At 43.3% G+C, this 513833-nt stretch overlaps 1 protein-coding gene and 5 long non-coding RNA genes across 17 annotated transcripts; 4 read left to right on the top strand and 2 right to left on the bottom strand.

Moving 5' to 3' along the window:
* Positions 1-36916: 36916 nt before the first annotated feature.
* On the bottom strand, positions 36917-38338 carry LOC307216189. Its single transcript, XR_013838988.1, has 2 exons — positions 38166-38338; positions 36917-37109 (listed from the first exon to the last, which is right to left on the bottom strand). It is a non-coding gene; the product is annotated as an uncharacterized lncRNA (long non-coding RNA).
* Positions 38339-49678: 11340 nt separating this feature from the next.
* EPHB1 (EPH receptor B1) lies at positions 49679-415941 on the top strand. Of its 12 annotated transcripts, none has more exons than XR_013839289.1 (18): positions 58225-58695; positions 165045-165109; positions 194790-195471; positions 317882-318037; positions 329772-330107; positions 346370-346551; positions 359056-359218; positions 362290-362398; positions 363171-363235; positions 372638-372760; positions 375743-375990; positions 376879-377094; positions 383733-383882; positions 389217-389410; positions 390996-391151; positions 392224-393202; positions 401174-401236; positions 415519-415686. XR_013839289.1 is itself a non-coding variant. In XM_079977255.1 (17 exons), the coding sequence occupies exons 3-17, from the start codon at positions 165053-165055 to the stop codon at positions 415781-415783; spliced, it is 3102 nt and encodes a 1033-aa protein (XP_079833381.1). In that variant the 5' UTR covers positions 49679-49802; positions 127583-127675; positions 165045-165052; the 3' UTR covers positions 415784-415941. The 12 variants fall into 12 exon arrangements, 5 of the variants coding, with proteins under 5 accessions (XP_079833381.1, XP_079833379.1, XP_079833380.1 ...); XR_013839291.1 differs by having other exon boundaries at positions 392224-393487; XR_013839293.1 differs by lacking the exon at positions 415519-415686 and adding an exon at positions 401690-401977 and having other exon boundaries at positions 392224-393487.
* LOC307216779 lies at positions 91739-93624 on the top strand. Its single transcript, XR_013839306.1, has 2 exons — positions 91739-92056; positions 93467-93624. It is a non-coding gene; the product is annotated as an uncharacterized lncRNA (long non-coding RNA).
* LOC307216772 lies at positions 190319-195208 on the bottom strand. The gene is made up of 4 exons (XR_013839299.1): positions 195069-195208; positions 194841-194980; positions 192239-192410; positions 190319-190422 (listed from the first exon to the last, which is right to left on the bottom strand). It is a non-coding gene; the product is annotated as an uncharacterized lncRNA (long non-coding RNA).
* Positions 324015-326488, top strand: LOC307216774. The gene is made up of 3 exons (XR_013839302.1): positions 324015-324207; positions 324836-324993; positions 326351-326488. It is a non-coding gene; the product is annotated as an uncharacterized lncRNA (long non-coding RNA).
* Positions 415942-439607: 23666 nt separating the features above from the next.
* On the top strand, positions 439608-440798 carry LOC307216775. The gene is made up of 2 exons (XR_013839303.1): positions 439608-439701; positions 440439-440798. It is a non-coding gene; the product is annotated as an uncharacterized lncRNA (long non-coding RNA).
* The last annotated feature ends 73035 nt before the right edge of the window (positions 440799-513833 follow it).

Genomic DNA, 513833 nt, shown 5'->3' with positions numbered 1-513833 from the left:
ATAATTTGATGGTATGGAATCAAAGAAAGCTGGACAAACTAAAGAGTTTCTATAAGGACAGCAAACCATTGTAAGAGCCGAAACTCACATGACACCCCAATACATTGGCTGTTATGGAGACAGTTGCCTTCTTTTCTAAGGAAGAGAGACATTCAAAAATTGGTCCTTCAATAATTGACAACTTGGGTAAATAGCTTTATGTTGAAGAGGCTGGATAACAAGGCACAAGTCTTATATGAAATTTTGCTGGACATAGATACAGGTACTGCTGATCTCTTAAGATCTTTGTGGGGAAAGAATTGTGGAAACGTGATAGAGGAATCTCTGCGTACAGCTGTGTGGGAGCAACCACTGTTTAAAACAATTTCCACACACATTAGGTATCAAAACCTTAAACTGGTCCACTGCTAGTACATAGAGTCATAGAGTCATAGAACTGTAGAGTTGGAAGGGACCCTGACTCCACAGAATCTCACATTAACATCACATTGTGTGGCCTTTGCTGGAGGTGCTTTGGTGAAGTAGGAATATACATATGTGGTGGCTGCGCCAAAAAGTACAGGCGTTTTAGATGTTTTCTTCCTGGGAAATACAAACTATAGTGAATAAAAAAATGTAAATGGCACCACATTGGCTCTTCTTAATCCATTTACGGATGCAAATATACCATTGCAAAACAAGGATCCCATCTGTCACTTTTTAACTGCTGTGAAGGCAAGGATAGTAAGACCCTAGAAAATCCTTGAGGGACTGAACTTAGACATGTGGTATAATTAGACATGTGGCCTTATTAGAAAAACTAATAGAGAGATGAAGATTGGCAACTACACAAAAGAAATCAGACACATTTTATCCAGTTTGGTATTATTTTATTGTTTCTACAAATCAAGAACAAGCCTTGGATTATGCACATTTGTTACTGGTATATGAGAGTTATGACTGAAGCTCTGTTATCTAGAAAACAACACCAGTAAAGGAAGCAGAGAAATTATAAAGTTAGTAATATGTTGTGAGAATCTGGATAACTTACTAATATGATATACCTCAAAGGGATTCGGAAACTAACAAGTGTTAAGCATCCTCCAAATGAAACAAGAATAACTTGAAAACTTTAATTTAATCTGATTTATTTGCCCCCACCTATACAGTGGTACCTCGGGTTACATACGTGTAATGGTTCTAGGGGTTGCTCGTGCGTAAGTCGTCACCACACCTGGCTGAGTTACCTGGGTGAACCCTATTGTGTCCGGACAGCCACTCACCCGTGGCTGTCTCAGTCGCTGGCAGAATCCGTCAGTGGCCGTTTCTTGAACTTCTTCCAGCAAAGAAGCTCCTTGACGCCTAGTCTCCGCCTACTCTCCCTGCGCGGAAGCCTTCTGCGCAGGGAGGGTGTGGGCAGCGGAGGACCCGTGCTCTCCCTGCTGGTCTCTGGCGAGGAGTCATGGAGCCACCTCGCTGATTCCCCCATCTTGCCCCCCTTCTCCACTGGTGCTACGCTGATTTCCCTCCCCAAAAGATGGGCTGCTTCTTTCACTCCTGGGATGCTCTCCATAATCTCTCTGGAGCCCTCCCTCTCCCTCTGGCTCCGATGGCAGTTCCCTGACAATACGCTTCAGGTTACAGACTCCGCTAACCCAGAAATAGTACCTTGGGTTGAGAACTTTGCTTCAGGATGAGAACAGAAATTATGCTCCGGTGGCACGGCAGCAGCAGGAGGCCCCATTAGCTAAAGTGTTGCTTCAGGTTAAGAACAGTTTCAGGTTAAGAACGGACGTGCAGAACGAATTAAATACTTAACCCGAGGTACCACTGTATCTTAGACAACACACCAGAGGTTATTTTTTACAATTTACAATATAATACCTTGAGCTGAAAGGGAATACTGATAGGATATATTTTATCATAGTTCTGGACTTTGGAATTATTAATCTCAGTTGTAAAATTTTGTTGGATTATTTTTTCTCAGTTTTTGTTGTAATCAGTTTTTATTGTAATTGTCACTATTTCTGTATGCAAAATCTGTAATTTTTGTGTTTAGGTTTGAAGAAATAAAGAACTTTAAAGTCAAACATACAAAAGAAACAGAATAGACAAAGTCTAACTTCTTTGTAAACAAATGAATGTGAATGCTCAATAAATAGGTATATCTGGATGAGCTCCTAATTCAGGAATAGGTGAAAAAAGGTAAAGGTAAAGGACCCCTGGATGGTTAAGTCCATCAAAGGTGACTATGAGGTTGCGGTGCTCATCTCGCTTTCAGGCTGAGGGAGCTGGCATTTGTCCACAGACAGTTTTCCAGGTCATGTGGCCAGCATGACTAAACCGCTTCTGGTGCAATGGAACACTGTGGCGGAAACCAGAGCACACGGAAACACTGTTTACCTTCCCGCCACAGTGGTACCTATTTATCTACTCACACTGGTGTGCTTTCAAAAGTGCTAGGTTGGCAGGAGCTGGGACAGAGCAATGGGAGCTCACCCCATCACGGGGATTCAAACCACCAACCTTCTGATTGGCAAGCCCAAGTGGCCCAGTGGTTTTGACCACAGCGCCAGTACACGTCCCTAATTCAGGGATAGTGAAAATGGGGGAAAAATCTGGAATGATCATTAAATGCATGCAGAATTCAGCCCAAACCTTTGCCATATGAACCCCCACCAAGCATGTGTGCATATCCCTCTCCTACAGAAATGCATAAAACTCACGTGGGCTTGGGGAGACCCAGTACCAACTTTCTGATGTGGAAAATCTCTTCCATCCATCACACAACCTAGATCAGAATGCTGCATAACCTTTAGGAACTGTACCTGGCACACACTGTGTGGTGCCATGGTCACAGAGCTCAGCATGGGCAGTAATTTAGTATGCACGCAGCAAGACACTTTGCACTCCCCAGGTGGCATTTTTGAAATCATGTGAGACTGGAGGATCAGTGCTGACAGCTTCTCTCAGCCAAGTCATTATGACCATCTGCTCTCAGCTGCACCGAGCCAACGGCTTCTATAAAGAGAAGGCATGCCACAGGATGTCAGGGCTCTGGCAGTAACAGGATCCCTGGAACTTTACAGAGGAGCTGACTCTGTCTTTTCTAGCTATGAGTTTTGGATGTCTTATCTAAATTTCTAGATTGAAGCTTTCTATAGAGAAGAATTGCCCTACAAGGTAAGGAGCGAGCTTAAACCGAGGACTGGTTCAGAAGCTTCAGTTTCCATATTGGGGCAACCAAAGAGGGTCTCTCAAGGCAGAAGCTCATCTTGATTCACACATAACATTTTAAAGCTGGCATCATGCATTAGGCTAATCCATGCTAGTGCCTCACACTTGGAGCTCTGCTATACCAGGGAGGCAAACTGGGACACTTTTTGTGTTGTGTATACATATTTGAAAACAATTCTATAGAAAAGGGGGTCTGCTGCACCAGGCTCTTTAATTCCCCATAGCTAATGGTATTGACAGCTCATGTTCCATCATCACATGTCCCAGTAGTGAAATTCTGGAACACTCATAATTCACTTATGCATAAAGATCAGAAAGTCATGGTATTTCTGCCATGGCAGATCTCGAAAGTAAAGAAAGAGAAAGAGTGTCTAGTTTGCCATATTGTTTGCAAGACTGCCTCTGTGTGGACATGCAGAGGAAAATAAAGTGGTATGCAGTTTGACAGCACCCTGGGGTTCCAAATCCCCCTCGCTGAGCTTTAGGGATCTGCTTGTTGATTTTTTTTCAGAAGCAGCTTGCATTCCCTTCTCTCCATCTCCCTTATCAGAGCAGAGAAGCCTGCTCATCTACCACCTGCCATGCCTCACCAGTTCTCTTCCTCCTCCGTTAAGAGGCTGTTTCAGACTTCCGTAGGCTTCTCTTATGACTTCTTCCTCTTCTCCTTGACACCCTCTGAGGCTTAAAAGCTATTAAGAGACTTCCAGGTTCCCTCTATCAACCCCACCCAGAGAAGAAACACCATGGTGCATCTGTAGCAGAACAACTGAATGCCTGCCTCTGCTCCAGCTGCGACAAAACATATGTCTCTTGTATCAGTCTTTACAGCCACAGCAGGCACTGTAACTCTCCAACAGTTTGACTTCACCTCCAAAGACACACTCTTCCATTGTCTCCTGAGATCGGTGGATGCCAACCATATGCTAAATGGCTGTCTTTATAAAGAAGAGAAGAAGAGTTTGGATTTGATATCCCGCTTTATCACTACCCTAAGGAGTCTCAAAGCGGCTAACATTCTCCTTTCCCTTCCTCCCCACAACAAGCACTCTGTGAGGTGAGTGGGGCTGAGAGACTTCAAGAAGTGTGACTGACCCAGCAGCTGCATGTGGAGGAGTGGGGAAGCAAACCCGGTTCCCCAGATTACAAGACTACCACTCTTAACCACTACACAACACTGTATATTGTAGAGACTCTTGGTTGGAATAATAGAATCACCACCAATGCTATGAATCATGGAATCATTTGGAAGGGACCCTGAAGATCATCCAATGTTGGAAGAGGCAGCCATTTCCTATGGAGAAGCACAATTTCCTCAGGTTTCAAAGGATCACATGCAGAGGATCACCTTAGATGATGTGCTGGGATATACAGTGGTACCTCAGGTTATAGATGCTTCAGGTTACAGATGCTTCAGGTTACAGACTCCACTAACCCAGAAATATTACCTCGGGTTAAGAACTTTGCTTCAGGATGAGAACAGAAATTGTGCTCCGGTGGTGTGGCGGCAGCAGGAGGCCCCCATTAGCTAAAATGGTACCTCAGGTTAAGAACAGTTTCAGGTTAAGAACAGACCTCCAGAATGAATTAAGTTCTTAACCCGAGGTACCACTGTACCTCTGTACCATTGCTGAGAAAATAGAGCCCGCCCCAACTGAGAAAGGAACATTTTAAAAATAAGATTAAAAGGTTAGGAACTTAGTGAGGCTGCCTTATATTGCATCAGACCAGGCATTGGCCCATTTGTTTCAGAACTGTCTACACGGACAGGCAGTAACTGTCCAGGGTTTCAGACAGGGAATATTTACCAGACCTAGCTGAAGGTGCTGGGGATTGCACCTGGAAAAAAATAAGAGAAAAACATATGATGAAGAGAGAAAACTTAATTAGAACATAAACAAACAAACAAACAAACAAACAAAAAACAGAAAAGATGGGCCATGGGAAGAAAGTAACGAAAAGAGCAAAAAAGATGAAAGAGGTACAATCAAAACAAGATCCCCCTCAGCATCCACCAAGGACCAAATCTTACCATCTCTTACAAGTGTGCAAAGAGAGTATTATGGGTAAGAGTATAAATACTATTTTAAAATGATATAAATCAGATAGTCATATTGTATATCAGATACTCTAAACAGTATCTTCAAAAGAGAAAATGGAAACTGCATTCTTGAAAGGAATGGATGCAGAAATAGAGATTAAAAACAGGTTTATTAAAGACAGGGGGGAGAATCCAGATGTATGATGAGTACTACAGAACACAGTTTGAGCGCAATATGCAGCTTTGTCTCCATAAATAAACAGATGTAGTGCACAAACTGATAAACACTCAGTATCCAATGAAGTCATACCTCTTGAGTACATTTCTTGAAATCAATGGACTAGACTTTTTATGTCAGGTTAGATGGATACAACCCTGTGAGGAATTATACTGCACTTTTTCAAGGATCAGAATAAAGTTTGAATGCATGGAGCACAATAATGTAAAAAAGCAAATAATATTTACAATTTTTAATACTTGCAAAGTTTATAAGAATCAGTAGAGGTTTAGAAGAAACTGTGTTTTTTTAAAAATGTATTTTTGTTAAAGATTTTCTTGATTTGCAAAAGTATGTGCAACGTCTCTCTCGTCCCCCCCCCCCATGTAACATTTTTACAAATCAGTTTCATTTGTTGAAACATTAAGAAGAAACTGTTTTTAGAAGAAACTGTTTTTAAAAGGCTATGGAAAAAATCCAGATGTATACAAATAATAAAAAGGTAGCTAAAAATGGCAGTGTATAAAGAACCTTTAGAGTGCTCAGTCGTCTTAAAGCCTATTTTGTGTCAATATGACCTTGATATGCAAGAATATAGGCTGTACAATGAAAACTCTTTAGCAGTGGGAGAACAGGGCTACTCTCCTGCCAGGAATCCTACAGCAGTGCTCCCAAATAAATGTAGTGGGCTACTGTAGTGGCTGTAAGTGGATAGTTTTAGAGTCTTTTAATGGAAGAAATACGTTTCAGAAACTAAATAGCACAAAGCCATTGCCATAGGAATGACAGTAACAGATACAAAAATTAGGCTAGCCAAAGCCATAAAAACATATTTTGTAGTTGAAAACAAAACCTTGAGGCACAAATAGTTTAGTTGTGGAAAACAGCTTATGGCTACACACACACACACACACACACACAGAGAGAGAGAGAGAGAGAGAGAGAGAGAGAGAGAGAGAGAGAGATCTTGTTGCAGTTTTTATCAAGCCACCCTGGTCAAAATAGATGGGAGGAAAAAGGGGAGGATGGTGCCAGCAAGAGGAATTAGAACAGACAAAAATTCTGAAGAGGATTCCTTACAGCCCCCTAGTGGCCAAGTCTAATAATTAATATGATTTTTGTTGTTTCACTGTGAATAATTTTAACATATCCTTCCAGGAAAAACAAATAAGTTAGAGAATAGTGTAACTAACTGGCCAATGCAGACAAACTTAATTTAAAGATAGAGTCTTACAACAAAAAAATTATGTTCATTAATCTGAAAGAGAGCATCTGAAAAACACACAACATAAACCCATTAAATACTGTTAATGAATATGTCATCAACCAAATCTCAGAGCAACAGCATCTGAACAATTTAGAGCACATTGGACCACAGGTCAATACCGAATTATCTGGATACAGCACAAGCATGGGGTTGAACCTGGCCATAGCTGACTAACAATCCAGAAGGGATTATTGGCCTACATTTGATGAGGGTCCATCTTCAGCCCTCCAGCTTTCCAAGTTGTCTCTTTCCCCAACTTGATAGCAGCCTTGAGCTTTTAAAAGCTTCCCTAAACACTGGCTGAAACTATGGCTTTGCAACAAATGGGAACCTAAGGGTTGCCATAGATGTAAATACCCCCCCTCTCTGTGGGGGGGGGGAGAGGGAAGGGAATAAGAAGGGATCCATAATCTCCCATGGTATGCGGGTGGCGCTGTGGGTTAAACCACAGAGTCTAGGACTTGCCGATCAGAAGGTTGGCAGTTTGAATCCCCGCGACGGGGTGAGCTCCCATTGCTCGGTCCCTGCTCCTGCCAACCTAGCAGTTCGAAAGCACGTCAAAGTGCAAGTAGATAAATAGGTACCGCTCTGGCGGGAAGGTAAACAGCATTTCCATGTGCTGCTCTGGTTCGCCAGAAGCGGCTTAGTCATGCTGGCCACATGACCCAGAAGCTGTACGCCGGCTCCCTCGGCCAATAAAGAGAGATGAGCGCCGCAACCCCAGAGTCTGTCATGACTGGACCTAATGGTCAGGGGTACTTTTCCAATCTCCCATAACAGTTAAACACATTAGCCAGTGAGTAGAGATGTAAACCTTGGTTGCAAAAATTGCAAAGTAAATAAATTCTCCAGTAAAAGCATCACTGATCAATTTAGTATCTCACCTGAAAGGATGACAATTTATATTAATTGATCATAGGTGAGTCACCAAGACCGCTGACCTCTGGACTGTAAGGAATACATTTCAAGAGCAGCATGGCAGAGAAGTGCTGGGAGAGGTTCTGCAGCATTTGCTTGTGCTGTGCCTACTGAAAGCTACAGCAATTAATCCTTTATCTTGGTAAACCCCTAATTAACTCCCATGCTTTTAGTTAAATGAAACAACACAGCAATCTGCCACCGGTGAACAATGAGATAATGCTGATGTCACCAGCCAATGTTTCAAGTAGTAATATCATACTTAGGATGCCCATTGTTTCTCCAAGCAATGAATTTCTTACTTGAGCAGTCAGTGACAATGTCACGCTCCCAAACACTGCTACCGATGTTCAAAGAAGGAATCCAGTAGTACAAAGGAAAGGGGCAAGAGGATTCTTAATTGGGAGCCTGAGTCACAGGAAGTGACTTACATGGGTTTTTGCAGCCCAGAAGGACTGTGCAAGAATCCTGAAAGAAACATCCTATGGCAAAACTGTGGCCCTCCAGATGTTGTGGGACAGCAAAACCCAACATCCCTGACCATTGGCTGCTTGGGGCTGGAGTAGAAGAACAGCAAAAGGGCCATGGGTTCCATATCCCTGGTCAAGAAGGAGTTTTACTGTAGGATCAAGGGGTAGAGGTGGGTAATAGGCCAGGGCCCTACGATTATGCCCGTTAAGGGAGCTTCTGGCAATTCCTTTGCTCATGCCACCACTACCTCTATATATGGTATTCTTCCTGCCTTTTAACTTGTTAGAATTCCCAAGGGAGCTTCCTGTTCAAAAGCAAAATATTTTTTTTTAAAAAAAATAAAAACAGTGGTACCTCAGGTTAAGAACTTAATTTGTTCTGGAGGTCCGTTCTTAACCTGAAACTGTTCTTAACCTGAGGTACCACTTTGGCTAATGGGGCCTCCTGCTGCTGTCACGCCACCAGTGCGTGATTTCTGTTCTCATCCTGAAGCAAAGTTCTTAACCCGAGGTACTATTTCTGGCTTAGCGGAGTCTGTAACCTGAAGTGTCTGTAACCCGAGGTACCACTGTAGAAGAAAAATAAGCAATGCCTTACTCATCTTTGTAGGTGTTGAATTCTATGGTGTGTGAGATTATCTATAGTAAGAGGGCCTTGGTCTATATCTGGTTCTACCATTAACATAGGAACATAGGAATATCTTGCTGGATCAAGTGAGTTGCCCTGCAGTGCTGCAGGTGCCCCTGAGTCAAACTCTTTCAAGATTGCCCGTTTTCTACAGGACACTGCATAGAAATTTAAGAAATGATGATGACACCACTGTTGGTGTGACTCGCCTCAGGTTGAGGCACAAACTAATAGATTCATAAGCTGCCAGCTGGGAATGAATGACAAAATGTGTAAGTCATGGAATTGTAAAGTTGGAAGCAATGGCGTAGCGTGGGTTGTCAGCACCCGGGGCAAGGCAAGTAATTTGTGCCCCCTAACCCTGGATTTGCGCCCCCTAACCCTATCCCTAACCCTAACCCCCAGATGTTGCGCCCGGTGCGGCCGGCACCCCCTGCACCCCCCATGCTACGCCACTGGTTGGAAGGGACCCCGAGGGTCATCTAGTCCAACCCCTGCAATGCAGGAATCTCAGCTAAAGCATCCGTGACAGATGGCCATCCAGCCTCTGCTGACAAACCTCCAAGGAAGGAGAGACCACAACCTCCCAAGGGAGACCGTTCCACTGTTGAACAGCTCCGCCTGCCAGAAAGTTATTCCTGATGTTTAGTTGGAGTCTCCTTTCTTGTAACCTGACTCCCAGGAAAGTAAGTGCTGCCCCCCGCAGTGTGGTGCCCAGTGCCCCTCGCCCCGTAGCTACACCTCTGATGCACAAGATAGAATTCTCAGTTTCCTGTTTCTGTCAATTACTTCTTCTTTTTTAAATAATCCAGTAGCACCTTAGAGACCAACTAAGTTTGTTCTGGGTATAAGCTTTCGTGTGCATGCGCACTTCTTCAGATACCTTGTCAATTGTCATAAGCCTTTTGGGGCTGAGACTGAGTCCAAAGTAACATGGTTTTTGTCTTGATAGGATTCCATGGGCTCGGCACAAGTAGGTAGATTGTAAAATCTGTTGGAATTAGTCTAAAGCTCCAGCTTGCTTTGAGACATGTAATGTTTCAGACTAGCCAGCAACAGCGATTTCTTTCTATCCGTTTCAATGTGAGCTGCTGCTGCTGACATTCCCTTTGAAATGGACACAGTATAGCCTGGAGATGCTTTGCAGAAGTAGTAGGATTTTCGAAGTGATTTTCCTCCAGTTGTGAGTCAGATTAGAAATTCGAAGTGATCTCATCTCACCCACTATACAGTAAGTGATGCCACTTCCAGCATGTCTGCTAGAGTTCCTCAGTCTTTTGTTCTGAAGAATGCAGCTCATTCCTTAGTAACTGTTGCTAGTATGAAATGGAGAGTAATGCAGTGTTTTCCAAGGCCCAGAGCATGTGGAGACTGCTTGAATATGGAAGCTTTTAAAAAACGTCTTGTAGCTTTTTTTGAAAAGATGCTGGACTTTCTGCTGGTTTCCCCCATTTGGCTAAAGATAGGAGGATGTAATATTGGTCTGCCAGCCACTTTTGGAATGTATCTGATCTTTGCTCTTAGGTTGCTGGAAGCACTGGCATATAAAAAGGGAAAGTGCTAATGGAAGATGGCTTAAAAACAAGCCAATCTTTACGCTACAGCAAATTTGCATTCACTCCAGCACTGTAGAGGGAGGGAAAGTGAGCAAATCTGTTTTACTTGGTCAGGTTTCTTGAAAAGGCCTTGCTGATTTTTTATTTTTTTACTCTCACTCACAACTTGCTCTTGTGTTCAAGTGGAAGAGGCAGACGTGTAGCTGATACATACAGAATCAACGCAGCACCAAGTATTCAAGATGTTGGCTAAGATAATAAAGTCATTAGAGTACATAAGTATAAGAACATAAGAATTGCCCTGTTGGATCAAAGAAAAGTCCATGTAGTCCCGTATTTTGCTTCCAGCAGGTTATGTGTGTGAATGTGCAAAAAACTGGCTACAATTCTCTCAATTTGGAAACTGAGGGGTAGAGAGAGATGTTTGAAGATGAATCACCTGAAGTCTCTCAGACTCTGATGCAGGTTTAGCAGATCTGCCTGTCTTTAAGACTCTGCTTGAGTCCAGTTGGGTGTGCTTGAATATTAAGAAGCACCATACTTCTACAGCAGTCTCTCATTCAAAGGAAACTAAACTGTGTAGTGCTTCTCACTGTTCAGGAGGGAGTGTGTAATTGTATACAGTGGTACCTCAGATTACAGACGCTTCAGGTTACAGACTCCACTAACCCAGAAATAGTACCTCGGGTTAAGAACTTTGCTTCAGGATGAGAACAGAAATTGTGCTCCGGCGGCACAGCAGCAGCGGGAGGCCCCATTAGCTAAAGTGGTACCTCAGGTTAAGAACAGTTTCAGGTTAAGAACGGACCTCCAGAACAAATTAAGTTCTTAACCCGAGGTACCACTGTATTTACAGCTCCCCATGCCAGGAGTTATTTTGCATCTAGTGTACTGAGCTGCAAAGCAGGCCAGATTGCAGCACTTAACAGGTAGACATAGTGTGTTGACTTACACATCATCCTCATAAAAAAGGACACAGATATGCATTAACATTTGCCAGATTCAGGTTGTTGCTGTTACTGTTGTTGGACCCACACCACTGATTCTTTCAGGGTGTAGGGCACCTTGCCAATATCCTCAGGCCACAACAATTTTAACTGATGCCATAGTTTGTGATTGGATGGTACTGTGGGCACCTCCTCTAGAACTGTACCAAGATCCTTGTACTTATTGTTGGTGGGCAACGTCAAGGCCTCTGCTCTCCCTTAAATTCATCTTTAAGATGAATAGAACTTCAGACAGAGGACTTATTAAACTAAAGGACTGTCCTCTGATAACCCTAGAAGACTGTTTTCTGTAACAAAGGACACTTGACCACAGATAGGCAGCAGTGTAAACTGGACCTTGTGCCCAAGTCAGGCCTGAAACCTCTCATGTACCTATCTAAGTGTGTTGCAAACTCCAGTTGTCCATTCCACTTATGGCACCTGTGCCTCAGGTTAGCCGTTCTTGTTTTATAGCTATCAAGTATGGAATATGCTGTATTTTTATTTTTTTTTACATAGAGCAACAGCTTCACAGAAGATTTAATCTCTCTCTCTCTCTCTCTCTCTCTCTCTCTCTCTCTCTGTGTGTGTGTGTGTGTGTGTGTAATACTGCAATATTCAAATGTTGATGTGCCAGGGATACAATATGTGTCTACGGGGAATCCTGACTCCTTCCCAAAATACTACACTACTCCATCATATCATCAGTCAGGGCCAAATGGGGGCATTGTTGCTCTTGCTGCATCTGTTCAAGGACTCTGAAACCTGTTCAAAATGGAAAAATAACTTTTCTTAGAATTATAAACAATATAGAAATAGCTTACTGCTCTCTATCACTAAACATTGATACTTAATACCTGTGGAAAACAATGAACAAAAATACTTACCAGCTTCTCTGTATGTCTTATAACTATGGGTGAGTTCAGGTTAAAACAGGTACAATTTAGCCTATGAGTAGTTCAACAAACTCTGGCATTGTACTTCTGTGCGGCAGCCATATTGTCTCCAGTTCATTAGGTTTGAGAATACATTTCATCGTTCAAGGGCAGTGGAAACCTATTACTGATTGTCATGTCAAGCAGGTAGGATTAACAGAACTACTGTGGATAAAACAACACTACATCACCTCCCAGGATGCTGGGAATATGCTTTCATCCCTCAGTTAATAAAGATGTGGGGCTGTCAAAGGCTAAGGTATCATACTGAGCGATGTCAGAGCAACCTGATGAATTAAAGCAACAGCAAATTATCAGGCTCAGATCTTTCACACCTATACATTTTCAAGGTGCAGCAGAAAGAGATCTCATTAAAACCGGCAGTAAGGTTGATAAATGTTGCATCTCATCTTTGTTTCAAGAGGAGCTTGAAGCCAGGCCAGAATGGCTGCAAAAGCCTATGGTTGGTTAGTTGGGATGCTGTTGGCTTCCATTAGTAGTTAGCAGTATTTGCTCTTCCTGGAAGTCTGAGTACACCTCTACTACAGCAGTACCAAGACAAGTTAGGCTTTTAAAAAAAGAAACAAATATTTAAGCACATGGTAGTATACATAGGAGGGATGCGGGTGGCACTGTGGTCTAAACCACTGAGCCTCTTGGGCTTGCCGATCGGAAGGTTGGAGGTTCGAATCCCCGCTACGGGGTGAGCTCCTGTTGCTCGGTCCCAGCTCCTGCCAACCTAGCAGTTTGAAAGCTCCTCAAAGTGCAAGTAGATAAATAGGTACCGCTCCGGCAGGAAGGTAAACGGCATTTCTGTGCGCTGCTCTGGTTTCGCCAGAAGCAGCTTAGTCATGCTGACCACATGACCTGGAAAAACTGTCTGCAGACAAATGCCGGCTCCCTCGGCCTGTAAAGTGAGATGAGCGCCGCAACCCCAGAGTCGTCTGCAACTAGACTTAACTGTCAGGGGTCTTTTACCTGTTACAGTATATACAGAACAATGCAACACACACTGGAATCCTCTGCTGGTTTAAGGATTATGGTGTCTAAAAGGAAAATTGGCTGAAGCAGTCAGAACACAAGAGATCTGTCTGCAAGTAAAAATTCAATTTTTTCCAAGAAGTAACAGCTCACCTTCATAACATAGTCAAGCTAGAAATTATTGATAAGTTACAAACAAACCCCCCAAAACCCCACACCAGTATGGATTTGTTATATAGCTGTAGTTGAAAAAAACAAATTAGATGGAAAGGGACTGTTTTGTGTGGTTTAGATATAACTACGGACTTGAACAAGCTTACTCACAGAATGTTACTGAAGTGGTAACTATCCTCAAGAGCAAAGGGATTCTGAATATTAAATCTTTTATGTGTTTTAGAAAGCAATGTTAGCAGAGACACAATCTTATTTAACATTCTTCTGGATATCGCCACGCTGCACTGGCAACAGCTCACCCTACTATACATGGAGCAGCTGAAGATATTTGCACACTTATTCTGAGTGTGTGTGTGCCTGCCTGCGCAGAGACATGTTAGCATAGTAGACATTATTTTATTATGAATAAGCAAATAATTTCAGGCATCAGCAAAATGCCTCAGAACAGATTGAAAGGCATTGCCTGATAAGGAGAACTGCCTACCCTCTAAGCTATATCAGGAATTCTCAATGTGTAACATTATGAGCCTCCAAAAGCAAGAATAAAACTGTTCTGGGGGAGGGGAATAATAATAATAATAATAATAATAATAATAATAATAATAATAATAATTTATACCGCACCCATCTGGCTGGGTTTCCTCAGCCACTCGGGGCATCTTCCAACAAAATATTAAAAATACAATAAAGTATCAGACATTAAAAACTTCCCTAAACAGGGCTACCTTCAGATGTCTTCTAAAAGTCAGATAGTTGTTTATTTCCTTCACATCTGACGGGAGGACGTTCCACAGAGCGGGTGCCACTATCAAGAAGGCCCTCTGTCTGGTTCCCTGTAACTTCACTTCTTGCAGTGAGGGTACCACCAGAAGTCCCTCAGAGCTGGACCTCAGTGTCCGGGCAGAACGATGGGGGTGGAGATGCTCCTTCAGGTATACTGGGCAGAGGAAGCATCCATTGTCTGGCATTTCATAATTTCTTAATTTTTTTATGGTAAATAGATAACAAGAAATGAAAGGAGAGAACATTGCTTGGCCCTAGATTTTGGACAAACGTTTCTGAGGACTGCAGATTTGGTGTAGAAGACTGGGTACACTATGAACTTTAGTTTCACTGGAGGGTATGTGTGGCCTCCCATAAGCTTGGCAGCATTCCTGGCACCATCTTACAACTTTGACCCGTAGGCATACCTCACGGAGGTGGCCATGCCAGTTTGTCTCTGGGAAACTAACCCAGTTTGCTTCATCCCTTGCTACTCATTTAGGTCTCGGCACAGACAGATTTCTAGCGAGTCAAAAGGGTGGTTTAAAGCGACTTCTGAATTCTTCTCAGGCTTTGAGAAGGTCTTTAAACTTAAAAGGTAGAGTCTTTCCCTTTGAAGTGGAGATGCCAGGGATTGAATCTGGACCCTTCTGTGTGCACAAAGCAAAGGACACAGAAAGGTGGTATTAGTATCATTTTAGATGTGCAAATTACAAGAGAGAGAGAGGATAAACACACAAAGGTACACATGGACATGAAATATAAAAGAGCACAGTAATTGTGTTTGCTGTGCAATTATCTTTCACCAACTGCTCCCTTAAGGTAAGTTCATGAGAGTTTAATGTCAAGCTTACTAATTATCACACCCATACCAGTGCTACATTTGTTGCATATTAAATTGAGGTAGACCGGAGCGTTAACATTTAAAAGGGTAGTACTAAGAAGGAGTTCCTTACGTCAGTGTGGCAGTAACATTTTAACATTTGTCTGCAACAATTTGGACAGTGTTACTTACCTCTTTCTGAGGTAACTGGAGATAAGTAGAGCAGCTCATTGCATGTCACGAAACATTGAATATGTGCAGTCGGCATGTACTGCTGCCTCAGAAATATACACTTATGCTATCAGTGGCATATTTGGAGGAGTGTGTGAGCATTACCTCTAGAGAAGTTGAGCAGTGCCCACAAACAGCTTGATCTACACTGTGGTTCTACAAAATATTGGGCTCTCCCATCATTTTACAAAACAATTCTTCACTTTTATATTTTTAAAATGGACTTCACAAAGAATGCAGGCAACACAAAATGGGAAAAGACACGAGGCTTTTAAAGCTGCAGTCCTGAATACTGAGGGTTGTTTGAATGACAACACCAGAGACTTATTCTCATGGGCTCCAGGGGTTATATGCAGCAAACAATACATTTCTTCTTTTCAAAGTCATAGTTCTGCTTCATTGGTAAAAGAACATGCTTTTGCTTTCTGAAGTTCCAGGTTAAATCCCTTGCATTTATAGTTTACCAACCCTGAAATTTAAGATGGTTTAAATAAGACCATAGAGACCAGCTGCTTACCAGGACCATGTGGGTTCATATAAGTCAGCTCTGTAAATATGTGTTATGCTTATATAGATTGGCATCTGCTCAGAGTCTCTGGGATTAAGTTAAAATTCCAGATAAGCAACTAAATAAATATATTTGCATGTGGGCACAATCCTATGGGTGGAGACCATGGGAAGGAAGTATTCATATGGACTGCAGAGGGTGTTTTATAAAGTTCTCTGGTCTCTTGATGACCTTCTGCAGTCTCACCTGCTGAGCTCATACCAATTCGTATTTGTATCTAAGTATGGGCAGCAGCACTGCATTTAATGGTCTGCGATGAATATTCATAGCAAATCTTCTGCATGCATTGTTTGTGCAGCCTTATTTAAGCTACTTCATGCTTCTTAAAGGAAGTGGAGCAAAACAGCCTCTGGCAGACTTTGCCCTCATGGCACACATTATTAAATTCTGAGTGAGAGTTGACAGCATTGAGCATAAATTTAGCACCCGTAAATAAAAACAAGAAAGTAAAGAGAAGCTTTCACGGACTTTCCTCAAGATGGGACAGGTGTTTGTTTTCAAAGTATCTGAGCTAACAGTTTACATAAGCGATGTGAAGGTTAACTTTTGACTACGTGAAGGTTAACTTTTGACTGTTATTTTAATAATACATTTAAATTAGAAAAGCAAAGACGCATAAAAACGAGGAGTAGAACTGAACGTCACATGTTTTCCATCGTTCCATCTGTGCAAACATTTCGGCTTGTCAGACAAAATGGACCCCCCCTTTCCTCTCTCTGCACACTTTTCTGGGGTTCTGCTAACACACAACACCCTAGCCAGTTTCAGGGAGCGAGGGGCACACAATGTTGGAGGAGGGGGGAAGCAATGTTGTGCAAGCGGAAGTCCTCATGTACGGTAGTGATTGTTCATCTAGAGTTTCTTTCACTCCCAATCAGCCCTTTTGCTTTGCTTGTATTTCAGTCTTAATGTTGGTAAAATGGACCATTTTACAACTTCATACCTCCATTTAAATGCATTGAGATGCATAGGAAGGAAATAAGCTTTTCCTCACCTCTGGAAGCGCAGTGAGACCACATTGTGGAAACACTAATATTGTCAGATTTGTGCTAATAAATAAGTAAACAGAATTCTTTTTTCCGCTTTCTTCATGTTGACAGGAAAAAGGCCAGAGCAGCCTCAGAAAAACAAATACTATTTATTGGCCAGTAAAGATATTTACGCTCCCTGCTGCCCCTTTCTGCCAAGTGCTGAAGTCAGACAAATGGCTCAGATTCATTCCAGATCCAGTTGCTGTATAGATAGATGAAATAATGAAATGATTATTTCATTTTATGGGTGAAATTTTCATTTTATGAAATAATACAGTGGTACCTCAGGTTAAGAACTTAATTTATTCTGGAGGTCTGTTCTTAACCTGAAACTGTTCTTAACCTGAGGTACCACTTTAGCTAATGGGGCCTCCTGTTGCCACCGCGCCGCTGCCACGCAATTTCTGTTCTCACCCTGAAGCAAAGTTCTTAACCCAAGGTACTATTTCTGGGTTAGCGGAGTCTGTAACCTGAAGCGTATGTAACCTTAAGCTTCTGTAACCCAAGGTACCACTGTATATAAATGATATATATATAAACATATAAATAAATGAATATTATTCATTTCATGAATGATAGATAAAAGATTGAAATATAACAACAACAACAAGTTTTTTCAAAGTACATGGGCTTTCTTGGAAAAAATAGAAATATTCTCCAAAGGTTACTCTGGTCAAAGTAAAGTGTGAACATAGTGTCGAGTTTGAATAATATGCCTGCTCACTTTATTACATTATTATTATTGTTATTATTATTAATTAATTACCCTTCACCTTAAGACCCCAGTGAGGGTTACAACAATTTATAATATGTTGAAAACTTACAATTAAGAATAAATGCAATCACATTAAAAGAAAAAGGAAAAGGACTTCCTTGGGATGGTAGATAACTGTAGTGTTTCACCAACAGGTGGGACCTGCAACTTTACATGCGTTCCAGCTGGAGAAGAGCCGAGCATGTGGTCATAGGAGAGTCCCACTTCTGTGTCACCAAATGCCCTGACTGCCCTGGCAGAGCTGCCTGACTTGACTCTGGCACTGCCTCCTGTCAGTGAAGCCCTCCCCACCCCCAGAGAAGCACCTGAGACAGTGTGCCAGCCATGTCAACTCCACCTCCATTACCAAGAAAAGTGGTAACAGCTATGCTCATGTGAGCATATTCATAGGAGCGCCCATTTGTTTGCCCAGTCCTGTGGATCGGGACGACAACCGCGCAAATGACTGTGGATTTTGGAACAAAGCCTTTAACAACAACCTAGCCAAGGGTCCAAGTACTGCATCCACGTGTGGAAGCCAGGCAGCCAAGGGGAGTGACTGATGTGCATTAGCTGGCACTGAGGGGGCTGGGTTAGACTGTGTATTCTTGGAAGCCAGCTTAAAAAGAAGAGGGCTCAAATGTCTGCTGGAGTCAAAAGACCCTCTGTAATTTAATTTCTGAGTGCAGCATATTTTCATGTTCTGATCAGATGTGACAGTTGTGGTCTGTCTAGGATGTGAATACAGGGCTTGAAAACCATTAAGCTAAATACTTACGAGAGCTTAAGATCCCCTTTATTCTTTAAGGATCTATAGTCTTTTGTTCCAGGCCCATGTTTAACAGTAGCAAGAGAAAAACAAAATGGATTTTGAATCCTGTTATGATAAAACTGTCTTTGGAAAACTACCCTGGGTATATATGAGTGAAGGGTGGTGTACTAATGTATTCAATAAGTAAACAAGCAAACCACTGTCTGCATATATATTCATTTGATATATATATATAGAGAGAGAGAGATAGAGAGAAATAAATAAATAGGGGGCTGATAGCACAATTTGGGGCTACATAGTTTACTTGTGCACCTTCCCTACAAAAATTGTGGGGGGCTTGCATTTCAATGTACATTTTCCATATGGAGTGAGAGAAAAATCAGATCCTAAGAGCAGTGACCAGAGCAATGCGTAGATGAGGCAAACACGGTTTTAATGGAAGCCCCCATGGCTCCCTTGTGTCCTGTCACTGAATATGCCAATCATGTTTAATTGTCTCCAACTATGCTGTGGTTTTCTGTTAGACACAAGTATCCATTAGGGGATAGAATGAGACCACTCCATTAATTTCAATTGTGTCTGAGGCAACATTGAATGTGGGTCTCTAAAACCCAAGGCTAATGCATTGGCCTGTTACACCACTCTTCACTTCCTTGTTCCCAAGGTAGCCATTTATGTTTTATTTATGAAATTGTCTTAACTGACTTGATTTATGAAGGCAAATTTACCGATACAGTATCTGAAAAAGGAATGATACAGGACAGAAAAGCCAATAGCATATACTCAGGGTCTGTCCTGAGATACCTTATAATTGGCATCACGAAATTGATTTCCAAAGAGCAAAGCCAAGTTGTATTAGACCTGGCCCTAAGAATTATTTACAATCAATCTGAAATTCTGGAAATTTTCCCAGAACTTTTATACATCATATAACCTAGTATTCATTCTATTTATAGAAACAACTTGATTGGCTTTCATATATTATTGCATTTATTAAAAGGTTGTTTGGTATTAACCCTGACTACAAAACCAATGTAGCTGCCTCCTACAATGTAAAAGGTGTGTTCTTGTGGAACATGTGGTTTGAGACAATTGTTACATTGGGATTTTGATTAGGATCAGTGGTAGTGCAGAGTTTAAGGTAGGCTGGAAAGCAGTGATGAAAAATGCATGTGGGGAGCCTTTAAGCTAAATGACTTCTTTTTTCTACATGATTTGTTGTGGGCTAGTTGTTTAATATAGTTTAACTGTTGTTTAACAGGTATAAGGTAGATAGCTCAAGCTACATCTATTTAATAACTCCTATTTTATATACATGTGTCTGTATTTTAAGTCAGAAGCATAGTTTGAGTGTTAATATGAATATGAAATATGACATTCAGAAGCATAGTTTGCATGTTAATATGAATATGAAATATGACATTCACCTTGCATGCAGAAGGCTTGTTGGCAACTAGGTATTCTTGCAATCCTCTGCTTCTCTCAGCTATTCCTAGTGAGAAGAATTGTGGAATAGAAGTTGTAGTTTCTCACAGCTCTAGGCAGTGTAATTTTCTATTGATTCTGAATGGAGCCTGCAAGAAAGTACACATAGCTGTTGCTAGCACATTGGTCCACCTGGTGGATCAGGACACACATGTGGGAAATGCCTTAGTCCTAGTTACAGGCGCTAACTCCTAGGGGCACAGCTCTTGGGGGGAGGGGAATTGGGGGGCATGTGCAATGATTTTTAATTGGTTAGGTCCCTGGCTTGTTCATGGGCCCAATAAGAGAGAAGACTACTAGCCAGACACAGTCTTGCCTATCTAGAATATTTCCTTGACCACTGCTTCTATGACTGGCCATACCATTAGACAAAGTGATACAGCTGCCTCAGGCAGCAGATGCTGCACAGTGAGGAACATGTACCTTGTGTGCATGCAGCCTGCCCTCTGGTGCATTGGAGGACACTGCCCCGTTGCCAATGCTGAATTAATAAATTCAGCTGCCTCTTCTGTACATGGTATGCAGGGTGTGGAGTGTATTGAACTGCAAAATGTATTGAACTGAACTTGACCCTATGCCATGACTTTTCAAAGCCATATTTTTATTCTCTTGCTCCTACATATATGAGCATAAGAAAGAAAAGGATAGAGGCAGGCTCACTTCTTATTTCTGTAAAGAGGAAGAGGGAAGGGAACTTGAATTGAGAACTATCCAATAAAGCCTCAAAGGAGGATGAATTTGTCCCAGATCATGTGGCACCTGCTTTAGACTCAGGAGCAGGCTGGCTGTACCATGAGGTGGCAAATATGGTGAGGTGGGGAGCACCCTCTTTTTGTTATTCCTCCTCCTCTTTTCCTCTTTTCCTCTCTTAGGTTTTAGAAAAGCCAGTATACAGGTAAAACGAACAGAGAGTCTTGTGCAAAAGCCAACACAGAGAGACTGAGCTGAGCTCCTCAGCATACAGGCCCAGCATTGCTCAGAATTGTAAAGGTAAAGGAGCCTAATTAAACTCAAGGGAAGAGTCACCATTAACTTCACTGGAATATGGATTTCACCCTCACCTTAGCAACACACAAATAAGATTAAATAGTCCTCAGCTATTGTCTGTCACTTTAATAGTCCTCAGTTATTGCCTTTAAAGGGACGCGGGTGGCGCTGTGGGTTAAACCACTGAACCTAGGACTTGCCGATCAGAAGGTCAGCGGTTCGAATCCTCGCGATGGGGTGAGCTCCCTTTGCTCGGTCCCTGCTCCTGCTAACCTAGCAGTTCGAAAGCACATCAAAGTGCAAGTAGATAAATAGGTACCACTCTGGCGGGAAGGTAAACGGCATTTCCGTGCGCTGCTCTGGTTCGCCAGAAGCTGCTTAGTCATGCTGGCCACATGACCTGGAAGCTGTACGCCGGCTCCCTCGGCCAATAAAGCAAGATGAGTGCCGCAACCCCAGAGTCGGTCACGACTGGACCTAATGGTCAGGGGTCCCTTTACCTTTACTTATTGCCTTTAAACGCCTCCAAGATCAAGCATTTTCTGGCGACCAATGCCATCTACTTTTATCATGTCAATATTAATACAGTGAAAGTGTTGGGAACATACCATGCCAATGGTCAACTCCCTTATTGTGGCTCTGTTTTTCCACTGCTTTTTTGAAGTCTTGGAACATTTTCCAAAATAAAACCAAAATAAAACTGACTACCATCCAGATGTCCTTGGAACAAAGCCATATGACTTCACTAAGCATGCCAACAACATATTTATGTTCCATAATGGCAAAACTTACACATTTTAGAACTAAAGATTAAACCTTTTAAAAAAGCCAGTTTTAATGACCCAATTAAATTCAAATACACCACCTTCTATCTCCCATATTAAACATTCTAATCTATTTTCTTCCCTTTAATCAACTTACACACTCAGCTCTGCTTTCAACATTCAAAATATATCAAACTCATCCATATTCTTTACTGGCTACAGTTGTAATGTAGCTACATGACATTTTCCATCAATTCTTATCAGTGTCGGTCACACATGTTTGCTACCTGAACCAGAGGTCCAGTTCTTTTCATGAACATCTTTTGTTTCTAAGGCATAAACTTGAACACCCTGCTAGATCCAGGTGAAAGAGGGCTCCTCCAGTTGACCTATTTATTGTGTGTTCATTCTGATTTGCTTGCACAAGGCTTATGCAAAGGTTGGACTATGTCCAGTCCAGTCTTGAGCAGCTGTTCTGATTTTTTTTGTCCAGAGGTTACATGACAAAAAGCATTCATCCTGAATTGCTTGTGGAGTGTTTTTGCATCCTGATTCCCTTTTTAGGGACATGCTCCAGAATTTCAGAGCACTTGTATGTGGTGGCTGATCCAAAACTTTCCCCTCCATACAATTTCCTGAAATACCTGTTTTTGGGAAGATACCCAATGCAAAAGCAACAATGGAGAGAGATGTGTGTATGTGAGAGACGGTGGGTGGGGAGAAGGAGGGAGAGAGTGGAAGTAGAGCCAAATTTCTCTTGGGTGAAATTTGCTGTCTATTAAAGAGATGTTGATTGATTGGAGCAGTGACAGCACCACTGTTGGTTAATCAGAGCACCCTGCAGTCAGCACTGGGCAATATTGAAGGCTTGTAGCAGTTAGGGCTGGAATTATAAACAGGTGCATTTCACACCCTATCAACCTTTTTTAATTTCAGAAGCTTTGCAGAGAGTCTTCATATATTGTGCAAAGCTGGAACAACAGCCAGCTTTTGTAGCATGCACAAAACTAATGGAAACTCGAGCATGCAGCCAGGCATCAGGAAGATAAAACCAGTACCATTTTATTGTTTTCTTGTACTAGTTGATGTGAGCATCGTTTATGCCTTTCAGAGTTCACCAAAAATCTCCAAAGCAGAGCTGGCCCACCCATGCTACAGGGTGAAGTGCTTGCCTCAGGTGGTGGAAGTGCAAAAGGCGGCGTTCCACCTACCCCACACCTTCCCCCACCACATTGCCACTCGTCTTCCTCACCAAGTTTGGCAAGACCCCGGGGCATTCCTGTGCACTGGTTGCCACTTGGCTCAGCCCCCCAGGAAAGCTGATTGGTGACACTCTGAGTTCAGTGAGAGCCCAGACATTCCTGTGTACCATATGCCACTTGGCAACACTCTGAGGAGTGCCCTGGCTCCTTGGCAAGAACTGGGGCACAGCAGCAGTGACAGACATGGGCCAGGAGATAGCAATTTCCATTTCACTTTAGGTGGCAAGTTGGGACGGGCAACCCTGGTTCAAAGATATGCGTTTACTCAGATTTGCCTCATCATGGCCAAAGATTTGTCTTTACTAGGGGTGCTTGCAGACTGTCACTATTTTTCAGTGGGATTCAATCACATACCAGCAATAAGGAGAGTGATAGGAAAATTCAGTGGAATGTATGAGATAAACACTTGCATTGAGTACGCATGCGCATTCAACTGCCTAATGGCAGCTGCGTCACCCAGGAGATTGAAGACGCAGAGATAAGAAAGGAGAGTCGTTCTGTTGTCTGGAGAGGCCACTTCCTGGCTTGCATGGAGAAGCTGTTCTCAATGGAGCCATGTAATGGAAGTGTGTAGCTGTATTGAGGCAGCACCAGATATTGAAATTTTGCACCCTAACTATTTTGCATCCAGGGCAACTGCTCATGTGCCCCCCCATGCTACGACACCGGTGTAGTTATATAGCTGCCTTTCTCATTCCTTTAAGACTATCAACTAATGTACTGTAATGTTATAGCAGGCCTATTTCAGGTCAGGAAACTCTCGACTGAAGCAACTACACAGCTCTCACAAGAAAGTTCAGGTGGGCCTTGCCACTATAAACTCCAGCAGGTCAACTTTTGTTTTGACCCTTTGTTGAGATCTGTGGTGAGTGTGTATTTAATGATCCTGAATGCCCAGCCTTTTTGACCCGCTTGAAACAGATCCATGTGTTTGGTCCTAAACTCTTTCACCTTTGCAATCTGGTTTGCTGGCTTCCTTAACTGAAGTGCTTGAGTACGTTTGTCTGTGTTCAGGAGGTACAGTAGTGCCTTGATTCTCGAACGGCTTGGCTCCCAAACAAATTTGCTCCCGGACGTTGCAAACCCGGAAGGAAGTGTTCCGGTTTGCGGACGTTTTTTGGCAGCCAAACATCTGACGCGGCTTCCAGAGCTCTCGATTTAGCGCAGGAAGCTCCTGCAGCCAATTGGAAACCATGCCTTGGTTTTTGAATGGTTCCAGGAGTCAAATGGACTCCCAAAATGGATTGACAACCAAGGTACCACTGTATTCTGACCTTGGTTTATGCAGAGCCCAAGCCACATGTGGATCCTGATCCTGCATCCAGTTCAGCCACAGGTTCTGAGCTTGAAATTCCCCAACTCCCCCACATTCTGGGCATCTTTATTCTGAATTAAGTCCCACTGAGTTCAGTGGGATTGCTTTCTTAGTAGATGTGCAGAGGGTTGCAGTTTTTGATTTAGAAACCACACCTGAAGAGGGAACCCAGCGTACTGACTGTTTCAGTGCTTTTCTCATGCAAACAGATCTCCACTCTGGATTCTGCTAAGGTTCCCCACTGGTGCTCTCGGGTGACTTAATTAGGATGGGCGCCTACTCTGAACAGTCTGTGCTGCTCAATATTCATTCTAATCATGCAAGAAGATTAAAGTGGAAAAATAGTCAGCCTGCCTCTCTCTCCCCACCCTCAATTTCACCCTGCAGTGAGAAAATACTTACAGAGAGTGGGGATGATACATCACAGAGGATGGGAACCAGGCAAGAAAAGCACCTTCCACTGAGGGTCTCATTAGTGCTATTAAAATGTAAGCCGCTGGAATACAGATGGGTTTAAACAAGTGCCACTGGCCTGTGCTTGTGGTTCTGTCTTTCTGAAATGGCTTTCTTGAAGCTTGGATGATGGTGTAATTCTAGCAACTAGATTTTAGGAACAAGTGGTATCTATATATAACAGGCCCCTATAGATGAAACCAAAATACACAACATGAATTGACCTTACCAAGATCCAACTTGTGCAGGTCTGAGTACTAGATTTTAAAAATCGTCCTGCATCATCACATCTTTCCTGATGCTATTAAATGCTGCTGTAATCTGTGATCTTATCCCGTTAGAAATTTGTCTCGGATGAAGTGCCCCTAACAGGAAATACAAGCAAAGCACCATAATTTGTAGTAAACTCTGCTCACTCCACCAGAACTGCCCCATACCCTCCATCTTCCATCTCAAGCATTTTTGCCCAAGAGAAACAGTGGAAAGCCAAATTAGAAGGTGTTCCAGTTCTGAATGTCAGAATACTCACTGCTCTTGCAACCCCTAACAAAACAAATTGGCAAGTTATTTTTGTGTAGTCATTGTGCAAAAAACACAGCACCCCCAAACAAAACCTGTAGATATCTAGCATGGGTTTGAACACCCCAATACAACACCCTGAACCCGAACATCCTCAACTGCCTCTCCTGATTCAGATGGAACCAAGGGCAAAAAGCTGGGTATTATTGCCTTGAAGCTGCTTATACTGTTCTGATGGGTGGCTTAGAGAAAGATAACAATCTTAGCACACACTGTGAATTAATAGCTCTTTTGTGAAAAGTAGGTAAATTTCAACTGGCTTCTTGATAGAAATGCCCCCAGGTGCAAACTATTAAGGGCTGGTTTGACAAAGGAAGAAGAATGCTTCTAATGGACATATATATATTTATGGAAATTAGGGCTGCTTTGCACCTTTCAAGGATGATTTCTTGGAACAATGGTTCCTGTTCCTGAGACATGTTGACTTGAAAAGCTGTGTGCAAAATGACTGTTAACTCGCATAGACATATATTGTGTGTTATACTTTAAATGAATTTGATCTTTGTTGACTCTGAAAAGAGAAGATGTAAGTGAAAATTGGTAGATATATTTGAAACGTGTGTAATGGTACTTAGTTTATTGCTCTTTTGTAATAGAAAAATCTTCAAGTAAAAAAATGCATTAAAAGAAACACTGTTAACATTGTGTGCAGTAGAATATATGAACAGTTTTCTCAAAGGGCCTGTATGCAGATGATTCCTGAGCAGGCACCACTGGTCAAGAATTTCTCTTCCATCTTATGCAGACGCCTTTGTTCCTGGACAATTGTAATTATTTTTATTGCTAAAGAAATTTCTTAAGTCTTTTGTGCAGCAACACATTTTGAACATGACTGGTATTGCCAGTAGCTTACGTCTGGGGCTCATGAATATTTATCTGGGTGTGAATGCATAAGCTCAGGTTCAGCGAACACAGTATGATATGGTCTGTTTTGACTTTTCCAGAAAGAAAATCTGTCATTATGCTATTGTGATGCCTGCAGGATTGGGCCCTGTGTTTGTGTGCAAGTGTGCAGGAGACACATTTTTGCCCTTGGATGCAATCATCCATGTAATTATCGTAAGACTGAAAGGAAAAGGGCAAAATCACATTATCGTTATGATAGCATGGGCAAGGCCATTGATCAAGGTGACAATCGGAAATTAATCACAGAATGGAAGAAATGAAAGTAGCCCTCCTTTGAATGGAAGGGGAAGATTTAATTGAGTCAAAAGGTAGCCAATAGCTAGCATTCTTGTTATGGCATGAGTCACTTATAAAACCGTCTGAAAGAAAGAAAAGGCACATTGGCCTCTTTAGATTTTATTCTTAAAAATGCATCCTTTTTATAACAAGTAACTGAATGATAGGAAACAATGGCAGACTGAATAAAGTCAAATACTTTACATCAGTCTAATAGGTAGTATCAACCAGTCTAAAAGATAGCATCATCATTGCCTGGCTGGAACATATGCCTCTTGCAGTGGCGTAGCGTGGGTTGTCAGCACCCGGGGCAAGGCAAGTAATTTGCGCCCCCTAACGCATGGATTTGCGCCCCCTAACCCATGGATTTGCGCCCCCTAACCCTAACCCCCAGATGTTGCGCCCGGTGTGGCCGGCCCCCCCTGCACCCCCCACGCTATGCCACTGCCCTCTTGCATGTCTGAATGGAGGATGAGAGTGTTCAGAGAACAATAACAACAACAACTTATTACTTATATCCTACGCATCTGTCTGGGTAGCCCCAGCCACTCTGAGTTGCTTCCAACATACAGTCGTACCTCGTTTTGAGTCCGCCCCTTTTAGAATCCATTTTGTCGATCGTCCACAGCAAACTTGGAAGTACCAGAACAGGTTACTTCTGGGTTTGCCGCATGCGCAGAAGCGGCGTTTTGTCGAGCATCCCTTTCATCGAGTGTCTGGGGCTCCAGAACGGATTCCGGATGCAAAAGCAGGTACGACTGTAATATAAAAACACAGTGAGACATCAAACATTAAAAACTTCCTTATACAGGGCTGCCTTTAAATGTCTTCGGAAAGTCGTGTAATTGTTAATTCTTTGACATCTGATGGGAGGGCATTTCACGGCCTATTGTACCCAAATATAAATCATATCAATTTCTTTTTTTATTTATAAAAAAGATTTCTTATGTGACCTACACCATAACATCCTAGGGAGGGTTGTGACAATATAATATGCTATAAAACGAGACAAAACAGTCACGATTCTAAAAACAAGCAAAACTCTTCCAACCGGAATGGGATAGTATAGACTGTGGGTCCTACAAAACAAAGTGAAGGGTAGAGATATGTCTTGTGCATCCTCTGAAAACTGTACAATGAAGATGCTAGATGCACCTGTATGGGTATGAGTTCCACACAGGGATTTGTGGGGATAGAGGCAGACTGTTAGATATTTGGGGTTAAGCCATTTAGGGTTTTAAGCTCTCATGTGAACACCTTGAATTGGGCCCATAAGCAAACTGACAACCATTGCAGCTGTTTTAAACCATGAGTTATATGAGTTATAAATGGAACCCAAAGAAGTCAACCTTTCTGAATCTCCTTCAAGGGCAGCTCCGCCCACTTTTGCTTCTGGCTGCGCTGTCACTGGCATGTGGCCCTCAAAGTGCTGCCTGGAATTGAATGCGGCCCTCACGTTTGAGAAAAGCTTCCCCACACCCCTGTGTTACATGATGAGAATCTCCCAGGGCGGATTCCAAAACTTCAAAAAGATACATTGGATTTTTCTTCTTAGTAGGGAAATTTCCAGGCAGAAAACCATATTTTTAAAGGGCTTTTGTTTCTGGAAATGAGGAGGACTGCTAGCTTTTTATTAAATCTCCATCTGTAGTACGCTTCTGTTGAGCTGTAGATTTCTTTCCTTCAGAAATCCTAGCTATGCACAACCAACACATTATTTAACTGCAAGTGTTTCTTTCACAACTTATTTCTAGCCCTTTTGAAACTTTTAATCTTCAGGTTTGGTTTTTTTTAATGTGAAGGAAAATAAAGTTGAAGCCAGATTAGGAGAGAAAGCCATCTGTCTTCAGAGGAAGTAGGCTTTATATTTACATCTGCATTTGGTAATCCTTTATCTTCAAAGAGAACAAAAGATTCTTACCTTTATCAACAGGAAAGAAAAGCAAAACCCAAGCACTCAGCGACATTGTCAGCTGCAAAGTGGTATGATAATCATGTGACCAATGCAGCCAATGGAAACTTTATTCATTACAGGGAAAATGTCACTGGTCGCTAATTATAGAGTGAGGCGGCAACATATACTTTGGTTCATATAGGACGTTATTGCTGTTTTGGTTCAGGGGATAAAACTTTTCTGAAGTAATAGTGGCCTGCAAACCAGACAGAATTATACCTTTTATATAAGTTTGTCCACTGATTAATATTTTTCTTAGGAAACTAACCATTCAAATAAACAAACAAACCAACCCCAACCCTGTATGTGCAGTGTACCTCAAACTATTATTACTTGTTATTACTGCTGTGGAGAAAAATACCTCACAGCCTAAATGTTGCCACTGTTTGAGACTTGGAAGATGTTCTCTGATTAAGGATGTGTCCAGATTGTTGAGTTCCAGAAACAGCAAAATTCTCTGAATGCGCTTATCATCAGGTTAAATCAGTAATAAATATGCCCAAGGTGCTGGAAATGAGGGTTGCCGACTTTTCCTTCTTGTAGGGCTGCTATGCCTTTAGCAGTGACCCGATAAGGAGAAATTAGCAGGTGGAGCTTTTCCTGATATGGAAATGGAAGTGATACGAAAAGGTTCGCCCACCTTTCTTCATGTCGTGTCACTGCTAAGGGCACAGGAGTCCTGCCAAAAATAAAACCAAATTGGTAAGCCTTTTGGAAGGTCTTCCATATTTTCCAGTGATACCAACTATTATAGCCTGAGTAGCTTTCTTGAAGATCTGGACCGCATAGTGATGGAGTGCTGGTGGAAAGAGATGGGCCACCAAAAGACAAAAAAGAAAGATAGCGATGAAACTTTTAGGATGGTGAGTCTCAACTTCTCTAACTTCAGGCTGCATGTCTTTGCTATCCAAACGTGTTTGACACATTAGCTTGTCAGCTTCACCTCTTTGCCTGCTTTCTGCCATCCAAAGCCAGACAGCTACCGCAGGGGATTTGCGAAATTAATGCATATGTAGTACAGCAACAGAATTTTGCTGTATTGATTGGGAGAAGAGAATTACACAAAGGTGCTTGCAGAACATGCAAATACCATGCTTCTAGGAAGTGCCAGCTGTTTATCTATTTGTAATATTCCTTATATAAATCATGTCCTATCTTTCTTCCCCTCAGTGAGATCTACCACATGGAAGACAATGAATGCCCATCATTTCAGTTCTACCCAGCCACCATGCAATAGGGCATTTATGGACCCTTGTGCCCTTACTTTATCAGCACTTTTTAAGACAGAAAAGTGTGTGCGCACGCATTTTTATTGGTAATAAATTTGTTTAGTCATTTAGTCATGTCCGACTCTTCGTGACCCCATGGACCAGAGCACGCCAGGCACTCCTGTCTTCCACTGCCTCCCACAGTTTAGTCAAACTCATGCTGGTAGCTTCAAGAACACCGTCCAACCATCTTGTCCTCTGTCGCCCCCTTCTCCTTGTGCCCTCCATCTTTCCCAACATCAGGGTCTTTTCCAGGGAGTCTTCTCTTCTCATGAGGTGGCCAAAGTATTGGAGCCTCAGCTTCATGATCTGTCCTTCCAGTAAGCACTCAGGGCTGATTTCCTTCAGAATGGATAGGTTTGATCTTCATGGGACTCTCACGAGTCTCCTCCAGCACCACAATTCAAAAGCATCAATTCTTTGGTGATCAGCCTTCTCTATGGTCCAGCTCTCACTTCCATACATCACTACTGGGAAAACCATAGCTTTAACTATATGGATCTTTGTTGACAAGGTGATGTCTCTGTTTTTTAGGATGCTGTCTAGCATCCTAACTGGTAAGAAATAAAACCTGCCATTCACAAAAATGGAGAGCAACATACCCTACAAGCACTGGAGGAAGAAGGGGGTGCAGTGGGTGCAGTGGGTGCAGTCTGCCCCAGGTGTCATCCCGGGGGGGGGACACCACCCCCTCACACCCTGGGATGCTCACCCCACCCCCACGGGCAGATATCCCTGCCCCCGGGTGCTGGAGCAGCTAGCTCCGCCTCTGCCTACAAGGGATTCCTGTCACATCACAGCTTCTACATTGGGGTTTCTCAAACTTGTCCCAGAGAACTTTTCCCAAGAGGGAAAAAGATAGCAAATTTTGACAGGCTGTGTAACCAGCAATACCTTTTTATTGTCAGGCTAGGGAAAGGACATTAAAGAAAAATGCAGGAAGCAGGGCCACATGAAAATCACAGAATACTTTATAGCAGCTATAAAATTTTATTTCTATCATTTAAAAAACATGGGAGGGGTCTTGTAATGCACCAGTAAGTCATTTTTATGTCATGTAAAGTGCAGTCCTGCTCTGGTACTCTGATAAATGTGGTGTGTGAACCCTTTATGTACCGTATGTATTTGTTTATTTATCACTTAATGCCAAAACGGGCTTCTAAGCAGTTTACAAGTATAAAAATGAATTACGCAAGCACCCATAATTAAAATGTGCAATAAAGCATCTGTAGAAATATTCATAATTAAAATAATCAGTAACACAACCCCATTAGAAAAACACAGCAGTTACGACAGGAGACTCAGATCAAGATGTGGGACTCAGACCATGGGGTGGCTGTGGACACTTTTGGCTATGCACACCCCTTACATACAGCCCCCAACTATCTCTCCAGATCATATTTCTGCAAATCCTTGATGTGCTGGTTTTCCATTGATGGCCCAATGGTCACTGTATGACCATTGTCCTAACTGAACATTATATCATATTTGTTCCTCTTTGTCCTGTCCCCCTCAAACCAAAAGAAAACCCACCCAGATGCTATTCTGGGCTACATTTCCCGCTGCTGGGGCTGTCCCTTTCACCTGGTTATGCTGAGGTGACACAGTGGCAGCATCCAATGGCTGACTCCAGTTGATCAGAAGTTATTTATTAGCACCTTCATTAGCAGCTAAGACTTTAGCTAATCACCTGAATCAGTAAAATTCCAAAATCCATCACAGGACAACCACTTTATTGGGCCACCCAATATATTATTTTTTAAAAAACAAACAAACTCATACATTAAATAAATGCCACAAAATAGTGAGCAAGCTTTCGGGTTCTCCAGAACTCTTCATCAGGCTATATATTTTTTTGAAGCAGATGGTGGGAAGATGGGGATGGGGAGGGAAAAATAGGCTGATGTTGAAGTCACACAGTCTGCATTTCGTGATGGTCTTACAATGGAGTGTAGTGGGAGGCAGCAGACAATTAGATTAGGCTCTATGAGGTGCTATGTAAGTTTCAGATTGCAGTTGAATCAATTAGGTAAAAAGTAAACTTCAGCTGTTAAAATTTCGCAAGCTCTGAATTTTCAGGCCTTGGCTATTGTGAAGCTGAGGTTGTTTCGCTTTATGTACTGGCTACCTGAGCCTTCTCATTAGCCTGAAAGACCAGTCTGTTGACACTAGTCAGGGTTAGAGCAATGAACTGGGTCTTTGTACCTGGCAGAAATGGGCAGATATATGAAATATGAAAATTTTAATCCCATTGCCTAGTATGACAGCTTTGGCTCAGCTGCAGTACTTTATAGAGTTGTTCTTATCAATCAAATGGAGTGTTGATATGTGCTGAAAACGTCCAAAAAGAAATTCAGAATGCTAATCTTCAGATCTCCTCTGCATTTGTGCTCAGATGCTCAACCGCACTGTTACAGAGGTAGAAAAAGAGAGAAGGGGAGGGGGAAAGGACTCACACTTCATCTTTATTTTCATTGTGAAAAGGGCAAAGGTATTCCATTATTGTTCTAAGTGAATTTCCCTTTACCAAGGGAATCGTTAGATTTTCCTCCACTCTAGATCCCACTCTTTCTCTTGGTTTAGTTGCCAAATTAACCTTTGTATCACCTGGTTTCCTTTCACACCGCTTTTCAATTTAGGCCCCAAATTGTTCAGGCACACAAGTAATTGTCCTCCTCTTCTTGCCCTCTTTTGCCAAGGTAAGTCATTTGATCTCCTCCAATAGCAATGTGTGAGGTTAGTCCTTGCTATTCCAAGTCCATATGTCACCCTGAGGCTTTTTCTGTCTGGAGTATCTTCAGCAATTAACAGCTTGTGGAACCACAATGCCTTCTTGGAAATTCATTTAAATTACTAGCACTAATTAGTATTAATATCGCAATTTATCATCTGATATATTTTAAATATTGGCTTGTGGGAAATGACAGGCTAATTTAATACAAAGCCAACTGTGTAAAGAAAGAATGCTGATATCGGGTGGCTATTCCCTTCTCAGCCCAGCAAAAATTGTATTTTTATCAAATTTGAATGTACTATTGCAAAATTCCTTACTTGCCTAGGTCTTCACAGTCCTTCTCATATTGCTGATGTTGTCTTTATCCTAAAACAATAGAAGCTTAGCCTTTATTATTGCATTTTTTAAAAAGCCTTCCCTTCCTCCAAGGAGTTTAGGGTGGTACATATTTTTATTATCAAAAGAATCCTGTGAGGTAGGTTAGGCTGAAGGATAGACAACTGACTCATGGCCAGCCAGTGAGCTCCATGTTGGAGAGGGAGAAGTGAACTTGTGTCTCTTCTCCTAGTTTAGCAGTCGATCACCACACCCTACTGGCTTTCGACTATGAAAGGAAGAAAGCCTAAATTATCTTAAACTGTTGAAGAATGTGTAAATTGTCCGGGGTGAAAACCAGCAAGCAGCTGAAAAATAACACCCAGTAAATAACAGCTTCCACTGATGCTGTTATTATTGATGAATGGCATGCATGCCCCCCCATCTCTCTCAGCAAACATAGTTACAACCAGCAGGGCAAAACTTCATGAATTAGAAGTATCTGAGCCAGAATTGTTTTCCTTAGAAGTGAGACAAAAGCACCTCCCCAAACATTGGATTGATACCCCTGGATCCACAAAATCATGGAGTTGGAATGGACCCAAAGAGTCATCTAGTATAACCTCCTGCGGTGCAGGAATCACAGCTAAAGATTGGCAGATGGCCATCCTGTTAGAATTCCTGCTCCATGATTGCAGTCATGGGATTGTTGTTTTTCACATGATGGTATATGTTTTGACTCCACAGAGTGGGAAGTGACAGAGACAGGATGTTTGTGTTACTGTGTTCCCTGAAGTGGGACTATTGTCCTTTGTTCTTTCTCTTTACTGTCTGATGCTAGAGAAAGAGGGAGCCATGTTGCAGTGCTCCGTGTGTGTTTATATGTAAATAAAGTAGATTAGCCAAAATGCTGAGTTGCTGGAGTCTGTTATGCAAGTTGTGCAAACTCTGCAGATCCCTAAATGTGCCGATGTCTGTTGGCATCGGTCGCTGTGATGTTCGGGCTGAAGAAAGTTTTTGAAGCTCCCAAACGATCGACCAGGAGGGAGGGAACATGCCAGTCCAGCATGTGTCTCTGCCAGGGTCCTACTCGAGTGTAGGCCGAGCTCCTGACACATCCAACCTCTGTTTAAAAACCTCCAATGAAGGAAAGTCCACCACCTTCCGAGGGGGTCTGTTCCACTGTCACACAGCTCTTATCGTCAGAAAGTTCCCCCCAATGTTTAGTTGGAATCTCCTTTCTTGTAGGCTGCATGAACACCACACATTTAAAGCACATTTCCCCACCTCAAAGAATCATCAGAATTTTAGCTCTGTGAAGTGTAAACTAGAGAACCCAACTTGAGCACCAACAATTGCCTTCATAGTCAGACTGAGACTTGCATCGTTTTGGTGATTTAACCTCTCAGCCCAGACCAAATCAACGCCTGAACACATGTAACCACACTCACTCACTCACTCACTCACTCACCCTCTCACTCTCTTTTGTATCCTTGCTTCTGCTATTCCTTCCCTCCTTCTCACTGTTTGAATTTAGTCTGGAGCAAATACTTTCTTTTGCCTTTGTCATCTTGTAAAACTCAATGTATTATTATTATTTATTGAATTTATATACCACCCTATACCCGGAGGTCTCAGGGCAGTTCACATAAAAAGATCACAGTATAGAAAATCAAAATAAAAACAATAACCCAATAATACCCCCCCCCAAAGAGCCACATTTTAAAAGGGTATGGGATGTTGATCAGGTCAACCAAAGGCCTGGTTAAAATGGAACCTTTCTGCCTGGTGCCTAAAGGTGTATAATGAAGGCGCTGTTACGATATGGATGCAATGCAGCTGCAAACTGCTAGCTTGAAAGCAAAATATGATGGGAATGTTGGGACTGTCCGTGGGAAACAGTTGGACAGTCAATTCACAGTGCGATGCACCGGAATTAGCTCAGAGTGTAATATGAGCTTTTCCTCTTGCTCTTGTACAGGAAGTACAGGAAGCTTTTGTCTCTCGACTTCCTGTACAAGAGCAAGAGGAATTAGCTCAGAGTGTAATATGAGCTTTTCCTCTTGCTCTTGTACAGGAAGTACAGGAAGCTTTTGTCTCTCGACTGCTGGAGCTTGAAGAGAGCAGTCATGTTTTCTGTAATGCTGCAAAGACAGAAATAAAAGCATGTAGATACGTTTCTGTCTATCTCCTTTTCCCTGCCGGGAGAGCAGGAGGGGAGGGGGTGTGTTCTTCTCACGTTGGGAAGAATCGCCTATCGAGACCTAGCCTGGATCTTGCAGGGGAATGCAGCCAGGGAGGTCAACAGGAGACCAAGCCGGGTGCCTGGGAGTGTTGCCAGTTACTCCCGATATAGGCTTGATTTCCAACAGGCGCCAGGTGAACTTCCCTGGGGAGAGCATTCCATAGATGGGGAGCCATTGCAGAGAAGGCCCGTTCTCATGTTGCTACCCTCTGGACCTCTCAAGGAGGCGGCACACAAAGGAGGGCCTCAGATGATGATCTCAGGGTCCAGGTAGGTTCATATGGAAAGATGCTATCCTTGAGGTATTGTGGTCCTGAGCTGTTTAAGGCTTTATAGGTCAAAACCAGCACTTTGCATTGTACACTGACAGCATTACATCTGTTGTAAGCATTGTGCTGTTGAGGATACTTCCTCAACTAGTTTCACAAAGTGACATTTTCCAGCCAAGAAAGGTACCATATCCCACTCCCATTTGGCTGTGAAGAAGGAAAGAATGACTGTATTTATCTGAGATACGTGTTTATCAGATTGGAAAGGGAGTGAACATGGGATTGTTCAGTTCTGGACCTGAAGAATTCTGGATCAGGTCCAGTGGTTCTTCTGCTCCTATTTAAGAGGTGCTTGTGGCTGTTTGGAACAGAATGCCTGACGTTGAATACCCTCAAATGGTCTTCTTGTTGTTTAGTCGTCTTAGTCGTGTTCAACTCTCCATGACCCCATGAACCAGAGCATGCCTTGGAGACTCTCACTTTCTTCTCAAAGCTTCTCCTTTTTTATGTCCATGGAGTTTGCTTGGCAAAATACTGGAGTGATTTGCCAGTTCCTTCTCCAGGTGGATCACATTTAGTCTAAACTCTCGGCTATGACCTGTCCATCTTGGGTGGCCCTGCATGGCAGAACTCATAGCTTCCTGGAGTTCTTCAAGCCCCTTCACCACAACAAGGCAGTGATCCATGAAGGGGTCAAATGGTGTAGAGAAGTGTGATTGTAGCCATAGGACTATTTCTCAACCCTCCTTAAGTCTTGTTTGATATCCCCCCCCTTTTAATTTTTTTTGAGGGACAGCTGGTGCAGAACTAGGTTAGGTCTCTTACGCAGAAAGTATCTTGCTAGCTGCAGTACAGAGGGCAGGCAAAGGCTAAGGAACTCACACTAATGTCACGAACTGTGTCATTATTGCCTGCAGATAATTAAAATGGATTTTCAGGAGCAAATGCTCCCTGCACTGTATGTTAACACTTCACATTTCCTTTCATCAAGCCTCCATATCTTAATCCTCTGGAAATGGCTTGGCATCACTTAAAACACCATCAGAGAGCAAAAGCAAAGCTATTAAGACAGAGCTGGTTTTGACATTAAACCACTGCTGGCTTAATATACTGACCTTTGTTTAGAGTTGCAAATGTATGAGTCATGTCTGCAGTCTTGCCCATGATACTAAAAATGAATGGAATTGCGGGGCCATTCATGGAAGAAATTTCTTATGTTTAAACATGCAGTATATTGCTGAAGGACTTAAAGACCCGGGATGTTACAATAACATCCCCTATCACCAAGTGATAATGGCATTCAATAAAAATTATTTACAACCTGACAGAGGCAAATGACTGGTAGGAGCAGTTACCAAAGGCTTTTAGAGGCAGCCTGCACCTCTCCATGATAGTTCTGGACAAGCCTCCCTTTCACACACAGTTTATGAAACATAATGTAAAGGCCACTTTTCTGTACCCTCAGCAGAGAATGGGGAGAAAAGCCTGGGCTATGAACATTCACTCACTCACTCATTCATTCATTCATTCATCCATTCTTTGAAAGAGTTGGCATGATCAAGAGTCAAATTTAAATGTTAAAAGTTAGGTGGCAGATACTTTAAATATCACAGCTAGCTTAAAACTGTGATCCACAAAAGTATGAGGATTCGTTTAATTTCCTTTCTCAGTTTTAGAACCTATAATCATATCATTCTGAAGGTTTGCTACATTTAACCAGTCGAATAGATAGCATTTTTGCTATATGTTATCTGTCAAGATGTGACCAGCCCTGGTGTAATTCTTGATTTCATATAATCTTAGATATGGCACATGCTAATTTGATACATTTCAGAACATTCTCAAACTAGAGCACCAAGCAGCCTGATAAGCCTATCTAATATTAGACCAGTTACCGAGGAACAGCTTTTGAGACATCAGTGAATCTGCAGTTGAAGGAAGAGCTCCAGGAAGGGCAAACCACATCTCTTCTGCAATAAGAAGACAGATGTGTACAAGTGCTTGCTGTGGGATCATTTACTATCTAGCCTGCTCTTATTTGACAGGCAAAGCATCTTAATGTCTAGGTAAATCCATCTAGTTAAGCTACTGCAAATCTGCTTTGCATATTCACCTGCACCGGTCTAACCCTTACTTGTGTAGTAGCAAATGATTTGCTGATGAAAGATGGTGCGACTTAAACATTAATGCCTCAGAATTGCATTGCATTTTCCGAGGCTAAGAAAACCTTTTCTGCAACTTTGGTTAGTTTTGAAGTGTGTGTGTGCACTTTGAAGTTATGTGTTGGGAGCATCACAGAGGTTGTTGGACAGATACCATTAGTTAACTTATTTTTATTTAGTTTGTATTACACTGGTACCTCGGGTTACAGACGCCTCAGGTTACAGACACTTCAGGTTACAGACTCCACTAACCCAGAAATAATACCTTGGGTTAAGAACTTTGCTTCAGGATAAGAACAGAAATCACACGCTGGCTGCGCGGCAGTAGTGGGAGGCCCCATTAGCTAAAGTGATACTTCAGGTTAAGAACAGTTTCAGGTTAAGAACGGACCTCTGGAACAAATTAAGTTATTAACCCAAGGTACCACTGTATTGTATGTAAATTTGCTTTCTAGAATATCTTTTTTTACACATGTACAACACATCATGATTTCTAACTGGTGTTAATGGAAGTCAGTTGGCTCCACCTCTTCATTCTCCACCCCCATTAAGAATAGTAGAGGATTTAACATTTAAAGTGCTAAACCCAATCCTCCTGCTATCAATTTCCTATGTACAGCCTCTACTTACCCTGGGCTGTGTTTTTTTTACAAAGTGCATTTTCCCCTAGGAAGACAAAAGTATTTCCACAGTGTTCCCACTAAACTCTGTCCATTTTGCCCTAGGGGGCAAACAGAAACTCCAGGATGTATTTGATTCAGATAGGAAATAGGGTCTTCAGAGAAAGTGTTAACCCCTTCCTTCAATGGTACAGGCCCCCTGAAGCTGCATTTTATCTTTTTAAAAAAATAACCAGTTGGATACCTGATCATGGATCACCCACTCTCTAGTTTGGCCCTGTCTGGATCTTAATCTAGATCTGCTTATTATCATAAATAGCACTACATCGTCAGACAATTCCCTGGATATCACAGGAGCAACACTCAGTTCTCTTTCGGACCTTTTGAAGACTTTCCATTGTCTCCTGCTGCCTTGGTCCATGCTTGGCAAAAGCACAGTATACAAAAGCCAGGTCACAGTGGCTGAATGTTCACTGTGATGTCACAAAGTCCTGCCACTTGGAACAAGACCTAAAGCCAGAGTTTCAGAACAGCCAGATAGCCAGAAAGACTATCCATTGCCTAACCCAGATATCTTAACTGACTGAGCTCCATTGCTAATACTCTAAAAGGCTCATTTTTAAAGGGATGAATAATTACAGCTTCTTCAAATAAATTCCTACTGTATTTGAATTAAAAGAAGCTATTTATTTGATTTACAAGGAAACAGAGGAGACATATGTAGCCATGAAGACGCAAGGACAGCCCAGACTTCAGAAGCTCACATACTCAGGCACTTTTTCTACTAGCACCGTCTGTGAACAGTTTCTCTAGCAGATGAATTAAAAGCAGCCGACTTTTAAAATTAAAAGCAGCCGAATAAGAAGTCTGAAAGGTGAATCTTCCAAGTATGGCTTACATATCGGGATGCTACCAAGTATGTGTGGTCTTTTGTTTTAATGAATAGCTTTATTCAGTTCTCGGTTCACTGTTTGTGTCTGAGAGACTGATGGGCATGTGTGGTCAGGAAATAGATTTCTCGGTAACATAGCTGACTCTGGATGTGCTACCGCAAGATATTTGGTGGGACTGCCTCTCCATATGGCTTATTTTTGTATTTATATAGTATCATCAGTGTGGGTGGTGTTTCACAATGTACAAGAGGACAGGGCCCTGACCCAAGGAACTTGCAGTCTCTAACATTTGACACAGGAGAGATAACAGAGGACAGGAAGGAAAATAGAGGCAGGAAGAGACAGAGGAAGAACATTCATTTATTTCAGTTACATGTGCCTGGGCTTAGTTACAGTAGGGGATGCCAACATAAAAAGCAGTGTGTAATGTATTGATCTTAGCTATCACATTCACCATAGCAAAGCAAGTTCAAGAGAAATCTAAATACCTGCTTGTTATGACTAGGAGTTGCACCCTTGCTCACAACCCCCCTATCATTCCCCTCACATTTTAAAATTATTATTTTTATTATTTTTTCCAAATTATTACAAATTGAACTGAATTACTTTAATTTAATACAATTTCTTAAAATCAGGTTTCCCATTCCCATTGCTATCATATGTCCAAGATATTCTCCCATAGCTGCTTCCTTTCTTATTTAGTCTCCAGTTGACTTCCTTCACTTGCCATTAAGCCATTCTTCCAGCTGTCCGCCTTTTCACCTTACAAACAACTACCTTGGTTTCATCTTATATGTATATAATCTATTTCATCTACATTTTTATTCCAGACCTGGTGTGTTGAAATAATTCAGTTATTTCTCTCGTTCAGTTCTTTGCAGTGTTTATCTGGGTGGCACAAGATCACATTCCATTCCATCCAGCTGTTATCAAACTAATATGTGAACCTCGGCCATAAATAACTTGCAGAGTGAACTTTCCAGACTTCTGCCATTAAATTCCCCTTTGCAATTCTTTCTTGGCACACAACACACAACAATTCCCCCCCTCCCCCAGATTCAGCCTCTCTTCAACAACTGTCCAGCTGTGGGTCATTTCTTTCCCCCCACTACAATCCTCCAACAACACATCCCATCCAGAGGTGGTTGTAAAAAAAAAAAAATCAATTCACCCTCGGTCTATTTGCCTATTTGCAAATGATGCTTCAGGAGCACCTCTTTATTCATGCCAATTATCCAGATTGAGGAGGAACCTGCTACAAATCAGGCTGGTAACAGAGGCTCGTCCATGTCAGTGGCACACTCCCAGATCACTCCCGTTCTGCCTTCCAAGTTAGCAGACACGGGATTGCATGACACTGCGGGATGCAGTCAACTTCCCAAACCCCACTGGAAAGCATCAGAAAGATTTATGCCTCATTCCCTTCCTTCCCCCTGCCCAAACCTCTTTACAATCCCTGGATGGCTATGAAGAGCCACCACCATTGACTCATGGTTTTGGCTGGAAACTGTCATTCCCTCCCCATTAACCCCTAGAGCTTCTGCTTCACACGCCATGCAACTACTAAGTTCACTTTTCTTGACCTCTTGGTTCCACACCCCCCCCCCATGGAAATCCAAGATTGTGGTGAGGCACTACAGATCCTCCGATGGGGGTTGTGATCTGAAGCAGATCCCGACTTCTGATGCAGCACTACAGAGCCAATGGGGGCTGCATGACGACAGCCTTACATTTGTATGTACATAGGAAGAAATGTCTTGACAAAATTGCATATGACAGCAAAGCAGACAAGTCAGGCATGTGCAAAGGGGCTCCACGTTTGCTGCTGCCATTTAGGAAAAGCAATACTTCTCATAGGTGTGTTGCTGTATAAGAAGAAAGGAACACAAAGTGATTATGAGAAGTTTTGCTTTTTCCAGATGGTAATGGCAAATCACTGCACTGTTTGAGGCTGCAATCTTTTACACCTTTGAGCTCCTTGGGACTGACTTCTGAGTAGATATGCCTAAGATTATGCTCTAAACTCTAATCGTATGCATATATCTTTGAAAGCTTACCTTACTGAACTCTGTGGGACTTACTCAAGTAAACAGGGATTGGATCAGGTTTTTAATTCAGTATACAATACAGTTGTACTTAACTGCAATATGAGGATAATACTAACCAACCTGTCTAATGATCATTGAGATAAAGCATATGAAATACGTTGAACATTCAAAAACCACTATTTACACATTAGGGATTATTATTGCTGCTATTATTATTATTAGGATTCAACCCGATCAGTTCACATTGGCTTTACCACATCGCAGAATTGAGCTGTACATGAAGAACGCAACACAAAATAGTAGCTCAGTAGCTCTTCTAAGTTTTATTACCAAATTACACTGCTAATTCTTCCATAGTGCCTTAACAGCTGTTTAATTTCCTAGGGAAAGTGTGAAATCCTTCTCTGGTGACTGATTTAAAAATCTCACTCATGTCATAGATGTTTGAAAAGCAGATTTGTTTGCTTATTTAACTGTAAACATTGGCATATGTCAGGGTTTATGTACAGTAAAAATGAAAATGTTTTCAGGATGCAATCCTCAGCTCCCGGTGATTTCCCTAGTCTTTAAGGCTACCATTCTCTGCTCACTTACCTGGAAGTAAGTCCCTTTGAACTCAGTTGAGCTCACCTCTGAGTAGACACATAACGGATTGCACAGTTTGGCATTCTCACTTCTGCACTGGATCACACACAAGGTTTTCCTGAGGGCTTGTTCTCTTTTTCCAGGAACTGAACATTCTAGATGAAAACAACCACTCTGTGTTGCAAAATCACGCTCCCTTTTATGAAGGGACGGATTACAAAAAGATGAGAAGCGATCCACCGAGTTGGACAAAGGCCACTTAGGGGGCAGAACCAACCACCACTGCCCTGCATAGACCACCTCATGCAATCTGATTAGTGTGCCGTGATCTATCGCAGAAGGTGCATTCTAACTAAACAGCCGCAGATGATGGAAGCAAGTGATGCAAGCCTTGTGTGGCAAGGAAAGAGCTCCACACTAACGAGTGAAATGCTTACATTGGGGTTGGGGAACCTTTTTGGCTCCATGGGTCAGATCCTTACCAGGATCTGCTCTGTAGACCCAATTTGACAAGTGCGTGGGGGGGCCACCTACCTTTCAATCACATAGCATCATCATGATGGCGCATGAGTGATATGATTGGCCATCCCTCCCATCAAAATTCATTGCAGGGGTTCCCAAGTGCCTGCTGCTGAGGGAGGCCAGAAAGTTGTCTCCATTGTAACAGGCTTCTTTCTCTCACTTCCTGCAGCAATGGCAGCAGTGGTGAGAGGAAAACAAAGGGGAAACTGAGAATTGAGCCCCCCCACTTGTCAGAGGTGTAAAGTCCACTCCCCATGCTTATCCTTTCAACCAGTGACATCAGAGGTTGAAAGGAGGAATTCGGGAAAGGGCTTTGCAACCCTCCCCCTCCTTGATTGTCTCTGCATAAGGCAAATGCTGATTCCTGATAAAATCAGTATTTTGGAATTTTTAAAGAGTATTAAAACGCCTTCATTATTTAGGTGCCAGGCAAAAACGTTCCTTTTTAACCAGGCCTTTGGTTTATCTGTTTGACATCATATACCCGTTTAAATCATGGCTCTTTTTGGGGGGGGGGTGTTATTGGGTTATTGCTCTTATTTTGATTTTATATATTGTGATCTTTTCTGTGAACTGCCCTGAGACCTCTGGGTATAGGGAAGTATGTAAATTCAATCAGTCAATCAATCAATCAATCAATCAATCAATATTAATTTAAAATATAAAATTTCATGTTCTAAAAGATCATTATGTTTAGCACCAAAAATCCTCAGGACAAACATAGATGGAGGGCTTTAGACAGAACACGACCAAGAGAATGCTTCTTTAGTATATCTGGTTAAATATTTGTGAACATACAGTATATATTCCCCTGCAAACTTCTATGAAAATTTTATGACTGGGAACAGTATATTATTATTTCTTGCCGTTGCACTTGGTGGCCCTTAGATGACAAGGACTGTATAGTGCAAATGATTGTTTTTATTATCTCGGTTGCTTTACTGCGGCCAGGAAGGGGCTATCATTATCGTGATTTGTAAGAACAAACAATATTTCTCACAAAATAGGTGAGTCACTCATGGGCCATACCTGCAGTCCTGTAATCACAAAAGAGCCATTTTCCTCTACTGCAGAAAGGAAAACCTGTGAAAATCATTGCTGTCGACTTTTGCTATAAAGTTTGGCTTCTCTCAAAATGATTTATTTTAAGTGAAAATTTGTGATAACCCAGCGACTCTTGAATCAGTACAAGGCTTTGATTCTGGCAGGCAGCTCAGCCCTTCGAAAAGGATGGGGGCATCACATATATGCACCCTCCAAGATGATAATACCCTGGCAGGACAAACCTGACATTCCACCATCCTCTCTTCATCTTCTTGATGAGGAAAACGTGAATGGAGCTCAAAATTCTTTTTCCCCTTGTCCATTTTTATGAACATTGCCAAGACTGAATCTTGGGGATTTAGCCTTGAATCAGGACGACTTGGCTACAGCACTCCAGAATCAGTTGTAGCAGCAAAGAGACCAAAGCCCAAAGGACTACCATTAGTATTTTTTTAAAAAAAATAATTTTTATTAACTGGCCAATCACATCAAATTAAATCACGTCATATAAATTCCGAATTACAAAGCCAAATTTTTAAATTTTGTTGGGGGAACCCATACTTCAAGATCCAAAGGGGAATTCAGATCATCTTCTTATTACTGCGTTAATGTCCAAATCAGTCCCAATCAGTCCAAACAAAGTTCATAATTCTATCCAGTCTTATCTTGGTGTTGCCACATCATATCTTGTTCGTATAATTTCTCTTTCTCCTTTACGATCTCTTCTGTTAGTCTCCTTAAGCCGATAGCAAGTGTAATAATCCTGTGTGGATTTCCCGTTCCTCCACTAAGTCCAGATGGTTTCGATATATCTCCTTCGTAGATAACATCACTTTTTCCATCGTAAATTTTGGCATTTGTCGCTCTTAAGTCCCACTGAGGAGTTGATTCACGATATGTAAACAACTCTATTTCTCTCTTTCTCCTCCCAGACCCAAGAGCTCCCACAATGCCTCACAAAATGGCGAACGGCATTTTTTCCTGACTGCGTCACTCCAAAACTCTTAGCTTTCCAGCTTCATCTTGAAACATTGCTTTGGATCGAAAGTTTATCTCCACACAGCCTTAAATCCACAGCTTAAGTCCTTAATTTCTGACTCATTAGGGGAGGGGGATTCTTGTTAAGTCACATAAAAAGGTAGAGGCAGGTTTCCTCCCCCCCCCAGTCATTACCGTATCTTGACGTTCTTCTCGTATTTTATTGTTGTCTTGTTATCAGAGATCTCTTCTGTCAGCAGTATTTACTCCCCTTTTTCCTTGATGTATGTGCAATTAATCACGTCCAAATTTGTTCCTTTTAAAGATCATTGCAACCAGCGGTGCGAATCGGGGACGGCGTCGAGGAGTGCCGAAAATCCCACAGGAGGGCTTTGTGCCTAGTGCCCCCACCCCCACAAATTCGGGGGTGGTATAGGGCACAGCAGGCAAGGGCCGTCCCCCCCATAATCCTGGGGGGGTTAAGGAGGCTAATTACCCCCATCATAGCCTCCAAATTACCTCGTGTGGGTCGGAGAGATGTTATTGTCAGCCATCTTCCGATGCGCCACCTAGTGGCCCCCAAAGGACTACCATTAGTAGCCACTGGAACCCAAGCCAGAAACACTCCACTCTGTGCATGTGATGAGCCACCAGAACTGCATTTTAGAGCATCTCTCTGTGTTCTTAGGCTTTGGATTGGCCTTGTTTACCCAGGCTGACTTTTGGACCCCTTGAGGCACAGAGAGTGAGAAAGGGCTTCTTCTTTGGGCTGTGCTTGGACAATAATAACCTTCCTAGCTCCAGTGTGTTTCAATTTGTCCCTCAGCTGCAGCACTGGTTCTTGGTCTCAACTTCCTAGCTTGTCTCCTGCCCCAGCTCTGACCTCCTGGTGCAATTCCTGTTTTCCAGCTTCTGGATGGCTCCACTTTGACACCAGCGGGTTAAGCCCTGTGGCACATGGAGTTTCATGGACAAAAGGAGATTTACTTGTCTTTTTCTTCCAACTGTGCATGCTCTTGGTACTTGCCAAGTTTCCCCAGAAACTCAAGGCAGCATCAAAAACACCCTCCAATGCAGGGCTTTCTCCCCTCAGCTGGAACTCACTGGAACTGAGTTCTGGAACCTCTTAGGTGGGAACAAGAGGTTCCGGTGAGTTCTGGCACCTCTTTTTCTAGAAGAATAGCACTGCTCCAATGGAACGCTGGGAGCAATTGTCAGAACAAAATGGAGAAATGGTGCATGCGCACAAACACTTGCACGTACCTAAAGAGACTCTTTCGATTGTACACAATATAGGTCCACGTTAGGAAATCTATGTGTCTTGCAGTCTGTTGCAAAATGACACACAGCTTGTGGATCAGGCATGTCAGATTTATTATAAAATGCCCACTGTGACTAAATGGATCTTATGCTTATGCAGTTATTCATCCCTGTGCTGCTGTTTAGCTGCGGTGAAGCCATCTTTGACTGTACCTAAAAGCCTTTCCTTTGAAGCATATGTCAGCCAGGAGATAAGCTGTCAGACTGAAATAAGTTGTGGCATTAAGCAAGGAAATATGCTATATTAAGAAATAGGATAATCTGTGTTTTAATCTTGAATCTCTCTTGACCAAAGGGGAGCCATGATTTCTGTTCTGTATCGCTTGAAAGTATCTCTTTGTTCTCCCTGACCTGTTCCTGGCAGGCCAAATTGTGCCAGCTACAACTGCCGTTTGTTTGTGAAGGTCTTTTCCCTGATCAAAGCCCTCTGTTCTTACAGATAAAATGTCTGCTGAATTCCTTTCTTCTTCACCAGATGATGGTCCATCAAGCCTTAAGACTTGAGGGTTCATTTGCTGGTTGCGGGCAGATAACCTCCTATAGGGAGGGATGTCTCTTTCTTGCTACCTTATCTGAACTCCATTGTGGTGAATAGCTATGAATAGCTAATGCCATTTGGTACCCACATGGTCTCCAGGCAGGGAAATTGCTATGTTATGTCCAAATTGCATGGGTAGGTTAAGGACATCTCTCTCAGACTGTGATTACACATGCATCTTTGACTATCCCTGAATCTCCTCACTGCCTCCTTCATTTCTTTCTAAACGTCAACAACTTAAGTTCTCTTCAATGTAAGCCTTGGCTTTGTTAAATATATTGAACCCTACTTTAGATCATCCTAAATCTTGCCTAAAATCCTCAGCAAATCCTGTTGTTACATCTTAAATGACTACCTGAGTATCATTTTCAGGAGTGGAAGAGACCCATACCAAGAGAGACATGTATAAAATTACACATTCTGGAGAAAGTGATGACTGCACTCCCTGCTTCCATAATATCTGAATCAGGAGTCCTCCAATAAAACTGAAAGTGGAAAGATTATTTGACAGATGAAGGGAAATACTTCATCACACAGCATATAGTTGAACTATGGGATTTGTTCCCAGAAGATGTCGGAATCTCCGTTCAACTGAGCCACTCCTCCGGTTGAGTCCTCCGGAATCTCCTCTGATGATGATTAATGACCTAAGCCTTTGATGAGGCTCCAGGCATGTTCTCATTACGCAGAGTATACGCAGCAGCAGAAGGAAGAGAAATATGAGCTACATTGCTAAGAGTTTTATTTCTAACTACGCAGACAGAAAAGAATATACATCCTCTCTCTGTGAAAGCAGAGAGGCAACTGGAACAAAGGAACAGGAAACCAGTAATATCAACATCTGGAACAACTGGAACAAAGGAACAGGAAACCAGTAATATCAACATCCGTCTCCCGTCTCCCGTGAGACTTCCAACAGTCTGGAATCTCTGGAATGTAAACAGAGTCTTTTACTCCAAGTACTGCACAGTGGCACAAACGGAAACCTAACAGAGATGACCACCAACTCTGGTGACTTTGAAAGAGAATTGGACCAATTCACAGAGGATAAAGCCACAAGTGCTGCTAGTCATGACAGCTATGCTCTTTCTCCACTGTCAGAGGCTGTGGACTCAGTGTAGCTTATGGTTGCTATAAAGTCCCACAAGGACTTCACTTTAGAGCAGGGTTTCCCAAACTTGGGTCTCCAGCTGTTTTTGGACTACAGCTCCCATCATCCCTAACTAGCAGGACCAGTGGTTGGGGATGATGGGAAGTCCAAAAACAGCTGGAGACCCAAGTTTGGGCAACACTGCTTTTGAGGATTAAAGCAGAGATCCTTGTGGGACAGTAATGTGATCTTAGACCACCCATATTCAGTATATGGTCTTACTGATTTTAAGTAACATCAGTATGCAGCAACAAACTTATCCAAGGACAGCTGCAGTATTGCACTGGGTAGGTTCACAGCAAATAGCTCATTTTGCAAATGCAAGTCTGAGAGAAATAGTGGGCCTGTTAACATCCTTTCCCCCCACCCCTCCTCTCTGTGTGCTAATCTTCAGGGCTGGCTCACTCGCACTTTCCAAAATCACATAAAGACAGAGATGTTCAAACATGTAATTTAACGATTTTTCAAAATTATTATTATTTCTCCTGATGGCACAGAGGAAGGATTTCTCTCTTTCTCCAGCCGCCATAGCACAAGTGCAATCAAAGAATGAAATAACCAGGTGTCCTTCCTGCCTGTCAGTATTCATAAGCAAATACCCCAGCTCTTCCTGGGCCAATGTTCAGAAATGGATTCAGCAGAGCTTTCTGAGAACAAGCCTTCTGATGGTACTCAGACGGGATCCATGGGTGGCAAGATGGCTCCAGATTTTGAGCCATTTGTATGACAAAGGAAAGAAGTGTGGGCTTCAGATGGGACTCTGGGTTCCGCATTGGCCAGCCACTTTGATCCTGTGCCAGCCTCTTTGTTTGGGCACAAAACTGTTGATGCCCTTCTGCAAGACAAATGAAATCTTTTGATGCCAAACAGATGGTCCTTGCTCTGTGGCCACATGGTTTGGCCTGGAATGTGTTGCTTGGATTAGCTTCCCCTTCTGGGCACACGAGGGCAAAATAAACTGATGTCAAATGTTCTGGCAGTTGTAGACAACAGTAATGGCTTGCTAGGAAGCCCTCTGTATGGGGCCAGGGAGACCTAACATGTATGTCAGTTGCTTCAGGTAAAGAAATCTGCTGAGGGTTCTGCTTTTGTTTCATGTTTAAATCTCTTTAAAATATATAGGAGCTACAAGTGAATACAGTGGTACCTCAGGTTACAAACACCTTGGGTTACAGACTCCGCTAACCCAGAAGTAGTACCTCGGGTTAAGAACTTTACCTCAGGATGAGAACAGAATTCGCACGCTGGCGGCACAGCGGCAGTGGGAGGCCCCATTAGCTAAAGTGGTACCTCAGGTTAAGAACGGACCTCTGGAACAAATTAAGTTCTTAACCAGAAGTACCACTGTATAAAACAGTGGACTACTTTTGCAAAGAGACCAGGTTCCACTGAACTGGCTCAATCAGACCTGTGTGTCTAAAAGGACATGACTTGAACTGGGCAATCAGACAAACGTTTTTCAGGACTTTAACTCAATCACTACAGTTACTATGATACTCCCTGGGCGGAAGCACTGAGGGTCAGCTAGATTAGACAATGGCTAGTCTCCCCGAGCTGTCCTGTTCCTCTCTAAGTCTTGCTGCCAAGCGGCAGGACTTTGTGACATCACCGTGAATATTCAGCCACTGTGACACGGCTTTTATATCTTGTGTTGATGTCATGCATGGCACAAGGATCTTCTTTGGGAAAACCTATATGCATAGGTCAGGAAGATTAGGTAGGAGCCAAGCTCAGCTCAAGCTGAAAGTTTAGAGGGAGCAGGGGCAGTGGGGCAGTTGCAAGTGGAACTGAGACTTCCCTTCTTTTGTAATGTTCAAGTTCTGAACAATCTCAGTAACCTTGGTCTGACTGGTGGTATATGCATGCAGGGGTGTAGGGTGGGGGTGGGGTGCCGGGACAATCGCTCCAGGAGCATGTGTGTGTGTGTGTGTGTGTGTGTGTGTGCGCGCGCTGCTCACACTGGGACTGGTGTCGCTCCAGCAGTATCTGCATCGGCAAGAGCTGGGCTGGCACATGGCGGGCTCCATTCGCCCACTGTGCCCCATGCGCCAGTGTGTGTACCCCAGGTACCTGAGTGCCATAAAAACATGCTCCACTGCTGCATGCATGCATGTACTTGTCTTGCTTGAAAAATAAAAAGAACAAAGCTGTCAAGGAGATAAGCAACTATGCAACCTTTAGAAGACATCTGAAGGGAACTCTGTATAGGGATGTTTTTAATGTTTAATGTTTCATTGCATTTTTATATGTGCTGGAAGCCACCCAGAGTGGCTGGGGCAACCTAGTCAGATGGGCAGGGTACAAATAATAAAATTATTATTATTATTGAGAAATAGCAACCTTGGGGGTAGGGACCCTTTGGCCCTCCAGATATTGTTGAACTACAGCTCCCATTACCCTTGATATGTTGGTTGTGGCTGATGGGAGTCTGAGTCCAACAACATTTGGAGGGCCACAAAGGAAGGGTCCAGGAGGAACCTCAGATTACAAATGAACCCCCCAGAATGACAGGATGCAAGAGGCTGATAGAGACACGTTTCCTTCAGCAAAGTGCCTCATGCCAGTAAGTTGTCTCCCAACCAGTGTGCTTTCAGAGGCCTTCATTTTCATGCACCCTTTTGTACATATTTGGAATCAGACTGTCACCTGTTTTCCTGACCCAAATTCTCTGCCTTCAACAGCAGCAGGTGCAGCTTGATTCAGCACAGTGGCAATGTGATGGGAAAAAACCTTCTGAGTTTCTGCATATCATGCAGCTTGTAAATGCAAAGCCTATGGTGGAACGATAGCAACCAGCTGCCTGGTGAGTGCTTAACCTTTAGTAATACATCTGCCAATGGGATTGTCTATGTGTTTTTCAGGGATATGCCTGTTCATTAGCATCTAGTTGGTCAACAGCCTTAGCGAAACTTCTTCCAGACAAGGTTCTGTATCACTAGGGATCATGGATGCCTGTGGCAGGTGAACTAACTCCAAAACATAATAAAAAACAAACTGCTTTCTTTACACCATTTTCATGCAGAGGCCACTTTTAGAAACTGTTAGTGCATCACTTTATAAAATACTTCAAATGTCCCTATTTATGGTCAGCTTAGGCCCAGCATCAACACCTGGCACCCCAGGGCAGCTACCAAGTTCACAGTGCTGTAACAAGGCCCACATTGGGTAGTTGGGTCTGTGAGTCTCCATTTTAATTTCCTATAGTGCCTTGTAGTAACAATATGCTGGGCCTGGTCTGGAAGCTCCAGCTGATGGTGAATGCAGTGGCTACACCACTAACGGGGGCAGATGACTGGCAGCCAGTGACACCTGCACTGGCTCTCCATATGCTACGAGGCCAGGATCAAGGTTCTCATATTCATAATGGGGAACCTCCACTTATGTGGGATGCGCACCTTCTGGCACACAATGCCTTTCTTATCAGAGGCTCCCATAGGACAGGGCTTAGGAGCATCACTTTATCAGTATAAATAACATTGTGTTCTGTCAGCATGTGAGGATTTAATTGCAGTTCTAACCTGCCCAGCAGGCATGTAACTCATAGATAGGATCACACTGTTTTCCATTTGCACGAACAGATTGTATTTCTAAAGTTACTGTAAAAACAACAACTTTATGAGTCATATTACTTTCTTGAGAACTAACCTGTAGCTTTGCTTTGTTTGGAAACATGAATCTCAGCTGGATTGCAGCTGACCTCTTGCAATACTCACGTTGTCCTCTTCGTTGTTGTTTAATGTCCTAGCCTTGGCAAATGCGCCATAATTATCTTAATTGCAAGTTTGCACTTCAGAGTTCTCTGTTATAAAAAGATACACCTGGGACCAGAAATGACAGGTTTTATGCCAACTGTGGCATGGACAATAGCTGACTAGTCTCTCTTTTTGTTTAGGACTTTTTCTTCTATCCTCAGGGCTTATGCATGTGATACAGGATTTAGAGCAGGGAGGGAGCTGTGGTTCAGCAACGTTTGTAGGGCCAAAGGTTCTCCATCCAATCCACAGGACAAGATGTTTGGTGGGAACCTCATTAAGTGGCCCCCAGTCCTGATCATCTCCAGCTGGTGAGTTGTTTGATGCTCTCCACATCGCTGCAGCATCCACCAACTATCCCTGTTGTCGCTTTCTGGAGAAAATCATTCCACTTTGCAATGAGAATTGGTACGGTAGCTCACCACTCTAGAAAGCATTTCAAAGCATCACCCACCAGCTCTGCCCACAATGACCCAAGTCAATCTTAGTTGCACATGCATTCTCAGCAGGAGTTTGTAGCTGCCTTCCAGCCACTGACCTGCTGCACTTTGCTGTGCTTGCTAATACCAGTACACAGTACTTTTTTTTGTAAAAAAAAAAATGTTTAGGGGTACTCTCATTTTGACTCAAGAAAAGCACCATTTTGTAGTTCCAATCAGGAAAAATAAATACAGTAAATGGACAAAAGTACAAAGAACATGCATTACACTGGGAAAGGAAATAAAGCCACTATTGGAGGTGGTAACAAGGAAACTGACCAATCACCGTGCTAGATTCCAACTCCTACTTGACACATTAAATGCTCGCTTCTGTCTGAGACTCAGGAAACACCGTGACAGGAAATGAGGCCGCCATCAGAGGTAGCAATGGAACTGACGATTCACCATGCTAGAGAAGAAACTAAAAAAAAATAACATTTTAAGTTTCTTCTCCCGTTAGATTCACAAAATGTTTAGGGATATTTGTACCCCTGTGTCCCCCCCCCCCAGAAAAAAGCACTGGCAGCAGGGCCGGTTTGATAAGTCCCTCAGCTCCTGAAGGTAATGGGGCCCTTTATATGTCCAGCTGTCCTTTGTCAACAACAAATTGTCGCTGGTTTTTGTGTTGAATATATGCTATATGGTACGGTAATTTATGGACCTAATAGGTATCTAAAGCCATTTGCACATAACAAAATATGTATTTTATCAAAGTAATTGTTGAACTGAAATACAATTAAGAAGAAGTATATTAATAGTGAAATACAATTAAGAAGTATATTAATAGTGAAATACAATTAAGAAGTATATTAATAGTGAAATAATTATTAAGCTCTAACTGTTGCTGTATGCAGGTTTTATTTTAGTTGTTTTTTATCTTATATTTTGGAAATGTACGTTCAGGTTTTTTTCCTTTAATTTTTTGGGGGCCCCCCAAGAGAGTGGGCCCCTAAGCTATAGCTTGTTTAGCTTATATGTACATCCAGCATTAACTGGCAGTACAACCCAAGGCACCTGACAATAGCACCAGGCAGTTAGGAACATCTAGGTCTGCAGGACAAGTCCCCCCCCCCCCCGCCCAAGAGTCAATATTTTGCAGTAGGAATTCAAACGCATGCTAGAAATCTAGGTGTGCAGAAATTACCAGTAAGTGTTCTGTCATCCTGGTGCAACAAATGCATTCTAAGATATTGTACTTTGTGCAGTGTGACTGAGAAATGCATGGAAAAGTGTAGAATGTACAAATGATTAAGGGGAAAACATATAAATACCCCATGAGCAAATCAGGATGAATTCACATTTCTATAAACTTCCAGCAAACAAATCAGAAAGAATGCTCATCATTAAACCTAGTTTAATGTGTAAGCTATGTGCAAGCAAATTGGGATAGAAGGTTATCTGGAGGGGCCTAAGGTCAAAATGAGACATCCTGGGAGGAGGCTAAGGTGAGGTGGAAAATGGAGGGCAAGTGAGGAGAGCTGCAGGGGCTGAAGTGTAGAAACGGAAAGCAAGCAGGAGGAAGCAGAGGGAGTGCAGTAGATGAAGGCTACTTTCCAGCAGGAGGAAAGCCACAGGTAGAGGCATCTCCTACCTGCTGCCCAGAGCCTGACCCCAAGCAGCTCCCTCGATAGCATAGCTCACCCAAATGAGTTCTTTCCCTTGAGAGGTGAGACAAGAAGCCAAGGAAGGTGAGGTTAGAGGGCTGTTGGAATGGGAATGGTGTTGAGGGATGAGTGTTTGGACCCCTGGGTGCTCACTTGTGGGGTGCCACAGGGCTGTGTCCTCTCCCCCATGCTTTTTAACACCTACAGTGGTACCTCAGGTTACATACGCTTCAGGTTACAGACTCCGCTAACCCAGAAATAGTACCTCGGGTTGAGAACTTTACCTCAGGATGAGAACGGAAATCGTGTGCCAGTGGCACGGCTGCAGCGGCAGCGGGAGGCCCCATTAACTAAAGTGGTAACTCGGGTTAAGAAGAGTTTCAGGTTGAAAACGGACCTCTAGAACAAATTAAGCTCTTAACCCGAGGTACCACTGCATGCAGATGAGACCCAGCTCTACCTCTCATTTAATTGGTGTATAGGGTTCGATGGTGGTCAACAGATTGAGGTTGAATCCTGACAAGACATATGTACTATTTCTAGGGGACAAGGGGTGGTGTGGTGTGGGGGAGTCCCTGGTCCAAAATGTGGCAACTGTGCTAAAAGACCAGGCATGCAGCCTTGGGTCAGTCTGGAAGTGCATGGAAGTGCAGGTTAATTCTGTGTCCAGGGCAACTGTATGCCAGCACCACCTGGTGCAATGGCTGAGACCCTACCTGCCTGTGCACTGTCTCACCAGAGCGGTGCAAGTTCTGGTTATCTCCCACTTGGACTATTGCAATGCGCTCTGTGTGGGGCTACCTTTGAAGGTGACTCAGAAACTATAACTAATCCAGAATGCGGCAGCTAGACTGATATTTGGGAGTGGCCACTGGAACCATATAACACTGGTCCTAAAGGATTTTGTTGGGAGCTGCCCAGAGTGGCAGGGGCAACCCAGTCAGATGGACGGCATATAAATAATATAACAACAGCAACAACAAGAGCATCATCTATCTATTCAGCCCATTCCAGTGATGCAACTAGGGATACACAGAATCTGGAAGACATTTAAAGTTGTAGGCCTGCTTACTTATTCTGCAAACATGGAGATGCATGCATGCAAATACACACACATACACACTCTTCCTGAGATAGAGTGGAGTCGGGGGGGGGGGAGAGATTCCATTTGCATGAAGCTAAAATCCAATGAGGTGACTCTACATTGTGAGGGCACATCATTTAGAAGCCTTGGAGAGGTGAACTGAGCTTGGAGAGGGTGGGAGTCAGGCTCTTGCTGTTTGCTCCATTTTATTTATGCATTTTGATTGAACAGAAAGCATCTAATGTCTCTCTATCACCATAAAACACATGTAAAGACATAAAATATCACCACCCTGTACAGCAGTAGCTGATTTAGTGGCATCCTTTCCCTTCTTCTCTTAGAAGGGGCATGGGAATCAAGGTACACAACACACATATTAATAAGGAGGCTTGGCTCAGCCTGTGATCTGTCACTCCTAATCTCCCATCTCCAGTCAGGCTGCCCTCTGAAAAGTGAGAGGGGGGGGGACCCACTCAGATAGCTCCTCCACGTTTCCTCACTCCTAGAGCCAGGCTGTTTGTGTCTGGGATTGAATTGCCTTTTTTGTATTAATTGCGATGGTGGCGTCGATGAGAGTAAGCATAGCTGTCAAGTGTCCCTTATTTGAAGGGACAGTCCCTTATTCCAGCGCCATGTCCCGCTGCTGTCCCTTATTAATGGACATCCCTTAAATGATGTCCCTTAAATTTCAAAGGAAGCAGCTCCTCTCCCTCCCTCCCTGCCGGCCAGGGAGGAGGGAGGCTCCAACTGTGTTGCTTGGCTGTGTTGCTCACCCAATAAGAAGTCTAACAACGACTGGGGGGTGGAGCTTGCATGCCTTGTGTGTGGCTAGTTAATGCAAGCTGAGGAGGTTTTTGAATGCTGGACGCCATTTTGTTGCACATGCTGCAGCAAACTTTGCAGTGCAAAGCCAGGCCGGGGAGCCATCTTAAGTTGAAGCTGCATAGGCCTTGTGGTGCATGTGATTCAGATTCTATTCAGTTGAACCTCTGGTTACAAAGTTGGTTGGACAGTGTTCTCGAAGCTACCAGCATGAGTTTGACCAGACTGCAGGAGGACAGGAAGACTGGAGTGCCTGGAACAGGTGAGGCTGCAGGTCCCTTATTTTGGCTGCTGGTCCCTTATTTTCAAGGCTGCTGGTCCCTTATTTTCAAATCTGTAAGTTGACAGCTATGGAGTAAGTAATTTCTGAACATTTCACTTCTGCCATTGGAATGCAGGGCAGCTCTGACTTGAAGTGGTCAAAATGTAACAAAACACTTCAAGCACAACCTGTGCCACAACCCACCCGAAAAGTGCGCCAGCAATTAGAATCTTGTGCGGTGGGAGAAACAAACCAAGATCCTTGACGGAGGCGGGAAGGATGACACTTCCAGATGACCTGTTTATTGAGCATTAAACATGATTTGTTTCTAGGGAGATTAGATGGACATTGACTATTTAACAAGCATTCATTTTGATTTGCTTGCAGGGGGGTTAATGGTGCTGCAAGTGTTATACCACACTTTCCCATGCATTTTCCTTACTGCAAAAGTCTGATCTTTCGGGAAAGCAGGTTCATTGCGCAAGACCTCCCAATCAACATTAAACGTTCAATCCTAATTTGTTGGTATGTTATTGAATCCCTCCTGAAAAGAGTGGCAGTATTTTCATTAAATATTCCAAAACATAACAAGAAAAACAATTCATTAACATTCAACAAATAAAAGCAGTGTGAATTCTCAATGGCATTAGTACTAGTGATCTGCAGAGGCCCGAGTGAACAAATACATTTTCAGGAGGTGGTGAAAACTCAGGTGGGAGAATATTCCACAAGCTAGGTGCCACAACAACAAGACAAAAACTCTGTGCTGTAGCTACTCAGTCTGCTTTGGAATCTGAGTAGAGCAGGTTTCCCTTCCATCCCTAGCCTGGCAGGAGTTTTGCTGACCCGGGCAAGCAAAAAGTGAGTTAAGCAAGCTTGCAAACTCTGGTTAGGGGCATATGCACTGTGTTGTGCTTTTAGCCCTTTGCACTAAGCAGGAGTGCCAGCTTGGCCCTGTGAACATCTATGCCCAGGGTAGTGGGTGCCATGCAGTGTGCATGGCCCTGGCATCAAAATTTGTGGGTGCCCACCCCCTTCTTGGGGAATTTTGTGGGTGCTCGGGCACCCAGGGCCCCAGCACCTATGACATTAAGTCTGCTGAGTGTTTCTAAGTGTGCTTGGTTAAACACACTTAGAAATCTGCTGAAGTTTCTAGCTGCATCCAACCAGACATGCTTAGGAACCCTCTGCATACTTGCACATTCCTAGTGCACAGCTCCAGAGAGCAGCCTGTGTGTCTGTTGTGATGCTGATGCATGGTTGGCAGGTGTGCTTCTGCCCCTGCCTGTGTCCAAACACCTGAGCATGCCTTTTTGCTCAGCAACGAGTCGTCCCCAGAGCTTCAGCCACTTTAGTCTGGAAATCAATTGTTGGGAGAAAAATGGGTAACAACATTTTGAATATCAAACAATCAAACTGGTTTTGTGGCTGTATTGGGGGCACCCAGCCAGATGGGTGGGGTATAAATGATACTGAAATATACTCAGAGTCGAGAGTGGATTTCATGCTCTTTATTCAGCTCATAGTGGTGAGGAGGAATGGAAGTTCCCCCAGAATGCCTGCTTTATATACATTATTTACACAATGGGCCCCACATGATTGGCTAATTCTGGGATTCTCCTGTAGGCCAATCAGGTTGCGGATTCCCTTCCACCTGGAGCTGGATTGGGTGGCTCCTGTGGACCAATCAGACTGCTGCATTCTGAATCCTATTTTTCTAGGACCAATCAGACTGCTGCCTTTTGGATCCTATTCAACTCAGTACATAACAGATATAACAACAACAACAACAACAACAACAACAACAACAACGCACTGAGCCTTCTCGGTGGTTGCATCCTGTTTGTGATGTTTTCTCCCAAAAAGCACAGTTACCCTTTCCTGCAAGAAGCAAAGACATTTTTATTTTCCCAGGCTTTAAAATGTATTTTTAAAGAAACACAATCAGATAGTATCCTTCTGGATATCATTTGATGGAAACCATGGGAGGGGCACTGGCATACAGTTCCTGCTTGTGAAGACAGGATGGTGGACTAGTTCATCCAGCAGGCCTCTTCTCCAGTCCTCATGATTTGTGTCCTTCATGTCCTTTCCCCACTGAATGAATACACATATTTTTAAAACTATTGTTTAGCGTAAAGTGGGTCTATTTCTATTTCTACTGTAAATTGTCCTGTGATCCTTGGATGAAGGGTGGTATATAAATTCCACAAATCAATCAATCAACAATAATTTCTATAGAACTTAAAAAAAGAGAAATCAACAAATGACAGCTATCCCTATAAACTGTATAGCTTGTTAAAAACCAGAGATGTCATCTTGTGATCCTCATAGGCAAAGTGCCTTGTGTCCAGTCCAGATGTAATTAAAATCATTAAAAAGCGAGAGAGAGAAAGAAAAGAGACTTTGGATCCCAAGGGTTATTAGTGGGATTAAGATGGTCCAGGGCCAAGCTTCGTCAGCGACAGCAGCAGCAGGTTCAGGAAATCTCTGGCTCTGGAGACTAGGATTAGGCAAACCCTTCCGATTGTCTGGATATTAGTTAGCAGGCAAGTTCTGCCTTCATCATGTTGCTCATGTGTTCTGTTAGGTGGAATACATTCCTGCGATTTCCCGTTGATCGTAGCAGTGGCGTAGCGTGGGGGGTGCAGGGGGGGCCGGCCGCACCGGGCGCAACATCTGGGGGTTAGGGTTAGGGATAGGGTTAGGGGGCGCAAATCCAGGGTTAGGGGGCGCAAATTACTTGCCTTGCCCCGGGTGCTGACAACCCACGCTACGCCACTGGATCGTAGGGACAAGAGGAATCTTTCAGAAAGGCACAGGAGGCCGCGAGGAAGCGCGCTGTAAACAAAAGCCGAACGCCGCTGAAGATATTTAAATAGGTGGCTTCTCGTTAGCTTAAAGGCAGGGGCTGCTTCTGCGTTCAGCGCCCCGAATTAATGCTGCATCAGTGGAAGCAGGAGCGCAGCGCTCCCGATCAGTCACTAGGGGCCGCTCTTCCCCTTCCTTCGGCGCTCTCTCTCTCTCCCTCGTCCCTCGCTCTCTTCCCTTAGCAAAAGTTTTTCTAAAACTAACAATACCAGCGGAAGGCAGCGCTCGCCGCTGATTGGCCGGGGGATTTTTGCAGGTTGGGTTCCTTGATTGGACAGGAGCTGCCGGGGGTGGGAAGAGTGTGGATGGTACGCGCGGGTGCGGGGGGAGGGGGAGGCGGGGAAGCCTCTCTCTCTCCCCCCCTCCCTCCTTGCAGCCTCAGTGGCTGATCCAGTTCTCACTGTACACTTTACTACGGCTTGCAATGTGACACTAAAATATACACTCCTTCGCTCTCTCACGCACACCTCACACACACACACACACGCACGCACCCACCCAGACACTCGCACATACCTTCACACACACACACATACACAGACACGCATGCACGCACGCACACACGGACCCACGCGGGCGACGGGGCTATAATCCGGAGTGGAGATCGTTCTCTCTCTCTGTGTGTGAACGGATCTAGATCGGTCGCTGCATCTCCGCGTCTGGTTGAAGCGGAGCCCGCGGAGCAGCGGGAAGGGAACTAAGCGCAGTCGCCCGACGAGGAGCTACTTCTCCGCGGGTGCGCCCGCATCATGGTTGGCGCGCCCATGCCATTGGATTTTGTCGTGCTGTTCTGCTTGGCATCTGCGATCGCAGCCGTGGAAGGTAAAGTCGACGGCGGCGGGCGAGAAAACTTTTGGGCTCCGTTGGGGGCGGCGGCGGCGGCGGCGGCTTCTCAGGACGCGCCCGCGGGGCTCTGCCTCGCCCAGGCACCTTCTCCAGGAGGAAGGCAGGGCGGCGGGCGAGGGGGACTCCGGGGGGACGAGCGGGCAGTGGAGGCTGGGAAGCGCCTGGCAGCCCTTCCTGACTCGCCAGCCAGAGGTTGCAATGCAGTTTGTGGGGCTGGCTGGCTGGCTGGCCGGGCTCCGGGGGGCTTCGCAGCCCCCGGCCTTCCCTCCTGCCTCCGTGGCGCGCAGAGCGAAACCCTTGGCCGTCGAGCAGCCTGGTGTGGCCCCCGAGGGCAGGTCGGGCTGCCGGAGACGAGGAAGGGTCCTCGCTCCGCCCGCGAACGGGAGGTGCGCAAGCGTCTCGCTCTGGGGAGATGGTGCGCATCTTGCGCCTGTGCCTCGCCTCCTCGACGGGCGCTTCCCCACCCGATATTCGCGGAGCTGGCCGTTTGTGTGCGCGTTTGTGGCGGGGGGAATTGCAGAGGAGAACCCGGGCGGGCATGCCTTGCCAATGGCTTTTGACGCGGAAGTAGCGCGGATGCTCCGCGCGCGTGCCTCTTTCGAGGTGTCGCTTAACGCGGGAGTCCGCCCCGGCAGATCGCAGTATATAATCGAGCTAGACAATCGCAGGAGCAAAGAGGTCATTTGAGAACCGAAGACCCCGCGCTTCTCAACCGTGGCTGGGGCGTGTGTGTGTGGTGTACAACCTGTCACAGCCCTCCTTCCCCCACCCCTTGAATGAATCAAGCCATAAAGCAAATCTTGGCTCCTAGAATCCGTTTTCTGCTGTCTATAGATCGTGGCTGGGAGTTTGTATCACACACTCATTCACACAAGGAACGAGCAAACCCTCGGTTTTGTATAGCGAAGGGACACCCGCGAAAGAAACTTTCCCACTCCCACAAAGGAGGTGTGTGTGTGGGGGGGGGGGGGAGTGGCTCAGGGATTTCACCAACCTGGGGAGGAGTGGAGAGGACATCCTTTGGTCTCCATCCTTTGGTGATGAGCAACTTGTGACCTTTTGCATCAAGCTGCCCCAATCTAGTTGGGGGCATCTTTATGAAGAGTCACTTCGGGGTCCACAGGACAGTACTAGGAGGAGGAGGAGGAGGAGGGTGTAGTGCTGTCAGTCATCCCCGCTAGGATGATGAATGACAAACGTGACCATTCAGAAGATGTTCAGCTGGTGCAATTAAATGGAACCATGAAACCGCTTTAGCTGCTGCCTGGATGCAACAGGGCAGTGCAACTTTGGAAACCTTGCGGTCTAAAATCCTTGCTTTCTTAAACCCCGGGAAGCCTGTTAGTCTTACGACGGGGACCATCTTCTATAAATAACACCGTGACTGTTTTCTTTTCTTAAAAAAACCTCCAAGTCTCCTCTTTTTTTGTTGAGGGCTGCAGGGATCCACCTTTTAATCCCCGCCTTATCCATGATGTAATTGAGGGATGAGATTAGCCGGGAGAAAAGCACTGACGATCTTTTCCTTTCCTTTTCAAAAGACAAATTCCTTCTTGCACTGATCTTCTCCCAGCTGGTTGTCTTTGCAGGGGCTTTTTCTTTCTTTTAAAAAAATGCTAGGTTCAAGGGAGGAGGCTGCTGCCTGCTGGAAGCATCGTGTGTGTTGGGAGGGACGGGGGCTCTGGACCTTGCTCCCTTCTTTGCTGCTGACAATTAGAAGCTGGCAGGAATGGGGGCGATTTTAAGGAGACACAGCCCTTAAGGTTTAGTTTAGCAGCCCAGGCTTAGCTATTTGTATTGATTTTGCTTGCCAAGAACGCAAAGTAGGAACGCTAATGATGCTTTATTGCAACATGCGTATTCAACATTTGGGGAGAGAATAAAAACTGTCTACTGAAGGCGATGAGATAATAGCTGCTTAATTTGTGCTACTTCTCTCACTTTTTTATTACTGTTTTGAATTTAGTGGACTAGAGAGGGAGAGGGCGGGGGTGTGTGAGAGAAGGCATGGCTAGGATGTGGCGTAGCTCCTTAAAGACAGAGCCTGCTTTACATGGCTGAAATTTCATTGGTATTATTTCATCTTAGACTTCTACAAGATGTGGGAGAATGTTTTTGTGAGTAGGTAGGGTTTGATTTTTTTTAAAAAAACAACAACAGTGGCAGCAGCAGCAGCAACACCCACAAAGGAGTTGCACAAAGGATCTGTTACATTTCATAAAAGAAACCATCCTTTGCATTTTGCCCTATGATCCTTTGAAACACTGTTTCTGTATCACTTTCCTCCCCATTGTTTACCTACCAAGTATCTCCTTGCTGTGTTATTTTTGTTTTCGTTTTTCCAAAGTCACACTTCTGGCTGCATTTTCAAAAGGCATAGAGTGAATTCACGAATGGCAGGTATTTCTAAGAGAGTTCAAGACAGCCTCTTTAAAGTTGCAGATAAACAAATACGTATGCATCCTGTAAATCAACCTCTAGTACCCTTGTTCCATTGTGCTATTTTGCCACACGTAATGCTGGCCACAGTCTGGTCGTTGCGCTGCCTTGCATGCATGAACAACCTCTGCTTCAGTACGAAATTATGAAGGGATGGTGGCTCATTTTCTTTTAACCCCCCTCCCCTCTTTACTTTTTTTTTTTTTTGGTTTTGTTCTGGAAATCTCAGGAGTGCACAGCTCAGCTAATCCCAGGGCAAACAGCTTTGCTTACCTAGCTAATTCCTAGTAACCACAGTGAGGAATGGCTTAAATCCCAGCAAAGCAAAAAATGACAATGGCTGGGAGTGGCAGGGGCTGTGCTGCATGGTTTCACAATACCTGCACCGATACTTGGGATTTAGGTTGGTTTATGGATTATGGTATTGGCTGGAATGCTATTGTCAGGAGTGGGGGGGAGGGAGAGATCCAAGACAATGGGTGAGTGCTAATATGCACTATGGCAAGACAGCTTGTGGCAGAAGAGTGTCTGTTAAAGTTTGCAGAAAACACAGGAGCGGGGGGGGGGGGGGAGAGAAGTGTGACACTAAATATTAAGTTTTCAAGCCAGGCTGTGATTTCAGGACTTGATACATTCTGACTATTGAAATTAGTGGGGAATTCTCCAGAGGCATTGTGAACATTTTCCTATTTCCTTTTGCATATGGGATGGGGGCGTAGTCAGGGACGAGCAAATCCCCTCTAGCTGCTTTTTGTTCTTGCTCTCATTGTTAAAGATTTTGGTGTTGCCAGTGCAGCGTTGAAGTGAAATGGACCAGTTTTCCTTCAGCATGCAGTCTTTGGGGATAATGTACGAGTAGCTTAAAAGTCAAATTTTGTCAAAATGCAAGGATGATAGAACCACCAGCCTGTTTCACACATGCATATAAATCGCCTTGATTTCTCAACACTCATCTTCTGCACACTTGATGACTGGCAGCTGAATGTGTGAATGGACTCAAGTTGGAGCAGGATTATAAACACTATTGGCCTAGTCCTAGGATGTTCACTGCGAATGGACACCGCACTGATAGTTCTGAGCCCTAAGGCTAAGAGGGCTTTTATTTCTAATGGTTGCTAACTTTATGTGGTGGCTAGAGGATGGTATTCCAAACAGGGTGCCTCCTTGTTAAAGTTTCAAAGGATAATCTGGGACTTCATAATAGCAGACTGGGTGCCACAACCCAGAAGGCCCTGCCCCGTGCACCCATCAGCTGTACCTCCCATACAAAGTATTTGCTTTCATGGACAAAGAGTGGGTGGGCAGATTCATGTGGGAAGATACTTTTTCCAGATATCCTGGCCTCCAACTGTTTAGGGCAGAGTTGGGGAACTTGTAACTTTCAAGATGTTGAGAGAGGACTGCAATGCCCATGATCTTTGATAATTGACCATGCTTGTTGGGGTTGATGGGAGCTGGAGTCCAGCAGCATTTGGGAGTAGTCCACTGAGCCCCCATCCGTAGTTTAAAGCACTTTTAATTGCACTAAAAAATAAAATAAAAAACCAGACCAGAAGCCAGTAAAGATGGTACAACTTAAAAGTCCCATACTCTTGTGAAAACTTGAATTGTAGCAGAGTAATTGGGGCTCTTTTGATAAAATCTACCAAAGGATACACAGGAACAGTTTCTGAACTCACAGACCTGTTTTTTTTTGTATACTGGGAACTTAACTGGAAATTCCTGTTTGACATTTTTATTTCCATTTCCCTCCAGTTGCCTATATAGCTTCTTTTTTTCTATAACAATACACTAACAGTATTTGATATGATTGTGTAATATTTTCATTCTTGTAAACATTATAATTTAAAAAAGAAAATCTGAAAAAAACACACAAATAAAAACTTTATAAAAAGGAAAACATTGCATTTAAAGTGACCAATAAGTTCTCTCTGTGGTGTTGAATCAGTGATGGTCCATTCTCACATGCATTCTACCCTTCTTTAAGTCACCAAATGATGAACATTCATGAATGAAGCCCATTGAAAGAACACTTATGGGAATGTTTTTATTAGGTACTTTAGTCCAGGCTTTGGGAACCTGTAGCCATCCAGATGTTGTTGGACTCACATCAGATGCAGCCAGAAATGAATTGCATCCAATGTGTTTAAAACATAAGCGTAAAATAAGATACATTATAATAGCAACACCTGCAGTTTATAAAAAATACACAAAGCTCTCCCCAGCAACAACCCAAATCGTGCCCAATGGCATCCTTCCAATTACTAAGAGGTTGGCAGGCACACCAGTTCTGCGTGAGATCACAGTGTGAGGTGGCCTGATGGGGCCCTTTGCGCCCTCTGAAAGGCCCAGCGGGGCTTGTTGTAGCCTTGGGAGGGCCCGCTGCACCCCACTGCAGTTGCAGGAGGGCTGACAGGGCCTGTCTGGCTGCAGAATATTGAGGAGGCCTGGCCCCCGCCTCCCCAATCGATGGTGCATCTGAAGGTTGGCAAAAGCCTCTACTGTCTAGTGAGCCGGCCCCTTTGTTGGTTACCTCCTCCTCAGAGATAAAAGGTATTTTTGTTGTTGGGAAGGGGAGGGCTAGTTAGTGGCAAAGGAGACTGGATTGTGGCAGGGGCAAAGATGAATCCTATTTTGTGTCAGCTCTAAATCTGAAGAAATCTAGGCCCAACTCAAAATTGGGTGAGGCTTTTCAAATGGAGCGTATGTGCCTGTATGTATGTACACACATACATAATTTTATTTGTGTTCCGTCTTTCCACAGTTCAAACCATGCTCAAGGCAGCTTCCAACATGAAAAAATACATAACTACAACATAACAAAAAGAATAAATAAAACATTAAGAAATACAAAACCAAACTGAACAATTTCTACATAAATCACAACAAAATCTAAAGATACAAAATACCAACAGCAAACAACCTGGCCACCAACACAAAACCCCAAACAACATCCCAGTACACAGTTTGTACTCTCACAATTGCAATTATTCCCTCTTCACTTGCCTGCATTCATATAACTTTTTATACCCCAGTCGCTTTAACTGATTTGATAGGGCCAACAATAAGTATATTTAAGTACATGTTAATTGGATGTATCATTTAGTAAAGGAAAAACAATGGCGTCAGGTCTTGAAACGGTATCCATTCCACTTCAAAAGCATGTCTAAAAACAAACAAAAGGCAAGATGGAAAGTTGGTTGATGGATGACTGAGTTTATTTGTGGAAAATTGAGGCCCTTTGTAGCGGATGGTCTTATATCCTTGCACTCTCCTTCACAGGTTCCCCTGCCATAAGCTAAAGCCAGAGAACACCAGCAAGCAATGTTTTCCCTCCTTTGGGGAATAATGGGTTGGATTCAGAGAAATGCCTATGGAAGGGGGTTGGTAGAAGCTGATTTCCCCATCCTCTCCTTGTCCAAGGAACCCTCTCCAAAAGCCTCTCCCATGGGTCGGACCATCTGCATGAGCTGAGGAATGAGGGCAGAGGAGGGCAGAGGGGATCCCCCCAGATCAGATGAAGGCACTTTCTGTGAGCTTCTGGAAATGGGATGGGAAAGCCAGCTTTGTCCAGCTCCTTTCTCTGTGCTCTTTTTCCTGGATCCAATCCCATGGCAGATGAAGTGCCACCCTTTCTGGTGACCAGCTAGTCACCCCAGCTCACTTGTAGCTCTTTCCTGAACAGGAAGAGAAAGGAATTGTTTACATGCATGGTCTCAAGTGTCTTACGTTCTCCATTTTCCTTGTGCAAGAGCAAGGCAAGATATGCCCCCCCCCACTCCACATCCATGCATCTTGCTTCCCCTTCTGTGCTTCTTTGGGCTTGCAGTGAATGGGGCAAGCAGCAACATTGAAAGGGCCAAGTTTTGTTGGCCAGGAGCCACTAGTTGCTGACCACTGTCATCAAGCTATAACATTGGAAGAGGCTTAGTGGTTCATCTCCAACCCACTGCCCTAAGGTTTCTCAGACATAAGGCAGAGCCTGTGAGACATTTCCAGTTTCCTCTTGAAATCTTTCAACAAAGGAGATACCACAGCTGCCCTCGGTGTCTCGTTCTCTTATAAAGTAGTTGGAATCAGGCTACACAAGCGGAGCAAGGGCTTTGCACTTCACCGCCCAGATTTGCAGGGGCCTTTGGTTTTCAGATATTGTATGATGTTTGCAGAGAAGCCTCTTCACTCTTCTGTCAAGTGGTTTTGGAACTCATTGAGGCGGAGGGGGCAGATGGATGAATCTTCAGTGACATCTGGGCTGTTCCTTTATAGCCAGGAGAAATAGTGGAGCAGCTGAGCATGAGTGAAGTCGTCAGACTCGCTTGGCTGCCATTGATTTCGGATAGAATTAGGCTCACAAATGGTGCTTTTGTCGAGTTAAAGGCACTTAAGATTATAGGAGGGTTCTGTGTTCCTGTGAACATGATTGCAGTTATATTTCTTAAACTTTTGCACAGTCCCCGCCCCCCCGGATTGAAATAGGAAGCACGTTTCATTTTTATGACCCCCGCCTTCAAGGTACACATATATTTTCTTGATCAGCCTTTAGAACAATTAACAAGCGTATTCCTTGCAAGCATGTGATGAAAGCCCATTGAATGTTGTTCCTGGGGTATCCCACCTTGCCCTTGGTTTGGGTTCAGGAAGAGGGCAAGAAAGCACATCAAACAGGTGACAGTTGGAGAATTTATTAAGTAGAGGGATAAATGCCCAATGCGGTTCAAAGGTATATCTTCTTCAGAGGTGCACTAGTTTTCTGTGCCAGCAAAGGACTTGCCTAAATTTCAGACGGATGAAACTGATATTCTTAGACAGAAATGACCCCTGTAGGCAATCCCATGCCCTCTTGTTCTCCAGGGCCTTTCTAAATACTTACAAATACAGGGCCAGTAGCTGCCTCCAGAAACTTAATCAGAGCCATTTGGTGCTGTCATTTGACTCACCTCTTGGCAATTGACTTGAGATGTGATGCAGCATTACTCCCAGAGCATTGCAGGACAAATTAGAATGGCTCAGCCACTGACAGCAGGTAAACATGATGGGTGAACATGTGGTCTGGTAAGCACCTGAGGTGGCAAGCAAGTGGGGTAATGGGTGGGGAGGAAAGCCTACAAGGCGTGGGCAAGATTCAGCTCAGGACACCTGGCCAGAGGTTCTCTCTGAGCTTGTATAAAAATGCAGAGGCTCTAGAAAAAAGCTACTGCAGTTGAACAGTGGCCTGTAAACCAGTTAAGCAACTTTTGATCAAGCTCATGAGTTGACCTGAAATGAGTTTAGGCCAAATCCCCTGGTTTAGGGTTACAGTTTGTAATTAGCTTTCTTGCTCTGTATCTTTTTATCAAGGGATTGTTTTTAACACAGTACTCAAGTCACAGTTCTTCTGATCGCAACTCAATGTTTTATGGCTTTTTCTTTACGGCACGTGCCACAGTTCATTTGCTTATGATCCAGAGTTATGTGGGAAAGGGAGGGGCTTCAAATAATTTCCAGAACCTTCTTTGTGCCTCCCTACACTGTCGAGTCCCTGTTAGGCCCTTGACAACTTTAATCATAACCTTCCGAAACTTGACAAAGAGGAACCTTATTATTTTTAGTCTATCGAGGAAATTACTTTGATAATAAAGCAATATCCTGGGAGAGATTTCCAATTGAAAGGGAGATTTTGGATGAAGTATGTCTGAGGTATGGTATAGCAATTTATTCCATCTGATTTGATTTGAAGCCAAATTGAGTGCCTCCCTCCAAGGTCCTATAAAGAAAACACCTTTTTATGACACTTATTTCATTCTTTTAAATCTTCCTAGACTCAGTTAGGATATTTTACTCAGTGAAGGATTTAGGGCTCTGTTTTAGAAAATCCTCTGCTTTACACATTTTTGTGTGTGTGCACACTAAATTCGATTTTGTGTGGGTCTCCACACAGGCAAGAGTGAATAACCAAAGTGTGAGCTGTCTTTTTCTCTTCAGCTTTACAGTGCCACTATAGTGGTGGGTCTGCCTTTATTTAAATTCCAGCATCGGCTGAGGGATTGTATGTTTGAATGCTACCTTCCACCCTGGAAAACCTAGCAGGTACACAGAAAAACTAGCATATCAGAGAAAGGGATTTTTCAGTTGTCTTTTCTGTCCTTGGCTAGTTTACTATGTTCAGGAAGAGGGGTTTGGGTTGTCCCCTCCTCCATGGGGGAGCATTCAGTCACCCATTTCCCCACCTGTAATCTAATATGGTTCTGTCCAATAAAAGCCATATAATGATTCTGTATCACATGTCGATCGGCTCCTCCTTCTTTAAGAGTGCTTTATATTAAATTATTGATTCTTGTTGTGCTCTCTGTGACACCATGGAGAAAGTATTGATAGCGAGGCTCATTTATTTAGTACAGTCAAGATGAAATCATTTTCTATAGCAAAACAGTAGATGAATCTTCCACTAGAAGGCATGTCATCTAGCACTCCAAACTGTTCTTGTATCCTTTCCCCCCAGGATTCTACTTCTTTTTACAGGAGTGCCTGTTTGTGTAGCACTTGAGAATGGCAACAAAAGGCCAAACTGCATTTCCATTTTTATACCAAGAAGCGATTATCAGCATGTTGACTGATCTGGTGAGTGCTGGTCCCACTTGCTTCCAACACATGCTAATACTGGCGTGCCATATCTTGGGTGTCTGCAGGAATTTTTCCAAGAGGGGGAAAGAGTAAATACTCCAAATAAAGATACACCATGCATACATTCATAGCAGTAGAGAACAGAGCTACCATTTCTGGTAGATCTGGTGACAGTCTGGAGGTGGGCCTGAGTAGATGTAGCATTTGAGAAATTAATATTCCAGGTCTACAGTATCCCTCCATTGTTTCTCAGTATGTAGACTTCATCTGTGGATGGACCTGGCAACACAGAAAGTTTTTCTGCCTACAGGTGAGTCCCCAGTTTATCCTCAGGCTTCCTTCATCTCCTCTAGCTTTTAATTAATTGCACTCCAGTGAAGTTATACAGTGGTACTTTGGGTTACATACGCTTCAGGTTACATACGCTTCAGGTTACAGACTCCGCTAACCCAGAAATATTACCTCAGGTTAAGAACTTTGCTTCAGGATGAGAACAGAAATTGTGCTCCAGCGGCGCGGCGGCAGCTGGAGGCCCCATTAGCTAAAGTGGTGCTTCAGGTTAAGAACAGTTTCAGGTGAAGAACGGACCTCCGGAACGAATTAAGTACTTAACTCAAGGTACCACTGTATTCAACTTGACTGCCCCTGTGTTTTCCTAAATAACTCGACACCAAGATAAAGAATATTGGACTACACTTCAGGGTTCAAACTACGCAGCTCTATACCCCACTAAAAATGGGTATAATAACACCTGGGGTTCTGTGCAGGACTAGTGTAACCCACATTTTCTTGGCCACAGCATTGCCCCCCGCAGAATGGATATAATAATTATTGGCTTTATGGATATTTGCAATAGTAGAGTAGGCTTTTCTTTTAATGCTTACAAACTCAGGAGGGATGAAATGATATTTTAAAAATACAAAACAAATTCCTGTCATGAACTCTGTTGCTACCTTTTGTTTATGGGCACTTTTTGCCAATCATAGCTGAACTAAAATCATGTCTACTTGAATTGTTTACTATTAGGCAGCAATCATTATCCCACTAGGGGGAAATAAAAGGCTTTAAAACTGAACCAAGAAGTTTGTTCTGTGGACAATGGATGCATCTCCATAGCTTTTGCCAAATTTCTAATCTGCTTTCTTAAATGTCAGCCACTAGCCTGATTCTATTCATTTACTAAAAAAGCACACTGAAAGAGAGGAACAAGCTAGTTTCTAACATAATGAATGAGCAGAATGGTACCTGTGTGTTTTGCCTTATATATCCAGTTCTGCATAATATTAGCATCTCTTAACTTACATGTGTAGATGCCAATTCTAAAATCATGGGTTTATGTAACTTACTCAAAGTAGACCCATTGAAATTAATAGACCTAAGGAAGTCATTCCTTCATTTCAGTGGGTGTGCTCTGAGTAGAATACAACACAATTTGCGCAGAAGTGCAATACTTTTCAACACTGTAGGGAAGACTGTGGGCAGGTGACCTATGCGTCTGCTCAACCTCTTGCCTAGATGCCAATGTTGATGGGCTACTTCAAGACCCCTGCTCTCCCTTCAGACAGAGGAATTCATTTAAAGAAGGGTCCTCTGTAAAGTACAACACAAGGCCACCAAATTGATCATGGTTGAAACTACTGAAATTTACAAGAATATAAAAGGAGATGACTAACTCCTGAGATTCGCAACAATGCAAGTACAGTGGTACCTTGGTTTAAGAACAACTTAGTTTATGAACAACTTGGAAATAGAACGCTGCAAACCCAGAAGTAGGTGTTCCAGTTTGTGAACTTTGCCTTGGAAGCAGAACATGTTCCGTTTCCTGTTGAGTGTGTTCCATTTATAAATTGAGTCCAACGCTGCTAATCAGAGGCTTTCTGTTGAGTCTGTCGGCTGTTGAGTCCCAAGCACCCACTCAACACAGAGGTGATATTTGGAGCTTTGGTTTTTGCTATTTTTTGGTGTTTTTGTTTGTGTGGCTTTTTCGTTTTTTTGACTGTGACTTGTTCTTCATTTTATCGGACTTTGTGACTGTGGCTTGTGATTTCGTTTTTGTGACTGTGTGGAACCCAGTTCAGCTACTCACAGATTGATTGTGTGACTGCAGAAATGGATAAAAGCCCCCCATCCAAACAATGACTATCATCAGTGCATGTAAGAATTTTTTTTAAATTTTTTTTATCATCTACAATACTGTCCTATTTATTTTATAGTACAGTACATTGATTATTCCTTTCATTTTATGGATCAGTGGTCTCGTTAGATAGTAAAATTCATGTTAAATTGCTATTTTAGGGGTTGTTTTTAAAAGCCTGGAATGGATTAATTCATTTTGCATTACTTTCTATGGGAAAGCATGCCTTGGTTTTAGAACACTTTGGTTTTGGAACAGACTTCTGGGACTGATTAAGTTTGGGAACCAAGGTACCACTGTATGTGCATGCAATACTATACCCACTTACCAGGGAATCAATCCCATTTACATTACAGTGGGACTTCTGAGTAGAGGTGCACAGAACTGTGCTGTAAAAAATAGACCTTTTTTTTAAATTGTGCATGTCCACCCCATTGTTCACTTACTTGCCTCTCTCCTTATCAATATCTGATTGTATCCTCTGCCTTTTCTCTGTGTTAATATAGTGAGAATCAGCTGGAGTAGCTAAGTGTTCCTCAGTTTTGTTTACTTTTTTGTTCAAAAAAACAGCCAAGAGTCTGCACATTGCCAGGCCTCAGTGAATCAAAGCAGGTTGATGTAAGGCAATTGAGATGGCTTCCACCACAGTTTAATTATAGTCTCCCTTCCCTCTGCCTGAAACAAAAGGGAAAGAGCTATTTTAAAAAAAGCCCACTCTGCCAGATGCTGAGTACCTCCTGAAATGATAACACCCCCACTTCTTGCAAACTTCAGGAGGACTTGAATGTTTTCCTTTCGCACATGTTTCTCAGCATGTAATCCCCAAGCCATCTAAGCACCAGCCAGAGGGTCTCCTTTCATTGTCGCATACAACTCTCAGCATGAGCCCCTCTGTGTTTGACTTGCTAATATATATATATTATTGCACTTTGGAGCCAGCGGTGGGCAGCTCATTTATGGCCAGCCCCCAAGTTAGCAAGACACAAAGGGAGCTATGGGTTTGAAGTAAATCCAAGGGGATACCATATTGCAAATTCTAGGTGATACATCCAGCACTTGAGCAAATAGCACAGCTGGCATCTCGAACAATTCCCTATCTAAGAAAGCATCTGAATTGCTATTGTACATCAAGCCTGGGCTATTTATATTGTTTCCATTTCCAGCCTAACATCCTTGAGTATTTGAAGGGGGAGGGAGAATGCCAATTATTATGCATCCCTGGAATTTAGCTTGTGATCACATTTTATTTGGAGGGGTGAGGAGGAAAGGAAGACAGAAGAGGCAAGGTTATTTCACCTGGTACTTGTGTGTGTATGGCACAAAGATTCACTCAAACGTAATGGTGCTAGTCTGTGCTCTGGTATTGAAGAGCCAAGGTGCTTCTCTAGGCTACAGATGACCCTGATGACTCATACTGTACAGTGTTATGAAATGCTGTAAAGACTGAAAAAGGGTTTTTGTTCCGACATTCAGATAACAAGGCTCAGTTTGATGCAAGAACGACCTTGATGCAGCCATCCTTGAAACAGTGCAGTTAGTATTGCTATACATGACTGACATGGCAGGCTAATGCCAGCTTTGGTGCAGATATGCTCCATTCAGGCTCCTTTACTTGGCATTGCCTGAGTGAGGGCATCACCATTCTGCCATACTTAACACCACTGATGATGTGGGCAGCCTTTGGATCCTCATGTTCTCTCCCCTTCCCCAAAAGATGAACGCTTTAGCTGAAATGCCGAGTTATTTTTAAGCCTCAAATGGTAGCTGATAGTTGGGGTGTTAAGTGCTCTTTAGTACATACAATAAAATTTTGCACTTGGATACAGTGCTCTAAGTTCACATGACATGTAAGTGTATTTTGACAGAAGATGGACATAGTGCAGTTGGGTGAAAACGGCCGAAATGTAGTAAGAAGTCAATAGCTGCAGCAGCATCCCAGAAAGTGGGATAAAGCTGTTTGTAACAAATGCATATGCATTATAATAAGATCCAGTTTGTGTGGACCTTGTAGCCTTTTTATCTGCTCTGTCCATCTGTTCCACCTCTACTTAGCTCTGCATAGGTAGGGTAGTCGGGTAGCTTGGTTGTGAATGCCCCAATATGGGAAGGATAGCTGGCTGTTTGAGTGAAGTGTGCAAAAGGCCTGGATTGGTGGATGAATACGTGTCAGGGACTGGGCAGAGGAGGAATGGTGGAGAACGCCTTCCCATCCTGACCCTTCCAGGGAGGAAAAATACAGTATAGATTTACAAGAGGGGTTTGAGGGAGGCAGATGAGGGGGAAAGTTGTGAAATCATGGGAGAGCCAGAGCAGCAGCTGGCTGACACATTGTCATTAGAAAGCATTTCCCAGAACTCAGCAAGCCTTAGAAGTAGGAGAGCAAAGAGCTCAAACACAGAGGGCACATAGCAGCACCTGTAGAAGAGATGATGAGAATGACGAATGAAGAAGTGGGAGAGACGGGGGGTGGGGGTGGAGATTCACTCAGGACAATGCCATTATCCAAGAGGCTGGGTTCTATAGCATCTCTCTGTAAAGATAGAATTAAAAAAAGACTGTAAGGAACTTTTCATTGTCTTTATACTTTCCTGGGCAACCACCTGGGAGTCGCTGGCAGCATCCTAACAATACTGGTATTGTGGCAGATGAATCTACAGGCTGAGTGTAACAGAAGGTTATAGTGTTAAGAGCATAGGAACATAAGAAGAGCCTGCTGGAACATGCCAGTAGCCCATCTCCCCCAGCATCCTGTTCTCGCAGTGGCCAACCTGTGGGAAGTCCAAAAGCAGAACCTGAGCACAACAACACTCTTACCTGTAGCAGCTGGTACTCAGAAGCATATTGCCTCCAACAGTGGAGGTAGAACATAGCCATGGTGGTTGGTAACCATACGTAGCTCTATCTTTCATGAAGTTGCCCAGTCCTCTTTTAAAGCCACCCAGGTTGGTGGCCATCACTACTTGAGATGGTTGGACAACCTGAATAATTACAAGCTTACAGTGTTCATCTTTCAGTGAAATAAACCTGAGCAGGCTTGAAACAAATCCTGCCCATGGGCAAGCAGTCCTATATCCTTTCAAATAAGTTTCATTTCCCTATAGAATGCGGCGTCTGTTTCTGATTGAGGCAAGACCCATCAGTCCACCAAAGGGGAATAAACTTAGGCGCCCTACCCTGCTTGCCAAGTAAACTTTGGTAGCTCCCAGCCATGACTGATTGCAACTTTCAGCACAAGCCAATTTTGCAAGAATACACATAATGAGAAATAGTAAGAAAAATTGGACAAGCATGAAAGGACCTAGCCTTTTTATTTTATATTTATGAATTATTAAGGAGCACTGGATCAAGATTAACTTCCTTTGTTCAATATTTATTACTGTTTCATTCTCCTGGAAGTGGGAGCACTGTGGGTTCTGATAGATAGGTCCTGCATTTGCATGATAGTTAATTCAAATATCATCCTATCCTTGGGTGAGAAGCTAATTTGTAATTTCCTATAAAGTATTGCCACTTTATGAAGGCAATGTATAATGATACACTTGAGTCTTCCATGCTCCCCTCTGTTCCCCATGTTAAAAAAAAAAATACTTGAGAAAAATTCACGTTCTTTTTTCTTTTTCTTTTTCTACATTGGATCAATCTGGAAAGTGTCCACTGGCTCTACCTTTACATTTTAGTAAGAAAACTATGGGAAGCACATAGACCAATCCCCCCCACCTCCTGTGTTGGAATGTTTCCACATCCCTGGAATATGTTTATTCAAGATGGGTGGATAACGGCAGCCTTATTTTTCTGGTTGTAAAAGCCATAATCTAGTAGGTGGTGGGATGTCTCTCTATTGTTCTGCAAACAATATTGTCTATGTTCAGCCAATGGCTGGAATTTAAGCTTGATAGCGGTTTTGATCTTATTCTTTTTGCTTATTGGATGCTTTCCCCCAGCTGGTTAGCATCCTTCTGACAAAAGCAGAAAACTAAACATGTACAATGGCTTGAGTGTATGATAAATATTCTGCTCCTAGGACACCTGGGGTTCTGCTTACAATTTTCACTAAACACTACCACAAAACTACTAGCTATGATTTTGTGCCTGGATCTAATGCTGACATAGTAGTTAGCACATTAATGCAGACTGTACCACACAGAAAGTGCTGCAGTGGCAGCTGGCTCCATTCTGGCCTCCTGAGCTGGCTGAAGACATTTTGCCAACTGAGACATGCCGTGCCACCAAACGGTGCCCTTTTGCTGCCTTCTCCTCACCCAATCCTGTGGTTCTTCCCCAATGGTGCAAAGCCATCTCACCCTATGATTCATTGTTCTGAGGAAGGAAGGTATGTTATACCATAGCATCTTTTTTCAGAGAAAGGCAATGTCAGGGTGAGATGGCCCCAAACTCAGCTGTGGGTGCATGGTCACATTAGTGTGGTAGCAAATATTGTTTAAAGTTTATTGGCAAACTGTTAAACAGTTTTGGCTGCTGCAGCGAAATGATGGCAGTATTCCTATAGCTCTCTAGAGTGGGGCCATCTTACCCCACAATGCTTCACTCTGTGGATGGAAGTGTGGACACATAGAACTTCTCTGAGAGCCTTTTGAAGTAGGACAAGACCTTAAGTCATTTTTTAAAAATTGAATTATTATGCAAATACAAACGAAACAAACAATACAAACATTTCAACTGAATACACAAAGAAAGAAAAAAAGAAAATAGAAAAGAAAAACAAAACAAACCAGAACAAATGCAAACAGTAAAAAAACATAATACAAGGTAACTATAATAGTCATACCAGCATGTCACTTCTCTATCTGAATACTGACCCTTATGGGGTGAATGTCTTTGTATTATACTTTTGGTTTTTGATTTTGACTTTCATCGACCTCACAGTGGTTCATTTCCTATAACTAGTACCATTTCTCTGTGTTTCAGTATATTCCTTATCCTGGTATAAGGAGACATTTCCCCACTTACAGGTTTATTCTAAACACAACCAAACATTGGTTGTTAAACCTTGACTCGATAGGTAGGTATCCCATTACTTCTGAACTATTTTATTTGACTTGTTCCTTAAGGCTTCAGTCAACCTAGTGAGTTCCAAGTACTTGCTCAATTTTTGTAGCCATTCTTCTTTATTTGGCTTAAGTCATCTTTAGATGAGGGACGTGGGTGGCGCTGTGGGTTAAACCACAGAGCCTAGGACTTGCCGATCAGAAGATCGGCGGTTTGAATCCCCATGACGGGGTGAGCTCCCATTGCTCGGTCTCTGCTCCTGCCAACCTAGCAGTTCGAAACACCTCAAAATGCAAGTAGATAAATAGGTACTGCTCCAGCGGAAAGGTAAACGGTGTTTCCGTGCCCTGCTCTGGTTCGCCAGAAGCGGCTTAGTCATGCTGGCCACATGACCCGGAAGCTGTACACTGGCTTCCTCAGCCAATAAAGCGAGATGAGAGCTGCAACGCCAGAGTCGGCCACGACAGGACCTAACGGTCAGGGGTACCTTTACCTTTACATCATCCCCAAAGACTTCATGATGAAGGAAAACTGGTCCATTTCACTTCAACACGCCGGCCCCTTGGCCAATTAAGCAAGATGGGCACCACAACCCCAGAGTCGGTCACGACAGGACCTAATGGTCAGGAGTCCCTTTACCTTTTATCTTTAGAACCTGAAAGTTACCACATCACTCATCATTCCCTAAACATGGCACCCACAGCAGAATGTTAGCAAGATGGTTCAGTGTACATACTGTTTTACCATTTGGCTGATGCATGAGGGGGCAGTACCAGCATTTACCTCAGGGTGGGTGCAGACCTACATCTTGGCAGTAGTTAGAATTCAAGGTAAATGAGAATAAATCAAAGTGTATCTCATGGGAGTGGAGAATATAATGTTTGTGCACAAGCCCCCTGGAAAGACCAACCATCTTTTGAAAGAAAGAAAAAAATAAAAGGAGAAAAAGACTCACTCCTCTGAATTCACCATATTTTGGCATGCTGCTATCAGATGCTTGTGAAACGAGGTGTGGCGTCTGGCTGCTGCTGTGGTAGGTTACTGCTGAAGGTTTTCTGAAGTGCTTCTGAGACCTGTATCTTTCGGCTTCTTATGGCTCGGAAGGCCTGTTTTGCTGAAAGTAATATAATATTCATGGGAGTCTTGAGGCGAAATCTCTGTGCATCATAATGAAAACATGCCAGTTAGTGTCAATTTGCGCCTGCCAATAAAACACAAAGAGAAAAGCATCTGTTCAGCTGAAGAAAGGATTAATGATAAACAAAATTGTTATCCTTGCCTTGAATAATTGAACAAGAGGACCACTGAATATTTCATTTTGATAATATTTAGTTAGCAGGATCCTCAACCTTCTTTTCAAATGCAGGATCATCTGTACAGGAAATGGGGTATGGAGGTGGGGGAGAAAAACTCATGAAAGAAGATAATTTGTTATAGCCTACCACGGCTTTTTATTAATCAGTTGTTAGCTAAAATTGGTTAATGAGCTGAGCTCAATTAAGAAGCACAGACAGTGAAACTCGATGTGGCTAAATAATTATAGCTTTTGTCTACTAAGCTGGTAAACCCCAGGTGACCCAATTATTATGAGAATTCATGTGCTCTTGTCCTATTTTTAATAATTTGGATGAGAAAAAACTCTTTAGTTAAAAAGTCTTGCAGTGGGTGGGCTTTTTTTTAGTAATAGAATATAGAGACCTGGATTTCCTCTTTGTGAGATCCTTATTTGGAGATTACCCTTCTCCTCCTCCTCCTCCTCCTCCTCCTCCTCCTCCTCCTCTCACTCAAGCACTCAAGAGTCCTGGCACTAACTACTGGAAAAAATAAAGTGACAGGAACCACATACTATTTGGGTGAATTATGCTGGGGGAATCAATTGTGGGTTTTGGCAGAAATACCAGATAAATATTTTATTTGGCTGCTTGTACAGGTTTCAGTCAACTCACCAAAGACACAGGGTAGCAGAAAGTGTGTCTGCTAGTGAGAATGGCAGAGTACATAGTTGGTTTATGTAAGGTCTTCGATTCAGTCCCTACAACTGTCTGAAAAACCTTGAGGACCATGACTGGGAAAGAAGGTGCTGGTCCTACCATTAGACAGAGTGAGTAAGCCTCCACCTCAGGCAACTGATTTTGGATGTTGTGAAAGGGCAGCAAATGTTTATTGATTTAATTCATTGTTTTGATACTTTTTACTCTTCAGGGGAGACTTTTGTGGAATTTTCTGCCTCAAACACCAAATTAACATGGTCAGCCTTGGGTACTTTGCTTCTTCGCTAGATGAAGGTGGGGAATCACCATTTGCTGTTCCAGCTCAGGCAGCAAAATGTCTTGTGTAGGCCCTGACTGTGGCCTTCAGGAGTGTCCCTCAATTTTTGCATGCTCCCTCCTTCCTTTTGCACTTCCCTTGAATACTTTAATTCCCTCCCTGGGTCAGGCAATATATAATTTATTATGCTCAATTGAAATAAACCATGGTCTGTACAGATTGTAGTTTGTTTCCAAAACAAATCCGTAAACTTAATTGTTTGGGTGGCAAACCATGAGTTGCCTGATTTCCGTCTAATGATAATTATGGTTTGTTCAAACCAGGGAAGGGAATGGGTTAAATCAGAGAAAAGGAGAAAATATTTGAGCTGGAGGCACATTCATGAAAAGAAAACCATGGGTTGGTTGTTAGGTGTAAACCGAGCTCTTCAGAGCAGATAAGTTTGTGTTAAATGTGGGTTTCTGTATTTAAAACTCTGAATACATGTGCTTAAAATAACAAAAGTTCTAAGGCTAACATGGGTTCCTTCCAGATGTTGTTGAATTCCACTCCCATCAACCCCAGCCAGCACTTCTGCTTTTGATTAATTGCCATTTGCTGTGCCATCCAGACTTGGAACTGTATTTAATATTAACTATGGCTAATTCAAACAAACCAGCTTCAGAAATCAGAGATTGAAATAGGATAGTTTTAAACTAACCATAGTTAATGTTTCAGACTGGATGACATGGGAAGCCATGGTTAACCAAAATCAGAAGTGAGAGGTTCTGGACTCTTCTTTGCTACCATGACCACAGGAGGATAAGGTCACAAGGAGTGCACAAGTCTGAAGCGTTCTGCAATCCATCCCTGTTGGTGCAGCTCACACTAAACCATGGTTTAGCATCCCTACAAACAGGGAGGAGCATGTGAGCTTTCAAGCATTTTACATCTGAAGAAGAGTTCTGCGAAACTTGAAAGCCTGCATATTTGCCCTACCTGCCCTTAGTTAATACATAGCATGTCCATCCTTACTTTGAATCCTCTTGGAAGAGGAAGTACAATGGGGGAACCTTGGTACACTGCCAGCAAAAATCCGTATGAAGTTCTGCAGCCAACTCCATTCCCGAGAACCAAAATAATTTTTCTTCAGTGAGCAGAAGTGTCATTCTTAATATGTGTGGTACTTTGAAGACAGGTGGAGAGCTAAAAAAAGTGTGAAGGGAGGGGATGAGGAACAGTTTCAGATAATGACAGTAATTTGTTTATCTTCTTTGACAATCATACCCCTAATAAGCAGGTGGCTTCCTTTCAAGGATTTTGCAGTGATAGAGAAAAGAGAGAGTATTAAATTTATTTTGCTCCCCCACCTCCTCATTGCAAAACTGAATGCCGAATGGATAGGGAGTAACTCTTGCTTCAGTTGTCTGTTAACTAGCATCACACATACAGTGTTTAATATCTGAATTACATCCAGGTGTTATTTCTGACATTATGAAGTCAGGTAGACTGCAACATATAGCTAAAATGAGGGTGTTGGGAGTTTGGAAGTGAGGTCAGGGTTACTAGGCCACAACTGAGAAAAACTATTCTGACTTTCTTTCTTTCTTTTTTTATAGTCCAGCAGCTGCAAAAGAGCATGCACTATTCCCCAAATAAGTGCTTTTCAGATGCGTCCTTGCATACCTAGCGACAGGAAAAACAATTTACTTTCCAGCTTTCAGTATGTGACATTTAGGGGTCCATGGATACTTCTGGCTTCCTACCATGGGACATCCTTTCTGCTTTGCATCATGCGGTTCCTCATTTCCATTCATTCCTGTTCTCTCTAAACTTTTCACTGTGTTTTTACAGAAGATTTTTCTTCACTGTTATGCCTCTCTCTGGGCTTGTTTTTGTGCTGCTGCATATTCCATCTTTTAGACAGTGGCTGGAGTGGAAGACAATATCCCAGGTCAGGATGTACCAGCCAGCTTGTAAAATGACACGAGGCTTTTCCAGTTACAATCAAGTAGGGGCCTCAGCCCAATTTTCATAAATCTTTGGTACTACATTTCAAGGAACATTTACTTCTTGTTCTAGTTTTAGAGCCACATTGTGTTGCGAATGTTCATGGGTAATTCAAGACCCAGTAGCATATACTTGCTGTTACTTGCAATCAAATTATTCATACATATTTTTCAGACAGAATCAAATTTATCATCTGGTTCCCCACTAAACCAAGCTTTTCATGAGCTCCTACAGAGATTTTTCTGTTACTTGAGATCATCCAACATGACTTGAGTCAAATCTTCTGACTCATACTGTACATGTTCCGCAATTCTTTGCCTCTTATTTTGGTTCACATGGTAAGCAGACGATAGGTGAAGAATGAGTCAAGGTGTCAACTTAAAAGAACAGTACATATTGCTGCATATCCTTGCACATTTATGAGCACAGGTGTGTCTTTGTGCCCCAACTACAGGAGTGAAAAACTCTGAATAATTCCCATTTCATTTCCAAAGTCGCTTCTGCCTTTATCTAGGTGAATGTAGGGTGAGGACCATCTAGTTATGCCATCATTTCTTTCTTTCTCCTGGCTTTAAAAAGAAAAGCAGTCTTTCAGGCTGCCATCTGTAGTAGAAGAGAAGTGGCAGCTCACATGGGGAGTCAGAGCCCAACCATGTCCCTTTCTGCTTTCTGTTTTCTGAAAAAAAAATCCTTTGTCTGTGTGAGAGAAAAGAGAATCAATGAGTGGGAAAGCAGCTGGAGGGGGCAAATGGCAAGAAAGGAAAGGGTTAAGGCACTCCTCCTCCTCCTCCTCCTCCTTCTCCTCCTGATGGCAGCATCTAAAGATGTTTTCAGGTTCAGAAAGAAACACAGTTACATGTAACTGTTCTTTGGCCCTGACCTAACATATTCACAACATTATTCGTGACACCAAGAGAATCCCAGTACAAAAGTCTACCTTGTCTTGTCCTGATCATGTGCCTACAGAACAAGAGGAATTCTGGGTGGGCAGGGGGCACGAGCCAGCTGTAGTCAGTCATTCCATCAAGGTAACAAATATGGCTGGAGTTTCAGCACCTTGGACAGCTCCAAGCAGACTATTTGCTCCAACCAGGGGCTTATCCACACTTTCCTCCTCTTTCCAGGCCAGGCTTCCTCAACTTCGGCCCTCCAGATGTTTTGAGACTACAATCCCAATCATCCCTGACCACTGGTCCTGCTAGCTAGGGATTATAGTAGTTGTAGGCAAAAAACATCTGGAGGGCCAAGATTGAGGAAGCCTGTTGCAGGCATTGTCCCTGATTTAAAGCTCTATGTCTGAGCACCAGCATTAGAAACTGAGATATGAAGCCTAGGAGCTAAATGGCACCTTAAACCTAGGTTATGGGCACAACAACGGAATGTCTAGGCACACTCTTTTTTAAGACTACAAAGCTGAAAATGAAAGAACTGCAGCTAAAATCTTACGTTCATTTTTCACATGTCCTTCCCCTGCCCACCCCCCTAATACTCTTAAGACGGTCTCTTCTCCAGTCTTCAGAGAGTAGTTAGAAGTGGGGAGGCAGAAAAAGGTCCTCCTTTCCTTCCACTCTGCAGTTTTATTCTGAAATCTTAGGCGCAGTACTGCACCCAGAGCTCAGAAACTGCTTGCGCTAATGAAATGCCCTGTTGCAAAATGCGCCTAGAACCTGGGATCTTTTGCATGCAAAGTGGATGCTCTACCACTGGGCTGTGCTCTACCTCTGAGTCCTTCTCAGGACAAATCAGATTTAGTAGAGCCTAATGTTTCTACTATGTGTTTCTGGTATATATGAAGGCCTGGAAGATATATTCATGAGCAGCTTAGTTAAGTCCTCTGTTCTGGCCCTGCCTCCTAGTGTAATTTTGCATATACCATCGTCTTCCTTGGGTTCAGTTAGCCATGGGTTCATCTTGCATCCCACCTGTGTGGGACAACAGGTGAGTACATGCTTATCACTCCATGGCTACAACAAAAACACTTTACATGTACAGATCAGCCATCTCAGACCGAGCTTGCATATCACTTTATAGAACTGCCAATGCATGATGCCTGTCAGCAGAAGCAGTTAAGAACATGAGAAGAGCCCCGCTGGATCAGGCCAAAGTTCAACTTCATCTTTCCCACAGAGTCCAGCTGGATGCTTCTGGGAAGCCTACAAGCAGGACCTGGAGGGCAATAGCTTTCCCATGCTGTCGTCTCCCAGCATATAGCCATAATGACTAGTAGCCAATGGTAGCCTTATCCTCCATGAATTCACCTAATCCCAGCCCTGTTCCATTGTTGAGCAAATGACTAATGCACAGCTATATATGAAACCCACCAAAAAAGCTGCAAACCTAATAACAGCGTCTTTAATTCTAAGTCGCTGAGTGGCACACGTCTCAGTTCTTCCAGTATTACAGTCTAGCTTAGATTCAGCTGGAATCCTGGAAGAGAAATGAAAGGAATTGCTGTGACTAAAATCTCCAGCCTTTCATAGGATCAGAAGCCAGGGACAGACTTCTTTGATTATTAGAGTCCTGCGCTTGGCCAAGCCCCTCTCTTGAAATGCTTAGCTGCAGGGACTAAAATGTCTCATTATCATTCTCACTAGGGTCCTGTTGATGCAAGGATAATTGCTTTTGTTCAGTAGACTAAAATCACCACAGAGGATTTGGACTGGTGAAAATTGCTCACCTCTTCATCCCTTAGCAAACAGAGAACTCAGTGGAAAAAATATATATAAATAGAATATTGCACCTGAGTGTTGAGGTTAGATATTTCTGAGGTGCTTGTTGGGCTTGGCATTCTTCCCTGCCCTTGTTCTTTCCTGCCACAACTACTTGTAGATTTACAGCCCTGATTTTGGCCCTTGCAGCTAAGCTCACTATCTCTAAATGACTTTTAGGTACAGCTCTTGAAAAGTCTGTGACCCAGTTTACTTACCATATATGCATGGACACCCATCAGCATATGTTGCCTGGCTAGCTTACAGAACAATAAATCCAATATTGAGATGCAACATGATTAAATGCATCACTAAAAATAGTAAAATGCAGGCTTAAAAAACATTTCTCTTTAGCAGTAGGAAAATGAAGCCAGTTTGGAGCTCAAATTTAAAGATGCTTAAAAGGCTTGGGTGAAAAGATTTTCAGCTGGTAAAAAAAGAACAGAAAAGGGAACATAGAGATGCCACCAGCTGAGGATGCTATTCCATTACTAGGGTGTCACTATGAAGAAGGCCTGACTCCACTTGGTGGGGGCATGTGGAGCAGGGTTTCTGAAGTAGATCTGAAGGTCTGCGTATATGGAATAAGGCAATCTTTAGGGTAACCTGATCCCAAGGTGTTATGGGCTTTAAAGGTTAAACTTGGAATTTTAAATTTGGCTTGGAAATGCACTGGGAGCCAGTGCAGCAACTATGATTGAAATGCTCAAGTCTCAGTAATCTTTCAACCCTGTTTTGGGTGAACTGTAGTTCCCAGATTGTTTTTACATACAATGTATTGACAGAGTATAAACAGGAGCTGGCCCTAGCAGAATCTGCTTGGCATGTGCGATTAGATGAAGAAGAACTGTTGGATCAGAATTGGTGAGGAAGGAAGGAGGATTTGTCTCTTGTAGGGCAGTGGGCCCTACCTGATCTCATAGGACAGATCATCATCACTCCCCTTGTCATGACAGCTATTGCTCATACAGATTTTCTGCTGCTGGAGCCACACATGGAAGTACTTGCATGAAAGCTAATGGTGTGCAAGGAACTTGGTGTATATTGATTTCTTCGCACACCTCTGAAACACCTCGGCAAACGTTGCATAGAACCAACATCTTTCCATGCAGAGATAAATCATATGTCTGTATGATTATCATGTTTCAAAATAGCTTTTCCTGCTCACAGGGTTCAGAGCTACTTGTTACTGGCACATTCCAGTGGCTTTTCAGAAAACTACAGCTGCCCTTAGCATTACTGTGTGGAGGCCACCACGCTGTGGCAGGAGCAAAGGTGCAAATGAACCTCATGGGTGACACATGTCACAACCATTTCCTCCAATTCTGAAAATGGAATACAAATTCTCATACATTATCACTGTACGTTGTGATAATTTGTATCTTTACAAGGTTTACTGCTAAGACTAGAATAACTTTATTATAGCAGAACAGTTCGTGATGTACCAGCATCTTTTCACGTTGATGTAGCTAGCGTGTTTATGCTAGTGTGTTTATATTCTAAACTGAACTGAGTGGGAGAGGAGTTTTCTGAGCAGAGAACTCTGCAGAAGGATGACTACTGGAAAGCAGGAAAACTGATGTTGTGTTGGAAGACTCTGCCGGAGCTGTGCATAATGTGCTGGTCGAAGTGTAGTGTAGTATCAACATACAACAGATGGTTGGGCCCAAGTCTAGGTGGTTATGGGCCAACTGACTTCTACAAGTCCAACAGCCTTTAGCTAATTTCCACCTCTCCCTCCACCCCTAGCCTTGCAAGATGGAAAGGTCTTGTGACTATGCTGGAACATTACCCTGCACCCATCCCAGTGTCAGACTCCTTGATTGCCCTTGATTGTGACAGTCAGCTGCACATCTCACAGTGAGCCTCACATTTTGGGGTGCCTTGGGGCGCAATGAGATAATCTTTAAATGCACATTCGGAAGCTCAGGAGCGCGGTTTGCTAAAGTGAAAAGCACAGGGATGCATTTCTGCAAAGAGCTTTCAAATGATAACTTGTTGGTGAAAATTGTTTGAATGGTTCCAAAGCCTTTTAAGGAAGTGGGATATATACTTTTGCTAATGCAATCCAATCATTTTTGAGTTCATTCATGGTGTGTCAGCAACGCAGCGTATGTTTACCCTTCTTGGAAAGTCTGCCTGCCAAAGCGGTAGAGAGCCTTAGCGTTATAACAGTATGATAGTCTGGCAGTAGTGTGCTAGAAGGTCTTCTTAGGGCCAAATTACACATGAGCGTTGTATTTTGCCTTTCAATTGTTGGTTGATTTATGTTTTATTTTTTAGTTTGTGCTGGGAAGAAGGGCTTGATCGGGATTGTCTCAAAGCCTGCAAATAGCAATGGGAGGAAAGTGGGTGCCAGATTTTGTCCCAAGGCACCTGAGCCACAAAATCTCAGGAGAACAGTAAAGCACACTGACACGGAGTATTTTGGTTTATGGGTTCAAATAGGCCACAACTTTAATTCAAAGTGTTGGTGTTGACCTTTAAAGCCCTAAACGGCCTCAGCCCAGTATACCTGAAGGAGTGTCTCCACCCCCATCGTTCTGCCCGGACGCTGAGGTCCAGCGCTGAGGGCCTTCTGGCGTCTCCCTCACTGTGAGAAGCAAAGCTACAGGGAACCAGGCAGAGAGCCTTCTCGGTAGTGGCGCCTGGCCTGTGGAATGCCCTCCCATCAGATGTCAAAGAGATAAACAACTACCTGACATTTAGAAAACATCTGAAGGCAGCCCTGTTCAGGGAAGTTTTTAATGTGTGACATTTTGTTGTATTTTTAATTTTTGTTGGAAGCTGCCCAGAGTGGCTGGGGTACAAATAATAAATTATTATTATTATTATTACTATTATTATTATTATTATTGGTTACAGATGTGAACAGTTTGTCTTAGGCATTGGGGTGAAGCCAGGCTATATCTTGACTCCTGCCCATCTGCAGGGAGTTCTCAGAAGGACAAACCACTGATATGGTGCCCTATGACTTACATCTAATAGGAGCACCCCAAGGGGTCCCTGTAGGTGCTGTGACATGGCCCTAGCCCACGTCCAGGATTTAATAGGATACCCTTACTGAGGGGCAGGCGAGACAACAACCTCCCCTCCTACCAAACAAAGGCTTATCCAATGCCTAACCTCACAAAAGTTGCTACTAGTTAGGCAAAAACCAAATGGCCAATGCCAATTTGCCAAGTGGAAAAAATTCCTACCTGGCCCCAACAAGATGGCAACCAACAATTGCCATAGCAAGGTCATTTCAGAGCAAAGCATGAAAACTGGGTGGGAAGGGTGATTTGTCGAAGAGGCAAGAAGAGGGTACCGGCCGGCCGCACCACAGTTAAATTACCCGCAGCCACACACACCCTGTCAGCTGATTGGCTGGGGCTGTCCCCCAGCACAGATGACGTGACTGGCCATGACATAGGGGGAGGCATCATACCTCCACCCTTAAGCCGGAAAACTATTGAGGCCCGGCTGCCTGGCCACAATGCCGCCCTCTGGGTAACAGGTGAGCAGACTTATCACAAGTAGCATGGGGAAGAGGATTCAGATCAAGGTTGTGCTGAAGGCAAAGGGTTTAATGTCCCTTCTTTCTACACCACAGTCCTGATCCAGCCAGGCCCACTCTATACCAGCTGTTTATTTAATTTAAAACCAGCAGTGCAGGAGCAAGCAACATGACAAATGTCTTGCCTGGTTTGGTCCTTTGTTTGCTTTTGAATCACGAATCTCCCATGCTATTATTTTAGTGAATGACACTTAAGAGGGTATCAAGGAGAAGCAGTGGAATGATATAGCCTTCCAGGCCCAGTTTCAAAGCTACTGCAATTCCCATTTCAAGGCAGGCAAAATGAAAATAAGCACACTGCAAAGAAAGTAAACAGGCACTGATTTCTTCCAGGTGCTGCTGCTTCATTATTTATTACTTCTGGAAAAAGTGAGGGTAAATACAAGGCAATTTCAGTACAAAAGCCAAAAATTGCAACACGGTGGGGGGAATTAAAACACATTAGCATTCTGTTAAGAGTCCTAAAATGCAATAAATGGCTTCCATCTTTCTTGGAAATGGTCCAAGTTTGCCTGCATTCGTAAAAACCTTTATACAATAAGTTAGCTTCATCGTTTTGGCAACATCCCATATCTTGTAAAGCCATTTATTAATTCCTTGTGTCTTATTGTTCTTCCAATATTGTGCAGTTAAAATGTTTGCTGCTATCAGTAAATTTACTGTCAGTTCCTGTTGTTCCTTAGAAACAGCATTCTTAAGATAACCAAACAGTAGTATAATTGGATCCCTTGGCAAATTAATTCTCATTGTCCTGTTTAGAAAAACAAGAACCTTTTTCCAAAAGTCAGCAAGAGCACTACGTCTGCCAAAAGTCCCATTCCCAGTCAATAATGTTGACATTCTCATTCATTTCATGGAACTTCCAAGAGCAAAGGATTCAGGGAAACATATTTGAAAAAGAATTGCTTTCTTTTCTTTTTTTTCCATTAATTTTTATTGATTTTCAATACAAGTTAAAAACAAAACAACGCACACATATAAACCAACAGAAACGAAAGAGAAAGAAAAAAACAACAACACACAAATAAACACATACATATATCCAATTACAACATTACATTAAAGACTTCCCTCCATCACGGTTTGAGCTCTATTTTAACCTTATCTCCCTGCAGTTTGTTTTTACCATCTGTATCGGTACCTCTCAGGCTTTATATTATACCTACTGTAATTTTAATATTTCCTATATTTTTTTCTATATATGTAAGGAATTTATTCCAATCAGTAATAAATTTAACATTTTTCTGATGCCTGATCTTCTGTGTCATCCTTGCTAGCTCTATATACTCAAATAATTTGGATTGCCATTCTCTAATAGTTGGGATATTGGGGGTCTTCCAGTTTTGCGCTAAAAGTAACCTGGCCGCTGCCGTTGCATATTGGAACATGGTTTGGTCTTCTCGTCTTATCTCCTCCCCTACCATTCCTAAGAGGAAAGCTTCAGGTTTTTTAGGGAAAGTGTATTTCAATATTTTTTTTAGTTCATCATAAATAAGTCCCCAAAACCTTTTCACTTCTCTACAGGCCCACCACATGTGAAAGAAGTCGCCCTCTTTTGATTTGCATTTCCAGCAAGTTTTGTCCCCGGTCTTGTACATTTTTTCCAATTTCACAGGGGTTATATACCACCTGTACATCATTTTTTGTAAATTTTCTCGGAGTCCAACACATGCTGTAAATTTCATATCCTTGTTCCAGAGTTTCACCCACCTATCAAATTCTAAATTATATCCAAGGTCTATGGCCCATTTGATCATAACTTCCTTCACTTCTTCATCCTTGGTGTCCCAATCTAGTAGTTGATTATACATTTTAGAAAGGAGTTTAGAATTTCCTTCTATTATTTCCACCTGATATCTGGACTTTTTCTCACTCATCCCTATTTTTTTATGCTCGTTCCATAACGCATTAATTTGATAGTATTGCAACCAAGTTGTTAATTTGTCTTTTATTTCCTCATAAGGTCTGAGTCTCCATCCTTTATCTGATCTTGTCAATAGTTCCTCATAAGTCCATCTTTGTCCTTCCATGTTAGTTTTTTTAATTATGATGATATCAATTGGTGACAGCCACCATGGGGTGTCCTTTTCTATAAGTCTCTTATTTCTGTTCCATACTTCAAGTAGCGCTCCTCTAAAGACATGGTTGGCAAATCCTTTATGTGCTCTCTCCTTATCCTGCCATAAATACGCATGCCAACCAAATCTAGCATCGAATCCCTCCAAATCCAACAAATCCGTGTTTTTCAATGCAATCCAATCCTTGATCCAACACAAACATGCAGCCTCATAGTATAATTTCAGGTTCGGGACCGCAAACCCTCCCCTGTCTTTGCGGTCTGTGAGTAGTTTGAATTTAATTCTTGCTCTTTTGCCCTGCCAGATAAATCTGGACAGGGTTTTCTGCCAATCTTTGAACAACTTCGTGCCCCTAATCACCGGGATGTTCTGAAATAAAAACAGCAGCCTTGGAAGAATGCTCATCTTAATTACTGCCATCCTCCCCGACCAGGAGAGTTTTAGCCGGCTCCAGGCCTCTAAATCTTTTTTAACTTCTTTCCAGGTCTTTATGTAATTATCTTCCACTAAGTTTATATTTTTCGTAGTAATCCAAATACCTAGGTATTTCACCTTTTTCACGACCTTAATTCCCGTTTTTTGCTCAAGCTGGTTTCTTTGATCTTCAGATATATTCTTTGTTAACATCTTGGTTTTAACCTTATTCAGTTTAAAGCCAGCCAGTTTCCCAAATTCTTCCAACAACTCCATGACTTTATCGATATGCTCTACTGGATCTCTTAATGATATTACCAAGTCATCTGCGTAGGCTTTTAGTTTGTATTCTTTCCCTCCAATACTAATTCCTTTTATTACCGGGGTTTCCCTTATTTTGTTTGTAATTATTTCTAACACCATAATAAACAAGAGAGGAGACAGGGGGCATCCCTGTCTTGTACCTTTCGAGATCTCAAACGAATTTGTTAAGTTATTATTGATAATCAACTTGGTTTTCTGACCCGAATAAATTGCTCTTATACCCTCCATAAATGGCCCCTCCATTCCAACTCTCTGCATACATTTTAGTAGGAACTGCCAGGATACATTATCAAATGCCTTTTCAGCATCGATAAAGATTAAGGCTGCCGGGATGTCGATCTTAAGTTCCAGGTATTCAATGACATTTACTATATGTCTTACATTATCTTTTAGGTATCTATTTGGTAGAAAACCAGCTTGATCTTTGTGGATAGATTTTGATAGGTATTTTTTAAGCCTATTAGCCATTATTTCCGCAAAGATCTTATAGTCGTTATTAAGTAATGATATCGGTCTATAGTTTCTGATATCCAACTTATCCGACTCTGGTTTCGGAATTAAAGTTATGTAGGCCTCCTTCCAGGTGTTAGGCATCCTTCCTCCTTGTAGGGTGTTATTCATTACATCGCGAAGGACCGGAGTCAGATGTTCTTCTAAGACTTTATAATATTTTTGTGACAGACCATCCGGTCCTGGTGCTTTCCCTGGCTTCATTTTTTTAATTGCATCTTTAACCTTGTCTGTTGTTATTAATTTATTTAAATATATTTTTTCTTCATCCGTCAGCTGCTCTCCTTTATTCCTCTTCAGGTAATTTTCTATTTCTACTGGCTCTTCATCTTCCTTTTTGTAGAGATTTTCGTAAAATTGTAGGAATTTTTCCTCTATTTTACCGGGGTCTTCTAATATTTGCTCTCCTATTTTAATTTTGTTAATTACATTCTGGTTTTTCCTTTTTCTTAGTTGCCACGCCAGTAGACGCCCCGTTTTGTTTGCAGATTCAAAATATTTTTGCTTCATTGATTTAATTCTCCATTCTACTTCTTGGCTTATTAGTGTCGAATATTCTGTCTGTAATACTTTAGCAATTTGTTTAGTCCTCTCATCCCTCGGATCTACTATTAGTTTTTCCTCACAGTCTCTTAATTGTTTAAGTATTTCATCTTTCTTTGCTTCCCTCAGTTTTCTTCTATAGCTGTTCTGTAGAATTGCTTTCAGTTGTTTATTAAATTAATTGAGCTCCATATTTAATACCAGAGATTCTTAGCTAACTAATCACCTGGATTCCTCTCCTTTTTAATCTTACGTGTAAGTGTACAGAGTAGAGTGTACACATATAAGATTCACCAGAAAATACATGTGACAGGGTGGGTCTCCCAGCAAACATTGAGAAACATCTCTCTGTCTGTATATCTCCATATCTTATATTATCCTTATTATCTTACATTATCCTTATTAAACCATGCAAAATACTTTCTATCTATTATCTAAGTTAAAGTTTTATTCAAACAAACAGGCATCAAGGGTGATTTCATTGAACTTAAGGCACCATTAATCACGAGGAAATTGAAATAATTATTGGAAAATGTACGTTGCCCGTTCTTCATGTTGATCTATAATAGACAGTCCAGAGGTTTCTTAACATCCCACTTTTATTTTCTTTCATTTTATCCCACTTAGGTTCTTCAAATGGCCTTAAAGTGGGAGTCAATTATGTTCTGAAGACTTTTAATGATGCACACATTGCCTTACTGTAAATGTGTGTCTCACATGCATATATGAAAATGCTTGTCTTTTAAAATAAGTGATGGTGTCAAGGAAGAAAAGAGGCATCGCCATCCTTTCTCACGTAGTAGTCTTTTGTGCCCTGATAGCAGCAGAGCATGGTTCTGCATTTGAATTAATGTCTAGATTTGTGTCCTTGTGTGCATCTTTCACAATTTTGTAAACCAGCAGTCTCATATTAGCCATAGTTTGGGAATTCTAAGAAACCAAAAAAATCAGTGCCGTTTTGAAATGTTCATTCCGCCATCTTGATTCATACAATTGTATCCAAACATACATACAAAAAAGTTTGCTCTCTCATCTCAGGAACCATCATGCAAAATTAGGTTACAGTATCTTAAGAGGTGTCCAAATGCATAGCCATGAAACAAACAGCTTACCAAAATACATAACAGATATTGCAGACTTCCATTCAAAGTCCCAACTACAGAAATAAGTGAAATGCAGGCATTCATTTTTCAAGAATTGTCTAGTTCTCATTGCTAAAGTGAACATGTAAACATAAGAGGGCTTCTGCTGAATTGGACCACTGGCATATCCAGTCCAGCAATCCTCTTTTCCATAGTGGTCAACCAGATGCTGTAGAAAGTTCACAGTCAGACCATGTGAGGAGTTTCTTAGGATGCTTTATAGTTTCAGGAGTAATTGGAAAGGGTTTATTGCCCCCTTTCTTGCATAGGGGGCAGTCTGATGATATTGGATGGCAATGTCAAAATTATACCTTTAAAAAGTCTTGCTGCACCAGATTCAGACACTAATTCCCACAAGCATCTAGTCTCACCCTGCCAGTGTTGCTTCCTGAAGCAGGTTGCTTCACCTGCTGCATGGCAGTACCAGAGTCCTGTTGCACGGTCCATTCTGGACTTCTCTGACCTGGTGATATTGTTCAGTTTCTCAAGCATATCAGTTCATGCTTTACTGCTAATTGTCTTGCCCTCAGCACCAGTTCAACAGTTGGGAACCTTCTACAGTTAATTTATAAGCTGAAAGTTTTGTAAACAGTGCTTTGCCTTTTCTGGGAATCTTGAGATGTTTGGATTTCTGCCCTTGGCTGCACTTAGTTCTCCAGATGTTGTTGGACTACAACTCATCTCACCCCTGACTCTCGGCCATGCTGGGTGGGCTGATGGCAATTGTAGTACATCTGGAGGGCCACAGGTTAGCCACCCTCGATCTAAGGAGTTTCTCCTTTGCATCCATGTGGACTTTAGGGAAGCAAGCCCTTTTGTATCTGTCCTTTTCATTCTCAAACTTGATTAAAACCATAACTGCCTTTGCAATGTACAAGTTCTTCTGTGCCTTGTAATTTATAAACTTCATTCAGAATGCCCACTCAGCTCCTATGTTTTCAGCCTCTTCCCCATCCATCTCAGATGTACAACATCTCTCTGTTTGCCCATTTCCTAAAGCCAGCACCTGTATTGTTTATCCTCTGGCTCCTGGTCCCTGTAACACTGATATACAAGGCCTTTGTTTAAAGGTTATTTCTTACTGATCTCAGTAGAGAACGATTGGCAGAAGACTAGGTGGAATTCTAGTTTGAAAAGATTGCTGGGCTCTCAAGACTTCTGTTTGCAAGGCTGTCAAGTACTGTTATGGACACAGTGTCCTAAGAACGGTGACACCTCTGCTCACCCCTGTCAAGTTTTACTCCCTTTGGTGTTCACAGTCATGCTTTGCTGTTTTGTTTCTTTAAAACCAAACCTGTGTGCAGATACCATTCTGTGTCCCACTGGAAAGCTACTGCAACAAGTCCAAAACCTGTCAGTAAACAAAGATCTGACTACCATAGAATTAAAACCAATAGCTGTATTTTCAACAGGTTTTTGCTTTCCTTAAAGGGCCACCGGATTTGCTGCATATCTGTTCAGAGGATCGCATCTCAAAGTCTCGGAAAAGATGCAGCACAGAATAATACACTCTGTGCTTAGGAACCATCGAGTACCTTTTCTTAAAGAGTTTATTCAGCCATTTATCAATGAGTGTAATTCCATTGCATTGGAAAGTAACAAAATATGCTAAAGAGCTTGAGGTAGAATCACTTTTTCATTTTTTTATTGCTATATGAACTTAAAACTAATACAGGCATTTCCCCCCCGCCGCCCAGTATGGAAAACATTCTGGAATAGCAGTCTTGAGTAGTGAGATTAGCTAGCGAATGATGTTTTTTGCTCAAGGCTTCCATTCCCTATTATTTGCTCATTGCCTCAGTTGTATGGGCATACACATTTCACATTAGATTCCCACCAAAGGCTTTAACCATCTGTCATCTCATCTTGCCCCAGTTGGGAACCACTTGCCATATGGAAACTGTTCTGCATTTGTTTTAACCATCTCATAGGCTGAAGATTCTAGAAGGGGCAAATTAACACAGTATTATGGCTGCAGGGTCCACTAGCCAGCGGGGGCGCCATCCAGCTTATATAATGTAATAAGTTACAGAGAAAGCTACCAGACTTCTTTAGTGAACTAATGCAGTGGTACCTTGGGTTACGAACTTAATTCGTTCCGGAGGTCTGTTCTTAACCTGAAACTGTTCTTAACATGAGGTACCACTTTAGCTAATGGGGCCTCCTGCTGCCGCCACGCGATTTCAGTCCTCATCCTGGGGCAAAGTTCTTAACCCGAGGTACTACTTCCGGGCTAGCAGAGTTTGTAACCTGAAGTGTTTGTATCCCGAGGTACCACTGTAGTCCTTTTGTACTCTTTGCAGTAACAGTAAATGCTTCCCAGGTAACATCAGGGCACTTGAAATGGAAACAACGTGCACATTTCTCCACAGCTGGTCCTCCTCCTCCTGTACTACCCAGTGCTAAGCCAGGGTTTGACTTAGTGATACCTCAGAACCTGGGCTCATAGTTTGCTTCACTCCAGGTAAACCTCAAGTTGGGGCTGAGGTTTGCTCATGGCTTAGCACTTGTGGTTTGTTTGGAGTGGTCAATCCATGAAACCAGATTTGAGTGTGAAACTTAGCCAGACCATGACTTAGCTCCAGATAGCACAGCAGAAGAAGAACCAGAGAGAAGTGGTTGTTGTTGTTGTTGTTGTTGTTGTTGTTGTTGTTGTTGTTACTGTATCTGCACACTTGCACATTCATGCTTAACTATAGTTTGGCTCATATTTTTAGTTTGGATGTGTATTTTATATTTTTTTATTGGAATCTGTTTTTGAAAGCTATCTGTGGAGGTCTTCATCCTGAGAGGTGGCACATAAACTCTTAAATAAATATAAAATGATTAATGATAAGACAGTGGGTCATAATGTGGGAGAAGAAAGCCGTATTCATAATCGATCACTATGGAATAATGTGTGTGTGTGTGTGTGTATCCATCCATCCATCCATCCATCCATCCATTCTAAGGAGCAGTTGAAGATAAAATGAAGACAATTTTAGAAAGGCCCACCAAAATTTCTGATTTTTGCCCTCTTGTGTATGTTTCAGAACTCAGGATCCTGAGCAGCATGCAATATCTTTTAAAGAGCTCACCTTGAAATGTATCTTCAGTCTTGAAGGACCAGAAGAAGGGTTTTTTATTAAGTTAAGAGAGTCAGAAAATAATAATAAAACATGGTTTATGAAGTTGGCGAGAAATTTAGAAATGAGATGAAGTTTTATAGCTGATGAAATTGATACAAGTTGTAAATTTGAATTCCCGGATGAGTCTTTTTGATGTGGTCTTTATTACATGAAGTAACATTTTCCACAGTTAATAGCTCACCTCTGCACGCTGAACAGGGAATTCTGCCTTTCAAAAAGGGCTGCTTTAAGAGTTCTATTAACCAAGCTTTTACCTTACTTTTAAAGGTTCTGTTGATTACTTTCATTGGGAAAACAGCCTCTTTTTGATTATTGACAAACATCTATTGCCTGTCTTATTTTGAGTGGAGGTTTTAGAAGTGCCATGTGATGTGAGCCAACACATTCCTAGTAGGTTTCAGATAATCCCTTTATTGGTGTTGTTCAATTTCTGCTGTTCACATTTAGGTCAAAATGGAGGATTAATATTTCCAAGGACCAAATATATTTTGCACATTGCCCTTCATAAAAAATATTCCCCATAGAACCTATTAAATGTTTCAGCTGGAATATGCCTGCCTGAAAGAGCCACCTCCATAATAAAACACCAGGACTGGTGCTGTGAAACAACACCAAATTGTCAGTTTGAAGCAACAGAGTTTCCTTCCAGCAGCAGTTATATTGCAGGATAGTTTTTTGGGGGGAAAGAGTCAGCAGACCGGCAGCATTTTGGAATGTGTGGTTGTGGCAATAATGTCTGGTGGTGATTTCTCCCCTTTTCTCCATTGAACACATGGAGGAATTGCAAACTCAAATAACAACACCAGCTTATTTATTTATTTTTTAAAAATAAATTCCTTGCTCAATTTAAAGGAGAAGCAGTTCATAACACACTCAGATTAGAATGAATGGGGGGGGGGGAGAGACTCATTGCTTCCAGTTTTAAAATAAAAAGTAAAAAGCAGTGCCATTCATTCTATATTTTTTATTCCATGTACTATGAAGAAAATAAATGTAAAGTCAGTTTCCGTTGGTCTGCTTTACCTTATTCTAGTTACATTATTTTTTGCTCCATAAGATGCACCTAGTTTTTAGAGGGGGAATGCAAGAAAAAAAATATTTTTAAAGGGAGCGCTGAGCAGAGCCTGTATGTATCCGAGGCTCTGCTCAGCACTCCCTTTCAGGAGCTGCATGGAGCCTATGTCCGGCGTTTGCAGGCTTTTCCCCAGGAGGGAGAAGGCCCCCCAAGAGCCGCACACACGCTCCACGCAGCTCCTGAAAGGGAGTGCGGCTCTTGGGTTTTTTTTTCCAGGAGGTGGGGGAAGGGACTGAGGGGCTGCCCTCTGTCCCTTCCCCCACCTCCCACAAAAGCCAGCAAGAGCTGTGTGCTCTTTAAAGGGTGTGCGGCTCTTGCAGACTTTTCTACCAGGTGGGGGAATTCCCCCACCTCCCGCAAAAGCCAGCAAGATCCCTCTCACTGTTCTAGCTTCTGGGATAGCCATGCAGCCTGCATTCCCCTTACTTTTTAGGAGGGAAAAAGTATGTCTTATGGAGGGGGAAATACGGTAAGTGTCGGGGAGACATCAGGTTTCAAAGTGCCCACAAGGATTGGGGGATGTCTAGATGTGTCCCACCAGCTTTATAAAAGCTCCGTAGCACCACAAGTGTATGCAGCCACCCTGCCTCCTGTCTGCTCCGCCTTCACTTTGTCTGCCGACTTTGCTGTCCTACTCACTGTGCAGCTAAGCTGGAACCTTCAAGGTGAAGTGACCTTGGGAGGTACAGCAGTTGCATATTTCATGGAAGCCATGGAGTTTTCAAAGAAGTAGGTAGCATCTCCAGGTTGAAATATAGCAACCCTGCTTAAAAGCAGCTATGTTCAAACACAGAAGAGAGATGTGTAAGGTGGCTCCAACCTCTTTATTTTATATCCATTTCATCAGTAACACCAAAGACTTAGGACTCTCTCTCTCTCTCTTTCTGAGCCTGTTTCTCCTTTCACTAACAAAATAAAAGAAATTTATTCAGGGCACGATGCAACCAAAAGGAAGCATTCCCTAGCATTGTTGATTTCAATAGGAAAGAGTTAAAAATTCCCCATTGAGATCTGAGATTTAAAAGTGCTTGATATTAGTTCCATAAGGCTGGAACCAGAGAAAGGACCTGCATGAAATAAAACATTGTGTGCCGTTGAAGCTCTGCTTTGCTTTTCACTGGAGCTTTCCCTACTACTGAAGAAACAATCTGCTCTTCTGTTAAAAGGGGCTTGCCTCTTTGGCAATGCAAACTCCTGCTGCGAAAAGTGAAAACAAGGTACTGGCTGTGCATGATGGCTCTCTCCTCCCCATGCATACCCTTTCTTTTGACCACAGCCTTATTTATAAAGAACATTGTATGCAAAAGATAGGAGAAGCACAGAGAAGAACTGTGAGTGAAATTATTTCATGATGCTTCCATTTGTCTTGTCTGCATGACTACTTGTCATGATTGTTGAGAATAAAAAGTTGGCATGTTTTCAATCAATAAAATGTTTAAAAGCTAAAAAGTAAAAGCCTTTGGTTAAAAATCACTCACACAATGTCCAACAATAATAAGCCTTTATTTAGCTGTCCAAATGATTAACAGATTCATCATAAATTCCATCTGAAGATGATATACTGATTGTACCTATTCCCACAAACGCACTATTCCTTTGGTTCTTCTGGGGCATGTCTGCGTGCTGTGAGTATATGTGTAAATATTTGGTTTCTAATGAATCTTTCAGAGAGTAGTATTGTTAGAAAATTGAAACCAGACAGCGGCTGTGTTTTTAGATGTTTCTTACAAGGCTGTATCTCTTTGTGCCGCCTTAAAGGTGACCTCAAAGGGAAATAAAATTGGATTTGTCCTTTTTTGTTTCTTTGTTTCTTTATGATGTGTATAAAAAAGGCCTGCTTGTTCTTTTTTATAATAGAAATGTACTGAAAGCCTGTACAGTGATTGGAAAGTTATTGCAAAATGCAGGCTCTACAGGTGCTGAGAAACTTGAGTACGAACAGAATACAGAGTGGATGGGAGCAGTAGACGTCTTTAGTCCGCACAGATTTTACCCAGAAATGGAATTGGATGTTTTGTTTGACATGGGGCTGCCATGGCAAAGACAGGCTCTGTGTGAAGTTCTCCATCTTCTCCACATGAGCCTTAGGTATACTTTTGTGATGTAATGATTCTGTGCATTTTCCAAGCTCTGCTGGTGGCAAACAGTGACCGCTCCCCACATCAGATGGGGGCGCCTTTTGCATGGTCGTGCACAGCCCCCTGGATCCCAGTGTGACTCCTGGTAGTTTGGGCTGGCTTCATCCTCCCCAGGCTGGATACCTGGAGGTCTCCGCCTACCTCAGCCAATCGCCCAATCCTGCCTGGGAGGTGTTGCCAGGGGATTGGCCAGGTAAGGGGAGGGACCGTCCTGCCCACACAACAGAAGGTGAATCTTACCTGCAAAGCCGTAAACAATGACACAGATTATGTACGTGAAGACAAACGGACAAAGCTATGACATTGCCTTTATATCCCTCCGAGGAGCTCAAGGAGGCATATATGGTTGTCTGCCTCCCTGTGTTATCCTCACAACAACCCTGTGAGGTAGGTCAGCCTGAGCAAATGTGATTGGCCCATTGTCACCTCTTGAACTTCATGGCAGTGGGGTTTTCAACTGTGGATTCCCAGGGTCCCAGGTGTGTCCATCCATGTATACTTAAAAGAATCATAGAGCTGGAAGGGACCCTGAGAGTCATCTAGTCCACCCCCTTGCCCGTCCTACTGAGCTCAATGCTAAGCTAGTGTATATAGGATGGTAGCCTACCAAAATGTTTTGGGCAGAGGGGGGAGAACTTGATACAGCATTCCTTTGTTTTTTTAAAAAATAGCAGCCCAGGGTTGAAAAATAATAGAGTATTCTGTTATTCTGTTCAGTCATTCAGTAAATGCATATGAGAGTGGGGTAGCAAGCTCTGAGCCCTATCTATGCATGCTCACTGAACACTTGAGCACAGCATTGGGCATACATCTGTATGCATAGGAACTCGGGAGCTAAATAATGGTGCTTGGGACGTGGGTGGGGTAGAAATTGCCAGTGCAGTATGATACCCCACCATGCATTCATTGAACAGACTTTGAATAATTGAATAGGCCTCTTATCTAGATCTGCTGTAAGTTGATCAAACTGTTAAACACCGAATTCTTAAAATGGTTGCAAACTTTCACAAACTGCTTAAAAATCTTTATGTGAATTTATTTATGCTACCAGTTGTTTACTCTCACTAACTATTGAAAAGGGTTTTAAGAAATCACGTAGAAAACCAATGCTGAATCCGGTAGAAAACTGAAAACTTCATTCAGGTCCAGTGCCTAAAACTCTGTCGCGTGTGCAATGGCCAGGTAATTCCAGCTGGATCTCAATTCAGCATCTCAGAAAACATCCTGATTTGGAGGCTGTTTAGTTCGTCATGAGATCCAATCCAAGTTGGAAACTGAAGCCTTATGCATCCCATTCACTATTATGGATACATTAAAAATGTCTATAACCTTTTCTCTTTTTGACAAAATTGGATAAAATTTGCAGTGGCAGTAGATCTTCTTGAGTGAATAAGCCTGCCAAATTCTAGGCAAACGGGTTCAACATTTTTTTGAGATTTTTTAAAACAGGAAAATCTATGGATTTTGTTTATTTTTTTGTAGCCTCTTCTCAGGGAATGAAAACTGACAATTTTCAGAAGTATAGCTGCAGTAGTTTTCCTGCAGGGATGACCTTTACTGTTCTGGAGAGGTTAAAAAAGGGATTCACTGTTGTTTTGTGTTCCATTTGTATGAAAATACCATACATCACAGAACTGCTCTTTGATTAGAAACCTGCCAAATTTCAGAGTGATAAATGCAGCAGTTTTGTGCTAGGTGCTTTTGAAAAGTTGGTTTTGTGGGAGGGAGAGGGTGACTGGATTCCATCTTTATGGCTTTGGGTGCAATGATTTTAATATGTAGATGGCATACACTGCAGAAGTGACCCTAGAGAAGTAACCTGCAGCGTTTCAGAAAGACAGATGAAGAGGCCAGAGAGTTAAGCTGAATGAAAACAACAACGTAGAATCCTAGAATCTTAAAGTCCAGTGTTTCCCAACCTTGGGCCTCCAGCTGTTTTTGAACTACAACTCCCATCATCCCTGACTAGCAAGACCAGTGGCAAGGGATGATGGGAATTGTAGTCCAAAAACAGCTGGAGGCCCAAGGTTGGGAAACACTGACTAGTCCAAACCCCTGCAATGCAGGAATCTCAGTGGAAGCATCCAGGACAGATGGCCACCCAACCTCCAAGGAAGGAGAGTCCATCACCTCTTGTGGGAGTCTGTTCCACTGCCGAACAGCTCTTACTGTCAGAAAGTTTTTTTTCTGAACAGTTTCCTGCTGATTAAGTGCAAAGCTGGTTTAACAAGAAAGGATGTGTGAGGATGTGGAACAGCCAAAAGAACTTGGCTGTCCGGCATTTTCCAAGCAAGTACCACTAGCACTGTGGGACGCAGGTGGCGCTGTGGGTTAAAGCCTCAGCGCCTAGGGCTTGCCGATCGAAAGGTTGGCGGTTCGAATCCCTGCGGCGGGGTGCGCTCCCGCTGCTCGGTCCTAGCGCCTGCCAACCTAGCAGTTCGAAAGCACCTCCGGGTGCAAGTAGATAAAAAGGGACCGCTTACCAGCGGGAAGGTAAACGGCGTTTCCGTGTGCGGCTCTGGCTCGCCAGAGCAGCAATGTCACGCTGGCCACGTGACCCGGAAGTGTCTCCGGACAGCGCTGGCCCCTGGCCTCTTAAGTGAGATGGGCGCACAACCCCAGAGTCTGTCAAGACTGGCCCGTACGGGCAGGGGTACCTTTACCTTTACCTTTACCACTAGCAAAGAGCACAGAGCAGTCATGAGCAAGGTGATACATTGCTTCATCATTCCTCCCACAAAGTATTGTGACTGGAAAGCCCTGGGAAATCAATTCCCACTGATTAGAATTTAGTTTGCCAGAGGAGAGCTCTCGCTCTCCCCGCCATCACCAGTGTTTCTCTTATATGGCAAGGCTGGAGAGAAATGTTTCATTTTTTGCTGCAGTGTTTCCCCTAAAACCGAATCTCCAAAGTGCTTTGAATTGCTTTGGCAATCCCTATTTCAGTTTGGGGCATTTTATGGCGATTCCACTCAGTTTGGGCAAAGCCAGAATCATTCTAAAACAGCCTGCTATGGATCATAATTTGTGACTCATCTGAACCCCTACTAAATAATCTGTTACCATGCTCTCTGTTGTACAATGATTCAAGACATAAATATATTGGAAACATTTTAATAATACTGAAAATCTTTATAAAATTTGCTGTGGAAGAACAGAGAGTTGCAGGCATCTAAGTTCTAGATTTTACTTTTTTGGGCTCCATGATCACTGCAGATGGTGACAGCAGTCACAAAATTAAAAGATGCCTGCTCCTTGGGAGAAAGGCGATGGCAAACCTAGACAGCATCTTAAAAAGCAGAGACATCACCTTGCCAACAAAGGTCCGTATAGTTAAAGCCATGGTTTTCCCAGTAGTGATGTATGGAAGTGAGAGCTGGACCATAAAGAAGGCTGATCGCCAAAGAATTGATGCTTTTGAATTATGGTGCTGGAGGAGACTCTTGAGAGTCCCATGGACTGCAAGAAGATCAAACCTATCCATTCTTAAGGAAATCAGCCCTGGGTGCTCACTGGAAGGACAGGTCCTGAAGCTGAGGCTCCAATACTTTGGCCACCTCATGAGAAGAGAAGACTCCCTGGAAAAGACCCTGATGTTGGAAAAGATGGAGGGCACAAGGAGAAGGGGACAACAGAGGACGAGATGGTTGGACAATGTTCTCGAAGCCACAAACATGAGTCTGACCAAACTGCGGGAGGCAGTGGGAGACAGGAGTGCCTGGCGTGCTCTGGTCCATGGGGTCATGAAGAGTCGGACATGACTAAACGACTAAACAACAACAACAAGTTCTAGTCAGGGTAGACCCATAGAAAACAATGTACCTAAATTGGCCATGCCCATTAATTTAAATATGTCTGCTCTGAGTATATCTAATATTGAATATAACCCAGAAAATAAGGTTGTATATTGTAGCAACTTGCACAGTCAGTTGTAGCCACCTATGTATACTTTGTCAGATCCAGAAAATGTTACTTTTACATACATTATTCAGCTGCAATATGGTTCTATTTTTGTTCTAATGTTTGAACAGAGTTTTTCTGACCTAAGTTGAACAATAAAATTTGACTGACTGAGTCTCTGGCCTAAAACTCTAAAGCTGGCTTCTGGGAATTTGAAATCTTTTTTCCATCTCTGCAATTGAATATTTTGGTGTTAGGAATTGGCAGTGAGCTCAGGATGGAGCTGGGGAAAGAGTTGACCCCAAAATATATGGGCTTCCTTGAATGAATCTAAGTTCTGACAAATTACAATCTTGGCTGTTGAAGGCAATACTTGGAACAAATCTCAAGGCTGCTAGCAATCATCTGTGAGAAGTCTTGGAAGATAAATGGAGTCCTAGTGGATTTGTGAAGGGCAAATGATCCTTGTTCTCAAAACTGGGGAAGAGAAGGTCCCAGAAATTTATAAGCCCACTAGCTATCATTTCTGTCCCAGGGAATTATTTAAAATAATGATAAATATATTTCTAAACATTTTATGTTTCAGCTTTAGCTCTCTTCCTCTGCCCCACGCTGTGGCTCATGGCACAGGGCCAAAATAGCAAAGAGTAGACCACATGGATCTGACCTGAGTAGAAAGATGTTTCATATTTGTTATTAGTGACATGCAGGCTGGTTCTGTGCATGTTTGCTCAAAAGTAAAGCCCCTCCCCCTCAAGTAAGAGTTGTGTGACTGTGTAAAGTGTACAGCAGGGCTGGGCGATGTTTGGTTTTCAACATCTTGATATATCATCAGCTTAACATCACGATATGCCGATATATCACAAGATTTGAAGTAAGGATGTAACTATGTAGAGGCAAATGGGGTAGCGTCCTGGCAACTGCTACTACTTAGGGGTCTAAAACTGATACATTTTTATTTACTTTTAACATATTGTTATAACTGTTTAATAGTACAGAGCAACAGGGGCAGCACGGATCACGAGAAAAGTGATGACCAGCTTCACAGTCGGTTCCCCCCGTATCATGGTATTTTTTTTACATAACACACACATTGTGATTCGTAATATATTACGATATCAAATATTATGAAACTGTTATCACGACGTGGACTTCAAAGTGATTTGGGGTGATGTATCGATATAGTGCCCAGCCCCAGTGTGCAGGAAGGGGCTGTGGGGCCATGCTTGCGGCCCTGCCCTGATGGCATGCAGCTCCTCTCAGCCCCACCTTTGACATATTCACATGGATGTCTGAGGCAGGGAAGCATTTGCAGAGAGCAGTAGCAGTCCGCATTGCTCACCTGGCTTCCCAGCACCTGGTGTTGCTGCTGGCTACTGAGAGGGGTGAGGTGGTGGGAAGCTGAGCATGTTTTAGCTGTGGTGATAGGAGTGTCAGATTGGCTGTGCAATGGCACCTGCACTATGCTGAGCTCCTGACCTGTCTCCCTCCTGATAGGTGGCAGTGATGTTTTTGGTGCAGGGAAGCCAGGTGAGTGATGCTGCCCTGCCCTGCCCAACGACTACTGGCATGGAGGCTTCCCTGGGTACCAGAATGCAGGGAAGCCTCCACGCACAGAGGTCTGTGCATGGATGATTCCCTGCCTCATGCGTCCATATAAATGTGTTGAGAGTGGGGTTAGGAGAAGCCACAAGGATGGTGAGGCTGAGCTTATAGGTGTAGCCTTGTAGTCTCTTTCCACACAATTTGCCCCTTCTCGTGAGTAACACAGGAAGGGGATTATGTTTCATTGTGTTCAATGACATTATCTCTAAAGTACGTGTGCATGGTTCAATGGTGTATTATCGCTAGTAAGTTTGCATAAGTTTGCTCCTTTAGGGTGTTTTCACATCAATTTTTGGCTGCATACAGATAAATGTAGCTTCAGCAATGAACCCACTGCAAAAGTGTGCTTGCCACTAGACAAATGTTCAGTCTTACCTAGATTGAGCTCAGGGGAAAACCTGCCCTAGTTTTGGATTTGTACAATATTGATCGGCTGCCCTTTGTATTAATTATAAAGTTATCTCCCCACTTTTCATATTGGGGCTAAGTACAGAGTTATGTGGCTGACTTTTGTGGAAGTCGCAAAGGCAAATTACTTCCCCCTGTAGTTTCAGGTGCTCAACATTTAGTTGTTTCGTTTCATTTATGAATCGCTTCCCATGAAGCATCCCTGAAGGATTAGCGATAAAAATAGCAGTAAAAATGGCAATAATAGGAACACATACAAAAACCAGTTCAGACCTAATACAGGTACAGACTGGGGCAAGAATCCCTGTTTAAAAGTTTTGTTGAAATAGTAAGGGCTTCAATAGGCTTCAGAAAGAGATGGATCCTGCCTGATGTGCAATGGGAGGGAGATCCAAATGGATCTTCTCCTGCAGAGAATAGTGATCAGTTGAGTATATTATGGTTGAGTCTATATTTTTGGCACCCTGATACCAAGCTGTGTAAGGGCTCTGGGCACAGTACTAGAACCCTGAACTTGGCTCAGTAGCTCATTGGCTGTCAGTGCAATTCCCTCAGCAGTCTTGTAACATGGTGGTAATATTCTGCCCCAATGAGCAGTCAAGCTGTTGCAGTTTGCAGTAGCTGCAGCTTCTAGGCCAACCTCAGAGACACTCCCCACACCCCAGAAATCATAAAATAGCACCAAGCCCCCTTTAATTTTTTTTTTAAAGCATCAGATAAACATTTGATTGGATTGAACATGCCAGAAACTTGGAATTTTGTTAAAAAGCCATAACAAAAGTACCAATTTTGAACAACCTATCTGTAAGCATGGCAATGCGGATGAAGCAATTAGGATTCAATCTGGTGAATTTACAGGTGTAGATTTACAAGAGTGTATGTACGGGAAGGAGTTCTTATTCCAAATTCACTCCTGTTCATAGCTATGCACTGTTAAAGCAGCTTAAGACATCTTACTAAAATGCAAGTGTAAAATGATTTTGACTGGACGGCTCTTTCAAATTACAGGTGCCTCTCTCCTGCTTTCTTTTCCACTTTAACAAGGATCAGACAACAACATCAATAGCACACAAGAGGCTAAAAGGTGATTTAAGCCTCCTTCGTGACAATGCTGCTACTTGAGAGTGGTGGCTGTGCTCAAATTTGCAAATACATGAACCTAGAAGGAACTGATTGATGTATTAATAAAAATAAAGAAGATTGGCTAAACAAAGTACCACCAAGGGGACTATATTGGATTGCTATTTGACAGCAGTATGAGGCTATTGTGAGAAGGCATGTGGCATTCTGGCTTCTGTTAATAGATGCAATGTACTTAGTGCTAGTTAGGGCACGACTGGAATATTGTGACCAGAAATAAACACACACTGGAGTGGATTCCGGGAAGAACAACAGTGATTAAGAATTTGGGATGCATAATGTGCATGGAAGGGCTGAACGCTGGCGATGTGACACAAGTTCTTAGGTAGTCGCAAGGCTGAAAGAAAAGCAGCTGTTTTCTAGGACTAGAGATGTGAAAGGCCATGGATAGATGGATGAGACGAGAGTTTTTGTTTCTGTAGAGCAGATTTAGGCTAATAAGGGAAATATTTTTATATGCAAGAATAGCTGGAGAATGGAACATGGTACTCTGGGGAGCTGTGGAATCTCCTTTCTTTGATGGCTTCTCAGAGGAGATAGGATGAGCCCAGGGATATGTGTGCGTGTATCTGCCTAGGAAACCTCACATCTCAGAACAGCTAGTCTGGGTAATTGGATTTTGAAGTGTTACAGTTTTGTTTTGTTTTGTTTTACCAAGACTAGAGTAGAATGGTTCCCTTTGTAGAACAGAAGAAGACATCTGGCAGATGGATGGCTGATGTATTTGCAGCGCTGTGAAATCCAATGTTGATTTTTTGCACTTGGGCAAAAAAAATGAGAGGCACAAATACAAGATGGGTGACACCTGGCTTGAGAGCAGTACATGTGAAAAGGATCTAGGAGTCTTGGTTGACCACAAACTTGACATGAGCCAACAGTGTGACGCGGCAGCTAAAAAAGCCAATGCAATTCTGGGCTGCATCAATAGGAGTATAGCATCTAGATCAAGGGAAGTAATAGTGCCACTGTATTCTGCTCTGGTCAGACCTCACCTGGAGTACTGTGTCCAGTTCTGGGCACCACAGTTCAAGAAGGACACTGACAAACTGGAACGTGTCCAGAGGAGGGCAACCAAAATGGTCAAAGGCCTGGAAACGATGCCTTATGAGGAACGGCTAAGGGAGCTGGGCATGTTTAGCCTGGAGAAGAGGAGGTTAAGGGGTGATATGATAGCCATGTTCAAATATATAAAAGGATGTCACATAGAGGAGGGAGAAAGGTTGTTTTCTGCTGCTCCAGAGAAGCAGACACGGAGCAATGGCTCCAAACTACAAGAAAGAAGATTCCACCTAAACATTAGGAAGAACTTCCTGACAGTAAGAGCTGTTCGACAGTGGAATTTGCTGCCAAGGAGTGTGGTGGAGTCTCCTTCTTTGGAGGTCTTTAAGCAGAGGCTTGACAACCATATGTCAGGAGTGCTCTGATGGTGTTTCCTGCTTGGCAGGGGGTTGGACTCGATGGCCCTTGTGGTCTCTTCCAACTCTATGATTCTATGATTCTATGATTCTATGAGGGCACCATGTTTCCCCTCCATTCGTTCTACCTTCTAGTTGCCTGCACTTGGTTTCCTGCACTTCAGGGCAGCCACATCACCCGGGCTCTTTCTCTGACTCTGAGTGATGATTCCATGAAAGCAATCTGTTTGCTCAGTGCTGATGAATGATTCACAGGGGCCATCCTGGGCTATGCTTCTTCCCTTCCCACAGCTATAGCTAAAGAGCCACCACCTTCATTTAATGTGAGTAAGAGCAATATACACCATCTGCTAGCACAGCCCAAGGAGGGGCAGAGCTGAATTTTGCCTCACTCTTAAATTAAAAACAAGACTACAATAATATATTTTAATAAATGAAAATAAGTTCACCTGTTTGCATACCATAAAGAGATGATAGGAAGTAATGAACTAACTAGCTTTCTGTTGTCTCTGCCTACAGCAGGCAATGCATGCAAATATGAAAGCTGTTCAGTTCCATTGCCTTGATTTCCTTGTTATTTTCCTGCATATTTGCCTAATGGCTTAGTGATCAGGAGTGTGTTGGCTTCAATGTGTAGGGCAGGTCAATAACTTGGATTAGCACAGTGACATTCGGGGATGTGGTAAACACTTTCCTTCCTGTGCTATTTGTCTGATTTAAATTGTTTCTTCAGCTAATACTAGCTGTGGAGGGGGCAAACTTGGGGGCAGCAGAGGTACCCATCTGTGTGCCCCCTCTAACCATGACTAATAGAATCTTTGGAAGGGGAGTGAATTAAATTAGGAGACCTGTGGAGTGAGGATTAGCTTCCTTTCCCCAGTAACATACCACTTATCCAGATTTGAGCCCATCCATTACTGCTTTTAATCAAAGAAGAAGACAGTAGATTCATGATGTGATCTTAAACAGCGCACCTTGTTTGATCCTTATATTAAAATACATTTGGGGACATGGTGTGCTAAGCGTGATGAAGCTCTTAAGTTATACATCCCAAAGCTCAAGCCAGCATCTATATCTCTAATAAATAATTTCTGAAAAGCATGCAAGTGTGAGGTGTCTTTGTGCCTCCTTTCTGTTAATCTACTGTTGGCCTACAACTGCCTCCTCCAACCTGGTGCCCTGCAGATGTTTTGGACTACAACTCCCATCATCCCCAGCTTACAGGGCCATGCTGTCTGTGGCTGATGGGATTTGTAGTTCGAAAATCTGAAGGGCACCAGGTTGGGTAAGGCCGGCCTAATAATAATAATAATAATAATAATAATAATAATAATAATAATATATTTATACCCCGCTTCCCCAGCCACTCTGGGCGGCTTCCAAACAAATATTAAAATACATTAATACCTCAAACATTAAAAGCTTCCCTAAACAGGGCTGCCTTCAGATGTCTTCTAAAAGTTTGGTAGTTGTTGTTCTCTTTGACATCTGGTGGGAGGGCGTTCCACAGGGTGGGCGCCACTACTGAGAAGGCCCTCTGCCTGGTTCCCTGTAACATGGCTTCTCACAGTGAGGGAACCGCCAGAACGCCCTCGGCGCTGGACCTCAGTGTCCGGCCTAGAATTACTTTTCTGTCCTTTGATAATTGAAGGCAAATGCAAGCATTTTTTCTTTCTCTGGGTGACATGCAATATATGGTTTGATTTACTGCAGTGACTAATGGGGGGCATGTGCATTTATGTGTGTGACACCAGATACCAAATTATACGTGGTTTCTATGGGATTGTGTTTGGTTTTTCTCTCCAGTTTATACCAGAATCTAGAAGATTTCCTGTTAGCTATTCTGTGAAAGTATTGCCTGAAACCAGATCAGATTTGGTTCTGAGAAAGCAATGTAGTTCAGGGAAAGTGTGTTGTTTCCTGTTGCTACATCTATGGAACCCTATGTAAATTCATACAATGATCTCACTATGTTGGAAAATTACTTTAAAATGTGCAATCTGAAAAAATAATAATAATTGTACTATTCATAAAATTCTAAAATGAACACAGATATTCACCCATGTAATTTTAATCTGGACATCATAAGAAATGTTTCAGACGTTGAAATGTTGATATAATGCTGAAAAATTCATTATCTCTTATATTTCATATTGAAAAGTAATAACTATTGTAACTGAATGTCAACTCTGAGAATATAGTGATTGAACATTTTTAATCACTCCTTTAAAAATATATATGCAGTAACCTTGCACTTGAAACTGGGTTTTTTTGCTGAAATATTTGTCTCAAAAGCAATCTTGCTCCTCTGTGTTCTCCAGTCTCGTCTGATGCCATGGGCTACTCAGATCAAACCGGTCACTTTTGAAAACAAAGTTGCTCTCGTGTTTTATTTTCTCACCTTGGAAATAGTCCGAATTTATTTAAGAGGCACAAAAGGGGGAATGGAGATTGTCTGCAAGATTGAGTGTGTTTTTAGCAGTTGAAATTCAAAGCCATCTGGGTATTTATACAGCAAAATCTTCCGGATGAAGAATAGGCCAAGGTAGTCACATGGCGGGGGCCAACATGAAACAAAAGAATCCATTTATTATCCCGGCAGGAAATTTGTTCTTCTAGATGTTGTAGCTGCAGACATAATGATTTCATTTCCTTCAGTTTGCTCAGATTAATTGCCGGTGCTTGTGTGTGTGTGTGCGTACATGAGAACTCATGTTATTTCGAAGTATTTTCCACCTAGGTATACTTGCAAACCCTTAAAATGCCAATCTTATAATGTCTTTGTACATAATCTGTGGGGCGGCCACACTTGTGTTAGTCTTTTGCAGCAAAATCAATGGTGTCTTGTGGCACCCAAAAGAGGAACAAATCAGGTAATGCCGTGAAGCTTTTGTCGATTGATGGGACTGTCGTCCACAAAAACTTATGCCATAATAAATTTGTTAAGTCTCTCAGGTGCCGCAAGACTTTTTGTCAACTGGAACACTGTGTCTGTTTCTGGTTGTTGCATCTGGAAAACGGCGCAGTACAGATGGAAAAGATGCAGAAAAGGAGAACCCTAAATGATTGAGGGACTGGAACAATTCTCCTGTGGGGAAAGGTTTCAAAACTTGGTGCTGTTTAGTTCAGCAGAAGTCAAGAGGTGTATAAAATTATGCACAAGGTGAAGGAAGTGGATGGAGAGCAAAAGAACAACAGCTCAGTGGAAGAACATTAGCTGTGCAGTAAACAAAAAAACATAGGTTCAATCACTGGTATTTCCAGATAGGGCAGATGCAGGGAATCTAACACACAGGGTCCAAGTGTGATTTTCCAGGTCTCACAGTCTGGCATTTGAAACTCCTCCTGGGCTGTGCTCTTTCTCACCTTCACTCGCCCTGCTTCATATCCCAAGTGCTTTTATCTGACTAGAATTTGTCCTTGAGCTATGATAATACCTCTTGCTTGTCTGGCTGGAGAGCAGAGGGGTGTGTGGGTATAGAAAGAAGCCTACTTTGCAAAGATCAATTTCACCCACTTCTGCCTGTGGTCCCGTCAGCCACTGGCATGTGATAGAGACCATATCAGACCAGATGGACCAATGTTCTGACATGTTGAAAGGCTTCCTTTGTTCCTGGAAAAGTTTTTCATTTCCCCTCAAAACATTCAAACTTAGGGTTTTTCAAGGAAGCTGAAAGACTGGCGATTCAGGACAAACAAAAAGAAGCACTTTCCCATAAACAATACAATTAAATAAGGGAATCTGCTTCCTCAAGATGTTCCTCCGGACTTAGATGGCTTTAGAAAGGGATTAGGAAAATTCATGCAGTCTCTCATTAGGGCAACTCTGTGTGGCCTTAGTCTGGAGCCCTGCATCCTGGCGGCCCCACCAAATGATACCAGAAAGGCAGCTGTAGCTCTGCACATTAGGAAGGGATGTGATCTGCTGGCAGCCCATACTGCAGCCACTCATCCTTTTGAATTTAATCATTTCCCCAAAGTGAGAGTGGCAGTGAGCTCATCCAGTCAAGGAGCCAACAAGGGCGACAGATCAGCGAGGGAAGCAACAATATGGAGGCACCTTGCCTCTGCCCCTCTCAAGCCTGCCAGTGTCTCTGCAAGGAAGATAATGTTTTTGTTAGTGTAAGAGGCATCATGCCTCTGGGTACCAGCCAGGGAGGGAGAGGCTGTTGTCCTCAAATCCTTCTTGTGGGCCACTGTGGGAAATAAGACATTGGACTAGACAGATCCTTGGTCTGATCCAGCAGTGCTCTTCTTATCTTCTGATGGCATATATGAAAGGGACAACATACCTAGGAAATTTTTGTGTGACTCACTTTTTGATTTTGGCTGCGATCTGATTTGGACTCATCTGATGCCTTTGAAAAAGGAAACTTGACTAAACATACATGCCTCCTGGAGAGTATCAAAACAGAGACAAAACAACACAAGAGAAACCACAGCTAGGTTTTTTCAAACAGCATCAGAGAACACTGCTGAAAATCTGGATCAGGAGAAATATAGTATAAGAGAATTCTGGGTGCTCTCTGCGGTGCATGGATTCCTATCAATGGTGGGAGCTGATTGGAAGATGCAAAGGATTGTTTGAACTGATCAGTTCCATGGGAATAACTGCTCTATAGCCTGTAATTGGCCACTGTCTTTAACCCATGCATAGCGGTTGCGGTGGTGTTTCACATACATCTGTCATGGTTTTGTCTAGCCTTAATAAGTTTTCAGAATGCTTTTCTCATAATACAGGCTCTCAATAATGAAGCCTCTTGTGGTTTCTTTGAAATCTGTGGCTCTCCTGCTCTGTTCCGTAATAGCAAATCTCTCCGGTATAAGGTTGTTTCTCTATGTATGAATCACTGTGATCTGGTTGTGGTGGCTTGCAGCATCCCGGGCAATTAAGGAGGCAGAAGGAGTTAAAGTCTCACTAGACACACATCATTTGCTCTTTCTCTGCTGAACCCAAAGCTTTCCTGAAGCTACACTAACTTTTATAAATTATCCTTTGATATAAATACATTTCCTCACTCACTCTTGAGGGGGAAAGAAGTGCAGTTATTTGGGACCACATAGTGTTCTTGCAGCCCTATATCCACTGGTCGGATGGGACAGAGAAAAGGGTTTATCCATGTTGTGGCTGCCACTCTCCACTTCCCCCCACCAGGGACAAACCCACCTGGGTTTGGTTTATCCTGAAGGAGACAGCACTAGCATTCCTGCAAACTTGATTTAGTTACAAAAATAAGTGACGAACAGAAGTGGAGTTGAGCAATAGTCACATCTGTCGTCAATAGATCTGCTACCTTCCACATCGGATTTTCCAAAAGAGGCCATGCCGTAAAATCATCCTACCCTTCAGCTACGTCTCTCAAACTTCAAAACTACTGTTTCAAAACTCTCCCTGCCCCCCACAAACCTTTCCTCTTTTCTTAGCTGGGTGGTGGTGGGGGGGGAGTTAAATCACCTTCCCCAAGCCCTGGTGGCTCTTCCATTCAAAACACTCAAGAGAAATCCCTCAGCTTCTTCCTATTGCTGTTGGCATCTGTCTGTCTCGGAGGACAATGAAAGAGTGTGCCTTCTGGGGATAAAGTTAAACAGTTGGGTATTACAGCACCTGCTGTGGCTGTAGCAAATGATACAGGAGGGGCAGGATTGATTGCAGGTGGGGCAGATTAAGGTGCCCGGTTTTGCTGCTACAGGTGCTCCATGGTTTTTCTTCTCTCTGTGCTCCCATTGAAAATACATCAACTAACCAACCTGAGCCATTAACAAGCTGAGCCTGACAAAGGATTGACTGCCTTGCTGCTGTAGCAATACGGTGCTGTAGATGCTCTAGTGTGGCATCTTCCTGAATTATGCTGGGATAGTAAACTGTGCTAATGTGTTAGCCAGATGTAATGATGCTGAAGACAGGCTACAATTGGAATGTAATGGATTGTTCTTGTGTATAATATTTATTTGTAGCTTTTGCTAGTGCTTTCAGTAATGGAGATTTTTCTTTTCAAGCACATTAAATACGATTAATTGAAAGAAATCCTGCTGGCAAGACTGGAGCATTTTTGCTTTTTAATTGAAATGATGATGTCTTTTCCACTCTTTTGTGGGTTTTTGTTGTTGTTGCAGCAGTAAGTATATTATTTTCTGCCTTGCACTTCTATAGCCTTTTGATTTCTACCACATTCAAATCTAATAGCCTCCCCCCCAAGAGTATCTCTTGTGATAGAAGGAGCAGTATTACAAGCATGCAGTGATGCTTTGTGCACAAAAAATAATTTCCAAGTTCAGAGGTACACTTTTTAAAAGCAAAATATAGGAGCTGGTGATAGAAGCTGGTGATAGAAGCATTATCCAGTGCCATTTTTCTAGAAAAAGAGGTGCTGTAACTCACCATGAATACCTCCCTCATTCTCTTAGAATGGCAATGGCACCCACCTGAGAGGTGCTGGAACTGAGTTCCAGTGAGTTCCAGCTGAAAAAAGCCCTGTATTATACATTGTCTTGACCTCTGTCCCAATCCAAGAACTGGTTGCTAGTGAGGTGCCAATGGCTCATGGTTCTATCCAGCCTTTCCTCACTAGGTGGAGCTGCCACATTTCCAGATTAGGCTTCCAAGACTTTAGTGGAAAACCAGTGGCTCCTCATAACCAGCCCCCGTGCAAACACATGGATACTTTGGCAAATATCCAGTTGCTACGGCCTTGGCAGGACCCATAGCAGCAGTTGCTGGGTCCATCCTGGACCCCCCCTTTTTTTATTTGCCCAGCAGAGACAAGAGTGTCAGGTCAATGCAGCTGAACTTACTCCTGTGACCTAAGGATGCAAGCCTGTGCACACTTTTGTTTGTTGTTTAGTCGTGTAGTTGTGTCCGACTCTTTGTGACCCCATGGACCAGAGCACGCCAGGCACTCCTGTCTTCCGCTGCCTCCCGCAGTTTGGTCAAACTCATGTTTGTAGCTTCGAGAACACTGTCCAACCATCTCGTCCTCTGTCGTCCCCTTCTCCTTGTGCCCTCCATCTTTCCCAACATCAGGGTCTTTTCTAGGGAGTCTTCTCTTCTCATGAGATGGAAAAGTATTGGAGCCTCAGCTTCAGGATCTGTCCTTCCAGTGAGCACCCAGGGCTGATTTCCTTCAGAATGGATAGGTTTGATCTTCTTGCAGTCCACGGGACCATCAAAGGTCCCCTGCAGCACCATAATTCAAAAGCATCAATTATTTGGTGACCAGTCTTCTTTATGGTCCAGCTCTCACTTAGCTAATGGCAAACACCCTGGTGGGGTGGGTCTTATTTTAAGGAAACTTGCAACAGACTGAGCTGTTTGTGTTCTGGCTGGGTAGTCTTTTGATCCTGCTAAGCCAGTGTCCCTCTTTACTTGGGAGTAACCTACTATGCAATCCTGACCATGTCTATTCACAAATTCTATTAAATGCAGTGGGCCTTATTCCCAGGTAAGTGGGGCGAGGTCTGTTGCTTGTATTGGGCATCTTATGCACTTCTGCCATAGAAGTAGAGGAGGAAAAGACATAGAACAACCTTGCCAGCCTCAGCCCCCAGTGTCCATGGAGCACACGCCAATGATGCCCGCAGGCTAGCCTGGGAGGAAGAAAGCTAACCCATGTACAGCATCAGGGAAGGGGCCCCATGACATCACACAATCCTAACACATGCACAAAGCACCATCTGCCTGACACAAGGCATTTCTATGCTCGTCACTGAAGGAGCTACTGTGACCCAGGAATGCAGGAACTATGAACCTCCTGGAATCCCTGCACCCCAATGTTTGAAGCCACCCTCCCTCTCACACATGCTCACATGCATGTGCACATGCACACACGCACACGGACACAATTCATAATTGTCCTTTTAACTGGAGAACACAAAGGGAAGGAAGAAGATGCCCTCGAGCACAGAACTCAAATAGCTCCCTTGCCAAGAGGCTTTTGTAGAGGCAAGGTTCAAGATCCACTGAAGGCCAAAGGAGCCCTTTGCCAGGCAAGAAAAAGGAAAGATCTAGGCCAAGCCACAACTCCACCTTCACAGGAGCAACCCTGTGATTAGGGCCAGCATGGTGTAGTGGTCAGAGTGCCAGACTAGGACCTGGGAGGCCAGGGTTCAAACCTCACAATGCAGAGTGTAAAAAAAATATTTAACAACTGCACCTTTCAGTAAACCTTGGAGTGAAAGTTTGCAAATATTAATGAAAATTTAGTGTCGTCCTTCTCATGCACCTACCCCAAAAAAGCATGTGCGAGCCATTGAAAGTCTCTGCTGACAGGTGATCCACGTTAGAACAGAAAATGTTGCTTCATAGGTGACTGTAACGTGGGTGACGGTCCTTTCAGTGGCCACAGGTTTATCTGTATCTTTACAGACCATCCTTGCTTGATAAATTTCTTGCAATGCATTTGCTCCGGTTTTTATAGAATAGCCTTCTTTCATCAGCCACAATTTCCCGGGGAAAGAGGAAAGCTTGCTTGCTCAAAATTCAAGTCATCCACAGAAGCTACTGCAGCAATCATTTCTCCTCTACCATCATCACACACACCCCTGCACTATCATATGAATCTTTTCTCTCTCACACACTTTCACCAGGTATAGTCATTCTTTTCATCTTTATCAAGTCTAGCACATGTCATAATATCCATTTCCATTTGAAGGTAATGGGCAGATTGATATAGTTCTATGAAGTTGTGATGGCTACTTGTTGAAATGTAAAATATAGAGCAATCATGTGCTACTTCCTTTAGCTTCTCTCCTGCCCCCCGGCCTGATGTGGCATCTTACCACTTTTTCTTTTTTAATATGTGAGAGATGATTGATTCTTGTCTTTAGAATAAAAACAAAACAGTGCAAAGGCAGGAAGAACAGTAACTATGTTTACATCCCCTAAGGGTTTAGAGCCTCCCATTTAGTTGAACTGAATGTCTGTAACAAATATCAGCCTCATGAAATTTCCATATAGTGCTCCATACTTAATCTGTATATAGGATTGATTTGGACAATCCCCTGGTCTGAAATATTCTAACTATGGCCTGTTCATGGATGAATATGTCAGCTTTGATTTATTTCTCTTTTCTTTCTTTCTTTTCCAATCTTTACTTCAGTTTGCCACATTTCTGCATCAGCCTGCACAAAATTAAAACAGCCGTACCTTAGAAGTCAAACGGAATCAGTTCCGGAAGTCCATTCGACTTCCAAAACGTTCAGAAACCAAAGTGCAGCTTCTGATTGGCTGCAGGAAGCTCCTGCAGCCAATTGGAAGCTGCAGAAGCCCCATTGGACGTCTGGGTTCCAAAGAATGTTTGCAAACCAGAACACTCACTTCTGGGTTTGTGGCGTTCAGGAGCCAAAACATCCTAATACCAAGGCATTCAGGATCCAAGATACGACTGTATGCATTTCCATGTGCTTTTTTCCTAATACACAGTTTTGCACACAATATATGCACATCTTCAATAATGCATTTATATGTTTTTGATAAATAAATAAAGCAGTGTGGCCGTAAGTCAAGTCATTGGTGGTAGAATAGAAATCTGCTGCATCTGGAGGGCACCAGGTTGATGAAAGCTAAAATAAGATATGCCCCATAAATTCTCATACTTTAGCAGAAATCAACAATAGATTCCCTTTTTTTCTCTGTGGTTCATGAAGCCTAGAGTCCTATTCATTAGATTAAGCTAGTAAAGAGCATGTCACCCAGACAGGCCATTTTGGATAAGTAGGTTTGAGAAGAGACCCTTCCCCAGCTTAACCACTGCTCCTACCTTGGAGCATGGAAGGACAAGGGTAACTTGGAAGTGCAATGGCAATGCTAACAACCAACAAGGGAAGACTTAGCTTTTGTCATGGGCTGAGCAAATTCCCACTGCTCAGCCCAGTGGCGTAGCGTGGGGGGTGCAGGGGGGGCCGGCCGCACTGGGCGCAACATCTGGGGGTTAGGGTTAGGGGTAGGGTTAGGGGGCGCAAATCCAGGGTTAGGGGGCGCAAATTACTTGCCTTGCCCCGGGTGCTGACAACCCACGCTACGCCACTGGCTCAGCCCCACTCCTTTGCTCCAGAAGACAACACCAAGGAAAACCAAGGAATGTCACTTGAATAATCCTGTTTTCATAGGAACTTTTCTGTTCCTGATACCAGACTTAGATATCATTTTCATTGCAAGAAAATTCTGCAAGTTGCTTTGAGAGCCTTTCAGGGTTATAAAGAGGCATATAAGTATTCCAAGTAAGTAAATATATTTGGGTTCCTGTACCTGGATTTTAGGAACAATAACCCTCTATTTTTGGCCCATATGTTATCTCTCTGTGCCAACTTTGAGAAGAGAATTAAATTTTTGGCCATGCAGAGTATTGACTGATACCTATAGCAGCCAAACGTTGAATTGGCCTAGGACAATTACCCATTTTGCCAATTCCTGAAGACAAGAGAGTTTGTGTTAGCAGAGAAGACTTTTGGCAAAGCTGGGGATTGTTCTTCTTTGTCCTCTCCTAGCCACCGGTTAGAGCTTTATATTACGGACAAGAGCGTTGATCATATCAGAGAACTCAAATAAATTTCAAGGTAGTTAAACTCTAGAAAATGGATAGAATCATGGTTTATATGGCATGGTAACAATGAGTTACTTTCTATATTTATGGTGTAATGTTCACAATATCTTTATTTCCTTCAAGTGCTGTCATAGGCAAATATATTGTTGTCATGTAGCAATAAAATGTTCTGCTTTTTGCAAAAAAAGGGGGGAAAGAAAAATGGAATAGTATTTTAAAGCTAGCCTGTTCCTGTGTTTATTGGAGTAACTCAGATGACAGTGGATTTATCACAGTAGAAATTGGCCAGTGAGATTGTTGACTGCTTTCACAAATTACATTGAAACCAGTGTTTAATTTCCTGTGTTTGTTAATTTGAATAATGCAAGTATTTCATTGGGGGATCACAGAGATCTGTTCTGTGCTGATTCTGACTGGCTGCAGTTATCCAGAGGTTTCAGGCCAAGGTCTTTCTCAGCCCTCCCAGGTGAAGCCAAAGACTGAATCTGGGACCTCCTGCATGAGAAACTTATCTACCACTGAGCTATAGCCCTTCTTAGGGTAGCTCAGACCAGGAGCCATCTACTCTACCACTCTGGGTATAATTGCTTAACATGGAAACGTATATGGCAGGGAGTTGTTGGCATCTGTCTCTCTCGGGAGACAGTGGAGGAGGGTACCTTTGTGGGGTGAAGTCAGACTGTTGCAAGTTTCAGCGCCTGCTGCGGCTGTAGAGACCGATATGGGAGAGACATGTTTTGTTGCAGGTGATGCAGATGAAGGCATCTGGTTGTGCTGCTGCAGATGCACCATGGTGTTTCTTTTCTCTGTGCTCCTCCTGAGTGATGAACCTTTTCCAGTCTGAGGACCACAGTCCCTTGTGGGCAACTTTCCAGGTAGCCCATGCTAGTGGTGGGCATGGCCAGAGGCAAAAGTGTGTATGCCCCAATTAAAAACTGGCTGGAGAAACAGATGTGGCTCTTACCTTTGTAGATGACGTCCCATCCATACAAACGTCGTGAAGTTTCCAGGCACATCCCCCAACTCTCCTTCCAAACGAGAGGCACTGTCATAGTTCAATGGCACATGCTAGCCAGATGAAATCATTAACAGAGGGTGCAGACAAAGATCAGTGAAGGGTGTGGCCTCTAGGAGCTACTTACTCAAGGGCTAAGTAGAAAAGCCTGGAAAGTAGCATTTAGCCCCCATATCGGAGGTTCTCCATCCCTGGCATAAGGCTACCACTGGAAATGGTGCTCCATCTGTAACTTGGGTTGTGACATTGAACGTTGAGTATGGAGCAGTGTATGGGGAAATTTATGGTGTCATGATGTCACAACATGGTATTTTACAACACAGTAGGGGGGGGGGTTACAGGATTGCTATTTATGGAACCCTTTACTTTATATCAGGCATGGCCAAACTTGGCCCTCCAGATGTTTGGAACTACAGTTCCCATCATCCCTGACCACTGGTCCTGTTAGCTAGAGATGATGGGAGTTGTAGTCCCAAAACATCTGGAGGGCTACATTTGGCCATGCCTGCCTTATATAGTTCCACTCTTTGTCTCCAGGGGTGGACAGCTCTCAAGAATGAAGGTCATGGCTGTCCCTTATGGTTAGTTTAGTCCCCAGGCTTCATTCCCTGAATTTGGGAAGCTACACTGATTCCATCTTCCAGTTTCTGTGTCTCATTAGCAACAAACAGTAGTAACTTAGAGAGTAATAAATAGTGCTGAAATTCTGTTAAGTAAATTTGGGTGATATTTGCATACTTCACAGATGACCGGTGATGACCATTTTTGGGGGTGGGAATCTTGCCTGTGAATTGTAATCAGATTACAGTTTTTAATCCATAGTACTGCATGTGGTATACTTGTATCTCTGTGAAAAACTCTTTCAAATGATTCCGTATTTTCTCCTTTCCCTGCTTATTACACTGTACATGGAATTACCACCTGGAAAAACACCACCATTCTAGCTTCTCCCTTGTGTCAGGGCCTTCCTTGAAACCCCCCTTAATCCTCCTCCCCTCCCCACCTTGCTACCTTCCTTTCCTCTGTTGTTTCCCGTATGTCAAATAATTAGATGGTAAACGTCTTGGGTCAGAGTCTGTCTTCTTTTTACTCTGTAAATGGCCAAGCCCACTGATGATGCAATCAATCAGTCTTTAATTTATATACCACTTAATGCTCAAATGGGTTTCTAAGTGGTTTAAAAGTCTAAAAACCAATTACAGAGCCAATAAAACGCCAGCAAAGGAGATGCGGTGAAAAAGTGTGGTAGAAAATGACAAGATCCAAGACATGGGTAAGAAAAATAAATGTGCCACCTAGTTTACTGCACTAGCTTGTCTAAAAATAAGCAGAGTCTTCCATTTATAAGGCAGAAAAACGTTGACTACACAATTTTGCTCCTCCAAACCATCTCTAATTTGCTATAGACTGTAGAGACGGGCATGTCCAGAGGTCCATTAACAGTGGTAATTGGGCTTGTAGATTGCAATAGAACAAGAAGCATTATGTCTAATGGAGTTCTTCTTGGTGTAGTGCAGGAAAGCTGCATGTAGAAGGAAAGGTTGCTCTCATGAAGTGAAATCTGAACCAACCAACAACTGCAAACTAAATAATGAACAGCCACGTTATTAAGTAAAATGTCAGAATTTCTTCCAGACTTCCCACTTACTTCACTGTGGGGGATTCCACATAATTTGCCCTTGGCAGCATCTAGGTACAGATGACTGCTGGTGGTTTTAGCTGGTCCAAGGCTTTTAGCAGTTGGCTTTATGGGAAGCTTCTTCGAGAAAAGGTTGGAGGATGGAGAACTAACACACTGCTACCCATCCCCCAAAGTCCACTGCTAGCAATTTCCATCACCATCCATGAAGGAGAGTGTTATCAAGAGCTACAAGACATGATGGCTATGTTCTGCCTCCATATTTCAGCAATGCTTCTGAATACCAGTTGCTGGAAACTGCAGAAGGAGAGAGTTCTCTTGTGCTCAAGTCCTGCTTGCCGGTTTCCTACAGGCATCTGGTTGGCCCTGATGCTAGACTAGATGGGCCATGGGTCTGATCCAGCAGGGTTCTTGTGTTCTTACGTTTGGTATAAGGGAGCTGCTACTGGAACAGGGAGGCTACAAAGCCTCCGTACACATGCAGTAGATCATGTTCAGCCCTTTGGGTTCTGGCTGAGTAAATAAAAAAGTGCCTAGGCCAGCCTTCCTTAGTCTGCTGCCCTCAAGACTAACATTCCTGTTAAGCATCAAAAACACCTTGAGGGCATCCGACTGGAGAAGGTTGGTCAAGGCAGAATGATTGGAGTCTGGCCATCTCATGGATTGCACCTGATCTACCTTCACTATGCTTTCAGATAAGAAATTGCACTGAACAATTGCTTCACAAACAACCTTGTTGCCCTTTGAAGGTTATTATTGTAAAGTGTTTTGTTAGGGCTTAAAAGCAGCATAAATTATTTTGTTCAAACAAACAAACAAACAAACAAACAAACAAACAAACATAGCGTCTCATATGCCTGTGACTTTCAACCTGAGGGCCAACAATAGAAGAACACCACACTTTTGGGGGCTGTGGGATGTTTCATCTAGCATTCCAGGAGTTGATAGTGTTCAGAAACGCCGTGATTCTGCAGCTGGTTATTTACACTTAAAGCTCATTCCTCTTAGTGGACTTTGAGCCATTTCACACATTGCATATTTCAGTGTGTATTGCAGGAGACATGCTTATGGGGGGGGGGGAGTAAGATGTGCATGCGACAGTCATTAGGATTCTGAGGTTGTCCCTGCCTTCCTGTGGGATATGCACACAGTGGCAAAACTGTGAAATGCCACTGTGCAATGCTTGAAGCTACCCTTAAGGACAAGTGACTGGATGCAGGAGGATTTCAGCTTCAGGCTGTTTTGCATCCGCATCCACACAGGAAACTATTCTCACAAATAAAAGAACTACCTTGGCTTCCATCCCAGTGTGCAGATGGTCCGCTCCATGTTTGCTCCTTTGGAGTCTTTTCCTAGCATAGGCTTGCACAGGCGTCTAGGCTGGAGGCAGGGGTGTGCTTTGCAGGGAAAGGTGCCAAACATCATGTCCTGCCAGCTTTTTCTTACCAGTTCCCAAAAGATTATGGACAGGAAAGGTTGATAAGAAGCCAAAGCCATAAAGCCATGCATGTGAAACAAAGAGGGTTGACTCTCTCTCTCTCTCTCTCTCTCTCTCTCTGTGTGTGTGAGAGAGAGAGAGAGAGAGAGAGGATGTATATTGCATGTTGCAGCAGACAAATTCCTCATATGAGGTGCACAACAGAGTTGCTTCTTCAAATCATTATGTGCAGGACTTTGTGACGTGTTTGGGCTGTACAGATAGTCCTCTTTTTCATCTTTCCATGTTGCGCTAGATTTCCAGTATAAAGTCCACATGGACACTACCGTGCCAGATCCTACTTGCTGGGAATCTCAGGTGGTAATTGCGCTGTTGTGCTCCTGTCCTGCTTGTAGCCTTCTCATAAGAATCTAGCCAGCCACTATGAGAACATGTTTCTCCGGTTGGTATCTGTACTGGATTTGAAATTGTTTTTACATATGTAATGGTTTTTAATTGGTTTTATATATGAAGTTGTCTTAACTGTTTTTCTATATGAAACTGTTTTATGTGTGTTTTTATTGTATTGTGAAATCCTTTCAAGATGCTTCACAGGAAGCAATTCATTAAAAGAGCAAAACAATAAAAACACAATGCTGGTTTTGGTCTGATCTTCTTATCCCAAACTGGTCTTGCATTCTCAAATAAACACTCCTCCTTTTTTGGTATTCAGATGAGCAAACCCCAGACTGCAAGCAGCAAAAATGGACAACTAAAATTTCATCTTCTAAGACAAACATTCCCACACAGGGTAGCCATAACCACTGAATATTTGTTTGCCATGTGTGTAAAGCAGAAGGGGTAACTTCCTCCTCAGCTGTTTTCCAACAGTGTCTGCAGTGTCAAGGTAGCCTCCGGAAAAATGCAGAAGTTGATGGAAGGAAAATTTCCCACCCCTTCCTCTCCACCCACCCCACCCCCAAATAATATCTGAAGGAGTGGAGGGTTCTCCCAAACCACAAAGAACCCAGGGGCCAAATGTGGTCCTCCAAGCTGCATGCTCTGCCCCTTTGGGACTCTTCCCCAGGCCCTGCCCTCTCTGAGACCACGCCCTTCACTGGCCCTGCTTCACAACCCAAGAATTTTTGCCTGGCTGGAATGTGCCCTTGAACCCTGATAGTGCTTCTTGCTTGCATGGATGGAGTTTCTAGAGGGCTGTATGCATGTGTGCAGCAATCTAGCCTACCGTGAAATTCACGTTCATTGCTCTGCCCACTTTTGTCTCTGACCCCATCCATCACTTCCAACCCCTGGACGGTTGCTCAGAAAAGCATGTGTCCCTTGGGCTGCAAAAGCTTCTCTTCTTCTGTCCTAAACAATGTGGGATGGGCACAGAGGAGTCTTGGAGGAGGGGGCAACCACCAAAAATTCATGGAAGTTCATGAAATTTCACTTAAGGAAGTTCATGGAAAGAAAGTTCTCCCACCCCATAGCCACCCTACCCCCTCTCACTTTGTTCAGAAGGGCACCCTAACCCACCAGGGAGACCTTTTGGGCAGTGAGGGGGGGGGAGGGCAGCAGGCAGGAGGGGAGAAGAAACATTCCCTCCTTTAGACAAGCCATTCAGTTCTACAATATTGTCTTTTGTTAAACTTTCAAATAGCTGTTCTGTTTTTATAATGTAGTGTGTTTTGCTATAGCTTCAGCTTGAGGTTTATAGCAGAAACATAATGATAGCCCAAGAGCAGCAATTGTGCAAACAAAAGACAGAAACAGTCAGTAAAAATTGATACTTCTCAGGGTCGCACTTTGGCATGGGGAGCTCTGATTTCCAAGATGATGTAATACACAAAAACATTTGGATTCATGGAATAAGGCCATTAGCACTGTACTGGGGACCATGATCCTTCTGTCATAGGGTGAATCTCAGTTGCTTATGTTTGTTCATTGTGGAGTGATTTGCAGGCGCCTGAAAACTATCTTGCAATCAAATAGTAGAAATCTGCTTAATTTGTTTGGGTGATACTGATAGCTGTCAACGATTGCGTTGCCATCCCAGTGGATTTAGGAAGTACCAACTGTTGCTGATTTCTCTAAGAACAGGCTCTTTACGGCATCTTCATCATTATTTTGATTAACCCTTCTCTTGAATGTGAATTTGAGGCCACCAAAACATTTCAGAAGCCACTTACATATTTGTTCTATCTGGCTTCATTAATTGTCTTGAATCTGGCTAATATAAAGTTTACAGAACTAATAGCCAAACAGAGCTTCTGTGCAAACTTCTGGTTTTGTTACATATATACCATGAGAATCTGCCTCATACCAAAAGCAGCCCTAGGTTAGTAGGTGTTATTGTACACTCCTCCTCTCTCAAAGCTCTCCTCTTGTACACACATTATTTGTGGTTTTGTGGTTGTGTTCTATGCAATATCTATCTGTGATCTTGGAGTCTGGGGAAGATAGTGGATTATAGCCATTGAAAAGACTCGTTGGTGAGGCAGTAATAGGATTTAGCTACAACAGATGTTAACCGCAAGCCATGCAAAGGCGTCACAGAAGTCGCTGGCCTTTTTTCCCTGGCAATGGTTGTGACAAACTCTTCCTTCAACATAAGAGATGACTAGGGCTGAACTGTGTCAAGGGCACACTTGCTATTTTCCTCACCTCAAGAGAAGTAGTAACCCATACAGCCTACATTTTTGGAGAGTGTCAAAATCAGTGACAGTAAATTCTAGTCTATGGTTCTAGGCCATGTTCTCATACCTAGGTTCACTCTTTCTGCAGTGCTGCAATGAATACCCACTTTATTGGACATATATACAGTATGGGACCAGGAGCTTTCTTGCAGCAAAGATATTCTCCCTATCAGTTATATGTGGGCTGAATATATTGCTGCTGCCTATGGATGAGGAATATGGTTGATGTCACAAGGACTAGCTGGTTTGAACACCTTTTGCTGATCATGAATGCATATTATAATTGTGTGTTAGGTATCCAGGGATGGTCCACAGCATCCTAAAGTTTCAATGTACAGCAGTGTTCCAAAGCAGGGCTCCTTTTAAAGGCTTCCTTAGCAGTGGTATCTCTTGCTGTGACTTCAAATACACCTTTATTTCCCCTTCATTGTCAATATACTTTGTTTAGTCTACAAGCATTTACAGTTCTTGGCAGATGCATTATTTACTCAATAAACTGGCTGTCCTATAAATACATACCTAAAGACTACTCAAATTGACAGTAAAATCTATAGGAAGTGAAGCTGCAGAACACAGTCCCAAGAGCCTTGGGCCATATTTCCTTTTTAAAAGGATCAAATAAATAATGAACTTACTGCTCTAAAAGGTACCTTCTATCACTTTGTTGACACCCATAAAAGAGAAACACCATCCGTATAAATGAATTTATGGAAACACTCTCTCAGCTTTCTAATTTCCCGTTAGAAGAATCCACCCCCATTCTCACAGATAATACTGGAGTGTTTTCACCTGCTCATTTCAACCCCTAAAGAAAATGTGGTGGCAATGTCTCCCTCTAGCTGCTGTTCAGGCTTTAGGATTATGCCTAAGTATAATTTCGCTAGGCCTGGTGCAAACTTGTAACATTGGCCCTTTTACTCACCTTGAAAGATGAACCCAGTACCAATGTGTATGGCCCACCCCTACAGCAAGCCTTGTCTGTTTTGAATATTTCGTCCTTTAGCTCCTTTGTTTAAGCTTCTGTCTGCTTGCTTCATGATTATAGACATAGCAGTGTGACAAGAAACAAACACATGATAGATATTATACACTGACCCTGGGATCTAGTGTCAGTTTTTCCAAGAACTCTGGAGCTCACAGATGTAACTCACATGCTTTCTGGGGCTTGGGAATCTCAGCAGCACTGGCTCCTCCTGTTCCTGGGATCTCAGTGTCCCTGATTTTGTGGCTTTTGTCCCTCATGTCTTCTGCCACACCCCATGGGCTTCTTCTGGATTGCCTGTAAGAATCAAGGAATTCTGGGGGTTGTTATTCTTTAGGGAGCATGGCACATAGGGGAGCACATTTATCCCAGTGCCCTAGACTTGCCTGTACAAGCACACTCTTAGGAACAAAGGAAGCTGCCTTATACTGAGTCAGACTATTGGTTCATCTAGTTGAGCATTCATTGGCTACACTGAGTGGCAGTGGTTCTCCAGATAGAAGACATTTCCAGCCCTATCTGTGGTATTTTCCCTCCCTCCCTCCCTTCCTTCCTCCCTTCCTTCCTTCCTGGGCCAGCTTGGGCCAGCACCTTACTATTCTAGCCTTATTCAGATATTATCCAGGCATAGAGCTTACGTTTGTAGAAGGAGGCAGCAGGATGTATTGCTGGCACTGCCCCTGGAAATCCATGTGTTGACACAGATGTCTGCATGGTGTGCTTTTGCTCTGCAGACATCTACACTAATATCGTGCTGGATAGCTTAGTTGGTTAGAGCATGGTTCTGGTAATGCCAAGCTTGCAGGTTCAATCCCCATACCAAGACCAGGGCTACATAGGGGCAGGGGCAGCAGTATGGCCTCATTGCCCTCTTCTTCATGCACATGGAGAGCACATGAAAAGAACTCCAGCATGTTGCCTTCCTGTCCTAGCATTGTTTTGAATGACTCCAACAAACCCCACAACATAGAAACAAGTCTGCGTAAACATCCTCGAGCATGATCTCTAGTTCTGCCATAGTTTCTCCCTATATGGTAATGGATCCACAACCTAATTCTCTTCCTCTCATCCAGGGTCACCAGACCCAAGTAAACTGCCCTCCTTCCCCCCTCCCTCACCCGTGGCGAAGCTGGCAATCAATTGAATCCTGGAAATTCACAGGAGCTGATGGTCTGACACTTGTGAGGTGTGTGTGTGTGTGTGTGTGCATGGTGAGGTTAACGTAAAGGTGAATGTTGAAATTTAAACCAGGCTTTAATCTAAGCCTGTTAACTTGAATGTGCTTTATTTCACTGATGACAATGTATGAATTATGTTTCAAGAACATAGCTCATATGTTGCACACACACATAATTCGCTGCAAGTCAGACCATATTTAAATAGTAGAGAAGCGCCTAATCACAACCCAAATTATATGCTGTAATTACATGTTCAAAAGATCAACATAATAAAAGGCTGCAATAAATGGAACTGCTTAAATTGTTGTGATGTTTTCCTATTGGTCCTCGGTCTACATCCTGTATCCCTCCCCAGGGCACCCAAATGCCTCTGCTTGCTGCAGCAGGGATATTTTGTTAAATAATGGCAGATACAGGAGACCAGCCATGTAGGTGGAATTTTATGAGCCCAGAGGTGTGTTTGTGGTGATGCAATTGCTTGAATGCTCCAGTCCTGCATAGGTGCATCTGGTTTGCCACTGGGCTCTGTGGTCTCGCTGGCAGTAGGTGTGGCATCGGAAGGTAGGGTATGCCCTTTGGCTCTGTCCCTGTCGAAATGATGCACAGTTGGCTTGGAAGAAGCAAGAGATACATGGGGATGGTAATGAGTAATGGCTAGCAGCTGCAGCAGATGGTGCCTGTTTCTGGCTGCTCATTAGGAGCTGTTGAGCAATAGGAGTGGAGGATGCCGACTCTCTATGGCAGGCATCCCTAACCTGCAGTCCTCCAGATGTTTTGGCCTACAATTCCCATGATCCCTAGCTAACAGGACCAGCGGTCAGGGATGATGGGAATTGTAGTCCAAAACACCTGGAGGGCCAAAGGTTGGGGATGCCTGCTCTATGGCAAGCCTGAATGCAGCTATCACCTCTTCTCTCGGTTGTGCACTCAATATTTGAATGTGGGAGAACATGTTACTGTCAGCACAATGTTCACCTGTCCTTTTGACACTGCAACACCACCTGAAGTTCCTGCTTGTTCCACTGCATGCCTCCTTGCTCTTAGCCTGTAAGGAAGAATATGTCAGAGGTGGTTATGTGGCTAGCTGTACCAAGAGTTGGAGTAAAGTGCTTGGCTATCCTTTTTAATCGATGGTGTGGGTACTTTGGAAGGTTGTGTCCAGCAGGGTCCTACCCATTTCAAATATCAGTTGCTGATAAGCATGGGAGGGGAGAATGCTCCTGTGGTCATGTTCTGCTCACTTGTTTCCCGCAGACATCTGGTTGGCCACCTATTAAATTTAATGGGCTTACTCCCAGGTAAGGGGAGTTAGGTTTCCAGCCTTAGTCAGTGTTCTCTGTCTTAGGGACACGATTAGTCTCTGTTAAGTAAAAAGAGTGGGGCAGAGGGGGGCAGGGGACGAGGAGATAATCTGTTGTTTGAAGATGCTGCCACCTGTCTTCTTCCTCAGAAGCAAAGTGGTAGAGATGAATGGTGCTTCTTGGAGGCATGAAATCCCCCTCCCCCCCAATCCGTCTTCATTTCTTGTCTGTGTGGCATACTTTTGTTCTTGCCTCCCCAGCTTCTGGACTGGAGTTAAGTTTTCTGGTAGATGCTCACATTTGGTCTCCTGGAATAGTAGCTGAACAACAAAACACAAGTGCCCTTCCTGCATTTGCTATTCTCTTTGGTTGTGCAAAGTCCTTCCATTGGACAAAGCACTCTTTCACTAAAGCAGGGGTCAGCAAAATTTTTTAGCAGGGGGACAGTCCAGTGTCCCTCAGACCTTGTAGGGGGCCAGACTGTATTTTGAAAAAATAATAATGAACGAATTCCTATGCCCCACAAATAACCCAGAGATGCATCTTAAATAAAACAACACATTCTACTCATGTAAAAACACGCTGATTCCTGGACCGTCCGCGGGCTGGATTTAGAAGGCGATTGGGCCGGATCCGGCCCCCGGGCCTTAGTTTGCCTATCCATGCACTAAAGAGTGCTGTACACACCAGAGAGGTCTTCCCCTGATGTGCATTACCTGATTTGTTTCCACCCACCCATGAAGCCCTACTCAAGGAAGCTGTCATTTGTGCATGTGGCTGTCTCCAATGTACACACCTCAGCTGAACCATGCCTTGCATTTTCAAATCATTTTTTTAGACGCAATTTATTAATTTTATAATAACAAAAAGGAAAAGAACATCATAATAAAAAATTTAAATCATACATCTTAACTGACTTCCCTCCACTCCCCCTCCTGGTTCCATTATTATATACTTACTCATGCACGTCCATAAAATATTATATTCTTAACTGTCCAATTTTAAAACCTTATTCATGTTGTAACAAGTGACCTTTAGAAGTTCAACTAATGTAAAAACCTATACACAAAGCTTGCAAAGTATGCATTAAACATTTCCCCATATATATATTAAAAAAAATATGTCCTTTTCTTTCTTGGGTTTCGAATTGTCTAATATGTCCTGCATGTTTCATTAATTTGTTTTTCTGATCTTCTTTGGCGGTAGATTCTTCCTTCTGCAGGGATGGGCTGCTCTTAGCCTGGCATCCACTCTCAGGTGCAGGAATAGTCTTTTGCACAATAAATCCATTACGTCCTGTACCTTTCAAAATCATAGCTTCTGGGTTGTTGGGGTTTTTTTTAAACAAAAATCATTTCCAACATTCTCTTCAAATCTTTATATGTTACCTCCCAGGCCTTCTTAATAACTTTACATTGCCACCACATATGGTAGTCTCTTATACATGCATTTTCAAATCAGATGGAAGCTGGTTTGAGGGAAAATGCATCAAGCAGGAGTATTTCTCAAGAAACTACAGGATACATACGGATTGTCATTAGCCTCATGTGTGCTCTCCCTCAAACACCAGGAATGGGACTCAACTGGATCTGGAGTAAATGGTAATGTGCACACAGCACTGGACTCTACACATCCACTATTTTGCTATCACCACCATATGATGGTAAGGAGACAGGCCTTAAGGCCCAGTAGAGATGATCAGACACTTTAACTCAACAACGGTGGTACCTCGGGTTAAGTACTTAATTCGTTCCGGAGGTCCGTACTTAACCTGAAACTGTTCTTAACCTGAAGCACCACTTTAGCTAATGGGGCCTCCCGCTGCTGCTGCACCACCGGAGCACGATTTCTGTTCTCAACCTGAAGCAAAGTTCTTAACCTGAAGCACTATTTCTGGGTTAGCGGAGTCTGTAACCTGAAGCGTATGTAACCTGAAGCGTATGTAACCCGAGGTACTACTGTAGTTAGTCCTATGAGCCTCCCTACCCTTACCACATCCAAGCTCTTCCTTCTCCCGCTCATGATCGCATCATTACGCTACCATAACTTGAATTTATGCCAGGCTAGTGGATTGATTTGCAATTGTTACTTCACGCAGTTGGTGTAAGTTGAAGATAGGACCCCACCATAAATCAGAGGTGAATGCTGGAATTGGGTAACGTGAGCCTGATGCCTTAATCTCTTGTTTTGCCTAAAAAATTCCCCTTGCTGTGTCACAGCGGCTACACTCTCCAGCAGTTTAAAAACAAATCCAGAAGCAGCTTTACATCTGCTTCTCAATAAAACTAGAGAACCGAAAGAAATATCTTTGCATCTCTAATGAAACTTGGGGAAGGCTCCCCCTTCCTATTTGAAGTTTTTATTTCGGGAAGGTTATGCCATATGTTTTTTTTTAAAAAAGGAAAACATTAGATAGAATTACCAAGATCTGTTTTAGATAAATCACCCCTTTCCCTTGTTATTCTTATGGTGTTGATAAAGTACTGAGTTTCTTTGCCGATAAAACAGTGGTGTGGTGGAGAAAATGGAATCAGTTGCATGCTGGTCTTCTAGTTTTAGAGAGAGATCTTTGTTTGGCTCAGTGGTTCAGTTTGCATGCCATGTTAAACCATTTTTAAACCATGGTTTGTTGAACAAGCCATGCTTAAGCAAAAGGATGTTCTGCAGTTGATTGAACTAACTATGGTTCTACCCTATTTTGTTCTAGACCTCAGCTGCCTCTCCGCCCAACATCCCTTAAGAGTTGGTGGCACCCAAGTTCTGGCATTGCAGCACTGTGTCACCATTTTCTTTTGCATTGGCTGGCCGCAAGAGTGAGGGTGTGGAAATCTTCTAGTTGACCTTTGGCACCTGTCATCAAGCACCCGCTCTGTTCCACCGAGAAAGAAATGCCCCTACTTCTTTGCAGCCGGAGAAGTCGTTGAACCCTTTTCTTCCACTCCTGTGTTCTACAACTGCACTTTTTATTTTTCTTTCTCCCATCAATTGCTACCATGAATTTATGCTTTGAGATTACTCAGCATCAACTATGTTGGAGCCACTCACATCTCCTACCCCTCCACTGCCTTGGAATTGGATAGACTGCTTTTCCTAATGCACGCCTAAGTTGTTTCATCTGTTAGATGTAATTAATATCAGGAACGCAACCTCATATTGAATCCCCCTCCCCATCTTAACTCAATTCTCAACTCTGCTAGTTGTTTCATATTTTATTTCTTTGCCTTGCTGTCAAAGAGTAAAATTGCAGCTCTTGTTACCATTTCCTACTTGGAGAAAGTGCCTTTGTTTTGAAATAGGACTTCACCCTCCCCACCCTGTCCGTGACTTTACTCCACAACTCATACAAGCACCTCTTAATTTTTCTGTTTCTCTGTGTTAAAACGCAACCCTTTTTCAGTTGCAGAACTTAGTCTGGTAAAATCCCAGCTGCTTCCATCTGTGCAACCCTACAGTGGTATGAACACCCACCTGCTTGAACCCCTGACCCTAACAGCACAAATATAACACACTCAGAAGGTCTTTTTGCAATAACTTCACTTCACAATCACATAAGACAGATGCAGCAGATGCTGCATCAAATATAAGCAGAAGAGGCAGTGCTTGTGTGTTTTTCAGTTATCAGTGATGTCAGCTTTGGGGAAAAATGCCAGCAAGAGGAGTTGAGCATTGAGAGAGGCTTCTTTTTCTAGTTGCTCTTGCCTAATGGCTCTGTTGCTTGGTGCATAATTTCACTGGGGTGACTAAACAAATCACACTTAAACATTAGTTAAGGAAGTCCCCGTGTCTGCCTGTAATGCTAAGACAGCAACGACTCATGACTTATTTTTGCAAACCATAGTTGACAATCTATAGTCGAGACATCAGATGTAAAGCTAAGCCATGGCTTCTGAACAAAGGTCTGTTTAAAGCATGGTTTAATGTGGCATGCGAACCAAGACAATAAATGTAGAAGGATGGTGATAAAAAATAAAAATGTGCCTGGTGCAGTTTTTTTGGAAGCTACATTTTAAAGGTAGCATTTTATAAATGATTGTAGAAGGCATATGTAAGGCTGTTAGTATAGTACAGTACACCCTTACCTTGTCCTATTGCTGCCATATGATAAAATGATAATTCTCTTAGTGGCATCTAATTTCACCTGTTGAAATTAGATCTTCTTACAAAAGATAATCATGCAGGCATTAGTCAGCCTCTGACAAATTTGCTAGTTGGCTTTACATTGGATGTGAGATGATGATACACAGTTTATTGATGCAGATAGAACTCTGCTGTGGCTCAGTTGTGCATTAGCCATACATTAGTTGCATACTGATACACAACAGAGCCTTGGTCACTGCACCACAGTCAAATGCAAACATTGGTGCAGTTGCGGTTTGTGCTTGAGTCTTCATACTGCCCAATTCAATGTTGGTATTGGATTTTGAGAAATATGTAGCATTGAGCAATACAGTTTATAACCCATGCTCTTTCTGCTTCTTACCTTAGAGTACAGATGGTGCTTAAGTTATAGTCCTGTCCTCTTTTTAAGCAGGTTTGTTTTCAGGTTTGAAAGGGGCCCTTTGCAAGGTCCCAGTTGCCCTGTTCGGTTCCCACAACGCTCTTAAGCAACATGACATTGGGGCATTATGGGAAATTTAAAATGGCTGGCAGTTACCTGACCCATCCACTCAGTGTGGAGAGACCAGGGTACCCAAGGATGTCAAGTGCTGATGCCAGGGTGGGTTTGAAAGACCAGCATGTGTAGAAATAGGGGAAAGGATATGTATTTGTGTGTGAGAGAGCGTTATGTGATTCTTTGCAGGTTAGAAAGATGGTAACAATCACAATATTTTATTAGAGAAGCGCTGGTCTGCTGTCTCAATTTGAACTCAGACTGGATTTGATATTGGAAGAATAGACCGGCATTTCCCCAATAAAATACTGTTTTTAACCCTTTGCTCTCCTCTCCATGTACTTATCAACATCTGTATCCCTTTTCCTATTGGGATGCTGCAGAGGTATCTTCCTGCTGCTTTGCTCCTGCTTTGGATGCTGTTAGTTTTCTTTGTTCACAGCCTCATCCCTGCTCTTCGCTCTCCACCCCCCTCAATTAATCCCCTGTTCTGCAGGTTCTTATTTGTGCTCAGCAATCATGGAATGTCAGGGAGAGAGCATGCAGAGCTCATGTTTCATTACCCAGGCGTCAGGGAGAATTCCTTCACTTTGAACCGCTGCAGCCTCTTTCTTGCTCTCTTCTTTGTTCCTTTCAGACACAGGGTATGCCAACATTCTCCCTCCCTCCCCACCAGATTTTCGTTCTTTGTTTTTTCGCTTACTCTCAGTTTCACTTTCTCTGCACAATGCCACATTTCTTCCTTTATTTGTTCAAGCAATCTGAGAAACAAAGCCAGAGAGCAAAGCAGCCTCCCTCTGTACACACAAAACCCAAAGAATCATATAACATTGGTGACGATTGTGCAAGGGGAACAAAAAGATCTTAGAATCATAGAGTTGGAAGGGACTCCAAGGATCATCTAGTCCCCTGCAATGCAAGAATGTGTAGCTGTCCCATACAGGGACTGAACCTGCAACCTTGGCATTATCGGCACCATGCTCTAACCAACTGAGCTGTAGTCCACCCCGCTTTGCTCCTATGTTCTCATGCTGGCAGCTTCCATGCAGTCGTAATCTGCAACAATACAGTCCAGATTTTAGGGTGCCACTAACAGGAAGCGGGACGCGGGTCGCGCTGTGGGTTAAGCCACTGAGCCTAGGGCTTGCCGATCAGAAGGTCGGCGGTTCGAATCCCCACGACGGGGTGAGCTCCCGTTGCTCGGTCCCTGCTCCTGCCAACCTAGAAGTTCAAAAGCACGTCAAAATGCAATTAGATAAATAGGTACCGCTCCGGCGGGAAGGTAAACGGCATTTCCGTGCGCTGCTCTGGTTCGCCAGAAGGGGCTTAGTCATGTTGGCCACAGGACCTGGAAGCTGTACGCCGGCTCCCTCGGCCAATAAAGCGAGATGAGTGTCGCAACCCCAGAGTCGGGTACGACTGGACCTAATGGTCAGGGGTCCCTTTACCTTTAACAGGAAGCAGGAAGAGGTATGGAGCAGTAGTTCTTGATGACAATCTCTGCAATAGCTGGTCTCTTTGACTTGGAGGAAAAAGGCCTTTCCAATTCCAAATACAGGAATCAGTCAGACCTTGAGCATGAGCAAAACCCATCTGCTGAGATAGCCAGGGGAATTGTATTGGGAACAACTCCACGTGACCCGTGCTCTGACTCTAGTTGTGGCAATGCAATGTTTGGGAAGGTATCCAAATTTGTCAGGCTGCTGACACCTGCTGATTCCTTCTGTTCATGACTCTTCTGCATATTGGAAGCTGTCTGAGACTGAGTCAGGCCGTTGGTCCATCTAGCTCAGTACTATCAACACTGACACTCAGCAGCTATCTAGGGTTTCAGGCAGTGGATGTTCCCAGCCGAGCCAGGAGATGCCAAGGATTGAACCTGGTACCTTCTCCATGGAAAACAGATGTTTCACCACTGAATTACTTCCCCTATTGCAAGCTTATGTGGGAGTTAAGTCCCACTGAACATGCTGAGATTCCTGGTGGTTAAAACATGCATACGGTTGAAATGCACATGGAACTACTGGTATAAACTGGGCAGAGGTAAAACAGGCAAGCTGTGCTAATAGCATCCTTTATTGCACACCACTCTTTTCTTTAAAACGAACCATATTAAATTGATATAGTTGTCCATCAATACATGCAAGTGAATCATGCAAGTGATCCTTTCCCATGAGATTTGGTGATGAGTTGCATACTAAGGTCATTGGGCAAGAATAACTTCCACGTAGAAAGGAAATTCCGCATAGAATTGTAGAGTTGGAAGGGGCACCAGGGGCTTGAACCCATGACCTTGAGATTAAGAGTCTCATGCTCTACCAAACTGAGCTGTTCAGAAGACATTTCCCTAGAATCCAGGGAGTTTTGAGATTTAGATACTGGAAACTGGTATGAATTTAACTTCTCTCACAGTGTTTTGATCTGGTGCAGTCAAGTCCAATTTGTGTAGTCCAAATGAGAGCAACAATATTGTCATACTGGGTGGAATTGGCAGCCATTTTCTGCATGTAATACCAGATCAGAACGGTGTCTGATCAAGAGGATAGGAAAGCAGGTATGGTACGCACAGCCAGTATGATTTGGTAATGGGGTATGGAAACTCTGGGCCACAATCTGAAGCCAGGTTGCTGGACTCTTGCCAAGCCATGCTCCTTCTCCCTGATGACACAACTAATCCTCCTTACTGTAACAATAGCTGACCAGACTGGCAAACCAGTCTGAACAATAGCCGATTAGACTACTTTGCCAGTCCCCTTGGGGTTAGAGTGTCAAGCTTGGGACTCCTCCATGCTGCCAGTATTTTGTGGCAGTGATGCAATTGCCTACCAGACCTTTACGTTTGCACATTTAACGTGGAATGAAGTGTCCTGTCACCTGAGGGGTATCATATCCTCTTTTTCAAAACGAGCAAGTCCCAGACTTCTTGCAAGTTTGGAAAGTGACAGAGAAATGCATGGAAAAGTATGGTCCAAATGAATGAATAATGGAAAGTTGTGTGACCACCTGACAAGCAAATCAGGATGAATGCTGGCTGCCATATAGCCACCCTAAAAGTAAAGATACCCCTGACCGTAAGGTCCAGTCACGGATGACGCTGGGGTTGTGGAGCTCATCTTGCTTTACTGCCCAAGGGAACTGGCGTTTGTCCGCATGCAGCTTCTCGGTCATGTGGCCAGCATGACTAAGCCGCTTCTGGTGAACCAGAGCAGCGCACGGAAACACCATTTACCTTCCCACCGGAGCAGTACCTATTTATCTACTTGCACTTTGACGTGCTTTCGAACTGCTAGGTGGGCAGGAGCTGGGACCAAACAATGGGAGCTCACCCTGTCTCGGGGATTCGAACCGCCGACCTTCTGATTGGCAAGCCCTAGGCTCTGTGGTTTAGACCACAGCACCACTCTGCAACATATCAAAATGAATGTTCAACTGCATCAGCTTTGTACAAGCAAATCAGGATGACTGCTCAGTAAATAGGTTGCATGAAATAGCCCTTGGGCCAGAGACAGGTGAGTTTAAATCCCTGTGAAATTTGTTGGGTGACTCTTGCAGCTCAGTCTACCCAGCAGGGTTGTTGTGAGGACAAAATGGGAAGGGGGGTGGAGTAGAATGCCACCTTGAGCTCTTTGGAAGAAGAGCAGGATTAAAATGTGCTAAGTTAATAAATGTGTGTTAAATATGTATGCTTGGATTATACAGTGTGTTTAAGGAGATCTTGGAAAAGTAGAAGTGTGGAAGACGCTTCCATGGGGTCTGGTGTCCCTTTTGTTGCTGCTGAGTCCGGCTGCATCTTGCAGAGCAGACAGTACCAAGTGCTATACAGTGGTACCTCAGGTTAAGTACTTAATTTGTTCCAGAGGTCCGTTCTTAACCTGAAACTGTTCTTAACCTGAAGCACCACTTTAGCTAATGGGGCCTCCTGCTGCTGCCGCGCTGCCGCTGCGAAATTTCTGTTCTCATCCTGAAGCAAAGTACTTAACCCGAGGTACTATTTCTGGGTTAGCGGAGTCTGTAACCTGAAGCGTATGTAACCTGAAGCGTATGTAACCTGAGGTACCACTGTACTTTGATGTCCTCATGTTACCAAGACAGTTTTGTTGTTGTTTTTTTACTTCTCCTGCTTCTTTCCTCATTTGCACCCCCTCTCTCACTCCATATGGTACAGAGAAAGGAAAGATGTTTGGAACACTTGCCAGCTTGCGGTGGTTGATAAAGTGAAAACTGTGCAGATAACAGGAGTAAGGGGGCCTCCTTGCATCTTGATGAAACCGCACGGCTCTTTTGCTTCCATTGTTTGTTTTGTTGCAGCATTTCCATTTCTCATTCCATTTCAAAGCTTTTTCTCCTATTTATTTTAACACATGCATATTGTTCATACTGAGTATGCAGACAGGAGGAAGGAGGGAAGTCTTAACTCCTGTTTTGGGCCGAAACATCACTAAGGAACCCATAGCTGATTAATTGTATGCATTTTAGTTGATTGATGAATTAATTAAATTAGCAAAAACTGCATTTGAATTTAAAAAGTTGTTATGAAGCAAGAGACTCTCTCCTTTTGTGTTTAGGTAATGCACAATAATATCATGGCGGGCATAATCTTGGAACTGGCATTCCCATCTCTGTATGAGAGAGAAAGAGGAATGTCTGTGTTGTCACACACACACACACTCATATTCCATATTAATCAGGGCATATGTTTAGTTGAGAAACAGTCATTTTAATTCACTGACTAATCAGTTAAACACTGCAACCCAATTCATCTATCAATTACCTATATCTGCAAGGCAATTCTTTGCATGCTTATTTGAAAGCAAGTCCCACTGAGGTCAGTGCAATGCTCTTCTTTCACGGGAGTGAGTCCCACTGAACTGAGTGGACCAGCTTCTGAGTAAACATGCATAGGATTGCATAGGGTGTGTTAAATAAGCATTGAAGCGGCCAGTGTGGTTTAACTTAGTGATTATTAAATGTTTGCATTCTTAAACTCCTCTCTCCTTTTCCCCCCCATTGTCATTGCTATAGTGATTTAGGAGATTATCATCTTTAGCATAGAATCTCTATAATAGAAAAGGTTCATCTGTTTTGGCAACTGTTCAGAATCCCTTCCCTTCTTATTCAAAGTTCCCTTCTTATTCAAAGTACTTTAGCTCTTAGCGGTTGCAGTTTCCTTGTCCATGCTGTTAACTCATCAACAATGATCTGCACCACTTTAGCCATAATCAATGGGCAAAAGCCACCTAAGGGCAAAGGCCACTTCATGTAATGTTTGCCCATGACATGCAGCACCTAATATGGCTGTACATCTATGATATGTGTGTGTTTGTCACACTGCACTTACATTTAAATTGCAATCATTTATGTATTTGTGTCTATACATACAAATTAGCATATGCAAACCTGCATCCTCGTTTCATCTTCATTTTTGGTGATGCGTAAGTGACCACCCTTTGTGTCCTTTCGGAAGCTCCCTGCGGGCTGTGCATCTGTAACCGCTGCATATTTTGAAACACGTGTTTGCAGGTAGAACATGTATTGTTAACATTTGTGAGATAGATACGTACTAAAAGGTTTTCTTGCTGGAAGTGTTTGAAGCACGGCAGCATTCAGACAGGATTTCTGTGGAGTAAGTGATTGTGGTCCTACATATCAAAAAATCTGGAAAGCTTTAGGGGCCCTGCACTCGGACAACATCAAAAAGGCAGATGTTTCCCTGGGGCTAGGTTTTGGGAGGAGCCGTCATTGCGTTAGTAAAGGTCGGAGAGGGAACTGATCAGATAGGCTTTGTTGGCTGGAGTCTTAAGAAGTTATCTGGCTGGAGATGAAAATTTAACGAGGGCATTAGAATGTTTCTGCTGACAATAAATCCCTGAAACACCCGGCGTACTTTGTGCTTATATTGATCTTAAATATTGCACCTACAGTAAATGCTTCATGCTCTATTAACACCAACGCTTGAGAGTCTTTTTGATCATTGTATTTACAAGTTTCAAGGGTCATATGGTACTGCTGATGAAATCGCCAAATGCTGCTGCCCTGTCCTGAGAGGGAAACCAGCTGTGCACTGCTTTGCACAGGGAGAGCTTGAGAACTATACCCAGGGAAGTGGTTGTTTTACATGCTGCCTACTGGCAGGCTGGGACATGCAGCTTTTGAGATATAGGGCCTCCTGTAAATCCTGATAATCTTCATTTTTAGTTGCTAGCACTTATTTTGGGACTGTGGCTATAATAGAGAGTATTTCTTGTATTTCCTGTATTTACAAGTATTTACAAGTATTTACAAGTTTCAAGGGTCATATGGTACTGCTGATGAAATCGCCAAATGCTGCTGCCCTGTCCTGAGAGGGAAACAGGCTGTGCACTGCTTTGCACAGGGAGAGCTTGAGAACTATACCCAGGGAAGTGGTTGTTTTACATGCTGCCTACCGGCAGGCTGGGACATGCAGCGTTTAAGATATAGGGCCTCCTGTAAATCCTGATAATTTTCATTTTTAGTTGCTAGCACTTATTTTGGGACTGTGGCTATAATAGAGAGAAGGAGTGAGAGGAGCAAGGGAAGAACCCAGATAAGTATATAATGCAGCTTTTTTTTTTTTTTTTAAAAAAGAAGAAGCCTAAAGATAATTGCTGGCTTGCAAAAGTAGCTAAAGATAGAGAAGTGTGAAGAGGGTGCCTGGGAGGAAAAAAGGAAGCGTAGAGAAGATTATCGAGGCAAGATCTGTAACTGGACCAGGGTTCATACTATGCCACTGTCATGATGGTAGCATGAGTAGAACTGAGATGGGAAACCTGTGGACATGCAGATGTCCTGGAGGGCAACTCCCATAATTTCTGGACATGCTAGCTGGGCCTGATGGAGCCCAACCACATCTGATGGACCAAAGGTTCTCCATCCCTAGAGAAAGGACATGTGTGTGTGTGTGTGTGTGTGAGAGAGAGAGAGAGAGAGAGAGAGAGAGAGAGAGATGTTTTGTGCCTGCCAGCTTGGTATAGCTGTTTGCCATGCCTCACCCTCAGTCTGAAGAGCCTTTCCAGAAGGAACTGAGTGGCGACTTTGTGGTCTAGTTATAAAAAAGGGGAGTGGTGGCTGACACAATGCCATCAGCCATGGGACTCCTGGTGTGTGAAAGCTGTTGTTCTGCCTTTAGCACAATGCCCTTTTAATGGCGACATCTGCCAGGTGAGAGACTTTCTCCACCTTTTTCCTTCTTGGGTTCTTCTCCCTGAGGACTGCTAGGAGGGCAGTTGCCATAAGAATAAGGGTACCTTTTCTTGGCCCAGGAGAGGGAACCCTGATGAGAGAAGGGTCTCTTACTGTCGGGAGAGGGTGAGCTGTCTGAAGTTCCTTGTGGATTTCATGCAGTTTGCTTTGGGGCTAGATTTGGAATCCAAGTGTGTGTGTGTGCAGGGTGGGTTTTCTCAGGACGAAGTAGGGGCTGTTGTTTGACATCTTTACTGGGCTTGGGTATAGCAATATAGTATGCATGGTTGGAGACTAGTGCTAAGGAGACTTCAGTTTCCTTAATCCTATATTTTCCTTTATTGCTGCTAGTGTGATTTGAGCAAGCTATCTAATTGTTAGGTCGCTAAATATAACTGCTGAATGACTTCCTTAATGTAGGTTTAATCTTAATATTATTGGTAATGAATAATTTGTTAAGTGACTTATTGGTACATTTCATGCTCATTTAAACTTTTCATATGTCTTCTCTGAATTGCAATTGTTGTAGTATAGTTTTTATTTGTTATGGCTACTGTTCTCAAATTGCCTGTTCTGTGAACAGCTTTGAGAACACAGTATATAAACAAACAGATTATGACTATTATGGGTCTCCATGAATCCTAATTGATGCTACCCTGTGATTTGCATTCTATTCTTATGTAGATATTCTGGCTTCTGTGTCAGGTTATATAATCTTTATAGACGCAGCCGCAGGAGGCAGTGATTGCCACTAATCTAGATGGCTTTAAATAAAGATTAGACGAATTCTTGGAGTAGAGGGCTATTGAAGACTGCTAGCCATGATGGCTATGCTCTGTCTGCACTGTTGGAGGCAGTTGTTGGCATCCGTCTGTCTTGGAAGACATTGGAGGAGTGCACCTTTGGAAGAGAAGTCACACCATTGGAAAGTTACAGTGCCTGCTTTGGCTGTAGAGATGGACATGGGAGAGACATATTTTGTTGTAGCTGGAGCAGATGAAGGTGTCTGGTTGTGCTATTACAAGATGCGCCATGGCAGCTCTCCTCTGTGTGCTCTTCCCAGTGGTCATTTCTCCTCTAGTCATTGGTATGGACTAGGTACTGTGGTCATCTGTAAAGGATTCCCAAATGGCAGGGTTGATGATGACAGCCTTCAAATTACATTTGGTGTGCTGGGGGCCTGGTGCCTGAAGCCAGTTCGCTGTAGAGTACATCCTTGGGGATCCTGTCATTTTGCAGTCTGTGTACATGACCAAGCCAGCATAGTTGTTGACAAGACAGGAGTGCAATGTGGGCTTGGAAGAGCACATCCTTGTTTAAGACTCTTAAACTGCCATGTGATGCCCAAAATCTTCTTGGCATAGTGCATGTGGAAGGTGTTGAGACATTGCTACTGGCGGGTGTTAGTTGCCCATGACTCAATTCCACAAAGCAGTGTGCTCAACACACAAGCCTAGTAGACCCTCATCTTAGTCCTGGATGTTAGCATCACATTCTCCTTTCCCTTTTGGAGAAGTGAGCCATTTCCATGGCTGCATTCCCCACCACACCCACTATTAACTGATTTTAGGAGAAGAAAGAAATGTCAGGAGATCCAGTCATCATGTTCTCCCACATAATGTGTAGTTTGGCCCTGACTGATAAGAGGAGCTATATGGAACATACCACAGCATATGCACAGATGACTTTTGCAATAAAAAGTTGTGATTCAGAGTCTAGGGGCGAACATGTTTCAGGCTTTGATCTGTTGGAGTTACAAGAGCAGCCCTTCTGCTGCCTCCCTCGTAAATTTTTGCTCATATTTCACAACAGCAGTTTGAGCTTTCGAAAGGGGAATGATAACTACCAGTTGGCTCGTAAGCTCTTAAAAGTCATAGAGTGTGCTAATGTACCACAAGAATAAACTTCTCTGTGCAGAAGAGCCAACTAAACAATTTTGCACCAAATAAATGAGATACAAAACCTTTTGTTAGAGTACCCTGTTGTAGGTAATGACATTACTTTTTCATTTCTGTATTGTAGCCAACATTGCTCAAAGTTGACAATAAATAGAAATATCACCCAACTTTCATAAATGGTGTAGCTGGGTACCTGTGTATTTGTGGCAAACACCATTGTTACATACAGCTTAAGGAAGCCAACCTTGGATACAAATTAGCATGTTTGGGATGAAATCAATTTGCTTTGTAATAAGAATATTGTAGGATCAACACTAGAGATGTAAGGAGGGAGCAATTTCTGTCGTGTTCAGTGTTTGTCACAATCAGTGCTGTTTCCATTCTTCTGTAGTTCGGCTTCAGCTAAAACCTGTGTGGTTAATCTTCATTTCCACTATTGCTGAAACTAATAGAGTTAATTATGCAGTCAATTTCAACACATTTCAATGGAAGGCAAACATCAAAAATGATGCAGAATATAATGCAATTATTTACATAATGTTTGCAGACTAAAAAAATGATAGTGAATACCGCTCATACTCGCTTGCATGAATTCCATTCCTGAGTCTGATGAGCATGCAAATTGTGGCAATTTCCACTCCAATTTCCATTTCTGATGGAATTCTCCAACATCCCTAATCTACATTATCTGCTTTGATTGATGCAACAGCTGGCTGCAGTCATGCCACGAGAGCAGGTTCTTACACCTGTAGTTTGTCTCTGCAGGACCACTTTGTCCCTTTTCTCTACACTACTGGCATTTTGTGTGCGTGTGTTTGGGGGAATACCTGTTTTTGAAGAAAGTGTGAAGGCTTTCTAGAGAAAATGGTGCAAGAAAATGAATCACGCTGAATTGCTAAGCAAACTGTGAAATGTCATGAAGTCTAGATAAATGTTTTGACGTTACCCTACTCCTCACAGTCTTTTCTTTGCTGGCATGGGCCAAAAGAATGATGCTGATGAAGAGGGGGAGATAGAAAGAGGCTAATATAGCGCAATGATAATAATGTTCTGTTTGGGCACAAAGACCCAGGTTCATATTCTTAAGGTGTCTGGCAGGTGGAGCCTTGTGAGAAGTATAGGAAAGTAAGCAGAAACTCTAAAAGGACCTTATGCACTGAGAATGCTTATTATGAACATTCAGAAGAACATGAAATTGCTCCTGATGCAAGGATGTGGAACCTGTGGCCCTCCAGATACTGCTACATCACTGATTATGATGGGACTTGTAGTCTAAAACATCTGAAGGGCACCAGGTTGGGAACAGCTACTTTAAATAAATAAATATCACAGTGTTCATGCCCAAGGCAGGACACTGTGCTGAAGAGAAGATTTGCAACCACTTTCAAACCACCCGCATTTACCTATGACACTTTTCCCCCAACCTCATGCTTTCCAGATATTTTGTATCATGCTTTTGATATTTTGTCACTCCAGTCATTTCTGACCATTGCCCATGCTGGCTGCAGCTGATGGGATCCAAAATACCTTGAGAACACTAGGTTAGCCTATGATGTTCCTCTACACTTCTCTGATCAGCTCAACCTCTCTATGTGAAGACATCTCAATCATTCATGCATTTGCTTCCAGCACCAGCAGGTCTAAAAATGCAGAGGAGACCTTTCAGATGAGAGAAGTCCCAGACTTCCCAATAAAAGGTATAAAGGACTCACTGCTCTTTCTCAGGGACTGAAATGGAAATTGGGGTATATTTGTTGTGGGCCAGGAGTCAGCTTCGCCTGCTAATCAGCAGCTTGAAGGGGGAGAAGGCGGAATGACTCCACCTGCAGTTGATCAGCCTTCAAGGATAGGAGGAGAAGGCACTGATGAGAACTAGCTGGCTTCAGCCTTCTTAAAGATAGTTCTCAGCAGCAATCACATGCTGGAAACAATGCCTGTGGTTTGTGACCCTACTTTGCTGCTTCTTGCTCTCCATCTGAACCCTTGATTCTGTGATCATCTGGATTTCCTGATCTCTGAACTGTCTTACTATGTAGATTGCTGCCTGCCCAACCCATGGGATATACTTCAGGTGTGGATTCTGCTCTCAGGCCAGTGTTCCTCAGAGACTCCTAGCCTCTGCTTGCTCAGCTATGGGACTCTGATGGGGCTATGACAATTTTGCTATTTCTCCAGGCTCTTTATGTTATTTAGAGGGAATGAACATACTGAAAAGTAATGGGTTGTTACCGTTGTTGTTTAAAGTGAAGCAGTGTTTGGCACTAAACCTTCTTTGTAAATAGGCAGTTGGCAAGGTTAGGACACCAGAGTTGCCTGCTATTTTGAGAGTGCATTTGAGCATTGAGGGTGAGGGCCATCCTAGACATGATGCCAACTACACAGTCCACAGCTACATGAGTGGTTGGCAGCTTTTTTTTAGTTCTTTTGGTCTAGAATCAGAACTCTGGTGGACATAGGAGGACTTTCACATTTTCCTCCCACCGCTGACCTGATTCTCAACAGGCTCCTGTGACTTACAAGAAGGCTTACATTGGTGCAAATGGAATGCTTCCTTTTAATTCAGGAAACTAGTGCGGGCCCCTGGTCTGTATTGAGTGCACAGTAGGGGGAAAAGTTAAAGCTCCTGATTTTGCTGCCAAAGTTCTGGTTTGGGACATCTGTGCTTCTTTCCCTTAATAATAATAATAATAATAATAATAATAATAATAATAATCACAAAAATGTTAACTTTCTGAATGGTGTTACATCTAGTTTGGCCTTGAGTAGCAGAAATGGAAAAATATTCCCAAGGAAGAAACATCATTTTTAAAGGACCTGCCTGAGTTTTCCCCTACATGATTTGAAAGTATTATAGTTGGTGTTTTCAAATATACAATCTTTTTGCTGGGATGAATAATGGGAAATCTTTTCTATTGATTGTATATTCTTAGCTATAGCTTTCACAATCTATCTAATGTGGCCTAAGAAGCATAAATAGCTCAGCGCATGTCTATAGTAAGCAATCTCTGTCGATATTTCTTCTACAGAACTCCTCTATCACATCCCTTCAGCTTTTTATCTTGAGGAAGATTATTATTTTAGCCCTAATTTAATGGAAAGTGACCTTTTGTGCACTAGAAGCAGAAAATACCTGCTTATTTAGAACCTATTTAATATTTTAGCCCTTTTTGATAAATGCTCGGAGTAAAGCATTACTGACTGCCTCAAGGTGGATTTCTGTACAATGATTTCAATGTAACCAGCACTAGAAGAGGCAGTAATTTGCTGTATTTTTCTTTCTAGGTAAGGGATGCTGTCCATTCATGAAAACAGAAAACACTGTAAGGTTTATTCTGTTTTCCTGATGCTCCCTAACCTCAGAGCACATTTTATGTGATCTTTCATGTGATGTAAAAGCCACTTCAGGAAATAAAGTGGAATCTAGTGGAAGTCCAGCATTCATTTCTGTCTTCATTGTGTCCAGAAAAAAAATCTATTTGCAATCCCCTTAGCCCAGCAAATCTGTGGATGAAATTTGGGGCAGTATCCCTTGCAGTCATCTTGCAATGGAATCCACTTGTAGCTGAGCTCTATCTAAAGGGGAACTTTGCAGATGGACTTTGACAGTAGTGAACCCCTTTAGATAAGTCTATGGCTGCCTACTTATATGGTGGTCATGTAATGGCCAAAGGCTGTCCTTTAATACCACTCCTAGTGCAGGTTCTAACAGGAACTTCTGTGAATGATTCGTATTTTTACTTAAAATTAAATTCTCCATTTCTTTGTTGTAGTTTTCTCTCTCAACCAAACTGTTCTTTCTCTCCCTTTTTTCTCCCAAGATGCATTGTTTCTCAATTTTCTTTCTTCTGTTCTCCTCCTGCTCTCTTATCTCCCACTCTTGCCAACACCTCTCTATGTAATTTGTTTGCAGGCTGGTTGTCTCTTTGATTTACTGTGTCTTTTCTCAATAGGATTATGATAAATGGATTGCTTGGCTCAGCGAGAACTAGACCAACACTATTTACTCAGGCTAGGTCAAGCCCATGCAAACAGATGAAAGGCACTCACCCTCTTCTTCCCCTTGCTCTCCATGCCTGCAATTTGCTCTCCTTTTCCTGCTGAGCACCCACTGTAAGGTATCACAGCTCCATAGCCATCACTACCTACAGAATGCTGGATGTCACACAGTGGACCTTTGGGAATCTAACCCTATAAATGAGGCAGTTTGTATCTCCCTACAGAGAAAGGAAAAATAAAAAAGGGTTCATAAGGAGTGTTATCAGCTGACACTGTATAAATCCATGGTTTTTGCAATTCTAAGTAAAGGTTAATCATGGGAGTGAGCAGCTATGTGGTAGGAGCAGCCTTGACTATGGATGGGGGTGGTGGAAGAATTCATTGGTTTGTATTTTAATGTGAATCTACCAACTTTGCACTTCCAGGAACTGAAACACAGCTATCCTGCAAAATTCTCACTTCTTCGAATTTTGTGGCGCACAGAAAATGTGTATATATATATGAAAGTAACACAAAAATGCATTCTAGTAGGTGGAAATTGCTTGCACAAATGCATGTGCTAGGCAAATTTGCATATAAAATGTATAGAAACCCAGGAATAGGGAAATCATGCCCCTTCCAGGTTTTACTGGACCGCAACTCCAATCAGCCCCAATCAGCATAGCCATTAGCCAGGGATGATGAAAACTGCAGTCATATAACCCTTGGGGTTGGTGATGGGGACAAATTCCCCACCCCTGGATTAACCTTTTTCTCCACCAATGTAACTAATCCTTCTTTAATGCTAGTATCTGGTGACAATAAAGTCACATCTGATGGCTTTGAATTTCACACGTTATTGTGCATTATGTGAAGATATTATTTTTTCTCTCTGTCCTGAGCCCACTGTTAATCAGGTTCATTAGATGTCCTTAAATCCAAGGATTATGAAAGGGTAAGAAGAACTTCACTACTTTCTTCCCATCATTTGTAGTTTTATAAACCTCTTTCAAGTCTGTTCCTTACTTGTTGTTATCCTAACCTCCAAAGGCCACCAGTAGCTTGAGTGTTTTCTCAGAGGCAAGAAGCTCCATCCCTTGGATCACTTTCCTTTCTCTTTTCTGCACCTTTTCTCATCTCTTTCCCCCATCTATGTTCTGTGAGCTCACACATGGAATCAGGGCATACACAGCTCTTGCCTGCGCCTTAATGATACTACTACATGTATCCTCTCATCTTGCTCTTTAGAAGGAAAAACCTGCAATAGATCCACAATAGCTACGAGGTGTTATGAAGGGTTTGATGTATTTATAAAGGCCAGTGAAAACACCTCATGATGGATTTATAGAGGTGTTTAAAGCTTTTCCAGTGCTTTGAACTTGTTTGGCTATTCTGGGGGATAATTCTTGATCATAGTGAATCTGCGAGAGATTGATGGGGCTTGCTCGTTATGTACTTGCCGTGTTGTTCTGCGGTAATTCTGGAGCAGCAAAATGCACCATTAAAGGCAAAGAGCCACGGGAATGATGGGCCATAATTAGTTGTTGCCGTAATAGTTTTGATTGAATGTGTATAGATATTGTAAGCAGCTCTTTTGGGAACCAGTGCTCTTAGGGAACTGTTAAGCAGAGCGGTGCTTAGCGAATGAAAAAGGGGTCATCCTGCTCTTACCCAGTCTGCCTCTCCAGAGCCATAATTAAAATGTCTGGCAGTTCTGGGAGAGCTGTGGAAGAATCATGTCAAAGTGTTCAAAACATGCTATTCTTTCGGAGAGAGGCCGGCTCATTCAGAATGCAAGAGAGCACAGCTGCGCTTGCTCTTCCTCCAAATTGGGAATGAGAAGTGGGGCGGGGGAACCCACTGTGCTTTCTGCTGGAAATAGTCTTTCTGCAGGTCCACATGGCATCCTTTTAAGGATGCCAGTGATTGGTCTACTGGGATGTATGCATGTTCCATCTATTCATTTAGCAAAGTTAGAAAGGCTTACAAAGCATAGAGCACTCTAAAGCAGTGCATATCATAAAACCGTGGATAAATCACAGCTGAAATCCTTAAAATTATTTACAAAAGCAAATATACATAAAATAGCTAGCAACAAAAACCCAGAGAGAACCAACAGAATTTTTTAAAACAAACACGGGCAACTAAATTACATGTGTGGGTTGGCTTGCTGAAAAGTTTGATGGCACACTTTGTACTTCACCAAATCTGTTGGGGATCAGGCAAAGTAAACAGTAAAAAGTCCAGTCTTCTCAGATTTTAAGGCCGGAATATTCTACACATTTCTTTAGCTAAGAAAAGGAAAAGCCCAAGTGAAATTGTGTGGATTCTTAACATAAACGTTGTAAAGAACTAGATTTTATTTTGATCTATCTGCTTTTCCTATAGGTGGGCATGGTCTTTTTGGAGAAAAGAAGGTGTTTGTGTGTGTAATAAAATTGTTATGGTATGTTATATACTGTCCTTCAACATGGTAGAATTGGGGGTAACATCTGGAAACTTGGGAAAGCTTGTTCTACACTCTTTCCAGCTTGGTGTCACAACTGAAACTGTCTTGGCTACCCTGGTAAATGATCTCCACTGGGAGAATAATGGGAGAGTATGACTTGAATCTTTTAGTAGCTTTTGATATAATCAGCCATGATACCCTTCCACTGGTTAGTTTAGGGGTAGCAGGACACTTCTTTCCAGTGGCCTTGCCCCTATCTGGCTAGACTGTGGGCTTGGGACACTACTGTTGGGCCTCATGGGAACTATTCTGGGGGGTAATGTAGGAGACTTGTCTTCTGTAGTATTCAATACCCACATGAAACTGCTAGATGTGATAGTGTGGGGATCTATTATTAGGGTGTATTGATTTTACTGTAGGCCACCTTGAAAGGCACAATGCAAATTGATTAGATATTGAATGATTGCAATAATAGTGTTCTAGCTCTCTGTAGACTTTTTTTAATTAAACAAACCTATATTAAAATTTTCATTAAATGAAGAGAGCAAAGTGTAAAAAGAGGCGTATTAGCTCTCAAAATCTATTCATAATTATTTCATTGAATAAGAAGCCAATTACATTGTGTAAACATTTTGGTTGGACTAATCTTCCTGTTGCTTGTAGGCATTATGTTCTGAAGTAAACCGACAGCTGAAATATGTACACACACACACATCCCTTAAGTCCTTGTATCCTATCATAGAACAGTAGCTTGTTATCTAAGTAGTTAAGTTAATGTTTGGTTTTTTTTATAATATTTATTAAGGGTTTTTTAGTTACAACACACAAAACAAAACATACAGAAATATCACATTTTATAACATATTTTCTTGTCCTCTTTGGACTTCCTCACATCTCCCGCTCCTGCGTTTCAAATTTGTAAAAATTAAACCAGCAATTTATCACCTTGTCCCCACCTTACAATCTAATTTTCCAATGTTATATCTTAAATTTTAGATATATTCATTTCACTCTTTAAAACATTTAAACTTAGCCTAATAATTATCTAAAAATTTGATTTTTTTCATGAATTTAACTTATCTTCATAAATTCACTTCGTCTGTTTCAATGGTGCCAAATTGTTTATGATCAAGTATCCTGCTTAACATTCATACAGTTTACAATATTTTTGCAAATAAATCTTAAATTTTTTCCAGTCTTCTTCCACCGTCTCTTCTCCCAGTTCTCGGATTCTGCCCGTCATCTCGGCCAGTTCCATATAGTCTATCAGTTGCATCTGCCATTCTTCCAGTGTGGGTAGATCTTGAGTTTTCCAATGCTTGGCAACGAGTATCCTTGCTGCTGTTGTTGCATACATAAAAAATGTTCGATCCTTCTTTAACACCCCTTGGCCAACAATACCCAAAAGGAAGGCCTCTGGTTTCTTAAGGAAGGTATACTTAAATACCTTTTTCAGCTCATTATATATCATTTCCCAGAAAGCCTTCACTTTGGGGCAAGTCCACCAAAGGTGAAAGAACGTTCCTTCATTTTCCTTACATTTCCAACACTTATTATCAGACAAGTGGTATATTTTTGCAAGTTTGACTGGGGTCATGTACCATCTATATATCATTTTCATTACATTTTCTTTCAAAGCATTACATGCAGTGAAATTCAGCCCAGTAGTCCATAACTTTTCCCAGTCCTCAAACATAATATTATACCCAATGTCCTGTGCCCACTTTATCATAGCCAATTTAACCATTTCATCTTGTGTGTTCCATTTTAACAGCAAGTTATACATTCTTGAAAGTACCTTAGTCTTAGGCTCTAACAGTTCCGTTTCTAACTTCGATTTTTCCACCTGGAATCCTAACTTTTTATCAAGTTTAAAAACTTCTTTAATCTGAGCATAGTGTAACCAATCTCGCACTTTGTCTTTCATTTTCTCCTGACTCTGCAATTTCCAGTTATCTCCATCTTTTTCTAATATTTCCCAATACTTCGGCCATTTGGCCTCCATATTGAGTCTTTTCTGGGCCTTAGCTTCCAATGGTGAAAGCCACCTTGGAGTTTTATTTTCCAATAAGTCTTTGTATTTTGTCCAGACATTAAACACTGCTTTTCTGACAATATGGTTCTTAAAATTCTTATTAATCTTAACCTTGTCATACCATAAATATGCATGCCAACCAAACACATTGTCAAAACCTTCCAAATCTAATACATCAGTGTCCTCGAGAAGCAGCCAATCTTTCAACCAGCAGAAAGCTGCTGATTCATAATACAGCCTTAAGTCTGGCAGGGCAAAGCCCCCTCTTTCTTTCGCGTCAGTTAATATCTTAAACTTAATTCTGGGCTTTTTGCCCTGCCAGACAAATTTGGAAATATCTCTCTGCCACTTCCGGAAACACTCTGTTTTGTCCACAATCTGTAATGTTTGAAACAAAAAAAGCATTTTAGGCAGTACATTCATCTTTACAGCAGCAATTCGACCTAACAAGGAAAGTTTCAATCTTGTCCAACTTTCTAAGTCTCTCCTAATTTCTGCCCAGCATTTCAGTTAAGTTAATGTTTTGTACGCGCTTTTCGTTACAATTCTTTAAAACTGAAATACCGTTAACAAAATCTCCCTGATAGTTGCTTCTGGATTTTTTTTATTTTTTAAGTGTGGTCAGAATTTCTTTTTTTTAAAAAATAAACTTTTAACTTTTTAAAACTGAAAGTTAAATTTTACTAGGAGTGCCATTCCCATCACCATGTTGATTACTTGTGGGGGGAGGATTAGGATGGCACAGGATTACCTCTCCACCTGCTTCTCATTGGTGGGGTGGGGGTTCCAGCTTTGCCAAAGTGGGTGGAAAGGAACATAGGAAGTAATGGCTCTTCTGCCAGCAGTAAATAGTGGAATGCCCTAAACTGGGGTTTTATAGGATGGCATGGATGCAAGTCACGGACCACTTTGAATCCAGAGCCTCAAAGATCCTATTTTCAGGTTATGCCTTGGATCACAAGTTCAAATCCATAATATTTTCTCTCTTTCTAAATCCTGTTTTCAGGTTATGCCTTGGATCACAAGTTCAAATCCATAATATTCTCTCTCTCTCTCTCTCTCTCTCTGTCTGGTTAGTTCAAAAGTGTGTGATATGCTTAAATTGTGAGGGGCTGCTGAAATAAACACAGATTCTGAATTCCCTAACTTGATTATTCATTACCAGATCAATACTGCCCAAAGAAAGTTTTAATTGATATCAACCACATTTTTAGCTGCAAACACTTAAGTCCCACACAGTTACATTTTCCATGACTGCTCCTTAAATTTTTCCCAGAGGCCCATGGTTTCCTGCTTCATTTTTGCTCCTTAGACTCTGTTATCTGTCAGGATTCCAGAGCAGCCGTGACACTGTCTTGTTCCATTATTCTCCCATCTGCAAATATTACCCATTCCTTCCCTGTAACTGTCAGACTCATTCTCAATGAGGGAAACCTGAGATGGAGATGTGGGCTGCAATCTTATACCCAATTACCTGTGAGGAAGCCCCACTGAACTTGGTAGGATTTATGGCTAAGTAAGTCAGATATGCAATCCTTGGAGTGGATCATAGCTGATTACCTCTTTTTCATAGAGAATAATCCTCAAACAGAATGCATATCCCATCAAGATTGGAAAAGGAAGTACTAAGATACAGCCGGATTTGCTTTAGGCATAGCTGTCAACGTTTCCCTTTTCTTGTGAGGAATCCTATTCGGAATAAGGGAATTTCCCTTAAAAAAGGAAACGTTGACAGCTATGGTTAGGTGTTGTGCACTCACTTATGTATACCAACAGGCATTTGACTCTTCCTTGCTGTTCCTGCTAGCCTTTCTCTTTGGGGTTTGTGTTACACCTCTTTGCCCTCAGCGACCCTGGCATATTGATTGCAGTAACTGGAATTTTCACAAGGGCCCATCCAATTTCCGCAGAGCCATGTTTCAGAGGCAGCTACATATAGGAAGGCAGGCAGGCTGGTGAGATGCTTTGCTCCTCTTGGGACTGAACTATTCCTTCCTCTCCCCGCCCCCCCCAACACTCCGCTTCCCTCTCTCCCAAACTGATTTGTGTCTGGAACGTGAGAATAACATCACAGATGGATATTCTGCTCCTCAAAGAGTATGTTCGTGCATTTTAATTGCTGGCATCTTTACTTGTTACTGGTGTAATTGTGAGTAGACTTTGTTTTTGTATTGATAATTAGGGAGTAGAACAGATGGCGGAGGCTTAGTTTAAAGTAATGTGTCCATTAAAGAAAATCTACTGTATGCAGCTGAAGAGTCTTCACTCTAGCAGAACCTAGCGGCTTCTAACAATCCTCTTCTCCCTGGCGGAGTGGCTCAGGACTGACAGAGGGTGGGATAGTACTTCCCCACAAATGTGATGGGGCTGGATATTTGGAATAAAGGGAGTGTGTCTGTTATCCCCCTGTATTTGCAGCAGGAGTCCAGAGCTCATGTGGCAGCTCACAGGCCAGCAGGCATCTGGAACGAGTTTCTTTAAAGGGAATGGCTTTATGAGCCACATGTAGCAATGATGTGCTGCCTGGGATTGGGAAGCATGGAATCAAGCACAGAAAGGGGGGGGGAAAGCAAGTTTGCTACAATTCTTCTGAGTTCCCAAAGTATAAGCTATCTTTGCAGAGATGCAAAACTTCATCTACAAAGTACTGACTTCACTCCTCATCAAACCCTCTTCTCATTGCGGTGCTCCAGTTTATGGTGGATTTAAGATCTACCTCTTGTTATACTTCTTTGTATGGAGTCTAGCTCATCCTTGGCCCCTTCAATTGTCTAAAACAAAGGCTGAGCAGGCAGCCAGCCCTTTAGCAAATTCTGCCAGCCAGTCCCCAAATACATTCTGCTGCACCACACACAGAGACACAACACTTGGAGTTCATGAATACCCAAGTATGGGGAAGAATTGCTAGGAAAGGTAAACAAACAGGAAGCCATGCTTTAGATCACGAGTCCAAAGTTTAGAAAGCTCTCTCTCTCTCTCTCTCTCCTATTTTTTTCTCCTTTGGGATATGATGAAAGAGGTTTTGTTTTTGTATTTTCAACTTTGTCTATGGCACCTGGCATTTCTTCAGCAGCTGCATAGTATTGTGAGTTTGGTTGGGTGGTTAACTTGTACAATGTTTGAGTCCCTTCGAATTCCTTGATCCAGCAAGGATTAAAATCTAATGGAAGATCCCATTATTGAATTAGTGAGGCAAGGACCAAAATGGTCCCCAAGTATGGGACATTAGTATAGAAAGGAAGTGGCTTTGTGCCACAGGTCAGGTGGGTGGGCCCCCTCCCTTGCCTGGTTGGTATTGAAAAGGACAAAAACCAGAATATGTGAGAGAGCTGCGCTGGAAGCAGACTGCAGACAGAAGGCAGAGAGGGAGAGCCATGCTTGATTTCTGCTAGAATCCAAGGCTGTGACTGGGAAAAGCAAGAATGTCAGGGGTGTTAATGCTGTGCACCCCTCCACTGTAGGCCCAAGTTATAGGTATATGTGTAAATAAACCATATAGCATAATGACCCCACAGTCTTAGCTGTCCCTCATTCCAAGGAAACCAAATCCTGGGCAAGTATCTGGAACTCCTGGAGTCTCACACTGCTTGGAGATTAGGGTGGCATGCAACATTATTTTATAGCACTTGAGGTGTAGCAATAAACATCCAGGAAAATTGCAAATAGCCACAGGAACATAGAAAGTGGACTTCTACTGAGTAACACCATTGGCCCATCTAACTCAGTATTGTCTACCCTGACTGACAATGTCTCTTTTGGATTCCAGGTAGGAGCTTTCTCCAGCCCTACTTGGAGATGCCAGGGATTAAATCTGGGACTTTTGGCATCAAAAGCAGAATCCCTGCCCACTGATCTAGTGCCGTACCATTGAGCTCCAGCTGTCGGGATGCTAGGATAGCAGTCCCCCCAAGCTTGTTCTCTGAGTATATCCTACATTGTTCGCCCTGGCAATTTATGGCTTAATGAAATTGCCAGGAATGAGAGGGTAAAAGCAGAAGGAAAGTCAGGCTTGTACAACATCTCCCTCCTATGGTTTACTTCTGATAAATTTTGAGTAAGTGCTTTGGCCTTCTGGGCTGCTTCATTCAGCAGAATCTCTGAATTGTTTCTAGGACTTGGTAGTGGAGGAAGGACAGGGATTGCAACCAGCTTCTGTAACTAAGAGCTCCCAAAGCCTTTCCTTAAAGAGACTCCCTTCAGAGCTGAAACGCGTATTGGAGACTCTCTGGAGCACCCAGCAGGAATGACATATGGGCACATAGCAGCAGGCACAGTGAAGGAACTGTGAACCTATTTTAGGAGGGAATATCATGTGAAACATTTGATTGGAAAGACATAACTCTGAAACTCTGGTGGTGTCGTGCAAGGGCTTCACCTGGGTGTCTTGTGGACTCCCTTGGCAAGGATGATCAATGGCCCATCCTGTGGAAATCGCTGTCTTTGGTTGTGGTCAGAATCACATGGGAGTACTTCTGAAGTTTCTGTCCTGTGCAGTCCAAATCTCCATATATGTATTTACTCAGAAGCAACGTCATTGCTATGTTCTGCTGGGCTTACTCCTAGCTAAGCATGCTTAGGATTGGAGCCTTAAAGGTAAAGGTAAAGGTACCCCTGCCCCTACGGGCCAGTCTTGACAGACTCTGGGGTTGTGCGCCCATCTCACTTAAGAGGCCAGGGGCCAGCGCTGTCCGGAGACACTTCCGGGTCACGTGGCCAGCGTGACATCGCTGCTCTGGCCAGAGCCAGAGCCAGAGCCGCACACGGAAACGCCGTTTACCTTCCCGCTGGTAAGCGGTCCCTATTTATCTACTTGCACCCGGAGGTGCTTTCGAACTGCTAGGTTGGCAGGCGCTGGGACCGAGCAGCAGGAGCGCACCCCGCCGCAGGGATTCGAACCGCCGACCTTTCGATCGGCAAGCCCTAGGCGCTGAGGCTTTAACCCACAGCGCCACCTGCGTCCGATTGGAGCCTTAGTTTAGTGTTAAATATCTTCAACACATTTAAAAGTGTTTTCTCGCATCATGTTAGCAGCGCCTTCGAACCCACTTATGCTATTTGTGTGAAAGTGTGAATACTGTTAATGTGAGAGAGAAGGCAATTTTAAAAAAAAATAAAATTGTGCACATAGTCTATCTTATGTAGGTTTTATGTTTTGCTGCTGATGTAGGAAATGGAAATGCCCTTGTGTGGCAAGCATATGGAGTTTCATAAATTAAAATGATAAACTGCAAGAAAATAGAAATAGCAAGGGTGTTGGTTTTTTTTAATTCAACAAAGGAGATAGGAGGCTCTAATACCATTCCTTCCAACATGTGGTTGAGAGCCTGTCTGTTTGGAGGAGAAAAACCTGGCGTGGATGTCAGTTTTAAAAAGTGAAAGTTGGAGAAGAATTGCCTGTTTTCAAACCCCTAACAATTTAGTATCATGGGCTGGGGGTAAAGTTGGGAGGATGCAAATGATGAGGTTAAACCCCCCCCACTAATCATCATCATCATCATCATCATCATCATCACCATCATCATTTATTATTTCTACCCCACCCATCAGGCTGGGTTTCCCCAGCCACTCTGGGTGGCTTCCAACAAAAGATTAAAAATACATTAAAACGCCAGTCATTAAAAACATCCCTAAACAGGGCTGCCTTCAGATGTCTTCTAAATGTCATATAGTTGTTTATTTCTTTGACATCTGATGGGAGGTGTTCCACAGGGCGGGTGCCACTACTGAGAAGGCCCATCCCTCCCTGCACTACATACAGATTTTTTTTGGAGGAACCACATCCCTCCATTACTATACAGAGAATGATTGGCAGCCAGCCCTAAACCTGAGCCTTTTAGTACTCTGTATAGTGCAACAGGAGAAGGTCCTGCTGTGTGTCTTTCTTGCCTCCTTCCAATTCCTCAATATTAACCGCCCCCACAGGCCTGAGCACTTATCCTATTTCAGGATAGGTTAAACTTGAAGTAGGACTCCTCCTCCTAAGGCTATGGATCCATTGCAGGTCCCTACTCTCATTATGTTTGAACAGTATTCTGGCAATTCTTTCACAAACATGAGTTACGCAGTTTAAAGTATGTTTCTGGACATTCTGCAAGTTCTCCATTCCTCAGGTTTGAGGACTTGTCACCAAAGAAGAGGAAATGCATCGTTAAAAACAGGAGCAATTTGCATAAAATTAGCATGAATTAATTTGTATGGGTGGAATTTTATTTAAAAATAATTACCATAATTTAAACAGAAACACAGCATAGTGTGGAAGCCTATGATCATGTGACCTGTTTACCTGCTTGTTCTGCTGTCCAGGTGTTCACTGTTGATAGCAGCTTTGATAAAACTTCCCTTTCTCACCCCCAAAACAGATGACTGTCCTCCTTCAATCAGGGCAGGTGGCCATTCACAGTTTGACACACGTGGTAGGAATAAGTTTGTAGCCTGATGGGCTAACGACTTCAAATAATAACTCTGCTTGGCTGGAATGGGTGGCAGATCCCTCAGAGTTTAGCCAGCTCCATTACTCAGACTTTTTGTTTCTTGGGATATAATTGTATTGTTTTTCCTCTTGGCTTCTGTTGCTTTTCTAGTCCGAACAGAAAAGCAATTTCTGGCACAGCTTCTGCATAGTCGGCATTTTACAGAATGGAGAGATCTGCTGAACTTTTGGTGGTGTAAGGATTTTAGTTCTCTCATGTTGGTGCTTGACATTTCCCTTTTCAAAGCAGCTGCCTCTGCACTGACTGACTCATGATTCCTCTGCAAAAGTGTATCACTCACTTGGCTGAACTTTTGATCTGCGTGAAACAAGCCAAACATATTGTCTTCCATCTTTGGGGGCCTTTAGCCTTGCTCCCTGGTCTCTGGTGGCATCTCTTGGAATGATGCTGCTTTCTGGTTAGGTGTCCTAGTCGTTGGTGAATAAAGAAGGTCTACCTAGTGCTGGATCTCATTTGCCAAGTATGCCTGTTGGACTAGCACAAAATTGCCTATCCTGGAAAATGGTTCTAATGGCTTTGTTGGTGTATGCTGACGGCTAGTTTTCATGCTGGAAGTAAATTCTGGATGGTATGTACTGTACAGCAAAGTCGATAGCAACATAACTTTTGTTGGACCGAAAACAATACAGTGGTACCTCGGGTTAAGAACTTAATTCATTCTGTAGATCTGTTCTTAACCTGAAACTGTTCTTAACCTGAAGCACCACTTTAGCTAATGGGGCCTCCTGCTGCTGCTGCTCTGCTGCTGCACGATTTCTGTTCTCATCCTGAAGCAAAGTTCTTAACCCGAGGTAATATTTCTGGGTTAGCGGAGTTTGTAACCTGAAGCGTATGTAACCTGAGGTACCACTGTATGTGAAAGAAAATCTTTAAAACGGCACCAGACATTGTGTATGTATGACTTATTATTAATGAATATGTCAGTTTTACTAGTTTATTTAAAAGAGGACTGGGGAACCTCTGACCTTCCAGATGTTACCAGACTAGACCTCTCATCAACCCTGACCACTGGCCCCACTGGCTGGGCAGATTGAGCTGAAAGTTCAGCAGCATCTGGAGGGTCACCAGTTCACCAGCCCTGACCTAAGATAGCCAGCTGGTGATCTGTTTTCCTTTTTGTGTGCAATTTTTATTCTATAATCATCATCATAAACTGCTTTGACACTTTTAAACAAAATCATGGTATACAATTTTTTAAAAATACATACATTTTTTTTTTAAAAAAATCCTTCCTTTTTAACTAAAAAGAGTTCCATGGCAGCTCGCAAACTTTAAAAATCCAAATGCATGTTAAAACGATTAACAAAATAAAATACCACAGCAATACTGGAGCAGGAACGAGTGGAGCGTTTTGTCAAACTCAGAAGCTCCCCAAGGACCTCAGGAGAAACCCAGTCTGTGCTCATCAACAGAGAACAATCAGGGAGAACTTCTCCAGGGAGGGAGTTACCCAGTTTGGGGCATATCCAGCAATAGCCATGGACACATTTCCTGTACACATGCTCCTGGGAACCAGTGTTGTCATACGGAGGGTGGGGAGGGAGAAAAGAAACCCAACTTTATGTAAATTCTTGGCTAAATTATCTGCTGCTCTGTAAGAAAAAGATCCTGAAAGGGAATCTTTCAGGGGGGAGTCTGGCATTGCCACCCCATCAACAAACCAGAAAACGGTGTTAGGGTTTTTAATTAAAGAGTTAGAAACAGACTGTTTAGGAAATACATAAAATAGATTGGATGGAGAAAAGCTGGAAGGAAATTGGGGATGTGAGGGCAGGATGGAAAGACAGGCGGGGGGGGGCGTGAAACATCTGACAACAACAAAGCAGATGAAAGAGCTGCTGGGAGTGAAAGAGGGAGGCATAGAAGGGGAATAGAGATCGCTCTGAAAAGCTTCTTGTCTGATTAATGATGCTCAGGCTGTGATCCATTGTAATCCTCTCATTAGCAAGCTGAGAAAAGTAATTTTACACTGGCCCCTGACCACCTTTTCCACTGCTTTTCTCCCCCACCAGTGATTGATTGTCCTCGCAGATTCTTTGTTGTCCACATGCACACGCGGCCAACGTGGCACTTTAGGAGTTGATGCAGAACTTGGTCTCCCTCCTGCAACACTGCAAAGTTTCAGCTTGGCTAGCAGACCACTGTTTCTGAAACTCGTGGATGTTTATAGCAGGATCTAGTGATGGAGAAACTTATTTATCTGTTGATGAAATTAGCCACCACTTAAATACAGGGCACTTGAGGTTGCTTACAACAACTAGCATAAATCAATAATAAGTTTATTTGTTTAAATGACTTTTTAGACTGCCTTTTAGTGTGGGCCCTCACCAGGCAATTCTTAGCAAAGAACACATGGTATACCATCAAAATTAGAACATGTTAAAATCCCATTTTTAAAAAGATAAAGTACCACCAACAGAGCCCCTATGTCTGTCTAAGATAGGGTGGGAAACAGAATGTGGCCAGTGGGCCAGATTCTGATCTCTTCTACCCACTGCAGGGCATTTTGACAGGTGGGTGGGTGCACTCACCTGTCAGTCACAATCCCATCAGGTGACCCAAAGTTAGAGAAAATCCTTTGTGGATGTAGCTCAGGCTGCAACTGCACAGGGACTTCCTTTGCACTTATAGCAACCCAACTTTGGGCAAGGATTGTGAACTCTGTAGCATAGCCAGTCCCATTGAAGCTTGCTGTCAGCACTGTTCAGCTGTCCCCATTAATCAGGCATATGATGGTGGGTATGGGGCAGATGAGTACAGTTTGAGAGAAGAGGCCTTGAGGGTCAAATCTGGCACCTGAGCTGGGCCAAATGTGGCCTGTGTGCATTTCCTCACCTCTGGCCTAAAGTATTCTTATCCAATCTGGTACCTTCCAGTTGTGTGGGGGGTCCAAGTCCCATCAGCTTCAGCCAGCATAGGCAGTGTTCAGGCATGATGGAAATTGTAGTTCAAAACCTCTGACGAGAACCCGCTTGGGAAATGCAGCTCAAAACAAATGTGCAAAAGTCCTCCTGGCCACAGCTACTGTCTGTCTATGGGCCAAACAAGGTCCAATTACCTCTGTGTACCTGGCTCCATTGAAAAAATGCAACTCTCTTTAGAACAGGTTGAGGATCTGGAAAAGAATTTAGAAACGTGAATCCTGAAATCTCAAGAGCAATGCCAAACATGCTTTATTTATTCTGAAATCCTCAGTTTTTCCCAAGCCACATTTATGATTTGTGGAGCCTGCCATTATTTCTGTGCAGAGGAACTCCTTGGCACTGGCTTCTTTACTTGGACTTCATAGGGGTGTGCGTGTGCATAAATGGAAGGAACTGTGAGCAGGAACAAATTGCCTGTAAGTCAGTTCTTAAAGGGCAATAAAGCTGTGGCAGTGAAATTATCATGGACATCTCAAAATTCCAATTAAACACACACACACACACACACACACACACACTCGCTCCACATATCTGAGAGTAAAGGGCAGAGCTGTCTGAATTCAAGGATGTGGCTTACAGCACATCCAGAATCTTTCCCTTTAGAAATTAATCTCTGGTGAGTTCTGGCAGAGAGAGAGAGAGAGATTTGCTAGCTCTTTTTACTGGCCGTGCTTCTATACCAACAGGAGCCTGGCATGAAGAAATCCTGCTTTTGAAACCCTCCCTGTCTTTTATCTCCACATGCCGAAAAAAGCTTCACCTCCTTAATTTCTTCATTTCGGACAGCTTTTATAGGTATGGGAGCAGGGCCAGTGAAAACACTCTCTCTCTCTCTCTCTCTCTCTCTCTCTCTCTCTCTCTGTTGTGTCTACTTTAAAAAAGAGAGTCAAAGAAAGGAGGCAAAAGAGACCATCTTTCTTCACAATGAAGTGCGTCACCGGGAGAGAAATTCTGAGCCTAACGCTCTACAGATGTTCTGTATGGAGCCTTGGAACAGAGGGCACTCTAATTGACTACAGGTGTGACCTGTGACCAGGTAACATCCTCCCCTGCCTTGGAGAGGCTTACCAGAGGTCAGGTTCTAATCCACTGTCTTCAGAAGCTTTTATCCAGCATAAATGAGTGGGGCTGAGGAGGCTGAGCAAACTAAAGAGAAGAAGAAAAGGAGAAAACCCGTGCAGTAATAGAACCAAGCACTCATTTGTCATGTTAGAGCAAAGCTGTGTGACAAGCTGCGGTTGCTAACACTAATCCCCCTGTGTATTACAGTCATGCACTATAGCACAGATAAGGAGGCTGAGCTGTGAAGGAGGCAACACTAACTTACCCCACCCCGGTTGCCCTGCTTCTCGTAGCAGGGGATGATCGGGGGCGGGACACACACACACACACACACACACACACACACACACACTTGTTCATCAGGAATATTTCCCCCCTCTGTTGTTTGCCTGAACTGCACATGTCAACAGTTTCAAAGAACGCCAGCCACTGCCAAGTCTGGAGTGCGCAAAAGGGTTGCTTGCAGAGGAAGCACCTTGCAGTCTGGCTGAAGTTTATCAAAAGTACATTCCTGTGTCAGTGTTAAGTCAGAAAAACGTCCTCTGGGGAAGCAAGTCAGAAGCGTGCTGAGCCGCTGGACAGGAAGGGAAGGCAGAGGAGGGAAAATCCTTTTGACATCAACAATGGTTGTTGTTTTAAATAGAGCCTGGCGTATAATTGGTCACAGCCAATTGCCCTTGAAAAGAAATGGGGGGGGGGAGATGGGTGAATAGTACAGATCCACTGTTGCAGCAAGATTACTGGCCCTTAGGCTGTGCTTGCACTAGTGAGTTTGTTTTCCTTCTGTTCCTATGAACATTGTGCCATGGTCCATAGGTGCATCTGTGGTTCATATGTCTACAGAGCTGCAGGGAAATTACTTGTGTGTTATTAAACATGCTCGCTGTGTGAAGTGTGAAGTAAGTAGGCTTACTTGTTTATTGAGTTAGACGCATTTTCAGGGAAAGTTATGACATGAAATGGTTGAGTAGACTCTTCCCTGCCAGCTACAAGGAAGTCCCCAGGAGGGGAAGCACATGGGATCTGGTGCAGACTGCACCAGCTCTCAGGATGGAATCTGTGGAAAATGACTTGTGGTACATGCAAGAACATAGCTGATATGGACACACCTTCAGTGTTTGAAAAGATCATCATGGGTCATCCGTTGAAACTCAGAGCATGTCAGGTTAGGGGTTTCAGACATTTATATAGTTCAGCCAATATCTGAAAACAAGATTATCACCTTGGGTTTGTTTTGCACCAAACCTGCACTGTCTGCACTGCAGATGTGAAAATATAACAGTTTGTGGCAAGAACCGCCTGTTCTATGTAGGGAAGGGAGGAGCAACAGGCGTGTACAGAACTGGTTGCCATTTTGTGCCCTTCTTCATTTTTTCTACAATTTTGGTTGTGGTACAGGAGCTTTCTGCATATCTCAGATATGCAGATGACACAACCTTGATGGCAGAAAGTGAGGAGGAATTAAAGAACCTTCTAATGAGGGTGAAAGAGGAGAGCGCAAAATATGGTCTGAAGCTCAACATCAAAAAACGAAGATCATGGCCACTGGTCCCATCACCTCCTGGCAAATAGAAGGGGAAGAAATGGAGGCAGTGAGAGATTTTACTTTCTTGGGCTCCATGATCACTGCAGATGGTGACAGCAGTCATGAAATTAAAAGACGCCTGCTCCTTGGGAGAAAGGCAATGGCAAACCTAGACAGCATCTTAAAAAGTAGAGACATCGCCTTGCCAACAAAGGTCCGTATAGTTAAAGCCATGGTTTTCCCAGTAGTGATGTATGGAAGTGAGAGCTGGACCATCAAGAAGGCGGATCGCCGAAGAATTGATGCTTTTGAATTATGGTGCTGGAGGAGACTCTTGAGAGTCCCATGGACTGCAAGAAGATCAAACGTATCCATTCTGAAGGAAATCAGCCCTGAGTGCTCACTGGAAGGACAGATCATGAAGCTGAGGCTCCAATACTTTGGCCACCTCATGAGAAAAGAAGACTTCCTGGAAAAGACCCTGATGTTGGGAAAGATGGAGGGCACAAAGAGAAGGTGACGACAGAGGATGAGATGGTTGGACAGTGTTCTCGAAGCCACAAACATGAGCCTGACCAAACTGTGGGAGGCAGTGGAAGACATGAGTGCCTGGCGTGCTCTGGTCCATGGGGTCACAAAGAGTCGGACACGACTAAACGACTAAACTAAACAACAACACAGGAGCTTTCAAAACTATTGATAGAACGCAGGGCTGAAGGTAGGCCACTCAACATCTAATGCATTACTGGCAGTTTGTGGTGAAGTATTTTCTTGTAAATTTCCTCTTCAAGACTACTTGAGCCACTGCAGGTAATGACTACGTTTATTCAGCGCTGCTGCAACTCAGTTTTGATATGTGCTCAGAAGATACACAGCATGAGCAGTTACTCTCCCCTTTCCGTTACTCATTTACTTCTTAATTTTTTTAATTTTTTTTTTTTTTTTGGGGGGGGGGGAAATCAACATTCCTGCTTGACATACACATTGAAAAGTCAGGATGGTCAATCAAAATCCGGACCAGGTAGCAACTCTCTATCTACCGATAATATCTGCAGTTAAGGGCTCAGGGCTTTCAACGTTTTGAGTCACTAGCTTTGTATTGAAGTCAATAAGAATAGGCCTGGGTGAGCCTTGGGCTCATTCCCTCTTCTGTGGCATGACTGGGAGGAGGAAACTGAAAGCTATTGCTTCCATTTTTGATTAACCCCAGTTTATTGTTACATATGAGGGACGTGGGTGGTGCTGTGGGTTAAATTGCAGAGCCTAGGGCTTGCCGATCAGAAGGTTGGCGGTTCGAATCCCCACGATGGGGTGAGCTCTTGTTGCTTGGTCCCAGCTCCTGCCAACCTAGCAGTTTGAAAGCACGTCAAAGTGCAAGTAGATAAATAGGCACCGCTCCAGCAGGACGGTAAACAGCGTTTCCGTGTGCTGCTCTGGTTCGCCAGAAGCGGCTTAGTCATGCTGGCCACATGACCCGGAAGCTGTACGCCGGCTCTCCCAGCCAATAAAGCAAGATGAGTGCCACAACCCCAGAGTTGTCCACGACTGGACCTAATGGTCAGGGGTCCCTTTACCTTTTTATTGTTACATATAAACCCTAAGCAGTGGTAAATCTTAACTATACTTTGTTGAAGCAAGCCAGTTTCATAATTATTGAATTATGGTTAAAATTAACCATAGTTGCTTGGGTTCAGATGATGTCACAGTCTCTGTTTAATAAAAAAATGGAAGCAAAAGCTTCTACCGCATTATGGCTTCTCTGGAGGAATAGTGGGAGAGCATGTGAGTCTGAGGCTCACTCCCATTTTGATAAACCACGGTTTAACATGCTGCCCAAATGCAGCCACATCTTCAGGGGATTACTGAAGGGGGACAGTGGTGTTGTAAATCCCTTACTGACAAAACCCTGGTTACTTGAGTCTGAATAACAAATAGACTGTGAAGATGGTAATGCATTGAAGGAAGGCTTTGTGGGAAGTAGCACAAGGGTTTGCCGGGAGTTGGTTTGGAGGGAGATAGCACACTGCTTAAAATGAAGTACACTTAGAAGGATGTGGATGATTTCACAAAGTTTAAAACTTTCTGCCTTGGGGTGAAAGGTGGTGATCTGAAACATTATAGCTTTCTAAGCTGTGAGGTGTAAAGCGAGGAAATGCACAGGAAGGACAAATAGGGAACTGCTTGACCAGATGCTGGTGACAATTATAATTTCCTTTTTCCAACATTTGGTGGAATTGCGGTAGACAAGCAACTTAATCTGTTGAAAACAAATAAATAAAACCTGGAAGATTTTTCTCCCCATCTGTCTGTCTATGTTTTTGTTGTTGCTATTATTGTTACTCTTAAAAACGAGAGTCTGGGAAAATATCAACAATATTTGTTTTTTTGTTAAACAAAAAACTACACCAAAAATCCTCCCTTAAAGAAATAAAATTTGACAACACATTCTAATAGTGTTGTTTGATACTGGTGCTTCTGGTTTTTTGCCAGCATGTGCAACACATATAACCAACAAATCAATATATCTAGCAGATGCCAATATAGACAATAGGGGGGGGGGGGAATATATTACTGATTTGGTCAGTCAGCCACCAGCTCTTCATGGAAATGCCAATAATTGACTACATCCATCCTCTTCACTGCCGGGCAAAACAAAGCAATTTGGGAATAGAGCTGCTGTAACTGGCATATTTATATCCTCTAGTCTGGCATTTTGAATTCATTATGCTAGTTACATTCCACTTTTAAAAAAATTATGTAACATTCAAATGTTAGAGATGTGATAATGGAGATATGGGCTTAAGATAATAGGGAATCTGAGTCCTTTACTTGGACCACACTTTCAAAAGGGTGCTGAATGCTGAGGCCTGGCAATTATTTTGGTGCCTAATTGACCAATCAACAGCCCTGTTAAACTGAAGTGTTAGAATTTAAGCTGATCCATTGATTTTATTTTTATTTTTTGCGGGGAAGGGGTTTACTTAGTATCTTACACTAATGTACTTCAGCTCTCTGCACCAAGGCTATACTTTATTTGGAGGTGTTGGCTAAAAGACCCAACCTTAGGGTCAGGTCCTCCTTGTGATTCAGCCTTTTGTGTTTGAAGTGATGTAGAGAAAATGCAGCAGGAACTCAGTCACATAGAGGTGAAGCCCACAGTGACTGGCAACAATTTCCAGGCCATCCAGATTTTCAGTTGCATTTAAGCATATATAAAATGGGTGTCGATGGTCAAAATTCATTTGTCTTCTGGTTAGGTTCAGTCCCTCAATCAACTTTACTCTGGTTCCTTTAAATCAAGGTGTGGCAAAAGAGCAATTGGGTTGAAACTCAGTTAGCTGGACTCAGTTGCCACTGGAAGCAATGGGGCAAGTTCGCCATGGCATGATCTAAACCCTATTGATTTCATAGAATCACAGTGTTAGAGGGGGTCTTGTTGTTCCATCTGATCCAACCACTTGGTCCATGAAGGAAGTCCATAGCTAGAGCATCTTCAACAGCTGGCTGTCCATCCTTTGCTTGAAAACCTCCAGTGAGAGCCCATCACCTTCTTGGTGATTGATTCCATTGTTAAGTTTCTCTTACAGTACATAAATTTCTCCTAATTCTCAGCCACATCTACCCTCCTTCAGCTTAAGCCCATTCTGTGGGAACTAGGAGCAACTCATTTAGTCTGGATCTCACATCGTGCACAGTTTAACTTAAAAATAAAAGAAGCAGTAAGCTTTAAAAAAATAAATAAATACAAAATCACCCTACAGTATACTGCAGTCTTGTGTGCATTCTAGAAAGGCAAAAGATTGCTGCCAATCTGACCCTTTGAGGGATCTTTTAGCTTCTCTCTCATCTGATGGCCTCATACAATCTGAGCATGTGTGCATGGTGGGTGACATTCAGTGTACAGTGGACGCTCGGGTTGCGAACGTGATCTGTGCGGAAGGCACGTTCGCAACCCACAGTATTCACACCCCACAGTGCCATATCTGTGCATGCACGGGTCATGATTCGACGCTTATGCGCATGCGCAACTTGCGATTTAGCGCTTCTGCACATGCGCAAACGCCGGAACCCGGAAGTAACCTGTTCCAGTACTTCTGGGTTCGGCGCGCTGCACAACCCGAAATTGCGCAACCAGAAGCATCTGTAACCCAAGGTATGACTGTACTTGTTTCATTAGTGCAAAGATGTTTAGCTTCCTCTCCCTCTAAATCTGTTCTGAGTTCCCCCTCAACCCTCTGGAGCAGATTAGGGTAGGGGCATGGGGGGCATGCACAGGGAGAGAAGGGGGAGTTCCATTGCAAACATGGAAATCCTTGTGCTAACAGAACAAGTGGATTGGATACTTCACTGTATCTGTAAAGTCCTTGCTGGTGGGAGATGCCAACTTTATTTAAAAACCTAATAATCCTTAGCTAGTGTCTGGAGAGCATACTGGACCCTGAAAATCTCTGAACTAAATGAATGTGCACATTTTGCATTGACTTCCACAGAGGTAGCTATTAGTTGTAGCAAAACAAGAGTCTTGTAGCATCATAAAGGCCAATAAATTGATTATGCCAGATATTTTCATGGAGTATAGTCCACTTCATTAGATGCGCCTGATGAAGTGGACTCTAATCTGCGAAAGCACATACCATAATAGCATTCTTTAAAGTGCTTAGAAACTCTTTGCTATTATGTAACCAAACTCCTAAATCGCAGTAAGTGCCTAAACTTGTGTCTACTTTCAGCAGTGATCATTTTCTATTGGTTTAGAATGAACATATATCTCCAGATACATCTTTGTAGTGTATTTGTGATTTTATTCCAACTTCTCATTTGCTTAATAATTCTTCTCTTTTTTCTTTCTGGTGCACTTCAGAAACCCTAATGGATACTCGGACAGCCACAGCTGAACTTGGATGGACAGCAAACCCACCTTCAGGGGTAAGTGGATATTTGACATGTTCCTGTGTGTCCACTGGTTGTTAGAAGGTCTGGTGGGGGTTGTTCTCTTTTTTTATTCACGTAGGTAATAATTTCATGTATATGTCGGCTTGAATGTGTTGTATAAAAACCCTTGATTAAAAAAGACTTAATTTCTCTTTTTATGTTGACCCAAACAATGGCAAAATCAACAAGTTTCATTTTATGCAAACAATATTAGGTATCTTTTTTCCTCAACAGCTGGACTGCTATAATGGGGGGAATGTTTTTTCTTCTTCCAGTAAAAACACACACACACACACACACACACACACACAGAGTGTATATAAGCTTATGATTTGGGGCTGGTTCACAATTCTTTTTAAAAAAATATTTCAGAAGAAGCTGTGGGCTGTCAATAATATTTAAACATTCAAAGTGACATATATGATGGGAACTTGACTCATGCCTCAGTCATCAGGATGCTATTTTTTTCTTTGTTGAAAAAAGAATTTGGAATGAAAAGAAATCCCACTTGCTCTTTGGATTCCCAGATAATAATCAGCAACTCCCTTGGCAGGTCCTCTGGCTGTGTAGGGCTACATGATGCAGCAATATGTGAGACACTCACTGCCTTGCCAGACTTGACTGTCATATGGTCCTATTTCCTTGAGAGTGGCTGTGTGTAGCAGGTGTGCAGCCCCCTTTTTTCAAGCCCACCTCTCTGCACAGTGGAGGCAGATTGGGCACTGCCTGTGCTGTGCCAACCCAACACAATGATCTTTCACTGATGTGGGAAGTCAGTTATGTTAAGTTTTCCATTCTCTTCCCACCCCCACCCCTAGCCACATCCCACAATGGGGCTGTTTTTCCTACTCACACTCAGATATCAGCAGCCCCCATGAATCCCAGTTTCTGATGATGACACACTGTGTGCATTTGGGAAGCGTTGGGCGGTGCAAACAGCTGCCTGGGAGCTGGTTTGAACTTTTTGCCAATTCCACCTTTTGCATTTATGCTCCAGATCCTATTATACAGCAGTGAGTCACCCCCTGCCTATGTATATAACCATGCAGGGAAATAACAGCTCAGCAGGGAACACTCTGCATGCTCCTTTGTAGCTTGCAATGCACCCTGGGTGCTGGGGGGAATTCCTTCACACGTATTGCTATGTGCAGCGGGAGGGAGATGCTGCTTTCAGACTGGAGAGAGGAGCAGAGTGTGTACTAGGGCAGGGTCCCCACCTCTTGGGGGACCATTTGGGTGTCTAAGAAACTGTCATGGGCTCCACAAAATACTCATTTCGCCAACGAAAATCTGGCCATGCCAAAAAGAACAGACAAACCACTTACACTCCCCACCCCAAAAAAACCAGACAAGAAAATAATCATGCAACTACACCTCCAAACAGGCAGCCCTGTCAAACAAGTAAAATGAAATGAAATAAATTGGAAAATAAATTGAAAGGGGTAGGGGCCTTCGTAGGTGGCAGGGCGGGTTTCAGAGCCAAGTATTTGGGACTAGGGGAAGATCTGGAATAGGGAGCCCATGCTTTTGATGGGAAATGCAGGATACCAAGAAGGTTTGACAGTGGGACTGAATATCGTGTGTTTACAAAGAAGATGGAAGTCTGGAGTGGGAAGTGAGTTTGGGGAAGAGCAGCTTCCTAGTCCTGGCTGCAGTCCTATGCACACTTGGGAGTAAGTACAATTGAACACAGTGAGCCAGCCATAGACTTGTGCTGCGTGTCTGTTGGAGAGTTTGTGCGCAAATGTAGAACTGTTTTGAAGGTGTATACTTGGTGTTACATGCATCTGCATATATCAAAAGCATGCTGCAGTGGTGTGGGGTGAGATGCTGCAGTAGGTTGTGTGCGGAGGAAAAGTTTTTTGTCTTTCAAGCCATTTTTAGCCCCCAACCCACCCAATACAGCTTCAAGCAGCGTATGTGGTTCCCTGGTTTTATCCCATAGTATGGGTCCCACAGTTGGTCTGGCAAGTCTAGATGGTATGTTCATACATCTCAAGGATTCCTCTAAGTGGGCTTCCAGATGGGTGTTTATTTTGGGGTTGGTGCTGCTCACGCATGCAACCCTTTCACAGTGTCCACGTGATGTCAGGACATCAAAAATGCCAGTCTTCAGTCTCTCTCTCTCTCACCCCAATTTAATCTGGATTTTCCCTTTCTGTGGAAAAGCTGACAAATGTTTAAAAACACAAACAAAACCCTCTTGCCAATGGCTCATTTGCGATATTAAGCCCCCCGTCTGCACCCACCCCTTAGACCCTCTGGTATTGTCAACACGACAGACAGTCTGTAAACCAAATGTTCTTGTTTTTCCTAGGCCTTTGGTTCTGGGCAGTTTGCCTTGACTGATTGCTTGCTTTATCATGGTAGCTGTCCATGTGGAGAGAATTCATGCTCTTCTGTGGTTTGCCATGTGCCTTTGGCGCGATACATCAGTATTAGCTGCACAGTGTCAATCGGCTCAATATATCAGTTTCAGCTTCGCAGGTGCCTGTTGCCTTTCAGAAGGAATTGACCAAGACTTGCCCCTACCTCCTTGGCTGCTGCCACCCCTTAGGTGAATGGAGCATGTATATAAGTCAATGTTTAGCCCTCTCTCTTCCCTCCTTGTCTCTCTTGCACTCTCTACCTAAAGGATTATAATTAGGAAACATTAGCAGGCTCAAAGCAGCTTTCGTACCTGAACACCATTCATAATTGCACTCAGCAGTGCTCTTCTCTGGCTATTAATGTCACTTCTATGAAGTAATGAGGAACAAACCACCTTCAGGCACTTAAAACATCTTCTTTATACAATAGGTGCATTTGAAGAATGGGAGCATAAAATAACCCGACTCGCATTCCCCTGACAGTGAAAGTGATCAACAAAGACAGGGACAGGTGCATGAGAAAAAGATCAGTGAGAAAGATGGTCTCTGCCTTAATAGGTAGGTTTAAACAGGTGATAGAGGGCTAGCTGCGGGGGGAGAGAGAGAAGGCTGTGCTGGAGACAATTGTTTTGTCAGCAATGGAAAGATTGAGAGACAGAGAGTCGTGCCAAAGCAACGAAGATAAAAAGGACTCTTAACAAGAGGGAAATGAATTGTTCCTATTAATTGACCTTTGCAGATGTTTCTTTTCTGTACATAATTTTATTGCACCTCAAAGGATGTGGCTGATAGTTGCTGCAGCAATATCTCACTTTGCTGCAATATTTCATCCCTTTGGGCCACTTTGGGTGTGGTTCCTCTAAAAGGGGCCTTTGGAATCATTCTTGGGTGGAGGAGGAGGAGGAGGAGGAGGAGGAGGAGAAGAAGAAGAAGAAGAAGAAGAAGAAGAAGAAGAGTAGTAGTAGTAGTAGTAGTAGTAGTAGTAGTAGTAGTTTGGACTTGATATCCCACCTTTCACTCCCCTTAAGGAGTCTCAAAGCAGCTAACAATCTCCTTTCCCTTCTCCCCCAACAAACACTCTGTGAGGTGAGTGAGGCTGAGAGACTTCAGAGAAGTGTGACTAAGCCCAAAGTCGCCCAGCAGCTGCGTGTGGAGGAGTGGGGAAGCAAACCCGGTTCACCAGATTACGAGTCCACCGTTCTTAACCACTACACCATGCTGGCGTAGATAATGCCAATCCAGCACTCCTTCCAGTGTGCCTGTGAATCTCCAATCTCACTGTCACCTCCTTCCCTTCCTTTCCTTCCTGGTAAGCAGCAGTGATGCCCTTGCATCCAGCCCTTGGGGTGAACCACTTCTGCATAGTTATGCATTGCACGGGGAAGTGTCTAATTCTGCTGTTTGGTGAGCCATATTATACATCTGGCAGAGACCTATGTCTGAGAACCAGTCTCCATCAAACATCTAAAAAGCAGTGTGTATGTTTCCTTGCACACATGGTGGTGGTGAGGGACATGAAGGAAGAAACTGTGGGCCTGGGTTGCTTTTCCCTTTCTTTGCCTCCCATATCTCCCTTGAAGCCATTTTCTCCTAATTGCCCCAGAAACGTGTCTGAGAATCTGCATTAGAAAGAATAAGCCAGAGAAGGCTGTGTGGTGGCAGAGGAAGAGAGTGGATCCAGCTTGGTGCATCTCTCCTGTGATTCCCAATCTCCCTCTTTGCATGTTTGGCAGAAACCTGGATTTGCTTTAAGCGAGCATTCCGTCTCCTTGTACGCACCATGACTATGGAGAGGGAACATCACTTCCTTGCCTACTGCTTTGGGGAGGAAAAAAAAATATTTGTGACATGAAACAGAACTTGTTGCTGCTATCTCAAAGAGAGAGAGAAATTGCCAGGAAAATGCGTAGTCAACGGGATGGCAATGAATGCAGACAAAAGACAGAGCAGGTGGATAGATAAATATGGTATCTAGCAACAAACATATGGATCGGCAGACCAATTCTGTACACAGTCAGAGGCTGCAGTGGAAGAGAAGAAAGGCAGAGCTAGAAGGCAGAACAGATAGGAAGGCAGATGGATGATATGAGGGGGAAAGGGGGCATGGGGGGGAGGCAGGTAGAGGAGAGGAAAAACAACAACAAAGAAAGATAATTCAAAGGGAAAATGGAATAGGGGGAAATTGAGTATGTATATGCTTCCCTTTCTTAGGTATTTCAGTTGGATGCATGGATATTAGCAGGGCTAGAACCAGTACCTGGCGTTGTTGGAGGTTGGTAGAGCTTCATGTCCTGGCAAGAGGCATATTATCACAGCTTCTTCCTCCACTGCTATAGCTGCCTCCACTGCCTCTTTCTTTTCCACCTTTCCCAGCCACAGCCATTGCTAACTGTAGGGTGCCCATCTTATGATGCCCCTAAACCAGCTTAGGGGTCAGAGCTGGCACATGTTGCTCCTATGCTGCTACACACTTTTGCTCTTGCATGTATAGACTGAATGCCTGAAGTGGACTTCAGCATCACATCAGAAATGACCCTGAGATATCACTTTAAACTGGCTTTAATCCAAGTAAAGGTAAAGGTAAAGGGACCCCTGACCGTTAACTCTGGGGTTGCGGCGCTCATCTCGCTTTACTGGCTGAGGGAGCTGGCGTTTGTCCGCAGACAGTTTTTCTGGGTCATGTGGCCAGCATGACTAAGCTGCTTCTGGTACCAAAGCAGCACACAGAAATGCCATTTACCTTCCAGCTGCAGCGGTACCTATTTATCTACTTGCGCTTTGATGTGCTTTCGAACTGCTAGGTTGGCAGGAGCAGGGACCGAGCAACGGGAGAAGAAGAAGAAGAAGAAGAAGAGTTTGGATTTGATATCCTGCTTTATCACTACCCGAAGGAGTCTCAGAGCAGCTAACATTCTCCTTTCCCTTCCTCCCCACAACAAACACTCTGTGAGGTGAGTGGGGCTGAGAGACTTCAAAGAAGTGTGACTGGCCCAAGGTCACCCAGCAGCTGCATGTGGAGGAGCGAAGACGCGAACCCAGTCCCCAGATTACGAGTCTACTGCTCTTAACCACGACAACACACTGGGGAGCTCACCCCGTCGCGGGGATTTGAACTGCCAACCTTCTGATCGGCAAGCCCTAGGCTCTGTCGTTTAGACCACAGCACCACCCACATCCCTTAATCCAAGTAGTTCACCTAAATTATTGTGCAGGTAGGAGGGGGTGTTATGTTCATGGGCTTAAAAAGCCAACCCTAGGGATCAGTTATTGTAAATATTGTTTATTGTTGTTAATAAGACACATTCTTCCATCATTTAGTCATGTTACTGTGGACGGAAATAGTTAAGGTGGGGCCAAGAATCCTGAGGGGGTAATTGCATTTGAAATGGCCCTTAATTATCCAGGGAAAGAAGTCCAGCTATTCCTTACATGACGTTAATGATCATAAAAGGGTCTGGACTTCAGGTGGAATCTAATTGGTCAATAATAGCAAGGATATATCTCCCTAGGTAAGGACTGTAACCAGATTATGTGCAGCCATCAAAAGGGAAACAGAAAAGGAAAATAACTCATCTCTTACACTATTGTTAGCTAGGTTCAGGGAGAGGGGTGGAGAGGGTCCCTGTTGAAAGAAGGGGGAAATACTGGGTTTTTTGGCTAGTCCACCAGATTGATTGTGGAATGAAGAAAAGCAGCTTAATATGTTGAGACATGAGTAACACTTCTGCTTGTGTGAGCCATCTCTTCTTCCTACCATTGTCAGAGTTCCACACCAAGCAAGGAGGTCTTCAGTTATGTGTAGTTTCCTGTCATATCTGAATCATATGCCTGATTTGGGCATATGCCTTTCACCAAGGGAAAAAAAACCAAATTAAGTTTTAAAAATAAAATACGGTATTCTTAGCTGCCTTGAAGCCAGCATTGCTGGAGAATTCTAAGAAACCACAAACCCAGTGCACTTTTCAAAGGTTTAGTCAGCCATCTTGATTCAACATGGCATTCAAACACAGATGAAAAGTCATTGATCTCAGGAAACATCATACAAAAATTGGTTAGTATATCTTAAGAAGTGCCCAAATGAATAGAAAACAGTAAATGCCCCCCCCCCAAAATGTATAGTAAATATATCCTATAGGGGGGAGGAAAGGAAAAAGGTGGCAAATATTAGAGCACAGCAGTAAGGTAAGAGCAGAGAAAAAGCAAATGCATATAAATTGAGTGTCTGAACATGAAACTAATAAAAGCAGGAAAATGAATAATATCCATTAATAATTTAATATATGGCAAGCTGGATGTGTGTGCAGAAGCAGAGGAGTGCTCTGGGAAAAACACATTGCTTCAAAAATCAGGAAAGTTAATTATTTTATCGCTGGAAAGAGCATACAAAAATGCTGTTGAGAGTGCCATAGCACTTTAAGATATAACAGTTTTGTTATAAGCTTTCATGAACAAGAGTCTGCTGCATCAAGTACTAGTTTCAAGAAACCCAGATTAGGACTGACCACAGTTTAGGTTTCAGAAGATGGGCTAAACTGTGGTTAAACTAAAATGGAAGTGGAGGTTGCAGGAGGAGATGGAGAGAGTGAACAAATCTGGGGCTCTGAGGCTCTTTCTTATAAAACTGAACACAATGTAGCACAATCACAGAATGCAGTCACTGACGGGGAGTTACTACTCTTCTCTAACCATTCCTTCAAATTCTCAAGTTTTTTCTGCTGTCTCAAAAGTTCCCATTCTTTCCACCTTCTTGCCTCTGGATTTATTGTTGTTTCTTTCAGATACAATTGGTTTTCCACACTATTTTTCCACACCATGGTTATGAAATATCTTTATATGCCATCTTTTTTGCCTCTAAGAAGGGTAGCAGTTATTAAAAGCAATATGAAAATCAGTACAATAAGAAATGAAAAAGCAACAACATTTGAATAACTGCTTTTACTAGAGAAGTACCTGTCAGTCAACGTAGTCTCATGAGAATGACAGTGTTGCTACCAGGTACCCGAAGGATGGCCAGGTCAGCACTCTAAGAGTGTCTGTGGTAAAGGTGCTAGCATAGGTGCCAACACAGAGAAAGCCTTGTTGCTGAACACATGCCACACAGCCTCTGAATGTAAGGATATCTCAATTAGAGCATCTGTAGCTGATCTTAGAAGGGACGCAGGTGGCGCTGTGGGTTAAAGCCTCAGCGCCTAGGGCTTGCCGATCGAAAGGTCGGCAGTTCGAATCCCTGCGGCGGGGTGCGCTCCCGCTGCTCGGTACCAGCGCCTGCCAACCTAGCAGTTCGAAAGCACCTCCGGGTGCAAGTAGATAAATAGGGACCGCTTACCAGCGGGAAGGTAAACGGCGTTTCCGTGTGTGGCTCTGGCTCGCCAGAGCAGCGATGTCACGCTGGCCACGTGACCCGGAAGTGTCTCCAGACAGCGCTGGCCCCTGGCCTCTTAAGTGAGATGGGCGCACAACCCCAGAGTCTGTCAAGACTGGCCCGTACGGGCAGGGGTACCTTTACCTTTACCTTTAGCTGATCTTAGAAAGAGGAGGAGTCAGCCCTTCAGAAATTTTGGTCCCAAGCTGTTTAGGACTTTGTGTCAAAGCCAACACATTAAATTGTATTTCCTGGTAGAACCTTCCCCTCCCCAAGCCGTCCAATTCCCCAGAGCAGATTTGGGGATGAGCTGTATATGCACAGGGGGAGGAGAGGTGGGGGATTCCCATTGTGCTAGAGGGAATCTACACTCGTGTCTGCTAGTGCAACAGGTTCACTGAATATGGCCCAGCATGGAAATCAGTGAAGATCTTTTAACTTAGGCTAGATATGTTCAGACCCGTCCCAGTTAACCAGGTGGCTGCTGTGTTCCAAAACAAGTGAAGTTTCTGAAAAGTTTTCAAAGGCAGCCCTGCATATATTGCATTGCATAAATCGAACCTAAGTGTTGTTAGGGCATGGAACACTGTGGCTAGGCTGCCTCTGTTTTCATGTGGCTTCTGTTGGCATACCAACCTAAGCTGATTAAAGGCACTTCATGCCTCTGATGCCAGCTGGACATTCAGAGTGAGATCCAGGTCTAATAGCACCTCCAAGCTGCATATCCATCCAGAACAGGTTGTTCACCATCTGCTTGGCCAATGGAAATGTCTACAAATAGTACCTCCATCTTGTCTGAATTAATCTTCAGTTTATGAGGCCTTATCTAGCCAATTACTGACTCTAGGCAGCCATTTCCACTGCCTCTCCTAGAGCAAACAAATAAGAGAAATAGAGCTTCATGTCATCAGCATATGGATAGCCCTTTGCTACAAAACTCACCATGACCTCTGACAGCAGTTTGATGTAGAAATAAAACAGCATGGGAGACTAAATGGAGCTCTGCACCCCACCCCACCGCCTAGCCCAGGCATAGCCCTCCAGCTGTTTTGGGACTACAATTCCCATCATCTCTTGACCACTGGTCCTGTTATCTAGGGATGATGGGTGTTGTAGTCCCAAAACAGCTGGAGGGCTAAGTTTGGCCATGCCTGACCTAGCCCAATGGTATAAAAGGCATAGTGCAGAACTAAACTCTATTCTTCCTTATAGCATCCCTTCTGGAACTTACCTGTCAGGTAAGAGGGGACTCACTAGAGCATGATGGCTCCTATTCACACCCCAGAAGGTTACCATGATCAATGGCACTGAAAACCACCGAGAGGATTTGGATAATCTGTGGGAGAGAAAGGTTTTGGGGAGAAAGATCCTCACTCTCTCACAACAGAGTTAAGCACAATTGCCCTAAGCACATTAAAACTTGGCTAGATTTACTTCTGCCCACATCCACCTTTAAACAAATGTTCCCCATGAAAATTCTTAGGCTAGAATAAATCACAGGCACTTAGCTTTGTAAATAAGTGGATATTATACTCAGCTTCCAGAAGTTACAGCAAACAAGTCTCCATTCATTGGCAGTAAATGAAGGTGAAAAAGGTTCCAAATGACTTAAAAAGGAAAAGAACTTGGTTCTCTTACAAAAAGGATTGTGCAATCTTCAGTTAGCAAAGATGCAGGCTTTAAAATCTCCCTTTCGGAGAGATTCAGTTCACTTGCTTTTTCTTACAGTTGGGTGCCATTACATGGCTCCTTCATTACTTGTTCCTGGAGTCATGAAGTGAAAAAAGAAAAAGGTGGTTGGGGAAAACAGGCTGCTGTGGGCCTGCCAAACCACGCTCACTCTGGTAACTTGAGTTCAGGACTCAGGTTAACCCTTTCATACACACGTGTGAGAATCAGCAAGGCCAAAGAACCCATTTATGTTTTACTATGTAGCTCATAGGTGGCGCTGTAGGTTAAAGCCTCAGCGCCTAGGGCTTGCCGATCGAAAGGTCGGCGGTTCGAATCCCTGCGGCGGGGTGCGCTCCCGCTGCTCAGTCCCAGCGCCTGCCAACCTAGCAGTTCGAAAGCACCTCCGGGTGCAAGTAGATAAATAGGGACCGCTTACCAGCGGGAAGGTAAACGGCGTTTCCGTGTGCGGCTCTGGCTCGCCAGAGCAGCGATGTCACGCTGGCCACGTGACCCGGAAGTGTCTCCGGACAGCGCTGGCCCCTGGCCTCTTAAGTGAGATGGGCGCACAACCCCAGAGTCTGTCAAGACTGGCCCGTACGGGCAGGGGTACCTTTACCTTTACCTTTTATGTAGCTCATAACCTATTACAGAACTCCAGACTCTGCCTTATTCAAAGTCAGAATATTTGCCCATCTAGCCTAGGACCAGCCCTATCATTAGGCAGAATGAAGTGGTTGCTAATTTTGTGTGCTCTGAAAGGGAAGCAAATTGTTAATTTATTAATATTGTATTGTTTATTCCCAAGGAGAAGCAATTGTGGGGCTTTCTACTTCAGATGCCAAAATAACTTGGCCAGCCTTGGGTACTATGCATCTTGAGTCGAGCATAGGCACCACTTGCTCTTCTGTGTTAGGCAGCAAAATGTCTTTGTCAGCCCTGACGTAGCTCAGCATTATCCTGCTCTTCAGGGTATGAAGTGAAGGTCCTTCCCATCAAGGATTGAATTTGGGGTCTTCAGCACAGAAAACAATTCCTCTGCCACTTAATAATAATAATAATAATAATAAAAATTATTTATATCCCGCCCTCCCCAGCCGAAGCCGGTCTCAGGGCGGCTAACAACAATAAAACAGTACAAAAGTACAGCACAAACAACACTCTAAAATCATTCATTATAAAATTAATTAAATTCAAGCCACTGGCCACCATTGGGCCAGAGCTCAGCGAAGATTGCCAAGGGAGGGAGTCAGGCTGTGCCCTGGCCAAAGGCCTGGTGGAACAGCTCTGTCTTGCAGGCCCTGCGGAAAGATGTCAAGTCCCGCAGGGCCCTAGTCTCTTGTGACAGAGTGTTCCACCAGGTCGGAGCCACAGCTGAAAAAGCCCTGGCTCTAGTTGAGGCCAGCCAAACTTCTCTGTGGCCTGGGACCTTCAAGATGTTTTTATTTGAAGACCGTAAGTTTCTCTGTGGGGCATACCAGGAGAGGCGGTCCCGTAGGTACGAGGGTCCTAGGCCGTATAGGGCTTTAAAGGTTAAAACCAGCACCTTAAACCTGATCCTGTACTCCACCGGGAGCCAGTGCAGCTGGTATAGCACCGGGTGAATGTGATCTCGCAGCGAAGACCCCGTAAGGAGTCTTGCTGCAGCATTCTGCACCCGCTGGAGTTTCTGGGTCAGTCTCAAGGGCAGCCCCACGTAGAGCAAGTTACAATAATCCAGTCTGGAGGTGACCGTCGCATGGATCACAGTGGCTAGGTCAGGGCGAGAGAGGTAAGGAGCCAACTGCTTAGCTTGGCGGAGATGGAAAAATGCTGCCTTTGTTATAGCTGCAATCTGTGCCTCCCTGGAAAGAGAGGTGTCAAAGATTGCACCCAAACTCTTAATGGATGGTGCTGGCACTAATTGCGCCCCCGCAAGAGATGGGAGTTGCCCCCCCAATCCCATATCGTCCCGTCCCAGCCACAGGACCTCTGTCTTCGAAGGATTTAGCTTCAACCGGCTCCCACGTAACCATTCAGCCACAGCTTCCAAACATCTGGTCAGTGTGTCTGGGGCCGAGTCAGGATGGCCATCCATCAACAGATAGAGTTGGGTGTCATCGGCATACTGATGGCAACCCAGCCCAAAGCTCCGGACAAGCTGGGTGAGGGGGTGCATAAAGATGATTACTATGGTCCCTTCCCAACCAGATTGATCATGGCAGCTGTTGTTCCAAAAATCACATTTGCTGAATGTCAGTATTTCAAATCTGCAGTGGCTTAATGTGGAGACATCAGTTGGTGAATTCAACAGCATGAGAATCCAGTGAACACATTGTACCTATTTCCTTTCACCCAATCACCATCTGGCCTCAAAGAACATGGAATCCATGCTCAACACACAAGGGTTCAAGGTAGAGAAGGGGAATCAACCCGGAGGTGAATTTGTGACACATGGATGTACATTAAAACTCCGCCCGCTTTGCATGCTTGTACTCTTTACCTAAAGTGGCCAGAGGGGCATGTTAAGAGCCCATTCCTAACTGCTTCATGCAACATTGGTGCCTGTCTAAGCTGGACAGTCTGCAGTGCTTGATTCCCAGGCGGGACATGAAGATGAATTTTCTGTAACACATTTGCAGCTGCACAATGGCTGATGTGTGCCTGCTTTATGTTGTAATATATTACTGGTTTTGCTGTACTGAAGGATTGTAGGGACCGTTCTGATGGCCATTCTGATTCAAGCAAACCTAATGCAGCCTGCAGAGACTATAATAGAAATTAACATCTGTGTCTTTAAGTGAAACACAGCAGCATCACTTAGCCTTGGGAAATAATTATTCTCTTAAAAGAATAATAAAAAGCCAGTCAGATCAGTGTAGCCATCTGCTAAAGGAGAAACTAGCTCCAAGGGGCTAGATTCTCATCTGGTGTAAATTAGTGGCAGCAGGATGGGCTTGGTGTGCTAATGGAGGATTATATCCTTGCATTTGAGAGAGATGATTGGCATAGGAGTTTTCTACATAACTGGTCTGCAGCGTTCTTGACTTGTTCAGTGGTGCACATGTTTATAATCCCCGCTTGCTGTTTCATATGCCTGTATTTTTCACCTGCCATCTGTGGCTCTTTGGCCATGCTCTTCGTGCTAACCCTGTGAAGCAAACACAGGTTAATATTGGATCTTTAGATAGCATTTTAATGTGCACAGTGAATCCGCATCTTGCATGCTTTAACAACCACCCGTAGGGATAGGCTTATCCCCATTTTACAAGATGGGGAACTGATACTGAGAAGATAACAAACAGCTAGCCCAATCCTTTCCCCAAGGAGCCCATCGCTGAGCAAGTTATATGAATCCACGACTCCCATGTCCAACTACTCCCCCCCCCCCGCCCACATGGCCGCATAAGAGCTGAAAGGGAGGAGAATGAAATCTAATGCATGTCTCGTGCAGGGTCAATTGCAAATCACCAGAGACCTTTAGGGGTCTGCTGTTTATGGTGAGAGTTTGATGGGTATTTTTAGTGACAGGCTCAAGCTCAGCTCAGTATAGATATACACACCAAGGGAGAGTTGACCCAGATCACAATGTGTAAGGATTGCATTTGGGTAATCAAGACTGATGTGTGGTATTTTTCCTACATAGACCATGTACATGTAGGGAAAAGAAACGGTTACCTGTTGTGCAGGGGTGTACACATGGTTTAAAGCTCTAAGGCACAGTCATTTCCCAGTGCATGTATGAGGAGCAAATCAGACTCTTGCAGAGTTTTCACACCTAACCTCATGGGGGGGGACGACTGTTATATGTACTGTACCTTTTGTGTCTGAAATGAGTCAAGATTGTATCTTACCTCAAATAGATACATGATGGAGAATCAAGGCTTTGAGTTACACAAATCTCTTGCTTAGGCAGACAAGTTCTGTCCTGCAAAATTCCCAATACATTTGTCACCTAAATGGTTTTGGATCCTAGCTGCCTTTTGTAAGAGTTAATGTTGATAATCTGTCATAAACACCATATATGACCAAATAAGGAATCCAGACCAGAATGAACAAGTATACACGCTAAGAGGTATTTCTCTCTCCCTTTCTTTTATTTGGGTGCCAAGATGTTGTTTGGATACCCACTGTTAGGGAGACACCCTCTAGTCTAGTCCGTCCCGTAGCTTGTTTTTATTCAATCTTTGAAGGACAGGAGTGATAGGCAGCTTTTATTTGACGTCCTAGATAATGACATGTATGAACCTTTGGAATAATGACAGCTGAATAGTGTGCCTGATATTGCCATGGTTACCAGCCAAGCTTTCTCCCCCTCTCCCCCCCCCCCCTTCTCCTTCTCCCCTTCTGACATTTTCTGTGTGTGTGTTATTGTTGAGTTCGCTTTTGGGATAGTGAAGGGGAGGGGAGCCAGGAGAAGAAACAGTCCATTATAGTCTTTTAAATCTCCCAGCTGGAAGTGTTTTAAATCTCAGCAGAGACAGGGAAAAACACTGTCTTAATCCCCAGCTCCCTGTGAATTATTTAAAGTGATCTTGTCGGAACAATGCATTTGTCACTGTTACAGTGTCAATAGTAGAGGCAGCTGTCCGAATGGCTCTGGGGTTTTGCCACAGGTAGGAGTTTGGGGTGGGGCATTTGCAGGCCTGGCAAAAGGCAAACATGGGATTGCTGAGGTCCACAGAACTCTAGAGACTGATCTTTTTTTGCAAGGGGGGTGGGGAATCTTTGTACCACTAACATGGTTTATTTTGTACAGTTTGGCCTACCATTCTCTTCCGGAGACCTCTGGCTGTGGCTGCACCGGTGGCTGTGTTTAAAGTTCCACCCACACCATATATTTAAAGCACTCTTATACCACTTGGAACAGTCATGGCTTCCCCCAGCGAATCCTGGGAAATATAGTTTGTGAAGGGTGTTAGGAATGAGAGTTCTGAGGGCTTCCCAACAACTCTAAGCATGCTCAATGAACTACAATTTCCAGGATTCTTTGGGGGAAGCCATTACTGTTGACGTGGTACTTTAAATGTATGGTGTGTCCAGGGAAGAACAGATAGGCAGGCAGACTAGTTATGCATCTGGGGTGGACACCCAGTACTGCACATCTTGGGTGCAATGTAATTCACCTCTGGATTTGCATTAAGTCATCCACTTTCATCATTGCAAAATTCAGGTTCTATTCAATCCTCAAACATGACTTCTCCTCCCACTCCAGCTATTATCACATATCATTCTCACCCCCCTTCATCGCACCACTGAGTTCTTGAAGTGAACTGCCTGCATTTGATGTCTCATTTTTTTGTAACCTCTCTTTTCTTGATTCTTTTCAATTTGGATTCTGCCCTCCCCACTTTACTCGGGCAACTGTGCAAAATTTTTTGACAATCTCCCAGTTACTCAGCCTGAGGGGCTTTATTGTGGCCTCATTTGATATGACCACACTTCTGACGTTAACACTTTTGTCCACTCTGACTTTTCCAGTCTTCATCAGGACTTTTTCAAATGAATGTTTCAGAGTTTGATCCTATGCCCTTTCTGATATTCAGTGGAACATCTCAATAACAATTTCGACAGCAGGATGGAAAAAGTCCAGAGCTGTGCTGAAATGAATATATTTTCTTGAACTTACCATGAGTTCCCTTGGGGCCAAACTTCATATTACCTTTAATCACACTCTGCATACTGGCAGGAAAACCCAGCCAGATGGGCGGGTATGAATAATAAGAGTATTATTATTAAATTATTATTATCCATTGTCATTTTTGTTTCAAATAAAAAGCAGCTATAGGGCTCTGAGCACTCTATCTGGAGTGTACCAGTTTCCTGCTGAAGATCCACCTTGCAGTTTGCTCCTGAAGTTGATTTTTATAGTAAAAACACTTTCTGGTGCAAATAGCAGTCTGGGGTGTGTGTGTTTGTTGGTGGGGTACAGGCAGACAGCCTTTGGCCAAATCATGGTTCTATAGCTGCTTTTCCTTCTAAACAAAAGTGGTAGCATTTAACATGCTTTTTAAAAAACACGTTTTTTTTGGTGTGGTTCTGAAGTACTTGTAGATAAATGAATTTATTTCAGAAAATCAGTTCCAGTGGAATTTGCAAAGAAAGTTACCAAAATAATGAAGGGGCAAAAGACACAATAGGGGACAAATGGCAGGCTGGTGTGCGTATCTCTGGGTAGGTGCACTAGCCTGCTGCTTGAAATGCTAATCTGATGTTTCCTTGTGGTATTTATTCCTGATGCCATCAGTCTTCCACTTACAGTAGAATGCCAGGGGAGGGTATTTCATTCACTGGGTGGGTATAGTGACCTGATCTGTTTTTTTGGGTCTGCTCCGTCCATTCTGATTTATTTTTTTGAGTCTAAATCTGTTACGTTAAATTCAAACCTCTATTTCACCCACATCTAGTATAATGCGGAATCTAAAAAACTGGCTATAACTTGTTCTCCCTTATCACATAAGTGGATGTAACTTGCAAGCAAAGTTTGCACCGTGGTTTGAACATGCTCAGGTTCAGGCAGATCAGTCCTTTAGAGGGAACCCTTTGAGGGTTCATCAACATTGACATTTTTTTCCTAGAAAAAGAGGTGCCGGAATTCACCACAAACACCTCCCTTGTTCTCTTATAATGGCAATGGTGCCTACGTGAGGGGTGCTGGAACTGAGTTCCAGTGCGTTTTGGCTGGAAAAAAAAAGCCCTGTATCTCTTTGAGTTTATTACATTCTGACAGCATTGGATGCCAATTGTAGGCACGGTCACCCATTCTGAGGGGATGAATCCTTTCAGATTTCAGACTGATATGTACAGCAATTCTCCAGCAAGAGCAGACCTTACCATTTTGTACTATGCAAAAAAACCGTTCTTGTAAGCCTGCCACATCAAGTAGGGAGCATGTTGGCAGCAAATATGTAGGAGTTGGGATTTAGAGTAAAGAGAAGTGATTTGCCATTTACTTCCCATCATCCTGGGGTCTAACGTGAGGGGAATTGTGTTTGGGGATATTACCAGGTATACACTATTTGAGCACAGGTTTGCCTCCCCAAAAGACTCTCTAACCTGTGAGGGGGAAATACTCATGAATGCATTCTCTGAACCCAGCCAATCCCCCCCCCCCCCCAATAAATAATAACATGCTACAATTTAAAGGGTGGCCTGGAAAACTCTATCCAAGGCTGACCTTACAGTGAAGCAGAGTGAGGCAATATCCTTAGGCAGCTGCTCTGAGGTGTCATGAATGACCAACAAGTTAGTAAGTTACTGAATTTATTATTATTGTCTTTTACTCCCAGGAAGAAGGGCTTTTAAGATTTTGTGCCTCATGTGCCAAAGAAACTTGGGCAGCCTTGGTAATTATGTACCTTGACTTCTGTGGGAGCGGGAGCCCTTTACTTCTTCACCTCAGGAAGTAAAATATCACTGTCTGGCCCTGTGCCAAATAGACAAATGACCTTCTGAGTTCAAATGCAGTTTTTCTGTGTGCATCCAGATGAGGATGAGGATATACATTTGGAGCACGTTTACGTTTTATTTGCAGTAACAAGTTCTTTAGGGTGGATGAGAGAGGCAAAATTTATTTTATTTAAGTTTTTACAAACTGCTGTATCATAAAAAATATATCACAGTGGCTTACAACAATGTCAAAACATAAAAGCAGACAACAAAATCATAAAAAAATTAAAAGCAAGTTAAAGCAAAAAGAAATCAAAAACAAACAGCAAAAAGTAATTAAAAACAAACATGAAGGACCAAAAAGGAACTGAAAGTTTGTCCTGGTTTTCCATTTCTCCTTGTTTAATTTGATCACTGAGCAATTTACAGAGGTAGATTAAGCCAGAAGGCATTGCCTGCCATATAATCTTGGTGCCTGAGCAAGAGGCATCTGAAACCCCTCCTAAACTCACTTTTAAAGCCACGGCAGCCAGTATAACTAAAAACCAAAGTTATTATCAAAGTCCTAAATTCAGACTATAAAACATTCGTATTTGCTAGCATTTCATTATGATTTGAACAAAAAACGATCCAGCTCTGTCACAAGCTATTCTTCAGTGGTGGCATTCCCAAATGATTGTCCTTTGGAAACGTTTTATAACTTTCCTTGAAATGCTAATTGCACAGACATTTGCATAGCACAAAAGTACCCAAAGTATAAACCAAGACCGTTTTTAGAATGAGATACCAAGGCACATCATTTCTGTGCTTTAGTATTAGTATTCCCAAGGAAATGAATTAGTCTTTTAGCATGGCAGTGCCTTCATTCTTTTGCCGTTTTTGCATTTAACTGTTACCACTCAAGCAGCTCCACTGAGGCTAGAGAGACTGAAATAATGTTTAATGTTAACATTTGCATAATTATTCTTTGGATGAGTCTCTTGTTTGAGAGCCTAGATTCAGTTGGTAGGTTTCTGGTGTTTCCTGTCCACTTGCCCTCATGATAATGGATTGGAGATAGCCTTGTTACAGTTATCTCTTCTCCCCAAAATAGTTATTTTAAGCTTTTGGAGCTGTTTCCGCTGCTTTTTCCATTGCATTCCATACAGCTGGGTTTCCCCCTACATTTTGCATTTGTACACCCAAAAAGCAGGACATGTCAGGAATTTTCCTGATGTATGGCAAGCCTATCCTGGGTAGACTATTCAGAAACTTAAGCTGGTACAGAATATGGCAGATAGATTAGTAACTAGGATACACAAGACTGATTATAGGGTCACAGTCATAGACCTATCTTAAGGGTACATTGACTGAATGATAGCCTGTCATTTTAAGGAGAAATTGGGAGGACATTTGGGTCTATAGCAAATACTAGGTTTTTCTACCTCACAGATTCGTTATGAGGACAAAATGAGGAGGCCAACTTGAGCTCCTTGGAGTAAACATGGGGTATTAATGTCATAACAAATAAGAAAATTGTCAAACTTTATGTTAGAATGCCAAAAAGGGGGGAGCCTTGCCATATATATATATGAATCACATCCTCCTTTTATAACCATAAACTGTGGCATAGGAAAAACATCTTAGCACATGTCTAAACTTCTGGAAGGTTCTGTTCATAGGCCTCAACAGCTGCAATTTCCAGGCATTCTGGAGCTTGAGCGAATGTGGATAGACATGTTGAACCAAAAGGGTTTTTTTGTTGCTGCTGTTGTTAACTGTTGATTGTTCACCCAGGTAAAAAAATTCTATTGGCTTCAAGGGCTTTTTTGGGCACCACTCAGGATATTGGTTTTGGCTTTCAAGGTCCTGAATGAATGGCTCAGGACCTGAGTGACAAAGGGACAGCTTTCTTCCATATGAATCTTCCTGAAGTCTAAGAACTGCTTCAGGGGCCTTTCTCTGGGTGTCCTTGTAAGAAAAACACGGGCCTAATTTGAATAGTAGAATGACTGGCATCTGGTGGGTGGGGCTTTTGTGTTGTGCTCTGGAATCGGCCCCTCCCTTCATGTGTTAAGTTCAGTTAGAGAGACCAACTGTCATCCTTGCCTCACCATGTTGTTTTAGTTCCTCTTAGATAGTATGTTATTGTGTTATAGTTTTCTTTATTATTAAAGCTTTGTTTGACATATATGTGAGCTGCTAGCTTTGCTGAAAGAAAAGAAACTGTGCTGAAGGATGGTGGAATATCCTAAACTGGGTGAGTGAGGGGATATTCCCAGTCTGACAGGAGGATTGATTTTTTAATCACCTCAACCCTCCACAACAGTGGCTGTGGTGAGGGCCTTTTCTGTGGTGGCGCCCAAGGTGACATTGTTGTAAGCCATGATCGTATAGTGGTTAGTACCGTATTTTTCGCACCATAGGACGCACCGGACAATAGGACGCACCTTGTTTTAGAGGGGGGAGAACAAGAAAAAAAATTCTCCCCCTCTCTGCCCAGTGCCCCTTCAGCGACGTGGCAGGAGGCGCTGCACAGAGAGGGGGAGAATTTTCCCCCTCTTATTTTCCCGCTCTAAAACAAGGTGCCGTTCAGGCGGCTACCTTGGAAGCCTGGAGAGCGAGATAGGTCAGTGTGCACCGACCCCTCTCACTCTCCAGGCTTCAGGTTCCTTTCGACCTGCTCTTTGGGGCTGGCGGGGGAAGCCCACCACCAGCCCCAAAGAGCAGGTCAGGGAGCAGCGGAGAGGCTGCTGCCATAGTCGCGCGTCACCTCTCCAGCTGGGAGAGGGTCGCGGGGCTATGGCTTCTTTAGCCCCTCACGCGCTCTCCCAGCTGGAGAGGTGACGCGCGGCTAAAGAGGCTCCTGCCATAGCCGCGCGTCACCTCTCCAGCCGGGAGAGGGTCGCAGGGGGCTTCTTTTGCCCCGCGCGCGCTCTCCCGGCTGGAGAGGTGACGCACGGCTATAGAGGCTCCAGCCATAGCCGTGCGTCACCTCTCCAGCCGGGAGAGGGTCGCGGGGCTATGGCGTCTTCGCTCCATAGGACGCACACACATTCCCCCTTCATTTTTGAAGGGGAAAAAGTGCGTCCTATAGAGCGAAAAATACGGTACTCTGCGTTGTGGCTGCAGGAACCTCGGTTCGAATCCGAGTCATGGCACCAAAAGGTTGTAAGCCAGAAAATGGCTTATCTCCTGAGTTTACACCAATAAAACTCAGAAACATGAGGAGTTAGGAGTCCAACATTGTTTATTGCAAAGCAGTAGGTTACAGTCAGATCATTCTGCAAAACTGCAACCCCACCCGGTGGTCCAGGCAGTGGTATTTATAAAATTTCAAACAAAGCATTTCAATTTCCACCAATCATATACATCGTTACCTCATTTAATACAAAACCGCAATAAGCACTGGCAATTTTTGCCGATTAAGTTCTGATTTCCACCGTGTTCTGTTACATTGTGTTAGTGTACATGTTGGGAACCTGTGTTACGGGTAGCCATTTGCACCATGTAGCAACTTATGCTCTAGCTTTGAGCTGTATCTTTGTGATTCACATATTAGCTGTATTTCTGCCCCAATGAGGGGTGGCAACTTGCAAAATCACCAGTTTCATAAAGTACCAGGCTACCATAAGTTCTCTATTAGAAGCACACTCAAGGATTTACAGGGGTACACATTGCCACATTTATTGCAGTCTTTGGGGCCACTGCCACAACATCCTTGGGCAGCTGTCAAGATCCCACTACTGCTGACATCCCTGAGTGTCCACTGACTGCTGAGTGTCATGTGAGCATTAGAAAAGCCCCGAATAATGCTATATAATATGGCTTGGCGCATGTGGGCAGTTTCAGTGGCAGCCATTTGCAACTGCCACCCTCCTCATTCTCACCCCTGCAGCTGGCGGAAATAAACTGGAGAGGGAGCTAAGAGAGAGGACCGGGCTACCTGCCACCTGCTTCAATGGGGGAATCCCCCATTAACATCTGGGGAAATACCACGGGCCCCTCAAACCTGGAGATGGGGGATAAACAGGTTAGGCCAACCACCACCAACTTGGTGCTCTCCAGATGTTTTGCACTACAACACATGTTTTGTAATATCTGGAGGGCACCATGTTGGCAAAGACTAGGTTATGGACTATCTCCCTGGGGAAGAACTCAGGTGGCTCTAGCATTTTTATCACTTTAGACAACTGGTTAAGCCCTTTTTATTCCCCAAGAATTTAATGGGTGATCTGCGGCTGCTGTTCTTTTATTGTTTTGTTTTTCTGATTTTATTTGATCTTTAGACTGCTTCTCCTTTGGTGCTGCTGATTAAGTTATTTTTATTGCTCACCTGGCGCCTGCTCTGATGTCATTTCAGCACCAGGCAAAGTTCTTTTTTATTTTCCCAGACCTTTTAAAATGTGAAATTTTATTCCCTGAAGATGGTTTCTTATTTTTTAAAAAAATGTTCTATTTTTATCTGCTGCTTTTAATGTTTGAATCTGTTATGGCTTTTGTTTTTGTAACCCACCATGGGAAAGGCTTTTTTTTTTTGAAGAGTGGGTTATAAAGGTTTAAAATAAAACAGAACAAAAATAAATGAATATAAGTACAAATATTGATGTTTTTACTGTTTTACTAGATTTTTTTTTAAGTGTGAATTAGTTGGGACACACTTAATAAACATCTTAATACTTTAAATAAATAGTGCAATTCATGCTACCGAATTTGAGAAGAAGTGCCAAGTTATTTAGATTCATAAGATAAATTATTTATTAGGGATGGATTAGGGATGGATTATCAATATTTATTGGGACGCAGGTGGCGCTGTGGGTTAAAGCCTCAGCGCCTAGGACTTGCCGATCGAAAGGTTGGCGGTTCGAATCCCTGCGGCGGGGTGCGCTCCCGCTGCTCGGTCCCAGCGCCTGCCAACCTAGCAGTTCGAAAGCACCTCCGGGTGCAAGTAGATAAATAGGGACCGCTTACCAGCGGGAAGGTAAACGGCGTTTCCGTGTGCGGCTCTGGCTCTGGCTCTGGCCAGAGCAGCGATGTCACGCTGGCCACGTGACCCGGAAGTGTCTCCGGACAGCGCTGGCCCCTGGCCTCTTAAGTGAGATGGGCGCACAACCCCAGAGTCTGTCAAGACTGGCCCGTACGGGCAGGGGTACCTTTACCTTTACCTTTATCGATATTTATTAGAGATAGATGATCAATGTCAGTGTCTATATTAAACCCCATCCACTCTACATGTACAATGGTCAGCGTTCTTGTCAGTCTCACAGATACGTTCTACTTGACATGAAATATTTCTTCAGACAAATTACTAGCTATTTACGTAAGGCTACTGGCTGAATGTTTGCACAATGTCTGGATGAGATTTGATAACAGTTGTGGAAACTTTTTTCTCTGATGTAAAATGTTCACTCTCAATTTATTGCTTGTATCAAGAACCCTCTAAAAACACTACAGCTAAAGGGAAATATTTATATCTGGGCAAACCCCAGATCTTTGGTTTTGGTGGACCCTGTAGGAGGCTGGTAGTAGTTTGCATTAGGTTTGCTCTAGGTACTAGTCTGAAGTAAAACATTCATTCAAAACCAACTCTGTGCATGTTCACTTTGACTGGGAGGGGCAGGGGGCAGCATTTCCTGCTCTGCCTCAGTCAGCAAAACTTATTGGTCCAGCCCTGCAGGACAACTGCCTACCCTTCTTTCTGTGTGGTTGGGAGGACAGTGTGAAATCCTCATGGAAGCGTTATTTCTATCATTATAATCTCCATCCTTATTTTATTTTAATGCCCCTTTATTGTAATTGTGTTCATTATATCTGATCTGCCACTTGGAAAACTGCAAGTCCCTTTACAAGCGCATCATAGCTGTAAGGGAGGCTCTGGCAGATGCATAATGTTTTGAAGACCAGATTTTGATATTTAAAGAGCATGCCTTATGAGAGGTCAGTGATGAGCCAAGACAAGTCAGGAATGGAGCTGGGCAGGCTGCAGCCTCATCAAGATCTACCCATATATTTATACCACCCTGCATCCCCACCCCAGTGAATCATACCAAGGAAGTTAGGGAAATAGCATGGTGCCAAATCCTTATTCTTTTCCCAAGGCTGATATTCACACATTATTTGAAGTATGGTCCCTAGCATTAAAAAATACTTGCAATAGATTCTGGATGTGATAAGTTGTCAAATATGAAACAGAATAACAAATTTTATTTAGATAGGCCATTAGGAAAGTTCTGTGTTTAGACAGAAAAATATAAAGTTTAAAAATCAAGTCGTTACTGAGTTTGAGGAGCATATATACCCGAGATATGCAGAATAAATATGCAGAAAGCAATCTCTTTACATAACACTGGAAAATAGTCAATAGTCAAAAATACTGTTTAAAAAAACCCACTAATCTAGGGAAGGACCTGAACATTACAAACCCATTTTCTCAACTTCTATCCCAGTTAAATAGGTAAGAAGCATTATTAACTTTAGAGTCACTAAAGCATTCAGACTTTATATTTTTAAAAGTGACTAAGGGAAGACATGGTTTTCCCAGTAGTGATGTATGGAAGTGAGAGCTGGACCATCAAGAAGGCTGATCGCCGAAGAATTGATGCTTTTGAATTATGGTGCTGGAGGAGACTCTTGAGAGTCCCATGGACTGCAAGAAGATCAAACCTATCCATTGTTAAGGAAATCAGCCCTGAGTGCTCACTGGAAGGACAGATCCTGAAGCTGAGGCTCCAGTACTTTGGCCACCTCATGAGAAGAGAAGACTCCCTGGAGAAGACCCTGATGTTGGGAAAGATGGAGGGCACAAGGAGAAGGGGACAACAGAGGACGAGATGGTTGGATAGTGTTTTCGAGGTTACCAGCGTGAGTCTGACCAAGCTGCGGGGGGCAGTGGAGGACAGGAGTGCCTGGCGTTCTCTGGTCCATGGGGTCACGAAGAGTCGGACACGACTAAACGACTAAACAACAACAAAAAGGGAAGACATGGTGGAGGTTTATAATATAAAAACTGGAAAGACCATGAACAGCGAAAACTTTTTCTCCTTCTCCCATAGTACTAGAACCCAGGGACTTGCAATGAAATTAATGAGCTCATCCACTCATCTTGATACTTCAGCAGGTAAATAAACACATATGCTCATAGAAAATTGCTGCACAAAGGCTGGTTCCATTTTAGTGGTGTGCTTGTGCTTCCTAAGAATGCAGTTCTGCAAGGTTTTCTGAGTCCTTTCTTTTGAGTGAATGGCAAACTGTCTATAAATAAGTTATTGCAGTGGGTAGGAAGAATGCCCTTATCAACAGATGCACTTTGCAGAGAATCCAGCATAACAGCTTGTGTATAAATGTACATGCTTTGAAACAATTTTATATTGTTGCACATAGAGGCAGAGATAGTACCTTTTAATGGGATTGTTATCACCACCTAGGAGGAAGTAAACGGTTGATTGGTGGCTGCATTACAGTTTTGCGAGCCTTTCCTGCTTCTCAGCACTTTATTCTGGAGCTGAAATTTAGTAGGGGAAATACTGTGTGGAGTTTTTAAGTGCAGTAATAAGAACTTGAAAACTCCGAAAGCAACCTGAGGTTGCAGGCATGCGCGCTCCTCAGCACAGAATAATCTCCTTTCCCCTTGCCACCACATTAACTTCCGTTGATCTACATGACAGCCTAACATTTTACACCATACAGTTTTGCTTACATATGTAATACTCTCATCTCCATAAAAAAACATTAAAATCCTTCTGATAACGTTTGGCGACACAGCCATTAATTCATGCTTCAGTGGCACTGGAGCACCTTGGAATTATGCATCACATCCAGAGCAGCACTTAAAGGCTGCCATATGAATAATGCTGTTGCAAACAATCAGCCTGTAAACACAGAGCAATTTGGATGGCTTATAAATTGGGCTGCGATATTCTAATTCCATCACAGGCCTGGGCACACTTTCTTCCTGCCCTTTAATTGCCACAGTAGCCAACATTACGGTAATGCCCTTTCATTATTCCACCTGAAAATTGGCACAGTCCCTGTGTCAATTTTGATGGATGTTGCTGTTCAGAAAACTGAGAAGCGGAGAGCCCTGCCTGGAGCAAGTTTTCTCGTATTCATTTCCTATTCCCCAAACCACATGTGGACCACAGGTTCATCCGCTTTCCCACTTTCCTCATGTGGCTGCACAGATGACCTCCCCCTTCCCTTATTTATGATCATATGACACCCACTCAATATGGTCATTACTGGAGAAGTGTTGCAATAATACAGTTGTGCTTTAGCATGTTAGCAGATGGAGACAAGTAGGTTAGAATGCTTGAATTTCGGGCATGGTGTTTAACAGGTTTGGTTTTCACTATTCTGTTTGCAATGAGCTTGTAGTTTAAAGTCCTTAAGGTACGCCCCCCCCCATAGCCATAACCTGAGTGAAGTGATTTTCCACCTTTTTTCCTTGTTGAGCTGTGCTGGTTTGGATCACTTTATTCACCACTTCCAAATGGCAGACACATTAGTCTCTTGCAGCAAAAATAGCAAAGAGCTGTCTTGCAACACCTTAAAACAGGGAACTCCTTTTTTTAAAAAAAGCATGAGAAATTTAAGAAACTGTTGTGGACACCACAACATATTAATTTCACAGAAGAAAAATGGATGATGCTCAGAACCCATGCTAAACAGGCAAACTACCTACACTCCCCTAAAACAAACTGAAGACAAGCTGAAAAAGCAGGCAACACCCCAACCCTATATAGGCAACCCTCAATGAGAAAATAACCACCACAAAAATATAATTGTGGGGGGGGGGGAGGGAGAGGCAGGTTTGAGACCAGTAGCAAGGTGTCTAGGAGACTGAAATGTTATGTGGAGGAGGACTGAAATGTTAAATGAGGAGGGGGAGTACCATTTGTACCACTCTTGAGCTCCTTGTGGAGGGGAAATGGGAAATGTCTGGCTATCTGCAGTCAGTTCTCAGATGTTACATTATTTGGGGGACAACATTGACGTCCCGAGGAAATTTCTGTTTCATCCTGTGGCCTTTGGCATAACAGGGTGCCAAGGTTTCATCTCTCTCCCACCCTCTCAGTTTTTATCATCCACAGCCACTGATCTTCAACTGGTGAGCTGGGATCCTAGTGGGTCACAGCCTGATCCAAGGTGGAAATATATTGCAAATATATGCTTCAAGAAAAGGGTTCCCGAATGCACGTTTGTGTTAAAAGTGGGTGCTGGGTCTGAAAAGGTTGAAGGTTGATATATACACGAAGCCACTGGGGAACAGTGTCAGCAACATACCTGCAAATCCCAGAGAGGCTGTGGAATTTCTAAACACATGTCTAAAGGGTAGTTTTGGGATGGATGAAAGTGAGCAAACTGAAGCTTAAACCAGACAAGACAAAGTTGTTGTGGGTAAAGAAACTGGGTAATCTAGGTAGGGAGGTGCTGGATGGGCACACAGCCCCCCCAAAGGAACTGCCTCCCAATAAATTTATGGTTGCCACTATCAGTTGTAGTATTTAATAAAGCTTAAAAACCCACCAGTTTCAGATAGCTGTAAGCTGATGGGTTTTAGCTGATGCTATGCTAGTGTTTTATTGTTTTACTGTGCTTGCTTTGGAAATGGTTTTATGCTGTCTGAATTGTATTGCCATTTCTTTTGTATTTTGCAGTTTGATGTGGTTTGTATGACATGGTAAGCCGATCTATGACTTACTGGAACCACACAAATGTGTGGACTCTTGGAGAGCAGCTTGTAGCCACCTTGCTCCTTTTAAAAATTCTTGTTCCATACTGAACTAAGTCGAGGTTTGGTTTAGTATGTTTTCCAAACCCGGGTTCATGATTCATAGCCAAATTTTCACTACTATTTGTGATTAATGAGGAGAGAGCTTAACCACCAGTCTGGGTTGGGCTGGAACATTAAATGAAACTTTGGCTTAGCTCAGCGCTGCTTGTAAAGATACAAAGACCCTGCAAGCTTCTTTCTAGGAGTATACCCTTGTTCCAGTAAGCCATAATGTGCAAAGTCTGGGTAAGCCAGTGCTATATTATGCTGGAATGCATACAGTGTTACACTATGTGTTATGTACTGAGTGAATAGGATCCAAAAGGCAGCAGTCTGATTGGTCCTAGAACAATAGGGTCCAGAATGCAGCACTCTGATTGGTCCACAGGAGCCACACAAGCCAGCTCCAGGTGGAAGTGATATTTCACTCTGTTATTGCATTTTTATGGTTGTATTATTGCTCTTTGCCACCTTTAGTAGATATGCCTCAAAAGGGTGACTTATAAATAACCAAATTCAGTCTGTCATTCTCACAGGGTATAGAATCCTGGCTATCTTGATGTGGAGACTTTATATGTTTATTATTGCAGTTCCTTATAACTCACTTTCCAGGATGCAGATCCCTTCCAGGTTGCCTTGTGAGTGATATCCAAAGTCATCAGGTTTCTTCTCACTGGGCAACTGGTGGTAGATGGCCTGCAGAAACAGCCAACCTTGCCCCAGTGTGTTCTTTGCCTTTCTCCTTATTTATATGCCATCATTTTGCGGAAAAATGACCTATAAACCATTAGAGCTTTTCACTGCATATGATATTCTATCAAAACTGGTCACCACACTTTGGTTAAAAATGTCCCTGTCCCATCTTTTGACAACAAGGTCACCAAGGCACATCACAGTTGCACGTCCTCCAAGGCACATCACAATAATCTTAAAGAAAAACACTATACACACACACACAAAAAAAAATTTCATTATTAACAGATAAAAATGGAAGGAACATCAAAACAACCTGTAACAGCAGGAGAAAACCCCCTGCTAAAATAGAGGCAGATGAAATACCTGGTGGAGTAGGAATGTCTCCATTATTTGTCTGAAGGCCAGGAGGAAGGATCCAATCAGGCTTCCTGTGGGAGGGAGTTTCCCAACATTGGCCTCGCTACTAAGAAGACACTGTAACATGTCCTGACCAGCTGAGTAGTTGAAGGCAAAGGGACATGGAGTAGGACATCCAACAATGAACATCATGGGAGGAAAAATAGCCCTTCAAATATCTTGGTTCCAAACCATTTAAGGCAGGCATCCCCAACCTGCGGCCCTCCAGATGTTTTGGCCTACAACTCCCATGATCCCCAGCTAACAGGACCAGTGGTCAGGGATGATGGGAATTGTAGTCCAAAACATCTGGAGGGCTGAGGTTGAGGAAGCCTGATTTAAGGCACTACAGTGGTACCTCAGTTTATGAACAGTCCTGTTTATGAACTATTCAGTTTACGAACTTTGCAAAACCGGAAGCAGTGTTCTGATTTGTGAACTTTACCTCAGTCTACGAACGGAAGCCAGACAGTGGAAGGGCACCGGCGGTGGGAGGCCTCATTAGGGAAAGTCCACCTCAGTTTAAGAACGGCTTTGGTTTAAGAACGGACTTCAGGAACGGATAAAGTTCGCAAACCGAGGTACCACTGTATAGGTAATAACCAGTACGTTGAACTGGAAGCTAGTGCAAGTTAGTAACATTGTAGTAATAATCTTGGCAAAGGTGACTCTCTGCCAGCACTCTGGCAGCTACACTTTCCGCTAGTGGAGCAGCCTATCTTCCTGCACTCCCTGCATCTGGCTGCCTCTGAAAGCTCCCTGCTTCCCATGGAGGAGTTCTGTTTGCATACATTGGTACACAGAGAGATATTCTCCCAGAGGCTGGATAGCAGGGGGCCATAGCAGCCATGCATGTTGGCAGTAAGGGGTGGGATTAACCCATACACGCCCCTCACCTGTCCTTCTAATGTGGAGCGATGACCATCACCTCCTCTCTTACGTAGCTTTAGGATGCTACAGTGGTACCTCAGGTTACAGACGCTTCAGGTTACAGACCCCGCTAACCCAGAAATAGTACCTCAGGTTAAGAACTTTGCTTCAGGATGAGAACAGAAATTGTGCGGTGGTGGCGCGGCGGCAGTGGGAAGCCCCATTAGCTAAAGTGGTACCTCAGGTTAAGAACAGTTTCAGGTTAAAAACGGACCTCCAGAACGAATTAAGTTCTTAACCCGAGGTACCACTGTACTGTTATTTTTCTGATCTATGCTGCTATTAATATTATGATTTAATTGCATTCAGATTCATTGATTGCTTTTATTGTTATTATTGTGAGCTGCCTTGGGAAGCTGACAGGCAAAGTATAACTGTTTCAGAACCATTAGTCAAATAATTAATGAAATGTCCAGAGCAGAATTTATTGGTTTTGATAGCCCACCTACAGGTTTAGGTAGGGTCCCTTTCCTTTTATTGTATAACTTGAAAAGCATTATTGAGTCACCAACCTATTCTCAGTAATTTCAGTTAGACCACTTGTTAATTTAATTTAATTTAATCAATTATGGCCCACATTTCCCCCCTCTTTTTTACACTAAACACCCTGATAGTTGCCAGCTCTATCCAAGATGAGCATTGCTCAGGAAACTGCCAAGCTTACCGAGGCTCTGCCAATTAGGGGTTAAAAGAGGTCAAACTATCAGAAGAGCAGAAACTGGTTGATTTTTATGATCTTTGTCACAGAACCTTAAGGGCATCAGATGATTCAGAGTTACATCAGCTTCAAGAAGCGGGTTAGCATATGAGTAAAAATCTAAATGTGTGTGTCACTTTGCTGGTCTCAAGCAGGGTGTGTGTGTGTGTGACTGGGCCAAGAACTCTTAGCTTATTGGCTTTCTTTCTGTTGGCTGATTCCATGCTCATGGAACAGACCCTAAAATTAGGGATGTCTCTCACGTTTTTCAGAACTGAAAGTAGAACACACAAATCCTCCAAGTCTTGTGTATCCCAGCTAGCTTGCAGTGATTAATGATCCCCCTGGTTTAAAGTGCCATCTCTGTGTTTCGTTCTCTCCATTCATTTTAATTGCCTGATTCCCCCCCTCCCTCCCTTCTTATTTGTTCCACACAGTGGGAAGAAGTCAGTGGCTACGATGAGAACCTCAACACTATCCGGACTTACCAGGTGTGCAATGTCTTTGAGCCCAACCAGAACAACTGGCTCCTCACCACGTTCATCAACCGACGGGGTGCGCACCGCATCTACACAGAGATGCGCTTCACGGTGAGGGACTGCAGCAGCCTCCCAAATGTCCCTGGTTCCTGCAAGGAAACCTTCAACCTGTATTACTATGAGACAGACTCTGTCATCGCCACCAAGAAGTCAGCCTTCTGGACAGAGGCCCCTTACCTCAAGGTGGACACCATCGCTGCAGACGAGAGCTTCTCTCAGGTGGACTTTGGTGGCAGGTTGATGAAGGTGAACACAGAGGTGAGGAGCTTTGGTCCCCTCAATCGCAACGGCTTTTACCTGGCCTTTCAGGATTATGGGGCGTGCATGTCACTGCTGTCGGTGAGGGTCTTCTTTAAGAAATGCCCCAGCGTGGTGCAGAATTTTGCCATCTTCCCAGAGACGATGACAGGAGCAGAGAGCACCTCCCTAGTGATTGCACGGGGCACGTGCATCCCAAATGCCGAGGAGGTGGATGTGCCCATTAAGTTGTACTGCAATGGTGATGGGGAGTGGATGGTTCCCATTGGCCGCTGTACCTGCAAGGCTGGATATGAGCCCGAGAATAATGTGGCCTGCAAAGGTAAGGTGATGATTCGTTGAGATGCTGTGTGATGATGGCCAGACAGAAATCCTTGATAGCCCAAGTGGCTGTTAAGGTGCTGGTTTGATAGCATTGTTTGCCCCTAGCAAATTGGAACAACCAACCTGTATTAATGCCAGTGTGTTTGGGATTGCCTGGGAATTAAAGTTTTGCATTGCTTTGTCCACCTTGGACAGCTGTAGCTCTGAGTTGAGTCTTTTCAGTATCTGTAGCAAGGGTTGCTAAGAACTGTCCTAAGTGGTACCTGCCTTAAACCAAGTCAGGCAGAAAATGTGACATCTTAATAAATGAGATAAGGACTGAGATGATGTATGTTGAGCAGTGATAGTGATTTACTTGTGATTCCTCTGTCCAATTGTGTTTTGCATTAGCTTTTTCCCACACAGTTGTTCAGAGTAGAAAATCCCACTTATATTTTATCCCAGTGCTGAAGCTCCTGAAATGACCATCAAATGAGCAGCTTCTCTGCTCATGGTTGAGTCATAGCATATAGGAAACTCATCTGTGAATGTCTAGTATCCTAGGTGTAAATTTGCAGTGTAATTTGCACGTTGATAATACTTCACAGTAGTATTCACACCCTTTCTGTATCTCTTTGGTAAATGCTTTTTTGGGAGGGATCAATTTTATTGGCATCAGCATTTAACAATGAGCTTTTGGTGGAGCAAATGGGACTGCAACAGTGGTCATGTCTGCAAATATCTGTGCTTTCATAAGGATCAAATGTGGCCTTCACTGAGCTCAGCCCAGAGGAACCTTTACTTAGCTGAAATCTCTCAGTCAACATTTTGCCACATATTTACTGGATAATACATCCCACAAAGTTGGATCCAGGGTGACCTACTGATACTGTTGTGACAGGTGAACATGTCTGTTCTGTCAGGAAAGCTCTACCAGGAAGAGGAGCAGCAAATGCCACTGCCTGCTTGGCGCTCTGCCTCGTGAGCAGGCAGGTGGTAGCTATGATGGTGGTGGTGGTGGTGAAGAAGAAGAAGAAGAAGAAGAAGAGCAGCAGGAGCAACTAGTGAAAATGGTGTTGAGACTTTCTGATGGAGAGGGATAATGGAGAGTATCTAGTGCAAGGAACCTCAAAAACCTAGTGTAATGGTTCTAGGGGTTGCTCGTGCATAAGCCGGTGCAAACACCTGGCTGGGTTGCCTGAGTGAACCTTTTCTGTCCGGACAGCCACTCACCCGTGGCTGTCTCAATCACTGGCAGAATCCGTCAGTGGGCGTTTCTTAAACTTCTTCCAGCAAAGAAGCTCTTTGACGCCTAGTCTCCTCCTACTCTCTCTGCGTGAAAGCCTTCTGCGCAAGGAGGGCGTAGGCAGCGGAGGACCCCTACTCTCCCCGCTGGTCCCCGGCAAGGAGTCATGGGACCGCCTCGCCGCTTCCCCCATCTGCCCCCCTTCTCCACTGGTGCTACGCTGATTCTCTTCCCCAGAAGATGGGCTGCCTCTCCCAATCCCGGAACGCTCTCTGGAATCCCTCTGGATTTTGCTCTCTCCCTCCGGCACTGATGGCAGTTCCCTGACACCTAGAGTTGACACTCTTTGGATGAATTCAAATGAAAGGCAGTGTGTTATTGTTCTAAATGGCGTGGGCCTTGCCTCTGTGTATGAATTGAGCCTTGGGAGTTAGCTTCTCCAGGCTGAGAAATCTGAGGTGGGTAAGTTAGACATATAGAATATGGTGGAAATTATTTCCCTCTCTGTTTTCGACAATGGCGATGTGGGAGGTAAAGGTACTCTATACAGCTGCAGGGTATGGAGCACACACTAGGGAAATGCTAACATCTAGGGACCATGATGTGATCTGGCTTCTGTAAGTGCAAGGCCATATACGGGGATCTTTTATTGTGAAGTGACTGCTGTGTGTGGAAACAAGTATATGTCACAATGTCAAGGCTATAAGTGGCTGAGATTATGCAAATGGCAGTACATAGTTGGCCATGTGCCCGAGGCGGCACATTCTGAATGCTGTGTCTCACACAGAATGTTTGCAGTGTTTGTAGTGAAACCCTGAGGGAACTGCATGTAAATGTTTAGTAAATACTTCAAATAGAAAAAGGTGCATACTTTTTATAAAGAACATACTGTGCAAAAAGTTACTTGACCTTATTTCTCATTCACACTTTTAAATGCTCTCTAAAACAACATATTGCCAGCACAGTCTAATATTAGCAAATATATTGCTTTGCTTTCAGTATGCTTTCTAAAAGATAGCTGCTTGTGGAGTTTTTATAAGATGAAATTAGTATCTAAGGAAAATGGAAATTGAATCTAAGGGCCAAAACAGATGTGATGCAGTCGATTCATGATTGCATTTCCCAACTTTTTATTGTTAAACTTTAAAGCAGCCATAAGGGGATACCCAGTTTTTGTAGGAGCAGTGACAGTGAGGGAGTGTAGGTTGAAACATTTTCCTCTGCTGTTTTCTCCATTTAAATCCTCCCCCCACAATTTTGCTATTACCAAACTGAGAAAAATCCCAAACATGGTAGAGCTATCTGTATTTCCCCCCCAGCAGGGCTGATGGCAGCTTTGGGGTGGGGTGGAAAAGCAATTTCGATTAAGAAATGACATGGAAGAAAGGCATGGCATGGGTGCCTTTGGGAGGAAGAGCAAGATATAAATCAGGGGTCAGCAACCTTTTTCAGCCATGGGCTGGTTCACCATCCCTCAGACCTCGTGGGGGGCCAGACTATATTTTGAAAAAAATATGAACAAATTCCTATGCCCCACAAATAAACCAGAGATGCATTTTAAATAAAAGCACACATTCTACTCATGTAAAAGCACTAGACAGGCCCCACAAATAACCCAGGGATGAATTTTAAATAAAAGTACACATTCTACTCATGTAAAACCATACTGATTCCTGGACCGTCCGCCACAAGTGTATCCAAAAATCCTCTTTTTCTGCTAAGCTGCCACCCTTCACTCATACCAACTGTGAAGAAGAAGAAGAAGAGTTTGGATTTGATATCCCGCCTTTCACTCCCTTTAAGAGTCTCAAAGCGGCTAACATTCTCCTTTCCCTTCCTCCCCCACAACAAACACTCTGTGAGGTGAGTGGGGCTGAGAGACTTCAGAGGAGTGTGACTAGCCCAAGGTCACCCAGCAGCTGCATGTGGAGGAGTGGAGACACGAACCTGGTTCCCCAGAATTACGAGACTACCGCTCTTAACCACTACACCACACTGGCTCTCAACTGTGCTACTGGAGAAGGTACCATTGGTACTCATATGAAAGATGTATTGATGGGGGGGGGGCTAGGCCTACCTGAGGCTGGCTAAGTAAGCACACTAGGCTCTTACAAACAATAAGGTCACAACTCTACTAATAACAGACTTAAGATGAGTGAACTACTAAACGACTCACTCCTTTGGCCTTGAATTTTGCATGAATGACTAATCTAAGATTCAAGCTAGCTGAGCCAGAAGGAGAATTGTCCCCCTCCACAGAAGGAGAGGAGCTGACATTTAGAAAATGATAAAGTTTTTTTTTTTCTGCCTTCAAGTGATCTGGCACAAGATAACATCTCAACTGGTGGTGCCCTAGTGCCCCCAATCTCCAAAATACTTTTCAGATGAGTACCAGTACCATCTGAGCTCTATACATAACTAAAGACCTGAGGCCCATAAAAGAACGGGAAAAAATGAAAATCCCTACTGCCTCTCTGTGTGTTTGTGTGTGTTTGTGTGTGTGTGTGTGTGTGTGTGCGCGCGCGTGTGTGCGTGCGCAGGGACACATATATGGTCAGTGCAATTTATGTTCACAGTGGCCTCTTCATGACTTTTGCATTCTCTATCATGACTCTTGCATTCTCTAGCTTTTGTATAAATGGATTGTGCACACATTACCAGCTTAAAACATAGCAAGGTGGTTTTCTCCTGCTGAGTTTCAAATAGCCTTTGTACATTGTTGTACACGTTAGTATGGTTGAATGTGTTTGCCTGCTTTCTGTCCACACCAGTGGGTGGCGAGGGTAGGTAGATGTCTTTATGTGGTTTACATTTTCAAATCAAAGTGAAGCTGATTTGGGGGGAAATGCATGAAAATGCAGCAATTGTCAAGAATCTACAGGCTAGATAGATATGGATTGTGGCTAACATAGTGCTTATGTGGCTTCCTCAACAAGCAGTGGGAATGCACTGGATGCTTGAGTGAATGGGAACATGTATACAACCATGGTGAGTAGTATGTTTATGAAGTGGAATGCATGCAAATATTGCCTTGATAATGAGGGCAGCCTCCAGCATCTTCCAGCAGAAAACTGCCCCTGGGAAGCCCGCAAACAGGATTGCCTACAACATATGGTAATTAGAGAGCCCAACCTATCATATTTACATGGATCTGCAGGTCCCTAAAGTTGGGCTACTTCTCCCAACTGAAGCGGTTAAAATTAGTTTAAGTAAGCCTGCCTGGTTTAAGAAGAAAATGGAAGCTGTTTATACTGAGGAAACACCAGTAGTGTTTGTTTGGTTTAGTAATGGAAGTGTAAGATCCCTAGCGAGAAGGTGCAGTGAAAGAAAGCAGTAAAAAAATTAATTATAGTTCTCCATATATCCTATACAATGCAATACAAACATAAAAAACCTAGGAGATAATTGATGACCGTATCATATTCACCATCTAATGGCATCATGAGCAGGTGCTGAAATAAATTGAAACCAAATTATAACATTACAAAGATTAAATATGAATAATGGAGCAGAGTAAAGCTTATGGAGCAGGAAAGGAGTAGAAGGATTTTGTGCTGTGGCAACAATAATGAGATACCTGCGGCCCTCTTGGTGCTGTTGGCCTCTGTGATGTTAACATATGAGAGAGTGCTGGAGGTGAAATAGTTAAACAGGTTACCCAATCAGGACCCAGGTGGAGTCAGAGGGACTATAAAACCAGCTCTGGGAGGGGCAAAGGGGGAGTTCGTTGGAGAGTTCGTTGGGAGTTGGGTGGTTGGTTGGGTTGGAGTGGGAGTGAATTGGGATAGAGTGTGGGTAGGTTGAGTTAGTGTAGCGAAATAAGCTGAGTCAGGAAGTTAGAAGCTAGGATGACAAGTAAATATCTGAGAGGTGGTTTAGTGAGTGAGAGCAGGTAGCAAAAGTTATAGGTCTGGATAGGCACCCCATGAATGTAATTGACCGATACCATTTATGAAACCATACACTTGTTAAACTGCAATAAATAAACAGAAGTTTATGTTCCAATTTAACCCTGACTGGACTCAGTATTGTCCCAGGTAGGGCCTGGGTGGTGGCAGAGAGAAATAAAGTGGTGGCACAGGGATCAATAGATGGTGAAATGCCCTGTGTGATCGCCACAGCCTCCAACTCCCATTAATCCCAACCAGCATGGCCACAGGTCAGGAATGATGGGAAATGCAGCTCAACAAGGTCTGGAGGGTCACAGGTATCCCACGCCGGCTTTACAAGACATAACCTTTAAGCCAGGATTTCTAAAAACAGCATTGATTGGCATCCATAGGCCTACAATGGAGAGGTTGGATCATCCCTAAGTGCACCTTAGCACAGTGACTAAATGGCATCTGTCAGTGCTTCTCTTTTGGTAATAATTGTGCACATTTAGAAGCATTTGCAGCATTCCTGGAAAGGGATTATATTTCTTCCCTTGGGGCACTCTTGGGCTGCACAGCTTCAAAGCATGCACTGGTCATGCAGTAATCCTTTCCTGCCATGTTGACAGGTCAGGTGATAAGTGCATAGATGGTGGTGGTCAGATGCACCTTATAAAAATAGCTGTGGTCCTTTAATTGCTAACACTGACAAGCAGTAAGAGAAAATGAGAAATGCAGTCTCTTTTATTGCACTGTTCAGGAGAAGAGAACTGGCACCCTAAATTGGAGGCCTCGGATGGGGTGTCTACCAGCGGTAGATGGTGATCAGGCTTCTGGCTGAGCTGGGAACTGAAAGTGGTAGACCAACCACTGGAATGGGGGTGTCAGCTGACGTAACACAGTCTGCTGCCTTAGGGATCCTTGCCATTGCGCTCCTCAGATCCCCATTCAACACTCCTGTCACACTCTCCCCTCCCCATTCTATTGCATCAAACCTCCTAATTTAGCTGAAACTTATGATGGAGACAGCACAGCTAGTTTCTCCTTTCATGGAATAGCTTTTTTATTCTGCTCATGGTGGCTTAGATTAGATTCCAGCACACATTTTAACGGTTTCCAGGTCATATCAAGATGGAAAACCCAGTTTTGAGTAGGAGACATAATGGCTGATAATATGAATTAATTCATCCCTTTAGATAGGCTACATACCTTGTGGTAAGTATTTGTGAAGACGGTTGCAAATACCTTACTGTGACCCAGCTCTGAACGCATTCTCCAAGATTGTCAGTTTACCTTGTTCCTGCCCTTCTTTGACTTCACTGACTTGGCGTTTCCTTGATTTTCTGTGCCCCATGAATTTATAGAATTTGTAGAATGTATAAAACCATCACAATGGGATTGGAGTCCAAGGTTGCTGCAGGTGTTCATCGGCTGAGGATCTGCACCATAGCAGAGGACCTATTGACAAGAGCCCACTGTCCTTATTGTATTGAGGAGGTGGACTTGCTGAGGTGAGCAGGGATGGAGGATGCCCAGCAACCAATGCTGCCTCACAATATAGTGGAACAAGGTGCATTGTGAGGTAAGAGATGATGTAATAGCAAAGTAGTAAGATGAATAATACAGCTTCTGAACTCTAGGACCTTTGCGATCATGACGACAGGAATAGTAATGGGATGTGGGATGCGTGATTTGATAGCACCTGAGACATGCATGAACATGACCTCAAATGTCCTTCGAAGCAAAACCGATCCAGGGCTGAGTATGTGGCTTGATCAATTTTGACACCCCTCCTCCAAAAGATTTCCCCTTCTTGCTTGGAAACTCATTGCCCCTGCAGGCTGGCCTTGATTGTTTGTCAGCACCAAGGTGCAGGGGCTGTTGTAAGGCAAAATCAAACTGCAGATTGCTTTCTTGAAGAAGGCCACGCAACAGCTGCCTCGCGAAGGCAGAACTCTCCGAAGTGATGTTTGTGATTTCTTGGCTTCAAAGGGCTGTGTGGGGCTGCGTTGGCTGGCTGGGCCTCTTTCATCTTTCTCATTATTTCCTGAGTGAAACGGCAGGAATCAGAACAAGCCTTGATTGGTTCTGATTTAAATGGAACTCCGGGAACGACACTCTGATTCTTTCTCTTAATTGGAACTTTTCTCTCTCTTGTTTTGGGCTTTGCCATGCGTGCTGTCAATTTGATACCGCCTGCTGGAATCCTCATAGGGTTTGGATTTATAAATATGGAAATTATGTAATTTCTCCTTTTATGTCACTGCTTTCTGAGTTTTTATTAACATTGCTCATTCCCCCCCCCCCCTTTATGCCTAGTGGCTTTACTGAAACTTTCTGTTCTTTGAAATAACATTCTAGTTTAAAAGGTTCAGTCCAAAGTTGCTGGAAGGCAAGGCAATGAAAAAGTTGGGAGTGTTGGACATGGTGACACTACTGAAGGCAGCTTTCAAAATGTTAGTAGTAATATAAAGAGAAAGAAAGAAAGAAAGAAAGAAAGAAAGAAAGAAAGAAACCACCATGGGTCCGAGAATAACTGAATTCTATGCAAAGACTAATCTCAAAAAGTTGTAGTTATAGGGGAATCATCTTTTTTTTTTTAAAAAAAAAAATGTTTCTAGATCCCACCATTACAGAAATTGCTTCATAATACAATTCTCAAGTCTTCCAAAAGAATTAATGTTTTTTAAACATTTGGTTCTTATAATTTTTCGACCTGCTAAGTCTTTTTATACTGTACTTTGCAAAACTATAACACTTAGAGTCACTGTTATTTATTTGAAAGATTTCTAGGCTGCCCTATAGGCCAATGTCATGAATGGATTCATGCCAGTGACATGAGAATGACCAGTTTCAGGTGTGAAATCCAATTCTGGGACTTTCAGTAAATTGGAAGAAGTGGCTTCAATGTGCTCTAAATATTAATTTAATAATTCTTTGATGTTTTAACTAACTGATTTTCTTTCTGTCTCTCTCATATGGCTTTCTCCTTTCCAGTTAATGGCAGACCTCCTTGGCTTAAACTCGACAAACTATATCAAATTGTGAAGATTAAAATTGTGAAGATTTATTTGCTTTGCTCACAAGAGATGCTTTTTTCTTTACGTGTGTTGGATTGCAATATAATGTTCAGTCACTAGATGGCTCTATGTGCTCTGTGGAGTTAAAGAGAGGGTGTGTCCTTTATAGACAAAGAAGCGAGAAGCAGCTCAAGGTGTGTGGAAAGGCATTTTTTTGGTTCGCAGGTAAAACTGATGACAAAGACCCATACCTTGTACAATGAGCCGTTCAAGACCTGGCCAGAATCTCCATTTTTTTACTCTAACACAATAGCAGCAATCTTCATTTCCATTTAGTGAAAGATGGAAGATATTTTCCAGTACTTTACATTCGCTTATACCACCATTATGCCAAAGAGGTATGATTCTTTGCACATACATGTATTTCCAAGATCTTTCAATCCCCAGGGAACAAGGGAAGGTGTGAAAAGTGTAATCTTCTTAAAGGATTTATTTGTGTTTTGCAAAGGGTGTAAAGCTGACGAAAGGGCCATGCTCCAGGTCATCCTCTGCCTTTCTTTCCATCTGCCTGCACTTATCCCGTGTCAGTCGCTACACAGCCTCAGCATGCTACTCACAGCGGTGCAATTACCCATTGCTGCATCTTTGCGCAAAACTAACGACATTTTCACCAGTTTAATCCTGGACAAAAGGTGGTTCCCATAGCAGGCTGTGGTGGGATAATGAGCTGCTTGTGCGTTAAAGCTTGATCCCTCAGAGCTCACTCAGTGTAGTGAAGCCCTGCCTTGAGCGGAGCCCTTCGGGGTGGCTCCGTCAGTCGCTGGTAGAATCTGACAGTGGGCGTTTGCGGAAACGTTTCCAACATAAAAGCTGCTTCACGGACATGCGCCTCCTGGATTCCCTGCGTGACAGTTTCCGGCGAGGGGTGGGGGTCCTTAAAGGGTGTCCTGATACCTCCTCACTGTTCTCACTGGAAGTATCCCAGAGCCTCCCCTCCGACTCCCTTTCCTTTGGAGCTCCCGCACTCCCCCTACTGGTTCCCTCTTCTGCTGAAGAAGTGTCTCTCCTATTCTCCTGAAGCCTTCTCACCACCTGTCCTTCCGATGGCAGTTCCCTGACATCCACCTCCCCCCCAGGGCCCCCTTCACCCCCTCCCGCCTCTTCTCTTACTGGCGGCGAGGACGGAAATCCCTGGAAGGAACTCCCCTCATCCTCCGAGGATTCAAACACTTCTAACCACGGCCTACCGTCTCTTTCCCCATCTTCCTCTCCTTCGTCGGAATCTGTTTCCACCTCCACCCCCGACTCTGGGAACCCTTCGAACTCCCCTTCCTCATCTGTAGTACCGAAGTGTTCCCTCCTAAATCTTGCCACTGGTTGTGGTTTTCTTGGGAAACGCCGATGAAACGTTTCTATTAAAATCTCGTCTTTGACTTCCTCTGCCGGTACCCATGTGTTTTCTGACTCTTCCTCCCCCTCCCATTCTACCAAGTATTCCACCTGATTTCCCTTCCACCTGGAATCAATGATCCCTGCCACATCCATGTTGCGTTCTCTCTCTTCTATGACGGGTGTCCGGGTGACCTCCCTCTCATGTTCCCCCCACTCACGTCCCTCTCTGTACAGCGACAGTAATGACCTGTGAAATACTGGGTGCAATTTCATGTGACTGGGCAATCGGAGTTTGAATGCTACTGGGTTGACCTGCTGTATGACCTCAAAGGGTCCCAACCGTTTGGGTCTCAATTTCTTACACCCTCCCTTGAACGGCAGTCCTTGGGTGGATAGCCACACCCGGTTACCCACCCTTATGGTTTCGCCTTCCCTCCTATTTCTGTCTGCTTGCTTCTTATATTCTTCTTTGGCTTTCTCTAAGTTGAGTTGGAGCTGACGGTGGATCGCTTCCATCTCTTCAACAAAATTTTCCGCTGCAGGTACACTCCACCTCCCCCCTCCTTCTCCTGGAAACGCCCGAGGATGACACCCATAATTGGCTAGAAAGGGACTCATCCCTGTGGACACGTTCTCCGCGTTGTTGTAGGCAAATTCTGCCAGAGGTAACCTGTCTACCCAATCAGTTTCTCTGTCCTTTACATAACACCTCAGATATTGTTGCAAAACCCCGTTTGCCCTTTCTGCTTGCCCATTTGTTTCTGGGTGCCTGGCGGTGGAAAAACTTACCTCCACATGCAACATGCTCATTAGTTTCCTCCAGAACCTGGAAGTAAATTGTTTTCCTCTGTCGCTCAAAACCCTCAAGGGGGCGCCATGCAACCTAAAAATGTGCTTCACAAACAACCTTGCGGTTTCTTCCGCTGTCACTGCATGTGAACAAGCTATAAAGTGGCACATCTTAGTTAGTAGATCTACCACCACCATGACCGCGGTTTTCCCTTTGGATCTCGGTAGATCGGTCATGAAGTCTATGGATACCATCTCCCATGGCCTTTCTGGGGTGGGTAAGGGTTCTAATAACCCTGCTGGCGCCAACCTCTCTCCCTTTGCTCTTTGGCACCTGTCGCATCCCCTGACATACTCCCGCACGTCTTCCCGCACCTTGGGCCACCAAAACTCCCTGGTAACCAACCACATGGTCTTGTGCTGCCCGAAGTGCCCCGCCGTGGGGCTGTCATGCAACTGTTTGAGCACCCGCCCTCTTAGTTCCCCATCTGGTATGTAGAGTGCCCCCTTGTAATATAGTTTTCTGTTCTTTTCCTCAAAACCCCCTGCGTTCTCACCTGTCTCCCTGAGTTCCCTAAGTTTTTCTTGGGCATATTCATCGTTCTCAATACCCTCTACCAGTTCTCTTTGCCCCACCAATGCCGCCCCACAAACCCAGTGGTCCTCCGAGATGATATGTCTTTCTTCCGCCCCTCCTTCCCCCTCCAAGTACTCAGGTTTTCTGGAGAGAGCGTCCGCCCTGACATTCTCAGCCCCTGGCACGTAGCGAATTTCAAAATTGAACTTGGAGAACTCTTGCGCCCATCTTACTTGTCTCTGGTTCAATACTCGGGCTGTCCTCCAGTATTCTAGATTTTTGTGGTCTGTCCGCACTTGAACCTTGTGTTGCGCCCCAATCAACAGGTGTCTCCATCTCTTGAACGCTTCGTGGACGGCGAGTAATTCTCTGTCGTACACTGTATAATTCCTCTCAGATTTGTTCAATTTCCTCGAGAAGAAGGCACACGGTCTCCATTCTGACGTATTCGGTCCTGGCTGCAGGAGCACGGCGCCCACCGCTCTGTCAGACGCGTCGGTTTCCACCCTCATCGGCTGCTGCAGATCCACGTGTAAGAGTTGTTCTTCCGAAGCAAACGCCCTCTTTAAACTTTCGAAAGCTCGCTGCGCTTCTTCCGTCCAGACAAATTTCTTCTTACTGCTGAGACAATCCGTGATGGGCGCTGTTAAGTGGGCGAAGTTCTTGATGAACTTCCGATAGAAGTTTCCGAACCCCAAAAACCTCTGCACATCTTTCTTAGTTTTCGGTGGCCTCCATTCCAGCACCGCTTGCACCTTGCTAGGATCCATGGCCAGCCCCTTGTCCGACAACCGGTACCCTAGGAATTCCACCTCCCTGGTGTGAAACTGACACTTCTCCAGTTTCACCCACAGCTGGTTTTCTTGCAGTTTCCTCAGTACCTCTCGTACATCTCGCACATGCTGCTCTTCATCCTCTGAGTACACCAGTACATCATCCAAGAACGCAGCGCAGTTCTTGTACAGCAATGGTCCTAGTACGTGATTCATGAATGATTGAAATACTGCCGATCCCGCCTGGAGGCCGAAAGGCATAACGCAGTACTCAAATGCTCCCAAGGGGGTGAACATAGTGGTTTTCCACTCATCTCCCTTTCTCATACGTATCAGGTTATACGCCCCCCTCAGGTCCAGCTTGGTAAAAATCTTCCCTTTTCTCACCCGGGTCAGAATGTCATCGATTCTGGGCATAGGGAAAGTCACGGGTTCGGACACTGCGTTTAGGGCCCGGAAGTCCACAATTAATCTCGGTTTGTCCGAATTTTTTTTGTCCACAAAGAACACTGGGCTACCCCCCACCGCTCGTGACTCTCTGATGAACCCACGCTTGAGGTTTTTGTCAATAAACCCCCTTAGCTCCTGCATCTCCCTGTCAGACATTGCATACACCTTGCCCACTGGCAATTGTGCTCCTGGGAGTAAGTTGATTTGGCAGTCAAAGGGTCTGTGCGGGGGTAGTTTATCTGCTTCCCTTTCGCTGAAGACGTCGGCAAAATCTGCATATTCTCGTGGTACCCTACCTTGATCCGTTGCTTCTATCTTTGCTAACGTGGCCTGAGTGCCTACTTGGCCCCCTTTTTCTGTGCAGTGTCCCATACAATGTGCTGACCCAAAGGAAACCACTCTCTGATGCCATCCCACAAGCGGATCATGCAGCGCTAGCCAGCTCATCCCCAAAATGATGGGCGCTCCTCCCAAAGTGGCTATATTAAACGCTATCAGTTCCGTGTGTCTTGCCACCCTCATTGTCATGGGGACAGTCTGCTGGTTTACTTCTCCCCCCAACAGCGCCCTCCCATCAATCGTGGTCACCTGCAGGGGATTTTTTAAAGGGATGGTCTGTATCTGATGTGCGGCTGCAAACTCCTTACTCATAAAGTTGCAGGAGCTGCCTGAGTCTAATAGCGCCTTCACCTTTAGTGGGTGTCCGTTTGCCAGCTCCAGCAATACCTCTATTACAAGAGCTGGTCTTGGGGGTTCTGGCGTGGGCACATTTACTGTTCCTTGGCCTGGCTGCTGTGCCCCGTCGGTGGCAGCCAGGCGTTGGCTTTTACTTGCTCCTTAGCTCCTTCTCCCTCCTCCCCAACAGCTCCCGCCATTCCTTGCCATTCCTTTCTTTGCGGACAAACTCTGGCAAAGTGACCTGGCTGTTGGCAGAGAAAACATTTCTTGGCGCCTTTTCCCTCCTTCTTCCGCCCTTCACTGGGGTTTGAAATTGCGCGCGCGCGTGCTGTTCCGATTTCCATCGGCTCTGCTGGCAGAGAAGGCTGCTCTGGAATCTCTGGAATGCGGAAATCCCTCCAACGCTCCCCTTTCCCTTCCCGCTTCTCCAAGGCTCTGGCCTCCTGGCGTGATCCTATGGCCAGCGCTGATTTAGTCAGATGGTCCATAGACTCCGCCCTGGGCCCCCGGGAAAGTTCGTCTTTCACTGCCGAAGATAGTCCTTCTTCGAACAGCATTTGTATCGGTTCCGCTGACAAATCCCAACCTAATTTATGGATCAACATGGTGAACTCAGTCCAGTACTCACGGACAGATCGGTTCCCTTGTTTACACGCCATTAACTGCCTGCGCGCCACTCCCTGCTCAATCTCGCTGGAAAACATCAGATCCATGGCGCGAAAAAACTTCCTTGTGTCCCTTAGGGCTTCATTATTGGCTGCCATTAGTGGCCTCACCCAATCTTTGGCCCCGCCTTCGAGATGCCCAATCACATAAGCAACCCTCGAATCCTCATCAGGAAAATCATCAAACTGCAGATTGAGGGCATATTGCATCTCTGTCCTGAAGGCTTGATAATTCCTGGGATCACCCCCAAACTTCTGCACCAGTCCAGGCACTTTCCTCGAGAGCTGGGCGGCTTTCCCCTTTTCTGCATCATGAGCCCTCCTCTCCTCAAGCCTCGCCGTTTGCAGAGCTAACTGTACCTCCAACATCCTGTACCTCTCTTCCAGGCTAGGACCGGCTGCAGCTGCTCCCCCATCTCCGGCTCCGGCTGGGTTGCTCATGATGCCTCTCTTTGCACAAGCTGCTTTCAGGGACTGTCAGATTGCTGTGGTGGGATAATGAGCTGCTTGTGCGTTAAAGCTTGATCCCTCAGAGCTCACTCAGTGTAGTGAAGCCCTGCCTTGAGCGGAGCCCTTCGGGGTGGCTCCGTCAGTCGCTGGTAGAATCTGACAGTGGGCGTTTGCGGAAACGTTTCCAACATAAAAGCTGCTTCACGGACATGCGCCTCCTGGATTCCCTGCGTGACAGTTTCCGGCGAGGGGTGGGGGTCCTTAAAGGGTGTCCTGATACCTCCTCACTGTTCTCACTGGAAGTATCCCAGAGCCTCCCCTCCGACTCCCTTTCCTTTGGAGCTCCCGCACTCCCCCTACTGGTTCCCTCTTCTGCTGAAGAAGTGTCTCTCCTATTCTCCTGAAGCCTTCTCACCACCTGTCCTTCCGATGGCAGTTCCCTGACACAGGCCATAGCAAAAAGGGTTAAATTGTTCACTCTGGCCAAAATCACCTCTTTTATTATAAAACATGTATGAAGTAATTTCTCAGAGCACAGATTGTTTGTGTGTGTGTGTGTGTTTTAAAACGCTTTGAAAATAAATAAAACAAAGTGTGCTCCCCCCCCTGCAAATGTTTGTGAACAATTGTTTTCAAGGAGGTAGACATGAAGCTCACTCTCTATATGGTGCAACCACATGGTCTAGTGTTGCCCTACACCTGGGATTTCTTGGACAGGTCTGGTTTTGGGGAACCAGCACCCCCATCCGGGCAGATTTTTGCATTTTGGATTAAATGTCCGAGTTTGGGTTTTTAATATTTTTTTATGTTTTTGTTTTTGTTTTTTTAAAATTGTGAGGCATGCACATGCTCAGAAGGCGCTGTGTCCTGGAACAGGAAGCAGGCATCAGGTGGTCTGGAGCAGCCTGCCGGGGATTGCACTAGGTCTGGTGTTCCTGGCTGCCGCCAGGCCTTGCACTGTCTTCCTGGGGCTGCGCTGGTCCCTGCAGTCACCTGGCCTTGCATGGCCTTCTAGGGGCCACTCAGCCTCTCTTATTGTGAGCAGGAGGCTGAAGACAGCAGAGAGGGGAGGGGAAAAGGGGGGAGCAAGCAGGTGAGGAAGAAAGAAGAAGAAGAGTTTGGATTTGATATCCCACTTTATCACTACCCGAAGGAGTCTCAAAGCGGCTAACATTCTCCTTTCCCTTCCTCCCCCACAACAAACACTCTGTGAGGTGAGTGGGGCTGAGAGACTTCAGAGAAGTGTGACTAGCCCAAGGTCACCCAGCAGTTGCATGTGGAGGAGCGGGGACGTGAACCCAGTTCCCCAGATTACAAATCTACCGCTCTTAACCACTACACCACGCTGGAAGGGGAGGGTTAGTGGCAGGGAGGGGGTGAGTGAGGGAGATACGGGATGATGGGGGGTGTCTGGATCGTGGTGATGGGGAGTGTCCAGGTTTTTGATCCCCGGAATGTGGCATCCCACATCCAAACCTATTTTGCTTCCTGCCAGGGCTGACACAAATGGGGATAGAAGAGCCTGCAATCACATATTTTACTCATTGAAGCAATGTTTCCTTTCTCGTCCGAAATCTTTTGACAGTCATGGCAAATTATAAATACCCGTGCCTTTTCCGGCGTCTTTGCAAGAATACAGAAAATATGAAGTGGCATTAGAGGTTGTGCTTACTGTTGGCAAGGCCATGGTCCTGTGTTCAGATCTTTGTGTGATAACTGAATATTCTTTTTAGGCTTTCTTTTTCTTTTTTTTGCTGAGAAGGAAGAAGCAACAGATATTATTGCTTGGTATGAATCAATTTGCAGCTGATAGTAATATTCATTTATTTCGGTAGTGCTCCCAGTGTGCGTGGCATTTTACAAGACTATAAGAGGACAGGTCTGTGTCCTGGGGGACTTTCAGTTTAAAATTTGACAAGGGGAAACAACAGAAAAAGGGGATGGAAATGGAGGCTGGGGGTAAGAGGGACGCACTGTGTGTTTTTTTCAATTGCACTTTCTGAGACTCAGCTATAAACTGGGTTACATTAGGGGAAGGCTGACTAAACTGTTTCTCTCCAGATGTTGCTGGATTACAACGCACATCATCTCTGTTTGCCATATTGGTTGGGTCTGAGCTGAAGCTCAGCATCAGGCAGCCGCCCCTGCACTGTGGGGGTTCTTGTGCCTGTTAGAATTCCTGCTCCATGATTGCAGTCATGGGATTGTTGTCTTTCACATGACGTGGTATGTTTTGACTCCACAGAGTGGGAAGTGACGGAGACAGAATGTTTGTATTACTGTGTTCCGTGAAGAGGGACTATTGTCCTTTGTTTTTCCCCTCTTTGCTGTCTGATGCTAGAGAGAGAAGGAGCCATGTTGCAGTGCTCCGTGTATGTTTATATGTAAATAAAGTAGATTAGCCAAAATGCTGAGTTGCTGAGGTCTGTCACGCAAGTTGCGCAAACTCTGTGGGTCCCTGTATGTGCCGGTGTCGGTTGGCATTGGTTGCTGTGATGTTTGGGCTGAAGAAAGCTTTTGAAGCTCCCAAATGAAAGGCCAGGAGGGAGAGAACATGCCAGTCGGGCATGTGTCTCTGCCAAGGTCCTACTCGAGTGTAGGCTGAACTCCTGACAGTGCCTAAGGCTTCATGGAAGAGGTGGGTTTTGAGCAATATTGGGGGGTGGTGGTGGTGGCATCTCACAGTTATGCTATGCAATGAAAGCTGTGCCCCTGTGCCAAGGCTAGCAGTGTTCTGTCCTTTTTTGGTGCCTGGCGCATGCTGGGTCAACAGAACCCACCAGGCCAGGCTAGCCTGCACCACAAATGCCACCGGGCATGTGCATGCAAGGCACAGAAGGTTCATGGAGCCTGTGCAAGAGCTCGGCCCTGGCCACTGGTGTGGCTGTGCTGTGCTGTGCCCCTGCCCCCCGTCCCCTCCCACATGCTATGGTCCAGGCCTTTTCCAAGGTCTTCTTAGTTACTGTCAGATTGCAGCATAAACCACAGACACTAAAATTGGCATGTGTGAAAGGGTACAGATCAATGATGGTATGGTGACCATTGGAGACAGTCAGAGCACAAGAATGAAAATGCTTAAAAATGGCAGAAAGGGCTTATTAGAGAACAGAAGTCAAGGTTGTGTTTAAAGTTTGCCCTCAGAAGTGCCCTTTAAGCATCTGCTCCTATTGGCATACTAGGCTTACTCCCGTGAGTTGTGCTTGTTGTTTAATTTTGCCAGGACCTGGAAGTGAATCGAGAAGACTCACAGTGGGGGCTATGAATCCTTATCCTGCTGGTAGCGACCACGACAGGATTCAGCGGTGGCAGCAGATGGGTCACACCTTGGATAATTTTCCAGCCAAGAGCTTTTACAGATGAATGGATTGCATGAGCTGTGCCTAAAAGAAGCCTTTGCTTGTCCCTTTTACTGCAGAAGCAAGAACACAAGAACGCTTTGAGAGCAAAGTCTGAAAAGGAGAGAGGGGGGAAACAAGCCATTTGTGTAATATCTTCCTGCCTTTGCAAAAAGCTCCGGTGTAATGATGTTATTTAGTGAGCAGATTTTGCTTTCTTTTGTTTTTCTTTTCACCTTGGTTTTGGATTCATGTGCACTAAAACAATGTTTAGCAAAGAGAAAAATAATTGATTTCTTGCAATATTGCACAAAGCTGCATTGCAAAAAGTAACTTAAGTGATCATTTCATATGATACTTTACTGATCAGAAGCAAACTACTTTCCCCTCTGAGCAAATTCTGCTTAGTTGGCTCCCATGTGTGTCTCCAGGGCAGCCTAAGAATATGAATTTGGAACACTGGTCTGTGCTAAAACAGATTTCCCCCTCAGCATTAGCTTTTCCATTCCAGCTGGTGTATTTGAAGTATTGTAATGTGTTTTTGTCTTTCTTTTGAAATAATTGACAGCGCCCACAATTTCATAGTGACCTCTCCAAATTCTGTTTAAAATGAGCAAACCCCAAATTTTCTAGATTGTTTTGGTTAGCAATAATGATATAAATGTCTATAGCAGTCTTTCTGAAGAATCTCAACCTTGTGTCCCCAGATGTTGTTTGACTACAACTCCCATCATTGCTAGCTAGCAGGACCAGTGGTCAGGGATGATGGGAGTTGTAGTCCAACAACTTCTGAAGACCCAAGGTTTAGAAAAGCTGGTCTAAAGAAGGGTAAAAGCCAAAGCCTCTGAAAGCAGGAGACCAGTGAAGAAACAATCCATGTACAGTCATACCTCGGGTTGAATGTGCTTCGAGATGAGCACGTTCGAGTTGCGCTCTGCGGCAACCCGGAAGTAATGCAGTGCATTACTTCCAGGTTTTGCCGCTTGCGCATGCGCAGACGCTCAAAATGATGTCACGCGCATGCGCAGAAGCGCTGGAACGTGACCCGCGCACTCATAGATGCGTGGACATGGGTTACGTTTGCTTCTAGATGTTAACGGGGCTCCGGAACGGAACCCGTTCGCATCTAGAGGTACCACTGTATAGTATTTTAAGTACATTAATTTAAGATGTCTTAGTACAGTTGGACGTTTTGACTTGTTGGTTGCCTTGCAGGGACAGTATACAACACTTATAATGAACTGATATCTTTATTAAAGTATGAACCAGTCTATTTGATTTTATGCTCACTGAGCTTGTTCCCCAGGTGAGTGACTAGAAAAAGCACAATATCTTTAAAGTAGGTTTCCTGGTTTTCCACATTGGATCAACATGTGCTTTATTGCTTTGTTCTTTGGAATTTGTAGTTGTAGCTTCGGTTGCTGTAGTGCTGAGGTTGAAAACTTGTGCCCTTCCATATTTGTTGGATGACATCTCTCATCATCCCTGTCCATTGGCCATTTTGGCTGGGCTGTTGGGAATTGAAGTCCAACAACATCTGGAGACTCACAAATTGCCCACCTCTGCTATATAAAAAAATAAAAAAAAATGTCCAGTAGCACCTTAGAGACCAACTAAGTTTGTTCTTAGATGCTACTGGATATATATATATATATATTGCATCAGACCAACACGGCTACCTACCTACCTACCACCTCTGCTATAATAGGTCATGAAATGAATTTGTAGCTTCATATTTCATGGTGTTGTATGTGGGGCATTTCTTAAATATAGGAAACATCTTGACATCTTGTGATTGATCTCAAGCCTGTACTTTGCAGTTGCTGATGGAAACAGAATGAAGCATTTAATTTTGTTAAACATGAAACTGCAATCAATTGGCAGCTGTGGATTTCCTACCTAAACAGAACAGTGTCTTCCGGGGGGGGGCATTAGAAGGGGCATTTATGCTTGTTCAAACTTGCTAAAATGAATTGCAGTTGCACAGAGAGCTATGTGACTATAAAAAGTGATGAATTTATATATATATATATATATATATATATATATATATATATACATATACACACACACACACACACACACACACACACACACACACACACAGCAGAGGGCTAGGACCGAAAATAACAAGCCTCATTTTTGTAATGTATTGCCTGAAATGCACAACATGATGCGGGGAGGAGGCACAAGAAATAGAATTGAATGAGAAGGCTAATCGTTCACTCTGAGAAAGAGTGGAGTGGAATGCCATGACATGCATTCCTAAGGCACATTCATTCACATCAACACATTGAACCCAGAGAACTGTGATTCACTTGTAGTGGCACACACATGTGTGATGGTGCTGTGGGTTTCGTTTTATGCCTGTTTCGTTGCTGGGTGCATGTTCGAGCTTTGCAAAAGATTGCATGTGGTAATTTGGGGGGAGTGATAGGAAAGCCATTTCCATTGCTGTGGAGATTAGAAAACAAAACGTTAGCTGCTTAATGTGAAGATGCATGTGCAGTCCATGCCACTGTTCCTTAAACGAAGCAGAGAAAAGCATGAAGTGTGTGCACGGGGGACATTAGTAGCTCTTCTAGATTGTAGTAGCACTCTATGAATTTGGGTGACTTGGAAAGCTGCGTTACATCCTAGCACCACGAAACCCTATCGTTGAGATCTTTGTGCAAGAATCAGAGGCACACGTCTCTCCATAGCTGTCAACTTTCAGATTTGAAAATAAGGGATCAGCATCCTCACCTGTCCCGGGGACAGTCTACGGGATATCTAACAATCCGGGATAGCAGCGGGAAGCAGCGGGAAACGGCGCTGGAATAAGGGAATTTCCCGCAAAAAAAGGGAAGGTTGACAGCTATGCGTCTCTCTTGTGCTAGCACTTTGCTCATCTGTAAGCATTACAGTGGGCGATTGTTGTGTTTCTTTAAACTGGTCAGGGTGCAAAATAAATCAATAGCGTATTAAAATTACATCAGAAAGGATCAAATGAACATTACATTTTCTTTGTATATCATATGTATGTTCCAGATCCACGGTTTTCAGACAGAAAGTGGTGCACAAAGTATTGCTTCATTGAATCAGTAGAACATGGCATTCTGTAAACTGCATGTCCATTTGAAACAGCTCATGTGAGTTTCAGTGAGAGTACAGGGCACGGTTACAAATTATGTTGATTTTGGCTCGCTTTGATACGAGGCAAATGGAACAGAGATTGCACAATTGATTTGTCACCAGGACTGTGTGGAATGCTTTTGGAGCTGCTCCTGTTTCCCAGCGAGGGCAGATTCCGCCTTGTGTTGTAAGTAGGCACGCTCGCTGCCTCCCTTATGCAAGCTCCCAAGAGATACACACCGCCTGACATCTGTTCAAAGCCATCGTCAACCTGAGCAGCTGAGATGAGCCACTTAATAAGCCTTGGGGAACTGTCACTAAAAATTCCCTGTAAAGGAAGGCTGAGAAAATAGGCCTAATTCCACTGCTGGGGGAAAAATAGGTCTCTGTGTTGTTTAGCTCCTTCTCCCCCGTACCTCCCCCCACCCTAGAACAAAAGCAGCAGATATCATGGGGCTATTAGACCCAAGCGCTTCATGCTGACAGCCAAACTCAGGGGGCACTTAGGGAGCCATTAATACCAGCTTTTATCAGCACTTAGCTGCTCACTCAGAGCCCCAAAGTGAAAAGCAGAGGCAGAGGCTCACGATCTTCATCAAAGGTGTCTTCAGGTCCCAGGGAGATTAGCTGTATGATTTGGGGTCAGAATGACCCAAGGCCATTACCATGGTGGCACTGGAAAGAAAACTTGAATATTGTTGTAATTTCTCCTACTCTTTTTAATATGTTGTGTTGCTATGGTGCGTGTTTTTAGCTTGTATTGTGCAAGCAATTCTGGTGAAACCCACTGTGGCGTTTGCCCATTCCTTGTGATTTTGTTTGTATAGGGGGATGGAAATGGTTAATGTAGATTGACCAATGAGAAAGCTCAGAGGCAGAGCATGCCTGGTTTTGAGGCTTAGCCCAGGGGTTTTACCATTGGGAGATAGAGGAGTCAGAGTCAGACAGAGCCAGTAAGACGAACATAGCGGTTGTGCCAGCTAGAGTGAGAGACAGGGAAATAACTGAGAGAGAAGAGTGTGACACTGTGAGATAGTGCCACATCTAGTTAAGGGCGCACATTTGAGAAACCGTTCTGAATATATTTAATACTTGTTTGTTCTTCAATAAACTTTAATCTTCGTTGCTGACTTTACAACCTGACCGAGACTCAGTATTTCACCAGAAGAAACCTGATTGGTGGCAACGGAAGAATAAAGCAGTGGTGTACAGGTCAATAGTCCGTGAAACGACCGGGGGCTCTGTAGAAAACCAAATCTGCCAAAAGTGTGAGGGTTGTTGGGGTTTTTTAGATGCGGGAATTTTGTTGGTATTAATTCCTTTCCTCTTCTACACTTTTTCCAGCAAAAAAAAAAAAAAAAAAAAAAAGCTTCATGGCTGCTGTTTTCCCTCGAAGTGGAGAAAATGCAGATGTTGAGATTCCCTTGCAACAGTAGGGAATCAGGAAATGCCAACTTCCCAGTATCTTTTATTTTAGTTATTCCATGCAATATGTATCACATGGTTCTACAGCCACAGAAACTAATTGGTACTATGTCCATCATTTTTTACAGTGCAGTATTCCTATGCACCTCCTAGCTCTGGGAGATTATCTACTTTCCATGCATAAGGTGCTGGGTTCAATCTCCAGCAAAGCCAGGAAGAGTTGAGTTATATAGACTGATGGGCTGGCATGGTATAAGGCAGCTCAGCAGTCGCTGCCACTGTCTTCAATGGGGCTTAATCTAATGCAAGTGTGCATAGAGTATAAACTTTGCCAAATCTATTGTCCTGTGGATTGTAAAGTGTGATCCAGGCTTTAGTATCAAAACATAGTTCAGGGCAACACTGGATAAATTTTCATTACATGAAGATATTGAATTAAACTGAAAACTGAGGCTCGGTTACTGACAAACTGAAAATGAGTAATGCAGTCCAGGCAGCCTATCACATACTGCTTATTGTGAAATAAAATGCATTTCATTTGCTCTGGAACCTGCTGTCATATTTGGGCTTTGGAGTTAATTTGCCTTTTGAAATCCATTGATAAGTTTGCCCTGGCTGAAACTTAATTTGCCTTTGAAAGGTTTTCTTCACAACATTTTCAGTGCACTGTTGTGCCACATCTGGGAAAACTCATTTCATGTAATCTGAGCAATGTACAGTGTCAGAACTGCTCTAACAGTCCAGTCCTTTCAAACTGCTTCAGCTATGCTGACATGGCAAGAGGTGTGCAGCTAAAACAGTGTTCTGTACCTGAGATGTGTGAGAGAGCTGGCTGAGTGTAAATCTGCCACTTTGCTAGCGCACCACTGGCCCACATCTCAAACACTTACTTCTTGGGAAAGTAGGTGTAGAGCACAGTATCTTCGCTGACTTCCGTGCTTGTTTGAAAAATAACCTCCATTGTTTTTGAAGCTGTGCTGATGAAGGGGTTAGTCAAGGAGACATTTACTTTCAAATCCAACCACCCAACCCCAGTCTCACTAGAAAGCCAGGTGACAAGCTGGAAGAAAGCCAGGTGGTAGGCCTCACCATACCAAGGAGCTTGTCCACATTCTCAGGGGGAAAAAACAAACTTGAAAGGCGTCTTTCACCATATATTGAGATGGGGCCCTATCCCATGTCCTGGACACTCCCCAGCCAAAGGAATGCACACGGCAGGTAGTTAATTCTTTATTGTCAAAAGCAATCGCTTACAGTAGCTTCTGTGGGTCTCTGAGTACACTTTCACAAAAGTTCTAGTGTCTAGCCAGCCATTCCCGGTCTGTGGCTTATAAGGCAGTTGCATCAACAGGAAGTCACACCGCCTTCATTGGCTTATGTACTTTCACCCAATGGGCTGCATACACACAGCCTGAGACAATGGCTGTGTGGCAGCCACTGCTGCTCTTCCTTCTTCAATCCTTTCCTGGTTCTAGGAGTCAGTGGGGCAGGAGATGGTGGGGATACACTCAGTCCTCCACTTGCCTGATCAGCCTGTCCCTCCACCTCCAACAAGTTCACTGTTCTGCCCTCCATCCCTTGATAACTCTGACCCTTCCCCTGGCCTTGGTTCCTGTCTCCCAGGGAACATCGGCCCCCATAAATTGCTAGCCGCCTTTCCCAAGTCAGTGCCAGTGCCCATGCATCTGACACTCAAATGTCTGAGTCCAGCCAGTCCCTGACAGCTCTGACATCAGTTAATAAATTCCAGTTTTATATGGAGAAGACCTCATTTGCACTGTGTTCTTACTTGTACAGCAATTGGGTTGCTACAGATAAACATAGAATTGTAGAGTTGGAAGGAACCCCAGAGATCTGCTCTGAGCCCCTGCAATACAGGAACCTCAACTGAAGCATCCCTGCCAGATGGCCATCCAACCTCTGCTTAAAAACTTCCAAGGATGGAGAGTCCACCACCTCTCATGGGAGCCCGTTCCACTGTTTAACAGCTCTTACTGCCTTAAAGTATACAATGGAGATGTGTGTATCTGAGCATTTGGATACATATATGGTGAACGCAATGGTGTGTGTGTGACTGGTTGTAGTTTTCCGCCGCTGCATGTTGAATGTTCAGGGATGTCTGCCTTTCTTTCACCTTTGGCTTCCTGACCACAGTGCAGCAGGCACGATTGCTTTCTTGCTTGCAGTTTCAAGTACAAAAAGAAAAGGCAGAGAGTGAGCGGATGACTTGGTGGGGCCTTCCCCTGCTTCTCCTTAGTTCTTGTTTGTAACACTGGTAAGGACTTTCAGAAGATAGATTTTGCTGCCCAGAACAGCTGGATGTTTAAATCAGTGGGGCCAATAAACTGAAATAAAGAAGGTGTGATGCTGATCTGGTCTGATTCCACTTGGAGAAAGCAGGTGACTCTGCTGTTTTCTCTGCTGCCTGTAGGCATATCCTAAAGCAGACATGTTCCAGTGGCTTTGTCTTTAATGTAAGAATAGGAGGAACACTATCTTTATTTCTAGAAGCTAGCCAAAGACATTTTGGTTGCAGTTCAATGCGTTTGACTGGCTACCTATAAATAACACATTTTTCTCCCCTTATATTTAGTTTTTATTTTGTACGAACCTTAACCTCATGATTTATGTGCAAGACCCCCTCTTCCTCTCCCTACAAGGGCTTTTACTTCTTCACTACAGATTCAAAATGGGAACATCAGGTGGTGGAATAATTGGCTGTTTTCAGCAGTCTAGGGGTAGCAATAGCCTGGAACCAAAGTGGCATTTCTAAAGCTTACCCCCTACTTTCTGCACATCACAGGCTGTAGCACTGTTTAAGGCATGAGTGATTATCTTTGTATGTGTCATGAGAAGCTAGGCTGGTGGTATTTAGATAAAGGCTGGAATGGTATGCTGCTGGAAGCTCTATATGCAGCCAGGGATATATTGCATGCTGCCACAGTGCTCAGCTTCTGTTGAGTGGCTAATTCTTTAGCATGTTGAAATCCATAGCACCACACACATGGGTGCACATCTAAAGGAGCAGTTCCTGGGCCTTTGCGACATTGCATATGATGATGCCACACACCACACTGAAAAGCAGTTGGGGGCCTGCTTTATAATGGCATATTATCCCATACAGGTTGCCATGAATCCACCAAAATTACAAGGGGTCTTGCTTTTCTAGCAGGTTTGGACACTTTTAAAGCTTCCAGGGTTGAACAGTGAGTAACAACAACACCAAAGTGCTTTCGTGCCATCTGAATTGTCCACCGAATTGGAGCAAATGTCAATTGGCTTTTTCCACAGATTGTTGTTTGCTCTGATTCAGCAGCAAAGAGTAGGTTTTCCTGGGGAAAGCAGTGAGGCAAATGGAAAACCAGTTGAATCTGTGCTGAGAAAGCATATGGGGCAAGCAGCAAACCTGAGACCTGTGCTTTCTAGGTGGAGGACAAGCAGTGTGGATAAGCCTTCAGAAAAAGCCTTTTCTGGTCCCAGCTGGAGATTGGATCTAGGAACTTTTGCGTGCTAACCATGTGCTTTACATGGGGTGTGGCCCATTCCCCTAAGTAGCTAGATAAAAAAAAAAGTTCTGACATGTACATTAGTCTGAGTGGTGTGGATCAGCACAGCTGATACTGGAATTCTAAACAATCAAATTCCTCAGGCATTGTTACCAAGATCTTGTGCAACAGGAACAGCAGTGAAGAAGATTCAGAAATGTTGTCTTTTTTTTGCTGAAAACTGGGGAACACTTCTTGAAGATATCAGGAAACTCTTGGAAGTTTGCTCTTGATAATGGGCTGCTGTGGTCTCTATGCAGGCACCAGGCAATAATTACAAGCTCCATCCATCACATTATTTTTAACTTTGCCATCCCACCCCCCCCCCCAAAGCAATCTCCTTTCTTTCCTTCCTATGTACAAATAAACTTTTTCTTCTGACTCAACAAGGGAATTTTCTTAACTATCAGCGGACACAATATAGGGAGCAGCATATTTAATCTTATATTTTCAACAACAATCAACAAAGTCATATTTGAACTCTGAACTTCAAGTTGAGTTTTCATTGTCCTGGTGGTTTCCCACCCACTTCTTTACAGCACTGGCTGTGGTGTACTTTATGTCCTTCTAGGTTTCCTGTTCAAGCTGCCTCTCTTTCTGCCTTTTTGCAATGTGACTCTTCTGTTCCACGCCTTGCCCCCTCCCCATCTCCGTCTTCCCTCCATGGCTTTGCTGTCTTTGTCTCCCCTTCTCATTTGTCTTTCTCTCTAGCCTGTCTCTGGTTCACTCCCAAGGCCAGATTCATGAAAGGGATAACGGGACAACATTTTCCGTTGCTAGAATGTTAATGACAGGGTGGCCGCATTCCTCGCCAATATCTCTCCCCCCCTCCCCCTGTTCTTGGGAAAGGTGCTGGTAATGATTGATTTCCTGCGTTTATAGCTCACGGGCAGATGGAACAATAGGACCGCTAATAGTTAAAGAGTGACTGTTTGAGTTTGTTTTAGTAAAGATGGACATTCTGTAATTGTCAAGGGAGTAATTTGTTATGGGTTGAAAGCGGAGAATTGTATCTTTGCTTCAGAGTGCCCAGTCTGAAACTCAAGGCTTCTTTCCCAAGTTTTATTCTTTGTGCTTGCATTTTCCACCCTGTTTGATTTAGGTTTTTGGTGTGGGTGCATCTGTGGTTCTGTGTCCAGTTTGAAAGCCCTTGGCCTCTTGTGAAGGGTGACAAATGGTTCAAAATTCTAAAACATATCTGAAGCATTCTGGAGGAATCAATCTAGCCAGCATTGGATAATATTCCCATCACCTTATTTGCAGCATGGAATTATGCCTATGCCAGCACACTTCTGTTACAGTTCACAGTGCTTTATGCTTTAGCATATTGTTCAATATTATCCTCATATATTTGTATGTTTCTTGTGCCTCCAGGATCCTGGCATATTGTGCTGTGTCTGGAAGTACATATTAAATTTCCCTTCCCTTAACAGTTGTGCTGCTCTTTGCAATTTGTAGCTGGGGAACTTTAACCACCCACAATCAAAACATTGGTCTGCATGCTCTACTTTACCTGGAGATAGGTTGTAGATCCTTCCCCATTATTATTATTATTTATTTAAATTGCACAGGATTTGCACAGCGATAACCCATGCATAAATATACCTTTGTTATATATATGGGAATGATGGGCTGGTCACCTTAAATGCAGTCTTCAAGTAATTTCAAGCATTATTACACGTGAAGGTGTGAAAACCTGCTGGTAGGTTCATTTTCCAAAAATTGTACACTGCTTTGGAAGCCTGGCTAAAGTGCTGCTCAGAGAGTGGAGGAATTTTTGTGTTTTTTAAGGCCAAGTCAGGTCACCACCAATAGTGGTAAATAAATGAAATACCTTACTTGATCTTAGAATAGTTTGACATCTAAGAGATGGCTATGACATTGTGTCATGTATTGATGTTATGGGACTCAGGAGCTTTGAATTAGGGTTTGATGATTTGTTAGCAGCTAAATGCAGTGGCTTCTTCACTTTGAGAGTAGAGGTGTCAAGTACATGCCCAAATCCCTGATTTTCTGAATGTTAATTGGACAAGTTAAAGAAGGTTTTCCATCCTTTTACCAGAATATGTTATCTGGAATTGGTCAGCGGGTCCATTTACTCAAAAAATTGTTTTAATAGCCTCAAACTAATGACCCTGGATATAATTTTCCATGCAGATGTGCCTCCTATCATTCGAATTTGGGTATGCCGCGATCCCATCTAGTTTTGCTTCCTTGCTTTCTAGCTTCTCCATAAGGTCACTTTGGTAAGTGAGGTCAGGTGGAAGACCCATTCTGCGAACACCCCTGGTTACTCCCTGAGATGATAATTCAAAGTTTGTGTGTGGTAGGTATATGATGACATCATGCAAGAAGCCTGGGGGAAATTCATTGGTTGCTCAATTGCTGCCATATTGATACTAAGGAGGTCAGCTACTCAGCAAGCGGCCACAAAGCATCCGTGTAATAATGTTGACTTGCCATCTTAATTGTTGATTGAATCCATGACCAAATGGGTAGCAATGAAGCCAACCACTTGCTATTTAGTACGCATCATGAAACCTAGTTGTGAAATTTGTATCTGTGTTTCCAATCCAAAGCTGTTGCTGGTTTGATATAGAGGACTTGCAATAACTGGCAGAGTTTAGGACCCATGAGGGACACAATCTTTGTCCAGAGAGCTATAGGTTGTTGTTATTGTTGTTTTTTAAAAAGAGTGGCCTGGGGCCCCTGCTTTAGTGCTGGTGACCCACTTCTTCATCTAGGAAACAACCCCGTTTCATTCTTCCCTTTCCATGCTTTCCCATCATAGCTTTTCATCTCCCACCCTTCTTTTTTTATTTTGATCTCTGAATAGTGCACAGCCCACCACGGTCTCTCTGCCATCTCAGCACTGTGATCTTTAGATAGACATTGTACATTATTTGCCAACAGGATGGCTCGGGTGCAAAGAGGAGCTTAAGAAGACACCATCTGCCTCTGTCTTTCACACACATTCTCTGCTCTCTCTTGTTTTGTTTTTGTGTCTCTCTGTGTGTGAACATCCATACAGAAAAGCAATTGCTAATTAGAGCGAGAGAAAGAGGGTGTGGAGAAGAAAAAGAGGGGATCTGGGAGCAATTCTGCCTCCATGCAAATCAATCAGCCTTTAAAGGCAGAGGGGAGAAGAACGGGGAGCAGGCTTTTCTTCAAAAGGAGTGGGAGTGGGTTATTTTGACAAAACAAGTGACAAAGATATTTCTGATGTGAAAAGATGGCTTTAAAAACCCCTTTTCACTATAAAATGAGAGAAAGGGATAAAAGAAGGAGTGAAAAAGTGTTTCTTACAAACTCCCTCTGTTAAATTCTCTCAATGGGTCCATTCTGCAATTGTCTCTATTAAAAGGACTCTAAAGTGTATCATTTTCATGAATGCTTTGTGCGTACATGTTATGTGTGTGTGCATGATTCGCACCCCTCCCCCTAAAAAAATCAATAAATCTGGCTGCAAACTTGAATACTGGAGGCTTTCCCTAACATTATTTGTAGTATATGATAGAGCTTCCATGTGTCAGATCCACTAAGATACCAAGAGCAGCCTGAAATCCCAACAGAGGAAATTTTTCTGAGCAGTTTCTCAAGAAATATTTCCTGGTGGTTTCTGCTCCCCATTTTCATCTTCACTGTAGCACCCTGTGCATCTGGTGCTGAGCCACCAATGTCCACAACACCTCCTTCCATTGCCACTGTCATTTCTGGAGCAGATAGCAGGGCTAAGTAGTATTTTTTGTTTGGAATGGCACCAAAAAGCCTTTTTTATTCTTCAATGCATGTTGTTGTTGTTTAGTCGTTTAGTTGTGTCTGACTCTTCGTTGATCCCCTGGACCAGAGCACGCCAGGCACTCCTGTCTTCCACTGCCTCCCGCAGTTTGGTCAAACTCATGCTGGTAGCTTCGAGAACACTGTCCAACCATCTTGTCTTCTGTTGTCCCCTTGTGCCCTCAATCTTTCCCAACATCAGGGTCTTTTCCAGGCAGTCTTCTCTTCTCATGAGTGGCCAAAGTATTGGAGCCTCTGCTTCAGGATCTGTTCTACCAGTGAGCACTCAGGGCTGATTTCCTTCAGAATGGATCGGTTTGATCATCTTGCAGTCCATGGGACTCTCAAGAGTCTCCTCCAGCACCATAATTCAAAAGCATCAATTATTCTGCAATCAACCTTCTTTATGGTCCAGCTCTCACTTCCATACATCACTACTGGGAAAACCATAGCTTTAACAGTACGGACCTTTGTCAGCAAGGTGATGTCTCTGATTTTTAAAATGCTGTCTTCAATGCATGCTTTGCTATTAATAGGGTTCAGCCTCATCGTGCTGTCTTGCAGTCTTGAATGGTATTTAGCATAATCATGCAATCTTGGATTCGCCCTAGATCTATCATTGCATATGGATCTCTACATTGCAGGTGTGTATTTTGCCAACTCTTAACGTCTCCACTTCAGAAACAGACCTCTGATGTGATGGGTAGAAGATTGCAATGCATTACTGTATATCTGTTTAGCACTTTCACTTTCAAAGCTGCCTATTGACCTCATTATTATTATTGTATGTACCACCCATCTTCACAGAGCACAGGACACTGCACAATATGATGAAGTGCAATACAGCAATAATAATTAAAAAACAATCAGTTATAGCAACTAAACTAATAGGAAAACAGCAAGGGATAACTCAAATAATAGCAGGGTATCAGCAGTAAGGCCCTAGTCAACATTATAATAGGGCTCAGTCATCAAAAGTACATTATACCAGGGCTCCAGCTACTGCTCCTCATTTTCTCTCAGGCTCAATATGATATTGGATTTAATTCACCAGTGTTTGGGCCCTGCACACCTTAAAGATTGCCTCTTCACTCTTGTATCATCCTGAGAACACCTTTTTTCACCTAATAGGTTGGCTAAGAACACACCTCTTTCATGCATTCATATTTGGGCAGCATATAGAAGTTGAATACAGAACATTGTTTAACCAGAAGGCTTTTAGAAATTGTGAATGGCACACGGAGAAGCGGTCTCAGTGGCTGACACACCTACTGGCTTGTTTGCCATCTTGATGGCACAATTTTTCGACTCAACTTCGCCAGCTACTTGCCACCCCATTGCCAAATTGCAATCTGTTTAATAAAGATACTATTGGGATAGTTCAGCATCATCAGCTTGCATGATTTATGATGCACACAGTCACTTGATAAATAAAGAGCTACTTAATGGATTTGAGCAGTTTCTCCACATTTCTCAATGTTTGCAGAGCACCATCTGTCAGGGTTGTTTTAGTGGATATTCCTCTATTGCAGAGGGTTGGACTAGATGACCCTTGGGGTCCCTTCCAACACTATGATTCTCTGATATAAGTAGCCACTGTGGATTCTAAAAAATGTACATAATTCAGACATCACTGGATAGTACACTGTAATAGGAGGTATTAACATGGCATTTCTTATGGACATCTTTTACTAGAACAAAGGAACTGCTTACATGACAACTAATCCTCTGCCCTCGCCATCTGCACTAGTAAGGTCCATGTTGAATCATAGAATCACAGAAACATAGAGCTGGAAGGGACCCAAGGGTCATCTAGTCCAGCCCCCTGCAATGCAGGAATCTCAGCCAAAGCATCCATGACAGATGGCCAACCAGCCTCTGCTTAAAAGCCTCCAAGTAAGGAAAGTCCACCACAGATAGCTAACATGAGATGGTGATGATGTATGGAAGTGAGAGCTGGACCATAAAGAAGGCTGATCGCCGAAGAATTGATGCTTTTGAATTATGGTGCTGGAGGAGACTCTTGAGAGTCCCATGGACTGCAAGAAGATCAAACCTCTCCATTCTGAAGGAAAACAGCCCTGAGTGCTCACTGGAAGGACAGATTGTGAAGCTGAGGCTCCAGTACTTTGGCCACCTCATGAGAAGAGAAGACTCCCTGGAGAAGACCCTGATGTTGGGAAAGATGGAGGGCACAAGGAGAAGGGGGCGACAGAGGACGAGATGGTTGGATAGTGTTTTCGAGGTTACCAGCATGAGTCTGACCAAGCTGCGGGGGGCAGTGGAGGACAGGAGTGCCTGGCATTCTCTGGTCCATGGGGTCACGAAGAGTCGGACACGACTAAACGACTAAACAACAAACAACAAGGAAAGTCCACAAGAGATAGCTAACATGAGATGGTGATGATACCTAATTGTCACACTATTGCTTCCCATGGTGGCCAGTGCTACAGTATTTATTATTATTATTATTATTATTATTATTATTATTATTATTTAAAATCAAGAATGTTACTAACAAAAGCTAAAATCTCCTGGTAGCGTTCTTTGATTTCTTCAAGGTGTTGCTTTTTTCATGCAATGTTTGCCCGTTTTCACCACTGGGTGGAACAGGCAACCCACTTTTCCTGGTGATTTCTCAAGCATCAATGAGATTTAGGTAGAAGATGACGTTGATGCACCATACTGTAGTTTAAAAAAAGACAAAAAACACAGATGTAATTTTTCTTAAATCTTGGCCTTAATGAATACATCCATTAACACTTAAAACAATTTCACAAGACAAATGGCCAAGAATACCCAGTTACCATCTTCACTAATGAGTACAAGGAGTTTTAATGGGGGTCTTAATTGGACATTATAGCAGAAATGCTACACTGGTGATTTGAGGCCTTTTCCCACCCTGCTCCTGGAAGGCGTGGGACGCACCTCGACTGATTTAGTTCATAGGGCTACATACTGCTATCTTTATTAGCGTGGTAATAGAAGGAAGTTGTGCTCTCACTATCGCTTACCTCTTGAGACCTGAGAACAGAAGGTGGGAAGAGAAAAAAGCTGGCTTTGTGTTAAAGCCATAAAGTCTGTATTGATCTCAGTCTTCAGATCTGGTGTTTTCCTTTTTTTTCACACTAGAGAGATGAGGTCTCTGTCACTGCCCACCTATAATGTTGGTTCCTGTGATACCCGCCTACACTCACCATCCCCTAAGTGGAAGCAGAATTGTGGTATTTGAAATGTCTGGAGCTGCAACCAGGTATAGGTTCAATAAATCTCACTTCATTAAGCAACCATGTCTGTGACAGACCACAACATATTATTATTATTATTATTATTATTATTATTATTATTATTATTGTTACAACTGCCCTTCATCTAAAGATCAGAGGATGGTTCACTTCCATACATGACTACTGGGAAAACCATAGCTTTAACGATATGTACCTTTGTTGGCAAGGTGATGTCTCTGCTTTTTAAGATGCTTTTCATTAGGATGTCCCTATTTTCATTGGAGAAATGTTGAGTTATCCGACCCTCGAGCCGTCTGAAGGCAATCCTGTATAGGGAAGGGCTTTTTTAAAAAAATGTTTAATGTTTTATTATGTTTTTATATATGTTGAAAGCTGCCCAGAGTGGCTGGGGCAACCCAGTAAGATGTGTGGGGTATAAATAGTAAAATTATCATTATGGAATGGGACGTCCCTATTTTCATTGGAGAAATGTTGGAGACGCACATATCAAACACGCCTAAAATGGTCGCTGCCTGTACATTCAATATGCTATTGGCAATAGCACCTGTGCTATGATAACCTTGTGTGCATTTCATGTTGAACTGACACAGTATTGTTCACAGCATGCTGTTTTGTCCTAAAACATCCAGAACAATTGGGATGTGTGCCTAATCTACTCCTCATCATGTGGTTGCCACATCCCAGGAGCAGGCTGGAAGTGTTCCTGTAACTCCTGTAAGATCAAGGCATCCGTGTGGTGTGTGTTTTATGGGAGAAGGGATGCTCTTAGCTGCCCTCAATTTTAAGCTGAAAACAGAAACAAACAATCTCAACTGAGCAATATCTTTCATGTTACCAAGTTGAAAGGGGAATTCCACAAGGTGCCCAGTCCTAGATGTGAAAGAGTGTGTTTGAGCACAGGCAATGCTGTATCGTTGGCACCTTTGATCATCAATGTGTCTGTCTGCTCTGACGAAGTAAAATCAATGGCAAGACTTTGCCGAGCAAAATAGTCTTTTATTTTTTTGTGTTGCTTTTGCAAAAATATATATATGTCCCTGCAAGTCAGGCGAATGACCCAAAAGGTGGCTTCGCTGCTTTCCCTCCCCGCTGGTGCTCTTCTCAACAGAGCAGGGTACATTGTGGGGGCTTTTTTTCTGTTGTTTTAATGAGAACGTTTGAATGTCATATTGATTTCTAGCCTTAAAAAAAGCATGTATTGATTTTTTTTGGTGAGGGAACTTTTCACAAGCTTATTTAAAAATGGTGGGATAAAGCTGCTTCAAAATTGTTGACTTTGTTCTATTGAGTCAGCAGTAGATGGAAACTTTTTTTTGTGGTAGTTAAATGGTTGGAGAAACTTTTGTGCCTGTTTTAAAATGCTGTTTGAACTGGGATTCATGTCTCTTGTCCGTGGTGCCAGGGATTTGTGTGCTGACATAAGCTAGTTGTTGATGGAGGTATCTAGCGGGTGGAAAAGAACTCTGTAAGTCATTGTTGGCTCTTTGGGATCTATTAAAATGTAAAGAAATTTATCTCTGGAGCTGTTAGCCTCCATTTTCATGCTAAACAGGGCTATCCTACAGTTCCTACCATCCTTCACCATTGGTCATGCTGGCTGGGGCTAATGGGAGCAGGAGTCTAGCAACACCTGATAGCTATTCCTTTATGAACCTTAAAAATACAGATCAAAAAGGTGGGAGTGTTAATTGTGATTATTAAGATGTGGCTTGTTTGAAACTTGGACATGAGAACCCAGAAAGTGATCTGTAAAGAGCCCTTAGATATTTTCAGACTTTATATTTCATCCCTGGCAAGGATAGCAATTGATTTTGTGACAAGCCCGAAAAGGTGAAAACATGTTGGAGGGAGGCGGAAGGGGTGGGGCAGAAGAGAACAAAACGATAAATTTAATATCACTTTGTGGCGAATGGGCAAACTATGCATGCTGACTCAGAAGTAAGCCCCACTTAGTTCAGCCAAGATTGCTCCTTGGTAAGTGTGAATAGGGTTGTAGCCTTTCAGAGCGACCCTTTGCATATCTTCTCAGATGCCTATTCCACTGAGTTAAATGAGACTTAAAGGCATGTGGGCATAGACCTGCAGTCAAAGGACTAGACAAAATAACAGGCAGCTGGGCTTGCAAAGGTGATTATTGCTCTTGGCCCATGGCATTGTAAACTGTAGGGAAGGTTTTTATTTTTATCTTGGTGCATCTGAAGAAGTGTGCATGCACACGAAAGCTCATATCAATAACAAACTTAGTTGGTCTCTAAGGTGCCACTGGAAGGATTTTTTTTATTGTGTAGGGATGGTGTTTGTTGTTAGCAGCTGTCTTGAGAGAGAATGGAGTGTGTTTTGGGGGTGAATCAGAGCTTTCCAGGTTGATGAGTCCCATCTGCTTCACTTCCCTCTACTTCATGTGCTGTAACTGCCTTCTTGACCATGGGATCCACAACTGGTCTCATCCACTCTATCTGCCAGAGCCTATCTTTGCATGCAGGTGAAGTCCCTAACTCACTGAAGGTTTGAGACCCATCGGCTACCCTACCTGGTTTAGCAGACCAAAGGGTTGACATAGAATTATGCAAACATGTGAAATGGCCTAAAGCCTGGGGGTACAGTTAAGGGGAATAGGTTTTATCTTTTGCTGATTCTAATTAACATAGTGCTGCATGTCCTTACCTTCTGCAGAGGGGAATACTGTTAGACCTGCTAAATATTAGAGGTGTGCACGGCCCCCAGGGTTGGTCTCGTATCTGTATCTCTGCCTTTTTAATAATTCCAGTGTTTCTTAGTTGCTCTGTGCTTTCTTCACTTCAATCTGAAATTCACGTTCCAAGCTGCTCTGTATAAATTAAACTGTGTCTATATTCATTTAAGTCAAAATGGATGAAATTTACAGGCACAGGAGTCCTTGCCAACTTGCAAAATACAAGACATGAGGCTCTTTGTGAGGGGCAGAAACAAGATTTTCGTCCACAATCCTTTATGAGGTGGGGTACTGGGGTAAGCGAGGGTTTGTTTCCAGTGCTTCTTTCTTCAAATTGATTAAAAGGTAGCCAAGTAGTGGGTATTCTGCCTGTAGATGTATATATATATATATATATATATATATATATATATATATATACTTGTCAGAGCTGCCCCTAGGTCCCAGCTCACAGAGGACCAACGCCAGGCTGTCGTTATGTACAAAAGTCTTTATTGAGGTTCAGTTTCCATTTCAAAGCCGCAGCGCGCAGCTGTACGTCTTAACCCTAGACCGGCGAAGTACCGTCTGAGTTTCCTCCCCTATGACACCAGTTTAAGATCCTAGCCCTGCTCTACCTTTTACGCTGCTCTCTCCTCCTCTGGGTCCTCCTGCCCGCTAGGGCATTGCCCTTTCTGGACTCTTTCGACGCTGAGTCGCTTAGCTCCTTCCCCTCCCTCCGGCGGGCTTTAGGACCCGGTTCCCAATCCTCATTCTCTGCTGTCCCGCGCTCCTGTACATTTGAACTTGCCTCTCGCGCCAACCCAGTGACCTTCCTCCTGACCGTTACACTACTTCTGTCACTGCTTCCCTCTTCCGGGATACTGGCCGGATCTGACCTCGCCTCCGTTGTCTGACTCTCCGATGGAGGTGTGGTCAGCCCTGCCTTATCTTCTCTCCCTGGTGGGGAATGCACTGGCCCCGATCCTTGGGACTCTTCCCCCCCACTCTGCTCTGGTGGGGAAGCTGGTCCTGATTTCCAACTACTGCTCTGGGAGTCCCTGCTGCCCCCTTGCTCTTGTGGCGTTCCCCTTGGGAACCCCCTACTCCTGGCCACTGGCGCCCCCTTCTGTGAATCTTCCGATTCGCTGGAGAGGCTCATGGAATCCCTCGGTCCACTGTCCTCTTCTCCTACGCTCCCCTCGGATTCTTCCCCTTCGCTCTCCATCTCCTCTCTTCCCTGTGCCTCTGCTCCTGAACCCCTGACAATATTTAACCAGCTTTTCTCTGAGCTTTCCTTTCCAGTCCTTATTTCCTTTTCCAGTCCTTGTGCTTTCTAGAATGCTTCCTTTGGAGCTATGAAGAGCTCTGTTTGTTTTTGTTAAAGCAGAGCAACACAGTTGTTGTTTTTAAATTTACATGAAGCTTTTAACTTTTCCAAAAAAAGAAGAAAAGAAAGAAAGAAAAGCTCACTGCTGATCTATTTAAATGAAGAAGAAAAAAATTCCAGTGTTCTTTATACTTCACAGGTGATGGTTTGGACAGCATCACTTTTTGCAAAATCCACACACCTTTATTCAATCCACCATAGAGGTGATGCACAACATCATTCCAGTTTGACAAATGCTGTCAGTTGCAGTTACAAGTTTGTACATGTGGAGCTGCTGTATTTTGGTGCAGCATGTAAAGGGGCAACATACAGAACTTGGGGTGGGGGAAGTATTTTAGGTTTGATAACTGCACAGCCCACCCCACCCTGAACTGTCATCGAGGATGTTGTGGTGCATCCCTGAATTGTAAGGAAAAAGACCCTCGTTCGGTGGTAGAGTTATCTGCTTTGCATGCAAACGGCCCCAGATTCAATTCTGGATGTCTCCAGCTAGGAATGAAAATGCCCCCTGTCTGAAACCATGGAGAGTCACTCAATGTGGGAAGCTCTGAGCTAGATGGACCAGTGATCTGATTTGGTATAAGGCACCTGCGGGACGCAGGTGGCGCTGTGGGTTAAAGCCTCAGTGCCTAGGGCTTGCCGATCGAAAGGTCGGCGGTTCGAATCCCTGCGGCGGGGTGCGCTCCCGCTGCTCGGTCCCAGCGCCTGCCAACCTAGCAGTTCGAAAGCACCTCTGGGTGCAAGTAGATAAATAGGGACCGCTTACCAGCGGGAAGGTAAACGGCGTTTCCGTGTGCGGCTCTGGCTCGCCAGAGCAGCGATGTCACGCTGGCCACATGACCCGGAAGTGTCTCCAGACAGCGCTGGCCCCTGGCCTCTTAAGTGAGATGGGCGCACAACCCCAGAGTCTGTCAAGACTGGCCCGTACGGGCAGGGGTACCTTTACCTTTACCTTTACCTTCCTATTTGCAGCGCAGCCACATTGGGCATCAGAATCTCTTGGATGATGCCTGTTGAAGCCACTTGGAGCAGCCTCATTGCTCAGGGACACTAATCTCTCTCTCTGTGTATATATATATATATATCTTATCCTCATAGCTTGAACCTTCGTTTGTTGGAGCCTTCTTGAGGAGGTAGGAGCAAGATAGGTCACCGAGTAAGGAGCTGGAATCTCAATCACAGGACTCAGTAACAACAGGCAACTGCTCCTATTCTGTTGAGGCTTAAAGGCCATGGTCCAGTATTTATATCTGGCTTGTCTGGCCTTGCTATTTTTAATCTCCTTTTTAAGGTTAAATATGCTGCTGCATGGCTGTTTTCATTTCTTATTTATTGGTCTACTTGCTTGTACTGTTTGTTTGCTGCATTGTAAAAACTCATTTGTAAGCTACTTTGGGAGTCTCTTGGGGGCTGGAGGGCAAGATACAGAATACCCCAACAAATAAACACAACATCACAGTTTGGGTTCTGGTCTTGTGCTCCCTGACACGAAGGTTTAGTGGACTACTTATATTTGTAACTTTTTTTTAACCACCAAAGGAAGGTGAAGTGTAGCCAAAAGGTTGTTGGTTAGGTGGCTGCTTACAGTCTTTTAGTCTCTTAACTGGATGAATTGTGAGCACCAGACATTCTACAGCAAGGCTGCTCAAGTGCTGGTCCATGGACAGGTGCTGGTCTGCAAGCCATCAGCTGTCATTCCCCAGCAAATCCAGCGCAGCCTAGATCGGATGGGGCACTTCAGGGACCAAATATAGTACCAGTCCCTAGCAAGCTGTGAGAGGGAGAGAATTGGTGCTCCATCACAGCAAACAGCTTGAGAAGCATTGGTCAATGGTGTTTCTGAAGGATCTATTCCATTACTCTAGTTAAGATTCATCCCTGTGTGGAATAGTAGCCATCGCAGACTTACCCATCCAAGGGCAAAATATATCTCCCTGTGTTTCTCATCTGTATGTCTTACCTTGAAAAGTTCTGGCATCTGCTTTGTTATGACAGGGATTGGGGTGGGCTGGGGAATGTGACCCTACAGATATTGTTGGACTCCTATCAGGTAGCATGGCAAATGGTCATGAATTATGAAAACTGTAGTTGAGCAACATCTGGAAGGCTAGAGGTTCCCTGCTCTTGCCTAAATGTGCAACAAAATGGCAAATAGATTGTAAATGTAAAGTGATGCTCATTGATGTAAAACATTCCAGCCACATAATGACAATTAATGTGGTTGTGGTGTATAACTAAATGAAAACATCATTTCAGTGGTTGGCAATGGTGGAGAAAACAACTTCTAGGTGAGGGATTTTTAGGAAATCAGTTGAAAACACAATTGCCAGTATTGTGGTCATGGATGATGGGAGTTGTAGTCCAACAACATCTGGAGGACCTCAGCAACCCCGTCTTTGGCTTCCTTGAACATTTCATTCTTCTTTCACCTTCCCTAGAACAATAATTAAATAAGCAACATTGGGGGGATTTTCTGAGCCTTTTATTCAATACTCCATCCGAGGTGGGGAAACTTAATTTTCAGGGATGAGAACATCAGGAAGGAGAAAGAAGAATTTCATCACCATCGTTTAATCATTTTATTTGTATGCCACCTTTCCATAGTTAAAAGTTTGCTCAAGGTGGCTTACAACATAAAAAGATTTACACAATTACAAGCATAACAGGAGTACTCATCCACAGTAAATAAAACACAACAAAATACACAACAAAATTGAACATTGTGAAGGACCCCTGAGAAAATGTCACCACAGACTCCTAGTTATTGACCATTTGGTAGAACAAGGAACTCAGCATTTTCTTTTTATTAATTAAGGAAATTCAAGATGATTCCTCCTTCAGTCATAAAGTCTCCGTTATCATTGGCGTACAAAGCACCAACATTTCCAGCTGCGTTTCAGCAGTGATGTGAATGGATGTGAGTTGATGCCTTATAATGGGCTCTGCCACAGCTGATAAAAATGCCAAGCAGAAGCACTGAGATACTTATATTTTGATGCAGTCACAGTCCATAATTGGACCAGAAACGCGTGTTCTATTAACATTATTCTCATTATGCCATCTCTAATCGGGGGGGGGGGGGGGATGGACCTTTTGTATATTTCAAAGCAGCTGTCTAGTATCTTTCTGAATGAGGAATGATTCCACATGGTGCATGTTAAGGGGCAATCTGCAGCTCCCATTCTAAAACATGTTTAAGGCTTCATTTTGGTTTTACAAATGATTTTTGAGCATTCAAGTAATGTATTTTGGTAGCAGCCTGAAGGCATTCAGATTTTATGGTCTTCCGCTGGTATTTCCCCATCTCAAAGAAGGACGCACCAGAAGTTAACCTGTATCTTGTAGATATCGAGTATCCTCTGTGTTCTCTTGTAGTACTTGTGTTGGTTGTGGTCCTAATATCACTGTGACACTTCAAAGATAATTTGCTGTGATGCTAGTTTGGTTTCCTGTGGAGGATTGTGGAAAAACATTTGCATGTCATTCACTACTTTCTGAGTTCAAAACCAGCATTTATTCCTTCAGTGCTAAAAGGCATTAAGTCAGCACCTTCTCCAATACTCAGTTCCTCAGTTTATGAACTTAATCCATTCCAGAAGTCCGTTCTTAAACCAAAACAGTTCTTAAAACGAGGCCTCCTGCTGCCAGTGCCCTTCCACTATTCAGATTCCGTTCTTAGACCGAGGTAAAGTTCTCAAACCGGGACACTTTCTGGTTTTGCAGAGTTTGTAAACCAAATCATTCTTAAACCGGATTGTTCTTAAACCAAGGTACCACTGTATTATACTCTGCAAATTCTGTTGGACTACAACTCCCATAATCTCTGACCATTGGGCATGCTGGATGGGCAGATGAGAGTTGGACTCCAACAATATCTGGAGGATGCCCGGTTGCAGGAGGCTATATTAAGGTGTACAATATAGTTATTGAGACTGCATGTTTCCCTGGTACATGACACCAGTCAAGCTTGCAAAAATTTATCATTTGCCCGATAATAAATGCTGGAAATGTAACAAGACTGAAGGTACATTCTTTCACCTTTGGTGGACATGCCCAAGGATTAAGACATTCTGGGAGATGATTTATAATGAAATGAAAAAGCTATTTAAATATACCTTCCTGAAGAAACCAGAGGCCTTTCTCCTGGGTATGGTCGGCCAATTGGTGCCAAAGAAGGACAGAACTTTCTTTATGTATGCAACAACAGCAGCAAGAATACTCATCGCGAAGTATTGGAAGACACAAGATTTACCCACCCGGGAAGAATGGCAGATGAAGTTGATGGACTATATGGAACTGGCGGAAATGACTGGCAGAATCCGAGACCAGGGAGAAGAGTCGGTGGAAGAAGACTGGAAAAAGTTTAAAGATTATTTACAGAAATATTGTAAAATTAATGAATGTTAGAAAAATGATGGGATGAAGTTATATGGCTTTAGCAGAAATGTTATAAAGAATTAGGTACAGACAGATTGTAAATGTATTAAAGGGAAAAAATAAGGTTAGAATATGTTAAGATAAATTACAGGACAGAAAACAGAGGAAGATGGAAAGGAATTGCTGAAACAGCTAATTGAAGTGGAATACAAAAAGGGAGGTGTGAGGAGGTCGCTGAAACAAGTGAATGAAAGTTATGATATTGAAATTATTGGATGTGTTTTTAATTGTTTTTGTTTTGTTTGGTTGACTCAATGTTTTAGGGTTTGGGTTGTGCGGTGTTTTTCTTTTGTTTTTGTATTGTATTGTATTGTCTTGTTTAATTCTTTTTCTTTTCTTTTGTAATCTCTAAACGGCTAATAAATATTATTTTTTTAAAAAAGAGAGAGAGACTGCATGTTTCCCTGCCCTCTTCATCCTCTTCTTTACCCTCTTATGATATATATATTCAACAGCCCCTTCTAAGGCTGTCACCACTGTCTGAGATAAGATTGGTCACCTAATAATAGAGTTTTTCCAGTGGTGGGCCCTTGATTGCGGCATTGTCTCCTGATAGAAATAGGCGAGATCCTGCCATTTAAGAGGAGTGTGAAAACCATTCTGTTTCAACAGGCATTTGGGCTACAGGGAATAACACTGCTTTAAATTCTGTTTCAATATGCTATTTATACTCATTTTCATCTATTGTTTTTAAATGGCTTTTGATACTAAGTTGGGGGCTGAGGCATCCTTTTATGATGACTTCACTCCTGCTTATGGGATCAGTTCATCAGCTCAGTGTATCCACAGGTTGTCACGGGGGACAATTTTGTCCCCAATGCTATTTACTATCTAAATTGAAGCTTCTAGGGGCAGTCATTAGGACACTTGGAGCAAAAAGTCACCTTTATGCTGATGATACCCAGCTCCGTAATATCTGTACTAGGAGAAGCCTTGTGTTAAAAATTGGTACTAGGATTCACTGTTCATCTGGATGAGGACTAATGAAATGCAGTTGAATACAGACACTATGGATGGATGATTTCTAGGTTGAGAATTGGGCTCTGTACCTGCCTTGGTTTGGGTTGCACTCTCTGAAGGAGCAGGTACAGTACATAATTTGGGGCTGCTCCTAGATCCACTGCTATCATTAGAAGCATGGGTGACCTCTGGCCCAAAGCATCCATTATCAGCTTTGATTGGTGCATAACCAATGATCTAGAGAAGTATAAACTTGCCACAGTGGGCCATGCTATGGAAACCTTGCTGGCATTTAAAGCCCAAAACAAGTTGGGACTAGGTAATGTAGGAGACTGCCTTCCCCAGTCCCCTGAGCTTTTAAGATCTCCTGAGAAGACCCTGCTGGTCTTTCCATGATAAGTAGATTCTCATTTGGTGACAATGCAGAAGCAGGTATTTTCAGTGGTAGCACTCAGCCTCCCTTGACCAGTATGTGAGTTCGAGGAAGTAATGTTCTTTAAACCTCTTACCTTTTCAATTCCTTTTTTGTTGCACACTGGCCAGCTTTAGCTGTGATGTATAGTGTTGCACAGGACATGAATAAAGTGCCAAGTGCAATGAAAACATACATTAGAAACCAGTAAAGATGAGACCATAGGTGCCTTCCCAGAGAGGGAGTTCCAAAGATGTGAAGCCACCACTGAACCGGGCCTGTCCCTGATATCCACTTGGTATCCACCCATCAAATGCTTACAGGGCCCATATGGATGCAGACCATCCTTTAGATCATAGTTCTTCAACCTTAGGTGACCAGGTTGGGCTGGTTATAGGGAACATACGACTCCCTTGCTGGAACAGCTGTATTAGCTACAGGCTTGTTTTCGGACACAATTCAAAGCGCAGGTTATGACATATAAAGCTCTACACAGCTTAGGTACAAACTATCTGAAAGACTGTGTTCCCTTATACAAACCTACATGGGTTTGGAGATCTTCAGGGGAGGCCCTTCCCCTGGGAGAGGACTTTCTTGGTGGCTGCTCCCAGACTCTGGAACTCCCTCCCTGGGGAAGCTAGACTAGCTCCTTCCTTGTCCTTCCACTGACAGAAAACCTTGTTTCAGCAGGCTTTGGGGTACTGACTGCTTTTAATGAAATGGCTGGTGTCATGCTGTTTTTCTTGTAATTATTTTTATGTTTACGCAATGTCCATGGGGTCACGAAGAGTCGGACACAACTAAACGACTGAACAACAATAACTATACTAATACTAATACTAATACTAATACTAATACTAATACTAATACTAATACTAATATTGTTGGAGTGCAGCACCTATAAACCCAGGCAATTGGCTAAGCTGGCTGCAGATGATGGGAGTTGTTGTTCAACAGCATATGGGGACCCGAGTTTGCTTTAGAGAATCTGGTCCTAACTGTTTACAGTTTTAAAGGTCAAAGGGGTTGCAGTTCCTTCTCACCCCAAAGCTATCTTTCTAACATGAATTGTAGATTGCCAAATAAACACCACCAATCACATCAAAGCATCTCTTGTGTATTTTAAATAGGATATGAAGAACCATGAAGGGGGAAAAAACACACACCCCAAGACATTAGCTTAAGGAATTCCACTATAACATGCCAGAAATAGTTAAGGTCTTCTCCAAAAGGCAAAATGTTTATCTTTGGCTCAAAACCTGAAGGCACTAAAACAAGGAGCCTGCTTATCTGGTGGGTATGTCCACAGTCCCCTTGAGAGTATATTCAAAGAGATGATAATTAAACAAAGCGATGTTGACTAGGGTGTAACACAAAGTAAATAACAGAGCTGCATTGTGGAGCAGAGGACTTATCATTCCACTTGGAGCATGAGGACAGTGTTTGCAATGTGTAAATATCTATTCAAAGACAGGGTTGGTTATAATGATTCTGGAGTAATGCATATTTTAAACATGACAAAGGCAGGTTTTAAAGCTGCCAGCTTCTTTCATTTAAGGATATTGTGACCAGGGGACAATGACACAGGGTGGCTTCAGTAACAAGTCATTGTTGATTGATTTCATGCGTTGCTGATGTTGCCCAATGAGCCACAATTTCTCTGTTCATCTGTTAATATCCCCTGCCCATCCCCCTACAATTTGAAGGACACATTTTTTAAAAATCACTTGCTCAATAAGTGTTCAGTTAATATTGCTGTATGGGTGGGTTTTGTTTTGTTTTTCTTACAGAGTACATTTCCAACAGTCTGTGGGAAAGGGAGATGGCAATTTAATGTGCCCAAGTACAGCAAATCAAGATAACGCGGCGGAGTGCTTCCCACAGTGGTGACAGGTTGCAACAGAATGTTTCTGCTTAAAATGCAACCTGCCAGGTCTTGCTGCAGCAGGGGAGTTCAATGTGATCTGATGGGGCCGGCTGCAAGGAGATGTCATGCTGCCATTTTATCTAAAAGGCTTGCCAGAATGCAATCTGATGGGCTTTGCTGCAGGGATATTTGTCATCATAAAGTAACCTGACGGAACAGCTTGTGGCATGGCTTAAATCTAGCGCAGTCAGTTAAAATTATTATGAAATAAAGTGCTAGTGGTGGGGTGACAAACATTGTGCCACATAATCCTGAGGGTGTGCAAAGTTCTGTCATAATAGCCAGGTTTTTCTGTCGCTGTAGGGGGGACTGGATGGTTCTATAACCCCCGGATAGGGAGACACAACAGTTCAGCATAGTGGAATAGGGCAATGAAACATCAAGCAGACAGCGGGAAATGAAGAGAATGGCACTAGCACGTGTGCTGCTGCTTTTGGAGGGGTGATTTGCGATGAAAACTAGGCAATGCTCTGTGGAAGGCATGGCTGCTGTGCCTTTAATGTCATTAGAAGGGAGAATATCAGCAGATTCAGCTTTGGCGATTGGAGTGCCACTGCGGAGGATCAAACCGCACCAGTCTGTATTCTTCCTGTTATACAGCAGGCACAAAGAATTTGGCCTGGGTCAATAGTGGCAAGTTCCCAAATGGTAAGTTGAATGAGAATTCCAGGAGCTCAGCTTGGGACCTGGGAGAAATTACATACAGACCTCAGTTTTGGGAGGCTCATTGCAAAATCCCTCACCGCCAAACAACCCTTCATGCCCAACACAAGTATATTCTCACCAGCAATTATTTTCTAGAGTTTTTGTTGCTTTTGGATAGAGAGGTTCAGGATGGTGGCAAAAGGGAAGTCCACTGCCTTTGACCTCTTCAAACATAAATTAGTGACACAATGGTGGCTGTGGGAGATGGTTTTGCTATTTGGCATATTCTTCAGGCCCTCTCTGCTGCCTTGCCCATTCTCTTGAAAGGGTGCCCGTCTGCCTGCTTGCTTTTCTTCCATTCCCCTTCCTGGGATACTGCCCAAATTCAGTTATCTACTGGCTCTGAGCCCCCGTTATTTACTGGGTCCTTTAATTGCTCCATCCTTCTTGTCTGTAGCACCAGCAGTGAAAGCTGAAGCTACAGCATGACTGTACAACTCTCCAACCTCATGGCCGACATTTACATTTCCTTTGCTGGGAGTTTCTTTAGAAAAGATGTAGTGGATCAGCCTGCTGTGTCTGAACCACTTGGCAAGGTGGTCTGTAAGCAAGAGATTCCCAGGGGCCCTTTACAACTTCTCTCCATGATTGTTGTACTCATGCTGTGCCTGTATCAAATGGGCACAGCCCACTGCTAGGTCCCACATCCTCAACTCGGTGGGGAACTTGCACTATTCAAACATGCAATTGTACACACAGTATATAATAATGCTGCTTGTGGGGAGCCTGCGCTTTACTTGCATGTAAATGTAATTGTGATTTGTTGGAAATCACTTGATATGCAGTGCTTTGATCTTTCTCCCCCTCTCCCCACTTCAATTACTAAAGGAGAAATCTGATTCTGAAATGGCTTTGAAAAATGTTTGCTTTGCATGTGCGTGGTTTTTGCTTTTGTTTTTAAAATTCCCCCTTTGTTATCATTTCTGGTTAGAAAGAGCAGCCAAATGCAGTGCAGCCAACTGCTGTGACAAAAATGCCTAGAAAAAAAAATGGAATTGATTGTACATTATATTTTTGCATAGATAATAGGCGGGGGAGGGGGAGAGAGAGAAAGATGGTTGAGCGATTTATTCTCCCTTAGGTCCCATATCCATCAGGGTAGTACCAGAGATAGTCAGGAAATAACCGCATCACCTTGGCCACCCTCCTTATACATCAGAAATAGGCAACATAAGGTGTACGAGCCATATCCACCCACCTAGTGTGTTTCCACCAGCTGTTTAAGCTAAAGAGTAAAGGGACCCCTGACTATTAGGTCCAGTCGTGACCGACTCTGGGGTTGCGGCGCTCATCTTGCTTTATTGGCCGAGGGAGCCGGTGTACAGCTTCCGGGCCAGCATGACTAAGCTGCTTCTGGCAAACCAGAGCAGCGCACGGAAATGCCGTTTACCTTCCCGCCGGAACGGTACCTATTTATCTACTTGCACTTTGATGTGCTTTCGAACTGCTAGGTTGGCAGGAGCTGGGACCGAGCAATGGGATCTCACCCCGTTGTGGGGATTTGAACCGCCGACCTTCTGATCGGCAAGCCTTAGGCTCAGTGGTTTAACCCACAGTGCCACCAGCTGCTTACTCTCCCTCATTCCCCAGAAGAACCAGCCTGCAGGTGAATGACCACAGACACCAGCACAGCACAGCTGTATGGGCAAGAGACAGCTGTATGCCTTTGTTTAGCAGACAGGGCCTGTTGGTTTTATGTTGTGTGTAACTGGCCTAAGCCCTTTCAAGAAGTTCAAATAAGTAAACTACAACAACAGTGAAACTGAAAAACCTGCAGTTAAACCAATGTCATTGTGCTGATTTCCATAAGACTAAACTATCTTAACTTCAACTGTAGTGACTTAACGGCTTTGTGGGGTGGAGCTGTAAAGACTTACAATCATATTATTTTTCTCTACTAGGGGCTGCCACCCCTGCTTGCTGTGCTTACCAACCTCACCTGTCCCTATGCCAACTGCCCTTCCCTCTACCTTACAAAACCCTGTCACTTTATACCTCACCTACCCCTTGGCTATCCTCCCCCCACAGGTAAAGGGGGGGGGAGTCCCTTCACAGAGCAGCTTGCTAAGTCGCAGTCTTCTGCAGCTCCACCCTGCCCCCCCCCCGGCAAATCTTGTTGCAGGAGTGTTTAAGAGATGGGGGAGGCATTTCACAGTCCTCACCTGGTCTGCCTACCACCTATACTGCTTGCTGGCCAGTCCTCACACTGGAGTTGCCTATTGGCAGCTATATGAACTGCAGCATGACGACAGCCGTACCTCTTTCTATGTATATAGGGGAAAAATAATCAGTTCTTAGAGGGCAAGTGCCCTCACAATCTCATATTTATTTTTATTTTAAAACATTTCTATCTCACTTAATATTTCAAAAATCCCTTCAACATTGTGGCTTTATCCTATGAACAGCAGATGATCAACAAGAGAGGAGTTATTTTTGTTATTTTACTGCTAAGCAGAGTCATTTTGCTTTCTAGTCCTTTTCAGATGAGAAATGGCTGGATATATTCAGGCTGGCATTTGTACACTGGACAGGCCTATTGCATTTTGGTGTCCCTGTTAAATACGAGAAAGACCATCCAATCTTTATGCTGTTCCCTGAATACCATCCTAAGATATGACAATAGAGACATTGTATATGAATAGGCAGGGAATCACATTAATGCAGAAAGAGCCATTCATAATATGTTAAGCAGGGAGAACAGATTTGTAATCCTTCTGTAAACTTGCTGATAAAAACACTCCTGTGACTCTATCCAGCTTAGAATACCCCCTATAAAACTGTTCATGAAACCTTGGTGTGCATGGTCTGTCTATGCTATCTTTAAACATTATCAGAGGCAAGAAGATTTCTTCTTTTATGTTTTATTTGACCTGGTTTCAGATTTAATACCTCCATCTAGGGAAGACACCTGTATCTGGAATATCTTTTTGAAAGGAGTTTATTTTTTTAAAGAAACTTCTGCTATTACCCAGTTGCTCCACCAACTGGATGAGGAAGATCAGAATATAGATGGAAGGAAAGTGTAGCTTAAGTGCAAATGGGTGAGTTTAGCACCTTTGGCAAATTGTACACCTTAGTTGATCTAAAGATGCTGTGAAGAATAGTTGATTGCATGAAACTGGACTGATCTGTCTGCCTCCTGAAATCTAAGGAGGTTCACGACACCTGAAGGAAATCTGGGCTAGAAGAGTGTGATGGGATTCCTGTTCAGTAGCTACTTTACCAACAGGTCAGTTTGAGGAAGGAGGTGGGGAAGCAGGGCCAAATTCCAACAAGAGCATCCTGTTGGTGAGCCCATCCTCCTCTCTCCCTGCTCTGGTACACAGTGCAAACAGATCAAGCTGATGTATAGATTGCTGATAGGCTATAAATATCTTGATAGACAACACAAGCTAAGCAAAAACAATCCATCTCTAAAAGGTTTCCTACAATTAAAGCTGGATACCACATAGCATGAACCTGCAGTTTTCCCCAGCCTTCCCTGAAATCATGTTGAATATGAATTAATTGCTTGTCTCATCAGGCCTTCTGAAATGCTTTGCCTCTTACTCTTTTGCCTGTATGCTTATTTCTGTTTTAACAGTTGCAGGGTAAACACGCCTACTCCTTTCTCTCTCTCTCAATTTTTTTTTGCAGAATATCTGGTAAAAATATTAGCAATTAGTAAGCGTTCTCTCAACGTATTTGGCAGACATTTAGCCCTTACTTGGAATGCAAGGTATAATTTTGAATTTAGGTCTCTCTAGGAACACAATTATTTGCTGGCAGAATAACTTAGGAGTGTGGGTCCTGTGCACAATTTTAGAGACTTGGGGCACTGTTTGTGCTGTGTTCTTGCACAATTCTCAATTCATTTCACTGAGACTTGCACTGAATGAGTCTGGGTCAAACTCATGACCATCCTCTGCTTGGTGTTGTCTGAAGGTACCAACTTGAATAAAATGTATTTTTTGGGGGGAGGGCAGGTAAGCCCCACCCCACATGATCGATCACATGATGCAACACGCACACACACCATTTGAATGGCAATGCTCATCAACTTGGGGGGGCAGCCCCCTCAAATATTTATTGGGGGCAAAGGACCTCGGTCCTAGGAGTTGGCTCCTATGATTCCTAAACACGCAGGAGCAAGCCCCATTGAAAACAGTGAGATTTGCTGCAAAATAAGTATGCATAATAGGATTGTGTTGCATAAGCCATGTTCTGCCGTTCTGTAGTAAAAGGGGGAAATAAATTCGGGATCTTGATATTACTGACCTTGTTATTATTGAATCCAAATCAATCAGGACTCAGCAGCAAATCACACGATTTGCCGGTTGCTAGGTGATGAGGGGACGTTGGGCTCACCCTGCCCCTCTGAAGCAATTTTGGGTCTGGGGGAGACATTGGACTCAGACACATCATGCCCTCTCGTCTGCTTCCTCTGAGCCTAAATTATTCCCCCCACTAGGGGCAGTGGATGAGAGAATCCTCCTTTTTTCTATGTGCCTGAATGGTATTGAGGGGAGAACGTTACCACTCTCTGCATCCTTAGGTTTTATCAATTCTCATTTCGAGGCAATAGCAATGGTTCAACTAGTCCAGCATTCTGTTCTCATAGTGGCTAGCCAGATACCCCCACAAGCAGGATGTGAGTGCATTCACACTCTCTTGCACACACTTCCCAGTGACTGGCATTAAAAAGCATACAGTGGTACCTCGGGTTACATATACTTCAGGTTACATTCGCTTCAGGTTACAGACTCCACTAACCCAGAAATAATACCTCGGGTTAAGAATTTTGCTTCAGGATGAGAACAGAAATTGTGCTCCGGCGGCACGGCAGAAACGGGAGGCCCCATTAGCTAAAGTGGAGCTTCGGGTTAAGAACATTTTCAGGTTAAGAACGGACCTCCGGAATGAATTAAGTACTTAACCTGAGGTTCCACTGTACTTTGGGTTCTGCCCCAGGACCAGAGCTGCTAAATCATACGCCTGCTCTTGCAAAGACAAGGAGTACAGTTTTCTGTGTGTTGAGCTGGAATGCATAAGGGGTGGCCACACGGAGTGTGAATATACAGCTCAAATGTGAAAGGGAGACTGATGCGCATAAGTGCTGAATGACTTACATGCCATCTACTGTCCTGAAGGAGTAAAATAGGGAAAGAAGTCTCTCTCTTCTTAAAAAAGAAACCCCATAATAATTAAAGGTCATAAAGCAACCAAGGAACTCTTCCTCTTTTGACTGCAGTGCCCACGATTAGTTGCACTGCAATAATGTTCAAAGAGCCATCTTCTACACTTAGAGGCAGAGGCTGCCTGCCAGGGAAATGCAATAAAAATATAATGAAATATAGGAAGAGCAGCATGAATAAACTCAATTAGATGTGGTAACTTAAGGGTCTCCCTGAATGAGGGAAATGACCCTATTCAAGGATCCTGTCGATAGAGTTGGATACATGCTCAGCATCTTTGAAGATCTATCTGCTTATTTCAAAGCCCAAAGATACAATGAGCACAGCATCTTTCAAGCTCAATACAATTGAATAAAATCTCTTCTGCCCTGAAAATAAAGTTGAGAAATGGTAGTGGCTTTTAAATGCATTCTTTCCTTCTTTCACCAAAACCAAATCATTAAACTACAGTTTCCCCTTTTGGCGTTAGAACCATAGGATTGTAGAGTTGGAAGGGACCCTGAGGGTCATCTAGTCCAACCTCTTGCAATCTCAGTCCAAACTACTTTCTAATTACATGATTTCCTTTTGCTATGAAACTTTCTCCTGGTTGCATTAGATAGGACCACCTGCTGGGCTAGATTGTTAGCTCCTCCACTCCTTGTTGATGGAACTGTTGACCTGATATCACAGAGATGTCAGGTGACCCTTCATTATTTTTATTTTTATTTTGCCCACAGGGGTCTTCAGAAGTCTTTCTCAAAATGCTATTTTGCACAGTGCTTTGAAATATCAGCTGATTGTCAGCTCTTCAGAAGCCCTTTTCAAGGTGCTATTTTGTGTCATCTCAGCCTTTACAGGCACTGACAAACCCCTGGTCAGTGGTTCCTTCCAACACCCTTTTGGCTGAGCCTCGCTGTTACCTGCTATATACCTGATGTCAGGTTCGTGTGGCTTGGCCAAAATGGCCTCATGAACCAAATGAGGAGGCCCATTAGGCCCACAGGCTGGAAGCCCCACACCTCTAAGGTAGGGGCTCCTCATGAACATAGGAAGCTGTTTTGGACCATGTCAGACTATTCATCCATCTAGCCTAGTATTACCTACTTTGAGTGGCAGTTGCTCTCTTATGATTAGCACTGGTGCAATGGGATTTATGTCCCTTGTCCCCTGTGCATGTCCAGATCTGCTCCAGGGGATTGGAGAAATCCCCAGAACAGTTTTAGGGATGCACAGGGGGAGGAGAGGAAGAGAATGTTCCATTGTGCAATGTAATATCCTTGTGTTGCGGGAATATTCACCTTAGTGCTACATTGGCATGTAACATGGGTTGAGTGGTACCTGCCTATTTCCCAGTCTGGAACAAGCAGCCACTGAAATAGGTATCTTTGGAACAGGCATAGGCAAACTCGGCCCTCCAGATGTTTTGGGACTACAACTCCCTGTTAGAATTCCTGGTGCATGACTGCAGTCATGGCATTTTTGTCTATCACATGACGGTGCATGTTTTGACTCCACAGAGTGGGAAGTGACGGAGACAGAATGTTTGTGTTACTGTGTTCCGTGAAGAGGGACTATTGTCCTGTGTTCTTTTTTCCTTTGCTGTCTGATGCTAGAGAGAGAGGTAGCCATGTTTCAGTGCTCCGTGTGTGTTTATATGTAAATAAAGTAGATTAGCCAAAATGCTGAGTTGCTGAGGTCTGTTACGCAAGCTGCAAAGACTCTGCGGATCCCTAAGTTTGCCGATGTCTGTTGGCATCAGTCGCTGTGATGTTCAGGCTGAAGAAAGCTTTTGAAGCTTCAGAATGATCAACCAGGAGGGAGAGAACATGCCAGTCGGGCATGTGTCTCTACCAGGGTCCTACTCGAGTGTAGGACAAGCTCCTGGCACTCCCACCATCCCAGTGGTCAGGGATGATGGGAAATTGTAGTCCCAAAACATCTGGAGGGCCGAGTTTGCCTATGCCTGCTCTGGAATGACATAAAAATGCCATGGCTACAGATGCACAAAGGTATCTAAAACTGGTGTCCTGACATCCAAAAGTGAGTTCAAGAGACTGGCATCTCCATTTCTTCCTTGCATCTTAGCATCACACCCAGGGTCAATTAATCCTTTGAAAAATTATTGTCCAAGATGCTGTTCAGCTCTTTGTGTCATCAATGGAAGCTTTTCTCAGTAATCTATTTGGGACTGTCTACTTGGATATTTATTTTGATTGTGGTTCATTGATTTAGTAACAAACCGGAAGTTTGAGAATAGTTCCGCAGTCTTAAGTCTGCACAAAAACACCCCTCTGCCATCTTTGCACATTTGAGAGGGTGTCCAGAACAGCCACCCCTGCTGCTATGTTAACTCTGTTGGTCTGGACTGGGCAGATGGATTGAAGGGCCGCTTGAGCTCAGCTCAGGCACTGTGTCTGTCTTTGGTGGATGTGCCCCTTACAGTGCAACCTTCTGGCTTGGCTCCTTTTCTCTCTCTAGAGGGAGTTTCAGATGAAGCTTTCCAGTGACATAAATGCTAAAGGAGAAATTTCCTGCCTGCCTGATGTATCTTTCACATTATGATAATTATATATATATAAGTTAGTAAGGTGGAGACATGGCCAACAGCTTAATGGGAAAAGGTCCCTGGGAGTGAACTTGCTTGGCACAGAAATGTCTTTCATCTGGCAAGAAACCCTGCTGCTGTTTGCTTAATGCACCATCAAGGTGACTCAATGGCAATCCCTGAAAGGGGAAGTTCGGCAGAGTGTGGTATGCCCTAATTTAAGACTAATTTAAGACTTTTAAATAACTCTACCAATGTCCTTGTCCTCCCCTACAGCACATTGCTTTCCTGTTTAGATGTTCCATCTTATGTACTCTGCCTCCCAATTTTGGTTTGAAATGGACACTGAAGTGAAGTTTCCGACCTGTGCAGCCTGGTTTTTAACAACGTCCCTAGTGACATCAACTTTGCTGTCTGTTGATCAGGGGAGTTCTGATACTGGCTCCAAAGATCTCCTTGACATGGAAGACCTTTCTCATGGTGTAAATATTTCCTGAAGAAAGGAGCGTTTCTCCTATGGATGCTCCTAAGCAGGGACATTGTTTAGGCAAGAAAATGCCCTATAATCATAGGTGGGTGTTCATTCTTAACTACTCCCATCACGCTTGGGCAGCAGCTTTCAAGCATAGAAAGCTGCTGGTCCTCAGCAAGATTACTTCAAAGAGAATTAGTTTGTGGTGACCATGAGTTGGACAGAGGCTGGTTGCAGAAGCCTTCCAGGCCCCCACCTTCTAAACCTGGGCAATTGCATCTCAAATCTCTTTCCATTTCTAAACCCAAGGAGCTGCGTCCTTTCTCCCCACAAGACTGCCTTCATACAACATGGCCCTCTGCTTTTAGCTTATTACCTCTTGCTTTGGAGCACTTACATAGGAAAGTGACTAGTCAGGTCATCATAAAGCTGAGCTAAAAACTTAGTTATGGCAAGAGTCCTAAAGGAGAGCAAAGTGCTTTTTCGCATGCTGGCCAGAGAGGGCTCTGAGCCAAGAATCCCTGAAAGAATGTTATTAACCTTGATAGAGGAGAATGAAGTGTGACAAATCCCAACCTCTGCAGAGGCAGACTTGAAACACTTTTCGCTTATAGGCCCTGATAATGGGGAAGAAATGGAGAGCTCTAAGATCATTCAGAACAGGAAGGAATGGGAAGCAGATTCTGTGATTGGGTTGCTGGGAGACCAACATACATATCTTGTCCATTTACCATGCTCTGCCAACCATTTCTGTTAAGTAAGTAGGAGAGTTGAGTGCTGTTCAGACCATTCTGAAGATAGTGGCCCCTTGCTCCACAGCATGATGGTGGGTTGATGGGCTTAGCTGTAGCAATTAACATAAAGTAGTTGTGAAGAAGGAGTAGCCTCACAGAATGCTTTTCACTACATAACCACTGATGAAGAAATGGGTGGGTCAGTCAATTTCTGGTACATACCAGTTTTGCCCATGTTCCTTTATAACTCCATCCTGTTGCAAGTCCACACCAATATGTGATTAGGATTTTCTAAAAAATGAACAAACCACAGAATTCACATTTTAAACCATTTTTAAAAAACACAAAATGTTTAGTATCTTCTGCACAACAGCACTGCAGATATTGGAAAACTTTTTAATTTAAAGAAACGTTCATGCTTAATAGGCAGTCATACTTATGATCATAACTATTTTGTCAAGCGTTAAGGAAAAATGCCACTCTGTTACTGGAGCAAGTTTACACATACGCTTTATTTTTAAAGCTGAAAGAGGTGAAGCACGAGATACACAGAAAGTAGAGAAAAGAAGGTGGAAGTTTCAGAAATTGCTTCTCTGTATTTCCAGGCTTTATTGGCACCTAGTGGTTCCTGAGATTAAGGCTGATAATAGCTTCTCCATGGGAATAACTGAAATCAATGGAAGTGGATGCCTGACAAGATCCATTTAACTGCTATGGGGAGAATAGGAAAGTGTTATTAAAAAAGGAACAAATTACACAAAATCTATATAAATGATGTTCATATGTAGAAATAACACAGAGAGAGAATAAACTGCAGCCCGTTGTTTGAAATAAGGTATTATTTTATTCTAGGATTGTTGAAAATTAAATATCTGCTCATACAGAAGATTTTAAGAGTTCGGTGTGTATCTCTAAAACAACAAAAATAAAACATCCTTTTATGTTATGTTATAATTAATTTCCATTATGATTTGCTTCCCCAAAATTATTTGCAATGCATTAAAGGCATACATAGAACAATGACATATTTTTAAAAAACTAAAACATTTGCACATATAAAAACAGTTTAAAACATTAGCAACAACACATATATAAAATAATTCAAATTCAATACAGGTAGCAGCTAGGATAAATCACCATTTGGAAGGCTTGTTGAAAGACAGATGTCTTCAACAGGTGTTGAAAGGTCAATAAAGAAGGTTCCTGTCTGCTATATTATGTACACACAGAGAGGATGTTTAATGTTTGAAAATTGTAAAATACAAGCTGAAGAGATGTATGTTAAGGGGAAAGGGGAGGTGGAGCATAGCCATCATGGTAGGCTTATCCTGCATGAATTTGTCTAATCCTCTTTTAAAGTCATCTAAGTTGGTGGTCATCACTGTGGTCACATCTGCACCATACATATAAATCACATGATTTCTCCCAAAGTATCCTGGGAACTGTAGTTTGTTAAGGGTGTTGGAAACTGAAGCTTTGTGTGGGCAAACTACAGTTCTCCAGGATTCTGTGGAGGAAGCCATGTGTTTTCAGTTACATGGACTTCACATTTTTATCCCAGGATTATTCATTCCTGCCGCTGACTGAATCAACATCTTCACCATGACCCAGAAACTATTTGCTGGTCTGCTACTGCCAGTTCATACGCCATTAGTGTATTTCCTGAAATTAGCATTTTGTGCCCCAGACAGACCAAAATCCTTTTCCCTCCAAAATGTGTTGCTGTATACTTCTCATTTTACTGCTCATCCACTCAGTTTGGAGAGATACTTTTGGAGCTCCTTGCAGTCCCTTTCTGTAGCATGTTACAAGAATTCAAGAACTAAAGAAGTGATGTTAAAGCACAGTGAGGTCTAAAGAAGAAACACTTTTTGCAAGAGTTGGAGAGTTAAGTAGAAATTGGGAGTGGTCTTTGTGAGCGTTTTGCACTTCCTGTAAAGCAGCCCACATTTTGGCAATTCAATATGGGAACAAAGACTTGCTTTTGGCTATGTGCCACCCCCATCATAACATGAACCTTTATTGCTGGGATTGTGCTGTGAAGTAGAGTGAAAACTATGGTGTAGAAGCAACACCAGACTGAGGGAATAATGGCTGCTGTGGGGGTCTGGAATGGGGAAATGGAAGGTAGAGTGTTTTGAGGAAACATCTTCACCTTTTTTGAAAATGCATTTTTTGTTTGCTTACTTGGCCCCTTAATGTTCGGGGGGGGGGGGGAATGAGCAAACCATAAGCTTGGTTTGACTTCCTGAGAAAGCTGCTTATACAGTGGTACCTCGGGTTAAGAACTTAATTCGTTCTGGAGGTCCGTTCTTAACCTGAAACTGTTCTTAACCTGAAGTACCACTTTAGCTAATGGGGCCTCCCGCTGCCGCTGTGCCGCAGACACACGATTTCCGTTCTCAGCCTGAGGTAAAGTTCTCATCCCGAGGTACTATTTCTTGGTTAGCGGAGTCTGTAACCTGAAGCATCTGTAACCTGAAACGTCTGTAACCCAAAGTACCACTGTATAGGTAAAGAATTCTGTCTGAATTCTGATGCACCTGATTTCTTCTTTAGAAACAATGACATAATCATGCCATGCCTCCTTCTGCAATCTCTGGCAGTAAGGCAAGTGATGGAGATTCTCACAATGCTTCTGCTTATTTCAAGCCAAATAGGGCTGTTTTTAATGCGTTTTGTTTTCTTGGAGATTTGAAAAAAAAAAAGCAAATAAATGCACAGTGAGCGCATCATTCTTAACCCCCAAAGGAAGGAATCTCCACTGCATTGAGAGCCACAGGATGTCTTTTTTGTACATGAACTCAATCCAAAACCACTAATGTCTGATGAGGAATACAGCTCAACAGCTCCCTCCTTTGCTTTCCCTTTCTCTTTGTAGCCTCTGTCTGTGCATAAGGCACAGGCTTGCCATGGCAATAATGAGAAACAGCAGCCTTTCCGGCACTGTGATGTTTCTTGACTTTTTCAGCCGACGTCCAGTTCCGCACAGGCATTTTCAATGTTGTGTCATCTGACCCTGCACACGTTTGCATGATTTGATGGTGAAAAAATGTCTGTGCCAAGCCGAATTAGAACTTCCAGCAGCAGTGGCAGCCTGTGATAAATGGGGTGTGCATGCAAGTGAATAAATTACAGCGCAATAATAGTCATTCTGCTGCTCTGATCACTCGATTAGCTCTACATCCCCCCTTCCGCCCCCTCCTTAAAAAACCCTCCCAAAGTTGTTCCATGTAATAACAATTATGGGTTTTTCCATTATTAATATTCATGGGGGAACGTTTCTTAATTATTTTTAAATTAATTACATATACGGGGCCTTGTGGGGAGGCTGAAAAATGTGGGAGAGTGATTATATCCCAGATGATTAGTTCCAGCCCCGGTGAATTAATCCTCTCTTTAAAATCTCCAGCGATGTGCTGGCAATAAAGCTGGATATTGCAGCCCGCTTGTTGGTGATCTAAAATGGAGAAAGAGGCAGTACCATTTCTAACATTGCTGTAGGCCATAAAACCTTTGCTGCCCAACCAAGTTCATGCTGTGGCCAGTGCCGTTGCACTGTTGAGGCGAGTCTTGCTTTATTGCCACTGTCAAACTCCCAAAGGCAGAACAAGGCAAGGCAAATTCTGGCAAGACCAGGAATATGCTTTCTAGTTGATGAAAGCAGGAGCAAGAATGAGAGCATCCATCATTTGGAAATAAGCATGGCAGGTGCCCCTTTTTGAGACTGAAACAGCCATAGCTCAAGCTGCTATCCATGAGAAGGCCATGGAGAACACTTGCCTAAGTATATGCTGTCTGACTGATTGTAATGGGCTGCTTACAGGGTTTGCAACCAGTCAGCTAAGCGTAGCTCAGTGCATTTCAGAAGAAAACATACATCTATACTAAGTAGGAACTTGACTTTAATGTTGGTGTCCTTAATCCTTCTTCCGTCCCTTTATTTCTGCGGTGACAAATACATTATTCTGTTGCAGCTCATTCAGTGATTCGCTGAGCTGCTTCAGATATAAAACCCAACTATGGTGTGTTGTTATGTGGACAAAACCTGTGTCCACACCTCCATTCACAACATACTACTCCTACTACTGCTGCCAAAAGCTCTCTGCCGTTGCTGGAGAAGGATTCTCCATAGGCGTACACATCAGAATCTTGGTGGGGGGATTAAATAGAAGCATATTAGGAAATGGTGGGATGGAGCTGGAGAGTCCTTGTGACTCATGAGGAGACCCTCCCCAGAGCCTGAAGAGCAGGATTCCTCAACTTCGGCCCTCCAGATGTTTTGAGACTACAATTCCTTTCGTCCCTGACCACTGGTCCTGCTAGCTAGGGATCATGGGAGTTGTAAGCCAGAAACATCTGGAAGTCTGCTGAAGATGGTATCAATGAGGGTGGAGGGAGACCTGAGGTGCAGCAATGCTTTGTTTAGGCTGCTCAGTCTCCATGCCTAACAGCAGATGTGCAGGGTAGCATAGCAGCAGGAGCAGCAGTTGCTTTTCTGTGAATCCTCCATCCTCTAGTCAGCCCAAGAGCTTCAACTCTAGTTGAAGAGAGTGTTGGAGAGAGGAAGAGATTGCTAGAGACCAGGAGAAAACAGGCATTTGGAGGTATTTTAGAGGGTGCTTCCCACTTTACGTGATTTTGCTTATGTGTGCAGGGGGCCGGAACGTCATTCCTGCATAAGTGGGTGGATGTTTGTAGTGGCTCAAGAATGACTACTGCCACCATCAAGTACACCCATGACTGGAGGGCCCACTGATGTAAAGGGTGGGAGCAGGAAAGAAACTAGCCCTTCTTTGGATCATTATTCCCCTACAATAAATATGGCTGCTGCATATCTGCCATAGTCTCCAGGGGATTTGTATAAAGAGGCAGGGTTGAGCTTGAAGCTACGTAATTTTTCGTGTGAAAAGGTGCCTCTCTTTTTCAGCACTTGTGAAGACATTCAACTTTGATTATGGTTTGCTTGGGCATTGACTTTCTTCTGCACTATCCCTTGCCTCTGCTTTGTAGGCACACACTGACGTTTAAATATAATTATCTATGGCAAATCATTCGTTTTGTGGATGAGGTCATGATAGTACTTCAGACATGGAATCATAGATGGTCATAAATTAAATAACATGGGTTGCCGCAGTTTATCAGATTAAAGAGCAGGTTGGGCAAATATGGTCAATGAGATTAAAGGCAGAGGAGATGGGAAATAGTACAGAGAACCAACAACAGTCTCTAAGAGGAGTAAAATGGGGTCAAACAGCACCAAAACAATGCAAATATTTAGGAAGTGGAGGTGTGTGTTTCTCCCTGTAAATTGTTAGGCTGCATAGAATGTGCTTTCCAAGTGATTTTTTTTTTTAAAAAAGTAGTTAGGCAAAGGTGTAAAATCAAACCTTAGGCATGAATCTCTCATAAAAATGAATTTTGTTTTAAGTGAAAGAGTCTTGGCTGGGAAAAAATAGCTCATATGGGCAGCCTTACTGGGCTTAAACTGCCAACAAAGGGTGCAATCAGAGTTTCAAGCTGAGGTTTCCTTTCCAGAACATTTGTCTCACATTGACCTTCCGACTGAGGAAGGTTTCCTTAGGGAATGGAATTACATGACCCAGCTCCTCTGTTAATGAGCTTTACTTTCTTACATTACTCTCCTAGTTGACCCTCATTGTTTACTGCAGCGTTGCATTACTATGCTGTGCTATCCTTTATGGCTTCATTGTTTTTTGGGGGTGCTTTTTCCATTTAAGAAAGTCCTGATATCAATGCATAGGTTTCCAAGTTGCAATATTCTATTATTTTACCGTTGCCAGCAGATTTCATTAAAACACATTTCTGCTTGGGAAGAGAATTGATATATACAGAGAAAGCAATATGTTTTCCACTCCCTTCAATCTATGCAATTTTGGTGGCAAGTTTACAAGTGAAAAGATGTTCCCTTCCACCTGCCAGGGCAGCTAAGACTAGCTGGAATCTGACAACGATGCAGTGCCAAGTGTACTTTCTGCTCAGTACAGTTGTGAACCTAGGGTTAACAGATGTCTCTTATATGATTTTTTTTCTAGAGGCTTCTCTCCTTTATTCTAGAGCGTCTAAACACCACCTAACATAATACACAGCTCTTAATGCTAAGTCAACATAGAACAAATTCGTTATCTGTACAATGGTACCTCAGGTTAAGAACTTAATTCTTTCTGGAGGTATGCTCTTAACCTGAAACTGTTCTTAACCTGAGGTACCACTTTAGCTAATGGGGCCTCCCGCTGCTGCCCCACTTCTGCCATGCGATTTCTGTTCTCATCCTGAAGCAAAGTTCTTAACCCGAGGTACTATTTCTGGGTTAGCGGAGTCTGAAACCTGAAGCGTCTGTAACCCGAGGTACCACTGTGATTTTGGATGCCATAGCATCTAAAGGACACCTCATAAGACATTGTCAACACAAGAAGGGCACCTGACATAGACTTTGCTTAGCCAATGCTCCACATGCAACAAGGTATTTTAAGTCCTGGTGTGTGGTTTGTATGGTGGTCACATGTCGTACTTTATAGAGGGCAGTCATTTATTTGAAGGAGTCCTCTATTTGAAGGATGGCCCAGTTTGAAGATAAAGAACTCTCAGATGTGAAAGCAGGAGCCTTGAAGTTGCCCTTCAGCAGTGAGTTCCCGGAAAGCAGTGAGTTCCCTGCAGGGCAGCAGCTGAAGAAGGAGCAAAAAGGGTTTTCTCTGTGTGTTTCTTTGTGGCTGATTAGCTGCTCTCCCTGTGCAAAGGTCAGAGGGGGCAGGATTTCTGTTGAGGCAGGTGATTAGCTGTGGGAGGAGCTTATCAGAGCTTGCAGGGCAGCAGCTGAAGAAGGAGCAAATAGGGTTTTCATAGAATCATAGAGTTGGAAGAGACCACAAGGGCCATCGAGTCCAACCCCCTGCCAAGCAGGAAACACCACCAGAGCACTCCTGACATATGGTTGTCAAGCCTCTGCTTAAAGACCTCCAAAGAAGGAGACTCCACCACAATCCTTGGCAGCAAATTCCACTGTCGAACAGCTCTACAAGAAAGAAGATTCCACCTAAACATTAGGAAGAACTTCCTGACAGTAAGAGCTGTTCGACAGTGGAATTTGCTGCCAAGGATTGTGATGGAGTCTCCTTCTTTGGAGGTCTTTAAGCAGAGGCTTGACAACCATATGTCAGGAGTGCTCTGATGGTGTTTCCTGCTTGGCAGGGGGTTGGACTCGATGGCCCTTGTGGTCTCTTCCAACTCTATGATTCTATGATTCTAAGCAGACTGAGCAAGCATGCAGGTCTTCCATGCAAGGGTGTGATGTATTGTATTTCTGCTTAAATTGTAGTAATTATTTCTGCATATGCATGCATGCATATAAATTAGTATATGCAAACTTTATGCAAATCTGAGCCCTCTTTTCTCCTCTTTTTTGATGGTGCATTTCCTATCTCTTTGGTGATGAACAAGTGACCACCCCAGGGAATTGTGACTAGGGCAGCTCTCATACAGATGCGTTCTGAAAATGATTTGTGAGTAATATCACTGAAGGAAGGGCTGCTGTCTCTCTTTGACTTGTGCATTTTCAGGGCCATTTTTTGTTATCCCTCAGTAAGTCCCTTTTATTCGTCTCCTGCCTGCAGTTGGTGGTGTTACAGCTATGCTGCATGGGAACTATATGGCTAGCTCTGCATATGCAAAGTCTAGTGGTTAGCAGTTTAGTTGATGTGCAAAGCACGGAGAAAATCCAAGCCCCCTTGCCCTAGAGCTCAGCAGGGTCTGCAGTGCTGACAGGAGGAAAAGGGAGTCAAACCACACATTTTTCACCATCGTCAGCAGATCTGGACGAATCCATAGAGGGAGTCAAGGTGACGAGTACGACTTTTTTAGCTGTGCAGGCCATCATTTCCCAGACAGAATCCATATGATGTAATTGTGGCTTCCACTAAGCTGTTTTTAAATCCGTATGACTAGGGTTCCCTCTTCCTAGTCAAATCCTCCTCTATAAAGAGCTTCATCCCCACCTCCTCATTTAATACTTATATACTATGGTATTACTATCTAAAACGTATAAAGAAGACCTTGCCCACAGGCTTACAGTCCAACTTTAAAACTCAAGGCAAAAGGGGAGGGAATGTGGAGGGAAGAGGAAAGCTTAGCAGAGCAAAGTTAAAAGAAGAACAGGTGTAGCAAGGGAACAAGGAAATTGAAAATTATGCATTAAGTTGACACACATTGAAATGAATTAGCATATGAATTTAACTGACGTGTGGCGAAATGAATTAGCAAAAGGGGAGAGAACATTTTGGTGCAGGTACTCCAGATCTGCCAGCCTAACAGGAGATGCAGGTACATGTGCAGATTGTCAATAAGGGGAGAAGCCCGGAGATAATGAATTTCCAGTTCTTGTAGCTGGGTAAAGGGGCTTAGATGGTCTGTCGTATACATCTGACTCAACTTTGGGGACATGAGACTTTTCCAACCATGGAATCTAACTCTGTGCATGTTCTTTCCAGCTTTAGATGTTGTGGCTTTAAAAAAAAAAAAAAGAGAGACATCAGAATTTTGTGAATATCATTTTTTAAAAAAGATAAGAAGAATATGTTTGGGAGTCATACTTCTGTAAATTGTTTTCTAGTTTTCTGTCCAATGGGATTGTTTATTAAGCATCTGTCCATCTGGTAATCATGGAAGTTAGTACAACCTTTCTTTTTAGAATGAAAATAAAGATTTGTGTGCAATCGTATGATAAGCAAGAGCTAAGCTTTTAAAAATCTTTTTAAATAAATACATAAATAAATAAACAACAACAATGAAATGATTCACAAAATAAGAGCACAACAACTGAACAAATGAGCATAATATTTCCAGGAGAATTGTCCTATGCCAAAATACTAGAATCAACGCAGTTTGGAAAATTTCAGGGAAGGGAGACTGAGAGGGGTGCAGGGCTTGATGTTGACACCTGCTATTGTCATAATAATGGAATGAGTTAGTTCATAATTGGTTAAGACTGATATAAAAATAAGGAAGGACTCCAGCTCCACAAGCAGTTGATTGTAATTCTGTGCTTAGAGCCTGACATGCTGCCCAGATAATTATGCTTCTCAAGTAGAACATTACTAATCTCTAAACCTGATAATTATAAAAGAGACACCTGGTGGTCTCACTCCACTTCTCAGTAAAGATTTAGTAAAAGAGTGCAGTGATGGGATTCCATGACTCCCAACGTTTTTCTCTCTCAGTACATTAATTCTGGCACTCTTGAGTTGTCATTTTAACTCTGTGCTGTGGTAACGAGTCGAGCAACAACTTGTATTTTGTAATGCAGCTGCCTTGAGTTCTACAATGCTGGGCGAACTTTCCTCAGCTCTGTTTGGAATAGGCTCACTCTTTATGAGCTCTCTCGGTCCAGATTCAGAAAAGCTAGTCTTCCCCCTGCTCCTCTGAGAATTCTCTCCATGCTTGTTAAATCACTATGCGCACACTGTTGGCTGTATACATCTCCAGATCATTGCATTATACCCCCTGGGAATAGTCATTTGGTATCATCTGCATAGCACCTGCCTTACGATGCCAGCCACGATGGGGAGCTACTGGGGAATTCAGAAACACCACAAGCACACCTAAGAATATGAGAGGGTTTTATACAGGGATGGAGAACGGCAACCACAAGTATTTGCAATAAGTGATCAAGAGAATCAGTCTATACAGGGAGTAGATACTCATCAACAAAAGGCTGCTTGGTTGGGTGGGCTAGTGACTAGTCACATAATTCATAACAAGCAGGGAATGTTTCATCAAGAGTAAAGGGGCTGACTTCAGTGTGTGCACTGCACAGCAGGCGACTTTGGATTGGGCGTGCATAATCTCTCTCTCTCTTTTCTTTACCAAGCTGGAGAAGAACTTTTTGAGGAAATGGTATTTTGATTTGTGAGAAAGCCAAGCGTTACAAGCTGGAAAGTAGTATACCAAACCAGGTAGGTGCACATTGCTGTGCATCGCTATATGTTGTTGTGCTGTCCCAGTGATGCCTATGCCCTTCTTTGATTGTTGGAGGCAGCGATGCTTCTGAAAACCAGTGGCTGAAAGCCACAGGAGGGGAGAGTGCTTTTGTGCTTGGTCTTGCTTGTGGGTTTCCCACAGGCATCCACTTGGCCTTCGTGACAACAGGCTGCTGGACTAGACGAACCATTGGCCTGATCCAACAGGCTCTTCTTATGTTCTTACTGTATTTTGCTGAAAAATGCAGAAATCGCTGGCAAATCTTCAAGGTTTTATGTGAGTTGGCGATGTTTCATATCTCACTGGGGGCTTAAGCATGCGCAACAGCTTTTGATGCCACTGCATATGATTCCACTGTTCAGGTGCTTGCATACATTCAATACTGTTGATTTAGTTTTAGTTGTTTATAGGGAGGACAGTTTTTAACATAGCTTTGGCTTGGAGCTGAAAATGGTTCCTCTCCTCATCTGGTGCATGCGTTTACCATTCCTTTAATTGTAAGGAGTGTTGAGACTCTTCCGTACGGATGCTGATCCAGTGGTTGTATTGCTTCATGCATCATAGAGGGAGGGACTGTAACCTAATACTACTTTGACCAACATGTGCAAACTTGGGCAAGGATTTGTCTCCTGTTGGGCATAACAGATGGCTTCTGAGCTCTTTTGCTAAAGCCTATGTTATGAAGGGACTGTGGTTCAGTGTTACAGCACCTGTCTTTCAAGAGATGGCAGGTTCAGTCTAGAGATGGCAGGTTCAGTCCCTGCCATCTCTGGGTAGAGCTGGTAGAGAACCCTGCCTGTATTCTTGGAGTGCTGCTGCCAGTCAGTGTAGACAATACTGAGCTAGATTGGCCAAAAGTCTGACTTCCTGTCTAAATAAGGCAACTTCCTCTGTTCCTTTCTCCAGGGATTCTAGAAGGAGCTACTTTAGAGCATGCCTATAGTGTTGTCTTGTGGAGACACCTGCACTTCAGGTTTTGATCAGAAGTCATTTCCCCAGACTCCTTACTACTCCAGATGTTTCTCCTTTGATATTCTCCTATAGCTTCCATAGCTTTGGGAAAAACATTTCAAGGATAAGGAGACAGCTAAGCAACCTTACATTTGGATGTCAGATTGCAGAGGTGTCATTTCTACCTATCAGCCTTCAACTCTTCACCTGCACAAGTCCCAGATGCTTGTGCCTTAAAACAGCTGGAGCAAAATTACCTGCTTGCTCTGTGGTTAACCCATTGTTTCCTTCAATCTTCTCCACTACGCAAAAGAGATAACTTTGACAGATTCATATGAATAGAGTCCAAGTACTGCAGCTACAGCCAGGCTCCTACCCAGCTAGCGATTAATAGACACAGTACACACAGAAATTCCGTACACGGATGCATAGGGTTGGCCAGTCCCAGCTCTGAGGTGAAGACATACAGATGGACTGATGGATGGCAGGAGGAGATGTAGATTGATTGGGACGCGGCGTAATAGACCAGTGAGCGGAGACAGATTTATGGATAGCTTTTAAGTAGATAGATGAATCACGGCAGTTTGACAGAGATAGAGTCACAGAGCTCTTCAGTCCTCTCCAGAGTCTGCCCAAGTCACCATGCTAGACAAAGGAAAGGCCAGCCCCATGTTGCTGCTCTTCAGTCAGGCTTAGAGCCGGGGGGGGGGGAGGGGGAGGAAAGGGGAGGAAAAGGAGTGAGAAAGGGAAGATAGAGTGCAAGTGAGCCTCTTGCCAGGGAGCTCCATTGCAAGCTGATGTAAGTCTGTAGCTAAAAACAGGCTTGTGAACTGGCCTAGGATATGAAGCAAGACACGGCAAAATGGAAAGCAGAGAACGTACTATTCCCCCATGTTGGAGTATTATGCCAAGTTCACAAAGGGCTAATTTATGTACAGTTAACATTATTTCCCCCTCACAAATGTTTTCATTAAAGTTTTTTAATTATGACAAGAAAGAAAGAGCTTGACATGTGGAGGAAAATAATGGCAAGACACAGAAATTACATGTAGCATAAAACCCAGCAGAGGACAAAACAGTTGCAATAATTTCCATGTAAGTAGGAATTTCCTGGAACTAAAGAATTCACATACAGAGTTGCCAAACGAACAATAATATGAAGAGCTTGCATCATTGTTTCCCTTGCTTCCCAAACACTCTTAGTTTAAAGGAAATATAGAGAGGATATGTCTGTTGAACTGTACTTTGACAGAATCCACACCTTGGAATAAACAGGAGGGACCTTGTGCCCATGGGCTTCTTCATCTGTAAATGAAATGTGATCCTGAGTGATCCTATGGATCTCTGTAGGGGCATGTGGCCTTTCAGGAAGCTTGGTCCCAATTATGTTAGCAGCAAGACCTCAGTAGCATGGTTGCCATATTTCAAAAAAATAAAAACCATGAGGCCCTGAAAGTTGGTGTAGAGAACCTGAATCCAGAACAGGCCTACTTTTCTCACCTTTGTTGGATGCACCATATGTGGGGATAACAGATGAGGGTGTACATGGGATTGTGGCAGTCATTTTGAAAATGCTGACCCAGCAGGTTTACAGAGGCCTGGGTGATGGCTTAGCATTCATTGCAGCCCCCTGCTCATGGTTTCCTTAACAACCTCACAATCCCATCAATTCACAAATGTTCCTTGCCTTCAGGGTCCACTGCATGGGACATTAAAGATCTGGCTCTGTGTAAAAGGTGTGAGTGAGCTTTTCCATTTGAGACTACCAAGGGAAATGCCAGATGCTAGCTAGTAAATTTTCCAGGACCACAAAAGAATAATAATGGTGAGGGAATGTTTCTTTCCCCCCACCTTGTCTGAAGGGGGAAAAGATTTGCTTGCTTTTAGCATAACTAAGGAGAACTCAGGAGAACAAAGGTGTGAGCCTCCACCTGACACACCATATTTCTGCTGAAGCAGCATATCTGCACATGCCAGTGGTGGGAGAGTGCTATTCTACTCATATCCCGCTTGTGGACTTCCCATAGGCATTTAGTTCCACTTTGGGAAACAGGATATTGGACTAGATGGGTCCTTGGTTTAATCCAGCAGGATTCTTCATCTGCCCTGGCCAGCCCCATTTGTTAAGGATGGCAGGCAAAAAGATGGTTGAAGAGATAGGATCAGGAAAGACTAGAATAACAATTCAGAATGGTGGTATGAATATAAACAGACATTCTGTTCAGGTATTTGCTACAGAAATGAAGAAAGACTTGCATCCACTTACAGAACAGAGAAAAAGTCAGGCAAGATGGCTCCTTTTTTGTTTATTTGTCACTTTTCCCTTAGCACTGCTATTCTACATCAGGGATAACCATGGAAAAAATGATGAGGGGCACGTTTAACTTTTTACTGGTTCCTGAAAGCTGCATCTCACATTAACAACATTCTATTTTTAACTTTGTGGCTTAACATGATGTGTGAACCAGACCTGCCTGTCCTGAGCTGCTCTACTGCCCTCAGGTGAGGTGGAGGATGTTGTCCCATCACCAATGATAAAATTCAGCTGCCAGTACAGTCAGCACCTGTACATGCCATCAGGGTGAACTATCTGGATAGATTTTCCTTAATAGCTGCAGGTGAGCTGTGGCTAGAGATTGGCATCTCTGTCAAATTGGTTTCTCTCACATTCTCAGTTTTCCATAGTTAAGATCAGTTTTCCACATCAGCCTGTGATTTATTTATTTTTAAAAAGTGCTCATGAGAATTCATCAGAATTTTAGTGCAAATTTCTCACAATATACACATTTTTGTATGCAGTTTTGCCCAATAAACATATTTTTGCAATGCAATATTCCCCATTGTAAAGCATTTTTGGTGTGCTATTTTCACCAATAAAGGCCTTTTATGCACACTTCATTGTATGCATTTTTGTACATATTACTTGGCTGGAGAACTGCAATGCAAATTTTGGAGAAGTCTGAATTCCAAAGGTTCACTTTTAAATGGAAACTGAATCCAGTCCCTACCACACCACCTTCCCGCTTTTCAAGTTGTGGCTCAGAGATGGTGGGAAGGTTGGTGAGCGAGTCGGTAAAAATCACAGCATTTTTAATAATAATAATAATAATAATAATTTATTATTTATACCCCGCCCATCTGGCTGAGTTTCCCCAGCCACTCTGGGCGGCTCCCAATCAGTGTTAAAAACAATACAGCATTACATATTAAAAACTTCCCTGAACAGGGCTGCCTTAAGATGTCTTCTGAATGTCAGGTAATTCTTTATCTCTTTGACATCTGATGGGAGGGCGTTCCAGAGGTCGGGCGCCACTACCGAGAAGGCCCTCTGCCTGGTTCCCTGTAGCCTCACTTCTCGCAATGAGGGAACCGCCAGAAGGCCCTCGGCGCTGGATCTCAGTGTCCGGGCTGAACGATGGGGGTGGAGATGCTCCCTCAGGTATACAGGACCGAGGCCGTTTAGGGCTTTAAAGGTCAGCACCAACACTTTGAATCGTGCTCGGAAACGTACTGGGAGCCAGTGCAGATCTCTCAGAACCGGTGTTATGTGGTCCCGGCGGCCACTCCCAGTCACCAGTCTAGCTGCCGCATTCTGGATTAATTGCAGTTTCCGGGTCACCTTCAAAGGTAGCCCCACGTAGAGCGCGTTGCAGTAGTCCAAGCGTGAGATAACCAGAGCATGCACCACTCTGGCGAGACAGTCCGCGGGGAGGTAGGGTCTTAGCCTGCGTACCAGGTGGAGCTGGTAGACAGCTGCCCTGGACACAGAGTTAACCTGCGCCTCCATGGACAGCTGTGAGTCCAAAATGACTCCCAGGCTGCGCACCTGGTCCTTCAGGGGCACAGTTACCCCATTCAGGACCAGGGAATCCTCCACACCTGCCCGCCTCCTGTCCCCCAGAAACAGTACTTCTGTCTTGTCAGGATTCAACCTCAATCTGTTAGCCGCCATCCAACCTCCAACCGCCTCCAGGCACTCACACAGGACCTTCACCGCCTTCACTGGTTCTGATTTAAAGGAGAGGTAGAGCTGGGTGTCATCTGCATACTGATGAACACCCAGTCCAAACCCCCTGATGATCTCTCCCAGCGGCTTCATATAGATGTTAAAAAGCATGGGGGAGAGGACGGAACCCTGAGGTACCCCACAAGTGAGGGCCCAAGGGTCTGAACACTCATCCCCCACCACCACTTTCTGAACACGGCCCAGGAGGAAGGAGCGGAACCACTGTATAACAGTGCCCCCAGCTCCCAGCCCCTCTAGACGGTCCAGAAGGATGTTATGGTCGATGGTGTCAAAGGCCGCTGAGAGATCCAGCAGAACTAGGAAACAGCTCTCACCTTTGTCCCTAGCCCGCCGGAGATCATCAACCAGCGCGACCAAGGCAGTTTCAGTCCCATGGTGAGGCCTGAATCCCGATTGGAAGGGATCCAAATGGTCCGTTTCCTCCAGGCGTGCTTGGAGTTGTTCAGCAACCACCCGCTCAATCACCTTGCCCAAGAATGGAAGATTTGAGACTGGGCGATAGTTGGCCAAATTGGCCGGGTCTAAAGATGTTTTTTTAAGAAGCGGTTTAATGACCGCCTCTTTCAGCGGGTCTGGGAAGGCTCCCTCACAGAGGGAAGCATTCACCACCCCGCAAAGCCCATCGCCCAGCCCTTCCCGGCTCGCTTTTATCAGCCAGGATGGGCAAGGATCAAGAAGACAGGTGGTCGGTTTCACTCGTCCAAGCAGCCTGTCCACATCCTCGGAGGTAACAGATTGGAATTGATCCCATATAACAGGACCAGACAGAACTCTAGCACTCTCCCGCCCTGGCCCTGCTCCCACTGTGGAGTCTACTTCCTTCTGAATCTGAGCGATTTTATCTGCAAAAAACTTTGCAAAAGCATTGCAGGAGATCTTGGGGTCCCTACCAGGCCCCGGTGGTACAGGTGGTTCCGATAAACTGCGAACCACCTGAAAAAGTCTCCTGCTGCTGTTTTCTGCAGATGCAATGGAGGCGGCGAAGAAGGCCCTCTTTGCCGTCGCCATTGCCACTTGGTAGGCTCGACGTTGAGCTCTAACCCGTGTCCGGTCTGATTCAGAATGAGTTTTCCGCCACCGGCGCTCTAGCCGTCTCAACGATTGTTTCATCACCCTCAGCTCCGGGGAGAACCACGGGGCTGTCCGGGCTCCATGCAATCGGAGAGGGCGCTTCGGAGCCAGACAGTCAATAGCCCTGGTTAACTCCGCATTCCAGCGTGCCACCAGGGAATCAGCTGAAAGGCCATCAACTTGGGATAAAGCATCCCCTACCACTCTCTGGAAGCCAATTGGATCCATTAAGTGGCGGGGGCGGACCATCCGAATCGGTCCCACCTCCCTGCGGAGGGGAAGGGTTGCGGAGAAGTCCAGTTGCACCAGGAAGTGATCTGACCATGGCACTTCTTTTGTTTCGCTTTTAGTTAATGTCAGATCACCAACATCCGTAGAGGTAAACACCAAGTCTAAGGCATGTCCGTGGCTATGAGTTGGGCCAGACTTATTCAGGGACAGCCCCATGGAGGCCATGCTTTCCACGAAGTCCCGAGCTGCCCCTTGTAAGGTCGTGTCGGCATGGATGTTAAAATCCCCCAGGACAACCAAGCTAGGTGTCTCCAGGAGCATATCCGCCACGACCTGAAGCAGCTCGGGCAGGGAATCCTTGGTGCAGCGGGGAGGTCGGTACACCAGTAGGAATCCTGTACTGCCCCTATTGCCCAACTTCCAGAACATGCACTCAGAAAACTGGGTCTTCCCAATAGGACGCCTGGTGCAGACTAATGACTTCCTAAAAATCACTGCAACCCCCCCTCCCCGCCCACATGACCTGGGTTGCTGTGCGTAAGAGAAACCTGGTGGGCAGGCAGCGGCAAGGACAGGCCCATCTGCCTCATCCAACCAGGTCTCTGTCACACATGCCAGGTCAAATCCTCCATCCACAATCAGGTCGTGGATGGCAGTGGTTTTATTCATCATTGACCTGGCATTGCACAGCAACACTTTCAGGACATGTGGGTTTCCCTTGCTGATTACTGTATCCTTCCGGTCAGGACCAGACCTGGAGGCAGGGATAGTCCTCAAACAACGACTAAACCTGCCTCCTCGGTAATGACATGGTCTGGTCTTAGCATAACTCCTCCTCCTGCCCGTGATCACTGAGATCGGGTGTCCCAATACATCTCCCCCTGTGGAACCTGCCCCACCCAATCTATTGGCTGAGGCCCACTCCCAGGCAGCCATGACCCTCCCCCTTAAAAGGCAAAATACAAACTATATAATAATTTAACAGAATAATAATAATAATAAAACAAAACAGAACAAAACAAAACAAAACAAGGAACAATAGTGCTGACTCAGTGCTTATCCCACCCCAAGCAAAAATAAAATAATGAAATAATATAATATTATAAAAAACAACAACCACCATTTAAAGTGCTGCAAATTAAAAGCGATTAAAACATTTAAAACCATTTTGTCCATTGCTGCCGATAGCTGCTCAGGCCTCTTATGCTGTGGCAGTGAGTGCAGGCCCCGCCCCCTAAGCCGGATGGAGTTGGCAGGAGAGGGAGCGGTCCTCCCAACACTCACGCAAGCAGCAGCAGCAGCAGCAGCCGTGTCCCGGAAGCCTCTCTCAGGCCTCTTATGCTGTGGGTGCGAGTGCAGGCCCTGCCCCCTAGGCCGGATGGAGTTGGCAGGAGAGGGAGCGGTCCTCCCAACACTCACGCAAGCAGCAGCAGCCGTGTCCCGGAAGCCTCTCTCAGGCCTCTTATGCTGTGGGTGCGAGTGCAGGCCCCGCCCCCTAGGCTGGATGGAGTTGGCAGGAGAGGGAGCGGTCCTCCCAACACTCACGCAAGCAGCAGCAGCAGCAGCCGTGTCCCGGAAGCCTCTCTCAGGCCTCTTATGCTGTGGGTGCGAGTGCAGGCCCCGCCCCCTAGGCCGGATGGAGTTGGCAGGAGAGGGAGCGGTCCTCCCAACACTCACGCAAGCAGCAGCAGCAGCAGCCGTGTCCCGGAAGCCTCTCTCAGGCCTCTTATGCTGTGGGTGCGAGTGCAGGCCCCGCCCCCTAGGCCGGATGGAATTGGCAGGAGAGGGAGCGGTCTTCCCAACACTCACGCAAGCAGCAGCAGCCGTGATTTTTAGTATCTCTACAGCTGCAGTGGACAATTTGACATGGAAATAGCTATTTGGGAGATCCAGAACTATGAGAAGAGATTAGACAAATAGCTTAACAATACTTCCAGGAGCAATGAAACACTTACTAAATAAATTGCAGAAAATTCAAGAGAGAGATGTAAATCGGAGGCTACAAGATGATGTACTAAAGGGAGCAGGAGACACTGGTATTAAAAGTAATGATCTTTGTAGCAGGCAAAAAAGTCCAGTCTCTCTGAGTGCCAGGTCTCCCTCCCACTGTTGTCAATGGAATTTTGGATTTGCTCATTTTCTTTGTTTGAATGTGTTCAGCACATAGAAACTGTGGACTTCTCTTGAGTAAAGAATGTTGAAGCATATTGAGACATAAAATACAGAAAGTCTTATTTTCTGAATTTTCTACATCAGAAAATTATTTTAGCATATTTCCACCCTAATTGTACCACACCTATGACATTATGACTCTCCACTAGATGGGATCATGCTTCAGCAAAAGGATCATGATCCCATCATGCTGTGATGATCCCAATGCTTCCTTCTCCTTTTCCTGTTTAAAAATGCAGTATTGCAGCCCCAGCCCTTATTACACAAATATGCTGGCATCCTTTGGCTGTTTCACTGTGTAAAATCCTCCTCCTCCCTTCCCCTGTGTGCTAGCCTACCATATTTCCAGGCCACTTTGTGCATCAAATGATCTGGGGTGTTGTCAGCCCCTTGACTGCATCAGGATCTGACATAGCTTGGCAGCACTAGATGGAGGAAGAGGAGGAGGAGCTGGAAGCCTGACAACCAGGGGTGGAGAAAGAAGGCTCTCTCCTTATGACTCTAGATGTCAGAGAAGGAGCAGCACAGTTGCCAACTCTCTCCTTTGTCCCTCTGGTGGAGCACACAGCCTCACTGAGAGAGAGGAGGACTATAACCCACCACAGGGAGGTCTGAACAGAAGGAGCCAGAGCTGAAGTCAGAGAGGCAGGGCAGGGCCTTCACAGGTGAGACCAAACTCATCTGTCTATGTGAAGTGAGTGTCTGTGTGTACATGTGTATGCAGCAGAGTCATAGGTCACGAGAGTCCTGTGAATGAGCATGCCCCACATCATATTTAAAAGCTTGTCCACCATCAGGACATCTCCTTAGCTTCTGTTTCATTATGAAGCTCTTGCCTTGCTCCTATATCTTGGAACCTTGACTTCTGGAGCTTGTACTTGCTGTTGATGCTGAACTATTATCAGCCTGAATAAAGACCTCTTCCTTATTTACAAGTAAGAGTAGGAGCTGTTGTGTTTTGGGATGGGAGCCTGACAGGGGCTGTGCTAGTCTTCAGTGCGCCACAGAGCCCGTCTGCCATTTTTCCCTATACAAAGTTACTGCCAGTAAAAAGGGAGGTGGGTCAAATGAGCTAGGTATCCGATTCTGCATTGCATGGGCCTCTCCATTGCCTCAGTGTGCAGGACATTCACCAGATCTGTTAATGCTGACTCACTGCAGGCTGAGCGTTTCCTCCACACTATATCGTACACACACCCTATTCAAAGGGTCATGGAATAGAAGGGCAGGGCAGAGCCAACAGCAGCACATCTTTGTGACTGGAAGCATTTGGTGGGGCACTTGTGCACATCTGGCGTAAGCTCTGGAACAGAAGTCATGAGTTCCGGCAGATGTCTGACCTCCCAGGCTTTTGCTCTTACTGCATCTGCATAAAAAGGTGAAAATGGGACCTAGCAGCTGCAGTCCTGACCCTATTCATGCTGCTGTTGTTTGGTTTCTCTTGACACATTTCTATTATGTGTGTGGGTTGGGTACATCTATGTGTATGAGTGAGCAGTCTCAAAGGGAAAAGACAGCAAGGGGTAAACATCAGAACTTCAGTCCTGCGTCCAAATATACATATGCCGGCACCCATTAATGCCAGTGGAGAGATGATGAGTGTATGAAGCTAGCTGCCTTCTGCAGGACCAGACTAATGGTGCATGGGTATAGGTCTTGGGTATAGGTCTTTCATATCACCTGCTACCTGGTTTTTTTAACTGGAGACTGCAAGGGACTGAACCTCGGACCTTCTACCTACAAAATATATCTATACCATCCAATTATGACCCCTTCCTAAGTCTTGGCATGTGAGGGGCATAGACTAATAGCCAGCATAGATATGAGACATGTCTGGAAGCATAAGAAATATGCACCAGTGTCTTCAGGTGCATCTTTTGAATGTGAAAAGGACACAGGACATGTCCCACATTTGCTTTCACCAGCCTGATGTGTTCAACTCTCATCACCCAACCAGAACTCATTTTTAAGTTCCCACCAGGGAGGCAGATTCTATGGGGGTGCCACTTTTCTGCTGCCAACTAACCTGTGTGTGTCAGTGAAAAAAGAAGAAGGAAGAAAAGGTCTAGGCTCTAGCAGGGGATGCCATTTGGAGATTTCATTTCAGGTGCCAAAATGTCCAAGGCCACTTCTGGCTCCTTTCTGTGCTAGGCTGTGTGCCTTATTATGTAGAAAAGGAAAGCAGAAGCAGAATAGCTGAATGTCAAGAAAGAGAAAAAATGAAAGGCAAATGGGATGTAACATGAACAGGAAGGACTGTGCATGTGATTAAGGAGCAGGGCTGTGGTGTCTCTTCATGGGATAATACATTCCACCTGCCTCTGCCTGTCCTGATGTTCCCCTTTGCTCATTTACCTTGCATTGAGTTCATAAAGGGAGATTAGGTGACCCTCATCCTTCATCAAAAGCTCATACCTCATTCCCCTTCCCTTCCCTGAATGCTGAGCACTTTCATCATACTGGCCCTTCACAGCCACAGTGAGCTATTGCTCCACTCCCTCGGTCAATATTTACCCAGCAGTCATTGTGTACAAGTGAAGATGAAATCACGCCAGCCGGGTTTCTCTGAGTGATGATTTTTTTACTGCGGTAATAGCACCACCAACTCTATCCCCTTCCATCTCTGGTAACATCTCACCTCTTTGCCTTCTTCTTAAATAATGGTTGTTGTTGTTTTGCATCCGCATCCATCACTGCATCCTCCTCTTTTTTCTCCATCTTTCTGCGTTTCCCGACATTTATTTACTCATCCTTTCCAGGGTATGATGCTGTGTAGATACATGAGGATAACTTTCTCCACATCAGTATCTCTCTTCCTTCCACTGTAAATAGCGTCACATCAATTCCCTCTGTGGTGCTGCTTCCTTCCACACTCACTTATGTATGATGCGTAACCCTTCCTGTAGTCTGTTGCAAGAGACTGTAAGCAGCAGCCAGAAACATGGATGAGTTGAATGAAGACCTCATGCTTCTTTCTGCCCAAGAGATTCACCAACCACTTACTTCCCTGGAGTCTTTCCTTCTGTTTCTGAGTCTTTGCTGACAGCAGGGGGACCACAAGGTGCACGAAAAAAACCAAAAACCTGAAATGAGTCAGTTGTAGGCTAGTGATGGGGAAAGGAAGCATTTTAGGGGCTATGATTGTGGCCTGTTCTTCATTTCCTTCAAGCCAAATAATGGGGAGGAAACTTTGTAAAGGAATCCTATTAGAGCCCCTTTACTAAAAGCTCAGTAATATAGATCATATGGGTTCTCAATTCCAAAAAGGGGTTGAATCATAAAACAGTTATGTTCTATCATGTAGAGGTACAAAGGGTGTTTTGTAGGTATGCAGAACACACCGTGCACTTTGTTGTGAAAGTGGAGGGAGTAGGGGTGGATTTTGCAATTCAGTGACATCTGAAATAAACCCCACACACTGCAAAAAGAAATGCCAGCAGCATAAAGAGGGGAAACATCATAAAGCTGCCCAGGGATCTCATTTATGTATAAGATAGCTGTTATTAGGGAGAATAGATCAGGTACACTCATTGCAAGACTTACCACTGAAAAAGTGGAAATGCAGCCTGCTGCTGCTGTGCCTTTTGCATCTTGGATTTTTTTTTTTCGTGTTGTTCTTCATTTGGGGCTTATCTGGCTGAACATGAAAATACAGATCCCATGATTGATGTGTCTCTGATTGAGCCGGATGTGCATTACAGCCCAGGTATGATCTCAGTTTCATCTGACTGTCTTTTAGACACTGCTGATTATACACAAACATATTGTACCTGGCACTTCAAACATGATCTACTTCAATGGCAACATCATCCTGAGCAGATAGGCGTGCACAAGTACAACAGCTCCAAAGTGCGAAGCCTTCCTAGACATCAAAACGACTGTTGTACTTGCTTTCCTTGACCTTCCAGCCCTGCTGATTGACCATAGTTATTACAGGACAGCCCCTCTGTAGAGATGAAGGAGAGCATTTCAACTACTGTTTCCTCTTTTCTGTTTCAGTGTATCTGAAGAAGTGTGCATGCACACGAAAGCTCATGTTTAGTCGTTTAGTCGTGTCCGACTCTTCGTGACCCCATGGACCAGAGAACGCCAGGCACTCCTGTCCTCCACTGCCCCCCGCAGCTTGGTCAGACTCATGCTGGTAACCTCGAAAACACTATCCAACCATCTCATCCTCTGTCGCCCCCTTCTCCTTGTGCCCTCCATCTTTCCCAAAATCAGGGTCTTCTCCAGGGAGTCTTCTCTTCTCATGAGGTGGCCAAAGTACTGGAGCCTCAGCTTCACAATCTGTCCTTCCAGTGAGCACTCAGGACTGATTTCCTTCAGAATGGAGAGATTTGATCTTCTTGCAGTCCATGGGACTCTCAAGAGTCTCCTCCAGCACCATAATTCAAAAGCATCAATTCTTCGGCGATCAGCCTTCTTTATGGTCCAGCTCTCACTTCCATACATCACTACTGGGAAAACCATAGCTTTAACTATACGGACCTTTGTTGGCAAGGTGATGTCTCTACTTCTCAAGATGCTGTCTAGGCCTGTCATTGCCCTTCTCCCAAGAAGCAGGCGTCTTTTAATTTCGTGGCTGCTGTCACCATTTGCAGTGATCATGGAGCCCAAGAAAGTAAAATCTCTCACTGCCTCCATTTCTTCCCCTTCTATTTGCCAGGAGGTGATGGGACCAGTAGCCATGATCTTCGTTTTTTTGATGTTGAGCTTCAGACCATATTTTGCACTCTCCTCTTTCACCCTCAATAAAAGGTTCTTCAATTCCTCCTCACTTTCTGCCATCAAGGTTGTGTCATCTGCATATCTGAGGTTGTTGATATTTCTTCCGGCAATCTTAATTCCGGCTAGGGATTCATCCAGCCCAGCCTTTCGCATGATGAATTCTGCATATAAGTTAAATAAGCAGGGAGACAAAATGCAGCCTTGTCGTACTCCTTTCCCAATTTTGAACCAGTCAGTTGTTCCATATCCAGTTCTAACTGTAGCTTCTTGTCCCACATAGAGATTTCTCAGGAGACAGATGAGGTGATCAGGCACTCCCATTTCTTTAAGAACTTGCCATAGTTTGCCATGGTCGACACAGTCAAAGGCTTTTGCATAGTCAATGAAGCAGAAGTAAATGTCTTTCTGGAACTCTCTAGCTTTCTCCATAATCCAGCGCATGTTTGCAATTTGGTCTCTGGTTCCTCTGCCTCTTCTAAATCCAGCTTGCACTTCTGGGAGTTCTCGGTCCACATACTGCTTGAGCCTTCCTTGTAGAATTTTAAGCATAACCTTGCTAGCGTGAGAAATTAGTGCAATTGTGCGATAGTTGGAGCATTCTTTGGCACTGCCCTTCTTTGGGATTGGGATGTAGACTGATATTCTCCAATCTTCTGGCCACTGCTGAGTTTTCCAAACTTGCTGGCATATTGAGTGTAGCACCTTAACAGCATCATCTTTTAAAATTTTAAATAGTTCAGCTGGAATACCATCACTTCCACTGGCCTTGTTATTTGCAGTGCTTTCTAAGGCCCATTTGACTTCACTCTCCAGGATGTCTGGCTCAAGGTCAGCAACCACACTACCTGGGGTATATGAGACATCCGTTTCTTTCTGGTATAATTCCTTTGTGTATTCTTGCCACCTCTTCTTGATGTCTTCTGCTTCTGTTAGGTCCTTTCCACTTTTGTCCTTTATTATGGAAATCTTTGTACGAAATGTTCCTTTCATATCTCCAATTTTCTTGAACAGATCTCTGGTTCTTCCCATTCTATTGCTTTCCTCTATTTCTTTGCATTGCTTGTTTAAGAAGGTCTTCTTGTCTCTCCTTGCTATTCTTTGGAAATCTGCATTCAATTTCCTGTATGTTTCACAATCTCCCTTGCATTTTGCTTGCCTTCTCTCCCCCGCTATTTGTAAGGCCTCATTGGACAGCCACTTTGCTTTCTTGCATTTCCTTTTCATTGGGATGGTTTTCGTTGCTGCTTCCTGTATAATGTTACGAGCCTCCATCCATAGTTCTTCAGGCACTCTGTCCACCAAATCTAAATCCTTAAACCTGTTCCTCACTTCCACTGTGTATTCATAAGGGATTTGACTTAGATTGTATCTTACCGGCCCAGTGGTTTTTCCTACTTTCTTCAGTTTAAGCTTGAATTTTGCTATAAGAAGCTGATGATCTGAGCCACAGTCAGCTCCAGGTCTTGTTTTTGCTGACTGTATAGAGCTTCTCCATCTTTGGCTGCAGAGAATATAATCAATCTGATTTCGATGCTGCCCATCTGGTGATGTCCATGTGTAGAGTCGTCTCTTGTGTTGTTGGAAAAGCGTGTTTGTGATGACCAGCTTGTTCTCTTGACAGAACTCCATTAGCCTTTGCCCTGCTTCGTTTTGATCTCCAAGGCCAAACTTGCCAGTTGTTCCTTTTATCTCTTGACTCCCTACTTTAGCATTCCAATCCCCTATAATGAGAAGAACATCCTTCTTTGGTGTCACTTCTATAAGGTGTTGTAAGTCTTCATAGAATTGGTCAATTTCAGTTTCTTCAGCACCAGTAGTTGGTGCATAAACTTGGATTACTGTGATGTTAAAAGGTCTGCCTTGGATTCGTATCGAGATCATTCTATCGTTTTTGAGATTGCATCCCAGTACAGCTTTTGCCACTCTTTTGTTGACTATGAGGGCCACTCCATTTCTTTTATGGGTTTCTTGCCCACAGTAGTAGATATGATGGTCATCCGAACTGAATTCACCCATTCCCGTCCATTTTAGTTCACTGATGCCCAGGATGTCAATATTTATTCTTGCCATCTCATTTTTGACCACCTCCAACTTACCCATGTTCATGGTTCTTACATTCCAGGTTCCTATGCAATATTTTTCTTTACAGCATTGGACTTTCCTTTCGCTTCCAGGCATATCCGCAACTGAGCGTCCTTTCGGCTTTGGCCCAGCCGCTTCATCAGCTCTGGATCTACTTGTACTTGCCCTCCGCTCTTCCCCAGTAGCATGTTGGACGCCTTCCGACCTGAGGGGCTCATCTTCCAGCGTCATAACTTTTATATGCCTGTTGTCTTTGTCCATGGAGTTTTCTTGGCAGGGATACTGGAGTGGCTTGCCGGTTCCTCCTCCAGGTGGATCACGTTTGGTAAAAACTCTCCACTATGACCTGTTCATCTTGGGTGCCCTGCTCGGCATAGTTCATAGCTTCTCTGAGTTCTTCAAGCCCCTTCGCCACGGCAAGGCAGTGATCCATGAAGGGGACGAAAGCTCATACCAAGAACTAACTTAGTTGGTCTTTAAGGTGCTACTGGAAGGAATTTTTTAATTTTGTTTTGACTATGGCAGACCAACACGGCTACCTATCTGTAACTGGTTCCTCTTTGTTTAGTATGGCAGATGTCTGGTGAATGCCTTTCCTTGCATATGTGCATTCAATCAAAGGTGGTGCTTATTTCCATTGTAATGGTTGTTGCCAGCAAAGAGCTGTGCATTGGGTCTCTAGAAGCAGGCAAAGAAAAGGATATTTTTGAATGCTTCTTGTTTGCTTGAGAAGGAGGGTACTTCCACAGCAATTGGATCAATAAGACTTCCTTCATGAATAAGATTCAATGTGTTTACAGGATGCAGGTTAAACCCTTTCCCCCTTCTGCTGCACCATTTGCACAATCTTTTTGAAAAAAACATTTTAGAGATGCAGCTTGGTGGATTTGCAAACATGCACCATGGTTTTTGTGGTCTTAATGTCTGCAGTGAGTGCTGCTCCTCCCACTGGCCACACTTCCCGGAATACCTTGGGAGTGATCATAGAACCATAGAATTGTACAGTTGGCAAGGACTCTGAGAATCTGCCATGTTGTGTTGCACTGTGCTGATCCCAAGGCACTCTGGACTGTGGCTCGTGGGAAGTAGCATGAGGTTTTCTGCACAGCTTCCCACATGTCACACTTCCTGACAAGATCCAGTAAGGTAAGCAGTGACACCCCCCCCCCTCTCTATGGTGGGGCATTTCAATAATGGGGAGGCAGCCATCAATAATACATCTGTGCTCACCATTACAGTATTGACCTGGTGCATAGCATAACCAAAATAGGTTAGCATTTTTTTTTCCAAGTAAATTTTTATTGTTTTCCAATAGGTTAGCATTTTGAAGATTATGAAGGAGATCCCATAAGAATTGTATACTTGGGTCCTTTTTAAGATCGGTTTCTTATACCTAAATATAAAATGCATGCGTAGGTTATGAAGGACACATAAGTATATAAACATCTTTTTCCTTCTAAATTGCAAACAAGAAAATATTGTACTTCCACTTAAATATATTTGGAAAAGAAAAGCTAAAACTTACATATGCATTCAACCTTCATAACTGATGCAACACTTGGGTATTTGGTGAATTGATTTATTCTATTTGTTGGAACCTAAGAATATAATGTCTTGTTCAAAGTGGCCACTGTGCATGTTAGCACTTGAATGGCTTGTTGAAGAGCACATTAGAAGAGCCCAAAGGTAATGGAAGAGGATTGCCAGATGGTGTAAAACTGTGCAAAACATCGACAGCTGCTTTACATTGAACCAGAGCATTGGTTCATCTAGCTTGTCTACACCAGGGGTAGCTAACATTGTGTCTTCCAGATGTTGCTGGACTGTAGCTCCCATAATTTCTGACCATTGGATATGCTATGGGAGTTATAGCTCAACCAGAGGTGCACACCATGGTGGCTATTCCTGATCTGCATTTGCTGTCAGAAGTTCTCCAGAGTCTCATGCAGAGATCTTTCCCATCACTTGCTACTTCTTTTTAATCTGGAGATGCCAGCAGTTAAATCTGGAACCTTTTGCAAAGCACATAAAACAGACTTCCTCAAACGCAGCCCTCCAGATGTTTTGAGACTACAATTCCCATGATCCCTGACCACTGGTCCTGCTAGCTAGGGATCATGGGAGTTGTAGGCCAAAAATATCTGGAGGGCCGAGTTTGAGGAAGCCTGACATACAATAAGCTATGACTCTTCCTAAGATAGCTTGTACAGGCACCAAAGTATCATCTGACATGATGAGTTGAACTTGCACCTCTAGAACCAATGGACATGCAAAAATGTGAAGAATTAATGTTCATTGTGTGCTGTTGCTTCCTTTTATGAAGAATAGGGTGTGCCCAGTCACAGAATGATGTGCTGATGATCTGGTATAATTGGGACACACTATGATGCTGAGCTGGACTGATTAAGTATATATATTCAAGAATGAGAAGGTTAAGTGCCCTGAAATTTTCTCAGAGAACTTCATCACTTGTCCTTTGTTGATTCAGATTAATAAACTTGGTCAGTATTAGAACAGTTAGCAAAAGCAGAATGTAATCATTGCTGTTGCTAAGCAGCAGCCATTTATTAAGCTAGTAGACAGGCTGCAGAATTGCTCTAAATTACATAGCATTTAATCAATGAAGCTGGATGCCATAAAGAGCTGAACGCCTCCCTGTTTCTTAAAATACTGTGTATATATTCTGGTACCTGCTCCTTTATGGAACATAGCTAAATGTGCAATGTAATGATGACAGAACTCCAGACTTCAGCATCATAGTTATTTCTGACTGAACTAGGTTAAAACTGCTTACTTAACCAACCCTGTTTTAGCAGGCTCAGTAAAGCTGCAGACCTACAAATAACTTGTCAATTTTATTCTGCATTTAGTATAATTTGCGCTCATTGTGCTATCAGGGCACAATCCCACTTTCAAGACTGTTTGCACCTGCAAACATTTTGGGATGGTTAAAGGTAAAGGTAAAGGTACCCCTGCCCGTACGGGCCAGTCTTGACAGACTCTGGGGTTGTGTGCCCATCTCACTTAAGAGGCCAGGGGCCAGCGCTGTCCGGAGACACTTCCGGGTCACGTGGCCAGCGTGACATCGCTGCTCTGGCCAGAGCCAGAGCCAGAGCCAGAGCCAGAGCCAGAGCCGCACACGGAAACGCCGTTTACCTTCCCGCTGGTAAGCGGTCCCTATTTATCTACTTGCACCCGGAGGTGCTTTCGAACTGCTAGGTTGGCAGGCGCTGGGACCGAGCAGCGGGAGCGCACCCCGCCGCAGGGATTCGAACCGCCGACCTTTCGATCGGCAAGCCCTAGGCGCTGAGGCTTTAACCCACAGCGCCACCTGCGTCCCAGCTTCATATCCTGTAACTCCCATATCCTGCTGAAATCCCATAACTTTTTATATCACAAATGTTCTTCTTTCCTTTTTGTCCAGCAATAATGTGGCGGCATTGGGGAACCATAACAGAACACTAATAAGGTGGAATAAATCTACCACTAATGCACTATTATTGTGTTAAGAACATGCTACAAAATACACCCACAATAAAACACCACTCTGGAGGGTCCCTTATCCTACAGCAGCGTTCTTGAGCTGAATGAGAATAATATTCCAGAGAAAGTAGTTAGAGAAGCCCAGTGAATCCTTTAGCTGTTAATCTACTCATGTTCTGAGGCCTTATCAGTAGGTTTTGCTCACACAAGAAGCTTACAATATGCTTTTGAGCCTCTCTTGAGCTATTTTGTGTCCTGTGTAGGGCTGAGAAGAAAATTTATTACTTTTAATCAAAAGGTTTGTTTTGAGGATTGGATAGACCTAAATTATGTGACAATTGAAGTTGTTTCACTATATTTTGCCCACCCTCTGTGAATGCAAATCATTGCTCACAGCCTAAAGGGTTGGAGAAGACTTGGGAATGTGTTCAGTCCCTGACCCTTGTTCATAAGGACTAGAGATGTGCTGAACCTGCCTGTTCCTTTTCCATCTTCAGCAGATGTAACTGAGTGCCTCATTATTCTATCACATTTCAATTACTAGAGTCATTTTAAAACAACAACAACCCAAACTTGCTGAAGATGCATGCTTTGTTTTCAGACATGTGGCTGGTTAACCCTTGCCCCTCATTTCAGATTTCTTGGAACATTTTGTGATTGGTGTTCATTGAAGGAAATGCATTCTGTACATTCTCAGGGGTTCTAGAAACAGGGCTGAGGATTTTCCCTCTTGCTCTGCAGGCATTCCCCCTAGGCTGAACTCTTTTGGTCCAGCTGTCCCTTGATCCCAATTCCCCTATGCCCAGATCCATCTATGCTTGCTTTGAGCTTCAGTTAGTATTTGCAAGTGATAAGGTACCAGCAGAAACTCATTAAGTCCATCCTGGATCCAGTATGACAGGGACGTGGGTGGCACTGTGGGTTAAACCACAGAGCCTAGGACTTGCCAATCAGAAGGTCAGCGGTTCGAATCCCTGTGACAGGGTGAGCTCCTGTTGCACAGTCCCTGCTCCTGTCAACCTAGCAGTTCAAAAGCATGTCAAAGTGCAAGTAGATAAATAGGTACTGCTCCGACAGGAAGGTAAACGGCATTTCCGTGCGCTGCTCTGGTTTGCCAGAGCGGCTTAGTCATGCGGGCCACATGACCTGGAAGCTGTCTGCGGACAAACGCTGGCTCCTTCAGCCAGTAAAGCAAGATGAGCGCTGCAACCCCAGAGTCGTCTGCGACTGGACCTAATGGTCAAGGGTCCCTTCACCTTTACCTAAATCCAGTATATCTTGCAGAGATTAAACAAGTGAAAGCTTTCCTGGCAAGGCAAGAGTAGTTATAGGGAAATTTTACTTATTCAGTAGCTAGCTTTCAAAGGCACAAATGGCACAGCAGAGGGAGGGCTTAATTGCTGAAAATAAACCCCGTCTCACCCTGGATTTATTTATTTTTTGAACCTCATTGGAAGGGCAGAGGGTGAGGAAGAGAGTCTGGCAGGACTTAAAACAATGTAGCCAACATGTTTTCTCCAAAGCCTCATGTGCCTTTGAAAGGTGGGTTTGTTTGTGAGGCAAGAATTCAGCAATTGCTTTGAGCTGCAATATGTATTTCTGTCAATAATTATAATAATAAAGTTTGAACCATATTGGAAATAAATCAATAGTGCTTCCTTTTCTCCTCCTCCAGCCACAATAATTACAAATTATTTTTGGTTTAATGGCGGATGGGAATATGCATAACTTCCCTGGGGAATTTTGCTATTCATGTCAGAAGTCTCTTAGCTTACCAGTCTTGCTTTGTTCTGCATAATGCAAAATTTTATAGCAATGCTAAGAAGGACCAAGTTCAGAGAGACCCCCTTCTCAATCCCAGTTGGGCAAAAGCTTGGCCACCTCCCTTTAAATCAAGATGCTGTCCAATGTCCATCATCCCAGCCAGCATGGTCAGTGGCAAGGACAACTGGAGTTGTAGTCCAGTAATATCTGGAAGACCACAGATTCCCCAGCCTTGCTTTATAGTCTCTGTGTAAACTCCCACCCAGCCAATGTGTGATTGGCCAGCTCCTTGGAGCCTTTGAAAAAAAAGGGGGGGAGATTTCAAGGGACTTGTTTAAAAGACATGGGAAACAGAGATGCTTTTAATGATAACAAAACTGAAATTGCATAGATAGCACTGGCTTTGTTCCAGCCTCTTGTTATGTGAACGTTTTTAATGCAGGCTAGAATGGGGAAAAGAAATCAATTGTGCATTGTAGCCAAAGTACGCTACATTAATGTACAGAGCAATCTAAGCCAAAACTGAACGTCGCTCCATGTGCGAAAATCCTCTATGATGTTTGAAAATGGCTGCAAACATCTACTCCATCCATTATTGACAAGCTGCAGGCTTTTCAGCCACTAGATTGCCTCTCTGATGGAGACTGATAGGTTTTTGGATACATCCATTGAAGAACAGCCCAAACTGGCTCATTGAACACACACACTCTCTCTCTTGCTCCTTGAGATTGTTCTTTTGATTATGGTTCCGATAGCTTTGATTAATAATCAGCATTTATATAGTGCTTTCAATGTTCAAATTACTTCATATGCATTATCACTGCTACTCTTTCGATAGCTCTCTAAGTGAGACATATTGCAGATAGGATACTAAGATAGTGCCTTTGCCTAATGCCACATAGCATGATGAGTCTTCTCTCTCTCTCTCTCTCTCTCTCTCTCTCTCTCTCTCTCTCTGTGCCTTATGCTCTGTACATAGCTTGAAACTCAGTGAGGTAATTTATCCCCAGCCCTGTTTCAAGTCACATTCTTACGTTGTTGTACACACCAGAGTTGGGATGTCTTAACCCTGCATGCATTACCTGATTTGTTCCCTGTGCCAAACTCCAGTTTCATGAAACTGTCACCTGCACATGTGCTGCACCTGTGCATACACAATGGCTATCTGAAATGTACACACTTTAGCTTAGATTTTCAAATCAGATGGAAAGGACATACAACAGAAATATTTCTTTAAAAGCTACAGTATGCACATGGACTGACAAAACAATGCAAGCCTCCCATCACAGTCTTATTCCTCACATAGAACTTTTAAGGTCTGAATGGTGAGAAAGTTACTTTTCTTGTGTACTACTATTGGGCTCAAGTTAAGGCTCAAGTTAAGACAAAGTCCAGCAACTGGAGGAACGTGTAGCTACGCTCCAAAGAATTAGAGAGCTGGAGCTCTTTTTGGAAGCAACAGAGCACACCGTCTCCACCAAAGAGGAGACAGGGGACTCCCCTGAGAAGGAGGCTAGTTCACCAACACAGGAGCCAGATATATGGAGAAACGTGACTCAAAGAAGTAGGAGGCCCAGGGTTCGCTCTGATTGTTTAGAAATACACAATCGCTTTGAGGTCCTCTCCCCTAGCATGGAAGACGAAGAGCAGACTCCATTTGAGGATCTCTCCCTCATTACAGTCGATCAGGTATATGAAGACAAGCAGCAAAGTCAGTCCTCAGGGAGTGTGCAGGCAACCTTGGAACGGACAGCTCACGGAAGAACCCTGACCAAACCTAAGAAGAGGCGTGTAGTGGTGATAGGGGATTCCCTACTGAGGGGAACAGAAGCAGTGATCTGTGGGCCTGACAAGATGTCTCGGGAAGTGTGCTGTCTCCCCGGGGCTAAGATCCAAGATGTAACTGAATGACTGCAAGGAATCATAAAACCCACTGACAAATACCCCTTCCTCTTGGTTCATGTGGGAACCAATGTCACTGCAAGCAATAGCCTCCAGAAGATCAAAAGAGACTATGAGGCTCTGGGCAGGAAATTGAAGCAATTAAATGCACAAATTGTCATCTCATCTGTCCTCCCAGTTGAACGACGTGGCCCAGGGAGAGAGGGAAAAATAGTGGAAGTGAACAGCTGGCTTCGCAAATGGTGTAAACAGGAACGGTTTGGATTCTTAGATCACGGACTGCAGTTTCTTGAAGATGGACTTCTGGCAAGCGATGGGCTGCACCTCACAACGGTTGGGAGGAATGTTTTTGCCAAAAATCTCAGAAACCTCATCAGGAGGGCTTTAAACTGACTAATGTGGGGGAGGGAGACAGTGCTCCTGAAGGCAGGAGTCTATCAATTGATGAAGATGATCATCCAAATGTCATAGACCGAATGGAGCAAACAGCACACAGACCTAGTGGTGGGAGGAAAAAATCCTTAAATAAGAGACACGAGGGAATGATTAATGGACTTCAATGTCTGTACACTAATGCGCAAAGCATGGGAAATAAACAAGATGAGCTTGAGCTCTTGGTACAGCAAACTAAATATGACATAATAGGCATCACTGAAACCTGGTGGGATAACTCCCACGACTGGAATGTAATAATGGAGGGATACAATCTATTTCAGAGAAACAGACCAGACAAGAAAGGAGGAGGAGTGGCGTTATATGTCAGGGATGTGTATACCTGTGAAGAGATCCAAGATTTAGAACCTCAAAGCCAAAGTGAGAGCATTTGGGTCAAAATTAAGGGAGAGAAGAATAACAGGGATCTCATTGTGGGAGTTTACTATAGATCCCCAAGCCAAATGGAGGACATAGATGATGCCTTCCTGGAACAGATGGCCAAGCATGCAAAAGGAAGGGAGATAGTAGTAATGGGGGACTTCAATTACCCGTATATTTGTTGGATGTCAAACTCAGCCAAGAGCATAAGGTCAAACAAATTCCTCACTGGCCTTGCAGACAACTTCATTGTCCAGAAAGTGGGAGAAGCAACAAAAGGAACAGCCATTTTAGATCTGGTCCTAACCAATGTTGATGACCTGGTTAGTGGGGTAGAAGTGGAAGGATCATTAGGCACGAGTGATCATGCTCTTCTGAAGTTTACTATACAGCGGAAAGGAGCAGCCAAGCATACTAGGACTCAATTTCTTGACTTTAAGAAAGCCGACTTCATAAAACTTAGGGAAGTGCTGGGTGAGATCCCATGGACAGTAATACTAAAAGGAAAGGGAGTTCATGATGGCTGGGAGTTTGTTAAGAGGGAGATAGTAAAAGCACAACTTCAGGCAATACCAATGAGACGGAAACATGGAAGGTGCCTAAAGAAGCCAGGGTGGCTATCTAAAGAACTTTTAACTGAGTTAAGATTAAAAAAGGATGTGTACAAAAAATGGAAAGGGGGGGAAAGCACCAAAGAGGAATTCAAACAAATGGCCAGCACGTGTAGACACAAAGTCAGAAAAGCTAAAGCACAGAATGAACTCAGGCTTGCTAGAGAGGTTAAAAGCAACAAACAAGGCTTTTATGGGTATGTTCGCAGCAAAAGGAAGAACAAAGAAACAGTGGGGTCACTCAGAGGAGAAGATGGTGAAATGCAAACAGGGGACACAGAAAGGGCTGAACTCCTCAATGCCTTCTTTGCCTCAGTCTTCTCTGATAAAGAAAACAATGCCCGACCTGAAGAATTTGGAGCAAATGATTCAGCAGAGGAAACACAGCCCAGAATAACTAAGGAGATAGTACAAGAATACTTGGCTAGTTTAGATGTATTCAAGTCTCCAGGGCCAGATGAACTGCATCCAAGAGTATTAAAAGAACTGGCAGATGTGATCTCAGAACCACTGGCAGTCATCTTTGAGAATTCCTGGAGAACAGGCGAAGTCCCGGCAGACTGGAGGAGGGCAAATGTTGTCCCTATTTTCAAAAAGGGGGAAAGAGAGGACCCAAATAATTACCGCCCAGTCAGTCTGACATCAATACCAGGGAAGATTCTGGAGCAGATCATTAAGCAAACAGTCTGTGAGCACCTAGAAAGGAATACTGTGATCACCAATAGTCAGCATGGATTTCTGAAAAATAAGCCATGTCAGACTAACCTGATCTCGTTTTTTGACAGAATTACAAGCCTGGTAGATGAAGGGAACGCAGTGGATGTAGCCTACCTTGATTTCAGCAAGGCATTTGACAAGGTGCCCCATGATATTCTTGTAAAGAAGCTGGTAAAATGTGGACTTGACTATGCTACCACTCAGTGGATTTGTAACTGGCTGACTGACCGAACCCAAAGGGTGCTCATCAATGGTTCCTCTTCATCCTGGAGAAGAGTGACTAGTGGGGTGCCACAGGGTTCTGTCTTGGGCCCGGTCTTATTCAACATCTTTATCAACGACTTGGATGATGGACTCAAGGGCATCCTGATCAAATTTGCAGATGACACCAAACTGGGAGGGGTGGCTAACACCGCAGAGGACAGGATCACACTTCAAAACGACCTTGACAGATTAGAGAACTGGGCCAAAACAAACAAGATGAATTTTAACAGGGAGAAATGCAAAGTATTGCACTTGGGCAAAAAAAATGAGAGGCACAAATACAAGATGGGTGACACCTGGCTTGAGAGCAGTACATGTGAAAAGGATCTAGGAGTCTTGGTTGACCACAAACTTGACATGAGCCAACAGTGTGACGCGGCAGCTAAAAAAGCCAATGCAATTCTGGGCTGCATCAATAGGAGTATAGCATCTAGATCAAGGGAAGTAATAGTGCCACTGTATTCTGCTCTGGTCAGACCTCACCTGGAGTACTGTGTCCAGTTCTGGGCACCACAGTTCAAGAAGGACACTGACAAACTGGAACGTGTCCAGAGGAGGGCAACCAAAATGGTCAAAGGCCTGGAAACGATGCCTTATGAGGAACGGCTAAGGGAGCTGGGCATGTTTAGCCTGGAGAAGAGGAGGTTAAGGGGTGATATGATAGCCATGTTCAAATATATAAAAGGATGTCACATGGAGGAGGGAGAAAGGTTGTTTTCTGCTGCTCCAGAGGGGTGGACACGGAGCAATGGATCCAAACTACAAGAAAGAAGATTCCACCTAAACATTAGGAAGAACTTCCTGACAGTAAGAGCTGTTCGACAGTGGAATTTGCTGCCAAGGTGTGTGGTGGAGTCTCCTTCTTTGGAGGTCTTTAAGCAGAGGCTTGACAACCATATGTCAGGAGTGCTCTGATGGTGTTTCCTGCTTGGCAGGGGGTTGGACTCGATGGCCCTTGCGGTCTCTTCCAACTCTATGATTCTATGATTCTATGATTCTATAAGGCAGTCTCCTATTGGTTGGTTTAAGGCCTTTCTCTTTACCTCAGTTATTTCCTGACTCTCCCCTCACTCCCTTCTTCTTTGATCAAATGCTTTACTTTCTGGTCACTGACTAACCTTTAGGAAAACACATGCAAACTAAAGACACCAGTGGATCTATAGTGCTACCTTGCAGAGTATCTTCACTGTCTCTCATCAGTGCTGTGTGCCCTGTAATACAATGAAACCGATCAAGAGCAGTTCTCAATATTTTGTTCTGAGTTCTTCATGTTATTTCACCATTAAAGCTCTGCAGTTCTGAATACTTCATCAAGGAGCATGGCTGCTGTCCATGCTTTTTTATTCAGGGGTCAAGGCATTGCACTCCCTGAGGTGGACCTGCTGCCGTTTTCTAATCTTCCCACCTGACCTGCTGACACAGCACATGCACTCCCAGAATTTCTGGGGCTGTCTCATCCTAAGGGGCCCTTCCGTGGAGAGATGCATTGTGGGAAAGATGGTGTTTCGCTGCCGTGGTGGCAGATTTCATTTAATAAAGTTTACCAGAGGTTGTTCAACTTTAAGCAATATTTGTCTGTTGCCCTCAGAGTGTGCCTGGTGTGCACAGAATTACTTAAGAGGCCAGGCTTGCCCCCATATGTTCCTACTTACGCCTTCCTGTGGGGAAACTTGAATGCCCAAAGAGGGCCAAGATGAAGCTAAAACTTGAAGTGTTTCATTAAAGATAAAGGAGTGAATTCTTAAAAAACTTCAATCCAGTTTGCCTGTCCACATGAGATAGCCCGGTGGCACAGCTGCATGTTAGGACAAACAACAGCAGCAGTGCAAATCCAGTGTGAAAGAAGAAGAAGAAGAAGAAGAAGAAGAAGAAGAAGAAGAAGAAGAAGAAGGAGGAGGAGGAGGAGGAGGAGGAGGAGGAGGAGGAGGAGGAGGAGGAGGAGTTTGGATTTGATATCCCACTTTATCACTACCCAAAGGAGTCTCAAAGCAGCTAACATTCTGCTTTCCCTTCCTCCCCACAACAAACACTCTGTGAGGTGAGTGGGGCTGAGAGACTTCAAGGAAGTGTGACTAGCCCAAGGTCACCCAGCAGCTGCATGTGGAGGAGCGGAGATGCGAACCTGGTTCCCCAGATTACGAGTCTACTGCTCTTAACCACTACACCACACTGGCTACAGAGAGTGGGAGGGAAGCTGAGTAAACACTGGAATGCAGGCAGATGACAATGGCATGGGGTAGGATTCAGCCCATGACTCTCATCAGTGGAATTATTGTGCAAGGAGTTCCATTTCTGCAGTAATGATCCCCCCTCCCTCTTGTGCCCCCTGGAATTGGTTCAGGGTGTGTGTGTCAGGAGACCCCATACAACAGTTTGGGGATGGGGAGCACTGTGGCGCAAGGAGAAGTCCTTGCTCAGGTAGAACATTTGTCATAGCCTGATGCTGAATTATGTCTATTGGCTGGATCTTCTGTAAAAGGTGATTGGACAAAGGATGACAGTTCCAAAACAAGTGACTAGTATCAAACCAGCCATAGGTTTCTTGAGCAAGGTATCTCCATATGGAATCTAGGCTAGTAACTGGATGTGTATCAGTAAATGAATGAAGCACCACCACAGAGTTTCTTACATTTACTGAAACTCTGCACATATAAATATATATATACATGCAAATGAAGTCCTACGTTCTGCAGATGCTGAATGCTTTTATTGCCACCAAAGTCAACAAGAATGGTAGGTGCTCAGTACTGTGGCTGAGTCAGCACATAACTCTTGATTTAAAGCCTTTTATAGTCTTACAAATTATACTACAGCCCGCTTACACGTGTGCTATAGAAGCGTTATCATTAATAATTGAAATTGCTTTTGTCAAAATAAATGAACAATGTACTTTCCCCAGATAGAGTGCCTTAGAAATATGCAGACTGAGGGACTGCAGGGAGCTTGTAAACTGCACGAGGGTATTAATTCCATTGTCTATTTTGCCTTTCTCACACCCATGATTAAACTTTCCCTTCTGCTCCTCACAAAATTGAACAAATAAGTGTTTAACGCAGCATCTCGATGAAGGGGCTAAAAAACAACGACATTCAATTGGCTAAGCTTGCTGTGATACTAATGTAATGGGTGATGAAAGCCCTTGATATTATAATAATCATTTTGCATCTTTAAGCTCCCTGTCCTTTCCCATATTATCTGTGTTGTGAATTGCTCCCAATTATTAGAAGGGGAAACCATAATATAGCATGGCCATGGGGATGCTGGGATCCTACTTCTTTATTCCATTACACTTGCAAATGAGAACCTGAGCAACTACAGCTCCAACAATAACTAATAGCTGGGCTTTTTAGAATTGGTAACAGGCACATGCAATGGCCCTTGAGCTGGTATTTGCAGTGGAAGTACTTTGATGGTGTATAGCAGGGTTTCCCAAACTAGGGTCGCCAGCTGTTTTTGGACTACAACTCCCATCACCCCTAGCTAGAAGGGCCAGTGGTCAGGGATGATGGGAATTGTAGTCCAAAAACAGTGAGAGCCCCAAGTTTGGGAAACTCTGGTGATAGGTGTCAAGGTGGGGGTATATCTATTGAATCTAAGGTGGGGCAGGGTGGAAGGTTTGAAAAGTGGGCTCTGAGATCCCAGACATTAAGTAGGCTTTTATCACCCAACACAGCTGTCTTGTTCTTCTCTAAATGCCCCCCCCAAACAGTGTCTTAAACTGCACATGCTTTGAAACAGAGGAAATGTAGAAAATTCTAGTAGGATGATAAGGCTTTATACATGAGCAAGCATTTATGGCATACCAAGCCGAGAAGTCAATTTAATTCACTTGTAACTTGAGGCAGGTTTAAGCCTTTTTTTTTCCTAAAGGGGACAGACTGCTTTAATTAACCCAGTATGTCACCTAGGGCAGGACCCCTTCTTCCTTTTTACATCTTTGATAAATATGTACCATGGCCTGTAGAAGGAGAAAGCCAGATGCTCTAAAGCTCATGTTTATCTTATGAGTTTCTCTGTATATATTTTCAAAATATGGGGTGGGGGGATGCTATGAATGAGTACTGTTTGCAATTATATGTAGGAATTGTGTTTGGTTCCAAATTTACAAATAGCTTCTGGTAATAAAGCTTAACCTAAAATACCGTGAAACACATCTTGCATAGATGTAGCACTAAGTTATGTGTTTCATATGGCAAGTTTTCCATGACATAAAAATAGAACATCACATATACTGTGTTTCTAAACTGCTGTAGGTCTCTGGTGGCAGCTGTCCAGGAGGACCACACATGGCAGCAGATCACTGAATGTCAGTTACCCAAATGTAATACTAGGCCTCTCCTTTTTTTGCCCTCTCACTGTTTGTATACTAAATTTACACCAGAAGTGGATTTGTATGGTGGGTAAATTACTAAAATTGAAATTGGCTGGTGGATTATTGTCAAGACCGCAGTTTCCCCTCTCTTTCTCTCACTCATGAACATGTACGCTGACATTGCACACATTTTTGTAGGTCATTCATAGTATTTCTGTCTGTCTCCAGCAGCAGCAGCAGCAGCACCTTGCTTTGGTCTTGTGCAGAGGAAATCTAACAGTGGCAGAGACCTGTAACATATATCCTTGTGCAAAGTGCATAGGCACTAGAAGGGTGAGAGAAAAATCTTCAAACAAATAAGATGAAAAAGTCTTTAACCACTGCACAAGATAGATGGGAAGGAAGGCCTTTATAACTATATGTTTTTATATTTGCACGAAGAGATATATATCAACATTCCTCTGACACTGCCCCATTTGAGGGTGGGGGCTGTTATCTTCTCCCCTGAATTTGATGAAGTCTTGCGTCACTTTGCCAATTATCGCTATGCTAAAATCATTAATTATGATACCATGTACTCTTTGATGCAGGTGATGGGTGCAATCCAGAGAAAATTTGATGTGGTTTCAGTAATCATTATTTCCCCCTCAACAGTGTCTAGTCTAGCTCCGTACTGTACAACTTAGAGATATGAATAGGCCTTAGATCTCAGAACCTGGGCGGTGCTTGCTGTTAGAACAGTTTTGGAAGCTTACAAAAAATAGCAACCTATTCCAAAAAGTTTAGGGTTCAATCCTTTCCTTAGAAGGACAAACTTTCTCCTAAAGTTGATAGTGAATTAACAAAAATAACCACTGAATTGTCAGAGGAATTCTCATGTTATAATACATTTCCATGCCAGCTTTAGAAGAGATTCCAGAGGGCCAAATTCCAATGCAATAATACTGGTTCCCTAATCCTAATAGGATTTGCTTAAAATGAAGCTCCATGGTGTATGCCTTGATTTCCCTCTCTGATCAAGTTTAAATGCCAAACATTACATCTCTTGCTGTTAGCCTGGAAAGATTGCTCGGAACAGAGGGATATTTCAGAGTTGCTTTCTTGGGCTTTTGGCACAGCTGCCCATTGCAACTGAAGCCTGACAAATCTTGCAGTCTCCATCCTGTTATCTCTGCTAGCGGTGTGTGGTGCTGTGGCTCCAGTCCTGATGGACTTGGAGTAGGCAGGCAGTGGTTGGCTTGAAATGAAAGGGAATCAAATCATTAAAAGGTTGTTTTAAAAGAAATGTAATTGTGAGGAATCAGAGCAGTGCCTTCCTAGAGTTCCAATTAAATCCTAGCCAATCAGCACCCACAACTTGCTTCTTCTATTCTGTTGCAAAAATAATGAGAGAGATGAAAGCAACCCGGACGAGTGAAGTCTTTGCTGTGCTTTGAAGATGGGGAAAATGGCAAACATTGCCTGGGAGAGGTTCTACTTATGTGACAGCTGTTTCTGGCTCTTTAACACAGAATGAACTTTGTGGGAGGGTCTAGTTAGCTTGCTTCAAGGACTCCTCAAAATAAAGGCAGCCTCAAAAAATGAAGTCTAGTGCATCTTGACTTGCAAAGTTACATTTTTTAGAAAGAAAAAACCTGTTTGTGTGTGTGTGTAGTGATGAATAAGTTAGCAGGATTTGCTTGTGTGCTGGTTGTTCATCCCTAATGATGATGTTATCTTGAATAGCTCTGATTTTTGCTTTTGTTACTCCAGGTAGCGATTGCAATATGGTATGCACTTACCTAGAAGTCCTGAGGAACTTACTTCTGAGTAGACAAGCAGAGGATTGCATTGCAAGAGCATAAAAGAAAGGAGGGGGGAACTATGAGGGAAACCAGATGTGAGATTCTGTAAACTGTCCTTACAAGGTTTCTCTCTCACTCTTTGTGTGCACGTGTGAATGATGTCAATATGTTGGGGACAGAGAGGGGAAGAGAATCATATTTTTTTTGAGGCTATATTTAAACACAGATGCTGGGAAAGCAATAAGTCATTTTAAATTATTTCATGTGAAAATGTCCATTTTCAGGATCAAAGGGTGATTTCTTAGTAACCCTTGAGAATATATCTGTGTTGGAACTTTAATATTGATTTAGGATTTAACTTCTGAAGTCTAGCAAATTCAACTGAGATCCCTTGTAGCAGGACTAGGGAAGGTCAGAGGTGGGGGAGGAGATTGCCTAGTAAAAAATAATTGAAGTGAAGACTACTGTTCAGTTTAGGAACTAACAGTTCAGTCACAACAATTTACACTGTTCAACATATGTTTTTCCATAAGATAAATCTGCACAAATTAAAGTGAATTTGACTTCACAGTCACTTTCAGGCTTGCACTGTTTCCGCACAACTTTCCCAAAATGATTGTCAATCACCCGTAATTAATAGCCTTGCATTTTAGGTCCTCGTGACTTCTTAATTTATGAATTTGCTACTTACTGCTTAGTGCAAAATCTCACATTTGCTTGATTAAAGGTAGATTACTAGATTTTAGAGGATGCATGCAACTGAATAAGAGTTTTGTAAATGGCTTTGTGAACTAAGTGACATATGTAAGCATACAGAAATGGATTAGAAGTGCATTCTTCTGAATAATTATGAGATTTAAATAGACTCAGTTAATAAAACACTGAAGAAAATATCAGTCAACAGCTCTCTTATTGACACAAATAGATTCTCTAATATTTCTGGGTATATATAAATTAATATACATTCATCAACTCTAAATTGTATCAATTATCCCTCAAATCCAGTGTAATTACAGTTAAGAAATTGATTACTTGCCAAGTGCTTCATAAAAGTGTGGGGTACATATTGTACACCTATATTTTTCTGATGTACCCCTTTGTGGCCACTGCTAGTTCCCTTGCTATTGGCTTCCAGATTGAGCAAGAGGAATGTCCAGAGGATTCTGGGTAACATAATATCCCTGTGGGAAAATTCCTATTCACGCATATTGGGTGTGTTTACTTCTCTTTGTACAGCCCAATCCTGTGAAATGTCTCTGTGCTGTGAGAAAAAACTATGCCTGTTCTTAGAGTTGCAGTGCACACCCTAGAGTAGCAGCTCATAGGATCGGGCTATAAGGTACACGCCATTTGCAGTTCAGGCTGGTTTTTGCAGATGCTCTCCATAGGGAAAGATCCATTTAGAGTAGCTGGAAACACATAAGGAGAATACTGATTAACAACCTTTTTCTGGTGGAAATGTTTAAATTTTAAGCTGCATGTCTTACAGCTCAGCCCTCCCCATTCATAATATTTGGATTCCACTAAATATATGTGAAAGCCCTAGTCATTCCTTAGAATAGATTCTAATTTTTCAGTGCAACATGCGAGGAGCTTCGCTGGCATTCCGAAGCTTAGGGAACTGCAGCTGAAAATAATGAGACATTTGTTTTGATAAACAGATTAAAAGGGGGGATGGGGATAGCTTTTGAAAGTGAAGAAAAGCACTGAGGTTTATGGACTTTTATATGAAGATAGAAGTGCAAAGTGGCCCATCTCAGGCTGGCAGGGGTTAGGATTAAATTTAAATCCTGAAAAAGAAAAAAGAAAAACAGCCCACAACAGCATGCTTTTATTCTGATGGGGAATCAAATATTTACGGAGCTGGCTACCTAGGAAAGATCACAAGGGAGGCTGTTACTCTAATCAGGGCTATGGTTTTTCTGCAAGACAGATGGTTTTACCATAGCAATCTGGCTTCCCTCTAGTATTTTGTGTTCAGAAGGCCATCACTCATGCCCCACCACTGTGATTTACCTGCTTACAGTGCTGCAGTAAGTGACTGAGAGCATTACCTCAGCCCTCCAGCCTTTGAGCCACAATAACATTTGTCAGGCATGGGAGGCGGGCATGAGGGATGGAACCAGGAGGGCAGGGGGCACAATTTTCTTTCCTATGCAGCTGTATGCAGTGAGGGGGGGGGGAAATCAAAAAGAATATTGTGCCTTAGAGCAATAGCTTTTCGTGTTCTCATAGAACACAATTTTCATTCCTGGACACCACCAGTTTTCACAAAATGACTCATTGCATTTAATCAGAGAACAAGGAGAAACCAAATAGGTTGCCTGCAATGTAATGTAGGTAAGTGAAATGGCAGATCTGGACCTGGGAAATAAATAAAGTGGATGTGTCGGCAAAGGGAGGTGGCTAAATGGAGGAGAATGGAAGTGTCATGTCCCTAGCCTGGAGTAGCAATTCAGGACTCGTTTATACATCCTGCAGGATGAGGCAGGGAGAGAAAAAAAGAATGAGGTTGTAGAAATCCAAGATGAGAGAATGTACTGCACTATGCCAGGCTGCAGTTAGGATGTTCAATTTTCAACACTCTTCTATGTGAACATTCCCAGAACATAGAAAATTAGCACATTATGGAGCAAGCTCTCTTTGTGCTGTGCTAGGTTTTTACTTACAAAGGGTGTTTACTTTTTGTTTTTTACATGGAGGACTACTGAGAAATGTGATCCTCCACGCCAACTGCAGCCTAAATTGATACATTCTGCCATCTCAATACTCTTACCTCTCATTCACTTGAGAGCCAGTGTGGCATAGTGGTTGGTCTAGATTCTGCATTACAGAAGTGCAAAGTTACAAACTTAACCATGGTCTAAGCCCTTGTCCACCCACCGGTGAGCACTCTTGGAAAAATGTGGCGTGATGTCTTAGAGTAATCAAATTAAACTCTAACACATAGCATGATAAAAGTCTGTAATTTGATTCGGACAAGTTACTTATTGTTTACTGTTGTAACAACTGTTTTCTCAAAATTTATCTTCCGTACCATGAAAATAAATAAAAACAGTATTTAAAAAAAGAAGAAGAAAAAGAAACAGGATTTGGAACAATCCCTGCTGTGTGGCTTCATTCATGTTCCAGCACATTGAAGCAAGATATTGTCTACCTCTTGGAGCTGTCCAAGGTCTAAACATTCACATATCTGACTAGGAGAGACTATGGCTTATTCCTCTGCAATGTGGTCTCACTGATTAGTATTGGTCAAACCACTATCCTGAAGCATTTTTTCATCTGTGAAATGGGAATTTTATTCCTAAGGTGTCTGCACAATCTGCAGTAGTTGCTGAGAGGGCAATTAAAATGCATTGCATGTTAGATATACTAGAAGACTGATGAATAACATTTCTAAGTGCTCTTTCACAAAATGTTATTTCTTCAAGAGCCATCTGTCAGTTCCTTCCCTTTGACTCTGAGGCTGTCCAATCCTTGGTCGCTGGCACCAAATTGTCATCAATGCCTGTTGCTGCTAATTAGGCATGCCTAGCTGGGTGGGGCTCTGGCTGATTGAAGGGTTGCTGCTTGGGGCAACAAGCTTTCAGATAAATATTTAGATTCTGTTTCTGCATTTCTCTCATCAGACTTAGTGTGAATTATTATCCCACTGTTGTGAACTTCTTTGAGCAAGGTTTATTGTGGAAGATAAACTGGATCATGATGGTGATATGTTTGGGCAGTGCCACTTCACATGGGGGGGTCGCTTAATTGGTTAACCCTCCATAGAAACAGATAAAAATAAAATCTCTTCAAATAGAAAATTATATGTCTCTTTGATATCTAGTTGTCTGTCTGAAGGATTATAGTATTGAAGAATATTCAGGTTTGTGAGCCCCCACCAATTTGCAATCTGAAATAATGCAGTCCAGAAACAGAGTTTCTACCCCAGTAAGAACTTAAGAGGTAAAGGTAAAGGACTCCTGACAGTTAAGTCCAGTCACGACTCTTGTGTTGCAGTGCTCATCTTGCTTTACTGGCCGAGGGAGCCAACGTTTGTCCACAGACAGTTTTTCTGGGTCATGTGGCCAGCAAAAACTAAGCCGCGTCTGGCAAAACCAGAGTACCTATTTATCTACTTGCACTTTGACGTGCTTTCAAACTGCTAGGTTGGCAGGAGCTGGGACCAAGCAACAGGAGCTCACCCCATCATGGGGATTTGAACCACCGACCTTTTGATCAGCAAGCCCTAGGCTCAGTGGTTTAGACCACAGCGCCACCCGCGTCCCTCAGTAAGAACTAGGTCCTTGCTTTTCTTATCATACTCTTCATGTAGCCTGCTCATTCTGAGCTTCTTAATCTTTGTTGCTGCTGCTGACTGCTGGCCTTCACCCCATCCAATGAGCCTAAACAGAACAATAAAGAGAAACTGGAAGAGCAGAGATCAAAGATGGCAGCCGCAGAGAAGAAGAAAAACCAAATACAAGAGCACAGTTGTATATAACAATCATAACAAGTACTGAAAAGCACATGACTATAACAACATATTGATGCCGAGAAGAAGTTTACAATAAAGTAGACAAAGTATCATTACAGTTGCAAAGTGAACATTTCAGCAACGCTTACGAAGAACCACCAGAAAGGTAATTATTATTGTATTGTGCTGTGGTTCTCATCTGTCTGCTGCCTCCAGCCATATGCTAAGCCCAGTGTTACTGTGCTGCTGTAGCTGCTTAAAAAATAATAATCTGTGGAAGCTGGGCTGCTGCAGGTGCAGCAACACTATGCTTACCGCATGGCCAAGGGCCTCAGACATTCCCAGAGGAAGCTTTTTAAAGGACCAGCGATCATCTGACTCTAATAGTACCAAAGGACAAGAGGGCTGGCATTTAGTAGCATATGTAGGACCCACAGAAACAAAAATAACACATAAAAGTTTTAATTGCTTTGCTGAGGCTCATCTGATATGAAGGGAAAATGTGCTTTTGTGGTAGTAGTAGTAGTAGTAGTAGTAGTGGTAGTAGTAGTAGTAGTAATAATAATAATAATAATAATAATAATAATAATAATAATAATATAATTTATACCCCACCTATATGGCTGGGTTTCTCCAGCCACTCTGGGCGGCTCCCAACCAAATATTAAAACACAATACAGCATTAAATATTAAAAACTTCCCTAAACAGGGCTGCCTTCAGATGTCTTTTAAAAGTAAGATAGTTGCTTATTTCCTTGGCATCTGATGGGAGGGCGCCACTACCAAAAAGGCCCTCTGCCTGGTTCCCTGTAACCTCACTTCTTGCAGTGAGGGAACCGCCAGAAGGCCCTCAGTGCTGGATCTTAGTGTCTGGGCTGAACAATGGGGGTGGAAAAACTCCTTCAGGTATACAGGACCTAGGCCATTTAGGGCTTTAAAGGTCAGCACCAACACTTTGAATTGTGCTCAGAAATGTACTGGGAGCCAATGCAGGTCTCTCAGGACCGGTGTTATATGGTCCCAGTGGCCACTCCCAGTCACCAGTCTAGCTGCCAAATTCTGGATTAATTGCAGTTTCGAGTCACCTTCAAAGGTAGCCCCACGAAGAGCGCATTGCAGTAGCGGGAGAGAACTAGAGCATGCATTACTCTGGCAAGACAGTCAACGGGCAGGTAGGGTCTCAGCCTGCATACCAGATGGAGCTGGTAGACAGCTGCCCTGGACACAGAATTGACTGCACCTCCATGGACAGCTGTGAGTCTAAAATGACTCCCAGGCTGCACACCTGGTCCTTCAGGGGCACAGTTACCCCATTCAGGACCAGGGAGTCCTCCACACCCGCCCCCTGTCCTCCAAGAACAGTACTTCTGTCTTGTCAGGATTCAGAAAGACAGTGCAAATGTGGGCCCTGTGGGGATATTAGACTTGTGAAAATTACAAAAGTGCTAGACAGGCTTTAAGGGCTCCATCACAGCAAGGAACCAGGGGAGGAGGCCTGGGAGATGGAGTATACAGGATTTCTAAAACAAGTGAAGTGCCCCCCCACCCCAAATACATTTCTATTTTAAAAATGGAGAAGAAAAGATGCCACTGCATTCCCCCTGGAAAATGTTGTGTGTGTGTCATATTGAGTGTGTATGTCATATTGAGAAGAGAAGTGTCTTCTTTGTGAAGCTTCCCTGTGAGGCTAACAATGGAAGCTACAAAGTAAGATATCCTTTGAAAAATATGAAAGTCAGATGTTGTCGGAGAGATCTAATCTCTGTTTACTTCCCTGGAATCACAGACCCAGCTCGCTCTGTGAGAACTGCCCTGGAATCACACTTCGTTATTGGGTATCACCTTTCAGTCTGGAATCCTGCCTAGTCAGCTGGTTGCTCAGGTGTCCAGGACTTGCCTTTTCTTGGTCAAATGCATTGCTTCAGATCTCGGGGGTCTCATATTTTATTAGAGTTGTTTGGAGTAACCCACAAATGTTTATGGGGCTCATAGTTTCTGAGAAAATCCCCCAAACATGGTTAAACTCTTGTGCGTGACACGCAAAGCAAATTTGAGCCTTCTCCTAGCCGCATGTGAAAGTTGTTAAAATGTAACCACATGTGGAAGAAAAACCCAATGGGCACCGTAGTCAGTGTAGGTTTTATATTCTCTTTATAGTCTAGTTCAAGGGAAAGCTGCTTTAAATCTTAGGCATGGATGGGTCATTTACCCCTTGACTTTTCTGGTGGTGTACAAAGAAGATAAAATACAGCATTCTTAAAAGCTGTGGAAGCTTCTAGTGGTGCATATAAGCTGTTCACAAGCAGGCCTCACCTCAAGTCCAAAGTATAAGACTTACCACTCTGGGCTGCCTCCGCCCAGGGAGCAGCTTCTGATTAAAGCTAGGGTAGTCTGAACGATGTAACCTACCTTTTTAAAGTGTAAAGCATTTTTCCTCCTCGTGGATTACTTTAATATTGCTGATGCTTTTGGCAGACCACCTAATGATTTTTCTGCCTGCTGTAGCAATTGTAATGTGCTGTGCTGCATGCAATTTAATTGTTTATTCTATTTTCTTGTATTACAGTTCTCATTCTTTGGAATTCAAACTGTAATACAGTGAAGTACAGCATGAGCATTAAAAGAAATAAAATTAAAATTAAAAATCCATATGAATATTTAATGTGGACATGTCGCATACCACCTGAATGAAGCTTGGGCACCACTGTTTGAGAGTCCCAGGTATAAAATAATTTTCATCATGTTTGCAAGGTTAATAATAATAATAATAATAATACATTTATATGCCACCCATTTGACTGGGCTGCCTCATAAGAGGTTGACATCCATAAGAGCTCCTTGGAACATAGGAAGCTGCCATAGAAAAAGTCAGACCAGTAGTCTGTTTAGCTCAGCATTCAGTCAATAAATCGCTGGTCAACACATTGTTTCACTCAGCATTGTCTCCATTAACCGGCTCTCCAGAGTTTTAATGCAGGTACGGTATCTTTCCTCAAGCTATGTTGAGAAGCTGGAACCTTTTCTTGGTTCATGTTTTAATTTTGCTGAGGCAGGAGGCAAAGGAGATACTGCTGAGAGATACTGGTAGCCAACGTGGTGCTTTCTGTACATGGTTGGATTACAGATCCCATCATTCCATGGTGTCTGGGGCTCATGGGACTTGTGGTCCAGCGGTATCTGGAGGGGCTACCCTTAGGCTTTCAAGTGCTTCAGATATATTAGAAAAGTAAGCCTTAAAACAATAATGTAAGGCAGGTCAGTATTATTGTATCCGGATTGCGGTGATACTGCTGAGGCTGTGGGATAATGGCTTGGCTAAGGCCATCTGATGAATTCATGGTTAAAACAATGTGTTGACCCAGGATTTATTGACCGATAGTCACTTGTGCTAATGTAGCTGAGAGGAATTCTCCATTTGGCTTTGCTCTTTTAAAGCTAACTAGAAAGAGAGAGAGGAGGCAGGGTTAGACACTTTATCTTACGTTTGTTTCCATGTCTGGATATATGAAATTGTTGTTAAAAGGTGAGTTACCCCAAGAGTACATTTTACCTGCAAAGATTTCCCCTATGGCAGGATAGTAATTGCTATGCAAAGACCTCCTTGCACATTTTAATGACCTCTTGTATCTTAGGATTTATATAGGCCTCACAACGCTGAATCACCCTGACAAATATTTCAGTGGGGCTTGATTAGTTAAGGCTGGTGGCAACTTAAAGAGGACATATCACTGCTTATTAGTTGCAGCTGCAGCTGGCTTCCATTATAAATCTTAGCACTGGTAAGGAAGTTCATAGAGAACCGAAATGGCTTTTCTCATTGGTCCCCCCCTCCCCACACACTTGCAGGTTATTGAAAACTTTGCCCTAGTGCATTCAAATGAAGACTTGCACCTGTTGTGTCTTTTGTCATTCCTAACAAAAAATATTTTTGCAACTTCCCCTTTCTCCCTTTGCAGCTCTCATGAGGGGGCTCTGCAAGATGGGGCTCCGTGGAAATTTGCAGGGGAGAACTGGACTCCTAGAAAGTGTTGTTTCTGGTCTAATACTACTTCCTCCCCTCAGTAAACCTGACAAAATGAATCATTTATGGTAACGGTGAGGAACCAATGGCTTTTCAAAAGTTGTTGGGAGAAGTTGGAAGAGTTGCCCATTGATGACTCTGGGAATTAGGACAGGCAACGCTTGGGCCACAAGAGACATAGAAGCCACCCAGGGGAAGTTACAGATGAGGATGTGGATCCCATAGAGGGTCCCAGTAGTCACCCTGGCGCTCTGTGCTGTTCCCTCTCATATCACCCAGATGCTATGTGTCCACTTCACCATCAGCTCCTCTACCAGTCTCACCTCCAGCCCCAGCTCCCCCTCAAGTGCCACCAGAGCCCACACCTAGTTCAGCCTTCCAGGAGATGTCCACCACCCAGTATGATTATGAGTCAACACTGACTTCTTCTCTGTCACCTAAGTCATTGAGACACCAGCATCAGTGCAAACAAACAGCTCAGGTCTAGGCCACTATAAGAAGGCCCCATCTGCTTGCCCAGTCCAAAGGAACACCCCTCTTATTGTGCTCAAGCTGTGCCCACTCTATTCTTTTATAATGGATCAGTGTCGTAGCTCACTTAGCCATGCATATCACCTGTTGTGCCTTGGATCCTTACTGTGTTTATGCACAGTGCAGATTTGAGCATTAACGCTCAAAGTATAGCCTACTCCATGAGGAAAGGTCTACCCATAAGGAAGGACCTATTTGCAGGTGAGTTCTTACTTGGAAATATTAAGGTGGAGTGAGAATGGGGCAGGCAAAGTCAGCTGCCCAAAAAAGTTCAAAGGTGGGAGAGACCAGGGAGACAGAAGGGTTTGCCTGAGCTTCTCTTCACAGCAAGCCTCTTGGCAAGGAGGACACATATGGTGGTTGCTTTCTAGCCCCTTCCCTCTTTCTGTGGCTTGGGGCAACTGATTGGGAGCAGTCAAGATGGCAAGTCAAAGGGCTGCTCATTCCATTTAAACTGATTTATTTCCATAGTAGTTCCTGCAAGGAGGGGAAATTCCACTGTTTCCCAGTGCTTATTGTTAAGTCTTACTGACAAGTGGAATGCATTCGGAAAATTTTGAATACATTGAGAGAATTAAAAGACTCCCTGATAACTCCTTTCTGAAATGTTGTCAGGGTGTCTAATGCATCTTTGTGTTCTTCTGACTTGCAAACAAAATCACATTACTCCACAGGATTTGAAACACAGATAGATTCTGACACTAATTCATGCAAGAGGTAGTTTTCAAGGGCAGAAATGGTAAGATGTTTAAGAAATTGCCATTAGTTGAAAACAGGACACAATTTTCTATCATTGAGGCTGATGGAAGAGAAGGGGGAAGAGCACACAGCACAGTAGAGAATTTGCATAAACCCTCTCTAGTCAGGCATGGGCTGTGTTTCAGAAGTGGAAGGAAACACCCAAAGCTGGGGGAAGAGATCTGTCAAAAGGAATAGTGCATTCTTAGTGCAATAGTAGTAGCTTTTGTATACAGACAGTCATCTGTCTCTCTGAGAGCCAGTGTGGTGTAGTGGTTAAGAGCAGTGGACTCGTAATCTGGTGAACTGGGTTTGCTTCCCCACTCTTCCACATGCAGCTGCTGGGTGACCTTGGACTAGTCACACTTCTCTGAAGTCTCTCAGCCTCATAATAATAATAATAATTTATTATTTATACCCCGCCCATCTGGCTGGGTTTCCCCAGCCACTCTGGGCGGCTTCCAAAAGAATATTAAAATACTGTGATACATTAAACAATACTGTGATACATTAAACAGCCTCACTCACCTCACAGAGTGTTTGTTGTGGGGGAGGAAGGGAAAGGAGATCGTGAGCCGCTTTGAGACTCCTTAGGGTAGTGATAAAGCGGGATATCAAATCCAAACTCTTATTCTCAATTTGGTATAGCAGGATATGTCAGGCAAAGGCACTGCTCCAGCCCCCACAACATTCCCCATGAAGGGGCATGACACTCATATATTTTTTGCGCATAGACACCGCGGGGATGTGTGCGCCTGATATCAGCACGCCCAGCAGCGGAGTGTATGCTATTGCCAAGCACACCCCCAACGGAGCCTGCCAAGCCCAGCCCGGCCAGACACACTGCCCAGCTGAGGAAAGGAGTGGCAATGCTGCCACAACTTTCCTTCGCCTCCCAAGTCAGACTTGACCCAGGAGTGGAGCTGAGGCTGAGTGTACATCAGCAGCCCAGTGCAGGAGAGGGGCGGCAACACTGCTGCCACTGCCTCTCCTCCACTCCACCTCCGAGTCAGACTTGACCCGAGAGCGGAGCTCCAGCTGCGTGCTGGAGCCAGGCTCCAATGAGGGAGCCTGTGTGGGAGCACCTAGCTGTGCACCCTCTCAAAAATGCACCTTGGCTGTGGTGGGCATGCTGACGTCAGACGTGCACTGTGGACATGTTGACGTCAGATGCGCACACGAACACAACCCTCGGGCACCCACTGTCCCAGGGCCAAGCTGGCAGGCCTGAGATGAGGTGTGAGCAAAATTCCATATGATGCCCTTGAGGCCCATCTGTCTGATTTTTGGGATACATTCCAGGCACATCTCCCCAGCTGCACACTCTCCTCTGCCTCGGCTCCTGACAGTCATGACTCCCTGGGAACTTTTTCCCCAACACAGCTTGATACCGCAAGTGAGTTGAGCTGTGAGAACCGGAAATGAAAAATGGAGAATGAGGAAGTGGTACTGCATGGTAGGGCTCAGTTATTCTCACCCATGTGCCCTGTTTGATGTTAAAAATAATAATCCAATAACCCCCTGTTTAATGGAGAAGATAAATAACCAAATGCAGTTGCTGCCATCATGTCCCATTTGATCCTCAGTTGGCAAGAGCTTTCAAGGGTTGGAAATGCCATAGGCTGGATGCACATCAGTACAGCAAACCAATGCAGAGATTTATGTCTTCAACGATAGCATTTCCATGAAAGCTTTCAAATGCCGCCGGCTAAGACGGTGTAAGCTGAACTCATGACATGGATGTCAATCCACGAAATTGATTGATAATTTGCTTTACTGAGTATACTGATTATCCTGAAAAGTGGACAAAGGCATCCAGATGAAGTTATGCAAATGACCGGGACAGCTGTCACTCTTAGGCCTCATTCAGACACAACACTGAAATATAGTTTAACATTGTGAGAACTAGCCATGACAAGCCATGGACTCAGACACACTCCTCCCCTCCTCCTTCACACTCAAAGGAAGGGGGACTAAGATCTCCACTAGGTCTGAATTTAGGAAATTGTGATTAGTTAACAAACTAAGATATGAAACCACTGTTGTGTCCTGGTTTGTTTGGACTAACCATAGCTTCTTGAGTTTGGATGTGACAGGAAAGTGCAGTTTATTAAAAACTAAATGCCTGTGCTTTCATTCTTTTCTTATGCATGGAGGAGGAGTGGTTTAGCATTAGTCATGGCTTCGCATTATGTCTGAGCCAGGCCTTACGGTATCTCCACAGGCCCGCAGTCTGGCCCAGATGCTCTTTTGCACTATAGAAACTAATTTGCTAATTTAAGCAAGCAAATTTATTTACATCCTGCTCCCTCCACTCCTTACACACTATTTATAGAAACCAGTTGCACATATCTAAAAGTCTCTTTGCAGTAAAGTGGTTTGTCAAAATGCTCCCCTTAAATTGCAAATGGATTGTTAGATGTGAGCAAGGTTGATTTGGTTTTCTGGTTACAGCTCAGTTTGTTTAGGGATTAAAGGATCTCCCGCCCCTCTCGCAAGTGATAATAGAAAATCTGTGCCCTTTGTTTGTGGTGAGAATATTTTCTACAAGTTAAGCATCAGAGATTCATTTGCATTATATGTTTTGTCTCTCAAAAGGAGCATTCTCTTTGCCAAAGAATATGTGGTAATTGTACCCAGGGAAGATCTTTTCTCATGTTTTCACTCAGCAGTTGTGTGATGTTTCTGGCCATTGTGCGTGTGCTATTGGTAACACTGCAGAGTTTCCATAGCATAAGTGATTATGTGACATACCATGTCAGCCCGCAGCTGTCCTTCATGCTCAAGCCATTTTGCTTGACACTGTTTAGACGGCTGCTTAACCTTTTCGGACAGTGGGACTTTCTTTGGCTGTTTTAGCACATTCCATTTCCAGACTACACAGAGACACAGAGGTTGGGTAAAAGACAGTAATGTAAACATTTATTTTGGGCTTGGAAAGTAAGAGTAAGGCAATACGCATGCTCTGGCAAGCCTATGTATGCATATAAATACATACATAATTACCTATGGAAGAGATGTATTTATGCACACATTTATTAAACCATTACACCCCAACTTTCAATGCAAGATTCTCAAGGCACTTTACAACAACCCTTTAAAATATAACTGATAAAATAGCACACCACAGAACATAATAACAGTTAAGAGCAGCAGTAAAATCCCAGGAGCCATTGGCAGAACAATTGTAAGTGTGTGGGTGGTGGTTAAGGATGGCCTATCATTTCCAAAGCCCTGATGACTGTCACTAGGTTTTTGGTTTTGTTTAATTCTCTCATTGCTTTCAATAGGGAAGAGTTAAGCTCCAGGCTGGCACAATTGAAGGGCTTGATCATGGGGCCTTTTGGAGGGGTGGACAGAGCCTACTGACAGCAGAAATGCTGCTACCAGTAGTCCTCTGCCCACTGAGCTTTCTGCTGGTGTACCAGGGGCCACCAAGACAGAGGTGCCACCCACCAGATGTGATCCTCTCTGCCAGCAGAAGGGCACTTCCTCCCCAAACTAATGCAGAGTAAGATTAGGATTGCTCTGTAAATCATTGGTAGTTCAGCAAAATAAAATGGTTTGGGTGCCTTGGTTTGGCATCAAACAAACATGTTAAAGGGAGAGAAGTTTCACAGCTGAGGTGCCACTCTTGAGAAGGCCCTAGTTTTGGTACCTCACAGCGTAAGGTGAGGTGACCTATGCAATAGGTCAAAAGGCCATTTGTAGATAGCTTTATATATAGATATACAGGATAAAACTAGATTATACACACTGCACTGCACACCTTGAATAGAGAAGGGAAATGGTGTATCTCATAAGACAGGGAAGAAAGGGGGAAAGTGAAGGGCGGAGCTTGAGAATGGAGTAGAAAAGGTGATGGGTTTGGCTGAGTGCATAAAGAACAGGAGTAGAGAGCCTCAGATCCACTAGTATGTGGCCCTCTGGAAGGCAGCCCTCTGTCTGAAAAAGGTTTGTTACCCCCTGATATAGAATAAAACAGGTGCTCCCAATGATGGTGCTGGAAAGGCTTAGGTATTGAGTTTTGAAGGACAGGGAAATAAATTGGCATATAAGATAATGAGCAGGCTGTTCTAGACATAGGGAGTGTCAGAAAAGAGCACCGAGAGGCATGGTAAGTACACCTGCATGGGAAGAAGTAAAATGTACTATCTGGAAGACCTGGACATTCACATATAATAAAGGAGAGATTTCTCATTCCTTTGGGGTTCTTATTTTTCTTAGAGATGAAAATTGCCCTTAGATTTGGGGGTCTGGCTGACATTCAGCACCCCTTCAGGTTATCATGATCCCAACACTATGTATGAGGGAAAAGAGTGGTTGGAAGCTGTGGGAATATGTTCACCAGCAAAGATGGAAGCAGCAGAAGTGTAGAAAGGGAACCACCCTGGGTGTGTAGTTTGAGTTCCACCAAGTGTGGAAGTCATTTGAGTAGAGGGGACTGCCTCCCCAAAGAGAAGAAGATTGCAGCATCAGATTCCAGAGCAGACTAAGGAAGGAGCTATTGTGTTCAGAGGAGGTACATGGTGAAGATGTGGGGAGAGACACACACAGCTCTGGGACATTTTTTTCAGGACAGGAGCAATGATGTCATTTGATGGACAGCCAGCGTAAGTGACAGACCCACTTTGCTCTAAAATGTGAATAAGGTTATACACACACGCACACGCACACACACACACATACTGTATATGGCGTCCAAGTTTGTTTGTGACAAATCAGCATAGAGGAAGTCAGAGAATGGTGAAAATAATCAAATGAGGCAAACAACAAATATTTGTTTTGGTGAGGTTCTTTCTTCATGCTAGTAGTTTAATTGGTGACATTCCTTTGCAAAGTTTACAATTCCAATTAAAAGCTAAAGGTTCCAGTTCGGTTGGCTGAAGATGTTTTGTTAAAGCTTATTATTGTCTTCTAAGTTGAACCCATGCAGTCAAAAATAAGCATCACTGAGTTCAGCTATGTTTATTCCTACAGAATGATGCAAAAGACTGCCACAAACAATGGGAAAAAGTGTTGTTCAGCCATCGGGCTAGTTAGAAACAGTCTTGTGGCTATATGGGGGCTGCCATCAATTGAGCTCCTTCACTTCAAAAGTCACCACTACATTGTAAGAGACACTGAATGTGAACAAGGTGGTGGTGTGGGGGAGACAGATTGGGCAAAGTGAAGGCCAGGATCCATGTATTATGTCTACCTGTTGGCAGGAACTGGAACTCACTATGAAGTAGGAACTTTTCCTCTCTTCTAGCGAGCTGTTTGTCACTAGTCAGGTTTATGATTTTGCTGTGTTTCCTGCATAATTCTCTTCTCTGAGATTATTATATGAAAGGCTACTTATAAAGAAAGCCATTTATCACATTCCCAGGTCTGAAGGAATGGCACAAACAGAATGCCTAAGACACTTCCTGGAATTCTGGAAATGAGGTTGCATTTTGCTCAAAACAGCCTTGCATTGTGAGTGGAGTGTAAGTGCCTCTCTAATACTACAGTAGTACCTCGGGTTACATATGCTTCAGGTTACATACGCTTCAGGTTACAGACTCTGCTAACCTAGAAATAGTACCTTGGGTTAAGAACTTTGCTTGAGAACAGAAATCGTGCTCCGGCGGCGTGGTGGCAGCAGGAGGCCCCATTAGCTAAAGTGGTGCTTCAGGTTAAGAACAGTTTCAGGTTAAGAACAGACCTCCGGAACGAATTAAGTACTTAACCCGAGGTACCACTGTACTTTAGGCCACAATCCACTCAGAATGGCCTTCTGCACAAGTCCCTTTGACACAAGTGGAAAGAGTGGTGTCTTCAGCAAAATAACTTCTAATTGACATAATGGTGGGAGAATGTTCAGCCACAACTGAATTCTATACTGTCAGGCTTGGGTTACATTCTTGCATTTGAGGACCTGTTCCAAAAACTGTATTTTTACCCTTGTATAGAATGAGATGGGGGGGTGGGGGTGGAAAGAGGAGGATGCATCAGACAAGAGTCATATCGTATGGGACTACGATGAACCAGCCAGATAACTTTAATTCAGTCCCCAAAGGCAATGGCTGGAATTGTTACTAAATTCTGCTTCAGGTGCTATTTGAGAAAGGTATTTATTTATTGCATTTTACTACCTTGCTCTTCATTCAGAGTTGTAGTTTACATGGTCCCCATTTATTATCACAACAATTCTGTGAGGTAGGCTTAGGCTTTGAAATAATTACCCAAGAAGCTTTGTAGCTGATATTGAGCTGCCACTTTTCTGTTTTGGTGGCTGTAGCCACTAGACAGTAGCAGATGCTAAAATCCACAGACATTAGTACCTAGAGGCATCTGTGCAGGGAAAACCTGCATATTTTCTTTCCCCATTGTTTGCCTCATGTCAAATTTTAGATTGTAAGCTCCTTGGGGATTGTATCCGGTGAAACGTCATGTGCTATATAAATAATAATATCAATTTTCTTACTGATTCTCTTTGTCATTATTGTTCCCAACCAGATCCCCAATATTATTGAGTCTATGCCTGGCCCCTCTTCCATCTCTTGCTTTTCCATGTACTGTAGTTTATATTATTTCTAGAGAGGTGCAGAACGCTTACATTCCGTATAATATTTTGCGCACCAATTGGCAAGAGGTTTAGGTTGGAATAATATAATTCTTGTAGCTTTGCCCAATTTTCTTTTCCTCTCTTAGGAGCACCTTTCTGACAGGTTTCACAGCACTCTCACATGGCCTGGTAACTGGCAGAAGGGCACTTTTCTTCATGAAAAGGAATGAGCAACACCTAGGGAGTTTACCACCTTATGCCTTCTGATAGAACAGAAATATTACCTTTGGCATAATAGGAGCTGAATCTAAGGTCTTTGACAGCCTTCAGCAACAGCATCAAACAATTTAGGACAGGAAGTGAAAGATGATGTACTCAGCTGAAACTGTTGGGGGATGTAGGCAGACAGACTGTAATTATCGAAGAGAGATACTAATTTGTAATAATAACTAAGAGACACATTGCAGATTACAGAAATTTGCAAATTAGCAAGTTAAGTAGTAACAGAAAACCATGCACAGTGTAGTACAAAATGCACTTTGTTCCTTTATTTTGACAAGAATCATTCAGATTAATTGTCATTAAAATAAACAAGTGTGACCCATTAGCTGAGCTACCAAGTGGTCCATATGGCAGAGACGGGTGGCCCACTGTACCCGTGCTGTCCTTCCCCATCTTGTCTCTTCCTTCAGTGTTTGTCATCCAAATCTAGACTCCAGGCACCTCCCTCCCTCTCCCTCTCTTCCCCTAGCCAACTTAACTTCACATGGGTTTTGACTATTTTGAGTACCGTTCAAAGAAGAGAGAAGCATAGCTGGGTTGTTGTTTTTGCTTCTTAACAAACTAGCACACAAACTGCAGCATGTATGTGGACTTTGATTTTGAGAAACAAATCACAGGATTTCTTCTCATCATCTGCTCCCCTCTTCAGCCCCTGGAGAGTTTATTTGGTGTGTCAGTCAACACTCCTGAAGAAGGAATTGCCCCAAACTGGGTAGGCACCTTGAGCAAGCAGAAAGCAGCTCACATAAAGCGATTCTGCCCAATTTAGGATGGTCCATCTCCTGCTGGGCTCTGTACCTCAGATTGTGCTGCTTAGGAGGGCTTTCCAGCTTTTCAGAGTGGCTCTGCAGGGGCCTGCAAAGGGAGTAAAGGATGTGAAAGTCTTCTGCAAGTTTGCTTCCCATCAAGCCACTTTCAGAAGTTATTCCTCCGTGCATTCCGTAGAGGAATAACTTTGGAAAGGATCTTCACCGTTCTCAGAATTCAAGCCTTTGTGTTGTGTTCAACTAACGTTTGTTCAAGGTAGACCCATTAATTTCAGTGGGCTTACTCTAGAGCATTTATTTCAGTAACTTTGTTATCTGTTCTTCACCCATTTCCTCATGAAAGTTAATAGTTGCAGACTTCCACCCCTGTGTTCTCCCCACATGCTCATTTCACCCCTATTGGACATCTTCAAGGGGCTACTGTGGGCTTAGGTATAGGGGGGAAAGTTGGTTTAATTAGAAATAAGGAATATAGGTAATTCAGTTACCCATGGATGTCCCTGCTTTTTGAGGTGAGAATGGTTTGTTTGGAACACAGTTTAACATCTGTTGGGAATTGGTGAGGGGTAAGCAATTTAAAGGGTGCAAAGAGGTGGACTGAGCTGCTGGTCCCACCACCTCTTTGGAGAATCATGTGGAGTGTGGTGCTAAGCATATTTGCTGAGAACTAATTCGTAATAAATTCAGTGGGGACTTTTTCTCTGATGAATATGCTGAGCAATGCATCTTAAGAAAAACAATGTTTCTTTTCAACGTCTATCGTAATGACTTTTGGAATACTACATTTTGTATTTAGTAGAAAATACACAAAAGTGATATGTTGTCTGTGATAATATAATTGTTAAGATTGCATAGAAGGGACGAATAAGTCACCAGCATCTGCAGTTCACGAGTTACCACACTCTGTCTTTCTGAAACTGTAGCTACAGATGTTTAGGGTTTGAAAAGTGAAGGTTGGAGTGGTCTGACCAGTGACGAATTGATTGCTCTGAATATTCTCATTGACTGCTATAATCCTAGCCAGTTGGTGTAGCATTAGTTACATTGCACTGTTCTTTTCCTGCCATTAGAGTAGCAGCCAAAATAAATAAAATGTAATAGTCATAAAAGAAAGAATCCAGGGTGTGAAAGGAAAAGAGAATAAATGGTTTTGGCTGGTATTTGACTCTTGATTACTAACAAAAGATACAATGTAGGAAACTAATGGCAGTTTTATGCAAACTAGGTGCTTTGTTAAACCTCTTGCAGGTCCTTTCAGTGCTTTGCCAGAAAATAGCTGTGGTTAGCAACGTCTAGCAACCTGGAGCCTCTATAAAACAGCCATTGTTAGATTTTGTTGGCTGTATTTGGATGTAGCAGGAATGTGGAGAGAAGTAGACTAGTCACATCCTGTCTCAGTGGATACATGGTGGCAACCTGTCCTTTTGCTTATGTTGAAAGCAATATGTACACCGATGGTGCATCATCATCATCATCATCCAGCCATTGGGTTGTTCCATATCAAGTGATACAACTTTTTTACCTCATGTCATTCAGTTTTCTTAATATTTTGTACACTTGCTGAGTGATCAAAGCTAAGTTTAAATCTATCATGCAATAGCAAGCTATCACTCAGCTTTGGAACATGTTTTTAGTTTTGATGTATCTCAATTTTGAACTGAGCTTTTAATGTTTTTGTGTAGTCTGGCAAGGCCAAAATAGTCAATTTTTTGAAATTTCAAACCCTCATCATTCACAAACGAGATGAGATAAACAATTAAAATTTTAGATTTAAGCTTGGTTTTGATCATTCAACAAGTGTACAAATTAAGAAAATTGGATGACACGAGGTAAAAAAAGTTGGATCACTTGATATGTAATGCCCCCATTGTTTAGTACAAACAGCTATAGCCGAGAGATAGATTTGGTGTGTGACCAACCCACCCCCCTTAAAAGAATATGATCTACACCAGAATGCAAGCAGTCATCATAACTCTTCATTCTATATGGCTTTCCCCCTTAACCTTCTGCTCAGCTTTGAAAACTGTTTATCGCTGGATAAGGAGGTGCCTGAACAGTCTCTCATCATGAAAGTGGTTCTGGGCTAATCAAGCAAAAAGGGCATCTAGATCACTTTTTATGACCTGCATATTGAGGGCACATGTGGCCAAAATAGTATTCAGGTGAAGGAAGGCTAATGGATGGGTCTGTTTTCAGAAACCTGGAAGAAATGCGTTTACCCAATAGCCAAGATTGTTATCTCGCTGTATAAATACTGAGACTACACGCTGCTAAATCTAGCCCATTTCCCCCTTGTTAGAGCAATCTGGGACATGTTTTCTGACACCCACAAGTTCCATCTGAGCTGCTTTCTGCCGTCTGTTTCAATTATCTCATGGCAAGGCTACACAGAAGAGAGGGAGAGCAGGTCATAGACAAAATCTATTTATTTATATTTTATTTAGGATATTTGATAGATCACTCTGCAGTCCCAAAAGGGACTCTGAGAGTGGTTCACAAGGGAGCCTTAAAATGCAGGAAAGTAAAACAACAAATAAGGATTTAAAGTAATACAAGCAGCAGCATTTACAAAATGAGAAGAGAGATTAAGAATAATCACAGAGATGAAAAAAGCCCCAGCTAATTAAAATGTCTTCACCTGGTACTGAAAAGGCATCAGGCACAGCTCCAGACAAGTGCCACAACTAGAGAGACCCTCTTCCCCATGATCATAAGGTTGTTCCAATTGAAAAGGCCTAGAGAGAATAACAGAGAAAGATACAACCCCAAACATTCTTGTGGAGGAACAACCCCACTGGAATTCTTCCCTTCCCACACTTTTTAGCAAGATGTAGCTGGTTCTTAAATATCCTGCTATGAAAAATTTAAGAATGCAAGAATGCATTAAAATAAGGTATGTGAGAAGCTGGTAAACCACTTTAGAGCCCCACCACCACCATCCATGCCTTGTTTTAAACAACATTGTTGCAATGATTCTTGGGTCCAGTAAGCTATGTGGGTATGGATACAGTGGCTTAGCCTTACTCTAGTAAAAGAGGAGGAAAGAACATTTTTGCAAATTTCCCTTTCTGCCTGATATTGTCCCCCATGCTCCCTTTCACCCTATTTTGTAGGGGCCCCCTCCAGTGGGAGCTGCAAGGGGGCAGATGAACCAGCAAAGAATAAAGTTTTCATCTCCTATCTACTAAATGAAACACCCTTCTGTGAGCTCAGGGGCACCAAGTGGATCCACCCATCGTTGGGGGTTCTTTTTTGTACACATCTCAGGACAGGTATTTTGTGTCCTTTTGCTATCTCAAGGAACTGGGAGAGCAAGAGACCTGTGTGTGTTTTGAATTAGAGGTTAAAGGACTTCAATAAAGATTAGATGGACCGCTATCTCCCAAGGAAATTGCATCAAAGTGGTTGCTCCAGCTTGCTCCTGTTAATTTCCTCCCCTTGGCTGTGAGGAGATGTCTCATATCCTGATGCAGCAGACAGGGGATAAGAGGCACTTTCCATTATCTCAATCACTGCGCTGTTTATGAGACACTTAATATGTTTCTTTACGAAGTAATGTGACTGTGGAGTGATGGTTTCCATGTGGGTGAAGGAATGGGGGGGGGGGGTGCTAGAAAAAGCAGTTCTGATGGCTTTTACAATCACAAGGGGAGGGCTGTAGAAAACAAATTGCATTTTTGTGTGTGTGTTCCGCTCCTACTTTTTCCGTTAGATAGCATCCTTTTGTGTTCTTACTGTGTGTTAAGTACAACATCTGGAACCTGGCATTCTTTTGATTTTAAACAATGAAATGCAAACATTTTATTTGCATTGATTTCGTATTTTTCTTATGTATTTAGAATTATTTTTGTTCGCATCTTTTAAAGTTAAATATTTGTACTGTGGGACGATTGTATTTCTATAACTTAATCTTGTTTATAAATTCCCGTTGCCCAAATGTATCTTAAAAATAACCACCCCTTTATTTTCATCTCTTTTTATAGTAGCTGCTGGTGGTGGTGGGAATGAAGTGCTTAAGAGTTTATTTGGGATGGCCAAAAATTCACAGGATTCAGTGCCCCTCTTACCCTGAATTCCCCCCCCCCCACACACACACAAAGGAGGCCTCAACTATGCTAGCTGTGGATCTAGCAGGGCATGGAAAGCAGAAGTAGCTCCACCATGGAATATTGCCCAATACCACAACTATAGGATTACTCTGACCTTATAACTTTAGAAATTTTAATCGTCAAAATCTTCAGGCTGTCAAATAATAGCCCATCACATATAAACTATGGTTCTTATTTCATGGAATATAATCCCTCCTCCATTGCTAACAGTCCTCATTCCCTTTGCATCTATGCATGGTCCATAGTTGCTGTGGTTCATCCTCAGAATTCTCCATCTTCACATGTGCTGACCAAAGAGGAAAACTGTTTGTGGCTATACTTTTTCAATGGACAGCTGGGGTCCTTGTGCAGATCCCACCAATGTCCCTATCCCTATGCTTCCTTTTTAGGCCCGGTAAATCCATACAACAAAACACCCGCTTTTCTAAGGAGGGATTGATTTGTGCAGGGCTAGCAATGAATTCCCCAGGGAATTCAGTGTTAGTGTCACCATTCCAAGGTTCTGTCAGCCTGCCATAATTTCCTGGCTCTCTGTATATGCTCTTTCTCCACTCTTGGGCTGTTCAGGACAAAAGTAAAATGAAGAAAAAGAAGCAAGCTGGCAAAACACGACTTAAAACATAACTATGCACTGGGAAACCTCTGGTTCAGGTCTCTGGTATGGACATACAGGGTGGTCTTAGGCAAGCAATTGTATCAGTTACTCATCTCCCTGCTCCCTCTCCCAGACACATTATAGGGCGAGGATAATGCCTATTTTACAGTTGAATAAAGGACTCTCAGGTTCTCAAATTTTGCACGGTGCACCATATTGTGTTGGGGCAGAGAGAGGTGAATCCTTGGCTTCTAGGACAAATCCTCCATACCTAGCTATCAGCACCCAGCCTAAGGGTAGTCAATGTTGTGCCGCCCTCGAGTGTTGTTGGACTCCAATGCCCATCAGCCCTATTCAGCATGGTCACTGGCTAAGGATGATGGAATTGTAGTCAATCAACATCAGGAGGCCACCATGTTGGCTTCCCTGACCCAGAATATTGATTACCTCCTGTAAGCTTCCTGCCTCACACTTCCTGCCTATAGACCGTACCCTCCAGTAGCAGCCAAAGAGTGGGAATAAGGGAGAACTCAGCTGGCAACTTGGAGATGAAGTGGCTTAGTTTGGGTCTGTGCTTTGCTTGCAATACATGAAACAAACAAAGCCCCTGGGGAAAATGGGATTTTAAATAGGAAAACAGCCAGTGGGAAGCGGGTGAGATGCCTCCCCTTCCCTCCAGCCATTCCGTTGCTCAAAATTCTCCAAAGTCTGCTTTTCATGTTTGTTGTTGTTAACATTTTATCAATGAGCTTTTCGTTTCATTAAAATAGACCATTCCATGGGGACCCCTTCTCTCCTTCATTGCTGCTTACCCACAATTTTAGTTGTCATTAAGTCCAATATTAAATAGTAAACAGAAAACAATATAACACATACATAGTGCACGTGTCTTGCATCTTATTTTACCATGACTTTAATCAATATAATGATAAAATCAGATGCAGGAAACATGATACCTTTGTTAACTGACCTACCCTTCTCCCCAACGTTCAGGCAGTATTAGATACTACAAAGGGGAAATGAAAGGACAAAAAAGATTTTTAAAAAAGAATGGATGGATGAATCTATTAAATTGCGGAATACTAAATAATCTATATCATGACCACCTTACCCCTGCATATATTCACATGAGAAATATTACTCTAATGACCTGGAGGGCACCATATGTTACTCCAGAAACTAATCCCATATGTCTTTGAATTTAATCATGATCTCCAGTCTTGCAAGGCCTAATCACTTTGAGGATCTCTGCTGTAGCCTCTCTGCTGCCCATTTCTTGTGGTGAGACATGGATTGCTTTTCACTTTTTTCATAGAAAAGCCTAGACTATGCTACATACAGTTTCTAGTTTGTTTTCCTGTCTCCCCTACCCTCCCAACCCAAGAGTCCTTGCCTACTTAGAGCAACTCCTTCACCTTCCTCTGAACCAGACCTTCCATTAGTATAGGCAAATATTATTCTCCCCAGCTGATAATGTTCACATGTGTGAGTGTCTATGATGAGTCTGAGACATAATGACTTGCGCACGACCACCCAGTGTTATCATGCATTGCTAACCCCTGCCCTGGAATGGGGGCTGCCCCTACTCAGTCTTCTTCCTCTCCCCCTCCCCTTATGCTTGGCTCCATGGGTAAAACTAGAGCTGGGCAATTAAATTGAGGTGAGGGGAAGAGGGGGAGCACTTCCAATGATGAATCATTCCCACCCATTCTATAGATCCTTCTGCATAGTATTGGACTACATGCACACAGTTGCACATATGGGATTCCATGTGCCCACCCATGAAGTGGAAGATGGGTAGCATTTGGGTTTGCAAAGTAAGTTGAGATGGGATAGATAGGGGCAGAGGTGGGAGGAAAAAAAGATATGAAGAATACTTAATTGTTGAGATACTGTTCTCTGAAGTCCTCTAAGCAACTGTCAGGAGCAAACCAGCAGTAAATCACACTATGGAGATGACTCTTTATTAAAACATGTTATGCACAGGAGTGTCAGGTGTCATGAACACATCAATTCATCTCCAATAGGTCTTGCCCCCATGAAGCAGCTGCTAAGACTGAAGGTCCCTGGCTTCCCACAACTGCCCAAAGTCCCCTCCTCACCAGGTGTTTCCCCAAGCAGAGGCTGATTCTGTGCATCACCAATTGCTCCTTCACTCTTTCATGCCTCTTCTGGTTCTGGGAGACAAACAGGGAGGGGAGCTTGACACAGCAAGAGGGGAAGATACCTGTGACTCTTCACCAGCCTGACTCATCTCTGCTTCTTGGCCCCTTCTGACTCTTGATTCTGGACTTCTGTCTGCCACAGACTCTCCCTGTTAACTCTTCACCTTCCAACATCTCCTCGTCCCAGACTTCTCCCTCTTCTCCATGTGATCACTCATCGTTGTTCCATCTCCACACACCAGGCTCTGAGCCTTCATCACTTGGTTCCTCCCACCAATCATCTGTGTCCAACCAGTCCATGAGAGCAACCAGTTGCATATTTCTGACTGACCATGCTTTCGGTGTGCTGCTGCTGCTGGATTTGCAACCATTTCTATGATTTGTTGTTCATCCAATAACCGAGAGGTCAAAAGTGTGTTAAGAAACAGCTGAAGCCACCAGGCATAATTTCTTCCTCTGTGACCTAAGGGCTGTCTTAATTAGTATGACTTTCTGTTGCCACTCTTGAACCATTGGTCGTCTTGGAGTTCTGCTGGCAATGATTTGAAGAACAACCTATTGATAATAGCTGGTTTTCCTTTTCCTCTTTCTCAGTTGCATTCTGTTAAAAGCACCAAGTTCATTGTTAAAGCAAACAGAAACTCCCCCTTCAGTTTGCATAATGCTTCAGTGCATTTCTTTCTCTGTTTTTACTAGCTCAGCATGATCCCCCTTATTTTCTCTCCTACTGAGCTACACATGTAGTTAAAAATATAACCCTGGCATCTATCCTGGAGCACCCTTCATCCATTTTTCATTCACATAGTAACTGATTCATGGAAGACTAGAACTAACTCACCTTTGGGCTGTACATCTTCTGTTATATGTTGGAGCAATGAGCAGGCTGTCAGTCCACTAATGTTTTGCATACAGGATCACAAGTCACGGAGAGCCAGTTGATTAATGAATCATCACACCAGCAAGGATAAAAACATTATTATTGCTCTAGTTGGAGAGGGCTTCCTATTTATGAATTAATTGCTAGCTTCTGGTTGAATAAGCTCTGAGGTGATGGCCTAGAAACACATTAGCACTGGGTATAGTTTGAGGGAGATAATCAAAAGACCCTTCAGATTGTTGTTGTTGTGAGTGTGCAGGCATTGTAAATGAAGTATGAACAAGTATTAAAAAGCAATCTCAAGTGAGTTCTTTGAAAAGCAGTAGGCTGAATTTGAGCAGCATTCCTCCAGACAGTCTCTTGCTTCCTTTCTCTCCCCTCCCCACCACCCCATTCCTGAGTCTGTACCTACCTGTCATGACAAGGGGATGGGAAATCTCGTAATCTTAGTTGCTGTCACACGGCTTGGATATTTTGCTTGAAAAGGCATATTACCATTCAGTGATTATGCAAATCAGACACCCACAGCCAATCGGAGTGGAGAGAATTGTGTAAGTGAGAGTAAGCGGTATGATTTTCTGTCCTTAATGGTGCATCATCCATCATTATGATTAGATGAGACAATTCCATGTCAAGCTAATGCTTCTTAACTTTGTTTTTGCTTTATAAATTTATTTCAGCTTCTAAACTTCCCACCCTTATCCTTCTGCATCAACAACTAGCTATTATGCAAAGATTTCACACTGGACTCATGTCAACAGCCCATTTTAGCTCACCCGTCTCATTAAGACAAATATCCTGGCGGCCTCTGCTCACTCTGTATCATTGTACATTAGCATCTTAGTGTTAGAAACTAACTTTTCTGAACATTAAATCCCAGTGGCTTTGTTAAATTTTTGCTTGCAAAAATCTTCTGTGCCAAAGCTGCCAATTAGACTGAAAAGAGCAATGGTGTTTATAGTGTGGTCAAGGACTCGTCGGAGAATATCAGTTGATATGCCAGGCTACTGGAATTGTGATGGTTAATAATACTTTGCAAAACTGACCAAATGTCATAGGATGAAACTCTGATGCAATGTGCTATTTAAATATATATTTCCATGTATTAAATATCCTCTTGTTCTGATGGCTTAGGGCTGGTAGCAACAATCTTGCATAGGTATGGCAGCCTGAATTCAATACATTTAATAGTGTGATCCTATACATGTCTACTCAGAAATAAGCCCTGTGGCTTATTCCCTGTGGCTTATTCCCAGGTAAATGTGCATAGTTTTGCAGCCTAAAATTTAAAGAAAGATGTAACAAAGAGACATAGATTGCTTTTATTTTTTTTCATTTTTGTATCCACGCCCCGATTTGTCAGAGGGCATCGTGAATGATGGCTCATGTAAGACATCAGAACAGGAATAATGAATCATATTTAGATTTTTTCCCCCTTGAAGAACAATTCTGCAAACCCTTATTAATTGGGTCTCTTTTAAAACAAGGTATGTAGTTTGCAGAATACTTCAGTAATAAAAATAAATGGGAGTTGTGCTGGAGCAATATTTAAAGAATTACACTTTGTACCAATAAGCTGATCAGATAACTCATTTCAATATTATAAGTTTGGAAGAGTACTAAGAAGGCCATCCCTGCCCAAATTATTTTCAATGGCACATTACAGTAGTACTTAGGTAGTTGAACAGCTTGGCTCCTGAACAAATCGGCTCCCGAACACTGCAAACCCAGAAGTGAGTGTTCCAGTTTGCAAACCTTTTTTGGAAGCTAAATGTCCAACGCGGCTTCTGTGGCTTCCACTTGAGTGCAGGAACTTCCTGCAGCCAATTGGAAGCAGCGCCTTGGTTTCTGAATGGTTTAAGGAGTCGAACGGACTCCCGGAATGGATTAGGTTTGAGCCATGGTACCACTGTACTACAGAAAGAGGCCCTTTAACAGAGAATCAGAGTCACTCCACAGTAGACAGCATACATATATGTGGCTTTTTAGCCATCTCTCTTCTGTGTGGGGGAGCTGCCTACAGCGCCCTAAATCCCGAGCAGGCAGGAGTAGTTTGCCATCTTGTTCTGCCATGAGCCAATTCAGACCACTGGTGAATTGCAGCAGGGCTGTACAGTGGTACCTCAGGTTAAGTACTTAATTCGTTCCAGAGGTCCGTATTTAACCTGAAACTGTTCTTAACCTGAGGTACCACTTTAGCTAATGGGGCCTCTTGCTGCTGCCACGCCACCAGAGCCCGATTTCTGTTCTCATCCTGAAGCAAAGTTCTTAACCTGAAGCACTGTTCCTGGGTTAGCCGAGTCTGTAACCTGAAGCGTATGTAACCTGAAGCGTATGTAACCTGAGGTACCACTGTACTCACTTGCACAGCCATCTTACATTGCCACAAACTCTGCAAAAAATAATCATTCATCCTTAGATGTTCTCTGGCTTTCTAGACCTTGGCTTTTGTTTAATAGATATATATTTACACCCCACCCAATAGCAAATGTTCTCAGGACGTTTGTCAGTCAAACCAGGGCCCTTCTGTTCTTTGTTTCTATTGATGATGTTCATGTCATATTTTGGAAAAATGTCTTGGGAACTGCAACAAAATTAGATTAATTCAGTTCCTGTCTGATACATGTATTTTGATGAGAATTTGACACCTTCTTGTTTCTTTCTCTGCCCTTGTTTATTCCAGCTTGCACAGCAGGGATGTTCAAAGCAAACCAGGGTGCCGGGACCTGCACACAGTGCCCCTCCAACAGCCGCTCCACATCAGAGGCTGCCCACATCTGCACTTGTCGCAATGGTTACTACCGTGCTGACTTTGATCCATCAGAAGTTCCTTGTACCAGTAAGTAACAACATTTTCTACTGAAAACGCATAGGCCTCAAAACTCACATGGGTAATGTGTTCTGTGCAGGTAGCTCATAACGATTTAGAGTGAGTATTCAGAGTTGCATCGGTGTGCCATGATACCTCAGTGGATCCACTGCCTCTCATGCTCTGTGGGCCTGGTGGACAACGTTCTGGAATTGTCTTGAAATGATACGACACTATCCCTTGTGGCAGTATCCCTTTCTGTTGGCATGGAAATGTCTCAGCACTGTTAATCCTCAGTCTTCAGATCAGCACATGAGCTAGGTACTCTTTATACCACATACAAAGGCAAGCCTCATTCAGAACAATCATTTTCCAACATACTTCAGAAAGAAAAAAGAAAAAAATCGGCAAAGTGAACGTACTGAGGCAAAACAGAACAAAAAAATGAAACAAAACCCCACCAGCTAAGCCATTTACTGTAAGTATCATTAACCCAAAGGAAAGGATGTGAAAACACAACCCTTAAGACAAATTATCCTACTCATAATTTAGGGCACAGATGGAAGACATTAACTCTTAATGCTGATGACAGCCAGAGATACATTTGTATGACAGAGGAGGAGTTGGAGACTTCGAGTCCTCTGTCTGACCACCACTAATGTGTGACACAAAACGGATCCCAGGACAGATTTATTTCCATATGTGGTTGTATTTTCACATGAATGCAGCAGCAGCTGGGATATGTATACAATATAGTAGCTACAATAGTACAAAACCCAGCTCTGCTTGAATTCCAAGTTAAGGAGAATGAGGTCGTGACAGTATACCTTCAGTATTCACATGCCAGGATCCTTGCCAGAAATATGGGGTGAATTAATTGGATACAGGAAATGCTTTATTCTGTGTGGGATTATGTGGGTTCAATGTGGGGGAAGGAGCTTATCTGTGGAAGATCCTGCATTGGGAGAAAGGTTGGACTCTGTGATCTTCAGCCTCTTTCAGCCGTATAATTCTGTGGGGAGAAGTGAAGGTAAATAAGTAATTTGTGGTTTTTGTGCAAAAACAATTGGTTTGAGAGAAATAGGGCTACCCTATGTGGCTCCAAGAAAAGAAGTTGGCTTTTATCCTTCTAACTTCCAGTGCAACTTGCCTGTATAGGAGGCCTGTGTTAGCATACTGCTTTCTGCAGTTATTCTTCTGTAGGTAACTATGCATGCATGCTTGTGAGATGTCTAATGTGTGTCTGGAATAAGAGATTAATTTTCATATTGTGCCTGATTCCTGGTAGCAGCAAGTGTAGTAGTAAATAAATCTGTTTTTATTGCCTCTTGTTATATAGCTGATTTACAGTATGTCTCACCAGAGGAGTACTGTATAAAAAAGTCAATTTGTTGATTTTTATTTCTACTCGTTAAGACTTAATTTTAAAATGTTCTAATTTGAGGTGCCAGCTGTTCTATTTCCAAGTTGTTACATGTCATAGGAGTAAATAAATTTCGTATTGTATATCTGTGGGTGCTGCTGTTCCCTGGTGTAACAGAAACATGCCTCTCCCTTTCCCGCACATTTCCTGCTAAGTTGAGCTTAATGCATATTTATGATTGGTGCCACAATGTGAACAATTGCCATTTTAACTGTTGCACATTTCACAAGACAGTTACTAAGAAGCAGTATTTCAGTAGAAGCTATTTTACACACTGCGTTAATGCTGACCTCAAACCAGCCAGGGATTTGCTGCTCTCTTTTGCCAAAAGAGGACAAAGCTTTGTTGTAGGTTGCCTCTTCGATGTGGTTCCACCTTACTTTGATGCTGTCTATAGAGCAGTTCAGTATTGCTTCTTTGACAGAATCAGAGAAGCATTCACAAAGTTCAAGTAAGACTGATCTGGTAGAGTTGATTCAAGGCCACACTTTCTCCTTTTTGCTATAGGTCCTCTTTGGCTGGAGAAGGAGTCCATACCACACTTGGCACTGTAGTCGCTCCCTGTGCAACAAAGACAGTTGAGTGCCAATCACCTGGTGACAAACAAGTCCCTCTGCTGCCAATGGCCTTTGATGTCTCCAGGACACTTACCATTTTGCCTTGGCAGAGAAGAACATGTTCAAGAACATGTTCGGGGTATGGTATGAACATAGCTCAAGCAGCCTTTATCCGCCTTTGTTCATGCTGCCAATACCAAAATGACCTATGCAGTTGTCTTATGTGTGATGATCACCCCCAACTCTGGCTCTGAAATCTCCCAGCAGGAATAGGTGTTCATGGGCTGGGACCCTCCTGACAATCTGGTCTAGTTCTTCATAGAACTGGTGCTTGATCTATATATTCAAGCACATAGAGGGAGCGTAAGTGCTCAAGATGTAACCTGACCGAAGGTGGTTGAGAGACATAGAAATAAGCATTCTGAGCCCTTGGTTGGCAGTTCTGTTGCAGACAGGAGTGCCTCACTGTGAAACCTATGCCATGAATATGTGGTTCTTCTGGGTGCCCTCCTTGCCAATCAATGGTGTAGTTCTTCTCTCAGAGGCTGCATTCAAACTGAGTGTGCCCTCCTGTAAGTGGCAATGTCAGTGTTGAGCGTTTTCAGCTCATGGTCAATGATAACTGTCTTCCATGAGTTAATGACCTGAAACAGTCCAGTGGACAAGCCAGGACACATGGTCCTGACATTCCAGCTTGCACAGCACAATAGTTTGTTTCTTTTCTTTGTTGCCTGGAACAGTGGTTCAGTATGCTTATTGAGTGATACTCTGAGCTCCAAGTACCCAATGAAGCATGTGGACAGCATTTTTTTGACATGGGATAGTAGCCGACCAGTGAGAAACATCAATCTCTCCCACTAAAGAAGGCAACCTGTAGCGCTTGTATCTTGTACTAGTCAGGTTGAGCTTATAACTTGTAAGCGCTGCCTCCTGTGTTGTTTTTGCTGTACTGGCAGCACCTCTTCAGGGTGCAAGCTTGGAGAATCCTGGGCTGCCCAGATGACAAGACCCCCCCCCCAAAGGAAAGCAAAACAGTACATTTGGCACCAACTTGGCTGAAGGAGTTGTTGGAAGGAGGCATACAAGGCGCCAACCAACAGTCTTAGGGACTCCGCTCCAGATTTGTGTTGGGTTTACTCCTTGGCCTCTCCCAAAGATGTCCTGCAAGGCAGTGGATAGAGATTATTCCTCAGCGTTTACTCCTGAAGCCTTTCTCACCAATGAGTATAGCCACAAAGCAGTGGAGGTTTAAGATCAGTTTTCCTTCTCCTAGGTTAATGAGCCCCACTTGCCCCTTATTTCCCTCTACAGCACACGCAGAAACCGCCTTCTTGACTCATGGACCCACTTGTGGTCTCATCCATTTGATCCACCAGAGTAATGCAAGTGATGCATTGATATCTTAAAAGTTGCAGGGTTAAAATGTGCCTGAAAGCTTCAGTTTCTGATCTGGGAACCAATTCTGCTTATCTCAAGTCTCTCTCTCTCTCTCTCTCTCTCTCTCTCTCTCTGTGTGTGTGTGTGTGAGAGAGAGAGAGAGAGAGAGAGAGAGAGGGTGGGGTGTGTGAGTGTTTGGAGTAGGTTTTGCTTACTGTGTAGTGCTTTATGCCTGTGCTCTGATGCATTTTAAATGTAATTTCAAATGTTTCAGAGCTGAGACATGGGATTGAAAACAGATCCTGGGGCTGAGTCTTAACATGCTTCAAGGACATGATTCCACCTGGGTTAAATATGGTAAAATGCTTCTCCAAAGGGTTCCAGCAGTTCTGTGAGATGACTGCCCTCTTCCTCCCTGGTTGTGCTTTAACTGTAGTGCTGACATATGCTGGACAGCATTCCACCAGTAAATCAAGAGTTGACAAAGAACAGGAGATTGGGGGGTGGGGATGATGACAGTCTGCTGCAAGATCCCTCTGGTAAAATCAGATGTATTTGTTACTTTTTCTGTGGTTCCAGGCATGACTGCTGCAGACAAGATAGATAGTGTCAAGAACTCCACTATAAATCACCTTCCCCGCCCAGGGCTTTATAATTCCAGTAGTGAAATTTGCTTTGGGTTGTATTGATATGCAGTTGTTCCTTTTTGGTAGATAGTTTAAAGGGTTTAAGGGAGATGGATTTAGAAAGCATAGTGATTAAGCCCCCTCTGCCTTTCCTCCATTTACCAGGCATGAGTCCAATCCTGTGGACATTTCCCCATCTGTCTCATTTTTAACTGCCAGCCCCAAGGGATGGGCAAATGCCTCAGGCGGGTGGGGGGTGGTGGTGGGAGAGACAAACTTACAAACTGATGACTTAAGGCCAAAGTGAAGGCTGAAGGCAAGTAAAGTGATTCAGAAGCAGATGATGCGGAAGAATTTTATGTGAGGCTCGTGCGGCCATTTACAGAGAAATGAAAAAGGGGAAATGTATTCCCAAAAAGAGAGCGAAAGGAGACACAGATCTGCATTACTTTTGCATCTGCTTATTTATATGTATAGGTGCAATTTTTGTAAAAAAACTAATGGATGTACAGTACATCTCAGTGTAAAGGGGGGGGCATGATTCTTACCAAATGATCTATACTTAGAACATCTGGAAAAATTCTATTCATGGTACCTTACCTCATCTTAGGGTGATGACCCCCAAATAGGCATTGTCTGCTGTTGCTCTTTTCTATGTAATGCCTTTCCCTTTGTTGTATGTGAAGCAGCAACCACCAGTTACTTCATGCCTATTTTATAGCTCAGGATGGAAAACCTCTGACCTGAAGGTGAAACTTAGGTTGCCAGGCCACCCCATTGAGGTCACCAGGGGATGCCATGTTCACCCACCCTGCACCCGATGTCATATATGATGTCATCTGTGTACAGCCAGTAAGAGCGAAGCTGCAAAAAACAACAACACTAAAGCTGGGCTCCTGATTCTTCCTTTCCTGGAGCAAGGCACGACCCAAACCTCCAATCAGCTGGCAGTAGGTGGGAACACCCCTTGCTCAAGGAGGGTGCTGATCTTTGGAACTGTCCCACAGTGCTCCTTTCCTGCTCCTTTCACACACCTCCCCATTCTGCATCCCATGTCTGGGTTTTGACAGTTGTCTGGGAAAACCTACCTGTCCATTGTGTCATGTGATAATGATGTCATGTGATTGACAAGTGGGTTGCCCCACCCCTTGTCAAAGTTGACCCATAGAGTGGTGCGCCAAAAGGTTCTCTATCTCTGGTACAGACAGAAATTTTTTTTACCCAGGCTTGTCTGACCCACAAGTTCAGTACCAGCAGTCTCATTGGTACAGAATGCAGGCAGCCAGTTCCAGCTCCACAGGGTTCCCAGTTGGAGCCTGACTGTACCTTACAACAGCATGAGCAGATTCCTTGTGAAAGATACATGGTTTGACTGCTTTTTATTAGGTGGGAAAGCTCAGCTTACTGAACATTATCAGAGGTACAATATATCTACCCTTGGATTTTATACCCCAGGTTAAGTTAAGGAAGGCAATGGAGCTATAACGTCTATTGCTCAAAACGTTTGCCACTAACCCCTCAAACAAGCTGATAAAAGGTTCTGCTCTGTGATTGATGGCATTACTTTTAATAACTCTGTCTCAGATCGAATCTCTGAAACCAGGCAACAGAGGCAAGTGTTATGTACCATCAAGCTTTCAAGATGCAACCTGTAATGTTGCAGCAGAAAGTGATATGGCCCAGCCAGATTCCCACCCCCAGCCATTAACTAACCTGGCTATGATGTCACAAAGTCCTGGAGACAAGGAGAGTGGATATTGGGGGTGGGGGAGCTTAAAAGCAATTGAGGCAGAATATAATTTTTATTTACTTACAATATTTATTAGTACAAGGCCAATGTATGCACCCTAAATGGTTTTGATGAGTTGGGTGGTTGGGGCAAAAGTGGCTTAAGAGCAAGTCATTATTAATCTGTGGGAAGGCAAAGTCTACCTACATACCCATATATATATATTGGGTGGGGAGCTCAGTTTTGAGAGGAGGTGGCAGAGGGTTTCAAGTTGCTTTCTATCCATTGCCTACAGAATCAGGGCAAGTTTGTGGGGTGAAGGGAGCCTGACAGATTTTGGGCCACTGGGAGATGGGACTGGCTTAACACTTCCCTGGGCTTTCATCCTAGTCAGCCTTCATCATCATCATTGATGTCAATCTCACCTCAGATGGATAAGGCGGCGTATAGAGGAGTGCTTTCGCAGGTGTTCTCAAATAACGGATAAGGTGTGCATCTTCAGTTACTTGGGTTCCAAGCTGTTAAAGGTTTTAACAGCACCTTGAATTGGACTCAGAACTGGACAGCTAACCAGTGTAGGTCTTTTAGAAGTGACAAGACAAGATGTGCCAGTGAGAATTGTGGCACCCTAGTCTATCATGGATAATAGACATTGCTACAAAGTGTGGCTTATTGAAGCAGCAATTTTAGGAAAGCAGCAGTAGAATCGCAGTAAGGTTGAGAGGGAAGAATTGAAGATGGCAAGAAAAATGACGGAAGAAATAGAGAGCTTGGCTATATTTTGACAGAGCCTTCATGTTTGTTTATGTATTGATGAAATGTGAACTCATTGACCTAGAGTAAAACAATTAGAATGCAACTAGAATGGCCTTGCATTTTGTGTGTATCCCTATATATTGATGACCCACACAAGGGAACACTTTGAAGTGCAGCATCACTTCAGTACATCACATTCAGCACATCACATTTCCACTGTGTACACAGCAAAGTCTTTGCTGCTAGATGGCTCATGACAAATACTTTAACTGTGCTGACGGGAAAAAATTAAATGAAATGGAATTTTCGTTAAAGGATAGCATTTTTCTAGCAATTTTAACAAAATGCTTTCATCTGCAGTAACCATAGTAACAGATCAGAGAAGCTCCCTCTCAAAGTGCCTCTCTGAATGTAATTATGAAGAAAAGGAGGGAGAGAGAAAGAGAGAGAGAGAGAAAGGAAGCTGGTAGTTTGGAATGGGGATAGCAGCTGAAAACTCCTCAAGGGCTTGAGCAGAGGTAGGTTGTGACAGATTCAGCAGAACTTCCCTGGATTCATTTCCTGCTAAGTGGGGTGCTGAAATGCCAGCCTCTTAATGGTAACCCCTGATCAGTGTACTCCACCACCATCCTGTCAGCACAGCACAGCAGTTCCAAGCACTTCCAAGTGCTAGTCCCGAAAGTAATGTAGAGAAACACTTGGTAGATGGCTGGGGCCAGTTTGCAAACCACTTTGCTAGTAAAGTCACTTGCAGGATCTATGGCTGTGGCTGAGATAATTGTTTGGACTATTTGGATAGATAAATTTCAGCTCCTCCAACCTGAGGATTAGTAAAAGATGCTTAGAGGATTGAAGCTAACTACTTTCTAACTATATCCATATTAGTTCTTTTGCACCTGTTAAAAGGTAAAGGTAAAGGTACCCCTGCCCGTACAGGCCAGTCTTGACAGACTCTGGGGTTGTGCACCCATCTCACTTAAGAGGCCAGGGGCCAGGGGCCAGCGCTGTCCGGAGACACTTCCGGGTCACGTGGCCAGCGTGACATCGCTGCTCTGGCCAGAGCCAGAGCCAGAGCCAGAGCCGCACACGAAACGCCGTTTACCTTCCCGCTGGTAAGCGGTCCCTATTTATCTACTTGCACCCGGAGGTGCTTTCGAACTGCTAGGTTGGCAGGCACTGGGACCGAGCAGCGGGAGCGCACCCCACCGCAGGGATTCGAACCGCCGACCTTTCGATCGGCAAGCCCTAGGCGCTGAGGCTTTAACCCACAGCGCCACCTGCGTCCCCGCGCCACCTGCGTCCCCTGTTTGCACCTGTTAGCAACCTTCAATATGATTGACTGTAGTGTCTTTTGAGGACATCTGTCTGGTATGAGTTTGGGAGACATGTTGCAGTGGCTCTGTATGATTGGACTTTCCAAGAAGGTGGTCAGTCTTGACCCCCTTGTTATTTAATAACTACAAAACATTCACTGGAGAGGTCACCTGGGATTTTGTGTTCAGCTGTAATCAATACATTGATGACACCCAACTCTTATATTTCCTTTTCAACTTATGCTAAGGAGGCTATAGAGATCCTCAAGCATTGTTTGGGTACAGTGATGGATGTGGGCAGCCCTTGGAGTGTTCATTAAGAAGGGTAAAAGATGTGTGCAGATGTATCATATACTGATTAGTTTAGACTCTGTGAGTTTGCATTTGCCATTTTCAATACAGGTGTGTCTTTCTCATAACCTCCTATAAAAAATATTTTTCTCACCTGATAGTGGGTCAGCTTAATTTTCACCAAGTGTGGCTCTTTTAAGTTGCAATCCCAGCTTCCACTTCTGCTGCATTACCTGCTTACACATTTCGCACAGTGTCTGCAATTCCACAGGCATGGAAGGACACCAGATGCAGGAGCAGAACAGAAAGAGTCTTCAAAAATGCATAGAATAAAATTTTGATTGCTTTCTGAAAAAACTGAATCAGATTTGCTCTTGAGGAAAAGTGCAACACTCAAAATGCATTGGACAATAAATTGTTTTCTGTACATCTCTGAAGTCCCCTCCCCTTTTGTTATTGTTAAGTAGGGCCTCAATCCTATGGTGTCAATCTTACAAGATAATTTTTATTATCAGCTCCATCCTCCCTAACCATTTCCACCCCACCAAAGTGATTTCCTTAGGAAATCATTCAGCCACTACTATTCCATAAATTAGTTTTTGATTGGACAGATTAATGCAAAACCCCATTTTTATTTTGTGCATGCATTGCACTTGTTGTGCAGTGAATCGTGAGGTCTGCAGTTTCTCATTTGTGCAAACAAGTCATTCATGTGAACGTCTTTTCACTCAGAGTCTTAATATACTGCACAAGTGAACGGAGAAGGATGTAGCCAAAGCTACCATTCTCCTCACACCACAAACTTCCACTCACACAACAGCTTTCCTTCTCCACTCCTCTCCTCTGCAGCTACCCATGGGCCCTCCCAAACTGCTACAGAGAGTAGGGGACCCCCCCCCCGAACAGATTTTTAGGGCACACAAAGAGAGGAGTTGGTGAAGTCCAACTGCATAAGTGGATGGATCAAAAGCATTTGCATAGAAGCAGATGCCACATTGGCAGGAAAAAATGATATCACAGGATTTTTTTGCAATTTCTGGGAGATGATTTGGCCCAAGTGAATTAAAATATTATAGGAATATTGGTGGTGTTGAGCTTTGAGTTTGAAAATAAATATGGATGTTCCAATAATGTGTAACACTCATAGATGTAATCATGACAACCATGAAAGTTCCTTGTCCAGGGCTTGCCCAAAGCATGAATTGTTAGAACTCCAACATTAAGTTCCAGTTTTTGTTATGAGAATTTTTGTGGCAAGTCTGCCCAAGTCTGAATTCAGTTCTCTGGTTTAGAAAATAGTAGCACTGATCAGACTGAATAATTACAGTGTTTGTTTAATAGAGCTTGGCCCATTATGCTGTTTGCTTTGCCTGCAGCATGGCCACAGTGTTGACTCATTTTATTTGTCATTCTTTACAGCCCAGAGTGTTTTCTCTGTGGCACAACTGCCTGATCAGCATTCCCCTGTTATATATGTGTGTCTTTGATTACTCTTTCCACACTGTATTTGTTCTTATTGAATCTCCATTAATTGATTCCAGCCCCATTTCCTCAACGTATAAAAACAGAGTTGCACTTAATTCCCCTGCCCCTGCAAAGCCACCATTCTCCTTCTCAGAATGGTGCTGCCTGCAGTTTTGATATACGTACTCTGAACTGTGGCGTCCAAGTTGCTAATAAATAATAACTGCATAAAGAGCAGGCACAGAAGGAGACCCTTGTAGGACCCCACTAAATACCCATCCTTTCAGCCTGACATATTGAACCATTAATAACTGCTCTTTGCTTCTGACATTTTCTGCTAGTCTGTCTGTTTTTATATCATGTGTGCTTTTCTGAGCCCTAACTATATCTTTCAAGGAATTCTTAAAATAAAATACTGCGTCACCTCTGTTCTCCCACCCGCCAAATGTGAGTGTTCAATAGCATATGGTTGTGTGTAGATTTCCAGATGTATAAACTTGTAGCTTGAATTCTCATTGCAACTTAGTGGTACTATCAACTCAGCTTCAATGAGGATGGGTTGATGTTGCAATGGAAGTAGACCAGATTTTTTCGGTTCACAAAATGTCAGGACCAAGATTTGGAAATGGGGGTGGAGGGAAGCAGTGCTTGGAAATGTCAGAAAATAAAGGCTGCCTTGTATTACTCTGCTAGATGGTTGGCGTGGGCAAAGAGCGGACATTATACCAGCCAAGGCCCCATTGTGAATTGCCTGCACCAAATCTTTCAATACCTGTCACTGATTTGCTCCTCATAGCCTTATAGCAGCTTCTCCCACATTGAAATGAGGAACAGTGCATGGCAAATAAGGAACAAACAACCAGAGACACCTTATTTGCAGGGATACAATATGTTTTTCTGGTTTGTGTTGTCTGAGTGGAGCACTAGGCATTTATAAAGACTATAGAATTCACCCACTCACCGACCAACAGCCATTCCACAGCTCCATTTTCTTTATCCTTTTGTCCCGTTCTTACCAACTGATCCAGTGACAGATCTTGCTGCTGTTAGCCTTCTCACATTTTGGAGCATGCCACTGTTGGTCTTTTGGTATAGCCTCAGCTCCAGTATGTGACTGGGAGCAGAGTTGGGGAAGGAGAAAACTCTTGAACTCTCCTTTCTCTCTTTAGAAAGGGTATTGTGACTATTTTCTATCCAATTTCTTGAATATTTGCTGCCAGAGTAACTTATGTGGCTCATGAGCCTCATCCTGGCCAGCCCTGTGTGTGTATATAAAGCAGGATTTATATGGGTGAAGTCAGCAATATTTGGGGACTCGAGAGATCTGAGCTGGAAGCTGGTTGTCAGATGGACCATTAAAACAAATCAAGGACCTCATAGAGCTGAGAAGGCTGTGCTGTGTGACTTGATGGCCTCTGGCAACTATGACCAAGTCCAACAGCCCATAAATCTTTAGTGAACTGGTGGGACTCATAATACTAAGGAGGGAAAGTGTGACAGCTTTAAAAATAGAGCCACATGTAAGATTCCTTTTACAGAGCAGGACAGCTGAGTGCTATAATTTGGTAGAAATGCTGTGGAAGGGACAAAAGGCCATCTATCTTAACCCCAGCAGCAATTTAAATAATAGAGACTAAAGCATAACCTAAGCAGAGAAGAGAAGATGAAGGTGTCTGAAGAGCAAACAAGAATTAACCAAAAAGAGACACAACTTTCCCACTACTCTGTCTACTCCACACATTAGCCTAACCAAGCAGGAAGAAACTTCCAAATGTGTTAATCTGGTATCTGAGCCAAGCGACACTACAAAATAGGGATCATTACTAAGTAATCTGACTGAAGGGATATTGTTCTACATTTAAAGTAATCAGGGAGGTTCTGTGTGAGCCCAACATGCCAATCGGAGGATTTGGGGGTGGGGGGGAGAGAGGTTCGGTAAGGTTTATTGAATTCATGTATCATTTCCCACAACAAAGAGTCCTAAAATGATTAACAAGTTCATGCCATGTTGTGGGGGAGATGTTCAAGATCATTAGGAGTGGGGTGGAGAGCCTTCTTGGTCTAAGGGTCCTCAACGAAAGCCCCACAATGGAAAATCATGAGGCATGCATTTATCCAGCTCTGGTGAGTCCGAATTCACTAATCTCTACATCTCAGCAAAAGTATACATTGTACCACGATCAGGCATTTAGTTGCATAGCCTTTATCTGCAAATTGCTTTTTAACAGGTGTTCCTTCAGGGCCTCGCAACGTGATCTCTATTGTCAATGAAACGTCAATTATACTAGAATGGCACCCACCCCGGGAGACGGGAGGTCGTGATGATGTGACCTACAACATTGTCTGCAAGAAGTGTCGGTCGGACCGCCGTAGCTGCTCCCGCTGTGATGACAATGTGGAGTTTGTGCCAAGGCAGCTGGGCCTCACGGAAACCCGGGTCTTTATCAGCAACCTGTGGGCCCATACGCCATATACCTTTGAGATCCAGGCTGTCAATGGAGTTTCCAACAAAAGCCCATTCCCACCGCAGCATGTCTCTGTGAACATCACCACCAACCAAGCTGGTAAGTGCCACAACAGCAGCTCAGAGACCTCATGTCTGGTTTTCTTGATATACGCAGAGAAGAAAATCTAGATTGCTTTCAGATACTGCATTTCCTCTGCCATCATTGATTTGACATTGTTCAAGTTTTGCAGCCGGGTTCCATAAATATATGTTGCTTTTGCAACTTGCCCTTCTGACCTCCACCCTTTTTAAATGGTTCTGGGTCATACCTGCAGCCAGGGTTTCTTGTAACTGGATAAAACAATGACATAGCTGTTACTGTTTGAGAGCATAGTGCCATTCAGTACTCCCCAACTCCATTGCTACCATCTGGTGTGCTTACTAACAGTGGTTGGCGCATGGCGGGAGGTGGCAGAAGCACTGGTGGCACCACCATCAGGGCCTCCCGTGCTGTCTAAGTCACTCTCACAGTCACATTACTCTCTGTGTTCACAACCACAAAGGAAGTACCAACTGTTGGAAGAATCCCATCTTCCCAAATGGCATGATACTGCAATTTGAGTGGTGGTGTCATGATTCCGACAGTGGGAGCACTACCTCGAGGGAAGTTGTAATCTGGATCCACTTTTTAGCCGAGTAACGACTGTGCAGATGGTGCACTAAACCAGTGTTTCGCAACCAGGGGGCCATATGGCCCCATTGGGGGGGCAGGATATTCCAAAGGGGCTGCAGGTGAAAATCACATAAATGGAGGGGGCACAGCACGAGGCTAGGTGGCCACAGAGGGAAGTGGCAGATGGATCTCCCTTGGGAGGTTCTGGACTCTCCTTCCTTGGAGGTTTGTAAGAGGTTGGATGGCCATCTGTCATGGATGCTTTAGCTGATTTTCCTACATTGCAGGGGGTTGCACTAGACCAGCGGTTCTCAACCTGTGGGTCTCCAGATGTTGTTGGACTACAACTCCCATCATCCCTGACCACTAGTCATGCTGGCTAGGAATGATGGGAGTTGTAGTCCAACAACATCTGGGGACCCACAGGTTGAGAAACACTGCACTAGACAGATGACCCGTGGGGTCCCTTCCAGCTCCATGATTCTATGTTTTTCTGCTTCAACAATATTTCATTATGTTCCAATCATTTTATGAATTGTATTCTGCATAAATTATAAAAATGATAAACAAAACATGTTCTATTTACAAAGAAAAGAAAACATTTAAATAGCTACCTTTCTACTGGTAGGACGGGGACGACGACATAGGCGTAGCCAGGATTTTTGTTAGGGGGGCAGGCTTTTGCTGGGGGGACAGAGCCTCAGATATGTATTGATTTGTTACTTATTGGGGGGCATCTGCCCCACTGCCCCCCTTGGCTATGCCTGGGGGGGGCACAGGAAGGAAACAAGGTCAGAAGGAGACCACAGTTGGAAAATTTGGGAAACATTGTACTAACCAATAACAGTAACGATACATAGAAAGGCGCTTAATTGTCTTTGGAGTTTATCTCTTTTTTCCCCCTTGCAGAGTCGTGTTTAGTTACCAGGAACAAATCCTAGAGAAAAATATTGCTGAATGTGACCTGTATTGGAAGGAAAGGGGGGCACAAATAGGGGAAGTGGAGTAGGTAGCCAGATGGTGGTGGATCTGTGAAGGGCGTGAGCACGTGTGCCTGTGTTCTCTATGTGAGGTTAAGAAGAAGGGTGGGGAAGGGACAGCAACCAGGTGGTGACCCTGGCCTAAAGCTTAATGAAGGGAAGAATTGACAGTAGAAGGCAACAATAGATGACAATCTGTTTGGTTTTGTTACAGAAAGGGAATGGTAATTTCTGCTTTGTATGAAACACGTAAAATGGAAAGTCTTTGTTAACTCCACCCGCTGGGAGAGTTCGCAACAGAAACCTGGCGTAAATATTTTAGCGTCACATCTCCAGGGAATAAGAACTCTGTCAGGATGTCATGTTAGGTTTGTGCCTGGATGTCGTTTCTATCTCTAATCAAGTCCAATCCAACCAACTACTTGTATCTATACTCTTTTGTCTGTTATGTCTGCTTGCTGCTCCTCTCTCCCTCCATTTTGACATGTGCCCATCTGCCCACCTGCTCTTCTGCCCATCTGTGGCTGCCTCTCCTTGGACAGTGAGGGGCCTCAAAGTGGCCTCGGCAAGAGCAGGTCAAACACTCCTTTGGTCTATTGTCTCAGCTTTGATTCCCCAGAGCTCCATTCAACTCTACTCAGCCCATCCTCCTCCTGTAAATTTCTCTTGCTTTATTATTCTGTTAGGTGTTGTTTCCTATGCTCCTTTTTTGTCCTGCCTGTCAGTCACTCTATTCCCCATCTGTGTATCCACTCATCTCTCCTTTCCTATTTCTGCCAGAAAGCCATGATTATTAAGAGTTGATATATTTGCATTGTATTCAGACATGCTCTGTAATTATCCAACTGAAGCGCATTTGCTTTCAGTGCATTATGGATGCGAACAATATTTGAAAGACCACAAACATAAAATAAATATTTGGCAGTTAGATGCAAGGTGTTAGCATTCAGCACTTGTTTAAGCAGGTTGAAATGGGGTGCCAAGCTCTAGAGGCATTTAAAGGGAGGTTAATGGGAATGCACAGGCAGAATAGATTGTGCAGATTTGGCACTGACTCAGTCATTGATGCTTAACAATTTAGTTTTGCTGGCCTCTCTTTTTTGTGCCGCCGCTGACCTAAAAATGCAATATATTTCTAACTGCAAGAGTTACTGCCTAAGCAGACAATAACGGGGAAAGTGTGTTATTATAGGCAGCTGTATCTCCATACACCAACTTTGAATGGGAGTGTGCATTCAGAATCTACATGGGGCTTTATTAAAATCACGCATGAAAGAGTGGGGGGGGGGAGCAGACTCCAAGTAATGACAAATGATGGAGAAATTTGCATACTCCAAGTTCACAAAAAAATAGTATTTATGTCAATTCTCTTCTCTTTAATTAGTCTAATTAAGCATTTCTTAACAGAAACAAACTTGGATGCCTTTCTCAGGTTCATAAGAACCAATCAGTACCCTTTTCTTAACCATCTGTCTGCCCATTCACCCATACATCCATCTCCACACTACTTTTCTTTTCATCTCTCTGTAACAGCTATCTCCCCATCTGTCCATCTAGCCATCCAAATAACCCTCCACCCCAATGAGTTCCTATTTAATTCCTTGTATCTTTAAGGCTCCCTTTTGTTAATGTGCAGAGCCTGGGTGCCTCTTTACGTGGTCCTGAGAACTTTTGTAAGGCTCGCAGTTTTGCCCACTTGCCTGCCTCTAAGATTATTGCTGTGGAAAATGTTCCTAACTGACCCTATTCCCAGAGCGTTTCAGGCTGCAAAATATAAATACGTAGAGCACACTGAATTTTGTGTGTGAGCAAGTTGTAATTGCAGGTCTAGACTCATAGTGTGTGCTTTAGGTTGGCTGGCTCTTGCTATAGGCCTGCTTGCTTTGAAGACTGCTTTCTCTCATATCCAGCAGACATAAGTTAAGAAAAAAGGTCATTTTCCACTTCTTCCAAAATTTTGCTATACAGTGGTACCTCAGGTTAAGAACTTAATTGGTTCTGGAGGTCCGTTCTTAACATGAAACTGTTCTTAACCTGAGGTACCACTTTAGCTAATGGGGCCTCCCACTGCCGCTGTGCAGCCACCACGCAAATGTATGGATGCAATTTATAATACTTTGTCTTTCATCGTGAAGAAAATCTGTCCTTATAGCTTGATGGCATTAATTTATTGGCCACGTTGACCACTTCAAAAGCTAGAATTTAAAATACTATCCCTCCATGTATTGAATTGCCAAGTTGGCTGCTCACTTGTGAAAAAGACTCCTAACCGTGCTTTGACCGTTGTCACATATTGCCATTCTGAAGCACAAAATGTAGAGATGGAATTGACAAAAGAATCGTGCCTTAGCTAGACACACCTGTGCATTCCCCTGAAGACCAGTCAACCAGTATATAGTCACAAGATATCACTTCACCTGCTGGATGTGAGAAGGTTTAATTTCACATAGGGAAACTTTCAAAACAGGTTCGTAATAAGAGAAAGCAAGGCGCTTTCCCCATAAATAGCACAAGGTGCCAGTGTGCGTGTTAAATATCACAATATTAGCCCAAACCCCTGTGATAAAAATACCTCATTTGTTAAGGAAGGTGTCAGCAACATCGGATACCAAGTGTGTCCCATGCTGCAGTAGGGGTCCCCTCGCCAGTCTCTGGAGACTCCTTGTCCTGCAGCTGCAAACCCAGGAACCAGTACTATCTGCTGTTAGAATTTTTTTTTTTTATTTAAAAAAGAAAATTCAGAAAGATTAACATTTCTCAAAGTGGCCAGTAACCTTTGTAAAAGTAAAATGGAGTCAAAACACACTATTCATCTGGGGTTTGAGCACTATTCTGAGCCAGTTGTCCCCAGTGGAATTAGGAGGGGGCTAATCAGATGAGTGATCTTTCTTAGGCCGTATAGTCATTTGTTTCATTTTTTTATTTCCTGCTACATTCCTATCTCTATCCCATTTTGTTTACCTTGCTCATTTGGTAGTCAAAAGAATATAATCCTAGTGGGAAATGTCTAAACTGGTAATCTTTGTTTGTTTCCTGAGTTCTAAGTTTATCTTACTATTAAATATGTGGAGCTCATTCTTTTTTACAGGAGATATTAATTATATTTTGCTGGTAACACCAGATGCCTGTGCTGATCTTTACATAAAATATTAAGAAGGTCTGGAAGCCTTCCAGGAGATGTTCAGGATAAAGACTTGCACGAGGGTCAATAAAGTTTGCTATATCCATTATGCCAACTTTGCTGAACTACAGAAATAAATCATAGAAAAAGTTCAGCTTGGCACACACACCATTTCAGGCTTTCCATGGGATCTGGCTGGCCCTGTGATGCTAGACTAGATAGGTGTACTTGGTGTGATCCAGCAGACTTCTTAAATTTTCATGATTTCAACCTTGTTCTGGGAGCAAAGATAAACACACTAGTAGAGCTGCGCTGAAGGCATTTGCTGTGCTGAGGCCAAGGGTGATTCTCAGTGAGGACTACAAGGCAGTCTGAACTCTGTGCCTTTGAATGCACCAAATCTTAGGTGTAGAATCAGACTGTTAAAGCTGGGAAGCCACTAAACAATTATTGTGTTTTTAAGAGGTTTGCATTGTGAGTCACTTTGAGTTCATTGGTAAGGGTAAAGCGGGATATAAGCTTTCAAAGTAAATAATAAAAGCATAATTGGTGTTTCTATCATCGTTGAAATTGATATTTATTCAGGTGAAAACTAATCCAAGCATGATTCATTCTACATAAGATGCCCTTGCGTTTATGAAAACTAAGTTCTTTATAGAAATGTAAGGTAATTTATCAGAGCTTCCAAGAACATATGATCAGCTTCCAGTTTGCAAGATTCTTCACATGCACCCCAGTGCTAACAGGGTGAGAAATCTCTTTCTCAAGATTCCTCTTTTGAACTTCCATCTGTGTGGTTTTGTAAAGACGTTTCCGCTTCAGATTAATTCTTTCCCTTTGTGTAATGATGCTGGGCAATCCATCTGAATGAGCAACGATGAGGAGGCCTCCGTACTACCGCCCGCCCACCTGCACACCAATTTGATGCCGATCATCTTTGCAGCATTATCCATGTTAAACAGGCAGGAGCACCGGGGGGGTTTGTGAATGTGGCAATTAACAAAACAGCAATCAAGCTAAGTGTTTAATTTCAGAAAATTATCATCTTCTCTGAGCGGATGTGGAGAGATAAAAAAAAAAAATTAAAAACCCAGGATTAAATGTGCTGTGTAAACAAAGGCAATGCTGGACTGTCAACATCACCCACTGGAAAGAATAAGCAGCACCTCACTAAGTGAATTCCTGAACACTCACCCGAAGCAGGAAGCATAAAAATAAGAGCTGAGCACACACATCCACTCAAACCCTGTTCTGAAATAATTCATCATTTTTCAGTCCTTTCTTTCGATTTTGAGGAGAGGTATTGGGGGTTTATTTGGGGGGGGGAATGGAGCGGGGGTTTATTTGGGGGGGGGACGGAGCGTCAAAATAAATTGGAGTCTCTGCCTGCGGATGGCAGGCAAAGCCAAGCCAAATATAGCAAGGAAGACTAAGCATGTTGATGAACTAGAGAAAGATGCCAGAAAAAGGGAGACAGTACCACCAAAGCAGCTCCAAGGGGTCCTTGGTAGGAGATGGATTACATCACCAGCATCAAACAGGGATGAGAAAGAAATTTGGTTCACTTTGCACTTTAATGAAGTGAAACGCAGCTGCCCTTCCAACATCTGCACTTTTCCGAATTTTGGAACACAGTTCTCAAACAACAAAAAATGGGCGTGTTAGGGGAAAGTGTGCATTAGAGTGCTTATATAAGTGAAAAGAAAACACAAAAATGCATCATGTTGGGGGAAATAACAGACAAAAATGTTTATGTTGCGGAAAATTCACACTAAAATTCTGATAAATATTTGTGAGGACTTTTAATAATTTTTAAATAAAAAATTCACAAAGAGATGCAGAAATGTGGCAAGCCGTGCTTAAGATTGGAAAAATATATATACAGTGGTACCTCAGGTTACATACGCTTCAGGTTACAGACTCCGCTAACCCAGAAATAGTGCTTCAGGTTAAGAACTTTGCTTCAGGATGAGAACAAAAATCGTGCTCCGGCGGCGCAGCAGCAGCAGGAGGCCCCATTAGCTAAAGTGGTGCTTCAGGTTAAGAACAGTTTCAGGTTAAGTATGGACCTCTGGAAAGAATTAAGTACTTAACCCAAGGTACCATTGTATGAAACACCCACTTTCAGGGGTGCAGCATTTGCACCCCCACATACAAGACAGTGAAGACAAGGATCAATTTAGGTAGCTGGCAGAAAACTGGGAAGAATGTTAAAACTATTTCACTTCCTCTGAAATATTTTGGTAGCATTATTCTCCCCTAGCCCTCTGAAATCCATTTCTGGGTTTAGTTGAGTGCCAGTTTAATCATACCAAAACAATTAAATTTTTTTTGGGGGGGATCTCCCTTCAGGTGTTTCATTACAACCATAAGCTAATCTGAAGAATGTTTTCTGTAGTTTGTAATAGATTGTAATAGATTTGTATGTGTCACATACTGGCAATTCCAATGTGATGTGTTGTGTCCAGATCAGCCTTCCACAAGCTGGTGCCCTTCAGATATTTTGGACTACAACATCATCCCCAGCTAATGGGAGATGTAGTCCAGCACAACTGGAAGGCACCAATGTGGGGCAGGTTGGTCTACACTCTGAAGTTAGATGTAACTTGATGTGACATGGGGGATCCGTGATTAGGAGCTTCTTGCTGTTTTTAAGAAAGCCTTAAATACCAGCTGTGGCAGGATGATTAATAGTAATAAAAACATGTGTTGTTTCCTGTCAGTGGCTCCCCAAAGTGGCTTCTGAGCAATAAAAGACAAAACAAATTAAAATATACCAATGCTATTTGCAGTGTAATATTGTAATGTATGACATCATATTAATGCAATGTGCAACATCAGATTGCTATGTAAATGAATGGCTGAGGCATTCACATCCTTGCTCATTCAGAGGGATTGGACATTCTCATGGCAACTGTTCTCCCACTCCAAGCTTGGTGAAAAGGTACAGATGCCACCAGATGCATTTATTACTACATGGAGAAATAGCAGGTTGAATGGTATTCCAACTGGGGAAATGACTCAGGGAGGAAGGGATAACGCCTACACTCACCCCACCCTGCTCTTTCCCCAATACCATGGTCTTGATCTGATTTCCACCCACCCCACCAGAGCTGTTTGGGTTGTTTGTAAACCACCAGAGATCCCAATCACAGATCTCTCATGTCCCATCCTTGGACCAAGGAGATCTGGGTTCAGTTGACCATGAAGCTCCCTGAATATAATGAGAGTTTGAAAAGATAGTGGCTTGACTGAGCTCATTTGCCTATGGAGCTGGCTCTCTTCTCTTTCGTCCCTCTGTTATCTCTGATTAAAAAGATTTTGCAACTTCTTCCAAAAGCTGTGAACAGAGATAAAAACATCTATGCTCCACCTCTCCATATGCTCAAGGCTGGTTTCAATAATATTTTTTAAAAAATAGTTTTACAAAGCCTAAGACATTTTGGCAACAGAGAAATCTAGACCATTAACACCCCCCCAGCAATTATGATGCCTCTATAAATACCACCAGCAGCTACCTCAAATATGAGGCAAAGTGTAACACCTGTCTTTCAGGAGTGAAGATTTCACATAAAGAAAAACGGCAAAGAGAAACTGGTCCTAAGATAGGAACATTTGTGATGCTATTGTTTCTAGTTTTAACAGAGTAGTAGTAGGAAAACAAAATTGACCATGTCAGTCTTAAGGAGATTGCAAGTGGTGACAAGACAGATTCTCCTCAGAATCAGGACATAGTGTTAAAGGCCGTGTATTGTGTTGCCTTAAGATACATACCGTATTTTTTGCACCATAACACTCACTTTTTTCCTCCTAGAAAGTAAGGGGAAATGTCTGTGCGTGTTATGGAGGGAATGCCTATGGGTCGCATGCCTATGGATTTTCCTCCTCTAAAAACTACGTGCGTGTTATGGTCGGGTGCATGTTATAGAGCGAAAAATACGGTACTTTTGTCTGCGCTCTGTACTCTTAATCACAGCTCAGTTCAAGCTACGGCCAGAAAGGGAGGGATACTTTAAGACTGAGGAGAGCTGTGGGCAGGCCAGGGGAAGTTCCAAAGGGCACAGAAAAAAAGGACCTGTGCAATCCTCAAGCCCGGGATTTCTGTCCCAGGTCACATAATACATTATGTAAAGGTGTTTCTGTGTTCTCACCCTAGCCTATATTTCCTTGACCTTTTCAATTTGAGTCTAGTCCCAAAGTTTTCCTCCCAGAAGGCTTTGTGCTAAATGCAAGTTAGATGAATGGCAGCCACCAAGCCACATCATTTTATAGTTCAAGAAGATTGTTGATTTCAAGATGAAAATCAGTGAAAGGAATTTCTGAAGCCTTCTTTGAAGCCTTTCCCCCAGCTGCTTCTTCAAGCTTATTTTTTGACTCCAGAGGAACTCAGTTACAGAAGATTGCAGGGAGAAAAACAACAATGTCCCTTCTCGCTCACTGCTGCTCTGCCCACGCACTACCTGGGAGGACCTACCATTTTACAACTATTTGTATTCCTGATTTCCTCCGGTCCAAGCCAGCATGGCCAATGGTCAGGGATGATGAGAACTATAGTCCAGTAATATCAGAAGGACCACAGCTTCTCCATCCTTGATTAATTGTATATGCTCCAATCCCATACTGCTCTGGGTGTTTGCCCTGCATATTTGCAGAATCTGCATTCATTTGTATGAGTTGTAATCCAAACTTTACACCGCTGCCTGTAAAGATTTGTGGAGTGGTGGGCCCCCTCCCGCATCTGTAGCCATTGGCCCAGTGCTATCATACAACAGCTGTAAAATCAGCTTGGGATCCAACAGATCCCAGGCCATCTCAGCCCCTCACCAGCCAACTCCCCCTCTCTCTCTTATTATATTTATTGCAAAACATACTACACAAACAGACAAAAATAATACCACAATGACAACTAAACATTAATTGACTACACATCATCTAACATCACACACGTTTTTGACTTCTGATTCACCTCATTGTGCTTTCTAAATATTCTGAAGCCATACACACTTCCTGTTATATCTATTACATATCAAGAATTTTTTTAATGTTTATAATTTTCTTTAATATTCAAGATTCAATCTATACCTGTCAGGAGATTTGCATTTTCACAATATTGTTCTAAATATTCTTTAAATATTACCCATTCTTTGCTCACTTTCTGATTTGAGTGTCCTCTTATTCTCCCAGTCATTTTCGCAAGTTCCAGGTATTCTATCATCTTCACCTGCCAGTCAAGCTTTGTAGGAATTAAGTCACCTTTCCAATTGGAAATTAAATCAGCCACTCTCACTCTCACCTGTGTGTTTGGCAGGTGCAAGGACGAGTGCTACATTGACGGGGTGAGAAGCACATCAGGGTGGCAGTGGGAGGCTGACTTAACTGGGATTAATGAAGGGCAAAGGGATGCTTCCACACAACCTAGCACACATCCCTCAATCCCAGAACGAGGGGGTTCGGCTTGCTCCGTAAGACACCTCTCCAGAGGTGGGATATTAAAACAGGATGTTTAGCACTGTTTTCATGCAATTAGGATTCACCAGCATCCAGAGACTCCTTTTGATCCTCAAGGAGGCTGCCTGCGACTTTTGTATTTAGATTCCATTTTGAGCACCTCATTCTATAGTACATTAGAGTTATCAGCATCATTGTTACTTATATAAAACATCGCTCTACGTTCTGGTGGAGAGGTGATTGACTGTCGGTAAGCAGCATTGTTCTGTGCACCATTAAATTAAGAGGCTGGCACCACTGCTCACCAGGGACTTAAGGGGCAGTGAGTTCCAGAGGCATGTATAGGGAAGAACATTTAGAAGACTCTGAGGATTAGTCTCTGCAGAGCCCTCACCACATGCATCAGTGGGCTTTAAAATGAGACACTTTGATGTCTCAGGAGGACCAGACAGGAAATTAACTTGTTTAATGAAGCACAAGTTATATTGCCTTGGTTCTGTGAGGACTCCCATCCCCAGCAGGGATTCGAAAATAAATGCAGGAGGCAGATTCACAGATGACGTCAGTGATTCTCCAGGACTCTGACTCAGAGCAATGCACACTCCCATCTGGCACATACGTTTCAAGAAGAGATTCCTACTTTGCCACCGTTCAGCTGGTTGTCAGCTTGAATCAGATAGAAATATTTCTTTTGCTTAAATTAGTCATTTAAAATGTGGATGGGTTTTTTTTTAGCTCACTCTTCATTGAAATCGACCCCCAGTATCCTATCTGTTTCTTTCTTAACAAATTGTGCTAAAAACAATTGTACCCTACAAAGAAATCACAGGCATGGCATGTCCTTCCCTTCCCTTCGATTTCCCCTAGGACTCTTTGGGGAAGCCGTGACTGTTAAAGTGGTAGGTGTGGTTTAACTGTATGGTGTGGATGTGACCTTTTGTCTCCTGAGATACAGGCAAAAGCAGGTTTGGGAAGACATGGGTGGGTTACAGCGGAAAAGTGGTCAGTGAGCAGGGAAGGGTTATGTACAGGACACATACTTGTTTGCCATTTATCCTGCATGCATTTCCCCATCTCTCCTCCAGCACAGACATAGCACATAACTTCCAGGAAGTCCTCAAGTATGGCATGTAGGCAACAGCTTCTCCTTATTTGTGCCACAAAAACCTGTATTCAGAGATATACTGCCTCTGAACATGGAGACCATCATGACCAAGAAAGGTGGATAGACCTGTCTGCTATACCTTTGTCTAATTCATCTATTAAACCTATCTGGGCGTGGGGCACCACACAGAATAAGTTCATCAACAGCTATTAGTCACAAGAGCTATATTGCCTCCAGTATCAGAGAAAGTAGGTTTCTGAATACTAGTTGCTGGGGAACATTGCACTTGTGTGCTTCTTTGTGGGCTTCCCAAGGGTATCTGGCTGCCTACTGAACAGACTAAATAGACCTTCGGTCTGAACCAACAAGACTCTTCTTATGCTATGTTCTTGTATCCTCTTGTAGCAAATTCCTTAAGCTAAGTATGAGTTGTGTGAAGAAGTACTTTGTTTTGTTTGCTCTGGTCCTATTGACAATCTGATATCAGTGGGCAGCTGGCATCTAAAATTTTATTGGGATAAAAAATTCAGTCTATTCACTTTCTGCACACCATGCACAACCTCTATCACGATCCCCTTAGTTGTCATTTTTCTAAACTTAAAAATTCACCAGATTGCTTTGGCCTTTTCTCACAGGGTTCTTCAACCTCTTGATCATTTTGCTTGCCAATTTTGCACCTTTTCTAGCTCTAGGATATATATTTTTGGAGATCAGATAGCATAACAGTGTTCTTGAGCAGGTTGCAATATACGCAAGTTTATAAAAAGGCATTGCAAGATTTGTTATTTTTATTTTCAATCAATTTCTTAGTGATTTCTTTACATAGAATTTGTCTTGCTGCTGTTTCACACTGTTGATGCTTTCAGTGAGCTGTAAGAGATACCAAGAGGCAAGGCTAGTTCATAGCCCAATTGACACATGTTAGGTATTGCTGATTTAAATGGCTGCCCTATTCCCCACCAACTTCCTGCCTGCAAGTTTTATATAACCTTCCACAGTAGAGTATTGCAAACTGGCTCTCATAATCAATTGGTGTGCAATGCGGAATTTGCCACGTAATGTCGCGGTCATATGATTGCTTCACCATCTGTCCCAACTCACAACTCAACTTATTTTTTACTACGCTCTAAGAATGTTACTGCACCACAGAGCAACAATTATTTTTATTATCGTGTAGGAGTACTAGTCGTGGTAGTAGTAGTTTAGGAATATTTTTAACCTGTCCCTCATTGACAAGCCATCTCATGGTGGGTGTATAATAAAACTATTTAAAAAGTAAAAGAGTGTCACCAAAATATCATAAAGAAAAGTCTGATAAAAAACCAACAGCAACCATAGCAGCTATAAAACAGCAATAGTAACACAATTGGAAAAGAACACTGTATTCTTGCCCAGAAAATGCCTATGTGAATAGATGGGTTTTCTGTTGGTGATTGAAACTCATGAGAGTCAGCAGCAGCAGCCATACATCAAGGGACTGGGTGTTCCATAATGGGGGGGGGGGGATTGTGAAGTTCCTTTCACAGCAGATCTTATTTGGGAGATATTGGTTGATATTGGGAGAGTGGGGCAGGAGTTGACTCTTCAAGTATTTCAGTCCCAAATTGTATGGGGCCTTACAATTCATCACAAACACCTTGAGTTTGGTTCGGCCACATATTGACAGCCAATGCCACTCTTTCAGGTGTTAAGTGGTGCTGCTTGGTTGATCAACCCATTGCATTTTGTACGAGCTGCAACTTCCAGACTTGAAACTGGCTGAAATATAATGTCCCATGATAAATTGATCATACAACTGTCTCACCAAATGCCAGACGGTGTGCACAGACCCATTCAAACCTTGATCAACAAACTATTTTGGGTTTTCTGAATTGGTCTTGAGTTGAGAGTCAAAGAACAAGTGAAATAAAGCTGAACCACAAGTATTATTTAGTAAGCTATGTAATGAGGTAGTAGAGATGGAGCCGAAACTGGGTTCTCAATTTTTGCCCCCCACAAATGGGTTGTCATTGCTCCTGCTTGTCAAGGGCAGGTCACACTGCAGATGACTGCAGGGCCCCCACACTGCAGTCACCTTCTGTGTAATCCTTTCTTGACACTTGCTTTGCCAAGAGCAAAGGTTCCAGCCACACTATTCATAGTGCTGCATATTAGCTGCAACAGCCATTTTGTAGATGACAATATGCATCTCAAGACTGCTGTGCCATCTTGCTAGGGGTGGATTGTGTGTACAGAATGCCCCCTTTAACTGATTGGCCTCTTGGCTACTTTTAAGGATGCAATCTGCCAAGCAATGCCCAGCAGAACCCCCCACTGCTGTCTCTTTTTAGAAAAAAATGTGACCTCCCCCACGCCTGCCCCCATTTCCCTGTGAAGAAGAACCCTTCCAAAAATCCATTGCAGCCTTAGAAGTGCCTTTGCCATTGTTCATGTGATGGGGAGGCTAAGGAGAGCAAGTTGTGCTGGCTTCATAGTGAGTGAAAAAGATTTTTCCGAATTTGCTTGTTCATTTGCAGATGGGCCTGTGTCGCTTGCCTTTGATAAAGAGTCCCGAGGAATTTTAAGTTCTAATTAAAAATAACTAGCCTTTTTAAATATTAAAACTTTATTATTTACCGACTGTTCCCATTTCATTCCTCTCGCTGCAATAATGTTCTTCAAACAGCAATTAAATATGAGGAAACTTTATCACCATGGCAAAGGGAAGGCAGTATTGCTTTGAAAGCAAGCTCCATTGTAAGCACACTTGCTAAATGGAGGGGGTGGTGAGACTCTTGATGCATGCATTCTCCAAGAGCACGTATTCTAAGTCTTCCCCAACCAGGTGCCCTCCATATGTTTCACTCCCATCCATTCTGTACTTGCTAGGAGTCCTGGGATTTACAGTCCAAAACATCTGGAGGGCACCTGGTTGGGGACAGCTGTTCTAAATTAGGAAAGGCCAGTTCTTTCATGGAGAATAATCTGCACAGCCTGAGCTAAATTGGAAAGAAAGGTCTATTAGCTCCTCTTTAACCCCACTGGGCTACGGGAAAAAGTCTGCTGCCATTTATCTTTAATTTGGCTTCCTATGTTGGGGAGGAAAGGGCTGTAAAGTAGTTATAGGAAAACAATACAAAAAGACTAAGTCTATACCCATCCCTGTTTTGTCAACACTAACATCACTTCTGAGGTTGCATTCCTAGATTTCCCCAGCTTCTTTTCAAGCAACCTCTCCTCCTGCCTAATGAGTTTTCGAGAAGCGGGAATAGAGAGAGAACATAAGAATTGTAAAGGGAACACAAGGATAATCTAGTCCAATCCCTTGTAATGCAGGAATCTTTTGCAAAATGTAGGGCTCGAACTCCCAACCCTGAGATTAAGAGTCTCATGCTCAACTCTTTTAAACTATTGTTTTGGCAAATAAAGTTGAGGACGATAGAAATCCATGTGCTTTTGAGGATGGGACTTGACTCTGTCACGCGTTTTGTAAATATATTATTCTTTGTGTTTAATTAGTCTGGCTTTTCTAAAAAAAGCAAAATGAGTGGCTCAGACATGTGGACTCTCAATAAAGAGGTGGTCCAATGTGAGCAAAGCTTGATGGGGTCGGAATAACCAAATTCTGTGTGTAAATCTGTTTGAAATGGATTCCCCCTCCACCTCTTGTCAGAGTGGCTGGAGTAACTGGAGTAGAAGTGGAAGTTAACTAGGGATAAGGGAGAAATCTACTTAATTTGCGCTTTCCAAAACAATACACAAACTGAATGACAAGCATCCTTTGAAATTTGCACTTTTCCAAATTTTGCACTGCCATGCACCAGTAAAAATTCTGTACAAAAATGCACACATTGGTGAAAATAAAACACAAAAATGCATTATATTAGAGGGAAATGCTTTGAAGAAATGTGTATATTAGGAACGTTGCATACCAAAAATGTTTATATTAGAATAAATTTGCATTAAAATGTTCATACAGTTCCATGAGGGCTTTTAAAAAAATAGCAGACTGAGGTGGAAATGTGGAGAAATAAATTTAAGATTGTAAAAATGAGAAGTTGAGGAAAAACTGAAATTGGCAGATTCACTGATCCCCACAAGCAGAAATCTGACAGGAGGAGGGTACATTCCATGAGGCACCGAATGAAGGAGAATAAGCAAAGAGTCATGTGCATAAAGGCCATGAGGAAAGTTGGGGGCTGAGAAAAAGTTGGGGAAGGCAGTAAGGGGCAAGAGAAAGGATGGGGAAATATGACCTAAGACCATATCTTAGGAAGGTAAACTTAGGAATGGAGACTTGGAGTAGGTAGAGGTCCAAGTCTTGATTAAAGGGTCAGAGAGACATCAGGAAGCAAAGGTAAAAGGGAGCTACAGGAAGAAAAGCAGAGGAACAAAAGCTGAAGAACCATAGATGAGATGGAGGAATGGGACAACGAGAAATCCAGAAGCATGAGCTTCTGAAAATAGGTGCAGTTCTTGTGAGAAAAGAAGGCCTCCCCTCTTTGCAGGTTGTGGATACATCCTATTGAGCAAGTGGTGTTGTGTATTGTGGGCAGGAATTTCACATATTGCTTTAAAATAGCTATAGAAATAGCCTTCTAAGGGTGCAACCTACCTTGCTCCTGATGAAACACCTCTGAAATATTCTTCTCGTACAGCTTCCATTCAACTCATCGGAAGCATTTTTGGCCTCTTGAAGATAATAACTAATGGTCATTCATTCATTAATTCATTTGGTGGTTTATTTATATGCTGCTTTCCCACAAGATGGTGGACAGAGCAGCTGAACAACAAGAAACATAACAGGTCTGCGTAGTCAACATAGAATTCTACACACTAATTGTTCTAGTGCAGAAATATATTTTTTCTTGTGTGTCGAAATACTGCATGTAATTGCCTTGTACTGTATTATTATTATTTCATGTAATATTCATTCTCCTCCTTCACCCTCACTGCCCCTTCGACTTCACCCTGATCCCCTGATGTTTTATTTCTACCACCTCTTCGGAATGCTCTCATCCTCCTTCCCCTAGGTTAATTTTCACTTTTCTTCCTGTTCCTCCTTTCTCCGTAGCTCCCTCCACAGTTCCCATCATGCACCAGGTAAGTGCCAGCATGAGGAGCATCACACTGTCATGGCCTCAGCCGGAACAGCCCAATGGCATCATCCTGGACTATGAGATCCGTTACTATGAGAAGGTGAGCCGGATCTGCATCCCCGAGATTAGCAGCACTATGGGCGCAAGACCATCCACCGTAAGCCTTAATGTGTTTGAGGAAGGGGAGTTGGGATGGGCCATTATTGATTTTGGAGTCTGGTGTTTTTTCATGTTGTGGAATGTGCAGTATTGGCTTGAAGTCAATGGGGAGACACTCTGTGACAGCTGTGAGATTTTTGAAGTAGGCTCTTTCCTCAGTATTAATATTTCTGGAAAACCTTTTTTAAAATTTTTTTTTTATTAAGAATTTTATCAATACAACAAAGAAAAAAAAAGACAGAATAAACAAACAACAAACAAAAAAATAAAACAAACATGAAATTATATCTCTTATAATAACCATCTTTTCTTCATTTTTTCCTTTTGGACTTCCTCACATCTCTCGCTCCTACATTCCAAATTAATAAAACTTTAGCCAGCAACTTATCACCTTATTTTCATTCTTATTGTACACAATTCCAATATTTTATCCATAACTTTAAATATTTTTATCAAAATCCTGAATACCTAGTTTTAACATGATATTCATTCAAAATTTATCTTTCTCATGAAATTCACTCATTCTCATAATCTTTTCGGCTAACTTTATGGTGCCCTGTTGTTTTCAAATCTCTCATCCTTCTTAACACTCATATAATTTACAATGTTTTTGAAGATAGTCCTTAAATTTCTTCCAATCCTCCTCCACTGCTTCTTCTCCCAGGTCTCGGATTCTGCCGGTCATTTCTGCTAACTCCATGTAGTCCATCAGTTGCATCTGCCATTCTTCCAGCGTGGGCAAATCTTGGGTTTTCCAATGTTTAGCAACAAGTATCCTTGCTGCTGTTGTTGCATACATAAATAATGTTAAAGGTAAAGGTAAAGGTACCCCTGCCCGTACGGGCCAGTCTTGACAGACTCTGGGGTTGTGCGCCCATCTCACTTAAGAGGCCAGGGGCCAGCGCTGTCCGGAGACACTTCCGGGTCACGTGGCCAGCGTGACGTCGCTGCTCTGGCGAGCCAGAGCCGCACACGGAAACGCCGTTTACCTTCCCGCCAGTAAGCGGTCCCTATTTATCTACTTGCACCCGGAGGTGCTTTCGAACTGCTAGGTTGGCAGGCGCTGGGACCGAGCAGCAGGAGCGCACCCCGCCGCAGGGATTCGAACCGCCGACCTTTCGATCGGCAAGTCCTAGGCGCTGAGGCTTTAACCCACAGCGCCACCTGCGTCCCTAAATAATGTTAGGTCCTTCTTTAACACCCTCTGGCCAACAATGCCCAAAAGGAAGGCCTCTGGTTTCTTAGGAAAGGTATACTTAAATACATTTTTCAGCTCATTATATATCATTTCCCAGAAGGCTTTAACCCTAGGGCAAGTCCACCAGAGGTGAAAGAATGTTCCTTCAGTTTCCTTGCATTTCCAACACTTGTTATCTGGCAGGTGATATATTTTAGCTAGCTTGACTGGGGTCATGTACCACCTATATATCATTTTCATAATATTTTCTTTCAAGGCATTACATGCGGTAAACTTCATACCGGTAGTCCATAACTTTTCCCAGTCAGCAAACACAATGTTGTACCCAATGTCCTGTGCCCATTTTATCATAGCTGATTTAACCTCAGCAGCAAGTTATACATTCTTGAAAAGCAATTCTTGAAAGCAATTTAGTCTTAGGTTCTAACAATTCTGTTTCCAATTTCGATTTTTCCACTTGGAATCCTAACTTTTTATCCAATTTAAAAGCCTCTTTAATCTGAGCGTAATGTAACCAATCTCGCACTTTATCTTTAAGTTTCTCCATACTCTGCAATCTCCAATTGTCTCCATCTCTTTCTAATATTTCCCAATATTTCGGCCATTTGACCTCCATATTAGGTCTTTTCACAGCCTTAGCTTCCATAGGTGATAACCACCTTGGGGTCTTATTTTCTAATAAGTCTTTATATTTTGTCCAGACAATAAACACTGCTTTCCTTACAATATGGTTCTTGAAATTCTTGTGAATCTTAACCTTATCATACCACAAATACGCATGCCATCCAAAAGCATTGTTAAATCCTTCCAAATCTAAAACATCAGTGTTTTCAAGAAGCAGCCAATCTTTCAACCAGCAGAAAGCTGCTGATTCATAATACAACCTTAAGTCTGGCAGGGCAACCCCCCCCCCTCTTTCTTTAGCATCAGTTAATATTTTAAACTTAATTCTGGGCTTTTTGCCCTGCCAGACAAATTTAGAGATATCTCTTTGCCACCTCCCGAAACACTCCATTTTATCCACAATCTGTAAAGTCTGAAAGAGAAACAACATCCTTGGCAATACGTTCATTTTTATAGCAGCAATTCGACCCAACAAGGAAAGTTTCAGTCTTGACCAGCTTTCTAAATCCCTCTTAATTTCTAACCAACACTTTTCATAATTGTCCTTAAATAGATTCAGATTCTTTGCTGTTATGTTCACCCCTAGATATTTTACTTTTTTAACCACGTTTAACTCTGTCTCTTTCTGAAACCTTTCTGACTCTGAAGCTGTTAAATTTTTTTCCAATACCTTAGTTTTTTATTTATTTAGTTTAAATCCCGCCACCCGACCAAACTCTTGAATCAGTTGTAAAGCCCTTTTCGTACTAGATTCTGGCTCCTGTAAGGTCAAAACTAGGTCATCTGCAAAAGCCTTAAGTTTGTACTGCTTCGCTCCGACCTGAATTCCTTCCACCAACCGGTCCCCTCTAATCATATTCAAGAGCATTTCCAGGACCGAAATAAATAACAGAGGGGAAATAGGGCAACCTTGTCGTGTTCCTTTTTCAATTTTAAACTCTTCTGTCACCACATTGTTAACTATCAATTTAGCCTTTTGTTCTGAATAAATTGCATCTATCCCATTTTCAAATCCCCGTCCTACTCCCATCCCTTCCAGGTTTTTCTTCATAAACTTCCAAGAAATGTTGTCAAAGGCCTTCTCCGCATCAATAAATATTAACACTGCTCTTGTATTAATATTTGTTTGCAAAAGTTCCAAGATATCAATAATGTTCCTTGTGTTAGCAAACAAATGTCTTCCTGGAAGAAAGCCTGCCTGATCTTTATGGATCACTTCACTTAAAACCTTTTAAAATCTATTTGCTAAAATGTCTGCAAAAATTTTGTAATCCACATTTAGAAGGGAAATGGGGCGATAATTCTTAAGTTGTGTCTTTTCCAATTCAGATTTAGGTATCAATGTGATGAAGGCTTCTTTCCACGTTTCTGGTGCTTTTCCCCCCTCCATAATCTCATTGCAAACCTCCATTAGTGGATCTATCAAATAGTCTTTCAATATCTTATAATATTTGGAGGTAAGCCCATCAGGGCCTGGGGATTTGCCCAATTGCATGTTCTGAATGGCAACTTCAATCTCTTGTCGAGTTATCTTACAATTCAGGATTGATCTGTTTTCTTGAGACAACATTGGTAATCCATTCTTTATCAGAAATTGTTCTATCTCAACCTCATTTTGCGGCCCTTGAGTATATAGTTGTTTGAAGTATTTCTGGAAGCACTTCCTAATCTCCACAGGGTTCTGAATATTTCTTCCTTCAGTCTCTAGGTTAGTGATCGTGTTTAATTTTTGTCTCTTTTTCAACTGCCATGCTAGCAGTTTTCCACATTTATTAGCCGAATCAAATGATCTTTGTTTCATTAACTTGACTTTCCACTCCACTTCCTGATTTATCAATTTGGAGTATTGTGCTTGGTGAAATTTAACTTCTTTCAAAATCTCCTTTGACTTCGGTTTCGATCTTAACTTCTTCTCACATTCTTTAATTTTCTCCAAAATCTTATCTTTTTTCTCATTTTGTGCTCTTTTCTTTACAGCGTTCTGTTGTATCAGAAACCCCCTCATAACCGCCTTACTTGCATCCCAGATGATTCTTTTTTCCACCGTGGTGTTCAAATTTATCTCAAAGTAGTCCTTCAAAACTTTTGGGGCCTTTTTGGTGATCTCCTGGTCTCTAAACAGATTGTCATTCATCCTCCATCTAAAGGAGCCAGTTGGGATTAGTTTCATGTCCATCTTTACAGCGTTATGGTTGGAGCAGGTCTTTGGGCAGATTTCCACCTTTCTCGTCTTAGGTGCCAGACCTCTAGTTATCCATATTTGGTCGATTCTTGTCCATGTCAGTTGGGCTTCAGAAAAGAATGTTCCCTCTCTTCCCAGGGGGTTCTTTGTCCTCCAGATGTCAATCAAGTCCATATTATCAGTCAGTTCAAAAAAAGTTTTAGGTAGTCTGCCATCTTTTGTCACATTTTGGCTTTGAGACTTGTCCATGTTGGTTGATGCCACCCCGTTCATATCTCCCATCATAATGATGTTGTCATAGTCCAGATAGTCCAGCATTATCTCATGCAGCTTCTTGTAAAATTCCGATTTCCCCTCATTTGGTGCGTAAATTCCTAATATCAAAAACTTTTCTCCCTGATTTTGTATCTCAATTGCCAAAATTCTTCCTTGCTCATCTTTAAATAAAAATTTTAGTGATAGGCTCTCCTTTGCATATATCACCACACCTCTTTTCTTAACTCGATCCGAAAAATAAATTCTTGTCCTAATCTTTTATTTATTAACACTTTCCTATGGAGCCTAGTCACATGTGTTTCTTGCAAACAAATGATGTCCAATTGTTCTTTTTTCAATATATGAAATATTCTTCTCTTTTCTGGGGAATTGCAGCCATTAATGTTCCAGCTCAGAAGTTGCAGAGACATCCTGGACAAATCTGTTATTCCTCTAGTGGTGGTATTTTCTCCAGGTCTTCAGGTCCCGAAGGTGCAGGTGCAGGTAATGGCCCAGACCCTAAAGGTCTTTCAATCCCTTTCTGAAGATCCTCTCCGTAGGCACTCAAAAATTTTTCTTTATCCTCGGCTGTTTTAATTTTAACCTTCTTCCCTCTAAATGTAAAAGATAATCCTTGGGGAAATTCCCACCTAAAAACAATTGAGTTGCTCCTCAGCAGTTTTACTAACTCAGTGTAGGTGGATCTAAGGTCCAGAAATTGTTTTGGGATATCTTTATAAATTTCTACTCTTTTGTCCGAAATATCCAGTGATTTTCCGTAATGTAGGCCCAGTATTTTGTCTCTTTCCTTCTTAGATCTCAAAGTGATCAAGCAATCTCTGGGCCTGTCTTTCCTTGTTGATTTTCCAAGTCTAAAAGCAGTCACAATTTTAAAGTCCTTTTCTTCCTCCACAGGCCAAAACTTGGAAAATTCTTTTGTCAGGAACTCAATTAAATTCCCTTGTTCGAGTTCTGGTATAGACCTCAATCTCAGATTATTTTCCTGACTCCGCAATTCTATCATGACAAATATGCCTGCTGTTCACCAACCTGTTTATGCAGTGGTTTTACCTCTTGTTGTAATTCTTCAACTTTTTGGCTGGCTTCCTCAGCCAATTTGCGGTTTTCTGCAGTGGCCTCAAATAACTTTCCAATCGATTGTGCATTCAAAGCAACTTGTTCAGTTAATTTATTAACACTGGCTGTATTTGGGTCAATCTTGGCTGTTTGTTCATCCGCCTTTTTATCCAAAACTTCCAATTTTTCAAAGATTTTCTCTAGTACTGAGCCAGATCCTCCTGCAGCCATATCTTCCAACAGTGGTTGCTCAACTTCTTCTTCCTCTGCCAGCAAAACAATAGGAACAGATGATCTACGCGGCTGTGAAGTTAAAGTCAGTGTTGTTTGTTTAGCTTTCGCTTTAGCCGCTCTTGTTTTCCCAGTGCCACTCATTCCAATATTGTCTACTAGTCAAGGTCAAGCTAAATTGTTCCCATGGGAATCCAGCAGCCCATAGGATAAACAATCCAATAGGAGGAAAGGAAAGAGAAAGTAAAATCACATACAAATGTACATCCAAAATCCTCTAGAGGGAGTTCGAATATGTCTTGAGGTAAAAAGCCGAATTGTTAGAGTCCAGTTAATTTCCAAAGAACCTTCAATTTTTCTTGTAGTAAGCAGAGTTGGTTTAAAAAGCACTACAATGTCTCTAGCAAAATGCCAGAAAGGATGTTTCAGTGTAGCAGTTCCACAAACACTCAGATTGTAACAAGCCCAGGTAACAAAATATCAAAGTCTGCAATCTGACAGCTCTGTTGATTCAGGCAGTCCAATTGTCTGGGCTACTCAGTAAGATTGTAATTCCAAAAGGAGAGGTAAAACACAGTCCATATGAAAAGTAAGTCACTTAAGAAAAGTTAAATCCAATTTTGCATAAAGGCAGCTTCAACGGATGCACAGAATAGTTATTTTTAACGCCTCTTCAAAGGCTCCAAACATCAAAGTCTTTTGCTTTAGATCTTTTTTTAAAAAAATAATATTTGTTAACATTTCCAATAAAAACATACAAATACAAACAGCAACAATAAAAACAAAACAAACAAAAAAAAACCAACAAGTATAATTTCAAACCTTAATTTTCTCAACCTATTTTCCCCGACTTCCTCATACCTCCCCGTTTTGTATTCTAATTTCATTATCCAATCAGCAAATCCATTCCCTTGTTTCCCAAAAGTTTTTTACTAATTCCATTCCTTTTCTTAATCAAGGTCTCTGAAAACCACATTATTTTTAAACCCCTGTCAATCTAACATTCACTAATCTTATAGTATTTATTAAGGTAGTCTTTAAATTTCTTCCAATCTTCTTCCACTGTCTCCTTCTCCTGGTCCCGGATTCTGCCCGTCATCTCTGCCAGTCCCATATAGTCTGTCATTTTCATCTGCCATTCTTCCAGAGTGGGTAGATCTGGTGTCTTCCAATACTTGGTAATAAGGATTCTTGCTACTGTTGTGGCATACAGAAACAAAGTTCTATCCTTCTTTAAGTTCTATCCTTCTTTAACACCACATGGCTAACCATACCCAGGAGAAAGGCCTCTGGTTTCTTCAAGAAGGTATATTTAAATACCTTTTTCATTTCATTATATATCATTTCCCAGAAAGCCTTGATCCTTGGGCACGTCCACCAGAGGTGAAAGAATGAACCTTCATTTTCTTTACACTTCCAACATTTATTATCTGATAAGTGGTAAATTTTAGCAAGCTTGACTGGGGTCATGTACCACCTATAAATCATTTTCATAATATTTTCTCTCAAGGCGTTGCACGCCGTGAATTTCATACTGGTGGTCCACAACTTTTCCCAGTCAGCAAACATAATATTGTGTCCAATATCTTGCGCCCACTTAATCATAGCTGATTTAACCGTTTCATCTTGCGTGTTCCATTTCAACAGCAAGTTATACATTTTTGACAAATTCTTAGTATTGGTTTCCAATTTTGACTTTTCCACCTGGAAACCAATTTTCCTATCCAGCTTGTAAACCTCCATTATTTGATAATAGTGAAGCCAATCTCGCACTTTGTCTTTTAGATTCTCAAAACTCTGCAATTTCCACTTATTGCCCTCCTGTTCTAGGATTTCACAATATTTTGGCCATTTAGACTCCGTATTAAGTTTTTTCAATGCCTTTGCCTCCATTGGTGACAGCCACCTTGGAGTTTTATTCTCCAACAAATCTTTATATTTAATCCAGACATTATACAATGCTTTCCTGACAATATGGTTTTTAAAGCCTTTATGAACCTTAACCTTGTCATACCACAAATATGCATGCCACCCAAAAAAGTTATTAAAACCTTCCAAATCTAAGGTGTCTGTGTTCTCAAGAAGCAGCCAATCCTTCAACCAGCAGAAAGCTGCTGATTCATAGTAAAGTTTCAAGTCTGGCAGGGCAAATCCCCCCCTTTCCTTTACATCAGTTAAAATCTTGAATTTTATTCTGGGTTTTTTGCCCTGCCAGATAAATTTAGAGATATCTCACTGCCATCTCTTTTGCTTTAGATCTTAAGCAGAAGCGGAAGACGGACTTCCTGTTTGCATCTCCCGCTTTTAGCCAAATTTAGAGCAGTTTAGTTCCAATTCTTACTATCTTTTCTTACTCACGGGTTGTTCTTTTCCGAATCAGATGTTTCCAGGAAAAAAGGTCAGCGCTCACCGGCAGCGGCTATGCGGCTTCACTCCACAGGAATAGCGATCGACTCACAGCGCCGTGATACCCCCTCCACGTTCAGAGACCCTTTACAGGGTCCCTTCTCCGTTTCGGGGGACGCTTCTGGCGCCCGCCGAGTCCCACGACCACAGGCTCTTGCTGCCTGTGGGTTTTTGGTGCGGGTCTCCGCTTCGCCGTAGCGGACGACCCGTTTCCGCGGAGCTTCCTCCTCACAGCGCAAGGAGGACCGCCATTGCCGTTCGTGCCGCCTCCGGAAGTCCTATTTCTGGAAACCTATATCAGATTTGTAGCCCAACCCTTCAACATTTGAGGTGGGCAGGATGGAGTTAGCTGTCCTTCATATTGACTTTCACCAGAATGAATTTGTATTACCTCTCTACATTCCAGCATTTGAATGCAAAACTACTTAATTTGCACTTTCTAAAACAACACACAAAGCAAAATTCAGCAATCCATTGGCATGCACACTTCTCCAAATTTTGTGATGCAGATCTCCAACCAAGAAATGTGTACCAAAATGTGTATATTGGGGATAATTGTATATAAAAATGCATATTTAAAAGTAAAAAAAATTGACAAATCACAAATTCAGGCAGAAACGTGGAGAATGGAATTTAAGATGGGGGGGGGAATGTATGAGAAACTAAAATAGACAGATTCACTTAGCTGCAATTGGTTCTAATCATATTGTCAATACAAACTATTTCTGTACATACAACACTCCCACCTGTGGACTATCTCCTTACAGGCTTTGTACCACCGGTCTGCAAAGAGTTCACGGGACACAGTTGCTTTAGTACATTACTTCACAGCTTACTAGGAACTTCTCCATGTCCAATCTTTACATTCTCACTATGGCTCCAGTCCTACCCACATTAAATCAAATGTACCCCGCTTAGCTCAGCTTCTGCTGCCTGTTGCTTGCCTGAACCATAAAGCAGCAGCAGAGAAGGAATTCCTGTCCCAAGCATCACTAAACCGTTCAGCCCCACTGCTGCAGAAAATCTTGAAAATAATAGTTAACTGAAAGCAGGGACTCCCCGTTGATTTCTGCTTGCTTGCTGTGTACACTTGTTTCATTGCCTCATGTTATTGAAATATCATTGTTTCAAGTGACTAATAGCTTGCTAGGAGTGACAGTCTGCACACTGAGCTAGACTTGATGATGTATAGTGAGTGCTTTGCCAACTCTGTGCCACTCTCCTGTGCCTGTATTATCCTCCTGAAGTCCCCTGCCTCTCAAGCCCCTCATATCCCAGAGATGACTCTTGTTTTATTACCTTGTAAAAGTTGGATAGATGTAACCCAGCACAGATTGCTGCAGATTGGACTAAGAACCTGCTGTGCCCATGAGTCCCTGAGGTACAGTGAATGATATCAAATGCCAGATTGTCAGGAAGCACTTGTCAATTGTGGTGCTACTGTACAGACCATGCATGGTATTGTTTATGAGTGCAGGTCTACCTGTAATGGGAGGTGGCAGCAGCTTTGGACCTCAACAAGTTCCCATGTTTGTATTAGACCCTCCTGCCTAAGTATCTGACTGCTCAGAGGGAAGTGAAGTAGTCCAGAAGAAAAAGGGAGACAGGGCAAATGAGTTTCATGATTTGGATTCAAAACTGAGGATATGCTATAGCTACATAGGGTCTTGATAATTGAGTGTCAAGCTGAACACAGGGTGGTCAGATGAAAAAGAGGACATGCAGCTGCACTTGTCGCATCAACTACACCTGCTGAAATTCCCTCTTCTACACAACTATTAAAGTGCCAGAGACTTGTCCTCTTTTTCTATCTCACCACCCTAAGCAAATTGGAATTGGACACCAGGGAGTCCCAAATTCAAGTACTGGGCACTATGGTAGCCTTGGGCAACTTACTGATTTTCACCTTCAGTTTTCTATCTGTCAAATGAATATCTGGGAAGTGAAGTGTAAGAAATAGCATATGACAATCTCCAGGCCACGAAATTGGATAGAGTTGCATTCTTTCTCCAGGCCCCATTGTCACAGAGACAATGGATAGTGACGGCTCTCTGTGCCTGATGCGCACTTCACAGACCAACCCAGTGTGTGAGTACATTGGAGTGGGCTGTTAAACTGGAATCTCATCTATACCATCCCACGCACACCACAGCAGAGCTGGGGCAAAAAAGCAGGGACTGGAAGGAGAATTTGATGAAATGCTAAAGCTGTGATTTTGAGTCACAAGTTTTCAGCAAGGCTTGATAAAAGCTTAAAGCCAAATCATATATTATAGTATCATATGTTATATTATAGGTCATGCCATCACTTTTGGATGAGGAAAAACATGGAGTCCAGTGATTTAATAGAAATCTATTTAGGATACAACAGTTGTGTTTGAATTCTGATATTCAATTTTTATTCCAAATCTCCTATTTTAGTTATCATATATCAATAGGAGTCACAGACTTTCATTTGCACGTACATGTCAAATTGCTCAGAAATACAATGCTTGATGCAGTGTGTGCACTGCATAGTCTGTAAAGGGTTGAGTTTGAGGAGGGATGTTCTGTGTTTGATTGTTGATGGTTGTTTTGCAAGTTACCACTTCATATTTATATTCCTGCAAGTGAGGAACATGCATGTGTAACTTCAGCTGCAATCGCTGCTGTCAGGGGCTCAGGAGCAGAGGCACAGGGGAGAGAGGAAATGGAGAGCGAAGGGGAAGAATCTGAGGGCAGCGTAGGGGAGTATGAGAGTGGCCCGAGAGATTCCATGAGCTTCTCCAGCGAATCAGAAGATTCCCAGAGGGGGGCGCCAACGGCCAGGGCAAGGGGGGTTCCAGGGGGGACACACCAGAAGCAAGGGGGCAGCGGGGACTCCCAAAGCAGCAGTGAGAGATCAGGACCAGCTCCTCCACCAGAGCGTAGTGGGGGGGAAGAGTCCCATGTATCAGGACCAGCTTCTCCTCCAGCAGGGAGAGAAGATGAATCAGGGCTGGCCACGCCTCCATCGCAGAGTGAGGGAACGGAGGGGAGGTCAGGTCCAGCTAGCCTCTCCGAAGGGGGAAGCAGTGACAGGAGCAGTGTAACGGTCAGGAGGAAGGTTGCCGGCTGGGCGCGCGCGCCAAGTTCAAATGTACAGGCGCGCGGCACAGCAGGTAACCCGGATTGGGAACCAGGTCCTAAAGCCCGCTGGAGGGAGGGGGAAGACTCAGGGGACTCAGCGTCAGAAGAGTCTAGAAAGGGCAAGACCCCAGCGGACAGGCGGACCCAGAGGAGGAAAGAGCAAAGGAAGAGGTGGAGCAAGGCTAGAGTCTTAAACTGGTGTCTGGGGGGAGGAGATTCAGACGGAGCTTCAGCGGTCTAGGCTTTAAGATGTAGGGCTGCACGCTGCGGCTTTGAAATCGAAACTGCGTTTCAATAGAGACTTTTGTACATTACAACGTACTGGCGTTGGTCCTTTGTGAGCTGGGACCTCGGGCAGCTCTGACAGCTGCCCATTTGGGAGAGATGGTAGGCTAGCTAGATTAAGAACTGTATAGTGGGTACTAAGAATGGAAAGCCTCTCCAACTTTTTGTACAATAAATATTACCCATATTTTTACCCAGCAAATCACCTTCACTCCAAGTTGCACAGTGAAAATGCATTCACTGTGCAGTATACTGTACCTTTCCCAATAAGTGGGGAATTTGGTTACATCAGTAGCAAACAGTGTGGTGTGGTGCTGTCATTTGCCTGGTCTCTGTCACATCACTGCTATTTAGCGAAGGTGGTACTGAAGTTGGCACAGTAGAAATGCACCAGCACAGTCAATCTGGGGCTCCTGCCAGTGTGCTTGTATTGTGGCCACCTCCCTCCTCCACCTCCCAAGAAGTAGCAGTGATGCCACTGACCAGAGGTCAAGTGAGTGGTGCTGCTCCACCACACTGTCCACTACTGGATTGCCTAACTGTTGCAGGTACCTCTTTGCTGCCTTTTGTGATAGAATCAGTGATCTGTGCTGTAACTCGCTCCCCTATAAGCCTTCACTATTTGGTGAGGTCTTTTTGTTTGTTTGTTTGTTTGTTTGCGATTTCCATTCTCATCCTGGGGCAAAGTTCACAACCCGAGGTACTACTTCTGGGTTAGCGGAGTTTGTAACCTGAAGTGTTTGTAACCCAAGGTACCACTGTATGTTCATTTCATCATTTTTTAATGGTGTGAATGGAGTGAATCTGCCTTTTTGATTACGTGTTAATGGTGCGTCACACCATTGTTATTGAAAAGGGGTCAGTGGAAGTCAATATGTAGCTGTGATTACAAAACAGTCCTCAACATCATCAACCCACCATGCACCGGGCCTAACAGGAAGCTTGCCAAATGTCAGTGGTTGCATGTTGTTCCTTGGCCCTGTTGAGGGAGTAATACAAGGAAGTTGTTTAATGTTGCTTTTTGTTGCCATCTTAACTTTAAGAAGCCGTTGGCACAAAAGTACACCTTGGAAATAAGATCCCCAAAATATAACTTTTACTCATATGTTTCTCTTTTCTATTTCCTGTTCCCTGAAGGACCACAATGAGTACAATTCCTCCATGGCGAAGAGCCAGACCAACACGGCACGGATTGATGGGCTGCGACCAGGGATGGTGTATGTGGTACAAGTTCGGGCTCGGACAGTGGCTGGCTATGGGAAATACAGTGGAAAAATGTGCTTCCAAACCTTAACGGATGGTAAGTGTGACAAAAAAAGGAGGGGGGAGCAGGGAGGGAACTGAGAAAGGAACAGAGGGAAGGAGGTTGCACTCTGTCGAGCCTGTAAGCTATAATTGGATTAAATCAACTTGTCTCTCCAAACCCTTGCCTCCCAGTGGGGCAGTGTGGAGAGAGACTGGTGATTTAGAGAGATGTTTGATTAATTGCCAGCTGGAGGATTAATCTGACTGAAATCTGTTATCTCTGTTTTTACCCTGACCATGTAAGTGATTCCCCGCCCAACTGCATATGAATGGGTTTTCAGTGTTTGCATGAAAGCTAGGGAGGGATCAGATTGGCCTCTGTTGGTCAGAGTAGTGGCCCAGTATTCTGTGTCCAGCAGTGGGTAGTATTCTGCATAATATAGGATTTATACATGAGTGTGGTGTGGTGTGCTATCCTTCATTGTTCACACCCAACATGTAAATCTGTAGTTCTAGGAAATAAGCACCTGTGGCGGTATAATAGAATTAGATTTTGTTTGAAGTTATAGGAAGTTGAGAAATAAACTGAATGTAATCGTTCAGAGCCTGACTGTATTTGCCAATATCCTTTGATTGTATAACACTGCACCACCTTCCAAGGTCTAAGTGCAACAGTCACAAGTTCATTTTTGGATTTCAGAAGAAGCAGAGACAGGCCTGTGTGCATTAGTTTAAGGTTGGTAGATTAAATCTGTTTACTTAAGCATGATAGCCCAACACTCTACCAACAAGCAGCCAATTAAGAGTACATAAAAGAGAGTATACATATGCACTTTTGAATTTACTCTGGTGGCCAGTCCTTTCTCTCGCTGCACTAGAGAATGTATGGGACCTTCCTCCAAAAAGCAGGCTTAGAAGAAGTCCAGAGAAAATTGTGCATAATTGGAAGAACTCTGTGATAAAGATTAGCTCTCCAAGTGTAGGCAAAGTCTCTTCCTTGGCACTCACCACCACTGTGGAATCAGACCAGAGACATCATCTTTCTCTACCACTGAGGGTTTTCTGTATATGTTGTGTCAAACATGGCCACTACTTTGGCCCCAATAGCCTGCAAGAATTAGAATGCAGGGATTTGAAAACTTAGAGTTGCTTTCTTTAGAATGAACTGTAAACAGATAAGCTCATGACCACAGCCTTGTGCAGGTATGGCACATAAACAGGAAATTAACCCAATCAGGAGGCATGGGGCAGGCCCCACCCACAATGTCCCCATGTGTGCCAGCCCTACCTCTCTGTTTCTGTGCTGAGCAGGGAAGACCTGATCCACCTTGCAGTCATTTGAATGCAAATAGAACCCTCCACAAAATTAGGAACCGTGATAAAGTTCTATGGTCCTGTTTTCTATTATTACCATACTAAATAAGTATTAGTGTTCAAGATTTGTCTACAATTGACAGCCACTCTCGGTTCATCAGGATTAAAGCATCTCACATAGTTATTCACTAAGAATGGGTTGGCCATTGCATTTTTAAACTGTACATCTGAAGTACGTACTAAAACTGTAATCTGTTAGGGAGACAAATTGGTTTGAAAGATATACACACTGACATGAAGGGTGTTGACATGTGTCACTGAACCAGCAATTCACTTCTGTATATACACAGCTTAAGCACACGCGTGATTCCCTTAGTGCGTCAAGCACAAAAGTCTTGACTGTATCATAATTTCTATATCCTCAGAAGTGGACAAGGTACAGTTTTAAATGTGCACAATTAATTTTCTTAGAACCTAAAGATTGAAAAACCAACATGTTTGGTTAATTATATTTTGAAGAATTGTTCAAGTTCTAGCTCAAACCTCAGGGGAGACACATATATATGAGACTTTCTGATGATGCCTGGTTAGACAAATTTTACTTTGCTTATAACAAAATATACTCTTTTCAGTAATATATTCTCAGCGTAGCTAATGATCAGCAAGCACCCCCCCCCCATTCAGGTGGCTCCCTCCATGGAACACTTTTAAGAGGTTCTTTCAAAGTCTAGCAAAGTCACTTTTGCCAGAAATGCCTCCTTGTCTAGTGTCCAGAAGTTTTAATTGAGGAAGGGTATGGGGAGCACATACACACAGCACATAACTGATGGGCATTTTAAAAAATGATTTTCTCCAATACTTACAATTAGGCAGACAAGGAGAATGCTGTGTCTGAAATAGAAGCAGCTAATTGAAATACAGCAAGAATGGATATTGTATGTTATTAAATAATAATTGATTGTTAAATGAGATTTTGCACAGGATTTAAGCATCAAGCAGGAGATAAAACAGGTTACCAGTAATTAGCTGCAAAACGAGAGGAAGAAAATTAAAAGGAAGTGTGAAATATTTCCATTTGTGTGAATTCATTCTAAGCTGATAGGACTTAGAGAAAGAATTATCAGAAGATGAACAATAATTTTAATAAAAATAAAAATGTTAATTGATGTGCAGGCCCATTGTGGTAAGGACTGAACAAATAAAAAGTTCTTGCTATCTGATCAACTTATTGAGAAAGCCAGAAGGCACTGCAAAGGGTATCATTTCCCTGGATTAGGTCCTGGGTTGCAGGGCAAACATAAGCCGAAGTTTGCATGTTCCAATGTAATAGTAAATTAAGGTTTGCAAAACAACAACCACCAAAAAGTAATTAGGTTCTCTGAGTCTGCAAGGGAAGTATGGAGATGGAAGAAAAAATATAAATGTCTAAGGCTCCTTCCAGGCTTTTTCTTGTAGTACGAAAAATGATTTGGTGTTCCATGTGAACTGAGCCGTTATTAAGTGCTTGTCTTCCATAGCCCTCAACACTCAACTTGCCAACTGTAGAGTTCAGGATCTGAGAGCCCTTTCTAATACAGAAAGGGCAAAAGCTGGCTCTTGCCAGTTAGCATTGTTACAATCCCTGTCATGCATGGGATTCCAGGGGTCTTCAACCAGGATCTGTGCTTCTTTGGATCACCTATGTAACCCATCCCGAATTCCTGGTAGAAATGGTGGCATACAAAGGAGGTAAATAAATAATAGAGATTTGCTATTAGCAGCAAAGGATTGTATGAGCAGGCAAGAATGTTACAAATGTATTTTCTTTTCCAGATGACTACAAGTCAGAACTGAGAGAACAACTGCCATTGATTGCCGGGTCTGCAGCAGCAGGGGTCGTCTTTATTGTCTCCTTGGTGGCTATTTCAATTGTTTGCAGCAGGTACCATTTGCCACATTATAAATTTTGCTTTCATTCCAAAGGCTGTATCTTCCTGAAGGAGATTGTGGAAACACACACATTTACTGCAGGGCAGCGCTGGATAATGGAATCAAGGAGCTAACAATTGATCTGTAATGGCAACATAAGAAGCGCGGTGTAGGTGCTAATGGATATTTGGTTTGCGTAGCTTAAGCACACCTTCTTTAAAGGGGCGAATGTTCTATTGCTAAGACACACTTGCACACAGGGCAGAATCTCGCATGTATCCTCTTACAAAGGTGCCAGATTTAAACAAATCCTTTCCAAATGCCTGTTGCTTTCCATCACTGGTCCTGAGCTTGATGCACACAGGCCTACCAAAATACACTCTTCCTGAGGAGTTTCTGGTAGAAAACTCAATTTGCGGTTTGCGGGGCCAACTCTGACTATTAGGGAGGTTGCCTCTGGTGACAGATGCCGGGTGATGGGGACTGGCAATGAGGTGTTGGAGGACAGAGCTGTGCCCCCAAAGCTGTCCTACTGCTCTCAGGTGCTGTGGGGGCTGCTGCAGTGTCACCAGTGTTGAAGTAAGATTCAATTGTCTATCTGGTCACACACACGGAAAGGATGTGGTGCGATTTTGTCCCTCGCCTCAGGCAGCTCCAGTCCTTGAGCCAGTCCTGATATGTTAATTCCATATTTGGCCACAAAGGTACAATGAATAAGGACAAACTGGTCTGTCTTTATAGCCTTGGGCACTGATTGAATGGCATCTTCTTTTTCATTTTCCTAGGAAGCGAGCTTACAGCAAAGAGGCAGTATACAGTGATAAGTTACAACACTACAGCACTGGTCGAGGTGAGTGGCGGGAGAAGCCAGGAAAGTTTGGACAGCTCCGTAACTGTTTTTCATTGGGGCAGGATTGAGAAATGTCAATTAGATTTATTTGTTTCCTAAATTTATTCACCACCTTTTGATAATAAAATGCATCCCAAGGCAGTTTACTACCTTATATATCAAAATTCAACAACAAAATACATTTAAAAAAAAATACCTACACTTTAAAGGCATCTTTAAGCATTGTGGTCTAACTTGGAAGTAAGATAAAGCTGAGAGTGAAAGACATGTGGAAGGAATAGCAAGAGAGATGGACAGTACTGAGATAACTAAGGAGGGGAGCAGGGATCATTTCAAGGCATATATTGGCAGAAAACTTAAAGCGAGAACAAGCATTTTCCTGGAAGATGTTTAAGCTTGTATGAAAGTGGGGATTTTCTTCGGAGATACTCTGCAGAGCAAATTTTTAAAAAGGCAGCAAGGAAACAGGGAGAATGTAAGGCTTCAAAAAGCACTGGAGGAAATCCTCAGCCTTTGTGCTTCCTGGCTTTTGTTTAGTCAGATGTTGAAACAGGTTCTGCCATTATTTTTTACGAATGCGTGTTTTAGGAAAAATGAGAAGCTAAGATGCATGCAGCACTTGTTTGTCAGCCAGTTACTTGTAGTATGCGCTTGTCATCAGCCCTTTTACACATGAGTCCTAGGAGAGAGGCCTACACACAGACCTCGGCTCAGCAGAAATGGGAGTTTGTCACAGATTACTGTAAAGAGCAACTGCCTTTTTGCTTGCTATAGTTAGATTGATGAGCAAAGGCAAGGTCTTGGAGGGAATTGATAAACAAACACTCCCCCCAAAAAAAAATTCTATAAAGTGCCTGTTTTTTCCAACTTCCTCCTTTTGAAATGCATAGATTGATTAGTCACAGTGAAATATAGGCATATGGCTTTTCATCAGCTGTTTAGTAAACAGATCATATCCAGATCCTTCCCAGAATGCAAACGGAGCTCTCCTGAAAGGCAGCAAATGAGCCTTTATAACCTGTATTAGGAAAGTTAATAGGATAATAAAATAGCAAGGCAGCAATCTTGGCCAGTGAGTAATCACTGTCCATCGACACTTCTCCACCCGCACCTACACTTACTTTACGTGCTTGCTGTGCATGCAGAACCAGCTGCAAACAATTATATTCGACAGTTCCCAGGTGTTTCAGGGGAAATCTCCAACACAAATGCATACAGCTCTTCAGATTACAGCCAGCAGCAATACCTATGTAAACCACAGCCAAAGCAGGAAATGAGATAGGGGGAAGAAAACCAAATTGGGAGCAGCTAAAATCCAATTTGCACTTTAGGAGAGAAGCCTCCCAGACTTTCTCTTTCTTTAAAAGGAAAATGTGAGCCTAAATTCTTGGGGAGAATGTACTCATTATAATTCAAATGGACGGATCATGAACATGCAGCCATGGAATTAAAGATTAACCAAGAGCGTACTGCAAAAGGTGGAATTAAGGTTTCCTGCTAAATTTGTAGTTGCTCTTGTACTTCCTGACCTTCAGATGCTTTGTTGTATATCCCTGAGATTTTCTTAATTTTAACTTTTGGACAAAATGTCTCTGGATCACTTTTTATCCTTAAGGGAAGATAATTAAGCTGAAAACAGAGGCCAAGAGAGCTCAGTGCTGAAGCCTAATAGGTTTAAATAATTTTAAGGCTATTTAATGAGACCAATGTGAATATGGATGATGGGATCCTTTGCACAGAAAGTTTCTAAGCTCGGCAACAGTGAATCAGGATACAGTAACTATCCATATTTTTCCGCTAATGTGTAATACCGCTTAAAGAAACGTGTGATCGGATTACCTAAAATGTTTACTTCAGTACAAAATATATGTCAGTATACTAGACTATACAGAAGACTGTGAAAACTGCCAAAAAAGCATAACTCAAAAACCATAAGTATAAAGTTACACTATTATATCAACTTTCTAACTAACATGCTGGTATATCTGAAATTACTGAGCACAAATAGCATTTATCAGCCACAACTGAATTTTTTTTTTTTTTTTTTTACTAAGCAGTAAGGGACAATATATGTTATATAAATACCTGTAGGCTACTTATGCTAATAAATCAATATACCTATAAATGTAAATATGAAAGTGTTTGGAACTTAGCTCTGCGAGTCTGACACCTTTGAGGGTCCCATTTATAGAACAGTGACCCTTAGAGCTGGTGGGGGAAAGATAATATAGATGGGGAACATGCGGCCTCCCCAAATGTTCTTGGATTCCCATCATACCCAGTTGCAAGATAATCTAAAAATTACAGCTCTGTGCAAATTGCCTCTCAAAATTTTCCATCATATTTGTGGGCAGAAAAATTATGGGGAGAGGAATTCACTTAATTTCTCCAGGGGGTGAGAAATTTTCCAAAAGTCATTCTAGGGCAATCTACTTACCCTGTTTTGGGCTCTTTGGAGGAAGTATGGAACACACATACCATTCCAAATAAATAAATAAATGTGAGGCCAGTACTTCTCAAAGCTTCTAGAACTTTATTCAAAGTACACATATATGATGCTAGAAAGACATGGATTTCTGGCTTATTTCTATGTGCATTTTTGAATGTGAGTAGGGATGTGTAATGTTGGAGAAGTAGGCCTAGGTTTGGACCACATTTACTGAGATTGATGGTGGCCCTGAGATGTAGATGAATAGGAAAAAAGTTGACCCAGCGCTTGAGCAGATTGCCCTTCCTGTCTTAGTGTTGTTTTTGCAATACAGGTAGAAACTTCCCTTTTTGATATAAAAATGCACACATCCCCATGGTTGCTGTTTGCTGTGTCTTTGTTCAGCAAGTTAGTTTTCTGTGTCATGACATTTGGATGGATTTTTACTTTCTGGGCTCTGCAGGAGCTTCTTCAGCATGACCTTTGTACCCTTGTAGCCAGCAAATCTTTGAGCAAACATATTTACCACTCCTCAAACACCACTGGACTGCTTGTATACATGATACGCCTCTTCCCTACTGCCATGATTCTCTTTTGCGGCATTTCTGCACTTTTTAATGCCCATTAGCTAAAGCCTTGTTCCCCGAGCCATTACAGTACTTCTCCCTATGCCCTTGGTCCTCTGATGTGTTCCCACTGCTGACATTTTCCCCGAAACAGCACTTTGTCTCTCTGTCTGACAGCATTTTTTTTTTTTAATGGAAAGAATTATTTCGTATAAGGCAAAAGCAAGCACACAGCCCAGTGGCAGGAACATTGTAAGGGCAGCCCATCAGGACAAATTTGAGACAGCTGGCATAAAACAAGGCAAAAATATGTAGGTAAGGCAGCACATAAATTCTGGCCTCCTCTGTGCAGAAATTTTAAAAGTTATTAATAGGCAGCAGATCAACTCGTTCCTTCTGAGACAAAACAAAGGTTTCTGCAGGTATGTTTTCCTGCATTGATCTGTGGGGTGCCATGCCTTGAATCAATCCTGCCAATGCATTTCCTTCTTTATTTTCAAAGCTCTCCCACCTCTTTTGGAAAAAGCTCCCACCTGGATGCCAAATCTGAGTAGCAGCTCATTGGTAACAGTGCATATCCCAGGTGACTGCTGATAGTGCCTTGAAGACTGCACACATTTCAGATTATGCGCTTTTGGCAACCTCTGGGCAAGGCCTGCACTGCACAAAATAAAAGACTCTGTTCCTGGAATTTGAGTGTGGGTGGCGCTGTGGTCTAAACCACTGAGCCTCTTGGGCTTGCCAATCAGAAGGTCAGCATTTCAAATCCTCACAATGGGGTGAGCTCCCATTGCTCTGTCCCAGCTCCTGCCAACCTAGCAGTTCGAAAGTAGATGAATAGGTACTGCTGTGGTGGGAAGGTAAACAGCATTTCCATGCGCTCTGGTTTCTGTCATGGCATTCCGTTGCACCAGAAGCGGTTTAGTCATGCTGGCCACATGACTTGGAAAGCTGTCTGTGGACAAACGCCGGCTCCCTCGGCCTGAAAGTGAGATGAGTGCTGCAACCCTATAGTCGCCTTTGACTGGACTTAACCATCCAGGGGTCCTTTACCTTTTTACCTTTACCTAGCATGCTAGCACAATGGGGCTTCCCCCTTCTCCTCCCCCTGTGTGCTTTCATGCTCTCCTACCAGCCCAAAGAGGGGTGAGAGAACACCCAGAATAGCATGCAGCAGGAGGAGATGGGAGATCTTTCCATCAGGCAAGTAAAAATGTTTGTGCTGATGGAGTGATCTCCTTAGCGCTGCTTGGAATTGCATCCATAAATTCTGAGTATAGGGATGGATGGATGGATGGATGGATGGATGAATGGGGAAAGCATGTTAACAAAGCCACTGTGACTAGTAATGAAAGCTATGTGAACAGGATACTCTCCTAATTCCACACTGCTCAGTGGGAAGGTTAAGTGAGGAAGTAATGGCCAAGAGAGCCCAGGGAATCCAAGGTCTGGAGAATGGCTTGGGGTGGCCAGAGATCATTCTCACATGAATATGAAAATATGCACATAAGAGGTCATTTAAGGTTTCCCAAAAGAAGGCATTTTGCTAACGATAGCAGGCTAGATAATGGAGAAAGAGAGCAAATAAAACATTTTCTTTTAAAATCCCAGGTCTTGGAAGAATCCACAGGTCAGGACCATTTCTTTATGTTTGTGGTGGGGAGAAAGTGTCCCTCAGCAAAGGTAAAGGTAAAGGACTCCTGGACAGTTAAGTCCAGTCAAAGGCGACTATGGGGTTGCGGTGCTCATCTTGCTTTCAGGCCGAGTGAGCCGGCATTTGTCCACAGGCAGCTTTCCGGGTCATGTGGCCAGCATGACTAAACTGCTTCTGGCACCATGGAACGCCAAAGACGGAAACCAGAGTGCATAGAAAAGTCCCCCGCAAAGCTCTAGTAAGAGCACTCCCTACAGCCCCTCTACTTGGCTGATGTAGATAAAAAAGGGTACAAGGTAACAAGCAACGTTTTCAATTCTGTTTCGGCACACTGCAGAGCCAGTGCTATAGTCTGTCACTGCAACAGTAAAACAGAAATCCTTACAGTGTATATCTTTTTTCCCAAATGAAACATCTAGGTTAGTCTGTCTAATTAACTCTTCAAACCATTTTCTGCGTGTTGGAGTGCTGGCATTTAAATGACCTATATGCAATAAGCAGCCAAACACAAATGAGGCAGCCTCAGTTGGCAAGCCAGTCTCTTCCATGTGCCTGCTTGCAGAGTATCAGTATCTTGTTCTACAAGTAAGAAGTTAAGAAGACAATAATTGCTTGCTGGAGCAGAGCAAGGTCTATCTAGTATTGCATTCTGTTTTTAACAGAGACTGACCAGATGCTTCCCATGGTCACCAACTAGACATGAAGACCTCCCTTGTTGTTATCATCAGCATCTGGTATTTATATACATAGGTACATTACCTCTATATGTGGAGGTTCCATTTAACTATTTTGGCTAAAGCCGTTGATAAAGCTCTCCTACATCTTAAAGGTAATTTCCAAAAGTTCATGATCCATTTTGTGTGCTGGCAAGAGCTGTGTGCCCATGCTAATACTGTGCATAAGTCTCATAGCCAGGTGATTCCACTGGATTTATCTTCTCAGTTATTGTTTTGGTAAGTATCCATGCAAGATGCAGAGTGTGTGCCCTTGAAAACCCTGAAACACAAAATTAGAGAGATGCATCTTTCACTAGCTTGCCATCTGCTGGTGGTGCAGAAAAAAATGCACAACTTTGAGATACAGGCATTCTCCCCAGCTGCATGCTTCAGTGAAACTAAAGTGGGGAGCACCTCTAAACACCCTTTAAACACCCTCTGTTCCCTCTCACTTCAATCCATACCAAAATACTGGATCCAAAAATATCCACAACTAGAATTGAAACTCTGGGGCCAGCAGAAGGCTGGAGGATGCATGGGAAAGCAGCTGCAGCTGCTGCGTGACCCCACACACCAGCTGTTAGATGGGGAGGCTGAACAGCCTAAGCCGAGCCCTGCTGCACCTCTGGTCTCTATGGGGTTTCCTTCACCCTCACTGACATCTTCTTCGGAATCTGGAGAGTGTCCCTTTGTGAGCCACGAGGACTCTGTAGCTCTCTCCTGCCATTTCTGGGTTTGAATTGAACTATTTAATTATTTCCCAGCGCTGTGTGTGTATGCGGTCACTTGAGTCTATTGCTTGTAAGTGGTGTGTGTGTGTGTGTGTGTGTGTGCGCGCACACACACACACACACACACACACACACCTGTGCAGAAAAGTCCTTTTCTTTAGGCAGAACAGAGAGGTTGCTAATTCTCAGCAAGAAAACCAAACAGCTCCTGTCAACTGGGAATATACACCGTTCTACTCGCCATCTTTGAGTAGACGAATCATAAAGCTTTTATTGATAGACCTATGGTTGGATTTGGTCTTTGTACTGTACTTTGCACTTCCAAAGATGTTGTTCCAAATATGTCAGACTGCCTTTATCCATAGTTTGGTTCCAAACTCTGGCAGATTTCCTCAGACGTCTTATGAGTACAGAGGTGTTTGTCAGCAGCATGGATACCTTTCTCCTGGACGTTTAGAAGCCATTTTACACTGGCCGAGTGGGTAGCACTAAGTCCAAGGTCATTGCGTCCCCAACTTGATCCTTCTGTGTTATATGTTTGTTTTGCTTTTCTAATCTGTAAGCCAGCCTTGGTTATGATCTTGTAAATTCCTTTGTAATCCTGCTAGAGCATCAGCTGCACTTGTAAAAGGATTTATGGAACAGTAAAAATGTATGTGATGAAGCTGTAAAAAGATTTATGAACTGGGCAAAGCATGGATGACTTCATCGCAGGTTTTGCCATCAGTAATGGAAGGATAGAGTTTTGGCCCAGTGTGTGCCTAAGGCTGCCTTCCTGTAAGCTGCAGCTTTCCCTTTGGCAGATTTAGTGCTTTACTACTAAGCTGTAAGTGAAAGAATTGTACTGCGAGGAAGAGAGATGAACTATTGTAAGGGTTTGGTATTTCACTAGGTGTTGTGTCCTATGCCACCTTTGCTGCTTCTATTAGACGTGGTGCACCATCCGGATGAGTAGCAACCAGCAGTTGGTGGGGAATGGATGTTCTGCCCTGTTCCTATGTGACTTGTGAGTGTCAGGCACTCTGAATTCTCAAGACTCATAGAAACTCTGGAGTCTGGAAATGCCACAACAGATTTCAAAGTTTGTGACTCTTCTGCAGTCCTGGGATATTCTAGACCTGGATCTTCATGTTTCATAGGGCTTACGGCTGCTACTTACGTTAAATATGTGGTAAATGAATAATGCTTGAATGGAATTGGATTAATTATATAGACATTAAAACTGCAGTCCTAAGCTGAGAAGAGGTGGAGAGTGTTTGCTCTCTGACTGATTGCCAAACATAAAAAGGTGAGGAGCAAATCCTGGGAGAGATGAGATGCTAGAACAAAAGTTAATAATAGGATGGAAAGAGAAAGGGGCAGGTGAGAGTAGGGAATAGGAGAGTCACAGCAGAGGGGCTGACTTTAGTGCCATTGCCCAGAATAAAAGAGGATTACTATTTTTCCAGTGAAAACAAGATAACTGTGCAATGCATTCCAAGGATTGCCTGCTGCGATCACCCAGAGTATCTCTGGCAATCTTTTCAGGTGTTAAATATAGTGATTCATTTTGGTCAAAAGCATATGACAAATCTTAGGTTAGCCACTTCTCTGAAAATAGTGTACACTACAAAGAGAGAGTTGAAGAAGTAATGGAAGGACAATTTTCTGGAGAGCACCAGGTTGGCAAAGGGTGGTGTGATGTAATGCATGCCATGTTTAGCTCAGGTGACTTTCACTACTTGGGAAGCCCATTTTCACGTTCGGAAGACTGGGATTTTCAGCTTCAGCCTGCTGGGCCTCATAGCTGCAGCAACACCTTTTTGGATCCTGCAGGCCAGGTAATTTGACAGGTGAATGGCATAAAAGGCTCGAGAGGACTAAGCCGCAGTTCGGGAGGTGGTAGAGCTCTCGCTTCTCTTTACTTGCACCTGGCCGCAAACAAGAAATACATCGGTTGCCTTTGTAATGGGTGAAAGTGATTGGTTTTTTTCCAGCGTTCAAGTTTGCAGTGTAATCTCAAAACAGCAACTTGACTAGCCTTTGTTAGATTCACGGGTTCCACGATTTAATGTGCACCAGATGGAAGGAAACGCCTCCACCAATGCGATTTGTGTTCCTGAGTGTGAGATCTCTCTTAAAATTTAATGAGTGAAATAATGAGGTTTCCACCAAAGTTAACTCCTGCCGGCAACCTCCCAAACTCCCTGCAGCAGCCTACAAGTTCCCAGTCATGTCTGGTAGAGATTTGGCAGCCTGCTGCAAGGGGCCTTGTGACGCTTTTTGAAAGCTAAAGCAAACCCCCAAGAATATTTATTATGGAGGCTGTATTTTATCATTAGGATGCTCACTCGTTTGTAATTGCTGCATTCTGTCATTTTAGTAGCAGCCACAAAACTATCAAAGGTATGTTGGGTAAATAAAAATGGCTTAAATTATGCATGAACAGCAGCATCGTAAACCTGCTGCCATCTTTCCCATAAAAACAGCAAACTAGTGTTGGTTTGTAACTTCCCTCTAGCGGGTTGAATGTTCAGCCTGAACAAGAGAGGGCTTGCAAGGAGGCATTTAACACCAGGCTACAGAGGTAGTCAATCTGAATCAACTGGAAAGCTCCTAGAATGTCAAAAAGCCGAATAAATGACTTTCTGCACTCTCTTAAGTCCTTCATCTGTATACGCCTCCTCTTTCAGAAGGGACACCGTGATTTTCACTGTGATTGAATCCTCTTGATTTTTCTTTCCTTTCTTCTTTTTCATTTCTGAGACAACTTTTCCCAAAGTGATTTCCTTCTTTCTTCCATTTCTCCCCCTCCTCCTCCTCCTCCTCCTCCTCCTCCTCCTATTCATTCATTTATTCTCTCAGCTTGCTGCTATTCTCTTTGATTTTTAACTTTATTTTTGCCTTCCATTCACTGCTATAGCACAGCCACCTGGTATAACCCTTCCAATCAGACAGACGCAGGAAAGGTGTCAGATTGATAAATATTGATCTCTACCTGCAGTTCTTTCCTTGACTCTCCTGCTAATGGATTTGGTACTGCTTCAATAAATAACAGTGTGCACCCACTTTCTGGGTGCAACCCATGGCCTGCTCCCAATCTGCCAGTTATAACTAATACGTTACACATTTCAAGGAGAAAAGATAATGCAGGGGAAGCGGAAAGAAATATAAGAGGAAGAACGAAACAAGAGAGCAAGTGAATAGGGGAGCTGATTGTACAGATAGGCAAGGAAGGAAGGTTTAGGGGGAGACGTGCTGTTGATCCCTTTTCCCGGAGATGAATATGATTTTTTCTCTCTCTTCTGCTCTTCTCTAAAATGAGAAGGATCCCCAGGAATGAAGATCTACATTGACCCTTTTACGTATGAGGACCCCAATGAAGCTGTTCGTGAGTTTGCCAAGGAAATTGATGTGTCTTTCGTGAAGATTGAAGAAGTCATTGGAGCAGGTGTGACTCATTTCCCATTGGGCAGGTTTCAGTGGCATCCCTCCCCCCTTTCCCCTTCCCTTCATTTACCTTCCTGCTTTCTTCCCTTCCCTCCTCTGTTGTGGATGCTCAGGCTCGTTCTGCTCAATTAACAGTGGACTGGCACTTTTCTCCTGGAAGCCTAACAGAATTTTCTTCTGTGATTTAAGAGACTGTGCTTAATTAATTGACTCACTTTAATACATTGTTGTGCTCCCTGGTTTAATTAACAATAAATAGGTAGGGCAATAGCTCCCTAGTTTACAGCATCTCTCTTATCTGCTACAGCAGGAATCATACCTTTTTGGGGCCGTTAGCTAATTTCAGAAGGAAAAGCTTGCATACTTGCCATTAAAACACACACAACAACAACAACCTACCCTCTAGTTATTAAAAACCAGCCGTTTGTGTTAAACAACAGTGTGAAGAACAGCATTTAAGAGATTAGTTGTTATTTTGTGCAAATTGTTTGACTTGTTCCCTTTAAATCTTTTGAGTGGTAAGCTTACCCAGGACGGGCACAGTTTAACTACAGCCCCTGAGCACTTCTCAAACTCATCATACCAGAGACCCATTCCCAAAGACAGTGCTAACATGTGAATGTTGCTTCATCACTGTACAACTTCAAATGATCCAGGAAGTACAGTTCACCTAGGAGGAGGTTAGTACCCCCGCTGGAGGGAGCAGCATGTTCAGAACTTTAGTTAACAGTAGCCATGTATGGGGGGGAAAAGAATCTTTGTGGTTGCAGTTGACCATAGGTAGATCCCAAAGCCCATCTAGTCCATCAAAAGGGGAAAGTATCGCAACCTGAAGACAGCAAAGTATTGCATTTTGACTACACCATGAGAGGACTGATGTACTACCATCCCCAAGGATTTCCAATGTCCCCTCACCCCAAATTTACAGAGTAAGTGTGCATACTCAGAATCTTTCCACTATTGTGAAATGGTGGAAATCCTGAGTATGCAGTCTTTCCTGAGAATATAAGAAGTGCTTGGGTGGAGCACACTAGGAGCAAGCTAGTCCAGCATTCTTTATAACAGGGGTAGGGGAACCTGTGGGTCTCCTGACATGGTTGGACTACAAGTCTCATCACCCTTTATTATTGGCCAGGCTAGCTGGACTGATGGCAGTTGGAGTTCAACATCACCTGGAGAGCCACAGTACATGAACCATCAGAAAGTGGCCTGTAGTCCACCAATGGACCAGAGTATACTTTTTGCCCATTCCTTTGCTCTGGGCATCTAGAGTCTGCCTCAAAAAAGTTTATTTGCTAGCATGTAAGTTCCCAACTCCCATGTGTCAGAGCCCATCTGCTGCTATATCTCTTTGCTCTTTCTTTCCAGCATCTTTATAACCAGTTGCTTATAATCTGTGCCAACCTATTGTTTGCATTCATTGCTGGCTATTTGCATTCAGTGCTTCAGCGTTGCTTCTTTTTCCACTAAAGGTGCTTCCAGATGAAGCTGCTTCTGAGCATCAGATGTACAGCATGTGGATTTTCATTCCAATCACTGTCTGTCCAAATGGACTAGAGGCAGTCTGGGTGGCACAACAATGGCAGTACCATCATGGCACCAAATGTTTGGAATAGGAAGTACCTCTTCTGGAGTTGGCACTGTGCCTATTTTATGAGCTATTGTCTGGAAGCATCCTTAATTTTCTCTTTTACTTTATCTCCCTCCCAACCACACTTTCTGCCTCTATACTGAGCCTCCCACTCATTCCACAAACGCCTTTCCCTCCCCATTTTATGAGACAAGATGGAAGACACTGGTAGCTCACAAAAGCCTTGGAGAGCAGCTCAAGCAGCAAGCCCTTTCCCTTTTACTCTGCTTCCACTGAAGTCCATTCTAAAAATTTCACCTGTCTGCTTCCACTGAAGTCCACTGTAAATAGTTTTCTGTCTGCTTTGGTATAAAATTGGAATAAAAACAGTTTTTGGTCTCTTCTGTCCTATTTGTTGCTTTTCTTCTTTTACTAATTGTGTCAGAGTTACATTTGTCTTGCCTGTCTTGTGACTTGGTCTTAAAAATATGCCCAATGAGTTCAGTAAGACTTAGCACATAGACTTAGGATCACAGAATAAGGCTGCAATATTATGCCTACTTAGCTGAGAGAAAGCTCCATGAATTCAGTAGGACTTGCTTCTGAGTATACATGTTGAGGACTGTACCATTAGTATGACAGCTTGGGAGAGACCTTGGATGTCATCTAGATCTCTGCCTTGTGCAGCATCTGCAGCATCCCTGGCAAAATTCACTTTCAGCATTGCAGACAGTGAAGAGGAGCCCACCACCTCCTGTTTCCCTGTCAAACAGTTCTTACTGTTAGGAAGTTTCTCTTCAATGAAACAGATTACAACATAAAACATATTTCTACTGAATTAACTGATGGCCGAGTAGTTGGAAGCACCACAGGAAGCTGCCTTGTACCAAGTCAAACTATTGTCCATCTAGCTCAGTAATGTTTACATTGACTGGCAGCTGCTCTCCAGGGTTTCAGACAACCTGGAGCCAACAAAATGATGTTGGGACTACAGTTCCTATCATCCATGACTGTTGGCCATGCTGGCTAGAGCTGATGGGAGCTGTAGTCCAGCAACATCTGGAGAGACCCAGCCTGGAGGAAGCTGGAACAGAGGCTTCTGGACCTTTCGGCATTGTGATGTCATACTGTCATGTCATGTGATAGTGCTAAAAGAAAAAATCTCCTTGGCCCAAACCTCCCTCTTTGACAATATAGTTAAAGGTACAAGAATTGTGCTGTGTATTGCTTCTGCTCACTTTATTACAGGGCTGGTATTTAGACATATGTTTTCCTGCCATTCACTTTTTGAAGAAATGTTTAGAATGTCTTGGGCAAGCACCTTGTCCTCAGATTGGGTAGCTCTCATTCCCCCCCCCCTTAAAATAGCAGAACGAGCAAAGTCAATTGTAAACGGTACCTGTTCCATTACAGGGGAGTTTGGTGAAGTCTACAAAGGGCGCCTCAAACTGCCTGGCAAGAGAGAAATCTATGTGGCTATTAAGACATTAAAGGCTGGCTACTCTGAGAAGCAGCGGCGGGATTTCCTGAGTGAGGCCAGCATCATGGGTCAGTTTGATCATCCAAACATCATTCGACTAGAGGGGGTGGTCACCAAAAGCCGTCCAGTGATGATTATTACAGAGTTTATGGAAAATGGTGCCCTGGATTCCTTTTTACGAGTAAGTATGACTTTCTTTCTTTTTGAAGTGATAATGAAATTGGATCGATTTAATGAGGCCAGCTCTCATGGAGGTGTTCACTGTGCAATTCAGCCCTGCAAATGCAGGAGCATGCCGTTCCCTCCAAATTAAATCGTCCAAAACAACAATGACATCCTGGCCTTAATGTAAATATTGCTAAATCTGTTTGGAAGTTGCCCAAATGTTTACTGCATTTTGTAGCAACCCTGCTGATAAATATTTTAAACAGATTTTATTGATTTTTTTATGTTTTTAGCAGTTCTTGTTTTTATCTTGAGTTCTGTCAGGGAAAAGGGCAGGATACAAATAATCACCATCATCCTAGGACTGTTAAACGGTCTCCAACTCTCCTTCTGACACCAGTGGAGAGCTTCTCCTGCTCTTGGACCAGTCTTGCCCATTCTGGTGCTCTCAGGAAGTTTTGGACTCCAGCTGCCATCAGCCCTAGCAAAATGGCCAATGGGCGGGGATGGTGGGAGTTGTAGTCCGATAAGATATAGAGTATTGGTGTAGGTTGCCATAGTAGGCAATGGCTTTTTCCTTGAGATTCCTTCATTGGTCCTTCCTTTTCTCAATTCTCTTCATTTACTGCTCATATTTTCGTTGGCACTCCATCTCTTCCACTTATGCTTTCATTAGAATTAGTTTCCAGTCTATTGCCTGTTCTTTCTCCTTCCTTCAGCTACTGCTTGAGATTTCCTATCATCTCTTGGGACCGCTTCCTTCACATTTCCCCAAAATTAGCCTCCCTATCTGGCCAAATAGATCTCTGTTCCTTAGAGCCCGTATTGTAGGATACTATTCCCAGCCCGGATTCCTTGAATACAGAGGAATGCTAATTCTTTCATTTAACTTTCACTGATACAGCAAAATGATGGGCAGTTTACAGTCATCCAGTTGGTGGGGATGCTGCGAGGGATCGCAGCTGGTATGAAGTACCTTGCAGAAATGAATTACGTCCACCGGGACCTTGCAGCCAGAAATATCCTGGTCAACAGCAACCTGGTTTGCAAAGTATCTGACTTTGGCCTGTCACGTTACTTACAAGATGATACCTCAGACCCCACTTATACCAGCTCTTTGGTAAGTTCCTGTTCACATATCATGTATGTAAGAACTCACGTGGAGGGAGATATGCAGTTTCCATCAATTCACTTTTAGTCAGTGATAACAGCTGCAACTATGCATTGGCCCTCTTCTAATGATTTCCATACAAAATGGTTTTAGTTGAATATCCATTCCAATATTTATTGCAGTCATAATTTGTTGTATGGTGATTATGAGGACCAAGGTCATATTGGAGACATATTTCAAGGGAGGCTTGGTCCCAAAGGAACTATATTTTGAATGGGAAATAAAGAGGAAGGGAGGAGAGAAAAAGTATCGGCCTAGGAACATGAGCAAACAGGTGATCATAGCAGATGGCAAGTTCAAGGGAACAGCAAAATAGTACTTATCACTGACACTTGTGATAGGCTCAGCACAGCAGCCACTTCGTAGCCATTCAGCTTAATGAAATTTTTGAAGACACTGGATATGTGCTTTTTCAGAAGCATACATTATTGCCGAAACAACGCACAGCTTCCTCTATCACTTCTCAGATTGCCAACAGCTCATTAAGTCCAGGTTCTAATACTGAAGTGTATATTGACTCTCAGTGTATATTGTAAAGCCATGATGTCACCTATTAAGTGGATGCAGGTATTTTACTGTGTGGTTCAGACAGTGAACTCTTGCTTTTTAATGAAGGGAGGAAACGCAGAATTCACAAGAAATTCAAAACACAGTTACAACAGCACTGTGGGATTTTGCAGTTCTTGATTTAAGATATGTCTTAGAGTTAATTCTCCTAAGAAAAGTTTGGTGGTTTTTCTTGGCAAGAGGCCATATTAGGTCACATTGTCTTGGCTCGCCTCAACATCGTTTGCAGTCTTAGCAGACCTTTCAGACTCCACAGTTGACTCAAATGGCTTCTTCTGCTGTCTTGCTGAGACTTGAAGGCAAAAGTGAGTGTTTTCAAGCAACACCAATACTGATGACCAGCATCTACTGATCCTTGGCAGCAGCCCTTAGTGTGCTCTATTTATCGTGTCAGAATTCCAGAAAAAAAAGCTGGAAAGCATCTATTACATTTTTACCCCTCCTTTTCTCCAAGAAGCTCAAAGTGGCACACTTGATTCTTTTCCTCACATTTTTCTCCTCACAACAACCCTGTGAGGTATGTTAGGCTGAGAGACTGCGACTGGCCCAAGGTTAGTGGGCTAGCTAATTGGCTTTAAGTCAAGATATCCTAAAGCACTGGTGATTGATGCCTGTACCAAAACATTTTTGTTGCTTTGAACTGCTCAAAATTTCATAATTCTCTGAAAAGTTTGTTCCAGCACTGAATTGTATTTTCCTAAAATCATTCAACTTAAAATCTTTCTTCCTATGCCTTATGCTTTTTAAGGCTAGGTATATCTTTCATGAGGGACGTGGGTGGCGCTGTGGGTTAAACCACAGAGCCTAGGACTTGCCGATCAGAAGGTTGGCGGTTCAAATCCTCGTGACGGGGTGAGCTCCCATTGCTCGGTCCCTGCTCCTGCCAACCTAGCAGTTCAAAAACACATTAAAGTGCAAGTAGATAAATAGATATCGCTCCAGTGGGAAGGTAAACGGCATTTCTGTGTGCTGCTCTGGTTCGCTAGAAGTGGCTTAGTCATGCTGGCCACATGGCCCAGAAGCTGTACGCCGGCTCCCTTGGCCAATAAAGCGAGATGAGCGCCGCAACCCCAGAGTCGGCCACGACTGGACCTAATGGTCAGGGGTCCCTTTACCTTTACCTATATCTTTCATAGTAGCTCAGTTTTAAAACTTCCGCTTTATTAAACAGAACTGGACATGACATTTTCATAAGGTTTTTTTAATGATGATGATGATGATGCAAATTGCTGAGGAAATGTAGGAAACTGATTTTAATATTGAAAAACTGAGAGAAACCAACATTGACAGATTCAGCCATCGTTGGCCTGCTCCACAATCCCCCAGTGGGCTCTGTCCTGATTTGGGATTTGAACACAGGTATCCCCAATCTTGGTCTAACCACTACAGCACATAAAAGATAAGGGCCACCTTAATAGATGCTGTAGAAAAACCTTTAATATGTGTTCCATTAATTTAGAGGGTGTAGCTAAGTGGGTACTGTCTGTTCCAGAATTCCCTTTTAAGCACATCAGATCTTTAACCAACATCTTGCCAAACAAGCAGCAAGACAGAATTTTTGAAAGGTCCAGTGAAATGGGAAAGGTCCTTGCTTCAAGAAGTTTTGGGGACTTGACTGTGACATTTATACCTGACACTGGAGAGATTAGAACAGGATCACATGCATGCCATAGCTGTGTTCACTTGCAGAGTGAATACCAGCGACTGAGCCAGAAACAAGGAGCCAGCTGGTGTCAGTTGGTATGAATTTCACTGGATCCGAAAATCCACTTTCCGGTGGTTGCAAATCAGTGGCATAGGTGCCCTTGCAGTCATTGCAGCCAGGCCAATTTACACCAGCTGAGAATCCTTGAATCAGCCATCCATGGCTTAACTGGGAGTTCAGTTTCCTCCCCAGGCTGCACACTGCGGCCCATTTAAGTAAATCAATGTGAGTTTAAACTGCCCGACACTGCCTGCCTGGATTGAGCATGAAGTGGCCTCTCCCACCTCTGGAGAAAAAGCAGATTTTCTCATCTGTATTTTTATAGTTAATTTATGCTACAAATGGCCTTCCCAGCAGCTGGGAAATGATGCACTGCCTGCAATTACATCACAGCCTCCCACGGCAGGTTCATAGCTCTGCTCTGGGGAAAAGGTAGGCAAAAACAACCTTCAAGCAAATCTCTCCTCTTTTGGTTATTTAAATAGAGCTTTTATTACAACAACGAAATCTGTTTTGCCATCCATCTTTGAAAAGCAGCTGAAAACTAGAGCAAACAATTCCTCCCAGAGTCAGTGTCTTACTTTGTCTGTGTTTCTCTTCCTCCTCCCATTAGTTTTAATTATGGCATGAATCATTTACATGGAAACAAGATAATTGTTTTCTAACACTTCACATGCTCCGGCTGCTGCTTATTGCACTCCTCACTCTTCCATTGTGGCATGGCAGTCCTTACCCATCAAATAGGTCACAATGGTGTCTGCCTCCTGTTGGAGAGTCACTGGCTCAGATGAGAGGCACACTGCCACACATGGGATGAGCGCAAGGTTTTAATCTTCACACCCATTGAAGAGATGTTTTGAGTGGGAAGCTCTCTCCGATCTGATAAATTTATTAGGATTAGGCGAGCTGTCTCATCCTCCCTTTGTACAGGTGAGATATTATCCCAGTCACCAGTCTTAGGGTAAGTGTAAGGTAAGGCAACCAAATCCTCCATTTGATATGCTAGTGAAATTTGCCAGAGCTAGACTCAGAAACCAAGAAGCCTACTCCAGATGAAGTGTGGATATGAATTTCCTCACAGCTTTCTCTCCCCTCCTTCCAATAAGTCCTGCCCCCACTCCATTGGTATAGCAGCCAAGAGAGGGGTATATATATTCCAACATACTGATGTGCTGATAAGGGTTGTAGGATGGGTGCCTGTATATAATTTTTACATGCGCCTTAGATTAGCCTGGAAAACTAACCCTTTCCCCTGATTTTTTTGTGGGGATGGGGGGAAGATAAGATAATTAAAGAATTAATTCAAGACAATGAGTCAACTCAGCTAATGGGCTCTGGAGAGCTCATCCATCCCTTGTTCCTACCAATATTCCCAATATCAATAGCAACTTTTAACATGTTTGCTTTAACGCTTTAACATGCTCACTACTGCTGCTCACCCCTCCTACTATTGCTGGGCATCTCTGATTCTCCCCCTGGTGCCCAGTTACTCCAGCACTTTCTTTCCCAAGACCACGGTTTTACCATCTTAATTTCTTTGACGATCTAGATATTTGAAATGCACACTCAACAAGATTCAAATGAGCATGAACAGCACCATCACCTTGAACTCACTTTGTCAACTTCTGCACTAGTATAGCTTAGATCAGGGAAACTGAAGTTGATTGAGCTGTATGAAATGCAAAGTGCTGGTGGGAATCTGCATTTAAACCAGGAGAGCATGGTTCAAAAAAGTCCCCTGCTGTGCACAGAATCCCCCCACTGTTGCTGTAGGAACCATTAAGACATCAAAAGCACGTTCTCCATCTTCTGATTTTAAATAGGTTCCTTCCCAACATTCTGGCAGTAGGTATCTTTTGTAGCTGTGCTGAGATGTGCTCACTCAGAGAGGCATGTTTGCTGACATGCCCTGAAATATAATGAAAGGGGACCCACATTAGTTGCCTCCTAGAATTGGACAAATATAATTTCAAACCGAGCTACCAAAGTATGTGTTGCTCCTCATCTGGTGTATTTGTGATAAGCTGTCATCTTTGCGGCAAGGGCAACTCCACTTCCTTGCCCTTCGCTTGCCATCTTTCTTAGGGGAAGAGGCCCGAAGCAAAGGAAGTTTGCCTGTGCCACAATAGAAAACTGCCAAGGGTAAGGAAGTGTCACTCAGGATAAAACCCTGAAGGCCATAGTTTCTACTTGATATGCAAAGAGGTGCAGAGAAACAGCTGTTGCTGTCAGCCTTTGACGTCTGCTTTTGGGACTAGTAAGTGTGAGAGCACCTACATATTCCCTGTAGGAAACATGCTGTCCTTTCCAAAACACTTGAATGTTCCTTGGCATTCATGGAAATGAGATTTTGTTATTTTAGTCAGTGTTTACATTTAAACATCACAGCTGGAATAAATGTCATAATGTTAATTTTCTTACCACAAACGTCACATGCAGCAAATAACCTGTGCCTCCTTCTTCAAGGTGCATGTTCAGGAACAAGGTAAGTATATAAGCTAGGACAGGGATGGGAACCACCTGTGGCTCTTCAGATATGTTTGGACTCCAACTCTCATCACCCCTGTGAAAACAACCAATAGGCAGGGATGATGGGAGTTGTAGTCTAGCAACATCTGAAGGGCCACCGGTTTCCCATCCCTAAGCTAAAGCCACAAACCTAGACTTATTCTTGGACACACAGACCTAAACCAGTTTTGTTGCTGTTCATGGAATCATGGGAATTACGGTTCTGAGAATTGAAAAACTACAATTTCTAGGGTCCAAGGTCTAAAACATGGCAAGCTAGTTCAAAAGCCAACTGTAATCTAGTCATTGTCCGTCTAGCTAATCTTTGGCGTATTCCTTTTGCTCTCTGAACCTGTCACTTTACCAAGGAGAATAATAACAATGTCTTTTGTAAAATCTACTGAGACTTCCTAAGGAAACCTAAATCATTCTCCTCCTCCTCATACATCAGCACTTGAATAGCTGGTTTGTCTGAAATAGTGTTGCACTCTGAAATTTTGTATTTTGTGATTTTCCACTGATCTGTCAGGATTTGCAGTGAACCAAGGACATTGACATTCACACTGGGCTTTCTTTTTTAAGCTTTCAATTGCTCTGGGTTTGTTTTTAATGTGGACAATTAAGAGCAGGGGTAGCCAGCTTTATGTTATTGTCAAGCACCACTCTGTTCCCCAGATACTAGGAAGGTTGCATACATCTTGATGCTGGCTTGAGTTAGTGAAGGGAGTAGTGAACCACCAACCAGCTCAGATTGAACCCTAATGATGATTTATTGCCCCCTGCAATTGATTAAGAACCAGATCCAGGTGTTTCCTGAATTGACCCATGTTGAGCTAATCTGGTGCCCTGGGGCTGTACACCGTCATAGAAACTAACAAACTGCATTAGCCTTAAAAAATAAAATCAATTTACAAATCTTGGTGTTTTATTGTTTCTTAGAATTCCTGAGCAATGCCAGGTATATCCAGCTAGTCTACTATAAATTTTGGGAAGTTGTTTCTCTGTTTATTATATATTTGGACATATATGTTTGCTATATGTTTGGACACCTATATGTTTGTAACCAAATTTTGCTTAATGATTGGTGAGATCAAGGAGCAGGTTTTCATCTATGAATGGATAGAATTTGAAGCCATTTTAAATCAAGATGGTGGCACTTTTCAAAACAGCACTGACTTTAACCACTGATTCCAAAATAGCACTGTGGAGTTTTGTTGTTGCTGTTGTTTCTTAGAATTCCCAAGCAATGCCAAGTGCAAGGCTCCTAGGAAGTAAGCTATAATTTTATAGTTCTAGTTACTGGTAGGTAGCCGTGTTGGTCTGCCGTAGTCGAAACAAAATTTTAAAAAATTCCTTCCAGTAGCACCTTAGAGACCAACTAAGTTTGTTATTGGTATGAGCTTTCGTGTGCATGCACACTTCTTCAGATACCATGCACACGATAGCTCATACCAAGAACAAACTTAGTTGGTCTCTAAGGTGCTACTGGAAGGAATTTTTTAAATATACTTTTATAGTTATTGTTTGTTAATTTCATTGCTTTTAGGTTTAGGTTTCCCAAGGTGGCACAAAATATAAAATTCAAATAACAACTGTAACAACGGGGGGGGGGGGAATAGGGGAAGGGATCTGAAATACATCAATACATATTAAAGAATTATGTCTAAAAGAGTCATAGTAACAATATGTAAAACTGTCAGCAGCATAAAACCTGTCTAGTAGCCATCAGTACTCACGTCCTCCATGAATTTGTATAATGGCCTTTAAAGGCACCTATAGTTAACACTTGTCTTTTCTTCTCTTTCAGGGTGGGAAGATCCCAGTGAGGTGGACAGCCCCAGAAGCCATCGCCTACCGCAAATTTACCTCTGCCAGCGATGTGTGGAGTTATGGGATTCTCATGTGGGAAGTGATGTCATTTGGGGAAAGACCGTATTGGGACATGTCCAACCAAGATGTGAGTTTGGTGAATCCCTCCCTTAGACCACAGAAGCCATATTCTTTTGTTTTTCTCAAGGGTGGAAAGAATTTTTCACAACCACACTTCCAGCAAGAATTGCTCAAGGTTTTCCAGTGCTATGTCAACTGTCGTTCTTTCAGCAAAATCTTTTGTATGGAATATGTCTTAGTGTAGCTTTTCCTTTCTGGGGAGGTCTTTCTGCATAGGGAGTGGCTTGGTTGGGACAATGGAATATACTTGTACAATACTCTTTCTTTCCCATACACAGCAGCGTTATTTTTCTGCCTGATATCATTCCTATCTACCTGGGCTCCATCCCCCCCCCCCATGTAGGTTAGTGTAGCCCTCACGTAAATCAATATTGAAAGGAAGAAAGACATTTGAAGAGGGACATTGATAAACTTGAACATGCCCAGAGGAGAGCAGCCAGGATGAAGAGAGGTCTGGAGATTGTCCTATGATGCTGGTTTTAACCATTAAAGCCCTATATGGCCTAGGACCCTCGTACCTACAGGACCTCCTCTCCTGGTATGTCCCATGGAGGACCTTACGGTCTTCAAACAAAAACATATTGGAGGTCCCGGGCCACAGGGAGGTTAGGCTGGCCTCAACCAGAGCCAGGGCTTTTTCGGCTGTGGCCCCAATTTGGTGGAACGCTCTGTCACAAGAGACTAGGGCCCTGCGGGACTTGACATCTTTCCGCAGGGCCTGCAAGACAGAGCTGTTCCACCAGGCCTTTGGCCAAGGCACAGTCTGATTCCCTCCTTTGGTAATCCTCACAGAACTCTAGCCCAATGGTTGCCATTAATTTGTTTTTGAATTGATTTTAGAATACTGTGTTACTTTTATTGTTGTTAGCCGTTCTGAGCCCAGCTTCGGCTGGGGAGGGCAGGATATAAATAAAATTTTATTTACTATTATTATGAGAGACAGTTGAAAGAGCCAGGTATATTTAGTCTAGAGAAGATTAAGGGGAGGCATGATCATTGTCTTCAGATATCTGAAGCACATACATGCAGAACACAACATAGGTTTGTTTTCTGTTGCTCTAGAGCAGGAATGGGTGGAGATTTTGGGAAAACCAATTTGAGCTAAACATTAGGAAAAAGTTCCTGAAGGTAAGAAATGTACAGCAGTGCAGCAGACTGCCATGGAAGGTGGGGAGTTCTCCGCTGGAGGTATTCAAGCAGTTTGGTTGCTGTAGTTTTAGCAGAGGGATGCTGTAGTTGCATCCTGCATTGAGGAGGGGTTGGACTAGAGGAACTAGCCCTCCCTCATTTTATGCTTCCAGCAGCTGTTACTCAGTGACTTGTGGCTTCTGAACATTGAGGTTCCATTTAGCTGGTGTGGCTAATAGCTCTTGAGAGAACCATCTCCTACAGTTTCCTCTCTCACAAAGCCACTTAAGCAGTGGCAGCCGCCACATGTTGTGACAGTGAATTCTGGGTGTTAACTATGCTTGGGTAAGATAGTGCTTCCTTATATATATTCTGAATACCTTGTTCATTCTAAATCTCTTGTCAATCAGTATTAACCCCCTCCCTGGTTCTTATATTATGAGAAAAAGCAAGAAACCACATATTACTGCATTCTTATACTGTAAACCACCCTGTGATCTTTGGATAAAGAGTGGTATATAAATTTTAATAATAATAATAATAATAATAATAATAATAATAATAATAATAATAATTCTCTTCATACTATTCATGATAAATGTCTGTTGTGTTAATTGATCTTACCTCCCCAAAAGAGCATTTCCTAGCCCTAAGGCTGTTCAGCAAGCACTTTCTTTTTAAGATCGAACAATCTTGCCTCGCCTTGTTAGCTGTGCAGTGAACAACTGGCACATCCATTTCCCCTTCCACAGTGTGCTGTGTGCACAAAGAAGGATGTTTGTTAGCGGTGTCCACAACTATATATTACAACATTGTAGAAGTGCAGTATGGAAGACAAGTCTCTCCTTAATCACACAGCCACACTGAGCCATGCAGTGACACCTTTTGTATCTGAGCACTGGGGCTGCCTGTTTTATCTACTGGTGATTTTCAGGCGGAAATGTTGGGAGTCAGTTCCAGTGCTGATGCATGCTGGGCCCTTGAGAAAGGCTGGGAAATGCTAGCTGTGAGGTGCAAACTCCAGCTTGCCATTCCCTTCTTCTTATTTTCCCTTGAACCTGTGCTGCAAAGAAAGAGTTTCGGAGATGAAAGAAGCTGAGAAGGGGAGAGGAGCAGAGGAAGAGGAGCCAGTATGGTGGTAATTGGACACTAGGAACCTGGCAGGCCTTTGAAAATGTTCAGAGGGTTTATGAGCCAGGCACAGAGACTTGATGAAGTCCTGCACTCCAGCATGATAGGCAGAGATAATGAGAGTGGCGGCTGCTAACAGGGAAGGGACTACCTTTGTCTTGAAGCATCAGAACTCAAATTAACCTCTCAATGCCCTGCTTCCTTCGGAGAGAGGAATGTTTCCTTTGCTTCTTGTGCAGAGGGCACACACCTCTTCCTTTACTCCATATTAGTGTTCTGAACACTGGCTGGAAAAAAGAGCTCAATTTCTAAAGGAAAACGAGGGTGGGGAACATACCTTAGCCCAGGTGGGATAGAGCAGGGCGGCTCTGGAGGAGAGGCAACATTTTAGCTGGCTGAATCCAGTGCTAAATTTACCACATTCCAACCACCCAACTGTTGAATCCATATAACAAGAGAGATTCTTTTCTAATCCTTGTTGTCATTCCTGCTGTGGTTGAGCTTCACTAGTAGAGCACTATGGGAGGACCTGTAGAGAGTAAATTAGTAAGATGAGCCAAATGAGATTCTTCTAAGCAGCAAGGGCAGGTAAATTGCTCCTTCTGTTATATATTTGAGTTTTTAGTTCACTCTGCTGGTTAGTGGGTGGGAATATCTTTTTGTTTTATTGTTAGTGTGCTGTCAGAATTTTCTGTCACTGTTATGGGATGACTTGTTTTTTGTTCTTTGTACACCCCCCCCCCAATATATTGTATGGAATGTTATTGTTTCAAAATAATTTCATATCTATCTTTCTATCCATATCTATCATCTATCTATCTATCCATCTATCTATCAGTGTAAGTCTCTTGCCTACCGTTTAGGTAACAAGCAACATAAGTAGTAGTAGTAGTAGTAGTAGTAGTAGTAGTAATAATAATAATAATAATAATAATAATAATAATAATAATATTGCCACTGGCCGACCTGTGTGAAGTTAAACACTAACTTAGGACCAAGCTAGATAGGAATCACATGATGGGTCCTTGGGTGTTTGTTTTTTCTATGCTAAATAGCAGCCAACAAGGGATACCAATCCAGATAGGAATGCTGGGGCTTAAACTTTTTCCCTCTGACATGATCCCAGTCTGGACTATATGCCCCATGACTAGTATTTGCATTCATACACACACACACTTTTGACTAGCGGGCATCCTACCTTGCTTCCTTTTGCTGCACTTTTGGTTGCAGATAGAGCATTGGCATGCCTGGTGGGTGCAATGGGGACAGTTGCCCTTGACCTCATGTATGGAGGCAGGCCACATCCGCACTGATGAACAGTACACTCCACGTGGTAGGGGAAAGGGCTCAAGTGAATATTCAGCCTCTCAGCCTTGCAAAGGCCCTGACCATGACCAGTTGTAGAGGAAGAGGACTGCCAACTTGAATTGAATTTGCAGGCAAACAATACAGCAAGCAGACTTAACATGGACACTGGTACCAGAGTCAAAACAAAATAAAAAAATTCCTTCCAGTAGCACCTTAAAGACCAACTAAGTTAGTTCTTGGTATGAGCTTTTGTGTGCATGCACACTTCTTCAGATACACTGAAACAGAAGTCACCAGACCCTTCTATATAGTGAGAAGGTGGGGAGGGGTATTACTCAGAAGGGTGGTGGGATTGGGTGATTGGCAGATAGCTGTGATGAGCCTGTTGACGACTCTTAACGACTGCAATAGGTCTTACAGGAAAAAGCAAGGGGTGAGAAGGTGAAAAATGGCTTTGTCATGTATAATGAGATAAGAATCCAATGTCTTTGTTCAGACCAGGTCTGAATTGCTGCTGCTGAATTTCAACTTGAATTGCTGAATTGCAGCTGCTTGAATTGCAACTTATTACCAAACTTAAAACTTAAAACCATGGAGAGAATTGCAACTTGAATTGCTGAATTGCAGCTGCTGAATTGCAACTTATTACCAAACTTAAAACCATGGAGAGACCTGGTCTGAACAAAGACATTGGATTCTTATCTCATTATACATGACAAAGCCATTTTTCACCTTCTCACCCCTTGCTTTTTCCTGTAAGACCTATTGCAGTCGTTAAGAGTCGTCAACAGGCTCATCACAGCTATCTGCCAACCACCCAATCCCACCACCCTTCTGAGTAATACCCCTCCCCACCTTCTCACTATATAGAAGGGTCTGGTGACTTCTGTTTCAGTGTATCTGAAGAAGTGTGCATGCACACAAAAGCTCATACCAAGAACTAACTTAGTTGGTCTTTAAGGTGCTACTGGAAGGATTTTTTTTATTTTGTTTTGACTATGGCAGACCAACACGGCTACCTATCTGTAACTGGTACCAGAGCCTGCAATAAACCCAGATGCCAACTTTGCTGCCACATACACCCAGACAACACCATCACTGGACCCAACAACATCAAACACACCATCTCAGGCCTATTTAATTGTTCATCTTCTAGACCTGGTCTTAATAGAGATATTGGATTCCTGTCTCATTACATATGCTACTCATCTGCATACTATCCCTTGCTTTTTCCTGTAGGACTAATTGCAGTCGTTAACAGTTGTCAACAGGTTTACCATACCCATTGAGTCAATCTCCCATCTCCTACTACACTCCTGAGAAAAACTCCACCCTACCCTCCCATCATATATAAGAGTCTGGTGACTTCTGTTTCAGTGTTTCTGAAGAAGTGTGCATGCACACAAAGCTTATACCAAGAACAAACTTAGTTGATCTCTAAGGTGCTACTGGACAATGATAGATAGGTAGATAGATAGATAGATAGATAGATAGATAGATAGACTGCATCAGACCAACACGGCTACCTACCTGAATTTGCAGGCGCCGTCTAAAGTGAATATGAAACCTCTTTTTATTGGTCCTAATGAAAGGATTTGGGCACACCCAGCAAGGGTCTAGGAGGTTTTTCCTTCAAGTTAAAATGTTACCCCCCCCCCATCCTTTGTTGCTGTTTTTCTTTTTTTTAACAAAAAACACTGATGACCCTCCAGGTTGTTTTTCTTAACGTTTGTATTTATCTCTTTAACTTACCGATGCACTTTTATTTTTGTAGGTAATTAATGCAATTGAACAAGACTACCGGCTCCCTCCTCCCATGGACTGCCCAGCTGCCCTCCACCAGCTTATGTTAGATTGCTGGCAGAAAGACCGCAACACCCGGCCACGCTTTGCTGAAATAGTTAACACCCTAGACAAAATGATCCGTAATCCAGCAAGCCTCAAAACTGTGGCTACCATCACCGCTGTGTAAGTTTCCAGCTGCCTTGCTGCGTAGAGGCTGAGGCCCTGAAAGCCATATTTGGCATTGCAAGTAGAACTGCCAAGCAGCTTTTTTAAAAAACAAGCAAACAAAAAAAACTTAGTTGATTAATAATCTCTCTTAAATTTTAAAATGATTAATTAATCAGTTTTATTTAAATACATTTGCATATTACCAAACACTTAAAATATGGCTCTTTTAAAGGAGAGTGAGACAATTTACCATTTTAATTAACAGAAACTACTACTTGTTGTTCTTGTTCATTCTATAGTACAGTTACATAACAAAACAGTAAATCGTCAAAACAGAATCAAGTTGCTCTTAAGTGAGTCCTGCCAATAAAAGTTCCTGTCAATTAAAGCATTGAATCAGCTCAAGCTTCAGAATATAACCTATTGGTTAAAGGTTGTGATTCAAAGCCAAAGAGAAGCAGAGAGGCCTGCATTGTGTTTACTGACTCCTAAAGTACTATTTCTGATCCCCCTGCTCCAAACTTCCCAGAAGAAAAGAAGGTGGCAGGAATGGCTCAAGCCATGTGAATGTGCAGGCTGTGGAAGAGGAAACTATAGCCACTTCATTCCTCCCTAGTTCTTTTGCTGCATCGAGCTAAGCCTGGACAAACCATGAGCTGTAAACCATGGGACCATCCTTGGTGACAGCTCATAGTTAGTCTGGGGAGAGCTAAACTATGAACCCAGGTTTGGGTGACATGCTCAGCCAAGTCATGGCAACGCAACAAAATGACCAGAGAGGGGCAAAGTGGGTGATACCTCTTCTCCATGAACCTGTATGCTTCCATGGTCATGCTAAGCCATGGTTGGCTCAGTGTGGTGTGCAAAGCAGACTACCATGTAGGAGCATCCAAGGACTCCATACCAAATACGTTCCTCCTTGTCATCCCCACTCCCTCCAGATGAATCCTCAGTGGGGCAGGGAATGGCACTCTGGCTGAAGCCAATGCAGATGCCACAGATTCTCCAAGCCCAGGAAGTACAGCTACCAAATTAACTGTCCAGAGCATCTAGAAACTCTGTGTGGCCAATGGGACTGCCACCTTTCCATTGGAAAGTTATGGGTGGAGAAGCAGAGGTGTCCTCATTTGCATCAAACAGGCCATAGCCAGCACTAAAACACTTTTTGCACATCCAAAACTGGCCTATTGAGGATGCAGTTCTGACATAAGCTCCCTGGCATGCTAGTTTTGAATTTGCATGAAGAGGGCTTTGTTTTTAAAAAAGAAAAAGTACAAGAGGGAACATTCAGACATTTGATCCTCATCCTTCAGCCTGAAGTGGTGTCATCTGGTAGCAGCATCAGGTGAGCCTGGTGTTCCTGTGTTTTGCCTCATGGAAATGTGGGAAGGTGTATCTGGCACCACTGAGTGAATGGGATGGAAGAGAAGGTTGAATGAAGGTTGGAATTTGTCCAGTCACAGGACCAGGTAGGTTAGTGAGAGGAGAATAAGCGGAACCTCAATTACCCAATTTTTGCTCATACTGCCTTTGTTTTTCTTATCATAGTTCATAGTTAATGATTATTCCGCCCTGACCTATTGTTTGTCTCATGATCTAGGCCTTCTCAGCCACTGTTGGACCGCTCCATCCCTGATTTCACTGCCTTTACCTCAGTAGAAGATTGGCTCAGCGCCATCAAAATGAACCAGTACAGAGACAGTTTTCTGACTGCTGGATTCACGTCCCTTCAATTAGTTGCCCAAATGACATCAGAGTAAGTGGTGCCTTCTCATTCTCACTTCAGTTTTTAGCACACAGATTGAATGAGTGTTCTTACCTCAGTGATGAGAGAAGATGGAACCAGGGTTCAAGAATTCACTGGGCAGATTCTGGATCAGAGTAGAACTTCAGCACTGGGAATGTGCTGACTTCCTGAAAACAGGGATTTATTTTTTCCCATTTTTTGTTTGGCCTTTGAAAATGAACCACTTCCTTTCTGACTTCATATGGAGTCTATTGCTGTGCTGTTTTTTCCCCTGTTGTTGTTTGGCATATTTAAATTCTGTTATTTCATGGATATTTTATTGTCGTTGGGTATTATTTTAGTTTCTGAACTGCTTTTGGAATGAATGTGTGTGTGTGTACACACACACACATTTTAAGTAGGTAAATATATAAGGAAGGGAAGCAGGTCATAACTTGTAAGGCAAAATGTCTCCTCCCACAAGCTCTTTACCACTTTGCCTCCATTTCTCTTGGCCAGATTAATTTGCTCCCAGAATTCATTTGCGCTCCAAAACTTCCACATGTTCCTTGCTCCCACGCTAACCATTAGCTTCATTCATCATCAAAGGCTTTTCAACCAGTAAGCTATACTCTCAGGTATTCACCCACTCGCTGCCATCTTCCCAGTAGCCCTCCACCTAGAGGTCAAGACACAATGAATCCATAGTGTTGGGTGTCTCTGATGCGGTGTCCTGTCCCCCCATTCAGGGATTGCAGTAGCTCCATAATCTTGAATGCAGAAGCCTAGAAAAGAGCATGTGGTTATGTGGTTAGGCAGTTAGCATCTTTGCAGAAAAGGAAAATAGACTCCCTAATCCTTTTGTGCTCAAGTGTCCGTTTGTTGTTGCTTTGAGAAAAGTAATACTTTTGGCTCATACACATATGCACATTCATCCCATGTCTTTCATCAGCACGGATTGCTGATCTTTGGTTACCAGCCTAGTTTCCTGTACTGCAGTTTGAATTTGCCAGGCCATGTATCATGTCCACATAGCCAAAGGAGAGACTTGGAACAAAGGTCTCTACTACACGAGTATGATCCTGTCTCTTGTCTTTTGCAGAGATCTTCTAAGAATAGGGGTGACCTTAGCTGGACACCAGAAGAAGATCCTGAACAGTGTCCAGTCTATGAGAGTACAGATGAGCCAGTCGCCAACTTCGATGGCATGATGCTTCGTGTCTTCTTACAACAATGGGGGAAAAGAGGGGAGGACAGAGGAGGGTTGGATGTGGGAGGGGAGGGTAAGCCGACAAGACAGTGAGATGTTTGCAGAGGTTGGATTATCGTCTGAGAACTTTTAGGAGCTGCAGGCGAAGAGGACACAGGACTTGTTTCAACATGGCAACTTCCGTTTCTCTCCAACAGAAGCACACTTACTGATGCCATGGGAAGCAGCATATAAATAAGTATAAATATGTACAAACCATATATTTTAAAAAAAGCAGTGAAGACAAACCAATGTGTGTTGGGAGGAAAAGAGACTCTAATCCCACCACCAGTGAGCAGTAGTCAAGGGGCCGGTGGGAAGGAGAAAGATGCAACCCAGAGCAACCATCTTCAGCAATCATGTTCCTTTTCTTCTCTTCTTACGTTCTCCTGATGGAGTCCTTCTCACCCACCCATTTCCCTGTTTTGCTCATAAACCCTGGGGAATTTTCTTCAACAGTCTCTACAGCTACCTACTAGAATATCAAGGCATTGTTCCACCAGTTACCAAAGGACTTCACTGACCACTGCATGGGGGATCCAGAACAATCCAGTTAATGTCTTCATATTGAAGAAGAGATGTACCTTCAATAGAAAACCTTGTTTTTTTCTTTTGCTTGCATTTTTTTGCAAAAAGGGAAAAAAATCCTCATGGAAAAGAAGAAAGAGAGAAGGTGTTCCCGCGAGTGTGCGTGTGTGCGTCTGTATGTTGTCAACTTAACTGAGGAGTCACTCACTGCTTGTCCATAGCAGGAAAAAAACCAAGTGGGACTGACGGAAGATAAATTCACCACCTCCGGGGAAACTGGAGATTCAGTGGGGGAACAGAAGTGGTACGTTTTGCTTTCTGTCTAGATCAACTGCGCATGGAACGTGTAATAGGAAATGGGGGGAGAAAAGGGAAAGCAAAGGATTTCATAGGAGGAAGAAAGCAGAAGAGTGGACTATGCAACAAGGGTTTCGTGTAAAACTGTTACAGGATGCACAACTGTAGAGGCAACTGAACAGTAGAATCTAGCATCCCAGGGACCAACAGAGGAAGACTCGGGGATATTTAGTTTCCTTGTGTGGACCTAAGAATTTTGATATATATTCACTTTGGTTTCATGCCATCAGAGGTAGGTTCATGTGCTGCATCCATCTGTCTGTCCATCCCTTTCCTTTACTGCTTGTCTCTTATGTTTCTTTAACATTCTTTCATTTGGCCCTTTGCCCTCTCTATATTATCATTCTGGTAACTTAGCTCATTTAAAGTAGACAACAAATTAGCTATACCTCACAGTATATAGAAGGAACAGTAGCCCTTCTTTAATCAGAAGAGTTTATGCAAATGACCCTGAGATTAAGAGTCCCATGCTCTACCGACTGAGCTAGCCGGGCACTACAAGAGTTTATGCAAATGAATTGTCCCTTAACGAGGCTTTTAACTAGACTGTTATAATTGTACACTGTCACTTTTTAAGGGATGCAGCCAACTGTCAGCTTGCTCTTCATTAAAAAAAAAAAGGGTGCAATCAGCAATTTTTTTCTAAAGCAAACCTGGAAATGCAGCTGGCTTTCAGAATTGGAAGAGACCTAATGGATTATCTAGGCCAACCCCTGCCCTAAACAACATCTTATAAATATAAGCATCTTCCATTGATGTCTGTCTGGGGGAGGGGGAATGTTTTAAGTTCAAAGGAAAATAATTCCACTACTTCACTAGACAACTGGCAGGTGGGTACATTATCTACATCGCCAGTGCATTGAGTCATACATATGTATGGTGCCCCAGTGTTATGAATTGTGATCCCATAGTATAATAAGGCTTCCTTCAGACAACACTTGTTTTATGTGATCTTTCACATAATATAAAGGCCACTTCTGAAAATATAGTGAAAAATTAGTGTTCATTTCCATGTTAATTACTTCTAGGGGGGGAAAGTGCTGTAATTTCCCTGCAGTTTTTATGGATCATGCCAACACAGCTCACATGATGAAATTTGGGGTGGTATTCTGGCATACAGTTCTTTCTCACCATTTTCATGGGTGAATCATGGGGGAACAGAAGCCCTCATGTGCATAAAGGGTGGCAACATATCTGATGCCACCCGCTGGTGTGAATAAAAATTAGCACAATATGGTGGTATGTTCCATTATGTATATTCCATAGTGAAACAGGTGATCCAGTTTAAAAAGAAGCACTAGCATTATAACCAGCTAAACTAATGCAATAAACCACATCTGAATGTACCCTAAGATGCACATACACCATTGGTAGTAGTATCCATACCTGTTTTCTCTTAAAGGAGCTTTGCAGCTCTTCTACCAAATTTTCTTGCCATTACCCTATTTCTAGTTAGTTCTGTGAGTGTGTGTACATGCATGTGCCTATTTCTGTATATTAATCACCAATGCATACAGGAGAAATGTGTGTAAAAAGCGCCACCTATTTAAGTGGGAAGTATTTTTGTGCAGGTAGGCAATGTTATTTTTAAAAGTGTTTTGATAGTCCAGAATGTCTGAAAAGAGCTTCTCACCATCGCAGAATTAAAGCTGAAAGGATATATTGATTTTCCTGGGCCAAATGTGGAAGCATGTCATTTGCACCCATGCTCATTACACCTCTGTCATAATCCCATCTGTAGATTTGGAAGGGAGGGCAAGTGCATATGCAGCAAATGTAGGTGTAGTAGAATTATCCGTCATCATCACCTCCAGGCTAATCTTTCCGTATAATATCTTGCATCTCTTCTTATATCACGGCATTCCACAGCTTCTTTTGCAGCATCACAGACGTCACATAAATCAGCCACTGTGTTTACAGCTACTCTGGCCTCACCGTGGGAGCTATAAAACTTATTTATTCTAAAGCAGAGTTGAGTAATATTATGAAGGTTACCCTAATTCCCCCCTCCTCAAGCTCATGTTTCAGCAGCAGTCCACTTGGCAGCCCCAACTCACGCCCAGTGGGTTTGTGCTCCCTTCCCCTAGTTTGTCAGGATCTGCCACAAATCAAAGCAAGATGTTGAGTGGAATAGATCTTTTGTTCAGTAAATGTTGGCTTTAGGGATATTCTGGAGTTGATGGAGCTCGATATTTGGGGTTGGGAAGGATTTCCCTCCACTTGCTTTGATTTGCTAATTTGAACATACTCAAATGTCTTGCAATGAGTGTGACCATTTGGTCCATCTCACTCCTTACCTTCTAGTCAGGGCCAGTGTGAGTTAAGTGAGCGGATGGCTTTAACATTTGAAAGAGAGATGGGTTAGGTGGCCTTTCTGACACTTTTCAGTGTTGTGACACTCTGAAAATGTGTAGCAAAGAGTGAAGGAAGGGTGATGGAGCACCAGCCAGTCTCTGGCAAATTACCACAAAAAAGAGAGACCTGAAGGCTTCTTTATATCACTGCCATCTGATTATTAGGAAAGTTCCCTGCAGCCCGGGTTAGAAAGAGATGCTAACAAGATGCAAAAGAATGATGTTTTATCTTGCAGGGCCTCCCCAGACAGGCAGCGGAAAAAAGCCCCTTGTTTAACAACACAAGGGAGTGTTCTTAGCCCTGTCTGATAGCCAGTCATGAATCCCTTCTGGAGTATTCAGCGCAAAAATCTGTATTCAAGTATGTTGTCAAACCAAATACAACATGCATAGAAAAGGTGTATTCTGAATATTAATCCTCTAAACCAGTCCATTGATATTCATGCAAGGTGGGTTGAAGGAGCTTTTGTGCTCATTTCTTATGACTTTTGCTTTTATTAGGATAAATCCAAAGGTGTGAAAAGCACGACAATGATGACTCAAGCTATAAATACGCCGTTCTACCTATCTGGCAATATTGCTCCTAATTTAATGCAAGTTTGTCATATTCTTCCATGCCTCTGAAAGCTTGCTTGGCATCACTTATGAAGTTTGTTAGCCTTGCGCAGACAGAACTGAACAGCTAGTTACCTGAGTGGTTATTTTTAGTACCACCTGGTGGCCACAGGAAAATGCCTGTCCGTTTGGCTCTCAGCTCATGGTGAGCTGGTTGTGTACACTCTTGTCTATGCCATGGGCACTCTGTGGAATACAGAGATGACCGGGAGGCTGACAAAGTGGGTGTGAATGCTCCATCAGTGCAAGGATTTCTGCTTCTGCAATGAAGGTTATCTCCATCTCTTGCCCCTGTGCACCCCTAAATGGGTTCTAGGGATTCCCTTGACCCTCTGGAGAAGATTTCCAAAGGGTGCATGGTGTGGGGAAGGCGGGTGGGTTGGAGAATCCCATTCTGCAAGTGGAAACTCTTGAACTTAGTTGACTGCTTAGTTGAATACTGTCCAAAATGCCCCATTCCAACAGTATTCTGCAGAGCTGAGGGCTAGGAAGCAAGTAGAGAAATGGCAAGAGAGCAACTAGCAGAAGGTTTGCAGACGATTTCTTTGAACACTACTCACAGCTCATTATTGAGCCTATTCAGTGACTGTGATGTCAGCAAAGAAAGTTCTTTTCTATTCCTATTGCTTTCTCATAGTACCATCCAGTGAAGCTTTTCCAGGTGGTTCAGGGACGTCTTCCACTTGGCTTATATGGCACTGTTCAGAATTTGGAGGCCAGCTGTGACATGTTTGCAAAGCACTTTAAGGATCAAATTATTCATATCCATGGTGACATGGATGTGACAATGGAATCAGGTCTGTCTATGGAAGTGTCCATTTTTGAGGATGGAGACAGTTAAAGTGCATTTGTATTTTACCCAGAAAAAGTGCATTGAAAAGTATGTATTGGGGAAACACAAAGAAAAATGTCTTCAATAATGCATATACTGTACTCTATAATAAGGCATACAATTTGAATGTGCACTTTTCATTCAATCTTTTGAAAGATCCATATACAAAATGGTATAGAATAGATGTATGATTGAGTGTCAGTGAAAATGAAATGGGATGGACTTAGGCTGATCTGTCCATCCTTAGTCATAGCATCCTGCATTTGTTTGCTGCTCTGTGTGTCTTCTGGAGAAAGACTATTGGAATTGATTTCTGAGTGCTCCCTTCCTGCACTGTAAAAACAGGGGTATCAGGACTGTTGTTCTCCAGATGTTGTTGAACAACTCCCATCATCCTAGGCTAACATGGCCAAAGGTTAGGGAAGATGGAATTTCTAGTATAACAGCAACAAATGAAGTACACCACATTGACTTCCCCTGTCTTCAAATAAGCCATTAGTCTAATTTGCAGATACAGTACTTTTTTTCTCTAGTATTATTTATATTTGTCACTTACCTATGGTCACCTCACCCACCACCCAGGTCATATTTTTGTATACCACCCTTTGATCATCTTCTGAGGTAACACCTAATTATTAATCATTGCCATCTACATTTCTGAAAACTATGGAAATTTGCTCTCCATTTCAGGTCCTTGGACTTAGGAAGATATGGTCACATTCCCTAGCTTCCTATTCTTCTTTCTTCTTTCTTGTTTGGGGAACCCTAGCATTACTTTCCACTCCCTGGTTTCCACACCCAAAGCTGTTCTTTTCTCGGTCTGCAGCTTTCTCCACTCTCTGTTTATCAATTTATCTATTTGTCGATCTCACCTTTCTCTTTATTTCCTGTGATTGAGTGTGTCTTGTTCTCCCTTGTTCTCAGCCATGTCTTTAAATCTATGAAATGGTTTTCAATTGTCAGTTTCATCCCTACATTTCTATGGCAACGGCAAATTCCCGTCCTACTCCTCTCTCCCCACCCACCCCAGCCCGGCCCGGCCCTCCTCCCATGTAGTGGATAAGCTGTGAGAATGCTGACAAGCTGTTGAGCACCAGGTAATTTATCTCCTAAAGCAGACAGCTGTGGCAAAAGAAAGAAGGGAGAGCATGGCAGAGAGGTTGGGAGGGAGGCAGCCAGGAGGGGGTTGCCCCGCCAAGATGGGGGCGGAAGGGAGGTCATGGAACAAAGGTTTGCAAGGGCTGGTGTTTGCAAACAAGGGAGAATGAGCAGGGAAAGGTGCTAAAATGCCCCTTACAGATATGGGCAGATGGTGCAATGTTTGCTAAATGGCTGTTTGCAATTCCACTGAGTGCTGCAGAGCCATAACCATAGCTCTGGGGTAGGGGCAACAGACCTGGCAGAGCTGTGGCACACTGGGGCACTGACCTGGGATGCATTAAGTGGTACTTGAGGCTGGAGCACCTGGTACCTTTGCCATTTAGCCACAAGCATGCATCTGAGTTGCAGGGTTTCTCCCTTATCCTGAGTGCCCACCCTCCCTCCCGGCAAATGCCTGGGCTGCTCCAGTGCGTTTTCTGCTTCCCTGTATTCCCCCCCCCCCTTTGTGTTCTATGATCCAGAGAAGGCCAAGTGATGGGAGGGTTACAAAGGAGGGGGGGAGGCTGCTTTGTGATAACAGTAATTCAAATGGGGATGACAGAGTGCATAGCTGGTAGCCAAGGGAAGTCAATCGCTTTCATATCGGAGATAATAAATACTGCAGGAAGGGAGAGAGGAGTCCATATGCATAGCATTATTATGCGCCTCTTTATAAATAAAGGAAATATATTTTATGCTCTTTAATGACCTTCAAATTAACAGCTCTTTGAAAGCACTTATGTATATTTAATTTGAAATGGTGCTGAAAGCCTGAGTGGGGATCGCAGCGAAAGCAGCAGGCAGCCAGTTTTTAAATAAGAGTAAACTCGGGCCATTATTTCTCAGCCTGTCAGCTTTCCCTGGATTTAATGTACCAATTTTTAAAAGAGAAAACCTTTTCTTTCCTCCTTTGTGCTTTAAAGCTCTCCAGGATCCTTCTTTGCAGGCTACAGCAGCAGCTTAGGACTGTATTTAATTGTTCCCCCCTTTCTTTTTCTGCTTTGTATCGCATCTCTTGAGTAACAGTTTTCACTGATGGGTCATTCTTAGGTATACAAAGGATTAGGCTCCCCAGTGACCTGGATAGTGTGTGCTAGTTTATGATTACCGATGTGTCATCGTGGGATTATTTCCTGCAGCATGTTGTGCAACTAGCCTGGTGCACGACATCCATGACCTACAAGTCATCAGGTACTTTGTGCTGTGGAGACTTGTGTTATTTATGCCCTTGTTGTAGACAGAAGGGAGGGATCCAATGCCTGATGCATACAGAAGCTTTCACTTCTTGCCTTTGAACAGAAACACTCTGAATATGTATAGGCATTTCTTACCGTACTCATCGAGCTGGGGTAGCCAAAGTGGTGGTCCAGATATTGTGGACTACAGTTCCCATTATCCTGAACCACTGGCCATGTTGTGTTGGCTGGAGCTGATGGGAATTGTTGTAGAGGGAACACATTGGCTGTCCCTGTCATAGAACATTTCTTCTTGCAAGTACAATCAGGGAGCGCCAGAGTTTTGATCAGGGGTTGGGAACCTCTAGCCCATGGTCCTAATTCAGTCCACTAACCTCTCCAATTGGCCTGGGAGATCATTTTGGCCAAGCTCACCTGCCTGACATCTGATGACATCAGGTGTGGGGCATATAAAGACCTGGATTAGCCTTAAGGGGTTTCCAGGTACTGCTGATCAGTTCTACATTCCAAAACTCTCCACAGTTGGTCTTGTGGCATGCTTTCAAACCATGCAAGCTAAAAAAAAAGGTCACCTGATGTCATTGTGATGTCAGGTGATTATCAGGTGAGTTGGCCTCCTCAGCTATCAGTTTGACCCATGGGGATGGGAGATAAAACGATCTCACCCATTGGGTAGAGTAACCCATGAATGTAATTGTGGAGAGTGTTGATTTCTATATTATGCACACCTTCCCCCTCCCCCCCCCCTTATGAAAGGACAATTTTCATTCACGGGTAGAGAATGAATGGGGTGAGAAATGGCTATTTATTTTTGTGTGTGGAATTTCTCTCCTAGTACAGATATTTTCATAATCTGTAAATTATCCAAAAAAAAAAAAATCTTCATACCATTGTTTCCATCAAACATCTGGGCTGAAATAAAGTAGTGGGATTTGAGGAAGGCTGGCATGAAAAGTTTTCTATTTATGTTGAAATATAAACCAGAAGCCAAAGGTTGGTTTTTAATCAATGTGATCTTCAGATCTTACTTTACCAGCTCCCATCAACCTTTGCCCTCTGTGTGGACTGTCTCTTGAATTTTATTCCTTTCACAGATTTGCCCTTCTGGTCATATCCTCATTTCCTGCCTTTTTTTAGACTCTTATATTTCTGTGTGTTTCTCCCAGTCCACTGTATCTCTCCCACTCCTTTTTTTAAAAAAAACAACCCTCACCACCCTTGACCTTTTGCCTTCCTAGTTCCTGTTTCTTCTTTTCCTACTTCACTAGACCATCAAGTGAAACGAGAGCAGCCTAACTATACTTACTAAGGGTTCAGCAGAGCAGAAGGCCTCACGGGAGGCAATTTGACTACAATGTTATCACTAAGTAAGTTCTACCAGGAACAGTTCGAGGGAAATAGCCTTCTCTTAGGGCTCCAAGAGCTGCAGGTGTAGATCTATATAGGCATATATATCTGAGATCCAGCACTCTTAGAGCTAGTTGCAGATCAAAGACAAGGACATGCAGAATGATTGCTGTTTCCTATTCATTCCTTTGCATCCATTAAATATGTCTCAAGAATCTGTACAATGATGTCTTAAGTACCATATCCTCCTTCCCCTTTTAAACTTGCTAGCCTTGGTAGTGTTGCACCTATTTTCTCACTATGTGTGAACAATGCATTGGTTCTATATTTCAGTAGTTCCTTTCTGAGCAGAGTTGGGCAAACAGAGAATTAGTTTTTAAAAATCCTATCAGAAGTATTGCTTTTATTTTTTATAATTGCAAATCTTCTTCCAGGATCATGAGAACTTGGTCTGCAACAGACAGATGCACAACCCGACTGTTTCCTGTCGTCACAAGGTATAATCGGGCAGACTTCCCACTATTTGGAGGAATAATGTTTGCAATACAATGTGTTGGCAGAGAAACTGGAGGGTGTAGCTGATTCTGATGCTGTAGGAGTTTTCCAGCTGGCAGGGACAAGGAACACAGAGCATCATTTATGCATTATGGTTTTGGGTGAATTACTATGATTACTGCTGCTGATTTGCAACTGCAAGCTACACATTTGCAATTTGAGAAAGCAAGGTAGATTCTCCCTTTGATCTGTAAATGCTCCTAATAAGTTTTAACTACAATGTGTTCACTTGGAAAGCTGTCAAATGTTAGGGCTTCCTTTTAAAAATTCATCTTTCTAACTGTAGCGAATGAATCTTAATGTGAACCAGCTCCCTGCTCTGGGCCTATTTTTGTGTTTCGGTAGCAGGCAAATCAATTTGTAAAATGTAAAAGGCTTTACTTTTCTGATCATAGGTTAAATCACAACTCGTGCTGTGCAACTAGGCATTTTGCATCTGGTTCCCCTCTAAAGCTCTGAGTGAGCAAAAGAAGACGATCTACATAGATGTTCTTCATTTGCATGTCATAATCTGATTTGGGGGCTCTCTTTCACAAGAACTTGCCAAGATGGAAACTTTCCAGTAACAGCCTGGCAGCCCTCCAAATTATTTTGAACAGTGGATGAAAATTTACAGAAGACTCCCTAGACCTTGAAGCAGAAAATTTGTTGTCAAAAAAGTCATAAAAATAGTAAGAAAACTAGTCCCTGTACTCCTCTACTCCATATTTAATTGCTTGTAAACAACAAGACTCTTTGCAGGGAGGTGGGGAATCAAAAGAAAGAGGTGGAAAGGAGATTCTCGCAGTCAATGGTGCATGAGTAACGAATCACCACAATTATACATATTCAAGCTTTTCCTACCACCACTTCTCTCTTTTAGGTCCTTCTCTTTCTCTCCTCCCACTGGGTGATATTCAGCTATGGACTACTCATAGGATAGGAGATCCACTACAATCAATGAATATGACTAACTTTGGTTCTTCAATTTTTAGTAGACCTACTCTGAGTAACAGATAGGTAGCCGTGTTGGTCTGCCATAGTCAAAACAAAAAAATTCCTTCCAGTAGCACCTTAAAGACCAACTAAGTCAGTTCTTGGTATGAGCTTTCGTGTGCATGCACACTTCTTCAGATACATTGAAACAGAAGTCACCAGACCCTTCTATATAGTGAGAAGGTGGGGAGGGGTATTACTCAGAAGGGTGGTGGGAATGGGTGATTGGCAGATAGCTGTGATGAGCCTGTATCTGAATTTTTTTACTCTGAGTAAAACATAGTTGAATACCATCCAATATACTTTTAGCTGTTAAACCTAACCCTTATTCAGAAACGTTCAAGATTAGCTTCAAGTGGGCATACAGTGGTGCCCCGCAAGACGAACGCCTCGCAAGACGGAAAACCTGCTAGACAAAAGGGTTTTCCGTTTTGGAAGCGCTTCGCAAAACAAATTTCCCTATGGGCTTGCTTCGCAAGACGAAAATGTCTTGTGAGTTCCTGCGGGGTTTTTTCCCTCCCCCCCCCCCTTTTCCTAAGCCCTAAGCCGCTTATCAGCTGATCCGCTAAAAGCCGCTAAACCGCTAATAGCGCTAATCCGCTAAGATGTCAATGGGCTTGCTTCGCAAGACGAAAAAACCGCTATACGAAGAGCCTCACAGAATGGATTAATTTCATCTTGCAAGGCACCACTGTATTTAGAACCTGCAAATGCTTATTTTGTAAACCACTTTGAGGGTTTTTTTAAAAAAAAACACAATCAAGCAAGGTATAAATTTTAAGAAATAAATAAAATAACTGAAGAAGCTGAAGCTCTGGCAATTGCCTGTATAGGTGGGGATGTTTGCCCTTTTGCAGAAAATAGGAGCCCCCCCCCAACAAATTTATTATGCTCTTGTTATTTTAGTTCTATACCACAAACTCATATAAAAATATGTCTATGTGGTGTACAAAATCTCAATTAGGACCAAACAACGTAATAAGTGAAATCAAACAGAATACATTCAAGAAACAGACTTGAAAATGGGTCATCTGACAAGAAGATGACAAAAAGCTATAAATCATTTTCATAAGAAAGCTTTCATTATAAGGCTTAAGTCACATCTCTGTGACCCAACAGCAGACCAATATGGATGTTTGTATTAATTTACTGAGGGAAAGGGGGAAATGTGAAGGGAGAATTGTGAAGATGAAGATAGGGATGGTTAACACATGGGACACAGAACAAACCATTGAATGTAGGTCTGAAGGAAGTACTGTATTTTTCCGTGTATAAGACTAGGTTTTTTCCCTAAAAAATTATGTCAAACATTGAGGGGCATCTTATACACGGATACATCCCCCCCATTTTTTTTAATTGGGGTCCCCAAAAATAGGGGGCATTTTATACATGGAGGCATCTTATAGACAGAAAAATACGGTACATAAGACCGCAGGACAGTTTTTGAAAGAACAATCATTTGCCACTGTGCAATTGGCTGCATTTTACACTCATCACATGAGAGGCAGACCAGTTATGGCAGCTGAGAATTCTAAAGGTGCCTTCTAGACCACGAGAACGTGAGTAAACTGGAAGTGTTTGCTTGACATCAAGTTACGTGAAAGCGAGGCACTGTTGGTGATAATTTTTTTCCTTATCATTATTCAGCTAGCAGAGAATGAGATAGTGAAAAGACAAAGGCCTGTTAGTCAGCAGTGTTTCCTGGTCTTGAGCATGACACCAAGAATGATGTCACTCCAAGGTGTCCTTGACTGCTGATTGTCCAGAGGGTGCCCTTAGATCAGTGGTTGCCAACCCAGCGCCAGTGGGTGCCATGTGCCCATGAAGGCTTTCAAAGATACCCTTAGGCATGGGGCCCAGACTCTGACTTTCCTTTTTTCTAACACTTTGGAAAGAAACAGGTAGGTAGCCGTGTTGGTCTGCCGTACTTGGAGCAAAATTAAAAAATTCCTTCCAGTAGCACCTTAGAGACCAACCAAGTTTGTTCTTGGTATGAGTTTTCATGTTCATGCACACGTATCTGAAGAAGTGTGCATGTACACGAAAGCTCATACCAAGAACAAACTTAGTTGGTCTCTAAGGTACTACTAGGGACGCGGGTGGCGCTGTGGGTTAAACCACAGAGCCTAGGACTTGCCGATCAGAAGGTCGGCTGTTCGAATCCCCGCAACGGGGTGAGCTCCCATTGCTCGGTCCCTGCTCCTGCCAACCTAGCAGTTCGAAAGGACGTCAAAGTGCAAGTAGATAAATAGGTACTGCTCCAGCAGGAAGGTAAATGGCGTTTCTGTGCTCTGCTCTAGTTTGCCAGAATTAGTCATGCTGGCCACATGACCAGCTGTACGCCGGCTCCCTCAGCCAGTAAAGCAAGATGAGCACCGCAACCCCAGAGTCAGTCACGACTGGACCTAATGGTCAGGGGTCCCTTTACCTTTACCTTTAAGGTACTACTGGAAGGATTTTTTTTATTTTGGAAAGAAGGTTATGGGGCAAGATGTACAGGACCCTTCTAAATGATTTCTGTGAAATAAAAGTAAGGCATGACCACTGTTTTTGTGTGTGTGTGTGTGTGTGTGTATTCATTCTCGTGCTGAAAAGTGCTCCTTGCTGCCATTAGACAGCAACAGCACCAGTCTATATGCAAAATCAATACTGTGTGATTCAGGACCAGCAAAGACGTCACTGGCTTCCCATGGCAAGCCTAAGGAGTAGCTGTCTCTCTATTTTAGTGATATGCCACACACACCCCTTAGCAGCTATTGTGTGACTGGTGCTGCCCGCAATCCCGCAAATTTTGAAATGTGCTCTCTGGCCAAAAAGGCTGGGGAAGCCTGCCTCAGATACTCAATAGTCACACCCTGGCTACTTCTCAGGTGGTGATTGCGACATGTAACCAGACTCCAAATCCCAGGTCCACATATGAGGAAGTTAAAAGTTCATTTGGAAATTATATAGCATATCCTTATCACCATTATTGCCCATTATCTCATACGTTTTTAAAGTCAGGTGTGATATTTGTAAAATACTGGGAAAATCCATTTTGAATACAGAAGCATTTCCCCCCCATTTTAAGTTGAAATTTCAGTGTGACAAATAGAGACCCAGTGGCCAAATTTAATGGCAGAGCTACACCAAATGACCAGTCTTCATCTTGTGCTCTTGCATATGATGCCAAATTACTCCTTCTATAACTTAAAAAATAACAATTTCCCCCTTACTTTTTATTTCTCCCATTGGTGTGTTGTGTCTATTTTTTCCCTTTAGAACTATTTCCCTCTGCTAGTAATAGCACTGAAGTTACCAGGGCTGCACCATGATTGAATTTGTCCCTGCTTCCTTCTGATTATCCTCAGGGGTCTCATTAGGTAACCAAACCCTTGTTTTGAAGGTGGGGAGAAGGGATGAAAATTATGGTTAACATCACTGCAATTCTCCATGCTAATTAGCAATGAGTGGGACTGACAGCATGAAATATAGCCCATGCCAAGAGCTGTGTTGCAGGAGGAGGATGCCTGGAGAGTTTCTTATCTAAAATGCAAATTTCCAAAGACTATCAGGAAGGTGAGTAATTGGTACAAGACACCACTAGCCCATCTTTAAATAAATAATAGTATTTTCAGAATTTTTTTTAAAAAACAACAACAAACTTTTGCAATAACTTTTTAGGAAGGGGCATATAGAACTGAATTTGGGATTTGAACACCTCTCCCCCTCCACGATTTCCCCATTCTTCCATTGAATAGATGCACTGGTTTAGTCTGAAGGGAGCAAGATATCTTGATGTTCAACATTAAAAGAAAGACCAGATGGTCACCATGACTTCCTTTCGAGTATACTCCAAATACAGTGGAACAAGTGGAGTCCAGTGGCTTTGTGTGATAGTGTGCTCTAGTAAATATCTCCCTTTTCTCCCATAAGCTCTTCGTTTCGTACCTGGCTAACAGCCTATAGCAAGGCCATTCCTGACTATTCTAGCTCACATTCCACAGTCTGGTCGCATGAGCAAAACTGTTGTTTCCCAGGACAGTGTGTACATGTGGGATCTTGGAGAGGCACTTATGTCCACTTTGTTTGTCATTGGGACTGTTTGCTCCCATACTGCACTGAACTAAGTCAAGGTTTGGCTTAGCATATGGTCCAAACAGGACTCATGGTTAAACTTCACACGTGGTGCTGTAGCTAAAAACAAACCACAGCAAATAATAAACTTTGACTACAACTCATGGTTAGTAAGGAGAGATGAAATATACTCGAGGTCGAGAGTGGATTTTATGCTTTTTATTCAGCTCATAGTGGTGAGGAGAAATGGGAGTTCCCCCAGAATGTCTGCTTTATATACATTATTTACACAATGGGCCCCACGTGATTGGCTAATTCCAGGATTCTCCTGTAGGCCAATCAGGTTGCGGATTCACTTCCACCTGGAGCTGGATTGGGTGGCTCCTGTGGACCAATCAGACTGCTGCATTCTGAATCCTATTGTTCTAGGACCAATCAGACTGCTGCATTCTGAATCCTATTGTTCTAGGACCAATCAGACTGCTGCATTTTGGATCCTATTCAACTCAGTACATAACAAGAGAGCTTAACTATTAATCCTGGTTCAGATGGCATGGTAGTCCAAACTCTGGCTATGCTCATCATGATTCAGTAAGAAGGACCAGGGAAAGCACAAAGGACCTGAAAGCTCATTTCCAGGAGCCCATATGTCTTGTGTGGTTCAAGTAAACAATAGTTTGGCTCACCATGTTATATGAACCAGGCCTATATGTGCAGAAGAATTGAGTAGCTTGTTCTACCTAGGCCTTTCTTCAGTGTTTTTGCCATGTCACAATACCACTTCTGATGCTCTGTTCTGCCATGTTTATCATCTCCATCCCATTTTCTATATTTGCTCCTCTTCTCTGTCCCTGTCATGGGGTGACTCACAGGCCAAAATATGTGGTGCTTCTGCTGAACTTCCAGTTAATGGGAAAGAGCTGTGGTAGTGATGAGACAGATGATAGGAACATATTATGAAAAATTTAACAAGAATGTCTGCTTCTTCCATTGATCTATTTGAGGGGAAAACATAAACAGACATGGCCAAGTTTAGCTTGATAAAATGGAGACTGAGAGGAGATATGACAGCCATCTTCAAATATCTAAAGGGCTGTCACATGAAAGATGGAGTAAGCTTGTCCTCTCCTGCTCTGGTGGGTAGGACTCGAACTAATGGCTTCCAGTTATAATAAAGGGGATTCTGACTAAACCTCAGGAAATACTTTTTGACAGTAAGAGCTGTTTGACAGTGGAAGAGTCTCCCTCGGGAGGTGGTTGACTCCCTTTCATTGCTGGTTTTTAAGCAGAGGTTGGATGGTCATCTGTCATGAATGCTTTACTTGAGATTCCTGCATTGCAGGGGGATGGTCTATATTACCCTTGTGGTCCCTTCCAACTCTACGATTTATGATTCTATTATCCTGTTTTCAATATACCGTGCTGAGGAGTATGTTCCTCCAAACATAACTAGACCACAGTTGCTGTCATTATTGTAGACTGTTGAGTAATCTTTGTGTGCTTTGTACCCTAAACCTGGAGTTGCACTGTAGTATACAGATACTATTTAACAAGGGCTACACGGCTTGTCCCTCTCCATGTAGATGCTGTACTTTCAAAACACAAATATCTTATTTGTGTAATGGTTGCATTTCTGACAGTGCTAGTTACTTTCCTTACATTTCCCAGTTGTTATCAAAGCAAGCATATAATGCCATTGTTAGGGCGAAAGTGAGTCCAGTAATTAGGAAGCAAGCATTGAATCTGTAGCAAATTAGAACACACACACACACACACACACTGGGAAAAAGAGAGAGTAACAAGAATTATTTGCAAATTCCTTTAATCATATCTATGATCTATGGTTGATTACTGTTAAATCTCACAGACTCTCCAGATATTATGGAATCTAAAGTACTAGGAACTCATCAAATTGAGAGTGGCTGTTGACCTACTGAAAATTGCAGAGAAGTGGAGAACAAATCTGGTTACTGTATCCAGTCTTAAGATTCTTCATTTGTTGCTCCCTTCCTTAGTAATTCTGAGTCATATCAGAGCATATCTTATTCAACAAATAAAAAGGGAGGAACTGCAGGGCTGCCTAGTTTAGTTCATACAGAATGTTTCTTAATAGTTTTATGACTTGTTTAGAGGAGAAAATAAAACCCAAAGTAAACATTCCTGGCAGTTCTTAAATAGTAGTGAGATGCAAATGTGTAGATTGTAAGGTAAAGTTTAGATTAAATTCCACGAAATGCCAAAGGGTTAAGAGAGCAGATTTTAACATGTCTCCAAAACCCAGCCTATGCTTTTCATTTGCAAGAAGAAAGTGATTTGCTGCAGAAAGTAGGGGAAATGACCTCTGCTCACCACTTTCTCCCAGCAATGTTCTTGACCTACATATCCATCTGCACAGGGCATTCCCATTGGTGAGAGAGGAGGTTGTAGGAGAGTACTGACAGGTGGGAAAGGGCTTGAGATTCCCTGCCATGGATTCATTTTCTATCAGCCTCAGTTATACCACAGTAAAAAACAGAAGAAGAGCCACATGCTCAAAATGCGAGGGCAAATGCAATAAGCATTTAAAAATCCTATTTGTCAAAGTTCTGTTTTCTTTTCAGAAGTTGGTGTATGAGATTTCTGTCATCTTGCAAGGTCCATTGTAATGAATTTTGTAGTTGAACCTCAGGGAGGTCTTAATTTGGCTATGTGCACTACAGTCAGTGTGCACTGAACATGCAGCAGGGTGAGTGGGATTGCAGAGGTCAGTGCCAAACTCTTCTCTTGCATTGGCTTTGAGTTCACAGAGCCTGTGCACAAACAGCCGGAATATGTGAAGTTCCACAGGTCCTCAGATTGCACAGAGAGCTAGTGTCTGTTTAGGCTTGGTGCATGCGGCATAATATTTGGACTGGGTGTGGAAGCAGGGCCTACTGCTACAATCCAGTTCCCTCCTCCTCAGTTCATTCCATGTAGTCTGAACATGCAGGGATTGTGCAGCCTGCCTTTTCACAGGAAACAGTCACAAAAGGATGAGGCCATCCAGAATAACCTCATCTCTATATTTGCTGTGCTGATTCTTTTGTTCTTGGCCCTCTTGAACATGTTCCTCTTGGCATACATTCTGCTAGGAGGAATGAGTCAACTGCCTGCCAAGGGGATGCTCAGCCTCTCCCAGAACTTTGAATTGTACTCTGCATCCATCATGGCAAAAGGCAAGGGGAGTCTGTCCCCGCGTGGAGAGCTATGTTCCTTACTGCAGTTTCCTTTGTGTCTTTGCTCTGTGTTCTCCCTCTCAAGTACTTCTGGAAATTAATGAGCTTTGTCTCATACACACCTGGTGGGGAGCAGTGTTAACAGTAGTTATATATATATATATATATATATATATATATATATATATATATAACTTTTAACCACATGATGGCCTCCCTTCATAGAATCAAAGCCCCATTTGAGTTAATTGTGGCTGTCAAATTATCCTCCCTGTGAAGTGTGAAACTGCACGCAGCTGACAATTGGGATTCCCTAGGGAGATGACATTGTTAGGGCAACTAACCAGGGAGTGCTTGTATGAACAATTAGAGGCAACAGTGGCTGCTCTGGCTTCTTCCTCTCCCCACCCTTTCATCTTGCCTACCCTATTCCAGGATTACTCCGTATTTTCAGGCATGTTTTCAATCTGTACAGCCGGCATTCCCCTCCTTTCCTTGTAATTTACTGTGGCACAGAAGCCACACTGACTCTACACTGGAGCCGGGTAACAACATCTGTGCACCATTCTGCAGCGCTGCTTCTGCCACATGAAGATTTGAAGCAGGGGGTGCTGTTTGGCCTAGAGATTATATGATGTGTTAACAACATTTTGTACTTTTATTGGACCATTTAATCTCAAATAAATCTCAGTAGTGTAGTTTTATCACTGTTAGCTATATCATAGTCTCTTGTGGAACAGTCTTGTCCAGGCTGCAGGTCTGAGCTCAAGGATAGATTATTATGTCTGCTACTACTATCAGCAAGGAATAGTCTTAGAAACCTGAGAATCTGTTCACATTGTATGTATAAAAACCACCTCATTTACAGAGGCATGCAGAGGCAGATAGGAGCTGGCTCGGTTTTCACCTCACCCCTAATCCACCTCTTCCTGTGCCTCCTTCATCCTGTCCTTTCTTGCAATCTGCCCCTCCATTCTCCTGCCTTTCCACCATATAAATTATCGACCTCTTTCTGCTTTCTGACTTATTTCCTGCTGCTTTCAAGTATCCCACAGGTTCCTCTGTCCTTAAAAGATAATAATAATACATTGGCCCTTCCTTTCTGTCCACCTACCAACTAATTTCCCCTTTTCTCTTTGTCTCCAAACAGCTGGAGCTTGTTGCTTACTTCCACTGTCTCAACTTCCTTTCCTCCAGCTTCTCTCCTGATCCCTACAATCTGGTTTCTGCACCCTCCTGAAACTCCCCTCTAACATCCTCTTCATTGCTATATCAGATATTTGTTCTTGGCCCTCTGCTGTTTTCCTTTGACACACGGCCCTGAATGTCCTCATAAAATCCCATAGCTTTCAGTACTGCCTACATGCTGATGACAGCTAGCTATACACCTCTCTGGTCCAGACCTGTCTCCCTCCTGTTCTGCATCTCCAACTGCTTCATATTTCTACTTTGACATTTCATTGATTTCTAAACTTAGCATGTCTGAGGGTAAATGTCTCATACTGCTATCTAAGCACTCCACCTCTCCTCAGATCATTTTCTGTATCTATTAACAATGTCACCACCTACCCTCCTCTTGTCCAGGAATGAAACTTTGGCTTTATCTTTCACTCCTCTCCCTTCTGTGCCTGCCATCCTACTGTTGCCAAGTCATGTTGATTTTCCCTTTACAATCTCCTCCCCTTGTATCCTTCATTGACTACTCTAGGTCAACTATCACCTAGACAACTGCTACTGTCTCCACGCTGGTCCACTCGTTGTCTTGCTTCAGTCCCCCCCCCTTCTGTCTACAACTTTGCTGCCAAAATCATTCATCTCCTTTATGGTTCTGCCCTCCTTAAATCCCTGGCTTTCTCCCATATCAAGCACAAATTCCTTGCTCTTGTCTTCAAAGCCCTCTACACTCTCACTGCCCTTTCTTATCTCTCTGGTTGCATCATATCTTGTGGCAGCCCTGCCTGTGACCTTCACTCTTTAGCCATCTGAAGATCTTCTGCCCCCTCAAATGAATTTGCTTGCTCTTGACGCCTTTTAAGCTCAGGACTGTCTCCCAGAACATCTGAAGGATGCTGCTTCTCTTCCTTCCCTCAGATCTCTCCTCAAAACCAATCTTTTCAATTAAGCCACATTTGTCTGGCCCTCCCAACGCACTGTAACTACTCCTAAGTATGGGTAACTGAAATAAACCCATATCCTTCCCTGTTTGCATGTGCCTTTATGCAGTGCCCCCCCTCCCCTCTGTCAATTTTTAATTTGTAAGGTGTCTGGGGAGGGCAAGGATTTATCTTCTTATGCTTTGTAATGCACCATAGAGATTCATAGCAGTACATAAATAATGCAAAATCATCATCATTGATTCCCATTTTGCCCTAGGAGATACAATAGACTGGCTGTAATTTGAAATGCAGTTGGGGGAAATCTTCGCTGGTATTACCAGAGGCAAAGGGCAGGGTAGAGCTCCGGAACACATACTTTTGATTTCTCCATGTAAGTGAATGGATGACATTCCTTTCTATGGGTGAGAGTGCTGCACTTGGACACCATTGTAGGGGAGGCAAAATCTGTATCCTGCCTTTGATGTTGGTGAGAGGCAGCCTTAGAAACAGGAGTGCAGTGAGGCTCAGTTGGCTCAGTTCAGAGTACCCCAAGATATATAATAGTTTCAGGAGTTCCTGTACTATACAGGTACTAGTGAGAGACATTTCATTGTTACTTGATGAATATCTTTCCCTGTGCACATGTATTTGGGAGTATGCCTTATTGAAAGCAATAGGATGTACTTTCCAGTTTAGACTGGGTTGTAAAACTCAGTTTCTCATATGCTTGGCTCCATCTGGCATACCTTTCTGCAGACTCTACACCTATCCTCTGGTTACACTCCTGTCTTCCTTTCAGCCTGCTTCTAAACTCTGGAAGTAAATCACACTGATTTCAGTTGAGATTTTATTCATGTTAAGCTTTGCCTGTTTAACCCTATCATACGCACTTATCTTTTCCCCTGTCAGATAATTTCCACAAGCTTCCCTGTTCTGCATTTCTCTCTGACTGGTTTCTGCCCTCCCCCTTTCTCCTTTTCTCCCCCTTGTGAATCCCAGATTAATAAATAAAAGTTTCATTACTACCTAGGTTTGCAAAAATGATTTGATTCCAAAAGATGATGAATTTTAAGAGAAGCAAAATGTCAGGAACAGCAGGGACATTTTTTAAGCTTCAGTAAGTTAGGATGGTGGAACACAAGCCCCAGTATAATTGTGTTGGCAGCCCCTAGTTATCAGGAGCTAGGCAAGGGGACACAGCGGTCAATTGCTTTGCTATTTAATGTGGCGGTTTTATGTTTCCAATGTGCAATTGTATATTAAAAGTATCTTTGCCCACCTGACGTGGCTAAATAATGGGATTTTGCTGCTGGGCTACACTTCTCTGTTACGGCATGGGTAACAGGCAACCCTTTGCTGCTCTTTTCAGGACTAACTACACAAGTGAATGATGCGCCATTTCTTTCTTTAAGAGACAACCTTAATCATCTGTGCTGGAAACTCCTTAGGAGAGCCACCCATTCTGCATTTGTCCAGCACATTGGTCTAATTTTTCTCCCAGAAAGCGGCCTTATATTGAGTCTTACCTAGCTTAGTGTTATCTACATTGAGTGACAGTGGCTCTCCAGGGTATGAGATTGGAGAGAGGCACCAGGGATCAATCCTGGGACCTTTTGCATGCGAGGTTTGAGCTCTACAACTGAGCTACAGCTCTTCACCTTATATGCAGGGCTTAAAAGAATGAAAAAGGCAGATGGCCTGGCACAAGTGGGTCAGGTCAAGGCTAACAGATAATTCATCATTCTCTGGTGCATATATCTGTATTATCTGTCTGGTGTTCTTGGCATAAGGATTATTCTGCACCCCTTTACTGCAGAAGCAGGGGATATGTGGTGAATCAAGGTTCTCAAAATCCATGCAAATTGGTGTTTGCACTTCCTAAACCATTTTACAAATTATTTACTCTCAAGCCCCATCACAAACTTGAAATTGAGGAGTAGGTGGGCACCAAAGCAATGCAGAGCTTTTGGTAAAATGCAGGCCATTTTTGCGCCATTTCTGAGAGAATTACAAAGGGGGAAGGAGGCAACCTTGGACAGGGGTTATTACTGCTGCAACATTAAGCAAACCCTGTTTTATTAAAGTTATGGCTCATGCTGGCATTAGGGCAATAGAGGTGTCAATTCTCCTGTTATTAACTCTACTGCCTAGAGGCATAGATTTCAGCAAAAATATCCAAGAGCTGGAGCTAATCTGTAGCAAAGAGTGGAGGCAAGGGGTAATTTCCTCTGCCTAGCATCAAACCAGAGGAGGGGCGGTCAAGGAAAACCACAGTATTTCCAAAGGGAAAGGGGGGGAATATTGCCCCCCACACCTGATTTCCTACGAATGAAACATGAAAAGAAATCAATGTAGCTGAGGGCCAAGTACGTTATTGCTGTAATATTATTCACCCTTTACAGGTTGCTTTAATAGCACAATCACAGAAAAGTCAAGCAGGGAGACTGAGGATGATCTAGGGAGCTTTGTTGATTTTGCCCTCCTCCTGCCCCAAGTATAATGGATAAAAAAAGTAAATATGGGGAGAGGGACTGGACCAGTGTGAAGAGATGCTGTCATTGAGAGCTTGATTCTCCTACACGAGCACAAAGCATTGGCTTAGCCCCAACTCTCAGTGCACTAGAAAACATTGTAGTTTATTTTCGGGCTGATGGGAAAGGTGTAAAGAAGACACATGGGCTAGAAACTCCAAAGCTGGGTTCAAGTTACCAGTTTTAAAGGCATTTGGGTCAGGACTTCCTTTGACTCCGTGCTGATTTCTGGTGAAAGTTAGTAGGATCGCTGTCCATTCAAAATGAAAAGGTAGGCTAGAGTAGAGCAGGCAGAAGGCATAGATGGCAATATACAGACTCTGTGTGTATGTGTGTGCATTCATATTGTTCCAGTATATGCATGTAATACAATGGTGGTGGGTTTAGATGGCAGATCTTGCCAGCCAATCAGGAATTCAGGGACAAGTGATAGGGTGCAGCAAGGGTGAGAAATTAAAAACACCAAGGAAAACAGGAGGGGAAGTTGAAATAAACCCAATAACAAGTTTTTATGTGTTGGAATGTATATGTGAATTTTTTGAAATTTATTAAAATATAATGAATGATAAAAAAGGGGTACAGGGACAGGAGACCCTAGAGGTGCTCTAAAGACATTGAAAACTGTTCTGAACTACCTTTTGGCAGTATTTCAGCATTTCCAGAACCAATAAAATCATAGATCTCCTGGGAAGCTAGTTAGCTGGGGCAGGGCTTATGAAGGGAATCTCATGTGCCAGAAGAAATAATGATGGCATATATTCTGATAGAGTTGTACCAGAACCCTCAAACACTTCTGCATAGTGGGGAGCTGCACTGGGTAGTACTACTTTATGTAGTAGTTAGTTCCTAAGCAGTAGCAAGAAGCCTCTGCAACTATAATCCTATGGAAAGAACATATTATGCTGCCAGTACCCATTGCTAAAACTAGTACTGTCACCTGAATAAATAAAGTCTAGCTGATTGAGCCTATATGTTTTCATCTGCATGAATCTGCACAGAACTGAAACAATTATTATGATGGGGGGGGGGTTGTCTTTAGGTGACTACCTCATTTCAGAGTGAGATAGAAGGGTGGTTATCATCTCTTATGAGATGGTGCTTATCTGTATTTTTAGAAATACATTAAATAAATAACTTCATTTTAAAGATTGCCATCGTTTTAGTCAATATAAAATTTTGATTAATTATAGGTGAAAATTACCGTAATAGGTGAAAATTAATAGGTGACAACAAACAGATAGGACTCCTCTTTCCTCCTCCACCATCAATATGTCTGCCTTCACAATGCTATAGGAGTGTGCATGATTTAAAAACTAAAAAGCTAACCCTTTGTTGTTCTTCTTGTTCTCGTTTCTGCCCGCTGTTGTTTTAGGAACACTTTTATGCCACTGTTTGATGGCGGAAGGACATGGAAAGAGGCCAGCCCTGACAGCGAAGCTTACCACCGCAGACCTGTCCTTGTTTTCCGCTGGCAAGCTGGCCATGCCCTGCAGATGAGCTGTGACCTCCTGAGGGTGATGCCAAGCCCTCGTGTCAAGAACATGCTCCATCCCGATGAGCAGAGGAAGGAAGAGTCCTCCCCCAGTAGCATGCACTGTCCCAGCCAACAGAGGCCCCGCCGTGTACATAGCCAATGAGATGTCTGTAAAGGATTGCGCCTTCTTGTACATTTCCCTTGTTCCCTTTCAACTTGTTGATTGTGTCAAAATTGTCAGAGTTTGTAACAGTAACTTTCAAAAAAAATTGTACTAAAAACTGAAAATTGCACTCAATAAAAATTACGAAATAACCTTGATTTTGGAAAAAAGAACACTTTAGTAGCTGAGAGATTGAAGAATGCTATCTGAAGGGAAGGGGGGCTGGTTTATGAGTATGGCATGTTGTGTATTAGCAGCAGAATCCAATCTGCATGAGTAGGAATATCAACATATTTGGGTGGCATTCAACTAAGTTCTGTGCATTGAAATTTAACAAACACAACTACATTAGGTTCATAAACTTCAATGTATCTACTGTAGGGCTGCTATATGTCCAGGTTTTCCCAGACCGTCAAAATGGTATCCAAATCGGTAAAATGTCCTGGAAAACCCGGACGTATGACAACAAAGATTTTCACTTTGGGGGATATGGCAACCCTAATCTACTGAGAGTAAAACTTTGTTGAATGCCATCCTTTCATTCTAAGGGTTCTTTCTTGTGCAATATTGTTATATTTGGGTAAAGATACCAAAGTACAAACAACATTGCCTTACAAAGGGAGCCTGCGTGTTTCAAGAAATTAATTTCCATATATGAAAAAGTCATATGGCCTTTGCTTCCATCTACTTTAAGATTTGAAATTCGTGCACACTTTGTAATTGGATTGGTACATATGTGATTTTGTACTTGAATCATATATCAGCCAAAAGTTTATTGGGTTTTGAGATAATTGGCATAATATCCATTTGGACCACACCCCTTTGAATGACTCACAGGGATGCTCAAGAGATAGTTGATGCCAAATAGCTTTCTGCTTCAAACTTGCTTTTTTTAAGGTGAGAAGGAAAGGAGCAGGGAAGGTAGCAACATACTGGAAGTGGAAGAAAAGAGAGAGTAGTTTTGATTGCTGCAATTTAGGTGCAACAGAGTAGAAAAGAGAAATGTGGGTTGCTTACAATCCGATCCTATGCACATTAACCCAGAAATAATAAAACCCACTGATTTTCAGTGGGAACATACTCTGAGGGCAAGTGTGCATAGGACTGTGTCTTTGCTTACTTAATTACAACTCAAATATGAACTTGCAGTAAATAAATGCTGAGTCACTCGTATCTGCTAAGGCTGATAAAGGGGATGTTTGAAACAAATTAAATATGTTTTGCAAAAAAAAGGGGGATTGTAGAAATTGAACAAGTAGGTCTGATTAACTACTCGATGTTTGTTTGTTTGTTTTAAATGAGGAATCAGCCATTTTTTGTTTCATTGGCCCAGTACACCTTAGTGTATCTTGAAAAACTGTTTAACCTAGCAATTGCTAAAATCTAATCAAGTCTTCACAAGTCCTGTATTCCTTCTTAAGGTAGTTTCAAAGGGCATATATTGTGGCTTTAACATCATGCCATCTTTTTCTCTCCACTCTGTTTTGCCTGGGGGAAAGTTCTGGAGAACTCAAACCTTGCTCACTTTTATGACATTTTGGTTGGTCCTAATAAAGATGTCACCACACTGTGAAATTTGAGTTTTTTTCCCTATTGACCAACATGGCTATCTTTGAAGTATGAAACAAATAAGAAGTAGTTGGTCAACCCTTATTACTTGCCCTACTCCAGAACATAAATATCACATCTTTTTAAACTTTGTTCAAGGCCCTCTACTGGGTAAAGTAGCTTTCCTAGAAGGCAGCTTTCACCAAGAGCTTGAGAGGGTTCCCCCATTCTTATACACAAGAGCCCACAAGTAGTCATCCCTCCATGCTTCCCTTTCACCCCTAGATTGGCAACTGGAGATTGCAAGGGCACCCATCAGGGAATCGATTTAGTTCAGGGACTGACATTTTATAATGCTGTTGTTTTCAAAGTCATTTATGAAACATGATTGTCAGTTTAGACATATTTGTGTCCTGGGCTAATGTTTCATCAATGTGGAGTAACTCTAGGACTGGGTGGCTCAACTCTGACAGAGGAATAAAATGAGTGCTCTCTGTAGTGGAACTCCCTTAATTTACAGATGATATGGACAGTTTTGCAATGACCCCTAAAGGCTGGTTTTAAAAGTGGTTTGTGTCTTTTTCGCTACTACCCTTTCTTACTACTCATGATTATCCCCTGTTCTCATTTGTTCGGGTGGCTGGATGGACCTCCGAGATTTTCATTTTCAGGCTGTGAACACACTGTATCTTTAAAGCACATTTGAAACACATTCTTTTCCTCAAAGAATTCTGGGCACTGTAGTTTGTTAAGGGCTACTAGAAATTATAATTCTGAGAGGTGAATCATAGTGCCCAGAATTCACTGATGGAAAGAGTGTGTTTCAAATGTAATTTAAAGGTGTAGTGTATACACAGCCTTAGGGTCATGCGGTAAAGTCAACTTAGAAGTTACTTGCAAAAAAGGAGAGGCTCCCAGATTCTGTTGCCTCAGAAAGGCAGGGTTTGCTTGGGTTTCCAGAAAGATACCACAGAACTTCTAATAACAACTGGAACAGAAGAAAACCATAGGAAAGCTGCTAGAAAATATGAAGCAAGCCAAGGCAAAATTTCAAGACTCACATAGTTGGAAGGTATTTCAAAGGTAATCTAGTCCAACCACTCCTGATACAAGAAATCCAGGACTACAGCATCCAAACAAGGTGGTCATTCATCCTCTGCTTAAAACCCTCTACAGAAGAAAAGCTATAGATTCCAAGGCAGCCTGTTTCATGATGAACTAGTTTGTGCTATCATAAATTTCTTTCCAAAGTTTAATCTTGACCCTTTTCCTTGTAATTTGCACCAACTTCATCTTTGGGGGCATGAGTGGCATTCATTTTCATGTGTAGGGAACAAGATAAAGAACTGGACTCAATGGAACCATTGGGATTGTGGTGAGGCTAGACATGTTTCTTGCCACTGGGTAACCCCAACCATTAAGAATCGAACCTGCACCTATTTACATAACCACCATAATGAATTCTCACTTTTTCTTGCACTGGAGTGAGGGAGAAGGCTTCATCCTAGCAGAAAGTACTTCCTTGACACCTGCAAGAGAAAAGAATATCTTCCTCCTATATGAAGTTAAGCAAAATAAAATAAAATAAAAGTGGGAAAACCACTGTCTGGGGTATAAAGGTTGGAGCTCACATATCATTTTAGCAGATTTGTAATTCTAGCATACAATTTTAACATGCAATTTTAGTAAGTATAATAGTTTTTAAATTGCTGTTTTTATTTTATATTTTTAAATATTTGTATTTTAAAAATTATATTTACATTTTATGTAACTTGTTTCGATGTTAGCTTGCGTTGCTACTTTTAATGAATATTTTAGATTGTCTTTTGTAAAGCACTTAGCAGTCTTTAATTTGAGTAATATATGAATGTTGTTAACCTATATAAATAGTGCATTGCTTTGTGCAAAAAAAGAGAAACAAACCCCACCTCACACTCCCTGTATACTAGCTGCTGGGTAGCCAATGTGTGAAACAGATTGCAGGATGAGATGGGTCTTTGGTCTGATCCAGCTCCCTGCAACTAGAGATGAAGGAGAAAGATCATACCTTTCGCCTTCTACATGGCATAGTAGTTTTCTATGTATAGGAATCTTTTGTGCCTGTTCTGTGTGTGGGGACTCCATTACATGAGCCCCAACCAGGAGTCTAAAATGGCATGATCCTGGTAGAAGCTTGGCCTCTCAGCAAGAGCTAGGCCTGAGCCAACTAATTGTGAGCAGGGTGAAGGATTTCCTGGCATTCATTTTTTACTCTCAGTGCTTGTCACATCAGAAATGGCAAAGCCAATACAAAATACTTTACAATTTGTACTTAACATAGCACTTGTAATGTATTTCTTGGCAAAGGCCGCTTGGGAGGAGCTGTGGCTTTAGGAGCGCATGAAACATTTGCACATCAAATCCCCTGGCTTTGCTTTCTTAGTATTACTTTGAAATAACATCCCTCAATTGCTACGCCAGATTGGCGATTACTCTTTACAAAACAGAGCATGCTATTTTGTATTGTTCATTTTCTTTGTACGTTCTGACTTGCAGCGTTTTCTCGGGTGTCACTTCTACATATTGATTTGCAGAGACTTCCCATTCCTCCAGCCTTGCGATGGCGTTTGCTTTTTCTGCAGGGTCTCAAAATGATACAGATTGTCACAACGGCATGATGTTGGTTGAAATCTCATTGAAAGCTAGACAATTGGATACTGACTGAGCAACAATGGAAATTCCAGAATTCTGGATGGCAGCATAACGACCCCCTAGAATATCTAAAAATGCATTGCATTCAAAAGAAAAAGTAAGACAAGCTGAACACCTTAAATAGTGAGTGGGAAAGCAGAGAGAAAATAGCCAGAAGGAAGGGATGTAATCATGGGAGGAGTATGGGTGTTTGAAATGGGTGAGATGTCAAGGGGCTTAGTGGGATAGTACAGATTTGGCTGGTGACACACAGCTCTACTTCTGCTTTACACAGGTAGGTGTGGCAGTGGATGTGCGGGAACATTGTACTGCCTCAGTTCATTGGATGAGAGTCAACAAACTAAAGCTAAATCCAGATAAGACTGTGGCACTATTGGTGAGTGGTTCCCAAGACTGGATGCCTGGGAGGTTGCCTGCTTTTGATGGAGATACACTCTGTTATGAACTGGCAGGACTGCGGAGAGGAGGAAGAGGATCCCAGCAAGGGGTGTGGCCAGGACTGGGACACAGCGGGGCAAGCTGGGGATGGGGAAGGAGAGGTTGGTGTAGGAAGTACAGGGTGACAGAGGATGACGAGGGGATGGGGGTCCGTTCACAGGAACCAGAGCAGCAGAACCCATCACCAGAGTGGCCCCCATCTCCATGAACACAGTGGGCATACACATAGGGAGCAGTGGGAGAGGCACTCTATGAGACTCAGGTAGGCAAGGGCCCACAGCCCAGCTCCCTAGCTGGCCAGGTGGGGCTCGCTGGCTCTGGGAGGAGGTGTGTGATTTCTCAGCTGGGGCAGGCTTGGAGCAGCTGAGGGTCACGTGCCTTGTCAAGCCCAGATGCTGCAATCAGCATGCAAAGTACAAAAGGGAAGCACCCTGCTGTGTCTGCTCACCTGCCCATGTTTGATGGACCTCAGCTTGGATGCACCAGGATCACTGTGGGACTCTGCTTTGGACTGGACTTTGGGCATGTGGATTGACCCTGGACTGGGGACATACCGACTTACTGCCAGGTAGGCCAGGGGTTCAGGACACACTCCCTCTGAAGGAGGGAGTAGATAACTTGGGGGTACTCCTGATACTCCCTTATGAGTCCAAACACCACTTTCCATTACGGGCAAATAATAGGTCCTGCAACTCTGGCACCAGTTTATTGAAATGAGGGTTCATGGGAGAATGCCTGCTGAGGTTCCAATCTAGTGAAGGAACACTATGTGAAAAATAATGCTAATATCTAAGAAGAGTAATAGTAATTAGGTGTGGTAGTGGTGAGGGGGACAGCCAGTGAGTGAAGTGAAGTGAGCAGGGGTGCAGATACATAGTTGTTGTTATTTATATTTCTTCTGAAGATTATAGGGTGGTTCACAGCATAAAAATACAAAATGAGAACACAAAATACATAATAAAAACAACAACCAACCAATAACCCCTCTCCCACAAAGACATTTTAAAGGATGTAGAATGTTAATCAGCCAAAGACCTGGTTAAATAGAAAAGTTTTCACCTGGCACCTAAAGATATATAATGAAGGTGTCATATGATCCTCCCTGGGGAGAGCATTACACAAATGGGGAGCCACCACAAAAATGTCCCATTCTTGTGTTGCCACCCTCCAGACCTCTCGTGGAGGAGACACACTAAGAAAGGCCTTAGATGATGATTACAGGGTCAGTTCATATGGGGAGAGGCAGTCCTTGAGGTATTGCAGTCCTGAGCCATTTAAGGCTTTATAACCGTACAACCTGGTAGTTATTTTAAATTACCAGTCTGTTCTGGCCCTTTGGCAATGCTTTAGAAGAAGACTGTATGTTTTCTGGGTAGCTTGATTGATCAGTATATGAGCAATTGTAAAGAGCCTGGTGCAGTTCCGCTACCTTAAACACCATGCAAACACATTTTTTACAGGGTGGCAATTGGCAACCTTGGGGTGTCTTCTGTTGAATGAAAGCAGCTATATTGCTGAAATACATTGCTGAAATGCTGGAAGGAACATTCTATTTGATTTCTGTCTAACAACATAAAAGCTGGCTAGGATATTCCTGCACTAAGTCAAAAACGGATAGGGAATCGTAACGTTACCTGCTAGCTCTTGTAACCAGTACAACAATACTCTGTGCATCAGTACGGCACTGATGGTAGCATAAATATTGCAGTGACTGCTTTCAAAGCAAGCAGCCAGTAGTTACTATTATTCAGTAGTTACTGTATTCAGCTAGCTAAATATTCTGTGCCAAGGACATATGAAATAGTGACATCTCTACTCAAAAGCCCATATAAGTTACTAAATACAATTTCCATTAGTCACAGAGCAGGGCTTCTCCAGGGGCAGAGCTTGGGCTCTCAAATGACAGTGACACCCTGTGTGATGCCTTTTGTGCTTCATTCCAAATCATAGCTTTGGTGCCCCCTGCATTGGCCCCGAAGCTCCACACCCAAGTGCAACTGGTTCTGCTCCCCTAAATCTGCCTCTTTCTTATACGCCCCTGTCAGAGCTGCCTCTAGGTCCCAGCTCACAGAGGACCAACGCTAGGCTGTCGTTATGTAAAAAAGTCTTTATTGAGGTTCAGTTTCCATTTCAAAGCCGCAGTGCGCAGCTCTACGTCTTAAAGCCTAGACCGGCGAAGTACCGTCTGAGTCTCCTCCCCTATGACACCAGTTTAAGATCCTAGCCCTGCTCCACCTTTTACGCTGCTCTCTCCTCCTCTGGGTCCTCCTGCCCGCTGGGGCATTGCCCTTTCTGGACTCTTCCGACGCTGAGTCGCTTAGCTCCTCCCCCTCCCTCCGGCGGGCTTTAGGACCCGGTTCCCAATCTTCACTCTCTGCTGTCCCGCGCTCCTGTACATTTGAACTTGCCTCTCGCGCCAACCCAGTGACCCTCCTCCTGACCATTACACTACTTCTGTCACTGCTTCCCTCTTCCGGGATACTGGCCGGATCTGACCTCCCCTCCGTTGTCTGACTCTCCGATGGAGGCGTGGTCAGCCCTGCCTCATCTTCTCTCCCTGGTGGGGAATGCACTGGCCCCGATCCTTGGGACTCTTCCCCCCCACTCTGCTCTGGTGGGGAAGCTGGTCCTGATTTCCAACTACTGCTCTGGGAGTCCCTGCTGCCCCCTTGCTCCTGGGGCGTTCCCCTTGGCCACTGGCGCCCCCTTCTGTGAATCTTCCGATTCGCTGGAGAGGCTCATGGAATCCCTCGGTCCACTGTCCTCTTCTCCTACGCTCCCCTCGGATTCTTCCCCTTCGCTCTCCATCTCCTCTCTTCCCTGTGCCTCTGCTCCTGAACCCCTGACAGCCCCACATACACCTTGCCCCTCCTAATGAGCAGCAGAAATAGAAATAGACTGTATGAAATAGTAAAAGTAAAACAGAAAAAGGGAGACGGAATCGTGCAAACGATGGAAGCCTTGCAAAATTGCATAATTTATACAGGTTTCAGAATATAGCTTTTATCATATAATTCACCTTAGTGCAGAATTGTGATTACAGAAGGCACCCGATCCTGCTTATAGCTAGATAACAACAGCTGTGTAAGTTGGTTTAGTTTGCCAGTTTGCAGCCTGCAAGGCATTTCCAACCAAGTTTCTGCTTAGCAGTGGGTTAATGGAGAGGGTGATCAGCTTGTGTGTTTAAACATTGGAGAAACTAAACCAACATAATTTGAATCCTTCAGTGAAGAGAAACTCCCAGAGTGCAAAAACTGTATACCCCAAAGAAGACCTTAATCACCTCGCTTTGATTCTTATTTTGTTTGTTGAGGGGTGGTTCAAAATCAGAAAAAAACATTAATGTCAGGGCGACACTTTCGGCAATGGACAGAGTCCAGTTCGTTTGGAGAATTAGAGGTTTTGAAAACCATCTGTAAGCTTTGAGGAAGCTTAGCTAGAATTGCCCATAATCCGTCCTGTACTCAGATGTTTGGCTCCAGTGCATTTGCCAAGCATGCAGGCAGATCTACAGAAAAAAAGATGACAAAAAGAAGCAAGAAGATTCTGGGTGAGATAAAATATATACAGTAACAAAGAGAGAGGGGGGGGATGTGCCCAGTAGGATCATTGGCTAGACACTATGGCACAATGGTAAAGCTATGTGCCAATTTGCATAAAAGGGAAGCATCTGCCTGGATTATTTGAGGTGTTTGACTATTAATTAAAAGGAGTTTCTTCCTCAAAGAAGGTGGCCTCTGTGTGTGTGTGTGTGTGTGTGTGTGTGTGTGTGTGTGCGCGCGCGCTCAACTGAAACAACTTAAGATTTCCCATCACTCTTTGCCATAAGGGTTGAATTGCTCTCAATTGCCCTTTGTGACATCATCACATTTCAAATCTAATTGCCTACAAGCTCTTATGACATCATCTTGCTCACCGCATAATCCCTGAGAAGTACCTAAACCAGGATGGAAGAAGCAGAACTGAGGGGAGAAAATTGTGCTAATAAAAAGAACATCATAAAGGTAAAGGACCCTTGACAGTTAAGTCCAGTTGTGAATGACTCGGGTTGCGGTGCTCATCTCGCTTTACTGGCCAAGGGAGCTGATGTTTGTCCACAGACAGTTTTTCTGGGTCATGTGGCCAGCATGACTACGCCACTTCTGGCAAACCAGAGCAGTGCACGGAAACGGCGTTTACCTTCCCACCGGAGCGGTACCTATTTTTCTACTTGTACTTCATGTTTTTGAACTGCTAGGTTGGCAGGAGCTGGGACCAAACAATGGTAGCTCACCCCGTCGCGGAGATTCAAACTGCCGACCTTCTTATCAGCAAGTTCTAGGCTCTGTGGTTTAGACCACAGCGCCACCCGCATCCCAAGGAACACCATAGGGTGCCTTATACTGAGCCCAACCATTGTTCCTTCTAGCTCAGTGCTGTCTACATTGACCAGCAGCAACTCCCCAGGATTTCAGGCAGGGGAGATGCTGGGGTTGAACCTGAGACGTTCTCTATGCAAAGCAAATGCTCTACAATCAAGCTGTGACCCTTGGAGAAAACATTGGAGTTATAGAGGAAGCACATTAGCAGTTGAGCCATTGCATATGGTCTGCACATTTGGCGCGTGTTCCTCCCTGGCTCACCCCCAGCCTTCTTTCATCAAACAAATTTTGCAAGATTTCTGGAGCTTCAAAAAAGTGACAAAACTTTTTGACAGAAATGACGGCAGGAGAAAAGGAATTGCTTCATGCTTATTTAATAAGGCGGCTCTTAACAACAAAGTCTAGTAAGGTAAAAAGAATGCACATCATCCCTAAAATAGCACAGTCCTTAAAATACAACAAAGCAACGACTCATAACAACTCAAGTGATAATTCACAAAATACCATTTTACCCATAGCAGCCGTAGCCACTCATCCATTTGCCTAATGGTGTCTCCTCCTCCTCCTCCTCCTTCAAGTACCCCAACATTATCTTGACTGATTTTCTGCCTGCTCTGACTGGCAGCTGCTTTCTAAAGCTTGGGCTGGATTCACCCCTGCGGCATGAAATACTGCTAGCTGGAAATGGCAGGGCTCGTGTGCTGTAACTATGTAACTGTAGACCTACCATTAAAAGCTATTGTCTGTCTTCAGCTTGGGTACTTGCTTGGTGTCTAACCAATTACTTGCCATCTGGAGTCTCCCAGACTAGGAAACACCCCTGGGAGCAGAGCTTCTGGATGTGATTGATCTGATGGATGAAGCACACTTTCTTCTATTCTGAGTTTTTTGGGTGTGTGTGTTTTTTATACACACACACACACATACACACACATCCTTATTGGAGTTGCTCGCTTCCACCATATGTAACCTAGGCAGAAGGCATTCTGGACAGTCTCCAGATGTTTTTGAGACAAAAGCCTTGGAATGTGGCTGCAGCGCCATCCCTGGAATCTGCATATTCCTCTGTGGAATTGTGCGTGGGCAGGCAGTTACACTGACTCCATTGTTGTGAACTGGTTTTCAATTACCATCTTAATGAAAGGATGCCCAGGTGACCCGCTGCTGTTTGACTGCCCCCCTAGTCAACAGCTGTTTTCAGAGTCTGCGGACCCAGGGGGCTTATTTGCTTGCCTCAGGTGGAACACCTTGATCCAATTACTTCCCCTCTCATCACAGAGCTGAAGCATGGCACCACAACGGCTGATATTTGATCTGGGCTCCGAACGAATTCTCTGTATTATATGTGCCTCTTGGCATTAAACAGGATAAGCAAAAAAACAAAACAAAGCCTGCCAACAGCTTCGACATGTAAAGCATCTCCTCCTGACGGGATGTCTTCAGGCACTTTAGGGAAGATAGTACCGTAATGCACAATAATGTTACCTTAATAAGGGAAGCAAGATGACAGGAGGAATATTCCTGCTTTCGTTCCAAAAATGAGAAATCTCAGTAATCTTGCTGCCTTTTCCATTAGCTTCATTACAGGAACTCTACTGGCTCAATAAATGTAGTGCACAGCAGACAAGGACATCTGAAGATGTTTCTGTGATGGGCGTCATGTCTTCACTGCCTCCTCTGTGGAGCTTCTTGTGCTGATTTCAAGCGGTGGTCATCTTTTTCCTGATCTTGGTAGCAGAAATAGAAACCGCCAAAGACAAGGTCAACTCAATAGTTAAGAGCAAAGTGACCTGGAGCATGAGTATTTTTCTGTGCATGTGATAGCAAAACAGGATGCCTTCATTTAGCCCATCTGCAACAAAACATGTCTCTTCTGTATCAGTCTCTACAGCCACAGTAGGTGCTGTAACAAGGGCATTTTTTCCAACCAGAACTCGCCAGAACTCAGTTCCAGCACCTCTCAGGTGGGCACCATTGCCATTCTAAGAGAACAAGGCAGGTGTTCTTGGTGAGTGCCACCACCTCTTTCCTCAGAAAAATAGCACTGTCTGTAACTCTGCAATGGTCTGACTTTATCCCCTAAGGCACACTCTTCAATTGCCTCCTGAGACAGATTGATGCCAACAAGATAGCAACTCTGCTTAAATGGCACTATGTTAGCCGTATCCTTCTTTAATTCTTGAAGCCATCCTCCCATAATCTTCTTAGATGTTGGTGGGGGTGGGGTGGGGTGTGAGAAGCTCCCCAACTTAGTCTTGAAATGTGCTTAACAGTTAGCAGAGCTACTACTAGGACCCTTGGACAGCCTTCAGGCCTAAGGCATTTTGCCGCCTGAAACAAAGGACAAGATGGCTCTCTCCTTGTTCCGCATAGGAAAGCTGACTGCATTGGCACAGTTACTTCAACATGAGATATACAGGATTAAATCCTCCAGAGCATCTGAAGTAGCAAGTCTGATTTGGAGGCAGGGGAGCAGGCTGTGAGGCAATAGTATGGGATAGTGGTGGTTCTGGGGTGAATGCGGGGAAAACAGCCAGGGATTGCTGTCACCCTTCCTGCCAGTATCTGGCACCTAAGGTGCTTACCTCACCCTGCCTAATGGTAGGGTTGGTCCTCCCAGTATTAACTGCTGTTGGACAATGAAGGTGACTCTGTAAATAGTTTTCCAGTTGGATCCAGCACAGGAGGACCATATCACAGGCCCGTGGCATGGGCAACTTTCCTCATCTGTTCTGGATTTATTGAATGAAGTGAAGCAGGACTTCTTCATGCTGCTCTTTCAGGGAAATTAGCAACATCATACAATCACATGGGGTCAGTATCCGTTGCCCATTATTGCCTTTCACAGTCTTACAAAGGCTTATAAAGAGTGTCAAATGAGACAACCCAGCAGCAACAGCACTGGTCTTAACACCATGCAGAAGTTTACATCAGGACGGTGATACAGATTATGTTGGCTGTTTGCTGGAGGTGGTTATTTATTTATCTATCACATTTCTAGACCACCTTTCTCCAGATGGTATACACAGGGAAGGTTGTAGGTCAACAGAAATGTATCTAGTTTGTGGGCAGAATGTTCCAGGTTCATTCCCTGGTATCTCCAGGCCCCCTTGGCACCCTACTCAGCACATGACATCGTGCATATGACATCATGCGACGCCAGGTCCCCTGAATGTGGGGGGCAAGTCGGTGCCCCTGCATGGATGCTATACTGGTAATGGCAATTGGCTAGTCGTGACTTTGGGTCATTATTGCCAGGAAGCTGATTATTGGTTGCCATTCTACACTGAGCAGCGAAGAGCAGCCTGCAAGCATCTGCGCTGCTCCCTCTTCCCCAAGAGCCCTTCAAGCAAACGAGAAATACGGAAATCCACATGAGACCTTTCCTGGAGACTGACTGACAGCCTTCTGATGCGAAGGGAGTAGGAGAAGGCCACACAGGCCTACTGCACTTACACAACCATATTTTTAGAAGCAGCTTTTATTATTAGCGGCAAGCATGGGAGCCATCTTCATCCGATAATGAGAACCTTTGCAAGGAGTTTTCCTCCCACAGGGCCAGCCCACTCTTTTGTCTGTTCCTCCCTCCTCTTGTGTCTTGTCATCGTGTAAGATTCTCAGCTCTTTGGGGGCACAAACTACCTTTATAGCTTCTATATAAAAAAGTACTTTACATGGCGCTCTCCCCCCACCCCCGTCTGTGTGTCTCTGTGTGTGTGTTGCTAGAAAAATGGTGGAGAAATGAAAGTACAGATGAATGAATAACAGGAAGACAATAAAACACCCCAAAAGCATATCAGGATGATTCAGGAGGGATGCTCAATGTATTACCTCCTTACAAATAAAGCAGAACGAGTGCTCACTAAAGCACTCTGACCTCTGCACAAGCTTTGCACAAATCCAGATATGTGCTCAATAAATAGGCAATCTGGCAGAGACTTGAGACACCCAAATAGTGCTTTCTGGTCTTCTGGCTCACGTTTCCTGAGAAATGTCATTATCATTAAAAAAGTGAAGTCCCTATGGATAGCCATGACAAGCAGCAATTACTGCACTGCCAAAATAAAAAATGGGAGCTGTTTTGCAAACAGTTTTTTGCAGTCCTGCTATCACAAGAGAAGTAGGTGTGAAAACACATGAAAACATATCTTCCTTAATAGTCTTTTAATTATCTACTCAGGTGAACTATAATTTGAGGGAGGATATATTAAATCTAATCTTTTAATAACAGTACGGATAGTTAAGGATGTGATTCTGTGTAATGGAGTGATGGCAGGATGCAGTCGGAATGCAGCTGCGTGTTGCAAAACCTGACTAGGGATAACACCATGACTTTGGGGGAATCATTTCAGCTCCCTCCCCCTTTATATGCACCTGCTCCTGGCCTGGGCTAGGTCCCCTGAAATCTCTTTGCTTTAAGTTGTGCACTTGGTATCTACTGCTGCCATAGGGACTAATGGAGCAACCAAAATAAGCAGGGACTCATTGGGTATATCACCTGCATCCATGCTCCTTGGCATTAGAGAAGGATACAAATACAAAGAAAGGAGAGGTCAAAGCAGTGAAAACCTGGGAAGGAAAAGGTAGATTTTCAAAGAGGAATTAAAAGATAAAAAGTGGGGAGGGTGTCACATCGCTGAGAGACAACAGAAAGACAGATAACACAAGGGTCATAAAGGATAGACAATGTTGTTATGGGATTAGAGGCCAATATTGGGAGATCTTTCCTAGGCATCAAGGAAGCTGTGGGCAGGTGAGTGGGGAGCAGTGAATACAGTAGTACCTCGGGTTAAGAATTTAATTCATTCTGGAGGTCTGTTCTTAACCTGAAACTGTTCTTAACCTGAAGCACCACTTTAGCTAATGGGGCCTCCTGCTGCCGCTGCGCCGCTGCCCGATTTCTGTTCTCATCTGGAAGCAAAGTTCTTAACCCGAGGTACTATTTCTGGGTTAGCAGAGTCTGTAACCTGAAGCATCTGTAACCTGAAGCATCTGTAACCCGAGCTACCACTGTATGTGACATAAGGCATTGATGCACATTTAAACAAAAAGAGACAGGAGTGGAGGGGGATAAATAGATCAGCCTGGAGTGGTCTCAACAATCAGTGTGGCCATGCTGGTTTAAGGGACCACAGTAGACTGGCCTCTCCATCACTGGGACAATGAATGAGATTCCTCTCCCTCCTTGGCTGCCACATGACTACAGGAGTCTTGCAGCTTCCCCTCTTCCCCCACCATGATCAAAACCTGATACGGAAATGGGCTGGCTGTGAGTACCCTGCACAGTAGAAGCAGCAACAGATGATGTATGTATGTATGTATGTATGTATGTGTATGTGTTTGTAAGTGAATGTACAGGGTTATTGCCTAGCTGCAACATGATCTGTTACATCTGGCATGCAAAGTGGAGCTGAGTAAGGGTCTGCATATCTGCAGTTTCCAGGAGATGGAACAGGGCCAGCACTGTTTCACCCACAGAGCCTTAACACCATGCCCCCATGCCCCCAGGATGCGGATATGAATGTGCCAGCAAACACACACCATTGCTTCCTTCTCAACCCCCACTACTACATTGTCCCAGACGGTCACAGTAGAGAGACAGCTGCTAGGCTTAGGAGACCAGGAAGAACATCTCCTGAGGCACCCACAGACAAATCTCCATTGCCTAGGCACTTTTCCCCTTCCTTGGGAGTGAAAACAACAGTGACCTACTTCAAAAATGGTTGTAACAACAAGGCTGTGAATCAGTCTTTGCACTTTAAAAAGCTCCATGTACATTATAATTAATAAGGAGATATTATCTCAACTTATCCTACCTCACTCCTCCCTGCATTGGATGCTTTCAGCTACCACCCACTTCTCGACAGTTATACTAAGATCTGCTTGGCTTATGACTTTTCCCACTGCACTCTGTTTGAGAATGTTTTGCAGTGCTTTGGGGACATGACATGTGAGACTTTTTCTCAGTTCATAAAGGAAAATGCACAAGTCAAGTCAACCCCTGACCATCATTTAGGTTTCTGACTGTCTCCCTTCAGATCTTCTCTTTGTTTGGAATGAGTTTAATTTCCCTTAATGGCATTGTTGTATTTTATTGTTATTGTTTCATTTTCTGAAAAATAATCCCTGGCCCTGGAATTCCCTGGCTCAGTTCTCCCAGTCTGCTTGGTGCAGGAATCCCCTCAGTCCTTGCATAGGCTAGCACTATAGGCAGAATTCAGGGGATGAACTCACCCTTGCCCTCCCACCAAAACACAATCCTGTTGCATTACAGTTTGTTTTGCACTCTGCTGCTTTGTTTGCGGGGCGGGGATCACATTCTGTGTCTCATTCTGTAATGGTGTTGTGTGACATAATGATTTTCCTTGACATTCCATTAAAAAGGCAAAGGACTCTAACTAGTAAAACAGTTTTGTGTGCCCATTATTCAGATCCACAGATTATATCTAAGTTATATGACACAAACCCTAACATTTGACCATAGAGGAAGAGCTGTTTCCTCTACAGTCCCCAAATGACACCTGTTAGGACAACATAAGTAGCCCTGCCAGTGATATGCCTGTTCTGTGGCATAGGAGAAATAGCAGTAATAGTAACTGAACCATAGTGTGCTTGAAACACTTTTGATAATGGAATTCCAGTTGGGAAACAATGGCCTAGAGCAGCTTTCACCAACCTGGTGTCCTCCAGATGTTTTGGATGACAACTCCCATCTGCTCCAGCTGTGCACTAAGTTGGTAAAGAATGGGCTAGAGTTTCCATATGAGGAGTGTTTATAAAGCCGATATTGTGTTGTTGGAATCCTTATGAAAGCAAACTAGTGCCAGCGCTATAAGCTCATGAATTTGAGTGGCAGCTCAATTTAGTAATATTTATTGATAGTAGTATAGAGGGTAGTATATAACTGAGCACACCTTAATGTATTTACTGAATTATCCCATGATGGACCTTACCTTCCAGTCCTAGGCAACTTCCCATCCAGGCATTTAACACACCCAACCTTTGCTTAGGTTCAGCGAGGTAGCATCATCATGGGCCTGTAGACCATGTGCTGGGTTGCTAGACTGCACAAATAAAATAAGCTACTGGCTACTTTGGACTGTGTGAGCACTTCTACAAAAGCCAACACACTACAGAATGCATCTGGGATGAGAAGAGGGAGAAGGAAGAAGTGCAGGAAAGAAGGGTCTGTGTCTTTTCAAAGCACAAAAAGGAAACAGGATACAAATCATCCATAAATGGGGATATGTTACCAGACATTGTATTAATAGCAACACTAATAATGTGATTAGCTAGTCATATACTCGAGTAAAGCAATTTGCAAGCTGAGGACTTAGAGCTACTTCAGGCCCAAGGAATCTAGCAGTCAAGAGGCAGTGGGTGGTAAAAAATCCTGTCTTTGTGTATGTGCATGGTGTGTGTGTGTGTGTGTGTGTGTGTGTGTGTGTGTGTGTTGCATATGGTGACACAGAGCACTTGGCTGAACATCCTCTTGAGGATTTGCATAACAAAAAAGAGAACAAAATATAATAGCAATTTGCTAAAAGTTGCATATGGTAATTTATATTTATAGACACAAATTTAGAAATATTTGCAACAATTTAAATAGAAACCAGTTACGGTATATTTCGCCATAGCAGGGAAGACATTAGGTGACTTGTGTGCCTGCTTAGGACAGATAGAAGACTTCCCTTTGACAGCCCTTCAAAAATAGAGGACAGTCCTCTGCAAAGTAGGGTGCATGGCCACCCTAGGCTACACCTAGTCAAGGCCTTCATACCACACCCATGGGGCTTCAGTAGAAAAAGCCTTGCTCATTTAACTATGATTCATGTTGGGACCTGCTGTTTTTTTTTTTAATAGAATATTTATTAAAGTTTTCAAGAAATAATACAAAATAAACTGAAAAAGAGTAAGAAAAAATAAAAAGATAGCAAAAATACAAAAAAGAACAACACAAAAATACAGAAATAGTTAAAAACACATAAAATTTCCATCACTTATTTTCTTTTAACTTATTTTCCAGACCTCCTCATACCTCCCTTTCTTGTATTCCAATTCAAGTTGTTAGTTCAACAAATCCTCACCATTAGTTTATACTTTTTTCTGGACATTATTTTTCATATCTCTTAAGCATTACCGCTGGAAACCACTTAATTTCTGGCCAACATCATCCTAATATTCATTAATTTTACAATATTTCTGCAAATAGTCTTCGAACTTCTTCCAATCCATGTTGGGACCTGCTGGTGTGAACAAGCCCGGGGCAATCTGCCGTATTTTTCGCTCTATAACACGCACCCGACCATAACACGCACATAGTTTTTAGAGGAGGAAAACAAGGGAAAAAAATATTCTAAAAGAAACAGTGGGTGTATGATTTTTGTGGTTCATGCTGTGGCCACAGACATGTGATCTGACAGTGAGTTTGGAGTAGCCCAATGCAAAAATCCTGAGGATCCATGTGGATCCATGCTTTGTAACCACGTTTTTGCACCACTGCGGCCCCAGGCAACAGTGGGTGCGTGATTTTTTTGGTGCAAGATGTAGCCATGGACATGCTATGTGATCTGATGGTGAATTTGGGGTGACCTAGTGCAAAAATCCTGAGGATCCATGTGGATCTGTGCTTTGTAACCACGTTTTAAGTGGGGAGGGAAGGAAAAGCACTCAAGGGACAAGGAGCATGCATGGGGTGTGTGGAGAAGGATGCTGCTAATAATGCAGAAGAGGGGTTTAAGGGGAGAAGGCTCCTCTCCTCTCCCGCTTTGCTCCTTTAAAGCAAGCAGGCTCTGCTTTTCTCCCTCCTCCCCGCTCACCCCCAGCTTAGCGAGCTGAAAAACTTTGCTGCTATTTAGCGAGCTGAGTGGGGAGGAGAGAGGGACAGAGAGCCTGCTTGCTTTAAAGGAACCAACTGGACAGGAGCCGCTTACACTCGTGTAAGCGGCTCCTCTCCTTTCCCACTTTGCTCCTTTAAAGAAGCAGGCTCTCTGTCCCTCTCTCCTCCCCACTCAGCGGCTCTTCTCCCGCTTTGCTGATTCAAAGCGAGCCACGGAGGAGGGAAGGAAGGGGAACCATGGATCCTCTGCTCACGACTGCAGAGGAGTGTTATGGTGCAAAAAATACGGTAAATGGTTTTGTAAGAAGAAGCCAAGCCCAAGGATGCCAGAATAAAATTAAGCAGCTGAAAAAAGTAAATAAAAATGGCCTCTGGTTGCATCAGAGGTCATGGGGAAAACAAATCTTCTGCTTCCCACATTGCCCTTCTTGTAGTGCAACGGGTCAGTGTGTCTGGCTGTTAACAGAAGGTTGGTGAGTCTACCCAGGGGTTTGGACTAGCTGACCCTTGATGTCCCTTCCAAATCTATGATTCTATGAGTCTATGATTCTTGCTTTACGACCAAGCGAAACAAGCTGCAGAACTCAGGCAGGGTTGCAAATGCTTTCCACATTAGGAAGCGGGGGGTCTATATCTGCAAATCTCTGGCAATAATGAAAGCCAAGTGCTGTGCAAACAGAAGAGTAAAATGTCAGATCAAGTCCTGACAAGTCTCTGCTGTAAATTGAATTATCGGCCATGCTCTTGTCTTGTACTGTTCTCATTCTCTCAAATGATAAACAGCATCCATCATATCATCATGTCTGGAAGCCAAACCAGGAACTCCTTTACATTGTGTAGCCAGCGAGAGAGAAAATGCATCTGTCTGCTTTTCTGCATTACTTCAACTCCTTCATGCCTGATACCTTCTTGTTTCATTGCACTGGGATCAACGCCTTAGGCCCCCAAATGGCTTATACCAACATTTGCCAACCTGGTGCCCTCCAACTGTTTTGGATTACAACTCCCAATGCCGGCTGGTGCTGATGGGTAGTTGTAGTACAAAACTTCTGGAGAACACCAGGCTGGCGAAGGCTGGTTTATACTTTCACTATTCTACACATGAAGGACTTGCCACCAGCAAGGTCCTCACACCTCAACTTAGTCATATGGACTTGGTTTTCCTAGAACAGAATACTGGCTTTAAATTTGGTGGTGGTGGTAGTTTTGTGGTTGTCATTTACCAAATCACTCTCAACATCTGAGCCAAGTTTTGAGAATCATTTCATTCATTCTCCATTCCATTGAAACCTTACATCTTTTCTCTTTGAATTTATAATCTGAATGTCTGTCGTTTTTCTTCATGCAGGCTTTTGGATGGAATTGCATCCACCTATCTCTCAGACTCTGATGCTGTTAAGCAAGTTGGGGGATCTGTGGCCCTCAGTAGGTTGCTAAACACTTATTCTTGCCATCCTTGACCACTAGATATGCAGGCTGGGGTTGGTGGCAGCTAGAGTTCAACAGCATCCAAATCCCTGTTGCAAAGGCATGCACACTCTGGTCATTTCTGCAAGAACCATTTACCTGGATGCAAAGGCAGATTGTGAAGTGTCTGTTTCAAGGCTGTTTTATACAATGTAAAGAAGCCAGTTACTGTAAGAAAACAACCTGTTTCCCTTCACAAGGGTTGTCTTTGTTCAGAAGCCAAACCATGAAGCCCCGAATATGTCAAAATGAGGCAATGAAAAACAAACATTTTCCCCCCTTTGTGGTCAATACACTACGCTTTGATTTTGATATCTGCTGAACTCTTGACCCAAAATGCTCACATTATGCACGTTTATGATGAATGTCAATGACCGTTCTGTTCTAATCAAATGTGAAGTTATGAAATGTTTGGGAGCAGAAGGACTGAATTTGGGAACTAATCTAATAGATTCAATTTGAATCCCTCCCTCTCACCCAGCATAGGCAGTGTAGCAGGCAGCTTTTTATTTGCGTATATTATTTGCAGCTGAGGTTTTCGTTGCTGTTGCAAACTGACAGCAGTCATGTTCGCCCTCCATATAACCTGGGGAGTTCAGACCTGGGCTTTTTTGTTGTTGTCGCTGTTAGCATAATTGCTCTTCCCACAGTGCCTGCTGCACAGTTTGTAAGCTCATTTCGAGCTCTGCTGTGGGGATTAGTGATAACACTCCCTATTGTACAGTGTGTCTTATTATTTAAAATCCGAAAGAGAACAAAGGCAGTTTGGTTCTTCTTCTGAACCTTGTGGATAGAATAATATTTCCCGAGAACAGTGTTGAAACACCCCCACCCCCAAATCCTGTCTATCTACTATTTGTTCTGTTTGGCCAATAAAGGGCAAAGCCAATGTTAAAGATGATGAATCATGATAATTTATGCTTTATTAAGTGTCTGTCCCTTAGAGAGTCCTGTGGCATTAAGGTGTTTCGTGGGGGTAGCAAGATATCTTTCTATTTACATCCCTATATCTAGGATCTAGCTATATGGCAGACAATTTGGTGTGGAAGGAATGTTGTCTGCTAGAATGTAACCCCAGCAGCATTCTATTTATATTACGTGAGGATTATTTAGCCAAGAAACAGCAGCAAATCAATCACATTTTTCATGCTACAGTATTTCACCATTATGTCAAATGGAATATCCTTTAGCTTTAAAGGATCATTTTGCCCTATATGTATCAAGTTTTGGTAAATTGTATTCATGCATGCTTGCTTATTTATTTATTTATTTAATTTATATACCACCCTTCATCCAAAGATCTCAGAGCTGTTTACAAGATAAAAATACAGGATAAAAGCCAAAGTGAATAGTTAAAACAAAAAACAAAACAATAACTCCTCTTCCCACAAACACATTTAAAAGGTCCTAGAATATTAATCAACCTAGTTGAAGAGGAACACTTTTGCCTGGTGTGTAAAGATGTATAATAAAGGCACCAAGCCAGCTTCCATGTAGAGAGCACTTCACAAACAGGTAGCCACCACCACATATAAGGCCCGTCCTTGTGTTGCCACCCTCCAGAGCTCTCATGGAGGCACACAAAGAAGGGCCTCAGATTATTGTTACAGGGTCCAGGTCGGTTCATATGGGGAGAGGTGGTCCTTGAGGTACAGTGGTACCTCGGATTACATACGCTTCAGGTTGCATATGCTTCAGGTTACAGACTCCGCTAACCCAGAAATAGTACCTCGGGTTAAGAACTTTGCTTCAGGGTGAGAACAGAAATCGTGCTCTGGCGGCATGGCAGCAGCAGCAGGCCCCATTAGCTAAAGTGGTGCTTCAGGTTAAGAACATTTTCAGGTTAAGATTGGACCTCCGGAACGAATTAAGTTCTTAACCTGAGGTACCACTGTATTGTGTTCCTGAGCCATTTAAGGCTTTATAGGTCAAAACCAGGACTTTGAATTGGCAGCCAGTGGACTAGGTCAGGATCTGTGTAATATGTTCACACCGCCTTGCCCCAGTGAGCAACCTGACTCCCAAATTCTGCATCAGCTGAACTTTCTAAACTGTCTTTAGAGGCAGCCCTACGTAAAATGATTTTTTATCTAAATAATGTATATTCTGTTGAGTATAATGGTCTCTAAGCAGTTTAATGGTACTGTCACAAACGTTTTCATGGGGAAAGCTTTGGGAAATCAGACTTGCAAATCTTCAGTTAGACATGGTAGAAAGAGAAGAGGTAAGCCAAACTTCTCACTTGACCAAATATGCATTCAGCCAGATCCCAGAAATGCAAGGTTGGCAAGGTAAATCCATATTTAACCATGACTAGTTCATATTTCATTTGTTAACAACCTGCACTGGAAGATGGCGGCAGGAGTAGGACCAGCCCAAGGTATTCTATTGCCTGGGGCAAAACAGCAAGTGGTGTCTTGTCACATCAAGGCAGAGTACCAAGAATGACCAAGTCATTCTGGCACCCAAGGCAAAGGAAAAATCCCACTAGTACACAGAGGTGCCACCTTCTGAAGAAGAATGGGGGGAGGTGTCAGGACATCGGAGGAGCCGGGGGTGGATCTGAGTGCTGTGGCTGCACACAAGTAAACATTTTGGGTATTAAAGGGATGATTTTTCTCCACCTACCCCTTGTTCATTTTTTTCACAGTGGTTCAGTTTCTGTCTACTGTCCAATCAGCAACTGCTTTTGTGCTCCCCCCCCCCGAAAAGTGCTTCCTTCTTCTTGCTTATAGGATTGCAGCGACAGGGGATGTCATGGCCAACATGATAATAGCGCAATGCCGTCATGTAGCCTGAACCACATTTCCCGCCAGACCTGGAAGACATGGCCAATGGCTAGGGGTGACGGGAGTTGTCATTCAACAACATCTGGAGTTTCCTGACATTTGATGCAGCCCATCAAGATGAGCTATGTTGTTTTGTTGCAAAGGCAAATTCAGAATGAAGGAGAAGAGCACTCACTCTGAATTGTTGAACACTTTCAACCCTGTTTCAAATTGTTGAAATGGGGATTGCTTTGTTGTTGCTGCTGTTGTTGTTACAGTTTGGGGAACCTTTGTGAAAAACAACCCATTTTAGCTCAGCATTCATTTCTTCTGCTACCTATATCAATTATTGTTTTAAAAGCCATGTGGATTTTTTTAATCCTAATAAATTAAAATTGGCTGGAGCAAACACAAAACCCCAGTGGCATAAACTGAAAAAAATGAAATCATTTTTGTCCCAGGTTTTTTTTTCCCCAAAAAAGAACACCCTGGGTGGGATTCACCCAACCAGCCCTGTCAGTGGAAGCCATGAGCAAGGACTTCCACTAGTACCATGGGGCTTTCCCCCTCTCCTCCCCCAGCATGCTCCTGCACCACTGAAATTGGCTTTCGGGGTTAGGAGAACTCTCAGGACAGTACATGGTGGAGCAGAAAGGGAATCATTTCATCTGGAAAGCAGAAATGCTTTCACAAATGGAGCAATTGGAAGAGTGCATAGCTGAAGTCTACCCCCTGTCTGGGCACTTAAAATCTACATCACTGAATCAGTTTTTGTTAGGAGTCCCCCCCCCCCCCCCGTCTACTTACATTTGTGAGAGCAAACAACAAAACATTCCGCTTGTAAAATTAATTTTCCTTGTTTCCTTTTCATCACAGGCACCTTTTGTACTGAAAATAGAGAGTGGCTGTAAATACATGAAATGTGGAAATGTTGTCTCCTACTGTGCAGGTGACTATGCCCTAGAAGGATTGCAGTGTAAGTTTACCTCTGTGTAAATCCTGCAGTGAAAAAGCACACCGGTGGCATAATTTTATCCTCAGAAGTCTGGGTGAGAGTTAATACATCAAGATAAGGATTTAAATATTTATTTGGAAATGCGCATTTAAATATATACATATATATGTTCAGAGAAAATAGACATCCAAATATGCATTCGAATACATATTAAATACATGTTTTGAGGCATTTTTTTAAAATGTAGATTAAGGCAGAAATTGAGGAGAACAAAATTATGGGAAGAAACATGTAAATGTTGCATAGTCTGGAAAGAGATAGATTTCTAGATGTAAATGTGTTATAGACTGGAGAGAGATACATTTGTCTATCCCTCCTCACCGCTCTCTCGCTTCTCATACTGAAACCTCATCCCACCATCTCTTAGTTTCTGGAAATAGGGGTGAAGCTAAGTCTTCACCTCATCTCTGCCCAGCCCATTATATAGCCAAACCCTCTTACATTTCAGCTGGACAATTTGATGTCACATTCTTCACACCATGTCTGTCCCTTGTAACCAAATGACAGCGTGGTAAAGATCAGGGCTCCAAAGCTTCACCTTTGAGGGGGAAGCCTAGACATGGACAAAGCCAGAAGACTGGATGTTAAACAGCTGGTGCCTACTCTATATTCATAACCAAGATGGGGCAAAAGAGTAGGATTGACATTTGAACTGCAACCTCTAGGCACTGACATTATGAGGTCACGAATTCCATTCATGAAAAAGACAACCTGTAGTAGGATGGCCTCCATTCTCCTGACCTCAAATCCCTTTTACCCTCTGTTGTTCCTCCACACTCACACTCTACCAGGTTTGGTGCCTGGTGTGCAAATAAGGTCAATACCAGACCAAGGCGTTTCTTACAGTGTTAGACTACACTTTACAGTATTAGTCTACCCAAAGTGTAGTCTAACACTGAAGATCCCCCAAGTGTCCCTATTTTCAAGGGAAGTCTCTGATCTAGAGAAGCCGTCTCAGTTTCTGATTTGATTCTGGAATGTCCCACATTTCCTTAGGATGTCCCTATTTTTGCTGGAGAAATGTTGGACGGTTTGGAGTTATCCAACCCCCAAGTAGTCTGAAGGCAATCCTGTACAGTGGTACCTCGGGTTAAGTACTTAATTTGTTCTGGAGGTCTGTTCTTAACCTGAAACTGTTCTTAACATGAGGCACCACTTTAGCTAATGGGGCCTCCCGCTGCTGCTGTGCCGCTGGAGCACAATTTCTGTTCTCATCCTGAAGCAAAATTCTTAACCTGAGGTACTATTTCTGGGTTAGCAGAGACTGTAACCTGAAGCGTATGTAACCCAAGGTACCACTGTATAGAAAAGTTTTTAAAATGTTTTATTCTGTTTTTATAAGTGTTGGAAGCTGCCCAGAGCGGCTGGGGCAACCCAGTCAGATGTGCAGGGTATAAATAGTACAATTATCCTTATGGAATGGGACGTCCCTCTTCTCATCAGAAAAATGTTGGAGGGTATGATGCTGTAAAAACCCCCACAATGGTGTGCTTGGTGCTCACCAGCAAATGGTTCGGTTCCATCCTAGGTAGCACAGAGATCTAGGCTGTTTCTGGAGAGAAAACCCAGTTCTGACCATCGTCTAAGGGAGACTTGAAAGTCCGCGTCTACTCTGTTCCCATTCAGGATTCTGAAGGGGGAGAGGAAAGGCGCTGTTATTATTCCTGCCATGGAGTCGTACCATCCCCAGAGCCTTCTGCTGAAGCAATATGCCCTCTTTATCACCCTCCCACATCCCTAATCTGTCTCAGCGGCATCATTCAACAGCCCTTCATCTCCACACCGGATTCTGGCCCCAGCGGGCGGCCGTTGTCCAATATGGCCTATGGAGCTCACCAGAGGCAATAATGGGCCTGTTATGCTTCATTAAAAGGGTCATTTGGCTTAAGCCTCGTGCCTCCTCCCCCTGTTAATCCTGATATTGAAAGGGTCTCAAGCAAAGGAGGAGGAGCGAACGGGGCGGGGTGGGGGAGACCGAACTCTGAATACATAAAAGCTAGAGGAATGGCAAGCGGCAGTAACCTAGCAACAGTGTCTCAGGATTTGAATGTAATTATCCCTCCAACGTGATAAATACTCTGAAGGACTCCTTATGTGGAGATCATACTAAACAAGTCTTTGAAATTACCCTCATCAAATATTGATCGAGGGAGAGGTTTGGGGGGAGGGGGAGAGAAAGGGAAAGGGAAAGGGAAGAAAAGGCCCAGCAAAATCCAGCAAGCCCATGGACTGTGGGTTAATGGGACAACACAGATTCATTAACATACAGCAATAGTACCAATAGTCTCAGCTGGCAACAAAAGGAACAGTCAAAAGCACAGCCATCAGGAAAGGCCGACGTATTGATTCTCCTTTTGTTTCATGTCCAGCATACAGAGCAGCAATCACGATAAACAGGATTTATCTTACCCAGCTGAACTGATGAAAGTTTAATTGTTGTGGAAGGTGAAAGGGTGTTCCCCAAAGGGAAGCATAAGTAGGGTAGAGGCTAGGATGGGAGTGCATCTTTACACATTAATAATCAGAAGGAATGCCTCCTTCTCACAGTGTGTGTGTGTACATTAGATATATCTCCTCAAATACCTGTTATAATCAAGGCACACCGGACTGGGAAAAGAGCTGATTTATTTGCTCGAGTGTGGGAGGAATGGATTTATTGCCCAGGGGTTAGCTTTTTGCGGCACTACACACCAGAGGTTACTGGGAATGGACTCCGTGGTACAAAACAACTTCACAAAGAATCCAGGTGACAAAGGAGCCAAGCAGTGGACGCCAGTCTGTGTACGCACCATACTTCGAAAGCACATTTAAAACAAGTGACTTCCCTTAAAGAATCATGGGAACTGTAATTTGTGAAGGCTGCTGACAACTGTTGTTCTGTGAGGCATAACCCACAATACCCAGGATGCTTTGGGGAAAGTCATGTGCTTTAAGTGTACAGTGTGTGTGCAGCTTAACTCTGAAGACATTAGGCACAATTTAATGAAACTTAGGGACACAAGCTGCAGTCCTATACAGTATAGTACATACACTCACCTAGGAATGTGAGCCATTGAACTCAACAGAATTTACTTTGAGTAGAATAGGATTGCACTGTAAGTGTCTTACCACACTATTTTTTTTTGGGGGGGGGAATTGTCCACCAGATGCCCTCAATAAATAATGCAATACCATAACATCAGGCCTTCAGAAATGATGTCAGGATGTGCCATGAACTTCACAGTTGTTTAGTGTGTTTCTTTGGACACATTGGGAGGAGAGGAACTAGGTTCATGGCAGGCCTTGCTCCGACCTACTTGTGTTTGCTGCAAGGTCTGAGGAGAGATGTGAAGCATGGCAAGCACTTCCACCCTTGCCATAGCTGTCTACGGATGGGTGGGAAATTTGATTCAGTTTTGTAATTAAAGGTGAACTTACCTAATTCATTTTCTGAAATAATACACTAACAGTAGCACAGTCGTCTTTCAAAATCTGCGCTTCCCTGAATTTTGCGATGCAATTTCCCTGCTAACTAATGTACACACATATGCATATACTAAAGCAGAGTGTGCATAAAGATATTAGTAAACATAGTAAATCTAGTAAACATAGCATACTAACAACTATATTGGGAAAAATTGCCTCACAAAAATGTGTGGAAAGTGAGATCAATTAGCCAAAGTATGGAGGAGGTTCCACGAGCCTGTCCCAGAATGCACTGCAACTGAAAAGCCAAATTTAAGAAAGGTGGGGTTTTTTTTAGACTAAGTCTAATAAACCAAAGGCAAAATAATACTTTAAGAAAGGATACAAATGTTACGGATCTAGCTAAACAATGGACACATACTCTTAAGATTTCAAGTGGAGAAACAGCAGGTTAAATCTGTTAACAGGTGCAGGTGAGAAACTAAGGAATAAAGGCCACACATTTGAGGTCTTTTCCACCCAAGTGCTTGTGAGTAACAACTTGCCTGGCACAGCTAATGGGTCAATTTGCACTTACATATGAAAACACTTTTAACACATTCTGGAAAGATGGATGATTTGAGGTGCTGATTAGCACAAATTTCCCCCCATCTTTATTGCAAGTGTGATAGAAGAAAAGCAAAATGTTGTCAGCTCACATTAACAGTAGTAATAATAATAATCTCAGGACAATAAGAACATACAGAGAAATTCCTCAGCTTTTCTGCTAGACAGCATCTCTCAGTGAGCTGCTCAGCTTGTGGTTTCACAAGTAGTGGGGTAGATGCTGTCTCCCCACTTAGAAGGAAAGAGAGAAGTTACCGTATTTTTCACTCTATAAGACACACTTTTCCCCCTCCAAAAGTTGAGGGGAAATGTGTGTGCGCCTTATGGAGTGAATGCAGGCTCCATGACTTCAGCGAAAGCAATGCTAAGCTGCTGAAGCGTGGAGAGCGAGAGGGGTCGGTGCACACCGACCCCTCTCGCTCTCCACGCTTCAGCGAAAGCAACATGAAGACTCTCCTGGCTTCAGGGATAGCCGCCTGAAGCCAAGAGAGCGAGAGGAATAGGTGCTCACCGATCCCTCTTGCTCTCCTGGCTTCGCTTCGCTGGAGAGGCGCTGCACAGCTTTCCCTCTCTGCACAGCGCCCCGTCAGCGAAGCGGGAGGAAAAATGGAAGGGGCTCCGTTTCTCCTCCCGCTTCGCTGAAGGGGTGATGCGCAGAGAGGGAAAGAATTTTTTTTTTCTTGTTCTCCCCCTCTAAAACTAGGTGCGTCCTATGGTCGGGCGAAAAATACAGTATGTATTTTAGAGAGACTTGTCCCCAGCAGGGTGGATCTGCATCACAAGAACCTACACACTTGCACAACTATATGCACGTATCTTTCTGTGCATTTCAAACACTGACAAAGCAAGCATCACAATTGCATGAAGAGAGACCCACATTTATACATTTGGGGTGCTCATAGGCTCTCTTCAGACTAACAAGCTCACACGCATAGATGGGGCACAGGCAGTATACATTGTCCCTATACTTCCATGTGTGTTTGCTACATCATGTGACAATCAAGGAAGAATTGCTGGAGCTTATTTTTTAATAATGATCACAGAACTTAAAAACCATGTAAATCATCTAGAACACTCTTCATCACAAAAGCTGTCCCCAAACAATGGACAAGCAGAACAAGGGCTAGAACAAGAACATAACTAGGAACTAGAATAGCATTTGTACTCCCCCCCCCTTAAAAACTCCACCATTTGCTAGGCAACTGCCAATATAGATTCCATATAGGCAATCACTGGTCTCTAGGCCAGATGCTTGAGGGTCAAGCCAAGACTTCAGCCTGGGAATTTGCAAATCCAAGTTGATAGCCAATTACTTATAATGGTGTTGAGTTCTCCTGGAACAAAGTGAAGATAGTTGGGCTCAAAGTTTTAGCAGTGATGTAATGCTGTGATTTGAAATGGTGACCTCACTCCCCTTGGATGAGTAAGAAGGAAATGTTAACTCAGATTAAGAGAATTAGACCTCAATTTGGGGAAGGCATTGTGAATGTTGGACTAAAGAACATACTGAATATTTAGACTGAGACTGGAGATCCCATATCCCTGGGTAAAATCCAGCTCTCTAGAAAATGAATCAGGATGATGACACTGAGCATGGAAAAAAGAGAAAAGGATAAACCAGGAACATTCAGAGGCTCTTACTAGTATTCGTTTTAAGGAGAAAAAGTTAAAATGCGCCCTAATTAATTTCCTTACAATTCTGATACTGCCTCCTAATGCAGAGGCACAGAAATGGAACACTTCTGGAGCAAGGAGTAACCTATATTCCACCTCCTCCTGCTCTAAGGTGGCAGAATAAAAGAGCTCCTGCAGTAATCTTTTTCTAAGAGTTGCATTGTTAAAACCATCCTTAGGGAAATTCAAGCAGCATAATTGCTCTAGTCTGACTCTGTGTGCTAAGCTGCTTGAATTAAGTGGGTGTTTTGGAATCCTGAGCAAAGCCTTCTGGGAAGTGACCTTTGACCCCCACTGCTGCACTTCTCAACCTGCTGCTAATTAGGATGGAGAGAGTCCCCCCTTTGTTTTCAAATACTAGTTTACCTCCGTCTTAACTTTCTGCTGGGAGCTGACCATGGTGACTTGGTGCATAATGAACAGGGCAGAGCAGATGGCAACACACCAGCACGCCTCTGCCAGGAAACAAAACTTTCCGCGCTGCAATGCAAAGAGGCCAGGCTTTGAGCTGTTTGTTGAGCCTCAACACTGCAAAGCTATTCATTAGCCACACAGCTCATAGCCCTGGAGGTAATGTCTCGGAATGTGGCTTTGTTAAAATCTATCTCTCTATATAATTCCCCTCCTCATTCAGCAAACTTCTAAGCCCGTGGGAGGCCTAGGAAGGAGAGGGAGATGGAGAACTAGAGAAGCTTCCAGGAGGAGAGACCTGCCTTACCTTAGGACCACTGGACAACTCTCAAAGCCTACTGGGCTGAGCTGGGTTTGAGGGCAAAGGAATAGATTTAGGTAGTTCTTTTTTCCACTAAGTCAAAGGCCCTGAATAGATGATAAGCACAGTATGCAATTTTCTCCTCTGGGCTTTTCCATTCTTAAAAAAGCATCAAGTCATGGTACCCAGACCATAATGATGCAGGATAGAGTGATCCTGTTCAGGATCCCAGCCAGTCAGCCATGCTATTTCCCTCTTCTGTTTCTTTTTATTCTTCACCCCCCTCCTGCATCAGTCTACCAGTATTCCATGGCTATTGATCATGCTCAGCCTTCAGTAGGCTGCTTTCACTGCTAAGGCTTCTTTCTTAACAATTTTTGTACATCTGAAAAGCACAGGCTTCCCCCAGATCTGCTGATGCCTCCCTCTCATGTTTAGGTAATACCATTATGACTGCATAAGGCTCCACACTTGGAGAATATTTGTTCGCTATTTGTATATAGCAGGTTCAGCCAACACTGTTGTTGGACTACAAGTCTCATCATCCCTGACCCTTAACCATGTTGGCTGGAGGGGTGATGGGATTTGGTGTCCAAAACATCTGGAGGATGCCAGGGTGGCTACCCTTTGTATATAGGATAGCAGCCATGGAGTGTGGGGGGGAGAGTGGGAGAGTGGGAACCAGACTGGGAATATTGCAGCACATGGGGTGAGAGGTATTGACCTTTAGTCCTTCACTGGTTCCCCACTGAAGAGCCCCAGCTGCTCCTTGTCTCCAGATTTGCTGCAACAGCATGTTTGAAGGGCAAATAGCACATGGGACGAGGAATTGTGAATTAGAGAAACAGAAGGACAATCCCAATGCTTGCTAGTTCTTGAGGGAGAGGGGTCATGAGAGAAGCAATCATGTGGTAAATGTGCCCTCTTTTTTGGGGGGGGGGGTTAGGTCTCATTCTGATCCAGTATTGGTTGGAATGTGGAGGTGGGTCTTCCAAGTGTTGTAGGACTCCAGCTCCCCTCAGTCCCAGCTGACATGGCCAATGGTCAGGGATAAAGTTGCAGGCCAGCAACCTTGGTGGGGAGCACACCCTGCTGGCTACCCCCGGGCTAGAGAAACACGGAAAGCCCCAATATCAAAGAAACTTGAAAAACCTAAAGCAAGCTGCCTAAGGCATTTAAATTCACATCATTTTCTGTAAGAAAACAAAATCAAAAAGCACCACCTGCTTATTTGTCACTATCCCAGTACTTTTGAATTTACCTGCTGGAATCATGCAAGCTGAGAGCAGATTTACTTCTAAACTGAACAGCTGTTGAATCTTCATGTACCATTTCCCTCATGTTTAAAAAATGAAAAGAGATAGTGGAATTCGCCCCCTGCAATATCACATAAAATAACCCACAATCCTGCTTGTGTGATATGCAGACCAGACCTGTTTCGGTGGTGTCACAGTAAACACTTACAGCAAACAGTTCCAGCATTCCTGTGTCCCTTCTGCTGAAAACCCTTTAATCAATTTGAGCACTGAGAAATTATGGTGCACAAGATTAATGGGCACTGGGGACCAATCATACACATTGTAGCAGACACAACTCCAAAAGGCTGCAGCCTAATGCATTAATGTCATCAGAGCCCAGGAAATCCATCTTATAGGTGACAATGCCTCCAATATGGTCATCCCTATCCATCCCCTTAATCTTTTTTTCATGTGGAAAAGGCTGTGGGGGAAAGCATGGTCTCTGTGAGCCTTGCTGTGCTCCTGCGAGAGAGTATGGAGTGGATTCCCTTTTTGTGGGGAGGTAATTGATTCCCCTCAAAAAAGCATTATGATAGGTATGACAGGCTGAATCTAGCCTTAAAAAACCACCAGAATGACATGCCAAACTCTCTCTGGCTCTCTGTGATTCCAAGCCCTGCTGACCCCTCCCTCTAGCCTAGTTCTAGACATAATGAAAAGGAGCTTTAGATGTACTTTCCAAAAGCCTAAAGGACACAAAATGTAACAGAACCTTCAAAAAAGATGCTTAGATCACAAGCTTAACAACCATACCATCTAGCACATGAGGGAGAGTTCAGTGAGAAATTCCAGAGAAATGCTTCTTTAAACCGATAACAGCCAACTGTCAATGTTTATAAGAAAATTTATTTGGGGGAAAAGGTAAGGGAAGAGACAAAATAACGCAGAGGTTTTCAGATAAAAAACAAAAAGTCAGTCAACCTAAATAAGTTACCTTTTATGTGGTCGAGTAAAGTTTTGGGTTTCAGAGCATGTGTGGAATACTCTGCAGAAAATATTAGTGCCTTTCAGAGTATCTTTGGTCATCTGATTTGCATTCTTCCAAAAGAGAGATGGGATAGGGTTGATGCTCCAGTATTTACTGGAATTTAAGACAAGCTGAAATGGGCCTTCTTTTGGAGGCAGACAGAGTAGCCAAACAGTACGTTTATATCACATTCAACACATTCAAATATGGCTTCTACAAATATTCATGGGAACTGTCATTTGTTAAGGGTGCTAGAAATGGTAGCTCTGTGAGTGGGAAACTACAGTTCCCAGGGTTGCTGAGGGTGGGGAGCCATGCTCTTTAAATGTGTGTTGAATGTGCTTTAAATGTATAGTGTGGATCTGCCCTGCCTGTGTAGTTTGAGTCAATGGCAAGATAAGCTCCATCGCTGAGGTAAATGACAAAGCCATGCAGTCAAGAATTTACTTAGAAGATGGTTCCACCGTTTAAAAGGGTTGGGACTGACCAAGGAGCAAGCTAGTTCAGATGAGTGTTGTAAAAAGAAAAGAAAAAAAGATAACACATTTGGAAAGTGAGTTGGATCTAAAATCAAGGATATTGATCTTCACAGTGGGCTCTTAGCAGGCATTCAAACTAAACAGCATTATCAATCATTATTGGAATGTAGCCATTTGTCATAACCCAAGGAAAACTGGAAGATTCTTGTTTCAAGAATGGAAACTTATGAGATAATGTCTCTGGAAATCATGGCTTTTTCTAAGAAACTTCACAGACAACCACTTTCTTGGAGGCATGGAAACCGTAACCCAGATCAGATTACTTCTGTTTCTCTGGTCACAACTGGAGCTATACTAGCTGCAGTAAGGAATACAGTAAAAGTGCTTTTAAGTCTATTAACTCAGAGAGATTATCTCCTTAAAAAAACAACAACAAACAAGTTCTATTGATTTTCAGTGTATAAACACAATTACAAAGAGACCGCCCAGCATCTCAACCTACCCCCTACCCCTCCTCAGCACAGGTCAGCCTATTATGTTTTGCCAAATTCCAGTTTGTGTTTTTGGTGGATTATTCTCTCCTTTTTTTCAGGAGCAGCATAACTTAATAATAACTGTCTTTGGACATGGTGGAAAGGCAAGGAGAATATAAGGGAGATATATATATATATATATATATATATATATATATATATATATATGCCTTGCACCTACTGTTTCTGTGCAGGAGAAAATGTGAAGAATCCCATTTGGATCTTACATGCAGGGAAGGAAAAGCAACTTCTATCCCCTGTTAATTCTGCATGGAGTGTAAGAGGTTGTCAATGACTACTAATATCTCCAGTGTTGAAGGAGATGTGCCCCTGAATACCAATTACAGGAGAACACAAGTGCAGAGAGTGATATTGTGCTCTTGTCCTGCATATGGGCTTCCCAAAGGCATCTGGTTGGCTGCTGTGAAAACAAAGGTACTGGTCTACATAAGCTTTTGGTTTGTTCCAGCAGGGCTCATCTTATGCTCAAATAATAGATTTTTGCTCACCTTCCATCTTGCCATTGTGAGGGGAAAGTCAGTGATCCATGACAATGGATCAGTGGCGGCAGTTTCACACAAATTCAAGTTACCATAGAGCAGCCACACTAACCATGGGGCAAACCTAATGTGCTACCCTAACTATGGAGCTTTGCATTTAAAAAGATAAGCATCTTCCATTCCTGTCAGCAATACGCCAGTCCTCCATAGCCTTTAATGGGCTTTTCGGAGGATAAAAATTCCAGACATTATTCTTTGTGCTGTATTATTATTCCCAATCAGTCCTGCACCAGCAACAGACTATCCCCATCTCTATGACTAGGGACTAGGGCTGCTCAGAAGGGACCTCACTCAAACATGCATGCGTATAATGGTAGAGGCCTGTCTGGAAAGCTTAAAGCCCACTGCTGCTACATGGGAGATGGATTGAAGAAAAGGATATATATATATATATATATATATATATATATATATATATATATTGGCTCCACTCCGTAACTTGACCAATTGTGGCTAGGAGCAGCTAGGAGCAGCTAGGAGCAGCTAGGAGCTAGATGGGGGGAGGATCTTAAAAAAGTGTAGACTTGCACATGCTGGCCAGCTTCCATTTTGACTCGAAATGTTCATTCTGGGCTTCTCAGAAGAATGGTACCAAGAAGCTCTGCCCGGCCACCTCCTTGTCAGCTGCTGCTGCTGGCAGCACTGGTGACAACATGAAACAAGTGAGTTATCAGCTGTAGACCAATCATCTGAGAGAGTGGGGGTAAGGGGGTGGTACCAAGGGAGAATGTGTGTCCCATTCCAGTCTCCTTTTTTTAAAAAAAGTGACATTTTGAAAGTTATCCAGGGGCACGAGGCCACTTCCTGGATATTATGATCTAGAATGAATTCCCCTTTCCCTTTTGGGGGGTTAATTTGAGCAAGTGAACATCCATCCCCTGCAAGGTGATATCCCGCTTCAAGTATCAACATCGGAGTAGAATTCTGTGTGGGGAGGAAACTGATTCCGTATTTTCAGCCGTGTAATTTTGTTTCACTGCTGCTGCTCCTTTAATAAGAACCAGCCTATTGGGGGGAGGGGGGAATCAATTAGGGGCTGAGGAAGAAAAGGTGGCTGGTTACTTCTGGAAGGGAGAGGGACTCAACTAGCATAACAACTGGGAAAAATCCATCAAGAATGCCTGAGTAAACCCGCTGTCTGCTCTGGCTAGGAAAGAAAACAGCCCGGCCTTAATCTGTGGCTAGCAGTCAGTACACGCTGTCGATTAAATATCCATCAATTTGCACATCACACTTTGTGCTTGTGTACCCAGAGCCAGCGGTGCACCAAATTACAGCACTGCAGGTTTGCCAAATGGGTGCTGTCAACTGACAGGCCAAGAGGCCCTAGAGCAATTTCACTCACTTTTGATTCATGACTTGTCAGAATGCTAACCAAATATTCCATTTTCACCCTCAGGCTGCTTCTCTTACTGCTGACTTGCATCGCCAACGAAGACTCTGCTCTTGCTTCTCGGAGGGATGTGTTGGGCTCCCCATTCCCTTGAGGACAGACTCTAGGGAGGATGGATTCTTAAATAACAATCTGAATTCTGATGGAGAAACAGTTCAAAGATAGAAAGGGGGTGGGGGAATGCAGTTGCAGCTTGCAGAACTTAGCACCATGGGAATTCTTATTCTCTCTCTTTTCCTCCCGTATTTTGTTTTTAAATCACATGTGCAGGGAAAGTGTTTTATATTCAGACTTAAGTCATAGAGGCAGCCTTCTTGCTTTTTATATATATTAAAGGACACCAATATATTTCATGTCCTTTAGGCCTTCCCCTTGCAGATTTACAGGGTTGGTACTCGGAAAGGTTGCTCTGGAGCAGACAGCTTTGCATCCACAAATGTTCTGACCCAGGATGTATAACATTCAGCATCTTCCTTTGATAATCCCTAATGCTTGAATCACATGGGTTCATAGCAAGGGTGCCTGCCGTAGTTTTCTGGCTAGAAAAATGTGTTCTTACATTGGATGGAAGACACAGTGGAAGCAATATCATGAGGATTTAGGGAGGAATACTCTTGATTATGGGGGTTTGAACATGTGCAGGCCTCTTCCCCCCTCCTTGTTTCCTTTGTCTCTAATTATCTTCCCTCTCTAAGACTGCTATGGCAGCTTCCATTATGCTGCAAACTCATACATATTTATGTACGTATGAGCCCCATTAGGAGTGGAAGGTGAGGATGAGAAACATATGGAGTTTCCTTAGCAACTGTGAGATGCCAGGCCCTAGTGGAGTGGGTTGTGTGTGTGTTTTACCAGCTCAAGAAGTGGGCCTCCCATAGGTGTGGGGGGCACCAGTAAGAGCACAGAGAGAGTGATTTTTAACATGATCTCACTGGAAGTATGTCACACTTTTCAGTAAAGGCTCAGCTTTCCCCAAACTGTAAACCATGATTTCACTGTAAGATTAAAAGCAGGGAATAGGGTTGTGAATCCTGCCCGCTGGGGGCTCAGTTACTTCAGGGTGAAGATAAAAGAAACTGGGGAATGGGGGAGCCAGAGGGAGAGGTGAGAATGGGTAGGTGTGGTTGCAGATCAGGGATCAGGAAACATTGTCAGTCTGAGGGCAACATTTCTTTTTTTAAAAAATAATATTTATTAGCAATTTAAAAATTACAGAAGAAAAGAAAAAGAATTAAACAATACAATACAATACAATACAATACAATACAATACAATACAATACAAAAACAAAAACAAAAACAAAAACACCACACAACCCAAACCCTAAAACATTAAGTCAACCAAACAAAACAAAAACAATTAAAAACACATCCATTAATTTCAATATCATAACTTTCGTTCACTTGTTTCAGCGACCTCCTCACACCTCCCTTTTTGTATTCCACTTCAATTAACTGTTTCAGCAATTCCTTTCCATCTTCCTCTGTTTTCTGTCCTGTAATTTATCTTAACATATTCTAACCTTGTTTTTTCCATTAATACATTTACAAACTGTCTGTACCTAATTCCTTATAACATTTCTGCTAAAGCCATGTAACTTTATTCCATCATTTTTCTAACATTCATTAATTTTACAATGTTTCTGTAAGTAATCTTTAAATTTTTTCCAATCTTCTTCCACCGACTCTTTTCCCTGGTCTCGGATTCTGCCAGTCATTTCTGCCAATTCCATATAGTCCATCAACTTCATCTGCCATTCTTCCCGGGTGGGTAAATCTTGTGTCTTCCAATACTTCACGATGAGTATTCTTGCTGCTGTTTGTTGCATACATAAAGAAAGTTCTGTCATTCTTTGGCACCAATTGGCCGACCATGCCCAGGAGAAAGACCTCTGGTTTCTACAGAAAGGTATATTTAAATACCTTTTTCATTTCATTATAAATCATCTCCCAGAATGTCTTAATCCTTGGGCATGTCCACCAAAGGTGAAAAAATGTACCTTCAGTCTCATTACATTTCCAACATTTATTTTCGGGCAAATGGTAAATTTTTGCAAGCTTGACTGGTGTCATGTACCACCTATAAATCATTTTCATTAAATTCTCTCTTAGGGCATTACATGCCGTAAATTTCATACCTGTGGTCCATAACTGTTCCCAGTCAGCCATCATAATGTTATGTCCAACATCTTGTGCCCATTTAATCATAGCAGATTTCACCGTTTCATCCTGAATGTTCCATTTCAACAGCAAGTTATACATTCTTGACAAATTCTTAATTTTGGGATCTAGCAATTCTGTTTCCAATTTTGATTTTTCCACCTGGAAGCCAACTTTTTTGTCCAAATTATATGTCTCCATTATTTGGTAATGATGGAGCCAATCTCGCACTTTGTTTTTTAATTTTTCAAAGCTCTGCAATTTTATTCTGTCTCCATCTTGTTCCAAAATTTCCCAATATTTCGGCCATTTGGCCTCCATATTGAGTTTTTTCTGTGCCTTCGCTTCCATTGGTGAGAACCATCTTGGGGTTTTCTTTTCTAACAAATCCTTATATCTTATGCAGACATTAAACAGTGCTTTTCTAACAATATGGTTTTTAAACACTTTATGTGTTTTTACCTTATCATACCACAAATATGCATGCCAACCAAATACATTGTTAAAACCTTCTAAATCCAGCACACCAGTGTTTTCAAGAAGCAGCCATTCTTTCAGCCAGCAAAAAGCAGCTGATTCATAGTAAAGTTTAAAGTCTGGCAGGGCAAATCCACCTCTTTCTTTAGCATCAGTTAACATCTTACATTTTATTCGAGGCTTCTTGCCAGTGAGGGCAACATTTCTGTCCCTGAAACCTTTAGTAGTGGCAGTAGTGGGCAGAGACAGATGCTAAAGAGCACTCAATATAAATTCTACCTTTGCACCATAGGAGAATCGCTACACCAACCCACCAACCCCTCTGTCCTCCATCCACGTAAGCAAGTGGTATGTATTATTAGAGCTAAAGGACACATTCCAGCCAGGCAAAACCATTCAGGGGGGTGGAGCAAGGCCAGTGACATGACATGAAAAACGGCTTGGAAGGGAGGCCGTATCAGGAGGTCAGGAGTGAGCTACACCTGGTGTACAGGATAGTGGAGTGAGAGGAAGAAGTGGCATAAGAGGAATGTGAGGGTTCCTGAGTGGTTCTGAAGGCACTATAGATGCAGGACAGGCATGATGTCTTAATAATGTTTTTTGAGTTACTGAAGAAACGTTTCCAAGACCATTAGGGAAGTATGACTCATGGCCTTTAAACAACTGCTACATATTCTCCCCATTTAACAGCAGTCTTGACCCCAAGGGATGACATTGTTGTTGGGGTTTTCTTAAGAAAAGTAGTACCACCCTTGCAGTGAGGTTAAGGGTTGGGGTAATTTGTGAGCATGTTCGATTAACACGGGATCAGAAGTACCCAGGAGAAGCTTTCTCCTCCTTGCCAACATCCTTCTTATCTTACCTACCATGAGCTTCCTTCCCTGTGGCTGGAGGCACTGAAGCCAGCTGCTACTTCCAGTTCTCCCTCCCGGAGTTGGCTGCTGTCTCATTTACCCAATGCAAATCAAGCCTCTCTTTTCCTGTAAGCCAGCTCAATCCTCTCACTGATCCTTGCTGTGCTCTGGCAGGCAGGCAAGAATCCCACAGCTACAGTTTTCCTTCTTTGTAGGTTGTCAATATTCAGATTTCTAGGGTACTTCTCAAAGTTGTTGCTAGGATCAACAATAGAAGGAAGACAGTCCTTGAAACCAAAAAGTGTCACTTTAATTAGGTACTTTCTGTTGTTGTTGGTTTCAAGCTGCTTTTGCTGTTTAAAGTGTGAGACCAGTGAGTCCTCTTCTAACCATTCATTGTGGCAATTCTGCTAGGCCACAATTATAGAAACAGACATTTCTTTTCATCCTCTGCTTTAATGGGTGGTTTGTGGTTGGTCAACACTCTGGATCCATTGTGCTAGGGAAAACTGACATCTGGAAGGGACCCAAGATCAGCCTTTGCCAACTTGGTGTCCTCCATATGTTTTGGACTACAACTCCTCTCAGCCAGTCTGGTTGGTGAAACTTGTCCTAGAGAGCATAATTCCTAATTATCATGGATCAACATGATTCTTGATTTGTGGGCAGGAAAGATTCCTTGTGCTGTAAGATATCAATGGCCTGCAAAAGCCATATGTAGAACATATCACTACATCATATAGACGTAAGCACTCTAAAGCATTTCTATTCTACCAAATAGGCTTGTGTAGTCTCCAGATTCATTCATTGACCCGAACAGTCAACTGGATTATCTAACTCCAAAAGGTTAGTGAGAGTGAGGCAGAACTTACCCTTGCAGAAGCCATGCTGGCTTTGCTCCAGCAAGACTTGTTCTTCCATATGATTTGTATTTCTTTCTTTAACAATGCTTTCCAACAGCTCTTTTGGTACAGTCCTTAAGCTAAAGGGACTGTAATTTAGAGGATCTCCCTGATCCCTTTTTAAAAACTTGATGTTACATAAGGCCACTTTCCAGTCCTCAGGTACAGAGGCTGCACTTAGGCTTGCTACATATTTTTGTTAAAAGACCAGCCATTTCCCATTTGAGTTCTTTAAGCACTCTCAAGTGGATGCCATCCAGACGTGGTAATTTGTCAGTTTTTCATTTGTTAGCCAGGCCAATAGTAGCTATAAGCTACGTGGGGAATGGTATCAGAAAATGCTGACACAGCTCAAGCATAGCCTAATTTGTGCTTTCCTTCTTTACATCCTCAGAAGAATTCAGAGCTGTAGACTTTTAGCATTCTGACCCCCTCAAAGCCTCCCTGATGAGCCAGCAAGGAGTAGCCTTAGACATTTTGCTACCATAGGGAGAAGTCAAGCACTTCCTGCTCCACAGGGCCACGAACATTTCTGTGGCTACAAATCTTGAAACATCTTTCTACATAATATGTTTTTAATATACTGTATACAACACCTCTTTTTTATTTTACAAAAAGTCATAAGTACTTAAGAAGGTGCCTCCTGAACTAAACCAAAGGTTCATCGAGATCAGGGATGAGGAACCTGCAGCCCTCAAGATGTTGTTAGACCCAACCCTGCTCAGCTTCAGTCAGCATGGCCAATGGGCAGGGAATATATGAACTTGGAAGCTGCTTTATAATGAGGCATGGTCCATCTCATTTAGTATTGTCTACACTGACTGGCAGCAGTTCTCCAGAGTTTCAGGCAGGGGTCTCTCCAAGCCCTAGCTGAAGATGCTGGGGACTGAACCTGAGAATTTTAGCATACCAGTCATGCTACTGGGCCACAGCCCTTCCTTGATCCTGAGAGTTGTAGTCAAAAACATCTGGAGGACCAGACCACTGATCCAGGCTGTCATCCTGTTTACTATTGTGACCAATCAAATGCTTCAAGTATCCCTACAAAAAGGAAATGAAGGCAACAGCCTTCCCCTGTAACTGGTACCCAGTGGCATTTTATTTCTGCACTGGCAGGATCTTCTTAGTGATCATGGCTAATAGCCTTTGATAGATAGATCCTCTGTGGATTTCGCTAATTCCCTTTTAAAGCTGGTAACCATCACCAGGCTCATAGCGGTGAATTAATTCCATACATTAATTACCGTATTTTTTGCTCTATAAGACTCACTTTTTCCCTCCTAAAAAGTAAGGGGAAATGTGTGTGCGTCTTATGGAACGAATGCAGGCTGCGCAGCTATCACAAAAGTCAGAACAGCAAGAGGGATTGCTGCTTTCACTGCTGTTCTGGCTTCTGAGATTCAGAATATTGTTTTTCTTGTTTTCCTCCTCCAAAAACTAGGTGCATCTTGTGGTCTGGTGCATCTTATAGAGCAAAAAATACGGTACATGTATGAATAAGTAAGTTATTTGTCTGTCCTAAACTTATTGCCCGTTAATGTCATTGGTTGACCCCTAGTTTATGTTATGAAAAAGAGAAGAAGGGAAGGAAATGTTATATTCACTTTCTACACACCACGTGTCATTTTATAAAACCCTATGGCATCCTTCCCCCTGGTACTCATTTGGCTGAATGAAAATGCCCCAAACACTTCAGCCTATGCCCTCATTAAAAAGAAGCGCAGCCAGGACTGTAGAAGAACCTATGAGGAGAGTGGCCATGTGTCCTACTTGAAGAGCTGGTCAGAGGAGAGACCGCTGTTTGAAGGAGTCCTCGATTTGAAGGGCGGCCCAGTCCATGTCTGGTTTAACATTAAAGAACTATAAGTTGCCCACAGGCCATTAGCACCTGGGCAGTAGACTGAGCAGGCACACAGCTCGCCAGGTTGTAATCTTCTCCACAATGGTGAGATGTATTGCAGTTCTATTAAAACTGTAGTCATTATTTATCAGTTTGCATACAAACTAGAATATGCAGATTTTACTCAATCCGTGACCTCTTTCGTCCTCTTTTTTTGATTATGCATTTCCTATTTTGGGTAATGTGGCCATCCCACCCTGGGCAGCAAACATGAGAGCATTAAACAAGGGCAAAAGGCTGTGCTGTTTGCTGCTTCTGTAAGCAGAAATCCTTGGTGTCAAGTGGGAGGAAGAGGGAGGAGAGACATTTGCTTGTCTGGAAACTATTAGTTAAAAATCATGGCATTGATCAGTTCAGGGAATTCAAAAGTGGTGTGCAGAAACTGTCTACGATGTTTCCTTATTAAAATGCTGCTCCTTACCAATTTCTTGTGTGCTTTAATTGCATTATGGGTGAGGAAAGCCTGGGGCCTAATTTATGGATCTCAACCTGGAGCATCTGAAATGCTGATGATGGTGAATGCTGGAGGCATTCAAAACACATGAAGGAACACAACAAACATCCCTCCAGGGCATTGTCTTTGGATTGTTTAATAAGAATGTGTATTTCTAAATCCTACCTCCACATCTGTGCTGAACTAGTTTCTATGCATTGGGTGCAGGGGTTTCCGGTTTCTGAAATCATTGTTCCCATACACAGATACTTCCATGCTTATTAACATCTAATCTTAAGCTGAGAAGAATTGGTAACAGGACAAGAGATTCTACCTAACCATTCCCAGCCAAATTGCTGACGGGCTTCAAAACAGTGAACCATGTAACCACCAATTTTAATCAGTCATGATCCTGGGTTCAGAAAACACACCAAGCCACATCTTGCCCTCAGCAACCCCCAGCACCTTGCCAACCACCTCACCCCCTAGATCACACCTACTACCCACTCCCCCAACTAATTCATTAGACCTTCCCCTTTCCACCTCATACCAGTGCTGCAGCCAAAGAGTTGACCTAGCAGGAGGAGCACCACAAGAAGCAGGCCAGAAATGATGGCCAGCTAATCTGGGACTGCCACCACCTTATCCAGGCCTGCATACTTTCCATCCCAAATGGTGGCAGTGGCAACAGATTAGCAGGGTAGCTGTCAATAGCTTCTGGCTGCCTTCTTCCTTCCTGTACTGTTCCTCCTATTGGGCTGACATATCCTGATTGGTGATGGTTGGAGGAGTGGATCCCCAAGCTGGCCAGAGGAAGAGGAGGAGGGTGGCCAGCAGTACCAGCCAACCTGGGGATCTGGATCCTGGGGGCAGGGTTCCCGGGGCTAGCAAGTAGAGGAGCCTCTGATGCTTGCCTGGGCCACTCATGTACCACCCCCTAGCATGGTATAGTCCACCTGTGTGTGGCCAAACAAACTGCAGTGTGATGACACTCTTACATTTTTATTACATGTAGACATGATTTGCGTCAGCATGACTTGCAAATGCAGTCATAGCTATTATCTGTTAGTATGCACTTCACAACACAGGAGCTCTGATAAATCACCTAAAAGAATGGGGGATTTGGGAGGAGAGGGCAAAGGGACTTAGCCCTGATCTGTGTGTGATATGATAAAGGTATGTGTGAAGCAAAGTCATCTATTCCAGCCATTGAATGTAATAATTTCAGCTTGCATAATCAGTTCATACCTGGTTAATTTTTTGTGCCATCTCTATTCTAGCAATACTCCATCCCCTCTTCCCCTCAAACAGAAAATGGCACATAATGAGATCATGATTGATTTACGCTCTTGTCTCCTGGGGAAAATTCTAAAATCTGAATTATATTTTCCTTTTCCTTTGCTAAATCCTTATATGTATGCCACAGCAAAGACTATTAATGGTGGGACTAATATTTTAAGCTTTTTCATTAAATGACTTACATTATGGGCATTTTAATAGTAGAATTAGATGTTGTGAGATACAGAAAGCTGTTGCTGCTCCACATCTCTCTTTCCCTCCTTCCCCCCATTCCTGGCTAGGACTAATGCAAGTTTCACCTGTAGAAATGTCCAGTTCTTCACAACCATGAAAATGTATGGTGGGATGGATCGATGAAGCCCGCTCCCAAAACTGGTGTTGCTACTGCTTATCTGGGCAGGACTAGGGTGGAGCAGCACTAGTAGATAAATGGGAATGCTTATTTCTTTATGCACACAATATATTTTTCTCCTGTATTTTTATGAGACCATATTCAAAGTGAGTAATACAATGACTATATTATACTCTTTTTTACCCCATGGGCTCCAGCTAGCATATAAAAATTTCATAAATAATAATAATAATAAATAAAATTTATATCCCGCCCTCCCCAGCCGAAGCCGGGCTCAGAGCGCCTAACAACAATAAAAGTAACACAGTTTACATAAAATCACAATCAATTAATTGAAATGCATTCTAAAATCAATTCCTTCTAAGATCAATTCAAAATCAGTGTCCAGCTTTATCTCTAAAAGACGTAAAGTCCAAGCATTCAGTTTGGGATCGTTTGAAGAAAGTAGTGAGAACAAGCTTTATATATAATAAATTCTGCCCAGTCTCAAGCTATTCTTCCCCTTATCCAAAAATAAGGCTGTCAGTCACAATACATTGTTATATGCCCATTCAGTTCCCTCTCTCAATTCTGAGGCTGCAAATAAGAAGAAGAAGAAGAAGAGTTTGGATTTGATATCCCGCTTTATCACTCCCCTTCAGGAGTCTCAAAGCGGCTAACATTCTCCTTTCCCTTCCTCCCCCACAACAAACACTCTGTGAGGTGAGTGGGGCTGAGAGACTTCAGAGAAGTGTGACTGGCCCAAGGTCACCCAGCAGCTGCATGTGGAGGAGCGGAGACGCGAACCCGGTTACCCAGATAACGAGACTACCGCTCTTAACCACTACACCACACTGGCTCTCGACTAAATGTATATAAACAGAATAATTTTTAAATGCACCTATGAAGAACACCAGCAATATAATAACTCTCTCCTTTCCTATGCTTTTCAAAAACGCAAGTCTTGTTCTTTAATATAAGAGCGAGGGTGCCAGTCCAGCTGATAAAATAGATAGTGATGGCAGCATGTTGCGTCACCTGGGGCCCAGTCCCAGCTGATGAAGCCTCAAAAGATGGAGATGGTATAGTTTAGCACATTTGCTTTTTCTAGAGAGAGAGAAATGTCTCACCTTTCATTGTAGGTAGCTTTTCCTAGGCTAGTGGTGGAGAACCTGTGGCCTTCACTATGATATTTGGGCTCCAACGTACATTAGTCCCAGCCAGTATGGCCAATGTCAGGGATGCTGCGGCAGTCTATCAACACCTAGAGGGACCACAGGTGTTTCATCCCTGCCTTAGCCTTTCAGCTACTTGGCATTTTTTAGGTAAGGGATTGTAACGTGTGCAGCCACAGCCATAGCCATAATATTCCCTCCTTCACGAGCAGCAAAGCTTTAGAAATACAGTTTCTACCATCCAGAAATATAGTGTTATACGTGGCTGGAAGTGTGTGAAGGCACTGCACCCTACAGCGTTTTCTGTGTCTTTTAAAGTATTTGGGCAGGTGTCAGAAGCCTCCTAGTGATGCTGAGTTTTGTTTGGTAGTCTGCATGCATTTTCATGGCACCGAGATGCTTTGCCAGGGTGCCACCTGGGTCAGTCTGTTGGCTGCCTGCTTTGTTTGCCTCCCAGATGCTGTAGAAAGTACTGAGCCTTGGTTAGAAGCGCCGAGTTGGCAATTTTTGATATTGCTGTTAACATAATCAGCTTTTGCTTCTGCAGCAATTAGCATATTATTACCCATAATGTTTTGCATGGCAATTTTGTTGTAAACATTTGTACTAATTCACCATAACCTAATTATTTTTATGATGCATAATTATGGAATATTTTCCAAGAAGGAATGGTTCTATTTTCTAGTGTGTAATTCTTTTGGAGGAAAATCGGGTCATTCTAGTGCTGTCCCCAACCCCACTTCTTTCCTTCCAAATCTGTTTCATTTGGTTATGAGCACACTTTGCAAAGTTTCCCTGAATCTCCTGAGCTGCTGAAAAATGGATCCTTCTTGTATGGAAGTTTGTGCAGTATCTTGGGAGAGCAGACTGAACCAATGTGGTCCAATCAATCAGGTGTTAGATTCATAGTACCTCAAGATCTGGGATCAAATCCCTACTAGGTCAGCCTTGCATTTTGCTGTTCAGTTACTTGCCTGGGATGCTAACACTTTCTGGGAATGTAGTTTGCCAGAGTGATTGATAAACCTCAGCAGGGGTGGGGTTTACCTGTGGCCCTCCAGAGGTTGTTGGCCTACAAGTGCTCTTATATAAAAACATAGGATACTTCCTGATACAGAGTCATACCAGTGCTCTATCTAGCTCAGTACTGCATATGCTGACTGACAATCACTCTCCAGGGTTTCAGGCAGTGGTCGTTCCAAGCACTGCTTTGAGACTGAATCTGAAGTTTCTGTATGCAAAGCAGATAGGCTACCACTAATCTATGGTCCTTTGACCTGAGCTACAACCCATCTCCACTGGTCATGCTGGCAGGGGCTGGTGTGAGTAGGAATCCAACAACATCTGGAGAGCCAAAGGTCCCTTATCCCTGACCTGCAGGGAGACAGGTGGGCAAAAATTGTGTGGAGACCTTTATCTGCAAGGTCATACTAAGCTCACTGGTGCTCTTGAACAAGTCACTACTCCCAGAATCAAATCTCAATACTAGGAATGAGGAAACCTACCTCACAAAGCTATTGTGCAGGCAGTGTGGGGCAAACATCCTACACAAACAAGCAACTGAGGGGTGCCACCTTTTAGAGCTACATTCATGGCTATGTCTTCTTACTTCCTCTGCCATTATGTATGTCTATGCTCCAAAGGACTTCATGAATGCAAGATGCAATCATACATTTAATTCCATGTCTAGTTTGCCATGTATGTGAATGTTGCACAATAACAGATCCAGGAGCAGAGCTCATGATAATACGGAGGCCAGGACAGTTCTTCCCTCTGACAGCTGAAGTGATGGCCCTTTAAAACGAATCCATAGCAGAGCAATACATAAAATGCAGATTGAAACTGCAGTGTTTTCAATGTTCTTCTTGTTTTAAATAAGGACAGGGCCACATGGATTTCCTTATGGAGTACATTTCATAAATCCAGAACTACCAAGACCTGTCAGTCTGACATTTTTCAGTGATGGGTCAGAAAGCCAGGTATAAGATAATGATCTTAATGCATGAACAGATTTTACAGGTGCAGTCATTCAGAGATGAGGCAGGTGAGGCCGCTGCTTCAAGCAGCAGAAGACCCCTAGAGGTGGCACACCTGTGGGTGACCTGCCTGCACCACCACCTCCATCAGCACCAGAGAAGCACTGCCACCATCGATGCTGATATCAGGCAAGATCTCAGCCATTTTGTGCAAGATCTTGCCCAAAATCAATGCCAATGGCAGTGCCACTTCTCCACCAGTAGCAGATGGGACAGGGTGTGTGGCGATGGCAGAGCAGGCATTGGTGGCAGGAGCAGGTAGGTGGTGGCAAGACCAGTGACAGCAGTAGAGCAAAACAGCACTTCCTGTTTCACTTTAAGCGATGAAACAGTGCACAGAACCCCTGCAGGCAGTCCTACAGATAGCCAAGTTTCAAAACATTTATGACTTGAAATGTGAAAAACAGTACTTTAAATTCAGTCTGGGAACAAGTAGACCATTAGTTTAACCGGTGGTTAAACCCATTGTTGTAATATGTTCGGCTTGCTTGGCTTCCAACAGAAAATCTTCATGGCATTCAGGATGCACCCATATATGCCGTTCTCCACCTATACCTGCTTCCTGTCTGTGGACATGACCCTTTCTCCTAAAGAGGGAAATGGCTGGAGTCTCATATGCACTAAAAGTGCCCAGTCACGCCCTCCGGTGATTCAGAGGAAGGAAAAGAAATGAATTGTAGTAACCTTTACAACAATAAAAACCCACAGTGTTTCTGGCCAGGTGTGCAAAGAGGAAATCCCTCTCTAGGTGATCAACTTACACACTGAAGCATGAAGTTTGATTAGCCCTGTAACGTTTTATAAGCTTGCATAGCTGCAAATGTTATTAATGCTCATAAAGTTTGCCCAAGCCTTTAAAATCCTATTGGGCCAATTCAGGTCTCGTTGGATTCCTGGGGCAATGCATTCCAGGGGTGATACAATGCCACGGAAAGTCATTATTCCTGTTTAATTTGTCTAAGGTGGATGCTGCTCATTTTCAGAGAGTTTCCTTTGTTTTTGTGTTTCCATTGTCTATGCATGTGGAAGGGAGTGTAAAACAAAACGACAGGCACCGTTTTGCTGTAGCTTGGATCACAAAAAGTGTAAGTCAAGAGCCCCTGTTCTTCCAGGGGTTCTAGATCTCTCCCCTCAGTTTGTGAGAGCCACTTCACATGTTTTGAGGCAGGGAAATAGATATATTTTTTTCTCTCCTGTAAGGGTACATGCTACAGGGAAACACCAGCAATTGTGATCCCTCTACATAGGGTAGTCTCAATATATTTTGCTGCCTGAAGTGAAGAATAAGAGGTTGCCTCCAGCTCCATGTCATGTTAAGAAGCCAACCACCACTGAAAGAAACAGACGAGTGTACTGGTGCAAAGCTACATGGCACAGGATTATAGAATTAAAGAGTTGGAAGGGACCACAGGGTTCATCTAGTCCAACCCCCTTCCTTGCAGGAATCTTTTTTTACCCAGCGTGGGTATCCTGAGATTAAGAGTCTCTTGATCTACCAACTGACCAGCTCTGCCCTCCAGCAGCTCACTGCCGCTCCCCATCTCCCACCATCCGCTCCCCATCTCCCACCATCTGCTGCCTGAGGCAACTCTCTCACTCTGCCTAATGCTAGGCCTGGCCTGCCACTCTGCTACAGCATCCACATGCATCAAATGTACATCAGTGTCATATGGTTCACTGAGGAAATGGAAAGTTTTATTACATAGTCCTTCAAGGCAGGAGCACAGGCTGGCTTACAACATAAAATATGCAATATAGAACTTAATATAAATATATACACCAATTCATATCAGTTATATGTTTAGGGAGGCCTTCTGAAAATACATATTTTTGTGCCCAGATTTTTCCTGACCTCTAAGATTAGACCTTTAAAATTTGTATCTTTCTAGCATGTTCCCATTTTGTGTTCTCATTTTGTATTTTTCTGTTGTGAACCACCCTCTGATCTTTGGATGAAGGACAGTATACGAATGTAATTAATAAATAGCTCTGCCACAGTATTTTACTGTTTTTGTTTATATTGTTTGCTTAATGACTTTATACCTTGTTCCATGTTTTTACTGCATGCTGTACACCTCTTAGATATCTTTTCATGTTGAACATTCTAGAAATATTCTAAATAAACCAATAAACAAAACAGCCACAAAGCTGCGTTAAACACAAATCAGCAACAGCATGTTGTGGTGAATATTTGGAAGGGACAGTAAAAACAATGGGAATGAGATGGATGCTTGTTTGCCACTGTGATAGTGATCTCCAATTCAAATTCTGAGTTGTCATCTAAGATGGCAGTCACCCCAATAGCCAAAGGAAACAACTAGGGGAGCTTTAGAATCAAATTGGCATTGAAATGTTGGTTCCTGCGTCATCTTGGGCCTGCTCAGCAGCTGGTTGCCTTGACTCATATTTGTTTTTGTTTTTACAGTTGCAGCATGGATACAAATCTAAACCTTTGCTGATATGCCGTAAGCTCTCGAGAGACACCTTCTTTTCCTGGTGATAAGACTCGAGCCTGAGGGTGCGGAAGCTGAATTGGGAAAGTGGGGCTCTGTTGCATCGATTCCATGTATCCTTGGAATCCTTGAATTAGCATGAATTAATAGCCCCTTGTGCACAACGAAGAGGAAGAAAGCATGCCAGAGTTAATAACGAAGCCAGCCATTGAGTTAACAGCAGGCAGAGAGGTGACTGGAGCTGTCTCCAGCAGCTGCCTCACAGCCTTTCCTGCTGCTGCAGCCTTGTAAAATGAGAATTTCACATGGCACAGCTTTGTGCTCTGAGCTGTGAAGGCTCCTGATTCCAGAGCCTGCTATGTGGTCCTGTGGGGGTGCTCCAGTTTATGAAAATAGCCACCTGCCGTGCCCTAGATTACTAAACCTAATGCTGAGTGCTGGAGTCTATATTTCACTTAGCATCCCCTCTCATCTTGGCTAAGCTGCCAAACTCTTGCAATGTCCCACATGGCATCTCATATGCCTGTAAGAGCCAGAGAGCTGGATTCATGAAAGGGAGGCAGCTTTACCTTCTGAATGACAATGCCGGTGAGATGGTCCAATTTTCTCTCTGTTTGTTTTGGAATAGCTGCAAACAGTTCGAGTGACAAGTGGAGAATGGGAACAGGAGGGAGCACAATGTTATCATTGAGTGTGCAGTTGATAAAACCTCCAGTCCCATAACCTTTACTTACAGTCAAAGGCCATACATTCTGAAAGCTCTGTATCTGCAATCATGTACCACGTGCTGATTTGTTTCTGAGGGGCATGTTTGGGTTTGTTGGATCAGGCCGAAGGCCCATCTAGTCCAGGAAGGATCCTGTTTTCACAGTGACTAATCCAGTGTCTTTGGGAATCTGTATGCAGGACCTGTGCACAGCTTCACACTCCCCACTTGTTACTCCTGGCAAATAGTATTCATCAGAGATATACTTGCCTCCAACAATGGAAGGAGAATATAGCTACCATAGCTTGTAGCCATTGATAGCCTTAATCGCCATGACTCTGTCTCTTATAAAGTCATCTAACATCATTATTTCGTTTATATGTGTGATGTACTTTCCTTTGTCTGTCTTTAGTATTCCAACATTCAGCTTCATTGGGTGGTTCTAATTTCTACTGTTATGACAGAGGGAGGAAAAAAAACCCCATATCTACAAAATATTCCTATACTGCAGAGGGGTGGACTAGATGACTCCCAGGGTCCCTGCCATTCTACAATTCAGTGATTCTATCTTCTCTACACCATACATCATCTTGTACATCTCTATCATGGCCCCCTTACTTGCTTCCCACTGTCTACAACAGCCTTTCTCAACCTGTGGGTCCCCAGATGTTGTTGAACTACAACTCCCATCACCCCTAGCTAGCAAGGCCAGAGCTCAGGGATGATGGGAGTTGTAGTCCAACAACGTCTGGGGACCCACAGGTTGAGAACTGCTGGTCTAGACTAACAACATAGGTGGTTTTAAGGTGGTGCGGCTGATGCGGCTGCACTGGGTGCCACGCTGAAGGGAGCCACAACAATGCTACAAAACGGGGCACAAGAGGCCCACAGTCCCCCACTGCTAACAAGCCTCAAAGGTTGCAGCCATTCCTAATACAAGAGTTGCTCCAACCCTTTGATCATTTGGGTTGTTCCGTTTTGAACCTTTCCCCAGTGAGGTGAAGTGGCCAGAATTATACAGAGTATTCCAAGTGAGTCTCACCATAAATTTGCGTAAGGGTATGATATTATCAATTTTTATTTCCATTTTTCCAACAATCACTTCCAAAGGATCCTTAGCACGGCATTCATCTTTTTCCACAGCTGGTACACACTAGCTTTTATTCCTGGTCAGTCACTGCCAGTTCAGACCTCAGTAGCGTATATGCGAAATTTGCCCTGACATGCTTCTCTTTCCTTCTTTTCTACACTTACATCTTGCCCTTCCTCCCAAAGGAGCTCAGGGCAGCCAACAACACGTGATAAAACAATAGAAACACCTTGAAAACTTCTTTACACTTGCTTACATAGTAGTTCATTCTTTGTATCGTTAGTGAAAACTACAGTGATCAGATAGGAGTGAATTACTATCGGTGCTATAACACTGATGGCAGCTGAGCCTGTTGCTGAAGTAATTGCTATTGATCAGTTGATATTGACAAGCAGGCCTGGTTCCAAGCATGGATCAAAAACCGTTGTATTTTATTACATTGTGTAGAAGGACAATGGATCAAAAACCTTATTGTATTGTGAGTCCGGAGGCTCACTCCATAGATTTTGGTATGACCTGGCCATAGAAGGTACGAAGACATATGTGCAATTAGCATCCCCAAATATCTAGAAAGTGAGGCAATATATGGCTGAAAGAGGTCTTTGCTTGGTCTGGGGTCTTGGTGCAAGATGGGGTGACAGGATTCCTGTTCTTCTGATAGTTATGTTATGCAGTGGGTGAACAGCTGCACCTGCCAAACGCCTCCTGCTGTGTGACTATTAAAGGACAGGAGCATCTGTTCACCCTCAATAAGAACTCAAGAGCAGCAGTCAGGAATTTGGCTCAAGAGCAGCAATTGGGGAAAAGACTATCGTTTTGTGATGGACACTGCTTTCTGACGTGCTTGCGTCTGCAGTATGGCAATACCTGCTCAACCTGTACATGAGAAAAAGAAAGAAAGAAAGAAAGAAAGAAAGAAAGAAAGAAAGAAAGAAAGAAAGAAAGAAAGTCTTTCTTCTCCTTTGGAAACTGATTTGGTAAAGAAGGGGTAGTGAACTTTTTCCCCCCATTGAAGGTTGCAAGCCCACATGGACAATCTGTTGGTGGCTGCTTGCTGGTGGAAGTTGGGGCAAGAGCCAAAAGTGGTACATCACTTTGTTGGGCGGCTGATCAGGCGAGAGGCTCAATCTGACCATTTCAATGCAGGTTGGTTTTCCCTTCTTTGGATTTATTAACAGGTAGCGAGCTTCCCACATCCCTCTTGCATCTCAATTCCTTGTTATGGCTGAGGCATTTCAATGCCACCTGATACAGTGTAGTATGGTTGCAATTTGGTATCCTGGTTTGCTGTTGCTATTTCATTCTGCAGCTATATTCCTTCCTTCCTTCCCTTGTTATGCACCTGTTTTTTTCAGTGTCTATATGTTTATGTATGTAACAAAAATTCAATAAAAAGTAGAAGGGTGGGGGACCCTTCTCTCCCTTTTCTCCTTTTTCCACCACTTTCTCCCTCTTTCACTGCCCTCATCCCTCCCTGCAGTGGGCTGCCAGGGAAAGGTCCAACCACCCTTGCCAGTCATCTGAACTAATCATTTGCAGAAGGATTTCCCCCATCCTTCCATTGCCCTTTCCAGCTTGGCACTCTCCATCATTTCCTCCCTCCTTGCTAGAAGTCTGAACTGATTGCTTCCCAAGGTCTTCTTCTAATCATTCCACTGCTTCCCTGTTGGCTCTTGCCTCCTGCTGCTCTAGTTTTCTTCATGAAATCAGGTAGGGGACTGCATTCAGTTAGGCTATGGGCTGCATGCAGCTTTGGGGCCACTGGTTCCTTACACCTGATGTAAAGGCTGGGTTTTATATCCTACCTTTCAGGGGAGTTGGACTATACCATGTTCTGGAATCCTGCAGAATTATTTTGTTAGATGATGCATAAGTATGCTCACAATAGAAAGAAGAATCTGAATGTAAAATTGTGTCTCTTGTAGATGGCAGGGGAAATGCCTTTTTTGAGTTAACATTTCCATAATTTTGTAATTGTGTGTGCTGGTGCAAGTTAATGTGAGACAAGTCTGCCTATTTTCATCTCGCACGTTGCAGGATAGGGAGGCCTGGGTAAATGGAAGGGGAGACAAAATTTAACACTCTTATTCTGTTTAAATCAGTCTTTGTCTGCCTGTGTGTGTGAGTCCAATTTAAATGGCTCACGCTGAATCCTAAATTTCACCTCTTTCCTCCGTTAAGTTTGCAAGAATAAATTTCTATTTGTGCACTGATTTAGGGTTATAGTTGAAATAAAATTAGTAATGCTAATTGCTGTAATTAGACTTCTTTAGTCTCCATATGAATTTTACAGCTCTTATCACACACAGGACAGAAGAAAGGCTTTCCCAAGAGAGATGGAATTAACTGGTATAGCAATAAAATCCCTCGCTTATTAGCAGGTGAGGCAGGAATGTGCTAACATAGTATCTCTGTCACCATCTGGCTGGTAAATGGTGGTATGTTTTCAAATAACACCACTCTGAAATTATGGCTGGGGATCCTGTCCTGTAAAATGTCAGGTGCAAAATAGGTGAGGAAGCACCTTTGTCGGGGGTCAGTTTGTTTTGATGTAGGAAGCGCATCCTTTGAATTATTCAGAGTTTCATCAAGCAGAAGGGAACAGTAGCCACAAGGCTAGCCCAGGACACTTTGCTGCCTTTGGGATGCTCAGGCTGCACCTTTAGGACAACCAACCTAATTCACTCATCCCAGACTATTATGTGGGTCAGAGAACACAGCTATCCTTCAGGTTTTGCACTTTTCTGAATTTGTAATACAGTTTGCAACTGAATTGCAATGCAGTTCTCAGGTCACATGTACCAAAATGTGTACTTTACAGATAGGTTGTGTACACAGATGTGCTTTATAGGGTTAAATGCATGCAAAATGTGATAAAAAAAATTAAAAATGAAGTTTAAAAAAATGTGTTTTTTTGTGCAGTTTCTTTTAAATTGCAGATTAAGGTCCAAATAAGTCAGAACTGACTTACGAATGAAAACATGTAAAACTGACAGTCGGGAAATAAGCTGATGCACCCATCCCTTGAGAAACGTCTCGCGAGAGTAAAATAGACCACAAAGTTCTCCTTGCAGCGAAATAAAATGGAAAACACAGTTGAACTCACTTTGCCTCCCCTGTGTGCAAGAGTTCAGAAAGAAGTATGAGGAATGTGGAGAACTCAATGAGTAGCTGAACATCTCTCGGTTCACTGCTAGGACAGATAATATAGAACTTCTGGGTCTCATTACCCTGAAGATTGGTTTTAAGGTAAGCGACAACACTTTAAAAAACACAAAAATGGACTTCTTTTTACTTTGCCTAATGGATGCTGAGCACTTATTCTCATCTTATTTTAAAATCAATGTCATGATTTTTGAGTAGCAGGAGATACTCAAAATATATATGGGTATATCTTGGCATGGAGGTAGTATGGGAGAGATGTCAGATGCTGGCCTTTTTTAGCCATTCACTAAGGCTGTTTTCCTTCATGTGGTGGAAGACAGAAAAGTAATGGCAGGTAAACGTGGATGGTATTTTTAAAAAGATTAATGAATTTCAGCTTTGAATTTTTTCATGATTCTGAAGAGGCTTCTCCCATCTTGCGGGAATTCTAATTTAAGACTGGCAGTAGGGGAAAGGCAGATAATCTCCACCTGCGTGAGAAAGAAAGGAAAGGAAAGATAAGTTTTAAAACGGAAAGGCAGGCTAGAGTGCAAGAGGCTGCCTTGCCAGACAATTTCCATATCAGCAGAGACAATGTATGGGAAAGAAAGAGAAAGTTTGCAAAGTTTCTGAAAAGCCAAGTCTTAAAAGAAAAAAAAGGGGGTGGACCTCAAGGGGTCTAATGAGGAAGCCTAATGAATGTACAGCTCTTTTTAAAATGGGCTTCCTCCTTATGCAATGGATTATTTTTAACTTTGTGGTGATTTACATGCCAGTCAATTTGCATATATTAACCCAAGCCCCTCTCCCTGCTTCGCTGTGTATTTTCTCTTTCCGAAGTCACATCTCATTATAGCTCTTCTGGGACCAGGCAAATCATGGCTCTGGAGGCAACATTAATTTACCCAACACATCCTTTGCAGACTTGCTTTTTTTTTTAATCGCTTGCTACATATTGTACCTGGTATCTCTGAAGCTGTTCACTGCCTCAGCCTTCTGTTCCCAGCAGCAGAAGTAGCAGCGATGGTGGGGGATGAAAGGAGGAAAATAAATGTAATTGGACGTACCAGGGAGGAAGGAGGTCGGCTTCCTTGGGGAAACTTGGGATGGAGCAGGAGAGGTATTGAGAGGGCAGAGAGGGGGAAATTGATTTAATGCCCGGATCACATAGGCTGCCTACTTACGTATTGCAGTACACAGCTTTACAATATCACTTTCCTGGTATGGATGGGCAACCCAACCAACTTGTTGTTGTTCCATTTATTAATTTGTTCCTGTGAGGCGTCTCAAAGTGATTTACAATGTAACACACCCACACTCACACACCCAAACACCAGTTACATATACAGTGGTACCTCGCGTTAAGTACTTAATTTGTTCCGGAGGTCCGTTCTTAACCTGAAACTGTTCTTAACCTGAAGCACCACTTTAGCTAATGGGGCCTCCTGCTGCTGCTGCACTGCCAGAGCACGATTTCTGTTCTCATCCTGAAGCAAAGTTCTTAACCTGAAGCACTATTTCTGGGTTAGCGGAGTCTGTAACCTGAAGCGTATGTAACCTGAAGCGTAGGTAACCTGAGGTACCACTGTATAAACAACCCCAGTGTGTCTGTGTGCATGCATGCACACACACAAATGTAGATGGAGAGGTGAGAAGAGTACAGGGGGAAAGCCCTCTGTAAGCCACCAGCTCAAACTTCTAGTGAGAGTAATCAAGCCTCATCCTAGCAGCCCACAGGCAAAGAGAGGAATAAAGGGGTGTTTGAAAGAGACAAAGGAAGAAAAAAATGGGTGGCAGAAAAAGAGAAAAGGGATTGGCCCCATTCACTTCTGGCTCCACCCACCACAAGCATGTGACTCCTGGCAGATTACTCTCAAGGCATGCAACCCTCAGCAAAGAAAATTTGCAAGCACAAGGTGTTTCATGCCATATCCCCTTACCATCTCACTCCTTGCATTCAAACGACAAGCTTTCATCTTCCAGCCGTCAGTGACTGGTTTACACTTGCACATTCATCACAGCGTTATTGTAAAGTTTTGCCATGTCTTGCCTGTGCAAATGGGCCGCCTATATCTGACATCACAGACAGAATTCTCTCCGTATCTCAAATGCAGTGTTCTGCTACAGGAGTAAACCTATACATTGCCTTGGGGAATTTGATCATGCAGCCAGTCCAGCGGGCTTGGAGTTACTGCCTATCAGTTTACAGGCAGTGACTTCGAATCTGCTGGGCTTCTTCTTGCCTGCTTTTAGACAAAAGTCAGCTGTGCTACTGAGCTCCCCATGGGGAGCCAGTCCCAGCAAGCTTGCTCTCCACTTGCCTCGCTCACCAATGCATAAGTGGAAGTGCATAGACAGCCATGGCTCTTTGTGCTCCATGTGACATCAGGTGCGGGGGCAGGTGGCTGTGGTTTGGGGAAAATGGCCTTGTGGGCCAACCTGGGATCTGAGCCAAGACCAATTAGGCCTGTGAGTTCCACACTGCTAATTAAAAACATAAATTAGCTTGAGCATTATGTTTCAGCAGATGCGCACACATGACCATTTTTGGAGGTGACAGCAGGTGTTGTGAAAGTTGCATCGATGAGACAATATTAGAGGTGCAAATCTCACTGTGAAATATACCCAAGTTTATTTATTCAGAAGTCGTAAGTCCCTTTGAGTTCAATGGGACTTACTATCTCTTAAGTGTGCTTAGGAGTGCAGCCTCAAAAGTTCAGAGGGACTAGTCAACAACCCACTTACCACACTTGGTCCCTATGTTGTTTGGAAGGCTGGAGTTTATGGATTTGCAGGAAAATTACACCAGGACCAAAACTGAAATCCATATTAAATAAATAGCCTCCCCAGAATATGCCTGAATCCAATCATTGAGCTCCATAGAGTATGGAATGGAATCCATGAGCATAGCGAGTGACCACAGGAGGGAATGGAGAGGTGGAGAAAGAAAAGCAATGAGGGAGAGAATTAGGTTTTTAATAGAATATTGAGGTGTGAAATTGTTGACTTCTGAGATAAAAGTTCTGATGTATGTTATAATATGATCATCCTGTTCTGTTGTCTCCATCTTCAGTCTCTGTTCAATCTCTATTTTCCATCTCAGTACAGAAGCGAGCCCTGCTATTTACATTTTCCCAAATGTCAGAACCTTTCATTTAGATTGCACAGGAAAGCTTTTACCTTATTTACCTTTGATCTCTGTTTAACGCAAAATTTGCAGACTTCTACAGCTTTATCTCGGGTACACAACACTTTGCGGGTGCTTTTATTTAACAAATAACAGTTTGAAAATGCCAGGTTTAAGGTGTGTTTTTTAATTGAATTTGGCTTCCCCTCCAGATGGAGCTTGGCACACATGGCAGGTTTTTTTTTTTTTTTTTTTTTTTAAATATACTGTTTAATAAGGAAGAAATATATTTCCATGCATATCCAAAGCCTGCAGAAATGAAGGGCGTGAATAAACTTATATTAGGCTATATAGCTGATTAATGAAATGAATGGTATGTAGACTCCCTGTGCTTTTTGGCTAGCTACAGGAACTGCTGTGTACAAAGGCTGTAAAAGGCAAAAATGAAGGTGTTTTAATGGTTATTAACAAGCAAGAATATATCTTTTGGGGAATTTGTTAAAGGTACAAATAAGAAGGCTTTAAAAGGGGGTGGGTGGATCTGGTTTGCTTTAGTTATCTTGCTGTATTGTAAATGCTGATTATTACAGTACCAGCCTGCTCTGGGAAAATAGCTCATAGGTGCCTAAGATTTGACCTCAAACACAGGGCTAGTGCAGAGGCAGAATGTATGCTCTGTCGGTGAGTTCAAAGATGTCCTTCTTGATGTAGAAGACACACACACATAGTGGTGCCATCAGGGCAGGACTTTGAGGCGGAGGTCTTAAAGCAGAATGAACAGGAGGACCTATACAGTGGGACCTCGGGTTAAGTACTTAATTTGTTCCAGAGGTCCCTTCTTAAGCTGAAACTGTTCTTAACCTGAAGCACCACTTTAGCTAATGGGGCCTCCGGCTGTTGCCGCACCGCTGCTGCACGATTTCTGTTCTCATCCTGAAGCAAAGTTCTTAACCCGAGGTACTATTTCTGGGTTAGCGGAGTCTGTAACCTGAAGCGTATGTAACCCGAGGTACCACTGTACACACATATTTCGAAGTAGAGTCGCAGAGCTGGAAAGGCCCAGCCTCCTACAAATGCAGGTAATGCCCATTACCCTCTAAAGAGCTCCCCCCTTCCAGTAAGACCATTAAGTCCAAAGTCTTAAATTACCTGACTGAACCATTGAACACACACACACACACACACACACACACACACACACACACTCTTTTTTTTTTACTGCATGCCCAGGACTCTTCCATCACATAATGTAACAATTATTGCAGCTTGCAGGCGAGGCGAAGAGGGGACATTTGGAAGAAGTGCCAGCTCCACGCTCCAAACAAAACAGTCGTGAATTCTTGAGCATCCTAGCCTCAACATAAAATGGGCAATTAATTCATAAGTAGAGTTAATTGTTGTTTCTCGCTTTCATCCTTCTCTCCCGCCACTTATGTGAAAACCAGAGATTCGTAAGGAGGTGCTGGGATTGCAGCAATTTCGCTTGAATCGTAAAGTGTCCTTGTCAGTTTTCCTGCCTGTCCGCCTGCCTCTTCCCTCTCTGCCTCTCCTCAGGACTTTTTGGGTCAGAGGTGTTTCCTGGTTCATTCCTTTGTCCCTGAGTGAAAATTATTGGGGCCAGGGCCTATGCAAGTGTAAATCAGAACTGCTGCATTGATCTATCTCACTTGGGAGCTGGGCTTTGATTTCTCACATACCTTAAGCTGCCAAAGAAGAGGCAAAGAGAAACTGTCACCCCAATGTCCATGTTCTGCATTAGAATGGGCGCATATGTCGGTTTTTGTTTCTGTCAGTTTCTTATTTTTCTAATCTTACATCTATGCCTTCACATTTCCAGAAACAGTTTGTGATATTTTTTTTTTTTTTAAAAAAAACATGTTTGAATATACACGTTCTGCCATGCAATTTTGCTTAATATGTTTTTTCAAACCAATTTCCCTTAACACCATGTATTTGTGTATGTTATTTTCACTAATACATGCAAGTTGATGCACAATTTAATCTAGAATGTGCTTTCTTTCTTTCTTTACACATTACTTGGCTGGAGAACTGCATTGCAACATTTGGAATTGTCTAAATTTCAAAGTGTTTTGGCTTGCAGAACATTTTGAAAAGTGTGCGTTAGGTGAGTTCACCTTTAAATGTAAACTGAATCAAATTTCTCTCCCTCATTCCTACCTGGGGGGGGGGGGGATAAGCCCACCAGGGCTGGAACATGGCCTTTTCCTGTCTGATACAGAGCAGAAAATGGCACCACACCTACCCCAGTTAAAGTACATTATATCCAAGGTTTGGCACACCTGAGGTAGAAAATCCCCAACAGTGCTTTCCCCCATCCCTGGAAGTAAAAATTCAATAATAATTAACTGAACAACTATTTGCTGCCCTTTGCTGACTCTCCAGATCAGTAGCCTGAGGCAGCTATTTCCCTCTGGCTAACAGTAGAGCTGAAGGACGTGGGTGGTGCTGTGGGTTAAACCACAGAGCCTAGGGCTTGCTGATCAGAAGGTTAGCGGTTCGAATCCCCATGACGGGGTGAGCTCCTGTTGCTCGGTGCCTGCTCCTGCCAACCTAGCAGTCGAAAGCACGAAATGCAAGTATATAAATAGGTACTGCTCCAGCGGGAAGGTAAACAGCATTTCCGTGCGCTGCTCTGGTTTGCCAGAAGCGGCTTAGTCATGCTGGCCACATGACCCGGAAGCTGTACGCCAGCTCCCTTGGCCAATAAAGCGAGATGAGTGCCGCAACCCCAGAGTCGTCCACGACTGGACCTAATGGTCAGGGGTCCCCTTTAACCCTAACAGTAGAGACAGCCCTGAAGGCCACTGATACAAAAGGTTGCCATTGACGCTGGTAACTGCTGTTGATGCTGTCTGAGGAGATTCTTTGAGTCTCTCACTTAAGCTTTCCCTTCCAGAATCTACTTCTCAAATTTCCTGACTGAAGAGGCAGACCAAACGAAGTACAAAGAAACCCTGAATATCATCTGCTGGCAAAGATAAACATCTACAAGCAGTCAGGGGGAGCTGTCGCTCAGTGGCAGAGCTGATCCTTAGCAGGCTCAAGGTCCACAAATGCTGGCTTCTATCTAACAATGAACATGCAGTTCCTAAACCCTCTGGAGCACATTTTGAGGGTGGTGGGTAGGGAACTGCAGGGCAGAGATAGGAGAAGTGTTGTTGTGAAAGTGGAAGTCTGTTGTGCAAGTGGAATGGCAGTATTGGATACAACTCTTCGTCTATAGAATGCCCTTTTAAATCATAGAATCATAGAACTATAGAGATGGAAGGGGTCATGAGGATCATCTAGTCCAACCCTCTGCAATGCAGAAATCTTTTGCCCATTGTGGGGCTCAAACCCCTGACCCTGAGATCAACAGTCTCGTGCTCTACCAACTGAGCTATCCCAGCTGTCAATGGAATCTTAGTAGCAGTGCTGAAAATGACCTTTATCTGAGTCTCTCAATGAGGGCTGCGCAGAAACTGTTCGTCTTGTTCCAGGTTTGTGAGCATCAAAGTGCACTTCTTGGGTTTTTGTTGTCTGTTTGACACTTGTTGCAAACATAAATATGCATTCTTTTGGTCCCGTCATTACTGCTACTTCTCTGCCCTCAGCCTCATTTGCCATTTCTCCTGTTTAATCTGAATGGCTGGAGTGACATAAGTGTTTTTTTGCCAAGGTGGTGACAAAATGCTATCCTCGAGGTGATGAACTCAAGCTTTAATGCAAAATCTAACACTGAACTTGAACTAAACTGCCTGCTTTTACAAACAAGAAGGCAGGATGAAAAAATTCTCTTGGAAATAAATAGATGGGAGATGCCGCAAATGTAACACATAGAAATATTATTCATAAAACAAACTTTAATTGCCGTGCTGCTTTTTGCCTTTTAACACTCCTTCAGTTTCATGAGTTTTAGGGGGTGGGGTGGGAAAGAGAAGAAAACATTATTTTTCGATAACAATGGAAGCCTTCCATGTTTCTGGAAAGTAGCATAGCACTCAGTGGGTGGCAGTTTTCTTATGGTCAGGTTCTGAAAACGTATAGCATTTGTGAAAGGTACCTACAGGAAAACTTTCTCCAGTGAGTTCTCATTCTCCTTATGGAGTTCAGCATCTCCTTTCTCCCACCACCTATAAAATTTAGGATTAAACCACTCTAGAAAGGCTTGCTTAGTGAGTCAACTTTGGCCAGACATACCACACATCTCCTGTTTGCTATAACATCCACCCATTGGTTTATAAGACTTCCTTCCTAAGCTCTCAAAAGGGCTATGCAGGAATTTAATAGTTTCACTTCTAGTAAAAGCCAATTGCAACCACATGAGAACCTCACATAAGTTGGGGAAGTTTGCAGGCCTTGAGCAATGTTATGAGAGCTGGAAATAAACTCTATACATAGGACCAGAGTAGCTAGTTTCTGGGATTTGTTGAAAACGCTCTCCAAGCACACAAGCCTCTAGAGGCTCTTTGCTTATAAAATAGCTTTAAATTATTCCTCACCCAACTTCAGGCCGCAAGCAGGCACTTTGCTAAGCTGAAGCAGGTAGGCATGGTGCAATTTTTAGAAGGCATTGCTCCCTTTGATGAAAAATATCAAGAGGCAGTGTGGTGTGGTGGTTAAATTGTTGTACTAGGACTTAGGAGACCAGGGTTCAAATCCCCATTCATCCATGAAGCTTGCTGGTTGACCTGGGGCCAGTTATTGTCTTTCAGCCTATCCTACCTTACATGGTTATTGGAGAAATAAAAGTGGAGAAGGGAGAAACCATGTATGGCTCTTTGAGCTCCTTTGAGTAAAGGCGGAGTGAATATAAATGCAATGATAAATAAAAAATAATAGAAATGTATAGGGTTCTTCACTCTTTTTCTACAGTATCCATTGCAGCAGAGTACAGTAAAAGCAAAATATGACTGTGAGCATTTCTTCATTCAGGCAGGTTTCATTGATCTGGTTGTTTGGTGCACTGCGATCTAAAATGCCTAACATTAATAAAACAGAACATTTACATAGCTCATTACAAGGTTCAAAGTGCTTCACTTCTATAATCCCCCACATCTTTACAATAGCCCTGGGTCAGTTATGGATTGTTTGAAGGGCTAACCATAATAGAACATAAGGATGTAAAATACCAGTAGCAGTGATTTCCGTTCTGACCTGTATTAGCCACCATCAGTGCTGTGTCTGTTCCTCTGCAATTCAGTTTCTGCCAAATTCTACGTTCTTCACCTTGCTGTCCACTATTTAACGTTATGTTACTTATGTAACTATTTACATAACTTAATTCATTTTGATGTAAAGGAAATGGCAAAACGATGTTTTAGAAAGTTCATTAGGTACATATTGTTTGTGGCCTTTAAAATAACAACAACAAAAACAGAAATGATGTGAACAAATGCTGATTATATTAACTTGACTGTTATCCATTCTCGACCACAGACAAACATGCAAATTGCAGCAATTTCCGCTTTTTCATGTTTTCATCCAAATGATCTGACATCTTTAACAGTGCAAGATGCTGAAGGACATGTCACACATAGGTCCACCGGCTTAGCCCATGCCAGAAGAAGAAGGTGAAGCTGGCAAAGAATAGAAGAAGAGCCTGCAGGATCAGGCCAGTGCCCATCTAGCCCAGCAGCCTGTTCTCACAGTGGCCATCTAGATGCCTGTGTAAAACCTGCAAGCACAACCTAAGCATGAGAGCCTTCTTTCCTCCTGAGGTTTCCAGCAATTTATGTGCAAGACCAGGTGGTGGTGAGCACATGAATTTGCAGAGCCCCGCTGGCAGAAAATCCATTTGCTTCTGCTAGTTGGCACCCCATGGCATAGGGTCGGAAGGCACAAGACAATGCAGCCATTTCCAGGAAAGCTCAATGAAATCGAAAGCCAACATTTTGCAGTTTCTTTGCTTTTATTTTACTGCTTCCTCCTGATTGCACTGTACCTTCTTATTGCCGATAGGGAGCTATGAGGATTGCCAGAGGCCACCTGGTGTCGTTGTGGCTGGACGCCATGCGATTTGACTGGGGATTTCCCAGCTCACTACACTGCCCCAGGTCTCCTCATGCAGATATTTTCCTGTGATTTGGGAGTTATTCTTGCCTGTGTGCCACAGAACTCCAAACCCACCTGCCTCATTCAGGCTGCACCCATACACGCTTGCCTTGGTGCATTCCTGCAAGCTATGCCTTCTGATCTGGAAACCTCGCACAAAGGTGTGACTGTGCTGTATTCATTCACTGGGGAAGAAAAAGCCCTGTGTGAACATCCTCATGTGTGCTCTTCGTTGTTCTTTCGTCTCATTGCATTGAAAAGAGGTTCCATGACTAAGTCTGAGTGAACCATGAGTCACTCGAAGTCTTGCCTATGTATACTTCACACATTGTACTTTGAAGCAATGCCTTGCTTTACTGGCATTTTAAAAGCAGACGTGACTCCCCTTAAGCTCTCCATAAAAATGAATACTACAGAAACTGACAGGGGATAAAGCAGCTAACCATAGGGAGGAAGTGGTAAAATAATAGGAGGTGAATTGCAAATTCTTGGCTTTTAACATCATTGAGCTTTCCTAGAAAGTTTTGCAGGCCTTCTTTGCAGCTCTGCTATTACTCTACCATGTGCTATGCAGGCAGGGATGCAGAACTCTATGGGTGGCATGCAGCTAAATTTTACACAGAGTAGACTCATTGAGATTACTCAGAGTAGACTCATTGAAATTAATTAATTTGACTAAGTCTAAGGGCTGCCCTTGCTCACAGCACTCCTGGCTTAATACATTCTGCTTCATGAGGTCCTTCTATGCTGTCTTTCTATGATATCCCAAATCAGTTGCTTGAGGCAAAGTCTGCCCTACTTTGCCCAGTGGTAGGGCTGGCCCTAACCCAGTGGCCAGACCAAATCTCTGATGTGATCTTCTTTTGGGGGCTCAGTGTCAGATTTTTCAAACCGCCTCCCTTTCTGGGGACACTTAAATTTCCATCACTCTCTGGAGCTGTACAATCTTTATTGTGGTTGCTGATACAACGAGCCAGTTGAGGTGCATCATTGCCACTGCTACATTACATACAGTGACTGAGAAAAAGGAGGAGTTGTTCAAGGCCTATGGCAGAGATGAGATGTGGAGCCAAAGCTAACTCTGTCCATTGCTGTGTGAAGGGGTAATCATGTGAGTAGTGGGTTGTGGAACCAGGCTCCTGCCCCAGGCGTCAGGCCTGATGCCTCGCCCTGTCTTTAGATGTCCATGTGTTAGCATGGTTGTCTGCAAACATAAAGCCTATGTAATCAGGACACCCAACTGTGCCTGTGTCCCAACTGTGTGGAAGCCTAGAGATTCCAGAGGATGGACCTCACACCACTGAGCTCCAGCACATATTTCTGGCCACAGCTCTGCTCGGCTGAGACCCTGCTGGGCCTCACTTTCTGTATAGCTTTTATTCCCCCTTTCTGCACCAACTGGCAAATGGGCAGTTTCACATCACTTCATGGTAATTTGCTCCAGATGAAACATTCGCTGTGGGGACAGGAGGAGAAAAAAGCAGTCTTTGAAGTAGAGTGTAACTCCTGTTGCTCACCAAGAACCTTCTATAGATGGCTCAGTTCCAGCGAACCTTTCCTCTGGAAGTGGGTTTTCTCTGTTCCTGTCTCTTTCTTCTCGTTGCCACCTTGTGAGAAGGAGTTAACAGACTTTGACTTGACATAGAAAAAGACACTTTCAGCCAATTAAAAGCTATAATAGTGGGAAGAGGGAAAGGAACATGGTGCTTCCTGCACGCGAGGAGTTCATTGTCACTCAGTCCTTCATGCTGCTGGAAGGATTAAAGTGCACAGGGGCGGTCCGTGAGAGACTTAATGCTAAGCTCCTGAGGTGCAGTTACATTCTTCAGAGCACAGAGACAATAATTCATTACTGATGAGGGTGGAAAAATTACTTTTTTAATTTACTTATTGATTTCCTAACCCCCACATGCCTGCCTGCCTGCCTCCCTCTCTCTCTCTCCCCCTCTCCCCCTCTTCATCTCCCTCTCCTTCAACCTCATACAACAGTTTATTTCTAGGTGGAAATTAGCTCCCAATAGACACGGGGTCAAATGAAGAGGCAAACAGTGAAAAGTAACAAAGAGCATATCTATAGAATGGATCAATCTGGTTTTAACAGATTAGCTGGTTAGTCCCTCTTCCTGAGGAAATCAGGGATCTGCGGAAAAGACTACAGATGTTTGCCAGTATTCTCAGCACTCTCATGAAACTCTGAGGTGGTATCCAATGCCCACATTCTGTTAGTGCAAAGATTTGTGCAATAAAATTTCCCCTTCCTCCCTCTCCCATGTACCCTATGCCCTCCCCATGGGGAACCCCCCCAGGAGAGATTAAGGGGGGCTGCAGAGCGAGGAGGGGAAGTTCTGTTGCACAAGGATAAATTCTTGCACTAATGGAATGAGAGATTTAGTGCTACTTTGGATACAAGCCACAAATCTGAGGATCGGAGCTGTGTTTATGTTAGTCATTACAACTAAACTGGCATAAAACTAATATTAAGCCTGTAATATAAATATGTTCACATTGATTTGGGCGCCTGTATATATATCACCTTCAGTTGGATCAGTTTTTTCCTAGTCCATGCCCCTTTCAAATGTGTTAATTTATAAGTGCATTTCATTTCTGCATTAATTGGGGGGAGGGGTTTAATATTAAAAAATCCATATGAAAATTTACATTAATTTCAAATATATGTTTAAATGTGCATGTTTTGAATTTTGTTTCCTAGGAAAGACTCATTTCTAACTAGATTTTTATCTTGTTTTGATACAGGGTTATGAGCTGAGAACTGCATCATGAAGTCTGAAGAAGTGTGGTATGTGTGATAACTACCTTCCAAACCGCACATGGCTCCAGGAGGTACAAATCTGGACAGTTCCTATCACAATTCACAAAGATCAGGTTCCTCAGGCATCCCTGCCTTCTGTGTGCATGCTACACAGTGACATCCAGAGCTTCAAATGCAAAGATAGACAGGTCCCTGTCCCCAAGGAGTTTGCAGTCTAAAATACAGAGGCAGTTCTACAAAGCTATCTGTATACCCCTTTTTTATACCAGTTTGAGTGTCACGGCTTTTCCAAATAATTTTGAAGGGTTCTCCGCACTTCTGAGCCCTTCCCATTGAACTGTCATTTCCTGGGAGGAGGAAATTCATGTTAAACCAGTTTAGGCCTGTGCTGTAGATATAGCCCTTATTCCTTCCCTCTTCATTCCTGTTTTACATCTTTGCTGAAGAGCATTTTGGCCCTGTTTCCATTCATTTTAATTGGCTGTATACAGGATGACTTCTTAGTAGGTGGCATCCCTGGGCACTCTCCCTTGCTGTGCAACAGAGGAAGCATTTATCTTTGCCTCTGCTCACCCTTGTTATAAACTATCAGGCCCTACATAGTCTACAGGAAAATATATATCAGAGGACAGATGATGAACAATTAGGTAATTGTACATAGAAGTGGAGAAATAACTGTATAACTCTGTATGTACTTCTAAAAGTATAGCATTGGAAAGTTCCAACAAATGAATTGCAGGAAGCCTAACACAGTGTTTCCCAAACAACCTCAGTAAGGTAGGTGAAGAACCGCCATTAATGTTATGAAAATCCCAGCTCTAACCTTTAGGACCAGGGTTATTATATTTTGGGGGTGGGGTGCAAAATTAGGTTCAATCTGAATAGCTGGAATGTTGGAGGTGTGCTATTTGGACCATAATAATAACAGTTTGCAAAAATCACCCCCCCCCCCCGTGCTATACAGTAGGAGAATCTGATGTGAGATTACTTCAAGAGAGAGAGCAAGGCCAAGCAAACCTTTTCATCTCCCTTCCCCATGGGTTATTTTAAATGCATTCTAAACATGCAATAGTATCATCTAACATATTGATTTGCTATATAGCCCAAGCAGCACTCAGACTCCTTTCCCTTAAATTTTAGTTTTGAGAAAAATCAAGAACGTAATTACTTGGCCGAATCATTAATTACTGGCTACTGGACAATTTTGAATGGAGTGCACAGAAAGCCTGAGGCAGCTATTAAAAGCTGCTTTAATGCTATTGATCTATTTGTGTTTATCATTAAATTTCTCTGCTATTATGACATTTTATTGAGCACATCACTAGGGGAGTGGAAGCAGAGCATGGTACCCTTTGCCCTCTTCTGCTGAGCTACATTCTCTCCTGGGGCTTAAGTCTATTCAAGCCATGGAAGAGGTGCTGGGGCTCAAACCTACTGAAAAAGAGGCAAAACACACCTCATCTTTTGACTCAGCAAGCCACCCCTTAATCTTATGAGACATCTGAAGAAGAGGGAACTCGCTGGCTGTTGTCTCAGTCATCACATGCTCAGAGGCACATTCAGGTTATTCTGAATGTGCAGGACCAACGACCCCCACCAATACATCATTTTGGAAATGTAGGTCCTGGGCCCTCAAACTTGATTTCTGAAATATGTTATGGCACCAGAGATTCCTCAATGAAAGTAACCTCTGAAGCAGGTTATATGATTATTTTACCACTGAAAGGAACCTGTTCATATTAGCAAGGTGATTATTATATTACCCAGCTAGGGGGAATAGCTATAGGAAAGGTGAATCTTTGGAATTCTTGAATAGCCATTTAATCTAAACGTAGCAATGTCTAATCCTTAATTCACTTACAAGGGGGTAAGAACCTACTGAACAGAATGACGCTAGATCAAAGTACACATTTGTAAGATTGTGCTCTAAGGAAGGAGATGGCGGAAGATGGCCCCTCTTCAGTTGGAGACACCACTAAACAAGGGGGGTGACTCTGTCCACAGCCATTCTCATCTCTGTCCATGAGTTGGTGGTCAAATGTATGAAACAGGGAACATTCAGGACTAATGGAGGTTCCATGCACATCATAGAACTCTGGAAAACCAGAGTTCTAAAACACACAGGGAGGTGCTACATGTATAGCGCAGTTGCACAGCAGCACATGGCAGGCAAGGGGAATGACGATGGGATAGTGATGTAGAAATACCAAAAGAGCAGAAAAGTCTGTTTATGTACGTGACAACAGCTGCATGATTACTTTTGGCTTAGAGATGGAAAGAAGATAAAGTCCCTACCAGAGAAGAATGGCTGATAAAGATGATGGACTACGCCGAAATGGCAAAAATGACCAAGAAGATCCGAACCCAAGAAGACAACAAATTTAATAAAGAATTGGAAAAATTTGTAAGTTGCCTTAGAGAACACTGTAAACAATTAAAAACATTGGAAGGATTTTAATAACACTTGTAATGTAACAAGAACTATGGTAAAAATCGAGATTTGAAGATAAATGGAAAACAGTATACAATGCAGTTGGGGGAAAAAGATCTACAATGGAACCCATGGAGAGGAGCAGAGAAGTCCAAGGATTCAGAGAATCCTATAACTGTATGTTTTTGATTTTTATTTGAATATAAATGTTAATTGTAAAATTATATATATAGATATATATATATATAGATATATGATGATGGGATAGTGATGTAGCTAGCACACCTATCTCTGCAACCCCACTGCCCACCCTGTATGTTTAGATAACACTGGATATTAATGTCTGAAAAGCGTTTTGAATTTTGTTTCCTTTTGGGCATATATTCTCAGGCTGGTGTCAACTTTGGCAAAGTTTTTTGCCATCAGAAGATCCAGTATTCATTTTTGCTTCTGTATTTTGAATTAGTTTACAAAATTTGCAAACCTTTTATGCTTCCGGCTACAAAAGCTCAGCTTTTGTGCAGGAGTGAGGATGTGCATTCTCTTTTTCCATGCACTAATAGGCATTTCATTCTCTGCCTTACATTTTCAGATAGACATGAAAGTATAATTTCTCCTTGATCTTCTGAATCTGATGGCCTTCGCTTGGTTTTGAACATTGCACAGAAGTTGGGCGACAGTGGAAACATAAGTTAGCCACACAAACCATCTCATTGCACTTCCTATAGAACATGCAAATGAGGAACTTGAACATTTCCTACCTCATCTGATGCATGAGATCTGTATGCGTTAGAAGTCTCACATTCCACTTTGGATGAGATGCACTGGTTCACCCTTTTCATGTTATACAAGAAGGGCAAGTGGGATGCATGTGTTTCCCACCCTCGTTCTGTTTCCACTTCTCTGTAATATGCAAGGACAACCTGTACACATTCTTCCTTTCCTTCTTGTAATGAACGTACATGGTCATACCACTTTGTACAGTAAAATGAGCAAAATACAGGTCAACAAGATTGCACGCCAAATTATCCTTCTGGCAAAGAATCAGCATGAAAGAACTCTATGTGAAAAAGGATGCATGTAGAGTACACACTCTCTAAAACCTATAAATAAACATATAAACAAACATGCAGATTCTTGAACTGAATCATCACTAAGAATCATGCACTATTACTGCAATGGGTTCGCCAGAGAAGGATGGTCCAAACATATAACACCAATTCTGGCATGACCACACTTGCTAGCAATTACTTTCTGGGCTCAATTCAAAGTGCTGGTTTTTACCTGTAAAACCTTATGGGGTTCAGGACCCCAATACCTCATGGACTGCCTCTCCTCACGTGAACTGACCCCAACCCTGAGATCATCATCTGAGGCCCCTCTCTGTGTGTTCCTTCCATTGGAGATCTTGAGGGAGGCAACACTCAAACTAGCCTTTTCCAGTGATGGTTCACCACTTGTGGAATTTTCCCCCAGGGAGGTGTACCTATCATCCATTCTTATATATGTTTAGGCACCAGGCAAAAACTTTCATTTTTACCCAGATTTTTGGACCTTAATTTGATGGATTTGGGTTATTTGTGGCTTCTTTTAGAAGGGCAAGATCAGTATCACCTGTCTTTTTATCTGTATAGATGTGGGTTTTTTGGTTTTTTTTGCTTTTCTTCATTTTGTTTGCTATAATTTTTAGTGTTTTAACATTTATGCTATTTTTGTAAGTTGCTTTGGGTCACTTTTGTGAGGAAAGTGGCTGATAAATATTATTATTATTAGTAGGAGTAACATTATCTGTCATATTTTTTTAAAAAACCCTTATAAAATCAACATATTAAACAAGTATTTAAATATGTATTTTTTAAAATACATTTCCCCCACAAAATATGCATTTCTAAATGCATTTTCTTTTAAAATACACTTTTCAAACACATTTTCCACCCTTGGCAGAGGACTGCATCAGGAAATTCAGAGAATCTAAAAGATAACTAAATTCTGATCCAAACATTGTCTGGTAAGTACAGAGCAACACTGGGTCAATTCTTACTGGAATTCACATACATCAAATTCCTCAAGCATCCCAACTTACCTTTCAGCTGAACCATCTATTCTTATTTTGCTGGTAGTGTTAATTCCAACAAGTGATAGCTAAGTGAAGTGTTGGGAATCTTGTCATTCAGAGGCGGAAAGGTCAGGTTACACCATCATCCTCTTGTGAATATAATTAAATGGTGTGGAAAAGACATGATCAATAACCATCTCGCATTTCTGCCTTCCTATCTGGCATGCAGAGTCCAAAAGGAAGTTGGCCTTTAGATCATGGTAAGATGATTGCAGATGATGCTGAAAAGGTGGAAACCTTGATAAGCCAAGCTCTGAGTCACTCCCATGGGCAGGTTTGTCACTGTTTTCCCAGTGGCTGCTAAGTCATGTATATTTCCAGTGGCTGCTAAGTCATGTATATTTCTTGCAGACACACACACACACACACACACACACACACACACAAACACACACACACACAAACACGCACATGTATATATCTGGTCTGAAATTCTTCAATTTTTTACTGTCCATCTGACTGGGTCGTCTCCTAATATATATCTTACCCCATGTCTATTTTGTGCGCTGTGAACTTGAGTTAGTACAGGAGACACAATGTAGAAGGTGAAAAGCCATAGACCCACATGATTCCAGTTTGTAGAGGGGTAATTATCTTCCTGGGGATGCGGGTGGCGCTGTGGGTTAAACCACAGAGCCTAGGGCTTGCCGATTGGAAGGTCAGTGGTTCAAATCCCCACGACGGGGTGAACTCCCATTGCTCAGTCCCAGCTCCTGCCAACCTAGCAATTTGAAAGCATGTCAAAGTGCAAGTACATAAATAGGTACCGCTCTGGTGGGAAGGTAAACGGCATTTCTGTCATGCTAGTCATGCTGGCCACATGACCCGGAAAAACTGTCTGCAGACAAACGTTGGCTCCCTCGGCCAGTAAAGCGAGATGAGTGCCGCAACCCCAGAGTCGTTCGCGACTGGACTTAACTGTCAAGGGTTCTTTACCTTTACCTTTAACTATCTCCCCAGATTTCAGAGTAGTGCTACAGTCCCAAAGAGGGAGCACAGCAAACTTTCATTAAGCACACTAACACAAAAGCTGCCTGGCTGTTTTCCACAACCATGGCTACTAGAAATTTGCAAATAATAAAATAAAATTCCATACAGTACTTGATCATTCCCTTTGAGTCAACTGCAGCCATGCTGCTTTCTTGACCCACCAAATATATGCTTAATCCCACTTTATAGTCCATACATGATTAGGTAAGATGTTGTGGGCTGGACAGAACTGACTTTCCACTTTTTAAATATCTGAATTTTTCTTTGCTATAAAAAAATAGTAAGAAAAGTTGTTCAATGGTACAAATAAAGCAGAATTGCATATTTTTGCTTATTTTAGTAAAATAACTGCTGAGTATGAAGACTTGTAACAAGTAACACAGAGGTTCAAATGAGCCCCATATCTGCTTGATCTCCTGCCCCCATTAGGTTCTTTGATTCCCCTGTCACTCTGACTACAGCTTTCATTTAAAACAACAACAAAATGTGAAGTTGCATTGCACAAAAACTGTGCTTGCATTGTTAAGGAGTAATGTATATGCACACTCATCCACCCAAAAGTGGACACATCAGTCTTTCACCCTTCCAGTAACTGGGGGCTCTGCCTAGTCCCCAGCAATAGTGGCCCCCTCTAGCAACATGACAAGCAAATCACAAGACATATATGAATCTAACCATGGCTTCTGTTGCCCTGCTCCAGCTGTGTGCTCCCTCTCTTTTGCAAGCCCAAGGAGAGCAGTGGAAGTGTGGTGGCTCTTATTGTGTTATTCTCACAACAAAGATAAGTGCTAATGGGATACACACACACACACACAAACACACACCCTGCAAACAACAGAACAGAAGAACAGTGGGCTCTTTGTGGATTCCTCATGTTGTCCCATCTACATTAATTCCTTTCTTGGTCCAGAAAGGTTCTCTAGAAATATCTGTTCCAAAAGATGCCTTCTATTTCGTTTTAGGTCAACATGAGCACTGAGGCTCATAGCAGCAACAGAGGAAGGGATGGTTTCATTGTTCATCCCTGTAATTGTTCTCTTAGCATGCCTTCACTGCCCTTCAGGATGGGAAGTCATGCAGAGAATGGCTGCGGGCAGTCCTGAAATATCTGTGTGTGGAGAGCAGGAAGGCAACAGACCCACCCGGGCAGCTGTGCACCTGCAGTATAGCTGTGAAGGTTGATTTGTCCCATGTTGCTGCTCCACGCTGCTCCACACAGGAGCCAGAATGAGCCATAGAGCCACAAAAGCTGCCATCTGGATGTGTCTTAAGAATTCCTCCTTCCCTTCTGTTTGAGCTTGCCATGGCTGGCCTGAACAACTCCTCCCTCTCTGCTTAACGGAGCAGAAAATGACGTGGCTCTCAGAATGAGCAGGGTCCAGGGAAGGGGAAACTTCTTGATTTTCTGGAAAGTCAAATCTGTTCCATTCAGGGGGGAAACAGGGATGGCTGCCATCGGAACCATCTGCCAGTTTCCTGACCGAAAGGTCTTGATGCACAGGCTTTACATCTCCTCATGCTCTAAACTAGGCTTTTGTTCTCGTGTTCATAGATTCTCTGCTGCCCACTCTTTCAGCACATGATTAGCGACTGCAGGGAATCTAAATTGTACTGCTTGTGGACATGAATATGGACCTGAGGTCTGGGGGTTATTGGAGCTGGTTACAATGGAAGAAAAGCAGTAGCTCAGAGGTACAGAACATGCTTTGCATGCAAAAAGCTTCAGGTTTCATCGAGCGTCAGAACAACTTGGCCACAATAAGGACATTTTGCCCATGGTATGACTATTTTCCACCTTCCCATTTTGACTCTCTGGCATCCTATCTGCATAACCTAGCAATTCTAAAATATAGACTCGCTTTTACTCTCGCAAGATTGATAGGGCATTACTTTCTTCATTTAAAAATGTGAGAAGCTAGCCTTCCTGCACCTGGGGGCCCTCCTTCTCACTCAGCTTAGTAGGGCCCTGGACTCAAAATGCCTGCTTGCTGCTATCCTTTTCAGAAGATATTGACAACTGTTTCAGGTGCTTCCTCCCGTTCTGTTTAAAATGCCTCCTGGGCCACGAGCGTAAAACTGATAAGCTCCATGTCTGGGCAGTGTGTGTATGGGGGATTAAATTTCAGCATCAAGGTTATTGATAAGGGTAGTAATTATGGCACAGACCCATTATCTCCAACTGTTAAATAAAAATCAATTCACATCCTGAATGTTACTCTGAACACACAGCTTCTCTTTACCCTATTGTGTGCCTTGATTTGTATGTCTTTCCCATGATGCTGATCTTTACAGTACACATTCTTTTGCTAAGGAGGTCCATAATGATTTTCTTTTTCCTCTGCTAGTTGCAAGGCCCTGTATTTCATTTCTTTGTTAAAAAAAGAAATAGCCCACCCTCCTCCTCCTCCTCCTCCTCCTCCTCCTAGCTAGGCAAATCATCCTGTTCCCACAGGCATCCTGTGAGAAAGGCAGATCAAACAGAACAATTAATTCAGCAAACAATGCAATTAAGCCATGATCCAAGCATAGTTTCCAGGCTGAAACAAAACAAATAGCCCGGGCAGCATGGATAAATAAGATCACAGATGGAGGGATTTCACAAGCAGCTAACTTTTCCTGCTCTGAGACTTCGAGAACATAAAAATGTTGAGCGCAAGGCCCCTTTTCCAGAGAACCCTCTCAGCCCTTCGGCACAGAGCTTGCAAGCCTGCTGAGAGGCACCATATTGGGTTCAGGCACCCCTGGGAGCCTCCGATCACCAGCTCCAAGGGGATAATTATGCAAGAAAAACACATGCAAAACAACTGGTGCTCCAGCAGCATTTTCAGCATCTCCCACTGGGCTGGCCTCTGTCACCATCTTGACACACAGCAGAAAACGATAAAGCTGTGAAAAAGAAATCTGCTTCACACCCGGATAGGTTTCTTTGCTATTTCAGAAATTGATAGGAATTCCAATTTCTGGACAAGTATAAAACCTGTCTGCTTCTTGGTGGAAACATGAAATGCATGTAGCATTGAGAGCTAAAACATGAAGGCAATAGAGCAGGAATGGGGAGCCTGTGGTTTTCCAAATGTTGTTGACTCAAAGTCCCATCAATCTCAATCTCAATGGTCAAGGATGATGGGAGTTGTAGTTGAAAAGCATCCAAAGGAACACAGGGTCACTCCCCACCTTTGCATTTATTGGCTAGGTTCGTTGACTGCGCTTCTTAGCCTTCACTGTTATAGCGCAATAGAATGAGTGGAAAATGCAGCTGCCTTTTCTTCAGTTCACATCCTATTGTGGTCTTAAAGCTGCATCGCACATTACACTATCCTATGCAGCAAGAGGAATGGTGTGTGAATAATGCACTAAATATGAATAGTCATCTGTTTTAATAGAAGAGCACTAGGGGCTTTCAAATTTCAGTGATGTCCTGTGTGAGGTCAAGATTTGTCCACCCCCCCACCTCTCAATGTTCTGCTCAATTCACTACATCATAGTTGTGATACCTTGTGGCATCCCCTAGGCTTGGCTCCCAGTGTGGTGGAACCAGTTGCGCTGCCTTGAATCTGTCTCTGGAAGCCAGGTTTGCATAAATGGATTCTAGGCAAAGTCAATCTGGATAACATCATCTATGACAACATGCGCCGTCCCCTTGACACTCCCAAGTACATCAAGTGCAAAAACTTGGGCACTAGCCACTGCCTATCTGAGCAAAAAGCATGCAACTTTCTACTGCTTCATTTGTACACACCTGTTATCAACATGGCTCTTACATTGATGGCAACCAAACAAGATTGTACATTAGTTTCAGAGCTGGAGGCAGCTTTATATCTGTAAATTCAGCAGGTATGCTGCTCTCTGCTGCTCTTGTTGCAGTTTGTTTTCCTTGATTCCTCCCAAATGAACCTTTGGATTGATGGTTTCTGTGTGGAGAAAACACAATTCACTCTAGTGAATCACAGTAGATTTTCAGCTGGACTGAATATGATGGGCATAAAAAGGTAAAGGTACCCCTGCCCGTACGGGCCAGTCTTGACAGACTCTGGGGTTGTGCGCCCATCTCACTTAAGAGGCCAGGGGCCAGCGCTGTCCGGAGACACTTCCGGGTCACGTGGCCAGCGTGACATCGCTGCTCTGGCCAGAGCCAGAGCCAGAGCCAGAGCCGCACACGGAAACGCCGTTTACCTTCCCGCTGGTAAGCGGTCCCTATTTATCTACTTGCACCCGGAGGTGCTTTCGAACTGCTAGGTTGGCAGGCGCTGGGACTGAGCAGCGGGAGCGCACCCCGCCGCAGGGATTCGAACCGCCAACCTTTCGATCGGCAAGCCCTAGGCGCTGAGGCTTTAACCCACAGCGCCACCTGCGTCCCTTTCATGATGGGCATAGTAGCCCCATATTTGTCCAACCATGCTAAATGCATGAAAGGACAACCATAACTTTGTCCACCCCTATTTGTATTACGATCTTGGTGCTTATCTTAAATGGAAGAGCTGAACACCCAACTATCCTTTTTCTCCTAGGCTATGTCACCTCTCCTTCCATTACTTCTTACAGCTTTTAGGTAGTTGTGAACCCTCACTGATGGTTCCCTGTTGGCTGCTATTACTGGAACCCATTCATCTCTAGTCAGATTACACCCAGCAGACTCAGTGCTATGACAAACTGATGTACCCATCAGGTGTGCCTTGATTAACAGGCCAAATGTGTTCCTCAGTTGAGCTGTATTTCTGGTTCCCATCTCCTGGCTTCCTGAAAGGAACTCTAGTTACCCATTCCTAACACAGAACAACCTTTTTGTTCCTGAACATCCCAGCCTGCCAGAACCCCTGCACTCCCCTCTCACCACTCTTTATTCATCATGGTGATTCCATGATATTTCTCTCCTTGTTTTAACCATTTATTGCCCCCTTCCCTTTATGGCTTTGTCCCTCTCAGTTTGGACAGTTCGGTTGGTTAGAGTGTGGTGCTGATTAGTGCCAATGTTGCAAGTCTGATCCCCATATGGGACAGATGCACATTCCTGCATTGCAGGGGGTTGGTAGATGATCCTCAGGATCCTTTACAACTCTACAATCCTATGATTCTATTATTTATTCTCCTTGTACTTTCTGCTTCACAGACCCCTCAACTCGCCCCAAATTATACTCCCTTGCCCTCCTTTCTCTATTCTTCTTCATGTTCACTTGTTGGTCTCCCCTGCACTGCTACACTCCTGCCTCCCCCTTTATATTCTTTTTCTGTTATATATTTAAGCCCATGCAGAAACAAATTATTTATGAAGGAGTGTAATTTACGATGCGTTCTTAATGTCTTGGAAGACACAGATAATTTATTTAATGAGTAAGGACATGATAATTCACAGAAGATGATTCCAGTCAGAAAATTAGTTTCATTAATTTGCTGTAAATTCTTTGCCTTGATTTAGTACAGCAGGAGTTCCTGTAGCCAATGCAAATCATTGCCAGAGTGTTTTTGTCATCCCAGAATCTGAGCGCAGGTGTTCCTTTCAGCATTCTTTCACCTCCGCCCCCACCCCATGCTCTTACTTCTTTCTTCCTTGTGCATTCAGCATGCCATCACACCAAGGCACCTTGCCTTCTTCTACCCAAGGGCATCCGGAAAGCAAAGGGATCATATCTCATCCAGATACTGGCTGGGGTATTTCATTTGAATGCAGTTCATGGCTTAAATTGAGTAAAAACCCAATTTGAATTTGGCAGGACAATATGTGTTGAGCCAAACTGTCAAAGGGTGAGGAGCTGTGGGCTAAAATTGTTTTGTGGCCAAATCTATGCATGTACGCCCCACTATTATTGATGGGTTTTCCCTTGGTGGCCCACGGAGCCAGGCTTAGGGTCACTATTTGGGCACTGTGGGAAATGGAAATGCATCTCTCTACATTTTAATTTCTTGTGATGCTACGTTAGGTGCTCCAAGGCATTGTGGGAAATTAAAAATGGCCACTACCCAGTGCTGATTTTGGGAGTGTCACTGCCAGGTAAGCCTACTGAGAGACTCATACTTGGGTGCCCATAGGGAAGACAGTGCCAAATGGCCCTTCAAGGTTGGTGTTGCCCTCCTGGCACTGACATTGATGCTGCTTATCTGGATGGTACAGGGAAGCTGTGCGGTTTGGGCTGCATGCCAGATGGGCTTATCTAGTGATCCTGAGCAGCCCTGCCCTCACCACTACCCTGCCCGTGCCCCATCTAGGTAAGTAGCAGTGATGCTGGTGACTCCTGGCTCAGGTTTAAGACCCCAAGCAACAGGGAAAGTCAGGGAAACTGTTATTATAACTTGCCTTTTTTACTGACATCATACACACCTTCTGTCACCAAGGAGAAAAGGTTAGGAAGGATACGTAGCATCTGAGCTGACAGCAACTCAGATAATTCCTACTCACCAAGAACTGAAAGTAAGTAGAGAACTTCCTGCAGCTGACAAGGCAAAGGGAGAGGGCAGTGTGAACACAGTAATCGTTCCATAATCTACTTCTGCATTACTGGATGACATAAGGGCTGTTGTGGGCTCCTTTGGGAGGATGGTGGGCACAGAAATTTAATAAATAAGTAAGTGGAGACTACTACAAAGAAGATTTAAAGGGTCAACAGAGAGGGGAATGAAGGGAAGGGGCTGATGGACTGATCACTGTGTGTTGTTGTTGTTGTTGTTGTTTTTAAATGAAAGCCTAATATGCTATCAACAATGATAAACACAATAGAGGGAGAGGATATAAGGCTACCCATCACAATGCCCCCAGCTGGCTTCTGTCACAAGGACATACTGATCTTTTCATTGTCTATAAGTTCCACTGAAGTGTGTACTGTATATGTGTGAGAGAAAGACCATCTCTAGAATCCAGGGATAAACTTTCATCTGCACCCAGGGTTGAGTAGAGATTTCCAGAGGATCTCACCAGAGAGTGTGTAGCACAGTGTTTTGTGGGAGAGGAGAGAGACTATGTCTACTGGCTTTTTCCACCTGATGGCCCTAGGAGACTTTCATAAAGGAATTTGCTTCCAGAAGAATTGTGGTGGGGCTTTCTAGCCTGTTGGGTCTAGATGTAAAAGGGGGAATTGTTAGGCACCAACAGCATTGAGGCTGTTTGGGGATGTGAAAGCATTGCCTGTTGTTCATGGATGTGCTTACCTTTTGATGTATTTTAAATGAAATCCTGATATGTTATGATTGTGCACAATTATTGTAGACAGTTTATTTTCTGCGAGCACAAGTGCGTTTGTGGAAAATGCAGTGCACAAATAAATGAACTATGATGGTAATGTGAATAGTGCTTGTTACTGACTTGCTCCGAGTACTCAGGACTGCCAATCCGTAGCCCTGGGAGAGCTAAATTTTTATTTCACTGCTTTCCACCGCCCTGCCACACTCCCCAACAAATTGCTTCCTGGTGGTGGTTAATCTCTGCCAGCAAACCCAAACATTTATATGAACTCTGTTGCCGTTGCTCACATCCCTGATGCCTTCTTTATTCAGCAAGCGACAAGAGTTGGCAAAGCCCACTTACATTCATTGTGGCTTCGCTGCTCCAGACATAATGAGGTAAAATGAAAACAACTCCTCCCGCCGCAGCTATGTGAGCTGGGAACTCATAAAGGCTAAAAAGCTTTTAATTACGAGCTTGTTCCGATTATGCCCAGGCTCTCTGCTTCCTCCCAAAGAGCAGAACAAGCACTCAGGGGTCAAGATGAACTTCAATTACTAAACTTCTGGCAAATGCTGCTTGGAAACCTGGAGACCTTCTCCTTCCTTAGAGCAGACACCTGGGCTCTGTGATCCTAGCACTCCCCAAGGCCCCATTCTCTTGGCTGTAACATTGCTGAAAACAGAACAAGCACATTCTTCTCTGAACCGAAAAAAGGAGGGCGGCATTTTCTTTTCTCTCTCCCCTCCCCTCTGCTGTTCTCCTTGCCTTCCTCCTTATGCTCAGCCATAGATTAGGACCCTCCTGGCTCCTGCTGCAGCTGTAGGCACAGGGGGGGCTCCTTCCCAATGGCAAGCAGGGGCCTCTAATCAGAGCTGCAGACTTCCACTTTGCAGCTTGCCAGGATCAGGTTTCCTAGTTGCTAAACAAAACCAAAGGGTGAAATTTTAATTTCAGGTTTGCTACACAAAATCTGCCTCCAGGCACTGTTCGGGAGGTGCCAGTCTCAAGGGTTTCCAGGAAATGTGACTAGGAAAGAGAGTGACAGAGAGTGTCAGATCATACTTGCAAGCAATGTGTGATCTACCTGAGGTAACGTGGTTCTTTTTGACTTATTGTGTGAGAAAGATTGTAGCAATTTCATTGACTGCTTTATATCTCTCCATCACAATTTGTTTTTGCTTTTTAACACCCAGGGAATCTTGTGGTTCTCCCATGGCAGGTCAGATTGGATATGGATACTTCACTGCCTCCTATTGCACTAAGATATCGGGACTGGGTAGACACTGAACCAGACAAATATCAGAGTTGAAGGAGGCAGAATAAGGCATCACAGTTTGCCCATCTTCTCCCAACAACACAAAATGAGTAGCGGGAAAATAACTGGTAATTATAAGGGGGACACCCAAACCCCAAATAGCACAACTACCGGTATTTGTTCTTAAATGGATTTTTACCAAGCTTCATGGCAGGGTTTGAGATGGGGTGAGAGGGTTCACAGACAGGGGTAGCTCAAGACATTTTTGCTGCCTTGAGGTACAACAGCAAACACATCCTCCTGCCTCATCAAGGGGCATATGGCCGACGAAGACTGGCCAAGTTATTTGGCACCTGAGGTAGAAAATCCCACAAGCAGCTCTCTTGGGGAGTCAGAATATAACAGCAAATTAACTACTAAATAACTGCCAATTAATGACACCCCAAATCAGCAGCCTCGCTCTGCCTAATGGTAGGACTGGGGCTATTTGGGATTTTCCAGAAAGATGGAAAGAGAGAGTGAGTATAAATGTTTACAAAGCTAGCAAATAATGGATGCTTTGTGCTTATCTATTGCAGCCTAGCGCCAGACCTTTTTATTCTTTCCTACCTATCACTCATAGTAGGCCTGGCCCAAGACATTCTACTGCCTGAGCTGCTGCTGCTGCTACAGCAGCAGCAGCATATACAGTGGTACCTCAGGTTACAAACACCTCGGGTTACAAACCCTTTGGGTTACATACTCTGCTAACCCGGAAGTAGTATCTTGGCTTAAGAACTTTACCTCAGAATGAGAACAGAAATCGTGCAGCAGCGGTGCAGCGGCAGTGGGAGGACCCATTAGCTAAAGTGGTACCTCAGGTTAATAATGAACCTCCAGAACAAATTAAGTTCGTAACCAGAAGTACCACTGTATCTCCCCTCCCACAAGTCAAATTGCACAGTACGAAGGCCATTCATTTATATTGTCGCCCGAGTCAGAAAATCTCCCAGGCACCTCAAATATATGATGATTTGCTTTCACCACATCCCAAATCAGCTGCCTGACATGGCTGCCTCACTCTGCATAATGGTAGGCCCAGCCAAAGTCCCATAATATCCATTGAGGCTGTGGGGAACCTTATGTAGCCTGGGGGGCACATTCATGTCTGGGCAACCTGCCAGTGGCAGTTGAGGCCAGTTGCAAAAGTGGGCAAAGCGATGAATGGGAATTTTATCTTTGTTGAGCAGGATAGCTTGCATGCCAAGGCCCCGTAACCCTGTTGCTCCCTTCCTATGAAATAACCAGACAAGACAGCAGATAAATAGATTGGGTTCAAGGCAGCCTGGGCAGGCCTCAATTTATCCCTCCCTGGAAGCAGACTCAAGTGATGCTTATTGGTCAGTTGGGTCCACCCTCCTGGGGAACTTCAGCCCATGCCTTCGTATCATTGGCCAATTTACAGGCAGGCTCGAATGCACCCAGGTGATGTTCCCAGGTCGCAGATATGGCCGTGGCTAGGATATAATGCCACCTGACTATGGAAGGTAAGTGGATTTCTACACACACTTGCCCCCTCTTTCTATCCTCCATCCATTCATGTAAGAAGCACCATCAAATTTCAAGGACTCATTCTAGTCAGGCAAAACAACAACAACACTCCATCCTCAAGGAGGGTGCTAGGCAGGGCTGTTAAGGGGTGTAGCCTGGAGAGAGTCCTAAGGGTCTGGAGGCTTGGAGGGTCACTTTTGGTCCCTGGGCTTGAAGGTCCCTATCCTTGGTATACATATGCTGGCTTTGCTAGATCATGGCCTTCTTCATATGAAGTAGTTTGTCATTCTTGCTGGTTTGTCCATTCAACAAACCTGAAGGATAGCTTACAGTGTGTGATTATGACCTTTTCAAGGCCATCAACAACTGAGTGTCATGACTAATCTAGATTCTAAATTGACTTCCTTGTGCCTAAAATCTGGCAATATATCAGCTGCACCACAGTGGCTTGTTGTTATTGTCACTGTTATTATTTGTAAAAATGAGAATTGTTCAAAATCTGCTTTCCATAGCTTGTATGCCAAATGCTCCTAAGGTAATTGTTTTTAGTTTTTTCTTAAAAGAAAGCTTAAATCAGAGATTTTGGGAACACAGCAGCTCCTGCAAATTATTTCTAGGAAACCACTCCCTAGTTAGTCTTAAATAATCACACATAATTTACCTGTACATTTCTGTTACATGCATTTGGGAAATTCCTTCTTATTTCAAAAGCAACCAGAAAGAGTGTCAACATTTGAGCCCTTTGAGAAACACCCTGGAGGTCCAAACATTGATTTTTTTTGGTTTGATTTCTTTGTTATGTAAAGGGAAAACAAAGAAATGAAAAGCTGGTAATATGTTAGTATGTTTTCATTCTTTTTTAAAAAAACACATACCTCCAACAGGTGGATATATCCTTGCAAAAATAAATAAATAAATAAATCCAGAGGCTATTTTGTCAGCTTTCTAAACAGAATTCTGTCTAGAAATCTCCTGTTTTTGAAGATGGAACAACAATGAAGATTGTGATGAAATGAGACTTTTTAAAAATCAGATTTTTGTCTCTCATACTCTCATTCTCAAACATTCCCCTCCCACATTTCTCAAGTTTTCATCATCCACACACCCCTCGATTTAATTAAAAAAAATGGGAGAAAAATTCTCGGCCTTTCAGCTCTGTGGAACATGCAGACAAATAAATTAAAAAGCGGGAGAAGTGGAACTAACCCAATAATCCGTGAAAACCTAATTTCCCTCACCAGCGTTGCTGACGCAATCATGTCCCTTCTCCCTTCCCCATCTCCAGTTCTGGGGCAGTGATTGGAGAAATTGGCTAACAAGATCAGAAAATTTAATTACTGTTATGCTTCCCCTTCTCCAGAAATTGGATGTCACACTTCCTTGTTGCCTGTTTTAGAGATGTGCTATATAACGGATTTTCATAAAGCTTGATTCCTCCTCCTCTCTCAGCATTGCAAATGAGAGTTAAGAGTTCAGCCTTAGGGTTACAAAGCAGAGGTCGGGGTGCCAATTTACGTGTAAACGGAAGGAAGACACGGTCCTGACCTCCCTGTAAATTACTCTTTGATCCTTCTTGTCCCCAAGTCCTGAGCTTAACAGGCATGCCAGAAACTTCCTAAAAAGAGCATGTGTGGGTTGGGGAAGGGAGATCACCTCTAAGCTGCATTATAACAAACTCAAGATCAAGACCAGTAGTTCTTTAATCTGTACATATTTGGAGGGTGGGGGACCATAGTTACCCATGGTCTGGAACTGAAAGCAGGAATAGACATTCTTCTTCTTCACCTCCCAGGATACTAATGACAATAACACCTCTGAGATAAGTTCCCCCTTTTCCTCTTTGTAAAGTTTGGAAATACTCATCATATGACATGCTGTTATCATATGGAATGTTTTCCCACCCAGCCCCCGTTATCATTGGCTAACACTGGGCTTCTGCACACTTTCACTTGCTTCATGCCTAGAAAGCACGGACCTCTGCAGTTTTCCTCTTGCCCCGCTCCTTTCCCAAGGAAAACCCACTCTTTACTGATGAATTGGGACAAACAGCAATCCATGGGAAACCCGAATTGCCATTTACTCTGACTGAGCACTAAAGAACTGCTTTCTCCAGGAGAAAGCGGCAGGACAAGAGGAAGTGTGGATAAGCCCATGTATAAAGGGGGGCGAACTTTAAAGCTGCATCATATCAGAGTGTTGCTAAATCTTACAGTGAGAGAAGGGGGGAACAGGAACCAGGCAGAGGGCCTTCTCAGTAGTGGCGCCTGCCCTATGGAGAACCCTCTCATCAGATGTCAAGGAAATAAACAACTATCTGACTTTCAGAAGACATCTAAAGGCAACCCTGTTTAGGGAAGTTTTAAATGTTTGATGTTTTATTGTGTTTTTAATATTCTGTTGGGAACCGCCCAGAGTGGCTGAGGAAACCCAGCCAGATGGGTAGGGTATAAATATATTATTATTATTATTATTATTATTATTATTATTATTATTATTATTATTTTATTACAGGACAAAACCAGAACATCTGGCAGCATTGTAATCAGGGCACTACAACACCAGCACCTATCAGTGCTAGAGAACTTTTTCCTAAGAAGACACTGTGGAGTCCAATAAACTTCAACTATCTATATATATTTGTTGCCTCATACACAATCTAATATCTGTGGAAATCAACCTGACAGAGGGCATTTATTCCCTGGATGCTCACATTTCCCCACTTCACTCTGACCTGGGTCCCTCTAGATCTGGTTTAGACTTGTCGCTTAGGGTTTGGTAAAGATGTGTCACTGGCTTAGGGCCTGTAAGTCCTCCAACAATCCAGAGGTTTCTGAGGCACTTAGTGCCTCAGGTCCAAATAAAGTAGCTAACAGATGTTTCAATTGCAAATACTGCCAGCTTGCAGCTGACAGGAGAGTGTGTGCTTCCCTCAGATTAGAAAAGGGTAGAAATTAATCATTTCCCCCAATCAGTAAACACACCTCCATCAACCAATTTCCTTCAAACGAAAGGTTTCCCACCAATTCTAGACCTAAGGTTTGTTTATTTTGTGCATGTGGATCAAACCCCAATTTTTGTGCCAACCTATTCCATGTCTTACAAGGAGCTACTGCTGCCGTTAACAAATTTATAGTACCTTTTGTGTGTTTAGACCCCAACGCCATCCATCTGATCAATGGAGCAAGATAATAGGATTCAAGGGCAGCCCACAGAGGTGCATGCAATGGTGAGGGTTGGCACCAGTAGTGACTGGCTGCCATCAGGAGAAGCAAAGCCGCCTTCTGTAACTGGCAGCTGCAGTTTCCGAAGTGAAATGGGATGTCTCAAAAACTCTTGGATACATCATCTGTTTTGTATACTGCTACAGTGGTACCTCAGGTTAAGTACTTAATTCGTTCTGGAGGTCTGTACTTAACCTGAAACTGTTCTTAACCTGAAGCACCACTTTAGCTAATGGGGCCTCCTGTTGCTGCCGTGCCGCCAGAGCCCAATTTCTGTTCTTATCCTGAAGCAAAGTTCTTAACCTGAAGCACTGTTTCTGGGTTAGTGGAGTCTGTAACCTGAAGTGTATGTAACCTGAAGTACCACTGCATTTTGTTTTCTCTCTCCTATTTAGTTTTAAACTGTTAGGTTAGTTAATTTATATTGTTTTATGAGTGATGTATGGGTTATTTATTGACATTTTGATTCCCCCCAATAGTTTCTAACATTTTTTTTTTTAATTGCGAGATTTATTTTTCGTGTGATATGTTGTATGAGTCAATTTTGGTGCAATTTTGTGGGAAAGTGGCATACAAAGAAATGGATGAAGTGAGAAATGAGGTGGTTTTCTGTGCATTTCAGAATGACCGCTCCCCACATCAAATGGGGGCGCTGTTTGTGTGGTCGTGCGCAGCCCTCCAGATCCCAATCCGACTCCTGGTAGTTCATGCTGGCTTCATCCTCCCCAGGCTGGATACCTGGAGGTCTCCGCCTACCTCAGCCAATCGCCCAATCCCGCCTGGGGAGGCGTTGCCAGGGGATTGGCCAGGTAAGGGGAGAAACCTTCCTGCCCACACAACAGAAGGTGAATCTTACCTCTCCACAGGTACGCAGGCGCTGCTACGTCAGGATCACTGTAGAAGGGCCGGAAAGGAATTTTCCTGCATTGGCAGGTTTTGCCTTTCCCATAGCAAAATGTCACAACTTTGGCAGTTTCAGGCCTTGGGCAGAATCCTTTAGTCTATCTTCCCTAAATGGGGGGGGGGCATGAAGCGGTGACCCACGCCCCCCTTGCGGCAGTGATACCAGGGTTCCCCATTAAAGGGGTCCTGAGGGGAGGCATTGGCCATACGCTGAGAGGTTGTCATTGCTCTCCCCTCCAACGGCGGCAAAATGGGGGGCAGGCTCTCTGCTTGAACATATGTTCTCCAGAGCCAGCCCAATCCCCACATATTCTGGATAACCTTGATGTTCCCCAGATCCCCGGCTGGGGACTGGGAAGGATAAATGCCCAATGCCTGAGCCAAGATCTCACTACATCTGAAACTTAATAAAGTTGTGGCCAATTTTAATCCCATAGCACGTTGTCTTGAGTCATTATTCTGCTCAGGGGTCACCTGGGGTTGGGGGGATGCCGCCTATCCATGTAATCCTGATTTTCAAAATTTAGGGGGTGCCTTCATGAGTATAAAAGGCTGTTACTTTTGAAGACTGCCTGGTCTACGTGTTGGAAGCTGACTCAAGAAGCAGAAAGGGGCAGAGCTAATGCTTATCCTTGAGGGGCCCCCTTCCACGTTTATGTCACACATTTTAAAGAACTATTATATGTTTATCCAAGCCCCTGCTAACAGTAGCAGCCAATGGTGTGTGGAGTGGGATGAGGAAGCACTTTCCTCAAATAATGTGGATTCTGAAATTGTAGGAGGCACCTCTCACTCTTAATATTCCTGCTGCAGCTCAGTAACACAAAGCCAAAAGAAGGTTTTGGGGAAGGGCCATATCTCAGTGCTAGAGCATCTGCTTTGCATGCTGAAGGCATCTCCAGGTGAGACTGGGAAAAGGACCCTGTCCAAAAGCTCTGAAGAACCTCTGCCACTTGGCCAGTGAGTACAGACAATACTGAGTGAAATCGACTGATAGTCCGACTCACTATAAAGCAACTCCCTACATTTGGCGGGTGAGCACTTTGGACACATGCTGTGGCAAATTCTGTCCTGTTCTGAAAGTTCTCTTCTGCAAAAGAGGTTTCAATTTTTCCACCTCATTCTCAGGGTACTTAGAATTCATCGATATTTTCCAGTCAAATTAGTTTAATTACAAAAAAATCATTATGGACATTTGTTAAGGACTGGAAATTTCTTATGGACTTTTTGTGTGAAAGAGAAAATGATCTTATAATATTTGAAGATTGAAAAAATACTGGTTTATAGAAGATAGAATGGTTAGATGTTAAGGAACGAATATCATATGTAACTTCAGGACAGAGAACCAGACGTGCTTTTATTTCCCCCCCCCCTTATTTTTCTTAAGTTTTTTCTTTTCTTTTCCTTTCTACTTGCTTTCTCTTTCTTTATGTTTCTCCTTTTCTTGTCTTTTCTTCCTTCTGATTTCACTCTCTTATAGACTAAGTGGCTGTTTTATTTCAGTATGAAAAGATACTTTGTAATGGGTATGTATTTTCATATATCTTTGAGTAAGTATCAATAAAAATTCTTTAAAACGAGAGATAATTCCGGTCAATACAGGGATTTGTGCTTACCTCATTACTGAGAGGTTGCCAAGGATGGTGTATGTGTCTTTCTGCCCTGCAAGTATTTCTACAGCAAACCAAAGTCTCCCTGAGTTCCCATGCGAGGAGTTACCTGTTTTCCCCAGAGCTTTAAAGCACAGGCACTCAAGAAGGCTGTGGAGTTCAGATCAGTGGTGAAATTATTCATAGAATGAAAGAAAGGCACTAACAAACAGGGCTCTGTAGGTCTCCTTCCACAATCCATGAGAATTTCACCACATTATTCTCTCCACTTTGGTAATTTTTGTATGCAGTTTTCTTTCTCAGTAGTTGATGGAGAATGGTCTGGCCGAGTGGGGGCAGAGAAAGCAAGAGAAATGTTTGGCATGGTACTACATTGCACTCATATTTTCTAGTGTAAGCAACAACCAAGGATCTCATAGCATCCTCCCCTTGTGCATCTGAGTTGCATCTTCTCTTGTGGGAGTCAAACCATAGGCAAACAGGAGTGAACAGCTAAAAGGCCGTTTGTGCTAAAGAAAGTGCTTTTTGCTTGTATCTTTGCTTTTGCAAGAGTGACCTGTTCCAAACATACAACAAAATGAAGTTTTAGCATATTGAGGTGCTAGGGAGGACGATACCACTTCAGACTGCAAGTAGAACTTGAGTTTGAACCCAGTGGGTTCAAGTTACATGAAAGAGGGTTTAGATTAAGTGCCAGGAAGAACTTTCTGATGGTGTACAAGCTGTTTGACGGTAGTGCAGGCTGCTTCAGAAGGCTTTCCTTTGTTAAAATTTTAAGTCTTCTTTTCTCCTTCTCCAGAAAACCAAGCTTTCCTTTCACAGTCAGGGTGCCAGTTGAGCTCCTTGATATGTTAAGAGTGCATGGATGAGCCATTTGCTATACCTGGTCATTTATATTCTCCCCATGCTGCATTTCCTGTAACTATAAGCCTCGCTTAAAATGCAGCACAGGCATCATATCAGATAAAGAATAATGATTTATTGAACATATGGGTAAACAGCATAGATAAGAGAGAAATGCACTTCAAAAATGCAGAAACAGTTATAAGAACATATTCTGAACTGCCACAGTCAGCATCCTGCTACTAGTTTCCTTCCCATAAACAAATATATATATATATATATATATATATATATATATATATATATATAGCTACACATACACATATATATGCTCACAAACCATCACATACAGTATCTAATAAAAGCCTTTGTAGTTGCCTCAAATGATAAGCCAGGAATGCGCTTGTGCTCTTATCACAAATTCATTCAACCTTGCTATTATAATTACTTCTTATGGCTGGACTCAGCTGAATGTATTTATTCAGTGTGTCTATAGCCCACTTTTCATCCAATAAGTTCCATATGGCACACATTCGTTCACCCATATGTAACCCCATAACAACCCTGTAGGTTGGTCACCCAGAGAGCATGAATTTGAATCCAGGTTTCTCCTAAGTCCTAATCCAGCACTTTAACCACTACACCACACTGCCTTACACTAAATGAAAGACAACTGGTACATCTAGACCTGTAGTGTCTATGGTGACTAGCAACTGCTTTCCAAGATCTCAAGCAACAGTCTTGCCCAGCCCTACTGCTGGAAATATTTGCCAGGGATTGAACCTGGAACCCCCTTCATGGAAAACATGCTCTGCCACCAGCTTATGACCCATAGCATAAACATGTATCCTATCCATGATACATATGATATCAGTGGCTCATGGGGATGCTAGCACTGAAAAGCAAGTGGCAGACCATAATATATCTGTATACAAAAGAGCATTTCAGAAGAATATGCTTTAATCTACTTATGAGTTCACTATTTTCTGTGCAACTGCTTAGATCCTGCAACTAGTCTCACTTTCAGTGACATTGCATAGGCAACTAGATTCTTCTTTCTTCAGAAATTTGGCTTAGGTTCATATTTGGTGTCAACAGACAATCAGCCAGATGCTGGGCTGTCTTCCAGGCCATGGTAGTTGGCATGGGCAGAATACAACAGCAACGGCACAAATATTATAATAACCACAAGGAACAGCCAGTGAATATTTAATATTTATGTGCCACTACATGTTAGTGTCATTCTGGCGCTCTTTGTCCATTAATATTGTGCAGGGGAACTACCAGAATAGTACTGGGAACAAATTTTGGCCATCTCCCAAAAGACATAGTCTAAGATCCATAGGACGAGTGCCATAAGAGAGGGACTCAAGAGAAACCAAAAATACCACCACAATGAAAAACAAGAATTGCATACAGCAACTTAAGACATGTTAAATGACAGTCAGTGTGGTGTAAAGGTTGGAGTTTGGGGCTATGACTTGGAGACCAGGGTTTGAATCTCCACTAAGCCATGAAGCTCACTGTGTGACCTTGGGCCATCATCTCTCAGCCTAACCTTCCTCACAGGGTTGTTGTGAGGATAAGATGGAGTGGAAGAGACCCCTGTACACCCCCTTGAGCTCCTTGGAGGAAAATGTGGTATATAAATGTAATAAATGTGGAGGCACTCAGTTGCTCACAATGCAAGGGGAAGGGGGATAGGGTAGCAAAATGTACAACAGCAATGTGTGCTCATCTACCACATCTCCCGATTGAGGACTTCTTCATGCTGTGAGAACCATGTCACTAGCCTATGGACAATGTATATGAGCAAAAAGCTGAGGTGCTCTGTAACTAAACCACACTGCCATAGGAGTCCAGAGGGACATGCTCTCTAGTTGAATGAGGATATTTTAGCATGGATTTGGGGGCTATCACTTATTTCACAAACACAAGTACAATGCTCACTTTTGAGACTTCAAATATGTTAAGCATATCCTTCCCTGGAGGATTCTAGTCTGCTCATTAATTAGTTGCTTACTTCTTCCTTCCTTTTTACCTCCTTTGCTGCTATCTTTCTCCTGCCTTAAAATTTATAAAACAGAATGCTAATGGGATCTATTTTTTTCCTGGAGCACTTAGATCGAGGATGCTTCTGCCAGTGGCAGAACTACTGTCTGTTCCTATGTTTAGTTCTATATTTATTTATTTAGAGATTTATTCACCATTCCTATAGTGGCCAGCCAGATGCCTTTGAGATGTTCACAAGCAGGGCATGAAAGGCACCTTCTCCTGCTGCTCCTCTCCAGCAGCTGGTATTTGGTGGCACAGTGCCCATGAATATGATGGTTCAACATTGCCTTCATGAATAATAGTCATGGAAAGACTCTATTTTGTCTGGTACCTAAAATTGAATACCACCACTGACATGAAAGCTGCAACAAACCTACGTAATTTGTTTCTTTAGATGAAAGCACAATTTATATCAGTGTGAATAAGGCATCTGGTGGAAGTCTAAGAATTACTAGGTCCATGGTCTCCCCCAGCTGAGAAACATTTAAAGGTTGGCACAAATAGGGACATGGGCACTTAAATAAGACTGTGGAGGCTCAACTTTAAATCTCTAGGATTCGATAATGTAATCCTCACCTTTTTCAGATCTGCAGCCTTGCCTGGTTTGCTCATATAATAGATAATTCCAGCATTCAGCTTTTACTCCTCCGAATCACATTTCACTGCAAGGAGACAGAGAATAGGAAGAGTGAGCCTGACTGTCACGTTTATATTTGAAAGATTAAGGCAGAATCTAATGAGCTCATTAATTTCATTTCATTAACCAAACAGCTCTGTGGAGAACTGCAAATATTTAAAGAAGCCCAGCAGGGTTAGAGATGCATTTAATTAATATTGTCACATGATGATGAGAATACAGAAAAGAAAAACCATCCTGTTGCTACATTGTTAAAAATAATAATCCTTATGTCAGAGTGACATCTCCTTTATTGTTAAAAGGTTACATTGTCCGTAAAGACGTTCTTGGATTTGGAAAACACACTGTGATATCTAATGCATCTATTGTTGCATTTTAAGTTTGAGTGATTGCTCTTCATTATGCACAGTTTGCATTTAAGGCAGTTTGCCTTTTGAATCTTTTATCAGCTTTGGCTGACAAGCTAGCTGTCTGTTGCCATACCTGGATAGAGATAGCTTGACCACAATTGTTCATGCTTTGGTAGCATCATATTTATTGTTTTTGTTGTTTAGTCATTTAGTCGTGTCCGACTCTTCGTGACCCCATGGACCAGAGCACGCCAGGCACTCCTGCTTTCACTGCCTCCCGCAGCTTGGTCAAACTCATGCTGGTAGCTTCGAGAACACTGTCCAACCGTCTCCTCCTCTGTCGTCCCCTTCTCCTTGTGCCCTCAATCTTTCCATGTGGAATCTGAATCTAGTCAGAAGGGACCCAAAATTACCAAGTGAGACTGAGGGGTTCGACCATCCAATGCCTGCACATTGGTTCTCACTATTTCCCCTCTGGGACCAGTTTAAAGGTTTTAACATTAAAAGGTGGGGTTCAGCTAACAAGTCCTGCTAGCAGAAGCCCAGGCAAGGATGTCTGCTAATGCAATAGGGCTTTCCCCACTCCCACCAGACCCTCTGAAATTGGCTCTGGAGGGGTCAGGAGAACCCCCAGAACAGCATGTAGCAGAGGAGAGGGTTGATTGTTCCATATGGCAGGCCAAGACCTCGTTCTAGAGGGCTCAAAATTTATGTTGAGAAACGCACACTGAATGGATCTCACAAGAAGGAAATACAACCCCCGTAAAAAGCAAGACTGTTAGGAATGGTGCAATAAACAGTCATTGCAATACACCAGCTGCTTAATTATGATCAGATGCTTTATAGGCAGTATAGTACAGGTGGGCTTTCAGGAGAGAGTTTAAATATGCAAACATTTACTGCAGAAATAGATGCTTAGTTCAGTAGCTTGATTTTTTAGAATTTAGAAGGGAGGATGATCTTTTCCATACATGGCTCTCCTGATTATGTAAAGTCTTGATCCTTTTATTGTGGAGTTATATTGACACCCAGATGCCTTTGAAAGAAACGGCTGCCAGTTCATTCCTCCAGCCTCTTCTGAACTCAACATATGGATCTGTCTTAAACTTGATGAAGACGTTTGGTTGCATCTCAAGCCGAGGTCCTTGCCAGCCCTGTTACCCAACATTCTTTGGCTGGAGAAGTCAGGGCTTCATCCTGGGACTTAATTCCCTTTAATGTTATGCATGTGTTCCATCAATGAGCTACGAGCCTCAATACATTTCTCAAGGTGCTTCAATCTTAACAATTTTGGGTGAGAAAAGAAGGGTAAACCAGTTTGGGCATTTCGTTTTAATGAGAGGTGTGACTAAGTAGCCCTAGAACACAAATAAATGCATTCAGGAGTCGTTCTCTAGACTTCTTAGGTTGTGTGAATATATATATATATATATATATATATATATAGGCTGATATAAGCATTTAGGGCACAAATGACAGTGCAGGAACTGAAAGAGTTTTGGGTTTAAAAGTGGGAAGTGTAATAATAATAATAATAATAATAATAATAATAATAGGAACTGCAACAAAAGGTTGCACTGCTGAGATAAGGATGACAGATACACCATTTGACTCCCATTCCCCCTGCTTTTCCATCTCTCCCCCCCCCCGCCACCAGCTGTCAGTCAACTGCTTATGGCCCCTGAGCATTGGGCTGCTTTTGGGAGGGGGATGGAGGGTTGCCTCATTAGGTTCCCACCCTAAAGGTTTTTGCACATCTGCAAAACTTGTTTCCTCCTGAGCAACCAGACAATGACCTCTTGTGTGTGGGTGGTACAATCTTGGGACATAACCATTAGCGCTGGGAGAACTTAGACAGTTCCTCTTCCCTCCTTGAACTGATGGGTGGGGACCCACTATGCAGTGGCGTAGCGTGGGGGGTGCAGGGGGGGCCAGCCGCACTGGGCGCAACATCTGGGGGTTAGGGTTAGGGGGCGCAAATCCACAGGTTAGGGGGCGCAAATCCATGGGTTAGGGGGCGCAAATCCATGGGTTAGGGGGCGCAAATTACTTGCCTTGCCCCGGGTGCTGACAACCCACGCTACGCCACTGCCACTATGGGTTCATGGCCTGATCTAAGATGGGGTGCAAAAGCATCATCACCACCATACAAATATATGGTTAGAAATTAAGAAATGCATCCCCAAACACATGTTTGGGTTAAAGGTGGGCCCAGGGTCTGAAAACAATGAAGATTATTGATGAAAATAGCACCCTCCTGATGGCTCTTTGCATAGCAGAAGGGGGTGCTGGGGCTTCCTAATAACACATGGCTCCAGTGCTGTGTGTCATTTGCTGCTTAGACTGGCTGCTGCCTGAATGTTGCTGCTGTGCTTTAGAGTGCCCCTGAAATCAAAAGTTGTGTCCTTTTGTAGTATTAAAAACAAAAACACTCCCCTCTACCAAGCAGGGCTTTTAGCAGCTTGTTCATGAGAACACTGAGTGCTTCTATTGAGTGCCCAAAGGAGTGCAGAATGTACCTAAGGCCGTGTTTCTCTGACCCCTTACAGATTGGAACGGCATCTCCCTATAGCATCCATTTTCCTCCATGAAACGCAATTAGACCCAGGATCTAACATGCTGATCAGTGACCTGGAAATATACCCAGAGGGCCTGCAGGGTGAGGAGTAGAGGTGTGGTGATACTGCAGACCAAGAAAGCTTTTTGTTCTATGAGAGTGATCAGACTGAAAGGGCAGCAAATGCCCTCTGTGGATTAAAAGAACTGCCATGCATCTATATTGGTGTGCATTGCAGCAGCAAGTCAGTTCAGGTGAAATGTTAGCAAAACAAGAGTTGGCGTGAGTGCACTTCCCACTCTGTGAGAGGCTCATTAAGAGAGGTTTCGGCTCAGGTTGCCTGCACATAAATCTGTGCCCACATCCTTCTTTTCCACAGAGGAGGGGAGCAGACATTTTTTGTAGTAAGCAAAATTTGTGGGGGAGACAATGAAGCAAATCTTACTTGTAGAAAATGGAAATATAAAGAGTGATCTTTAGAATTAAATACTTACACTGCTGCAGCAGTTATAGATTTTTAGGGGCTCTCTGCACATTTATGTGAGGCTGGGGGCCAATATTCCTACTGTCCCTTAACAGGGGGTTTTTGAGAACATGTGTGCCTGCCTGCAGGAAATATTGGCCACAGATGTGCTCCAGTGATTAGAGTGGATGTGTTTCTGCAGGTGTCTTAACTGTAATCAGCATAATATCTGTACTGATGTAAGTGGTGAGGGGAGAGCTTTAGAAGATGCTGTACCTTATCTCCCAAAGGGATTGTCTGATGTAACTTTTCTCTCGGCATTTAAGACAGTAATGTGCCATCGAAATTACATAAGCAAAGGTGAACTTGCAACCCCAAAACTACATTTTTGGTCATATATTGTGATATTCTCACTTCTTAATTCAATATTCCAACGGTCATTTGAACATCTGCCATGCTAATCAATGGGCATTTGTGCCATTTCTGCAATCTTACAATATTTGAATCTTTTGATATCAAGCCATCTGTATCCTTGCAGTGTTGCACCATTTCCCATGCCTCATTCTCACATTTGCTTATTCACTAATCAAAGCACAATATTACAAAATAGCTCCCAACATATTTCAGCTAGGAAATGGGAAGAAGTTCAGTTCACATTTTAATACAAACACACTTAATTTACACTTTCCAAAAGAATGTGTGATCAGAAACAGACCCACCCTTCAACATTTGTGCTTCTCTTAATTTGGTGATGCAGTTCTCAAACAAAACAAACAAACAAACAAACAAAAAAAGCATGTCCCCAAAACGTTTATATTAGGGGAAACTGGGCATAAAAAAATTGAATATGTTGGTGAAAATAATGGAAAATACATTAAACTGGGGGAAATTGCTTGGAAAAATGTGTACATATATTGAAGAAAATGCACACAAGAATGTTTATGAATTTTATGAGGACTTAAAAAAAAAATTTCAAACTGATACAGAAATGTGATGAACTGTGTAAAAATGAGAAGCTGATATTGACAGACTTGTCTCTTCCTTCACTTCTGCATAGTCCAATCTGCCTGCACATCCAATGGCTATATGTGTCCCCAGGGCTCTCTAAAACAGGTGGTCCTGTCTTTCATACTTGAGCAGCAGGTTCTCCCCCAGGATCTAATTCCCAGTTGGTATCTGTCTGCTTGGGCTTTCCACCGATGGAAGCTGCACCTGCACACCCAAGAGATCTGGGCAACGAGAGAAAAGCCGAGCAACTCTTTGATTAATGCATAGCTGTCCTTGGCAGCTCAGAGCAGCAGCCCCTCTAAACCCTCCTTTTCCTTGTAAATGATGTCTTCATTTAGCAATAAATAATATTTCTCATCTTATTTATTATTTATTAACCGTTTAATAATTAAGCATGATCAACCATCAAATCAAACAGTTTGTAACAACAGGCTTTGAAAAACTAGAATCCCAGAGTCTGCGTCAAGGATGGTGAGAGATTTGGAACAGGGGAGAGGGGCAATAAGCTGGAACCTTTCATTGTTGGCATTGTGTGTTTGCCTATATTTGTGTGCCTGTGTATCCTGGCCGTGCTTTGCGTCAGCACAGCTTTTCTGAATTAATGAAATGTCAGGGGATTCCAGTTACCAGAATTCCCGCCCCCCCCGCCCCCTGCCAAATAGATGAAAAAAAGGATTGCTAAGCACTCAAGGCTCAACATGGCTGTTATTGGCATGTTATGCTCACCACTAATTTGTTACATGTGGAAAAGAAAAGGTGGAAACTTTTTCCTGCTGCAGAAACTGAATGTGAACAGTCCATTTTGGCAAGAAAAGAAGCGTATGGTTTTCAGCGAAGAATAACATATCCTGCTTATAGTATCAGAAAAAGAGCAACAAGGAAGTAAGAAACAGCTCAGGTCAGAGACTATCTTTCCCCCGTCTTGGTGCAGTGAAAGTCAAATGGCTTAAGAACTGGAGGCTTATTCTCAGAGAGCTTTGAGTGCATCTTTCTGCCACTTTGATTGAACGCTGTTGACTTTGATTCAGCACCATCAAGGCAAGAGCAATGCCTGATGTCCTCCCCTTCACTCAGAGTGGACCACCAGCAGAGTGCAGAAGTACACTTAGGTCTGGCTACAAAAGTGCTGCTGCCCAGCACTTCTACTGCCAGCATGAAGCATATGCCCATGTATAATGTAGACTCTGCCTTTAAGATGTACTGGCCGGTTTGCGATGCAGTGACACAGCCTGTGGCAACTACTTAAAAGTCTGCAGAGCAAGTCTTAGGGATAACTCAATTGTATCTCATGGTATCATGCTGGGTCCACTCATAGTTTTCCTGCCTGTCCACCCACCATTCTGCACAAAACTGCATTGGCAGGTGTAGTCTAGCTTTTAAATACTGGGCAGGATGATTGTACTGTGGTAGAGCAATTCTACCAGTGGGTCTTGGGAAATGAAGGCAGATGATCCAAAACTTCTAAAGTCCTACTGGGGGTGTGCAGTGGCAGGGTGGAAAGGAGCGAGGAGCTGTATTCATCCCCCTTCCTTTTTTTTGTTCTCTTTCCTGATTTCCCAGGTCTGTTCCCCCGTTGTTGTTCCCCCAGGTTGTTCCCCCATTACATGGGTGTGCTGGTTCTCTCAAACACTCCCTTTTGCCTCGGTAGAGGGAACATAGGAGCTCCAGTGTTGATAAGGCAAGGACTGTGGAGGTTCCTAGGCTGGGGGGGGGGGGAGGACCTCATGAGGCCAAATCACATTCTTGAAAGGTAAACCAGTTTCTTCCCCATTGGAGAGAGAGATCTAAACCACATCATGCGGTCTCTGGGATCCCTGCTGAAAGACCAAAGAATTGCAGGTTAAGTGGTCTATGCCCACTAATGTCAGGTGGCAGAGGAACCAACCCCCACGGTAGGTTGCCAGGAACAGATAAGACAAGCAGTGGCGTAGCGTGGGTTGTCAGCACCTGGGGCAAGGCAAGTAATTTGCGCCCCCTAACCCGTGGATTTTAGCACTCGAGTGCGAGCGCCCCCCCCAGATGTTGCGCCCGGCCCCCCTGCACCCCCACGCTACGCCACTGCTTCAGGCCCCCCAATAAAACATTTGAGGGGGCCAGTCCCCCAGTTGATGGGCATTGCCAATGTGGTAAACTATGCAGGGCGGGGCTTACCTGCCTCCCCCCCCCCAAATATCATACTGTATTCACGTTGGCACCCCTGATGAACTCAGCGGGGCTTACTTCTGCCCCGCAAGCCTTTGCACCTCCGCGTCTCCTTTCCTCTCTATATGTAAGAGGGTGAAGGTCAGGCTGGCAGCGCGAATAAGGGCCCCACTGCTGAAGGCCTCTCCCGCCACGACCTCCTGGTCCACAGGCAGGGCAAGAAAGTGCCTTTTCCTTTGGGGGGGGGAGTCTTAAATTTCAAACCATTATTATTATTATTATTATGAATATCAAATGTGCGTGGTTTCTCTACCTCCACCCACGACTCGCCACGTGCGAGGAGGAAGGCGGGCTCCCTTCACCTCCCCGTCCCCTCAAGGGAAAGGGAAAACAACGTGAGGAAAAGCGACACGGGACAGCGAGCGAGGTTTCTCCTCAGAGCCTTTACCCGCCGCCCTGAAGCCGAGCGCGGAGTGAGGGGCGGGGCCCGGCAGAGTCTCGCTGCCCCCCAACGCCTCTCGAGGGGACATGAAGGGCGCCGCATCAAGGGCGCCCGTGGGCACAGCGGTGGCTCCTGTCAGGGCACGAGGCGGGCGGGGGTCCCTCACGCAGCTGCCGCCGCCGGCTGACCCCGCCTCACCCGGCGCCTCACCCCCACCCACCCACCCCATCCGCCCACCCATATCCCGCTCAGGAGGGGCCAGTGGGCTGGCGAGCGCCTCACGGCACCAGCACCAGAGAGGGAGAGAAGTCCGCCTCCCGCCACCGCCTTTTGTTAAACAGACATTTTAAATCAGTTTAAACTGCGCACTAACCTAGCAGTAACACCTCCCCTCCAAAAACTGGGCTGGTCGGGTGTGGTTCTCTCCCGCGCTGAGCACTGCGCTGGGCGGCCGCTGCATTGTCCCTCCCCCAGATAGTCCCTCCCTCGCTCTCTCTCCGCTCCCGCTCCGCACCGCAACGCGGGCAGCTCGGATTGGATTCGCACAGCCAACACTGTGAGAGAGAGTGAGTGAGCCAGGTAGGGGCAGAGAGCTGTGAGTGCGCCCCCCAAAATGTTGTGCCCGGTGCGGCTGGCACCCCCTGCACCCCCCACGCTACGCCACTGAAGACAAGGAAAAG

The sequence above is a fragment of the Podarcis cretensis genome (assembly GCF_951804945.1).
Source record: "Podarcis cretensis genome assembly, chromosome: 5".
Classification (NCBI taxonomy): Eukaryota; Metazoa; Chordata; class Lepidosauria; order Squamata; family Lacertidae; genus Podarcis; species Podarcis cretensis.
The sequence above is the reverse complement of the archived record's forward strand: the minus strand, read 5'-3'. Positions and strand labels throughout refer to the sequence as shown.

What these genes read in the sequence shown, in the direction of transcription:
- EPHB1 (XM_079977252.1), top strand. Translation starts at nt 58,623, where the DNA reads ATGGTTGGCGCGCCCATGCCATTGGATTTTGTCGTGCTGTTCTGCTTG. An exon ending in GAATAATGTGGCCTGCAAAG is followed by an intron (nt 195,472 to 317,881) that starts GTAAGGTGATGA and finishes TGTTTATTCCAG; the next exon opens with CTTGCACAGCAGGGATGTTC. An exon ending in CCCTGGATTCCTTTTTACGA is followed by an intron (nt 375,991 to 376,878) that starts GTAAGTATGACT and finishes TCACTGATACAG; the next exon opens with CAAAATGATGGGCAGTTTAC.